A 576,716-nucleotide genomic window follows, 5' to 3' on the forward strand; every position below is an offset into this window, starting at 1 on the left:
TTTTAGTAGAGACGGGGTTTCACCATGTTAGCCAGGATAGTCTCGATCTCCTGACCTCGTGATCCACCCGCCTCGGCCTCCCAAAGTGCTGGGATTACAGGCTTGAGCCACCGCGCCCGGCCTCACTTCCCTACTTCTCTACTGGTGTTTCCCACAATCACCTCCCAAATATACTGCCTGCCCTTGCATCCTTGTTGCAGGGTCTGCTCCTGGGGCAGAGACAGCCCGGCTGTCTTCCCTGAAGCCAGCAGCACAGCTTGGCTGCTCCTTCCAGCCGGGTTCAGATCTACCCCTCCTTACCCTCTCCTGCTCTGGACTTGCTCCAGCTCTCCTTCAGACAGCGGGTGATGACAGTATTCCTTGCGTCCTGTCCCCGGCTCCCTCTGTTCCCGTCCATCCCACATGTTATGCAGGAACCAAGGATTCTCTCAGGCCCATGGGAAATCCCAGAAACACAGCTCCCTCACAGCTGCCTAAGGGGGAGCCTGAAGCTGTCACCGACCTGTCTGACCCGTGGCCCATGCTGAGTCTGGAGCAGTTCAATCCCAGGGAGAAATGTGGCCACTGGAGTGGTCAGAAAGTTCATTCAAAACCAGCAAAAATAAAATTTAATTGGGCTCAAGTCAGGGCAGTCGGTCCTTCCTCAGGACTGGCCGCCAGCAGTCCCTGACGAAAGCACCCTGTTCTCTCCACAGACAGCTGGTTCCAGAAGGATCCCCTGAGGCTGGTCTCCCGGGTAGGATGCGCTGTGGGAGGGTTCTGTTTCCAAGGAGGGGAGGCGTGACACAGCATGCAAGGACCGGCAGTGACTTCCACGTGGCACCCCATGCTCCTCCTCCTCAGTCCCTGCCGGGCTCCGACTCCTAAGTCAGGCAGGAGCTTTTTCAGGCCCCTGGCTCAGGAAGAGCCACAGCCACCCTAAAATGGCTTCGGGGGCAAGCAGCCCTCCATCTCCAGCAGCTCTGGCCATCCCTCATATTTGTTTGTGTCTGGGCTGTTCTTTAAGAACTAGAGAGAGAGAAGACAGAGAAATATAGGCATTGAGTGAGGCCGTTTAGAACTCATGCCCTCATGGGCACTGTGCTCTAAACCTAAATGGGGGTGTGGGATGTTATTAACCCACTTCACGGATGGGGAAACTGAGGCTCAGAGAGGGGATGCAACTTGCTCAAGGTCTCAGAGATGGGATCAGAGCCCAGTTACTGCTCTCACGCCCTGAAGGGTAACCAGTTGTTGGAGAGATCTAGCCCCTCCCCTCAAATTCTCTGTGTCCCTCTAGGATACCTCAAATGACAATAATGATAGCAACAATAAAAAGAAGACTCCTAGCTCGTCTTGAGGGCTTGCTGTATGCCAGGTGCTGTTCTGCAGTGCCTTATGTATTTAATCTGCACGGTGGCCCTAGGGAGTGTGCACTGTTTACATCCCATTCTACGGATGGGAAAGCTGAGGCACAGAGGGTCACTGCCCATAGTCACTGGCTGGTAAGTGGCAGAACCACCACATAATATTAATTAATACTAATAATAAGGGATGGGGCGCAGTGGCTCACACCTATCATCCCAGTACTTTGGGAGGGTAAGGGAGGAGGGTCACTGGAGGCTAGGAGTTCAAGACCAGCCTGGGCAACATGGGAAACCCTGTCTCCAGAAAACATAAAAAAATTAGCTGGGTGTGGTGGCACATGCCTGTGGTCCCAGCTACTCAGGAGGCAGAGGTGGGAGGATCGCTTGGGCCCAGGAGGTCGATGCTGCAGTGAGCCGAGATTGTGCCAGTGCACTACAGCCTGAGTGACAGAGTGAGACCCTGTCTCAAAAAATATACATATACTTGTAATAAGTATGTTAGAAGAATAGAATCACTTAGGATTGTGTCTAAAATGCTCAGGTTTAGTTTATGAAAGAAAAAAATGTAAATGGCAAAATCTGCTGTTGGAATCATTGTGGCTGACTCTTAGGAATTAAAAAAGAGATTCTAGATGCTACCTGTCTAAAACCCAGTTTCCCAAGTGTGGGGACAAAGAACAGACTGGCTTAGTCCCATCAGGGTGCTTGGTTCATTTTTGGGCGTCAGATCCCAGCCAGCTGGTTGCAGGTGGGTGAAGCTGGTGCTGGGCTTCCTGTACTCCCATGCTTCCTCTGTCTTGCCGGTTCCTCTGGGTCTGGAGCCCATGCTTCGGGGCAGAACAGCACCACCTGCCCATGCAGCCTCAGGCCTCTTGCCAGGGCCCTGCTGCAGCACCCCCACAGGACATTCGGGAACCACGCCACCCCCCGCCCCTGCCCACCGGCCTCCTGAGTTCTTCACAGGCAATTTCTAGTTACCTGAATACATCCTCTTAGAAACACATGCATACAGACCAAGACCACATTTTCTAGCTTAAGAAAGAAATCACAATCGTGGTGCCCTTCCTAGAGCTCAGCACATGGTTCCCTGCACTTGCCCGCTCTGGCGCCTCTTGTGTGATGATGGCATTGGCCTCCTCCCTGCCTTCTCACTTCCCTCCCCGTATTCTCCATGCCCAGCCAGGGAGGCTGAAGGGATGGGGACAGGCATCCTGCTCCTTTCCCCAGGTTCCCCTTCCCTGTCACACAGCTTCATATTTCCATTTCTTTTTCCTTCCTTCATGCCTCACTTCCCCATCATCCTTCTTTTCTCCTTTTCCCTCTTCCTTTTCTGGTACTTACCTGTATACTTGCGTGTTTACATATGACCCAGCTTTTGCGAAATGGCCAAGGCGGCTTCCTGGCCAATCAGACCACCCTGTCCTTTGGAGTGAATGACAACCAAGGGCCTCTCCCCACACAATCCTCCCAATTTTAAGGCCCTCGGGAGGTGACTGGGTGACTGTTCTTCCTACCACCGCCCAGCTCCTCGTCCATCCTTCATAGGGCCGGGTTGTGGCCCAGAACCCACCTGCTCAAAGGGGCTTTTACCCCTGAGGTCTTTGGTTCCTATGAAGACCCAGCTGTCCCGGAAGCCCAGTTGTTTTGCGTAGGAACTCCCCAAGTCAGAGAAGAGTTTCCTGCTTTCATCATTCATTCTGCAGAGGACCAGAGAGGATGGTCAGGATGCGGGGGTGGGTCAAAGGGGCATCAGATGGTGGGATTCCCATGGGGCGAGGTTCCCACCCCTCTCCCCATTCAGCATCTGCCCTGGGGGTGCCTAGAGAACACGGCTGCACTCAGGAAGGACAGGGCAAAGGGCTTCAAGACTTCCTCTCTAGAAGGGCCTCAGGTGGGGCTGGAGATGTGTTAAAACAGTACTGCTCTGTTTACAAACACAATACACATTCATTTGGAAAATATGGAAGATCACAAAGAAGTAACTAAGAAATATGGTCTCACCCCTCCTCCCCTTGGCGTGATCAGTGTATATATTTCCATAGAGTGTTTTTTGCCGCTCACTTAGCACTAGAGGGTGGGCAATTTTCCATGTCCTTAAATACTTTCTTTTTTTTTTTTTTTTTTGAGTCGGAGTCTCGCTCTGTCGCCCAGGCTGGAGTGCAGTGGCCGGATCTCAGCTCACTGCAAGCTCCGCCTCCCGGGTTTACGCCATTCTCCTGCCTCAGCCTCCCGAGTAGCTGGGACTACAGGCACCCGCCACCTCGCCCGGCTAGTTTTTTGTATTTTTAGTAGAGACGGGGTTTCACCATGTTAGCCAGGATGGTCTCGATCTCCTGACCTTGTGATCCGCCCGTCTCGGCCTTAAATACTTTCTGCAGCATCATTTTTGATGCAGTCTGTCTTCATTTGTGCGTATATCATATCCTATGTCACCATATGTCATAGTTTCTGTGGCCGGTCAGCTGTTCTATTGGACAGGGAGAGGGTTTCCAGTTTTCCACTGTGGTAATGAAGGCTGTGATCAACCTCCTAGAACATCGCTTTGCATACTTGTCTGATAATTTCCTCAAGATAAGTTGCCAGAAAATGGAGCTGGCAAAACAGCAGAAAAGGGTGTGCAGCATTTGAAGGTATTCAGCTTGCATTACTGGGTGGCCTGGCAGGTAGAGTTTTCTACTTACTTGGTCCCCGGGTCGTCGTAGGAGGCCACCAGCACAAGTGCACCCCCTGGAATTTCTTTAAGGAATTTCACTAGGTGATTAACATCTGGGGGAGGAAGGAAAAGGTGCAGGTGATTTAGGGGAAATGAGCCCTGGTCATTCTCATGCTTGTCTACTGCCCTATGATGCAGGAGCCAGCTAGGCCCAGTGGACACTGGGCTGAGCTCAGAAGCCAGGAGGAGGAGCATCCCAGGTGGAGCTCCCTGTAGCCGTTGTCCTAGGGGAGGGCAGAGTGAGCAGAGTGAGGGGGACTCATCCAGGTGATGTGGGGTGGCTTCTGGACACTGGAGTTTAGAAATTCCCCATGTGACTCTGATTTGCAGCTGAGGATGAGCACCACTGGAGAAGGGCCCTTGTGTGCCTACCCCTCAGGGGACCAAGTGTCATCATCTCTCAGGTGCTCCGGGCCCTTTGCATACCCCAGACCCCATTCTACACCGGACAATGCCCAGATTATCTGTGCTGACTTTAGATGGTATAGCACGTGGCCTCAGACAGCTGAGATCCCTGGGAGACAACTTGAGTCTACTGTTAATACAACTTTCCTGCTGTGTCAGGGAGCAAGTCTCTGCGTGTGTCTTTAATGCCTTCCTAACTTGCCTAGCTCTCTAACAGAGAGCAGCTCTAGGCTTAGCACCTGGGGGAGGCATCAGCATCCAGCTCACTGTGAAGAGTCTGATTTGTTTCCATGGTGATTATTACCATTATTATTATTATTTGGACACAGAGTTTCGCTCTTGTTGCCCAGGCTGGAGTGCAAAGGCGTGCTCTCTGCTCACCGCAACCTCTGCCTCCCGGGTTCAAGTGATTCTCCTGCCTCAGGCTGCCGAGTAGCTGGAATTACAGGTATGCGCCACCATGCCCGGCTAATTATGTGTTTTTAGTAGAATTAGAGTTTCTCCATGTTGGTCAGGCTTGTCTCGAACTCCCAACCTCAGGTGATCCGCCCGTCTCAGCCTCCCAAAGTGCTGGGATTACAGGCGTGAGCCACTGTCCCAGGGCCCTCCATTATGATTATTTTTATGGTCACCTTTCCTGCATAACAAGTAATAATAGCTTTCTACTTAAGGCAGTAATATAGTTTCCTTTTTATATATATTTACTTAGGTTAAAAAAAAGTGATCAAATTTAAAGGAAAATACTAATAATGCAGATGTTATTCTAGATATGGTGCAACTTGAGGGGGCTCAAGTTTGGCAACAAGCAACCTAGTGGTTAAAGCAGAGACTATATCTGTCAAATGAGGATGAGTAATAGCCCTGCTCATAGCATCTTTATAAAGTGCAAATGTGACAATAACTTTGGGCATACAGTAAGCATACTCTAATGGAACCAAAAATTATTAGCAGGATTGGCTGCATAATTTGCAGGATCCAGTGCAGAATGAAAATGCAGGGCCTTTTAATAAAAAATTATTCAGTATTTCAAGACCACGATGGCAGGCATCAAGCCAAGTGTGAGATTCTTCCAAGCATGGGCCCCGTGTGACTGCCCTGTCCCCAGGTCACAGGCCTACAAAGCTGGTCTTGATTATTAGTATTCCAGTGCAGACCCCTAGGACCTTGGGGAAGAAGCCATTCTCCCAACTAAGGCCAGCTGCCAGCCAGCTCAGTGACAGGTTTCTGGTCAACCACCACAGTTGCTCTTCTAAAGAAATGGCCCTTGAACTTTTATGACAAAAGGAGGGAGCTCTTAAAGCACCATTAATTTGTGTTGTTGCAGATGTATGGTCTGGTGCTTGTCGGGATGGACGGTGGGTATTTGGAAAACATAAAGCATGCCTTCTGCTAATGATCACCTCACTTTAAAAAGCCTTCATCCCCTTTTGTTTCCTGAAGGGAAGGGCTACTTGCTCACAATGCCTCTGTTTCTGGGTCCCCATCAGTCATGGCTACATTCAAGTTTATAATAAGGCATTTTAAAGCTTAGTTTTGTCTTCAAACTTTTTTTCCTTTTCATTCTGACAGATGATCTCCTTGCTTCTGAGTCATCTGGATGGAATGAGGGAAGAGGGGAGGGAAGGGGAAGAGGAGGGAAGGGAGAAGACTAAACCAGCTTGCCTGGACCCCTCCACCAGTCAGGCTGGACACCCTTCCACCAATTATTTCAGGTTATCATCTAATCCTCACATCAGTTTTATGGAGTGGAAACTATAGCTGCCTCTCTGTTACAGATGAAGAAACTGGGGCTCAAGAGGCGCCACTTGCTTCAGGTCATGCCTCTGGAAGTCTCTGACTCCGGAGACTGGACCTTTTCCATAAACCTGGCCCCAGGCCATGCTGGACATCAGTAGGACTCCAGGCAGGATGTCTGGTCCTCAGCCCCTGGCCTGTCCCCATCTCCTGTTGCCCCTGTCCTCAGCTCTATCCTGTACCGGGAGGGACCTTGCACACTGCATGTGGCCACTTTAGTGTGCCCATCCAAGCTCCATCCACACTACCCTCCTGTCAAGCAACAGCCAGCCCCTGGTCACCCCTCCATCCTGGGGGAGTGTCTGAAGCCTGGGGGTGGGGCACATCTGGCAAGAGACCTGCGTGGGCCCTGATGCAGACTCCGGGAGGCCTGTGTGGGCCCTGATGCGGACTCCAGGTCAGCACACCCCTAGCTCTGCAGACTCCTCACCCATGAGTTGGGACGGAGATGGAGGAGGGCCAGGAGGGGTCTTACGAAGCCCTGGGCCCAGGACAGGGTCCCAGCTGCCCATCTCTAAGAGTTGTCCTGCACATCACATCCCCAGCATTCCCCACCTCCCAAATTTCAGCCTCTTTCCTGCCTTCTGCTGCCTGGTAACTTTCTCCCCTCCTGGGCTCATGTGTGTAGGTGGGTGTAGACAAAGTGGGCTTTCCCTAGAGGTTGAGACAAAGACAGGGGAATTCAGGAGAGGGGAATCCCAGCTGTTTAGCAGCAGCTTGGCCCCTTCTGCTCTGTGACAGGCTTTCCTGGGTCCATGGTCACACGTGCTGTACATCCCAGGATGGCCGAGCACAGAGATGCCCTGGGGTCTCAGGGATACAGAAGGGAAATTGCATTCACCTGGGCTCTGACACCCCCTCTGATGAAAACCAGTTCCTGCAGGGCGCAGGTCTTTGATTCTGCTGCATTTTGAAAGCTTTTGAGAATGTGGGGTCAGGGTTCCACCCCTGCCCATAGGTGGCTGGTTGGCGAGGAGGCTGCTGGTGGGGACTTAGATGCCCGGGATTTCAGCACAGCTAGGTCAGTACCCTGTGTCGCCCGGCCATGCTAAGAGCAAGGAGGGCAGTGACTTCCTATAAGGGGCAGCCAGGTACACAGAAAAATCTGCAAAGCACGTGGGTGCAGAGAGAAGACAAGCATCTGCTGAAAGATGTGTAGAGCTCGGAGCCTCAGGTCCAGAAAGGAGCCTTGTCCTGTCCTTGGGTCCCCAAGAGATCCCTGTAACCTTGAAATAAAATACCTTTACCTAGCAGAGCTTTAGTGGATGTGGCTGATGGGTCGCGCGGCCTCATCCATAGCACTTCAGTGACATCAACATTGACATTGCTTTGCCTTAAGGTCTTCCCTGGCCTCCAGAGTTCACTTTGCCCCCAGGGCAGGCCAGAATTGCATGCCAAGGAATTAGAGGCATGGGCACCTCAGTCCCCTCGATTCTCTGGGAGATCTCTGGGGCATGTATTCCACACTGGCTCCAGGGTTCCAACTTTGGTTAAAGGCTCAGTGACACATTCTTCACAGGCTTCCTTCCTGTCGCTGTCTGCTCCCTACTCCCTTACTGACGTTTCCTAAGCTCACTTCTTAAATAAAGCATTGCAATTGAATCCCTGTCTCAGGATCTGAGTCTGGGACATCCCAACTGAGGTGGCCAGGAAGGAGTTTCAAAAGCAGCAGGACACCCTCAACCTGCTACTGCATCTCTTCCTGGGTGCCTCCTGTGGAAAGAAGCACCAGGTACCTCGAGCCACCAGGTCCCTTGCCACATGAAGAGGCTCAGCCGTCTGCACCACACCCCCCACTGTGACTTCAGTGTCAGCAGAGGCACCTACCTCCAGAGTACATGTCAAATGCCCTCTGTCCCAGCACAGCTCCTGTGGTTCCTAGAGGTTAAGAGGAGAACAATTATCCCCTGTAACGCGTGTCGTTCTGCCTGTCGTTCTGCTGAAAATGGCTAATCTGTAGTCTAAGATCTAAAAACAGAACAAGAATATAATGAAATAAGGTCCTATAAAGAGCATGCAGGACTAAAGCAGGTGTCCAGGGATGGCTGGGCTCATCTGAGAGGTTCAAGAATGTAATGGCTAAGGGCGTCTCTGGAATCGAACTGAGTCTACTCAGTCTGTCTGTGTTCTGTCCTACCACTGTCTAACTCAGGACTTAGCATTTTGACCTCAATTCTTGCATCTGTACAGTGGGTTGTGGGAACTAAAGGAGATACATTTAAAATATTAATAGTAGTCATACAAGATGAATTTTAGCTGCAAAATCAAAATCAAAATGATAGTCGTCATCATTATTTCCACCTATATAGAAAACCTACAAATGGAGTCCTCCACCTCTCGAAGGCAAAGGGATTTGTGTTGGGCTAAGCGGTACTCAGTTTCCCAGGGTCCAGTAACCCGGATTGCGTTTGTGGATTTTGTGGGAGGAGGCGTCCGAAGGCCAAACCCTCCAGGGAACCGGGTCTTCGGGAGGAACGTTACAGTTCGCAATCTGTGCCACTAGATGGAGGTGTTGCAGAGGGGATGGCAGCTCCAAGGCTTACGGAGGAGGGTGGGGACCGGGTCTAGGGAGAGGCGCAGTCCAGGCGGCGCGAGCAGGCTCACTTAGCAGCCCCTCCAGGATTCTCCAGGAGCCACGGAGCGTCCATGGAATGATTTACCTGGGGCCCTTAGAAGGAGTCTATGAACCTATGGAGCTGATTTGTGATCGCGTGCGCTCGTGAATGTTTCTGCAATGGGAGAGTGGTGGGGGTGGAGGCCGAGGCCAGCATAGCTTGAAGATCCTGAGGAATCTCTGCGCCACTGAAGGTTAAAGACTACTCGGTCTTTAGCAGTCCTTGTGGTGTTCTTGGTCATATAGATGAGGATGATTTGTTGGGCTTCCCCACATGTGGCATACACAGCATGCACGTATACAGTAAGTGCTGTGTACATGGTTGAGACATTTCTAGTCTAGGGAGGTCGTTCAGGTGAATAATTAAGACTTGGAGTTAACTCGATCCAGGTTCAAATGTAGGTGGTTTTATAGGCTGTGTGACCTTGGACAAGTTGCTTAACCTCTTTTTTTTTTTTTTTTTTTGACAGGGTCTCTCTCTGTTGCCCAGGCTGGAGTGCGGTGGTGTGAGCTTGGCTGACTGCAGCCTCCACCTCCCAGGCTCAAGCAATCCTCCCACCTCAGCCTCCTGAGTAGCTGGGACTACAGGTGTGTGCCACCACACCCAGCTAATTTTTTAACTTTTTGTAGAGACGGGGCGGATTGGTGGGGGCGGTTCACTGTTACTCAGACTGGTCTTGAACTTCTGAGCTCAAGTGATCCACCCACCTCAGCCTCTCAAAGTGCTGGGATTAGAGGCATGAGCCACTGCACCCAGCCTACTTAACCTCTTTGAGCCCCGGTTTCTCACCTGGGAAATGGGGATATTGAGCATAGCTCCAGCCTAGCACAGTGATGGGGTTAAATGAAAAAGCACAGTGAGTGCCCAGTAAATGCTAGTTTTTATTGCCATCGATGGTTATTTTCATCCTTTCGGCTTTGTGAGAGGCAGGGAAAGAGGCCTAGTCTGGGGCCATCTCATTGGAGAATATGCAAAAGGCTTTTCTCAGGTGGGATCCATTTAGGAGAAAGTCAGCAGGTTTCAGCCAGGTCAGCTGCAGCCTGCGCCATTTCCTGCCCGCCCCCACTGTGGGGTGAGGGCAGATGGATGGGAGTGTTGATGTAAGCTGAGGCTCCTACAGCCTTCTGGGGTCTGGCGTGCACGAAAGAGTGCTCTGAGACCAGCCTGGGCACACCCTTCCTGCAGGAGGGAGCCACCATCCCTGCAGCCACTTCACTGAGGCTGGAGTGGAATAGGCCTGGGCCCTCCTCAAACCTGCAGAGGAACGGCTCCACTCAGCCTCCTGCCTCTCCCTGCCCTGGCCCTTCCTGGGCTCCTAGGAAGTTGGCCAGGGCTGTCCTCTGACTCCCGTCTGTCCAGGAACAGCCCCATCACTGCTCCAGGCCCCGACTTCTCCCCTGACGCAGCAGGGTTTCTTGGCAGAGTGAGAAAAAGCTTTCTCTGGGGTAAATTGCAGGGGCTTGGAGCTGGCAAGGCCGGGGCTCCCATCTTACCCTGTTCCTTCCTAAGTGTGCTCATGTGGTCCTGCCACCCACAAGCTCAACAAGTTCCTCCCTGAGCATCCCTTACACCTTTTCCCCATCCTGCCCTGACCTTTGTCCCAGAAGTGGCCCTTACAGCCAGGAAATGGCCCTCGTTTTCTAAGAACAGAGGCAGAGAGGAGGTCTTGGCTGGGGCCAGACCACCTGGTCCTTACCTGACCCTGTAAGTCCACTCCCTCCTGAAACGTGTCCCTACTTCAGGCTTGGTGGCCCTCTGGCCTCCTGTTTAAGTGTGTGTCCTGCAGGAGATGCAGGGTTATCAAAGCCATGGATTCCCTTGTGGTCTCCCTGCCTCCAGCCCCCCAACTCCAAGCTGGAGGGAGGTTTCCGGAATGCAGGCCCGGCCCCTCCCGCCCTGCTCAAAGCCTTTCCGTGGCTCCCTACTGCTCTCGGCTTCCAATCACACTTCTTAGCAGGCTTGCTAGCTCCTCATCCTCTGGCCTTGCTTCTCTCCCCAGCCTTGCCTCTCCATGTTGCCCGGCAAACCTCTCTCCTTCCCTTTCCCTCCTCCTCCCTGCACTGTGTTGCCCCTGCCTGGAAGGAGCCTTCCCCAGTTTTCTCCTGGCCAGTGCCCACAATCCTTCAGACCTCAGCTGGCTATCACCTTCAGCTGGAAGCCTCCCCTGAACCACCCTGGGTCTGTCCCCTGCTCTGCATCCTAGCTCCCATAGCTGTGCTTCCTGCCCCTCCAGAGAGGCTCACCACATTGAGATTGTTTGTGAGCTTCACGGATACCTACGGAGGCTGTGAAGCCAGGGCCTTTCTAGTTCTTGGCTGACCCCCAGTGTCCTGTACAGGGCCTGGCCCACAGTAGCTGCTGCCTGTATTTGTTGAATGAATGAATGAATGAATGAAGGTGTATACTCAGCACGTGATCTTGCACTGTCATTGGTTGTCCCCACATCCTCATTTGTGTTGGTTTAAGCAGAGTGGCTTTGAGGATGGGGTCATGTTTCACCTATGTTCCATAGGAGAAGTGTGTCCTCCTGAGATAGGAGCATGTGGCAGGGGCCTGGCTAGCTCTGTGGTTCTACAGCTCTGTGGGTCTTTGAGAACTTCTGTTCCCCCAGGCCAGCCACACTTCCCCTCCTGAGCTCTACGGGCGTTCCTGCTATGAGGCAGGAGCTGAGCCAATGTTGGTTGAATGAATATGCCGCTACCCCCTATCCTCCCTGGTGCTGGGTAGGAACTGTCTGGGGGATGGATCTGCAACTCACCATTCACCAGGGCGATGTTTAGGCCTCTGCCCACGTTGTTTTTCACAGGACTCATGATCCTGAAGACAATGAAGAAGAAATATGACAGTCGGTCCCGAGCGTGGAATGAACACTCTGCTCTCCCAGCTGGGGAACTCTGCAAGGGCCCACATAAGCAATGCGGAAGTGTTGGGAAACACGTGGAATAACTGGGACCATCTGTTTTCTCCTGAAAACTAGTGGTAGGCTGGATTCTCTAAAGAGTTTCTCAAGGCATGTTGGACCAGAACAACCTGCTCAGAGAAGAGGCGAGGTCCCTGCCTGGTCTCTGAGGTGTTGGAGGCGGGGCCAGCCCACCCGGACGCTGTGAGGCCTGGCTGCTGGGAGGAGGCAGAACCCAGAAGGCTGCCACCATCCTGGGGTGTCTGAGTCCCCACGTGGCCCTGCTGTGTTCCTGCTGGCCCAGCATCCACACCCTTGTCTCTGGATGTGTGGTGGGAGAACTGTCTTTCTCCACGCACAGGCCAGGTGGTTCCGGGGATTGACCTCTCTCTCCCAGGCTTGGACAAGCAGAGCATCCTACATCCCCAGCTACAGTTACTGGCTGATATGGTTTGGCTGTGTCCCCACCCAAATCTCATCTTGAATTCCCACGTGTTGTGGGAGGGACCCAGTGGGAGGTGACTGAATCATGGGGGCAGGTCTTTCCCGTGCTGTTCTTGTGACAGTGAGTAAGTCTCACGAGATCTGATGGTTTTATAGAGAGGAGTTCCCCTGCACAAGCTCTTTCTCTTGCCTGCTGCCATCCTTGTAAGATGTCATTGCTCCCCCTTTGCCTTCCACCATGATTGTAGGGCTTCTCCTGCCACATGGAACTGTGAGTCCATTAAACTCTTTTTCCTGTATAAATTACTGAGTCTCGGGTATACCTTTATCAGCAGCCTGAAAACGGACGAATACACTGGGCTAGGCTTGGTCATGTGACCCAGGCCAGTCAATGAACCACAGGCTTGGGACTTTTGCAGGGATAATTTAGACAGGAAGGCTCTTTTCCCATTAGGGTGCTAAGCTGGGCTAATATGTCAAACCAGCTGGCAGTCTCTCTTTTTAACCACATGGAGGAATCCCTTGCAAGTAAAAAAAAAAAGCAAAGCTATTAGACAGAGGAGGGTAGAGCTGAAGATGGGATGAGAGGCAGCCCTGATGACATTGTTTGAATCCCTGGATCCAGCTGGTCCTGAAGCTTGCCTACCACCCCTGGTCTTTTAGGTATTTGAACCCATCAGTTCCTTGTTTTGCCTAAACAGACTGTGGTTAGGTTCAGAATACTAGTTTAAACACCCGTCCCTGAGTTCTTTCGTAGGATGCACTTGCCGTCCCAGGGCCTTTACTGTCTTAGTTGGATGATGGGTAAACAGCCTTTCTCCTGTACTTGGGCGGAAGCCCTGGTGCCTGCTATATCTGGGCTTTGATGCCTGAGTCAGGATCTTGAACCTTCTCTGCAGGCATCTCCTTTCATGGGAAGCCCAGCAACTTGGCTGTTAGACTTGAGGTCAAATCCTGGCCCTGCCACTCGGCAGGTGACCCTGTCTGCACCTCACTGTCCTCATCTTTACAACAGGAGTAATAGCTCCACCTCCCAGGATGTCGGGCGAATGAATGAGAGATGCTCTGAAGCACCAGGCAAGGTGCTGGCGGATGTGGGAACTGTTTCAATTATTGTATTTGTGCCTCACACACCCAGAGTGAAAGGGAAGCTGTGGGCTGGTCTCACAGGCCAGCCCCTGCAGCCTCTGCAGTTTTTAATGAATGAATGAAATAAAATAAAAGAAACCTAGTTGCCCCTTAGGTACTTACGTGTGGCCTTCAAAGCACATAGAAGGGCCCACGACGTTGGCTGCCCCGCTGCAGATTTTAAACGCAAAGTGGTTGGCTGGGCAGGGCTTGATGAGGCCACACTTGTACTTTACAACCTCTGGGAAGGAAAGAGACCAGTTTTGGTGGGCAGCAGCTCGGGAGGTGCTTGGGGAGGGGAGGGCCGGGGCTAGGGCCAGGGTGCAGCTTGGGATGAAGCTCGGAGCCTCTTTCTGGGGGAGCCTTCGCTGACAGCAAAGTCTGGGAGATACGCCCTTCTGTGCTCCATGGTGTCTCCAATGCGGCCCCCACCAGAGCACACAGGACCAGCCCAGAATTAATTTTTGGGCTTTCCATCACAGCTCCAGCCCTAGCAGGACACCCTCAGTAAACGTAACTAGAGTAAACCTGAGTCACCATGATGAAGGGACTCTCCTGAGAACCTCTCATTTGGGCCACGGCAGACTTCTGAGTCCCCAGAGGCCCCTGTTGAGAACTCCCAGGGACTCTGGTGGGATGGGTGGGAGCACCTCTCTCTAGCCAGGTTCCCTTGGGCAAGTTCTCAACCTCCTTGCACCCCACTTTATCTGCAAAATGGAATATCTGTTGTGCCTCCCCACTGGGTTGTTGTGAGGAATACATGAGTGTGGTTTAATGCTCAGTACACACTGGCTATTCTTCTTGTCATCATTCATTCATTTATCACTCATTTCCTGAGCATCTACTAAGTACCTGACACTGGGATACAACAGAGAACAGGCAGAGGGTTCCAATTCTCCCACTGGGAGCTCAACACGGTGTTGGGAGCCCACTGGGTACTCACTAAGTGGCACCTCTGGTGATGTTGGCTGTTCCTAAGACCTACATCTTCTCCATGCAGCCTTCACAGGGTAAATTGGGGAGGTCCATGCCTGAGGAGAGATGCTGGTGGTACCTAGAGATGTGGCTGAGCGGCTGAGCCCTCAATGTGCTCTTTGACAGCTGGGATGACATCCGCCCTTGCAGCCTGGCATGTTCTAATTCATCCTAATGTGTGCTTTTTAGCACCAGCTGACAGTTTGGAAGGCAGCATTAGGGAGGATTGGGTAAACATGGATTTGGAGAATGCTGACCTGCTAAGGGAAAGCGGGGGTTGGGCAGCCTTTCCCTCCCCAGCCCCTGTGCCAGGCGTCTGGCCAAGGTCTGCCAGCGTGTGCTTTGGAGCAAAGCTGCAGGCTCCTTAAGGAAGCTTGCAGACGCCAAGACCTTGCTACATGCAAGGCACTGGGGCTAGGACTTTATGTTTATTATCTTATTGACTCATCCTGAAAACTCCTGTGCCTGGCACATAGTAGGCACTGGATAGTCTTCATTGCATAACACATACAACATTTGGGCCAGGATGCACCTGAGGCTGGAAGGGACCATGTGGTTTCCAGGGCTTTCCCTGGTCTATAAGGAGCTTTTATGTGAATCAGGAAAATGCACCCCTCTGGAGGGGGCACAACCCACTTGTGCCAGGCTTGTAGGTAAAGGTGCCCCTTCTAGGAGCAAATGCAGCCCACACCAGGGAACCCTGCTGGCTTAGTTTCCCTTCACTGAGCAGGCAACCCTGAGAATCTGAGAGGAAATGCTTGTTTGGGGTTTCCCCTCTCCTGGTTTCAGCACACACACCTGATGGGTGGGACTGAACTCAAACCATGACATTGTCACCCAGAGAGTGGGTAGGGGGCAGAGGCATCTGTGAAGGGCTGTTCAGGAGAGAGTGGGTATCCAAGCCTGTGGCTTAGGGGCGAGAGGGCCGGACTGGGGGTGGACCAACTCCCCTTCTCCTCCTTCTTCGCAGGATCCCTATGAAAGGTGCCCAGCCTCCACCTTTGGGATTGGCTGAGGAGCGATGCTGGGGAGGGAAGCCAGGGCATGGCTCCTGGTCTCCTACAGCCTTGGGGTCCCACCTCCAGCCACGTTCACCCCTCACCCAGAGAGTCTCACCTATGCAGGGAGATCATTCCCAGCCCTGGGGACCACTTCTGGAGTTTGCCCAGAGCCTAATCAATTGCAGCTAAGTCTGATAAACCTGATGTCAACAGGCTGGCTTAAGCAGGCTTTTCCAGCATTGATTTTCTGACCATCCAGCCTTCACGGTCATGCTGCTGGACGAAGGGAGATGAGGCCAAGGGGGGCTCAACCTCTGGGAGGCAGGAGATTTGCTCTCTGGGTTCTGGCATAGAAGGCCGCTCCCATCAGCTGCCTCAATCCCTGAGACCCCTGGGAACCCTTGTGCTGTTGCTCAGGGCATGGAGCTGGTGTGCTACCAAGAGCACTAGGGCAGGGGTGCATTCAGGAAATAGGCTGCTCTTTCATTAATCTGCTTTGTGGCTTGCCAGAAATTGCTCCCTTTATCTTTGCCAACTGTGAAATCAGGGAGCTGGTTTAGATCAGGGTTGTCAAACAGGTTTCCTCTTAAATGTCAATGTGGACCTCCTGTTAAAGGCTTAATGATAAAGTTCTCAAGTCTGCCTATGGGCTTGGAGGGAAAGAATGCTGGGATCGATTGGAGATGTCTGCTATGGGAACAGACAGGGTGGAAAGCAGCATGTGTGCTTGCCATCTCCCCAGCAGGTGATGTCTAAGCATTTGATAGCAACAAGATGCTGTGACACTCTGTGTTCACTTCAGAATATGACTGAGGAGGCTTCAGGGAGCTAGGGTTAAGGGTGTAGGGTGAATGATTTGTGTTGCTTCATATTGTCTTTGCCTTCTGTAACCTTGCAGTGTACTGGGGCACCCATGTCCTTCTTAGTCAGGTAAAATCCTATTTTAGGAGCCACAGCCCTCTTCAGAGTCACCACCATGTTGAGAAGGAAATGGAGAGGGCCTGGAGGTATTGCCTCTTGCAAAGAGGGGTTGAGGGGGTGGGCTTGGGACTAGATGGTGGAGGGGGTTTGACTCCTGCCTCACCACTTATAGTTATGTGACCTTGGCCAAGAGATTTCACTTCTCAGTGTCTTAGTTTCCTTATCTACAAAAGGGGCTAATTATAGCACCAACATAAGGTTGTATGTAGGATTGCATGAGATGCCTGTGAAGTTCTGAATCCAGTGTCTGGCACATAATAGGCACTCAATCAATGTTACTACTGCCATAATCACAGCTCTCCCTCCCTTCCTTGTCCTGACTCTCTAGCCAAGGCCTCCACTGGAGCATTCTTGCCTCTAGGCCTTTGCAGAGAGGACACCTCCTCCCAGAAGCCTTCCCTGATCCTCCCATTGGAAGGGGGTGCCCCTCCTGGAACCCAGAGCACTTTCTCCACTTCTCTTGGCAGGTCTAACATTTCCACCCCAACAGACAATCAGCACCCCTTCTGTTTGTCTCTGGGGCCCCTGTAGTGCCTGACATGGTCTCTGGCACTTTGCAGCAGGAATCCTGAGCCAAGCCTGGGGTCACTGCAATAGGGTTAAGGAGCTCATCCCTGGCCCTTGGGCTCCCAGCTGTGTGGGGTTGTCGGGGGCAGGAGATGGGCAGGGGCAGGGTGTGGTCCAGACTGCAGCAGGGGAACTGAAGAAGGGGCAGAGTTGAACTGTGTCCCTACAGTCTGAATGGCTGAGAGGAGGCCACCCCTACCACAGGGCTTAGGGACTTTAGAAGGCACCATTGGGTCATGGAAGGAGAGGACCGGGAAGAATCTGGAAGCCCAGGTTTCTTGGGAACCTGCAGGGTTAGTAGCAGGGGCCCTGGGCCTTCTTGCCCTAGGACAAATGGGAGCAGGGGGTGAGTGGATGAGTTTGGGGGAGGTGTGGAGCTGCACAGATACTCACGGATCTCCTTGGTGGATGGTGGTGCTGGAGAGAAGACAGAATCTGGTTAGAGGAAAAGCACTTCGGACCCTCCTGCAGGAGGGAGGTTGGGGGCTAGGGGCTGGGGAGTGGGAAGAAGGGGCTTTAAATTGGCACTATTGAAATGAACTAAAAATCCCTTGCCACTGTCACCCCTTCACACAAATACATACACACACAGCACACATATACACAGATACACATGTGTACACATATGCACACACACATACACATGCACACACATGCATGCAGATATATGTGACACTCATGTATGCATACAGACACAGACATGCACACATATACAGACACACGTGTGCACATACAGACATGTGTACACACACATGCAGACATACATACGCATGTGTGTGCATATACACATGTACAAGACACACACACGACTCTCCCTTGGTTCAAAAGAAGCTGGACTGTTTGAGAGCCACTGGAATTTGTGCCCTAGTTCCTAGTATATGACTGCATGAGACATTTAACCTCCCTGGGCCTCAGTTTCCTTGATGGCACATGAAGATGGCACATGTGATGACAGCCACCCTCAAGGGGCTGTGGAGGGGGCCCAGTGAGATCACTCTGTGAGGGCCGAGCCCAGTGCCTGGCCCCTGGGCCCCAGTGAAGGGTACAGTTGTGCTGCTGTGGGTGTTTGGCCCATATTGGGGTGTCTCTTTCCTGACTGTCCGCACTGCATACTGTCTGCACTCGCTCTAGGGCCCTTGGCCACTTCCTGACATCTTATACCACGTCCTAGTTGTTTTGCTGGTTCTACATCGTATCTCCCACCATGCCAGCAGTGACGTCTGGAGGACAGGACCTCCAGAGGAAGCAGAAATGCTAGGGGAAGAAGCTCTCCTTTTATGGGGGAACCCCCCAACACTTACACACTTTCCATTTGGTTCTCAGGGGCTGTCCATCTGGAAATGTCCCTATCCCTTGCCTCCAAGGCCCCAGGAGTGGCATGAGACCCAAGCTGGGTCAATCATAGTATCACATTCCTCTGGAGACAGAGCCCTTCCCTACTTCCCTATGTTGATATATAGCTGTGTGGGGGAGAGAGAGAGGAGAGAGAGAGAGAGAGAGAGAGAGAGAGAGAGAGAGAGAGAGAGAAAGTGCTTTTTCAGCCAGGTGAGAAGATGAGCATCAGGAGAGAAACCATCATGCCTGCCTTAGAGAGAGAGCTGCCCATGGAATGAGGCCCTAACCTGTTGAGGTCAAGTAGCAACAAGCAGAGCCCAGGGATGTAGAAAGAAGAGAGACCGGCTTTGGGACCTTCATGGGAGACTCCCAGATTCAGCCACACCTGAAGTCACAAGATGCCCGTAATGGACCATCAAGACATGTTTTGTTGAAACCAGTTAGAGCTGAGTTGGTCACTCTCATCTCAAATAACCCTGTCTAACTTTCCAGGCACAGGGGTTCTTATTCTGGTTTCTGTGCCATGATTCTCTTTGGCAGTTTGGAAAAGCCGTGAACTCCCCTCAGAATAAAGTTATTCTCACTTCCCTTGAGACACTTATCACTCTATACTCCAACAGACTGTGTTATTAAATGCATAAAGTAAAATAAATTGGAAACCAATTATATATCAATGTAATATATTTTGCAAAAACAAAAACCAAATTTGTGCTATAGTAATATATGTGCTTCTATATCAGTGCATTAAATAATAAAATGAGGGTATGTGCACCCAGGTTAGGAACCTCTGAAGTAAATGAAAATTACCCCCTTCAGTGCTGAAACACAAATGGTTCTTACTGGCCATCTTTCCCACTGGTTACATTTCCTGCTACTGTAAACATTTCTCGAGACTCTGCATCATGTTAATGCACTTTCACTTTTCTACATGCTGTAATCAAGTCTGTTTCTCTGACTCAGACCATGAGCAGGGCTATGTGTTCCTCATTCAGGGTCTCTGGGGCCGAACACAGAGTTCGAAACCCAGCAGTCACTTGATGATGGTTGGTTGGAGGTGTTGACCTGTCAAACCTCAAGTAGTTGGATACTGAGAGACAAATAATTACTGGGTCTCTTTTCAATTACTACCCCTTTCCCACCTCGGGCTGGGGCTCTCTCCTCTAGAGGACACCCCTGAGCCTCCTACACTGACCTGGGCCCCTCACCTTTGAGGCCATTAATGCAGCCACATCACTGTCTAGTTTGTAAAAACAGCAATCCTGGGGAGGTGGTGGGGACATGGTGGCCACCAAGCATCTATATAAACTTATAAATCATCTCAGCATGGGCTGTGGAACATGCTTGACTAGAAGCAAACAAGGTAAGGGATCACAGACACTCCACTGTGGGGTCATGTTCAAGACTGGTTTACTTGCTGCCTTAGGAAGCTGGGAGAGGCCTGGGTCACTGATGTTTGTGAAGATGTCAGTGTAGGTGGTTCTTGGTCTTCAAACGGGACGAATCCAGAGATACAAATCCCTTCCCTTCACTTCTTCCTTTGATCAGAAAGGATTTGAACCTGGAACACCTGGGTTCCTGTTCTTGTTCTAATATCTCCAAGAGGAACTTGGGTGAGTTTTTAAATCTCCTCAAGCTTCTGTTTTCTCAGAACACACGTGAAACCACATCAAGGATTGTGCTTGAGTCCATTCCACAACCATGCCATAGATCACTCTGTGGGACATTTGTGCAGGTTAAATGAGACTATGCATGTAAAGCAGCTAGCATCCAGCATCCTTCCACTTGTCCATCCATTCATTCATTCACCTGTCCACCCACCCATCATCCACCAACCCACCCACCCACCATCTACCTATGTTGTCATCCACCCATCCATCTACTCACTCATCCCTTCTCCAGCCACTTGTCCATCCATCCACCCTTCCCTCCATCTACCCACTCATCCCTTCTCCCCAACCCATCCATCTGCTTATCTTTCCATCTATCCATCCAGCCATTCACACATGCACCCACCCACTCATCCATTCTCCACCCACCCATTCATTCACCCATCTCCTCATTTGCCCTTTCATCTGTCCATCTACTCATCCCTCCATCTACCCATCCAACCATCTATTTATCTATCCACCCATCCACTCAGCCATTCTTCACTTATCCATCCATTTATCCATCCATCCATCCATCCATCCATCCATCCATCTCTCCATCTACCCATCCATCCATCTACTCATTCTGCCATCTACCCATCCATCCACCCATCCATTTATCCATGCATCCATCCACCCATCCACCTGTTTTTTTTTTTCACTCATCAAATGTTTACTAGGCATCTGCTCTGTGCCAGGCACTTAGAGAGGTGAATGCACACAACATAAAATCCTTGTCTTCAGGAAGCTCACATTCTAGGGTGTGGAGACAGGCAACAAACAACGAAACATAAAAACCATAATGACAGATAATGGTGGTGTTCTGATGGAAAAAGCCTGACATGAGAGAAGCTAAACTAGGAGGAAGGGGTGCAACCTTAGCTGAGACTGGAAAGCAGAGAAGGAGCCAGGCGGGAGGGTGGGTGGCAGGTCGGGGGGATCTGCATGAAGAGATACAGGAAGAGGGAGCAGTAGGTGCAGGTGAAGACACTCAATACATGATTTTCTTTCTTCCCTTCCTCCCACCTCCCTTCCTTCTGTTCTTCCTCCCCCTGTTCTTCTTCCTTTCTTTCCTTCCTTCTTGGGGTCACCTTTTCTAAGTGGTCCTCGATGTGGGCACATGTGTTGCCCAGGGCCTTGCAATGCACCTCTGTTCCCCATGGACTCTACCCTTCCTGGCAGCCTGGGGGTGCCCCCTCTCCCTGCAATGGCTGGGGTCCCAAAGGTGGCACAGCTTGTCATGTCTCCAGGGTCACCTAGGGATGGAGGGAAGAATATGTCTTCATCCTCCAGGCATGGTCTGCAGTTGTTGCCCCCAGCATTGAGCCCCACTCACCCAGCCAGCGTGGCAGACGGATGGTTTTCATGCTGAAGCTCATGTAACTTCGAACAAAGATCCATGTCGTGATTATGGCAAAGATGAGGGCCAGGAGGCGAAGCACACCTGCCGAGCAAGGGGATGCTGCCAGGAGACCACAGAGCCAAGACCACATCGCAAGACCACGTGTGAGTTCTTCCCGAACTGCACAGACCCCATGCTATAGGCTCAGACCACATCCATGCTGGGGACCAGACCATGGGACCATGTGTGAATTTGTCCAGTGGCCAGATGGTGAGATTGTGCTGCCAGGTCATGTGGCAACATTTACCCAAGTGGGTCCCCTAGGAGAGAAAGTTAAAAAGGTTCCTGCCTGGGCTCCACTTAGCCCTCCAGAGAGAGAGAATCTCTAGCAATGAGGCCAGCATTCTGGACCTTTCTATAGCCCCTTAAGGGGAGGCCTGAGAACTGCAGTGGGAGGGCAGGACTCTGGGAGGGGAGCTCTGGAACAGGAGTAAAGAAGGCTGTGGCCAGTGCTCAGGGCAGCCAGCAGTGCCGTGTGACTCTGAGCAGGAGCTCAGCCTCTCTGAGCTGGAGTCCCTCAGGCACAGAGCAGACATGGTAACACCCTTGCCCCTGAGCTTGTTGGCAGGGATATTGTAGTTGTCAAAAATAGGCAGCCTCCAAGTGGCTTGGGGTTGGGGCCGCCCCCCACAGTTTCCATCAATTCTCCCTCAAGGCCTCCACAAATAACTGCACACTGGACTTGCTGTGCAGCTTCCAGACAAGCCACAGCTCCCTGATCCCTGCCTCATGGCCAGATTGCTTTCTGATTCCCCTATGTGATTGGGGAACAACGCCACACATGGGGATGAGCCACCTGCAGTTCCCTTTCTTTACAGGGACCAGAAAGCAGGCTCCATTTCACATCCCTGCTACCTTCTGAATCAGACGCACCCATTCTGCTGTGACCCTCGAGGCGCAGGCCCAGCTGTGGCACCCCTCCCTCTGACCTCCCTGTCGGCATCTCCCCTGCTCCTCAGCCCTGAATTCAGCTCTAGAGCCTTGAACTAGTCTCTGACTACTCAGGCTGGGGAGAAGGCCCGCTGGGTCCTGTGGGGCGGGATGCAGGTCTGTCGGGACGTGGTCTTCAATGGCACAGCATGGCTCTAGGCACGCAGAATTCCTCTTGAGTATCAGCTCATGTTCACACAGAACTCACTTTTGTGCCAGGCACCATGTGAGCAACTTTTGAATACATTATCTCAGTTCATTCTCTGAGTAACCCTGTGTGCTGGATACTATTGATTATTCCCATTTTACTTATGAGGAAACTGAGAGGCGGTCACTTCCCCACTGTCACTTGGCTGGTAAGTGTCAAAAGTGGGGTTTAAACCCAGAGAAGTAAGCTGACTTCAAAACCCCATGCTCCTGACTCCTTACAGCTGTTCTGGAATGTAAACGAGGCAGGTGCATTTCCTGTTTGCTGCCTCAGTTTCCCTCTCTGTACAGAAGGGGTTACAGTATGAAGGTGTGGACTAGAAGGCCTTTGCCTCCCTTGTGCCCAGCCCTGTGGTGTAAAAATTCTAGAATAGCCCTCCTCGAGGTAAATATTTTTGTCTCTAATTTCCAACCAGGCCAAGGGTTTCCAACATGGGCACTCTCAATGATCCTAGCCAGGTGGGGCCTCTGTGCAGAAGTTCCTCCTGCCCTTCAGCCTAGAGACAGGAAGTCACCTCTTCTACTCCTCCAGGCTCCCCTGGATTGCTTTCCTCCTGGAGTTTGGGCCTGACTATTTGAGAACAGATACAGCCAAATCACTGTGAGCCCAGAACGGGTGTACACAGCTGACAGAAAAATGCCTCCAAAACCAATTTCAGAGCCTACCTGACACTCTCATCCTGTCCAGGTGAAGGGTGGCTTGGGGTCAGCTTCCACCTATGAAGAGAAGAAAATCCAGTTGGAAACTGGCATCAGGTCTGCAAGTGACCAGGCCTGAAGATGAGGGACAGGGACTTCTACCTGGGGAGATCATAATTCTTTCAGTTGGGTTCGTCACCACCTGCCATATGAACAAGAGGGCAACTTTCCTCTTTTTCTGTCTGCCTCCACCTCTCCTTCACTCTTGTCCCTGGAATTTTATATTCAATTCGCCATGTTTTTTTGAAGTGCAGAAAATAGAGGAAAGTGTAGTCTGGTAAGCCACTGTCTTTTGTAATATTTGATTTATTCACTTATCCATCTATCTATTTGTTCATCCATCTGTTCGCCCATCCATCCGACAATCCATCAGTTGATTTATCCATCCATCCATCCATCCATCCATTCATCCATCTACCCATCCTCTATCCATTCATTTTTCCATCCATCTATCTATCCTCTATCTACCTGTCCATCTATCCTTTTATCCATCTGTTTGGCCCTCCTTCCTCTCCTTCCTTCCTACCAGCCAGCCAGCGAGGCTGAGCTAGCTAGCTGCAGTGAAACCATCAGGGAGCAGAAGCCCAAGCGATCTTTGTTTATCGTACCAAAATAAACAGTAATCACAACTCACATATTACAGGTGACTTTGTGCCAGGTGCCATCTATGCATTATCTCTTTAATCCTCACAGCCCCCATGTTAGGAATGAGTAAGCAAGACTCACCGTGGCTAAGCCCAGGGTTATTCGGCTTGCAAGGGTGACAGCCAGAATTTGGATGCAGGTTTCCAGCTGCTGAACACTCCTGACACCCCCTTCCTCCGCCCTACTGGGGTCTCACTGCCAAGAATTCTTATCTCAGAGGAGGGTTGAAACCAATGTTTCCTCCCTTATTCAGTTCTGAGCACACAGGGTCATCCTTCTCTCCACCTCCCCCTGTGTCACCCTCCAGGTGCTGAGCAGTTACCAGTGATTTGCAGCTTTGAAACCCCCAGGAGGTCTGTGGAGACTTAGAGGACATTAGGTCTTTGGTCCCAGACTTCCCACACCAGCTCCAAGGCAGCAGGTAACCTTCTCTGACTGTGATGACCTCTCCCACAGCTCTTCCTGCCCCTCCCACCCCAGAATCTTTATCCTAAAAATCCATCTCAACAGACATGGTCTCCAAAGTTCAACTGCCAAAGGCTGAGACCTGAGACAGGAGACTGGGCTCACGCCTGGCACAGCCCCCAACACCCTCTTCAACCTTGGGCAAGTCTATTTGCCTCCTTGGCCCTCCTGTATGTACACTGAGAGGTGCTCTGTCTGGACCAGTCGTTAATGTTTAAGCAACAATAACAACAACAGCAACTACAAAACCACACCTCCTCTTGTGAATTGAAAAGTCCTCCCACCGCCCTGATCCTACTCCTCTAGGGCCTTCCAGGTTAGAAAACCGGGCTGTCACTTGGCTCTACCCACAGACAAATTGTGGAACTTTAACTTCCTGAAATTCAGATCACCAGCTTTTTTTTTTTTTCCAGATAAAAAATATATTATGATCATGACTGTGCTTCGGATGTGACCTACAGTCCAAGAACCTAGGTTCCTGGATGAGACTCAAAAGACATTTGGGAGGAACCCCATGTTAGATAAGCCAGGAGAGTCGGTGGCTGGACAGGATGGAAGGACAGGGACAGGGTCGGACAGATGGGGTTGGATGGACAGACAGACATGAATATTCACAGAGGGTGTGCAGAGACATTCCAGTCTGGGACAGGGGTGAAGGGGGAGAGGGAGAGAAGGGGGAGTGGGGAAGAGAGAGAGAGAGAGAGAGAGAGAGAGAGAGAGAGAGAGAATGAGAAGAGGGAGACAGAACAAGTACTTTTAATATGCGCACACAGATTCAGAGAGAAACACTCAGAGACTGACGAGAGAGAGAGGGACAGAAACAGAGGGTAGGGGACACACACCTGGGCAGAGGGCTAGCCTCTTGCTGTCTTGTCCATGCTGAGCAGGAAATCTGGCTTCAGGGCAGTGGGGTGGAGAGGGCCGGGGGCCAGTCCCTGTTGGGCTGTGAGAGCTCCCAAGCCTGCTCTTCCTCTGGGCTGAGTTGCCCACCCAGCACCTGCAGGGCTACCTGGTGTCCTGAGTTTCTAGCCTGCTCACCCTGGCAGCCCGTGAGAGCTCTGGAGCTGGGGCCCAGGACTGGCCTGCTGGGGTGGGGAGGGAGAAAGAGCAGGTACGTAGGTACAGGAACAGGTACGCGGGGTGGAGCAAGAATCCCTCTGTAGCCACCCAAACCCAAAAGAGTGTGTTTTCTCCTTCTTCCTGTTGGAGATTGTCCCAACCTGTTATTCAGGTTACAAAGTTGCCCAGCAAAGGAACGAGGAGAAAAGTTCTAGTGGCCTGGATGCTTACCTAGCCAGCCTAGCATGGCTAAGTCGGCTTCGGGGTGGTGTGTGTGCAAGTGGCAGTGGAAGGTGAGGGGGCAGGGCTGGGGACAAGGTGGGGTTGGTGAAGGCATGAATCACTGCGAGCCACCCCATTCCTGCCGTTGTCCATCCTCACTGTCCTTGGACATCTCCCTCTGTCCTGCCCTTCGCCATGGCTCCCTTCTCATTTCTGGCTGCAGGTCAGCCGTGCGTGTAAGCCCCAAGCTTCTCTTTTCAATGGCAGGCCTAGGCTGCGGGGCGTTGAGGAAGTGCTGGATGAATATTTGGAAACTGAATGAATTGAATTCTTGCATCGTCCTGGAAGGTTAGAATGATTAAACCACCAGGTAGAGAAGGAAGCTGAAGTTCAGAAAGGGCAAGTCACTTGTTTAAGGCCACACAGTCAGTTGTAGGGCTCATTTCTAAAGCATTCTCTGAGCATCCCTGGGAAGACGGGGAAATATGGCTGTGAGCAAGACAAGTTCTGGAGCAGCCCCAGGCCTTTGCACTTCCGAGTCCCTCTGTCTGAACACCGTTCTCCTATTTCTTTGTCTGGAATACTCCTACTCATCTTTCAGGTCTCAGTGGAGAAATCACTTCAGGGAAGCCTTCCCTGACCCTCTGAGTCAAGGTTCAACACCTACCTGTGGTCCTGGATGGGAGCACATCCATTATGGCAGCCCGCCCTGTCATAAGCGTCTGGCCAATCAGAGCTTCGCAATTTCCCTGTGATTGGTTCAGGAGTGAGTATGTGATCCAAGCAAGGCCAACCAGACTTTGCCTTGCGATTGATGTATGGGAAACTGGGGAGAGAGAGGCTCTCTTCTCCCTGGAGATGCTAAGCTAGATGCAATAAGTCTGGGGCTGCTGAGGTCCCATCCTCAACCTCTATGGTGCATCCCTCCTGTGGTAGACGTGTCCTGCCAGCAGATGCACATACAGGGGCAGAGCAGCTGGGGCAGTACATGTGATCTCAGTCTTAAAAGAATCAGGCAGTGAAAGTCTGTGATATTGGGAAAAGAGGACGAATTTTTGGATCAGACAGACCTGGGTTTGCCACTTACTAGTTGTTGTGTTTTTCCCCACATCTCTCCAGGCTTTGATTTCTTTCCTTTGTGGAAAGAAGGTGACGCTATCTTCCTGTCCTGGAAGGGGTGTTGGGCAGTGAGGACACCTGTCTGGAAGGGGTTCGCCAGCCTGGCAGGGTCCACTTGTCTCTTCCCTGTTGATAGGCCCCATTCACTCTGCTGCCTCTCGCCAGTGCACCTCCAGGACACGATTCCTATACGGATGTTTGTTCTTTCTGCAGACCCAAAATGCCATCACAGCATCTTTCTGCCTGCCGGTCTGTGACATTTCTTAAAGGCCCTACAGGAGCTGGGATGTCAGCCTTCCTGCTGCCTGTGGCCTTCTGTACACAGGGCCTTTCATCTCAACCATGACCTGTCCCAGAGCCATGATGAATAGAGAAAGAGATGCCGTCTCTCCAGGATGAGAGCATGGAGCAGTGCACCCTGGTGGAGAAATAAGTGGCTATTTTCCCTGTTTAAATCCTGGCTCCTGGCCCTTCCCTGGCATTCTGTGAATCTCCATGAAGGCACCTTGTTAGCCTTCACAGTCAGCCCTGATTTTCAGGCCAGCTTCCCCTCCAGGGAGTGGCTCTCAAAGGCCTTCTTCATCCGCGGCCAGATGCTAGCACCAAGGCACACAGTAGGTATGCAGTAAATGTTGTTGGAAGGAAGGAAGTGGGTTACCATTTGGGAAAGGAAACTGGGAGGTAAAAAGCTAGGAGCTGCTCCCTCCGTCTAAATGACTTCTTTTTTTTTTTTCTCACCTCATTCCTAACATTTTTCTCCGAAGTAGAAGTCTGCCCAGAAGACATGCTGAGACTCTAGAACCTGACTAGTCTCTTCTGGAAATTCAAGTCCGGTTATTTTTCTCATTATCCTGGGAAATTCTGCAGACAGAGTGTGGTCACTAGCGGCAGAGAGGTTCTATCAGTTCTTCCTCTTCAGGCTTCTTTCTGCTCCGCTTGCCTCTACCAGCAATGCTGTTTGAGCAAGGATTCATTGCAGGGGGTGAATTCTGTGTGCATGAGTGTGGAAGACAGAAACTCTACAGAGACTGACAGTGACAGGCCTGAGGGAGACAGACTCCAGAAGAAAGAGACAAGACTGAGGTAGAGAGACAAGCAGAATGAAAAAGAAACAGAGACACTCAGAGACTGGAAGTGACTGGCATATCAACAGACACACAGGCGCACATGTAGGCATGCGTGCACGTGAGTCAGAGCACTGCCATGGGTCCTGCCCTGAACCAGGGGGTGTGCAACCCTGCCCAGCCCCAGTTGTCCCTTGCTGTGAGTCTCCCATCATCCCCAAAAGCCATCCTGAACACCCGCAATTGTGGCCCAGGCCTGTGTGAAGTAATCAAAGTAACCAGAGGCCCCCATTCATGCTCTAAATGGTCCTTCTTATAAACACCCAATATTTATGGACATTTATTGATCATGTCACCAATACAGAGGGGGAGATAAACAGTGAATAAATCCATAAACAATAAGACTGGTGGTTTGAACAATTTGTTCCAGTGACATTTATTTTGGAAGGAAATAAGCCCATTATTCCCTGTTTTAATTTTATTTATTGGTGTTAATGGTTTTCTCCAGCTGTGGCCAAAGGTAGAATTATTGGGCCAGTCAGAGCTTAATGGCAGGAAATGCAAGAAGATACGAAAAGGTGCAGGATTCTGAGGGTTTTTACTCCTCAAGTTCCTGGGGGGTGCTTCCCAGAATAAGACAACAAATGCCACATGCCAGATACTATCCTGAGACTCTGACTTATTTTAACTAATTTAATCTTACAACAGCTCAATGAAGAAGTAAGGGAAACTGAGGCACAGGGGTCAAGTCATATAGCTGGTGAGAGTTAAAGATAGAAAAGATCCCAGAAATAAACCCAGGTGATGTGTGTCAGGAGACCACATTCTTAACCACTTTGCCCAACTCAAGCACAAGTTGTAAAGGACCAGATAGCAAATATTTTGGGCTTGGCAGGCCATATGTTCTTTTACAACTACTCAGCTCTGCCTTTGTAGGAGGAAAGCAGCCACAGACAATATATAAATGAATAAATGTAACTGTGTTCCAATAAAACTTTGTTTATAAAAACATGTGGCTGGCTGCATTTGACCTGTGGGCTGTTGTTTGCCCACCTCTGCCCTAGGTGTGGCCTCTTTTAGCTCCAGGTGGACTAGGCTTCAGGTGTTCCTTTTGCTGAGCTTCGGCTTGCCTGGCTTTGGCTCAGCTAAGGTGAGGGAGAAAGGAGGCTCCCATGGGATAAGAGTGAGTTTCTAAGATTCTGTTCTTGCACCCCCATGTCTTTCACCAGCCAGTACCCTCCTCAGGGGGTGGCTCCATGAGCTCTGCTCACTTGGCAGGGGTCAGCCACCTCTCCCCTCTCCCCTCTCCTCAGATAGGTTTTAGGGAGACTTTCCTCCCATTCACCAGACAGATCATCCTCTGAAGGTGCCACGCTCAGTACCTGGTCCCCAGGTCACCCTCAGTAAGTGGCATCTCCAGCCATATTTGCACCCTTCCACTTTGCAGAGGCCTCGTGTGGCCTGGGAATTGGGAGTCTGTATAACATGGTGGTTAAGAGTGGGGGCTTTGGTGCCCATCTGGGCCCTGCCATGGGAGTGTGGACACAGTCCTCTCCCGGCCTCAGCTTCCTTTCACATGGCCATCATGATCTCTAATTTAGTGAAGATTAAAGGCAAGAATGCACCCAAAACCCAGCCCCTGGCACAGAGGAAGTGCTCTGCAAGTAACAGTTGTTAGTCAAGCAGGCCTTCTTGCCCTCTCCCTTGGAGATGCTCCTCGAACCCTCCATCCCCCTTCTCAAGGAGACAGAAATAGGCTGAAGAAGAGGGTGTGCTCCACATGGAAAATGGGTTCCTCCAGATCCCAGCAGAGCAGCTAGAGAGAGAGGAAGCCATCTGGACAGACACACAGCCCTTTCCCTTCCCTCCAGTGTCTGAGGGGATGGGGGAAATCTCAGGATACTGGACATCTTCAGGTCCATTAACCCCAGAGGCCAGTTTGTGCCCCAGAATTTCTCTTTGCTGAAAGCTGGATGTGCATCTCCAGAGAGAACTAACTGGATCAAGGTGGGGCTGCGTGGAGTATCTGGGTTCACCCTCTGGCCCTGAAGGCCTGCTGCTGGCCTATCGGAATCACTTCAGCAGGTCAAGCATGAAGCATGAAGAGATTCACCTCCCGCCCACTGGGTAATTCATTCATTTCCGTCTGAGACAGCTGGGTCTTGACCTCTTTAATTAGCCAACATGGCTGCCTCCACAACGAAGTCAACAGTGGCTTGGGAAGCCATTAGGAGATAAGTCTTGCCTGGGAAGGCACGGGATCAGGAGATCTCACTGAAGAAGCAATAATCTTAATAACAATCACAATAATAATTCTAATAATAATTATTAGTATTCTGCCAATATTAAGTCCTGTGTCTTTTCATTTAAATCTCCCAACAATCTTACTGGCAGATTCTTTTTCTTAACTGCATTTACCAGTGAGGAAAGAGCTTTAGAAAGAGTAAGTGCCTGGTCCAGAGTCACATAGGTAGAATGAGTTATGTGTTACTGCCATCTGTGACTTGGCTAACAGTAGTTTAATAAAGTAGGGGCAGTTGGAGTCGGGGTGGACATCTGTTTCCCCTTCTTCTGCTGACCACCCTAATTTTCCTTTGGGAATCAACTCCTCCCTCTCAGGCAGTTACTCCCTTCTCTGACTCCAGGAGTGATTCTGTGGTCCTGGCCTAGCAGATGAGTGTGATCTATTTCTGGGTTTCAGAGATGAGGTCAGACATGGGCAGGTGGCCCAAGCCAAGAAGACCAGAGCCTTCCTAGAACTTTTTGTTCGTTTGTTTTTGAAATGGAATCTCACTCTGTTGCCCAGGTTGGAGTGCAGTGGCAACCTCAGCTCACTGCAACCTCTGCCTCCCAGGTTCAAGCGATTCTCCTGCCTCAGCCTCCACAGTAGCTGGGACTACAGGCATCTGCCCCCATGCCCAGCTAATTATTGTATTTTTTGTAGAGACAAGGTTTCACCATGTTGACCAGGCTGGTCTCAAACTCTTGACCTCAAGTAATCCACCTGCCTCAGCCTCCTGAAGTGCTGGGATTACAGGCGTGGGCCACCATGCCTCGTCTCCTCCTAGCACTTTTGAAGGACTTTCCAGGACAGTGGAGCTGCCTTTCTGCTGGAGAGGCTAAGTTGGGATGACTCCGAACTGGAGATGTTATATATGTCTTTGCCACCACATGAGTACAGGCTGTCTGAGCATAGAACAACATGGAGAAAAGGCTCCCAGACATAGACACAGAGTGCTGGGCGTGTCATTTTAGCCCCCAGGTCTGCCTTCTTGAAGTCAGAATTATCTCTGGACTTCCCTGTTGTGTGTGTCAATACATGTCCTTCATTTGTTGGGCTGGTTTGAGTTGGTTTCTGTCACTTGCACCTAGGAGATTCCTACCCGATGCATGATTTTCCCATTTCAAACTACAGTTACATCTGCAAGAAAGACTTGGATTACATTCCCACCCTACTCCTTCCCTCCTGAGGTTTGAACACTTCAGTCCTCATGGGACCTACAGAATCAGGCCAACTCTTGGCTTTTTCTCTGTGTCTTCAGCAACAGCCTCCTTCCTAATGGCTTCCATACCAGAAGCCACACTGCTCCTGACATTTTCACCAGAATATTCCTCCAACACAGAACCAGTTGTACCTGCAGAAAGGTCCAAGGTCTTGGCTTCGTGCCTGGCTCCTAGTCTCTCCCTGGCCCTGCTGGGTGATTCCCAGCTCCCAGCTCCGTGCCTCTGCTCATAGGGCTTTCTCCACCAGGGCTGCCCTCACCTCTCCTCGCCAGAGGAATCCCATACTTTGTGGAATGTGACCTCCTTTGTGAGGTCCCCCTTCTGCGGCCTGTGCAGGCCTGGATCACTGTCTCTGTGATGTGTGTGTGTGTGTGGGAAGGAGAGAAGAGTGTGGTGGCCAAATGCCTGGATCCTGGAGCTGGACTGCCTGGCCATAAAGCTTCTCTCTACCGTTCATAGCCTTGCCGCCTTGGGCAGGTTACCTCACCTCCTTAGGCCTCAGTAGTTCATCTGCAAAATGGGGATGATAAGACCTCCCATGCAAAGATACTGTATTTAAACCAGCTAATCCATGTACAGTACTCGGCACCATTCTATAGACACAATCAACCCTCCATATGCATTGTCCATTATGGGGACTGCTGTTTGTACTGATTACATAGAACTTGTTCACATCTCTTGTACAGTGCAGTCCCTGACTCCCTTTACTCTCAATCATTGATGTGACTAATTTATCTGATAGGCTGTGAACTTTCTGAGATAGTGTCTGATCATTTCTGAATGTCCAGTTCCATGCAGACTGCCTGGTGCATGGGAGATTCACAGCTTGGACAACAGCACTGTCCTATATTGTGCACCTACTACGTGGCAAGCATCATGGTAGGTGCTTTACACACATTGTCTTTTTCAAAATGCACATTGTCAAATCCCAAGGAATTTTCTACAGTCCTCATTCTTTTGAGATAAGGAAGGTTCAGACAAGCCCATAAGATAGGCAACTTGCCTAAGGTCACCTGGCTGGGAAAAGGGCAGAACTGGGATTCAAATGCCAAAGGCAGGGTTGCTCTCCCCACAACCTCAAAGACAAATGTCTTTGTCTCCCCAGGCCCCTCCTTGGGGAAGCAAACCTCTGAGCCTCCAGAAGCAAGGGATTGGCACCAACTCTAGGAAATGTCTGCTCCTCTCCAGGGTACCTGCCCTCTGGGACTGCAGGCTGGGTGGGGGCTGCCAGTTCCCCAGACAGGCTTGTGGGCTGCCCACCTGAAGTCTCACCAGGCCTGCCAGTAGTAGACAGGTAGGTCTCCTCCAAGGAGGAGCAACTGCCCCAGCACCAGGAAATGTTGGCAAATGATGACTTTGAACATCCCCCACCCCAGGGAAGTGCCAATGAGGAAGTTAGGCCCCTGGGTTCTGGAGGCTTCAACATTCCTATGGGAAGCAGCAGGGTCTGTGTGTAAAGATGGAGTTGAGCTCAGGAAGATGTATGCACATGATGACCATAATACAGAAGCCCCTAAACCCTCAACCCTAAACCCAAGGACAGACAGGTAGATGCGCAGATTTGGGCAGATGCTGAGCAATGGCAAACTCCTCCCTAGCCCGTGCAGACCTGGGCGCGACCACCTCACTGACCTCACCTCCCACCACCAGCTACTACCCCTCTCCTGCCTGAGCCACTCTGCCCTCCTCTTTCTTTCCTCCTATTCCCCCTTCTCAGAGATTCTCCACTGACCCAATCTTTTCCTCCCCTACCCTTCACTCCTGAAGGACCTGGCATTCTCTTGGGAGAAGTCTGCCCTGACTCCCAGGCTATCTCCATGGCGTATGTCAAAACTGTTTTGAAAATGACTATCTGTGCAAGTTTTCCCTTTCTGATTATAACCATGTATGATACCTCGTCTTATTAATCATTGTGTCTTGTTTACCTGACATGCAGGAACTGCCCAATTAGTGCTCACTGGATGAATCATCTAGAAGGACACTCTTGTACCCAGGCAGCCCACTTTCAGCCATGGACTTAGAATCCACTGCAGCGTAGAGTCAGTGTGGCATAGTGGGCAGGAGTGCAAGCTTTGCAGCCAGATTGCCTGGGCAAGTTACTAAATCTCTCAGTACCTTGGCTCCCCATCTGCAGTGTGGAAATAATCATGGTGCTTTCCTTGTAGAGGTGATAGGAAGATTAAATGTGTTATTATATGGAGAGCACTTAGCACATCATACATGTTATTTTATGTACTTTAGTGATGATTATCATAGTTGTGTAGACAACGAGAACTTCAGGGATTGATAGGGGATATTCAGACTCTCTCTCCCATTTTACAGATGAGGAAACCGAGTCTTAGTGAAAGGGACTAGCTCAACATTACATAGGTAGAAAATCTCTCAAGTCCATGTACCTCATGACTTTTCAGATCATTACCTTATGAGAAAAATGAGATTTGGGGCCAAAGAACAACATTCCTTTCATTTTTATTCATTTTTCAAATATTTGTGTGGCTCACTGTTGATCATCGGAATGTGTGTTTTTGAATGAATAGATGAGTGAATGAAAGAATGAATGTTGGGGGCCCCTGTAGTTAAGGAAAAAACCCTGCAGTGTGGGTTACCAAATCCCTGGCTGGCATGCCCTACAGTTCCCTCTTGTGCCCAGGGCAGACATAGCTAATCAATCATAGCATGCTTTTGCCTGAGCCCGAACCCAGCCCCAGAATCCTTCTTATCACAGTCTAATTTCATTGATCAGGCATGGTGCCTCAGATGAAATCTGTTTGCCTTCCTGAGTCTGATCTCAGGAATCTCTTCGATTATGTGGTTTCCTTCTTTTTTTCCTTTCATCATTCCATCTCAGGCTCTTTCATTCCTATTTCCCACCCTCCCCACCTCCATTTTCCCCTCTCTCAATCTTGTGTACCTGGAGGCATAGCCCTTTCCATTCTGGGGGGGACGTACCCGAGGGCTCGAGGCTCCCACTTCCCTGCTTCGATGGAGAAGGCGAGGTGGTCCAGCAGGTGCCGTGGGTCCCTGACCCAGCTGACTGCCACCCTGGGCCAGCTTCTGAGAGTCCCGCCTCCCAGTTGCTGGAGGGGTAGTGGCCTCACAGGCGGCCCTCCTCTAGATGCAGCGGGCACAGAGGGTGAGACGGAGTGCTGTGGGCAGCCAGTGGGCCGGCTGCTCCTGCCCTGCGCAGGCTCTGCCCCTCCTTCGAGGAAGTTTGCTATCAACTCTCCCTGCCCTGTTAAACAATCTCATAAGGAAGGAGGAAGTTTAATCTAAGTGCTCATGGGGGAGGAAATGAGTCTAAAGTCTTGCCCGGCTGAGGAGTGGCTTAGAGCCTGCCTGGGGCCTGAGGAGAAGGGCCATGTTCCCTTCCTGTAGAGCTATCCTGGCCTTGGCAAGGAAGGTTTGGGTGGGAATTCAAGCAACTTAATCAGGAACGAGATACCATAGTCTGCCTTTGAAAACAGCCAAAAAACCTTACAGAGAACCCGAGCCTGTGCTAACAACCTCCTCAGGGTCTCGGGGGTGTAGGGCTGGTAAAGCGAGTAGCTGCAGCTGATGATCACCTGCTCTGAGGTTCTGGACTGGAGTCGGGGGGTGCTGGAGGGGTTGGCTGGGAAGAGGGGAACCCAGGCAAGAAACTTGGGACAGGAAAGATGGAGGAGGTCAAAGGCGACTGCAAGATATTAAGCTTGGATGATGGAAAAGGGAGGCTCCTTGGTCAAGAACGAGGAAGATGGGGGAGAGGAAGTGGTTTGGGGAAAGGTTCTGGATTTGGGTTGGGACACACTGAATTAGAGGTTAAAGCTGGAGAGTGTGGGGTGTGGATAAAGGGAAAGAGGGAGAAAGAAAAGAAGGGCTGGTCAGTGGTAGACTTAGTGAAATGGTAAATGCAGCCTTTGTCTCCCTTCTCTCTCCTTAGGACCCAAGGTGCAATGACAGGGGCTCAGCTTCCCCCTCCCCTGATCCAGCACCCCCAGGCTTTGTCACAAATCATGGTCTCTTTCCCAAATGCTTTCCTCTTAGGAGGAGTTCTTGCCTCGGTCCTTGGCACACAGGCTCCTGGCGACTTCCTCCCTTGTTTGCTGACCCTAAATGCTTCCGTAGGCTATGTAGTCCACTTGGAAGGAATATTCAGGGGCATGAGGTCCAGCAGCTGGTCAGGAAATAAAGATGCGTGCCCAGGGAGCTGGTGCAAGAGAAGACCAGGGAGCGGACCCTGTGTGATGAGGTGCCTGGAGTGGCCCCAGTTCTGCTGTTCCAGCTTCCCATCCCCAGGTAGGCACGTGGGCCCCACTCAGGGTGTACCCCAGGGCCAGGCAGTGCTTTCCTGCACCCTGACTGGCTTTAGGACTGGCCCTGTCCTCTGTCCCACCTCCTCGCCTCTTGTTCTCCCTTCTTTTGCTAGGACAGCTCTGTCCATGACTAGTGCCTGGGTCTCGTTCAGACCTGACCTGCAGTGTCACCTCCTCAGGGGGGCTCTCCTGACCCTCACTTCCAATGTAAATAAGCACACAAGTGTAGGGGAGTAAAAATGGCTTTCTCTACCCTTCTAGCTTCCTTGGCTGGTCAGGAATTAAACTGACAGCAGGGAGAATAACAGGAGAAAAGGTACAGACATTTATCACATGCGTGGGGGCATCCCAGGAAAGAAAAGGAATTCCTACACCCAGTGAGATTTAGAAGCTTATATACCCTCTTCACAGGGGAGAGAGGGGTGGAGTGTCAGCACCGTAGGGGAGAGTAAATGATTTCTGGGGAAGACGAGTGGCCCTCAGCAGGACTGGTGACGACAGCCTGTGACAAAGGCTATCTGGATGTGGTGTGGACCTTCAGACTCCTGTGAAACGAGCCAGTCTTTCTGGCAGATAAGATTTCCTGAGTGGAGATTCATGGCCACTGTGTTACCTCTGGAGAATCTGTCTTTAGACAGAAAAGGAAAACTCGGAAAGCCCCTCCCTGCAGTTGCTGTTCCCCAAGTGACCTCAGTTCAAAGTCTCAAAGTGGCATATTTTGGGGTGTCATTTCAAAACTCCTTCACAAGCAAATCATTTAAAATTGAGACATTCTGTGAAAGAACCCATGAAAGTGATTCCAGAACTTTCCTCCGCGGGTCGTCAGGGAAGGCCCCTCTGAGGAGGGGTGCTTTGAGGTGCTGTGGTAACAAAGGAACATAGACCAGCGGCTTAACAACACAGCTGTGTATCTAACTGCTCTGGAGGGCAGGAACTTGATATGGGTCTCACTGGGTTGGAATCAGGGTGCTGGCAGGCTTGTATTCCTTTCTGGAGACTCCAGAGGAAATGTTTTTTGTCTTTTCTAGTGTCTAGAGGCCACCTGCATTCCTTGGCTCATGGCCCCTTCCTCCATCTTCAAAGCCATCTTCAAAACATTACTATGTTGGGTCTCCATGACAATTCTTCCTTCCTTACATCTCCCTCTAACTCTTTTCTGCTTTCATCTTCCACTTTTAAGGACCCGGTGACAATACTGGGTCCACTTGGATAATCCAGGTTAGTCTCCCTATCCTAAGGTCAGCTGATGGGCAACTCTAATTCCATGTGAGACCTTAATTCCCCTTTGCTCAGTTATGTTATATATTCGCATGCTCTGGGGATCAGGATGTAGACCTAATCCCATTAGAGGGCCAAGAGTCAGCTAATCACAGGTGCAATTGTGTTTCATTTTCTTTATCAAACTTAACAGCCTAAAATGATATTTCCTGACTATTATTTACTTGTCACCTGTCTTGCTCTACTGGAAAGCAAAACCCAAGAGGGCAGGGACCTTGCAGGTGCTGCTCGTTAGAACAAAGACTTACTGAATGAATGAATCGGGTGATTGAGCTTGAGCTCATTTCTGCATCAGAGTTAACACAGACAGCACTGGTCTGAGAGCCGGGAGCTGTGACCCCCACTGCACCTTGTGAAGTTGTGTGACCTGGAGCCTTCCTTTCCCCTCTCTGAGTCTCAGGCATTCTCACCCCAGCCCTGGGAGGAAGGAAAGGCACAGGGCAGCCACCCTGAGGTCTTCAGATCTTGAAGGAGTTAATTGCTGTCATGAAGTCGTCACTTGTTTCCTCCCAATGGCAAAGGTCCTGCTGAAGCAGCAGCCTGAGCAGGTATCCGAGGAACACTCTCCCCAGCGCACACTCGGGAGCAGTCAGTGGGGTCTGGCATTGGTGCTGGTTCCTGGGCATGCCACCCCCTGCCCCACCGCCCCCTGCCCTGCCACCTCCCACCACCGCCCAACCCATGACACAGGTGGAGAACATGGGTCCTGGGTCAGACAGGCCTGCTGGTATGTCCTAACTCTGTTTGCCACCGGTGGGGTTACCTTGGTGAGTAATTTCCCCTTCCCAAGCTTCACTTTCTCTTCTATTAAGAAGGATAATCTCTGTGTTACAGGGTGGTCAAGAGAATAAAGGAAGAGAGTACATTGGAAGGGCCTGGCCCATAGGAGATGCTGAGTAAATGCTGCCTGTCATCATCATTACTTCTTATTGGTGTAATATCCCACCTGTGAATCAGAATTTCCTGGTGAAAGAGACCAGAATGCCTTCTCTTCTGTCTCAGAGGGCAACATTGACAGAGTGGGTTTCAGTGTCAAGTCTAGATACAGGGCTTGGCAGGAGGTCTTGAAAGTACAATAATTGGTGATTCATCCTTTCCCTGGGGTGTTGGTGCCAAAGGTTGCTGTGGTGGCAGGGAGGAGGTGGGAAGTGCCAACAGCCCTTTCATTGCCAATGACCTTGGACACTGCCTCTGCTGCCAGCCAAGCTGTATATATACTTAGGGAAGTTATTGTAACACAAAAGTGTTCCTGGGAACTGACAACTCTCTGGCCCAGTGGCACGGGGGTAAAAGAATTTACCAAGACAGTTGTAGGTAAAGAAAGGTAGGTTTGTTGCAAGGAGGCAGAGGGCAGCCTGCATGAGAGAAGCCGACTGCAAAGAAACAAAGGCTGGCTGGAGAGCTTATAGGACGGTGCTGATGCTGTGTGCTGAAGACGGCTGTGCGCAGCACCACGACGCCAAGCTTGCAGTGAGCTCGTCTGCAGGTGTCTGGTGATAGCTGGGCGCAGGAAGATGGTGACCTATTTGTGCAGGAGGGCTGTGTAATGGACCATGAAGAAAGGCAGACTTGTAGCTCATCTGCTTTCTCCTTTTGCTTTCCCCTGGTCCCACCAGCCTGACTCCCTTTCCCTAATTAGGACTCCACAGAAAGCTTATTTCTCTTATTTAGTTATAAAAATAATACAGTCCCATCATGAAAACTTTGGGAGGAAATGAAAGGGTGAAGGAAACAAATCAGGCAAGTACAGTCTCCCTTGGGGTTGGCTGTTAGCGTCTTGGGCTATTTCCTTTCCCGGTTGTGTTGTGTGGCTCTTCCCATGCATCCAGCTCGGTATCCTCCTCTCTTCAATTGTTACAGCTGGGGCATCTCCCTGGGTCATTAAAAACTTGTAAATGTGATTTCTTAATGACTGCAGATGATCACATGTCACAAAGCACCGTCTTCACCTCCCCTCCTCAACTCCGGGGCGCTTAGTTTCTGGGTGTGTGTGTATTAAAATACACTACAATGAATCTGTACAGGCATATCTTGTGACTTGTGCACCTCTGTTTCCTTCTTTTTAAAAATGGCCCCTAAATCTATAACAGTTTTAAAATGGGACCGATAATTCCAGTCTTCCCACTCCACAAGGTTTTATGAGGCTTAAAGGAGGAAACAGATATCAAGGTGCTTTGAAAACCATGGAGAAAAGAGCCACCCAAATGCAAGGCCAGATTTTGAGCATTACCTGTTTAAGATAGGAGGGGTGTGTGTGTGTGTGTGTGTGTGTGTGTGTGTGTGTGTGTGTATGCTTCAACAGTTGGGAGATAGATGAGGGTGGAAATAGGAATAACAGCCACCACAGCATTCAACATTTATAGAGCACCTGCGGGGCACTCTATTAAACAAGATACATTCATGATCTGAATCCGTTCTAACAACCACATCGAGGGGAAGTACTATTTTTACCTAGAGCTTACAAATGGGGAAACTGAGGCACAGAGCAGTTAAGCAATTTGCTTGTAGAGACCCAGCTTTCAAGTGGGAAGTTGAGGAAGGACACACACACACCCTTTCCCTGACAGCTGCAGACATCAGCAATGAGGGCCCCACAGCACTGCAATAGTGGATTCCCTGGGGCTTCAGAGCACCCAAGACCCCCAGCATTTCCTGAAATGATGTACTGTTCTTTATTGCGCATAGTCCGGTGTTCCTGGCAGGCGGACAAACTAATCTGAAGATTATTTCCCCAGAGCTGGGGTAGTTTCTGAATGAGAATGCTTCATCCAAAGGGAAAAGCCCAGAGGAGAAAAACCCACCCCCAGCACGTCTGAGACAAAATAGCAGAGCAGAGTCACCGTATGTGTATGTGAGTGTGTGTGCCTGTGGGTGTGTACCAAGTGTGAGTACCCAGAGGTGTGTGTGTGTGTGTGCGCGCATGTGTATGCACAGGAGTACACAGATGTGAGTGGCTATATAGGCTGTATTTGACCTTCTGGGTACCCAAAGACAGGAGAGTTGGCTCACCGATGGGATAAATGACCGTTGCATCCATTTTTCTAGTTCTAATCTTTGAGAAGAAACTAGACCAGGCAGTAATTTATTTACATTCCCTTCAGCATTTTTCACAGCAGCCACAAGCCTTGATAACAAAAGGAAGCCAGGTGCGCTTTGAAGCCACGGCAGAAAGGCACAAAGCATGACTACGCCAAGTGTGTCAGCAAGAAACTACCAACAATTTAGTTTCCCTCACCTCGGTAATTGACCACCTCCAACGTGGCCATGTGTGCCTCATGGCCTGATCGGCTTTGTAATAAAATCAGTGCCTTGGCTTGAGAGACGAAGTTGAGGTTATCATACTAACTGAGTTACAAATTTCCCTTACAAGCATTAATAATTCATTCTTCCATTCATTTCTTTAATGCTACTGCTGTTCCTTTGAACAACAGCAATAACAAGCCGTGAAGTAGAAGCCTTTCCATCGGTGCTGAGGACTGGAGTGGGCGGTGGGCACAGGAGCTGCTGCACTCAGAGGCCTTGCTCACTGGTCACCAGCTACTCTGTCCACAGCGTGTCTCCAACTGTGGGTGGGCGGAGGGGTAGGGTGGCTGAGTCAGGTCCCAGTCTGATGGGTCTCACTGAGATAAAATCAAGGTGTCACAGGGCTACGTTCCTTTCTGGGGGCTCCTGGGAAAACTCATTTCCTTGCCTTTTCTGGTATCTAGAGGCTACCCACTCTCCTTGACTCATGGCTCCTTCCCCATCTTCAAAGCCAGTGAGGTTGCATCTTTAAGGCCCTTCTTCCATTGTACCATCTCCCTGACGCTCATTCTTTTGCCTCCCTCCCTCTTTCCCCTTATTTTTATTTTTAGACATGAGATCCTGCTGTGTGGCCCAGGTTGGTCTTGAACTCTTGAACTCAAGCAATCCTCCTGCCTCAGCCTCCTGAGTACCTCGGACTACTGGCGTGAACCTCATGCCTGGCTCTTCTTTCACTTTAAAGGAACTTTGTAACTACATTGGGGTTCCCCGATAGTCCAGGAAATTCTCCCAATTTTTTAAAAATCATACTTTAAGTTCTGGGATACATGTGCAGAACATGCAGATTTGTTACACAGGTATACAGGTGCCATGGTGGTTTGCTGCACTCATCAACCCATCATCTACATTAGGTATTTCTCCTAATGCTATCCCTCCCCTAGCTCCTCATCCCCTGACAGGCCCTGGTGTGTGTTTTTCCCCTACCATGTCCATGTGTTCTCATTGTTCATCTCCCACTTATGAGTGAGAACATGCGGTGTTTGGTTTTCTGTTCCTGTGTTAGTTTGCTGAGAATGATGGTTTCCAGCTTCATCCATGTCCCTGCAAAGGACATGAACTCATCTCTTTTTATGGCTGTGTAGTATATGTGCCACATTTTCTTTATCCAATCTATCATTGATGGGCATTTGGGTTGGTTCCAAGTCTTTGCTATTGTGAATAGTGCTGCAATAAACATACGTGTACATGTGTCTTTATAGTAGAATAATTTATAATCCTTTGGGTATACATCCAGTAATAGGATTGCTGGGTCAAATGGTATTTCTGGTTCCAGATCCTTGAGGAATCGCCACACTGCCCTCCACATGGTTGAACTAATTTACACTCCCACAAACAGTGTAAAAGTGTTCCTATTTCTCCACATCCTCTCCAATCTCCAGCATCTGTTGTTGCCTGACTTTTTAGTGATCGCCATTCTACCTAGCATGAGATGGTATCTCATTATGGTTTTGATTTGCATTTCTCTAATGACCAGTGACAATGAGCTTTTATTCATATGTCTGTTGGCCACATAAATGTCTTCTTTTGAGAAGTGTCTGTTTATATCCTTTGCCCACTTTTTGATGTTTTTTTTTTCTTGTAAATTTGTTTAATTTCCTTGTAGATTCTGGATATTAGCCCTTTGTCAGATGGATACATTGCAAATATTTTCTCCCATTCTGTAGGTTGCCTGTTCACTCTGATGATAGGTTCTTTTGCTCTGCAGAAGCTCTTTAGTTTAATTAGATCCCATTTGTCAATTCTGCTTTTGTTGCAATTGCTTTTGGTGTTTTAATTATGAAGTCTTTGCCCATGCCTATGTCCTGAATGGTACTGTCTAGGGTTTTTATGGTTTTAAAAGGTCTTATGTTTAAGTCTTTAATCCATCTTAAGTTAATTTTTATATAAGGTGTAAGGAAGGGGTCCAGTTTCAGTTTTCTGCATATGGCTATCCAATTTTCCCAACACCATTTATTAAATAGGGAATCCTTTCCCCATTGCTTGTTTTTGTCAGGTTTTTTTTTGTCAAAAGTCAGATGGTTGTAGATATGTGGCGTAATTTCTGAGGCCTCTGTTCTGTTCCATTGGTCTATATGTCTGTTTTGGTACCAGTACTGTGCTGTTTTGGTTACTGTAGCCTTGTAGTATAGTTTGAAGTCAGGCAGCGTGATGCCTCTAGCTTTGTTTTTTTGCTTAGGATTGTCTTGGCTATACAGGCTCCTTTTTGGTTCCATATGAAATTTAAAGTAGTTTTTTCTAATTCTGTGAAGAAAGTCAATAGTAGCTTGATGGGGATAGTATTGAATCTATAAATTACTTTGGGCAGTATGGCCATTTTCACGCTATTGATTCTTCCTATCCATGAGCATGGAATGTTTTCCCATTTGCTTGTGTCCTCTGTTATTTCCTTGAGTAGTGGTTTGTAGTTCTCCTTGAAGAGGTCCTTCACCTCCCTTGTAAGTTGGATTCTTAGGTATTTTACTCTCTTTGTAGTAATTGTGAACGGGAGTTCACTCATGATTTGGCTCTCTGTTTGTCTGTTATTGGTGTATAAGAGTGCTTGTGATTTTTGCACATTGATTTCGTATCCTGAGACTTTGCTAAAGTTGATTTTGAGCTGAGATGATGGGGTTTTCTAAATATACAATCATGTCATCTGCAAACAGAGACAATTTGACTTCCTCTTTCTTTATTTGAGTATCCTTTATTTCTTCCTCTTGCCTGTTTGCCCTGGCCAGAACTTCCAATACTATGTTGAATAGGAGTGGTGAGATAGGGTATCCTTGTCTTGTACCGGTTTTCAAAAGGAATGCTTCCAGTTTTTGCCCATTCAGTATGATACTGACTGTGGGTGTGTCATAAATAGGCTCTTTTTATTTTGAGATACACTCCATCAATACCAAGTTTATAGAGAGTTTTTAGCATGAAGCGGTGTTGAATTTTATCAAAGGCCTTTTCTGCATCTATTGAGATAATCGTGTGGTTTTTGTCACTGTTTACGTGATGGATTATGTTTATTGATTTGCATATGTTGAACCAGCCTTGCATCCCATGGATGAAGCTGACTTGATCGTGGTGGATAAGCTCTTTGATGTGCTGCTGGATTTGGTTTGTCAGTATTTTATTGAGGATTTTCGCATCGATGTTCATCAGGGATATTGCTCTGAAATTTTCTTTTTTTGTTGTGTCTGGCAGGTTTTGGTATCAGGATGATGCTGGCCTCATAAAATGAGTCAGGGAGGAGTTCCTCCTTTTCTATTGTTTGGAATGGTTTCAGAAGGAATGATACCAGCTTCTCTTTGTACCTTTAGTAGAATTTGGCTGTGGATTCATCTGGTCCTGGGCTTTTTTTGGTTGGTAGGCTATTAATTACTGCCTCAATTTCAGAACTTGCTATTGCTCTATTTGGGGATTCGACTTCTTCCTGGTTTAGTGTTGGGAGGGTGTATGTGTCCAGGAATTTATTCATTTCTTCTAGATTTTCTAGTTTATTTGCATAGAGGTGTTTATATTATTCTCTGACGGTAGTTTGTATTTCTGTGGGATCAGTGGTGATATCCCCTTTACCATTTTTTATTGTGTTTATTTGATTCTTCTCTCTTTTCTTCTTTATTAGTCTGGCTAGCAGTCTATCTATTTTGTTAATCTTTTTTAAAAAAACCCAGCTCCTGGATTCATTGATTTTTTAAAGGGTTTTTCATGTCTCTATCCCCTTCAGTTCTGCTCTGATCTTAGTTATTTCTTGTCTTCTGCTAGCTTTTGAATTTGTTTGCTCTTGCTTCTCTAGTTCTTTTAATTGTGATGTTAGGGTGTCGATTTTAGATCTTTCGCAGTTTCTCCTGTGGGCGTTTAGGCTATAAATTTCCCTCTAAACACTGCGTTAGCTGTGTCCTAGAGATTCTGGCACATTCTGTCTTTGTTCTCATTGGTTTCAAATAACTTATTCATTTCTGCCTTAATTTCATTATTTACCCAGTAGTCATTCAGGAGCAGGTTGTTCAGTTTTCATGTAGTTGTGGGGTTTTGAGTGAATTTCTTAATCCTGAGTTCTAATTTGATTGCACTGTGGTCTGAGAGACTGTTTGTTATGATTTCTGTTCTTCTGCATTTGCTGAGGAGTGTTTTACTTCCAATTATGTGGTCAATTTTAGAATAAGTGCAATGCAGTGCTGAGAAGAATGTATATTCTGTTGATTTGGGATGGAAAGTTCTGTAGATGTCTATTAGGGCTGCTTGGTTCAGAGCTGAGTTCAAGTCCTGAATATCCTTGTTAATTTTCTGTCTTATTGATCTGTCTAATACTGACAGTGGGATGTTAAAGTCTCCTACTATTATTGTGTGGGAGTCTAAGTCTCTTTGTAGGTCTCTAAGAACCTGCTTTATGAATCTGGGTGCTCCTGTATTGGGTGTATATATATTTGGGATAGTTAGCTCTTCTTATTGTGTTGATCCCTTTACCATTATGTAATGCCCTTCTTTGTCTTTTTTGATCTTTGTGGTTTAAAGTCTGTTTTATCAGAGACTAGGATTGCAACCCCTAATTTTTTTTTGCTTTCCATTTGCTTGGTAAATCTTCCTCCACCCTTTAATTTTGAGCCTATGTGTGTCTTTGCACATGAGATGGGTCTCCTGAATATAGCACACCAATGGGTCTTGATTCTTTATCCAATTTGCCAGTCTGTATCTTTTAATTAAGGCATTTAACCCATATTGACTCTTTATCCAATTTACCAGTCTGTGTCTTTTAATTGGGGCATTGAGCCCTTATTATTTAAGGTTAATATTGTTATGTGTGAATTTGATCCTGTCATTATGATGCTAGCTGGTTATTTTGCCTGTTAGTTTATGCAGCTTCTTCATAGTGTTGATGGTCTTTACAATTTGGTATGTTTTTGCAGTGGCTGGTACCAGTTTTGTTTTTTGTTTTGTTTTTTTTCCATATTTAGTGCTTCCTTCAGGAGCTCTTGTAAGACAGGCCTGGTGGTAACAAAATCTCTCAGCATTTGCTTGTCTGTAAAGGATTTTATTTCTCCTTTGCTTATGAAGCTTAGTTTGGCTGGATATGAAATTCTGGATTGAAAATTCTTTTCTTTAAACATGTTGAATATTGGCCCCCACTCTCTTCTGGCTTGTAGGGTTTCTGCAGAGAGATCCCCTGTTAGTCTGATGGGCTTCCTTTTGTAGGTAACCTGACCTTTCTCTCTGGCTGCCCTTAACATTTTTTCTTTCATTTCAACCTTGGTGAATCTGATGATTATGTGTCTTGGGGTTGCTCTTCTTGAGGAGCATCTTTGTGGTGTTCTCTGTATTTCCTGAATTTGAATGTTGACCTGTCTTGCTAGGTTGGGGAAGTTTTCCTGGATAATATCCTGAAGAGTGTCTCCCAACTTGGTTCCATTCTCCCTATCACTTTCAATCAATCAGGTTTGTTCTTTTCACATAGTTCCATATTTTTTGAGTGCTTTGTTTGTTCCTTTTCATTCTTTTTTCTCTAATCTTGTCTTCACGTTTCATTTCATTAAGATGATTTTCAATCTCTGATATCCTTTTTTCTGCTTGATCAATTCGGCTATTGATACTTGTGTATGCTTCATGAAGTTCTCGTGCTGTGTTTTTCAGCTCCATCAGGTCATTATGTTCTTCTCTAAACTGGTTATTCTAGTTAGCCTTTCCTCTAACCTTTCTTCAAGGTTCTTAGCTTCCCTTGCTCTGGGTTAGAACATGCTCCTTTAGCTCAGAATAGTTTGTTATTATCCACCTTCTCAAGCCTACTTCTGTCAATTTGTCAAACTCCTTCTCCCTCCAGTTTTGTTTCCTTGCTGGAGAGGAGTTGTGATCCTTTGGAGGAGAAGAGACATTCTGGTTTTTGGAATTTTCAGACTTTTGTGCTGGTTTTTCTTCATCTTCATGGATTTATCTACCTTTGGTCTTTAATGTTGGTGACCTTCGGATAGGGTTTTTGTGTGGACGTCCTTTTTGTTGATGTTCATGCTATTCCTTTCTGTTTGTTAGTTTTCCTTTTAATAGTCAGGCCACTTTGCTACATGTCTGCAGAAGTTTGCTGGAGGTCCACTCCAGACCCTGTTTGCCTGGGTATAACCAGTGGAGGCTGCAGAACAGCAAAGATTGCTGCCTGTTCCTTCCTCTGGAAGCTTTGCCCCAGAGGGGCACCTGCCAAATGCTAGCTGGATCTCTCCTGCATGAGGTGTCTGTTGACCCCTGCTGGGAGGTGTCTCCCGGTCAGGAGGTACAGGGGTAAGGGACCCACTAGAGGAAGCAGTCTGTCCCTTAGCAGAGCTCGAGCACTGTGCTGGGAGATCCGCTGCTCTCTTCAGAGCTGGCAGGCAGGAACATTTAAGTCTGCTGAAGCTGTGCCCACAGCCACCCGTTCCCCCAGATGTTCTGTCCCAGGGAGATGGGAGTTTTATCTATAAGCCCCTGACTGGGACTGCTGCCTTTCTTTCAGAGATGCCCTGCCAGGAGAGGAGGAATCTAGACAGGAAGTCTGACTACAGCAGCTTTGCCGAGCTGTGGTGGGCTCCGCCCAGTTTGAATTTCCCCTTTGTTTACACTGTGAGGAGAAAACTGCCTACTCAAGTCTCAATAATGGCAGATGCCCCTCCCCCCACCAAGCTCAAGCATCGCAGGTCAACTTCAGACTGCTGTATTGGCAGTGAGAATATCAAACCAGTGGATCTTAGCTTGCTGGCATCCATGGGTGTGGGATCCACTGAGCTAGACCACTTAGCTCTCTGGCTTCATCCCCCTTTCCAGGGGAGTGAATGGTAATGTGTTGCTGGCATTCTGGGCACCACTGGGGTATGGAAAAAGAAAACTCCTGCATCTAGCTCAGTGTCTGCCTAAATAGCCACCCAGTTTTTTCTTGCTTGAAACCCAGGGCCCTGGTGGCATAGGCATCCAAGGGAATCTCCTGGTCTGCAGGTTTTGAAGACCATGGGAAAAGCATAGTATCTGGGCCAGAGTGCACCGTTCCTCATGGCATAGTCCCTCATGGCTTTCCCTTGGCTAGAGGAGGGAGTTACCTGACCCCTTGTGCTTCCCAGGTGCGGTGACACCTCACCCTGCTTCAGCTCACCCTCTGTGGGCTGCACCCACTGTGTAACCAGTCCCAATGAGATGAGCCAAGTACCTCAGAAATCACCTGCCTTCTGTGTTGATCTTGCTGGAAGCTGCAGACTGGAGCTGTTCCTACTCAGCCATCTTGCCCAGGTTGCCCCAATTCTGCCAATTTTAAGGTGAGCTGATTAGCAACTGTAATTTTACCTGCAATCTTAATTTTCCTTTGCCATGTAACCTATTTGTAATATTTGAAGTGGAAAAATCACTTCAATTTTTTTTTTTTTTTTGAGATGGAATCTTGCTCTGTCACCCAGGTTGGAGTGCAATGGCACAATCTCGGCTCATTGCAAGCTCTGCCTCCCGGGTTCACGCCATTCTCCTGCCTCAGCCTCCCGAGTAGCTGGGACTACAGGTGCCTGCCACCACGCCCAGCTAATTTTTGTATTTTTAGTAGAGACGGAGTTTCACCATGTTAGCCAGAATGGTCTCGATCTCCTGACCTCGTGATCTGCCCGCCTTGGCCTCGCAAAGTGCTGGGATTACAGGCGTGAACCACTGCACCCAGCCCAAATGTTTTAAGAATTATGAAAATAATACTTGTTCATGGTAAAATATTCAGAACAGTGCAGAACTATATGAAGTATCTATTTAAATGCTCATCTTTACTCACTCTTGAAGATGAACCACTCTTCATAATTTCTAAGTATTTTTCTAGAATTTTCTATGCATTCACAAGCATATATATGTCCTTCTCTCTGGTTCTTTGCCTTTTCCTTTCTGTTTTTCTCTGTTTCTCTCTCCCTTTTTTCTTGCTAGCCAAGCAACCATCCATCAGCAGGCATAATTTTTACTCTCTGCCATGGGTATAAGAAACATCATATTTCTTTATTTTTCTAAATCAGGTTAAATTTCACTCCAACCCTCCACTTTCCAGGGTGGTGAGAACTTCAGTATCTACCATAATTTAACTTCAGTGCCAACCATAAATTCTGGAGTTTTTCTCATCCTTCTTAAGGCTGCCAAAAACATGGGGGTGGGGAGGCTTAGTGATGTTGTGGAAACAGGATCGGATGTCTCCTTTTCTTTCCACATAGTCACACGTTTTAAACTAGTATCCCTAGAATGGTTCTAATGAAAACAATGTAAATAAACAAACCCACATAGAGACGAAAGACTGCAGGAGATGCAACAAACTGTCAAATGGCCTTTTCCTAGAGGAGGTATTATGGCGATTTTAACTTTCTCCTTGATAATACTCTCTCTGTTCTACAGGTAACAGGTGTCACTTTGGAATCAGCACAATAAAGTTCAGGATTAAGTATTTTATGTGGCTTCTCCACCTGCCTTTCCTTTTGGCTGAGTGTTTGCCCAGCTTCCCAGGGGCAAGCCCTCCTCGGGCAGGGGCACAGGTTTAGCAATGCTGGGAAATCCTCAGGATGTGAACCAGAGGCAGCTCCTACTGCGTCATCACTGCCTTCCTAGGTTTAAGGAGGTGTCTGGGTGGGGCAGGGTTTTAGAGATCCTGGAAGGAAGCCTTTATGGATATCTCATAGCTTTTTTTATTGGGGTTCACAGCTGTTGTCCTTTTATTCAAACAGGGAGTACTCACCCTCCCTGGCTTCCAGGCAGCTGGGCTGGCTGGAATTTGCCCTCTTGCCCCGGCTTCCCCAGTGACTTAGGGGAGGCAGAGGCCCAATCAAGGTGGGTGACCTGTAATTTCCCTCCTAGCAGCCAGGCTCTGAGTGGGTGGGCCAGCCAGGCATGTGAGCTGGTGGGTCTTCTCCCAGGGGCAGCCTGAGGGTGGGAGCAGCTCAGAGAACGCAGACATTGAGCACATCTGGGGATTTTCTTTTGCAGGTTGTGTCCAGGCACCTATGGAGTGGGGCAGGGAAGGCCGCTGCTCTGGTATAACCAAGCCTTATGGCATTCCTCTATCTAGCTGTTCATCGACAAATGTTTAATGAATACCTTCTCTGGGCCAGAAAGCAGGCTGGAGTCTGTGGATATGGTGAAAAGCAAGAGTAGACCCACTTCCTGGTACAGTCTGGGGTGGACACCATCAGAGGGATGCTGCTATTTGTTTCCTTTTGCCTGTCTTGCTTTTTTTTTTTTTTTTTTTTTTTTTTTTTGGCTGTGTCTCCCAAGCCTTGAATATAGTAGGAGCTCAATAAAAATGTGTGAAAAGAATAAAAAATGTGTTTCCTGCTTGTTGGAGTAATCAGTCCATCCCTAAAGAAATCCGAAAATCAAATGAAATGAAAGGATTTTATTTCTGATTCTCATAGATCATCATCATCATCATCATCATCATCATCTCATCTTCATTGTCATCTCCATCATCATCATGGCCATGGGTGAGGCTCTTTTTTTCTTCATGCTTCCCTGTCATGTTCACATTTCATCATCACTAAGATGCCTGGGAGGAAGCCAGCCTCACCCATCACTTTAGCATGCATGTGCTCTGGTTGCCTGTGTTCAAATCTCGGCTCCTACACTGAGCAGCACTGTGAGCTTGCTTGGGCAAGTCATTTTGTTTCTCTGAGCCCTGATGTCCTCTGTAAAATGAGGCTGTTAAGAGAGATGCCCCATCAGGTTGTTGTGAGCATGAAATGAGAAGATGCAGATCCAGTGTGCAGCAGGGAACCTGGCTCAGAGGAGGCTACTTCTGCCCTTTCAGCCACTCTCTTTCCCTGTGCTCCCCTTTACTTCACTGCCCTCCTTCTTTGCAAGAGGTCCTGACCCTGCAGGAGGGCTTGCTGCCTCAGGGGTGGGGCCCACATCTCTAGGGCTGTGAACCCTAGAGATGGTGCTGGAACCAGGACTCAGACAGGGAGCAGCAAAGGGAACACTGTGACTGATGCTGTTCTCCAAATGCCTCCTTCCTCATCCAGATCCAAGGAGGCCCAGCGTGGGGCTGGCTGGTGACCAGACCAGGGACAGGGCGATGTCGAGGACCAGTGTCTTACCACACCCTCCCAATGTCACTGAGAGTAAAACCCAGGTCAGAAATCACCCCTTCAGACCCTTTCAGTGTGAGCAAGAAACCATGCCCCTCCACTCCCCCCGGACTTTGTGGGTACCCTGAGGCTTGCTCTTAAGTCACTGATTGTCCTCTGTCTCCACCGGTGGTGGGCTGATAAATGTTTGTCAATGAACTCTCCAGAAAAAAAAATGTATACGTGTCTGTACATACATAAATGGGTTATGTTTTACTGGTATTGAGGTTGTGTAGCAAATACACATCTTAAAATTTAAATAATAATAAGATATACAATACCCATTGTAAATTCCACACAGACAATTGGCCTACAGTATACTTTTACTCATTTTTGCCAGCTTCTTGAATTAGCCGATCTGTAGTTGCAATTTAACAATGATTTGACAAAAGTAGACTGTGAATATATGGTTGCTTCGTTTCCCATTTAGTGAAGAGGCCTCTCAGTTCATCAAATGAATGAGTGTAGTTCTGTCATGAACATTGGTTGATGTTTTCATTTATATTAATGAATAAGATGAAAGTGAAACAATGAAGACACAGTCAAAACTCCACTCCATCACAGTGACATGAATGACTTCTTTGCTGAATCAGGTATCAGTTTTTGAATAGTGAAAGAATATTTCCTTTTTTTCCATTCACAAGGTAATGGCCACAGACAGGACATACCTTAATGTTTAATCTGCATTATTAACATTTTCTCCATCCCTTTCTTAAGCCTAGGGTTTAGACAATCAACAAAACAAAAAATCAAGCTCCAATTTATAGTGTTTTTCAATTTCCATGATGTAAATGCACATGCTATGACTAATTTCAAGCTACTATTGTGAAATCACTAATGTGTAGCTGGAAAGATATGCACAGTAGCACACCACTATGTGATATTTCTACCATACAGATACATTATATGTAAATAACTTCAAGAGCATAGATAATAGTAAGAGGTAGAAAAATAATTGGGAACTGATGAATTTTGAGTATTTCTTTGTTTTTTTTTTTTTTTCTTGAGACCAGGTCTCACTCTGGCACCCAGGCTGGAGTGCAGTGGTACAATCACAGCTTGACTTCCCAGGCACAAGAGATCCTCCCACCTCATCTGGAACAACAGGCATGCACCACCACACCCAGAAAAATTAAAAAAAATTTTTTTAGAGGTGGGGTCTCCATATGTTGCTCAGACTGGTCTCGAACTCCTGAGCTCAAGCGATCCTCCCACATTGGCCTCCCAAAGTGCTGGGATTACAAGTATGAGCCACGGTACCTGGCCAACCCTTTTTAAAAATATAATGTGTTTACTTGTAAATTAAAATAATTTAGCTTTTAATAATGACTGTTTAGCCACTGAATCACAAGGTTTCCAGAAATTTAACAATTGGCTCTTGCAAGCTGGTATGAACTGGCTCCAGCATACCACTGAGGCTCTCCCCAGTCTGACTGATTCCTCCGGCTGGGCAGGTCTTTATCTTTCTCTGGTCACATGCTTAGTGCATTGTCTGCCACTCTGGTAGCCTTCCATAAATACGTGCTAATGAAAGAATGACTTGCATTATTTGTGTGCCATCTGTCCTAGTCTGTAAGCTCTTAGAAAGAAGGACCAGGTTATAGTCATATTTAAATTCTCAGGACACCCAGGGCTTGGCACATAGTAGGTATTCAATAAATTGATGAATGACCGAGTTTACATCCTAGGGAGTATCTTAAATGCTTTGTCTGGGAGCAGAAATGAACTGCAAGTGCCACAAGTAGAATGTTACAAAGGGTGGGACATGATGAATCAAACGGTGGGCAAGTAATGTATCTCTGGTTGCTATTTCTATCCCACTCTTCCCTGGGATCAGCTCATATCACTGCCTGCATTAGTTATCTATTGCTGCCTAACAAATCACCACACTCTTAATAGTTTAAAACAACACATATTTGGCCTGGTGCGGTGGCTCATGCCTGTAATCCCAGCACTTTGTGGGGCCGAGGTGGGTGGATCACAAGGTCAGGAGATCGAGATCATCCTGGCTAACACGGTGAAACCCCATCTCTACTAAAAACACACACAAAAAAATTAGCCGGGTGTGGTGGTGGGCACCTGTAGTCCCAGCTACTTGGGAGGCTAAGCCAGGAGAATGGTGTGAACCCAGAAGGTGGAGCTTGCAGTGAACAGAGATTGTGCCACTGCACTCCAGCCTGGGTGACAGAGCGAGACTCTATCTCAAACAAAGAAACAAAAACAACAACACATACTTATTCTCTCACAGCCTCTGTGAGCCAGGAGTCCAGGTCCATCTTCACTAGGCTTTCTGCTTGGTGCCTCACAAGGCTGTGATCAAGGCATTCATTTGGTAGCATTCTTATCTGGAGACTTGACTGGGGACTAATTCACTTTCAAGTTTATTTGTTTTGTGGTATGACTGAGACTGTCATGCATTCCTGTGGTTGTGTGACTGAGGCCCTCAGATGTCTGCTGGCTGTTGGCTGGAGGCTGTCCCCAGGTCCTGGAGGCTGTGACCCTAGTTCCTTGCCATGGAGACTTCCTTAGCATGGCTGCTTACTTCATCAGGCCAGCAAGGACAATCTCTTTCCCTTCAGGGAGGGCATAGTCTCTCTTCTAAGATTCACTAGATTCACTAGATTAAGTAGATTAAGTAATTATGATTCACTAGGTTAAGTCAGGCCCACTGAGGATAATCTCTCTGTTGAGGAACTCCACATAAACTGATATGGGCCATTAAATTAGCAAAATCTCTTCATGTTTGCTATATTCTATTGCTTAGAAGCAAGTCACAGTTTCCACCCACACTCAGGGGAAGGGATGATACTGGATGTGAACACCAAGTGGCAGAGATCCCTGGAGGTCACCTGAAGGTCTTCTGGTTACACTGCTTTGTATCCCTGTCCCCACCCTGCCACAGAGTATATGTAGCTTTAGCTCTTGAGTAGAGTCAGCCAGTGACCGTGGCGTTCCCTCACTTCAGGACATTTTGCATTCCCCTTGTTGAGTGGTTGATCTCTATAATTTTGGTATTTATCTAATGCTGATGTTGGATGTGTGGGAGGAGCCAAGTGGTTCTCTTAATGCCAAGATGTCTAGTAAATCCAAGTTCTTTTGTACTTATGGAGCAGGTGCTGAGTGTGCTAAGACATCAAGAGGCCTCAGAGAAAAAGAAGAAATCTCCAAAACAAACACCCCAGGCTTAGAAAAAATTAAGGTCAGAGTGGCAGGTAGAGTCCTCCCCTTGATTTTATCTGGAGTGCCACGGTGATGAGAGGGGGTTTTGGAATGATGCAAAGCAATGGAAAAGTGGGCTCAATGACTTGAATGGATCTTTGAAATGCACTCTGATATCAGGAAGGCAGGGGATGTCCATCATCTTATTTCCATGGGGCCACCGGAAAGGCCTCCTAGTATCAGTGAAATTGTCCATACTGTGAATTCAATTTGTTTGAATTTTTTTAATAGCAAAACCCTCCAACCTTAAGGAAGTACAAACCTGAAAAGCGGGATCCTGGTGTCACTCACAACTACAAAATTGAGGAGTTTGCCTCTTCATCCGTTTCCACAGTGAGTACTTCTTGATCCCCAACTATGTGTCAGGACTCATGGGAGGTATCAGCAATAGAATAGAAAACAAACTGACTTCCTGGAGTTCCCAGTCCAGGAGGAAGCCAACAAAGGACTTATGCAACAAAAGTATTACCCAAAGTGAAAAGAGCTTTGAAGAAGACAAAGTGAAAAAAAGAAGAATCCCAGCACTTTGGGAGGCCGAGTCAGGCGGATCACCTGAGGCTGGGAGTTCAAGACCAGCCTGACCAACATGGAGAAACTCCGTCTCTGTTAATAATACAAAAAATTAGCACGCCTGTAATCCCAGCTACTCAGGAGGCTGAGGTAGGAGAATTGCTGGAACCTAGGAGGCGGAGGTTGTGGTGAACTGAGATCGCGCCACTATGCTCCAGCCTGGGCAACAAGAGCAAAACTCCGTCTCAAAAAAAAAAAAAAGAAGAAGAAAATAATATAGGCAGTGTTACTTTAGATGGCATAGCCTGGGGAAGTCTTTAAGATAAGAGACATTGAAGTTGAGACCTGAACAATGAGAAGACACCAGCCCTTCCAGGAGGAGGGACTCTAGGAGTATGCAAGTCCCAGAGCAGGAGAGCACTTGGTGTGATTGGGGTCCCATGAGTGAGGGGAGCAGGACCACACAATGTCGATATATTTGAAACATAGGACAGACAGCATGTGATGGATTGGAATTGGAAGATAAGAGGAAGGTGAGTATCATGAATGACTCTTAGATTTTCACTTGAGGACTGAGTGGAGCCAGAGACGGAGACCTCGCGCATTCCCCCACAACCTTCCTTTGGTGTGAACCCTTCGTGCGCTGGTATAGCATAATTCACTGGTACACAGGCTCCCCTCTTCTTCCACGAAAAGCCCTGGTTCACAGCGTTTGTTGATTCTGTGCTGTAAATACTCTCACCACAGCCAACTTCAAACTATAAACCCGTTCTCAAGAATCCTGAAGAGGTCGCAATCAGGTCTTGTGAGCTGGCAGCAGTCAGCCCCAGCAAAACAAACCAGGGCAGGGTCTCAGCATATCCTCTCTTGGGAATGATTCACCAGGCGGTGGTTTTGAGCCCCAGAGAGCTCCTTCTCTTCCTTGTCACCTCTCTGCCTCCGTTTCTTCCTATTTTCCTGCAGTCACCTCAGGTGGCAGCCTCAATGAAAAACACACCATCTCACTGCTGATTGCTGTCAGGGAGCTGTTGCCTAGGTTTAACGACAATTATCTAATTACTTATTAGGAGCCCATTCCAGAAAAAGCTGATAGATAAAGTGGTGCAATTAACTGGTCTTTGTAAAGCATTTAGGAAAACTCATCCTGTCATAGAAGCCTTAATCTAGAGAGCAGTCTAGGGGAATCTGTTGTAAATGAAAAGAAGTGTGGAGGAATTGCCTCCCAGGATTAGGCAGAGAGCCTGCACCACCCAATCCTGTTCATGTGAATTCCCTTGAACAATGCTCCTTTAGAACCTCGGCCTCAATGTGTTCCATGTTAGACCCGTCCGCATTTCCCTCAAAACAGTTTCTCTTAGGATTTTTGCATTCCCATGGAGGACACTGTCATTATCCTGGGCTCTGAAGCTCACCACCTGGGAGGCAAATGTGACCCAGCCCTCTCTCTCGTCCCCTGCATTCCAATCAGTAGATTCGAGTAGATTCCAAGTTGTGGCATTTCTCACACCTGCTTCTTTTTTTTTTTTTTTTTTTTTTTTTTTTTTTGAGACGGAGTCTTGCTCTGTCACCCAGGCTGGAGTGCAGTGGCCGGATCTCAGCTCACTGCAAGCTCCGCCTCCCGGGTTTACGCCATTCTCCTGCCTCAGCCTCCCGAGTAGCTGGGACTACAGGTGCCCGCCACCTCGCCCGGCTATTTTTTTGTATTTTTTAGTAGAGACGGGGTTTCACCGTGTTAGCCGGGATCGTCTCTCGATCTCCTGACCTCATGATCCGCCCGTCTCGGCCTCCCAAAGTGCTGGGATTACAGGCTTGAGCCACCGCGCCCGGCCTCACACCTGCTTCTTTATAGTCGTCCTCATCGTCATTCTCAGGTCTTGGAGTCTCCAGCATCTGTCGTCTGGTCTATCTCCCCATCTAACCCATTCTCTGAGACAGAGCAGCCCAGATTCCCTTCCTGGCCTGTAAGGCCCTGGCAGGCACCCACCCTTCTGACATTATCTCACACCACTGGCCACTGATGCTCTTGCTCCAGCCAGGAGAGGTATCCCCCTCCTCCAAGGTGCTGTGTTCTCTTTCGCTTTTGTATTTTTGTTTATTCCTGCAAGAAACATGCTTTCCTATTGGATTAGTTAGGATCAGGTAGATTATCTGGTGGTAACAAATTAACACCCAAATCTCAGTGACTTAACACAGGATGGTTTGTGTCTCATTCTTGTGAGGGGCAATGTGGTTCGAGTGGTCCTTCTTCAAGTGACTACTTCTCCAGCCAAGGTCACTGCTGCAAAGGAAGAAGGGATGGAGGAGGCACCTGGACCTTAATGGGATCAGCCCGGGAGTGGCCCCTGTCTCTTTCTATTGGCCAGAATTGGTCACGTGGCCCTACGCTAACTGTATGGGGAGGCTGGGTAGTGTAGAGGAGCATGTGGAACGCTGGGTGGGCACTGCTGCTCGGTGCCACATAGTTCTCCTCTTCTGACCCATTCTTCAGGTCTCTGTGAGAAGTCACTTCCTCCAGGAAGTCCTCCCAGCCCCCAGCACTGGGTTCAGGTTTCCTCCTATGTGTGTTCTATGCACACCCTCACCTTGAATGATCTGGCTGGCTCTGGTCCCCTCCTCATCCCGGGGCTCTGTGAAAGCAGGGACTGGGTCTATCTCCTGCTTGGGGCTGCCTCCCCTCAGTGCTCAGCATGGTGCCTGCCACACTGCAGGGCCCAATGACTCCTCCTTGAGTGGATGGTCATTTCCTACCTAGCCTTCAGAACTCTCTAGAATCTGGACTAATTCCATTACTTCTCCCTGCCCCTCTGCACCCAGTTGCTCTGGATTTTAGGCATTTTGTGTATAGTATGATGGGAAGTTTTCAGACTTTTGGTGGGGCAGCTCCAAATCTGATCACCAGTTTCAGTGTTTACTTGTTACAGGGCCCGAGGCAGCTTGCTTCATTGCATTGTGCCTCAGTTTCCTCATCTGTGAAATGGATTCCATGAGACCTATTAATTGTGCAAGTTCAATAAAAATGCTCTTAAAATGCATTATTATAGAACATGGCAAATATCATACTTCACTGATTCTCAAGTGCATTTTCTTTTTTTCACCTTTTAACATATCTGAAATTGGGATTCATCTTACCATAACTATTAAAAGAGCACGGTGTCATTGTTCAATTAGTAGTATTTATTTTTTCTCAGTGGGACATAATTGTGTGTTTTATATTCCATGACATATGAATTAACAGGTGATCATTAATTACTATCATTTTGCCTCTGTAAATGACTTCCACCTCCTATACATTTTAATTTGCAGACACTTCTCCTACCCTTCCAAGCTTTTTGACTAAAATAAATGTGAAAATTCAAGACCAGGATGGCTTCCCCATCACATCTTATAAGGGAAAAGGTCTTGCAAGTTTTGCCTGTTTCCTCATCCAAGACGCCCCCTTGCTCCTGTCTCATGTACATTTTCTCTCTTTCTTTTGAATTTCTCCCAGTGTGAGAACTAACCAGGGTCTACCTGGGATATTATTAAAAAGTACTTTACTAAAATTAACCTCATCTAATTTTTGAGTGCTGATGATGTGCTGGGCACTATGCTATGCCCTTACTTGTACAACTCACACAATCCCCACAACCTATGAGAAAAGCATTATTTCTAAAATGAGGAAACTGAGGCACAGAGAGGTTTGGTAACAGATGAGAAGACACACAGCCAGCAAATGGAGGACCCAGGATTAATTGGGCTCTTTATAATGGGAGATGGCACTAAGCAGCCTCTGGTATACGTTTTGCTTTGTCTTTGGGGTGTTTATAACACAAGGACCACCACACAGCAGGTGCTCAAAATATCCTTGCTAGCGAATGGAAGAGGCCACTTGGTTAGGCACTTGGGTACTGTTAGCAATGTAAATCCTCAGTTCTCATTCTCCTACTGAATGCCCTGTTACATTCCTCTGATCTTTGCCCAGAGAGAAAGATTCTATTGCTTTATTCACAGCCCCTGCCTTTCCCAAAGCCATCCTGCTCTAACATTCCCACTGTTATCTTCTGAATAAGTCCCCGCCCACTGCTTGTGTATGATCACATCATATCTCAGCCACTCGGCTCTGTGCAACCCATCCAGCTGTCTCAGAAGCATCTCCATGATGGCAGCTGGTGTTTTGGAGGTTTGCCCAATAGCACAACAAAGGAAGAGTACGCTCTGAGTTTCTGAAAACACTGAAGCATACCCTTCACTGCTCCCTGCCCCAACATGTGCCAGTTGCTGCCTCTGAAAGTCAGACTGATGCAGCCCCCGGGGCTGCTGAGAAAGTGGATTTTCTTATCTGTGGCCTCTGGACATGCACATGTGAGCGAGCCATGAGCAGGGAGAGGATGCTTACAGAGCTTGGGAGATGGTGCCAGATTCTTTCCTTGGGTGGCAAGGGGACCATGTGGGGGTGTTGGTGCATTTATTAAAATGTGGCCTCCAACGCCAAGTCCAATGGGGGCTCAGATGAAGCCCACTCTGCTGCAAGTGACTTTGGCTTAGTACAGATGAGGTCTTGGGGAAGAAGGAAATAGAGGGGATAAGCATTAAAAAATACCTTTGCCGTGAATGGTGGGAGCAAGGTGGTGAAGGTACCAAAGGCGACAGTCCCAGGGCTTTAGGTCACACTGGAGCTAGAGCCCTGGGTGACCCATTGCCTGAACATGCTGTGGGATTGAGCCTGTGCCTCCACTGGCCAAATCTCTGGGCCCGAGCAGAGGCAGCACTGTACTCACCTTCTCTTCTGCTAGTCCCTTCTTTCCTCACTTGCTTCATGGTCTTCCCTAGCCATTTCTACATGCAGTTTCTGTAGGGGAAAGGCAGCTGTGGTAGGTCCTTGGGGCAGTTTGTGGGTTTAACTTTGGCTGAAGTCTCCTGCTCTAGGCTGAGCCTCATGAGTTTATAATTTAGGGTTCAAGAGGGAATGTGCCTCCTACTCTCTAGGTGTTTCTGATTCCCAGAGGTGTTCCTGTGGAAGCTGGACAAACTCTGGAAGATACAGAGAGAATTCCTGGAGCTGCTGGGGAATTGGGAGATAATGGAGGGAATGAGATGGACTCTGGGTTCCTGAAAACTCTGACCTTCTATTTATCCGTCTGTCAATCAATCCACACATGGATGGTTTTTCATCAATCTAAAGTGGAGATGAGTGTTCCCTGCCTTACCTTCCTTGTTAGGTGTTGCCTTTGACTACTCTGATTTGTCTCCTTTACATTTGATACCATCCCTCTCTCCTATCCAAGTTAAGTTCTGTGGTTACCATTTCAATTCTCAGAGCTTTTGTCATGTGCAATCTGGTGAAGAGTTAGAGAGATAGCTGGAGAAGAAAAGGAGAAGGACATAGCTGGAAAGGCTGAGTTGAAATCAGATTCAAAGGGCTGGAGGTGAGTGAAGGTGGAGGTGGGAGAGAGGAAAAAATTCCTTGAGGTTAGGAGTGGAGAAAATTTGGGAAGTGTGGTCTAGAGAGGCTGCTGCTGGGCGTGAGAAAATTAAGGAGAAGAGCAGAGAGGACTTGAGGGATATTACCTTTATCATGTTTCCTGAAAAACTCAAGTAAAAATTGGAATTCTTTTAAAGTTTTCTTTTAGAGATTGGACTACACTTATTTGAACATGACTGCAGAGACTGGGCCAGGGAGGCTCCTGAATATATTAGAGTTATAAAGCATTCATTGTCTCAACCATGCCGGACTCTGTGCTAGGGACTGAGGGAACAAATAGGATTAAGAGGTAATTTATGCCCTGGAGGAGCTCATGGAATGCAATGATTCTGTGAGATTGTCATTCTAAGATTGTAATATTTCAGAATTTCACTTTGCTGAAAGTCTCAACCCCAACATGTGGGAAGTATACTTCCAGCACTTGAGTCGGGGGGCAGAATGTCTTGGAGAAGGCAGTCTGTGTCTCCTCCTCCTTCCTTCTCTTAGGAAGGGCCTTCTCTGGGTAGGTTCTAGGACCAAAGTCCAGTTGCCTTTGGGAGGATCCCTATCTGCCAACTCAGAAGATAGCTGTGATCATGCCACTGCATTCCAGCCTGGGTGACAGAGTGAGACCCTGTCTCAAAAAAAAAAAAAAAAAAAAAAAAGGAGGAAAAAAGACTCAAGAGAGTGTAAATTGTACATACATAAGCCTTCTGATTGGGATATTCCCTCAATTGATATTTCTACTGAACAACATTTCTTATCAAGGTCTCGGGCTTAGTTAAGCTAACAAGCCATTACCCTTCAACAGAGACTTTGAACATTGATTCTAGTCAATGAACCTGCATAACTACAAGGCATTCTGTCCCCTGACTTAAGGGCTAGAAGTATACTTCTCAGCCCACATGTTGGGCTTGAGAATTTCAGCAAAATGGAATTCTGAAATATTACAATCTTAGAATGACTCAGAAGATACATTTTCCTGGAACAAAAAGCTTGGTGTGGTAGACCCATCACCCTGACTCCATTTCTGGTCTTTGTCCAGCTTTGTTCTCACTCTTGGCCCTACTCTGTAGACAAACTTGGGCACTAGAGCAATGCTTGAAATGTGTTTCAGAGTCCAACTGTGGCCTAAATCCCCAAAGACAGCTATGTAGATTCATTGACTAGGATCAATGTTCAAAGTTTCTGCTGAAGGGTAATGTTTGTTAGCTTAACTAAGCCCCAGACCTTGATAAGAAATGTTGTTCAGTGGAAATATCAATTGAGGGAATATCCCAATCAGAAGGCTTATGCATATACAATTTACTCACACTCTCTTGAGTCTTTTTTTTTTTTATTTGAGACAGGGTTTCACTCTGTCACCCAGGCTGGAATGCGGTGGCATGACCACAACTCACTGCAGCCTCAGCCTCCCGGGCTCAGGTGATTCCTCCACCTCAGGCTCCTGAGTAGCTGGGACTACAGGCACCCACCGCCATGACTGGCTAATTTTTGTATTTTTTGTAAGGACAGGTGAGGCAGGAAAATAAGGTCTAGAGGCAGGGAACATAAGGCTGATTCACACTTCAGCTTTAACAGGAAATATCCTCTCCATAGGGCATACTCTAAGTAAATAACTTTGTAACTTTACTTCATCCTCTTACTTTACATAGGATGTACCCCAAGTAGAGGGTATTTAAATTCACAAAAACTCTGTAACAGGCCTTTTGAGCCCCTATGCTCAGGCCCGCTACCACACTGTAGAGCTTACTTTCATTTTCAGTAAACCCCTTCATTCCTTCCTTTTATTGGCATCTTCTTCAGCGCCTGAAGATGAAGCTTTAATTGCCTTTAAGATTTAGCAGGACATGGTGTCTTTTGTAGACCCAGGAGTCAAAGCCCTGTAACTCAATGTCACAAGGACTTTAAAAACACATACAGGAAGATACATGGATATAATAGCCTCAATTAAAATTTTTTTCTCTCAGTTTGTTTTTTCCTAAGCAAACCAAAGCTTAATAATGATACAACAACTTGATCATATGAAAGTTTTTGTTTTTGTTTTTAAAAATAAATCCTCTTATTGTGACTTCCACTGATCATTTATGACATGCTTGGACTTTGTGGTTTGTCCTGAACATCCCTCCTTAAACAGTCGTTTTATTTTAGGACTAAATTTACCATACAAGATTTTTTCTCATAGAAAATTATTTCTCTCTAAGCTTTCTAACCACAAAAAGTCTCTTTATTTTTATAACTTTATTTACATCTTTTTTATTTCTTGATTCCTTTTACTTTGTTTTATACATGACCTTTAAATAAGGTTTGAATTAGACAAAAAATGTTCACCTTTTTTGAAAGGACGCACTTTTTTTTTTTAAAGAATGTTTTCCTAAGATTATATTTTATTGGAAAATATCTAAACAATGAAATGAAATATCTATTATTTAATTTAACTTTAGATTCTAAATTATAATAAATTTATCTACATGTATTTATCCTATTACATTTACCTAATTATTTTGTTTTAATTGTTTACCTGTATTATTTAAGAAAACTGCTATAGTCATCATTTAAAGTTATGAAACCACCATTGCAAAATTTTAACTGAGACAGTGAAAAAGATTTGACTTAACTGACTCCATCTTGCTTTTAACCTCCGAGCTGTCCTTGTTCATTCCTCGGCGTAGGCCAAACTAACTTTGGGATGGACTTAATTTATAGTTTAGCTTTGAAACAAAGAGGATAACAGTCCTTTCCCAAAACAAACCTCCTTACTGCCTGGGGACTACACTGCCTAAAGCCACAGGATTAGAAGTTATGGTAATCTTATTAAATTCAAGATGCAGCTATTTTCATTAAACCAATATCAATGCCCTATTTATTAAAAATTAAACAAGCAAAGATCATCCTTTTTGGGGCTGGGTTTATAATTTTGTAACCCCTATACCAAATTTTGACATCTTATAGTATTTGGCAGGGATAAGTATGAAATTGCTTGATTAATAAATGCAAACAAAAATTTATGCTGGAAATTCTTAAGACATTTCTAATATTACTTTACCAATTAGTTATTAAATATTTTACTTAAGTTACGTAAACTTGAAAAAGCATTTGACTAATCTTTTTCTTTTTTAATACCTGATTTAAGCACTTTTATTTTATTTTTTTAAAGCCAACTAGTTAGAGCTCTTTTATAGATTTTTAGTAGTGAAACATTGTGTACACAACACATAAATACATAGATATATTAGGCATGCCAGTAGAAGTACATCTTGTAGATTCATAAAAACCTTTTTTTTCCTTAGACTTTCAGATTGTTGATAACCTGTTTCACAACCCTGAGCAGTAGTCATCTAATTTGCATATCAAAGGAAACAACTCAGGTGAAAATCAAATAGCAAAATTTACATTATAAGGTGCAGAGAGAAGAAGTTTAGTGTGTTAGAGGGAGATTAAAACTTATTTAATTGTCAATTAAACATAAAATTGTAGAAATGATAAAGGCCTTTTAAATACACACACACACACACACACACACACAGAAGATTCTATAGCTTTTACTTCAGAACTTTTAGCCATGAGATACATACAAATTCACTGGCTTGCAAAAAGAACTTGTTGGATCTAAACAGTGGTTTTTATCTTAATAGAAAAATAACAGCAGGTTTAGAGCAGGCGGAAAATAAAAAATAGATTAAAAAGGACTTAGGAATTCTATAGTTTGCAGATCGACCTTACGGCTCTTTTTCCTTAATGTAAACGTGCACAAAGGCCATATTATTTCCATATTATATAAGATTTGACAAGTAGAGGCACCATAAAACCTATGGAGTGCTCGAAAGGGAGTCATTCTTGTTTTCTCTTCATTCTTAGATCATTTGTTTCCCACCTTTTTTTTTTTTTCCTTAAAAGCTGCGGCCTAGGATTTTTGTGTGGTGGATCCATGTGTGCTTCTGGTGGGCAGGACTCCACAGTGTGTCACCACTGAGTGGTTTCCACCCTCTTTGTGTCTTGTTTCTCTCTCCAGAGGTCTATGACCTCAGGCAGAGAGGACTCAAAATGCTGGGTGATCAGCCTTTATATGTGTTTCCTGGACAAGCCAGTTTAAAAATTAATTTTTGTTGGGGATTTTCCTGCATGGCAGCTGCACATCATAGGGGATCAATCCCCCAGACACTCCCACGAGGCCTTCAGACACCTAGGGCACCTTTCGGCTGTGGGGAGCAAATGCCCTTTCTCTTCAGAGCTGAGAAAACTCAGTCACTCATTAACGTATGAAAACAACAGTTCAGTTCCTCATGCAAATGTGCACAGACAAACTGAATTAAGATTAAATTTGGGAGAAAAAGCAATAGAGAAGACTCTTTAGAATGCATCTCCAAACTAGAATTAGGGTCCTTAAACAACAAATTCCTACAAGAGAAAAGTAAAAAACCAGCCAAGATCACTTCCTGTAAACTGTATTCGGCCACCTGTTACTTTGTAGCTCTCGTGTGCCATTATACATGCCAAGGTCAAATCCTCTCACAGTGCCAAGTCATCTCTGGAACCCCAAAGCCAAAAAAGTCAGGTCATGAAATACAGAAAAACAGCTTTAGACCTGAAAGAAATATGTCCTTGACTCTTGAAACTCCCCAAAGAGAACAGAACACCCCAAAAGGAGATGAGTGGTGCCTTTGTTCTGAATTCTTTAAAAGGGTTTCAAGTCATTAGACTCCTTCTCTAAATTTTCTGGTACTGCAGATGGCAAAAGGCGAAAGGAGATATAGGGTGGAAGGAAAGTAAATGAAAGATTTTTTTTTTTTAAGGCAGGAAGCAAACACAGTAACTAAACACATGTTTTGGTTTTTTTTCCTCTTTTACAGCTGTGAGGAATTTTAGCCAAATTAGACAGGCCCTGTTTCCCATAATTTGGAATTCTCACTTGGATTTGACCAAGTCAGGTAGAGTTGGTCAAATCTGATGGGAGAAAGACCAGAACAAACAACAAAAAACCCCCAACAATATGATCACTGAGCGCTCTAATGGCAAGGAGAAATTCAGTCCAGCTGGCTGTTAATCTTAACTTTAGCCAAGACAAACTCCAATTCAGTTACTAAGACCCAGGGATGGATCTTAGGCTGAAGACTTCTCTCCACCATCCTAGAAGCAAGAAAAAAACCTCGTCTTCCCTGTTGGAAGTGAGCTCAAACTCTATAAAGGAGTTACCTGCCTTCCACCGTCAGGGAAGCAGGAAAAAACTTGCCTTCCTTGTGGAAGCAAGTAAAACTCCAGAAGAAAGAGGAGTTGTATAGCAAAATAAACTTTAGATCTTGACCAGATTTTGAGAGATCAGGGATTCCCTGAAGGGGGTGCTCTCAGACCTCAGCAAATTGTCCTATTGGTTTCAGCCATAAAGTTAGCTCATGCTGGTACCAAGCACCACAGGAAATTTGTCAAAGGTCAGGAGCATCTCCACTCAGAATGCCCCCGTGATTACCAAATGTGAACCCCCAAAATTTGAGACAGGTCTCAGTTAACTTAGGTTTATTTTGCCAAGGTTGAGGACGAGTGCCCATGACACAGCCTCAGGAAGTCCTGAGGACATGTGTCCAAGGTGGTCGGGGCACAGCTTGGTTTTATACATTTTAGGGAGACATGAGACATCAATCAATATATATAAGAAGTACATTGGATCTGTCTAGAAAGGGGAGGACAACTTGAAGCAAGGAGGGGGCTTCCAAGTCACAGAGAGACAAATGGTTGCACTCTTTTGAGTTTCTGATAAGCCTTTTCAAGGGAGGCAATCAGAATATGCGTCTATCTCAGTGAGCAGGATGACTTTAAATAGAAAGGCAGGCAAGTTTGCCCTGAGCAGTTCCCGGCTTGACTTTTCCCTTTAGCTTAGTAATTTTGGGGCCCCAAGATTTTCCTTTTACACCTACTTCTGCTCACACCCACAAAACACGAAAAACAAATGTTTGCGAGGATGCTTTTCTTAGAGCTGGCCGGTTTTAAGGTTATAGGGAATGATTGCCAAATACATTTCTGTCCTAGTTTCCTTATGCCAAGCCTGTGTTTTATTGCTGGGTGTACTTTCTTCACACACAGTCCCTACCTTTATCAGGAGTAAGGGTTATCCAGGTTTTCACAAAGGCTTAGCTTTCTGCCCTTGGTGCCAGTGCCCGCCTTTGTTTATGGAGCTGAAGCAGGACTAGGCAGGGGGGAATCAGAGATATTTGGACAAGAGGAGGGTTTCATTTTGGCTATTTTTTAAAAGGCTGAATGCTTCCTGAGAGATGGGAGACTTCAAAGGCCTGATGTTCTGGCTAAAAGCAGTAGGTGAAACTCCCTTTCTGTGGCCTGCTGAGGAAATGCCAATGCACTCAGTTGCTCCTGTCATCTTTCTCCCTCCCTCTGCCCCTCACCATGCAGGGCACCAACACTGGGTCCAAGGTCCCTGATGCAAATTCATTTTATTGTATATTTTGGGGTCTGATCACCACTGGTTTCTCCTCTCCACCTAGGAAAATCCTAGATGGTGTCTTTTTCCGATAGAAGGCTGTTTCATCTACATTGAAAATCTGTTGTTTGGTGTACCCACCTTTGTCAGAGGCATGTGAACCAGAGAAACTCAATCTTAAACAGGAGCTGGGAAAAATGAGGGTGAAGCCTACTGGGTCTCATTCCCAGACGGTTAAGGCATTCTAAGTCACAGGATGAGATAGGAGGTCAGCACAAAATACAGGTCATAAAGACCTTGCTGATAAAACAGGTTGCAGTAAAAGAACCGACCAAAGCCAAAATGGCCACAAGAGTGTCTTCTGGTCATCCTCACTGCTACACTCCCACCAGTGCCATGACAGTTTACAAATGTCGTGGCAACAACAGGAAATTACCCTATATGGTCTAAAAAGGGGGGGCATGAATAATCCACCCCTTGTTTAGCATATAATCAAGATATAACCATAAAAATAGGCAACCAGCAGCTCTTGGTGCTACTCTGTCTATGGAGTAGCCATTCTTTTATTCCTTTAGTTTCTTAATAAACTTGCTTTCACTTTGGACTGCGGACTCACCCTGAATTCTTTCTTGTGCGAGATCTAAGAACCCTTTCCTGGGGTCTGGATTGGGACCCTTTTCCTATAACATATTTCTTTGTTCTGTAACACCTTCTTCAGTGATCTCAGCTGGATCTTCTAGATAACTTGCTGCAGCTTCTTCATCAGCACTTGCTGTCTCACTGTGTATTTTTATGTTACAGAGACAGCTTCTCTCCTTAAACCTCAGGAATCAAACTTTGCTATATTCCAACTTTTCTTCTGCAATTTTCTCACCTGTCTCAGCCTTCATAGAATTGAAGAGAGTTAGGGCCTTGCTCTGGATTAGCCTTTGGCTTAGGGAATATTTGATCTTCTATCCAGATCCCTCAAACTTTCTCCTTATCAGCAGTAAAGGTGTTTTGCTATCTTATCATTCATGTTCACTGGAGTAGCACTTCCAATTTCCTCCAAGAACTTTTACTTTGCATCTACCACTTGCCTACCACTAGGCCCAAGAGGCCTAGCTTTTGGCCTGCCTCGGCTTTTGATATGCCTTTCTCATTAAGTTTAATCATGTCTAGCTTTTGGTAAAACGTTAGAGATGTGCAACTTTTTCTTTCACTTTAACACTGAGAGTCCATAGTAGGGTTATGAATTGGCCTCATGTTAATATTGTGTGTCTCAGGGAATAGGGAGGCCTAAGGAGAGGGAGAGAGATGGGTGAACGACTGGTTGGTGACACAGTCAGAACACACACATTTATTAAGTTTGCCATCTTATATATGTGGTGCCCCAAAACAATTACAATAGTAATGTCAAAGATCACAGACCACAGATCACCATAAGAGACATAATAATAATGAAAGAATTTTAAATATTGAGAGAATTACCAGAATGAGACGCAGAGACACAAAGTGAATACATGCATTGGAAAAATGGCGCTGACAGACTTGCTTGCCACGAAATCTTGAGTTTGTAAGAAACACAATATCTGTGAAGTACAATAAAATGAGGTATGCCTGTTGGCTCAGCAATAAAAAGAAAGAAACTGTGGCTACACGCAACAACTTGGATGGACCTCAAGAATATTACGCTGAGAGAAAAAAGCCATTCTCAAAAGGTTATGCATACTTATATTTATGTAACACTCTACAAATGACAATAATACAGGAATGGAGCGCTTGGTGGGTTAGGAGTTGGGGAGGCTGTGACTATAAAGGGAGGGGGGAGGCAGTTTTTTTGTGGCGATGGAGCCCTTCTGTATCCTGATTGTGGTGGTGATTGCACAAATCTGTACACGTGATAACATTTCATAATTCTATACACAGAAAGCTGTGTCAAAACTGATGGAACCCAAGTAAGAGTTCAGAAAATAGTGAACCATTGTGATTTTTTGTTTTTTTGAGACAGGGTCTCACTCTGTTTGCCCAGGCTGGAGTATAGTGGCATGAACATGGCTCACTGCAGCCTCAATCTCCCAGGTTCAAATGATCCTACCAGCTCAGCCTCCTGAGTGGCTGGGACTACAGACGTACACCACCTTTAATTTTTTTTTGTAGAGACAGGGTCTCACTATGTTGCCCAGGCTGGTCTCAAACTCCTGGATGCAAGTGATCCTCCTGCCTTGGCCTCCCAAAGTGCTGGGATTACAGGCCTGAGCCACCATGCCTGGCCCACTATTGTGAATTTTTTGTTAATGTACTGTGGTTATGTTAAATGTCATTATTAAAAAAAGCTGTGTGAAGGGTATATGAGAACTTTCTGTACTGTTTTTACAATTTCTTGTGAGTATTAAAAGTTTTTTCAAGATAAACGGTAAAAAAAAAACCAAACAAATAAAACTCCAAAACAAAACAAAACACGCCCCCTGCCCGCCCAGTCTTCTCACTCCACAGCTTGAGCTCTGTCTCCTTTGCGTGATGTTCCTTACGTCATGCCGCATTGTTTGCCTTCATAAAACCAGAGCTCAAAAGGAGGAGAAACCAACATTTTGGCAAAAACAGTGTTTCTCAAAGGGTGTCTGTTAAACACTGATTCAGTAGGATTTGTTAGGGAGCAATAAATATTCTGTGTCCAAGCACATTCAGGAAATCCTGGGTTAAACAGTTTTCTTTACTGAAAGACTTAGGATATGAATGTATGTTGTGGATCTCTAAGGGGAGGCTAAAGAATATGGCAACTCCTTAGGTGTTTGTCCATAGAATCTTTTGTTTTCTCCTCTGAGTATCCCAAGAGACTAGAGATCCATGTGCTTGGGAAACATTGAGCCAACACATTCATCGGAGAAGAGAAAAGCAAGGAGCTGTGGATTAGTTTCACTTTGGAGTTGGGTGTCGAGCTTCAGGCCTTGGCTCTGCCTAACCTTTTGCAATGTACTTAGTGTAATAACTTACGGGAGACATGCTGGAAAGAAAGAGGTCAATCTTCATGGTGCGAAGGTCTGATTTTCATTTTTTTGATTCTCCACTTTCAGTAATGACTTTGGAGAGAGTTCTTCTTCCTCCTCTGCTCTATCTTTAGGGTTGGAGGCCCCATTCCTCATCTGACAGCGGGCCTGGATGGATGGAGAATAATTGACAATCCACACTGGGAGGTGAGCAGGAGATGATGGGCCTTTGGGGACATAGGTCATGAGGAAGCAGATCCAGGAGGAACATTCTCTGACTACAGGGTTGGCCAGCCATGCAGTGAACTCTAAGTTTATAAGACATTTGCTCATGAGGAGTGAAACCCAGGGGTAGAGGAGAGGGTCTGAGTAGACTGAAGAAGTCACCCCAAATATTATCTTTATGTGGGCTTTTTATGGTTATAACATTTCTAGTGCATTAGTTACCTATTTTTGCATAACAAATTACCTCCAAACTTAGTGGTTTAAAACAGCAATACATTTTGTTATCTCACAGTTTCTCTTGGTCAGGAATTTGGGAATGATTTAGCTGAGTGGTTCTGGGTTCTGGTCTCTCATGAGGCTGCAGTCTTCTGGAGATTTGTTTGGGGCTGGAGGATCTGATTCCAAGATGTTGCACCCACATGGATTGCACATTCATGTTGGCTGTTGGCAAAAAACCCCTCAGTTCCTCACCAAGTGGACTTCAGATAAAGTTGCCTGAGTGTTCTCACAACATGGCAGCTGGCTGCTTCCAGAGCAAGTGATCCAAGACAGAAAGAGCAAAGTGGAAGCTGCAATGTCTTTTGTGATGTAGTCTTAGGAGTCACACTTTATCATTTCTGCAATACCCTGTTGGTTACATAGATCAGCCCTATTCATTCCTATTGAATGTGAGAAGGGGGATATATATATAATGGCATATATTTCAGAATGAAAGAATCATTGGGAGCCATCTTGAAAGTCTGCTACTACAAGTAACCTATAAGAGAAAGAAATTGTTGAATGAGCATCCTTAAGTGGGGTGATACGCATTCTTAAATGGCTAAAAGCATGAACATTTTTAAAAGACTATTACTCTTTTTTTTTCCATAAGGAGCATAATGCTAGGGTCTCAATTTGCCCATTCTTTCAACAAATATTTGTTGAGCACCTATGTTGTGCCACCAGTTTGCTTAGGATCTTTGCACTGGGAGCCCTGCTAGAGAAACATATTGCAGTTGCATAGTCAGAAACCAGACAGACAAGACCAGGAAGAAGTACTGCCTTGATTCATACCCACACCTGAATATTTGTCATTCATCATAATAATAAGTAGGGGCCTCAAGTAATTGCACTGGCCTGAACAGCACTTCTACCCTTTGTTTGTTGGTTGGATAATGACTTCATTTCATGTGCTCTAGTAAACCGATTGACTGTCCTCTCTCACCTCTTTCTCTGATCATAATTCTTTCTGTTCCCATTTCATTCAGAGACATGTGCCCTCCAAACCACACTCCCCACACTTATCAAAGCCAAATAGCTTCCTGATGCCTTCCCCATATTTCTAAAAGCAAGCTCCTCTTACCTTACACAGAGAGACTAAGTTGAACAGGAAACTTAATTAATACACAATTTATCTTTTCCTTCAGGTTATTTATTTCTCAGTCAAAACTCTTGGTTGCCTGCAAGAAATGGATGCTGGCCCTGTTAAGCATAAGAGAATTTATTGGAAGGACACGAGAGTTCTCAGCATTGATAGGTGGCTTGAAAACCAAACTTAGGAAAGAGGTGAGAACCAAGGGCTTTTTCTAGTGCCAGGCACCAGTGTGCCACTGCGGCCACTGTGATAAAGCACCTTCAGTTGATCCTCTTGCCCTTGCTTCACACCTATAATATTCAAAGTTTTAGGAAATAACATCCAATTGGCTTGGCCTAGGCTCTGGGTTTCATGGGTGGGAAGTAGCAAGACCTGACTCATTTTGTTGTCAACAACAGCAAGAAAAGGAAGGTAGGAAGGAAGGAAGGAAGGAAGGAAGAAAGGACAGAGGAAGGAAGGAAGGAAGGAAAGCAGGAAGGAAGGAAAGCAGGAAGGAAGGATGAGAAAGAGAAAGAAAAAGGGCAAATGTTTCTACACATTTACTAAATGACTCTTGATGATATGTTTCCAAGTCATTCAAACGGAACCTTTCCATTACCCAAGGAAGAGTCAATTACTTCTTACTCCTCAGGATCCACGCAAGGCTTGTATTTTCCATAAACAAGCCCCCCAAATTGGCAAACACTCACAAGAAGTGCTTCAATTGGATAATCTGTTAATTTACCAATAATCATCTTTGAATGCCATTTATTACAGAAAATTAGATGAATTTAGCTTGAACAGAAAAATATTGATTGCCGCCCTCTGAATTTTTAATATGAGTGTTTGATTTATAAATTAATCCTTAATTTTGTTAATTAGAGCAAAGAGGCAGTCTCCAAACCTGGGCTATGGTGCTGAGCATTATTGTAACTTTCATCCGCAATTTTAGTTATTAATGATTTATTAAAATGAATTTCTTCTCTGGTTCAGGTTTCGTGTCTTGCTCTAGCAAGCAGCCTCATGCTTGCCAGGTTTGTGGTGGTGTTTTTATAATTCTTTCTTCAGTCTTTCATTCTCAACCTACTTGCCCATTTTGGCTGGCTTTATTCCAAGCATTTTTCCAGAGGGTTAACCTGGTTGACCTCTACTTTGCCCCAGGATCCTCTAACATCCTTCAAAAGAGTGTTGGGTTTTAGATGACTCAAAGGGCCTCTGATTGTCCAAATCTCTATCCCCAAAACCTAGACCCCGCTTGGTAAGTAGCAGAAGCACAGGTAATTACTGGATTGACATGCACTCACCTGCACACCTTTTAAACTTCACAGGAACCAGACCCAGTCCACAGCCCAAGCAGGTAAATTGGATTGGGCTACGCTATGCCTCTTGCCGGTGATCATTTTAGGCATTACCATGTGCCAACATTCTGAGCAGTAAGACATCAGGAGAAGCTGCTAAGGTAGGGGGCAAGAGGAGACACTTCCGTAAAAATTTAACTGCTGAAAAAAAGAAACTAAAGAAAGAAATAGTCCCTTTACCCCATACACACATTTTTTTTTTTTTTTTGGCAGAAAAATGATTGTCAATGATTGAAAGAGTGAGAAAGTGAATAGATCCTGTCTTAGTTTGTTTGGGTTTCTATAACAAAATACCATAACTGGGGAGCTTATAAGCAACAGAAAATTATTTCTCACAGTTCTGGAGGCTGGAAAAGTCCAAAATCAAGAGGCCAGCAGATTCAATGTCTGGTGAGAGACCATATTCAGGTTCATAGATGGCACCTTCTTGCTGTGTCCTCATATGGTGGAAGAGATAAGAGGTCTTTCTTGGGCCTCTTTTGTAAGGGCCCTAATCCCATTCATGAGGGCTCTGCCCTAATTACCTAATTACTTCCCAAAGCCTCCCCATCCCATTCCCCCAGCCAATACCATCACCTTGGGGGTTAGAATTTCAACATATGAATTTTGGAAAAGCACAAACATTCAGACCACAGCAAATGCTTTCAGTTTTTTAAGGATCTTCCACCATGAGTATCCTGCTTCGTTTTTTAAATCACCCTGAGAAATGGAGAAAATATAGTCTGGTTGATTCATGCTTAGGTCCTGGAGTTAAATAGAATCCTATCTTTTCCATTAGCTAGCTGTGGTGATGTGAAAGTTAATTTACCTCTCTGATCCTCTGTTTCTTTATCAATAAAATAGGAACAAAAAGATTCCCTATTTCATGGAGCTTACTTTGTGGTTGCCCTGTGAAGAGGGCAGGATCCACCTCCCCCAACCCCGAATTTGTTCAAATGTTGAAACTGATGATGTCACAAGTGCACCAAAAGGGGAGGAAAATATTTTTTACTCAGTTCATGAGTCTTTTTGGGAGGGTTTTGGAGGCACCCAAGTTGGTCTGAAAATGGCTCAAAGTGGCAAGTGCCTTTGGTTTTTATTGCGGATAGAAGATGGGGCTGGGGTTTGAGTTCCCAAAATCACACAGGGGTTTGCACAGGTTGAATTTCCCCCCTGGTACCAAGGGAGGGAGTATTTGGGCTTTCTTATCAGCTTGCCCAGATGTGGGGCAAAAAGAACAGGAATGGTGGAAGCTTGAAAACTGTCAGTGGTCAAACATAAAAAGTGACATCCAACTATTATAGAGTTGCTATGAGAAAATATCTGTCTAAAGCACTTAGCTCAGTGTAGGGCTATAGTAAGTGGTTAATAAACAAATTATTAATGTCATGATTGATTTAATCCTTTTAAGAAGCTTTTGCATCTATGACCTCATTTCCTCTGTATATTAACCCAAGAAATTGAGAGATCTGATCAGAGGTAGATCTGGTACAATGAAAGCACCCAGTGAATGGTTGCTTCTGGCATCGCTATCACCATTCCCATCATCATCATCATTGTCAACTTGGTCATTATCACCATCACAACCATCACCACCACCACCATCATCACCAGCTTCATCATCAGCATCATCATAAGAATCACATCACCACCACAGTTACTTTTGCCACAATCATCATGAGCATCACCAATACCATGACTGCCATCACTACCACCAGTGTCGCATTGTTGTTACCATCATGATCATCATTATCACCATTGCCTTCATCACAATCTCCACCATCATCATCACTATCTAAGATTTCTCTTAGATTATCCACCATTTTGTGTAAAAAGTAAAGTAGAGGTTCCTCTTCAAAGAGACTTTCTTCCCTAATTAGGAATAAATAGTAACTTCTCTTAGAAGCAAAATTTATTCAAAGAACTTTGCTATCATTCTTAGATATCTGCTAGCCATAATAAAGAAATCAATGTGCTTTGTGTTCTTACCTCTCACAATTTAGCCTAAATATTTGCCCTGGCATGCTTATACTGGTCTAAGCAAGCATTAGGTCATAGCCTGTTCCTCTTCCTTATTTGGAGGTGTTTTTACCTTTCTCAGCATTCTATAAGTTACTTCCTCCTTCCTTTGTTCTCCTCTGCCTTTGCCTCTTTAGAAAGTTCTAAGTTGCTAGCCAATCAGGACAAATACAGAATGTGAGGTTCCATTCCAGCCAATGGAAACAGGACACAGCAATAGGGTAGATGCGTCAGGTTATAAATAACCTAATGGCCCACCAGCATCCATTCCTGCAGCAATTAGCTAAGACTGGAAGGTGGGCCATGTTCCCTTCAGGCCACCTTGCCCATTCGTCATGGACTGAAAGAAAACTTCCTTTGAAAAGGGGTTGGGGGAGTTTCCCTGGAGGTGTTCAGGCAAGGAGGAAATGACCCTTAGAGGAAATGATGGGCCTCTCTACTGCTGTTAATGGCTAAATAAATACACTGGAGTTGGCTCACGGCTGCAGTAACCACATCTCACCTGAGGAACCTGTTGGCCACAATGGAGGCTCTGTCATATGTGTAATGCCTAGACACCCACATAGATCAGTCCCAAAAAGGTGTTGCAATGAAAACGAACACAGCAAACATCACCGAAAGTGCTTTTACAAATAACTCAGCTCCTTTATTTGTATGATTTTGAGCACTGGGATGATGACACTCTTCACCGATATTCTTGAAATCCTGTTTTATAAACCTGTGCCATTCACTCTCTCGTGACCCGGTTCTCTACACCTACCTCTTTCCACACACACAAAACCAAAGCCTCCTTCAGCCTCCTCCCTGACTGCCTCCTGTTATCTTGCCTCTCTTTTCCTCTTCATTCTCCCATCACGAAAGCCAGAGAACCCATGTGGCTGGGCCAGGCCCTCCTCGGATGGTGGAGTCAGGAAATGGGTTGTGATGGTTAATTTTATGTGTCAAGTTGGATGGGTCACAGTGCCCAGATAACTGTTCAAACGTTATTCTGGATGTTTTTGTGATGGTGTCTTTTTGGATTAGATTTACATTTAAATCGGTGGACCTTAAGTAAAGCAGATTACCCTCCCTAATGTGGATGGGCCTCATTTAGTCATTTGAAGGCTTTATGGAACAAAGATCGATTTCCCCTGCCCAAAAAGGATTCTGCCAGCAGGCTGCCTTGGAGCTCACTGCAACTCTTTCCTGGACCTCGAGCCTGTGGCCTACCCTGGAGATTTTAGGCTTACCAGGCCTCTGCAATAACGTGAGCCAGTTTCTGAAATTAAATCTCTCCCTCTATACACACACATCCTGCTGCTTCTGCTTCTCTGGAGAGCCCTGACTAATACATGGCCCAAGCCTGAATTCTCTTTTGTGGGCAGGGGACAGGGAAGTCTGGGAATACATCTATATTTAATTTTAATGACATCACAGGTAGATTCTGGAAACTGACTTTTTTTTTTTCCCCTCCGCAGGTTCAGATCATATTTTCTGCTTAGAGCAGATTCCTTCTTGGGCAGACATTGAGCACACAGCCAGCTGCAGGGGCACCAGAGACATTGTGTCCTTTCTACTTTTCATGTCCTGATCCCATAATAACCTCTGAGGCCCCAGTCAGTGGTTCTTTTTTTTGAAATGGAGTTTCGCTCTTTTGCCCAGGCTGGAGTGCAGTGGCGCAATCTCGGCTCACTGCAACCTCCACCCACCAGGTTTAAGCGATTCTCCTGCCTCAGCCTCCCAAGTAGCTGGGATTATAGGCGTCTGCCAGCATGCCCAGCTAATTTTTGTTTTTTTTTAGTAGAGGAGGGGTTTCGCCATGTTGGCCAGGCTGGTCTTAAACTCCTGGCCTCAGGTGATTCACCTGCCTCGGCCTCCCAAAGTGCTAGGATTACAGGCATGAGCCACCATGCCCTGCCCAATAAGTAGTTTTTAATAAGAGTGATTTTGCCCCCTTTGGGTACATTTGGAATGTCTGGAGACATTTTTGATGATCACATCTGGGAGGTGGATAGTGTTACCAGCATCTGGTGAGCAGAGGCCAGGGATGCTGCTATATATCCTAGTACAGGACAATCCCACTGCCACTCCCTAATGAAGAATTATCTTGCTCAAAATGTCAGAGGCACTTGAACCAGAGTGACTTCATGTTGATTAGGGACTCAGTAAAATGAAGCTGAGACCTGCTGGGCTGTATCCTCAGGAGGTTACGCATTCTTAGTCACAGGATGATAGGAGGTCACAAGATACAGGTCACAAAGACTCCACTGTTAAAACAGGATGCAATAAAGAAGCTGCCAAAATTCGCCAAAACCAAGATGGCAGCAAAAGTGACCTCTGGTCTTTCTCACTGCTCATTATATGCTAATTATAATGTATTAACATGCTAAAAGACACTCCTACCATCACCATGACAGTTTACAAATGCCATGGCAACATCCAGAAGTTACCCTATATGGTCTAAAAGGAAGAGGAACCCTCCATTCTGGGAAATCCCTGCGACTTTCCTGGAAAACTCATGAATAATCCACCATTTGTTTAGCATATAATCGAGAAATAACCATAAAAATAGCCAACCAGGAGCCCTCAGTGCTGCTCTGTTGATGGAGTAGTCATTCTTTTATTCTTTTGCTTTCTTAATAAACTTTCTTTCACTCTACTCTGTGGACTTGCCCCAAATTCTTGTGTGGGATCCAAAAACTCTCTCTTGGGGTCTGGATCAGATCCCCTTTCCCGTTACAAAAATGTCAAAAGTGCCAAGGTTGAGAAACCCTAATTAAGGTAATTAATACATAAAAAAGACCTTCCTTTCAATCCTACCTTCCAAAAAATTCACACACACTCTGTCTTTCCTTCTCTTTCTCTTTCTAAGATCACTTTGTAAGCTGAGAGAATTATGACAGAAACTGGAGCGACAGCATTTTATTTCACTGTATCTCTGTTCTCTAACGCCTCAGTGCTCCCAGCCCCAGGCCTCTTGTGTCCCAGCATAAAATCTGTGAGATTTAAACATATACCATGAGATGCCTTATAAAGCATACAGAATATGATCTGACAAGGTCCTTTGACAATGCCCTCTTTTGCACAAAATCTTCAGGCAGTAATTCAATTTTGAGGCTTTTCTCCTATGAAAATAGGTGTGTGACACTACCCAGGCCCCGGACTGAAGCACAATCTTTGGCACTGGGCATTTTTTTTTCTGGGTAATGGATTTTGTTTCACCAAAAATAAGCATTAAAAGACTTCTAAGGTGACACCATTGTGCTTACTGATTTTTTTTTTTTTTTTTGCTTTGGAAAATGTGAGATGTTGCTGCATAATAATAATAATCATGAACTTTAGGTTTATTCTGGGGTTAATGAATTATTATAGTGCAGTGAAAAATTATTCTCCAATAAATGTTGAATTCCATTTTTTCTGAAACCTCTCTCTCTTTTTCATATGTTTGGTGTTTTTGTCTTTTCCATTAAAGATGTGCAGATTTCAGAGGAATGGGATTTGTCTGTGTTTTCTTTGCCTGCTTCTGACTCTTAAAAAAATCCCATGTTAATTATTAGGTTGCATTGGGGAAAAGAAATGATATTCAGTAGCTCTCCTATTCCTTAATAAGAGATTCTTGGTGAACTTAGTGGGAACTTATTTTTGTGGGGCTAACAAGCTTTAAAAAATTGGCCTTTCTACAAAATTCTCAAGTTCAACCTGATGGATTATAAGGCTTCTATCACCAATGTCAATCCTTCTTATATGGATGATTTATGACAATGGCAGGAAATAGATCTGTTGAGCTGATGGAACTGTTTCAGAAGGGCATTCAACACTAGCCAGATCTCTCTATTACACTGGCAACAGTCTCTGGGCGTGGGTCAAAGTTTGAGGACATGCACAGCTTTCCTCATGGCTTCTCCCTCACCCATTTCCTGCCCCTGCTCTCCTGTCTGAGTTGTTATCATTGAATGCTTCTGCTGAAGAGTCAGGGGCCCGAAAATCGACTGCTAGGATAATACAACCAACACTCGTTCAACTATTGTCTACTGAGCACCTACTGTGGGTCAAGTCCAGTGTGTAGAAATGGGGACACAGGAGTACAATATGAACCCTGGCCCCAAGGATGTCACCACCTGTGTTCTCAGAATCTGTACAGATCTAACATTTAGCCTTAGGGTGCTGAGATAACACAAAGGACTGCATTGCCAGATTAGACTTGCAAGAATCAGATTTCATCTAGTATCAAACTGTACTGACAATTTTAGGCGTATCAGTAATTGTAAGGCACAGGCCAAAGCAGGGAGTGGCCAGGGATCCCCAGTGAAGTTCCCCAGGCCCTCTCTTGCCACATTAGAATGCCCTCTCCTCCATTAACAAGTGAAATCTAAGCAATGGCAGTGGGAGAAACACAAAAAAGAGAGCTCTTTTGGTCATGGCGCATCTCCGTTTGATATTCCAAAATTACAAAGGTTATATGACATCTTCCAGGAAGATGTGCCCCATAAATCCATGGATCCCACATTTGTTCACCATGAGTATCTCAGACACTCAGGAATACCTTGCCAAAATCATTCCATGGGTAAGAACTCTCCCCTAGTAAATACCATCAGTGTGTTTTCCACAAGGTCTGTCATTAGCATGTTTAGAAGACAGTTTGACCAAGTACTTCCCTTTCTTTCCCAAAGCATTCCTTGTAGAGGAAGAGAATGGATTGCAGGCCTGCTGCTGGCTCTGTCCTCCCCAGGTGCCATGATTGACTAGCAATGTCTGCCATAGCTGGTTGTGGAGGGGGTTGGAGGGTAGGAGAGCAAGTGTGTGCCTCTAAGCAACCCTGAGCAAACCTGACCAGGCTTTGAGAGAGCAGTGAGTTGCTGAAGGTAACTCGCTTTGAGGCCTTGAGGGAGCAGTGAGTTGCTAAAGGTGATACCAGGGTGTGGTTAGAGAAAAGACTCAAACTCAGGACCGTAGACTCTAGGACTTTTCACCGATATTCTTGCATATCATAATGATAACTAGAACAGACTCTGCAGTGAAAAAACCAGATGTCCTTGACTTCTCACTAGCTATGATGTTGCCAAGGTTTTCACTTTTAGAAATTCAGAAAGGGAAAGGATATTATCAGTCCCTGTTTTTCCAGGACCTACTCTGAGCCAGATGCTGGGCTAAGTGCTTCATCCCTAGTATCTGATTTAACACTCCCTGCAACTCTATGGAGGGGGTCTTGTTATTCTCATTTTACAGATGAGGAAACTGAGGCTGAGAGAGGTTAAGTGACTTACCCAAAGTCACATATCTTATGTGTGCAGAGGGGATAGTAAAGGTCAGACACACTATTTACCAGGGTGTCTGAATCATGCACTTGGCTTGATTAGAGGGGCTGCCTTTACAAAAGTGGCTTCATCAAGGGTACCAGCCATCATCTCTAGCCCATCTCCCTTCTTGCAGTAAACAGCATGAGTTTTTGAGTGGTTACTGTTCATTTCCTGTCCTGTGGATGATGAAGTGCTGTTGTAAGCATGGAGCAAGGTTTTTCAAACTGAAGGGAAAAAGACACTGTGCTGAAGCAACGTTCATACCGCTCTGCTAGCAAAGATTCCTGTTTGCAGGATGGCAATGGAAATGCATGGTGCCGTTACTTAGTGAGATCACGTGGTGATGAAAGCAGTACAGCAAAAATGAAACAAGCCCTGGCCTCCAACCCTGTCGGGACACCAGTGACCCTGGCCAGTGCTTTTACCTGTCCCCTTTCTCCTCCCCAGGCCTCTGTTCCTCTACCTGTTGGAAAAGAGGGCCTTCGAGCAGGCCAGCTCACTCCTGTCAGCTGCCACCTGCTCTGCCGCTCAGCATTTCCTCTATTGGTCCTCTGACACTATCTGACAGCATTTTGGGAACGGAGACAGATGTCTTCTAAACATTATGAGAAGTGGCTCTTTATCTTTTTGGAGTCTCGAACCCATTTGGGAATCTAATGAAAACTACAGATCCTCTTCCCAGCGAAATCCACAAATCCCCAAGCCTTTGGCTCATATCTTTAAGAGATTCCTGGAACCTTCTCTCAATGCCCATGAATCTCAGGTTAAGAACCTCTGGCGTTGAGTGACAATATACTTGCAGTTTGGAGACAGAAGCACGACAAATTGGGAATGCAATGCATGGATAAAATACAAACAGTTTCCTGACCACAAGAATGTTCATCGTTTTGAGTTCCCAAGTTTTAGGGTAATTTGTTATATAGCAATAGGTAACCAATACACTCATAATCTAAAACCTTCATGTGCAAAATACCATGTTAAAGTCCAGGAAGCATCACTGCACACCTCCTGAGAATAATACTCGGTAGATTCAGTGTTCTTAAGAAGCATGAAAGCATCTGCAACCCTTACCCAAGGCTGGGGGTAGCAGATGACCTTAAGTCTTAAAGGAGTCTCATGCCATCCAACCACAGCCAATGCTAGGCCTCTCATGGGTATCTGAGATCTGGCTTTTCCTTCTCAGGTTCTGGCTTTGTTCTATGGCCAAACACAACAGGAAAAGAAAGTTGACTGGCTTTCATCTCTAGGAATGATGAAATGGTCATCAATTCATCTCCCTGGGGCAGATGTTCTATTGCTACTGAGAAGGGGTGACCTATGCTCACCCTGTGGATGTGACATACCATTTCTCTCGGCTCCCTGGTGGGCCTGTGGGAGTCATGCCACGGGAGCCTGAGTGGCTGCGGTCTGGACAAATGACTCTGGGCAAGCTGGCAGCTGTGATGAAGGGCAGGTTGTGCAAATGTTGGGCATGTTGAGCTGGATAACTGTCATAGTGCAAATCATCCCAGCAGGAAGACATAACGTCAGCCACCATAAAGCATGCGGCCCGGAAACTGCCAGGGAGGCTTGAATGAGAGAGGCGTGCCTGAGGATGATAGCACAGGTAGGGGAAAGCCTCTGTTAATTTCCAAACATTTTGGGTCCTAGTGGACCACACACTCACAAGGAGGAAGCCATTTTCTACCTTATTGGTTGGATGCTGTCCTGTGAGTGGTAGGAAGGCCCAGCCGAAGGGAAGATTGTGAAGGAGGAAAGACACCATGGACCATCTTCCTCTATTATCTTCCAGGGGTATCTGAAATTTCAACAGGGGACTCTTAGAGTTAGGAAAAAGAAAAAGTCAAGGTCAAAGAGAAATGAGCTACAAAGGTTGTTCTCTGTGTTGTTCTCTGTACATCAGTGTCTCTGCCCTTGGTTCCAGAAATTACCCTTCCCTTAGTGTTGTCAATGTTTCAGGTGGGAAAAATGGGAGGATCAGTTAGAAATTCTGTTGTGCAGCATAAAGAAAACCTGATCACAGTGCTGAACACAATGGAACAAAGGCTCTGAACCATTATTTTTGTGCGTGACCTCCTTTGGCAGTCTGTAAAGCTCAAGGACTCCTTCTCAGAGAATGTTTATACATGCATAAAATAAAGTACACATGATGCAGAAGGAAACCAATCACATTAAAACCATTTTCACAATATTTTTAAGACCCAAACTTGAGATATAGTAGTATATGTGCTTTTTAATTAATGCATTAGTAACTAGGTCAAGAAGTGGGTCTAATAACCAACCACTGGCACTTCAAAATAGTGACAACTAACTATAGGTGACAAATAGAGATATTGGCAACAACTGTAATGTTAGGAAAACATCTGTGATTTCTATTGACAAAGTGTATTATATTAGTCAGCGTTTGCCACAGGAAAAAAAATCTATCTATCTATCTATCTATCTATCTATCTATCTATCTATCTATCTATCTGTCTAGATTTATTTTGAGAACTGGCTCATGCAATCATGGGAGCCAAGAAGTCCCAGGATCTGCCATCTGCAAGCTGAAGAACCAGGGGAGCTGGCGGTGTGATTCAGTCTGAAACTGAGGGCCTGAGAATGTGGGGGGCCACTGGGGTCCAAAGACCCAAGAACCTGGACTTGTGATGACTGTGAGATTTGGAGAACATGGGGATATTCCAGCTCCAGAAAAGAGAGCAATTTGGCCCTTCCTCTGCCATTTTGTTCTATCTGGGACCTCAATGGATTGGATTCTGCCTGTCACACTGGTGAGAGTGGAATTTCTTTTACTAACCCCCTCACAGACACACCCAGAAATAATGTGTTACCAGTTACCTGGGTATCTCTTAACCCAGTCAAATTGACACATAACATTAACCATTACAAGTTCTCCTCTTGTCAAATTGGCACCCATATGCATCTCCTTAAGCCGTATGTAATCTCCAAATAACCAGGTCATAATTCTGCCTAACATGATACAGCTATCCTGTGTACAACTGAAAACACACTAATCTCTTCTTGGAAGAGTGATGTTTACTCTTCTAATGATATCCCATATCTTAAATATATGATGTACAATTAATAATGCTTAAATGCTGGTAATAAAGTCAATACATATTATTTTACATGATAGGAGAATAAGAGAAGAAAGAAAATGAAGATATACATTTAATATACATATATGTACACACAAAAATATTAATAAAAAAAGAAGGATATGCTCATGACAATTACAGTCTTTGTTTCTGTAACCAGTCATGTGGTCGCAGCTGGTTGCGTGGTTGTACCTTCTTGTACTACCTGTTCTGTATGCCTTTTGCCCTCAGCAAACGCCTCATCTGATCATGGTTATTTACCTGGGGTGGGGTGACCCAATCCTTCATTCCTGAAGTGTATGGGTCATTTGTAGTCCTGTCTGGATTGGGTTGTTGCAGTTTTCCATTGACCTTAATCACAGGGTATGGTAAATACTGAGATACTCTAAGGGTTCTCTTGTATTCCAGACATACTCTTCCTTACCTCCATGTGAAGTAGTAGCCCAAGTTCCCCTAGGTAGTCTCGATTAGTCACTCCAGCCAACACTGTAACTCCCTTCTCCGCCTGTTGACTCAGAAGCAAGAGAAGCCCTAAGTGGCTGGGTGTTAGTCTTAACTTTCAGTTCGAGGGAATCATTGTTGTGTCTCCTACTGGAAACATTCCTCCCTCTGGAACTAAGACCTCTAAACCAGCAGGGCACAAAATCAAGGGAATATAAAGCAAAAATTTTGCTAGTGGGCAACTAGAGGTAGAGGTGAGTGGTGTTACTTCCATTTCCATTTCTTGATTCCTGGACCTATGAATTCTGACTATGGAAGAAACAGCACCATATATTGGATGCTGATTCAGAGCATATATGGCCTTCTGGAGAACCTTGCCCCAGCTCTGTGAGGTGCTACCACCTAGCTCATATTGTAACTGAGTCTTTGAAAGGTCATGACACTATTCTTTCAAGTCAGCTGCTTCAAGATGGTAAGAAACAAGGTAAGACCAGTGAACTCCACGAGCACGGGTCCTCTGCTGCACTTCTTTGGCTGTGAAGTGAATTTTTGGGTCAGAAGCAATACTATGGAATACGATGATGGTGGATAAGGCATTCCATAAGTCCATGGATGGTAGTTTTGGCTGAAACATTGTGTGCAGGGAAGGCAAATTCATATCCAGAGTAAGTACGTGTTCCAGTTATGACAAAACACTGCAACTTTCATGGTGGAAGTGGTCTAATGTAATCAACCTGCCTCCAGGTAGCTGGCTGATCTGCCTGGGCAATGCTGAGCCATGTCAGGGGGTCAGTGTTGGTCTTTGATTATGGCAGACTGAGCACTCAGCAGTGGCCATACCCAGCCAGGTTGGCTTTGGTGAGCAAAAGTCCATGCTGCTGAGCCCATGCATAACCTCCATCCCTGCTACCATGGCCACTTTGTTCATAAGCCCACTGGGTGACAACAAGGGTGGCTCAGGGAAGAGGCTGAGTGGTATCCACAGAATGGTTTATCTAGTCACTTGGGCATCAAAATCTTCCTCTGCTGAAGTCACCCTTTGACAAGAATTCATGTGGGACACAAATATCTTCCTGTCCTTTGCCTATTCAGAGAGGACTATCCACATGCCCCTTCCCCTACATTTACTTGTCATCAAACATGTTCTTTGGAAGTCCCTGACCATTCAGCCAAACCATTGACTACAGCCCAGGAAACTGGTATATAATGGCATGTCTGACCATTTCTCCTTCTAAGAAAAGTGCACAACCAGGTGTACTGCCAGAAGTATTGCCCACTGGGAGGATTTCCCTTCACCCTTGTGCTTTAGAGGGATATCCCAGAGAGGAACTGTAGTGCTACAGTTTTCCACTTTCAGGTGGCACCAACCTTTATATCGTGCAGCCCCATCTATAAACTAGGCCTGAGTTGTCAACTAATTAGGGGGATCTCTCCATGACACCATAGGTGCAGGCTGGGAGAGAGAAGGCAGTGTAGCAGGCGTGGGGACCACAGGCATTTGGGCCACTTCTTCAAGTAACTTATTTGTGCATTTAGGTTCTGCTCAAACTGGATCATAAATACACCACTTTCATTTGGTGATGGAGTGCTGCTGCGCATGCCCGACTTTATGGCTTGGTGGGTCAGTGATATGGTTTGGCTGTGTTCCCCACCCAAATCTCGTCTTGAATTGTGGTTCCCATAATCCCCATGTGTCATGGAAGAGATCCGGGATGGGAAGTGATTGGGTCATGGGTGAGATTTTCCCCATGCTGTCCTCATGATAGTGAGTGAGTTCTCATGAGATCTGATGGTTTTATAAGCATCTGGCGTTTCCCCTGCTGGCACTTATCCCTCGTGCTGCCTTGAGAAGAAGGTGCCTGCTTCCCCTTTGACTTCCGCCATGATTGTAAGTTTCCTGAGGTCTCTCCAGCAATGCAGAACTGTGAGTCAATTTCTTCAATAAATTATCCAGTCTCGGGCAGTTCTTTACAGTAGCATGAGAATGGACTAATACAGTCGGATAATTTTTAACACCCAGGTCATGACAGGCAGCTCAGATTGCATGGTAACATGGTGGCCTGTTCAAGCATTCAGTTTCTACTAAGGTCCAGTAGCAGGCCAAAAGTGGTCTCTCACAAGGAAAGTATCTGTAAGTTATGGCTGGCCTTGCTCCAAAACCCTAAAGACCTCCACTGTGATCTTCTATGGGGGTCTGCTAAAGGTTCCAAGCAGCATCCCTATCTGCCACTGACATTTCAGGTACCATTGGGTCTGCTGCATCCTATGGCTCAGGTGGCAGAGAAGCTTGCATAGCAACTCCCTGCTGGGGATCCTCCTCCTGTTCTGGGCCTCACTCAAAGCTAGCAGCTTTTCAGGTCACTCAGGAAAAGGGCCAGAGTAACATACCCAAACGAGGCATATGTTGCCTCCAAAATCCAAATAGGCCCACTAGGCATTGTGCCTCTTTCTTGGTTGTAGGAGTGGCCAGATGAAACAACTTATCCTTTGCTTTAGACCTTCTAAAGTGCCCCACACCACTGGACTCCTAGAAATGTAACTAAGATGGAAGGCCCCTGAATTTTAGTCAGTTATCCCCCATCCTCTGACATGCAAATGCCTTATCAATAAGTCAAGAGTTGTTGCTACTTGTGGCTCACTAGATACAATCAGTGTAATGTCATCAATGTAATGAACCAGTGTGATGTCTTGTGGAAGGAAAAGGCAATCAAGATGCTTGCAAATTAAATTATAACAGGGCTGGAGGGTTGATATATCCCTGAGGGTAGGATGGTGAAAGTGTATTGCTGGCCTTGCCAATTGAGAGCAAACCGTCACACAAAACCAAAAGAATTGCTGATACTACCCTGGTCTATTGTCCACACTCATAAAGCAGGGGAATGCTAAATCTCAGTTAGGGCTTTGTGAAAATGAAAATGTAATCTCTTTCACCTCAAGTTCGTGAAACTCTGAATTGTGTCCAAGGATGCTTTGGGGTCTGTAGACAAAAGATGCTCATTTTCTCATGTGAAATGTGTTCTGGAAACTGTAGTTCAGGGTGAGTATAGATGCTCATGGAAGAAGTAAGGACTCACACTTCCAGGTTCTTGTCCTGATATCTTTAGAGTGTGAGTTTTGCCTTCACAGTTGCAAAATGGCTGTAGCACTTCCGGACATTTCTTCTGCATTTCAGGTAGGAGAAGAGGGAAGGAGAAAAAAAGAACAAAGGTACATGCCTTTTTTCCTGGGTCTGTCCATTTTTATCAGTAAAACAATGCTTTTTCTGGAAGTCTTATCCTGAATACTTTGGCTGGCAACTTATTAGCTAGAACTGGTGATTTGATTATCTCCAGATGGATGAGACTCTAGGGAGGGTGTATTCTAACTTGGTATACTGCAGCCCAAACCAGAGTCGCATTAGGAAGATGAAGGGAAGGAGAAAATTGGGTAAACTAACCAATGATGCCAGTCATGACTGATGTAGGGCTTCTTAATAAGTTCTCTTCTCAAAAGCTTATGATTTTTACCATTCCCATTTGGATAAGCTATGGAGAAATTCAAGTTTGGCTTCATTCATTCAGTTTATCCATTCATACTTTGATCCACTACTTATTGGAGGCCAATTGTGTGCCTGGCCTTGTTAGGTACGGGGTCACATCATGTTGAACAAAACAACCAGGTCCCTTGGGTCCTACAGTTTAAGGGAAGAAGGGATAAAAATGTGGTAGGATTACAAAAATCACTCATACTGCACCCAGATGGCAAGAGAAATGCCACTTCTTTTATTTCCTCTAACTGATGGATCTCAGGCTCCTCTGGTTTTAATGGTCTCATTTCAGTTTAAGTATTCAGTTTATTCAAAATTCACTTGCTTCTGACAAGACTGCTAATTGGCTCCCAGCTAATTCCTTCTTACCCCAGAGCATGTGGAAATAGCAGGATTCCTCCATGTGACCCTGCAACAGTGGGAGGCTTAGAAAAGCTAAGACGCCAGGCCTCCCTTTCCCCTGGGGTTTCCAGTCTGTATCCTCTGTCCACTCCGGGGCACCTGATATCTCAGGATTAGGGCAGATCCACCTGAGAGTCAATCCTACCCAGAGCCGTGAATATGAGGTTGACAAGCCCCCTGTCCTGGGGGCAATGCCAATCTGCCTAAGGCTTCATCCTGGAGCTTTGGCCCAAAGAGGGAAGCCTCACCCCAGTCTCTCCATCTGTTTCCTTTGTTTCTCCTCAATTGCCTGAACCTGAAGAGGTGGGTACCCTACTTCTTTCTGCCACATCCCCAGTTCTCCCTAGCCTGGCATTGTGGAAATACTCTGGTAATTGGCTTGCTCTTGGTATGCTAAGGAAGATCTTGTTAGTTATATACTGGTCTCTTCTCCCTGCAAGTCAGGAGGCTAATTGACCTGGAGAGGGAGGGCTCCTAGAACACAAGGCTCTGATTGGTTTTAGCATTCTTAGTAAGATGATAGTACTGAAAGCCACGATTTTTGAAAAAATGCTGCTTTTGGCCAGGTGTGGTGGCTCATGCCTCTTATTCCAGCACTTTGGCAGGCCAAGGCAGGAAGATCGCTTGGGCATAGGAGTTTGAGACCAGGGGAGACCTCATCTCTACAAAAACATAAATAATTAGCCAGGTGTGGTGGCACATGCTTGTAGTCCCAGCTACTTGGGAGGCTGAGTAGGAGGATTGCTTAGTGGGGAGGTAGAGGCTGCAATGAGCCATGATTGTGCCACTGTACTCCAACCTGGGTGACAGAGTGAGATCCTGTCTCAACAAGAGAAAAATGTTGCTTTGTGACTCTTTCCGTGATGCAAGCTTACTTTGCCATGGGCCCCTTTATCCTGAGTGAGTAGTGTTCTAGTTAATTGAGGTCTTACTACATACACAGTCAACTCTGTGTGGGCAAGTGTGGAATGTAATCTGGGCACCAGCTTCAGTGACTACCTAGCATGTAGTAGATGCTTTGTAATAGCACGTATATGAATGAATGAATAAAATGCGTAGACTTGTGTTATCAAACAGTTTACTTTGGAGGCATGGGAGATTCTGTGTTCTATCCAGATTTTTCAGCTACAATTTTTTTTGAGTGTCCTTTTGGGAAATAGCTCTATTTGATAAGACAGAGTCTCACCTGGTTGGGGCTGGGCTTGATGAACCTGTTTTTACCCACCTCTCAAAATGTCATTATAATTCTGGTTTGTCAGCCTGTGTCTCCCAAGAAAAGGGGAAACAACTGTTTGGCTTCTCTCTCCCCGAAGAGCCAGCTCAGGCTTCCCTGTGTTATTATTTTTGGGTAAGAGGCTGAAAGCACACAGATGAGGTTAAGACCATGGGCTTAGGAGTCAGACAGAACTGGCTGGAGTCCACATTCCAGCAGAGAGACCACTCGGCGCTCTGCCCATACAAGCCACTCTGGCTTTCCCCTGTCCTCAGACAAGCCAAACACAGTCCATCTCCAGGCCTTCACACTGCGCGTTCTCTCTCCCTGGAAACCTCTTCCCTGAGCTGCCAATCTGGTTCAATGTCTCCTCGGAGAGGCTTTTTCTGACCATGCCATCTCAGGTCGAGGCCACCCTCCCTGTGAGTTCCCCTCTAACCTGCTCCCTGCTTCAAGCTCTTCAAGCACATTTCATCTTGTGCTGCTGTCCACATGTTTATTGGATTCCCACGAGAACGTAAGTGCCGTGAGGACAGGGCCTTTGGCTGTCTTGTTCACTGCTCAGAGCAAGGCCTGGTAGGAAGCAGACACACAAAGCCTATTTGTTGAAATGAATGGAGAAATGAATAAAGTTGTTTAAGTTCTCAGAACCTCAGTTTCCTCATCTCTCAAGTGGCTCTAAACCTACCATAGCGAGTTGTCAAGACTGAGATATGTATGGAAGTGATGACCTTGATATAGGCTCTTGATATAACATGGTGACTCTGAAGACCTTCTTGACCACCTAATACTCCCTGGGCTCCAGGGGTCAGTAGATATCTCCAGAGGCTTATTAACTGCTCTTTTAGTCTGCTGGGTGGAATAGGCGGAAGAAATATCCTTGCCAACAATTAAATTGTTTAAAGGATAGTGCTGCCAGTCGCGCATGATTGTTATTTCAAAGCTGGTGCTTTGAGGAGTTGTAAACAATCTTCTCGGAGGCATTCCCATGGCTAGGCATTAGCTCGGACTATAATCTCACTGTAAATGTGTCTTTCCTCTTTAAGCAGAGGGTCATTAAGTTTAACAGTGTCAAAGCACTCTCCATATTACATGCAACTTAATTAGTGTACAAGGCAATATTAAACAGCCCATTCACACTAAGAAATATATTTATACTTCTCTTTCCTTGGCTTATATTGATTTATCCCATGACACACAGAAATGTAAATTACAAAGGAGTAATTATTTGTTCCTGTAAGAAAGGAAGAGATTGAGACCTGTGTGCCCACATGCTTGTTTGGGATGCGGCACTTGAGGAGGGTGGCAGGAGAGGAGAAGCACTTGGTGGAAATCTCATTTCCTCAGAAAACCTCCTCAGACTCCAAGGCTGGGTAGGTCCCCCATTTTCCTCTCCCAGAGCTTTTCTTTCAACACATGCATCCAGGGGGTTTATCTGTTTATCCTCTGTCTCCCCATCTGCATGTGAATTCCAAGATGGTGGGAGTGGGATTGTCCCAGTCACTACTGTATTCCCACGTCTAACACAGTGTCTGGTGGATACGAGGTACTCAATCACTATAAAAATATGTTCCAACACATGTTTACTAACCCCTTATCTGGACCAGGGATTCTGTACTTCTGGGTGCATGTGTTGGGGCAGGGTTATCAATGGTCACCAAATCAGAGTTAATGACCTCATGGAGTTTATAGTCAAAATGAGGAGATAGACATTAATTTTTTTTTTTTAATTACAACTAAAGATAGGGCACCTAGTGCTATGAATATCTATTCCAGGAGTCTGACCTAATCAAGGAGGTCAGGGAAGTTTTCCACAAAGAGGTGATATTTAAGCTGAGATCTGAAGGATACGGGGGCATTAATAAGTGCAACAGGGAAGGGAGCAAGTCGCGGCAAAGACCCCAGGGTAGAAGAGTCCAGGGGCAAGTAAGAGAACCCTAAAGACCAGTGTGGCTGGAGAGAGAGGGGCCACGGGGTCCAGATGAACCTGGAGGGAGGGGGAGGACTGAATCCCACAGGACTTGGATGGCCACGATGCACAGCATCTAATTTGTGGATTGAATGGGAAGGGATTTTCCCAGAGATTTCTCCCCTGGGACGTCTATTCTTTTTCTCAGCACATTCGTTTCAGAGAACCAGGGCCAGCATCCAAAGTGGAGACCACCAGGCTCTGGTCGTGTTGGGGTTGATTTTATTTTCCTAAGATTGTGGCCACATGAACTCCCATCCCATATGCCCTTCTGTGATGTGACCTGACTACAGCTCCCTTGAGCCTGGGCTGGTCTGAACTGTAACCAAGAGGATGTGGTGGAAGAGAAGCTGTGTGACTTCTGGGACTAGTTCAGAAAAGGTCGTGAGCTTTGTTTTCTTTTTACCTAGCTCACCTGGAACATGTGCTTTCTGGAGGCTCCTCTTGGGAGCCAGCTGCCATTCTGGGAGAGGGTCAAGCCATGTGGAGAGGCCACATGTAGACCCTCTGGTCCATGGTCCCAGCCAAAGCCCAGCCTTCAGGTCACCCCAGCCCAGGCAGCAGGCATGTGAGAAGCCTCCCAGTGATTCCAGCCACCAGGTGTTCAGTCACCCTCACCCATTTGAGCCTTTCCAGCTGAGGCCCCAGATACATGAAGCTGAGTTAAGCTGTCCATGGAACCCATGTGTGTACTACTACAGTTGTGGTCTTATATCACTCAAGTTTGGGGTGGTTTGTTGTGCAGTGAGAGGTAACTGGGACACATGTTAAAGGAGCCATGATAGGCAATTTTGCCCAGAGCAACAGGGTGGCATCTGAGTCGGTTACACTCACCTGAACTGTGATCAGACTGGAACTCAGAGGTTATGTTTAAAGGACTTCAATTCTCCCTTGTGATGGAGTAGAAACCTGAGAGATACGATCTTCAACTCAAAAGCCCACCTCTCCCCTTTGACGCAGGGCCAAGGCAAGACAGGGAATAAACAGGTCATGCTCACAGTTCTCGTTTGCCTTTCCCCAGATGTGAAAGTTACACACCGACTGTGATTTTCTGCCCGAGTCCTTATTTAATTGTTATTTTGGGATCAGTTGGTTTTGAAAGATCCCCCAGCTGATACAGACTGCTGGCATTTTGCCAAGAGAGATAAACAGTCTCAGCTTGCATGGCAGTTGGATTCAGTGTTAGCAGAATATAGCAGCTGCCTCCCAGCAGAACTGTCTGTGCTGGAAATACCTGGGCGGTCTGATTCAAATTCACCTTTCAAATCTTTACATTGTCAATTTTGGTAACATGCAGCTGCCACATTCGTGAGCACATAATCAGGTTTCTCAAACAGTCGAAATCCCTGAAAACCATGCTGCTGAGCAACCTACCCCGATCACTCAAAACACTAGTGATTGTTCTTTGCAACCAAAATATGGAAACAAAGCCTGATGCTAAGCAAATGTTCACTTTTGCGCTATGAAAATGTTATGAATTACATTGAAATTACTCAGCACAATAATAAATGCTTACCAAGTGTTGTTATTTTGCACATCAGGTGGTAAAACTGTAGCTGTGAATAAATTGCTTATAGTAAGATTTTTTTCCCCTTTAATGCTGTAGCAGCAGATGGGCTAATAAATATGCAACACTTTGTAACATTTTGCAATTTCAGAGGGGCAAAGTTTCCTCCACCTTTCACACAAACAAAACATATAGTCATCCAATATTATACTTTTAAATGGAAAAGCTTAAGTCATGTAATGTAAATACCATTTCACTTTCAACAATTTTACTAGTTTTGCAACAGTTATAAGATGGAAGAACACATGAGATGGTATTTATGTTCTCTCTTTACAAGAACATTTTCTTCCTTTCTTGGGAACTTTTCTGAGTTTGAAAATAAGAAGGAGTCTCGTACCTTCATTGGAAATGAAGGGGGAGATCATCAATAAGCAGCAATTTATTATATGATTCTCTTTGCTTCTGGTCGAGTGTGAGTGATGGTTAGGAGCAGACTGTGGTGACAGACAGGTCTCTGCTCCTCATTAGCTTGATGACCTTTGGCAGATCCCGTTCTCTTTCTGGTCCCCAGTTTTTGCCTTTGTCAGGTAGGGTGTAAGTAGTAACCTTCCCCTTAGGGCTAATAAGAGGATTAAATAATGCAAGTAATGCCTGGCATGTGACATATTCAATGACCACTGTTTTCATTATATTTAACGTGACTGAGTGAGTAGCATAGGGTTTAATAAAAAATGTTTTTTATGGGAAAGGACAACCATGGTTAAACATAGGCCGTGAATTCTAACAGAAGAGGTAGGTGCCTTAGGCTCACATTTTTTGTTGTTCTAGCCTGTCTCATGTGGATAGAGGACAAACATTCATTCGCTGGCCTCTGTTTTTGGGGAAGTAACATAGATACAAATCCTTCATTCCAGGATGCTGAGGTTTAATCCCTTTGAAAGGAGGGTGCTCCACACTGTGGAGGGGCCTGGGGGATTCTCAAGTTGGTTTGTGGGGGTCAAGCAGGTTCTTTCTTTTCCCTGCTGGGGCTGGCTCGAGGATAGGAGGCCTCTAACACCACACCTGTTGGCCCAAAGGTGGTGAAGGCAAACTGGAAAATCACCATGGGGAAGAGACATGCAAGGTGACTAAAAGCTTGGGGGCAGCAGTGTTTGGGAAAAGGGCTTGTGGGAAAAGGGCTTGTGGGGTGCCTGTATAAACTGGTCATAAAAATATGGGACAATAAGTTGTGGAAAGCCACAAGAGGTCTCTAAGGAGGAAAGCCTCCTAACTGTCATCATGTTCCCATGCTCAGGGTGAGACTTGCTCTCTTATCTGTAAACGCTGTGTTCAAGGAGAAAGGCACTCCTTTGAAGCACTGGAATGTGGACAGACGTGTAGGCTCCTAGTTAAGTCTGCTCCCACTGGCTACTCTCCGATAAGTTAAAAGATACGCTGTTTGAGCACAAAGGAGATTCATTTAAACCACTATTGCTACAGATTACACCTATGACGCACTGCCACCCTTTCACTGTTTTGCCCGGAACATCTGCTTCTTAGATCTAAGTGATTGCACTCAATAAATAGTGTGGAGACCAGAGCTCGGCGCCTTTTGCAGCCTCCATTTTGCAACTGGCCCTCTGGCTCCTACTTCTATGAACTCTTAACCTGTCTTTTCTCAATCCTTTCTCGCCACCAGACTTCGGGTACCCTATGGGTGGTGTTGAGGCTGGTCCCCAACACAGCAGCAGCTGGGATCTGGGAGTCAGCCTCAGGAAGCAGCCAACAAACACATTAGTGGAGCATTGCCAAGGGAGTCCCAGAAAGAGCTGAGCAACATTTTGATGGAGATAGGGCAGCAGAGGTTCTGCTATTATTACCTTGGAGCGGACCACTGAACCAATAAACATTTGGGTTATGCTGATATTAATGACAATTATAGCAATAATAACTTGGTATGCAGCAGCACTCTTTGAAGTCCCAATAGTTGCCTTCAAGAATTATCACTTCAAGTTTGAAACAAAGTTATTTATATGTTTATCACAAGTACAAAGACAGACTTTTCTTTCTACCGTGTCCTTTATGCGCAAGCAGGGCAGATCAGTGAAAGTTCCTTAGCTGTTTTGAGAGTCGTTAACTTCCTTGTGTCTCCATCCTCCCTGCTTCTGTGAGCTGTCATCAGTGGAGAGCTCTGGCTACAGCCCATACTATCTTGGTGTCCTCGGGAAGTAAAGAAGGTAAGGAGTGATCTGAAGTGGAGCTCTTTGGACTGTTTTTGCCAGTTGTTGTGGCTATGGTTTGGTTTTTCCCAGTCCCCTTTCCCCCTGCTTCTGCTGGCAGCGGATCATGTCCCACCTCCCCACTATCACCGTGACTAGTCACTGGGACAGTAACACTCTGAATGTAACCAACACGACAGGTGGTTCAATCACCTGATAGGTGTCAGTCCCATGACCACAACCAAGGAGGATTTAACAAGGGGATTTTATTACTTGCAAGAAGTAAGGAGACCCGGGATAGTTCCCCAGAGCAGTGCCTCCGCAAACAAAGGTGAAACAGGGCTTTTGTTGGGCTGGTTAGCTGAGTCTTTGTGTGTGGAGGTGGAGTAAAGGCAACACAGGTGCATTCACCCATCGTGCTTCTTCATACGCTGCATGTGTAGAAAATGGCAAATAAACTCCTCCCTGGACTGGGTTTTTATTACGGTAATGAGGAGAGTTCACCAAAGTTCATCTCCAACTCAGGCATCTCTGGATCCATCTGGTTTTTATTTTTTCGGGGCTGAGCTTCTTTCTGGAGCCTTTTGGAATAAGAAGAACTCAACGTGCAACAGTTACAAGTGAGTTCTTTTCCACAGCGTGTACCCTAAAGCCTGGAACCCTGAGTTAAAAGAGTAGCACACCCCCTTGGCCAAAACAAATGGATTGCTTTGTGATTTAAGCTAAGCTGGGAAGGAGAAGCCTTCTTTCATCTTGGGCCACTGTCTGGGAATGATGGAAGCTTAGCACTGCCTGTTAGAGGCGGCCTAGTTCATGAGACTAGAGGCTCAGGATTGGATCTGATCATTTCAATACCATTTTAGCCCCAGGATTCACTAGGTAAGGCATACAACATATTCAGAGAAAGCACTATATAGGGTAAATCATTGGAGTTTCTCCATAGATGGGAGTTTTTGCTCCAGTGTTGTATCAGTGATAACTAGGTAATGCAGAAACATACAACCCTCAAATCTAAGCTCAATACAATGAAAGTTTGTTTCTCGTCCACACAGCATGCTGTCATGGGCTGGCAGGGGCACTCTAATTATCACATCTCTCAAGATTCCAGGTTGGAAGAATGATACAGGTCTCTAAGCCAGAGGGAAGAAAGTGCTCTGCAGGACCTATCACTGGAAAATGAGAAACACACTCAGCAGGAGAGTGACCCATCCCTTCCACTCACACGACCAGAAGAGACGAGAAGGAACCATTCGTTCCACACAAACCATCAGAACAGATGACAACAACCCATTACTTCCACTCACACCATCAGAAGAGACGACAGCGACCCATCCCTTTCACTCACACCATCAGAAAAGATGAGAAAGACCCATCACTTCCACTCACACCATCAGAATAGATGAGAACCACCCATCCCTTCCACTCACACCATCAGAAGAGATGAGAACGACCCATCCCTTCCACTCACACCATCAGAAGAGATGAGAACGACCCATCCCTTCCACTCACACCATCAGAAGAGACGAGAACGACCCATCCCTTCCACTCACACCATCAGAAGAGACGAGAACGACCCATCCCTTCCACTCACACCATCAGAAGAGACGAGAACGACCCATCCCTTCCACTCACACCATCAGAAGAGACGAGAACGACCCATCCCTTCCACTCACACCATCAGAAGAGACGAGAACGACCCATCCCTTCCACTCACACCATCAGAAGAGACGACAGCGACCCATCCCTTCCACTCACACCATCAGAAGAGACGACAGCGACCCATCCCTTCCACTCACACCATCAGAAGAGACGACAGCGACCCATCCCTTCCACTCACACCATCAGAAGAGACGAGAACGACCCATCCCTTCCACTCACACCATCAGAAGAGATGAAAGCGACCCATCCCTTCCACTCACACCACCAGAAGAGATGAAAGCGACCCATCCCTTCCACTCACACCATCAGAAGAGATGAAAGTGACCCATCCCTTCCACTCATGCCATTAGAAGAGATGACTTGGCTCCACCTCCCATAGGGGGCCAGGAAGTGCTATCCTACAATGTTCTCATTCTGTTGCTCCTCAGTCCATTTGTTTCTTTCTTCTGGGAATTTTCCTTTGCCTTTCCTTTCCCACATCTAAAGTGAGCATCGGAGAATATGTCCTGCTTCAGGGCAGAACAGCTTTCTTAGCCTGTCTTCTGCCTGGGGAAAGGTGGAGGCTCCAGGGTCTTTTTAAATTTTGAACAGTTGTAAACATTTCTAGTCTGGTAGTCTGGGCTCCTGATTTCTCTGACTATACAACTCTCTCAAAAACTTAATTGGCTTCTTATCTTTTTAATTCTGATCAGCTTCCTGTTCCCCCAGTTACACTCAGTTCTTTTTTTTTTTTTGAGACGGAGTTGCCCAGGCTGGAGTGCAGTGGCCCCAATCTCTGCTCACTGCAAGCTCTGCCTCCTGGGTTCATGCCATTCTCCTGCCTCAGCTCCCCGAGGAGCTGGGACTACAGGTACACGCCACCATGGCAAGCTAATTTTTGTATTTTTTTTTAAGTAGAGACGGGGTTTCACCATGTTAGTCATGCTGGTCTCAAACTCCTGACCTCAGGTGATCCACCCACCTTGGCCTCCCAAAGTGCTGGGATTACAAGCGTGAGCCACTGTGCCCAGCCCACTCAGTTCTTTCCAAGACGTGCCTTGCTGTCTCTTGACTTGAATCTATTGGGCTTGATAGAAAAGTTGTGCTTTCATCTTTTTCCCAGGGCCATTTTGTTTTCCCCATTCTGGGACCCAGGCTGATGGAGAAGCCAGCATCTTGAACATTACAGTTGCTATGTAGAGTGAAAAAAATCAAGTGGCAAAATATGCCAGTTCTTAAATCTGTCACTTGGAAGTGACACACATCACTTCTGCTCACATTTTATTGGCTAAAGCAGGTCATGTAGTCAAACTTCATTTCAAGTGGGCCACAGGGTGCAGGTAGCAGAATGCAGTTAGAGTGCATAGAAAGCTGCAGTCTTTGTGGACAGAACGAGTGACCATAGCATGGTATTGCATTTTGGTGAGCATGTGCTGCATAAACAGAAAGTAGGAAGTGAGATTAAACTGTAAAGACCACTGATTATTCTGGTAAGTGGGTTAAGTCTAAAGTAGCATGTTATTAGAATTAAATAATGTAATAATGTAATGGGACTGCCTTGAAGGTTTTACATAGGAAAATACCTTTGGCTGTCCCATTGGGGAGGAAATTGCAAGAAGATTCAAGTCCTCATATTAGAGAAATAGCTGGCTAAATGAATAGATTCCTGAAAGTTGGTTGTTCCATGGGATTTATGCCAAAGACTAAAGAATTTTGATGTTTCTTTGTGTTATTCAGACCTTTACGTGATTTATAAAAACTTCACGTGGCTGCAAGAGAAGATATCCTTTCAGATATTATTTGGGTTAACGAGGAAATTGGACACAGCCTTAGGATGAAATGAAAGGCAGGCACAGACTGAGTCAGTTGATTATTGCTGAGCTAGCACAGAATTAAGTCAGTAACTTAAAAACATAAATGAATGAATGTCAGAGCTCCATTTGTTTTAGGCTTCTGATTGTGGAGGAAATCACATGCCAGAGCTTTGGTAAATGCATGAACTCTACACATCATATTGGAGAGAACTGACATTTTAATAATATTGATTCTTCTCATCCATGAACACGGAATATCCTTTCAATTATTTAGGTCTTTGTTGTAGCTCTTTCCAAGACGTCTCTCAACAGCCTTAGCCCCCTGAAATTTACACCCTGTGTAAATTTGGTGCAGTCTCTACCACATTGACTCAGAGCTGGTCTGTGTGACCAATCGAATATGGAAGATGATGACGTGTGACTTGTGGGGCAAGGTCATAAAAGGCACTGCAGCTTCCTTTGTGGCTTCTTGGATCATTTCTCTGAAGGAAGCCAACAACAGTGTTTCATAGTCACTCAGTCATGTGGAGAGGCCCATTGCCCAGCTCGAGTAAAACCTTCAGATGGCTGCAGTCTGGACCAAAAAATCTTGACTGCAACCTCATGAGAGACCCCAAGCCAGAACCACTTGTTTAGAGCACTCCTGAATTTCTGACCTGTTTATTCTTATTTATTTATTTATTTATTTATTTATTTATTTATTTATTGAGATGGAGCCTCGCTCTGTTGCTCAGGATGGAGTGCAGTGGCGAGGTCTCGGTTCACTGCAAGCTCCACCTCCTGGGTTCACACCATTCTCCTGCCTCAGCCTTCTGAGTAGCTGGGACTACAGGTGCCTGCCACCACGCCTGGCTAATTTTTTGTATTTTTAGTAGAGATGGGGTTTCACCGTTTTAGCGAAGATGGTCTCGATCTCCTGACCTTGTGATCCACCTGCCTCGGCCTCCCAAAGTGCTGGGATTACAGATGTGAGCCACTGTGCCCAGCCTGTTTACTCTTATTTTACGCAACTAAGTTTTAGGGTAATGTGTTATGCAGCAATGGACAACTAATATAATATTTTAATTCATATTAATAAATGTTTCATAATTTTGTGCATAGAAAACTTGTACTTTTAAAATTAATTACATTTTTATTAAATTTATTTCTAGGTATTTGATGTTTTTTGATGCTTCTACAAATTGTATACTTTAAATTTTATTAACATTTTGTGTCTTGTATACAGTAAAACAATTGATTTTTATATAATTACTTTTGTCCAACAACATTAATTCTTATAACTTTTAATAATTTATGTGTAGATAAAAGAGTTGTTTTAAGACACTAGATAAGTTTGTTAATTTTAGTAATTTATCTGTAGATTTTCTTGGGTTTTCTATGAATACAATAATATCATCTGCAAATAATGACAGGGTTGTGTCTTTCTAATTCATATGGCTTTTATTTTTAATTCTTGCTTTATTGCACTGGTTTGTACAACCAGTACAATGTTGAGGACAAGTGGTAATAGTGGGCATCCTTGTGACATTCTCAGTCTCGGGAAGGGAAACTTTCAATATTTCAACTTTTAAGTGTTAGGTATGGTGTGGTATGGTGTAGGGTTTGGTTTTGTTGTGTTTTTGTAGACACCACATATCAGGTTAAGGAAGCTCCCTTTTATTCATAGTTTCTAAGAGTGTTTATCATGAATGGATATTGAGTTTTATGAAATGTCTTTTTTTGCATCTAAGTGATTATATGATTTTTCTTCTTTTTTCTGTTAGTATAGTGAATTAAATTGATTGATTTTTTTTTTTTTTTGTGAGACAGAGTCTTGCTGTCTCCCAGGCTCGAGTGCAGTGGCGCGATCTCGGCTCACTGCAAGCTCTGCCTCCCAGGTTCATGCCATTCTCCTGCCTCAGCCTCCCGAGTAGCTGGGACTACAGGCACCCACCACCATGCCCAGCTAATTTTTTGTATTTTTAGTAGAGATGGGGTTTCACCGTGTTAGCCAGGATGGTCTCGATCTCCTGACCTCTTGATCTGCCCACTTTGGTCTCCCAAAGTGCTGGGATTACAGGCATGAGCCATGATGCCCGGCCAAATTGATTGATTTTTAAACTCTAAACCAAACTTGCAGTCCTAAAATAAACCTGATTTCATCACTATGTTGGATTTATTTCTAGTTATATATAACTGAATTTGACTTCCTAATATTTTGTTTAGGGTTTCTTCTTTCATGAGAAAGAATGGCCTGTAGTTTTTATTGTAGTGTTCTTTTGAAGTTTTGAAATCAAGATAATGCTCAGTCCTCATAACACAAGCTTTTAGAAAGTGTTCCCTTTTATATTTCTTGGAAGAGTATGTGTAAGAGTAGTGTTATTCCTTCCTGTTAAATATTTGAAAGAAGTCCCTAGTAAAGTCAATTTGATCTGAAGTTTTCTTTAGAAGGAGGTTTTAAATTACTGATGTGATTTTTTAATGGCTATAGCAATTTTAAGGTTTCCTACTAATTATTGTATTAGCTTTGGTAATCTGTATTGTTCCAGAAATTTAACCACTCCATCTAAAATTTCAAATATATTTGAAATATATGTCATAAAGTTGTACATAATGTCTTTTCCATTTTTAAAATGTGTATAGGATTTTTATGTAGTAATACTCACTTTTTATTGCTGATATTGGTAACTTTTGCCCTATTTTTTGTCATGAATTGTCTTCTAATGATTCTTATCAATTTTTATCAGTTTTGTTGTTGACAATGAACTAGCAGTGTTACCAATTTTTTATTATGTGTATTCGGTTTCTAATTCGTTAATTTATTTTTCTTTCCTATTTTTACAGTTTCTACATCTCTGGTTAAGTTCCACATCTTGTTATCTAATGTTTTGGACATATTATTCACAGTTAAACTAGAGGTCCAGTTCTGATAACTCCAGTATCTGTGCTTCCCCAGTCAGAACAGATTTGCTCTCTTTTTCCTTTTTGTTTATTGGTCATTTCGGCTTGTCTTCTGGTATGTGTAGTATTTTTGGATTAAATTTTGGAAAAATTATAAAGGCCAATTTGAGCCTTATAATTCTGGATGGTGTTATCTTCCCACAAAAATGATTCACATTTTTTGTGGTGGGCAGTTAAAGTAGGAGTAGACCACCTTAAGTCAACTGAGGAACTGAAAGGCAGGCTTTAGCCTTTGTGAGGCACTGTATTAGTCCATTCTCACACTGCTATAATGAACGGCCTGACACTGGGTAATTTATGAAGCAAAGAGGTTTAATTGACTCAGTTCTGCAGGCTTTACAGGAAGCATGACTGGGGGCTTCAGGAAACTTAAAATCATGGCAGAAAGTGAAAGGGAAGTAAGCAGTTTCTTCACATGGTGTCAGGAGAGATGAGTGTGAAGGGGGAAGTGCCACACAGTTTAAAACCATCAGATCTCGTGAGAACTCACTATCACCAGAACAGCCAGGGGGAAATCAGCCCCCATGATCCGTTCACCTCCCACCAGGTCCCTCCTCCAATTTGACAAGAGATTTGGATGGGGACAAAAATCCAAACCACATCAGGCTGGAAAAGTGTAACCAGTGAAACCTCTATAACCAGGGCACTGCTCTGTAGGAGTCTCCTGCAAGCTGGCAGTGATTAACAGACCCTTTCCTACTTGGTAGGCTCTGAACTTTTGTTTTCCTAGCTGGTAAGATTTCAGGAAGCTCTGATCATCTTCTCAGACTGTCCACCATAGCTTGTGACTCAGCAAGGGAAAAAGTAGCCCTGAATGTTGGCTTTTCTTATTGCTCTATCATCTTGGCTCCTTGAGTCCTAACTGTCACGTCACGGTAACTCTCTAAGGCCACCAAACAGATGTTTTTAAGTGTGTGTTTCTTTGTTTTTTTTATAAGCTTTTTAGCTGTTCTCAATGCAAGGCCTGGTCTACACCAAATTAGTCCACTATTATTGAAAGTTGAAGCCTGGATCGGTGGCTCATGCCTGTAATTCCTAGCACTTTGGGAGGCCGAGAAGGGTGAATTGCCTGAGGTCAGGAGTTCGAGACCAGCCTGAACAACATGGAGAAACCCCGTCTCTACTAAAAATACAAAATTAGCCAGGCATGATGGCACACACCTGTAATCCCAGCTACTCGGGAGGCTGAGGCAGGAGAATCACTTGAACCCAGGAGGCGAAGGTTGTGGTGAGCCGAGATCGCGCCATTGCACTCCAGCCTGGGCAACAAGAGCGAAACTCCATATTAAAAAAAAAAAAAAAAGTTTCAATCCTCTGTAAGGTTTTCAGCAGGTGACACAATATGTTGTCATTTTAAGGCTCACTCTGGCTGCTGTGTTGAGGATTAGACAGAAGAAATAAGCTTTTGAGATCTATTGCACAGCATGATGCCTATAGTTAATGTAATGTATATTTCAAAATTGCTGAGAGTAGATTTTAAATGTTTTCACCACAAAATTGGTAAGTACTGTATGGGAGGTGATGAATATATTAATTGGCTTGATTTAATCATTCCATCAAGTTTGCATATATCAAAACATCACATTGTACTTCATAAATATGTAGAATTATTATTTGTTAATTAAAAATTAAACAAGAAAATGGATTGGAGGCAGTGCTAGAAGCAGGCAGATGAGTTAGTAGGCTGTTCATTGAGACAATAAGAGATGATGGTGGTAGTGGTCCTAGGTGATAAAGGCCGGGGGGTGGAGGGGAAAAGACATCGGATTCTGAATATACTGAGAGTAAAACCAGTAGGATCTCCTGATCATTTGAAAGTGGGACATGAGATAAAAGGAGGAATCAAAGCTTCTTTCCGAGTTTCCTATCTCAGCAATCAGATGCATTTGCCGTCAGTTGAGATAGGGGTGACTACAGCTGGAAAAGGAATGTGAATGAAGCTGGTTTGGTGAATTTTGAATGTTTACATTTGAAAAATTATTTAAGCCTCCCCAAATGACAAACACATGTAACTGGGCTCTATTCATAAAATAACTACAGAATTTATTTTTTTAAAAAAGTAATTCATCATACACGGCAAACAGTGTGGTTCAGTGATAACACAAGTTGAAAGGTGAATGACAACCATTTTCTCTGCTAGGGAACGTTGGGTATCCCTGCGAGTGTGTGTCTAACTCTGCTTGGAGAAAACACAGATGCCTCTGTGGTCAAGAGGTCCAGCTCAAATGGCTTTTTTGCCTCTGCCATGACAGCCCCTAAGTAAAGAGCTTATTTGTTTATTGAATGCAACAACAACAAAAAAGCCTTGTTGTATCCTGTTCCGTAGATGGAAAAGCCAGAGAGCCTTTTCAGGAGAAAAAATTACGCTAATCTTAGCAAAGATAATTTTCTGAAACCTTCCTTTCGTGAATGTGGCTGTATCCCTTATCAGTTGTAGTCTTCACTGTGTATGCAGTAGCGGAAAGTGAAGGAGGGAAAGAGGCTTAGGCTGACTCCCAAGACCCCAGAAAACAGTTTGTTCTTTTTATTAGTTGTGAAGCTGAAAGCTGAATCCTACAACACCACAATTCTTGATATTTTCACTCCTCTGAACATGTGAGTTTAACTCAAGATAAGAAATGCTTCGGGTCCTGTTAAACTTGCACACTGTCAGTTGTGTTATGAAGTGCAGGGCGCCCTTCAGAACAAGCGGAGGGCTGATTATAAACGATCCTTTAGTGCCAGCAAAAGGTGGTAGCTCAGGATGCCAGGTTACTATAAAAACACCAGGGGAATGGGAAGAGTGAAAGGATGCCATGTGGAGAAGAAATAAATTTCTGAAATAATACCCGCATGCCACGTCTAGTGTTTTCCTTTCATTAAATTCATAGGTAATAGGAAGAATGCTGCTAATATGAAAAAATATCAATAACCTTGAAATGTAATTAGGTATATGCGAAGGTAAATTCTCATAGGCTTTTAAAAAATATAGATTCTTTTTAAGTATACGGTACAGCAGATAAAGAGAACAAAATATTTTTCAAGCTGCGACCATGGAGCTAACACCTAGGCAGGAAGCAAGGCGCTATAATTAACGCTCCATCTATTAATAAGCAATTTGGACTTTAGCCATCAATAGAACCATTGTTGGACAATAGTGCCACCAACAGTTAAGTCATGACATCAGCTAGGTCTCATAGATCCCTGCATCACCACTCAGGACAATTCCTGAGACTGTTTGTGCCTCAGTTTCTTAATCTGTAAAGTAGATGAACACTTATTTTAGAGTTGTGAGGATTAAATGAGAAAACATACACATACAGTTCAATGTGATGCTTGGGAATACAGTAAGAGCTCAATAAATGGTTGTGCTGACAATAAAGATGATGAGGACAATCATCAAGAGAGTCATTTTCACTTAGTGGTAAGATTACAATTTCCGGGGCAGGATAAAGCATTCAGTAGACTCACGGTCCGAGGCTTACCCTAATGACTCATTATGTCAACTTAAAAAAAGGACAGTTTCTCATTGATATAGAAACTGATGGTATTTGTCAAATTCAGCTCAGTAGAAATGTCACAGGAATACCACAAAATGCATTTTTAAAAACCATTGAGCTTTGCATAAAAACCTGAAGTAGTAAATTGTTATGATAAAGTTGTAGATATTGTTTATAGAATGTGATCAGGTGGCAGAGTGACAACCTGAACCTCCGGTAGTCCAGGATGAATCAAGAGATGACTTCGCTGACCTTTATCATTTCACGTGGATGAAATTATAACTTTCAGAAAGCATTATGATAAATTTATAGTGCACACTATTTTAGAGGCTGACATGTATAATTTTTTTTTCAGCTCAGTATTGAAAATGGAAATAAAACCAAATGGTGCTGGAATTAGTAGGAGAATTAAGAGAGTAAGAAGAAAAACTGCTTCTCACTCTAACGGGTATAACACCCAACGTGGCACGAAAGCCGTGGCAAAAACGGTTACTCAAGGGAATTGTAAATTTCCCTCCTCTTCTCTATTTTCTTGCCAAAGGCAGAAAATACCTCGGAAAGAGATGGAAAACCATTGTTTCGAAGACATTCGTGTGTCTTTGGTGAAATGCTCTGTATCTATAACTTGCGATTAAGCTCAAGATAGACATTTGGAGAGAAACATTTGTAGGGGATGGCTGACCTTCCGAGTAGAAAATAAACGCAAAGCTGAAGAGGATTATTTCTATAACTTCTTAACATAATCTTATCCAATCATTAGAAAAACCTCACTAATTTTGTCTACGGGGAAGAGAGCCAGTCTGAAATTGTATAAAATCTTGATTATAGGCTGGGCGCGGTGGCTCACGCCTGTAATCCCAACACTTTGGGAGGCCGAGGCTGGTGCACTGGCTGAGGTCAGGAGTTTGAGACCAGCCTGGCTAACATGGTGAAACCCTGTCTCAACTAAAAATACAAAAAATACCTGGGCGTGATGGCGCATGCCTGTAGTCCCAGCTACTTGGGAGGCTGAAGCAGGACAATCACTTGAACCCAGGAGGCGGAGGTTGCAGTGAACCGAGATCGCGCCACTGCACTCCAGACTGGGTGACAGAGCAAGACTCTGTCTCAAAAAAAAAAAAAAAAAAAAAATCTTGATTACAGACTCTGTTTAAACAAATATACCTTATTTCAAATACTCATCATATACTCTGAGGGAAAAAATGTATTAACAGATAAAGATGAGGTGATTTGGAATAATCCTGCATCATACTATGAAGAATAAAAGTAAAAAAACCCTTTAACATACATGAGCTGCTTGGCCCAGAATTGATCATTTTTGAAAATCTTGTTTTAAAAAGGGGCTGTTGATTTGGTCTTGGATTTTTATTTGACTCAGGAGTAGGATTCTGAACATTTATAGTGGAGTCAATTATTTAAATCATATGGGTCAGACCCGAAGTATTACAAATACTAAATAAATACAGCTTCAAAGAATTTCTGGAGTATCTATTTTCTAACTACATGGACCCCAGGTGTTAATCCATAATCAGTTGCCCCTATTTCTCCAAATTCTCAGGAAATTGTTAGTTTTCTTTATGTCTTATTGCATGAAAATGATGGTCCCATTTTTTTTCAGAGTATTGATAAAACATTTGTTTTAGCTTAGTCTTCTAATAGGGTAAAATGTGAAACTCTAACTGAAATATATTAAATTATGTGATACGGTTTTGCTCTGTGTCCCCACCCAAATCTCATGTTGAACTGTAATCCCGTGTTGGGGGAGGAATTTGGTGGGTGGTGATTAGGGCATGGGGCAGATTTCCTCTATGCTGTTCTCATGACAGTGAGTGGATTATCGGAACATCTGGTTGTTTAAAAGTGTGTAGCACATCCCCCTTCACTATCTCTCTCCTGCTCTGCCATGGTGAGACATGGTGGCTTCCCTTTTGTCTTGTGCTATAATTATAAGTTTCATGAGGCCTCTCAGCCATGCTTCCTGTACAGCCTGCAAAATGGTGAGTTAATTAAACCTCTTTTCTTCATGAATTACCAAGTTTCAGGTGGTTGTTTATGGCAGTGTGAGAATGGACTAATATAGTATGTATGTGCCCATATATACTTTCAGGAATTATGCTATAGCCATTGTTTATCACCAGAGTTCCAAATCTGAAAGTCCTCGGTCTGACAGGCCTAGGCATAAATAATAACCATACCAGTGAACATTTACTGAGTGCTTACCATGTGCTAAGTGCTTTTTCCTGGGTGGTCCATTTGTCAGCATTTTGGATGTCTCCAAGCTCTCCAGCCTGCTAGGATTAAATCGTCCTTTAAGGTTTTAGAATAAAACAAACTCATAGTCTCACCTCACAAATGGGTGTCATCCCATCTCTGCTCTGCAAAGCTCCCTGAGCAGGGGCCTATGGTCCTCCAAGTTCCCTCTAACTTGGTGATTGCATTCCTGTCTCTTGGTCTCCATTCTTCCTTTCCCTTTCCCCTCTTGCCCTCTCTTTTCTGTACCATGTCACCTCACTGTGCATCCACTGTTTCAGTTCCTTCACAGCCCAAAGCACTTACTATTCAAGGCTGTGTACAAAACAAACTTCACAAAAGGCTTACAACTTTGAGGGGAGTTATTGAAGCAAGATTTTAAATTCCTAGTGCTCTCCTATCATCTCATATTTAGAAGAATGCTACAGATCATGGGAAATTGAAAGCCACAGGTCTATACCTTTGCTCAGATTGAAATAAATGGCATCTTTATTTGGAAGAAAAAAAGACTTGACTCACTAGGGGCTACTATAAATGGAAAGACTCCAAAACTTCCTAATAATATTTAACTTAATAATGCTAAGTCACAAAGGTTTTGTAAACGGATGGATCCTAGTAATAAAACACATGCACACAGACACACACATACTAATTTTAATAGTATAAACCAGTGGCTTCCATCATTTTCACATGGTCACTTAATAAACCTTCCTCCCTTTGTTAATTTGGAAGCTGAAACCTAGCTATATTCACATAGCATATAATCTGATACCTGGGAATGAGAATGAGTTTTGCTCAAAATGTGTACAAGACAGAGTGAAGAAAGCCAAACAAAACAAAATAGGTCATGTTTTCCATTCTAGTGATCATCAACCACATGGTTAGGTTAAGGCAAGTTGTCAGAACATTATTGGATTGCCCACAAATGAAATCCATCAAGTGATGGTTCATCTGTTGTTTGAAACTGTCAAATGTCACTGCTACCATGTGCCTTTGGGAATTCCCAAACTGCTCATTCTGGCACCATAGGAAGTGAAGAAGAGCAATAAAGACAAGAAACGAGAATAGGTTAAGCCAGAGGGTCTCAGCCTTGGCAAACATTAGGATCACTTCGGGGAGCTTTTAAATATCATGATACCCAGGTCACAGCTCAGGCCAGAGAAGGTAGGAATCTCCATGAATGGGACCAAGGCAGCAGCATATCTCAGAGTCTCCAGATAATGCGGTGTGCAGTCAATGCTGACAGCCACTATATTTGATCGAAAGCAACAGCTAGCAAAACATGGAAAAGGTTATCAAAAATGTATTAAAAATGCAAACAGTGGTGTCCCTTACAAATGAAGGCTATGAACATTACCAGTGATAATGTATTTGCTGACCACAGCTGAGTATAACAGGAATCTCTGGACTTACTATTTATCTGGACTTTGTAGCATCCATAGATTCTTATGCTTAGCAAAAAAATGGTGCTATCACTTTTTTAAAAAAGTACCTGACCTGAGAAGATTAAAATCTCTTGAAATTGGTGTTTTGAAAAGATATTATAAGTATATTGCCCAGACCTAGATACTGAGATGAATTTTAGAATATAAATATATTTGATATAGATATCAAAAGCCAAAGAAAAGGCAAGTATTGGGGGGAAAAAGATACTATGCTTACTAAGATTAACCCACAATAAGATGCTATTAATATCAACTTCTTCGACCAAAAAAGTTTTAAAGGAAAAAGGAAGCTCTCTTCAACTGAGTTGGCTAAAAGGTTTGTAAGTTTTCAGGGTTTCAAATGTCTGAATCATTTTTGCAAGTAGTGGAAAAAACAAATGGTGAAATTTTGATTGATTTTCTTTGAGACAATTTTTGGTTTATGAAGCCATAAAGCAAAACTGGGGATGATTCTAATCTCATCATAAATCTCATGATTTACTTATAGATTATTAAAACTCCATCATTAATAAAAGTTATACTTCAGACTGGTATACTATCAGAATAAACAAAGAGAGTTTTTCCGTCCTGGAATTCTTAAGCCAAATACTCTCACATAATTTTGCTTATCTCAATTTTTAAGGTCTCAAGAGCACCTCACTCCCATGGCTTTGGAAGCATCCACTACAGCACATTAGAGCTAATTTCTCCTGATCCACCTGTTAAAATATTGACAGTACTTATTACCATTAGGAGCAAGTTTATATGCTTAAATCTTGCCAGGTTCAGCATAAACATTGACAATGATAAGTTGGGCTGATGAAAACCAATCAATATTGTTTCCTACACATCACTTTCGTAATGCCTCACAGAATTACAGGTGATTAACTGCAGAAGAATATGTCAGCAGTAAAAATTAGTGTTATCTGTGGTCCATGTTTATTGGTCATTTAATTCTTATAAGTCAAATTATTTTGACTTAATGTGATGCTAAATTATATTAAAAGCACACAAACCAGAACCAAAATATTCATTATGATGTAAGACTCCAATATTCATGATGAATGAACTTTCACTTAGATTTATCCTGTGTTATAAGTTAACCATATTACCTACAGTTATGTTTGTATAATTTAAAATATGAGAAGAAAATTTCTGCAAGAGACCAAAGCCTCAGACTTAAGAAATGTTCAGGCTTCAGCATACCTTGTTTTGGATGAAAAGTGAGTCTAAAAAATCATCTTGTTACAGCCTGGTCAGGGGTGTGTGAAATATCTGGGCAAAGCATAAAACGAAAAGCAAAGAAAACACAAAATTCCACTAACCACCCCCCACCCCACCACCAAATCTCTCTCTCTCTCTCTCTCTCACACACACACACACACACACACACACACACACACACACACACAACTAACCAAACAAGCAAGCAAGCAAACAAACAAACTGAGGTTGGGGGACACATTTCTTGACTTCTGGTGGGAGTCAGGGCTCCCAGCTCTGGAGGAGTGATCTACAGCAGCATTTCTCAAAGGATGTGAGTGGATAAAACCCTTGAGATGTTCTAGAGAAAAAGGGTTCTGTAGACAAATTGGAGAAGTGCCACTCACCCACTGGGGATTACCTGTGCATGTTAGTCTATTAAAGCCAATGAGAACTTCTCCAGTAAAGACAAATGACAGTTTCCACTAGTCCAGTATTTTCCACCTTGGTTTGATCATGGACCTCTTCCCCACTCCCACTACATTTATTAACATTTAGTGGAAGTTCTGTTTCTTGGAAAACATGTTGGGAAATGCTGATCCTTGAGGTGTAAAGGCTGACAACTGAGGGAAAAAAGTGTGCATGGAGCAAAAGAAAAGGAAATGCTCAGTGAGAACCAGAAATTCCAGACTCCTGAAAGGGTGCCATTGTCCTCAGGTGACCTCTGTTCGGGGTTTGTGATGTCCATCTCAATCTGTCATTTGCATTCTCTTCTTAATTCCCACCTTGACAGGACTTCTCAATCTGAATCTCACTTTTCTCAATTGTAAAATCAGAGCATTTAAAGAAATGATCTTGATTGTCCTTTCTAGGCCCAATTACACGATTCTATCTTAACTAGTATAATGGGAGAAAGAGAGAAAATAGGATTTGCTTGACAAGAATTCTCTTTATGACTAACTTTTCTGGAATGCAAAATGAATGATGTATGAAATAGAAATCCTATGATAAAACCATATGTGAACAGGTGATAACAGGTGATTTTGTTTTTTAAATTTTTACTTTTGAGTTCCAGGGTACATGTGCAGGTTGTGCAGGCTTGTTACGTAGGTAAACTTGTGCCATGGTGGTTTGTTGTACCTATCAACCCATCACCTCGGTTATTAAGCCCAGCATGCATTGGCTATTCTTCCTGATGCTTTCCCTTCCCTCACTCCACCCCTTGACAGGCCCCAGTATGTGCTGTTCTCATCCCTGTGTCCATGTGTTCTCATTGTTCAGCTCCCACTTACAAGTCAGAACACGCATCTTTAGTTTTCTGTTCCTGCATTAGTTTGCTGAGGATAATGGCTTCCAGCTCCATCAATGTCCCTGCAAAGAGCATGATCTCCTTCTTTTTTATGGCTACATAGTATTCCATGGTATATATGTACCACAATTTCTTTGTCCAGTCTGTCATTGATGGGCATTTGGGTTGATTCCATGTCTTTGCTATTGTGAATAGTGCTGCAATGAACATATGCGTGCATGTATCCTTGTAGTAGAATGATTTATATTCCTTTGGGTATATACCCAGTAATGGGATTGCTGCGTCAAGTGGTATTTCTGTTTCTAGATCTTGGAGGAAGGTCTTAATTTTCATTATTCTGGCCATTTTGATTGAAGTTTGAGAGTCACAGGGTGTAACCTGGAACAAACCAAGTTTTGATAGTGTACTTGCTGTCATTCCACAGTTTTTAAAAAGGAACAGCTCAGAAACTTCCAGAAGCAAGATCTTTAATTAAATCCAAGGGACAATTTTAAAATTAGTTCTTTCAATTAATTGTGCTTCAGGTTGTACATTCTGTGACTACATTACTCTTATTAAACACAGTTTGCACTTCAAGAAGGATCAAGATGTTATTGAAATACTGATTTAAATGAAACCAATCTAAAAATCGAAGAAATATAATAATAGGGCAAGATTTTTTTTTTGGTAAAAGTGTCTATGTATTATGCATATATCAGTATTTTTCTTTAATAAAAATTAAATTAATTGGAGATAGCAAGAACTTATAATTACCAGGGAAACGAAATCATTGATCTGACGCCATTATTGCTGACAGTTGTTTTTCCATAATTCCCACTAACCAGCCTCTGTAATTACATGATAATTTAGAGATTGATGACTTAAAAGTCACTTGTAAGTTGCATCCCAATTACATGAAACAAGGAACTGTTTGAATCAGTCCCCAAACTGATACCAAATTATCTTAAGATATACTTCTACATGGAATCAATCTATTTTTTTTAGTCTCCATTTGCAATTGTTTTGGATAAAAATGTTTGGTACACACTTGATTAGAAGAGAAGAAATTAGGCCGGACGTGGTGGCTCACATCTGTAATCCCAGTGCTTTGGGAGGCCGAGGAGGGTGGATCACGAGGTCGGGAGTTCAAGATCAGCCTGGCCAAGATGGTGAAATCCCATCTCTACTAAAAATACAAAAAATTAGCCAGGCATGGTGGCGCATACCTGTAATCCCAGCTACTCTGGAGGCTGAGACAGAGAACTGCTTAAACCTGGAGGGGCGGAGGTTGCGGTGAGCCGAGATTGTACCACTGCACTCCAGCCTGGGCTACAGAGCAAGACTCCGTCTCAAAAAAAAAGAAAAAAAAGAAAAAAATAGAAAAGTAGAAATTAAAATGAAAACTAATACAGGCTCTTCCCCACAGGTGCATATGCCATTAGGCAAAGCTCCTGCCTTCTCTTCATGTCAGATCTAATCTATAGTAATAGTCTCAACCTTGACTGCACATTGGCATGGCTGGGGAGGTTTTAAAAATTTCCAATGCCCAGGCTACACTTGAGACTAAGTAAGTCAGACTCTCTGGGTGTAGAACCTGGCCATCGGTATTTTTATTAACTTTGCAGAAGATTCTAACATGCAACGAAATTTGATAACCAGTGAACATGTACAGCCTAGTTAATGAATTTCCAAGTAAACTGGTGGTACCAATTTAATTTAAAATTGGCACTGGGAAGCACATCTATTTTTGTTTTTCAACTCGTCTGTAGAAATCTCAACAGAAATGAAGCTATCTCTTTAAAAGAGGAAAATAAAACGTAAAAAGGGGATAATAAAACCTTGTGGTAGACACCTTTAGAATGTCTACTCAGATCACAGGGATTCCTTAATTGCCTTCCTCCCTCATCCATAGAAGAGGGTCCTGGTGGCCCCTGGAACAAACGAGCAAATTGGAATCCCAACTCTGGGATTTTTGAATTGAAAATGGGAGTTAACATTTCTGTATGGTTGGGTATGTAGGCACTGGAGTGGCTGAGTGCTCTGACAGGTGGACTGAGTAGCTGAGAAATGTACGAGAAGAGAGAAGAGAAGAGAGGGGAAGAGATGGCAAAATCAATCAGAGATGAGCGGCAGAGCCAATGCTTCTAGACTCCCAGGATAGACATCTGTGGTTTTTACCTGCCTGACATCCCTCCCCATTTTCTTAACAGTGCCCTCTACTCCCTCAGGGAGTATCTCATTCCCATTCCATGTGGTCCTGGGGATAACTGATGAGTTAATCCTACCATCCTCTTGCTCCTTGAGCAGAGACCTGAGGCATAAAAAAGTGGTGCTGTCAACTTGGTGTCCATCATCATGAGAAACTGTTGGTTGCTGCTATAGGGATCTCCGGGGCTGCTCTGATGTCTGTGCCTCCCAGAGCTTGATTGTTCAGCAAGTCTTTGAATTCTGGGATCAAGGGTGTGTGTTGCTTGCAATTTAAGAATCTCAACAGAGTTCACTACAGTCCTCTAGGTGCCAGCCCAAATCTATTCAGAGGCCTTATAGCCTTATAGCATTCTGTTTTGGGGCATTTGAGGCACTCCCGTATCCTAACTTTTTTTTCTTTATCTAGCTAATGTTGTTTTTGATATTTATAACTACAAGTCTTCACTAATACAAATTCTAATTGACTCCCTTGTTTATGTAGATGGTCCTGAGACTATTTAAAGCAGAAACAAGGCCTTCCAAGCCCTATTCCAATCTTTAAGGTCATAATCAAGATAATCCAACTCTTTTATCATTTTGCATGCTTTGGAAAGCTTAATTTATTCAATTTTCGTTTTGTAAGTATGAAGATCTTGGAGAGAAATTTATAACAAAGGCATACTTTGTGAACAACAGGATTAAAAGCTTACCAAACACAAATATGGTTCTAAATAATGTATGATACATGGAATAGGAGTCCAAATCTACTCCTGAAAAAGAGCTCTTACTTCCTCTATCAAGCAATATTAAATGAAATTATAGTACCACCATTAAATCCAACTGTACATCAGCAAATTTTTATTTCCAATGGTACTCTTCTTTATTAAAAAATCTTTATTAAATAACAAAATATGCCAGCTAATATAATAAGTACTTCCTTGAACTCAATATCAATATAGTTGGCACACAATTCAAGGCTGTCTACCCGAATGCAGGAAGCACATGATTTTTTCCTTGTGATCCAGCAAGCAGAGTTACACGGACATCAACTGAAAAACCAAAGAAAGCCTCTGGGATTTCTCCAGGCCCAGGTCACAGGAGTGGTGTGGAGTGCGTGTGTGTGTGCATGTGGCGGTGGGGGGATTTCAAAAAGGTGATTTCTTGTGAAATATAGATCTATGGAGCTAGATGTGAACCTATTATTAGAATTAAGAGATAATTGGCAAAATTTTTTTTCTTTAAAGAAAAATATAGTGCTAAGCAGCTTAAGTGATTAACAATGTTGTGATCTTTGGCAAACTCTGGATGAACTATATTGAAATGGAAATAGTGGGGCCAGTGCCAATAAAATGTGATCATAAAGTGTGACTAGTTCACAATGTTTCCTTTTCTAAAAGGTGAAGAGAAGGAAAGTATCATATAGGAATATTCTGGAGAAGAAAGTGGAGTGAATGAAAAGAAGCAGTTTAAAAGCTATTCTTCTTACCATTATATTTATTTTTAATACAAATGTCATAAAATAAAAGGTACCCAGGCATCTTTTAAACAAAAATACATTTTCTGTATATCAAGCCATCATTTACAGATTAACACTGTAAAAATTTGAATGAATAACTCTTAATTTGTTTACATAAAATTATCTGAAATAAACAAAATTTTACGTAGAATGAGAACAAACAAGAACCAATTCAAACTCCTAAAATCTTGCCTCTGTATTAATTTCTTCAGTTTCAAAATCATACTCATCTACAAAAGGAATGTAGGATTCTTAACATCGAACATTATTTACAAAATGAATTCGTTTCTCTCAGTTACTGTTGATTCTGTGTCACCCAACACACAGGTTGTGGTGACTCTTTGAGGGACCCTGAACTGCTATCCTGCTCCAGCTGGGAGTGCCTGTTCCCTGCCCTGGAAGGAGGCATTATACCAACTCATAGTATTTCCCAGTTTGGGGGTCAAAGTAACAGTTCAGACAAGGGTCATACAACAAAGTCAGTACTTCCTCGTCCTCTTCCACACTGAGGTCTTCTTCACCTGTGGGGAAGGGGAACCACAGACACGTTAGCTGTTGGCTTGGCCCAGAATCCCCAAACAAAGGGCAACAAAGCAGGAATCACCATCTCTCCTGGGGGATTTTCTTTATGCAGGTAGAAGGTTTAGGCTGGAAGGGAGGAGCACTGTGGAAGTGGTGAGACTCTACACATGCAGTGCCAGGTGGAGAAGAAACACCAGTGAGCAGAAGGACCAACTTCATGACAAACGACAAGAAAAACTGAGTGTGGAGAACTGGTGGGAGGGGAAAGAAGAAAAGGAGAGTGCCAAAAGACTTAAGAGTTGTGTTCATTAGGATTAGAAAACTTGCCAGGATCCAAAACTAGTTGTCAAAGTTCTAAACTTCTTCATGGGCCAGAGCGGTACAAAATGCAAAACAGTGCAAACTAACTAATAAAATAGAAAACTTGATCCTCATTCAATCATCCTAAAAAGGCTACCAAACAAATATGAATTAAAATAATAGAACTATAAGATACATAGAACAGACAATATACACAGAAAACAAAATGTCAGGTGATTTGTAGTTTTATTAGTGGTAGGGGAGAAGTCTGTTAAGTTTTTTGGGGATACGAACATGGCTTAATGTTTTCTCTTGTGACAGGCATTTAGATGGATTGGACAGAGAGGACCCCACCTACTGTCTAAGTCATTATCAAGGCCTGCTGGCTTCCAACAAATGGCATGAAATGAAAAAAAAAACTGTTTTAAAAAGATGTTTCCTGAGCACCTTTTATGTGCCCAGTACTGTGCTAAGCACTTTCGTATTCACAAGTGAGTGCATTCTGAGTACTTCTGAAAGTTCATGTAATGAGTTCGGAGGCTGAGAGGTCAAGACTTTCCCAGCCAGAGAACATCAGAGAGTAGGCTCAGGGAGAAAGAGGTGACTAAGACAACACTCCTCTCTCTTCAAAAGCTATTAAAGACCAAAACCAAACCAAAACCAAACCCCAAACGAAACCCAACTGAAGCTTTGGGCTATGTGCTCACCAGGGTGAGCTTCAGAAGAGTTTGGATGCTGGGCATGGTGCAGGGCTCACTTATAATAGAGGTTCAATAAAAATGGAATGTTTCTTGAAGGTGTGAATAAAAGTCCATGATCTTAAGTGTCACTGCCCAGAGGAAGGGAAGATGGTGGTGGTGGTGGTTGTGGGGTTCCATCTTACTCAGCCAAAATCAGATCAAGCTGGTACCTGAACATTGTCAGGACATTGACAAACTGGAGTTAGGTCCAAGGGAGTGGTGCCTAGATGGTGAATTGGGGGTTTAAAACTGTACCACAGCCATTCCTCTGCCCACTCTTCTCCTAACCATCCAAAAACACATTTAGCATGATCCTTCCATGAGTCGGACACTGAGTTAGGTGTTCAGGACATGATGGTAGGAAATAATCCCTATTCTTAAGGACTGTGCAGAGAAGCAAGTGAAATGTGAAATCAGCTGCTTCTTGTGAGTTGAGTTCAGTGTTACCAGTCTTTAAAAGTGGAGTTCAACTGAGGAATGATTACATGTCTTGCTTGCTAATACCTCAATTGGTAGAGCCCTTGATGGTTTAGAAAGCACTTTCTCATGCAGTAGTTCCTTTGGCCCTCATGACCCTGTGAAATAGGCAGGAATTATCATGCCCATTTTATAGATGAGGAAATCAGGGTTCACAAAGTTGAAGAGCTCATCTGAGGTTGGTTGCTGAGTAAGAGGCAGAGCTGGTGACAAACTCTCAGTTTCCAGACGAAGAGTTCAGTGTTCTTTCTACCAGTCAGAGTACTTTGTACCAGTTTATTCAGTTGGACCTTGATTATGCTAAAAGAGTGGTGTAACATGTTTAATTTGGGAGTTATTACATTAAATTTAGACATAGGAAAGACTAATAAAAAATTTAAAGGTGTCTTACATTTTAATAAATCAGCTTTGGAAACAAAGAAATCTGATTTCTTATAGTCCAAAAATATTGTTAAAGATGAGAGAGTCCCTGGGGGGAGGGCAGAGGCAAACAGTTCAATAAGTCCAAAGGAAATGGGCTTGTTAACTCCAGAAAAGAGAAAGCTTAATGAGGTGACAGCAGCCCTTCTGGATTCAAGCATATAAAGGGTGGCATAGGAGTAAGAAGTTAAGAAAATCTGGGGTTCCAGGAGGAAGCAATAGGATCAACAGGTGGCAGCTAAGAGGAGTCATTTTTTTTGGGGGTGCTTAGCACAAGGAAGAATTTTCTAAGCATTAGAGCTGACCAGCAAATGAAACATGTACTCTGGAAAGGGTGAAGCAGAGAGTGGGGCAACCATTTGTGCAGAATTTTGTAGATGAACCCTGCTTAGGACAGGGGACCAGATCCAATAATCCCTGCAGTGCTTTTGATGAGCTTCTGTGACTCTGGGCTGCAGCAGTTTATATCTTTGAAGTATGAAAGGACTTTGCTAACAGCCACATGAGCACCCTCAGCTAACAGCCACATGAGCTGACCTGAGCACCCTGCACAGTCTCTAATTAGGAACAGGAACTCAGAGAAGGAAGGCTGCCTTTCCTTTATCTTCTTCTGTTGTCTTCAGAGTCCCCAGGGCCCTGCCTCTGTCCTTGAGAGTACTCCTCAAATGGTCATTCCATATTGAAAATGACCCCCTTTAGATTACTTTTTCATATCAAAGGAGAGCATGTACATCCTCTACTTTCATATACTCAATCCATTATGCCTTTAAAGTTTGGACTACTTGAGAGAAATGAATAAAATTAGTTTATCAATTAGTATCTGCTATGTGATTGAGCGGGGCATAGTCTAGTTGTGAATGTGACACAAACACATGAAACAAAAGCAGCTACTAAAGATTAATGAGGAGTTAAACTGGAAGGCTCTACAGCCGGGTGGCTAAGCGCACTCAAGGGCTCTAGAATCCAATACACTGGGGGCGAATGGAAGCTCGGCTGCTTACAGCCTGAAAGCTGGCTACAGACCATTTCACCTCATCGGACCTTGGTTTCCTTGTTTACAAAATGGGAATAACAACGCCTATTTGGTAGGGTTTTGAGGAAGATTAAATTAGACACTGGTAATATGTATAACACAGCACACATAGTAGTTGTTTAATAAATGATAGTTACTATTAGGGATGATAATAAAATAAATCATGAACTATGGGCTATAACTTTCTTCGTAACTCAGGATGGAAGTACTGATACAGCTTAAAGTGTAAGAAAAGGCTTCATAGAGGTAGGAAGGATGACGTTTAGATGATGGAGTCAGACAGACTGACTTCCAAATCCCATTTCTACCGTATCACAGCTGTGGGATATTGGGAAATTCACTGCTCTGAGCCCCGGCTTCCTTATATGTAAAGTACAGATAATAACAGTACCTGTCGTTGTTCCTATGAGGACTAAATAACACTCAGCACACGTACACAGTTAAGTACTCAGTAAATGTTGTTAGCACCATCATCATGGAAAACAGGATATGTGAGCTAGACACAAGAAGGGTTATGTACATTTATACCTTATTCCCTACCCCAAAACTGAATCTGTTTGATTTTTTTTACAACCCCAAAACATAGTGGATTTGAAAGAAATAGAAAGACGCCCAATTAGTTTTATATAGAACATTATGATAAATTCATCTTATAAATAAAAGAAACAGTTCTTACACCAAAAATCATGTACGTTTCCAAAAGTAAAACTATTTTTTTCCATCAGGTGTAACGTTTAAATCACATATCCCTGAGGTAAATGATTATGAGTGAAACTCTCAGGGACCTGCCATTGGATTCTGTCTTACTCCATCAGCACATCGTGAGGAACTCTGACCTCTGGCACATAAGAGTTATATGGTATATAATTATTTAATGTATTCTGTGCCTGCACTTGCAAAAAAGATAAATTTTTAAGCTGGTGCTATTAAATGAGAAAACACAATATATTTACAATCAGTCAGGAATCTTTCAAGATGAAAACAACCATTGTAATGGCCATGGGTCTTTATCACCCATTTGCAAAGGGATCGAGGTAAATCCAATTCATTAGTAGAGGTTTTGCCACATAATGCATACAAACTGGAGCAATAACTGTGATATAAATGCATTCGTTCCAATACATATCACTACAGAATGGGACCCTCATGCATTATAACCATGGGGACTAAGATAGGTTTTGTGGTTTTTTAGTACCAAAGCTTCAAATGGATGAATTTTAAAACTACCAACAATGACATTCATACAAAAATTGGGTGAGATTATGTATAATTTTATGTTGAAGTAAGGGCTTTAAACTTACATAAAAGGTTTTGTTTTCATTGTAACTTAATTTTCAAAGCCTCCAACTTACATCATTTTGCCATTATAATCCCTACGTAATGAAATTATAATATCATTAAGCAATTACCACTATGATGTCAAGCATTGGGAAATGTTTTGAAAGGTAATTATCGTGGATGGGTATGGGGTAATTTTCAATTATATTCTTGGATAGAGCTGAGTTTGTTTTTCCTCAAAATGCTAAATTGCTCTATTTAAAGACTGGCTACAGAAACTCTAGAAGGACAAATTAACAAATAAAACCATTTTCTGCTACTAGACTAAGAGCATCTGGATAGGGGTCCAAATTACATTTTTTTCTCTTCTACACACAATAAAGCCATTTCTAGTGAAATAAAATTACCTTTCAGATAATAATCTATTTACAAACTTTCAGCCTCATCCACTTTGAAATTGGTTAACGGCAATAACAGAAGAAAAACCAATGGAGCCAGACCAAATGCAGCAACATAGGCTGCCCTCTTCCCGGTAGATCAGCTCGGGTAAGTAATCCCTCCAGTTCACCTTCTGAAAGTCAATTAATATAAATGTTTAATTATCTATATTTAATGCATTTTAACTGTAGATAATAGAAAACCTACATGTACACAAGATATCTCTTCAAGCTTGAAAACAAATGATGTGGCTCCAGTTTATCAGATTTAAAAATCTCTGATCAAGACATTGAACTTGATTTTCGATTTTCTGACACTGCCATCTACATTTTTTTTAAGTTAATGTATTTTCTCTCCTATAGATCTTGAGAACTGATTGACTGTATTTTTATGTGCATGCTAATACACTATTGTTTAAGCAATTCAACAGTGAGGGATCACCATTTGGAGCAGTCAGCCTTAGGATCAATGAAGATGACATTTTAGATAAGATTATGCTGAGTACTGGGTGCTTGCAAACTCTACCACCAACATATCTCACAGTAGGGCAAAATTAACTCACACCAAAGCCTGAGAAAGTCCTCTGTGAACTGCTGAATTTCGGTTCTCAGCAAACATGTGCCCTCAAATGGGAGAAAGATAAATAACCAACAATGGAATGAAAACAATGAAATGCTACTTTCTTCTAATTAGAGGGCTATATTGTTTTTGAAAGGCAAATAACATGGTATTATTATAGTTCAGGTGTCATTTGGGCAATAGGTACATTACCCCTTTTGTAAAAACTGGTGGCTATATTTTACTTGGAAAATGCTATTTTAGGGAATATGTTGAAGAATTTGGATCATTAATTAGGAATTACTACAATTTCATTCTTTCCAGGTAGTCTCTACTTATAAATATGCAGTGATTCAGATGTCCAGTTGTAACTGTGTGGGTTTTTTTTTGTTTTTTTTTGTTTTTTTTTTGTTTTTTGTAGCTTTTTAATCTATTTAATGTTTTATTTTTTTATTTTTTTTAATTTATTTTTAAATTATTATTATACTTTAAGTTCTAGGGTACATGTGCATAACGTGCAGGTTTGTTACATATGTATACTTGTGCCATGTTGCTGTGCTGCACCCATCAACTCGTCAGCACCCATCAACTCATCATTTACATCAGGTATAACTCCCAATGCAATCTCTCCCCCCTCCCCCCTCCCCCCCCCCATGATAGGCCCCAGTGTGTGATGTTCCCCTTCCTGAGTCCAGGTGATCTCATTGTTCAGTTCCCACCTATGAGTGAGAACATGCGGTGTTTGGTTTTCTGTTCTTGTGATAGTTTGCTAAGAATGATGGTTTCCAGCTGCATCTATGTCCCTACAAAGGACACAAACTCATCCTTTTTTATGGCTGCATAGTATTCCATGGTGTATATGTGCCACATTTTCTTAATCCAGTCTGTCACTGATGGACATTTGGGTTGATTCCAAGTCTTTGCTCTTGTGAATAGTGCTGCAATAAACATACGTGTGCATGTGTCTTTATAGCAGCATAATTTATAATCCTTTGGGTATATACCCAGTAATGGGATGGCTGGGTCATATGGTACATCTAGTTCTAGATCCTTGAGGAATCGCCATACTGTTTTCCATAATGGTTGAACTAGTTTACAATCCCACCAACAGTGTAAAAGTGTTCCTATTTCTCCACATCCTCTCCAGCACCTGTTGTTTCCTGACTTTTTAATGATCACCATTCTAACTGGTGTGAGATGGTATCTCATTGTGGTTTTGATTTGCATTTCTCTGATGGCCAGTGATGATGAGCATTTTTTCATGTGTCTGTTGGCTGTATGAATGTCTTCTTTTGAGAAATGTCTGTTCATATCCTTTGCCCACTTTTTGATGGGGTTGTTTGTTTTTTTCTTGTAACTGTGTGTTTTACAACTCTAAACGCACTTTGTTACACGTGAAGGAAGGCACCTCTCCAAGGTACTGAGCTCTGACGTCAACAGAGCCCATAGTCTCTTAGGAGCCTGATTTTAAGCAAGGTATCAACATTGAGCTATGGGAAAATGCATCCCAATTCCAGCAAGGAAAGCTGGGACCAGCCTTCTGGGTTGCACCTGGGGGATGGGTAGGTGGGGTGGTTCTGTAATAGGAGAAAGAGCCTCAAACACTTGCAATGTGTTTAGCTCTACTGGAGAGTTCACTTCCAGTGGCCCTGAAAAGAAGGCATCTCTTGATACTAGTGAGGCACTGATTTCCCGCTTCTCTAATCACTTCCTGCAGAGAAGACTCCCCCAGGACCCTGAGAGCCATATAAGAGAAAATATCACCCTACTCACAGGGGAAGCAGCGGGGGCTCTGCATTAAAGGAATGTTAGAAATACCATGAACCGTTTTATAATCTGAGAGTTGAGGTGGGGTCCTATGGGTCTAAGAAGAGTACCAAGGTAACTATTATTTTATCCAGAAAGCTTCAAGAAAATACAACTTCCTAAATTAAAAAAATTGCAGTGGATATTTCAGTCATGTGGTTCTTATCCACCTAAATAGGGATTCTGTGGTCATACTACAGTGTGGGAGGTAAGGGTGTGGACCCTGGTCAGACAGGTCTGGGTCAGCGTCCTGATGCACACTCAGGGTCTGTGGCCCAGGCTAGCCCCTTACCTCATCTGTAAAGTGGGAACATAATATAACTCCACACTAAGCAGTGTTGGGAGGAGGTATGAGGTAATGCACAGAAAAATTCCAAACAGTGCCGGGTACACAACGGTGCTTTATTAATGCTGGCTTATTATTTTCATATCACCAATATTGCTCTTTTGGGGAAAGTCTCCTTTGCATCTGAAATAAATCTTCGAGGTACAAAAAAGATCAAAAGAATAGATCAAATCATTCTCATATTTCCTATGGCCAGTAGAGTCACTCATTCACTCATCAAATATTTATGGGGCATTTACTGTGTCCTAGAAACCACGCTAGGCACTAGGGGTACCAGAGTTGTTCAGCAACTTTTAGACTCAGAGTATTAGGTAAATGTCAAAGAATTATGTGGCAGTTAATAGGAGGGCAGTGAAAGAATTCCTCTGTTGGAGAAGAGCAGGCAGCCAGATCCTAACCCCTACTTTAGCCAGAGCAGAGCTTTTATCTCTTCCATACAAGAGGATTCCTTCTTTCTGGTTAACTGTGAGAAGCCATAAAATTTCTGTAAACTCTTTACTAGTAATTTGGATATTACATCTATAAAGCAAGCATCTGCTACCTATTTATATCTCATGGGAGATTAATCAATGTCCATGTGGGAATATTCTGTGTGGCTTTGCCATAAAAAAGGTACAAGAATATTATTTTTATGAGACTCAGGCAACTCCCAAACTCCTGAATGCCTTTCTTACTCAAAATCTATGTAAACTGCAAGATAGGGCTACAGGCCTGAAAAGAGAGGTCGTTATTATTCCATTTTGGAGCTGGTAAGCATGAATAATTTAAGGGTCATAACTGTAAAGGAACAAATGTCAAAAACAAATTGACAACTATTCTTTGAGCAAAGTATGGTTCATTTTCAAAAGGTCATTTTAGTAGTTTTCTCAAATAAGTTCTGAAATCTTAACTTCCCATTTTTACATTTCACACAAGCTCCAGGAAAACACATTTTAGTAAGTGTTAAGGGCACCGCGTCCAGGGTAATTGATATTCAGCAAGTGTGTTACAGCCCAGGAGGAGCTGTGAAGAGCTGACCATTTCCCATCCAGTGGGATGTCAGAAATCTGAATGCAGTGCTCTTCCTGTTGGCCGACTGTGCTGTAAACCGGGCTGCTCACTTGAAGGTGGCATTCATGCACTTGAGACATTCTGGATGAGCAGAAACTGGCTGTGACACAAACTTCTACTGAATAAAGTAGGGACAGATATAACTCATGCATTTACTTTTGTATGGCCTGGGGCAAGTTTTCTAGAATTATGTATTAGGCAGAGTATATCTCCCCGCTGTTAAAATGCAGTACTACCTCCAGCTGCAGAAATTCATCTTGGTCTCGCCATCTCTGATAGAGGTATGATGGCTCAGCACATCCCTGCACTGCCCTAAGTCCCAATGTAACCATGTGGAAGATGGGATAATAATAGTATCTATACCTCACTAGGCTGTTGTGAGAATTCAAGTGCACATGTAGGCCCAGAACACAGGAAGATTAAATAAGTAGCTATTATTATTTATATCCTACAAGTCCAAAAGTGGGCAATACCTTTGCCTGTGAACTAGTCCTCAGGCACCACATTCACATCCCAGTGAAATGGTTCTGTAGAAAGGGCACCGATGTGGGAGAAGCCTGGGCCCTAATTCCAGCTAGGGCTCTGACTGGGCATTTGATCTTGGTCAAGTCATTTACCTCTTTAGGCAAATTGAGGGGTTGGACCACATCAGTGTTTTTAACTGTTCATCAGAGCCCCAGGGCAGGATTCTGAGATCCTAACCCCCACTTTAGCCAGAGCAGAGCTTTTGTCTCTTCCATACATGAGGATTCCATATGAGATTTCACTTGAAAGAAAAGTTGTTACTGCTTATGAATAAAGTTTAAGAGCCATGGCATAAGGTGATCTATAACTTTTTAACTGCCAAAATGTATGGGTCGAAGTTCAATACTCTCACAATTAAATTTTAGAAATATATCAAATATACCAAAAAAATTGGGATGGGGGGAAAGTTGAAAGTCAGATTTCAATGAATTGCTCTACTTTTTCCTGCCAAGCTTGCAATAAATAAAAGGACTAGTTAAAGAGTATTTCCCACCCTCCTTTCCTCCCTTTATTCCTTCTCTTCTCCTTTCTAATGAGAACATAGAGAATCTAATATATGCTGGAACTTGCACAGGGCACCAAGAATCCAGGAGTGAGCAAACTGACAGTTTCCTAAAAACTCAGAGGCTACTTAGGAGGAAAGGCAATAAACAAGTAGACAAATCAAGATTTTCAGACTGTGAAAAGGCATGCAGATGATGTCAGAAGGTGAAGTGAGAGAACACAGTGAGTGGCAGACTGATCTACTTAGGTAAGAGTGCCTGGGAAAGCCTTTAAGAAGATAAGCAACATGCAAATACCCAGGCCCGGCAGTTCCATATCCAATGATCCTGTCCTTCATTCAGCTGTTCACTCCCTTGGCCTTGCCTTAGATCTGGTCAACTGTGGCTACCTGTCATTTCTAATAAGCATGGGTGGGAGGAGAAGGGGGCAGGCTCAAGGCTAACAGGTGACCAGAGGTATCTCTCTCTTTTTTAAAGAACTTAGCCACTGAGCCCTTGAGATATTTTAATTTGCTTTTTCCTGTAGATCAGAAACTCTTAATGGAAAAATAATGTTTCAACTCCTGGTTTTATATATACATATTTTAGTAGGTAATCTACTTACCCAGTTCAAAACCCACAAAGGATAAAAATATAGTGGCTGGGCTCTGGGGCCAGGATGCATGGGTTCAAATCCTAGCTTTGTGCCTCAGTAGTTGTGGGACGTTGGGCAAGTCATTTGAGAACTTTGTGCCTCAGTTTCCTCAGCTGTAACACACACACACACTCACATACACACATGCTCACACACAGCTTCCTCCTGGTGGTGGTGTGAGGGCTAAATGTAATGACTTGGTGTCTGGCATAAAGTAAGTGCTAAATGAATGGTGTCATGCAACAAGAACCCAGGAAGGGCTCCAGACTGCTCACAATCATACTTCCCTTCCCCTTCCGATGATATAAACTGGAAACTTGAGCCCATAATTTTTCTTCAACACTTTAGCAGAACAGATGGAAACACTATCTCAGCATACTGGTAAGTATGGACTCTCTTATGCCGCCTAAAACTATGTAATTAACAGGCCATTAACCAAATAGGAAACACTGTTTTTTGATGGTGTTAATTAACTACAAACCACTCAAGCATATTAGAAAATTCGAAGATGAGTAAATAGAAAATGCTCGTTTTTGGAGGCATTAATCAACTACAAACCACCCAAGCATATAGGAAAAGGGCCAGGGGACAGCTGATAAAAATCCAAGGTGACAGGCAGAAGGGATGCTTGATCTGGGTAACACTGGCCAGCACATTTCTAAAATTCTCTGAAATTGCCCTCAATGGAAGTTCTGTTTACTTTCAACATAACTGAGCTCCTGCTGTCAGAACCGCGCTTGGCAATGGCGACTTTAAGACATCCTTCCAGCTGCTTCTCGCTAATATATACCTTGGGTGCCTTTGCTCAAGGACCACGCTCTCAGTTCCTGTGGCTTATTTAGGACACCTAACATAACACATTATTTGTTCCCTCACAGCAAGGTCTCCTCCTGACAGCCAAGATTCTATTTTTCTGTCATAAGTAATTATAAATGCACACCTCTAAAAAGATTCCCAATTTGAGGGGCATAATCTATTTTAGATAGTAAATCACAGAGACATCTCCATCCCTTGGGCGGCCAAAACATACAACTCAGATGTATGAGCTCTCACTCTGAATTCTCCATACCTAAAGAAAAATGCGATGCTCTACTTTGTTTCCCTGGGGCAGTTAGGAAAAAAAAAACTGGCACTTTTTTTGGAGCAATTTATATTGGTTTCACTTCCACTTTTTTCAAAGCTTCAGATATAACATTTCCATCTTCAAAATTCAACCCAGAAAACTGTCTGAGAGAGTCCCACTCTGAGGTTATTTGTCACTCCAATTATGCACTTGAGATTTACCCCATGACTCTGCCATCTCAACTCCTCAGTTTTCACCAGAGATTCTCTTATGTTCCTCCACCACGCACACCTCACAGTCAAGTTCCCTGCTCACAACCAGAAACTAATGGTTCATCTTTATGGCTCACGCCAACCGAACGAACACCTGGCAAATTTTCATTCCTGGTTCCTTCTGATTTTTATCTTACTAATACCTATCGTAGCTATGTGACAGCTTCTGCTTTAATGCAAAGGTTGTATCTCTGCATTCATGGAAACAGGTATCTGAGTGATATTGAAATATCGTGTCTGCTGTATCATAATGCCAACAGCTGGTATTTGGTAGGCATTCTAAGTGCTTCATATATAGCACCTCGCTGAATCTTCACAAGGAACAATCGGGGGAGCACTATTATTCATATTATTTTATAGATGTAGTAATCAAAATTCATAAAGGTCACACAGTGGGAATTGGTAGCGCTGAAATTCAGATGAAGGTCAATTTGACATCCAAATTCTTATACCTTAAACTATATTTTGCCCTGGTATTAACCTTTAGAAGAACAAGGGTAATTTCTCTCGTCTTCTTTTTAGTTGTAAAGAATCCATTATTCTAAAAAATGAGGTTCAGGTTACCTCATTTAGGGTGTGTAAGACTAAGTGATCAACATTTAATAAAAACAGTGGCATCTCGAAGTGATGGATTCTCTCTATTTATAGTAAATTATTTTTATCTTCTTGTGCATGTCGTTTTTCATATTCCCACCTTGAACACTCAGACTTTCAGAGGAATCTGGACGCTGCTCAGCCGGCTGTTGACTGGGAGGAACAATTGGTGGGCTCAACATATTTAACCAGTCCCTAAAAAGAAAACAAAGTGAATGAGCATGTCTGGAGTTCCACATATAGATTTTATGTTTCCTATGGATTTTCAATTCCCTGGGGCTTCCACAAAGAAACACTTTTTCCTCCTTCATATTTCAGAAAGACAGATGTCCAGATATCAATATCCAGTTCTGTAAATTGGCTAATATGGAGTCAATCACTTAACTAGCCAGTTTGAGAAATACTTCAACTAAATGAATATTCCTCTCAAAGTTTATTATTGTTGCCATTAAATTATAGCAGAATTCTTTTCACATAAGAAATTATTTCAGTAACTCAGAGGAAATGCAGCTGAGATGAAGCTCCTTATGAGCTTTGGGTAAGAAAGCCTGACAAAGTCACATGCCACATGTCATGGATGGTCACATTCCACAAGGTGACTCAAAACTGAAGTCAGTCTTGGAGCTGCCATGGAACCCAGCAGTGGTGGGAGTCAGTCTCTCTTAACTTGGGGCTTTCAAGCAGTGAAGGGAAAAGAAGAGGGAAGTGAGGGCATTTCCCCATCTCTTTACTTTCCTTCCTACTGCACTCTTTCCTGGTCTCTTGCTTCCTCTCGTAGATACCTGGGGTGTACTATTCAAGCTGGTGACATCCAGAAAGCTTGAGTCACTGCATGTTCTACTTCAAGCCCTTCTCATCTCTAAACTTACTACTGAGCTTCATTAGAGGTAGGGAGCAGTTAGGAGGATGTAAAAGATTTTCCAATGTGAATTCTATTTCTTGCACTGCTATTAGTGCCCTATATCATTTACCTTATTCTTCTCAATAGGAGTATGTCTTTATAACTAAATAATTTCTTTCTGTATTTCCTATGGTATTAATCTACAATGGGAGACAGTCCTAACCAACAGCTAAGAGCTGATAAAAATCCAGGTCAATTCCAGCTCTGTGCTACTGCAGGCCAATTCCAGCTCTGTGCTTCCTACAGTAAGAACTTGGCCAAGTCACTTAGCATTGCTAAGCTTCATCTGTGAAAAGGAGATAATAATAGTGCTTCAGAGTTGAGTGTTAGGATTAAACAGAAAAAAATGGGAGAAAAACATTTGTTGTGAATATGGGTACAGAATTAGCACTCAATAAATTTCAGCTTTGACTACTATCATCTTCATTATCAATGAAGATCATGGTGTGGACCTACCTATAATGATAAATAAACCAAGGTAGAAACGGACTTTGTTGGAACTAAATCAGCAAAGGATGGTAGAATGATTACCAGTCTATACAGCAGATATTTTCCTTACAAACTATTTGCTCTTCCAGCATAAAAAGCATATTAATGTCAAAATTACCTAATTCCTACTTATAATATTTTACAACACTTTCAGTCACTACTCACCATAGCTATCACTAGATTATGGCTGGTGAAATAAGCAAGGTGAGCATGCTGTGTAATTGAATTTCATAATAACACATTAAGCGCATCAGGAAGGATTTGTCACAGACTTCCAAGCTAATGGGGCATTTTCTGATAAGCACTGTTTATTTAGGCTACTTAATTATAGCAGACCAAAAAATTTCTGCATTATAGGAAATTACAAGGTCATATACAAATTACCAGCCCAGTGACCTCATTACTCACTAAGGGCGATGAAGAACAGGGATGAACAGGAGAAAATAATGTTATCACATCATGACACCCCCGGTTACAAATCAGAAACTATATCATCGCAGTAGGAGCTACCCCAGTGGGGAAAGTGTAGGTGGAAGTTGTGTGAATGTTATGAAATGTAAGACACTTACTTCTTAGGTCAATAATTTGATCAATGTTTTTTCTTTTCAGCAGTAGCTATGAAAAGTACAGGGCTCTTCTTTTTGTGATTAAAAAAATTTCAGATTTATAGAAAAGTTGCAAGAAGAGTATAAAGAACTACTGTATATCCTTCACCCAGTTTCCCCACCTTTAACATTTTACCATATTTGCTCTCTATCTCTTAATCTAGGTATCTACTGACCTACCTATATATCTATCTAAACAGGGGTCAGCAAACGATGGCCTATGGGCCAAGTCTGGCCCACTGTCTGTTTGTGTCTAGCTTGCAAACTAAGAATGGTTATTACATTTTTAAACGGTTATTAAAAAAAGTAATGTTTCATGACAGATGAAAGTTATATAAGATTCAAAATTCAGTGTCCATAAATAAAAATGTATGGGAATACAGCCATACTCATTTGTTTACATTTTGTATATGGTTGCTTTTGTGCTACAATGGCAGAGTTAAGTAATTTATTATCTGCTCGTTTACGAAAACATCTGATGATCCCTGACCTCTATAACTGTGCACTCATATTGGTTCCTCTAATACTAATCCAACACCACAGGTTCATTCTCATTTTTCTTCTTTCCATATTTGTAACCCCTTTCTGACAGTGAGGAAACTGGCCCTCAAGATATTTACTTACTTCCTGAATTACGGAAGTTACTGAAAGTAGCTTCAGAATTGCCAAGCAAAAACAAACAAGAAATACTCACCCTACACCTACTCTCTAGAGTTCTCGATTTGCTTACAGTTATTTTTCTTCTTTGGTCAAAACACCACATTCAAAACTGACTTTGGTTCTTTTTTTCTCCATCTTCAATGTGAACATATTAGTCATTCGAAATACAATGAAAGTCATCTGCTTCCTTTTATGTTACATTTTAGACTTTTCTTTCCCATTCCTGTTGATTTGTATTACTTTTGTTGTTGTTGCTGATTACATACAACATTAACAATCAAAAGTCAGAACTACAGAAGGGCACATTTAGGGTAAGAGTCACATCCTCCTATCTCTTCCAGTTTGTTCCTATCCTCTCATCACTTCTACTCTATTCCTACCCACCCCTCTAGAGGTAATAAATTTCATTAGTTCTAGTATTGCCTTTCTCTGCTTCAGTTTGCAAAAACTGAACAGATACATGTCTGTTTTTTATTCCCTTTCTTATGCAAAAGGTAGCATATTATAGTACTCTTTTGTACTTTTATATTTTTAGCTTATAATTTATCCTGGAAATCATTCCATACCAGTTCGTGGAGAGCTTTCTCTTTCCTTTTTTACAGCAGCATAATACACCACCCTATGGATGTACTATCATTTATTTCACCCTCTTCTGTGTTTGAGCATGTTTTCAATGTTTGGCAATGATTGCAATTAACACTTCCATGAATAACCTTGGGCATGTCTATTTTTGTATACTTAGAGGAAAATCCCAAAAAGGTAAATTTCTTAAAGTGGGATTCCTGGAACAAAAGGTAAATGCATACTTGGTTTTGTTAGATATTGGCAAATTCCCTTCACAAGGGTTGCACCTGTCTTAATTCTCACCAGCAATGTATGAGAATGCTGATATACCGAGAGTAACTTTAGAGGAATACGTTGTCAAGTATTTTAATGCTTTCTGATCTGAGAGGTGGGAACTGATACTTTAAAGCAGGCTTGATTTGAATTTGTTCTCATTATAAGTGGAGTTGACTGTATTTTCATATATTTAAGGGCATTTATGTAATACACATATATACATACACACACACATATATTTTTTTTCCATGTGCCATATATATGCTTGTTCACATCTTTTGCCCTTTCTTCTATCAGATTTTTTATCTTTTCCTCACTTTATAATTTGTCTTTGTTTATGGTGGTTTTTCTTTGTGCCATACAAAAGGTTTTATTTGTATGTAGTCAAAGGTATCAGTCATTTAAAAAAAATTGCCTCTGTATTTTGGGTCAGAGTTATAAAGCCTTTCCCTACAACCAAGTTCTGTAGAAATGCACCCATGTTTTCCTCCAGTTACTTCAAATGGCTTCATTTTTTCACATTTAGATTTCTGGTCCATTTTTGGTTTATTCTGGTATATTGTGTAAGTTTGTTCTAGTATAAGGTATATCTAATTTTACCTCTTTAAAATAACTACAGAGTTCTTTTGACAAGTAATGTTGTTTTAACACAGATTTAGAAGATTTTATACAATTAAGAAATTTTTAATCAAAGCAACTAACTCATTTGTTTAGCTTTTTACTAAGTAAGCATTTACAAAGTATAATGTAAAAAGAAAGGTTTCTATTTTAACTAAAATATAAAAACTTTGGGCTAAACAAAATCAACCAGGATTTTTCTTGCAGGACTTTTCAGAGCTTTAAAACCACTGTAAGTATCCCAAGAGGAGGCTGGAGTATGCAGCATTGCCCAAATTTATGTATCTAGAACTGTTACATCTTTTGGGACCACAGAACACACCTTGAGAAATGAGATGCTCCAAGTTATACCATTTCCCCACTCTGGTGACATTATGTTTGTTTGTTTTGTTTTTCATTTTACTTTATATATGTTTAATAATTTTATTTTTTCAAGGCATTCTTTTTTGGTGACTTGATAGTAAGCAGAAATGTACAGTCCAGCATCTATATCTTACATGTTTACATTTTTATACGTGATATTTAATGCTGGCCTATTGTCTTGATCCTTGATCAACTCCTTTAAACCTCCATGCTTTCCCCTACATAAGCAGCAAACATTCAAGGAATGGGGAGTTCTAGCTGAGGCTCCTTCACCACATGCCAGTCTTAGCTTTAGTTCTGAAGCATTTCCTTGGTCTGCTTCTTACCCAGCTACCTGTGCTCCAGAATCTACTCTTGCTTGTTGTTCCACCATTTCCATACTTGCCCCCTGGACTTGATACTCTGGTTGGTTTCCTCAGGTCTGATTATAATCGTTTTATGCCATGGACTGACTCTATCTCCCTGTAATGAAAAGCCTCCAGTTCCTTTGGTAGATAAACATCCTTTCAGTCAGGCCTGCTCTCTGAGCACATGCAGGAAGGAGCCTCTTCTTCCTCCTTCCTCTTGAGGACTCAGGTATGTCTCCCACCATTACCCTCCTCTTGAAACTGGAGGGACAGGGCTCCTAGGCACACCTGCACATATTGAGTACTGCTGCAAGAAGAGGTGCTTTATTCAAGAGTCAAGACCATGGATTTATATTAAATACACAAATAAAAATATTGAACAGATGAAGAATAAATACTATGTTGTGAATTTTTATAATGGCCAGATTGATTTAATACTAAAATCTTGGCCGTAAAGGAATACCACATTGTTTTCATTCAACCTGCATGCTAGACGGTGGACATTGCTTGTGTAGGGCTGAATCAGACACCTTTAGAACTGAAGACAATGTCCTCAGTTAAGACAGACTATAGCTTCAGATCTTTTGTCAAAAAACAAGATTGTGTTTACAAGACAATTTTACATACATTTATTAATGTGCTTCCTATAAGTATTTTGTATGTGTATACACACATATATACATCTACACACACACACACAATGTATATATAAAACATTATATGAGAGCAAGTTAGCTTAATCATCCTTTTATGTATACAGTAAGCATTTATTGAACTGCTGTGTACCAGGCTGTGTGGGGATTTCAGGATAAATTATTCTTGGTTACTACACTCAAAGAGTCATGGTCTGATGGAGGTCACATTCTAGCCAAAAACACACACACACACACACACAAAAACACAAAACACAAAACATGAGTTATACCCATCCATTTGTTCCTGTGAAGGAATTTACTTGCAATAGAGCTATCTACAATTTTGTATACATTTAAATAATTATTTGTGGTAGTCATTATGTCAGAAATCTAAATTGTTATATATCTTTCAATTACAGCACTGAGCTACCTGCTATCTTAAAGCTCTGGGTCATTTTCACTGGGGATCCTGTATTAGGAATTTAACTATTTGCAGCAATGTCTATCCATACTTTATGAAACTTATCATTTGGTACCAGTGTACATTTCTTATTCACTGAAAGAAATTTAGATTTTAAAAATCTTTTATGGCCAGAGAACAGACTGGGGAGAGGACTAGGAGATAGCTCATTTTTGGGGACAATTCATATTCATAGATTCCTATTAAACATTGGTGAAAATTGTTTCCCAAAAATATATACCTAAATACCAAATTTTACTTTCAATTTCAGGAGGTCAGAGATAGTCTAAATCCCATATGTGAACCTCTGGGCTCCAAATAAAGAACTTCTGCATCATGGGATATCATGGAAATGGTATTTCAAGTAGTGAAAAATCCATGCTTTGCAAAGTTTTTCTGTAAAAGGCCAGATGGAAAATGTGTTAGTTCTATGAGGCATTAAGATCTCTCTAACAACTGTTTAACTCTGCTGTTGTACTGCAAAAGCAGGCATAAACAATCAGTTTATGAATGGGCATGGCTGGATTCTAATAAAGCCTTATTTATGAAAAAACAGGCAGTGGGCAGGATTTGGGCTTACAGGTTATAGTTCAATGACTCATGCCTTAGTGAAAGGAACTGTGAAGTAGACAATGCTTGAGGTTCTTATGAAAATCCCTGCTGATTTTTCTCCTAAATAGCTTTGAATCCACCTTTCTCACCATCTCCCCTTTTACCACCAAGGTCTAAGCAACTATCTTGGCTTGTGTTATCTGTAGCAAAAGCTCCTACCTGATCCCCTCATATTCACTCATCCTGGCTTCATTTCTCCTCTGTTCTCCACACTATAGCCAAAATTACTTGACAGTATGTCCGTCTCTTGTTTCAAAGTGTCTTCCCAGTGTCATTGGGAAGCCATCATCCTCAGCAGAAAGATCAGAACCCTTTCCTTAGCCGTTGAGGCTTTGCATAGACTAGTCTCTACGTATTTTTCCAACCTCTTGTACAATGTTCCCTCTCACTCCCTGTGCTCCAGCCACGCTGGGCTTCTCTCAGTTCCTGGAGTGGCCATGCTCCCTACCATCACCAGGTCTTTGCCCAGGCTGTGCCCCTTGTCTAGACCATGCTTTCTTCCCCTCTTTCTACTGTCCCTTGGCCTGGTGAATTCATACCCAACCTTTGTATTTTGGCTAAAGAATCACACTCTTGGGAAATCTTCACTGACATCCCCTCTTCAATCTAGTTGAGTTCCTTTCACACCTTTTCTTAGAGCAACTGTGATTTTCTCGTTAAGAGCTCTTGTCTCAGCTCATAATTACAACCTCATTTGTTTGATCATTTGATGAATGTCGTCCTCCCGATTAGACTCTAGCTCCTAGCAGAGTTCCTGGCACAGAGTAGCTGCTCCCTCAATATTTACCAAATGTATGACTATTCAAATAGTCTCTTTCTTAGCTAAGAATACTGAGTGGTACTTGGTATTAAAAGTCTCCATAACAATAAAAAATGCTGCTGTTGTAACCTACTCTGCATTCTTCTTCCATCTTGCTCTTTCTCTGCTTGCTAAAAGCATGCTCTTGTTTCCTTACCACGTGCTCAATATACACACACAGGTCAGGGACACACACCTGCTTTTTTATAGCCAAGAAAGAAAAATTTAATTTTCTACTTCAGGAAGCAGAATGTTGATTCAGAAACATATTTACTAACTTCAAAAAACTAAGAAAATATGTGTTCCTTTTTTAAAAAACTAAAACATACAGACAGTGTTCTCAATAGCATTTCTTCATAGAATTCATCTCCCACTTCAAGCAGGGATCTTAAAATATAAGTTGGGAACTCTTTTGCATATCTCTTTTTTTTTCTTATTTTTAAAACTTTTTATAAAGACAGGGTCTTGCTATGTTTCCCAGCCTGAACTCTAACTCCTAGCTTCAAGCGATTCTCCCACCTCAGCCTCCCAAACTGTTGGGATTACAAGTGTGGGCCACCACGCCCTCTTTCATATATCTCTTAAGATGGGCTTGAATAAGTATTAAGATGCTGTTGTTTAATTTTGGTTTGTTTTCCTCAGAAGTCTCTAACCAGATTCTTAGCATTGAAGAAGAACCCCCATCGATGTTCTGAAACCCTTCCACAACACTCCCACCAAGTGGGTTATCTAATCTACGCTTGATTACCATCAGAAACTGTGTACCTACTGCTTTCAAATATCACATTTCATCTTCAAGTAGTTCTGCCTGTTCAAGAGTTTTTCCTCATGTTGAGGTAAAATCTGTTTTCTTTTTACTTGTACCCATTTCTCCCACCCTTATCCCTTATGGCTTAGGAACAATTCTAACCTTTTTAAAAGACACAGTAGAAGAGAGCTAAGGGACTGTTCAAGACTCCTTTCTCCCCCTTCTCCTTGGAATAGCCACCTCTAAACACATGGCTTTCTGGAGTAGATTGGTCCAGAGGTGGACACCCAACCTAATATGGGCCAATTGCTGTGCTTCCCTGAACTTCTCAAACTGGATCTGAAAAAGAGAGTCTCACAATGAAGATGGGAGCTGAACAAAGTGAAATTCAGATGCCACTGGTGATCCCGTTTCCTGTCACATGGAGGAAGCCAGTCTGAAGAGAGAATGAGGAAGCTTAAAGTCTGGATTGTAGGGGAATGAAACAGTATTGGCACCACTGAATTAATTGGAAAACTAGGAAGAGAAAACCAGTTTGGGACGATGGAAGTGCTTGGTTTAGCACAAGGGGGAATCTGAGGTCTTGAAAGTTTTTCCATGTGGTGATGTGCTGGAAATATTTAGGGATACCTTACTGAGTCTTAGACTTAGCTCTTGAATATATGTCTCCAAACCCATTGCCATTATCCTAGTCTGTGTTTCTAGCACCTCTCCCGTGGTCTTCCTCTAGCCAATCTGGACTCCATATAGTCCAAACCAGAGTAAGCTTTTCAAAATTTGTGTTTAGGGTAAAATCCCAAATTACCACATTGGTTTAAAGCCTTGCATAGCCTGGTTCTATTGCTCCAGCATTTTTTGTATCTTTCCCTTACAGTCACCACCACACTCCCCTCAGGTTTCACAGGAAAGCCACATCCTTAGTCTCTCTTCTTACAACAGCCTAGTTGACTCTCTTCATCCTCAGTCTTCAGCTTTCAGCTCAAATGTTACTTCAGAGAAGGCTTGCTTGAATTCTAAGTCTACCACAAGTTCTCCCAGTCAATATCCCAGCAGGAAACATTTGGCATACTCACATTAGGATGATCTGGGGAGAATTTGAGGGAGGGCTTATTACAAAGGTAAGAACAGGCAGGGGATCCAAATGGGACCGTATGAATACCAGGGCTGTTCCACCCTTAGACCTTAAGGGAAAAGGAAGAGGCAGTGGCCAGACCCAGAAAGCAAAAGGTGTGGAGAGAGGGCCTTCTTGATGGGAGCTGTGACCCTGGGCCGAATTTTGCAGTAAGCCTGAATTAGTCCTACAGGGAGGGAGATGGGGAAAAGCACCCCTGACTTCCTTCTCCCTCCTTCTCTGATCTTCACTGGCTGAGTGTCTTCATTGGCTGAGAAGCCAGAGGACAAGGAAGTCCATTGATGTAGTTTATGTCTATCAGCCTCTCTGGACAGAAAGCAGCATGAAGGGTGGATATAGCAGGGCTGAGAGAAGATGTCCGGAAAGATACCATGGTTACTACTCATCAGTCATCTCAGTGTGTAACGATCTGCCCATTTGTGTGACTGAGTCATGTCTGGCAGGTCATGTCTGACTTCTTCATATATTGAATTCTCAATAAATGTTTGCTGAATGAATGCTCATAGGAAGGCCAGGGCTAAAAGAGAAAGACATATAGATGAGAGCAAAAAGAAAAAGACATGTAGATGAGAGCAAAAAGATGGGAAAATGGATGAGTTCTCTGAGGAAGAACTTGTAAGGAGAAGGTCAGGAGAGCATGCTCTGAGAGTGGTGGGAGGAATAACAGGGGCTGAAAAGGCAGCTAGTTGAGAATGACATAAGAATTATGCTTGCCAGACATTTCTTCTCCCCTCCTAAAAGTGCTCCCAGAGGATGTATACGTTATCATGACATCTGGAATAGGATCACATCTCTTCCACAGCAAAAGGTGGGAAACACAATGCATAAACAAATACTACTGTGTTTTCATCTCACATCAATCCAGGTTTATATGGACATATGCAATAAACACTCATACAAATGGGAAATCATACTCTTTCTTCTGGTTTCTACAAAATCACCACTCCTGCCTATGTCTTTATTAGATAAATCCACAAAACAGAGAGGATCCAGCTTCCCACAAGTGCTCAGTGCTCTAAGAAATCACAAGCACCATCTTCTCTATGCTCTATTAAATATACTTTATATGTTCTCTGCAGAATGTCTTTCTATCTTTCCTGTATGCCAGTATTTTCCCTCAGGTTAAGAAAATATTAATGACAAAGCATCTTGGGACTATTTTCTAGACATTGAACTATTACATATGCTAGATAATTCAACTCTGGAGGCACAAATCCAGATATCAGGCATTGAATTCAGCAGTATGTGAACAGTAACATCCCATCTACTTGAGATAATATGAAAGAAAGCTGACCCTTTCCTTCCCTTCTATAGACTGTTATCATCATAGTTGCTTTATAATTTTACACTTAGTAGATGTTTATCGAGCCCCTGTGCTGTTGCAGACTTCATGCTGGGTACTGAGGAGTAAGACATAGTTCCTGCCTTTAAGGAATTTGGTCTACTGGGAACAGGTCACTAGACCAACATTTATAAGAGAGTGAAGTAAGTGTTCGATAGAGGTAAGCCCAAGGAACCTCTTATAGACAGGAGAATAGTTCAGGGAAGGCTTTCTAGCAAAAGTCATGAAAGGGTTATTCCTGAAGGATGAGAATGAGGCAGCCAGATAGTGAAGAGATGGAAGAATATTCTATAAGGAACAGCATGAATTACAGTAGAAAGGTGTGAGAGAGACCTTGGGGTACTCCTAGCAACTGTAGTCAGTTGTTGAAGAAGCAGGATGCTTAGATGGCAAACTAAGGAATTCTTACCTTATTATGAAGGCGCTGGGGACCTACTGAAGGATAGAAGAATCTTGGATTTGCATTTGAGAAAGCTCACAGTGGCAGTGGTGGGAGACTGAATTAATGGAGAATAAGAGAGGGACCAGGAAGGTCAGTTAGGAGCTTCTTGTTGTATACTTTAGGCAAAATAGAATAGTGTTATTTTGGGAATTTAGTACATAGGTGTTTGAAATCATCCTATGATAAAGACACATGCACACATATGTTTATTGTGGCACTATTAACAACAGCAAAGATTTGGAACCAACCCAAATGTTCATCAATGATAGATTGGATTAAGAAAATGTGGCACATATACACCACGGAACACTATGCAGCCATAAAAAAGCATGAGTTCATGTCCTTTGCAGGGACATGGATGAAGCTGGTAACCATCATTCTCAGCAAACTATCACAAGATCACAAAACCAAACACTGCATGTTCTCACTCATAAGTGGGAGTTGAACAATGAGAAAACATGGACACAGGGAGGGGAACATCACACACTGGGGCCTATCAGGGAGTGGGGGGCTAGGGGAGGGATAACATTAGGAGAAATACCTAATGTAGGTGACGGGTTGAAGGGTCCAGCAAACCACCATGGCATGTGTATACCTATGTAACAAACCTGCACGTTCTGCACATGTAACCCAGAACTTAAAAGTATAATTAAAAAAAACAAAAAGAAACAAACAAAAAACCAAAAACAAAGAGACAAACAAAAAAGAAACATAGAACCTTCCCATTAACAATATCCATTTCCCAGTGTGTCAAAATAGCATTATAAGGGGATCAGAACATGCTACCTCCAAATATGCCATATTAGCATATTGATTTTGAGCTAAAGACCATTGGAAAACAGTAGATGCAAGAAGAGCTCTCTGATCTTCTACTTTCTCCCTAAAAACAGGGCATAAATTTCCTCTGAGAAGGACATTCTTCCTGTACCAGGAGAGGAGAACATTCTTATCTCCAGAGATGGGGAGGTAACACTGAGACGAATCTCTACGAACAAATCTTACTAAAACAACCCCTGTCTTCCATTAGTTTTCCCCATACATTTCTTAATCACATCCCCACAATTTACCGCCCCTAGCCCAAACCCCTTTTCCTGTTGTCTTGTCACATCTCCACAATTTATCTCTCATTGTTATAATGGTATATAGTCTTCTGGGTCTAGCCCTTCTTTGAGTCTTAATTTCTTTTCTATGAAGACTTCCACGCACATGAAAAATTAAAATATTAACATCAAGTAAAATTTGCATGCTTTTCTCCTGTTAATTTTTCTTTTGTTAGTTTCACTCATGGGCCCCAGCCACAGAACCTAAGAAGGCAGAGAAAGTCTTTCCTCCCCTTCACAATGTACAGAAATTTCCAGAGAAGACATCTTGTTTTTGTCATTCTGTGAGAGTGGGGATCTTAAGTGATGGCAGTTTGCCTCAAGGGTCTTACACTCTAATAAGGAATATTTTAGATTCTTTTTATGTGTCTCATAAATAGTTATTCAGTGTCTTTGTGCCCAACACTGTGTTGGATATGTAAGGATACTGAACAAATACAAGGCATGGTCCCAGAAAAGTAGACACATATATGAATGTATAGGTCAAAAGAAAAGAAATATAAATGTCCCCCCAAAAACACAAAAATGCTTGAGCTTGTATATCATTACAGCAATACAAATTAAAATAATGATATACTATTGATACATAGTAGCTTAGTAAAAATTCTAACATTTGATAAAATAGGGTAAAATTAAGGAGATGGGACACAAACAGCATAAACTGCCAGAAGTGTAAATTGGTGAACAGTTTGGTAATATCTATCAAAATTATCTTTTGACCAAGTAATTCCACTGCTAGAAATTAACTGTAAACACATACTTGCCTAGCTTCATAAATATGTGCAAATGAAGATGTTTATTACGGCACTGTCTACAGTAACAAAGAGCTGGAAACCACCTAAATAAATGTCCATTACCAGGGAACTGACTGAATAAACTATGGTACATCCAAACAATGAAATAATATCTAGCAGCCAGAGTCGAATGTGGTCAATCTATCTGTACAAATTCAAAAAATTTAAAAAAGTTGTAGAAAAATACAGTCTTAACCTTTTTATACAGAAAAAATACATGTATAAAAATACATTTTCTAATATATGCGTAGAAAATTTCTGAAGAATGCCCAAGAAATTGTTAACCATAATCACATCTGACAGTAGAAACGTAGGGTTGGGCGTGGGAGGAGTAAGACTTATTTTTTACCTTCTGCTTTTCTACCCTGGTTGAATTTTTTTTACTCCTTTTTTTTTAAAAGCAGTCTCTCACTTTAGGAGCTTCTAATTGGATGAGATCTATAAGAAAACCCTTCTGAAATATAGCTTCAAAATATCTTTATAAAGTATTTTAGGTGACAAGTGCTTATGAAACATAGGTGTTAGATTGGCCCCTTGACCAACTAAGAAGGAGAGAGTGAAATGGGTTTTCTTCCTCATACTCACTTGCATGGTCTAAATTGATCCTAGCAGCTTTCACCATTAAAAACATGAATTTGGCCACGTGCAGTGGCTCATGCCTGTAATCCCAGCACTTTGGGAGGCTGAGGCTGGAGGATCACTTATGCCCTGGAGTTCGAGACCATGGGAAGTATAGTGAGATCTCAACTCTACCAAAAAAAAAAAAAAAAAAAGGAAAAGAAAAGAAAAAAGAAAAAAAAAGTAGTCCCTACTTGGGCTACTTGGGAGACTAAAGTGGGAGAACTGCTTGAGCCTGGAGGGTCGAGGCTACAGTGAGGTACAATTGTGCCACTGCACTCCAGCTTGGGTGACAGAATGAGACCTGGTCTCAATAAATTTTTAAAAAAGTAAACTCCAATAATGAAAGCTAAACATTTTAGGTCTTTGCAAATATTGCTCATGGTCCTGGAAATTGTCAAGTTTTCATTTGTATAAACAACAGTTGCTTTATCTAATGCTATAGATATGACTAAAACAAGTAGGTGCTAACTTTTTAATTTAATTTTTAAAAACACATCATTCAAGATCCTGATTTATTTTAAAAAAATGGTTCCTGTGCTGCTATCCGCAATGTCAGGTCTGTCTATTCAGTGATATAACTTGACAAAGAATGGTTACAATGGCAAAGTTGGAAGATGCTCTAGAATAGAGAGGCAGCCTAGCTAAAATCTCAGAGGAAACTCATAGACTTTTTCCATTTTAGGAAATATATTTACATGAGTTGGGGAAAAGTTTAATATTATGTTTTAATTTTCCTTTCAAATAATTTTTTTCTTTTTTTAGTTGCTGGAGGAAGAAAGGTCTAAACCTCATGGAAAACTGTACAGTGACTCACTTATCTTTTACCTTTCATTGGAGAAGAATCATTTCAGGGGTGAAAATTCTCAAGGAAGTCAGTTTATCTGCTCAAAACAGAAAAAACTAATCAAGCATTGTCTGATTAATTACAGACACTTGAAAAAAAAGTTATCAAGGCCTAAAGCTGTAATCAATTTAATCAACATGCAAAGAGCCAATCTATGGTTTTCTTGATTAACAAAGCTGAATGTTAAATAGCAAAGTGTGACATTGTAGTGCCATTAGCTCGAGCTACAAATTGAGCATTTTCCCTAAATATTCAAAATCAGGTCAGGATAAAGTGAACATTGTTTTTTACTTTATTTCTTATGATGAGGACCGTGGGTGTGAACATTTTAATTCTTCCCCTTGATATTCCCATGCAGGAAAAATACATTTTATTTAAGTAGTAGAAATGGGTAGTAACTTCAAAATGCTTGCATAAAGGCACACACAAAAAATCAACTACCTGAGGCCGGGCGCGGTGGCTCAAGCCTGTAATCCCAGCACTTTGGGAGGCCGAGACGGGCGGATCACGAGGTCGGGAGATCGAGACCATCCTGGCTAACACGGTGAAACCCCGTCTCTACTAAAAAAATGCAAAAAACTAGCCGGGCGAGGTGGCGGGCGCCTGTAGTCCCAGCTACTCGGGAGGCTGAGGCAGGAGAATGGCGTGAACCCGGGAGGCGGAGCTTGCAGTGAGCTGAGATCCGGCCACTGCACTCCAGCCTGGGCGACAGAGCGAGATTCCGTCTCAAAAAAAAAAAAAAAAAAAAAATCAACTACCTGGAAAGATCACACAATAAAATAGAAGCACAAGAAAGTGATGTGAGATTTCTCAGTTTAGTGTCATCCTAGTTGGTTATGGAATTCATCAGGAAAAGACATGCCAGACACAAAGAGATGAAATGTCCTTATTAGATTTTTAAGATGTGAATGTGAAGTGCATCTATATAGTGTCTGATGAGCAAATCAGAAAATTCAATCTGCTTATTTTATTTGCATAAAGTCAATTTAAACGTCAAAATATCTAACACAAGACTAGTTTATTAATGGTGTGTTTCTCACTCTTAAAAATCACAGTTTTAGCTATAAAGTGATGGCTATATTTTGTGTAGCCAAGCACTGTCTGGAGTTTTATCTGTTAAAACAGCAATTCTCAATCTTTTGAGGGTAAAGATCCATTCTTTTTTGTTCTTAAAATTTGGTAAAAGCACAAATAAATACTTGCTAACTAGTGTAAACCCAGACAATCTGAGACAGGTCTCAGTTAACTTAGAAGGTTTATGTTGCCAAGGTTGAGGATGTATGCCCATGACACAGCCTCAGGAAGTCCTGACGATGTGTGCCCAAGGTGGTCGGGGCACAGCTTGGTTTTATACATTTTAGGGCGACATGAGACATCAATCAATATGAGTAAGATGTATGTTGGTTCTGTCCAGAAAGGCGAGGACAACTTGAAGCAAGGAGGGGGGCTTTCAGGTCACAGGTAGGTGAGAGACAAATGGTTGCATTCTTTTGAGTTTCTGATAAGCTTTTCCAAAGTAGACAATCAGAATATGCATGTGTCTCAGTGAGCAGAGGGATGACTTTGAATAGAATGAGGCAGGTTTGCCCTAAGAAGTTTCCAGCTTGAATTTTCCTTAGTGATTTTGGGGGCTCAAGATATTTTCCTTTCACACTAGTGTGATTGCAACACACTAGTTAGCAAGTATTTATTTGCTAACTAACTACCACAAATAGTTTCATTATGAAAATATGTATATAACTCACCTAAAAATAAATGGGAAAGAATTCAAGTTGATCTTAATACTATTCATATTTACATATGTTTTCTTAAAGGGAAGTGGAAGGGAAGTAGAAAGAGAAGGGTATACATGGTATATAGTAGTCACTCAATAAATACTTATGAACTGTTAAAGCCTACTTGCTAGTTATATATTATGGCAACTACAATTTTGGTCAGTCTAACATACTTTTCCTCTCCCTTTTCTTTTTTTCCTGAGATGGAGTTTTGCTCTTGTTGCCCAGGCTGGAGTGCAATGGTGCGATCTCGCCTCACCGCAACCTCCGCCTCCTGGGTTCAAGTGATTCTCCTGCCTCAGTCTCCTGAGTAGCTGGGATTACAGGCATGCGCTAGCATGCCTGGCTAATTTTGCATTTTTAGTAGAGATGGGGTTTCTCCATGTTGGTCAGGCTGGTCTTGAACTCCTGACCTCAGGTGATCCGCCTGCCTCGGCCTCCCAAAGTACTGGGATTACAGACGTGAGCCACTGCTCCCGGCCTTCCTCTCCCTTTTCTGAGAATTTAGCACTTTTTTCCTATGAGCAACTCATTTCATGTGGTTTGAGGGGCTAAGCCTCCCTTAACTCCCAATATGGGGGTGAGCATGAGACCCAAGCTGGGCAACAGTCCACTCTTGGAATTTTGCTGGTTTTATAAGTAGTGAGCATAATGCTGTGGGAGGCCAGAATATGCCACTCCCAAATATGCCTTTTTAGCACAGAGATTGTTGAGCTAAAGACAGTTATGAAGACACAGATGCAGAAAACTCTCTGTCCTCTATTTGCCTAAAAGTAGGAGATAGATTAATAAAGATAAAAGGTATATTGGTCCCTCTTCTACCAGGGAGGACAAAGGTTAACCACAGAAGACAACGTGAGTCCCTTATAGGCCTGAAGATGGCACCAGAGGAATCGACATGAACAAGCTTGACTCACTGGCCTTTATCTGCCATTTATTTGCCTTCCTACAAATTGCTGCCCTTAGAGACTTAAACCCTTTTCCTTTTTCTTGTCACTTCTTTAAAAATTTACTGTTCTTGTTGAAGATAATATATAAGCTAGAATTCAAAGCCACTTCTTTGAGACCTACTCATTTTCCCGGTATCTCGTATGTATTACATACATATTTGAAAATATACATGCTAATTAACTGTTTTTCTCCTGGGAATCTGTTTTATGTTACAAGAGTTCATTCCAACTAAGAACTTATGAGGATTGAGGGGAAAAATTATTTTTCCTCTGTTACAATGCAAACAGGAACTGTGTAGAGGCCTGGTTAGAAAAAAGGCAACAGAAAGAACAGTAAAGAGATGAAGAGACAGTCCTTTCACCATTTGAGGTCTGGGATTCAATCTTGCCTGCAGATCAACCTCTGGACTCATCCACTGTGGGAGTGTGAAAGGAAAACAAATCTTGGGACCCCAAATCACTAAGCCAAAGGGAAGAGCCAACCTCGGAACTGCTTAGGGCAAACCTGGCTCCCATTCTATTCCTAAGAAAGAGAGCTACTAAGATTAAAAACAAACAACAACAACAACAACAAAAAACACCAGTTACATACCTCCCTCACAAAGAATTTCCTTGTGGATAAAGAACAGACAGAACTCAAAGTCATTCCTCTGTTCACTGAGATGAATGCATATCTAATTGCTTCCTTTGGAAAGGTTCATCAGAGACTCAAAAGAATGCAACCATTTGTCTCTTACCTACCTATGACCTGGAAGCCCCCTCCCTGCTTTTGAGTTGTCTTTCCTTTTTGGACGCAGCCAATGTACATCTTACACGTATTGACTGATGTCTCAAGTCTCTCTAAAATGTACACAACCAAGCTATGCCCCGAACACCTTGGGCACACGTTGTCAGGACCTCCTGAGGCTGTGTCACAGGCGTGCATCATTAACTTTGGCAAAATAAACTTCCTAAATTGACTGAGACCTGTTTCAGATATTTGGGTTCCACAGGAGCCTATAAACGTGTGATTTGTAACTAACAGGCTCCTCACTCATGTCAAAGTGTGCACAAGTGAATGATATCTATTGAATATATTTTCCCAACAGAAAAACAAAGGCTAAGAAAAACTGTATGAATTTACAATATTTCTCAAGAGGTCCTTTAGAATCTCTACATTTCTATAGGACATACTTAAATATTATCTTGTTCTGGGAGTCTGGAGTGGCTTCCTAATGTGGGGAAAAAGTAAGTGGGAGGCCCCCACTGGTCCATAATCCTGCCACAGACTCCTATAATCCTAGCCACACTAAGTCCTAAGGAGCTGCAGCATGGTGCCATTTCGAGAGCGTTACCCTCACTGAACTGTGTCCTACTCTGCCACTGGGGCTGAGGTGCCACAGGTAGTAATCCCATATCCTGCCTCTAGCAGAGGTATGGTTGTGAATTTTCATGTGCCCCAAGGACAAATTCCACTGCTCATGACCTGGACTGCTGCTGCTACAGGTTTCCCAGCTGCCATCCTAATGGCTGCTTCCAGAGAAAGCAACCCCAGCCTGCTTAGTAGTAGGACCAAAGTGCAGCTACAGCCACCCCGACCTGCGCATTTTGCCAGTGGCCTGAGGATCACCTAGTCCCTGTCCACCACAGTCAAGCGCCTGCATACATCACTGTGGAGGGCCTGAGGGCAGATCTTCCCAGCCTGGCTTTACACTCCCAGGTACCTGAGCACACTGTCTAGGGGGCCGGGAATTATCCAGCCCAGTCCATCACTAGAGGAACGTGGGTACTCCTCTTGGGGTGTGAGGTGGGGCCTTCTCTACCTGCTGCTACCATAACAGCTGGCACCCACCTGCATGCCACCTGCAGATATGGGGAATGACTCCTGCTCAACCCCTTGAAGCTACTGCCAACACCAGTGTGGACCACTTGGGTCCCAGAGAGTTGTTCTACCACTGCTACTACCATCACCTATGCCAGAGTCACTGCCCAGGAACTTGAGAACCTGCACACCCACATGATCCCCTGCTTCTATTTCTGGCACCCAAGTAAGCCACTTAGAGGCCCAAGAATTGGCCTGCCTGGAACCACTAACACAGGATCCAGTGTATGCTGCTCTGGGGCCCAAGTACAGGCATGGTCAGCCTACTGCTGCCACCATCGAGGTCTGGTGACTGGCTCACCTGGCATCCCAGTTCCTAGCAAAACTTCACTAAGGCTTCACTAACAAACATACCTTAAGCCACTGAGTAAATAATAGACACCACTGACACTGTTTATAGCCAAAGATATCATACAGGGACTACACTACGGCATGCACCCAGAATCAAAACCAAGTGTCCTACCCAACCAACACCAAAGATATATCTTCAGGAAAAATTTCTCCCCAATAAAAACATATTCAAATAATTGGAAGAAGTGACAGTTACACCAGATGGGCAGATAATCAATGTTAGGATCCAGGAAACATAAAAAAGTAAAGAAATATGACAACTCCATAGGAACACAATAATAATTCAGCAACAGATCACAATCAAAAAGAAATTCATAAAGTCCTGGAAACAGAATTCAAAATACTGATACTAAAGACGCTTAATGAGATACAAGAGAATTCTGAAAAGCAATACAAAAATGTCAGAAAAACAATTCAGGATATAAGTGAGAAATTTACCAAAGAGACAGATATCATAAAAAAGAACCAAACACATATAAACTAAAAATAAAGGGAAGGATAAGGATATTCCATGCAAATGGAAACAAAAGGTGAGCAGGAGTAACTATGCTTATATCAAATAGAATAGACTTTAAGCAAAATACTAAAAGAAGACAAACAAGGTCACTGTAATGGTAAAAGGATCAATTCAGCTAGAGGATATAACCATCTAAACATCTGCGCACCCAATATCAGAGCGCACAGATATATAAAGCAAATATTATCAGAGCAAAAATTCTGGAACTAAAAAATCCACTGAATGAAATAGAAAATACATTTGAAAGCTTCAGCAACACACTAGATCAAGCAGAAGAATCTCAGAACTGAAAGATAGCTATTTTGAAATAACCAAGTCTGACAAAAATAAAAAAGAATAAAAAAGGAGGAAAACATTCACGACTTATAGGACACCATAAAGTGACCAAATATTTGAATTTTGGGTGTCCCAGAAGGTGAAGAGAAAACGAAAGGGTTAGAAAAATCTATTTAGCAATATGATAATGGAAAAATTCCAAATTCTAGCAAGAGATTCAGATATTCAGATACAAGTTCAGAGATCCCCAAACAGATATAATTCAAAAAGTTCTCCCCAGCACATTATAGTCAAAAATGTCAAAAATCAAAAACAAAGAGAGAATTATAAAACCAGCAAGATAAATGCATCTAGTCATTTATAAGGGAACCCTTATCAGACTAATGGTGGATTTCTCAGCAGAAACTTTACAGACCAGGAGAGAATGGGATGATATATTCAAAGAGTTGAAAGATTTTAAAAAACTGTCAGCCAAGGATACTATATCCAGCAAAATATCCTCCATAAATGAGAGAAGTAAAATCTTTCTCAGACAAGCAAAAGCTGAGGGAATTTGTCACCACTACACCAGCCCTACAAGCAATGCTTAAGGAAGTCTCACACCTGGAAGTGAAAGAACAATTACTATTGTCATGAAAACACACAAAAATATAAAAAACACTGGTAGGGTAAACAAATAAGATAAAATGTTATGATTACAGAATATCACCAAGCCACAATGGTAAATAGTAACAGCAAAATAAAGGAATAAAGGATATGTAAAACAATGGGAAATCAAATAATGAAATAACAGAAATAAGCCCACATGTGTCAGTAATAACCTTGAATGTGAATGAATTAATCTTTCCATTTAAAAGGTATAGACTGGCTGAATGAATAAAAAACAAGATTCAAGTATATGCTGTCCACAAGAATCTCATCTGTAAAGAAACATATAGACTGAAAATAAAGGGATGAAAAAGGATATTCCACTCAAATGGAAGCCAAAAGTAAGCAGGATTAGCTATGGTTATATCACACAGAACAGATTTTAAGTTAAAAACACTAAAAAGAGGCCAGGCGCCGTGGCTCAAGCCTGTAATCCCAGTACTTTGGGAGGCCGAGATGGGCAGATCACGAGGTCAGGAGATCGAGACCATGCTGGCTAACACGGTGAAACCCCGTCTCTACTAAAAAAAAAATACAAAAAAAAAAACCTAGCTGGGCGAGGTGGCGGGCGACTGTAGTCCCAGCTACTCGGGAGGCTGAGGCAGGAGAATGGCATAAACCCGGGAGGCAGAGGTTGCAGTGAGCTGAGATCCGGCCACTGCACTCCAGCCTGGGCAACAGAGCGAGACTCCATCTCAAAACAAAACAAAACAAAACAAAAAACACTAAAAAGAGACAAATGAGATAATTATGTAATGATAAAAGTAAGTTAGAAGATATAACTATCTAAACATATATGCAGCCAACATCAGAACATCTAGATATGTAATGCAAATATTACTGGATCTAAAGGGAGAGATAGACTCCAATATAATAACAGCTGGGAATTTCAACACCCCACTCCCAGCATTAGTCAGATCATCTGCACAGAAAATTAACAACAACAACAACAACAAAAACCACTGGATTTGAATGACACATTAGACCAAATGAACCTAACGGAAATTTACAGAACATTTCATTCAACAGCTACAGAATAGATATCCTTCAAATCAGCACACACAACATTCTCCAGGATAGAATATATGTTAGAATAGAAAATGAGTGTCAATGCATTTTAAAACATCAAAATCTTATTAAGTATCTTCTCAGACAACAATAAACTTAGAAATCAATAATAAGAGGAACTCTGGAAACTGTACAAATACATGGGATTAAACAACATACTCTTGAATGACCACTGGATCAAAGAAAAAATTATAGAGGAAATAAAACATTTCTTAAAACAAACAAAATAAAAACACAATGTACCAAAACCTATGGAATACAGTGAAAGTGGTGCTAAGAGAGAAGTTTAGAGCAATAAACATCTACATCAAAAAAGTAGCAAATAAAATAAAAGTAGATTTTAAACAAACAATCTAATGATGCACTTTAAGGAACTAGAAAAGCAAGAACAAACCAAATCTAAAATTAATACAAGGAAAGAAATAATAAAGAGAAAAACTAAATGAACTAGATGCTAAAAAATAAAAAGGATCAACAAAACAAAAAGTTGGCTTTTTGAAAAGATAAAATTGATAAACCACTTGCTACACTAGCCAAAAAAAAAAAAAAAAAAAAAAAGAGAGAAAGAGAGAGAGAGAGAGAACACCCAAATAAACAAAATAAGAAATGAAACAGAAGATATTACAATTGTTACCATGGAAATGCAAAAGAACATTAGAGAATATTATGAACAATTAAACACTAACAAAGTAGAAAACCTAGAGGAAATGGATAAATTCCTAAACACATATAACCTATCAAGATTAAATCAAGAAGAAACAGAAACCTGAACAGAACAATAACAAGTTATGAGATTGAATCAGTAATAAAAAGTCTACCAATGAAGGAAAGTCCAGTACCAGATGGCTTCACTGCCAAATTCCACCACGCTTTCAAAGAACATGAATTCTTCCAACTATCCCAAAAATTGGAAGAGGAGAGAATTCTCCCTGACTCATTCTATGAGGCCAGCATCACCTTGATACCAAAATCAGACAATGACATAACAAAGAAAAGAAAACTAGAGGCCAATATCCCTGATGAATGTCGATGCAAAAATTCTCAACTCAATATTGGCAAACTGAATCCAACAGTATATTGAAAAAATTAAAACATGAAGATCAAGCGGGATTTATCCTAGGGATGCAAGGATCAACATATGCAAATCAGTAAATGTGATACATCACATTAACAGAATGAAGAACTGATCTATGAAGAATGAAGGTTTCTAATCATCTCAACAGATGCAGAAGTAGCATTTGACAAAATTCAACATCCCTTCATGATAAAAACAACAAACTAGGCATAGAAATAATATACTTCAAAATAATAAAGGCCATATATGACACACCCAGAGCTAACATCATACTGAATAGGGAAAAGCTGGAAGCCTTTCCCCTAAGAACTGGAACAAGACAAGGATGCCCACTTTTACCACTCCTGTTCAACATAACACTGGAAGTCCTAGCCAGAGTAATCAGGCAAAAGGAAAAAACAAAGCCATCTAAATTGGAAAAGTATAAGTCAAATTGTTCCTGTTTGCTGATGATATAATCTTATCTCTAGAAAAACCTACCTAAAGACTCCACAAAAACTCTTAGATCTGATAAATTCAGTAAAGCTGAAGGATACAAAGTCAACATACAAATATTAGTAACATTTCTATACACCAATAATGAACTAGCTAAGAAATAAGAAAGCAATTCCATTTACAAGAGCTACAAAAATATCTGGGAATAAATTTAACCAAGGACGTGAAGAATTTCTATAAGGAAAACTACAAAACACTGATGAAAGAAATTGAAAAGGACATAAATGAATGGAAAGACAGCTCATGGTCATGGATTGGAAGAATTAATATTATTAAAATGACTGTAATGCCAAAAGCAATCTACAGATTCAGTGCAATCTCTATCAAAATGCCAATGTCATTTTTCACAAAAAGAAAAAAATCCTAAAGTTTGTATTCAGCCACGTAAGAACCTGAATAGCAAAATAAATTTTGAGTAAAAAAAAAAAAAAAAAAAAAAAGCAAAGCTGTGAGGCATCATACTACCTGACTTCAAAATATATTATAAGGCTATAGCAACCAAATAGCATGGTATTGGTATAAAAAGAGACACACAGACCAATGGAACAGAAAAGATAATCCAGAAATAAATCCATATATTTAACAGTCAACTGATTTCCAACAAAGATGCCAAGAACACACATTCCAGAAAGGACACCGCCTTCAATAAATGGTGCTGGGAAAACTGGATATCCATATGCCGAAGAATAAAACTAGAGGCCTATTTCTCATCATAAACAAAAATCAACCCAAGATGCATTAAAGACTTAAATCTAAGACCTGAAAACATAAAACTGGTAGAAAAAAAAACAGGAAAAACACCTCAAGACACTGGTATAGGCAAAAATGTTATGGCCAAGACCTCAAAAGCACAAACAAAAACAAAAATAGATAAATAGGACTATATTAAATAAAAAAAGCTTCTGCACGGCAAAACAGAAGAACAAAAACCAACCAACCAACCATTTGACCCAGCAGTCCCATTACTGGGTATATATCCAAAAGAAAACAAACCATTCTGCCAAAAAGCAAGAAACAAAAAACAGAAAACAAGAGTGAAAGAGACAACCCATTGAATGAAAGAAAATAAAACTATTTGCTAACTACTCATCTGACAACAGAATAATATCCAGAATATACAAAGAATGCAGCAAGAAGAAACCAAATAATCCCATTAAAACATGTGCAAAAAACATTGATATTTTTCAAAAGAAGACATACAGATGGCCAACAGGTATATGAAAAAGTACTGAACATCAGTAATCATCAGGGAAATGTAAATCAAAACCACAATGAGATATCATCTGACCCCAGTCAGAATGGCTATTACTAAAAAAAAAAAAAAAAACCCAAAAAACATGATGACAAGGATGTGGAGAAAAGGTATTCCTTATTTTTTCAACTTTTATTTTAGATTCAAGGGATACATGTGCAGATTTGTTATGTGGGTATATTGTGTGATGCTGAGGTTTGGGGTATGAATGATCCCATTATGCAGGTACTGAGCATAGTACCCAATAGTTCTTTAAACCCTTGCCTCCTTCCCTGCCTTCTACCACTAGGGGTCCCCAGTTTCTATTGTTGCCTTTTTTTTCTTTAGACAGCGTTTTACTCTGTTGCCCAGGCTGATGTGCAGCAGCAGCGTGATCTTGTTGCCATTTTTATGTCCATGAGTATCCAATGTTTAATGCCCACTTACAAGTGAGAACATATGGTACTGTGGTTTTCTATTCCTGGGTTAATTTGCTTAGGATAATGATCTCCAGCTGCATCCATGTTGCTAAAAAGGACATGATTTCATTCTTTTTTATGGCTGCACAGTATTCCATCATGTATATGTACCATACATTTCATGAAAGACTATAGCAACAATAGAAACTGAGGACTACTACAGGTAGAAGGAAGGAAGGGAGGCAAGGGTTAAAAAAAACTATTGGGTTCTATGCTCACTATCTGCATAATGGAATCATTCGTACCCCAAACCTCAGCATCATGCAATATACCCATGTAACAAATCTGCATGTGTATATCCTCTGAATCTAAAATAAAAGCCATAAGAAGGAATAAGATAATTTTCTTTATTCAGTCTACTGTTCATGGACACCTAGGATGACTCCATGTATTTGCTATTGTGAATAGTGCTGTGATGAACATGAGAGTGCATGTGTCTTTTTGGTAGAATGGTTGTTTTCTTTTGGATACAAACCCAGTAATGGGACTGCTGGGTCAAACGGTAGTTCTGTTTTAAATTCCTTGAGAAATGTCCAAATTGCTTTCCACAGTCTCTGAACTAATTTATATTCCCACCAAAAGTATATAAACTTTCTGAAAAGGGAACTCTTATAAACTGTTGATAGTAATGTAAATTAGTACAGCCACTATGGAAAGCAGTATGAGAGATTTCTCAAAAAGCTAAAAACAGAACTACCATTCGATCCAACAGTCCAATGACTGGTTATTTATCCAAAGGAAAAGAAATCAGTATATCAAAGGGATACCTGCACTTACCTGTTTACTGCAGCACTATTCACAATAGCAAAGATATGGAATCAACCTAAGTGTCCATCAGCGAATGAATGGATAAAGAATATATGGTATACATACCCAATATACTATTGTTCACTTTTATGGCTGAATGCTATTATTGTCTTTGCAGCAACATGGATGGGACCAGAGGTTGTTATGTTAAGTGAAATAAACCAAGCACAGAAAGACAAATACCTCATGTTCTCACTCATATGTGAGAGTTTAAAAAGTGGATCTCATGGAGGTAGAGAGTAGAATGATAGATACCAGAGGCTGGGAAGGCTGTGTGGGTGGGAGTGGGGATGAAGACAGGTTTGTTAATGGGTATAAACATACAATTAGATAGAAGGTATAAATTCTAAAGTTTGACAGCAGAGTAAGGTAATTATATTTAGCAAAAATGTATATGTCAAAGTAGCTAGAAGGGAGGACTTGAAATGATACCAATACATAGAAGTGATAAATATTCAAGATGGATACCCCAAATATCCTGTGTTCATCATCACGCATTCTGTACATGTAACAAACTATCATATGTACTCCATAAATGTAAAATATTATGTATCAGTTTAAAACAGAAACTGATACCCAACAGAAGGATATGCATAGAATAAAGACTTCTCATCTCACAAAAACATAGTATCATTGAAGATGCAGGGGAAGTAACTGCCTCCCTCCCATAACAGGTTGGCTTCATGTGGAAGGAAACCAAAATATGTCCCCCCAAAATATGCCTCCTTGACCTAAAAGTTGTTTTGAAGTCAAAGGCAATTAAGAAGAAGCAAGCACAGGAAAAACTCTCTCTACTTTCTCCCTTACCTGCCTAAAGACAGGGTATCAAGTCTCCTTTACTGGAGACAACTCTAGACTTTTAGGAGCTCAGAGATGGCCGCAGAGGAATCTGCAAGGAAACCTCGCTCCATTAGTTTCCTCCCATATATTTACCTTCTCATAGTTTCTGGCCCTTGGAAGCCGAAAACTGCTTACATTTGTCCTGTTGTTTATCCACAAACGTACTGTTCTTTGTGAAAGATGTTACGTAAGCCAGAGTTCTAAGCCACTGCTTTGAGTTACTTTTCATCGAGGTTTCTCCCACAGGATGTGTGGTGCAAGTGTTAATAAACTTGTTTTTCTCTTGCTAATCTTTCTTTTATTATAGGGTCCATCCCAACTAACAGCTCATGCAGGTTGTGGAAAATTATATTTCCTCCGTGGTGATATCTTTGAAAACATTAAGAAAATTACTTGAATGCCTGCTCTATCCCACTTTATACTTGTGTTCTAGGTATTGACAAGAGTGGTATCAAAAACACTGAGTCTCTGCTCCCATGGAGTTTATGATCCAGAGGTGGAGGCAGACAGTAAATACAGTAGTCCCTCCTTGTCCTCGGTTTTATTTTCTGTGGTTTTAGCTATCTGAGGTCAACCATGGTCCAAAAATATTACATGGAAAATTCCAGCAATTTTCCATTTATAAATTCATAAATTTCATTTATAAATTCATATAAAACAATTCATAAATTTAATTATAAATTAATTTATAAATTTCATTTATAAATTTTTATAAAACAATTCATAAATTTTAAATCTAGTACTGTTCTGAGTTTGTGAAATCTTGTGCTGTCCCTGTCTGTCCTGTCCCAGACATGAATCCCTTTTCTGGTGTATCCACACCCATTGGTTTCTTAGTAGCCGTCTCCGTTATCAGATCGACTGTGATAGTATCACAGTGCTTGTGTTCAAGTAACTCTTATTTTACTTAATAATAGCCCCAAAGAGCAAGAATAGTGATGCTGACAATTAAGATATGCCAAAGAGAAGCTTCAAAGTGTTTCCTTTAAGTAAAAACTGCAAAAGTTCCTGACTTGATAAGGAAAGAAAAAAATCATATACTGAGGTTGCTAAGATCTATGGTAAGAATAAATCTTCTGTGAAGTTATGAACAGTATATTGCTATAATTATTCTATTTTATTATTAGTTACTCTTGTTAATATCTTACTGTGTCAATTTATAAATTAAACTTTATCACAAGTATGCATATATAGAAAAAATATAGCATATATAGGGTTTGGTACTATCTGTCGTTTTAGGCATCCACTGGAGTCTTGGAATGTACCCCCTGTAGATAAGAGGGGGCATTACTTTAAATATACAAAGAAATAATATTATTTCAGATAGCAAACAGTGCTATAAAAATATAAAAGTAATTTTAAAAATAAAAAGATTTGATGCGTATTTCCAATTAACAGCTCTAGCACAGAGTAAGGCTGATACAAGATTTCATAAAAACTCCAACTCATTGTGTTAATTAGTTCAACCATTCTGGAGGACAGTGTGGCGATTCCTCAAGGATCTAGAACCAGAAATACCATTTGACCCAGCAATCCCATTACTGGGTATATACCCAAAGGATTATAAATCATTCTACTATAAAGACACATGCACACATATGTTTATTGCAGCACTATTTACAATAGCAAAGACTTGGAACCAACTCAAATGTCCATCAATGATAGATTAAAGAAAATGTGGCACATATACACCATGGAATACTATGCAGCCATAAAAATGGATGAGTTCATGTCCTTTGCAGGGACATGGATGAAGCTGGAAACCATCATTCTCAGCAAATTAACAAAAGCAAATTAACAGGAAACCAAACACTGCATGTTCTCACTCACAAGTGGGAGTTGAACAATGAGAACATACAGACACAGGGAGGGGAACATCACACATGGGGGCCTGTCAGCCTCCAGGCCCTAGGGGGCTAGGGGAGGGATAGCATTGGGAGAAATACCTAATGTAGATGATGGATTGATAGGTGCAGCAGACCACCATGGCATGTGTATGCCTATGCAACAAACCTGCACGTTCTGCACATGTATCCCAGAACTTGAAGTATAATTAAAAAAAAAAAAAAAAGGAAAAAAAAAAGAAAGAGGAAGAAAACCCTAAAAAACAAAACAAAACAAAACGAAACTCCAACTCATTGCATACAGACAGATTCTAAGCACGCAGTGAGAAAAGGAACCACAGCATGGTCAGTTTGGGGCCGTCTATTGGAGATGGATGTTTCTAATATAATGGGCCCCTCAGATGAACAAATTAAATTCACATTTAAACCATGGTTACCAGGGAAATCCTATTGGTGAGAATCCACAGACATTTCTGAGCTTCTAATGTGGACATCACTGTATGAGAAGTAACGGGGAGCAAATCAACGAGAACAATTTCTTACCTTTAAATTATCCCCTCAACTTCTAGCATGACTTTCCTAAATCTCAGCAAGACTTGGCTGGTCACAAAATGGGATGCTAACATATTCCCATGCTGCATATCCGGATGAACACGTGGCTAGGCTGGGATTGTAGCAACAGCAATGACTACCACCACCACAGTGGAAAACACCTTGACAATCCAATGTGGAACTGTATATTAGACACACATTTAGGGCACTAATCTAGTATATAAATTGCACAGTTTTTAATCTCAGCTTAAACTTCCTTTTAGCCTTGCGACCTTTGAGCCAAACTCTGTGTCTCTGTTTCCACATCTGGAATATGAGAATAAGAGAACTGACCCTACTGGGGTGTGGCAGGGATTAAATAAACTACAGTCATCCCTCAGTAGGAGCAGGGATTAGGTTTCATTTCCTCCTCCCCACATGTACCAAAATCCTCAAGTTGGCCATGCAGAACCCACGTTCTGAAAAATGGGTTGGAAAAAATTTGTATCATAATCTGTAAGTGAACCCATACAGCTCTAACCCATGTTGTCCAACGGTCAACTGTAACATAAAATGAGTAAACTCCATACAGTGCCACACAGTAAAACTCACCACCCAATAATAGCATTAGTAGTTATTATTGTTTAAAATTACAGAAAAAATTCACTTCCAAGCAACTTTATATAACACCTTTTAGAGAGTTATAAGGCAACTGTAGGTTAAATGCTTTGTAACTAAGTCATTAGCAAATCAAGAGCAAAAAAACTTTGCAGCCTTTTCTAACTTTAAGGAGAGAATAATTGCCTTAATATTAGAATACAAAATAAAACCATCTAAATCTTTCTGTGGAATGATGGGACTTAATGGTGCAGAAAGAGTAGGTTGGATTTAATTTAGTGCTTTAATTTAGCTCTCTGGGCTTTTGTAAAGAATAACTAACTACTAGGTATCATTTTCATTATTGTGTCAGATTATCAGATACCTCATTTATGTACTGATTTCCATTTTCTTTTCAAAGTTTTGTTATACCTTTCTGTTCAGAAGTCAAATAAAACAATGATATGCTAAAAAGGCTCTGTGAGGTGAATGACAATTCAATTTCCCCCAGTGTTGGCTGACTGCATGAGAAAATAAGGAACTGGAGCAAGTTGACAGGATCTTTAGTTGCCTAGATTTATTTCCCAACATTTTCAGGGTGTGTTAATTGTAACATTTCAGTTAATGAAAAATATTGTGATTAAACACTGATATGGGTGATAAATGGACTTTTGAACAGATACGATGGTAAAATGCTATTTTAAAAACATTGGGAGGAAATAATAAAAACTCTTTTGTTGATTGGACCATTATTGTGAGTAAATTAGGCTTCCCAGGAAGGCAATAATTTTTTCAAATCACCAGGCTACCATCATCATAATTATTCATGGTGTTGCTGAGCTGTTATTCCACTTAAATATAGTCTCATTCTACAGAAAGCTTATATAAATTATAAAAAAGGTAGAAAGATATAGAAACGTTAAAATATCAGAAGGAGCAAACTGACTATTTTAGACTAAGAATTATACCAATTATCCTTATTAATAATTATGCTAATTATTCTTATTAATATTGATGTGTAATGTAAACATAGAAAAATGCAAAAATCATAGCCGTATGGCTCAATGAATGATCCGACAGTGAGCCATAACCACCACCTGGGTCAAGAGGTAAAAGCTTCCCTTCCTTTTTTTCTAATCATTACTCTCTTCTCCTTACAAGTGAGCCTAGTGACTTCTAACACCATGGCTCAGTTTGTCCGTTTTTGAATTCCATATGAATGGAATCATACAATATGTATTTATTCTCAGTTGTGTAGCTTTGATATGGACAGGAGACAGGGAAATACTGGGTAGAAGAGGGTGGTTCCCTGGCAAAGGCCTGGAAATCTTAAATGGGAACAGGCATTCCTGTTTTCTTGCCCAAAAGTTGCCATTTGGCCTGCCACGTCCCCTATCATGTACCATAAAAACCCCAAACCCCAGGTTCCATGAGCAAATGAACAGAAGAGCAGAAGAGCGGCAGAGAAGGAGAGAAGTAGTGGTGAAAAGGACATGTGGATGCATGGAGGCTACTTAGAAGGCTATAGCAATATTCTAGGCTGTCTTCTGCTGCACTGAGTCTGCTTCCCTGGCAGAGATGTGTAAAGTTTGAAGAGATGCTGGTTAAATCATCTCCCTGATCCCATCAAACCCTTTAAGATTCTCTGATTCTGTTAAAGTATGATTGTTTTTTGAAAAATTATTCATAATATTACTATTAATATCCTTACCAATACTATCATCACTTTCTACCACTTAATAAAAATACATATGCCAGGCCCTATGCAAAACATGTTATGAGTATTATTTCATTTAATCTTTGCAATAACACTTTAAGGTGGGTAGTAAAATACAATCCCTATTTTTAGATAACTTAATTGGGGCTTGGAGAGGTTAACTAATGTCATAAGGATATAAACCCATCCTTTTGATTCCAGAGACAGTTTTTTAAACTAGTGCATTATACCACCTCATGAAACCCTTTATTCTACTAGAAGCCAATTAATCTCATACTGAGCTGAATAGTTTAACCAATTTTTAACATTCAAATATGAAAATATATGAAATGCCGTATTTCCAATGACAACATGTATTCAATGTCAAAATTAGTAACTGTGTCAGTCAGAATAAGGGTACTTTATGCTTGATAACAAAAAAACCCTCAAATCTCAGTGACTTAAAAACAACAAATGTTAATTTCTTGCTCATGTTAAGTTTTTATAACAGATCAGTATGGGGACTCTGTTTGTCACAGTCATTAAGTGACTGGGCTGACCGAACCACTATCATCTTGAATGTTTCTGGTAACAGTGTCAGAGGAAAAGATAATCTGGAAGGTTTCATACCTACAATTTAAATGTTCTTGCCAAGTAATAACACAGGCCCTTATGCTCAATTAGTTGGCTAGAACTAGTTGGGTTAGTTGGCTCCACCCCAAAACAAGGAAACCTAGAAGTGCAATACAACCATGTATTTGAAATCTGGAGAGCTGGGAATATTTGGGAAACAGTGTCAGTAACTACTATAGACAATAAATCTTCAAGGAAGTCAGAAAACATGCAAACAACTTTTGCTACATACATTTCAGAATTTCTACCAAGAGTACCTACTATTCACATTGTTTATTTACCTCAAGTTGAGAGAATGTTAGAAGAGAGGAAATGTAGAAAACATGCTGAATTCTGGTAAAGTTCTTCACTGTATATGTAAAATATAACTTGAATCATAGTCATATCTGGGATTCAAGCCCTGAACATGCCAAAGTAGTATATTTATTTGCGTTTGGGCTAGATACAAATGTTTAGATGGTAAATGCAATATTTTACTCCAAGTTTCATCGTACCTACTTAAGTAAAGCCATTATTGGTGAACTGGGAGAAAAGAATACTAAACAACCCAAGCCTTACATTAGGTTTTGAATATTAAGATATTAGAATAAAAACTATTTCAATGCTTCATAGAAATTTTATTCCAAAAATCCTTGGCAAGGCAAGTCCATCACTGTCAAATTAACTACAAGTGTGCTATTAAAATTTCTATTTTATTTATATACAAAGAGAAACCTCTTAAAAAGTTTTACTTTCTGATAAATATTTGTAGTAATACCAAATAAAATAAGAAATCATCTTATTTCTTGCAGAGACTCTCAGAGTACTCAATTGAAATTTGAACTACTTTTGCCGGGCGCGGTGGCTCACGCCTGTAATCCCAGCACTTTGGGAGGCCGAGGCGGGCGGATCACAAGGTCAGGAGATCGAGACCACGGTGAAACCCCGTCTCTACTAAAAATACAAAAAATTAGCCGGGCGCGGTTGTGGGCGCCTGTAGTCCCAGCTACTCGGGAGGCTGAGGCAGGAGAATGGCGTGAACCCGGGAGGCGGAGCTTGCAGTGAGCCGAGATCGCGCCACTGCACTCCAGCCTGGGCGACAGAGCGAGACTCCGTCTCAAAAAAAAAAAAAAAAAAAAAAAGAAATTTGAACTACTTTTATCCACTATGTGTGAGAAAATATAGTTGTTTTATTTATAAATACTCTATGAGCTCAACTACAAAACTAAAAACTGACAATGAAAATATAAAGGCAAATCAGTGGCATCTTTGAAGCATTTCACCGGAAATGGCTGTTAGAAGATAAATTCTTGTTGTAAGTGATTTAAATGCTTGAAGAAAAAGTACATGTGGTGTTGGTATGCTAAAAACGTAATTAAAATTTATATTGCAAATGCTAGTTTAGAGAAGAACTGATTTTAAAAGCCAATGATGTTTCCTGTAAGGGCATTGCTGTGGTATTTTATAATAGATGGCACCTTTTTCTAATTTGAAAGCTACATATTTTAATAGAGAATGGCCCAAAATGTTTTTAAGGTCAAACTGGAAATATGTTGATGATTTACAAAAATGCAAGCCAAGTGCTTTATTATATTATACTACCAGAGTGTTATTGTAGTTTAAAAATATCATTAAATCAGCACAAACCCGCACTTATCATTTCCTACACATTTTTCACACCAAGCTGCCTTCTGACTATGAGTAATCTGTTAATCTACTCTTCGCCTCACAATCCGTCAAAGTGACAGATTCATTCCTTTCCTAATACATAATATCTTCACTTACTGTATGCCTTGCTGCAACTTTCTTTTTTGCTAGCACTGAAATTTAGAAATTCACAAGCAAATTTAGAGAATGTCACATGACTGGTTGTTCTTGTTTGCTTCCCATTTCTTCTGTTATTCCAGCAAAAGAAGCTAAAATTTTTCTGGACTTCTAATGTGAATTAGCAGTATTTCCAAAATGAAGGCAATTTCAGGTTTCAATAGGAGTGTTGTTGAAAAGGTAGGAAGAGGGCAGGTGGCAAAAAAAAAAAACAAAAAAAAAAAACCAAAAAAACCCCGAAGTGCATCCTTCACCAAGTCAAAACACTGATCATAATGGAATTTTCTTTCAGTATTAGTGGCCAATGTATAGATTCTCACCCCCTACCCTCAACTCTTATTAAGGTGTAAAGGAAAAGATACTCCTTTGGTAGTTTAGAGATGAGCTGCCCCCCCAAAAAAATGTAGTTTCATTAGCATAAATGTCACTGCTTAATTGAAAGCTATACTGTACTTTTACTTAAGCTGAGACTTTCATTTTATCATAGTATTGAGATCAGACCAGGCCATATCTCAGGTTTCTTGTTCATTGCTATTTTGATAATACAAATGGTTCTACTGCTTTAAAACTGTTCACTACTAATTCAACAGAAAATATTTTACTCTTTCTGTCTTGCAACAGATTACAGTTGCTTTTCAGCCTATTAGTTCTGCAAATAAAGAGAATCAAAGACTGAAAAATATGAGAGTATGTACAATTCTAACTCACTTACTTTCATCATAAATAATCGATAACAAAGTACATCATCTACAAATCGCCATTTGGCCTCGCTTGTTACTGAGCCAGTGTCCACACAGTAATTCAAAGGTCACTACTGTTGTTAACCTCAAAAGTCAAAAGCAAATAAGTTGTCTACCTCAAAATGTGGAATGCTGCCTTCTAACCAGTCTTGTTTCAGAATATAGTTTTTTTTCGCATGCCTACACCCAACATCCAACAGCATTTTCTTGTCCTGAGCACCAAATTGCATCTGATTTGTCTTAATGGATGGCAAAGGAGCTAAAGGCTTTTAAAAATCAATGGACAAGGAAGAGTCAACAGAACAATAATGATAGTGTTAATTCAGTCAAATACACTAAAAGTTGTTTGCCATTTTGTCTTCAAGTCATCTTAAACAGCCTGGATGTTTGACTTCTATGGTATTTATTATACTGAGTGAGTTTTTATATGGTAATGAACAGCATAATATGAAGCTGTGAATGCTGGTAAACATAATGCATTGCTAGAGTGAAAAATTATGTGTTTTAACTTTAATCAACTCAAAATGTAATGTTTTTCATTAACAAGAGAAACAAAAAAATTATAGGGAAGAAGTAACCAACTGGCAACAAAAGCAGAGTCTGCGAGTGGGCACACTTCTGGAAAAGCAGTGATTTCTCCTGAGCCAGGCTCAGTAGATGCCCACCTCTCCTTGGCACTGTCCCGAAAATGCTCACACACTGCCTAATGACATGCACTGTGGACCTGGCTCTGCTGGAAGGCCACAAGCTCATTAAAGTCACATGGTAGATACTTAAAAAATACTCATTGAGCATTGCAGAAAGTATGAGCTACAATACTCTGTGAATCATTTTATGCTGTAGGGGTTCCCTGTTTAAATGACAGGGAAGCTATTCTGCATTAGATTACAAAATGAATAATGAGATCATAAGTCTACGGGTGTGACTGGCTGTAGCCATTTAACAATAATTACGGCCTTCCATTTTTAAGGTTCATCTTATTCTCCTACACCTCAACTTGCATTCCCTCCCCACCTCCAGACAGAATGGAGGTGATTGTTATAAACTAGAATTAGTACTTCTATTTTTTTTAAAGGTTCTCATTACTCTTGAGGGGGAAGCTGAATCTTTTAATTAAAAGCTGAAACTGTAAAACATTAAAATGGTAAATAATTGCTTTGGTAATTACCTTCTTTAACTGGGTTGTGGGTCAAAGGTAATCTGAGTTTAGCATCTGGATGGATAACAATTGCTGGGGAGGCCTCAGTAATCTCAGGAGCCCCACTCTCCACTGGTTAAAGATGTCAAGATTCTGCCAGGTACGTGGCTCAGGTCTGTAACCCAGTCCTTTGGGAGGCCAAGGTGAGGGAGGTTTGCTTGAGCCCAGGAGTACGAGACCAGCTTGGGCAACATGGCAAGACTCCATTTCTACAAAAAATTAGCTTGGCTTATGCTTGTGGTCCCAGCTACATGGGAGGCTGGGGTGGGAGAGTTACCTGAGTCCGGGAGGCCGAGGCTGCAGTGACCCATGATTGTGCCACTGCACTTCGGCCTGGGTGACAGAGTGAGATCCTGTCTCCAAAAAGGAAAACGTAGAAAAAGCAGAAGTAATAGCAAAAGCCAAGATTCCTCAGGTATCTGTCTAGAAGCCTTTGGGAGGTGAGGGGAGAAGATGTGATCTATTGTTCTGAAACTCCTATGGGAATAGGTTTCATGAGTTTATAATTTTGGAAAACATGACAATAACTGAAAATTAATTAGTATTTCCTAGTTGTAATGCCTTTAGATTCTTTCATGGAGTACAAAGGGAAAACTAGGGAACTCAGGTGGAAGTGCTGAGTCCCAGTGGCCCAAAAGAGACCTGGTCAGAGAGGAGGCAGGTGTCTCAACTAAGAAAACTGGAGGGTGGGGTTAGCTGATGCTCAGGCAGGTGGGTCCAGACATGAACATGAAGCGAGTGAAGACAAATAAATCTTGGGCAGGTGGGCAGGGGTGGGGACCGAGACATTTGTTGTGATGGCTAGTTGGAGTCTGGGTCAGTGTAACTGGACCAGGGAAACAATTTGAGCAAACTCACTTAGGTAGAAAAAATAATCAGAACCAGGACTGAAAGTGGGCTTGGCAAGTCAACAAGTGCCAACAGCAGAGGACGGAGGAGGAGTGATGGGTCAGGGGACCACCAGCTGCCCAGCACTGTCCACTCACATTGTACTGCTGGTGAGTTGCTGGGTCTCCTGGAACCCATGGGAATAGTGGCCCCTGGAGTTGTGCAAGGTGTGGTCCAGGGTTAAGAGTGGTCAGAGGTGGAAAGCAGGATGATTCTCGAGGGATTCAGTTTGCTACTAGGGGTGCCCTTAACTGAGGCTTTCTCTGGGGCAGGCAGGGTTCAAGAGGTTAGAAAAGCCATTCTGAGGTCTTGCCTCTGCTGTGGATCGGGAAGGAAAGAGGCCCAGCTGGATGCTTTTTGTATCAAGTGCTTTAAACATCTATTTTAAAGGTAGAACAGTTGACTAAGGACCTCTTCAGGAGCAGAAGGGGTAGGGAGTCACTTAAATTTGACAGAGCACCAGCACCACAGCTTCAGGTTCTCTCTCTCTAGCTCTTGAGACACACACACATACACACGCACAGGCATGTCTTGTTTTATTGTGTTTTGCTATATTGGTCTTCACAGATGCTGAGTTCTTACAAATTGAAGGTTTATGGCAACCTGTGTTGAGTGAGTCTATCAGTGTCATTTATCCAACAGCATAGACTCACTTTGTGTCTCTGTGCCACATTCTGGAAATTCTCTCAATATTTCATTTTTTTTTCATTACTGTTCTATCTGTTATGGTGATTTGTGACAGTGATCTTTGATGTTACTATTAAATTGTTTTGGGACACCAGGAACCATTCCCATATAAGATGGCAAATTTAATAAATGCAGTGTGTATTCTGACTAATTCCATTTGACCAACCATTCATCCCATCTCTCTCTCCCTCCTTGGGCCTACCTATTCCCTGAGGCACAGCAATATTGAAATTAGGCCAATTATTGGTAATAACACTACAGTGGACTCTGAGTGTTCAAGTGAAAGGAAGAGTCATGAATCTCTCACTTTCAATCAAAAGCTAGAAATGGTTAAGCTTAGTGAGGAAAGCATGTCTAAAGCCAAGACAGACTGAAAGCTAGGCCTCTTGCACCAAAAGCTGAGATGGGAATGCAAAGGAAAAGTTCTCGAAGCAAATTCAAAGTACTACTCCATAGAACACACAAATGGTAAGAAAGTGAAATAGCTTTAATTGCTGATATGGAGAAAGTTTGAGTGGTCTGGATGGAAGATCAAACCAGCCACAACATTCCCTTAAGCCAAAGCCTAATCCAGAACAAGATCCTAACTCTCTTCAACTCTTTGAAGATTGAGAGAGGTGAGGAAGCTGGAGAATAAAAGTTTTGAGTTAGCAGAGGTTGGTTCATGAGGTATAAGGAAAGAAGCCATCTCTGTAATATAAAAATGCAAGGTGAAGCAACAAGTACTGATGTAGAAGCTGCAGCAAGTTATCCAGGAGATCTAGCTACAATCATTGATGAAGGTGACTACACTAAACAACAGATTTTCAATGTAGACAAAACAGTCTTCTATTGGAAGAAGATGACATATAAGACTTCCATTATTAGAGGAGAAGTCAATGCCTGGCTTCAAAGCTTCAAAGGACAGGCTGACTCCATTGTTAGGGGCGAATGCAGCTGGTGACTTTAAGTTTAAGCCAATGGTCATTGACTATTCCCAAAATACCAGGGCTCTTAAGAATGATGCTGTTAATAAATCCTACTCTGCCTGTGTTGTATGAAAGGACCAACAAAGCCTGGATGAAGGCACATCTGCTTATAGCATAGTTTACTGAATATCTTGAGCCCACTACTGAGATCTACTGCTCAGAAAAAAAGACTCCTTTGAAAAGATTACTGCTCATTGACAATGCACCTGGTGACCCAAGAGCTCCAATGAAGATGTACAAGGAGATGAATGTTGTTTTCATGCCAGCTAACACAACATCTATCCTGCAGCTCGTGGATCAAGGAGTAATTTTAATTTTCAAGCCTTATTACTTAAGAAATATATTTTGTAAGGCTATGGCTGCCATAGGTACTGATTCCTCTGATAAATCTGGGCAAAGTAAATTGAAAACTTTCTACAAAGAATTCACCATTCCAGATGCCATTAAAAACATGCAGGATTCATGGGAGGAGGTCAAAATATCAACATGAACAGAAGTTTGGGAGAAGTCAGTTCCAACCATCATAGCTGACTTTGAGGGGTTCAAGACTTCAGTGTCAGAAGGAACTACAGATGTGGTAGAAAAAGCAAGACAACTAGAGTTAGAAGTAAAGCTCGAGGATGTGGCTGAATTGCTGTAATCTCATGATCAAACCTGAATAGATGAGGAATTGCTTCTTATGGTAAGCAACGAAAGTGGTTTCTTGAGATGAAATAACTCCTGGTGATGACAAGGTGAACACTAGTTGTAAAGACAACAAAGTATTTGGAATATGACATACACTGAGTTGATAAAGCAGCAGGGTTGGGCAATATTAACTCCAATTTTGAAAGAAGTTCTACTGTGGGTAAAACACCTTCAAACAGCATTGCATGCTACAGAGGAGTCTTTCATGAAAGGAAGAGTCCAATGATGTGGCAAACTTCATTGTTGTCTTACTTTAAGAAACTGCCAGAGCCACCCCAACCTTCAGCAACAACCACCCTGATCATTTAGCAGCCATCAACATCCAGACAAGACCCTTCACCAGCAAAAAGATTATGACTTATTGAAGGCTCAGTGACTGTTAGCAGTTTTTAGCAGTAAAGTATTTTCAAACTAAGGCATGTACATTGCTCTTTTTAGGCATAATGCTATTGTACACTTAATAGACTAAAGAACAGTAACATAACTTGTTTTGTTTGTTTGTTTGAGACAGAGTCTTGCTCTGTCACCCAGGCTGGAGTGCAGTGGCGTGACTCGGCTCCCTGCAAGCTCCGCCTCCCAGGTTCACGCCATTCTCCTGCCTCAGTCTCCCGAGTACCTGGGACTACAGGAACGTAACTTTTATATGCACTGGGAAGTTGAAAATTCTTGTGATTTTTGCTTTATTGTGGTGGTCTGAAACTGAACCTGCAATATCTCTGAGGTATGCCTGTATGTATATATATAATGTGTATATATGTATGTGTATGCATATAAATAATGGTTTTCTTTTTTTCTATTTGCTTACCCAGATGCTGTTAGCCTGGTGAGGACCGAGTACACCTTCTGCAGCAGTGGCAACCCAACCAGATTTCTAGCAAGTGGTACTTTGACTCCATAAAATAGGTGTGAATAGGCCCATACAAAGAAGCAACTGCCAGTAAGAATACAGGGTGAACACACTCATTCAATTTTAGAAAACCGTCTCTATTTAGAGGTGTAAAATGATATCAGATACTTTATCTTCGGGATATCTTTTAAGGGATCATTTAAAACAAACTCATGTAAAAGGTTTCATTTATTATACACGGGAATACGGCCCAGTACCAGAGACCCTTAAGGGAGAGAAGTATACAGGTGTTCATGGGTTCCAGCTAGTTGGGATACACAGTGACGTAGCTAGTGTAGAGAGATGAGGGGAGTTCATTTTTCAGTGGTGAGATTCACTGAATTCGACACCTATTTTTTAATGTGTCCCCTATGTGCTTGGCAAGTGTATCCCTTGAAACTAGGGAGACACTGAACAAGTGAGATAAGATTTTCACATGCATGCGGTTTATATTTCAGCATTCGAGAAGGAGCAGTGTGTGTGTGTGTGTGTGTGTGCGTGTGTGCATGTGTGTGTGTAGAAAACAGACAAACAAGGAAATATCAGTTAGTGGAATAATGTGATGAAAACAAAAAAGATAATGTGCTAAAGGTGACTGAGGAGCTATTTTAGGGTGGACGCTAAGAAAGGGCCTCTTGAGGAGAGGATGTTTATTTAGGTGGAGACCCTACTGATAGGAAGAGGCAGCTGGGAAGCAGCCTCGAGTAAAAGAACTCCATCCAGGCAGCGCTCTTAAGTGGAGACCAAGCCTGGAGTATCAGAGCGAAAGAGAGGAACCAGTAGAGAGTGAGCAAGGTGCTCAGTGGTGTGAAACACCATCCCAGAGGTGGGCTTCCAGGGCCCCAAAAGCCAGAGTAAGCATAATTTGGTCCCAATGGCAATGGGAAACCACTGGGAAGTTTTACATGGAGCAATGCCTGCGTCTGATTGAGGCCTGTCAGTACCACTTGGTTGCTAAGCAGAGAAAAGTCTAGAGAGGCCTGAGAAGCAGAGAAGGCAGGTTTGGAGGTTTACGGCATTTGCCCAGGTGAGAGGTGATGGCAACCTGCACTCAGACTATAGCAGGGAAAATAGAGAAAAGAGGCTGGATTTGGCATATACTATGTTTGAAGGGAACACTTGCTGAGTCTGGACATTTGGGTGGATCCAGAGAGACAGAACAGGGATCACCCTTGGTTTCTGGCTTAAGCAAAGGTGGGGAGGGATGATGATGGCATTTTCTGAGATGGAGAAAAGTGAAGAAAGATTTGCAGAAGAAAATCAAGTTACCTTTTCAATGGCTGGATTTTAGGCATGATGGCAGCTACATAGATCAGTTTGGAATTCAGGGAGGGTCAAGACTGGAGATATAAATTTGAGACTCATTGGAATATAGGAATATTAGAAACGATTATTAATTATTATGTCTTAAAGACTAGGGCCACTCCAAAGGTTACCAGTGCCTATGGATCTTTGAGTCAGCAGGGAGTGGTACATGCATGAAAATCAGATTTAAACTCTGTCTAAACCAGGGCCTCTCATCAAAACACGATTCTATCTGGTTATGAAAGAAACAATATCACTGTCCTCCTATTTCCAAGAAAGGAAAGGGCAACTCTTGCAGAGACACAGAAAAAAAATCTGAAATTTAACTGGTTAACATTTAGGATGAAGATTTTCATTTTCCATGGTGTCCAGGTGTATACCCCACTCACTTGCTCACATCCTCCCTCAACTCAAATACTGAAGAAACTCCTGCCCTTGACAGGCATGTGCTGAATAACACTGGGGTGGGGTGGGATGGGGCTGGGGAATAAGAAAGAGAGAGAGAGAGAGAGACAGAGAGAGAGAGAGAGAGAGACAGAGAGAGCACCCTGCCTTAGAGGAACTTCGTGAACAGCCTGACAGGTCATCAGTCCTCATCAGGGCCCTCAAAAGAGCAGTTGTGAAATCTGTGGGAATGGGATTATGAACGAAGAGGTACTGAATCTTTTCCTACATGAAACCAACAAGAGAAATGATAAAAACAACAACTGATGCCTTCGGTTTCATAATCAAATCATTATGATTTAATGCAAAAATCTGGATAATAGGAAACAGCAATAACACTGTGTTTTGAGAAACAAAATGTTTGCTTAGTTAATAAGGAAGTCCTCTGTCATGTCTTGGTTTGAAGGAGGACTATTTGCTAAAAATTCAACTTGCTTGTTTTAAAATGATCCAAACGTAATCATTTGAAGACGAACATTAAAGTTCTGTACTTAATTTTATTAATTTATGAATTTTCTCTCTTTTGTGATGGGAAGCTAAAAATCTGAATCAATAGAAGAGATGCCCATCAGGTTGCATCGTGACAATTGGAAAGGAAAAAAAAACACAATGCCACTGTTGTCAGTCCGGAGGAGCCACACGGGTTACAATGACAGACTGGATTGCCTTGGCCAGGCCGGCTGAGCCAGCGGGAACTGAGGTCAGTGGTTATTAATCATTTGTCAAAGACTGCAGGGCTTCATCAGATAATTGTGGTTATAAGTATGTTTATATCACACAAACATGTGGCAAGGCTGCAAAGGATTCAGGCCCTAACACAATCTGCAATGACATTTTTAAAAACTACAGATAAGTGATAAATCATTGAGCAAACACTTTAGAAAACCATGCCATTCTTTGCTGTTTGAGTATTCTGACTTATTTTGTGTATTATCTATTTCCACGAACATTTAGAACCTTGCAAAGCCTTTGACTACATTCCTTCCTCACCCTAATTTTCCAATGAGTTGTAAAAATAGCAAGTATAATCATCATTTGAAACGAAAGACTGGTTATTGACTCCATCCCTATGAATAGACAACCAGAAGGTAATCACAGCTTATTTCATAAAACTCATTCCTGAGCAGGAGTATCTTATGTTGTTCTGAAGAGTCTGTATAAGCTTCTAAATAAACGTGCCTAAGGGACAGCTCTAAACCCCACAAACCAATAGATGGCATTTTAAAATAAATGACTTGAGGCTGCAAACGGCATCCATTTTGCTCTGTTTGGCAGCATGCAAGTGTACATGCTAGGAAATGTTTCTCAACGTGAATGAAGTGTGAAATTGTTTCCTCCTACCACACACTTCTCTAAATTATGTGAGATTATGTTAGCCATTTCTGCACCTTGTCATAGAGGCTGTCAGTGCCCTAAGAGACAATGTTTGGTGGACGCTGGAGGCAAGGGCCCCAGCATCTGAGATGCTGCTTAAATATCAGTCAGTGTGTTAGGAAAAAATAATGGAAAATATCACCTCATGCCTAACAGCATAAGGGGAAATGGCTTTGTTGCAAATCTAGACACGCAAGGGTATGATGAAGTGAACCATATATATTTCAATTCCTAGATTGTAAACTTCTGAGCAAAATGATTACTGTTGCATCCCACCTTGATCCAATGTCAAGCACTGCCCTATGAGTGAAAGTGAATGACTTTACTGTGAGAAAAACAATATATGAATATATGCAGCGATTTAGCTATTTTCATCCTAGAGCTAACTCTTTAAAACCCAAATTTACCTGCCTTGCAGATTGTATATTGTCTTTATTTTAATCCTACACACAAAAAACTAAGAAGATAATTATGTTGCAGAAATAAAAGTCTTTCCAGAATAAAATGTGCATGAGTAATCACTCCATTCCAGCCTAGGTGACAGAGTGAGACTGTCTTCAAAAAAAAGAAAAAAGAAAGAAATAGAAAAAAAAAATGTGCGTGAAAGACTGGGGATACTGGTTGTTCTGTTACATTAATAAAGCTAATTGAAAGGTGATTCTCTAAACATGTATATATGTGGGCACTAGTCTATGCAATTTAAAAAACTTAGGATTTTTGGTCTCTGGAGTCGTGCAGATATCTCACTGAGGCTCATGTGGCCACTACATTTTCCAGAGGTCACCATCACGCTTTCTTCTCTGTGGAAGTGCTTGTCCACACCACCCTGTCTCTGCCTTGTTGGCATTACTCTAATCACAGCCACACTTAATTCAGGAAACCAAGAGCCTACCTGCGTTTTGTGTAATGTTCAGAGCCTCCATACCAGAACTTTCAATCAAGGGTTCAAGTTAGATGCTTGTTTATCCAAGAGGGTGGACTTCAGAGAATTACCTTCTCATTTCTTATATTTTTTCATATTAATTATCAATATCCCTTAAATTTAAAGTTCTATATTTTAGGGTCCAAAGCATTGGGATACTAATTGTAAAAAATATAATAAATACAGATCTTAAGAAGAATTAGAGCTTTCAATTTTAAGTTAAATTACATGCATTACATGACTCAATTTATTCCATTTTTATATGATGATAAATACTGACCTCATAATTTTATCATCTTCTGTATTTATGGCCCAATAATGCCTTCCTGCCAATTCTCCTAAGCTGCTGAATTTATGAACCAAGAGGCAAGTCACATAATCTGCAAGTTTTCTGAATGGTTACATAATAAGTTTTTAGGAAACTGGTAGATAACTTGCTGGCAAATGGGGTTGGTGGTATTTTATTTTTGGCTTTAGAATTTGGCCTTTTTATTTCATTATGCAGAAATGTAAATTAATTTTCCTTAAATAAATGAACATTTAATTGGTTGCATAAGATATGCCCTCTAACTGGTGAATGATTTAATATTCTATCTTGACAGTATATCTTTGGAAATCAATTTGTAAAAGAGATATTTAAAGTTGCATATTACCACATCTAGATATTCATCCATTTATTCAATTATCCATCCAATATTTATAAAGTATGTTTTCTATACAGGACAATGAAATAAAAGTAGTGTGATCCTTCAATGGCGAGACTGGTTTATGAAGTAAAGGTTATAATGAGTCTTGTAAAAGTCACAGAATCATAAAGTTGGAATTGGCCTCAGAGAGCATGCAACTCAAGTCGTTGCTTTTACACATGAGGGTATTCGTATTATTAAAAAGATCTGGAGAGGTCAGAGGCTTGTCTGAGATTATGAGAATTAGGTCCCCTTTCTCCTTTTATTGAAACAAATGGCCCCACTGTCTAACATATCTTACTATCATTCTCATTTGTTCAGACTACAAATTAGTTCTTTTTTTTTTTTTTGAGACAGAGTCTCACTCTGTCGCCCAGGCTGGAGTGCACTTGTGCCATCTTGGCTCACTGTAACCTCTGCTTCCTGGGTTCAAGCAATTCTCGTGCCTCAGCCTCCTGAGTAGCTGGAATTATAGGCATACGCCACCACACCCAGCTAATTTTTGTATTTTTATTAGAGGCGTGGTTTCACCACGTTGGCCAGGCTTGTCTCAAACTCCTGATTTCAGGTGATCCATCCGCCTTGGTCTCCCAAAGTGTTGGGATTATAGGCATGAGCCACCATGCCTGGCCCAAATTCTTAATTTGTTATAATTTGGACCAAAGTTGGATTTCCAGTTACCTTGAAAGCTTACTCATACATAGAGAAAAATAATTTGTTAGGCAAATCTAGATGAGCTGCAAGATTCTTAGCGATGTGTTCACCTATCAAGAGATAGCTAATTTTAAGAATGTTAAAACACCTTCTTATATATATTGAAATTCTAATCTCGGTTTTAAACTCTTTAATATATCTATTTATGATAGTGACAATTCACCCTACTAGGTAACATGAACGAATGACCAGAGCTGGTGTACAGAATAGAAACATTTAGAAGAGATTACTAGTAAAGAACATTTACTCATCTGTGTCATGAATATTCTGGGTCCCAATAAAAGTCCTGTAAACCATTTACGTGGTTTCCTGGAAGCCATGTTCATTTTACACGGCTTGGTTCATTGTTTATTGCTGACTGGACCAGAATGGGTACTTGGCCCAAGCTACACTAATCACATTCTCTCTCGAAAAAGGAAGTTGAGACGTAGTCTGTCAGCCTCTACATGTATGTTGAATTGTGATATGTACACTTAAGAGCTGTCAAATGGCCATATGTGGACCATGGAGCAGAGAAAGCTGGTCTTTAGACGAATGGAGCAGAGGAAGCAAGCAGAGATGGAGTGAAGAGACTGCCTGGCTGCCTCTTGCCTTTCTAGTTCCAGTTTCAGGCCCCTCCTGAGGCCTGGCGGCCTTTGAGTTCTAGAATACAGCCCCGTATCTTATTCAACAACCATCCGCCAACCCGCCTTTCTTACTCTTTCTCCTTATCTCTTTCTGTCTTTTAATACTAGCTAAGCTGTTTTGTAGTGTGTAACCAAAGAGTCTTAACTCAGACACCATGCAATAGTTAACACACCCTCCATAGGACAGCCCACAGTACAGGTCAGATGCATTTGGATAATGAAGTGCATCACAGTAACTAAGACTCTGTAGGTAGACTTAAGATATGTGGACTTTTCAATAATTTCCTAGTGTATGATAAAAACTGATAAGGTAATACTGATTTATATGGATAAACTAGCTTATATACTTGTTTATCAGAAAGTTATAGAATAATAAAACATGTATTTCAAAACTCAAATTCAGATCTGCTTGTTCCCAATGAACCAAAAATAATGAGGTTTTTCCATAGTGACAAATGACTCATATACCAATGACATTTTTGAAATAAAATAATTTTGAGATTATAAACTTTTAAAGTTATGAAAAAAGAGACTGGTCATTTGAACTTTTATAAACTATCTTGATAAATTTAAGGGCACCAGATGATATAAAAAAGATTTATGCCTAAAATGTACCAAACATCAGACACCTATTAAAAAAAAATAGTTATGCAAATAAAGTAATGAATAAATTAACACTTAGTAAGAACTTGCTATGTGCCAAGAACTGTTCTAAGAATTTTTCATTTGAATCTCCCCAAAATTCTATGAAATAATTCTTATGCCTGAATTACATGGAGTCAAATGACTTACCCAAAATTTCACAGCTAGTAAAAGGTAGATATTTAAACCTAGGTAGACTGTTACCACTATTCTAAAGTCCAAAGAAGACAAGTAGACGAACTAGGATTGAAAGAACATAAGTTTAGAAGCCAGAAGTTTTGGAAAACAATTTCAGAAAACCAAGAAAAATCTACAATCTTCTAAGTTAAAACAAAACAAAAAAAAACCATGTAGATTATTAATGATTCTTACCGGGGGTTAGAAGGAGAAGGTGGGTTCATTTCTTTCTGATAGTGGTGACCCTGGTTGACAGGCTGTAAAAGACAAAACATTTGTGAATGTTTAATCAGCACAAACCTATTTACATGTAAATTCACATGCACTCTCATTACTGTAACTGTTTCCTTGGACACAACCCACAAGAAGGGTATGGGTTTATTTTACAGATCCAGCAAATTGCAGAGTGGTATAAATGAGAAATCACATTTATCATTATTATTATTTTAGTGGCCCAGTCATTGGACCTCAAAGCATCTATGATGTAATTAAAGTTCATTTATTGAGATTTTCCTCTTTGTGGAATTTTTATGCTGTTAACATTGGTTGATATTTTCAGACACAGGAAAACAAAACCAAAGAAGATATCTCATGGAACTAATGCTGCAGTTCAAGCATCATTAATAACAGAAACCCAGACACACAGAAAACATATTTAGTCTCAATGTTAGTAAGTTTGTAAAGATAATTTCTATTACCACTAATGAGAATTACACATGTAAATCTTAGGTCAAGGTGGTCATTTTCGCCAAGTGTATAACACAACCTCAAGTACTGATCAACAAGCTGAAAAAAATGATGCCAATACCTAACAAAAATGTGAAATCTCAAATATTCCCTCCACAAGAAACCTTTCAGTTACATTTCAAAACATAGCTGAACAACTATATCTCATGTAGCCTTAAACACTTGCTTCCAACGAGACTTGATCTTTTTCCTTTGTTCTATAAAGGGAGAAAATTCTGTCTTCTGTTTGAACATCAGCTCTAAGTATTTATGTGGTTAGCAACAACGTTTCTAATAAGAAATCATTTTCAACGTTCTCATTTTATTACAATTTAGTTTAGTAAACATGTTTAAACTGCATTCAAAGAGCTTTAGCTACTTCCATACCCAGTGGAGTTGGTGGTTAAGGCTTTCTCACCCATCATAATGTGGCCCCTGACTGAGGAAAACAACGTAGCCATGGTGCCTGTATATACAGAGCTCATACTCCTTAGTTTCTAGATATTTCTCATTACAGTAAGTCTCAAAATATTAATGACGTAGGTGATGGAAATTCTTCAGAGTAAACTGTCTTCCTCTATAAATTATCTCTTGGAAGTGTTCCTTTAATTTAAATCAAACACCCCATCTGATAATCACAGTCACTTAGCCTGACTACCTGTTATGCACCATGAATTTAAATGTACTCAGATACTTTGGTAATTGAACCAATATCAATGCATCACCATTTCAGTAATAAGAAACAACAGCTGGGAGAATAGTGGAAGGAAAAACATGTCATAAGACATATTTGATCTCACTAGAGAAATAAGACTTTCAGCGATTTGCAAGTGAAATTTGGTTCTATGATTTAGGCTTTATTATTTCACAGCAAAAAAGAAATTAGCAAGCAAAGGGCCTAACAGGTTCTCTGGACGAACTCACACTGGTATAGAAATACTCCCAATAACAAATTCATTGGTATTCGTCCAGTATTTCAGCTGTACTCAGGCCTCCAGTGAATGGACCTCTGTCTATTTATTTTCAGAGGCATTTCCATAACTCTCTAAGCATCACAGTCCTGATATTCAGGTGAATTTCCATTTCTTAATTTTATACTATTAATTCTATTTATACCCATCCCCAAACCTCTATTCCAAATGACTTACTCCATCCCTTGGAAAATAGAAGTGGTTACAGAATCCTATCTTGTTTGTGACTCAGCCCCTCCTCGCTTTGGACTATACAGACTGATCCCTTTCCATCTTTGCTCATAGTGATTTTTAAGTGTTAGAAAAACAAAAAAGTAACCAATGGAAACTTTTCAAATAAAAACTGCTGACATGAACAGATAGAAAGGTGAACAACTAGCTGTCTGAAGCCAGACATCCTCACCTACAAATGGATATTAATGGAGTTCAGGATATGGCATTCGCAGTAGCAGGAAGGTCACTCTCACCTTCCCCTGTTCTCCCCTGCAGGTGGTCATAAAACATAGGTAGGATTTTCTGACCACCTCCTGGAGCAGGTCATAAGATGCTCATTTGAGAGATGCCCTCCCTATCCCCTGAAGAAAGGAACATCCTTATCTCTGAAGACACAACGACACAGAGAAGAATCTGAACAAAGGTTTTGCTGATTTTCTTCGTTTATTTCCATTAGCTCATATCTCCTTTGCCCAATCACATTTCTCCACCACTTTCCCCTCTTCATCAAACCTAGAGTAAAAATATTCAAGTTTCACTGTTTGTTCAGGTCTTCATTTCCTTATAAAGACTCTTGTATCATGGAAAACTTACATGAAATAAATTTGTATGTTTTTCTTTTGCTAATCTGTCTTTTGTTACAACAGAGGCCTTGGCGATGAATCCAGGATGGATGAGAAAAAGATATTTTCCTCCCCTACAATATGTTTATATACATATGTAGCAGTAAATCTATTTCTAGGTAGGTAGCATGCTGTGAAAGTACCAATGAAATAATACAGAATTTGTTTCGATTTTGGCATTCAGCCATACCCAGAGAATATCGTAAGTAGATGCAAAGGGATGGCAACCAGTATCTACAATGAACTATGACTATCATCATAATGGCAGTGACTGATAGTTATTGAGTACTTATGTTAATTCTTGGTAGATATGATCTCATTTGATCCTTAGAGCAATTCTGTGAAATAAATAGGATGAACAACTCCATTTAACAGAAGAGGAAATTGACACTGGGTATTAACCCAGGATCATGCCTGCCGGGAAGAGTGGAGCTAGAATGTGAACCCAGGCAGTCTGAGTCCACAGCTTACCTTCCTAACCACTTGTCTGTAGTGTTTATTCCAGCTCGAGAGTGCATCTAGAGTGGTGACTATTTAAGTTTTTGAATAACAAATATGACAAAATCAGTTCTGTTTGTGGCAGGAAAAGTGACCCTGAAGAAATACATTTATTTGAAATATATACGACTCTCCTTACCACAAATTAAATTCATTGGTTTTATTCTCAAGATATATCATTATGTATTTAAAATTTAAAAAATGAATTTTGCCACGTTACTAAATTTGGGACAATCATAAAATATAATAGACAGTACTCTGAGAATAAGAAAAGTTTATTTCCTGGGGTGACTTTCATAGTCACTAAACAGAACAACTTGCACATTTCAATATTTCCTCCTGACAGTACAGATATTACACTGACTCTAATATCAGTTTTTGTATATCATTTCTATAGCTGTATAAGAACATCTGCTCATATGATTTATCTGCAGCTTAGCACAATCAACTACATACCTTTTCAGTTCAGAAGGATAAAAGAAAACTCATTCTACCCAAAGAGAGCTGAGAAGTTAATGAATCTGTAGATTAGAACAAATTAAAACCTATTAACTATAAACAGCCTAAATGCCAATATATTATATTTTGAATACACAGCAACCAGGAATATCATGCAAAAACGCTGATATGCTGTCGAACAAAGAAATAGAACAGATCCCAGAAACTCAGGACCTCGGCCTTTTGGTGGCGCTGTTGCTATGTGCTAGTGCCAGGCAAACAGTATTCATATAAAATTAACTACCATGGAGCACAAGAAGCTTTGCTTTTCCATGATCAAGCTGCTAGAGATTTTGGGGTGAGGGAGCGAAATGAAGGCGAAATAAAAGAACAGGAGATAAGATAATCCTGCCATGTTAAAAGGTAAAGACAATATTTTTATGTTGTTATGTGAAACCTATGAAAATGGCAATAATGTTGTTGCAAGGTTAATCAAGACCATAAATAATTTGTCTGAGAACCTCACCATATGCTGGCAATTTTATTAAGTGTATTTTGCCTCGTTATTCTCCAAATATTATGCTCTGCAACATGCCATGTTGATGGATGCATGCAATGAGTTTTTCTTTTCTTTTTTTTTTTTTTTTTTTGTAAGCTAGAGACTTATGTGCTTGATATTAGCTTACGGGAATTCTTTTTTTTTTTTTTTCAAGAGATGGGGTCTCATTATGTCACCCACACGGGCCCTAAATTCCTGGGCTAAAATCCTCCTTAGCCTCCCAATTAGCTGGGAATACAGACCTGTGCCACCACGCCCGGGTCAGGTTATGTTAATTATTAACTTGAAGGAATGACATTCTGCTCACAGGGAAGCTGCACAATAAACCTACTTTTCTTGAATCTACATCTGAGGAGGGACAGTGAAATGAAATATTGAAATAATAAAATAATAAAGGAGTTTATTTTTAAGGCTCTGAGGGAGTCAGTCTGTATGCCAACAGTTAAACTCACATCAAAACAAGCACTACAGAATCTCTGCTTACTCCTTCAGGTCTCAGTCATCATAAAAAGGGAAAATGTCCTAGAAATTCTGTTTTGATCACTTAAGTGGCCCTTTGAAGAGAATAACCTCAGCGGAACAGCAGTTGACAGTCAGTGTGAGCTTACTCTGCTAAGCACTGGGCACATGCATTTCATGTACTCATTCGATTTGCATAATGCCAACATTAGGAAGGTTATTTTATCATTCCCATTTCAAAGATGATCATGTCCAGAAATGGCAGAGCTGGGATTTGAGCCCAGGTTGACCGATCTAGAGTTTATATTTGTTTGGGCATCACATGAAGCAGTGCCCATTGATAGCTATTCTTATTCCTTAAAAAAAGAAACACACACACACACACACACACACGACATGGCTTTATGCTATCGTCAATCAAAATCCTTCACCAAGATAAAATTCACTTAAAATTCATTATAACTAACTCCTATCGCCCTTCCGAAGGCTGCCGAGAGCCCAGTTTGTGAATAAATCTCACGAGGGCTACTCCTAACAGAAACTCTTCAAAATTGATTACTTGTAGCCTGGTTTCCACAGAAGTTGTAAAGTATTGTTTTAATTGAATTTGGTTCTAAGTTAGAAACTTTGAAAAATTTATGTGTCAAAGGCCAATGGATTTCTCAGTAGGCTTGATTTATTTAGCAAGAGATGCCTACAAAAGCCAATTTGCTATGAGGAATATGGTTACATTTAATTACACTTTTAAATGACTAATTTATTATATCTAAACACCTTTTAAACAGTACATATTACTCTGAACTGTACAGATGCTGAGGAATCAAAGTTTGTGGTAAACACAATGGATTTTGCTAAAGACTCTTCATTTTACTCTGCATAGGCTTTCTGGCTTCAGACTGCAATGTGTGTGAAGTCGTCAGGTAAAAATGCTAAACTGAATGGGACCTGACTACATCTCTTTTTCTTCCTATTGGCAATCAGGTCCTGCTCAGAAGGAGATTTTCCTTTGGGTGTATATTTAATATCCATTTATCAAATCTTGAATTGAAAATATTACATGCATCACTCAGGATTTATTTAAGCAAAGCAAAGCAAAGCTGATGTTTATTTTGGAATCTTGATTAAAATTACCTTATTTTAGAGTAAAAAATGAATTTTTAAAAATTATGCTTTAAGTTTTGGGATACATGTGCAGAATGTGCGGGTTTGTTACATAGGTACACACGTGCCATGGTCGTTTGCTGCACTCATCAACCCATCATCTACATTAGGTATGTCTCCTAATGCTATCTATCCCTCCCCTAGCCCCCAACACTCCAATGGGCCCCGCTGTGTGATGTTCCCCTCCCTGTGTCCATGGATTCTCATTCTTCAACTCTTACTTATGAGTGAGAACATTCAGTGTTTGGTTTTCTGTTCCTGTGTTAGTTTGCTGAGAATGATCGTTTCCGGCTTCATCCATGTCCCTGCAAAGGACCTGAACTCATATGTAAAAAAGGAATTTTTCAAAACATTATGGATTGATTCATTCAAGTAATGACTGACAACTGGCTGTGATGCCTTGTGCTAGCATTTGTGCTCCAACATAGAAGGTATGAAAGAACACAGGCAGGGTTCTCTCTTCAAGGAATTCACAAGCAGTCTTGGGGATATTGGTAACATTGGTTAGCTGATGTCATAAGTGCTGTAATTGAGCGTGAAGGTAACAGGGACCCAGAGAGGGAAGCGAATAATTCTGTTCAGGGTGGGATGAGGGTTTAGGAGCGTTTCGGGAAGCAGCGACAAGTGAGTTGGGCCTTCAGAAATAAGCAAAAGGAGGGATAAACAGTCAGAGTACAGAGGATTTTAAGGGCAGTGAAACTACTCTGTATGATACTATAATGGCAGATACATGTCACTATACCTTTGTCCAAATCCATAAAATGCACAACACCAGGAGTGAACGCTAATGTGAACTACGGAGTTTGGGGATAATGATGTGTCAATGGAGGTTCATTAATTGTAACAAATTACCATTCTGGTGGGGGACACTGATAATAGGGTTCCTCTCAATTTTGTAGTGAACCCAAAACGGCTCAAAAAAACTACAAGTCTTTAATAAAAAATTAGCCAAAAACCAAAAAACCAAAACAGAAATTAAAAAGCCATTTTCTAAGTAGAGAGGGAGCTGCCAGACAGAGAAGAGATGAGCAAGGCGTGAGCTGAACACAGGGCACGGCTCACCAAGTGACAGCCAAGTCGACAGTGTGGCAGGAGCAGAGTGGCTCCCCTCTGTGTATGTTGGGTGGGGGGTGGGTAGTGAGACAAGCAAAACTCATTTCAAGTGCTATGCAAGCTGACAGAGAAACAAAGGCACTAACAGGAGGTTATCTTGCTTAAGGAGAGACTCCCCACTGTCCCCGCCACCACAGACTTAATTTGGCTTCCTTTTGGAACTTGGAATTCCATTCCCCTCTTGTCTACATGGTGAACTTGAACTCATTCTTGAACTTCAGCTTAACTGTTGTCTTCTCTGTAAAAGCATCCCTGAAACCCACAGGTGGAATCGCCCCCTCTCATGTGTTCCCATAACTCATTATTCTATCACTTGCCATCCTGAGTTACAGTCAGCCATTCACCTGGGCTTCCCCTCCAAAACTGTGCACACCTCAAGCTTGGATAAGGCTTTATCTGTATCCTCAGAAGCCAGCCTAGTTGACAGTACATTGTACCACTCAAAAACATATGTGTGGAATGAGTGAATGTGAGACAGACAAGCAAGCTTGTGGTGAGAGTTTTCAGGGAGATACTCCTGACTCTTGTGGCAGAGAAGGTGTATCCTTCACAATGAGGCCTGGAGAAGGGCTACAGTGACTTTGGAGCTAAGTCTTGAGGATAATCAGGTCCAAGGTACAGGGATAATGTGCAAAGTGCATTTAGAGAATTACAAGTGGGACTATAGAATGGAGTGAAAGGTGGGGTGCAGTGAGAGATGAGGCTGGAGACAGGGCAAGTCTCAGATCATGGGGGCTCCTGTATGTCAAAGTAAAGAGGTGATGGGGAGTCACTGAAAGGCTTTACATAATAAAGAGATCAGATCATATCAGATCTGGGTTTTAGGAAGATCACTAATGTGAACAATAATGATAATAATAATGACAGCTAAACTTCATTTATTAAGTACTTATGTCTCAGATACAGTGCCAAGCATTTTATAAGGGTCACAGCTTGGATTTGAACCGTGGCAATTTGATGTCAGAGCTGATGCTCCTAACCACCAGGTTACAGTGCCTTGACTGGAGGCACAGAGATGTTAGGGGACTATTGAAGGAATTCAGATGAAAAATAAAGTGCATAAACCATAAAAAAGAGGAAAATCATGTCCTTTGCAGCAACATGGATGCAGCTGGAGGCCATTATCCTAAGCAAATTAATGCAGGAACAGAAAACCAAACACTGCATGTTCTCACTTATAAGCAGGAGCTAAACATCAGGTACTCATGGAAATAAAGATGTCAACAATAGAAACTGGGGACTGCTAAAGGAGAGAGGGAGGAAGAAGGCAAGGATTGAAAAAGTAACTATTGGTTACTATGCTCAGTACCTGCATGACTGAAGCATTTGTACCCCAATCTTCAGTATCATGCAATGTAGCCTGGTGACAAATGTGCACATGTACCTCCTGAATCTAAAATAAATATTGAAAAAAAAATAAAGTGCATAATTTGTCATGGGATTAAGGGGAAAAAAGAAAAACGGAAAAGTGCCAAGGCTGTGGTATTAGGAAGGGTGGGGTAAGAGATAAAAAGGAGAGAGGATTCTTAGGATTTGGAGACCAGCCAAATGTGGGATAAAGAAGTGGGAGAAATGAAGATGTCTTCCAAATTTCTGGTTAAAGGATCAATATGGATGTTGACATTATTCACTGAGATAAAAGAAGAGTGGGATAGGCCGGGCACGGTGGCTTACCTGTAATCCCAGCACTTTGGGAGGCCAAGGCGGGTGGATCATTTGAGGTCAGGAGTTTGAGACCAGCCTGGTAAAACCCCATCTCTACTAAAAATACAAAAAATTAGCTGGGCCTGGTGGTGGGCGCCTGTAATCCCAGTTACTCAGGAGGCAGAGGTTGCAGTGGGCCAAGATTGAGCCACTGCCCTGCAGTCTGGGCAATAGGGCAAGACTCAGTCTCAAAAAAAAAAAAAAAAAAAAAAGGGGGTATTATTGTGATGAATAAAGTTATGAATTTTTTTATTTCTTCTTTTTCACTGTCCCTGTGCAACTTTTAAAGAGAAAAGCATGAGCTGTCAAAAAGACCACAATGATGCTTGTAAAATTGCTCTATCTAAAAACTCTATACAAGCAGCGAGTTACAGAGTTCATTAAGGAATACAATTTTCCATTTGGTGGTAGTTCCAATGTTAGATAGACTGACTCTGATGCAATAATAAACATATCTCATGAGTACCAAAGGTAGACTTTTCAATATTTTCTCTGTCTAAAAAAATCAAACCATTTCAATTTCTCATTTGGTCAAATAGAGGGGTTATTAAGTTCATTACCAAAGGTCTTATTTTTGGCTGTATACTTTTAGAGTGGAATAGATGTCATGCAGGAGATTTCAGTCCTTCAGAACAGGAGAGTGATGAGAACATTGTATCCAGGGCAACTAAGAGTTCAGCCTTTTCAGTCCATAAATAATCATTCCTCAGGTTGCCCTTTGTAATGTTGGTCTCCAAGCTACTTCATGACAGAATGAGCTCGATCAGGAGGCCACTGTTCTCTTTCTTACTTGCAGTTTAAATGACTGCTGCGGAATATTTTATAAGAAAGGCAATGTTTCAATTCTATTGCAAATTGTACTGGTAAAAATCTGCAACTGACTCTTACGATCTTAGCTTGGCTACAAGGATACTCTAACCAGAGTAACCAGAAGTCAGATATTTTTCTGGGTGGGTGGATACTTTTTGGCACCAAGGCTGCCAGAGGTGTTATGTATGCTTGACAGTTGTGTTTAATGAAAGCACAACTGAGGCGAGAGAAACCTGAAGGTATGCAAGGTAGGGATAAAGAGCACTAATCCCCCCATCAAACCAAATGGAATTTCTTCTCCATGAAGACTGTGTAAGTTCTCCCCAGAGCACAGAAATCTCACCTTCCATGGGATATCCACATATCCACTGGATAACACTCATTTGACAACTGAGTCACCACATCATGGTGGTCAGGAGCCCAGACTTAGGAGTCAGACCAGGTTAGGTCTGATTCACTTTACTCAAGAGCCTCCATTACTCAAGAGCTCTGCAACAGTGCTTACCACACAGAGTAGCCATAAGGAGTAAACTAGATAACATGTAAGGCATTAGGTGCCAGGGCCTCTGAGATTTCCAAGATCTACAAAGATGTTGGAGACCTGGAAAAAACTGGCTTTAAAATACGAAAAGCAAATCACAAAATTCATATGTATTTAATTAAATACTTAAAACCTAACTTATCCACTGTCAACTATGCTTCAACTCAATTTTTATATAGTTATATATAAATGAGTAAAAGTTATTTTATGTTTTCTTTAAACATTTTTATAGCAAAAACATATTTACTTTTGGATGAAAGTATATTTTAGTCGGTTTGCTATGATATTGAATGTAGCCTTATAAGTAAATGTTTCTTAGGCCTGCGGAGGTCTCAAAATGGCTCTAGGTACTTAAAGAAATGGTAGCTCTAATTATCATTATTATACCAATGATTTTATTATTCTGCTTTATGCCATTTCTTGTGCCGTACTGAACTGTTCCACTGATGTTTATGCTCTGTCTTTCCAATTAAGTTGTAAGGTCCCTGAGAACAGTATTGTAGAGAACGGACTGAGTTAAAAAACTGGGCTCTGCTCTGGGCTCTGCCACTGACCAGGTGTGGAAGCTTGGACCCACGCTTCAGTTTCTTCACCTGAAAAACAGGAAGACTAAGACCTATTCCAACCTCTGCTGGGCCATAGTGAGGGCAATGGGCCATACTGAAGTGCTTTAACTATGGAAACACATGGGAATATAAGCTTCTGAAGCATCCACAGTGCCTATCATAGCCCATCATCCACAGGGAAGAGTCAGTGAACATCTGGTGACTTCTACAGAAGATTCTTTTCTGTCTTCATATCCAAGCAGTACTTGTATAACTACAGTCTTTTCCTCTGTGTTCATTCATTTCATACATATATATTTAACAAATATTGAGCCTCTTGTATGTGCCACAGGGCTTGTACTAGGAACAGGGGATACAATGGGACACCCAGTGTCTACAGTAAAATTGTTCTTTTTGTTCTTTCAATGTGTGGTTTGATATATCATCATACAAAGCTTTTCTGAAGGTAAATAAAACAATTTAAGAAAAGACTGTCATCTTCTAACTTCCGTCCCCCATTCTAAAACACTATTTCAGAATGGACTCTGATTATTTCTCATAGGGAGTGTTCTCATTTTGGTCCTGGCTTTTCCAGGCAAAGCTGGGATTTGTTAGAAAAAAGCTTGCTCCTTGTTAAGCAATGAAGCTTGCTCCTTCTTAACCAATGAGAGGAAGCTGCAAAGCCGGGGACTCACGGGTGGCAGGCAGGGGTTCCAGGTGGTTGTGTCGTCACTGCTGGTACTTATGCTGACATTACAGTTGTCCACCTGGGAGGCACTCAGGCCATGGGAAGTCCCAGCATCCTCCAGTTCTTCATTTTGTTGCCGCCGTAGGCTCGCCAGCATCTGTAACTCGGATTCACTCATCTGGCTTGGCTGATAGTTTCGCCAGTCATATTCCTGACCAAGAAAGAGGAAAATAACAAAGGGTCATTTGGCCTTTGCTAATTCTATGGCTATTAACAATGCCACAGCCTTAACCCCTGCAGCAGCTCCCCAATTGACAGAGGCACAAATCCCTAACATGCCTCCATGCGCTACCTGCCCCATCCATTATACCGCCTCCTGTCTGCTTGCTCCTCACAAGCCAGCCACTCTGTCCTTCATTAAGGTCCTCAAAAGCATCAGAGTCCTGTCTGCCTTAGTCCTGTGCACATGCAAGTCCCCTCTGCCTCGTGTTCTGGGTAATGCTTAGGCTCCCTTCAGGTCCTCAATTATGTATCACTTTCACAGGGAAGCCTTTCCTGACAACCATAAACTGGGTCAGCTCCTTTATGATGCCCTCTCAGAATCTTAAAATTTTCACTTTTAGCATTAATCACAGTTGCAGTGATGGAATTGTTTCTGGAGTTGGCAGGTTTGCTATGAGCTCTACAAGGGCAAGCACCATGACTGTTTTGCTCTCACTGCCTTTCCTAGGTCTGGTGCCTAGTAGGTACCCAACCAGTTTTTGTAGATTAAGTAAATAAACAAAAACTAAAAGTAGTTTTTTTTAAAACATTTGCCATTTTAAAAAGCACAGTTTATGAGTGAATTGATGAATTTCATCATTGTAAACATAAATGACCAAATTTATTCAACTTGCAGTACGATTGAGAATGACTAGTATTGGTAAAAGCCATCAAATAAAATTTGAATGTAAGATGGGAACCTGTAAGGTCTGAAAGCCTGGAAGATCTCATAGCTCCAACCAAGGTGGATTCACTGTATATGTCATCTATCAGGTACTTTTTGAAACATACTACTACTATAGATCTTTAGATGGTAGTATAAATATTATTTCACAGTATAGGTGGAAATTGGCATATAGAATTTTCAAAACTTTCCCTTCCTTTCTTTCTGGCATAAACTAGATTTGACAACAAACATTAATTTCAACATTACTAAAATATTAGCATCACATACGAGCAGTGTGATTTACATCCAGAACTGCCATATAACTTAAAAGCAATTTGAACATTTTCTTATACATCTGGAAACACTGGTTGTACTAACAAGGATTTTTTTTTCCAAGACACCCTAGAATTTTTAAGATATTTATATCTCTACATACACTTTCTTGGAGGACTCTCTGGCTTCTTTTCTGCCTCATAGGAATGTAAAAAGTTAAAAAATATATAATTTTGAAAAAAATTCTTGGAGTTCCTATGACATTAAATGCTTTATAATAAAGCATTATTATCATCATAATTTGGGGTTTATAAAAGCTTGTTATCTGATAATGTGATGTGGAGACTTCCTAAAAAGTTGCCACTGGAAACTCAGTTAAATCCTTATAGTTCATGGCACAAGCAGCATGGCACTGTGAGGAGCCATGCAATCTTTAATAGACATTTCATGAGCACTCAATATGCTTTCAGAGTTCTTGGGGGCAACATAGGTATCATAAGAAGAAGAATAAAATTTATATCCCAATGAAAAATGCAAAAGTGAATAAGGAAACAAATAATTTAAATTTAAAAGAAGTAGTTGAGGGGACAATAAACACATACAAAGATGTTCAGCATCCTTGTTATTACAGAAATACAAATCAAAACCACAATGAGATACCATTATACCCATTAGGATGGTTACAATAAAAAAGAGACAATAACAAGTGTTGGCAAGGATGTGGAGAAACTGAAACCCTCATACAGTATTGGCAGAAAAGTAAAATGGTGCAGCCACTTTGGAAAACAGTTTTGGCAGTTCCTCAAAATGTTAAACAGGTGAGTTACCATGTGACCCAGCAATTCACTTCTAACCTTATACCAAGAAAACTGAAAACATATGTTCACACAAAACTTACACACAAATGTTCACAGAAACATTATCCATAATAGCCAAAAAGTGAAAACAACCAAATATCTATCAACTGAGGAATGGATTTTTGTTTATTCACATAATGGAATATTATTCAGCCTAAAGAGTAATGAAGGGCTGGATGAACTTTGAAAATATTATGCTATTTGAAAGAAGCCAGGCACAAAAGACCACATATTGTGTGATTTACTTTATATGAAATGTCCAGAATAGGCAAATTCACAGAGACAGAAAGTAGATTAGAGGATGGCTGGGCTGAAGGAAAGGGAAACGGGAAGTGACTGCTAGTGGGTATATGCTTTCTTTTTGGAGTGATGAAAATGTTCTGAAATTAGGTCAAAATGATGGTTACAGAATCTTGTGAATATACTAAGAACTCCTGAATTTCTTACTTTAAAAGAGTGAATTTTATTGCATACAAATTATATTTCAATTAAAAAAAGCAGCTTGGTAATCAGATGTGAACATGAGAATACCAGCTGCTTGATTTTAGCTGCAGCAGTGAACAAGTAACTTGCTGTTCTTCAGTTTTTTGGTCAAGAAGTGGGATTAAGCGTTCTAATGTGTCACACGGGTATGTTAGTTGGCTCATCATTGCCAATACATACTTTTACAATGAAAAAGACATTTTATTTTAATTTTCACAATTTTTCTTAAGAAGAAAGCCTTAATATGTACTTCATATGATTAAATCTTTCGTTTGATTTACTTATTTAATCCACAAGGCTGTACTGTGCCTGAAGAACAACCCTGGGTTCTAGGAGAGAAGAATAAGAGGGGATGTGGCAGTGATTAAGCCAGACAAATCTAAGCCTGGGCCCTAGTTCCACCAATTGCCAGCTATAAATGACTAGGAAAATTACCTAACCTCTCTATGCATCAAATTCTTCATCATGGGGACCAAAGTACATACCTCACAGGATTTTTGGTGAACTAAATGAAATAATATTACATCGAATGCTTAGTAGAGGCACCTGACAAACAAATATACTAGGGAGTCTCCAAATGTATTATTTGTGTATTATTTGTACTTTTAATGGAAAATGTTTGAATGTGTACTTTGTAATATATGTTTATTTATGAATTAAATATATGTATGACTATTTTAAAATCATATGTAGAGTACAAAACATACACAAAAATGGAATTAAAATGCTTAGGATTAAAAAGACAAAATTATTTTCAATTTTTCTTCCTGAATCTGAATGGGTTGTCTTTGGTACACACTTTTAGGGATGAGCACAGCCCTCTTAAGAGACCACTGAGTTGGCAGTCAATACATACAGTCCCTGTTATTATTATTTTTTCTGCTCATTTTCTCTGTCCCCCTTCTTCCAGTCTTTCATTCATTCTGTAATATGCTAGGAACTGGGAGCATAAAGAAAACAAGACATACTTCTGTCCTCATAGAGTTCACAGTCTACAAAGGGAGACTTGAGAGGTATTATATAACTGGAATTCTAATGTACTGTGAGAAATACAACAACAGAGGTATGAGTAAGATGTCTGCGGAATGCAGCACAGATGTGACTAACCGCCCAGTGGAATTATAGAAAATCTCACAGAAGTCTAAGGTGGCATTTGAGAGTAATTAAATTTGTTGACAAATGGAGTTAGTGGCCTTCAGAAGGACTCCCACCACTGGCAGGCAGTATTGAAGCTGAGGCTGAAGGAATAGGTAGCTGGGATATTCCCTATATTCCACTGCAATAATGGAAATAGATTGATTCATTAATTTATTCTGTAGAAACTTACTGAGACCCTATTATGTGCCAGGCACTGTTGATCTATATTTGCTTAAAACTCTGCATTTCCATGATTTTATTTCATACAACAGCAAAATGTATTCTGACAACACCTTGGAAGGGGCAGCCAAAATCCAGTAGAGAGAAGAAAGCAACTTTCCCCAGCATCACTAATAAAGCAACTGGTGGTGGAGTCAGGTAATTAACTTAGTCTTTCGAAATGTTTTTGATTTGCAATCTCTTAAATCATTTCAAAATCACCAGAAAGGCTAAATCATTTATTCGTTATTTTTAAGAAGCTTTGCAATAAAGTCTTTGCATTAAAGTGGACTCCAGCACAAGATGTTATCTAACTAAATTACACCACTGCTGAGAGGCAAAGTGGCTTATGTAATACTATCTCTGAAAGGCTCAAAATGTTATGTATAACTCAATTTCATCTCAAAATATCCTTGTAGGAAAGAGGGGAGACATTATCAATCAGATTTGTCCTGGGAACGAGGCAATGGTCTGAAGGCTATACACAATTCAGCTGTGCTCAGATTCGCAGGCCAGTCCTTTGCTCTCCAAGCCATTCAAGTCATTCGTTTTCACTGATCTTTCTCTAGACATTATTGGGAGCCTAAGCCAGTGAAGTTACAAAGACGATTAAGATATGGCCTTGCTTTCATACACCCTACATCTATCAGGGCAATTGAGAGCTATAAAGAAGGAATTCCAAAATAAGGTAGTATATGTTGAGGTATAGTATTAATGATCACATAGGTCCTTGATAATGATTAAAAGGAAAACTGATAACTCCAGCAAAAACATAAAACATATCAAACAGAAACAACCTTTCAACTTGATGCCCTTCGCCCAATCTATTCCTTAAGCTGCTAGGACAGAATAGTTTAATCAATCAAATATCTGATGATAGAAGTTTGGGAGCCTCAGATAGGAACCAGTTCTGCTAAACGTTGGGTGACACAAGGCTAAATCTACAGTGGAGGTGTGGAGAAAAATGAGACATGGCCATGGGATAAGATCAGACCAAGAACCTCACTCTGTTCTTTATGGGTTGAAGAGGAAGAAAATTGGGAGAAAGCTGGGATGTTACTTTTTTTCTGGAGCCTATAAAATCTGTGAGACTCTTTCAGTATCGGGCTTGCATTGTGACAGTGCCTGATAGTCATGGCCCAGGAGACATGATGTTGCAAAAACTTTTAATACAAGGACTATCAAACAATATCTACCTTTGTATTTTAAAAAAATTATTCCCAGTGTAACTTTTAAAAAAAGCACTACTACAAAGGAAATGGTGGCTTAACTTAGGATATATTATTAAAAACAACATAAGAGAAGGGAGATATACAAAATGGTCTGGCATTTCAGAAAAGAGAAAGACCATTTTGTGGAGGATCAGTTAAACCTTCATAAAGGATGGAGGAGATGGTCCCTAAGAAGGGGCTTGAAGGAGAAGGAGGGCAATATGGCAGCAAGTTCCAACCATCAGGCAGAAAAACAGGGGGCAACCTGGAAGTAGGGAGCTTGTGTTCATATCAAATAATTAAATAGACTATCAAGTAATACTTATACATTACTGTTCCAGCAATGAAGTCAGTAACACTGTTCCAAAGCACCAAGGATAAGAATACCTATAATTTATTCTAAACCTTAAGAGACCAAATGGCTTCCCTTTCCCTGCCCAAGTTTTATTAAAAGTCTAAGATTCTACCAAAAGATATATTCTTAATAGCTTCCAAATGGAAATTGCCCACGTGCCCATCAACAGTAGAATGGATACAAAAAGAATGATACAATCACACAGCGGAACACAATACAGTAGTGAAATGAGTGATGTATTGAATCTCATGAACAAAATGCTAAGTGAGAGAAGCCAGACACAAAAGAGTACATATTGGTAAAATCAAACATGGGGATAATTAGTTGTGAGGAAGGAATAGTGACAGGGAGGGAGCACAATGGGGCTTCTGGGGTGCTGGTCTTGCTCTTTCTTGATCCAGAAGATGGTTACATGGGTGTGTTCAGTTTGTGAAAACTCATCAACATATAGGCTTATAATATGCACACTTCTCTCCAATCAACAACAAAGTCTAAGGCTCACTTGTGAATCACTGGAAAATTCAATCTAAACAGTCTCAGCAGGGGCAAAAAAAGCATTTTGTAAATGCACCTGGGAGCCAGTATCACTGGTGGTTTGAAATTTATATTTATTAAAACTTTATAGCTGTCATTAGAAAGTTCTGGAAGATGTTTTTGGACCCCAACACGACAGTAGGAAAAGTACTAGAAGTCCGTTTTCCAAAGCTAATTTTAAACTTTAACTGCCATTTGAATTTGAGGATTAATCTCCTCTCTATTGCTATTTGCAGACAGTGTTTAATCTCCACAGTGACATTTTAAATAATAGGTGATGGTAAATTAATGTTCCAGGGCATCTCTTCACTAGCATTCCTGAAAATTTGTTTCAGATTCTTGAGCTAGGCATCACACCCAAGAGTTTAACCTGATTCATTGGGGATGTAGGCCCAATAACAAAAGGAATGGAGAGAAGACAGTAGCCACAAGCACAAGCTGTAAGTGACACATATTTGTGCACATAGTTCATTCACAATGTATGGTAGCTTTTAGCACACGTCTCTACCATGCAAAAGAGTAAATTAAAACTTAAAGACCAAGCCACAGCACAACTTGAAAAATTTTACTAAATTTAAGGGATGCTATATTGAGTTACATAGCAGGAATCAGGGGTTAGGCCATAACCAGCTGGTCAGAATCTAGATCGTGTGCTATGTTCATGGCAGGCACATGGACCTAGGCATAACCAGACTTGATGCTGCCTTTGAATTATCTGTCATAAGCATTTTAGAATGTGACCCTGAAGACATTTCATAAGCCTGGCTCAACTCATACTTCATTAACTGTGCACATCACTCACTTAAGAATGTCTCAGGTAGAGGATTCTTGGGTAATTAAATCAACTGGTGGCAAAATTCCTTGTAAAGAGATAGATAAGTTTCCATCTCACACATCTCTCTCTTCTTTGGGGAGGAACATGCATGAAAGGTTTTGTAAAAAGTATTTTTATATTGATGTGCTATATTTATATAGAATAACCTTTTACTCTATGACCTAAATAGAAATATACTTCCATACATTTTGCTGTGATAGCTTGCTAATTTTCAGAAAGAATTCTCTGACAAATAGAACTGAACTCTTCTTACTAACCTTAAAGTGAATTGAAAAACAAATTTTAATTTTCCCACACCTATCTTCTGAGTTCAGGGTACGTTTCAAGCTTAACAATGAACTATACACTAGAAGGAATATAGTAAAATCACATTGAATAGGTTTCATACTATATTCAAGGATATGCCATCTATGGGGCATATCCTTGTAGCCTTGTACATGGGACAAGCATAGTAGCCATTCAATAAATGGTAGTTTAAGATATTATTTAAAGAACCAGCAGGAAAATTATTACTGAGACTGTTTACAGAAATGAAAATAGAGGAGGTAAGCCAACTGATATGTCTGGAGTGGGAAGAAGATAACTTTAAGTAAGCTTGAACTGTTTTAGAATGTAAAGCTTTGGTTGAATAATGACAGATATACCAACATTTGTGTGTGCTTTTGCATATTAAAATACTTTAAAGCATAAAGTGGCAAGAGAAGTTAAGTTGTCACATGATCATGGAATTTTTTTCAGTGGCCTCTAATTGGGGGTAGCAGCCCATTGTGGTGGAAGGTGCCCTGGCTTTTCTGTCCCTAACTCCTGGATTTGACACTGCTTTGTCACAATCTAGACAACAGTGAGGTGGAGTCTTTCTGCTTCCTTGTCTGTCAAACAGGAACAATAAGGCCTCTTGTGAGGGTTGGAGATAAAGACGAGATAAAGTAAGGAGCACCTTGTAGAAGGCCTGGCATATGGGAGATACCTCAAACCATTAAAGTCACATAAAAGCTTCTGAGTCAAGGACTTCAGATCTCAGTGCTTTTAGGAAATACACTCAGCTTAGTACCTTTTCCATGAAGAGGTGAATACGACTTGCTCCTATTTAAAACCTGGAAAACCAAGACAGCAGAGAAGATAAATGTCTTCAATAAACATTTGATGAGTAGGATGCTAACCTTAGCACTAGAATATTAAAGAATTGACAGTGAACCATCATAGTGTTGGCTAAACAGCCAACTCATACTTCTGATAGCACCTTAATGTCTGTCAATTCTTTCTAACTACAATTTCTGAAACTTTTGAGAACTTGAAATTTCTCCTCTTCATTAGAATAATGGGCGCATTCTTTGCATACCAAGCTGCTCAGAAATGGAGATATCAAAATGTCTTAGTGACTTCTGCTATTCCATACCATTACCCAAAACTTGAACCATAATTCCATTTTACTTATTTAAAAATACTTCTACTCCACACCGTTTTGCCTTTGCAACCATTACATTAAACATTAGCTACAAAGAAAATGAAAGAAACAAACCGTTCTGTAGCACAGCAAGGCTTCAGTCTGAAAAATATTTAAAAAGAAAGCAGACGGATAGGAACAAGTTACACCTGGAAAATTTCTATGCCTAATTCAAATACTTTTACTGGTAGTGGAAATGTTATTTAATCACCAAATTCTGCAGTTTCAGCAATATCCCCAGCAGTGCACTGACAGACAAAACTGAGATAAGGACCTTGTCTTTTCTGAGACAAGAAATGAGTGCAGTTTTGACAAAACATCAAATATCAGACTGTTTTCCAAAAGCTATTGGTAGGAGTGTCCCACTTAGTAAAGGAAACATTGTCACCATGGTTAGCATTACGGTTTATGAACTGCTACTAGTTCTGCCCAAATTCAATTCAAGACCTCAAGCAGGAAGCTACACATCTGCAACTTAGCTGTGTGAACAAGGTAGACACACAGAGGGTGGCCTCTGGGGAATGATCAGAGAGACACTGCTTCCTGCTTATAAATAAATATTTTTCTCTCTTTAGGGTATCCCTGAGAACATGCCAATATGTTACCTGGCAGAAGGCACACAGAAATTCACTCTGTTAGCACTTGATTCAACTATAAATAGCGAGCAGGAAGCACACAACCACAGAGCCACCACCCTTACAGAACAGTATCTGTAATTAATTTATGGAATTTTATGAATTTGAAAAGGTTTCATTTGCTTTAGAATGCCAGTCATACTGGTTTATATTTCTGCCTAACCACTCAGCAAAAGGTAGAAGAAAGTACACTTCAGATTAGGGGCTAGGTGTTCTACATGTGCTATCTAATTTTACACTCAAAACAACCCTGTGGGACAGGTATTATTTTCTCCATTTTATAGATGAGGTAACTGAGGCTCAAGGACATTAAGAAATGTGTCCAAGGTTGCATAGATAAGAAAGAACAAAGCCAGGACTCAACTCCAGGCCTGTCTGATTCCAGCTGGTGCTCTGAGCCATGGTGTCCACTGCTTTTGACTTTTCAGTCATGGAGAATGAAAATGTAGATAGCTTTGACAGAGGGTTCTGTTTGGGGAAGGCTGTTTATCAAGTGACCCAGGGCAGCATGAGGCCAGTGGGCACATGTGGTAGAAACTGCTAAAGGAGGGAGAACCACCCCTAAGTGAACCTGCACTGTTGGCCAGGGCAATGAACATATGTCTAACACACAGGGTGACCTGACTCTGAAACAGGCGTTTTGAAATAATGCAATGTTGTTGTAGCTGAAGGGAGAGAAGGGTCAGAAAGACATTTATGGATTCTTCAAACAATGGGGTATTGTTGGAAAAACAGTTGCAAATGGCCAATTTGAGTGGCAAATGGGAAGAGAGACAGATGGCTTCAACAAAGAGTATTATATACCCTAGAAAAGGCAGAATTTTATATAATGAAACAATGCTTTAAAAATACTAAAATAATTTACAAATTCATTTTTTCTCTAAGTTTATAGAGCACAAATTGCAGAGACTTTTATTACTTTAAAAAATGTGATGATAGATTTTCTCCAATACTGAGTTCAAGTATATCAGGGCAGAAATGAAACTAATTCTTTTACATTATCCAAAGGAAATAGCTTGATAATTAAAGGGAAAAATGTTCTCACACTATTCTATGGCCTAAAATATATTCAAAAGTGTCCTTCCATAATTCAGTTTTGATTTTCAAAAATGGAGATGTGAAGGTTAAAGTCAAAAGTTACATGGCTCATTTTACAATTCTTTTCCTATTAAAAGTCATGTCTCTTTTTTTCCTAAAGAGAATACCTGAATTTATAATTGGTAGCATATTTGGTCTTTCTTATGAAACTAAGCATTCTTCAGTAAGCTCAAACGTTTTCTGGAGCTACAAAGCCTGTTACATAAGTCTTTTGTTTGTTTGTTTAAAGAAACACATAATGACATTTGCCAGTTTAAAATGATTCGTTCAAAATTGTTTGAATACAGTTATACGTGGGAAAAAGTTTAATTACCAGCTATCTACATGGTTGCAATATTACCCAGAGGGTTGTACTTCTTTCTTAATTAAAAATATTTGAACCTAATAATAGATAACTCTATTAAAATATGAATAAAACATTGCAAGAACAAGTTTACCAAGCAGTTAGCAAATCATTTTCAGTAAGCATTCCTTAAGAATTACTAGTACTCTTCCATATCACGGGATTAGGACAGTTCTCTTGTATCTCCTTTTGTAAGAGTCTTATTTTCCTTTGTCTTCAAGTTGCTTCACATTGGCACTTTGCAAGAGCACAGATTTTCAATGGGATGTCTACTTACAATTCCTGATTGCAGTACCTTGATTGCTAAGTTGATGGCTAAGTTCCTTCCACGGTCTTTCACAGTACTTATCATGGTTTATAATTAATTCACGAACAATTTGTTTATGTCTCCCTCCCAACAGACATGAGGAAAGAGGCCTTATCTGTCTTAGTCAACTGTTACATGTCTAGCACCTGGGAGAATATCTGGCCTGGTAGGTGCTCAAGAGAAAAGGAGATGTTCTTACTTATCCAGAAGTAGAGCCAAAAGAGCTGTATTCCATCATCTAGAGGGCCTTTATTTTAGAGACACAGCTTAGGTGATAGAAATCACCAACATGTTAGTGCTCTAAATATATGAACTACAATGCTAGCCAGCAAAGATGATTTTGTACCTACATTCATAGTAATATTAGAAAGACTTCTAGCCCCACAATCTTTCTCAAAATTTTCTTCTTGCATCAAGGACATTTCCTATGACTCACACTAATAGTATCCTTCTAGGCCTGACTGGACTTATGATGTCTGTGTTAGAGTTCAATACCAGAGCTACAATAGTCAAAGCATTAAATCTTAACTACCATGAAATAAAGAAAAACTTCCATTCAAATTAAGTCCATTTGTGGGGGAAATCAGGCAAGAAAAAAGAAATAACAGGCATCCAGACTGGAAAGGAAGAAGTAACCTATCTCTATTTGCAATGACATGATCTTGCATATAGACACACCACATGAAATTAAAAAAAAAAAAAAAACTACTAGAAGTAATAAATTCACCAAGGTTTCAAGATACAAAATCAACATACAAAAATCAATTGTATTTCTATACATTAGCAATGAACAAATCAAAATAAAATTAAGAAAACAATTCCATTCACCATAGCATCAAAAAGAATAAAACACTTAGAAATAAAAGATGGCAATATTTCCCAAACTGATCTACAGATTCAGTGCAATCCTTACCAAAATCCCAGCTGCCTTTTTCACAGAAATTGACAAGGTGATCCTCAAATTCATGTGGAAATGCAAGGGACCCAGCATAGCAAAAACAATGAAGAAAAGAAAGAGCAAAGTGGAAGGATTCACATTTCTTGATTTCAAAGCTTACTATAGAGCTACAGTAATCAAGACAGTGTGGTATTGGCATATGAATAGGTATATAGATCAATGGAATAGAATTGGGAGACCAGAAAAACAATTCTTACATGCACGGTCAATTTAATGGGGAAAACATAGTCATTTCAAAAAATGGTTCTGGGACAACTGGATATTTATGCAAAAAAAAGAAAAAAAAATAGGTGGACCCATCCCCCAACACCACATATGAAAAATTAGATCAAAATAGATCATAGAAATAAACTTAAAAGCTAAAGTTATAAAATGCTTAGAAGAAAACACAGGAATAAATCTTTGTGGCCTTGGATTAGGCAGTTGTTTCATAGCTACAATACCAAGTGCACAAGCAACAGAAGAAAAAAAAATAGGTAAACTGAATTTCATCAAAATTAAAAACTTTTGTGCTTCAAAAGACATCATAAAGAAATGCATAGAAAACCCACAGAATAAAAGAAAATACCTGCAAATCATATATCTAATAAGGGACTTTTATCTAAAATAAATATAAAGAACTCCTACAACTGAACAATAAAAAGACAACCCAATTTAAAAATAGGCAAAGGATTTGAATATGCATTTCTCCAAAAGAGATATGCAAATGGCTAATGAGCACATGAGAAGATGCTCAACATCATTAGTCATGAGGGAAATGGATATCAAAATTACAGTAAGATACCACTTCACACCCACTAGAAAGGCCTTAATGTAAAAAAGAGACAAGAAACATTGACTAGGACATGGAGACACTGGAACCCTTGTGCATTCCTGGTTGGAATGTAAAATGGTGCAGCTGCTTTGGAGAAAGTTTGGCATTTCCTCAAAAGTTAAACATAGAGTTCCATATGACCCAGAAATTCCACTCCTAGGTGTATATACTCAAGAGTATTGAAAACATATACCCAGGTGAAAACTTGCACACAAATGTTCATAACAGTATCATTCATAACTGCCAAAAAGTAGACACCACTCAGATGTCCATCAACTGATAAATGAATAAACAAATACGGCATATCCATACCATGGGTTCAGGTGTAAAAAGGAATGAAGTGATGCAACATGGATGAACCTTGAAAACAGTATGCTAAATGAAAGCGGTCATACACAAAAGGCCACATATTATATGATTCTATTTATATGAAATGTCCAGAATAGGCAAATCCATACAGACAAAAAATAAATTAGTGGTTGTCAAGAGTTTATGGGGAGGAGTAATGGGGAGTAACTACTACTGGGTATGGGGCTTCTTTTGGGATGCTGAAAATGATCTAAAATTAGATAGTGGTGATGGTTGCACAACTCTGTGAACACACTAAAAACCAGTGAATTGTACACTTTAAGAGGATGAATTCTATGTTGTGTGAATTTAGTCTCAATAAAGTAGTTATTTTTAAAAAGTCACCCCATGGGTCTCTGGGATCTGGGGAAAAATCCCTTTGTGAGTTAGTAAGCATACAGCACTCTGAGGAAACTCATTTTCATAGATTCTTAGCTGCAAATACCAAGTGGAGAAAATGCTGTTGTCTAAAAGGTGTCTATGGAAGAACACTCCATTCTCATTGTAAATTTGCTTTGAAATGAGGCGCACTGCTTTATGACTTCAATTATTTTGTATCCTGTTAAACTAAGATGATCACATTCACAAATGTGAGCCATAGATGGTAATGATCATGTGGGCCGAGATACAACTTTTTTTTTTTTTTTTTTTTTTTTTTTGGGACAAGGTCTTGCCTGTCATCCAGGCTGGAGTGTAGTGGTGTGATCATGGCTCAGTGCAGCCTTGAACTCCCGGGCTCAAAAATTCCTCCTATCTCAGCCTTCCAAGTAGCTGGGACTACAGGTGCATATCATCATGTGAAAAAAAAATTTTTTTCTTTATTTTTTTTTTTTGTAGAGAAGAGGTCTTACTCTGTTGACCAGGCTGTCTCCAACTCCTGGGCTCCAGTGATCCTCCTGCCTCAGCTGCCCAAAGTGCTGGGATTACAGGTGTCAGCCACCACACCTAGCTGAGACACAACATTTTATTGGTCTGAGTTTTGATACTGAGTTCAAACTTCTCTGCACGTATGGGAAACAAGGCCTTTATACCTTTAACCCCTCAAAGATTAAGTTCCTTCCCCTTCTTCATCCCTTTGAAATGATTGCTCTGAGTCAGTCTCCTTAATGTAAAAAGGAATGAGTATTCTCATAGTGTTCTTTTGAGGAAGAAGAGACATACCAGGCTTGTGCTTTGTGGGTTCTGGAAACTGTCTTATCAGAAAAGCCTCTTAAATGAAGATAACAGGTGAGAGTAAGTCCCTGGCTCTTCCTCCAAACTTTGGTCTCTTTGTTCCTTTTATTATTTCCTGGTATTATTAGAGAGAACTATTTTTTAGGTAGTGTACTTTGTTGAGTACTTCAAGTTCATTTGTGCCTGAAGTTTCCAAACTTATCTTTGTGCACTGGTTCTACTTCTAAAGAAAAAATAAAAAGATCGAAAATCATTAAGTTTTTGGATATACAGGATGACAGACTCTATCTAATAGAAGGTAGCGGACAAGAAATTAGGGAGGAACCTAAGTGGAATGCTTCTCAAAGACTTGCTTTGTTTCTGTTTTTGGCAGCCCAGTATTGGCTGCAGTCAAGTGAAACAGTACCATAGAATAAATCTATAAGGCTAGTCTATTAGCTACACTCAAATTCATTAGCATAACCAAAGGAAAAAAATTACAATTAGGTGGAGCAAGAACGTTTGTTTTACAAAAGTTTTCAAAAATGAAAAACATGCAAAAAATTACTGACAACTTTCATCCTAAATCACCACAAAGCAAATACATTTTCACTAGATTAAGTGATTTACTATTTTCTCATGTACACAAACACATACAAAGACAAGCGCACACATGCATGTGATCGAAAAAGAGGAACACATTTCAGTTCTATCTTTGGATGTTTCTTGACAGAGGCATCAGTTCTACAAGACTTAACCCATGTTTATGCCGCATAGCAGGCTGGATATGGGCAACAGTTCTAGAGTCAGTATCTAGATTCAAGTTGTCCCTCCTCAACTAACTAGCTGTTGTCCTTGAACAAACTGCATAACCATTCTAAACTTAAGTTTCCTCATCTGAAAATGATGTGCGAATAATGGCAGCCCTTATCTTGCAGGGTTGCTGTGAGGATTAAGTGGAGTACTTCATGGAACAGGGCTTGGCACAGTGACTGGCACATGATCAATGTTCACAAAATATTAGCCACTTCTATTTTGCTGATGATAGTGATGAATATATCTACTACCTATGCCAGGTAACAATTAATCCACTCTAACTTGCTTAGAACATAATTGAACCAAAACTTTACAATGCAACACCCACAGAATATTTAGGACATGAAACATAAAGAAAATCTTTAATGTTTTAAAAAATGGAATATACATGTCCTTTGTTCTGCATAGCCTCATTTGTTTTCTAGTTTCTAAGTGCAGCTTATAGGGGAATTGAAGGAAGAAAAGTACTAATATAGGAAGGAAAAACTCAATCTGATGGACACGAATACAGCCACCAAACTAGCTGCGGGATTTATTCGATGACACTGCTTTACTGTTAACCTTCACTCATATCATTTATTATTTGGGGAACTGCTGTAGAGAGACCAGAAAGTGAATAGAATAATGATGTTTTTACGGCTCCTAATGTAGATTGTTATTGAAAATTTGTCAATTTTACTGGCAAGCTTTTCGCTGAAAAATAAGATCATCATTTATAATTTGCAGGCAGGGATAACTACAAATTATGGGAAGTAACTAGAAAATAAAATAACTGCTATGATGAAAATTACATAATTATCTTTCTCATTAAAAACATGAGGTATTCTATTATCCTTGGGATGTGCAGTAGACTCTTTAACAGCTGCTGTTACCAAACTAAAACACATCAGAATAAGAAAGAAAATACAATACTGATCACCCAAATGATGAAAAAGAGATACTGCTAAAAACATGTGTGCAATAGAACGGAACACAGCAGGATGCATTGCCAGCATCTGTAAACCACACGGAACCACTTACAGATGCTTCGGGGATCGAGCTCAGCCTTTCCCCTGAGATTTCTTTCAGGGAGGTTTTGTTTAGTGAAGCTGGCACTTGCTGGGCTGGTAGGTCCTTCGCTTTGATTACAGGGTCTGGAGTTTTCTGACAGGATCCACACCTTCTTCCAGTTGGAGAAAAGCATGTTGTAGGCAACAAACTCATTTGAAAGTTGTTTCTATCTATTTGCTCTGCCGAGGAATCCTGGCTTTCTGTTGCTCCTGCTTCTGTGTAGGCGCTCTTTAGATATTCCTTACTTGTCCGCTTTGCAGCCTCCCCCAGCAGGCTCTCTGATGTTAACTGAGTTAACTCCGAAGGACCAGTTGTTGGGCCTCGAGAACCCTGGATACTGTGGTCACCCTATGTTGGGGAACAAAGTAAAAATCATTTTGAGCAGAAATTTGCAGTGAATAAGTTACTGAGTACAAGTTCTTAATAAATTCATATTTTCTATGAATAAAGCAAAAGCACGTATATGTAGATTTTACTTTAATCGGCAAAGAAAAACATGAGTAACTAAAAGTAGCAATGCAAATAGGTATAAACCATTTGCTAAAATGTCCTGCTATACAGTAGTTGGTCTGGATAAGGCATATTTTTTACTCATGAATAACAAGAGAACATTTAAGAAGTAAAAATGTCTAAAAGAAGAGAATCCAGAGCAAGTCATCTAAAACATCTAAGAATCCTATACTTTGACTTTCTGATAAGTTAACTCCATGGAAAAAGAAATAACTAGAACTTACGGTATTTAGCCTACTTAAGCAGAGAAATGGTACTCTATTAATAAATACAAGTGGGCCTAGGGAAGCATTTTTACCTTATTGTAGGGCAGTTTTGTTTTTCAAGAGCAATAGATAATGGAACATGTTTTATAAAGTATTTTTCTTACTGAAAATTTTAGTTTTAGAAAGGTATTTTTCCACAAAATGTGAACCTCATTAAATATAAATACTTGGAAAGCTGACAATGAAAGCTACAATAATTTTACAAGTCCATAGTTCTGTGATTATCCATAGAAATGCAAAAGTTTAAATTTAAAAAATCTGATAAAGGAAGAATTACAAACATGAAATCAATGGTAATGAAAGTAGATAATGAAAATGAGAAATGTAGTGCTATTTCAATTGATAGATTTTTATGTTATAAAATAATACATTTAAACTGTGTGATCACTGCATGTACTTGTCATGGTAGATTCTTCCAATTTGACTAATTTATTTAAATATATATGGTGGGGCACAGTGGCTCATGCCTGTAATCCCAGCACTTTGGGAGGCCAAGGCAGGTGGATCACCTGAGGTTGGGAGTTCGAGACCAGCCTAACAAACATGGAGAAACCCCGTCTCTACTAAAAAAAATACAAAATTAGCCGGGTGTGGTGATGCATGCCTGTAATCCCAGCCACTCGGGAGGCTGAGGCAGGAGAATCGCTTGAACCCGGGAGGCGGAGGTTGCAGTGAGGCGAGATCGCACCACTGTACCCCAGCCTGGGCAACAAGAGCGAAACTCCATCTAAAAACAAACAAACAAACAAACAAAAAACAACCAACCAAACAAAAAATATAATAAATGGATGTGAAATGATAAACTTAGAATAGAGAAAAAACAAAAAAGCAGAGAACATTTTGAAGACATTATTTGGTGTCTAACAATGCGTATCTTAACATTCAGTTTCAGTAAGCTATTCCTTCACCCTTCAATTTATAGACATACAGAACCCAGCATCTAGTTATTTCTAAGGGTTGGCATTTTAAAAACAAATATTTGGGTGACTGATTGGACTGTTCAATTTCTTCCTGAATGTTTGACCATCATACACACTCAACATAATGATTACAATCTCTGGTGAAATCTTCCTTACAGAAGTGAAGCATGGGTAAAAGTGAGAGAGTTTGCTCTCGGTTGGGCAAGGGACAAGGGAGAGATCTACAAAAGCTTTTAATTACAGGGAATCTAGCTTATTCACTATTCTGTCTTCCTTTCTTCCTCATCACGGGCCAAGTTCATCTAGGTGCTACAGATGCTTGGAGTGTAATGATAGACCAGAACATAATCCCTGCCATCCAGGGACTGTATTCTGAAGGCAAAGAGGAGTCACTGTGTGAAGCAAGGGAATGTCACAATGACACACAATAGAAGGCATGGGTACATGTTTATGGCTACTGTTTGTAGAGTGTCTGGGTTGGCTTGTGGAGACAGTAGAACTGGAGGCCAATCAGTAGACTATTGTATTGTTGTTATTAGGATTATTGAGGTGCCTGAATTAAGGCAATGGCAGTGATGATAGAGAAGCTGGACTGGTTTGAGAATTCAAGTCAGTATGTCAAAGGCAAAGTACGTCATACTGAGTAATTCTTGCAGTCTCTTACACAGAGTATGAGATCCCTAACCCCTGCCCTTTTATATTTTTTTCTTCTTGTGAAATGTAGTTGAGATTAGCAGACAACTGTGCTCTCAAGAAAGTTCCAAGGTTGGACTTCAAAAAGCTCCAGGAAATTAAAAGATAAAAACAAAAAATATAAACTTTATTTCTCAACATAAGTTCCACCAAGGTCAAGTCACTTTTGTAAGCCATGATGCTAGCCATTTAGTCCATCCCTAAGAAACTGAGGATGCTGGGAATATAACCACGCCAATGCAGTCTTTTTTAATATTATTAACTGAAAAAAAGGGTGCCTCTTAAAGATTTTTAAGATTATAAAACAAAAAGGAGTCAGAAGGAGCCAAATCAGGGTTATAAGGTGGATACTTAATAATTTCCCAACAAAACTCTTGCAAAATTGACCTTTTTGGATGAAAGGAGTGAGCAGGAGCATTGTCGTGGTGGAGAAAGACTGTGGGGAAGCTTTTGTGGGTGTTTTTCAGCCAAAGCTTCGGCTAACTTTCTCAACCCACTCTTATAATAAGCAGATGTTCTTGTTCTTTCACCCTCCAAAAAGTCAACAAGCAAAATGCCTTGAGCAATGCCCAAAACCATTGCCATGACCTTTGCTGCTGACTGGTCCACTTGTGCTTTGACTGGGCCACTCCCACCTCTTGGTAGCTATTGCTCTGATTGTGCTTTGTCTTCAGGATCATAGTGGTAAAGCCATGTTTCTTCTCCTGTTACAATTCTTCAATGAAATGCTTCAGGATCTTGATCCCACTTGTTTAAAATTTCCATTGAAAGCTCCGCTCTTGTCTGCAGGTGATCTGGGCACAATGGTTTTGGCACCCATTGAGTGGATTGCTTAACTTTAATTTTTCAGTCAGAATTATGTAAGCTGAACTAATTGAGATGTCAAAGGTGTTGTCTATTGTTTCTGCTGTTAGTCTTCATCCTCTTCAATTAGGGCATGAATAAAATTATTTTTTCCTCACAAATTGATGTGGATGGCCTGCCATTGAGGGCTTCATCTTTAACATTGTTTCATCCCTTCTTGAAACAAGTTTGTAAACTGCTGATTTCTTTGGGGGCATTGTCCTCATAAGCTTTTTGCAAGGCAACAATGATTTTACCATTCTTCCATCCAAGTTTCACCATAAATTTGATGTCGGTTTTTGCTTCAATTTTAGCAGAATTCATATTGCTCTGAAAAGGGATTTTTTTCAAACTGATGTCTTATCCTTCCTTAGTGCTCCAAACTAGATTCTGTTCAGACATGTTATAATAAGTTAGTACAAGTTTATTTTGGTGCATTTTTTAAAAATCAATGTATAGTTTTCTCATAATAGGCATTTTCCATTAACTTTTTGAAGTCCTCTCGTACACTTGGGTCTTAAAACCTCTTACAAGAGGTTTTACATTCTCATCAACAATGGGAATGTAAACTAGTACAACCACTATGGAAAACAGTGTGGAGATTCCTTAAAGAGCTAAAAGCAGAACTATCATTTGATCCAGCAATTCCACTACTGGGTATCTACCCAGAGGAAAATAAGTCATTACACAAAAAAGATACTTGCACACGCATGTTTATAGCAGCATGATTCACAACTGCAAAAATGTGTAACCAGCCCAAATGCCCATCAATCAACGAGCGGATAAAGAAAATGTGATATATATGTATGTGTATATATATGTATATATACATATACACACACACACCATGGGATACCACTCAGACATAAAAAGGAACAAAATAATGGCATTTGCAGCAACTTGGATGGAATTGGAGACCATTATTTTAAGTGAAGTAACTCAAGAATGGAAAGTCAAATATTGTATGCTCTCACTCATAAGTGGGAACTAAACTATGAGAGTGCAAAGGCATAAGAATAATACAATGGACTTTGGGGACTCAGGGGAAAGGGTGAGAAGGGTGTGAAGGATAAAAGACTACACATTGTGTACAGTGCACACTGCTCAGGTGATGGGCGCACCAAAACCTCAGAAATCACCACTAAAGAACTTTATCATGTAACCAAACACCGCCTGTTCCCCAAAAACCTATTGAAATAAATAACGAGGAATGACTATAGAAAATGGAATGACTACAGGAAAAAAACTTCAAAATAAAGTAGAGATTTTCCTGTTAAAAATATAATACTGAAATATCTAAAGGAGTAAATTAAAATAATCAATAATACTAAAAAACACCCCTCTCCTAACAAATAGTGTACCTACAGTACACTAAGGATGAGAACTGTATTGTTAAGGATCTTTTATAAACATTTCTTCTTGGTACTCATCCTGGGCATACATTTTCTTTGTCTACACTAGCTTTATCTTCTGACACACACACACACATTTATAACTGATGGAGAAACTTATCTTTCAGTGTTCCAGATAGGGTAAAGAAAAGATGGTGATTGGGTGCCAATCTGTGGGCCCTTGCTTTGTGGCCCAAGTGAAAAAATAAGACAGGTGAAAATATTTCTGCAAATGCAACAGTCCCTGCATGACCTCAGCTGCAGGCCCTGGGCAACCCTCTCTGCTGTAGGCCACTTATGGGGTGAGTTTGTCCTTCCCCACCAGTCTGGGCACCCTAGGATGTTCATATGGTTGAAGAACTCTGCCTTCAGGCAGAAAACTTGAAAGACTGTCAGAGCTACCTGAAAAAAATGCCCAGTGTTCTAAATCACTAGGTAATAAAGTGGTGACTCTTGCAATTTTTTTTTCATAGAGATAAAGAATAAAAGTTTAGTCTTGTCTACAGAAAAAGGTAAACAAAAAATAGAGTAAACACCTCCCAAGTCCTAGTTCTGAGATGGTATTGGTAGAACTAGCATATATGTTTTTTAATTTGGTCTGGTAGCGAGACAGGGCTATGTCTTCTCTAATTTTTTAAAACATTGCAGTTTATTTTCCTGTAATTGTCATATACAATTGGCAGTGGGATTTCTGTGATCAAAAGATCCTCTACTCATTCATTTCCATCATAAAAAATGAAGACATGTTATTTTGTATATGACATAGGTAGAAACTGGAAGTGTTTTCAGTATACATTAATTCAATAGCTATTTATTAAGCTCCTACTCTGTGTGAGGCAATTTTTAGACACTATACAAGATATATAGGTAAGAAGGACAGGGGCACTCCTTCAAGAGGTATAAAGTCTAACAGAGAAATAATACCTAAAAAGTAATAACATCATAAGGTAGAAGATAGTAGATGTCATTTTAGGAATTTCAGATGTACCATTTTGGGAATTTAGAGGGCTGCATGGAAAACTAGATGTTTGCCACATCATTCAGAAAACACCTTAAAACCAGTGCATTTGGTAAGAAGTGTATTTTCCCATCTGCGGTGGGTCAGAGTACAGCCTTTTCTTCCTTCTAGCAGTTTACTCAGGTGGAAAGCCTTTCTCTTTGCTTGGCATGAGCAGTGATTATATACATAGAAATATTCATGAGTATGTACATGGACATTCATCTTACATTTTTCCTAAGATATACTCTGGTTTGGAGATCAGCTGAGAAGCAGATGGATTTAGCTGTGTACCCTGGTGAGCATTCTCCTGGTTACACTGCATTTCCACAGTAACACATTTCCATGCTATTTTAAATATATGGAAAGAACAAATAACTGGAGAATCTGGACAGGGTACAAAGGCTTGTTTGCCCTGGCTGCCCTAGAACTACTTATTCTGGTTTCAGATTCCGAAAGAGAAACTGGGATGAATGAGAAAGGCAAGATGACATAGGAGACTAAATTTGAGTAGTGTTTTGATTTGCATTGGGTCAGCTTCTCATTTAGAAAAGAAATATATGGAGAATTTTTAAAAAGTACAGTATTTATTAGGAGTGGGTGCACTGGCAAAACCCTATTCCTCTCTTTGCATTGTTATAAGAAGAAGAGGCATGCTTTTGCCTCTTTAATAAGGTAGAGATGATGTTTATTGATTTCACGTGTGTAATTCATTTGGGCTCAACATGTTCTGGGATGAATTTTTTTCTATATAACATATAAATCTGTTATGTGCATGAGAAGTTAGTGTACCATGATTTGGTTGACAAATAACCACTTTTCTCCTTTTAGTTTATCATTTAGCTACTGAAAACCTGTACAGCAATTGAATATAATTTGTCAGAGTAGCAAATAAGTTGTCATGCCATTTTCACATTCCAATCATCTGTTCATCTGTTTCTCAGAAGAACAAATACAAAATCCTTTTGATTTAACTTAATATATATTTTTTTAAAGTCCCAAATCTCTTGAACCATTTGTCTTCTGGGCTCAGAAACATTTGTTTGTTAAATATTCAATCACGCCCCAGTGCCAGGAACATCAATAGAGTTTGCCTGATTAACTGTAGCACAGCATATGTACGCCGAAGATGAGAATGATTTCCCCAAGGAGCCAGCACTTCCTCTACCGAACTACATTTCTTAAAAGGACATGCAGATGGGCATTTGGACAATAATTTCTGGCTACACAAAATGGATTGCTCTTGCTGAGTCGTAATTTTAAAAAGATAATTTTAATGACTCTTGAGGGCCACCTACTTGGAGCAGATGGGACCCAGGCTCTTTGTACCACAACTTTAATGTTGAGTGAATCAGAATAGAACTCTATTTTAGCCTTTGTAAAAGTGGATGATCCTATTTATTTATATTTCAATGGAGTTTTAAATTCAATCCACCATGAAAAAAATCTTATATAACAGTCTTAAAAGTTCTGTAATAAAACACATCTGCAATATTCAAAACACACTTTTAATAGTAGTTTTGAATTTGTAATTGAGATTGAGTCAGCAGGAGTTTTTAGTTTTGTCTATCATGTTAGTAACTAAGTGTGTGGATTGATAGCACCTTTTAGTTGAACAACAGCATTAGCAAACAACAGAGCTAGTATAGGTATACTGTTGTCGACTAAAGAGCACAGTTATTTGCATAAATTCAACTACAGATAGTCCTAACAGAATGAAAAAAATAATCTCTTCTCTGATGATAACAAGACTGGCAATTCAAATGTATCTTAAATGTTTTCATAACAACCATCCCCAAGAAGTACTTGTGCTTCTACTTGAATTTTGTGGCAAATGATGAAAGTAATACAATTTCCTCTGGGTGACAAAGATAAATGATAGTTGTGTCTTATAATACATTTTATGAGTCTGTAAACAAATAAAATAAAAGGAAGACACCACAGTTTTAAACAAGTAACTAACCTGCAGCATGCCTGATATTAAGAAGGTTTGGCCAAATTATTTTCGTGACATCTTTACCTGTAGCAAATGATACTTTACAGACAAATCATAGCATAAGTTACAGGTACTGTGTGGGAAGGGCACAATCATCGTATGAATATTTTGGGAAAATGATTAGGCTTTTCTAATTTTTCAAGGCAAAACATATTTTTCTGTAAGTTAGACTTCATGTTCTTTTAACTGACAACACTTTAAAGATTTCTTGTGAAAACTACTATCTACAAGCAAATGCTTATCTGCAAGATGTCTATCATTTAGCAAAAATGGTGGAATATTAGATTGCAAATAGACAAGCATTTTTTAAATTATACTTTAAGTACTAGGGTACATGTGCACAACGTGCAGATTTGTTACATATGTATACATGTGCCATGTTGGTGTGCTGCACCCATTAACTCGTCATTTATATTAGGTATATCTCCTAATGCTATCCCTCCTGTCTCCCCTCTCCCCACAATAAGCCCCGGTGTGTGATGTTCCCCTTCCTGTGTCCAAGTGATCTCATTGTTCAATTCCCACCTATGAGTGAGAACATGTGGTGTTTGGTTTTCTGTTCTTGCGATAGCTTGCTGAGAATGATGGTTTCCAGCTGCATCCATGTCCCTACAAAGGACACAAACTCATCCTTTTTTATCCTTTTATATGGCTGCATAGTATGCCGTGGTGTATATGTGCCAATTTTCTTAATCCAGTCTGTCACTGATGGACATTTGGGTTGATTCCAAGTCTTTGCTATTGTGAATAGTGCTGCAATAAACATACATGTGCATGTGTCTTTATAGCAGCATGATTTATAATCCTTTGGGTATATCCCCAGTAATGGGATGGCTGTGTCAAATGGTATTTCTAGTTCTAGATCCTTGAGGAATCGCCACACTGTTTTCCACAATGGTTGAGCTAGTTTACAGTCCCACCAACAGTGTAAAAGTGTTCCTATTTCTCCACGTCCTCTCCAGCACCTGTTGTTTCCTGATTTTTTAATGATTGCCATTCTAACTGGTGTGAGATGGTATCTCATTGTGGTTTTGATGTGCATTTCTCTGATGGCAAGTGATGATGAGCATTTTTTCATGTGTCTGTTGGCTGTATGAATGTCTTCTTTTGAGAAGTGTCTGTTCATATCCTTTGCTCACTTTTTGATGGGGTTGTTTGTTTTTTTCTTGTAAATTTGTTTGAGTTCTTTGTAGGTTCTGGATATTAGCCCTTTGGCAGATGAGTAGATTGCAAAAATTTTATCCCATTCTGTAGGTTGCCTGTTCACTTTGATGGTAGTTTCTTTTGCTGTGCAGAAGCTCTTTAGTTTAATTAGATCCCATTTGTCAATTTTGGCTTTTGTTGCCGTTGCTTTTGGTGTTTTAGACATGAAGTCCTTGCCCATGCCTATGTCCTGAATGGTATTACCTAGGTTTTCTTCCAGGGTTTTTATGGTTTTAGGTCTAACATTTAAGTCTCTAATCCATCTTGAATTAATTTTTGTATAAGGGGTAAGGAAAGGATCCAGTTTCAGCTTTCTACTTATGGCTAGCCAATTTTCTCAGCACCATTTATTAAATAGGGAATCCTTTCCCCATTGCTTGTTTTTGTCAGGTTTGTCAAAGATCAGATGGCTGTAGATGTGTGGTCTTATTTCTGAGGGCTCTGTTCTGTTCCATTGGTCTATATCTCTGTTTTGGTACCAGTACCATGCTGTTTTGGTTACTGTAGCCTTGTAATATAGTTTGAAGTCAGGTAGCGTGATGCCTCCAGCTTTGTTCTTTTGGCTTAGGATTGTCTTGACAATGCAGGCTCTTTTTTGGTTCCATATGAACTTTAAAGCAGTTTTTTCCAATTCTGTGAAGAAAGTCATTGGTAGCTTAATGGGGATGGCATGGAATCTATAAATTACCTTGAACAGTATGGCCATTTTCACAATATTGATTCTTCCTATCCATGAGCATGGTATGTTCTTCCATTTGTTTGTGTTCTCTTTTATTTCACTGAGCAGAGGTTTGTAGTTCTCCTTGAAGAGGTCCTTTACATCCCTTGTAAGTTGGATTCCTAGGTATTTTATTCTCTTTGAAGCTATTGTGAATGGCTCTCTGTTTGTCTGTTACTGGTGTATAAGAATGCTTGTGATTTTTGCACATTGATTTTGTATCCTGAGACTTTGTTGAAGTTGCTTATCAGCTTAAGGAGATTTTGGGCTGAGACGATGGGGTTTTCTAAATATACAATCATGTCATCTGCAAACAGGAACAATTTGACTTCTTCTTGTCCTAACTGAATACACTTTATTTCTTTCTCTTGCCTGATTGCCCTAGCCAGAATTTCCAACACTATGTTGAATAGGAGTGGTAAGAGAGGGCATCCCTGTCTTGTGCCAGTTTTCAAAGGGAATGCTTCCAGTTTTTGCCCATTCAGTATGATATTGGCTGTGGGTCTGTCATGAATAGCTCTTATTATTTTGAGATACGTTCCATCAATACCGAATTTATTGAGCGTTTTTAGCATGAAGGGCTGTTGAATTTTGTCAAAGGCCTTTTCTGCATCTATTGAGATAATCATGTGGATGTTGTCTTTGGTTCTGTTTATATGCTGGATTACATTTATTGATTTGTGTATGTTGAACCACCCTTGCATCCCAGGGATGAGGCCCACTTGATCATGGTGGATAAGCTTTTTGATATGCTGTTGGATCCGGTTTGCCAGTATTTTATTGAGGATTTTTGCATCGATGTTCATCAGGGATATTGGCCTAAAATTCTCTTTTTTTGTTGTGTCCCTGCCAGCCTTTGGTATCAGGATGATGTTGGCCTCATAAAATGAGTTAGGGAGGATTCCCTTTTTTTCTGTTGGTTAGAATAGTTTCAGAAGGAATGGTACCAGCTCCTCCCTGTACCTCTGGTAGAATTCGGCTGTGAATCCATCTGGTCCTGGACTTTTTTTGGTTGGTAGGCTATTAATTATTGCCTCAATTTCAGAGCCTGCTATTGGTCTATTCAGGGATTCAACTTCTTCCTGGTTTAGTCTTGGGAGAGTGTAAGTGTCCAGGAAATTATCCATGTCTTCTAGGTTTTCTAGTTTATTTGTGTAGAGGTGTTTATAGTATTCTCTGATGGTAGTTTGTATTTCTGTGGGGTCAGTGGTGATATCCCCTTTATCATTTTTTATTGCATCTATTTGATTCTTCTCTCTTTTCTTCTTTATTAGTCTTGCTAGTGGTCTGTCAATTTTGTTGATCTTTTCAAAAACCCAGCTCGTAGATTCATTGATTTTTTGGAGGGTTTTCTGTGTCTCTATCTCCTTCAGTTCTGCTCTGATCTTAGTTATTTCTTGCCTTCTGCTAGCTTTTGAATGTGTTTGCTCTTGCTTCTCTAGTTCTTTTAATTGTGATATCAGTTTTAGATCTTTCCAGCTTTCTCTTGTGGGCATTTAGTGCTATAAATTTTCCTCTATACACTGTTTTAAGTGTGTCCCAGAGATTCTGGTATGTTGTATCTTTGTTCTCATCGGTTTCAAAGAACATCTTTATTTCTGCCTTCATTTTGTTATGTACCCAGAAGTCATTCAGGAGCAGGTTGTTCAGTTTCCAAGTAGTTGAGCGGTTTTGATTGAGTTTCTTAGTCCTGAGTTCTAGTTTGATTGCACTGTGGTCTGAGAGACAGTTTGTTATAATTTCTGTTCTTTTATATTTGCTGAGGAGTGCTTTACTTCCAACTATGTGGTCAATTTTGGAATAAGTGCGATGTGGTGCTGAGAAGAATGTATATTCTGTTGATTGGGGGTGGAGAGCTCTGCAGATGTCTATTAGGTCCGCTTAGACAAGCATTTTGTAACCTTCTTCATCTGCCTGTAACAATGCAAAGCCAAGTCACAAGGACCAAGAGACCTGTGACTTTTTCAGAGAAGAGCTTCAACAGATAATAACAAAGACATGTAGATGTGAACAGCCTAAAAAGATTACTCATACAGAGTAAATATTAATTTGCCTGATAGGTATACAGAGTATGTTATGTTCTAACTCACAATACATAGGAATAAAAATGCAAGGCAATATATTCAAAACAGAGTCTTTTCATTTTTTCCCAACACATAAACTAAAATTTAAAAGTATCTAAAGACTACATGGAAATATAAGAAGACCACTGTGGACTAAATACTCCCTTCCACTGTGTGTACATAAGTGTGCGTGAGAAAGCAATTAAAAATCATTACTTGGCCAGACGCGATGGCTCATGCCTATAATCCTAGCAAGTTGGGAGGCTGAGGCAGGCAGATCACAAGGTCAGGAGATCGAGACCATCCTGGCCAACATGGTGAAACCCCGTCTCTACGAAAAATACAAAAATTAGCCAGGCGTGGTGGTGCATGCCTGTAATACCAGCTACTCGAGAGGCTGAAGCAGGAGAAATGCTTGAACCAGGGAGTTGGAGGTTGCAATGAGCAGAGATTGTGCCACTGTACTCCAACCTGGCTACAGGGCGACACTCCATCTCAAAAAAAAAAAAAAAAAAAAAAAAAAAAATCATTACTCAAGCATGCCGGGTGAGTGTTTTATAGTATAATCCAGAAATATTTGGTAACAAAAAGTATATAAAATGAAATAGCTTAACTACTGACTGCTAAAAAAAACTCTTGAAAGCAATGACAACAAGAAAATTGGGAGGGTGGATGAAAACGGCCATTTTAATCTGTTGTTTGTATGCTTTGCAGGCTTCCACAGAGTTAGAAGAGAGAAGATACAAAAGCCTTCTGGCTAATCTGAACACTACAGGTAGTCAGTCCACATAATTCATGTCCAAATATGAATAATTTCGGGGGTCCAAATATTCCAATTTGGACTGTTATACAAGACAAATTACTTGGCCTTGCGAACATCTGCTTCAATATGTGATACACAACCAGAATTCAGGGAAAAAATGGTAGCATTTCTAGGTGAAAACTTGAATTAAGGGAATAATAAAATATTAACATAAGGCTAATGATTTCAAGCTGCAAAACCAGGTGTATACACTAGAAGCCATGATGGGAATAACAACATAAAATACAAAATAGAGACAATAACAGTTGCATGCTTTTGTTTCTTTCAGATGTTGCAATAATATGAAAGGCACTCTATTTTAATAGCTTTCCTAAAAAATTCATTTTACGTGGTAGTCTTGATTTTATAGCTCACTAGGAAATATTGTTTCTGTAGTACATTTTCCAAATAAGAACAACTTCAAAATTAATTGAGTACCAGAAGTATTAGTATATATGGCTGCCTATGGAATAAAATATATGAAAAAGCAAAGAGTAAGGTAAGGTTATATGCAAAAAATTCATACTTTTGAGTCACCAACACTAAGATCTCAAATGTGAATTAATGATTAGCAACTTCAATTACAAAGAAAATGTATTGCTGAAAGCTAATTTTAATTAGCTTTTACTATTGTATGTGTACTTGTCTTCTATCCTAATAATACGATTTGATTTTGTCTAGTTTATATGTTACTGAATACATCTAATTTTCCTTTAAAAATACTCAATGGCCTAACATCAAATAAAGTCTTTTAATTACACATTATAAACTTCAAGCATAATAATATAATTGTTATTCACTTGTCCACCATTATTTACAACTTGACATTAAGTTTTCCTGAAGTATAATTATAGAAAGATAAGGATATAACATTCAAAAATAATGCAATTAATAGTAGGGATGTCTTAATTAACTAAACTGATTTTTCTTCAAAGACTATATGTAAATAAACATTGTAAATATGTAGCCTAATTTCCCATTGATTTATACAATTAATAAATATGAGAAGCTATCCTACAGGAAAAGAAATTACCAAAAGTACAAAAGAAGGAAAAACCCAATTTTGTTAAGAAGGTATCATTACACATGCTAAAACTTGTTTGAATATAGCCTAGCATTTTTGTTGGTCCTATTTTTGTATCTTAGCTTGTATCTTGTTAGTCTCTGTACCAGCAAACCCCAAAGCTTGATAATGTGGCAAGCATCTCCCCTCTCTCCAGCTGCCACTCTTAGTAGGCTTTGACTAAAGGCTGGCGAGTGCCAGTGTTGGCAATGAGATGGTCTCACCACAGACTCTAGCCATATGCTACTGGTCACCTTGGTGGGCATGGCACAGGGGTGACCAGACAGCCCTGCCAGTGAAAGCTTGGGTAATGCATGATAAATTTGTTTTCAATTTTATGTAGCTGTTAATAAATACACGTCTGCGTAATAAACGTTGAAGGATGTCAGAGGCAGAGTAGCTACAGCAAAAGAAAGCATTAACTGATATCAAATTAAAATATTCAGAGCTGGTATTCTTCATTTTCCCATGAAGCTCTACTGTTTCTTCTAAAGGCTTAGCCTCTCTATAGATGGAATAGGTAAGTCCTTCATGCAGTGTGTTTAAAGGGTAGGTTACCCATAATACTTCCCTCATAGTTTTCCAGAGAACTACCATTTCCCACCTGCCATGAAATGTCCACTATTAGAGTAATGCTTTTGGGTTAGTAAGAAAGATGGTGCTGTGCATGTGGGAAGGGGATGAGCCTATTCTATCCATAAAATGAACTGAATTAATTAGTCAGTTTAGACCGTGGAAGGATTATCAGCTGGGATGAGGACACTATTAGGTGCTGAAGACAAATGTCCATGTTTTTATAACTTCACGTTATTAAAGGTGAAAGGAACAAATGTGTCCAGCAGCAAAACACTTAAAATGCTAGCATCAAATGTACTATTTATGTATAAAAGGATTTGCAGTAGGTTATGTTTGGTATGACTAATTGTTTCATCACACTCAGAAGTAAGAATATTGTGAAAAGAGGATCCTCTATGCACTTTGCTGAAGAAACTCATTAAAAGTTGAAAAAACCCATAATTACTGCTTAAACAATCCCATTATATTCTCAACTGCCTTCCAAGGTTGGTGCTATGGACTTAATCGGTGCCTCACTGTCCAAAAAGGATTCTTAAGCAGCTACAGTTATAAAAATATTTTGTGGGCACATATAAAAATGTTTTCTAGTCATTTCTATAATTTCTATATAGAAAAGCTTTGTACATTTTCACTAACCCTAAAGTTGATTGTATTCTGCTTTTAGAATACATTTTTCCAGAAAGTATGAATGACCATCATTAAAAATAACACTAAAGAAATTCCACGAATAAATGCACTTCATATGGGGAAAAAGTTATCAATGAATTAGGTTTTAAACAAATATTTCCAAACTATATTCAGTTTGATTTGATACATTTTAAATCTTTTTATGAATTTACTAATTTATAGGATATATTTGTATTCTAAATAATTGCAAATAGAAAACCTCCTGTAAGGCAAGTCCCAGCACTAATCCATGATTCATTATCTCAACTTGAATTGGCACAACTCTTCAAATTCTGGGACCATATGGAAAATAATGAGTCCTAATAGGTCTAAGGTGAAAAGATGGCAGGGCAGTAAGGAAGCCAGAAAACCATCAATTTAGAATGCTTAGCAACTGCAACACAATTTCCCCAGAGATCTAGAACAGTATGTTCTCAGTGTTTTACTGGTCTTGCTATCATAGCACTAAACTGCATATCATTTCTCATTCTGTGATTCAAAGATTAAAATGAAAAAACAGAAAGAAACCCAAAACTGGTTTCTATAATTAAAAATGAAATTGGCTGACTGTTAATTAAAAAAAAAAAGACAGTAGTTTAAAGTTACCATAACAACCTGATGCAACTGTTGACTGACATGGCAATCTGTTGTATTTTTATAAATAGAAGTTGATTTTCCCTCTTTCATTTCAACTTGTTTTAGTGCTTATTGGAGCTAAGGAAACAACTGTGCTTTCAAGACTACTTCACTTATCAAGCAGTGTACCTCTTCACTGCTGTCGCCGCCGTAAAAGTCATCCTCTGATTGGGTGTCTCTGCTTGTCACACTGTTATCCTCTTTTAGATCCAAAATAAATGAGACCTCCTCTGGGGACATAGTCTGAGTCTTTCCATGAGGTGCTGATCGTGGTCTTGATGAAAAAGTGAAAATGTCCTTTGGAACACTCTGGGATTCTTCTGCCTGCTGGTCATGTTCACTCTCCTTGCTGGCTTCCAGCCACAGGTGTGACGGGTGGCAGGAGTCATCATCCAGAAGTAGAGACTGTCTGCTGGATGCCAGATATGAAACGTGATCAGCATTTTCAGGAAAGATCCACTCATCTGACAGTTGGAAAAGATGACAAAAATTAGAGCAGCGCTCCATAAAAGTGTTATTTTTTATGTATTTATTTTTATTTTTTGTTTTTGAGACGGAGTCTTGCTCTGTCACCCAGGCTGCAGTACAGTCGAGCGATCTCGGCTCACTGCAACCTCCACCTCCCGGGTTCAAGTGATTCTCCTGCCTCAGCCTCCTGAGTAGGTGCGATTACAGGTGCACGCCATCATGCCAGGCTAATTTTTGTATTTTTAGTAGAGATGGGGTTTCACTATGTTGGTCAGGCTGGTCTCGAACTCCTGACCTCGTGACTTGCCTGCCTTGGCCTCCCAAAGTGCTGGGATTACAGGCATGAGCAACCGCGCCCGGCCAAAAGTGTTATTTTAGGCAGGTAGTTAGGCTAAAATTTCTTGTTGTTGAAACAGATTTATCAAATAATGCAAAAGCCAAGCAAGGCAATTTATCGACCATCTTGTAACCTGCTAAACATTCAACCCGTACATCAGGGCCTATAGCTATGGGCAACTCATTTGCATTTCCTCTCCATTTGAGTTGAAACACTGACCAGGAAATTTATAAGTCTGAAATAATTATCACCTGTCTTGCAGCAAGTTCTTTATAAGACAACCTTATTAATTTGACATTCCAGAGGGGGAAAGTCTTCCAAATTTAAGGGATCGAGTTACTAATATCTCCTTTTAACTGCAGGAGGACAGAGGACTTAACCAGCTTCTTTAAAAAAATCTGGTCTTTATTCAGATTACAAATCATGGAGGAGAGGAAAGCATGACAAGGTTGGCAGTCATTTCCACTCTACTCTACTGATTCAAACAGGACAGTTCACAGACTAAACCAAGTAGACTTTTCAAGTAATAGTAAATTCACAGAAATATTTGCTAATCCGAGCAGTGGATTCTGCTGGGTGAAAAAGGCCTTTATGTTTACATTTATAAGAGACAATGTTTTGATATAAAAACCTTTTAGCACATTATCATTTTCTTTAAAATACTGTACACTACAGGGAAATACATATTTTATCAAAAACATTTAAAGACTACAATCTTTTATACCACATTGAGATAGAGTTTATAGCTCTATGATCCTGATGAATTGAAAAGGACAGATCTTTATAATGATATCATTGAAAGCATGCTTTCTTCTTTGGATTGACAGTAGGAAAAAGTTGAGCATGTTCTCAATGCAGTCTATTTTTCTTGAAATTTGCTTTTTTTTTTTTTCCAGCTTATTTCATTGGTAAAATCTTGCAGAATCACAACGTAGACATGGTAATTTTACCCCTGATTCTTGAATCGTATTATGTTTACTATCACAATAAAAGTAACCAAGAGAGATCTAAGGTTTGCAACTCTAAAGCCTACAATGCAAAAGCAAAAGCAAAAGAACCCACAAAAATCTTTAATAAAAATAACTTTGATGGTACAAATAAAACACAATTGCCTTTATCTGTTTCTTAACTTACAGCTACCATTACATAACATAACTTGCCTGTTAAAACGGTGATCAATGTATACTTCTTAGAGAAAATCTACTAGGGACAAAGCTTTCATATATTGAGGGATATGAGTCTGTAGGCATATGGCCAATGGCAGGCTGAGTTTAGTTCTTCTGACCACCTTCACAGAGGGCTGCAGGGGCATATGGACCTGAGTCACTGTAGCTTTGGGTCAGTGAACTGAACAGATTCACTGGGCTTCCCTATTTTGGACAGCAAACCCTTTTGCATGGTGCTGGGTACATGGCAGGTGCTTTGTAAGCAAATTAGGTGCTTTACAAATGCTGATAAAGGTTACAAAAGTCAATAGGTTGCATTATGTATATGGATATGTGAAGAAAACAGAGGAAAAGATACCAAGAATCTTCATTATGCACTTAAACAATTTGTATGACCTATTGCCAAACATGTTATCAACTGTCAAAACGTCAAAGTAAAAGGAGTGTTTTACACCAAACTAACTCTAATTATCTCACTGCCACATGCTTTTTATGGAATTTGCAGTTTTACCTCAAGTATTTCCATATCAATTGTAATGAATAATTTGGTGTGTTTTCTTAGAAAAATATGTAAATTACTGTGTAATCACAATATTGCAGCAAACAAGATAAATGCAAGAATGATCACCTAAACATCTAATTAGTTTTTCCACACAGTCAGATTTATGCTAGAGACACTAATTGCACCTAACATTTTAATGAAGGTTTCAACATTGCATAAATAAGACTGACAAACTACAAACAATTTTCATTTATTTTCTTTTTTCCCTTGCTCAAAAACAATTTGCCTTTGTAAAAGTAGTACACACCTGCTAGGCAAGATATGTTGATGGGCTCAATGCTCTCAGCTCAAACCATCTCCATTATAAAGAGGACTGGAGAAATGCAACAATTGATCATCTTTGGGGAGGGTGAGTGTCATGGGAAAACATCAGTTTTAAACTTTCATTCTGAACAGGATGACCCGTGCATTAAAATTTGAAAATAAAAAAATACTCTTTCATACATTAAAGTTTGACATAAAATTGAGGTTAAATAAGGAGATTTACACAAACTTACACATTTTAGCAAATTGGCTGCATCACCACTTTTCAAAATGATGGGATTTGAAATATTTGCCATATTTACCTTTTATTCATTATTAACAGATATGGTGTAATAAAGATGCCAACCTGATTGATCAGGAGACTGGGGTCCTAGCGTGCTGGAGTTCAACAGCCCTGCTTCTTGTTGGGACACAGTGGTGAGGACAGTTGCTGCTTTAACTTCATTCGTGTTATTTCCTGAAGAGTTGCCTTTATTGAGATAAGTATTTTCCATCTGTTACTTTTTTTGAAATTTATAAAAAGTAATTTTAGAAGACTGGTTTACTTTGGTATACTTTACTATTTTATCATTTAAAAGCAAATTAGAGGTAACAATATGAATTACATGCAGTTTTTTTTTTCCCAGTAGACTGTTTTAAGTTGCATTTTTATAGAGGTTCACCTTAAAATTCTTTGATACTTTTACAGGGATATTTTAGATTTAAGTTTTACAATATGTGATAAAAAGAATGCCAAAACCCATAAAATGTTTAAAGGATCTTATATTATTTTCCTTGGGTTCCACAAGAAATGAAGTGAGTTTTCTTTAAATTATCATTCTTACTAAATGGGACTCTTTTTGGCCAAGCTTTTTTCATCAGTATGTTAAGAAAAAGGATCTAAAGTCATTATTGCAAAATTAATTTTTCTATCTACTCTTTTCTAAAAAGCATGAAACCTAGCAGGCTAAATTTCAGCCAACCCCAGAATCTTACATTTTTGAGAAATTATGCTAACAGATGTATACATGATACACCGGGTGGGATTCAGGATAGACTGAAATATGTGTACACTTATCTATATATACATGCCTCAAATCCAATATTTAAGGGAATAACTATAATGGCCACTTATTTGTCTAATGCTTTACCAGTTGCAAAGAGTTTAACCTTTAACATATGGTGAAGAATCCAACGGGAGAGACAGCAAATATAAACAATCTGAAAAGGGCCCAATTTAAAAAGACACAAATGAAACATAAAAATTATAATAAAGTTCCAATTTAGTAAAGTCTGCTAGTGGGAATTTGTATCACATTTGGGCCATTTTTTTTTCAAAAACAATCATTTAAGTTTATTCAGTCTTTGAGAGTAAAAATAGGAATTCCTTTATTTCTGTGGTACCGTCTATTTAATCCAGCAAATCTCCATTAGGGCTCTAGAGCAATTCTTTTGCAGAAAATTTGATTTCCATAATCCTTGTAGAACAGACATTTATATTTTAAATGGATTGGTTCATAATTCTTTGAAATTTACAACCTGCAGAGAGAGATTCCATTGCCCTGAATAATATACAGATATAAGATAGGATTGAAATAGTGCCATACCGCTGGGTGTCTCTGTCCTTTCTCTGCTGGTACTTTTTAACCGTAATCTTCTTCTGTTATTATTCTTATCTGCTGATGGTTCTTGAGGGGGATGTGGATGCATAATAGGTAGATTGGCTGCTACATTTTCATATCAAAGAACAAAAGCCAGAACAGAAAGTGCTATATGGCTTGAAGTAACTCAGTAAATATAATTATTGCTATAATGAGAATATTCATGTACAATTTTGACATAACCTGAAGATACATCAAAAACACAACTTCATAGAACATAGGCATTTATTCCTATTCCAATATTGGGATCTTATGAGGCTTTCAAAATTACCGGTACACTTTGTTCCGGTAATACAACCTTATAGAGGGCTAAAGTAATTTGACTAATGTTAATCATACAACATGGTATATTTAAAAACATTAAAAAATGAAATTGACAGCCAACACAGAAAAATTACTTCTTCCTTTAAAAGAGGAAGCATAGATAACTATACTTTCAACAAGAGCTTAGAGAGCAGCTTCCAAAAGAGCTCTGGAGAACTGAGGTCAAGCCGAAGAAGAATTTTTAAGCATTATTTAATTTTGCAATAATAATTATCATAACAGCATTTAATATTTCCTGAATGCTTAATTTCTTGGTGCAATATTATGCACTTAACAGGTTTTTCCCCTGAATCCTCACAATGACCCTTTGAGGCACCTGTTGTTTATTATTAGTATTAGTGCCAGTAGTAATGCCATTCCCATTTTACAGAGGAGAAAACTGAGGTTCACAGCATTTAAGAAACTTGATCAAGGACTCACTGACAGGCAGCTAGGACTGGATATCTATTTATCCATTTTCTTATCTCAGTTTCATACTCCACGAGGGAAATTTTCTGTGACAGTGATCATTAATTTGTAAATAATATAAAATGAACTTAAATGTCCTCCCTTTTCAACTCTCACTAAAGTCAGATCAGTAAGGGTAGAAAAAGTGACACGGAATTCTAAGTCTTGGGTTCTGGTCTAAATTCTTTCTAAAGGTTACAAACTGCAAATCACTTTACCTCTTTGCTTGACTTTAAATCTCTATCTGTAAAATGGGACAAAAATCCTTTTTCACTTACAGGGTTTATTTTATTTTTGTTGTATCAGTGAGAGAAAAGAAAGAGTACCTTACAAATGGAAGAGATTAATTAAAAGATAATATCAAGCTAACAACACTTAAAATGCACATGGCATTTCCAAAATATAGTGATAATGGAATGCTATTTTATTTCTGCATCAGTTATCATAAAATAAAATACAGGGTATTATAGCAATTTGAAATAATGGAGAAAACAGAATGATAGATTTCAGAAGCTAATATAAGAATTTCAAATATATTTCAAAATCCACCACCCTTTTCATTGTTAAATGACAATTCTCTAGACTTAAGAACTAGACTTGAATATAACTGCTGATTTATCTTAACAAGAACATTTCTCACTATTTTCACTAGCTATCAATCTTTATGCATGATTCTTTCTTACCATGAATAGGTACAGTCTGCTTTATGTGGTGAATATTTTCTTTATTTCCTTGCTCCTCAGACTCAGGTATCAGCAAGGCTGACATTTCTGTACCATTAACACGCTTCTCTACAGTGGACGGCTGGCATGATCGGTTATTTTTGGACCCAACGGATCTCACTGTCTGTAAAGATAAGGAATTAATCTGCTAATTTTAAAATACAGCAACTACATTTGTTTTCTGTAGAAGCTATATAGAAAACATAATATTTGGACCAACGAAGAGTGAGAAAAAAACTAGAGGAAAAGAGGTTAAGATGTGAGGGAAAGGGAAATTATTATAGGAAATTAGAAATGGAAGGAGGAAAACAATGAGACAAAATAGAAGACATGCAAGTCTCCTAGACACATAAATTAAAATTTGCCTATTTGCTACACTCCATCTTCAGTAGGTAGAAGTCGAATTAAAAATCACTGCGTATGTCAGAAATTCGGAGGAAATTAAAAATAAAAAACCTAACATTTGAGAATCTGTTCATCGTAAGGTGTCTGGTTATGATCCAACTCCTCTGAAAGAGACAGCAAAATGTGCTCACTTATATTTGCCTTTAAATTTTGGGAACATATTTAATGAAAAGAATACTCGAAAATGTTAATTATGTTGACACGACAAAAAGGAAACACTTTGAAGTCTTTTAAAATCCAGAATTTCTGTTCCAAATTTATTCAAGCCTTCTGCTTTTGGCATGTAGTGTCTGTCTGTCTGTCTCTCCCTCCCTCCCTCTACAAGGGAAAGACACTCTTCCCTTACCAGGTCACTCACGCTTAGATAAGCTCTCCAAACCTTGCTCCTACCTCACTGGATATCCTCATGTTACTCCTTCTGCCAGAGAGTGGAGGTGGCCCAAGAACTTTGGATCCAAAGGCGATATGACAAACATCTTGATTTTTACTGTTCCGTGTGCTACCTGTTCCTCTGTTAATGAACTGATCTGTTTTGTTAAAAGAAGGTAATAACAGTCCATTAATGGGCGTAATGACAAACATCACACTGCAATCTTTCTGAAAATCCAGTCCAGGTGTCATAGGATCCAAATCTCCCCTCTCCCCTCCCCCCTCAGCACTTATTAAAAGCACAGATACTAGGGCCCAACATCAGAGATACAAGATGTATAGAATTAGAATCTTGGCGGTATCACAGTACTTTTAATAAGTTCCCCCAAGTAATTTTTATACTCACCATCATTTTAGAACCACTGCCAAAAAGTTTTTCTTTAACAAAAAAAGGGAAAAGCTACTTAAAAATACATCTTATTTTCTCTTTAAGGAAATAATTTAAATAAAATTATTCAACTCAACCTAACAAATATTTAACTGAGTACTCTCTCAGGCATTTCCTAGAGGCTGTCCGTGACACAAAATGGAGCCTGGAGAGGGGGACAAGACCAGTAAACAGGTCACCAACGTAAGGCAGACCAGTGGGAATGAAGAATACGTGACCTCTTCATGGACCCAGAATGATGGATACAATTTCAAGAATAAGAGATGTAGGATGCCCTAGGCAGAAGAAAGTACCGGAGTAAAGGCATGGAAGAAGGGAAGGGCAGGGTGTATCTGGGGGTCAGGAAGTGGCTGGTTTCGCTGGAAGGAGAGGCTAGGGTCATACTGAAAAGAGCCTTAAAACGTGAAGAGCCTATTCTAAATTTGGTAGGCAACAAGGAATCCCTGAAGGTTTTAGGGAGAAAGAGAGCAAAACAATGTCACCTTTAGGATAGGGCAGGTGTGCTCACCAAATCCTGCTGCTTTCCTTTCTGCACACACAGCTAAATTACATTTCTGAGCATTCCCTGCAGTTATACAGGCCGCATGACTGAATACCAATTTTTTTTTTTTTTGAGACAGAGTCTTGCTCTGTCACACAGGCTGGAGTGCAGTGGCATGTTCGTGGCTCACTGCAACCGCCACCTCCTGGGTTCAAGCGATTCTCATGCCTCAGCCTCCCGAGTAGCTGGGACTACAGGCACACACCGCCATGCCCAGCTAATTTTTGTATTTTTAGTAGGATGGGGTTTCACCCTGTTGGCCAGGCTGGTCTCGAACTCTTGACCTCAAGTTATCCACCTGCCTCGGCTTCCCAAAGTGTTGGGATTACAGGTGTGAGCCACTGCACCCGGCCCCATGGGACTGAATTCTGGCTAATGAACTGTGAGAAGTTTCAGCCATTTCCTGGCCCCCAAAACTCCCAGTGGAATCCCCCATGCTCTCTGTTCCCTCGCCTCCTGACAAGATGCAGAAGATCTTGTAGAGGACTTTAAGGGCTCCAGGGAAGCCACTAGATGCAGGTCCCTGAATGACCACATAAAAGGCTTCCCAAGGAACTCCTGATTGGACTACAACTGAGGGGTTCTTTGTGACTGCAATTAGCCTCCTCTGACTAACAGGGCAGGTGAGGGTGATGGCCTTTAACTCAAAACTCTGTCCATTACCTAGAAAGCTTTCTGCTGTGACCCACCTGTAAGACAGGACCAACTTGAATATTACAATGATGGTCCCAAGTAAGTCCACATTTGCCCACCGGTCCCGGACATATATAAGCTACTGGCCACGTCCTGTCTGACCTACTCCCTGCAAAAATTCCTCTAGCTAGCTAGTTGGTCTCATTAGCCTCTGCTGTAGAGCTATAATTTTACATGTGGGGGGATTAAAAACCACTTCTATGCATCGGTGTTAAAAAAAGACACATGGGTTTGTGAAAATACACTATACTCAGCAAGATCTAGATATTTAGGTCTGAGTGGAAGTAGTGTGTATATGTATGGGTCTGTTTTGGGTCTGTTTTTGTGTTTGTAATAGATAAATCTGAAGATATAGGCAGGGGCTAGATCGCTGAAGTGAACTGAAACAATTTTTGCTGAACAGGAGACATGAGGTAGATGTTGAAGTGGTGAGGAAGTATAAACCACGTTATTTTTCTTGAAATTCTGGAAGCCCTATTAGGTAGGAGAGAAATTCCATTTGTCTAAAGGGCAGAATCAGAACTAATGAGAAGAATTTACTTCAGGAAGCTTTAGTCCAACACAAGGGTCATCTTTCTCTAAACACGTCTGGTTGTTGAGGTGATAAATTTTCTGTCATTTTGAAGGCATTTGAGCAGAATTCTGGATAGCTATTCTGGATGCTGTAAGGCAGGTGCTTGAGCAGAAGTCTGGATAGTTATGCTGGACGGCGTAAAGTGGGTACTCAAACGGAAGTCTGGATAGCTATGCTAGATGCTGTCAGGCAGGTGTACAAGCAGAAGTCTGGATAGCTGTACGGGATGCTGTCAGGCAGGTGCTCAAGAAGAAGTCTGGATAGCTACTCTGGATGCTGTCAGGTAGGTGCTCAAGCAGAAGTCTGGATAGCTATGCCAAATTTGCTGTCAGGCAGGTGTACAAGCAGAAGTCCGGATAGCTGTATGGGATGCTGTCAGGCAGGTGCTCAAGAAGAAGTCTGGATAGCTATTCTGGATGCTGTCAGGCAGATGTTCAAGCAGAAGTCTGGATAGCTGTTCTGGATGTTTTCAAGCAGGCATTCAAGTAGAAGTCTGGATAGTTATGCTGGCTGCTGTCAGGCAGGTGCGCAAGTAGAAGTCTGGAGAGCTATTCTGGATGCATTTAGGCAGGTATTGAAGCAAAAGTCTGGATAGCTGTTCTAGATGTTGTCAGGTAAGTGTTGAAGCAGAAGTCTGGATAGCTATTCTGGACGCTGTCAGGCAGGCAGTCTAACGGGGCAGATGGATGTTAAAGCAAGTAATTTATAAACAACTATATGATTATAGCTGTGATAAGAGTTATGAAGGAACTGTCTGAAAGGTTCTAAGTGTGTTTAACAGGAGCTTTGTATCTAGTCTTTGGGGTCAGAGAAATATCGTTCAACTTGAGACTTAAAGGAAGTCTGGATAGCTATTCTGGATGCTGTAAGGCAGATTCAGACATCAGGTGACTCCCTAATTTATATCTCTCAGCCTCATCCTCTCTTCTGAGCTCCACTCCTTATATCCAGCAGCCTCTTTACCAGTTCCTCTTCAGTGGCTGAAAGGCACTTCAAACTGGAAACATGGTCTAATGAATGGTACCACAATCCATCCGGTTTGAAAAGTCAGAACCTAGGTGTCATGCTTGACACCTTCCCCTGATCTCTCCATATCCAATCCATGTCCGCTTCCTTCCAGCTCCTCCACCAGCACTGACATCCAAGCAAACCATCCTCCTCCTCCTGGATGATGACAAAGCCTCTCACGTGACTTACTGTGTCCACTCTGGTGCCCCATGCCATCCCTCTTCCAAAATGCAGCCAGAGAGGTTTTATACAAACAGAAATCTAATTGAGTCATTTCCTTTCCTTCACTTAAAGTTCTTCAATGGCTTCCCTGCTGCTCTCAGGAGTAAGACGAAGGCTCTTAACATTGCCCGCAAAACCCTGCATGTTCTGACATGTCTATCTTACACCTCTCATTTTTTGCTCTCTTGGTAGACGGGCCTTCTCAGTTCTTCCTGCCTACCAGAGTGTTTGTGTATGCTGTTCATGGCGAGAAGGCTTTTCCTTTCCCTCTTGACCTTTATACCTCAGCTCACATATCATTTCCTCAGACAAGTCTTTGCAGACCTTTCTGATTAGGGTAAGTTCCTCCAATATAAGTTCTTTCATAAATTTTCCCTCATAGAACTTGTCAGAATTGAACTTTTACACATGTCCATGGGATTCTCTAATTAATGTGTGCTTCAGTAGATATAAACTCAGTGGCCTGCTTTTGTCACCCTGAACTGCCAGCACCTAGCCCAGTGCTTGACACAGAATAGGCACATAATAGTTCCTTGCTGAGCAAAATGAATGATTCATTAAATGAAATGAGTCAGAAGGGAAGTTGGATTAAATGATTCAAATATGTCTAACTATGGTTTGAAGTTCATTTTAAGAGAAATCTACCTGGGGGTTTTATGTGTGCATCAAAAAGGAAGTCTGGGCAGGTCTGGGCAACTCCAGGATGTGAGGGATGAGACAGAAGGGATAACAATGAACAAAACATTGATGTTCTTATAAATGATGACGCTCTCAACAGTAGCAGTGCTATGGCACTGCAATCAGATGCTATTTGGATTACACATGAAATTTCCTAGTGACCAAATAGACTTGGCTATGTGTGCATATGTATTTTTTTTAACCAGCCATTTATATTTAATTGGAGTCAACAAAACAGTCTCTCACGATTGACAATAGGAAGAAATGACACTCACATTCCAGACCAATTGGAAAAATATATTACAGTCAATATTTGTGCCTTTTGTGACTGAGTAGAACAAATTCTAGACTATTCATTTTGTTCTCAAACGTTGATTTTCTCAGAGAAAAATGGCTGTGGAGAGTAATGAAGGGCTCTATGGGACATGGTGGGGGCCTGGGAGGGAGTTCTGTACCAGCAAACGGCCTTTCTTCCCTCTTCCAATCCTGGGAGTTCAATGTTCAGCTAAGGGCCATTTTTCTGTTCAAATATTTTACAAGAACAATTTCCTGATGTTTTTTCATATTCTTTAGCTATAAGCAAGTTTCCCCTCAACCAATGTAAGTTCTTTTGTAGAAAGACCATTAATTTGGCACAGTATGTACCTCCATCAGCTGAACCCAGCTTAGCCTATTGTAGACAATGGATAAATCTCACCAAATTATGGAAAATTAAAAATTAAAAGTAACTTTTGTGGGGAGGGAGTATTTTAGAAATCATACTGACACAGTTCCAACTAAAATTTGACCAAATGAACATATTAACCAGTTCATAGTTATTAACAAAATTAAAACTAAATACTTCAAATTTCTTAGAGGAATCTCTTGCTTACTAGTGGACACCCAGTGTCTATTAAAGATACACCCACACCTGATATGCTATCATTCCCAAATCAGAGAAAACAGACATTCTATATTTCATAATCCTATCTACCATAGAATTTCTTTAAAGAGGAATCTACCACAGTATATTTAAATTAACGTTTATTTTTAAAAATTTTGCACATTTGGTACACTTTATTTTTCACAAAACAAAGTATACCAATATTCCACTATTTAGCATCTCTTTAATAGATGTTGTTAAACTTGTTATTATAATGAACACACCAATTCTTAAATCCTGCTTCACTTTAATAAATCTGTGTATAATCATATTAATTGTCACAATTATCTCTATAAACATGTATTGTGCTACGCATCTACCATAATCAGGTCCTAATTAACACCTACTAAGAAAAGTAATTTAGAACTTTGGTTTCTAAAATAAAAAGTAGAAGAGACAAAGTTTCCATAATGAGAAAAATCTTAATAAAAGAAAACTACAAACGCATGCTTTTGAATTCTAAAAGGAACTCTTTTAAGAGCTGATATCAATATGCATCATATAAGGTTAAAAATCAAGATTAGATTAAAGTCATGCTCTAGGCGTTTCATTTCCTTGAGTTTGTGGAAAATGAACTTAGTGTAGGTCAGAGATGTTACCACTAATTATTTTCCTATTTTACTGAGGGGTACATGCCTTTGTAGTTAGATTGTAAAACCTGAGGGTCTACTCTCTAATTGTCTTTTAGAAAAATAAACATTCATTTTTGTCTCAAGATACAATGTTCCAATTATTATAGTCATTTAAATTTGCACGATTTTCAAAGCTTAACCAGAAAAACCTGCTGAATTTTCATCTCTAATCACTGAGGGGTCATGCTCAAGACTTACATCTATTACCTAACAATCAAATCAGAATTAAAGCTGGTACCAAAAGTCCAGACTTTGAATTGGATTACTTTTCATTGTAGTAGTATATGTGAATTGTTATTAAGAACATAACAAATACAAAAAAGGCTGATCTTGTACAGCAGTATTATTTTAGACAAGGTACTTACCTTTCTAAGCCTCACCTCTTCATCCGTAAGATTGGGATAATCATAGTACTGAAGTCATGGCATTTTTGTTACAGCACATGAATCAATGCATGTAACATGTTAAATGCAGTGCCCAGTAGGGAGTAATATGTTATTAATACCTAGTAAATATGCTATTAACACCTTCCATCACGGATAGTATTTAACAGTTTACCAAGTCTGTTCTCAGTCATTTATTCCTTGCTTTAGCCACACTTTGAGCAGTGACCAGGCACTTAATTGGGCATGTATTGCCCTAGTACTATGTAAGGCAGGGAGTAAGGTGGACACAGTCACCTCCTTCAAAGAGCTCACAGTCTCACGGGGCAGATGGATGCTAAAGCAAGTAATTTATAAACAACTATATGATTATAACTGTGATAAGAGTTATGAAGGAACAGTCCGAAAGGTTCTAAGTGTGTTTAACAGGAGCTTTGTATCTATTCTTTGGGGTCAGAGAAATATCGTTCAACTTGAGACTTAAAGGATGATGGATATCAGGATACATGCTCAATCTCTCTGCAATTTCCAGTCACCTGTGCAGTATTATGATTCCATGTCTACAGAAGAAGAAACTGAGGCTCCAATGTTTAGAGATCTGTCCATGCTCCGAGCAGGAGCTCAGAAGCCAAGCACCCCAATGCCTGTGTGTGTGTGTGTGTGTGTGTGTGTGTGTGTGTGTGTGTGTGTTTAATTACATATGATGATGCCCTCTGTGGATCAGGAGGACGTTGAAGCAGATTCTTTCCATATTTTCCAATTCTTCCACTTATTTTCTATGCAATTTTGTAAAGCTATCTAACTAAAAATGTTTGTTTTGCTATCTGAAAAACTGGGTTTATTAATGATTGTATACATAAGTATCAAAACTGCACAAATATGATAATTAAGTGCATGTGATAAGGACTAAAAGGGTTTATGAGGAATCCAACACAGAACACAATACCATAATATCCATTTTCAGAGGGAAAAAAATAGGGCTGTGGGGACCGGGGAGGGCAGGGAAAAGGGAGCAGGGCAAACTGAAGTGGCTTCAGTGCCAGGCAGGTAACACACACATGGCAAACAGGCACATGCAGAATGTAGGGGAACTGTGGCTCATTTGAGAGTGCATGCCTAATGCAAAGTATTTTAATTGAAAACTTTCTTAGACCTGTTGGAGGACTGTCATTCTGTAAACCCAGGAAGCACAATGAAAAGGAAAGCAAATAGGCAAATGACTACAGCAGGAAGGGCCCTAGGCAATTAAAATGTCTTCAACTTTTGCAAATAATTAAAACCAGAACTTAGCCTTACCTCATTAATAAAAAGTTTAAGACACTTTTTGAAAGGTAATCAAATAATATTAAAAACTAAAATTAGATCTCTTTCTCCTCTGAACTGGAGTAGGACCTTAGACAGTGTATAAATATCATTTGTGTGTAAAGTTAGGATATTTAGACGAGATAAAAAGTAATAAAGCACAGGATATTGCTTTTCTTCATAAACTCTTAATTTATTAAAAAGTCAGAATTAGCCTCCTTTTTTTCTTTACTCTTAATGAGCAAAGAAACTTTTTTTTTTAGGGAAACAAGTTTATCATTTCAAGAAAACTTTCCATTTTGAATAACTAGCACAGCTTATTGACAAGCTGTGGTAGATAATTTCCAGCATTTGGGCTTGGAAATAGGGCAAGAGAAGAAGAAGAGAAGAAAGCTTCCCAGGAAGATGATGCTTAAAACTACTATGGTCATGAGAAATTGCTTAAAGGGAGTCAGCAGTTAAAAATGCACCTCTGAAACCAGCCTGCCTGGTCACATCCTAGGCCCACTGCTCACTACTTGATCTTTGCAAGCCTCAGTTCCCTCACCTACAAAATGGCGATTATTGAGTAGAGTTAACAATAATCTATTGTATATTTCAAAACAGCTAGAAGAAAGGTTTCAAATGTTCTCATCACCAAGAAACAATAAATGCTTAAGATGATAGATATGTTAACTTCTCTGATTTGATCATTACACAGTGTGTACATGCATTGAAATATCATGTTGTACCCCATAAATATGTACAATTATTATGTGTCAATCATAAAAAGGGTGATTATGATGGTATCTACATAAGATGGTGTGAGAGAGGATTAAATGTATAAACTATGTAAAGGGTTCAGTGCTTAGAACACAGTAACAACTACTAAATGGTAGCTCTGATGATAATGATGATGATTTAATGCTAAATACCCTAATCTGCTCAAATTATTTGGCTATTATTTCATTCATTCATTTAATCACTTAATCAACAAATATTTACTGAGCTCCTGGTAAGGGCTAAGCATTGAGCTAGGTGCCAGGACTACAACAATAAATAGGACCCTGCAGTTCTCAGGCTTACATTTTAGTGGGGGAGACAGCAAGAAGGAAGCAATCAAGTAAATAAGAAAATATCAGGTAACGATAAATGCTGTGCTGAAAGTAAAAACTGGGTGATGTCACAGAAAGAGTGTCTTGGGGGTTGGTGGAGTGTATTGATTATTATAGCCTCGAGTTCACCAGTAGTGAAAAAGTATCTGAAAATTCAGTTCAATTAAAATATCTCAAAATTCATACTGACATAGTGTAGATAACCATATATTATATATTTCCCTATTAAACCATAAACTAAAAAGTTGTTTAATATTTAACTATACATAGACTTTACTTTGTTAGTAATTCTGGATTTCCTTCTTATTACATATTTTAATTACAAATATTGATATTAAACAGAGAAATATATTTTAATTTTATAGCAAGTCTTAGAATTTTTTAAAATACAGAAAAGTATAAAGAAGAAACTAGAGGAGGGGGCGGAGCAAGATGGCCGAATAGGAACAGCTCCAGTCTCCAGCTCCCAGCGCAAGCCACACAGAAGACAGGTGATTTCTGCATTATCAACTGAGGTACTGGGTTCATCTCACTGGGGAGTGCCGGACAATCGGTGCTGGTCAGCTGTTGCAGCCCGACCAGCGAGAGCTGAACAGGGCGAGGTATCGCCTCACCTGGGAAGCGCAAGGGGGGAGGGAATCCCTTTTCCTAGCCAGGGGAACTGAGACACACAACACCTGGAAAATCGGGTAACTCCCCCCCCAATACTGCGCTTTAAGTAAACGGGCACACCAGGAGATCATATCCCACCTGATCGGGAGGGTCCCACGCCCATGGAGCCTTCCTCATTGCTAGCACAGCAGTCTGCGATCTAACCGCAAGGCAGCAGTGAGGCTGGGGGAGGGGCACCCGCCATTGCTGAGGCTTAAGTAGGTAAACAAAGCCCTGGGAAGATCGAACTGGGTGGAGCTCACAGCAGTTCAAGGAGGCCTGCCAGTCTCTGTAGACTCCACCTCTGGGGACAGGGCACAGCTAAACAACAACAACAACAACAACTAAAAGCAGCAGAAACCTTTGCAGACAGAAGTGACTCTGTCTGACAGCTTTGAAGAGAGCAGTGGATCTCCCAACACGGAGGTTGAGATCTGAGAACGGACAGACGGCCTGCTCAAGTGGGTCCCTGACCCCTGAGTAGCCTAACTGGGAGACATCCTCCACTAGGGGCAGACCGACACCCCACACCTCACAAGGTGGAGTACACCCCTGAGAGGAAGCTTCCAAAGCAAGAATCAGGTACACTCGCTGTTCAGCAGTATTTTATCTTCTGCAGCCTCTGCTGCTGACACCCAGGCAAACAGGGTCTGGAGTGAACCTCAAGCAATCTCCAACAGACCTACAGCTGAGGGTCCTGACTGTTAGAAGGAAAACTGACAAAGAGGAAGGACACCCACACCAAAACCCCATCAGTACGTCACCATCATCAAAGACCAGAGGCAGATAAAACCACAAAGATGGGGAAAAAGCAGGGCAGAGAAGCTGGAAATTCAAAAAATAAGAGCTCATCTCCCCCTCCAAAGGAACGCAGCTCATCACCAGCAATGGATCAAAGCTGGACGGAGAATGACTTTGACGAGATGAGAGAAGAAGGCTTCAGTCCATCAAACTTTGCAGAGCTAAAGGAGGAATTACGTACCCAGCGCAAAGAAACTAAAAATCTTGAAAAAAGAGTGGAAGAATTGATAACCAGAATAATTAATGCAGAGAAGGCCATAAACGAACGGGCAGAGATGAAAACCATGACAAGAGAATACATGACAAATGCACAAGCTTCAGTAACCGACTCGATCAACTGGAAGAAAGAGTATCAGCGATTGAGGATCAAATGAATGAAATGAAGCGAGAAGAGAAATCTAAAGAAAAAAGAAGAAAAAGAAATGAACAAAGCCTGCAAGTATGGGATTATGTAAACAGACCAAATCTACATCTGACTGGGGTGCCTGAAAGTGAGGGGGAAAACGGAACCAAGTTGGAAAACACTCTTCAGGATATCATCCAGGAGAACTTCCCCAACCTAGTAGGGCAGGCCAACATTCAAATTCAGGAAATACAGAGAACGCCACAAAGATACTCCTCGAGAAGAGCAACTCCAAGACACATAATTGCCAGATTCAACAAAGTTGAAATGAAGGAAAAAATCTTAAGGGCAGCCAGAGAGAAAGGTCGGGTTACCCACAAAGGGAAGCCCATCAGACTAACAGCAGATCTCTCGGCAGAAACTCTCCAAGCCAGAAGAGAGTGGGGGCCAATATTCAACATTCTTAAAGAAAAGAATTTTAAACCCAGAATTTCATTTCCAGCCAAACTAAGTTTCATAAGTGAAGGAGAAATAAAATCCTTTACAGACAAGCAAATGCTTAGAGATTTTGTCACCACCAGGCCTGCCTTACAAGAGGCCCTGAAGGAAGCACTAAACATGGAAAGGAACAACCGGTACCAGCCCTTGCAAAAACATGCCAAAATGTAAAGATCATCAAGGCTAGGAAGAAACTGCATCAACTAATGAGCAAAATAACCAGTTAATACCATAATGGCAGGATCAAGTTCACACATAACAATATTAACCTTAAATGTAAATGGACTAAATGCTCCAGTTAAAAGACACAGACTGGCAAACTGGATAAAGAGTCAAGACCCATCAGTCTGCTGTATTCAGGAGACCCATCTCACATGCAGAGACACACATAGGCTCAAAATAAAGGGATGGAGGAAGATCTACCAAGCAAATGGAGAACAAAAGAAAGCAGGGGTTGCAATACTAGTCTCTGATAAAACAGACTTTAAACCATCAAAGATCAAAAGAGACAAAGAAGGCCATTACATAATAGTAAAGGGATCAATTCAACGGGAAGAGCTAACTATCCTAAATATATATGTACCCAATACAGGAGCACCCAGATTCATAAAGCAAGTCCTTAGAGACTTACAAAGAGACTTAGACTCCCATACAATAATAATGGGAGACTTCAACACCCCACTGTCAACATTAGACAGATCTGCGAGACAGAAAGTTAACAAGGATATCCAGGAATTGAACTCATCTCTGCAGCAAGCAGACCTAATAGGCATCTACAGAACTCTCCACCCCAAATCAACAGAATATACATTCTTCTCAGCACTACATCGCACTTATTCCAAAATTGACCACATAATTGGAAGTAAAGCACTCCTCAGCAAATGTACAAGAACAGAAATTATAACAAACTGTCTCTCAGACCACAGTGCAATCAAACTAGAACTCAGGACTAAGAAACTCAATCAAAACTGCTTAACTACATGGAAACTGAATAACCCGCTCCTCAATGACTACTAGGTACACAACGAAATGAAGGCAGAAATAAAGATGTTCTTTGAAACCAATGAGAACAAAGATACAACATACCAGATTCTCTGGGACACATTTAAAGCAGTGTGTAGAGGGAAATTTATAGCACTAAATGCCCACAAGAGAAAGCTGGAAAGATCTAAAATTGACACTCTAATGTCACAATTAAAAGAACTAGAGAAGCAAGAGCAAACATATTCAAAAGCTAGCAGAAGGCAAGAAATAACTAAGATCAGAGCAGAACTGAAGGAGATAGAGACACAAAAAACTCTCCAAAAAATCAATGAATCCAGGAGTTGGTTTTTTGAAAAGATCAAGAAAATTGATAGACCGCTAGCAAGACTAATAAAGAAGAAAAGAGAGAAGAATCAAATAGATGCAATAAAAAATGATAAAGGGGATATCACTACCGACCCCACAGAAATACAAACTACCATCAGAGAATACTATAAACACCTCTATGCAAATAAACTAGAAAATCTAGAAGAAATGGATAATTTTCTGGACACTTACACTCTCCCAAGACTAAACCAGGAAGAAGCTGAATCCCTGAATAGACCAATAGCAGGCTCTGAAATTGCGGCAATAATTAATAGCCAACCAACCAAAAAAAGTCCAGGACCAGAGGGATTCACAGCTGAATTCTACCAAAGGTACAAGGAGGAGCTGGTACCATTCCTTCTGAAACTATTCCAATCAATAGAAAAAGAGGGAATCCTCCCTAACTCATTTTATGAGGCCAATATCATCCTGATACCAAAGGCTGGCAGAGAAACAACAAAAAAAAAGAGAATTTTAGACCAATATCCCTGATGAACATCGATGCAAAATTCCTCAATAAAATACTGGCAAACCGGATCCAGCAGCACATGAAAAAGCTTATCCACCATGATCAAGTGGGCTTCATTCCTGGGATGCAAGGCTGGTTCAACATACACAAATCAATAAACGTCATCCAGCATATAAACAGAACCAAAGACAAAAACCACATGATTATCTCAATAGATGCAGAAAAGGCCGTTCACAAAATTCAACAGCCCTTCATGCTAAAAACGCTCAATAAATTCGGTATTGATGGAACGTATCTCAAAATCATAAGAGCTATTTATGACAAATCCACAGCCAATATCATCCTGAATGGGCAAAAACTGGAAAAATTCTCAGTCTCAGCCCAAAATCTCCTTAAGCTGATAAGAAACTTCAGCAAAGTCTCAGGATACAAAATTAATGTGCAAAAATCACAAGCATTCTTATACACCAGTAACAGACAAACAGAGAGCCAAATCATGAATGAACTTCCATTCACAATTGCTTCAAAGAGAATAAAATACCTAGAAATCCAACTTACAAGGGATGTAAAGGACCTCTTCAAGGAGAACTACAAACCACTGCTCAGTGAAATAAAAGAGGACACAAACAGATGGAAGAACATACCATGCTCATGGATAGGAAGAATCAATATCATGAAAATGGCCATACTGCCCAAGGTAATTATAGATTCAATGCCATCCCCATCAAACTACCAATGAGTTTCTTCACAGAATTGGAAAAAACTGCTTTAAAGTTCATATGGAACCAAAAAAAAGCCCGCATCTCCAAGACAATCCTAAGTCAAAAGAACAAAGCTGGAGGCATCACGCTACCTGACTTCAAACTATATTACAAGGGTACAGTAACCAAAACAGCATGGTACTGGTACCAAAACAGAGATATAGACCAATGGAACAGAACAGAGTCCTCAGAAATAAGACCACACATCTATAGCCATCTGATCTTTGACAAACGTCAGAAAAACAAGAAATGGGGAAAGGATTCCCTATTTAATAAATGGTGCTGGGAAAATTGGCTAGCCATAAGTAGAAAGCTGAAACTGGATCCTTTCCTTACTCCTTTGAATTAACGAAAATTAATTCAAGATGGATTAGAGACTTAAATGTTAGACCTAATACCATAAAAACCCTGGAAGAAAACCTAGGTAATACCATTCAGGACATAGGCATGGACAAGGACTTCATGTCTAAAACACCAAAAGCAACGGCAACAAAAGCCAAAATTGACAAATGGGATCTAATTAAACTAAAGAGCTTCTGCACAGCAAAAGAAACTACCATCAGAGTGAACACGCAACCTACAGAATGGGATAAAATTTTTGCAATCTACTCATCTGACAAAGGGCTAATATCCAGAACCTACAAAGAACTCAAACAAATTTACAAGAAAAAAACAAACAACCCCATCAAGAAGTGGGCAAAGGATATGAACAGACATTTCTCAAAAGAGGACATTCATACAGCCAACAGACACATGAAAAAATGCTCATCATCACTGGCCATCAGAGAAATGCAAATCAAAACCACAATGAGATACCATCTCACACCAGTTAGAATGGCAATCATTAAAAAATCAGGAAACAACAGGTGCTGGAGAGGAAACTATCGCAAGAACAGAAAACCAAACACCGCATGTTCTCACTCATAGGTGGAAACTGAACAATGAGATCGCTTGCACTGGGGAAGGGGAACATTACACACCAGGGCCTATCACGGGGAGGGGGGAGGTGGGAGGGATTGCATTGGGAGTTATACCTGATGTAAATGACGAGTTGATGGGTGCTGACGAGTTGATGGGTGCAGCACACCAACATGGCACAAGTATACATATGTAACAAACCTGCACGTTATGCACATGTACCCTAGAACTTAAAGTATAATTAAAAACAAACAAACAAACAAAAAAAGAAAACAAAGAAGAAACTAGAAATGTCCCATAATTACTCATTGACATCAATCATGAATACAGTTGGAAAATTAAAATTCTGTAATAGAGAAGGGTATGACACTAGAAGTAAAAGTCTTTTCTCACTGCCCCTGCCTCCACTAGTCCCTGTCTCAAAGGTAATTATCAAGTTTCCTGTGTTTCCTTAAAACTTTTATGCATATATCATATGTAGGTAACTATCTTTTTTATTTCTATCAATGAGATCATACTGAAACAACATTCTTGGTTTCTATTTTTCACTGACTGACGCAGCTTTGAGACTTTTCCAGGCCATCACAGGCAGAGCAGGTCATTCTTTGTATAGCTGCATGATATCTTATTGTGCGGTTATTGAGTCAATTCCCTACGGTATGCAAGTAGTTTGTCTCTGGATTTTTGTTATTACAAGCAATGCAGTCATAAATATCTAAAGGAGAAACGTAAAAATAGGTTTGAGTCAATCCTGCAAAAGTAACACAATTGTCAAACTGATAAAATGAATTTAATAATATAATATTATGTTTTATATTATTAAAATTTTTTCAGTATTTGGCAGAAATTGTACAGAAAAATTAAAATCCACTCTATATATGATTTGTGTCATCTGTGTTGTAACAGATTCCACAGATATTGATCGATAAGATCCATATTCAATGGATATTATTTCACACTTAAAATTTTTTTGACAAAAGAATGTGACTAGTTATGTTTCACTTTTATTGAAGATAGGGAAAGAGGATATACGATTCAAACGTAAGAGATGACTGAGTTCATTTTGAATTATCACACATTGAAACTAAAAACTGTGAGATATCTTTAACCAGCAATCCTAAGACAAGGTTAAGCAAAAGTCTGAGTTTAGAAAAGAAGAAATTAAAGAGTGTCTTGATTTATTCTGAAGTCAGAATCTAACTCCTCCTTTTAGGTTCTCCTACTTCACAGTAGACTTTTAAATATTTGAATCTTGCTTTCATAGTGTGGAACCAACAGAAAAATTTTTAGTAAGGACTTCACCATTGCCAAAAACAGTTAGATGACTATTTCATGTGTTTTTTTTTTTTTTTTTTTTTTTTTTTGCTTGACGCATTAATTTACCCATTTGCAATTGTGCTAGGAGCTAGGGATGTCAGTGTCTTCTCATTCAAAAAGAGTAAGAATCCAATAATATGGCTGCTGTGGACAAGAGGGCACTTGGGAAGACTGCCTTGTAATTTTAAAGTAAATTACTAGTTTTGATTTGTGCTTAGTGGACCACTGCATCTTGTCACTAGCAGCTGAATGCTCAACTTCAATAACCAGATCTGGTTCTCTGGTTCAATTAAACTGGGGTCCCATTAATGAAAATAAGATCATCAGATTCCACAGTCTTCTGCAACAGTATTAGTTAATGTGTACTGGGAATTGACAAAGTGAATAGTGTGAATGCGTGGTTTTTGGAAACATAATTATTAGTTTCATTAAAAGCTCTTGATCAAGTTGTATTCTATTCAACAAAATGCACTCCAAAACAGTCAGAAGTTTTAAGGTTTCCTTTTCAGCTTGTGTGAAAACACTAGAAAGCACCCACAGAAAACAGATACTTCTTTCTCTAGAGGTTTCATTGGGATCTCTCAATATGTGCATTTATAATAAAATATCACAATTTACATGAGTAGTCCATAGTTAATTAAAGAGAACACATTTTCTCATGCAATTCAAATCTCATTGTGGGGAGTCCACTTTTTAGAAAGACACAAAAACAAGTACTTCAAATGAAGAAATATCTCTTGGCTTTCCCATGATTAAAAAGCCTGTCCTTGGGAATTATTCATTAGCTACACCTTTCAAATGGCTTACACAAAGAACAAGAATTATTACAATATTCACTGATGGTAAGCTTCAAAGCTCACAAATGTCAAAATCAGCAATTGAAAAGTATTTACAGAAAGAGAACCACAAAGTGCAATTTATGTTTGTGTAATCTTAGCTGGCATACATGTGCAATGAGATTTACTGAAGAAGTGCAATCATAAAGCCTATGGTAATGGATATAAATATAATTGGGATTCACAGAGCAGAAGAAATGTGCTATGAGATGACAATTATTCATTTCTATATATATGACTCAAGTTCACTATTATGCACTGAGAGCCCATTTATGGAAATTGCAAAATATATATTAACATCCTCTTTTATCAGTTGGGTTCAAGTATGGCCTATGAAAAAGTTTGTGTTTAATTATAACATTGAATTAGTGATGCAATTAATATTTATTCAAATTCCCATTTAATTTCACACATTATAAGTGTCTTTCAATTTTAAATCGAAAAAGACACTTAAAATATCTGGATATAGACTCGCACTTTCATTTAAAGACATAATTAATTCTTAAAACATTAAGCTAGAAAAATAGCATTTACAATGGCAAACAATTATCTGATATGCTTTATAGTTTAGCATTTGTTATGGAAAGTTATCATAGCATATTAGATACAGATATATCATTTGTTATAGAACACACTCTTACTTATTTTATTCTGTGGTACATCTTCCATTCAGATTGAATTGTGACCCAAAGTGTTTACAGTAGCTGTCTGGGTAGTCAGATCTTTTTAATCCTTTTATGTATATATTTTCTCAAGGCTCTTTAATGACCATGGATTGTATACAGTCTCTCTCTGTCTAAATATAGTATATATAGTAAGCACACAAATTCCCATTGTGTGTGCCTGCATTGCTATCAAAAAGTCCTACCTAAAGTTGGTAACTGCAGAAGCAGGTGATGAGTACACAGGTATTGTTCATCATACATTCTCTCGAATTTTCTGTAAGTTTGGAAATGTCGTAATTAAGGGCTAAATAACGTACTGCTTATTTATACATAGTAGTCTGCCAGGATTTATACTGAAAAGGTTACCAAATAGGTCCCAATGCTCTGGGAATATACAATTTAGGACAAGTTATACTGATGAAGATTGACATATAGAAAATATCCCAAGAATAAATGAACATGGAATAAGTACAGAGAATAAAATGAGTTCACTTTTGAAATTTTCATATCATGGTTATCTCCTTTCTCTTGTTTCTCCTTGACCTCCTTCAAACTTTGATCACTCTCTCATCCCCATCTATTACCTGAGAATCACTGAGTCTTGCCAGTTTTCCTGGCAGTTGCTCTCACGGCCATTGCTTCCCACTTTCAAAGCTACTGTGAGTCTGCCATTTTAAGCCTAGATTGCCACAAAGACTTCTTAGTTGTGCTCCTTAATTTCTGGTCTCACTTGATTTCAAAATTTCACTTTGAATCCTGCTGTTAAATTCAACTTCCTAAAACAGAAGTTATCATTCCTCTACCTTAGGAAATTGAAGCCCATTTCTCTCGTATTCTTCCAACACAGTCACTCTGCTTATACTAAGGCCCTTCCTCTTATTAATCCCTCAGTAAACTTATCTACCCATTGTGCTGTCTCTTTGTCTTTGCTCAGTCTTCTGCTCCATCTTACACTTCCAACAACCTCACATCTATTTATTTATTATAAGTACTTATTTATATAAGTATAGGTTGGATACTTTCAAGATCTACTTCTTCCTCCATACATGTCCTGTGATTGCCACCATCATTTTACCTTTCATTGAAATACTTCAGTGTTTGTGAGTGTCACCTGAACCACACGGCTTTTGTGGGATAAGTGATCCAGTGGTCCATCCTAGGCCAATTAAATCAGAATCCCTGGGACACAGACATCAGAAAATTTTTTTTGACATTAAAAATGTCTCTAACCTGTAAGGAGGTGATTCTAATACGTAGGTAGTTGAGAACCACTCACCCAGACAATATTAAATTTCTTCATTTGTACGTACTATTCATTCATTTGGTCAACAGCTCTGGTGTCCATCACAGAGGTAGAACACTGGCAGTCCTGACATGTTTTGTTTGGCCCATGGAGTGTTTTCAAAATATTTTAGACAATGTTTTAAAATTGGGAGATTTATCATAAACATTCACATATCCAGCTCCTCTTGAGAAAAATGGGAGATCTGGTGAGAGTGGGCCTGCCTTTCTGAAAGGCAACACTAGCTAGAACTGAATTGTGGCTCTCCCTTCTAGACTGAGGGAGCTTTCAGTTGGCTTCAGTCCCCACCACTCCCTACAACTAACTCCCTCACAGGGGCTGAGTGTTAATTGCAATTTAATGTATTATTTGCACAGTTGTTAAAGTTACTGTTTCCCTTAATACCATAACCATTTCTCTCACTGCTGAAGTTGAAAATATTTCTATGTGTCAAATACTCAGGCAACCAGCCCACTTTGTTCATTTATGTTATCCTCCTGGCCTTGTTAGTGATCTGAGTTTGTAGCCCCTGGCCTGGTATGTGGCAAGTATACTCTGTTAAGTGCTAAGGATATAGAAGAATGAGGGACAATGCCCTTTTTGGAGGAAGTCACACTTTATGGGGGAGATGCAGACATATTACACTTTTAATTTAGGTGCCTGGGTGTGTACCTGATTCTGCTGATCTTAGAGGATGGCCTCCAAATTTTATTTCAGTTTGTCGAAGTTTAGTCATGTTTAGCAGCTGTGTGACATGTGGAACATCTGTCATTAGTTGACAGCTTCGTGGTATAATATCTGTAGGCTCATCTGTTGAAAAGGGGACACCACAGACAGCTGGAAATAAAGACAAACATTCATTTTCAAAATGTAAGCCATTTCTGCTAAATGGACATATCACATAAATGAAACCAATTAAAATTAAAGATTTTATCATATGACTTTGTATGAGTTATTCAACCTTTCAGCCCTGATTTTCTCATTTGTAAAATGAGCATGATAATTTTACTGCTTACTTCCTAGGGTAGACAGGATTAAATGAGATAAAGCTTACACTATATGGAGCAAGTTCAGAAAACTATACAATAAATAAGAGCATGCATTGGAAATATTCCACACTTTCTTTTCAATACTAGAGGTGTGACTTGAGCGAACTAATTAGGTATGCACCATTTAAGATTTCTGGGAGTACATCAGCATATTTATATGAGATCAGTAGGTACAAACATATTGAATAACTTAAGCACCCATAGCCGTTATATGGGTAAATTAATTTTTTAACTTTTTATTTTGAAATAATTTTAGACTTTTAGAAAAGTTAAAAGAAGTTTAGAGAGCTTCCTATTACCCTTTACCCAGCTTCCTCTGTTAACATCTTACCTTCTAATATTTTCAAAATAATAGCTTATTATACTTACAATGATATTTTATTTTAATTTCATTCATATATATTTATATGGATATTTTAATTTTCTTTTTAAAAATTGTTTTTTAATTGACAAATAGGAATTGTACATATTCATAGTGATGTTTAGATACATGTAATATATGGTAAACAGATCAGGGTAATTAGCATGTTCATCATCTCAAACATTTATCATTCCTTTTTGGTGGGTACACTCAATATCTTCTTATCTATTTGAAAGTATATAACATATTATTGTTAACTATAGTCCTCTTACAGTGGTATTCCTCTTATCTAGCCATACATTTGTATTCTTTAACAAATCTTTCCCTAGCCCTCCCTTCCCCGTACCATTTCCAGCATCTAGTTTCCTCTGTACTTCTTTTTACTTCTAAGAGATCAATTTTTTAAAGCTTCCACATGAGTGAGAACAAGTGGTATTTAACTTTCTGTTCCTGGCTTATTTCACTTAACATAAAGTCCAGTTCTATCAGTGTTGCTGCAAATGACAGGATTTCATTCTTTTTTATGGCTGAATAGTATTCCATGGTGTATGTATACTACATTTTCTTTATTCATTCATCTGTTGTTGGACACCTATGTTGATTCTGTATCTCATCTATTATGAATGGTGCTGCAGTAAACATGGGAGAGCAGATGTCTCTCTGTACTTTTCTTTTTAGTAAATTTTCTGTTCATGTTTGTAAGCCATTTTACTATTAGTACATTTTTCCTATTTACTTATATGACCTCTTTTACAGTAAATATATTAAGCCTTGTCATTTGTAGCAAGTGGGAATATAAATTAGTGTTAATATCCTAGAAAGACTTTACCATGTGTACCAAAGCCTTAAAAATGTTCATACCATTTTACTCAGTAATTTCATTTTAAGAATCTACTCTAAAATTAAAAAAAATTAGAAACTCAGGATCTATGCAAATAAGTGTTTATAAGTTCTGAAAAATAAACAACTTAAATTTCCAGCACTTGAGGAGTGTTAAGCACACTACAGTGTTTCATGGGATGAGACAGCAAAGAGCCACAATAAATTGAATTTATGAAGATGTCTTCATGATATGGGAAAGCTTTGAGATAAGAAGTTAAATGAAAAAAACAGATACAAAAAACTATCTCAACCATAGAAAATAAAATTATAAAATGTATGAAGGGGGTGGTGTGGTGGCTCAAGCCTGTAATCCCAGCACTTTGGGAGGCTGAGGTGGGAGGATTTCAGGCCCAAGTTCAAGACCAGCCTGAATAACATAGCCATACCGCATTTCTCTAAAAAAAAAAAAACAAAAAAAAAATTAGCTGGGCATAGTCCCAGCCACACAGGAAGCTGAGGTGAGAGAATCACTTGAGCCTGGGCGGTGGAGGCTGCAGTGAGTGATGATTGCACCACTGCACTCCAGCCTGGGAGACGGAGAAAGACTCTGCCTTAAAAAAAAAAAAAAAAAGCGTGAATGGCAAAAAAACTGAAAGGAAATATACCAAATGAAACTAACTTTAGGTGGTTAACTTAAGCATAGTTTTAAATTTTATTCTTCACAATAATTTCTATATATGTTTGATTTTTATGAGTAAAGTTTCTGTTTTTAGAATGTGGTGGGAAAATTTTGTATGTATATATGTGAAGGTATGCAGTCAGGAAAATTCAACCAATCATCCCTCAAAAAACTTCCTTATGTACAATTCTCACACTTTATAAAAGCAAATAGAAGAGGTTTCTGTGCATACTAGCCATGGCATTTTTCTAATTAGATCCTAATGTCCTAATCTGAAAAAGGAAAATCAGTCATCTAACTAAAAACTTAAATACTCATCAGCAGAGCAATGATTTCTAAATGTCCTAATGCTCTAGTCATTAAAAATGCACTAGATTTACAAATATTAGTTTTCAGATGTTTTGTCCATCCATTCTTTGTCATCAACATTTAGAAAATCTATATAAGCAACTGAGCAAATGAACTCTCAAAATAGTAAATATTTACCTAACTTCAGATATATTTGACATATACCTCAAAACTCCTTTGAGATAGAAAAAGATAATTTCCATGTCAATGCCAATATTAATAAATGAAGATTTTTAAAATTAGAAGATGAAGAGAATTCTGGAGGCCAGTAAAAACCTGAAATAAAATGCTGTCTTCTGAACCCTACAACGAGAATCATGAAAACTTTAGCTTATTGAGCTTGTGTGACAAGTACAAGGATAAAATGGCATACAAAATTTGAAATGTATGAACACAAAACTTGAACTTACAACTAACAAGAGACAGATAGCAAATCTCTAGTAACCATAAATGCCTAAGCTTTTATGGAAGATAGAACAAGGCAGGGACTATCACAAAACTGCAGGCTGAATCTTTTTTGTTTGTTTGTTTTGTTTTTTTGAGACAGAGTCTCACTCTGTCGCCCAGGCTGGAGTGCAGTGGCACGATCTCGGCTCACTGCAAGCTCCGCCTCCCGGGTTCACGCCATTCTCCTGCCTCAGCCTCCTGAGTAGCTGGGACTACAGGCGCCCGCCACCACGCCCGGCTAATTTTTTTGTATTTTAGTAGAGACAGGGTTTCACCGTGTTAGCCAGGATGGTCTCGATCTCCTGACCTCGTGATCCGCCCGACTCGGCCTCCCAAAGTGGTGGGATTACAGGCGTGAGCCACTGCGCCCCGCCTGCAGGTTGAATCTTAAAGAAACATGGTTGACATGCAGATCAGACTTCACATTAAAAGGCTATAATCCCATCTGCATCATCCAACATCTTTCCTTTCTCTATATCTACTCTCCCTTTGCACCTAGAACTGTTTCACCACTTACTGGATTATTTTTTGAGGGAAACTGTGAGCAGTATAAAACCTGCAATAAAAGGAGAATTAAAAAAAAAAAAAACATTGGTTGATTATTTTAAAATAAAGACTAACCATTAAGCCCATCTAGAACTACTAGCTCTAAAGGTTTCTCTGAGACTTCATGGTGGAATACTTGGAAAGGGACTTTAGTATCATTTTTGTGAAACCAAGCTATGAAAGAGCTTTAGGACCATCTATTACCTGGCAGCTGGATGTTCTGTAGCACTAAATGGAAATTCACTCGTCTTCTCACCTCACCACTAACCAATCACCACCTTTTCTACGTCCAATTACTAAGTTATTGTATTTTTAGCATATACAGCTTAATTTTAAAATAAAGGCTAAGTGTGAAAATAGAACAGACCCTACATAAACGTTAAACAGCGCTTCATTGTGAGTTCATAGAAAGCATGGTCCAGTTTCATTTATTTACTCATTCTGTCACTCAACAAATATTTATTGAGGCTCTACTGTGTGCCAGGCATATGTCTAATGGCTGGAAATCTAGGGGTGAGCCAGAGTGGCCTTGTCCTTGCCTCCTTGAAGCTTACACCTAGCAGAGAATATGAAACAAAATCACAAATAATTCTTTTTTTTCAACTTTTAAGTTCAGGGGTACATGTGGAGGGTGTGCAGGTTTATTACATAGGTAAATGTGTGCCATGGTGGTTCACTGCACAGATCATTCCCATCACCCAGGTATTAAGTCCAGCATCCATTAGGTATCCTTCCTCATGCTCTCCTTTCCCCAACCCCTGACAAGCCCTAGTGTGTGTTGTCCTCCCTCTATGTGTCCATGTGTTCTTATCATTCAGTTCCCACTTATGAGAGCATGCAGTATTTGGTTTTCTCTTCCTGCATTGGTTTGCTGAGGATAATGGCTTCCAGCTCCATGTCTCTGCAAAGGACATGATCTCGTTCCATGTCATTGCTATTGCAAATAGTGCTGCAGTGAACATATGTGTGCAAGTATCCTTATAGTAGAATTATTTATAGTCCTTTGGGTATACACCTAGTTATGGGATTGCTGGGTCAAATGATATTTCTGCCTCTGGTTCTTTGAGGAATCGCCACGCTGTCCTCCACAATGGATGAACTATGAACTAATCTGCACTTCCATCAACAGTGTAAAATTATTCCTTTTTCTCCACAACCTCACCAGCATCTATTTTTTTTTTTTTTGACTTTTTAATAGTGGTCATACTGGCTGGTGTGAGATGGTATCTCACTGTGGTTTTGATTTGCATTTCTCTAATGATCAGTGATATTGAACTTTTTTTCATATTTTTTGGCTTATGTATGGCTTCTTTTGAGAAGTGTCTGTTCATGTCGTTTGCCCACTTTTTAATGGGGTTATTTGTTTTTTTTTTCTTGTAAATTTCTTAAGTTCCCTGTAGACTCTGAATATTGAACCTTTGTCAGATGGATAGGTTGCAAAAATATTCTCCCATTCTCTATGTTGTCTGTTCACTCTGATGACAGTTTCTTTTGCTGTGCAGAAGCTCTTTAGTTTAATAGAGCTCATTTGTCTATTTTGAAATGCTTTTGTTGCAATTGCTTTTGGTGTTTTCATCATGAAATCTTTGCACATGCCTGTGTCCTGAGTGGACAAATCTTTGCCTGTGTCTATGTCCTGAATGCCCAGATTTTCTTCTAGGGTTTTAAGTTTTGGGTTTTACATTTAAGTCTTTAATCCATCTTGAGTTGATTTTTGTATATGGTGTAAGAAAGGAGTCCAGCTTCAATCTGATGCATATGGCTAACCAGTTATCCCAGCACCATTTATTGAATAGGCAGTCTTTCCCCCATTCATTGATTTTGCCAGCTTTGTTGAAGATCAGATGGCTGTAGATGTGTGGCCTTATTTCTAGGCTCTCTATTTTCTTCCATTGGTCTATGTGCCTGTTTTTGTACCAGTACCATGCTCTTTTGGTTATTGTAGACTTGTAGCATAGATTGAAGTTGGATAGTGTGATGCCTCCAGCTTTGTTCTTTTTGCTTAAGATTGTCTTGGCTATACAGGCTCTTTTTTGGTTCCATACGAATTTTAAAGTAGTTTCTTTCTAATTCTGTGAAGAACATCAATGGCAGTTTAATGGGAATAGCATTGAATCTGTAAATTACTTTGGGCAGTATGGCCATTTTCATGATATTGATTCTTCCTATCCATGAGCATGGAATGTTTTTCCATTTGTTTGTGTCCTATCTGATTTCTCTGAGAGTGGATTGTAGTCCTCCTTGAAGAGGTCCTTCAATTTCCTTGTTAGTTGTATTCCCAGATATTTCATTCTTTTTGTGCCAGTTGTGAATGGGAGTTCATTCATGATTTAGCTCTCTGCTTGCCTGTTGTTGGTGTATAGGAATGCTAGCAATGTTTGCATGTTGATTTTGTATCCTGAGATTTTGCAGAAGTTGCTTATCAGCTTAAAAAGCTTTGGGCTGAGATGATGCGGTTTTCTAGATATAGGATCATGTCATCTGCAAAAAGATAATTTGACTTCCTCTCTTCCTATTTGAATACTCCTTTTTTTCTCTTGCCTGATTGCCCCGGCCAGAACTTCCAATATTACGTTGCATAGGAGTGGTGAGAGAGGGCATTCTTGTCTTGTGCTGGTTTCCAAGGGGAATGCTTTCAGCTTTTGCCCATTCAGTATGATACTGGCTGTGGGTTTGTCATATATAGTTCTTATTATTTTGAGGTGTGTTTCTTCAACACCTAGTTTATTGGGAGTTTTTAACATGAAGGAATGTTGAATTTTATCAAAGGCCTTTTCTGTATCTATTAAGATAATCATGTGGGTTTTGTCTTTGGTTCTGTGTATGTGATGAATGACATTTATTGATTTGTGTATGTTGAACTAACCTTGCATACTGGGGATAAAGCCAATTTGATTGTGGCAGACAAGCTTTTTGGTAAGCTGCTGGATTTGGTTTGCCAACATTTTTGTGAAGATGTTTGCATCAATGTTCATCAAGGATATTGGCCTTAAGTTTTCTTTTTTTGTTGTATATCTGCCAGGTTTTGGTATCAGGATGATGGCCTCATAGAACAAGTTAGGGAGGAGTCCCTTCTTTTCAACGGTTTGGAATAGTTTTATTAGAAATGGTACCAGCTTTTTTTTTTTAACCTCTGGCAGAATCCAGGTGTGAATCCGTCTGTTCCTGGGCTTTTATTTTTTTTGGCTGGTAGGCTGTTTATTAGAGCCTGCATTAGTCTGTTTTCATGCTTCTGATAAAGACATACCTGAGACTCGGCAATTTACAAAAGAAAGAGGTTTAATGGAGAACTCACAGCTCCACATGGCTAGAGAGGCCTCACAATCATGGTGGAAGGAAAAGGAGCACGTCACCTCTTACAAGGATGGCAGCAGGCAAAAAAAGCTTGTGCAGGGAAACTCCCCCTTTTAAAACAATCAGATCTCATGAGACTTATTCGCTATCATGAGAATAGCATAGGAAGTACCTGCCCCCATGACGCAATTACCTCCTACTGAGTCCCTCCCACAACACATGGGAATTCAAGATGAGATCTGGGTAGGGACACAGTGAAACCATATCATTCCCCCCTTGGCCCCTCCCAAATCTCATGTTCTCACATTTCAAAATCAATTATGCCTTCCCAACAGTCCCCCAAAGTCTTAACTCATTTCAGCATTAACTCAAAAAGACCACAGTCCAAAGTCTCTTCTGAGACAAGGCAAGTCCCTTCTGCCTATGAGCCTATAAAATCAAAAGCAAGTTAGTTATTTCCTAGATAAAACAGGGGTACAGGTACTGAGTAAAAACAGCCATTCCAAATGAGAGAAATTGGCCAAAACAAAGAAGCTACAGGCCCCATGCAAGTCCAAAATCCAGCAGGGCGGTCAAATCTCAAAGCTCCAAAATGATCTCCTTTGACTCCACGTCTCACATTCAGGACACGCTGATGCAAGAGGTGTGTTCCCATGGCCTTTGGCAGCTCCGGCCCTGTGGCTCTGCAGGGTATAGTCCCCATCCTAGATGCTTTCACAGGCTGTCGTTGTCTGCGAGTTTTCCAGGCACACAGAGCAAGTTGTTGGTGGATCTACCATTTTGTGGTTTTGGAGGATGGTAGCCCTCTTCTTACAGCTCCACTGGGTGGTGCTCCAGTGGGAAGTCTGTGTGGTGGCTCCAATCCCACATTTCCCTTCTGCACTGCCCTAGCAGAGGTTCTCATGAAGGCCCTGCCCCTGCAACAAACTTGTGCCTTGGCATCCAGACATTTCCATACATCCTCTGAAATCAAGGTGGAGGTTCCCAAACCTCAATTCTTGACCTCTGTGCACTTGCAGGCTCAACACCGTGTGGAAGCTGCCATGGCTTTGGGCTTGCACCCTCTAAAGCCATGGCCCAAGCTCTATGTTGGCCCCTTGTAGCCATGGCTGGAGCAGCTGGGTCACAGGGCACCAAGTCTCTAGGCTGCACACAACATGGCGACTCTGGTCCTGGCCCATGAAACCACTTTTTCCTCCTAGGCCTTAGGGCCTGTGATGGGAGGGGCTTCCAAGAAGATCTCTGATATGCCCTAGAGACCTATTCCCCATTGTCTTAGGGGCTAACATTCGGCTCCTCATCACTTATGCAAATTTCTGCAGCCAGCTGGGAATTTCTCCTCAGAAAATGGGATTTTCTTTTCTATCGCATTGTCAGGCTGCAACTTTTCAGAACTTTCATGTTCTGCTTCCCTTTTAAAACTGAATGCCTTTAACAGCACCCAAGTCACCTCTTTAATGCTTTGCTGCTTAGAAATTTCTTCTGCCAGATACCCTAAATCATCTCTCTCAAGGTCAAAGTTCCACAAATCTCTAGGGCATGGGTGAAATGCCACCAATCTCTTTGCTAAAACATAACAAAAGTCACCTTTGCTCCAGTTCCCAAGTTCCTCATTTCCTTCTGAGACCACCTCAGCCTGGACTTTGTTGTTCATATCGCTATCAGCATTTTGGTTAAAGTCATTCAACAAGTCTTTAGCAAGCTCTAAACTTTCCCACATTTTCCTTTCTTCTTCTAGGCACTCCTGTTAGTTCCAAAGTTGCTTCCACATTTTCAGGTATCTTTTCAGCAGTGCCCCAACTCTATTGGTACCAATGTACTGTATTAGGCTGTTTTCATGCTACTAATAAAGACATACCCGAGACTAGGCAATTTACAAAAGAAAGAGGCTTAATGGGGAACTCCCAGTTCCACATGGTTGGGGAGGCCTCAAAATCATAGTGGAAGGCAAGGAGGAGCAAGTGACATCTTACATGTATGGCAGCAGGCAAAAAGAGTTTGTCTAAGGAAACTCTCCTTTTTAAAACCATCAGATCTTGTGAGACTTATTCGATATTACAAGAACAGCACAAGAACAACCTGCCCGCATGATTCAATTACCTCCTACCAGGTCCCTCCCACAACATGTGGGAATTCAAGATGAGATTTGGGTGGGGACACAGCCAAACCGTATCGCTGCTTCAATTTCAGAACTCATTATTGGTCTGTTCAGGGACTCAATTTCTTTCTGGTTCACTCTTGGGAGGGTGTATGTGTCCATGAATTTGTCCGTTTCTACTGGATTTTCAAGTTTATGTGCATAGGTGTTTATAGTATTCTCTGATGGCTGTTTGTATTTCTGTGGGGTCAGTGGTTATCATTTCTGCTCATGTTTGATTCACTTCTCTTTTCATCTTTATTACTCTAGCTAGTGGTCTATCTACTTTATTAATTTTTTTCAAGAAACCAGCTCCTGGATTCGTTGATTTTTTGAAGGGTATTTTGTGTATCTATCTCCTTTAGTTCAGCTCTGATCTTGGTTATTTCTTGTCTCCTGCTAGCTTTGGGGTTTGTTTGCTCTTGTTTCTCTAGTTCTTTTCATGTGATTTAGCTTGTTAACTTGTGATCTTTCTAGCTTTTTGATGTGGGCATTTAGTGTTATAAATTTCCCTCTTAACAGTGCTTTAGCTGCATCCCAGAAATTCTGCTACATTGTCTCTTTGTTCTCATTAGTTTCAAAAAACTTCCTGATTTCTGCCTTAATTCCATTATTTACCCAAGAGTAACTCAGGAGCTGGTTGTTCAATTTCCATGTAGTTGTGTAATTTTGACTGAATTTCTTAATCTTGAATTCTAATTTGGTTGTGCTGTTGTCTGAGGGACTGTTTGTTATGATTTCAATTCTTCTGCATTTTCTGAGGAGTGTTTTACTTCAGATTTATGTGATCAATTTTAGAGTGAGTGTCATGTGGGGATGAGAAGAATGTATGTTCTGTTGTTTTTGGGTGGAGAGTTCTGTAGATATCTATCAGGTCCACTTGATCCAGAGCTGGGTTTAGGTCCTAAATATCTTTGTGAATTTTTTGCTTTGATGATCTGTCTAATATTGTCAGAAGGCTGTTAAAGTCTCCCATTATTATTGTATGGGAGTCTAAGTCTCTTTGAAAGTCTCTAAGAACTTGCTTTATGAATCTGCATGCTCCTGTATTGGGTGCATATATATTTAGGATAGTTAGCACTTCTTAAATTGAACCCTTTATCACTACATAATGCCCTTCTTTGTCTTTTTTGATATTTGTTGGTTTAAAGTCTGTTTTGTCAGAAACTAGGATTGCAACCCCTGCTTTTTTCTGTTTTCCATTTGCTTGGTATATTTTCCTCCATTCCTTTATTTTAAGCCTATGTGTGTGTGTCTTTGCACATGAGATAGGTCTCTTGAAGGCAGCATACCATGAATCTTGGCTCATTATCCAGCTTGCCATTGTGTCTTTTATTTGGGACACAAAGTTCATTTAAATTTAAGGTTAGTATTGTTATATGGGAATTTGATCCTGTCATTATGATGATAGCTGGTTATTTTGCAGATTTGTTTATGTGGTTGCTTCACAGTGTCACTGGTCTGTGTACTTCAGATACACTGTACTTCAGCGTGTTTTTGTAGTGGCTGGCAATGGTCTTTCCTTTCCATATTTAGTGCTTCCTTCAGAAGTGCTTGCAAGGCAGGCCTCGTGGTGATGGATTCTCTCAGCATTTGCTTGTCTGAAAAGTATCTTATTTCTTTTCACTTATGAAGCTTAGTTTGGCCAGATATGAAATTCTGGGTTGGAAATTCTTTTCTTAAGAATGTTGAATTTGTCCCCCAGTCTCTTCTGACTTGCAGGGTTTCTGCTGGGAGGTCTGCTGTTAGTCTGATGGGCTTCCCTTTGTAGGCAAACTGGCCTTGCCCTCTGGCTGCCCTTAACATTTTCTCTTTCATTTTGACCTTGGAGAATCTGATGATTATGTGCCCGGGCGTTGATTGTTTCATGGAGTATCTTATTGGGGTTCTCTGCATTTCCTGAATTTGAATGTTGGCCTGGCTTACTAGGTTGGGGAAGTTCTCCTGGATAATATCCTGAAGTATGTTTTCCAAGTTGGTTCCATCTCTCAGTCTCTTTCAGGTACCTCAGTCAGTTGTAAGTTCAGTCTCTTTCCATAATCCTCGTATTTCTTGGAGGTTTTGTTCATTCCTTTTTTTTCTCTATTCTTGTCTGCTTTTCTTATTTCAGAAAGATAGTCTTCAAGCTCTGAGATTCTTTCCTCCATTTGGTCTATTCTGTTACTTTTTTTTTTTTTTTTCCAGATAGTATCTCACTCTGTCGCCCAGGCTGCAGTGCAGTGGTGTGATCTCATCTCACAGCAACCTCTGCCTCCCAGGTTCAAGTGATTCTCCTGCCTTAGCCTCGCAAGTAACTGGAACTACATAAGCACATCACTATGTCTGGCTAATTTTTGTAGTTTTAGTAGAGACAGGGTTTCACTATGTTGGCCAGTCTGGTCTCAACTCCTGAGCTCAAGTGATTCACACGCTTTGGCTTCCCAAAGTGCTGAGATTATAGGTGTGAGCCACTGTACCTGGCCTGCTATTGATACTTGTGATTGCATTGTGAAGTTCTCATGTTGTGTTTTTCAGCTCCATCAGTTCAGTTATGTTCCTCAAACTGGCTATTTTGGCTATCAGCTCCTGTACTGTTTTATCATGATTCTTAGCTTCTTTGCATTGGGTTACAACATGCTCCTTTAGCTCAGTGAAGTTCGTTATTACCCACCTTCTGAAGCCTACTTCTGTCAGTTTAGTCATCTCAGCCTCAGCCCCATTTTGTGCCATTCTGGAGAGCTGTTGTTGTCATGTGGAGGAAACTAGGCACTCTGGCTTTTTGAGTTTTCAGTGTTTTTGCGTTGATTGTTTCTCATCTTTGTGGGTTTATCTACCTTTGATCTTTGAGATTGCTCATCTTTGAGTTGGATTTTTGTGGGGTCCTTTTTGTTTATGTTATTGTTGTTGTTTTTTCTTTTTCTTTTAACAGTCAGGCTATTCTTCCCACAGGGCTGCTGTGGTTTTCTGAGGGTCTGCTCCAGACCCTAGTTGTCTCAGCTTTTCCCATACCAAGGTATCACCAGTGAAGGCCATGAAACAGCAAAAATACCAGCCTGCTTCTTCCTCTGGACTCTCTGTCCCGGGGGGTACTGACCTGTTGCCAGCCTGAACTGCACCTGTAGGAGGAGGCTGGAGACCCCTGTTGGGAGGTCTCATCCAGTTAGGAGTAACAGGATCAGGGACCCACTTAAAAAAAGCAGTCTGGCTGCTTTCTGGTAGTGCAGCTGTGCTGCGTTGTGGGGGACCCTTCCTTGTCCAGACCATCTGGACTCTCCAGAGCTGACAGGTTGGAATGGCTGAGTTGCCCAAACCATAAAGATGGTGGCCGCCCCTCCCGCTGGGAACTCAGTCCTTCTCAGGCAGACTCAAGTCTGTTGCTGCTGGCTGGCTGGAATTCCAAGCCAGTAGGTCTTAATTTGTGAGGCACTGTGTAAGTGGGGCCTGCAGAACATGCTGCTTGGCTCCCTGGATTCAGTTCCCTTCCTAGGGATGGATCTCCCACCTTGCTGAGAATCCCAGGGGTGAAGTATGCAAAACTCCTGGGTCTCTGTGTGTGCCTGAGTGGCTGCTCTGCTGGGACTCCACACAGTTCTGTGTATTGGACCCAATACCCTGGTGGCATGGGCTTATGAGGGGATCTCCTAATCTGCTGGTTGCAAAGATCTGTGGGAGGTGCGTGGTTTCCTGGGCAGGACTGCACAATCACTCACCGCTTCCCTTGGCTGGGGTGGGGGTACCTTTGGCTTCATGCCACTCCCGGGTGGGCCATCACCCCACCCTGCTTTTTTTCATTCTCTGTGGGTCAAGCTGTTTGACTAGTCAGCAATGTGAGAACCTGGATATTTCAGTTGAGGGTGCTGAATTCACTTGCCACTTTCATTCCTCTCCACGAGTGCCACAGACAACAGCTGCTTCTAATCAGCCATCCTGGCCCTCTCTCTCCACAGATAATTCTTTAATTAAAATTTTGCTAAGTACTCTGAAGGAAAAGTTCAAGGTGAAGAAATAGCATAATGGGGGAATCTAATAGCATAAGGTGTCAGGGAAAGTCTTGTGTGAAAAAGAGACATTTAAGCTGAGTCATAAGATAAGTAGAAGGCAGCCTGATAAAATGGGTGGGAGTGATCAGTGAGGTGAAAGGAATAGATCATTGAAGACTGTGAAGGCAGAAGGACTCTGGTGCATTCTAGGAACTGAGATAAAGTTCTGCCAAAGGATTGCGAGCCTGGAAGTGAATGATGGGAGAATCCTAATGATATATTTCATATAGTACCTGGTTCAAAGGGGATGCAAAGTAATCCCCTTATGGACAAAAGCCCCTTAATAACAGGCTGGACTAGATTAAATGCAGCTGTCATGTCTTCCCTTTTTTTCCTTTGGTTAGTCTTTGTTCAATTATATCCTGAAAAGTACTCCATACACATTTTATTTGGATACTACAACTTTATCCCAGATGGCAAATAACAAATCAATCAGATATTAAGGGACCAGGGCCTATCTGCATTGTTCTTTCAGATGTGTTCTATCTTCTGGAACGGACTGTGTATGGAAACATACAGACTGCCTGACTAACATCTAGATAAGGACATAGCTGAATCTAAACTGCTTTTGCTAACAAATATGAAAGCACATAATATTGGCTGAAATGACCAGTTGAGAATGGCTAAATGGCACATGAAAGAGAAGGCTATGAGAAGCTGACAGCTCATGCAGCATCCAAGCACCACCAGATGGTGGGTTTTTTGATGTCTTTGCTCCCAATATGAGGTTGTATATTATTGGAATGTTTGAGTGACTTTGTAACCCTGTTCCCTTTTCTTTGGCCATAAAGCCATCATAAAATGATCCATTCTGTAGGTGTTTAATATATTTGATGAGGATCTTAACTAGCTGTAAGAATTAAATCATCATTTTTAACACATATGTAAAGCACTGTATGCATTAAAAATCATCATCCCCATTTTATTAAGGCTTATAAAGAGTGAGATTTACAGATCAGTTTTGGTATACACCTCCTTCTAATTAATATAGTTTAAATAATGACTAATTTTGTAATAGTTCACTGGTCTCAGACTCATCTACATTCATCTTATTATTTGGTTATAGTCTGCAGTGCCTAGCACAGTGCTTTAGTTATATGGAATTTCACCTCTCTGAAACACCAGTGAGGGCCAAGTATAAAACACAAAGTTCTCTGCCAAAATATTGCCATAAAGTGTGTTCATTTTTTGTTCATTCACTCATTCATTTGCCATGTAATTATCAGATTTTCTCTGAGTTTGCTATACAATGCTGGAAAATATTAAGAAGCAGTATATTATAGCACAGGCTCTGGGGCAAGGCATCCTGGGTTCATATTCTGGCTCCACCACTTATTAGCTGTGTGACCTTGGCACAATAACTTTACCTTGTTGTATGTACCCTGCTCTCCTTATCTGTAAATCATGGACACAAAAATAGAACTTACCTCAAAGGGCTATTGTGATGATTAAATGAGGTTTAAGTAATGATTAATGTAATGAGTGGATAAGAATAGTGCCTGGTATACAGCAAGTGCTACGTAAGTGTTATGTAAATTATTTCATTACAAAAAAGCACTATATCTTACTAAGTGATTTTTTTAATAACAAAACGTTATGATGTCTGAAGGGGTAAATAACCCTGGGCTACACCTAAAACTTGGCTATCCTGAATGAATCATGCCTTCAGAACTTTTTTTAAAAAAATGCTTTATTGAAGAGAAATTCATATTAATAGAAAATTGACCATTTCAAAGTGAACTATTCAATGGCACTTTGTACATTCACAATATGTAACTACCACCTGTACATTCACAATGTGTAACTACCACCTCTATCTACTTTCAGACATTTCTATCACTCCAAAATAAAACCCCTTACCCATTAAGTAGTTTCTCCCCAGTCTCTCAAGTCCCCAGTCCCTAGCAGCCAGAAATCTGTGTTCTGTCTCTGTGGATTTGCCTATTCTGGATATTCCATAAAAGTGGAATCATACATTATGTGACCTTTTTTTGCCTAGCTGCTTTCACTGAGCATGTTTTGGAGGTTCCTCCACATTGTAGCCTGTGTCAGTACTGCATTCCTTCTTATGGCTGAATGTCATTCCACTGCAATACATACAAATGGCTGAGTGCTACTCCACTGTAATACATACAACATCATTTTTTAATCCATTCATTTGTTGATAAGCACTTAGGATGTTTTCACATTTTGGCTACTGTGAATTGTGCTGCTATGATCATATATGTACATGTACTTGTTTGAATACCTGTTTTCCATTCTTTTGGGTATATACCTGGGAATGGAAATGTAGGGTTATATGGTATATTCTACATTTCACTTTCTGGGGAACTGCCACAGTGTTTCCCCACAGTGGGTGAACCATTTTGTATTCCTACCAGTAATGTACAGGGATTCCAATTTATCTACAACCTTGCCAACACTTATTCCCATCCTAGTGGGTATTAAGTGGTACCTCATTGTGATTTGAACTTGCATTTCCCTAATGGCTAATGATATTGAGCATTTTTTCATGTGTTTGTCTACCATTTGGATATCTTATTTGAAGAAATGTCTATTCAAGTCCTTTGACTATTTTTAAATTGAGTTGTTTGTCTTTTTGTTGTTGAGTTTTAAGAGTTCTTTATACAGTCATCCCTTGGTATCCACAAAGGATTGGTTCCTAGGACTCTACATGGATACCAAAATCTGCAGATGCTCAAGTCCCTTACATAAAACAGCTTAGTATTTACATATAACCTATGCACATCTTCCAATATACCTTAAATCATCTCTATATTACCTACAATACCTAATACAATGAAAATGCTAGGGAATAGTTATACATACTGTTTATTTGTATTACTTTTATTGTTATATTGTTATTTTTATTTTTTTTTCCTGAATATTTTTCATGTGCACTTGGTTGAAAATCTGTGAATGGGGAACCTGCAGATATGGAGGATGGACTGACAATATTCTTGGTACTAGAATATACTAGAATGTTTTCTATGTATTCATATATAAACCAGGACACATATTGTATCAGATATATGATTTGCAAATATCTTCTCACATGCTGTAGGTTGTCTCTTCCCTTTCTTGATAGTGTTCTTTGATACACAAAAGTTGTACATTTTGATGAAGTCCAATTTATCTATTTTTAAAAACTTTGTTGATGTGCTTTTGGTGTCATATCTAATACTATTGACAATGCAAGGTCACGAAGATTTACCTCTCTTTTTCCCTAAGAGTTTTATAGTTTTAGCTCTTACATTTAGATCATGGAAACATTTTTAGTTAATTTTTGTATATGATATGTGGTAGGAGTCCACCTCATTTTTTTGCATGTGGATATACAGAATCATTTGCTGAAGAGACTATTTTCCCTCTATTAAATGGTCTTATAGCCCATTTTGAAATCAAATATATGGTTTGTGTATTAGTTCCTTCTCAGGCTGCTGTGAAGAAATATCCAAGACTTAGTAATTTATAAAGGAAAGAGGTTTAATTGACTCACAGTTCTGCATGGCTGGCAAGGCCTCAGAAAACTTACAGTCATGGCAGAAGGGGAAGCAAACATGTCCTTCTTCATAAAGCAGCAGGAGAGAGAAGTGCCGACCAACGAGGGGAAAGCCCCTTGTAAAACAATCTGATCTCATGAGAGCTCACTATCACAAGAACAGCATGAGGGTAACTGCAGCCATGATTCAATTACCTCTCTCCGGGTCTCTCCCACAATACATGGGGATTACGAGAACTACAATTCAAGATGAGATTTGGGTGGGGACACAACCAAACCATATCAGTTTGTTTCTGGACCCAGTTCTATTCAGTTGGTCTATATGTCAATCCTTATTCCAAAGCCAAATTGTTTTGGTTACTGTAGCTTTGCAGTAAGTTTTGAAATTGGGAAGTGTGAATCCTTCAACTTTGATCTTTATTTTCAAGATTGTTTTGGCTATTTGGGTTTCCTTGCTATTCCACATGAATTTCAGATCAGCTTTTCCATTTCTGCAAAAAAGGCCATTGGAATTTTTAGAGAAATTGCATTGAATCTGTAGATTGCTTTGGGTAATACTGACATCTTAACAATATTAAGTCTTCCAATCCATGCATGTAAGATGTCTTTCTATGTATTTAGGTCTTCTTTAATTTCTTGCAGGAATGTTTTGTAGTTTTCAGTGTACTTTCTCCTTCTTCATTACATTTATTCCTAGGTAGTTAATTATTTTGGATGCTATTGTAAATGGAATTGTTATTTTTAGAGTTTCTGAGAGATGAGGTTCTATTATAAATAATATTTTATAAATGTTTAATTTTAAAATATAGAGATATTTTAATCAGAATAATTGTGAGTCTTGATATACAGATATTCATGACCCATTTTTGTGGGTTCTACTATTGGCTGCTGGGACCTCTGTTATACTAAGACCATACCCCCTTTCTTGTTCTGAGGGGATTTGCTAGGAAAGGGCATTTTGAGTTCAACACCATTACAGGAAGGTATAGAAATAGAGCCTTAAACTAATGAGATTTGGGTATGATGTGCATTCACCTGATTTGGAGATGAAAATAGAGGTGAGGAAACACCCAACATAAGAATAACAAATATTATTACAACTAATAATAGATACTAAAACCACAAAATCATTCTGATTATTGGTGGAGGTAAACTTGTGCACTGTTGAGGAAAGAACAGTCAGAGGCCTGGTCTTGAATTCCATCTTGTGTGACTGCAGCACAAAATGCCTCACTTCCATGGGACTTCTTTTCTTTATCTGTCTAATTAAGACATTGGAATAGAGCATCTCTAAAGCCCCTCCCTGTTCAGTGAGTCTATTAAGGCTAGATGTCAGTGTTTCTAGATTCTCTGTGGCCTTTGAAGGAATAAATTTTCTTCACATTGCTTGACACTCAATAAAGGTTTTATTGAACAGAGACAGTGAATGGATGAATAGTTAAATAAATAGCCAATTTTAAATTCATTAATTAATCAAACACTTATGATAAGTTACCAGTGCTAGGTCTTTTGCTAGAGACAAAAACACGAAAATACAGGGTCTATGCCTTCCAGGGGCTCTTAGTCTGAAATCATACCTTTAATTTTTCTCTTCTCACATTTCTGAACACAGAATACACAGAACATAGAGCACAGAATATTTGAGAAAGAGCCCTGAACTGGGGAGTCAGGAGACCTGTATCATCATCATTGGTGTAGCATATCTTGCTTCAGAGATCATAACTTGATCTTCTCTCTTCTCATTTCTCTCCTCTGTCTTCCTTTTACTTAACAATCTACACAGATATTATCATTGCTTGTTCTTCTCTCCTTGTTTTTCTCCTCTTTCTCTTATCTATCTACATATGCATTCTATTTTTTATTTTAAACACAGAAAAATTATATGAGTTCATCAATAATTCAGTCATACACATGCCTAAAAATGGCAGCTCATGTCTTCTCAAGAGTCATAAAAGTAATAAAGTAAATTGAATCAGTATGCTTTACTACTTGTCCAACAAAAGTCATTTCTCTGGAAAAGTGAAAACCGATTAATTGCTTGAAGCAAGGTTCCAAAAAATTCACTTTCTATTATATCCCACCGTGTAAAGAGAGAATAGAAAGGAATTAGGCAAAATCTCCTAACTTGGGTGAGTTTAAGAAGTTCTAGACTGAAATGATAGCAGTTTAAACAATCCAAGGACAATAAAGTACTGAGCTCAAGTAAGCACTTAATACAATATTTTTAAATGAAATCCCAGTGTGGAATTTAAGAAATAGGTTAAAAAGTTTCCTATGATAAAGTTCTCAACACAGACTAATCAGTCTTTGCAGAATAAAGACAAAAAGATATCTGTTACTTATTGCAATATAGACACCCTCAACACAGCCAGTCACCAAATCTTGGCATTCTTACTCCGTGGCATCTCTTGTATCTTATCTTTTTAAATTTATCTCTCTTCTACCAGCACATGAGAAACAGTACACTGAAATAACCAGGAATATGAGCTCGGAACCCTACTGCAAGGTTCAAGTACTGGCTGTACTACTGAAGAACTGTGTGACATTGTGCACATTACTTGACCTCCCCATGCCTCAGTTTTCCTATATATAAAATGGGGATAATGGCAACACCCATCTCACAGAGTTGTTATGAACATTAAATAAGTTCATTTCTATCAGTGTTTAGAACTCTGCCTAGGTCACATCAAGAAGTAATGCTGTAATCATCACCACAATCATCATCATCACCATCTCCACTACTATTATCATTATCACAATCATTGCATCACTTCTACTGCCCACCTCCTTGACCAAGGACACTCAATTTGTCCTATACTATGTTATCCTTTGTCCTTTTATGTGTAATTGTCTTCATAATAAACTCTTGTATTAACTTTTCTAATGTCTATAATTACACACAGAACTCAGAAGATAGGAACTGAGCTCTACATCTTTATGTCATCCTAAATATGCAGCCTAGTGTTGCAATATTGTATTATACCTTCCACCCTGCCACAATACTGAACTTGTTCCTTGAGCATATGAGATCCTTTCATGATGCCATGACTTTATATATATATGCCCTTTTCTCTGCCTGAAATGCTTTTTCTACTCATTTTCCTATTTGCATTGGTTGGAAAATAATTATTAATACTTTTCCTTCAAGATGAAGTATAGGGCTAGGTGCAGTGGCTCACACCTTGTAATCCCAGCACTTTGGGAGGCCAAGGAGGGATCACTTGAGTCTAGGAATTCAAGACCAGCCTAGGCAACATAGTGACACCCTGTCTCTACCCAAAATAGAAAAAGTTAGCTAGGCAGGTGGTTCACACCTGTAGTCCCAGCTAATCAGGAGGCTGAGGTGGGAGGACAGCTTGAGCCCAGGGAGGCTGAGGCTGCAGTGAGCCATGATCATGCCATTGCACTACAGCCTAGGCAATGGAGTGAGACCCAGTCTTAAAAACAAAAGCAAAAAACAAGATGCAGTTTGGAAAGTTAATTTCCTAGGTCAGTATCTCCCAAACAGTGGCTATGGACAGATACTAACCCATGAAGTCATTTTCACTAGTCTATGGTGAAAATGTCAGCCTCCATTCCTAAATTAAGACCTTCCTACTTTGTGCCTCGTGTGTGTGTGTGTGTGTGTCTGTGTAAATGTCCTTTCATTTAATGAAACAATCAGAATAACTGTAGTTTTTCTTGTTTGTGTGTTTTAATCTTCCAATTTGACAAATTCATATGTTAGCAACCTATGGTAGTCAAGGTTTTCTTAACTTGACAGGTCTGTGAAATCCAAGTGCCTCATGAAACGGCTCTCTCAAGTAAGGGGCAAGTGCTCCAAACTCTCCTCTTACTGTTAAGTAAGCCCATCAGGGAAGTTACCATTGGGATTTAATCTACTATTACATGTAAGGTTTCTTGCCAGACCCTGAGCAGGGAAGCAGGGGCTGCATCATCCTGGTGTCTGGTGAATAGAAGACAGATATATGTTTAACATCTGCACACTGCATTATCATTTATGCACATCCACTTTTGTGTTTAATTGGATCTCTACAATAACCTTATAGTAATCAATGAGAAAGCAAAGCTCAGGGATGTTCAGAACTCACACAAAACCACCAAAGTTGCTGCAGGATCACAGCAATGGACTGTGTGGGAACATTAAGTCATGTCTTAGGCTCTACAATACTAACTTAACTTTTCTAAGATGTACTTGGTTTACACACTTTGTGTTTGCACTGGAAATACGATAATAGCGTTTTACCTAATCAAGGAATAAGTATTATCCTCATTTTACTGATGAGGAAGCTGAAGCATAAAGATAGGGTGTGTATAAGGTGAAGTACTGGCAGCTAAGATGAAAGGAATACAGGGTTATACGCCACAGCAACTTGAACCATAGTGTGCTTCCCTATGTCTATTCAGAACATTTCAGGCAATCTGAGAGGCTACATTCATAAGGTTTCTTTTCAGGCCTTCCAAACACCTGAAAGAAATCATGCCAATGCTTGTTCTTAGACTCCCTTACGGATTATCCATTCACTTTTAATAAAATTAATTTTTAAACATAATAATACATCTATATTATTTAAAAGCTCCAGTGGTACTACAAAATTACAAGAAAAAAATCATTGTTACCTTTCACCTAAGGCTGCCCTTACACCTCCTTTATCCCGAAGTCTTGCAATGCAGAGGCAAGTATTTTCAAGCCTTTCAGTTACATCTTCTAAATCTTCCAGTGTTTATTTCCATACTTATAAATAGTAGCCTTGTACTGACATTTTTTCAACTATCAGTTTTGGATAATACCTCTGACTTCAATTTTGAAAAACAGAGGATTCACCATTCTTAAGCCACCACCCCATTTTCCTTCCCTCCTCTCATCCTTCTAATATGATTTTTCATAATTTTTGGATAAATTCTTATTCAGTGTTTTACATTACTAAGATCATACTAAAAAGTTTATACTACACACATAATAGAATGGTGAAATATCCAAAACAGTGACAACACCAAATGCTGGTGAGGATGTGGAGTAACAGGAACTCATATTCACTGCTGGGGGAAATGCAATATGGTACAGCCACTTTGGAAGACAGTTTGCAAGTTTCTTACAAAACTAAACATGCTGTTACCACACAATCCAGCAATCACATTCCTTGGTATATCCAAATGAGTTGAAAAGTGTGTCCACAAAAAAACCTACACAAAAATGTTTATAACAGCTTTATTCATAATTGCAAAAGCCTGGAAGCAATGAAGATGTCTTTCAATACGTAAACGGATGAATAAACTGTGGTACATGTATACAATGGAATATTATCCAATGCTAAAAAGAATTGAGCTATGATGCTATTAACAGACATGGAGGAACCTTAAATGCATATTACTAAGTGAAAGAAAACAATCTGAAAAGGGTACATACTATGTAATTTTAACTATGACATTCTGGAGAAGGAAAATTAGGGAGACAATTTTAAAAGATGAGTGGTTGCCAGGGGTTGGGGGAAGAAATAAAGAAATAGCTGGAACACAGAAGACCTTTAGGGCAGTGAACCTATTCTGTATGATACTATAGTACTAGACATAGGTCTTTACATATTTGCAAGAACCCAAAGAACGTATAGTACCAATAATGAATTCTAATGTAAACTATAGACTTTGGATGATAATGATGTCTCAACGTAGGTTCATCAATTGTAACATATGTACCATTCTGGTATGCATGTTCACAGTGGGGAAGGCTGCACGTGTGTGGGGACAAGGGACATGAGGAAAACTCTATACTGTCTGCTTCATTTTGCTGTGAGCCTAAAACTGCTAAAAAATAAAGTCTACTTAAAAAAAAGTTGTGCACATCTGAGTTACATGAAATATTACGATATTTCTTCTCTTGTACAACTTTTTGTTTTCCTTGATGTTGATTATTGTTTTGTTTTGTTGGAGGTTTTCTACATTTCTAACATTAATTATTTCTAAATCCTCCATTAGCACTACAACATCACAATCAATTTTATTCTTCATGTTCAAACACATCATACTCTATGTGATACATTTGTTTCCTGGAGACTTTTCTCCTGAAAGTTTCCATTTTTCTGCTAAACTCTGGACAGTCTGCCTCTAGATGTGCTGTCCAAGAGTCATCCTTTGAATTCTTTTGAGCTTAATTCTAGAAATCCCTTTGCTTTTTTTTCTTAAAGACTTTACTTTTTTGTTTTAAATGAAATTATCTGTTCTTGAATTTTGGGAAATCTTACATTTATCTGTTTCATCTAGTCTCTCTTTCTGGAATCCTTTTACTCTGATGGTGAACTCCCTGGACTAATACCTAATATTGTTAGCATTTCCATCTTATTTTCAGTCTTTTGCACTTATTTCTCTTATTTTTTGATTTTATACCTTCAGAGGAAGAAAACACCATCTAGAGCCTCAAAATATTTCCTAATTTAATTAAAAACTTAATTTAATTTAAAGTTCTGGGGTACATGCACAGGATGTGCAGATTTGTTACATAGGTAAACATGTGCCATAGTGGTTGGTTGCATCTATCAACTCATCACCTAAGTATTAAGCCCAGCATGCATTAGCTATTTTTCCTGGGAGAGAGCTTACCAAGGGAGAGACCACATGATAAAGGAGCAACTAAATAAAACTCTTAACTGGACAGGTTTGGCCATCTAATCCTTTATGCATACTTGGGACCTGTAACAAAGTTCTCCCTCCTCTTGTCCCCTACTCCCCAACAGGCCCCAGTGTGTCATTCCCCTCCCTGTGTCCATGTGTTTTCATTGTTCAGCTCCCACTTATGAGTGAGAACATGCCGTGTCTGGTTTTCTGTTCCTGTGTTAGTTTGCTGAGGATGATGGCTTCCAGCTTCATCCACGTCCCTGCAAAGGACATGATCTCATTGCTTTTTATGGCTGCATAGCATTATTCCCTGGTGTATGTGTACCACATTTTCTTTATCCAGTCTATCACTGATGGGCATTTGGGTTGATTCCATGTATTTGCTATTAAGACTTTTTTGGAGCAGATTCTTTCTTTGCTTTTCTCCTGGATGAAATTTTCTGTTTCTTGATTCCTATATACTTCTTTTTCTTCACCTACTCATTCATTTTTGTGGAGAATACCTTCGAGATATTTTCTGAGAAACGATGTAAATAAGTTTTTGAGGCCTTGTATCTTCATTCTGCATCATTTGATTGATAGACTGGATGTATACAGAACTTTAGGTTGATAATAATTTTTCCTTAGATTTTTAAAGGTAGAGTTTCAAGGTCTTGTATCATCTAATGTTGCTATTAAGAAGTTAGATAACATTCTTATTCCCAATCCTTTGTACATAAATTGTATTTTTTTTTCAATTGTGGAAGCTTAAAGGATCTTCTCTTTATCTTTCCTGTTCTAAAATTTCACAGTGGTGAGTCTTTTTCATTAGTTGTTCTGGCATGTGATGAGCTATGTCAATCTGAAATTATCTGTCCTTGAATTTTGGGAAATCTTACATTTATCTGTTTCATCTAGTCTCTCTTTCTGGAATCCTTTTACTCTGATGGTGAACTCCCTGGACTAATACCTAATATTGTTAGCATTTCCATCTTATTTTCAGTCTTTTGCACTTATTTCTCTTATTTTTTGATTTTATATCTTCAGAGGAAGAAAACACCATCTAGAGCCTCAAAATATTTCCTAAGTTTTTGATACCCAATGTCCATCATTCACTCAAAACTTATTAGGCATACCAAGAGACAAGACCAAGGGAAAAATAAACAGATAACAGAACTAGGCCTACATATAGATCCAAATATTGGAGTTGTGAGCTAAATGCTTTAAAGTAACTTTGATTAACATATTTGAGAAATTTGTTAACAAGATGTAGAACTCCATCTTATGAATGGAAACCATAAAAAAGAATCAAATGCAAATTCTAGAATCAAAAAATAAAGTAACTGAAATTAAGAATGCTGAAGTATGCATTCATTCTGCTCTGAGATAAATGCCTACATGCATGCCCCAAGAGAATAGAAGAATGCTTCTAACACCATTATTCATAACAGCTGAAAATGGATAAATAAAATAAGGTATATCCGTTCAATAGCATACTATACAATACTGAAAATCAGAAAATTACTGTTATGTGCCACAACATAAATGAATCTCACAAACAGTGTTTAGTACAAGAATGTATACATGAAATATGTACTATGTGACTCCATTTCTATAAATGTAAAAGATAGGTAATATTAATCTGTTAGAAGTCAGTATAGAGGTTATCTCTTAGGAGAAGGGAGAAAGTGATGATTGGGAGCAGACATAAGCAGGCTTGTAGGATGCTTGTAATGCTTGGTCTGGGTGGTGGTTACAGAAATGTGTCCACTTTGTGGTAAGACCTCAAGTTGTACACTTATGTTCTGCATGTTTCTATATATATATAAAATTTATAATATAGTAACACTTACAATACACCTCAATAAAATGTTTATTGAAGTAAAACAAAAACACATTATTCTTATTTTATAGATGCAGTATCTTTTCTTAACTCTGAAAAAAAAACATAGATTTTCCCTATCATATCCATTTCCTTCTTGTTAATTTTGATATCAAGTGCCTGATGCACCCATGTTCAGAAGCTCTCTGATTCAGTTTCTCCAGAGACTAAATCTCCTGTGGGTTGGTTATATGGAGTTAGAGCAGGAACCTGGGGTCCTCCTATAGCAACCTATACAGAATTTTGGCCAATCTCCCTGTTTTCAGCCCTCATCCTTAGCCTGCCTTTGCCAGTATGTAAAGCTGCAAATTCTTGAGCCTCTCTGAAACTCCTTGGCAAACCTCTCTATAAGCCTAAAGGTTTCAGCTCTCTTTGCTCTTCTAAGTCATTGCTTAATGTTATAAAATTTACAAATGTCTCTAGTCTGTTATTGTTTCCCCTCCTATATTCTTTATTCTGGTGGATTTGTGCCTTTTTTATTCCTATCTTATAATTTTAGTGGGGCTTGAGGAAGGATAGGAGATTGAAACATGAATTTACTTTGCTATGTTTGATCCACTTTTTTTAACATTTATTTAAAAATATTAATCAGTTATGATTCACCTTCTATGATCTGATGTACACTGCACAAATGTTTCTAAAAATTTTGAGGCTTCTTATTCGCTGGGTGCCATTTAAAAAAATGAAATATTTCACTTTCTCGTATAGTCTGTAAGTGGTACATAAGATGAACAGCCACACTGTGGTGTGTGATCTCTTTGGAGAGCTGTTAATACACTGCTGTGACTTATTATCAAATGAAATTTAGAGGCACAGTGTCCTGTTCCACAGAGTGAGCCATATCAAGATTTCTCAGGCACTCGCCCAGATGGAGCACTAATCCAAAGTCTAGATAGAAACTTCTAAGTAATCACCTTTGACATCTTATAGGCAGCCCTGCTTCCTGGACTTCTTGAAGAATTGATTTAACAAATAATAATCCCAGATGAAAATCAAAAGGAGGCATCAGTATTCTTTCAATACTTTTGGTTGTTTAAAGTCATCTTAGCAGTATGGTATGCTACCTTAGAATTCCAGGAAGCTGAGTTACCTGCAGAGTATATTTATAAATCAAATTATGAACAATTAGTGTAAATATTTCTAGTCTCTCTAGAAATATGAGGAATAACTCAACTCTTTTTCCATTTTAACTTGATCACTAGAAAATTAATATGATTTCTCCCAAATGACTTCCTGAAATGTACACAGAGTAATAAGACAGCATAATGGACAGAGATTTTTGGATGCCCAACATCTTTTGCACACCCTTCCTAATTTGGTGATTTTCCTACACAATGAGTCCTGCCTCCTTAGTCAGGAATCAGACGTTGCTTTGCCTGCCTCCCTTGTAGCATGCAACCTAGACTCCACAGATCAGAAATAGCCACACCAAACGTTTTCAGTGGAGACAAACATGAAGAAAAAATATCTACTTCTGATAAGGGTGACAGGGAAGAAAACATCCTACTTTCCAGGACTGCTGTAACAGAAATTATGGAACTTACAGCCCAGCATTATGATGTGACTTATGGAGTCTCTGTATAGCTGCAGTAGCTCCTGGCAGTGGGTGGGGGTGGCAAGTCGATGGGGTTGTCCTTAGATAGGGGGTGGTAAGTGGATGGGGTTGTCCTTAGATAAGTCTTGCGGTAGAGGCTGGATTCTTCTTGGCTATAGGCTCTAAGCTGACTCTCTAAATATCCTTGAGATTCTATGAACTGTCTAATTTCCTTAAATAAATTCATTTTCTTTTTCAACTACCCAAAGAGGATTATGTTGTTTGTAACTAAGGAGCCTAAGACAGATAGCAAGTGTTACCATAAAGAAAAAAGAAAACAACCACAAAGAGAAGATTAATACATTTTTTGTGACATTCAGCTATAGTAAAAATAAACATTTGATCCAGAACAAAGAAATCAGCATGGCTGTGGACACATTTACTTTAGCAGACATAAAATCAAACTGCTACCACAAACTCATACTATCCCAAAGGTATGGTTAATTTTAAAAATACATCAGAGAATTAAAAAATCTTGATAGTAACCTGAACATACCATCTTTATCAGCAGTGTCTTGAGGCTTTGATTTTAAGGTGAAGATCTTCCGTAGCTTACAGTTAGCTGAGACAACAATTCCATCCAATGACTGGAAAACTGCCCCCTTGAATATTTCACTGGTGAATGCCACCAAGTCAATGCATAGATTGCACCACTAAAATAGAGAGATGCAAAGAAGAGTAAGTACCTTTCATTATCACATAAATGAACAAGCCATCTATATGCAGACATTCAGAGAGTTGAGGCAGTTATCTTGATCAGCAGGCCCCAAACTAATTTTCCCCTTTAGGTAGATTCATCTCTGTTTTGGCTTAAAAACTGACCTGCTCTTTCCAAAGAAATCACCATAATTCTAAATTATCCATTGGTCATCAGACTACAGAATTCCCATCATGAGACAACACTATGAAAACTTTGGGAAAGAACTCTCTATCTGTAGGCAAGTATGCCAGCAGGAAGCTAACTGCAGGTGTGTTAGACCACTTACATCTTGAAAATCAGAGATAAGTAGCCAATTGTTCCTTCAAGGGGACTCATTTGATCACAATTAGCCACTCATATTTGTTGAAAAAGGCACGGATGAAATTAGAAGCTGGGTTTAAATTGTGGTCAGTAATGTCTACTTATAACCAATTAACCTATTGTAATCTTCTAAAGAATTTGTAATTATGCCTGGTATTTGCCAGTTTTCAAAGTACTCTTTTAGGGACTAATTTCTGCCCATTAAACAATTAGGCCCCTCAATACTTCATCAAACGAATTTTCTAAATGGTTAAAGAAAATGAAAAAAAAATCATTTAGCAAGAAATGAAGACATATTTAAGACTATAGGACAAAAGCCAGAACAATAATTTTTGAAATGAAAAGTAATATTAATATTTTATGTGTTTCTTTTAAAATATTGGGCTCTTCCATTATTTGCTTAGAAGCAAAGTTTACATAAGGTCCTGTGTGTGTGTGTGTGTATATATATATATTTTAAAGACAAATCTTATCTATCTAGGAATGCTGATTTTAATATGGAGGTGAACCTTAGGTTGTATCCACAGTAGAAAAAGTAAAAGAGACCAAAATACATTATTTATTAAATATATGAAGAGTATTTTCTGCGTAGATGTCTCAACAGTAAAATTACATTTGCAGGCTGTGGCAATGCTCTGGTCTTTGTGGAGAAAGGAGCCTGGTGTCAGCAAAGGCAGCAGGTAGACTGAGAGTAAAGTAATAGTGTGATTGGCTTGACTGGCAGAATGTTGAACACTGGAGAGGAATAAAGTAATGTAAGACGGCCCAATGAGGCCAGGTTTCAGAGCATCTGGATAGGGTAAAGCATCATTGTGGTTCTTTACAAAAGAATGTGCAAAAGCAGAGTGTTGAGAAGTTTGGACAAACCATGATGCAGGAATATTTTGAGGTGGGAGATGGGGTTGGTCGGGGAAGGGAGGCAGAATGGAGAGCACCAAGGCACAGAAAGACTAGCCCGGTCCCTGTCAGTCATCTAAACACGAAGTAAGGAGGGCTGGCTGGGAAGCTGATGTAGGAAGTAGAGTATAAGGGACAAATCCAGTAGATACGCCACAGAGTGGAACGCTGTGGCTTGGTGAAATGCAGGTTATAGGGGATGGATGTGTTGGGGTTTCTAGATATCCAATCATAATTATTAACCTTATTATTATATTAGCATTATTATTGTTGTATAAACGTGGTTCCTAGTCCTAAAAGACTTCTTATCATGCCCCAATCCTAACCATTCAGCTGGTTCATCAGTCAGCAGTTCCAGTGGCCCATTCTTCCCCACACATGCTGAGTACCTATCACGCGTTAAGACTCTGGGCTTGGCTCCAGGGGTACAGACATAAATAAGACGGTCCTTCCAGTCTGGGAAGGAAGGCACACATGTGGTATCTACCTAATACAGTTACTACAGAGGGGGCTCATGGTGGGGATGTGGGGAGGTTTAGGAAAGCCTTATTTGAAAAAAAATTTAAAAAATTGTATTATGGTATTATATGCAAATATAAGCCAGATAGCACCAAAAGTTTCATACAAAATACAGTTCTTTGTCACCTTACCCTCATCTAATCACACCGTCGACTCATTTAACTGTTTCTTCCCTTTGTATTTTAGAGTAATGCCTCTTGATTCATCAATCTTAGACACTATCTACTGACTTCCTAATATGGTAGATAAGACTTAGCTAGCTAATACCCTGCTTCCGCTACTTCATCCTCCCTGGATAATTATTTGTTTCTCATTTGCTCTCATTTTTTCCCTTAAAGTCCATATTCTGTGTTTTCTTTTTTGTGACTACGTAAATACTGTATACAACTGAGCCAAGTGGCTCTCCATGATTACCTTTTCCTTCCTTATACAACTTTAAAAATATCTTTACAGTTAACCATTGTTTTTTAAAATTATCTGCTCTATTTTCTTTGACTCTAAGTCTTCCCATCTAGGAAAGACTAGGAGGTGACATCTGAGTTTGGTTTTGAACAACAAATATATTTTTTAGGCCCAGCGTGGCATGGACATGACATGCTGCGCATTTCTTCTCAGGGTCCTGCCTCTTTATTACCTATTTAGACTATCTCCAGCTGGCTACACTGCCAGTTCTGCTTGGGAGTCAGTTCCAACCTCCTTCAAAAACTCTGAGTCCTAAGAAACCAGATCCTTACCCACTATACACTTTTCTTATCCATCATGGTCATGCTCCTTTTATTCTTTCAACCTGGGTTCATGCTTCATGGAATGTACTAAACAAATAAGGGTATGCATATGTGTGTGTGTGTGTGTGTGTGTATGAACACATGAAGATGTGTGTGTATGTGCACTGAGTGTGGGCATTGAGTGTATGTGTGCATGCTTACACACATACACTCAATCTTTCATTTTATAGTCATTCAACAAATAAATGTCTGGGAACTGATAACTTTATTGAATGAATCAATTTCCTGGGAATACAGATGGGGGTGGTTTCTAAAAAAGATGGAAATAACTTTCACAAATCCCCCTTGGTTAGAGGGAGCAGAAATTATTTTTTGGTTTAGCTGATACTGATAAAGCTTCCAATTTTCATATGCTTCAACAAATAACTCATTGTTCATATAAATGCTGTGATATATTTTCTGAAGTATTGGAAAAGTGTATAAACTCTCTACTACCAACAGGTAGATTATTTGAATTACAGCTGAACTTTATAAAATATTATTTTCATTATTCTTGATGATATTCACTCTTAAAAATCCATTTTTGACATCTTTCTTGATCTCTAATTACTATATTCCTATGTACAACTCTAGTCCAGCAAGAAATAACTTGATCTAAAATGTCCATAATTATTGGTCCTTCTGATGCATAAGAAGTATGCCAAAGAAGAGAGAAATCTGAAAGAGAAAAGACAGTTCTATTTAGTATGTTGCTTGGATTAATAAGTAAGTTTCTGCTATTTATTTCCGACATGGAATTTTGCATAAAGGAGTTGACTAGCAAAGGGTGACAGAATGATTCAAAGCATGAATTTCTAGTTTTTACTAACTCATGTTTGGAATATGGCTTTATTATACTGTTGAAAGGAGTGCAAATTCTGTGAACACACACACACACACACACACACACACACACATACCCCACAAGTTCTAGTGCATCAAATAATAAATCCTTGGGAGTGTATTTTTGATTCCCTATGCTCCTATTCTCTGCCATTACTATAGAAAAGATCTCAAGAAATTAGTTACATTTGTCAGTGCAGAAAAAGCCTGTGCTACTGACAGTGCACAGTTCTAGCCAGCACTGTCCTTCCAAAAGGAAATGACAAACAAGAAACCACAATTTCATACCCTGGCAATCCTAAAGTACATCACTTCACAGAGTTGTAGAACCTCATTCTGTTTTCTCACTCCCATAATGGTATATAGAGACCAGGGTCTTATGATGTTTATTCTTGTGGCTTTAAAAATAATTTTTCACTTTAGTTATAATTTCTTGATAGAAAATCAGCTTACAATGACCTTATTCATCTCTATTACTATGTTGTGTTTAATAAGTGGTATAAGCAGAGATTGAAATTGTAATTTTATATTTACAAGGTTAGAAGAAGCAATTACCTATTACTAATGTATTAAAAACATTTTCCCTAGGTAAAGCAAATCATGACAAGTCCTTCTATGGAGAGAGAGGAGGAGAGGAAGGAAAGCTGGGGCTGACAGAGCTGCCAGACCTTGCTCTTGGCTGAACCAAGAAAGGGCAAGTTTCTTGCAGAAGTATTGTCACAATACCTGTTCAGCAACCCGTGTGTACCTCCCAATTTCTACCCATATGGAGAAACTATCTCTTATTGAAATCATAGTTTCATTCTCAAGCTACTTTCACTGTGCCCCCTAAAATTCTTATTTATGAAAAGTACTTACATTCTCTGCATTTTTCTAAGAGTCTTAGACACATTACCGTCAGTGAAACAGAGCTTTTTTCTGAGATATTACTTCTCCTTCAACTCTGGAGTTGAAGTTCACTTATGGGGTTCATTTGTGCTTCTACAGCCCTCTATTTTGAGGCCAAGGGGCTGGGAGGCAGTGGGAGAGGGTATGCATTTCTGACTTGGAATTCTATCATCTTTGAAGCCCAAGGCATTGCAAAGACAGGCTCTACTACCCTTTTAGCTTTACCAGTCTTCATTCAATCACTCCCTGGACATTCCTGTCACTCCTACAGATGCACCCACACCATCCTCTATTCACACTCCTGAAAAAAGCTGGAACCAGGTTCATCTCATCTTCTAACATCCTGTTCAACATCCTAATGGTCCTTTAACTCTTTTTCCTTCAAAAACCTGCCTCTCCTCTGTTCCGAATCCACTCATAAGGCTACATTTTGAGACTTAACTTCATTATTCTGAAGTCATTCACTTTTTAAATTTTGAACTGGACATTATTTTAATTATCAAGTCACACAGTCTATTTTTTAAAAATCTGTTTGGAAACTGCCTCTAGTTAAACCATACTGCAACTCCTTTGAAATATATTCTTCCCAGGTATGCAAGAGTCTGGGCTCTGGAGCCAAACTGTCTGGATTTGGATACCAGCCTGCCTCACCACTTACTAGTTATATAATGTTTCCAGTTACTGAACCTCTCTGAGCCTCCTTTTCCTCATTTGTAAAATGGTGATAATAACACATGTTCCTCACAGAGTTGTTTGGATTAAATGTTTAAGTACATGCAAACACTTAAAATAGTACCTGGTACATCATTTGTGCTCAATAAATGTCAACCAAAATATCTTTCTGGCTTTCATACTATGAAATGCACAGATGTTAAGGATAGAATTCAATTAGTTTTGACCATATCATACACCTGCATACCACATCCCATCAAGATATAGGATGTTTTAATCACCCCAGACAGATCCTGTGCAGCTTCCCAAATAATACCAGAACTCACCTCTTGTAGGGGCAACCATTGATTTCTTTCACCTTAGATCATTTGTGTTTGTTCTGTAACTTTATATAAATGGAATCATAGTAAATGGCGTCTTTCATTCAGCATAATATTTAAGGCTCATCAGTGTTGTGTATATTGGTAGTTTTTTCTTATTTTGCTGAGTTGTACTCCACTTGGCGAACACACCACAATTTGCTCATTCTTCTGTTTTGAACAGTTAGATTATTTAAAGGTTTTGGCTATTATGAATAAAACTGTTGTTACTGGTATCTGTGCCAATACCACAGTGTCTTAATTACTTGGGCTTTAAACCAAGCCTTGAAATCATGAGGTATAAGTACTTTTTGGAAATTGTTTTGATATATTCTAAGTCTTTTGACTTTCCATATAAATTTTAGAATTGGTCTGTTAATTTCTGCAAAAACAGCCTGCTGAGATTTCAACTGGAATTAGATTGAATCTACAGATCAATATAGAGAGCACTGCCATCTTAACAAATACAGTCTTGCAATCCATGAACACAGTATCTCTCTCCATTTATGCAGGTCTTCTCCGACTTCTCTCAGTAGTTCTACAGTTTTCAGTGTAAAGACCTATATACATATATATTGTTGAGTTTATTCATGAGTATTCAGAGTTTTAATGATATTGAAAATATCTTTAAAACCTGAAATTTTTAATTGTTTATTGCTACTGTATAGAAATACAACTGATTTTGGTATATTGACCTACCTTACATGCTGTGACTCTGCTAAACTCATTTACTCTAGTAGGTTGTTTTGTTTTTATAGACTCCTTAGAATTGTTTACATAAATGATCACATCGTTTGCAAAGAAAGTTTTACATTTTCCTTTCCAATCTTTCTATTTTTAATTTTTTAATTGTCTTACTGCACAGGCTGGGTCCTCTAGTCCTCTAATACAATGCTGAATACAAGTGGTTAGGGTGAATATTCTTTTCTTTTCTTTTTTTTTTTTTTGAGACAGGGTTTTGCTCTGTGGCCTAGGCTGGAGTGTAGTGACATGATCACTGCCAGTGGAGGCTGACCGCAGCCTCTGCTTCCCAGGCTCAGGTGATCCTCCCACCTCAGCTTTCCAAACAGTTGGGACCACAGGCATAAGCTAACATGCCTGGTTAATTTTAAAAAATTATTTGTAGAGATGGGGGTCTGCATATGTCGTCCAGGCTGGTCTTGAACTCCTGGGCTCAAACAATCCTCCTGTCTCAGCCTCTCAAATTGTTGGGAATACAGGCATGAGCCACCATGCCCAGCCACGGTGGATAGTCTTGCCTTGTTTCCCATCTTAGGGAGTAAGCAGTCAATATTTTATCATAAGTGTGATTTAGTTGTAGGCTTTTCGCAAAGGCCCTTTACCAAGTTCAAGAAGTTTCCTTCTATTCCTAGTTTAATGTAAATATTTATCATTAATGGCTCATAAATTTGTTCAAATAATTTTTCTGCATCTATTGAGATAATTTTATGATTTTCCTCCTTTATTCTGCTAATGTGATAAATTATATTGATTTTCAAATCAAGACCAACCTTGAAATCCTGGAATAAATGCCACTGGATCATGGTGTTAAGGAGTCATACATCCACGTTCATGAGGGATACTGATTTATAGCTCTTTTGAGAACTTTTAATATCTTTGTCTGATTTTATATCAATTATACTGGCCTCATGTATAAGTTGGGAAATGTTCCTCCTTATTTATTATTTGAGAAAAGAGTTTTAAAGTGGTATTATTACTCCTTAAATTTTAGAAGAATTATCTGTAAAGCAATCTGGACCTGGATTGTCTTTTTCGGAATGTTTTTCACATTCACTTTCTAAAAATAGATATAAGGCTATCCACATTTTCTATTTCTTCTAGTATCAATTTTAGCTGTTCGTGTCTTTAAAAGAATTTTCCCACTAGTTGTCAAATTCATTGGCATAAAATTGTTCATAATATTCCTTTCATTTCCTTTTTCTCCACTTTCATACTTGATATTGGCAATGAGTATGTTTTGTCTTTTTTTTCTTGATCAGTCTAGCTAGTGATTTATCACTTTTATTAATCATTTCAAAGAATCAATTTTTGGTTTCATTAATTTCTCCATCACCTATTTTTTATTTCATTGAATTATTCTTTTAATTACTTCTAGCTTTCTGTACACATCAGTTTAATTTGCTTGTTTTTCTACCTTTCTTAGATGCTTATATAATTAATTTTAAGTCTTTTTTCTTTTTGAATATAATCATTAAAAGCTATACATTTCTCTTTAGGCAGTGACTGCTTCAGATACATCCCACACATTTTGGTATGCTTTATTTTCATTATCATTTAAAATCAGCTATATTATTTTCTAATATTCTAATTTTTTTACATATAGATTACTTAGAAGTATGTTACTTTATTTCAAAGTGCTTGGGGATTATCCAATTATCTTTTTTTATTGATATATAATTTAATTCCCTAATAGCACAGGGCATACTATATATGATTTCAATCTTTTAAATTTGTTAAATATGGCCTAACATATCATACATTTTGGTGAATGCCCCATGTGCACTTGAAAATTATGTGTATTCTGCAGTTGTCAGATGTTCTACAAATGTCAAATAGGTCAAATTGGTAGTGTTTTTCAAGTCTTTATCTTTAGTGATTGTCAATTTCTGGGCAAGGAGTCTTGAAATTTCCAGCTACACTTGCATATTTACCATTCTGTGTTTAGTTTTGTTAGTTTTTGCTTCATGCATTTTGAAGCTCTGTTATTAGATGTGTGCACATTAAGGATTGTTATATCTTCTTCATCATTTAACCTCCTTATCATTGTGAGACATTCCTCATTACATACTGTTCCTCATCCTGAAGTCTAATTTGTCTGCTGTTAGTATAGGTACTCTAGCTTTTTTATGATTAGTATTTGCATGGTATATCATCTTACTTTCATCTTTTTATTTGTAACCTGTGTCTTTAGATTTAATGTGCACTTTTTATAAACAGCATGCAATTGTCTCTTGCTTTTAATCAACCTAACAATCTCTGCCTTTCAAATGGAACATTTAGTCCATTTCTACTTAATGTAATGACTTTGATATGTTTGAGTTGAAGGCTACTATCTTGCTTTTTGTTTTCAGTTGGTTCCATCTGTTCTTTGTTCAGTTCTCTAATTCTACCATCTTTTGGATTAAAAACATTTTTTTTAGCATTCCGTTAACCTCCTCAATTGGCTGATTAGTTATTGCTATGGTTTGGATATGGCTTATTTGGCTCCACCAAGTCTCATGTTGAAAGTTGGTACCCAATGTTAGAGATGGGGCCTGGTGGGGGTGTTTGGGTCATGGAGGCAGATCCCTCATGTATGGCTTGGTGACATTCTCAAGGAAGCGAATGAGTTCTCACTCTTAGTTCTCATGAGAACTGGTTGATGAAAAGAGCCTGACAATGCCTCCTCTTTCTCTTTCTGTCTCTCTTATTTCAGCTCTCACTATCTGTGCACAGGCTAGCTCCCCTCCCGCCTCCACCATAAGTGGAAGCAGTCCGAGGCTCTTCCCAGATTCAGATGCCAGTGCCATATTTCCTGTAGAAAAGTCTGATATTTTCCTCCAGTAGTACTTATCCCACAAGACTAGTTTGGTGCTTACCATAGCCCATTATCAATAATTATTTACATGTTTGCCTTTTCTGCCACATTATAATCGCCTCAAGAGGAAAGACCATGTTCCATTCACGTTTGGATTCAAATCATCTGGCACAGAACTTGGCCCACAGCAGGAACTCAATCAATATTTGTTAATTAAAATAAACTGTAAGTTCAGAGGTTTATGATGATACCATATTTACAAGTTAATAAACATGGATTCATGTCAATAGAAAATAGTAAAATAATAACAACATCAGCTAACAGACTGAGCACTTACTATGAGTATGGCACTGTTTTAAGTCATAACCTACTTAATCCTAACAACTGGTCTATTAAACAAGTTCTATTATTGCACTGTCTAACTGTTGAGGAAACTAAATTAGAAAGATCAACTGATTTGCTCAAGGGCCTATAGTCAGGAAGTGACAGAACCAGAATCTGAACCCATAGAATCTAGCTCCAGAGGCCACATGTTAATCCAACAGCATTCTGCCAATTTAAGCATTTTGAAAATGGAGTGACCCAAAGCTAAAGCTAGGTAATCATCTGTTTTCCAGGATAAACTTATTTTGAATTAGTTGTGCCTACTTAACCATTCAGGACCAGCATAAGAAGGCATAAGACAGTTCTCCTTTCCCCAGATTTCTTCAATACCCATATTAGACTGAGTAAGTAGGGAAAGAAAAAAGATATTTAAAATAATATTCAGGCCAGGCACAGCGGCTCATACCTGTAATCCCAGCACTTTGGGAGGCTGAGGCAGGTGGATTATTTGAGGTCAGGAGTTCGAGACCAGCCTGCCTAACATGGTGAAACCCTGTCTCTCCTAAAAATACAAAAATTAGCCAAGTGTGATGGCGGCCGCCTATAGTCCCAGTTACTCAGGAAGCTGAGGCAGGAGAATTGTTTGAACCCGAGAGGTAGAGGTTGCAGTGAGCCGAGATTGTGCCACTGCACTCCAGCCTGGGCAACAGAGTGAATGAGACTCCATTAAAAAAAAAAAAAAAAAAAGGCCGGGCGCGGTGGCTCAAGCCTGTAATCCCAGCACTTTGGGAGGCCGAGGCGGGCGGATCACAAGGTCAGGAGATCGAGACCACAGTGAAACCCCGTCTCTACTAAAAATACAAAAAATTAGCCGGGCGCGGTGGCGGGCGCCTGTAGTCCCAGCTACTCAGGAGGCTGAGGCAGGAGAATGGCTGGAACCCGGGAGGCGGAGCTTGCAGTGAGCCGAGATCGCGCCACTGCACTCCAGCCTGGGCAACAGCGTGAGACTCCGTCTCAAACAAAAAAAACAAAAAAAAAAAAAAAGAAAAAAAAAGAAGAAGAAGAAGAAAAAATAATAATATTCACATAAATGAGATGAAAACATTAAAAATCTCTCAATCACGTACCATCAACATTACAATGAATTCTAGGTTAGAATGATATCATTAAGAGACATTCTCTAATTGTATCTTGTACGTATTTCTAAATGACCTTTTGTCTGAATACATCTGCCTCCTCCATTCCCTTCTCAATCAATGACACTCAAGAAATTAAACACTCAAACTATTAAAAACCTCAAACTTCCAAATCATTGGTTCTATGGGAAAAATGATCTATGAGGGGAAGTTTTAAAAATATTATACCAGACTTCCAGTTTGTAATAAAAGCTATAAAATATTCCATCAGAGTTGTGGTTCTAGATGGAATAGCTCCTAAAGAGTAATTTTATCCATTTAAATGACAAACACTGTGTATCTTAATTCTAGAGGTTACTAAAAGACTCTGGCATTATAATTTATCATAGCACGTTGTTATATCTCCAATGAATGATTTATGCTGAATGATATCTCATAATTGAACTTCTTATTCAAATGGAATTAAACTTACTGTACATTAATACATACTTTGGTAGCGAGACATTGATGTTCATCTGACACCAGCATCAACTAATTGAAATTACATTAAAGAAGTAAGATTGATTCCAGTGAGTCTCAACTAAGTGGGTACTTCTACTATTTAATCTGATAGTTTTTAATTTTTAAAATTGTTCTTGCCATTGAAAACCCAAGTTAAAAGCATAAATTATTATAACTTAAATATTAAAGTGACTCTTCACAGCTAAAAATAACATGAAATATAAAAATTTTTATTTGAAAGGAACATTTAAAGCCATTTGGGACAGAAAGTGGCCTATATTAAATATTCATTTTGGTGTGGCTAGAAGAATATTAACTTTATTTGCAGCCTCTGGCTACCTAAAGGACTTAGCTAAAAAACCAAGGCAAAGTGGACCATTTGGCATTTATCCTGTAAATCAAGGGTTGCCAATGAACACCTAGAAGGCCCAGGCAGAAAACCGAAATGAGTGAAGCAAGAAGGGTATGAGTCCACCTGCATATCTTATGAGTAAACAGGATTCAACTTCACAGGAGAGCTTGCACCTTCTTAGAAGTGTGCCATTACTACTGAGCTCCCACCGAGTGCTTGTGTGCGATAAGGCAGGTTCAATGTTGAAAAATCTGACCTTTTTCAAGGAAGGTCTGAAATTAGGAATTTTACATGAAATTTCCTGATATATAAATGCTAGCTGAAATGCTTTCAGAATGCTGTTTTGAGGTTTGCCAACAAAATATCTACTAGTTCCTAAGGGGTAGAAAGAAGTGAAGAATGCTTTGGCAAAAACAGAGAACTGGGGCCAATACCACATCAACACCAGGAAGGCCCCTAGAGATGGCATCTTGAATGGGTGAGATGCTCTCTGCCACCTTGCTGCTCTCTGGAGAAATTTCCCCTAAAACACAACTCAACTTTAATTAAATAAGGACTCTTTGGGAATACAGCATACTAGCAGGAGAAAGGAAAGACCCTCTGCTGCCAAGCACCTCTTGGATTGGGAGGAATGAGAGCAAGTTTTCAAACCAAATTTCTTAATATTTGAATATTCATGAGCATTTGTGGAATCACCAAGCACATTTAGAAAGCTTATATAATTTGGCCATGATAAACTCATTATTTTTTTTCTCCCATGTCAGGAGACACTTTAAGACTTGCCGATTTGTTCAATAAACATTTATTGATCACTTACTATATGCCATGCACTGATAGGGACTGGAGATGATATGATATGATATGATATGATAAGACATGCTTGTAGTCTACTGGGAAAAACAGACAAGTAAACAGATTGTTAAAGTGCAAGGTGGAGAGGTATTATGAGGGTTATGAAATTGTGAATGGCAATGATGAGCTATGCCCAAAATATCTAATCTGTAGAGGGGAAATCATAGCGTGCTTCCTGGAAGAAGTAGCATCTATAGATCAGACAGGACTTACAATCCATATCTAGGACTTACTCTGTGCCAGGCACTGTTCTAAGAGCTTTATGCTTATTAATTCATGTAAATCCCCACAACAACCTTAATGATGTGTATATTTCATATTACCTGCATTTTATAGATGAGGAAAATGAAACAGGAACTTTGCACAGGACCACAAAACTAGTAAGTGTCAGAATCCAGATTCTATGTTCTTAACCCCTACATACTATTTATATGTTATATATGTAATAAAATATAGAGTAATTAGAACATATTACAAGTAATTATGACTTGATGATCTCGCTGTGTTGGCATATGGGCCTGAGGAGAACACCATGGAAATAAATGTCCTATCTGTTTCTTATTGTTTAGGTCTGCTTCAAATTTTTTCTAGATTTACCATATTTAGAAGGAAAGTTCTAGATATGCTACGATCATTTTGCTTTTTAAAATTTAGCATAACACGAGCTGAAGTCACCTAGGGTTGTCACTAATATGATTTCTTCATATCACTAATTTTTTAACAGCCATATTTAACTTTCTTGCCTACATCTCCTTTTTTTACATTCTCTATTGAGCCACTTGTCCAAGGGTAGAAACATGAGGAAGACAGATGAATTGAAAAGGATTAGGAAACTTTGCTCCACAGTACCTATTATAGCTCCTTTCTTTATAAATACTAAATTGTTTATGTCATTACATACCCCTCACTGTAAACACATAACACACATTCATCTGAAAAACTCATTTATCGAATATGAAAGACCTTTCAGTCAAGTTCACTTTCTATCTCATCAAGATACTTGTGTGGTTTACTTATAATAGAAAGATAATATTTTATTTTCAAATACTGGATTTTCATGAATGTACACTGTGTGTGGGTTACAGCCACATACATAATGCTCAGATTTTGATGAAATATCTCGACTTCAGAGTTAGTTAACTGACAAGGGTGACTGAACTCACAAAAGCAAGGTAGTGACAAATTTGATTTATTAACTACACACTGAATAGTGTATTTGTCTCACATGGGCTTTAACTCTTAGATTAACACTGAACTCTGAAGAATCTTACATGAATAAGGAAATCAATACCTAAACACAAAATGATGAACACAATTTTATTTGTAAGGCATTTCCCTAAATGTCTTAAATGGTTTAACTTCAATAACTGGAGTCTTCACATTTAATATTCAAGCATTTATGGATATTTAATATTAAATGAATTTTTAAAACTTCTACTGCAAACAGAAACCATCCATTTATTTCATAATCCAGCTCATTTTTATTACAGGGCTGCCAATCTCCAAAGTTATGTTTAATTCCCATTTTTTACTTACGTCTACATGAACAGCAAGCCCAGCAGATCTGCCTACTGAAAGAAATGGTCAGTATGCACTTCATGCTGCCACTTTCCATCATCTTAGCTCATGGCCCTGTCTCTTTCCTGATATACCAGAACTTCTTATTGCAGTTACTTATGATTGCCACGTTCCCTAAATACTTTCTAATCTCAACTATTCTCCCTTGTTGGAACCTCCTTGGTTCTCTTCAGCAACGCTAGATCACTGGGCTTGTCTGTACACCATGCAGCTACCCTTAATGCTGCTTGTTCTCTTCCAGGAACACTACTCTCCCCTTCTTCAACTGGTTAATGCTTTTCTGTCTTTCAAGGCCATGCTCAGGCACCCACTTTTTCAGGGGGCCTTCTCTGACAACTCTCCTTTTACTCTGTAGTTCATTCTGATTCTTGCTCTCACAGTATATACCACATTGTATGGAAAAGGTCTGTTTACATACATGTCTTAGCTCATCTGACTATAAGTTTCTGATGTTACTTCACATCCATTCCTCCACTGCTCCCCTACCCTCGTCCCCACAGTCCTCACTAACCCTAATCTGGATGATTGCAAATAACTTCCTCACTTCCAATTTCTACCCCCTCCAAATCATTGCAAATATTACCACCAGATTAATCTTCCCAAGGCACAGAACTGATTGTGTGGTCCTTCTCTAGCCCAAAAGCTTTAATGGCTTCCTTTTCTCTACCATAGTAGTTTCCAAAGAGTGGAACATGTACCATTTGTGAAATGATTTTAGACTGTATATGGATGCGGCATTAAATAACTCTGGATCCCGGAATAAAAATGTCCCTTTATCAGTTTTCCTTTAGTCCTAACTATGACAGGGAGAATGGCTGAACATATGTCTAATCCTTGATAAACTCTTTTTAACAAAGAGTAGCACTCAGGACAGAGCCTTAAACAAGAAACAGTACCCAGTTAGACTTTAAAATATTGTTTTGTTTTTAGTATGTTTATTTTTATGTTGTATTTTGGGAAAATTACACTGGTTTTCCACTTATAAAAGTGGTACAAAGGAGAGAGAGTTGGTTTAAAGGAAAGTCTCAAGTGCATACCAGAATGGATAGTACACAAAAAGGGTACTGAGAGTAGTATTGAAACGACTGAAGTTTGACAAAGACTTGTCAGAAAAATCAGCCCTTCAGAAGTTACACAACGTACTTAAAATGTCTGAACCCACATCAGGCTCTTGTACTGTCAGACCAATGTTTCCTTAGGGCTCTTTTTCAACCTGGCAACCATGATTAATTGTTTGCTGTTCTCCGGAGGTTACCTCTTTCCAGCCTCCATGCTTCTGCCCATGCTGTTGCTTTTGCTGGAATGCTTGGCTTCCTAAGTCTCCCTGTTGAAATCTTAAGAGTCCTCCAAAGTCCATTCTAAGTGCTATCTCCTTCAGAAAGCCTTCCCCCACCCCCAGTCAGATGGATTCCTTTCCCTTTCACAGTACCAATAGCAATTTCTCTCTCCACTGTGCTTTGTATCACAGTTTTGGTGATTTTATAGATGTTCAAATAATTAAGTTATTCCACTTAGACGTTAAGCTCTTTCAAGAGAGGGGAAGCAAGGCCATGAATTGTATTCATTTTTTATACCACCATGGTACTTAACAAAGTACCTCACATGTGGAGTCAGTCCATAATTAATATTTGCTGAATTGAATTCAATATTTTAGGCAACATTCACGTGATACTTACAATTTTACGTTTGATCATGAAGAGTGGAATTTTTGCATGAAGAGGGGTGGAGGATAGTTCCTTATGGACCGTTGATAAATATAATCTTCTTTTGATGTTCCCTAAATCAGTAATTCTGAAAAAATAGAGGAGAGAAGACAGAAAGATCATCAATTTAATAACCACTTCTTTGGATAATCATCAAAATGATATAATTTATCATATAGACCCTTTTCAACAGGAAGATCAAACATAGAATTTAAGAATTGCCTTTTTCTTTCAAGAAGTAATAAAATTTCTTTCTCAAATTCAAAGTGCTCAGAAGCCTGAATGTATAAATTCACTTAATATGCTAATTTATTTCAGTACTCTACACTAGATTTCCACAGTCCTCCAGCCTACGAAAAAATTCAATTTGGATGAACTGAGAGACTGCTAGCCTTTAATAACCATACTTGTTCCAGCCCCTTAAGCTTGTGTTATCTTGGGACATACTGTCACCTACTAAATAGGAAAACATTATGGATTTCTTTCCCTAAAAATACATCTGTCATTTTATATAGGCTCTTAGTCTGCTTAGAGACAGACACAAAACACTGATTGTCGGTTTCACTTCCTAAGCACATATCTTCCAACCAGAATTATAATACACAACTTTATCGCTCACTATTCAGGTCAACCCACAGTGATACCAAGGACATTGAATTTGAACATCTTTAATAGATTTAGACCACAGCCATGATCACAAAGATTAGGTTTGCTTCAAATTGATAGAGGCTCATTTTTATGTTCTGTTTCCTTTAGGTCTCAGAGGTAACACAGCAGGCTTAAAATCTCCAAACCTGCCTCAGGCTGCTATATTATAGAATTGATGCTTCTTTAAACACTGTCTTTTTATTTGAGAATGATTTTCCCCCATTATTAGGGAAAAACTTTGTTTAGACACATTACACTGCTAATTTTCTATATTTAGTAATCCCCCAAGAAGACATTTCATTCAAATGCACTGTTGTCAATATTTATAGTGTAATTAACTGTTTTTAAAATCGGCATTGTCTTTTCTACAGCACTTTCATTCCCCCTCCTTCCCACTTTTCTAATCTCGGTATTGCTTCTTTCTAAAATACTCTACATATCTTTCAGTGAAAAAACCTATCATTAAACAATGTTAAGAATAAATACAGTAAAAATTAGTGAGATGATTTCAGAGTATGCTCCAGACCTAAAAATTCCATCCTACTTGCACTAAATGATATCATAAATTCATTTAAAATGCAAAGTCTTTCAATCCATAGTCAGAGCTACGGTTTAAAATGAAGAAGTATTAACACTATGGCAGTATTATACCCTGATATATATACATATATGTAAACATGGTATCACATTTACCCTAAGGCAGTATCTTCAAAGTGGGATGAACACATGGGGAGGAGGAGTGATATGCAACAATCCACAGAAGTGCAGGAAGAAAACATTAGAACTTTCACCTCATCCTCTTAAAATGTGATTTTTGTGCATGTCTCATTATACAGTAGTATAGTAACATATTTATATATTTTCTGAAGAAATGCCCCTATATAGCAGGTATGTACAAATATTTTACTAATGGGGTACAGGATCAAATATGTTTGGAAAATCATGTCCTCAGAGATGCTATTAGGTCTCTTCTGTAAGTTCTGATTAGGAAATAAAAGGAAAGACTACTGGGATTCTAGAAAGGAAAAGGTAACAAAAAGAGGGACTGCATTAACCAAAAATTCAACTATCACAGTTTTATTAAAGGGTTACTGTGCTTTCATGAATAAAACGACATTTTTTTTTTTTTTTTTTTTTTTTTTTTTTTTGAGATAGAGTCTCGCCCTTGTCACCCAGGCTGGAATGCAATGGTGGGATCGGGGCTTACTGTAACCTCCAACTCCCAGGTTCAAGCGATTCTCCTGCCTGAGCCTCCTGAGTAGCTGGGATTACAGGCGCCTGACACTATGCCCAGCTAATTTTTGTATTTTTAGTAGAGACAGGGTTTCACTATGTTGGCCAACCTGGTCTAGAACGACTGACCTCAGGTGATCGGCCGGCCTAGGCCTCCCAAAGTGCTGGGATTACAGGCATGAGCCACTGAGCCCAGCCAAACTACATATTTTTAATCTAAATAGTTAAGAGTCAAACTCCAAATGGAGGAATGATTGAGAATACTATCACTTCATATGGAACTACAGGAACATTCATTCATTCATTCAGATATTCAACAAAGACTGAGCCAGGAAAATTGCTGGGAGTACCTCAGGGAGACAGTGATGAAAAAGACAAGGTTCCTATCCTTCTGGAGCTTCTATTCTTGTGCAAAAGGCAGGTGAATTTTCATGAAATATAGTTTACCATTATTTATGCTAGTGCCTTCTGTGTTCTGAAGAATCCTTGCCCAGGCTAAAGTTGCACAAATACTTTCTTATGTTTCCTTCTACATCTTTATAGTTTGTTTTTACATTTAGTTCATCCCAAATTAGTTTCTGTGAGTTGTATGACATAGGGGTTGGAATTCTTTTCTTTCTGTATATTTATACAACTGTCCCAACACCATTTATTAAAGACTCTCCTTTTTTCACTGAAATGCCCTGGTCCTTTGTTGAAAATCAGTTGACCATAAATACATGTGTGTGAGGTTGTATTTCTGGACTGTCTATTGATTCTTTTTTTTTCACCGATCCATTTGTCTATTCTTACACTAATAATACACTATCTTGATTACTGCAGATTTAGAGTAAGTCTTGAAACCAGGTAAAAAAAACTCTTCAACTTTAGTTTTGCTTAATATTTGTTTGGCTTTTGCTTTTTTATATGGATTTTAGAATCCATTTATCAATTTCTATTTAAAAAAAGGTGTTGAGAGTTTAACTTGGATTGTGTTCAATCTGTAGATCAATTTCAAGAGACTGATACTGATCATGTCTACTCACATGATATGTATCTCCAATTATTTAGGCTTTGCTTAATTTCTTTCTTAATGTTTTATATTTTTCATTTTAGAAGCCCTGCACATCTTTTGTTAAATTTATTCCTACATATTTTGTCTTCTGACACAGCTGAAAATGAATTTTAAAATTTCATTTCCCGGGGCCGGGTGCAGAGGCTCATGCCTGTAATCCCAGCACCTTGGGAGGCGGAGGGGTGGATCACGAGGTCGAGAGATTTAGATGATCCTGGTCAACATGGTGAAACCCCATCTCTACTAAAAATACAGAAATTAGCTGGGTGTGGTGGTACACGGCTATAATCCCAGCTAATCAGGAAGCTGAGGCAGGAGAATCGCTTGAAGCCGGGAGGCGGAGGTTGCAATGAGCTGAGATTGTGCTACTGCACTCCAGCCTGGTGACAGAGCGAGACTCCATTTAAAAAAAAAAAAAAAAAATTCATTTCCCAGTCATTTGGTTCTAGTATATAGACATTCAATTGATTTCTCTATATGGTACTTGTTTCCTCTAACCTTTGCTTAATTCACTCTTGAGTTCCAGTAGTTGTTTTGTAGATTCCTGAGGATTTTATACATAAACAAACATGTCTGGAGTGAATAAAGACTGTTTTACTTCTGCTTTTTCAACTTTATACCTTTCATTTCTTTTTCTTGCATTATTGCAATGGCTAGGGCCTTCAGCATATCTTAAATAGAAATCATGAGAATACAGGGAGAAAATCATAGGGAGAAAGTGTTCATTCTGACCTTATTAAGTATGATGTTAGACGTAGTTTACTTTATCACACTGAGGATGTTCTCTTCCATTCTACTTTTTTAGATATTCTTTTTTTCAATCATGAAAGGCTGTGAAATTTTGTTAAATGCCTTTTCTATACTGGTTGAAATGATCCTGTTGTTTTTCACCTTTATCCTGTCTTATATATTTAATTATACTCATTGATCTTCAAATGTGAAATGAACTTTGTATTCTTGGAGTAAATTTCAATTGGGCTAGTATTTTGTTGAAGATTTTTATGCTGTGAAAGAAAAATAAAATGATATATGCCAGAAGATGGCTGAATAGGAGCAGCTCCAGTCTGCAGCTCCCAGTGAGATAAATGCAGAAGGCAGGTGATTTCTGCATTTCCAACTGAGGTACCCGGCTCATTTCTCTGGGACTGGTTAGACAGTGGTTGCAGCCTATGGAGGGTGAGCCAAAGCAGGGTGGGGCATTGCCTCACCCGGGAAACGCAAGGGGTCAGGGAACTCCTTCCCCTAGCCAAAGGAAGCTGTGAGGGACTGTGCCATGAGGAATAGTGCATCCTGGCCCAGATACTATGCTTTTCCCACGGTCTTTGCAACCCGCACACCAGGAGATTCCCTCAGGTGCCTACACCACGAGGGCCCTGGGTTTCAGGCCAAAAACAGGGCAGCCGTTTGGGCAGACATCAAGCTAAGTGCACGAGTATTTTTTCATATCCCAGTGGCACCTGGAAAGCCAGCGAGACAGAACCCTTCACTCCCCCGGAAAGGGGGCTGAAGCCAGCAAACCAAGTGGTCTAGTTCAGCAGATCCCACCCCCACGGAGGCCAGCAAGCTAAGATCCACTGATTTGAAATTCTCACTGAGAACACAGCAGTCTAAAGTCAACCTAGGACACTAGAGTTTGCGGGGGGAAGGGGCGTCTGCCATAACTAAGGCTCAAGTAGGCAGTCTTCCCCTCAAAGTATAAACAAAGCCCCCAGGAAGTTCGAACTGGGCAGAGCGCAATGCAGCTCTGCAAAGCCGCTGTAGCCAGACTGCCTCTCTAGATTCCTCTTCTCTGGGCAGGGCATCCCCGAAAGAAAGGCAGCAGCTCCAGTCAGGCACTTATAGATAAAACTCCCATCTCCTTGGGACAGAGCACCTGGGGAAAGTGGTGGCTGTGGGTATAGCTTCAGCAAACTTAAACGTTCCTGCCTGCCGGCTCTGAAGAGAGCAGCAGATCCCTCAGCACAGTTCTCGAGTTCTGCTAAGGGACAGAATGCCTCCTCAAGTGGGTCCCTGACCCCTGTGCCTCCTGACTGGGAGACACCTCCCGGCAGGGGTCGATAGACACCTTATACAGGAGAGCTCTGCCTGGCATCTGGTGGGTGCCCCTCTGGGATGAAGCTTCCAGAGGAAGGAACAGGCAACAATCTTTGCTGTTCTGCAGCCTCCGCTGGTGATACCCAAGGAAAGAGGATCTAGCGTGGACCTTCAGAAAACTCCAGCAGACCTGCAGCAGAGGGGCCTGATTGTTAGGAAAAAAACTAACAAACAGAAAGGAATAGCATCAACATTAACAAAAAGGACATCCACACAAAAACCCCATCCAAAGGTCACCAACATCGAAGACCAAAGGTAGATAAATCCACGAAGATGAAGAAAAACCAGCACAAAAAGACTGAAAATTCCAAAAACCAGAACGCTTTTTCTCCTCCAAAGAATCACAACTCCTTGCCAGCAAGGAAACAAAACTGGACAGAGAATGAGTTTGAGGACTTGACAGAAGTACGCTTTAGAAGGTGGGTAATAACAAACTACTCCAAGCTCAAGGAGCATGTTCTAACCCAATGCAAGGTAGCTGAGAACCTTGAAAATAGTTAGAGGAATTGCTAACTAGAATAATGAGTTTAGAAAAGAATGTAAATGACTTGATGGAGCTGAAAAACACAGCACGAGAATGTTGTGAAGCATACACAAGTATCAATAGCCAAATCAATCAAGCAGAAGAAAGGATATAAGAAATTGAAGATCAACTTAATGAAATAAAGCATGAAGACAAGATCAGAGAAAAAAGAATGAAAGAGAATGAACAAAGCCTCCAAGAAAGATAGAACTATGTGAAATGACCAAACCTACATTTGATTGGTATACCTGAAAGTGATGGGGAGAATGGAACAAGTAGGAAAACATTCTTCGGGATATTATCCAGGAGAACTTCCCCAACCTAGCAAGACAGGCCAACATTCATATTCAGGGAATATAGAGACCACCTCGAGAAGAGCAACCCTAAGACACATAATCCTCAGACTGTCCAAGGTTGAAATGAAGGAAAAAATGTTAAGGGCAGCCAGAGAGAAAAGTTGGCTTACTCACAAAGGGAAACCCATCAGACTAACAGTGAATCTCTCTGCAAAAACTCTACAATCCAGAAGAGAGTGGGGGCCAATATTCAATATTCTTAAAGAAAAGAATTTTCAACCCAGAATTTCATACCCAGTCAAACTAAGCTTCATAAGTGAAGGAGAAATAAAATCCTTTACAGACAAGAAAATGCTTAGAGATTTTGTCACCACCAGGCCTGCCTTTCAAGAGCTCCTCAAGGAAGCACTAAATACGGAAAGGAAAAACTGGTACCAGCCACTGCAAAAACATACCAAATTGTAAAGACCATCAACAGTACGAAGAAACTGTATCAACTAATGCGCAAAATAACCAGCTAGCATCATAATCACAAGATCAAATTCACACATAACAATATTAACCTTAAATGTAAACAGGCTAAATGCCCCAATTAGAAGACACACACTAGAAAATTGGATAAAGAGTCAAGATCCATTGGTGTGCTGTATTCAGGAGAACCATCTTGCCTGCAAAGACACACATAGGCTCAAAATAAAGGGATGGAGGAATATTTACCAAGCAAATGGAATTCAAAAACAGCAGGGGATGCAATCCTAGTCTCTGATAAAACAGACTTTAAACCAACAAAGATAAAAAAAGACAAAGAAGGGTATTATATAATGGTAAAGGGATCAACACTACAAGAAGAGCTAACTATCTCAAATACATATTCACCCAACACAGGAGCACCCAGATTCATAAAGCAAGTTCTTAGAGACCTACAAAGAGACTTCAAGTCCCACACAATAATAGAGGGAGACTTTAACACCCCACTGTCAATATTAGACACATCAATGAGACAAAAAATTAACAAAGATATTCAGGACTTGAACTCAGCTTTGGACCAAGCAGACCTAATAGACATCTATAGAACTCTCCACCCCAAATCAACAGAATATACATTCTTCTCAGCACCACATTGCACTTATTCCAAAATTGACGACATAATTGGAAGTAAAACACTTCTCAGCAAATGCAAAAGAACAGAAATCGTAACAGTCTCTCAGACCACAGTGCAATCAAATTAGAACTAGGGATTAAGAAACTCACAACTACATGGGAACTGAACAACCTGCTCCTGAATGACTACTGTAAATAATGAAATTAAGGAAGAAATAAACAAGTTCTTTCAAACCAATGAGAACAAAGACACAATGTAGCAGAATCTCTGGGACACTGCTAAAGCAGAGTTTAGAGGGAAATTTATAGCACTAAATGCCCATAGGAGAAAGTGGGAAAGATCTAAAATCGACATTCTAACATCACAATTAAAAGAGCTAGAGAAGCAAGAGCAACCAAATTCAAAAGCTAGCAGAAGACAAGAAATAACTAAGATCAGAGCAGAACTGAAGGAGACAGAGACAAGAAAAACTCTTAAAAAAATCAATGAATCCAGGAGCTGGTTATTTTTAAAAGATCAACAAAATAGACCACTAGCCAGACTAATAAAGAAGAAAAGAGAGAAGAATCAAATAGGCACAATAGGAAATGATAAAGGGGATATCATCACTAATCCCACAGAGATGCAAACTAACATCAGAGAATAATATAAATGCCTCTGTGCAAATAAACTAGAAAATCTAGAAGAAATGGATAAATTCCTGGACACGTACACCCTCCCAAGACTAAACCAGGAAGAAGTCGAATCCTTGAATAGACCAATAGCAAGTTATGAAATTGAGGCAGTAGTTAATTCCCTACCAACCAAAAAAAGCCCAGAACCAGGTGAATTCACAGCCAAATTCTACCAGAGGTACAAAGAGGAGCTGGTATCATTCCTTCTGAAACTATTCCAAACAACAGAAGAGGAGGGACTCCTCTCTAACTCATTTTATGAGGCCAGCATCATCTTGAGACCAAAACCTGGCAGAGACACAACAAAAAGAGAAAATTTCAGGCTAATATCCCTGATGAACATTGATGTGAAAATCCTCAATAAAATACTGGCAAACCAAATCCAGCAGCACATAAAAAGCTTCTCCACCACGGTCAAGTTGGCTTCATCCCTGGGATGCAAGGCTGGTTCAACATATGCAAATCAATAAACATAATCCATCACATAAACAGAACCAATGACAAAAACCACATGATTATCTCAATAGATGCAGAAAAGGCCTTTGATAAAATTCAACACCCTTTCATGCTAAAAACTCTCAATAAACTAGGTATTGATGGAACATATCTCAAAATAAGAGCTATTTATGACAAACTCACAGCCAGTACCATACTGAATGGGAAAAAACTGGCAGCATTCCCTTTGAAAACTGGCACAAGCCAAGGATGCCCTCTCTCACCCTTCCTATTCAACAGAGTATTGGAATTTCTGGCCAGGGCAATCAGGTAAGAGAAAGAAATAAGAGTATTCAAATAGGGAGAGAGGAAGTCGAATTGTCTCTGTTTGCAGATGACATGATTGTATATTTAGAAAACCCATAATCTCAGCCCAAAATCTCCTTAAGCTGATAAGCAACTTTAGCAAAGTTCTCAGGATACAAAATCAATGTGCAAAATTCATAAGCACTTCTATACACCAATAATAGAGAAACAGAGAGCCAAATCATGAGTGGACTCCCATTCACAATTTCTACAAAGATAATAAAATACCTAGGAATCCAACTTACAAGGGATGTGAAGGACCTCTTCAAGGAGAACTACAAATCACTGCTCAAGCAAACAAGAGAGGACACAAACAAATGGAAAAACATTTCATGCTCATAGATAGGCAGAATCAATATCGGGAAAATGGTCATATTGCCCAAAGTAATTTATAGGTTCAATGCTATTCCCATCAAGGTACCATTGACTTTCTTCACAGAATTAGAAGAAACTACTTTAAATTTCATATGGAACCAAAAAGAGCCCATATAGCCATGACAATCCTAAGCAAAAAGAATAAAGCTGGAGGCATCATGCTACCTGACTTCAAATTATACTACAAGGCTACAGTAACCAAAACAGCATGGTACTGGTACCAAAACAGATACATAGACCAATGGAACAGACCGGAGGCCTCAGAAATAACGCCACACATCTACAACCATCTGATCTTTGACACACTGACAAAAACAAGCAATGAGGAAAGGATTCCCTATTTAATAAATCATGTTGGAAAAACTGGCTAGCCATATGCAGAAAACTGAAACTGGACTCCTTCCTTACACCTTATACAAAAATTAACTCAAAATCCAAGGCGTAAATATAAAACCCAAAACCATACAAACTCTAGAAGAAAACCTAGGCAATACCATTCAGGACATAGTCATGGGCAAACACTTCATGATTAAAACACCAAAAGCAATGGCAGCAAAAGCCAAAATTGACAAACGGGATCTAATTAAACTAAAGAGCTTCTGCACAGTAAAAGAAACTATCATCAGTGAACAGGAAACCTACAGAATGGGAGAAAAATTTTGCAATCTATCCATCTGACAAAGGGCTAATATCCAGAATCTACAAGGAACTTAAACAAATTTACAAGAAAAAAACAACCCCATCAAAAAGTGGGCAAAGGATATGAATGGACACTTCTCAAAAGAAGACATTTATGCAGCCAACAAACATATATAAAAAGCTCATCATCACTGGTCATTAGAGAAATGCAGATCAAAACCACAATGCCATACCATCTCACGCCAGCCAGAATGGTGGTCATTAAAAACTCGGGAAACAACAGATGCTGGAGAGGATGTGGAGAAATAGGAACACTTTTACACTGCTGGTGGGAGTGTAAATTAGTTCAACCATTGTGGAAGACAGTGTGGTGATTTCTCAAGAATCTGGAACCAGAAATACCATTTGACTCAGCAATCCCATTACTGGGCACATACCCAAAGAACTATACATCATTCTAGTATAAAGACACATGCACATGTACGTTTATTGCAGCACTATTCACAATAGCAAAGACTTGGAATCAACCCAAATATCCATCAATGATAGACTGGATAAAGAAAATGTGGCACATGTACACCATGGAATACTATGCAGCTGTAAAAAAGGATGAGTCCATGTCCTTTGCAGGGACATGGATGAAGCTGCAAATCATCATTCTCAGCAAACTAACACAGGAAAAAAAAAACCACTGCTTATTCTCACTCATAAGTGGGAGCTGAACAATACACGTGGACACGGGGGGAACATCACACACCGGGGCCTATCAGGGTCTGGAGGGCTAGAGGAGTGATAGCATTAGGAGAAATACTGAATGTAGATGATGGGTTGTTGGGTGCAGCAAACCACCATGGCATGTGTATACCTACGTAACAAACCTGCATGTTCTGTACATGTATCCCAGATCTTAAAGCATAATAAAAAAATGTAATAAGACTTACTGTACGATCTGTCATATGACTGGTGAATAGTCTATATGCACTTGAATTTCTTTGATCTTTATGCCATGTTGATGCTAATGTTTTTTAAACTTTAAAACATCAAAAAAAAAATTCCCCTTAAGCCTACTCAATATTAATCTACTCATCTACTGATCTTTATAATATTCATTAATATTCCTGGGTCACTCTGGAACTCGGATCACAGTCCATTATTCTGGGTGACTCTAAATATTCACACAGACAGTAAGATTTCATCTACACTTAAACCTCCTCCACTATGACAACCAATACCTTGATTCCACTTTAGCACCTTACATGAATAGTCCTACTTTGTAGCACATCATTGCTAGGGATTACTTGACTTCAAGGTCTCCTACTTAAATTTTCCTCCTGATTAATTAATTCATTCAGCTAACAGTCGATGCCTTAGTAGTACAATATAAGACACTGGAGATATGGAAGTGGCTAAGATGTGAAAATCATAGCGCAGTGTAGCAGAAAAAGTAACTATTCTTAAATAGTTGTTTCTAACACTTTTATTAATTTTCCATTTTACAGATGAGAAAATAAGCCTCTAGAAATTACTACCCCATGGATATACAGTTAGTAAGCAGCAGAGGCAAGTGTTAGCATTCTGTCTTTGAACTTAAAATCCACTGCCATTTCTGCCATGCAACACTATGCCGACTACTATTCCAGGCTGAAGCATTTTCATTTGTTTGCTGTTTACCAAGAGACTAGTACAGACATTGTGCTAGGTGCTATGGATACAGCAGTACCAAGAATTCCCTGGTTTTTGTCCTTACAGAGTTTACAGTATGGTGAGAACCACAGAACCATATTATACTCTGAAGATAATACTTGTTTCTCTGCTGAAAACCACTTTCACTTTTCCCTCTCGCACACTCCTTGAGAACCTCCTTCCTGCTTCGTTCTAGATCCAGTTTTCCAATAGGTTACAAATTTATACCTCTACCCATGATCCTGTGTCAGGCCTTCCAGAAGGATGATCTCCAAGCTAGCAAGAATGGAATGTAAACTACTGAAATGTGTTTATTCATGTAAAAAAAAAAATCAAGTATCAGAAGGATTTGTTGACTTAGCATATAATCAGAATGACTGACTTAGACTTCATGTAAGATGCATATATTTTCCAAAAATATTATTATTAAATATCAATTATTGAACATTCTCTATATGCCAACAATGTGTTAAGCACTCTATATACTTTACCTCATTTAATCCTCCCATAAACCCTACAAGATATCTACTATTATTATCATCTATTTTACAGATGAGGAATCTAAAGTTTAGTTAATAAGGCTAGGTAACTCTCCCCAAACCACATATTCAGTGGAGTACAGATTTAAACTCAGATCTACTTAATCCCAGTATCCACCTTCTGAACTACATGCTTGCTTTCTTTATGGGGCAGGTGATCCCTATAAACACATCCATAGTAGAATGATCTTTGCTCCTGGGAACAAAATATTTAATATCTAATGGCTAAGATGCCTACCCTACACTGTGTTTGAATGTACATAGTTCACGTTTACCTTTTGTGTGTATGTATGTATGAGATTATCTTCTTTCCGTCTACAAATCTTTCCTTTTGATAGGTTAAAAAAAAGCTCTGATCCAATGGTTATTATCTTACAATTAAAATTTTGGAGGCTAATCTTATTTTCCTAATTCCCAGGCTCTTGGGGGTAACCTCATTCCTCACAATAGGCCTCACATACTTACTTCAAATACTCTCAGTTATTAGCGAGGACTCCTGAGAATCATGAGCATCTGAACTTCACCAATCCAATTAGCTGCCACATCCTGTCAAAGTCACTTTCTTTTCTCTGAGACAGAGTCTTGCTCTGTCACCAAGCTGGAGTCCAGTGGTGTGATCTCGGCTCACTACAATCTCCACTTCCCTGGTTCAAGCGATTCTCCTTCCTCAGCCTCCTGAGTAGTTGGGACTACAGGATAAGGGTCAGAATTTGGACCCTTATAAGGTCCATACCCACACCACCATACCCAGCTAATTTTTGTATTTTTAGTAGAGATGAGGTTTCACCATGTTGGCCAGGATGGTCTCGATTTCCTGACCTCGTGATCTGCCCGCCTTGGCCTCCCAAAGTGTTGGGATTACAGGCGTGAGCCACCGCGACCAGCCCAAAGTCACTTTCTTAGTGGTTTCGTATCTATTCTTTCCTTTGGTTTCTTGCAGTTACAAAGTTAAGGTCATTTGTGGGTTGAAATGGCCTCTTCTACTGGTTTCCCAATTGCCCCAATTTTTTTTTTTTTTTTTTTTTTGAGATGGAGTCTCACTCTGTCACCCAGGCTGGAGTGCAGTGATGCGATCTCGGCTCACTGCAACCTCTGCCTCCCAGGTTCAAGTGATTCTCATGTCTCAGCCTCCTAAGTAGCTGGGACTACATGCGCACACCACCACACCTGGCTAATTTTTTGTATTTTTAGTAGAGACAGGTTTCACCATGTTGGCCAGGCTGGTCTCGAACTCCTGACCTCAGGTGATCCATCCGCCTTGGCCTCCCAAAGTGCTGGGATTACAGGTGTGGGCCATCCCACCCAGCCCCCAGTGTTTTATCTCTCAGTCCATTCTTCATGTGGACCAGCCATGAGACCGAATGTCACCCCTAAGCTTCAATTTCTTTTTTGGCATCTTATAGTCTATGGAATAAAGTTTAAGTTTCTTATCTTGTTTGTTATTCAGAGACCTCCAAATTCTGACCCGTATCCACTACCCCAGTATTCCCTTCCACCACATTCCTCTATGCACCCTCTGCTCCTGTCAAACCCCATGAAGAAAAATGTGCAGGACTGAAACCAGGAGGTTATCACCCGAGACTCCAGGAGAGAACATCAGAATTGGTACAAGAGGAAGAGAGGAAATGCAGAAGAAAGCCACGATTGGTTGCTGGGAGTTTTAATATGAGATATCAAGACGACCTCAGCAGGGGAAAAATCAAGAATATAATTATAAATAGTTAGAAGAGGACGGGACATGGAAGAGCAACATCTAAATCCTTACCACGTGCCAGAATCTGCATACCATTTTACCAGTGTTATGTCATTTATTCCTCCCAACAAGTCTTTGAAATAGGAATCAATATTTACATTTTATCAATGTAGTGAGAGGCTCAGAGACATTAAGCAACTTGTTCAAGGTCTCATAGATAGTAAGTAGCAGAGCCAGGAGACCTACTAAAGCCTAAAATGATGAGGCAAGAGCAATAATGGTAAATTATTTACAAGTCTATGTGACAATTCCAAGGTTGGTAGTTACCTGGCTCAGTGTTTTTAAAAGGTTGCATGCTTCTTCTGGGAAGGAAAGAGAGAGCAGCAGGCCTGCAACCATTTACTTTACTTTACTAAAGGGCATTCCAGAAAAGAAAGATATAAGACCAGCCAAAACTCCCTGTAAACATGAGTGACTCCCTGGCAAATGCACTAATGGTATTACGGGAAAAGTTCTTAATGGAATGTTTTTTGCAGGATATACCTGATACATCTAGGACTGCTTGTAGTCAACAAACCTGGAATCCATGGGCTTATGCGGGCATGGCTCCCCTGAAAAATGCCACATAAGCTACAAATATATGAAGTAGCCAAAATAAGCTCTCTTTGGGCTGGTAGCTCTCCCTCAGGTATTGCTTGGAGAACTTACTCATTAAATCTGGGCCAAGTGCATTTAGAAAAGACTGGATCTCCTTCTGCTTCATGTGTACTTCATGACTTGTATCCTTGAGAATATTTATAAAATTCAATACTGACTAAGGTCTCCAATTCTTGTAAGTTTGTTGGCCAATGCAATCCTTAGAGCTATTTCATATACCTGGTTGTGTTGTGCAGCATCTTTAGGAAGCAAATCTCCAAAAGTAGAATTTAAAATATGGTGCAAGTAGTCTATTTCAGACGTGATCTCATGAAGCAGGAGTCAGGGAGCAGGGAGAATAGGACAAAAAGGAGGAAAAGTCAATTTAAAAATGCACTATCAGTGACATCACTACAGGTCACAGGGGCTCCATTCCACCGGGACTTCTGAAGACATGTACAGAACAGCCTACAGAATGGACCGCCTGAAGGGTGGGAGGTGGGAGCACATATTCACTGATTCCCAATCCCCAAGGGTTATGGGTTGCCTTTAGGGGCCTTAACTCCCCAGTATTTCCAAGTTGTGCTAGTCCATGGGTGAAGTGGGCCTCCACAGCATCAAAGGAGGCCCTAGGGTACACTTGCACAAACTTGCACAAACTGTCCAGTGCAGCTGATAGCAGAGGTGGGTCCAGAGGATATGATATGGGACACTGGGGTGGACTGCCACAATGACAATACCAGTATGCTTACTGTTACCTAAAAGGATGTACTTAAATACATTCTTTTTTATTTTCATGCCTTTGCTTATGCATTTCCCTTGGAAAGCCCCTTCTCTCTTTATTATGCCAACTGAAATTATATTCATCTATCAAATTTGAGTTAAAATGCCACCTCTTCCCTGAAAACTTCTTCGATCTCCAGATTTTAATCACATTTTTTTATTGACTTGCTACAGCATGTTTTTTAACCTCTATTACTGAATTTTTTTCATCCCCCTTTGTGGTTTAGGTCCATGACTATAGTCCACTTTATGAGCCATAAACTGATGCAAATATGCACATCTTTTCCTTTGTTTTCATGGTTAAATAACATGTAGTCCCATGTATTCCAGTTTTAACACTTGGGTAGTAATGTTGTAATTGAGTTTAAAAGGGTTACTAGAATTTGGTGTTCCAAAGCTCACTCTAGAGTTTAAATAAGTTCCTCATGTTAACTTTCACAAAAAAGTCTGAGTGCCCCGAAAGGCTGGGCAATTTGCAAAGTTCCTAGTGTGCACATTATAAAACACGATGGTGGGGTGGGAGTAGGGTAGGGATGGAATTTCTGGAAATTTGGGAGGAAAACCATTTACTAAAAATTCATCATCAATATTGAGTTCATTGTAGTTTTCAAGTAGTGCTATTCTTAGTTTTCAGTGATATGTTATTACAGTAGACCCCCTCATCTGTGGTTTCATGTTTCAGTGGTTTCAGTTACCCAGGATCCAAAAATATTAAGTGAAAAATACCAGAAATAAATAATTCATAAGTTTTAAATTGCATGCTGCTCTGAGTAGTGTGATGAAATTTCTCGTCATCCTACTCCATCCCACCCTGGATGTGAATTCTCCCTTTTTCCAGTCTCCATGCTGTAGATGCCACCCATCTGTTAAGTTAGTCATTTAGTAGCTGTCTCGTTGATCAGATTGACTGTCACAGTATTGCAGTGCTTGTACTCAAGTAACCATCATCAACTTGGGTGGCTGCGGATTGTTTATTGAACCCTGTGGAATTCTGGCCTTTAATTTTCTATTAACTAAAACATAAGTGGCTCATACATGCCTCAGTAATCCTCTCTCTATCAATGTCCCAACCTCCATACTGGAAAGTGGGAATGGGTGGGGTTGTAGGCTATGACATCTTTTATTCTGCTCCAGTGAGTCTTGGTTAAAAAAAAAAAAAGTGTGGGTGTTAGGCTGTTATATATAAACTCTTCTACTAGCCTGTAAGCACCCCAGGGCACTGAGATCACATCCTGCTTATCACAGTACTCTCACAGAGCTAGGTTAAGGGGTTTATAATTAATTAGGAAATATTTGCTAAGTTGCCTTTTTTGAAGCCCTACCATAGTTACATATTGGCTCATCTTTTTATTGAGCACCTACTTACTCTCAAGGCTGGAAGTAGATATTGGGGATTTCACAGTGAAAAAAACAAGGTCTCCAGCTTGTTCTAGTGGAGAAGATAGTAATAAATAAACCAGTCCACATATAGTATATCAATTCCCAATAAGGACTATGGAATAAAAATAAAGCATGACAAAGTGATAGATAGGGATGGGAAGTATTATTTTAGAAAGGGTAGTTAGGGAAGGCCTCTCATATAAGACACCATTTAAGCTGAGTTGAGTGAAGTAGAGGTAGGAACCATGCACACATCTAGGGGAAGAGCATGCCAGATAGAAGACTGTGTGAAAAGCCAAAAGAAAGACGCATTCCTCTGCTATAGGGTATCTTTTAATGTAATCCAACACATTTATTAAGAGGTGGGTCCTCTAGACTGTAAAACTCAATAGGAACCAAACACGAGGCTCACAGCATGAGGTTCATCTTCACAGAAGTCAGATTTTGGTTTGCACAAAATAGTTCTCAGTTAAGTCTAATCATTATGGCTCTGATGTCTGAAAGAATTTCTAAATGATCATGTGCCCAGCTTAAGACAGAGATATTAGGACTAAGCCATCCATATGGTGATGAGGGCTTATGCTACTGTCTTTGCAAAAATAAATATGCAAACCTTCCCTATCTCATAATCAAGAATAGTTAGTTTTGGGGGGAAAACAAAATCATGTGCTAAGCTTAAATGGTTCTAAAAGCAAGCTGAATTGCTACTTTAAAAAAATTAAAATTAGTCATTCATGAGAGAGAATATAAATGCCTATGTGTGACTACTTAAAAGCTTCATTACACTTATGTGCTTTTTTGGGGGCAATTTAGTTGCTGCAAGGAGACTGCTTGTAAAACAGCTCTTCACTTGTAATACAGGCTTGATTTTCACCATCAAAAACCTCCTGTGACCTAACAAAGAAGAAAAAGACAAGCAACACTAGCATTACTCCTCTAGTACTTAAGGATTCATTTTTTAAAAACACCATATATGAGTTAATACATTGTTATATACACAAGTGAGCATTCACAGCTAAGGGTCAGCAAGGTGATAGAAAAAGTAATGAGACTATGTTGAGAAAAAATGGGGTAGTTGACGGGAAAATCAAACTCATTTATAATAATATTCTAGTGATCAGCAGGTGTATAACTCTCTCAGCTATGGTCATTAACAGCATTCATTTCAAACTTAACATCTACATTTGCAAATCACCTGAAAGTAAAATTACTTTTCAATTCAATTTTCAATTTGCTTTCAGATCTTCATCTTTGATTGACAGTTTTTTCTCCACAATGGCAACTCCATGAGAATTTCAGTAAATGGTAGCACCCATCCAAGAGTGTACATAAACTCATCTATTCAGATTGCCTATTCACTTTTCTTCTGTACGTACAATCATTTACAATCATTTGCAAATGCTCACTTCAGGTTAGAATGAACCTGCAAAACTGATCTCAGATTTCTGATGATTTGATTCATTTATTAGAATCATTTGTTCTTTAAGCCAAAATGGTTTTTATTTTTCCTCATCATGACCTAAAAATTACAAAATTAGAATGCACATTTTCAGTGATGGTATCAAATAGCTCTAGGTATAGTTACAAGGAAATAGTGAGATTGCAAAATAGCCTGTTTAAATATGTAAAATGTTTTGATATGTATTATATGGCTGTGTACTGAATTTAACAGCCAATAGAAGATGGTTCTGTGGCCTCCCTTACACATTCATTCTAATGTTTCATGATTAGTATAGGGAATTTCGTTCCATTAGTTTTCCCTTCTACTGAAGTTTAAATTCACTGAGGATTCTTCTGTCTTTAAAAGAGTAGCAATTCTGAACCCAAGACACTTTGGTGTGCTTATTAAAATACACTATAGCTGATTTCTTTTTTTTTAAATGGTTAATATTCTTTACAATGCATATTTTATGCCTATGATTTTAAATTAATAACTGGCACTCTTGAAACCTTTCTATGAATATCATTTGATTCCCTTTTTAAAAACGGCTTTATTTCAGAATTCACCACCATATAATTCATAAAGGTAGCAAAAAACCACTAGTATCCAAAAAACTATTGAAATAAAAACTAAAAAACAAAACAAAACAAAACAAAAACTTTACTGAGGTATAATTTTTATGCCACAAAATTTACCATATTTAGTGTAAAATTCAATGATTTTTACTATATTTAAGGACTTATGCAACCATCACCAGAATCCAGTTGTAGAACATTTCCATCATCTCAAAAAGATCCCTTAGACCAAGAGGGGCAGAACAAGAGGGCAGAACAAAAGGCTCCACTGATCATCCCCTCTGCAAAGACACCAATTTAACAACTACACACAGAAAAAAGCACCTTCATAAGAATCAAAAAATCAGGTGAGCACTCACAGTACCTGGTTCTAACTTCATATTGCTGAAAAAAGCACTGAAGAGGTAGGAAAAACAGTCTTAAATCACTGATGCCACCCCTCCCCCATGTTCGGTTGTGGCAGCATGGTGCAGACAGCATTTCTGTGTGTCAGGTAGAGGAAGAGCCAGCAATTGTGAGGCATTTAACTCAGTGTTGCCCTTGTTATAGAAGAAAGCAAAACCAGACCAAACTCAGCTGATGCCCACCCACAGAGGGAGCATTTAAACCAGCCCTAGCCAGAGGGGAATCACTGATCCCAGTGATTAAAACTTAAGCTCCTGCAAGCCTAGCTACCATGGACTAAAGTGCTCTGGGACCCCAAATAAACTTCAACAGCATTCTAGGCCACAAGGTCTGCAATTCCTAGGCAAGTCCTAGTGCTGAACTGGGCTCAGAGTCAGTGCACTGGCGGGGCATGTGACCTCTTGAGACACCAGCTGGAACAGCTAAGGGCATGCTGGCATCACTCCTCCTCTAACTCCAGGCTGCACCGTTTGTAGCTCCTTTTCTTCTGCTTGAGGAAGACTTGGGAGGACTTTGTTTTGCACCTTGGATACCAGCTCAGCAGCAGTAGGATAAGGCAACAGTCAGAGGCATGAGACTCCCTTTTCAGGCCCTAGCTAGCTCCTGGATGACCTTTCTAGACACACTCTGGGCCAGAAGCGAACCCACTGCCTTGGAGGAAAGATCCAGTATGGGCAGGATTCTTCACCAGCTAACTGAAGAGTCCTTTGGCACTGAATAACCAGCAGTGATACCAACGTACTACGCTGAGGGCCTGAGACTTGCTGACTTCACATGAGACTCAGTACATTCCCAGTTGTAGTGGCTATGGAGTGAGACTTCTGCTTGAGAAAAATGAAAGGAAAAGTAATGGGACTTTGTCTTGTATCTTAGGTACCAGGTTGGCTACAATGGGGAAGAGCACCAAGCATGTTCTTGGGGCCCTCAATTCCAGGACTTGGCTCTTAGAGGGCATTTCTGAACCTTCCCTAGGCCAAAGGGGAGCCCACTTCCCTGGAGGGTGAGTCCGAGACCAGGCAGCATTCACCACAAGCTGAATGAAGAGCACTTGGGCCTTAAGGGAACATCAGCAGCGGTCTAGCAGTACTCCCAGTGGGCACGAGGTGGCCGTAGCCACAGGGCAAGACACCTCCGCCTTTGGAAAGGGGACAGAAGAGTGGGAAAGACTACACCTCCTGGTTTGAGCGCTGTCTCAGCCACAATACAATAGAACACCAGGTAGACAGCTAAGGTTTTTGACTTTAGTCCCTGGCTCCTGGATGGCACCTCTGGACTGGCACAGAACCTGGAAGAACTTGCCAACCTGAAGGGAAGGCAATTCACTGGTGCACGAGCTTCTGCACAGCAAAGGAAATATATTAGTCCATTCTCACACTGCTAATAAAGACATACCCGAGACTGGGTAATTTATACAGGAAAGAGGTTTAATTGACTCACAGTTCAGCTCGGGTGGGGAGGCCTCAAGAAACTTACAATCATGGCAGAAGGGGAAGCAGACATATCCTTCTTCACATGGTGGGAGCAAGGGGAACAATGACTGCCCAGCAAAGGGGGAAGCCCGTTATAAAACCATCAGATCTCGTGAGAACTCGCTTTCATGAGAACACGATAGGGGAAACTGCCCCCATGATTCAACTGTCTCCACCTGGTCCCACCCATGAAGGGGAACTACAATTCAAGAGGAGATTGGGTGGTGACATAGCCAAACCATATCAGGAAACAATCAACAAAGTGGAGGGAGAGTCCACAGAATGGGAGAATATTCGCAAACCACCCATGTGACAAGGGACTAATAATTAGAATATATAAGGAGCTCAAACAACTCTATAGGAAAACATCTAATTATCTGATTTAAAAATGGGTAAAAGATTTGAACAAACATTTCTCAAAAAAAAGATCTACAAATAGCAAACACACATATAAAAAGGTGCTCAATATCACTGATCATCAGAGAAATGCAAATCAAAACTACAGTGAGATATCTTACCCCAGTTAAAATAATTTACATCCAAAAGATAGGCAATAACAAATGCCATCAAGGATATGGAGAAATGGTAACCCTTGTACACTGTTGGTGGGAATGTAAATTAGTACACTCACTATGGAGAACAGTTTTGAGGTTCCTCAAAAAACTAAAAATAGAGCTATCATATGATCCAGCAATCTCACCACTGGGTATATACCTAGAAGAAGGGAAATCAGTATATCAAAGAGATATCTGAACTCCCATGTATGTTGCAGCACTCTTCACAATAGCCAAGATTTGGAAGCAAACTAAGTGTCCATCCACTGATTAATGGATAAAGACAATGTGGTACTTATATACAATGGAGTATTATTCAGCCATAAAATAGAATGAGATTTAGTAATTTCCAACAATATAGACAGAACTGGAGGTCATTTATAAGTAAAAAAAGCCAAGCACAGGACAGACATTCAATGTTCTGACCTATTTGTGGGATCTGAAATCAAAACAATTGAACTCATGGAGACAGAGTAGAAGGATAGTTACTAGAGGCTGGGAATTGTAGTGGGCAGGTGGTGAGGACATGGGAATGGTTAATGATTACCAAAAAAATATAATGAATGAATAGGACTTAGTATTTGATATTACACAGTGTGACTATAGTCAATAATTTATCTGTACATTTAAAAACTAAAAGTATAATTAGATAATTTGTAAAACAAAGGATAATGCTTGAGAGGATAAATAACCTATTTTCCATGATGTAATTATTACATATTACACATGCCTGTATCAAAACATCTCATGTACATCATAAATATACATGCCTATTATGTACTTATAAATTTTTTAAAAAATTATTTAAAAAAATCCCTTCTGCTTGTTTGCAGACAACCGCTACTCAAACTCTCAGCCCCAGACAATACCAATCTGGTTTTGGTCTCTAAATTGACCTTTTCTGGATATTTCATATAAATGTAAAAAAAATATATAAAATATTTTGCATCTGGCTTCTTTTACTTAGCATAATGTTTTAAGATTCATTCATATTGTAGAATGTACGATAACTTTTTATTGCAGAATAGTATTCTAGTATATGGATATGTCACATTTTGTTATCTATTCCCCAAATGAGTTGATGGAACTGTAGGCTGTTTCCACATTTGGCCAACCTGAATGATGCTGCTATGAGCATTCATGTTCAACTTTTTATGTGGACACATGTTTTCACTGTTCATAGGTACATATCCAGGAAAAGTGGCTGTGCTGTTTCATATTCCATCAGCAAAGAAAGTATGAGAGTTTCAGTCTCTTCGCATCCTCACCAACACCTGATATTCTCTATATTTTTGATCACAGTCATCATAGTGGGTGTGAGGTATTATCTCATTATGGCTTTAATTTACATTTCTTTAATGATACATAGTATTGAAAATATTGTCATGTGGTTTTTAGCCCTTTGTCATTTTCTTTTTGTGAAATGCCTATTCAAACCTTTTACCACATTTGAAACTGGATGATATATTTTCATATTATCAATTGTAATTGTAAAATTTTAAAAATATTTTGTGTACAAGAACTTCATCATATATATGATTTGCAAACATTTTCACCAGTCTGTGGTTTGTCTTCATTTACTTGTGTCTTTAGAAACATAACATTTTAAAATGTTGATAATGTCTATTTATCATTTTTTTCTTATACTAATCTTATTTTAGTATTATATCTATAAACCCTTTCACTAACCCAGGGTCATAAATATTTCCTTCTACAAGTTTTATAATTTTAACTCTTACATTTTTTTTCCCCTTTTTTGAGATGAATTTTCACTCTCGTTGCCCAGGCTGGAGTGCAATGGCACCATCTCTGCTCATTGCAACCTCTGCCTCCCGAGTTTAAGCAATTCTCCTGACTCAGCCTCCCAAGTAGCTGGGATTACAGGCATGTGCCACCACGCCTGGCTAATTTTGTATTTTTAGTAGGGATGAGGTTTCATCATGTTGGTCAGGCTGGTCTCGAACTTCTGACCTCAGGTCATCCACCTGCCTCAGCCTCCCAAAGTGTTGGGATTACAGGTGTGAGCCACTGCACCTTACCAAAGTCTTATATTTGAGTCCAAAATCCATTTGAGTTTATTTTTGTTTATAGTGTGAGGTAAGGTTCTAAATTAAGTTTTACATATGTGACTCTTCAAAGGTCTCAGCACTGTTTGTTGAAAAAACCCTATTCTTCTACCCATTAAATTGCTTTAGCACTTTTGTCAAAAATCAACTGGCCATAAATGTAGGGATTTGTTTCTTGACTCTCATGCTGCTGCATTGATCTACATGTGCTCTTCATGCCAGTAACATACTAACTTGATTACTGTAGCTTTACAGTAAATTCTGGAATCACTAATTGTAATTTTGCCACCTTGTTGTTCTTTTATAAAATTGTTTTACCTTTGAATTCCATATAAATTTTAGAATCAGCTCATCAATTTTGACAAAAACAACAAATGCTCACTGGGATTTTTCCTATCAAAAAAGTCTAATGAATTTGTAGAGGATTGTCATCTTAACAATATTGAATCTTCCAAATTAATGTCTCTGCATTTATTTAGATGTTTAATTTCTCTCAGCAGTGTTTTGTAATTTTCAGCATACAAATCTTGCACTACCTTTGTTAAATTTATTTCTAGGCCAGACGTGGTGGCGCACGTCTATAATCCTAGCACTTTGGGAGGCCGAAGTGGGCGATCACCTGAGGTCGGGAGTTCAGGACTAGCCCGACCAACATGGAGAAACCCCATCTCTACTAAAAATACAAAATTAGTTGGGCAGGTGGTACATGCCTGTAATCCCAGCTACTCAGGTGGCTGAGGCAGGAGAATTGCTTGAACTCACGAGATGGAGGTTGCAGTGAGCCGAGATCACACCATTGCACTCCAGCCTGCGTGACAAGTGAGATTCTGTCTCAAAAAAAAAAAAATTATTCCTAAGTATTTTATTATTTTAATGATGTTATTGTTACTGGGATTGGAATTATTTTCTTAATTTCATTTTTCAATTGCTCTTTGGTAGTAGAAATGCAATTATTTCTGCATATATTGACTTTCATATTCTGCAACTTTGCTGAACTTGTTCATTCCTTCTAGTGGTTTAAAAAAATGCATTACATTGGATTTCCTATGGACACATGTTTATGATTAAAGACAGCTTTTCTTTTTCCTTTGCAATAAGGATGACTTATATTATTTATTTTTCTTGTCTTATTGCATTATACTAGAATACAATGGTAAATATAAATAATGAGTTAAGTCATTCTTGTTTTGTTCCTAATCTTAGAGAGTCAGCATTCAATCTTTCACCATTTAGTATGATAAGCTATATGTTTTTCATAGTTTTCCTTCTTATCCTAGTTTGTGGAAAGTTTTAATCAGAAATGGATGTTAGATTTTGTTATATGCTTTATCTGTCCCTATTGTGGTGATTATGTGTTTCTTGTTCTTCATTCTATTAACAGGGCATATTACATCAATTAGTTTTTGAATATAGACCCAGCCTTTCTTTCCTGGGATAAATTCCACTTGGCCGTGGTATATAATCATTTTTATACATTTCTAGATTTTGTTTTCCAATATTTTTGTTGAAGGCTTTTATATCTGTATTCATGATGAATATTAGTCTGTAGTTTTCTTGTGATGTCTTCATTGTCTTTGGTATCAGGATAATAGCGGTCTCATAAAATGAATAAAACTGTGCCTTGCCAGGCGCGGTGGCTCACGCCTGTAATCCCAGCACTTCGGGAGGCCGAGGCGGGTGGATTACCTGAAGTCAGGAGTTTAAGACCAGCCTGGCCAACATGGCGAAACCCTGTCTCTACTAAAAGTACAAAAATTAGCCTACGTGGTGGTGAGTGCCTATAATCCCAGCTACTTGGGAGGCTGAGGCAGGAGAATTGCTTGAACCCAGAAGGCAAAGGTTGCAGTGAGCCGAGATCACGCCACTGCGCTCCAGCCTGGGTGACAAGAGCGAGACTCTGTCTCAAAAAAATGAAAACAAAAACTGTGCCTGTCCTTTTCTATTTTCTGAAATATTTGACATTTGATATATTTCAACAGTGAAGCAACCTGGGCTAGAATTTTTCTTGGTGGGAAGATTCTTTAAATTATTAACTCAATTTCTTTACTTGTTATATGTCTATTGAAATTTTCTATTTTTTTTCTTGATTCAGTTGTGATAGTTTCTGCCTTTCAAGAAATTTTTCCATGTCAACCAAATTGTCTGTGGAGTTGGCATAAAGTTGTTCACAGTATTCTCTTATCCTTTTAATTTCTAAAGGGTTACAAGCAGTGTTCGCCTGTTTTACTGATTTTGGTCATTTGTATCTTGTCTCTTATTTTCTTGGACAGTTTAACAAAAGATTTGTAAGTTTTGTCCATCTTTTCAAAGAACCAACTTTGGTTTCATTGATTTACTGTTCTTCTGTTTTTACTCTTTTCTGATCTGTGACTTCTACTCCAGTATTTTCTTTCTGCTTTCTTTGCATTTAGTTTGCTGTTCTTTTTCTAGTTTCTTAGGGTAGAAATTTAGGTTATTGATCTGGGAATCTTTCTTCTTTCTTAACATACAAATTTACAGGTTCAAATTTCCCTTTAACCACTACTTTGGCTACATTTCATACATTTTGGTATGCTGCATTTTTGTTTTCATTCAGTTCTGATCTTTAAAATATTTTCCTTATAATTTATCCTTTGACTCATCGGCTATTAAGACACATACTATTTAATTTATAAGTATGTGAGCATTTCCTCAATTTTTTTATCTGATGTTTATTTCTAATTTAATTCCATTATGGTCAGAGAACACACTTTGTATAATTTCAATCATTTATTGACACTTGTTTCATGGCCTAGTATTAAGACTTCTCCCAGAGAAAATTCCGTGTGTACTGAAAATTCCGTGTATTCTGAGATTTGTGACCACAAATTCTCTGCTCAGTATTTCTGTTAAAACTTTACTTTTAAGCCTGGCTTCCTAGGGGTCACTGTTGTGTTAGTATTGCTTGGTGGTCACCAACAACTGGTCAGAGGCTGTGCTCAAACACTTTGTACTAGTAAAGTTTCCACCCTTGCTGATGGATCTATGCATTGGTTATGGAACAATTCAAAGTTCAGGCAGTGAACGGGCCTGGCCCAGCTTTTACTTTCTGCTAGGCCCTCTTGTGTCTCCTCTGCAACTGTACAAGGCCTGCCTCCTCTGCAACTGTACAAGGCCTGTCATTTAACCAGAAATGTGTTGATAGCAAAGGCTCTTTTCAGTTTCTCCAGAATGTGAGCATGTAGCCTTCCAGACCCCCAGGGATATGCAGGTACTTATCAAAGCTCACTATGGCTGACTTCTTCCCCGGAGTGGCTAACATGCCAGTCTATTGCTTGCCCCAACCAGGATCTCAAACTCAGGCTAACTGTGATGTTGGCCTTTTCTATTCATATACCACCAAAATTGCTAAGGTTTCAACACACGAAGAGGCATGGGGTATTTCCACTGTGCTTCAAATCAAGTCAGCTGGCTCTGGCAATGGAGCTGCTGATTTTCATTGACTGCACTGACAGAGCTGGGGAAAAAAGGAGGGACTGCACCAGCCCCAGACAAAGTTGCCCCAGGCTTCCATACTTCTTCCCAAGGTTCAGTAGTGTGTCTGTGTGTGTGTGTGTGGGTGGGTGTGTGAATAAATGCTTCTTAATTTGTTTTAAGAGTTGATATCCATAGTCCTGAAATAGTTATTATTGACTATTTTGTCCAGTTTTACTATTGCTTTTTGGAAGAGAATTTGCTGAGTTCCTTACTCTACCATTTTGTAATTCCTGCCACCACTCATTTTAACTTCTGTCTTATTTTCCAGTCTTTTGCTCAAATCACAAGAACACTTGTGATCACAGCATGATCAAGTATAACATGTCATTGTTAATTATCCTGAAACCAAGGATGAATATGGCCCTAGTACCCTTGGGAAAGACAATAAACTAAAAATGATTTTTATATATTCCCTTAAAGACCCATTAGATGGTAACAGACAAGCCTCAAAATAAGAACCACTGTTTTTTTAATCCACCTTCCAGAATTTTTAAGATACTTTCATTATTCATAAAAAGTAACGTATGCTCATTTTGGAAAACCTGGAAAACATGGAAAAGAGGAAAGAAAGATTAAATACCTACAAAATCATCAAAATCCTACGTAAACTAAAAATAAAATCCTAAGCCCCACAACTGATTGAACAGATTACCTCTTGGCCAAGGGGACCCCAAACTGAGTTTACAGCCATGACAGGACAGGAGGTCAGACACCCCTCGTTATAACCCCTCCCTTTTGCAGTTTACACACAACTGACCAGCATTTATGTTAAAATAGAAGTTTTAAGACTGACAGAACAGACTCTTTGTGGCAATAAGATACCAAATTATAGACAGGACCTAAGGCCACGCCAGGCAAGGGTTAAGTTATGCACTATTACACTTAAAGAATGTACTCTGTTCTAGCTGCCACAAGGTTTTTCTTTTTCTCTGGCAGTTAAACAAGCACTGGCCTTGAGATAAGCAATACTGAAGCAGCTGAGCTTGCCAACCACCAGACACTTTCTGAGTTCCTTATTCCACGTCATAACTATAGCTTCAATAAGACAAGAGACTGATTTCAATAACCTTCTCCTGTTAAGAAGACTACCCACTATGGACTGGTTCTGGCCAGTTTAAAGAGGCTGGTCATTCAAATGCCTTTGTGTCCTGAAAAGACCTTTTGAGGTACAGGGCCTAATTGTAATAAATTTGAATGTTAAGTCTCCACCCCAAGGTGGGCATGTAACATGTATGTTTCCTTATCACTCATGTACACAACCCTTTCATGAATATTCATAGTTCCCCCTATATCTTGTTGAATATGTATATTTGGCTAACCTGGTCCACTTAAATTCCTATCTTATCCCTTTCTTCCTCGAAGTGCTTGCTTTGGGTTTTAAGCTGGAGGCAGTGCTCCCGACTGTGGCTTGTAATCCCCTTCTTAAGAAATAAAGTTTTCTTTTCTACATTTATAAATGCTGTGATTTTTAAGTTAACACCTACCACTTACTAACAATAATTTGAACTATTTCTTTACATATTTTTGTTTTTGTGTATACATCAAATTGCACACACATTTTTGTATCATGCATTCGTGACAAAATATTTCTAACCTAAAACGAACCATAATTAACATAGCTCCTACTAGATTTTGGTGATTACATCATTGTATACTAATTTTTGCAGGTATTTCTATTTTCTTAAGATAGGTTGCTGGATGTAGACTTGCCTGTCCAAATGGTAAGGACAATCTAACACAATAGTGGACACTTGAAACCACTACTGAAATGTTTTCTAAAAAGGTTCTGCCCAATCTACCACTCATATACTCACATCGTTGGAATTTAATTAATTTTCATTTTCATTTCTTTGCTTACCAAGGTTTGCATTTATTTGTGTTTTATTTTTATTTATTTATTTATTTATTTTTGTATTTTTTGTACAGATGGGGTTTCACCGTGTTAGCCAGGATCGTCTCGATCTCCTAACCTCGTGATCCGCCCATCTCGGCCTCCCAAAGTGCTGGGATTACAGGCTTGAGCCACCGCGCCCGACCTTATTTGTGTTTTATATGCTTTTTATCTGTAAAATTGGTGTTCATACCTCTACCATTTCTTCTAAAAGGGTCACAGTGGTTCTTCCCGTCCAGGGGCCTGCAACAACCATCCAGTGAGGTTGGCATTATGAGATGAGCTGCTATTTTACAAATAAAGACACCAAGGCTCAGAGGTGGTAAGTTGCTGAATGTCAAAAACGCAGTAAATGGTGGAAATGGGTTTCAAACCTAGATTTTACCACTCTAAAAGTTTATGTTTTTTCCATTATATTTCTTTCCACAGGTGAAATAATCTAAAATAACAAAATGATTTGTTTATTTCTCTGATTTTAAAACAGTGAAAAACATGAGCATTTGGGGATATGTGGAAGCATAAAAGCTCCTTGTAATTATGGCACTTAAACAGTGTTACACCTCAATAAATCTTTTTTTTCTTTTTTTAGTTGTTCAAAGTTCAGGCTAATGTTTAGGTTCTGGAGGCAAGGGTGTTAGATTCCAATCTCAGATGTGCCACATCCTAGCATTTAATCTGGGACAATTTACTTATCCTGTCTGAGCTTCACATAGTTGCAAATGAGGATAATAATAATAATATTTATTTCATATAGACAAAATAATTAAAACTTTTTAAAATAATTTAATTCCTGCCATATAGTAAATGCTCAAATGTTATCTGTATTACTAGATGAATTACATTAACTTTCACAATTATTAAAAGCATGTTCTCCTAAAGAAAAAAGAAGAAAAAGAAATGAACAAAGCCTGCAAGAAGTATGGGATTATGTAAAAAGACCAAATCTACGTCTGATTGGGGTGCCTGAAAGTGAGGGGGAAAATGGAACCAAGTTGGAAAACACTCTTCAGGATATCATTCAGGAGAACTTCCCCAACCTAGTAGGGCAGGCCAACATTCAAATTCAGGAAATACAGAGAACGCCATAAAGATACTCCTCGAGAAGAGCAACTCCAAGACACATAATTGCCAGATTCAACAAAGTTGAAATGAAGGAAAAAATCTTAAGGGCAGCCAGAGAGAAAGGTCGGGTTACCCACAAAGGGAAGCCCATCAGACTAACAGCAGATCTCTCGGCAGAAACTCTCCAAGCCAGAAGAGAGTGGGGGCCAATATTCAACATTCTTAAAGAAAACAATTTTCAACCCAGAATTTCATTTCCAGCCAAACTAAGTTTCATAAGTGAAGGAGAAATAAAATCCTTTACAGACAAGCAAATGCTTAGAGATTTTGTCACCACCAGGCCTGCCTTACAAGAGGCCCTGAAGGAAGCACTAAACATGGAAAGGAACAACCGGTACCAGCCATTGCAAAAACATGCCAAAATGTAAAGACCATTGAGGCTAGGAAGAAACTGCATCAACTAACGAGCAAAATAACCAGTTAATATCATAATGGCAGGATCAAGTTCACACATAACAATATTAACCTTAAATGTAAATGGACTAAATGCTCCAGTTAAAAGACACAGACTGGCAAACTGGATAAAGAGTCAAGACCCATCAGTTTGCTGTATTCAGGAGACCCATCTCACATGCAGAGACACACATAGCCTCAAAATAAAGGGATGGAGGAAGATCTACCAAGAAAATGGAGAACAAAAGAAAGCAGGGGTTGCAATACTAGTCTCTGATAAAACAGATTTTAAACCATCAAAGATCAAAAGAGACAAAGAAGGCCATTATATAATGGTAAAGGGATCAATTCAACAGGAAGAGCTAACTATCCTAAATATATATGCACCCAATACAGGAGCACCCAGATTCATAAAGCAAGTCCTTAGAGACTTACAAAGAGACTTAGACTCCCATACAATAATAATGGGGGACTTCAACACCCCACTGTCAACATTAGACAGATCTGCAAGACAGAAAGTTAACAAGGATATCCAGGAATTGAACTCAACTCTGCAGCAAGCAGACCTAATAGACATCTACAGAACTCTCCACCACAAATCAACAGAATATACATTCTACTCAGCACCACATCGCACTTATTCCAAAATTGACCACATAATTGGAAGTAAAGCACTCCTCAGCAAATGTACAAGAACAGAAATTATAACAAACTGTCTCTCAGACCACAGTGCAATCAAACTAGAACTCAGGACTAAGAAACTCAATCAAAACCGCTCAACTACATGGAAACTGAATAACCTGCTCCTGAATGACTACTGGGTACATAACAAAATGAAGGCAGAAATAAAGATGTTCTTTGAAACCAATGAAAACAAAGATACAACATACCAGAATCTCTGGGACACATTTAAAGCAGTGTGTAGAGGGAAATTTATAGCACTAAATGCCCACAAGAGAAAGCTGGAAAGATCTAAAATTGACACTCTAACATCACAATTAAAATAACTAGAGAAGCAAGAGCAAACACATTCAAAAGCTAGCAGAAGGCAAGAAATAACTAAGATCAGAGCAGAACTGAAGGAGATAGAGATACAAAAAACCCTCCAAAAAATCAATGAATCCAGGAGTTGGTTTTTTGAAAAGATCAACAAAATTGATAGACCACTAGCAAGACTATTAAGAAGAAAAGAGAGAAGAATCAAATAGACGCAATAAAAAATGATAAAGGGGATATCGCCACAGAAATACAAACTACCATCAGAGAATACTATAAACACCTCTAGGCAAATAAACTAGAAAATCTAGAAGAAATGGATAATTTCCTGGACACTTACACTCTCCCAAGACTAAACTGGGAAGAAGCTGAATTCCTGAATAGACTAATAGCAGGCTCTGAAATTGAGGCAATAATTAATAGCCTACCAACCAAAAAAAGTCCAGGACCAGAGGGATTCACAGCTGAATTCTACCAGAGGTACAAGGAAGAGCTGGTACCATTCCTTCTGAAACTATTCTAACCAACAGAAAAAGAGGGAATCCTTCCTAACTCATTTTATGAGGCCAACATCATCCTGATACTAAAGCCTGGCAGAGACACAACAAAAAAAGAGAATTTAGGCCAATATCCCTGATGAACACCGATGCAAAAATCCTCAACAAAATACTGGCAAACCAAATCCAGCAGCACATCAAAAAGCTTATCCACCATGATCAAGTGGGCTTCACCCCTGGGATGCAAGGCTGGTTCAACATACACAAATCAATAAACGTAATCCAGCATATAAACAGAACCAAAGACAAAAACCACATGATTATCTCAATAGATGCAGAAAAGGCCTTTGACAAAATTCAACAGCCCTTCATGCTAAAAATGCTCGATAAATTCGGTATTGATGGAACATATCTCAAAATAATAAGAGCTATTTATGACAAACCCACAGCCAATATCATAATGAATAGGCAAAAACTGGAAAAATTCCCTTTAAAAACTGGCACAAGACAGGGATGCCCTCTCTCACCACTCCTATTCAACATAGTGTTGGAAGTTCTGGCTAGGGCAATCAGGCAAGAGAAAGAAATAAAGGGTATTCAGCTAGGAAAAGAAGAAGTCAAATTGTCCTTGTTTGCAGATGACATGATTGTATATTTAGAAAACCCCATTGTCTCAGTCCAAAATCTCCTTAAGCTGATAAGCAACTTCAGCAAAGTCTCAGGATACAAAATTAATGTGCAAAAATCACAAGCATTCTTATACACCAGTAACAGACAAACAGAGAGCCAAATCATGAATGAACTTCCATTCACAACTGCTTCAAAGAGAATGAAATACCTAGAAATCCAACTTACAAGGGATGTAAAGGACCTCTTCAAGGAGAACTACAAACCACTGCTCAGTGAAATAAAAGAGGACACAAACAAATGGAAGAACATACCATGCTCATGGATAGGAAGAATCAATATCGTGAAAATGGCCATACTGCCCAAGGTAATTATAGATTCAATGCCATCCCCATCAAGCTACCAATGAGTTTCTTCACAGTACTGGAAAAAACTGCTTTAAAGTTCATATGGAACCAAAAAAGAGCCCGCACCTCCAAGACAATCGTAAGCCAAAAGAACAAAGCTGGAGGCATCACGCTACCTGACTTCAAACTATACTACAAGGGTACAGTAACCAAAACAGCATGGTACTGGTACCAAAACAGAGATACAGACCAATGGAACAGAACAGAGCCCTCAGAAATAAGACCACACATCTACAGCCACCTGATCTTTGACAAACGTCAGAAAAACAAGAAATGGGGAAAGGATTCCCTATTTAATAAATGGTGCTGGGAAAATTGGCTAGCCATAAGTAGAAAGCTGAAACTGGATCCTTTCCTTACTCCATATACAAAAATTAATTCAATATGGATTAGAGACTGAAATGTTAGACCTAATACCACAAAAACCCTAGAAGAAAACCTAGGTAATACCATTCAGGACATAGGCATGGCCAAGGACTTCATGTCTAAAACACCAAAAGCAACGGCAACAAAAGCCAAAATTGACAAATGGGATCTAATTAAACTAAAGAGCTTCTGCACAGCAAAAGAAACTACCATCAGAGTGAACAGGCAACCTACAGAATGGGAGAACATTTTTGCAATCTACTCATCTGACAAAGGGCTAATATCCAGAACCTACAAAGAACTCAAACAAATTTACAAGAAAAAAACAAACAACCCCATCAAAAAGTGGGCAAAGGATATGAACAGACATTTCTCAAAAGAAGACATTCATACAGCCAACAGACACATGAAAAAATGCTCATCATCACTGGCCATCAGAGAAATGCAAACCAAAACCACAATGAGATACCATCTCACACCAGTTAGAATGGCAATCATTAAAAAGTCAAGAAACAGCAGGTGCTGGAGAGGATGTGGAGAAATAGGAACACTTTCACACTGTTGGTGGGATTGTAAACTAGTTCAACCATTATTGAAAACAGTATGGCGATTCCTCAAGGATCTAGAAGTAGAAGTACCATATGACCCAGCCATCCCATTGCTGGGTATATACCCAAAAGATTATAAATCATGCTGCTATAAAGACACATGCACACGTATGTTTATTGCAGCACTATTCACAATAGCAAAGACTTGGAATCAACCCAAATGTCCATCAGTGACAGACTGGATTAAGAAAATGTGGCACATATACACCATGGAATACTATGCAGCCATAAAAAAGGATGAGTTTGTGTCCTTTGTAGGGACATGGATGCAGCTGGAAACCATCATTCTCAGCAAACTATCACAAGAACAGAAATCCAAACACTGCATGTTCTCACTCACAGGTGGGAACTGAACAATGAGATCACTTGGACTCAGGAAGGGGAACATCATACACCGGGGCCTATCATGGTGGGGGGAGGGGGGAGGGATTGCATTGGGAGTTATACCTGATATAAATGACGAGTTGATGGGTGCTGACGAGTTGATGGGTGCAGCACGCCAACATGGCACAAGTATACATATGTAACAAACCTGCAGGTTATGCACATGTACTCTAGAACTTAAAGTATAATAATAAAATAAAAGCATGTTTCTAAATGTATTTCAAATAGACTCCTATACATAAAGTAGAATTAGTTTACTTGATTGATAGAACATAAGATACTGTAACAAGCTGAGGTACAACACTAAAAGAAGAGTTACATGGCACAGATGAAGGAGCGCTTGATGTTAGCTATTACTGAATATTACTGTATGCCTATGAAAATGGTGGAGAAAAAAACCTCTGAACATTTTTGCTCCATAAAAGCAATGAGAACACTGACGAAAATGGTCAGGATCAACTTTTCAAAACACTGGAAATTAACCAAAGGATTGCATCAATCTGGGAAGTATTCAAGAAAAATGACTGAGTATCAGTAAAGTGCAGGGCCTTGGGGCTGGCAAGGCGGGCTCCCATCCTACTCTGTCTCTTCCTAAATGTGCTCATGTGGTCCTGCCATACACAAGCTTGACAGGTTCCTCCCTGAGCATCCCTTACAGCTTTCTCCATGCCTGCCTTGACCGTTGTTCCAGAAGTGACCCTTAAAGCCAGGGAATGGCCCTTGTTTTCCAAGAACAGAAGCAGAGAGGAAGTCTTGGCTGGGGCCAGACCACCGGGTCCTTATTTGACCCTGTAAGTCCACTCCCTCCTGAAACATGTCCCTACGTCAGTCTTGGCCTACAGTAAATAGGAAGAAATAAATACTGAGAAATAAATTTAACAAAAGAAGTGCAAAACATATACACTGAAAACTACAAAATATCATTGAATTACATATATGTATTTTATATATATATATATAAAATGATATAAAATATATATATATATGTATTTTTTTTTTTTTTTAACAGAGTCTCACTCTGTAGCCCAGGCTGGAGTGCAGTGGTGTGATCTCAGCTCACTGCAACCTCAGCCTCCCGGGTTCAAGCGATTCTCCTGCTTCAGCCTCCCCAGTAGCTGGGATCATAGGTGCCCACCACCATGCCTGGCTAATTTTTTGTATTTTTAGTAGAGACAGGGTTTCAGTATGTTGGCCAGCCTGGTCTCAAACTTCTGACCTCAGGTGATCCACCCACCTCAGCCTCTCAGAGTGCTGGGATTACAGGCGTGAGCCATCGCACCTGGCTGAAAAATCATTTTTTTAGAAAATAAAATAAATAGAAAGACATGCCATGTTAACGGACTGGGAGACAATATTTTTAATATGGCAATATTCCTATATTGTTAAAATGACAATACCCCCCACTCCACAAATGATCTACAGATTTAATCCATCCCTATCAGAATCTGAGCTGACTTCTTCAAGAAACTGACAAGCTGATTCTATAATTCATATGGAAATGCAAAGGACTCACAGCAATCTGGAAAAGCATGAAGAAAGTTGGAGGACTCCCATTTCCCGATTTAAAACTTATCACAAAGCTATAGTAAACATGATAGTGTGCTATCAGCATAACGACAAGCATATAAATCAGTGGAAAAAAATAGAAAGTTTAGAAATAAAACTACATTTAGAAATAAAACTACAGATAATTGAGTTCTGACAAGGGCGCTAGGACAATTTAATGGGGGAAAGAATAGTCTTTTTACAATGCTACCGCAACAACTGAATATTCACATGCAAAAGAAAAAAAATTTGATCCCCATCTCACATCATATACAAAAATTAACTCAAAATGGATCGAAGGCCTAAATTTAAGAGCTAAAACTATACATCTCTTAGAATAAAATAAGTGAAAATCTTCATGCCATCGGAATAGGTAATAGTTTCTTAGATATCATGGCCAAAGCACAAGCAATAAAAGAAAAAATAAACTAGACTTCATAAAAATTAAAAACTTTTGTCCTCAAAGGATGCTATCAAGAAAGTAAGAAGACAACCTACAGAATGGGAGGAAATTTTTATAAATCATATATCTGATAAGGGTATAGTACATAGAATAGATTTAAAAACTCATATGAATCAACAATAAAACGATAACTAATCCAATTAAAAATGGGCAAATAATTTATTTTTAATTTTTGAACTTCTATTTTAGGTTTAGGGGTACACGTGAAGGTTTGTTACACAGGTAAACTCATGTCATGGGGGTTTGTTGTACAGATTATTTCATCACCCAGGTGTTAAGCCCAGTACCCAATAGTTATCCTTTCTGCTCCTCCCACCCTCCACCATCAAGGAGACCCCAGTGTCTGTTGTTTCCTTCTTTGTGTTCATAAGTTCTTATCATTTAGCTACCACTTATAAGTGAGAACATGCGGCATTTGGTTTTCTGTTCCTGTGATAGTCTGCTAAGGACAACAGCCACCAGCTCCATCCATGTTCCTGCAAAAGACATGATCTTGTTCTTTTTTATGGCTGCATAGTATTCCATGTGGTATATGTTCCACATAGGTTGATTTCGTGTCTTTGCTATTGTGAATAGTGCTGCAATGAACATTCATGTGTATGTGCCTTTATGGTAGGATGATTTGTATTCCTTTGTGTATATACACAGAAATGGAATTGCTGGGTCGAATGGTAGTTCTGCTTTTAGCTCTTTGAGGAATCACCATACTGCTTTCCACAATGGTTGAACTAATTTACACTCCCATCAACAGTGTATAAATGTGCCCTTTTCTCCACAACCTTGCCAGCATATTTTTTACTTTTTAATAATAGCCATTCTGATTGGTGTGAGAAGGTATCTTACTGTGGTTTTCATCTGCATTTCTCTAAGAATCAGTTGATATTGAGCTTTTTTTTCATATGTTTGTTGGCTACATGTATGTCTTCTTTGAGATGTGTTTCTTCATGTCCTTTGCCCATATTTTAATGGGGTTGCTTTTCTCTTGTAAATTTGTTTAAGTTCCTTATATAGTCTGCGTATTAGACCTTTGTCAGATGCATTGTTAAATATTTTTTCCCATTCTGTAGGTTGTCTGTTCACCCTGCTGATAGTTTCTTTTACTGCGCAGAAGCTCTTAAGGTTAATTAGATCCCACTGTCAATTTTTGCTTCTGTTGCAATTGCTTTTGGCATCTCTGTCATGAAATCTTAGCCTGTTCCTATATCCAGGATAATATTGCCTAGGTTGTCTTTCAGGGTTTTTAGTTTTGGGATTCATATTTAAGTGTTTAATCCATTTTGAGTTGGCTTTTGTATATGGTGTAAGGAAGGGGTTCAGCTTCAACCTGTTCCAAATGGCTAACTAGTTATTCCAGCACCATTTATTGGATAGGAAGTCTTTTCCCCAATCCTTGATTTTGTCAGCTTTTTTCAAGATCAGATGGCTGTAGATGTGTGGCTTTATTTCTAGGCTCTCTGTTCTCGTCCATTGGTCTATGTGCCTGTTTTTGTACCAGTACCATGCTGTTTTGGTTACTGTAGCCCTGTAGTATAGTTTGATGTCAGGTAACGTGATGCCTCCAGCTTTGTTCTTTTTGCTTAGTATGGGCAAATAATTTAAACAGAAATTTCTTCAAGAAGGTATGCAAATGGCCAATAAGCAAATGGAAAGATGCTCAACATTATTAATCAACAGCAAAATGTAAATCAAAACCATGAGATACCATTTTGCACCCACTGGGATGGGTATAATAAAAAAAGACTAATAATAATATGTCTCAATGAGGATGTGGAGAAATTAGAATCCTCATGATTGCTGATGGGAATATTAAATGATACAGCCTCATTGGAAACAGTTTCAAATATGTAAAGTTCCATATGACCCAGCAATTTCACTCGTAGGTGAGCTCCAAGAGGACTGAAAACATATGTCCACACACAAACTGGTATATGAATTGTTCATAGCAGCATTATTACTAATAGCCAAAATGGAAACAACCCAAATGTCCATCAACTGATAAGTTAACTAATAAAATATGTTATATCCATACAATGTATTATTCTTCAGACCTAAAAAGGAAAGAATCACTGATATCCATGTTGTGTGTTTCATAGTAATAGAATGGAAATAATAGTTCTTATTCTTATCTATTCCACTCTACAATATGAATAAACCTTGTAAACATTATAAGTGAAAGAAATCAGACACAAAAGACCACATATAGTATGGTTCCACTTATATGAAGTATTTGAAAGAGTCAAATCTAGAGAGACAGGAAAAGGGCTAAGGGTAGCAGGGAGTGGAGAGTACCTGCCAATGGGTACAGGTACTTTTCAGGGTGATGAAAACATTCAAAAATTACATAGTGGTGATTGTTTCACAACTGTGAATTATACTAAAAATGACAGAATCATCCACTTTAAAAGGATAAATTTTATGATATGTGAACTATAACTGAATTAAAAAAAGCTATTACTAGTCCAGTCACTTATTGATGATGAGACTTCGGGTAAATGGAATTTTAGAAGAAAGGTATAGATAAAATGAGAGCTACTATTTTTATTCCATTACTATGAAACACACAAGTTTCTTGGTGATACTCTTGATCCTGAAATGTTAGTCCCTGTGGGTTGAACTGTGTCCCCCAAAAAGATATGTTCAAGTCCTAACCCCTGGTACCTGTGATTGTGACCTTATTTATGACTAACGTATTTGTAGATGTAATCAAATTAACATGAAGTCAGAATGGATTAGAGTGGGCTTAAATCCAATTACTGGTGTCTTCATAAATAGAGGGAAATTTAAACAAAGACACAGGGAGAGGATGCTGTGCAACAATGAAAGCAGAGATTGGAGTGATACACCTACAACAAAGGAATCCCAAAGATTGCTGGCAACTGCCAGAGACTGGGAAAGAGGGATGGTACAGATTCTCCCCCAGTGCCTCCAGAAGGAAACAATCCTGCCAAAACCTTGATTTTGAACTTTCAGCTTCCAGAAACAGTAAATATACATTGTTCTAAGCTATCCAGTTTGTGGTTACTTGTTATGGCAGCCCTCAGAAACCAATACAGTAATTTTCACATCATTAGTCTTAAAGAAAAAGGTTATAGGAACAGGAGTCAACCTCTTGGAGTTTCAATTTCCTCCCCTTTAAATTGGGAATAATAACATCTGTCCTTCCATTGTACTGAGAAAATGATCATAAAAATACTTAGAAACTGATTTATAAATGCAGGGTATTACTCTTTCAGGTGTATGCTTCTAACTGCTTTGTCAGCTCTAACTTATTGTGTTTTTCTCTTTCCCTTTTTTTAAGATCATCTATTTTCAAGTAACATTTGCCTTCCTTAGATAAGTTACTGTTTGGGTGTAAGCTGCCTATTTAAAAAATAACCACCCCTAGCATAAAAGGGAAAATTCAAATTATGAATCTGTAACACCACCCACCCTCCTAACCTCCCAAGCATACATTTTGCCATAAATTGACAACAAATTTACCCTTCATTTGAGGAGATATCAAGCACTATAACCTTTTGTTAATACATAGATGTAGGACATTGCTTGTTCCAGTTAATTGACTATTCTGTTGAGCCCAACAGTACCATCACAAATGATCACTTTCCGAAGCTTATAATAAAGAAGATATTTGGCACTGAAAGTACGTTTTTCACAAATCACAAATCAGTTAAGGATTCTCAATTATCAACACAAACTATGATTATAAGATATTACCAATTATTTATAGTCTTGAAAACTTTTTTTTAAGTTTAAAATAAATTGCCCACCAATAAAAATTTGACAGTATCCAACAAGGAGAAAATATGTCAAATGTTTTAAAATATCTCCAACATTCATTCTTGAGATCTTTCTATCCTCCCTCACCTCTGCTCTCCAGAATGTATCACCATAATTGCAGGATATTTTTACTCCTTAGGCAATATATACATTCTCTTTTTCATTTTTACACGAAAATCTCACACATAGTTGAATAGAGGACATTTCACAGGTACACAAAGATACACACACAGATATTCAAGGTAACACTAATAGCAAAACAGAGGGAAAACTTAGAGGTCCACCGTAAGGATCTAGATAAATAGGTGATGCTCTAGCCATGCAATGGCATATATAGCAGCTATTAAAAGGAGTGAGACAGATTTAGTAGTATGGAAATCGTCTCAAGATAGGTAACAGAGAAAGCCCCACTGTCACTACCAAACCAACTGCCAAAAAGTGTTAATGGTATGATTCCACTTGTGGGAAAAAGGACTGTAATATCATATACATGCACACATACACACACACACACACACACACACACACTCAATTAAGCTCTAGAGGTACTCATTAAAAAACCTGCTAAAAGCAATTACCTTTGGAAAATGACTCCAAACTTTCTTATAGGTGTGGATTACTTTAATTATGTATGCAATTTTAAAATGGCAGAGTCTTACAGCATAAGAAAAAAGCAATGATTAGTGGTTAACTATTTATTTGAAATAAAATAAACATGCAAAAAACAATATTTGGTTTTAATAAATAACGTAAAAAAGTTCCTTTACGATCTGAGATCCCAAAAAAGACATTACACAACATACATAGCACAAAGGAATTGCAGATAGGGGCGTTCTGCTAGGCTCATACCCATGAGGGGAATCAATAGACTATCCTTCGAGGTTAGAGCACAACAATTTACTTATAGTGGTTTATTGAGTACTTAGTTCAATATGAGTGGACATTTTGTCAATAACATTCTAATGCATGCTACAGATGACAGTTCAATGCTATAATATAAAAGCTGGAAGGCCGTATAATAAAATCTATAGGTCCTTGGAGTCAGAGGATGATCATTTGTAGAGGACCTAAAGAAAAACACCAAGAAATGTCTTATTGCAGGGTTTAATGATTGTTTTGGTTATTATGGATTGCATTAGTGAAAATACACTGGTGCCATTTTTAAACATTCTTTTATCTTATAAAATTCTAGTAAATGAAAGGTGAAATTAGAAAGCTTTCCTTCTAATTTGAATTAGGCTGGAAGCTTATCAATGTAAACACATTTCCCAATTAAGTTAGACAATATGCAGAACTCACCACCTGGGCATAATCCTGTTGGTTCAAAATAAGAGCTTGCAATGAGGAGGTAAATTAACTCATTCAGTTCTATAATCAATTTGTAAGTTTCCAGCACAAAGCTAAAGTGTTTACATGAGCTATATTTGTGCCAATGTTCAAAGCATAAGTAAGGCAGTATTCCTAAAAGGAACAGTCTATAAATTAGCCTTTTAAAAAGCATGTTCAATTAGATATCAAGTTCATTTTATGGGGAGAAGTATAACATAGTACACAGCATTTTCACATTTGATTTCTGAAGCATCCCTTATTTTCATTTTCCTTTTCTCTAAAACTGGATTTACATATTATTTAAACAATATTTGGGGATGAATTAAAATGTGCATTCAAATCATTTCTAGGGACGATTAAATGTTAGCAGCTCCCAGGCTCTCTTCTCATTTTTTTAAAAAATTCTTTTCCTTGGGGATCATGTCCATTCTCACTCAATTTTTAAATGTTTTTTATATGTTCATAACTCAATGTAGATATCCAGCCCTAACTCATTCCTTGAACTCCAAACTGCTTAATTGAATTTCTTGCAGGATATGTCACAGATATTTCAAATGAAACCCATCAAAGATAAAGAATCCTTAATTCCTTACCAACACCACCTCCCAATGGCTCAAATCATTAACTTAAGTCGTTCTTGACTCACATTTCTGTGCCAAAAGTCTATCAGTTACATGTTGAATCCACTCATTTCTCTATCTCCTATACTGTCGCTCCTGCCCAGGCACCACACACTTCCTGGCTTCACAGCCTTCCAGCTGGTCTCCCTGCTTCCATTCTTATTCCTCTAGTCAATACCCTCAAGAGTAGCCAGGATGACCATCTGACACAGGGATCAGATTATCTCACCATATTTCATTGGCCTCACACTGCTCTGAGAATGGCATCTAAATTCCTAGCTAAAAAGGACTAGAAATTATCCTGCCTCACTCACTAGGTGTCATTCTCTACAGTCAGGAAAAAGAATTCATCCCACATAGTTAAAATGAAGAGACTATCATGAAACAATTCCTTACACAGGTGTGGGCAGGGTTGAGGAAACAAAGGAGGGACGGTTAGGCACCCCCAAAATAAAAACAATGGGCAGCCTTTACCATTCCTAGGTCTAAAGTGGCAAGGGAAAGAACCAGAGCCAGAGCAATTGGATCCTTATAGAAAGGGTCATCAATAGGAAGTCCAAAGCAGAAAAAGAAGGAAGGAATACCATGGCTTCTCTCTCGTCCTGTCTTCTGATCTCCTGCTGGTACTTCTCATTGTCTGGGAGGCTTGAGGAAATCAGAAGCCTCAGGTCAAGGGAGTCTGGGTGATTCATATGGTATGACATAGGAAGACAGGAGCGGGCTACCTCCAAGGACACAGAGTAAGTGAGAGAATGGCGGGGAACAGATCTAGAGGGGTGGAAGGGAGGCTTTTTCTTTTTGTTTTGGGGGTACATGTAAAAGTTTGTTATACGGGTGAGTTGCGTGTCAGAGGTTTGGTGTACAAATGATCTCGTTACCTAGGTAGCGAGTACAGTACCTACCTAACAGGTAGTTTGTCAACCCTTGCCCTCCTCCCACCTTCCCCCTACTACTAGTCCTCAGTGTCTTTTGTTCCCCTCTTTGTGTCTGTGTGTACTCAATGTTTAGCTCCCACTTTAAATGAGAATATGTGGTATTTGGTTTTCTGTTCTGGTGTTAATTCACTGAGGATAATGGCCCCCACCTGCATCCATGTTGCTTGTAAAGAACATGGTTTTGTTCTTTTTTATGGGTATATAGTATTCCATGGTATATATGTCATATATACCACATTGTAGGATAAGCGCACCTGATAGTATAATTTAAGCAAACCCTTAGAATGACACTGTATGGCAGATGCACCTGAATATGTGTTCAGAGCTAGGGAATCCTGGAATGGCCAACCTAAAGATTCATTCCTTATCTATGATAAACATTTAAATGCCCCTGGCCCATCCCATGGAACATGGGCTGTACAGGGGATTGGGGTCTTGAATTCTGGGTTAAATGAAAGTTTCCAGGTGGAGGTTGTTAGGGGGAGGGTGGTAAGTGAAAATGCTCCATAAATTCCATGCCATTTGCAAGTGGTCGTGGTTCTCTTGCCCAGCCCACTGCTACTGGGCCAGGTGAATATGTTGTCCAGCCTGCCACCACTGAACTGTAGTAAGGCAGATATCTTGTCCAGCCCACCACCACTGGACTGTTTCTGTATGCTAGGCAGTTCTCCTGTCCACCCCACCACCACTGGACACTCTCCTCTGTATGGAAGCATGGAATAAAACCCAAAGTCTCCTTTGCTGGCTCTGGGTCTTTTTCAGCCTCTTGAACCTGGTACCTTCCCTACTGAGGTTAGCAGGAGTTCAGCAAACACAGTTTCTTTATCCAGTAGTTGGCAGGGAGATTAATCAGTATACGTACCAGTCTGACTCTCGCCAGTTTCACACTTGGTGTGTCCTTATCACAAGGATTTGCACAAGCTTTTTTTTTTCAGCAGGTACACTATGCTTTCTACTCTTCACATGACTAGTTCTTCATTCTCCTTCAAATCTTAAATTAAATATTCTTATCACCTTATCTAAGTAGGTACCTCCTTGGTAAGTCCTTTGCCTGTTTTTTTCGGAGTACTTACCAAAATTTGTAACTATTTTATTTGCTTGCTTTTCTGTCTTCTCCTCCAGAATATGAGGGCAGCAACAATCTGTCTAGCAAATGCCTGCCTTACAGTAGGTGTTCAATAAATAGTAACTGAATAAATGTTGGCCAAATTACATAGCAAAATCACAAGACTATGTCTAGAGACAAAGAATTTATAGAAATATATCCATGAATTCTAAACTGAGGCAGCACTGAAGAAAATGCACTTACTCTTTATTTTTCTATACAGCATAATCTTAGCTAAGAAAAAAATTAAAAGTCTTTATGTAAAGTAAAAATCTGCATTGATAAATGCTCCATTCCATGTTTACTTAAAAGGAGAATGTCTATTATGGTGCCAACGGTCTAAAAGAGAATAACTGCATCATTTAAAAGCAAGGTTATGCTCATTTCTTTTACTGCTTTTTCTATAGCATAAAATCACCTGTTTTGGTATGTAATACTCTTGGTACTAAAATATGAGTCATGTTCAAATCTTTTTTCCTCTTTTTTTAATTGAAGAAAGTGAACTAAGGAACAGGGAGTAGCTTTGAGTATAGGAATATTTGGCTGTACATACCATTTTTTATATGTGATGAGATGGTAACTGCAAAACACATTCTACAGTGGTGACAACACTTTCATATGACTGTATATTTAAACACCGAAGTGCTTCTCTTATCTCCTGTGAAAGAGGGGCATCAGGTAATGCTAAACCTCAAAGCATTTTAACTTTCATTAAGAATGGCAGGGGTCTATTTGCTTTTGCAGAAACAGTCTATAAGAAGCAACCTTTGACTTCACTTATACACCACATTATTTTTAAAGGCAGCTGCATTTATAATGATTGATCTCCACTTAAGACCTATTCAACAAGGTACACCTTCACATCTAAGCTGTTAACGGAGATTAAAGTTAATCTTCAGTGATGGCAGGAGTGGAAATGCCAGGAAATATCCTAATTCTGGAAGGAGGCAAAAGTGAAAGTAAAGGTAGGTGAGGAAATAGCAGAGGAGGATCAAGGAATACTGGAGGGCTAAAAGGTGAATGAAAATGATTGTTGCCAAGACACTGGGTGGCTGGAGCAGGCCTGACGACATGATGGTTCTTGCTAAATAAGAAAGGGCAGCAGCACCAGCTGAGGAAAGCTGTACATGTTTTGATGACCATTTTTGCCATCACCTGTGTCCTGAAAGAGTGCCTGGGGTGAGCAAAGGCCACGGAGGCAGGTGGAATTGGCTTTAAATTCTGTCTCTGCCACTTACACAATTTGCAAAACTTGAGCAAGTCATTGTCAAAGCATCACAAGAGGTCCTCTAATAACACCATTTCATTCAACATCATTTCCTCATAGTGCTGACGAGGAAAAAAAACAGATTCCCAGCTGGGGCCCCTGTCTGTGTGGAGTCCGTACATTCTCCCCATGTCTGCATGAGTTTTCTCTGGGCACTCTAGTTTCCTCCCACATCCCAAAGACGTGCATATCAGGTTCACTAGCAGGTCTACATGGCCCAGCTGCAGTGAGTAGGGTGTGTGTGAATAAATGCGTCCTGTGATGGGATGGTGTCCTGTCAAGATGGGTTCCTGCCTTGTGCCCTGTGCTGCTGGGACAAGCTCTGGCCACCCACAACCCTGAACTAAAATATTTGGGGAAATACTTGCCTTACTTGTTTTACTTGATCTTTCTTAAATGTGTAGCTCACATATACTTCAATATTAGAAGTGATTAATAGTACAAGTGTTTGGGGTCTTTATTTAGAAGCCTGGTGATGTTTTGTGACCAGAATAGAATGTAAGTACTGTTTGTATCAATTAGCTTATGGTGAAGTTGGTTCTGTTATACGTAGATTTGCTTAAAGTCTCAATTTCTAAGAACCTAATGATGATGTTAGGTGAGGAATTACTGTAGTTTCTTCTTCTGTTAAATGAGTCTAAAACCTAATTTGCCAAGTTACTGTAAAAACAGGAGGCTAGCCTCTTTAGGATCTGTTCCCTTGCCCAACTAAATTACTTAAATGGAACCAAAATAACCAAATGATTAGCCTTTCTCAGGTAGGAAGTCACGTGTGGATGTGCGAAGGCTCACAGTCAGAATTAAAGGATGTAAATTAAACAGCTAAAACAAATATTTTTCATAAGCAACCTAATCATGAAACACAGAGCAACTTCTGACATTTTAGAAAACACTGAGGTAAGCCCTGACTGTAGCCCGGAAGCTATAGTGCATGTGTTGCTGGCATATCTGACAGGCAAATACTGGCCTTGTCTGGTATCCTGTATCTCACAAGCAGTGCTCCCTGAAAATTAACACTTATTGAGGGTTTACATACCACTGGCAAGACATTGGGGATATAAGAATTCTGGACATGGCCTATTCTCTGGTAAAAGTTTTATAACTTCTTGTCAGATATTTAGGGTGGCAAAGTAAAAATTTTTTTTAAAAAAATGGAAGGAAAGGAGTCAGGAAATTTGAAAACTGAAGAAGACAATATAAACCCAGCTCCCGCTGGCAAGCAGGAGCAGCCTCACACCTCCAGTGTTTGTCTCTCCCCACTCCACCCTGGTACCAAGGTCAGAACTCTGCATAAGGACCTGAAAGAAGTGTGGGAAGGAGGATGCAAGAAGAGGAGAGGAACCTGTCACCAAAGTACAATTTTGCCTGGGGAAAGCCCAGCCCCTTCCTCTCAGGAACTGGGTGGGGAAAGGCATGAGGTGGTTCCTCCCTAGAATGAATGGAACTGAAGAGGAGAGGATTCGGAAGTAGGCTAGCGAGTGCCAAGGCCTGCAAAGCTCTCTGTTCCTGGGTAGAGCAAGAAGAGAGAAAAAAATGCGGTGAAGCATGAGGCAGCTTCATTAGGACCCTACCATTTACCTTCTTTCCTATCCTTCTTCCAGGTTCTTCCCAGTTCTTTTGCCACCACTGGCTTCCCCACTCCCCTGCCTTCTAATAGTATCCTATCCCTGACCTTCATACTTCTCATCTTCTTTCTAAGCTTCAAGAGAGCCAAAGGCTTTTTCTTGTCTATATTTTCTCAAGGTTGCAAATCTCCACTAAAAGCAACCTAATTGCCTCATAGTTGACAGCTCCCTCAAAGTATGAGTGTTACTCAAGAAAAGTTTTATTCCGGCCAGGTGCAGAGGCTCACAACTGTAGTCCCAGCACTTTGGGAGGCCAAGGTGGGCAGATCACTTGATGCTAGGAGTTCGAGACCATTCTGATCAGCATGGTGAAACCCTCTCTCTGCTAAAAATACAAAAATTAGCCAGGCTTGGTGGTACACGTCTGTAATCCCAGCTGCTCTGGAGGCTGAGGGATGAGAATTGCTTGAACCTGGGAGGTGGAGGTTGCAGTGGGCCAAGACCACTCCACTGCACTCCAGCCTGGGTGAAAGAGGGAGACTGTCTGCCCGCCAACAAAAAAGAAAAAAAAAAAGTCTTACTCTATTCATTAAAACAAAGCAATATGGGGGAGATATTTCTGGACTTGGGGCTTCCTACCATTTCTAATGCAGACAGTTCAAGGAGCACATGAGAAACATGGCTGAATCCATTACAGAAGCACTCCTCTGGCTTTTAGTTTTCATCAATTTCTGCCTCTTCTCGGCTAAACTCAGCAATATCCACTCTAATCCCAGGTCCTGACACATTCTTGCTATATTCTTCAAGCCTCACCTTAACCTGGTTCTGTATTATCCCAGTGGTGGTGGTGATGCTGTGATTTACCAGATACCTTAACTTCAGGGCTACAGCTAAGTTACTTTCCACAAAGGTCCCAGGAAGATCCCACATGACCAAAGGGCTTGATTCTTTGCAGCCAAGGTCATGACTAGATGATATGTTCTATCAAGTAAGGAGAATCACAAAACCTGGCCTCCAAGTGAAAGAGGAAGGACAGAGTGGAAGTTAAGCTAACAACAGGCTTTGTAGTCAGACTGCCTGGGCACAAACCATGGTTCTTCCACCCATTAGCCTATAGTACTTTGGGCAAGTTAGGCCTCCCTCTTCTCGATTTCCTCACCTTTAATCTAGGAATAAAAGTAGTCTCTATCCTGTAGAATTGCTATAAGGATTGAATGCAATAATGTATGTAAGGTGCTTAGTATAGTCTGAATAAGGTATTTGTGTTCATTATGTGTTAGTTGTTACTAAATTTTATTCATATTCCAGAACTTTGAGGTTACAACAAAGTATTTATTCTAATACTGAGGAATGAGTTACCTTTGTTAATCCAGCTTTCCACAAAAAGAAGATGGCTCTCAGTGTGACAAGAATGAAATTCAGCCTCTGAACTTCTATAAGAGAATGTCAACTCTGCTTCCAGTCTGGTATCTAAAGTATATTGATCCTACCTTAAGCAACAGCACTGAGTTTCAGCACTTTAGGCGCTTGTCAAAATTCACCAATGAACTGGCTGAATCTAGCACTTGCCAAAGGATTGCTGGAAATGCCTCATCTTCTGAACCATATTACATTTGCTCCCTAAAGAACTGCCTTCACAAAGTTGAGATTTAATGTTTTGTCCTTGCTTTTCTTTCTTTTTTTTTTTTTTTTAATGGAGAATCAATATAAGAAAAATCCATTTGAAGGAAACTTTATGTCTTTTGTAAAAATCACATCCTGGACAGCAAATAGGCTTCATCTTAAGTTCCAATGTCAAATGATTGGTAGTGACTGTCTGGAGTGCTCTGTTAAGAAGGACGGCAAGGTTGCCATGATCGATTAGCACTGTTTGCCTCGGACATCACTGAGGAAGTATGGTGCCTTAGTGATACAGTTACCCACCCTATCATTACCATAGTTGAAAGCCTGATGCATTGTCAGTGTAATGTAAGGACCTCCTAAATGTATATATCCCTTCTTAAATTCAATGCCATAGGCTTCTCACTACTGAGCCTGATAGCTCTTAATGCCTCTGTCTGAGTTGTCTGCCCCCCATCATCAAGTAGCCCTCCAAACTTGAAGATAAAGTTACCTTAAAAGTTTTTAGAATCAACTCACAAAGGAGGAGATTAGAAGACAGGATGTTTCTCAAATCAAAGCGAAAAGAGTAAGACAAGGAAATTAAGCATGGGTTGGATAATATAAATGAAAGAGCCTGATTAGTGGTATTAAGTATATGCAGATGAAGATGATCTGAACAGAAAAAGGAGAGCCAAAGTAGGGGGAAAGCATTTGAAGAAAAATATTCCGATCATGGGCCATTAGGATAATGATGGTACTTGAGACAGCTCAAAATGATAAATCATTACAGTTTGTTTTAAAGAATTCTTTGCCAGAACCATTTTAGTGATATTAAATTGTTTAAGTGGCCATCTGTGAAGTGGTGTGGCAACTGGGTGGGTTTTATGGGACAGTCTGGTACATCTATTAAAATAGCTACACCTGTTACATGGAAGCTGTTTGCAATGATCCTTTGCCAATCATAAATCTGGTTAATCCAACTTTTTTGTCATTTTAATTCTATAGATTACTTAAACCAGAAGGAATGTGGGTGCACTAAATTGTTTCCAATTTAACAAAGAAAATATGTTTTTTTTTAAAGCACGAAAACTATACTCAATTTAGATGGCAGTTTTAGAACTTATGGTTCAGTTTTATATCGTTTCTATTTGAAAGATTTACACAACAAAATCAGAGCAAAACACTCTAATGGGAAGGCATAAAAGAGACTGCCTATTCTTATTCTACTCAAAGATTTGCTTATTGGAAATAGGGTAAATATTTTATCATCCAAATTTAATAATAATCGCCATAACACACCAAAATAGAAATTGTTACTTATAAATATCAACAATAATAATTACAACAGTAAACACCTATATATGGCTTAATCTGTGGCAGGTGCTATTCAAAATGCTTTATGGATATTGTTTAATCTTCAGGCAACCCCATGGGATGTTCTCTTATTATTCCCATTTTATGGATGAGGAAATTGAGGCACAAGGACACTAAGTAACTTACCCAGGATCACATGGCTAGTGAGTATCAGAACCAGAATTCCAACCCAGGCAGTCTGGCTCTAGCATCTGTCATTTAAACCACTTTGATATATACTCTCTTCACCCTTCATCCAGAAATTCTAATGCATAGGTGTGAGGCATGATTTCAGGAGTTAGGTTGGGCTACTTCTGAACTTTATAACTATATCTCAGCATTTCTTTGCCTGTCATTAATGTTTAAATGGAAAAGGGAAAGAATGCTTGTAAGTTTGGCTGGGGAGGAAAGGAAGACTCCAGTTGGCAGGACAAATTGGTGATAGCATTCCATCCTACTTATCATAATTAAATCTTCTCTACTTAGATAAAACCTTTCTTTTGAAGTGCCCAAGAGAACTTCTGCAGTAAATCACCAATAATTATTATTGGCTTCCTATTTCTTTGTTGTGACACTATATTTGTCACAATATCCCTAAGTGGTCACTGTTTTTTGAACTGTGAACTTAGTGGCGATGGTATAGCTTCTGAATTGGTTTCTGATAACTTTTGCCAGAGGATTTAGGAATAATTATTATTTGTAGCCCCACCAAACCACACGGTGACACCAGCAAACTCTGAAATGCAATAAGCAGGATCATTGCACTGCAGAGAGATATAGCCTAATGACATGGAAAGAGATGTCAAATCATTTTTAACTTTAGAGGGGCTGGCCTTGCAAGATTTAATTAGCTTACAGTTGAGAAGTAATTTGACGTTTCAAATTATAGTTATTTAGAGACTCTTGAATTGCTCATCATTTCACCTGATAAAACTGCAATATGAGGATAGTCCCACGGAAAAAATGATTAGAATTAAAACAAAATCCCTACAGAGAAGCAACAAAAAGAGTGAAAAGAAAACCAGCTTGGGAATCAGACAGCATTTGGATATAGCACCACAGGTGTGATGTTGGGTGGGCTATTACTGAACTTCTCTGAGGCTTTCTAATTTATAAATGATCACTTACGGAGTTTTGTGACAGTTAAAGGAACTTGGTAAAGTTGCTAGCATGGTGTCATTGCTCAATAAATTTTGGTTACTTTTTTTGGGGGGCTGGGAGGACAGGATCTCCCACCATCACTCAGGTTAGAGTGCAGTGGTATGATCACAGCCCACTGCAGCCTCGACGTCCTGGGCTCAAGTGATCCTCCTGCCTCAGCCTCCTGAGTAGGACTGAGGCACCAGGACTGGGGGACTGGGACTATAGGAGTGCACCACAATGGCCAGTTGATTTTTTTAAACTTTATTTTTGTAGACAGGGTTTTGCTATGTTGCCCAGACTAGTCTTGAACTCTTGTGCTCAAGCCATCCTCCCACCTTGGCCTCCCAAAGTGTTGGGATTACAGGTGCGAGCCACTGTGCTGGGGCAATTTTGGTTTATTTATTAATATTCTTCCTATTCCCTTTTTATACTAACACTGAAAAATTTCTCTGAGAGTCCTCACCTCTGAAGTCTATTCCTTCTTCTTCATCTCTACTCTTGTTTTCAATATCCACCATCCCTGGCCTGATTGACTGCAACAACCTCTTAACTACACTCACCATATCTAGTTTTTTTTTTTTCTCAGCAACTTAACACATCTTTAGAAAAATAAACAGCATTGCAAAAACATGCCAAAATGTAAAGACCATCGATGATGGGAAGAAACTGCATCAAATAACGAGCAAAATAACCAGCTAATATCATAATGACAGGACCAAGTTCACACATAACAATAGTAACCTTAAATGTAAATGGACTAAATGGTCCAATTAAAAGATACAGACTGGCAAATTGGGTAAAGAGTCAAGACCCATCAGTTTGCTGTATTCAGGAGACCCATCTCACATGTAGAGACACACATAGGCTCAAAATAAAGGGATGGAGGAAGATCTACCAAGCAAATGGAGAACAAAAAAAGCAGGGGTTGCAATCCTAGTCTCTGATAAAACAGACTTTAAACCACCAAAGATCAAAAGAGACAAAGAAGGCCATTACATAATGGTAAAGGGATCAATTCAACAGGAAGAGCTAACTATCCTAAATATATATGCGTCCAATACTGGAGCACCCAGATTCATAAAGCAAGTCCTTAGAGACTTACAAAGAGACTGAGACTCCCATACAATAATAATGGGAGACTTCAACACTCCACTGTCAACATTAGACAGATCAATGAGACAGAAAGTTAACAAGGATATTCAGGAACTGAACTCAACTCAGCACCAAGCAGACCTAATAGACATCTACAGAACTCTCCACCCCAAATCAACAGAATATACATTCTTCTCACCACTACATCACACTTATTCCAAAATTGACCACATAGTTGGAAGTAAAGCACTCCTCAGCAAATGTAAAAGAATAGAAATTATAACAAACTGTCTCTCAGACCACAGTGCAATCAAACTAGAACTCAGGACTAAGAAAATCAATCAAAACCATTCAACTACACGGAAACTGAACAACCTGCTTCTGAATGACTTCTGGGTACATAACAAAATGAAGGCAGAAATAAAGATGTTCTTTGAAAACAATGAGAACAAAGATAAAACATACCAGAATCTCTGGGACACATTTAAAGCAGTGTTTAGAGGGAAATTTATACCACTAAATGCCCACAAGAGAAAGCTGTAAAGATCTAAAACTGACACCCTAACATCACAATTAAAAGAACTAGAGAAGCAAGAGCAAACACATTCAAAAGCTAGCAGAAAGGCAAGAAATAACTAAGATCAGAGAAGAACTGAAGGAGATAGAGACACAAAAAACTCTCCAAAAAATCAATGACTCTACGAGCTGGTTTTTTGAAAAGATCAACAAAATTGATAGACTGCTAGCAAGACTAATAAAGAAGAAAAGAGAGAAGAATCAAATAGATGCAATAAAAAATGATAAAGGGGATATCATCACCGATCCCACAGAAATACAAACTACCATCAGAGAATACTATAAACACCTCTACGAAAATAAACTAGAAAACCTAGAAAAAAATGGATAATTTCCTGGACACTTACAGTCTCCCAAGACTAAACCAGGAAGAAGTTGAATCCCTGAATAGACCAACAGCAGGCTCTGAAATTGAGGCAATAATTAATAGGCTACCAACCAAAAAAAAATCCAGGACCAGAGGGATTCACAGCTGAATTCTACCAGAGGTACAAGGAGGAGTTGGTACCATTCCTTCTGAAACTATTCCAATCAATAGAAAAAGAGGGAATCCTCCCTAACTCATTTTATGAGGCTAATATCATCCTGATACCAAAGCCTGGCAGAGACACAACAAAAAAAGAGAATTTTAGACCAATATCCCTGATGAACATCGATGCAAAAATCCTCAATAAAATACTGGCAAACCGAATCCAGCAGCACATCAAAAAGCATATCCACCATGATCAAGTGGGTTTCATCCCTGGGATGCAAGGCTGGTTCAACATATGCAAATCAATAAACGTAATCCAGCATATAAACAGAACCAAAGACAAAAACCACACGATTATCTCAATAGATGCAGAAAAGGCCTTTGACAAAATTCAACAGCCCTTCATGCTAAAAACGCTCAATAAATTCGGTATTGATGGAACGTATCTCAAAATAATAAGAGCTATTTATGACAGACCCACAGCCAATATCATACTGAATGAGCAAAAACTGGAAGCATTCCCTTTGAAAACTGGCACAAGACAGGGATGCCCTCTCTCACCACTCCTATTCAACATAGTGTTGGAAGTCCTGGCTAGGGCAATCAGGCAAGAGAAAGAAATAAAGGGTATTCAGTTAGGAAAAGAAGAAGTCAAATTGTCCCTGTTTGCAGATGACATGATTGTATATTTAGAAAACCCCATCATCTCAGCCCAAAATTTCCTTAAGCTGATAAGCAACTTCAGCAAAGTCTCAGGATACAAAATTAATGTGCAAAAATCACAAGCATTCTTATACACCAGTAACAGACAAACAGAGAGCCAAATCATGAATGAACTTCCATTCACAATTGCTTCAAAGAGAATAAAATACCTAGGAATCCAACTTACAAGGGATGTAAAGGACCTCTTCAAGGAGAACTACAAACCACTGCTCAGTGAAATAAAAGAGGACACAAATGGAAGAACATACCATGCTCATGGATAGGAAGAATGAATATCGTGAAAATGGCCATACTGCCCAAGGTAATTTATAGATTCAATGCCATTCCCATCAAGCTACCAATGACTTTCTTCACAGAATTGGAAAAAAACTGCTTTAAAGTTCATATGGAACCAAAAAAGACCCCGCATTGCCAAGACAATCCGAAGCCAAAAGAACAAAGCTGGAGGCATCACGCTACCTGACTTCAAACTATACTATAAGGGTACAGTAACCAAAACAGCATGGTACTGGTACCAAAACAGAGATACAGACCAATGGAACAGAACAGAGCCCTCAGAAATAAGACCACACATCTACAGCCATGTGATCTTTGACAAACCTGACAAAAAAAAGAAATGAGGAAAGGATTCCCTATTCAATAAATGGTGCTGGGAAAATTGGCTAGCCATAAGTAGAAAGCTGAAACTGGATCTTTCCTTACCCCTTATACAAAAAGTAATTCAAGATGGATTAGAGACTTAAATGTTAGACCTAATACCATAAAAACCCTAGAAGAAAACCTAGGTAATACCATTCAGGACATAGGCATGGCCAAGGACTTCATGTCTAAAACACCAAAAGCAATGGCAACAAAAGCTAAAATTGACAAATGGGATCTCATTAAACTAAAGAGCTTCTGCACAGCAAAAGAAACTACCATCAGAGTGAACAGGCAACCTATAGAATGGGAGAAAATTTTTGCAATCTACTCATCTGACAAAGGGCTAATATCCAGAACCTACAAAGAACTCAAACAAACTTATGAGAAAAAAACAACCCCATCAAAAAGTGGGCAAAGGATATGAACAGACGTTTCTCAAAAGAAGACATGCATACAGCCAGCAGATACATGAAAAAATGCTCGTCATCACTGGCCATCAGAGGAAATGCAAATCAAAACCACAATGAGATACCATCTCACACCAGTTAGAATGGCAATCATTAAAAAGTCAGGAAACAACAGGTGCTGGAGAGGTTGTGGAGAAATAGGAACACTTTTACACTGTTGGTGGGATTGTAAATTGGTTCAACCATTGTGGAAAACAGTACGGCGATTCCTCAAGGATCTAGAACTAGAAATATCATATGACCCAGCCATCCCATTACTGGGTGTATACCGAAAGGATTATAAATCATGCTGCTATAAAGACACATGCACACGTATGTTTATTGCAGCAGTATTCACAATAGCAAAGACTTGGAATCAACCCAAATGTCCATCAGTGACAGACTGGATTAAGAAAATGTGGCACATATACACCATGGAATACTATGCAGCCATCAAAAAGGATGAGTTTGTGTCCTTTGTAGGGAGGGACATGGATGCAGCTAGAAACCATCATTCTCAGCAAACTATCGCAAGAACAGAAAACCAAACACCGCATGTTCTCACTCATAGGTGGGAATTGAACAATGAGATTACTTGGACTCTGGAAGGGCAACATCACACACTGGGGCCTATTATGGGGAGGGGGAAAGGGGAAGCGATGGCATTGGGAGTTATACCTGATATAAATGACGAGTTGATGTGTGCTGATGAGTTGATGGGTGCAGCATACCAACATGGCACAAGTATACATATGTAACAAACCTGCACGTTGTGCACATGTACCCTAGAACTTAAAGTATAATAAAAAAGAAAAAAGAAAAATAACCAGCAATGTTATCTTCCTAATTCATAAAAACAATCAATCCCTTGTCTACAGAATAAAATCCAAAAATCGGTGCCTATTTCTCCAGATCCATCTATCATCACTTCTCCATTCACTCCTTATTCTCCAGTCAAACCAATATACCACACTAATAGTGTGACCTTTATACATGTTTATCTCTCATCCAAAAAAGCCTTGCTTACCATTTGTGAGTTTTCACTTGTTCTATAAAACCCCTTAGCAACATCCCCTATTCCATCAACATACCTCTAACTAAAAGGAAAAAATAAAAACTCTATTTTATTTAAAATCTTTATAGCAATTATATATACTTCTGTTAGCATTTCTCTCACTGCATTCTATTTGTTCTATATTATTCTATTTGATACACTATGAACTCATTAAGGAAGGGAATTATTTCTTATTCATCTTTGTATCGCTAGGGTCTAGAACAGTCTCTGGAATCTTATACAGTACATATTGAACAGACACTGGATGAGACAATGTTCAGACAGTTTTCTCTAATAGTTCACTCTCATCACCAGTTCAGCCTGTAAGCTATAATTACATTTCTCACTTTTGGCTAACCATTCTTTTTCCTTTATTAGAAACTAAGGAATTTTAGCAACATGAACTGAGCTAATGAATATTCCCTAACTGTTACAAACACATAGTCTGGGAAAATATAAGAAAAATGAACCTTAAATACATAAACAAGTTTGAAAGATAAAATAGAAAGTTAATTGCATATGAGAATAAAGAGGAAATAAAAGCCAGGGCCAGTCAGCTATCAGCTGATGCCAAAGTAAGGTATGTGTTTATTGGGGGATGAGCTATCTAGCCTAAATGTATGTAGGAACCAGATGGTTAATATGTGTGCATGTGTGCACAGACACACATAAAATTATAGATGGGGGCCTCAGGATTGTAATACCTATAGTGAGACAGTAGATGTGGCCTTGGGCTTAAATAAGGTGGGAAGCTAGAACTGAGCCTCCTGCAAAAAGCCAAACCTTGGAATGACTGCTCCCTCTGTGAAAGAAGTTCTAGAAACTTCTGTATGGTAAATCAAAAACAAACAAACTAGCAAAAAATAAATAAAAAATAAATGTCCAGGCTTTGGGTTTGGTTGAGTAAAAAGTCGACTGTGAGAAATTAAGTCCTTAAGACCAAACCATGTACGTGACCTGAGTTTCACTTTAAACTACCCTTGTGAGGGAATCCCAAGCTGAGAAAGACATTTAAAAACTGGCTCTATGTCAGTAAAACCCTTGAAGAACCCTTTGAATAAAATGCATAGCTTTTCTAGGGGGACATACCAGCAATCTATGCTACAGGTACTCTCATGGAAAAAATGACCCCCAATAAAGATAAAGTCACATTCCAAAGTTACTAATTACACAAGGAAATGATACACCGTAAGGGAGAGTAAGTATTCATAATAGCAAGAGTCACTTCTTTAGAACTTCAGAGAACAGAGCAATTTGAAAGTCACTATAAAATATGTTTAAAACTGTAATAAGTAAATAGGATACCATAAACAATAAATTTGAAAAAGAGCCAAATAGGGTTCTAGAAATTGAAATAATTTTTTTAATAAAAAAGGACCTGCAAACAACAGAAACAACATATTAAACAGAGCTAAAAACTTAGTGATCTGAAGGAAATTACTCAGAATGGAACACCGAGAAATAAAGGGAGAAACAAGGAGATGGGTGGGATACAACTGGAGTTAAAGCTTTCTTAGGTAAGGTGGTTGTGTTATAAGAGAATAAGCTACTAATTTTCTACTTTAAGTCAAATATGAGTGCTATAAATTTAAGGGTAACCACTAAAAGAACAGAAATAAAATATAACTTCCAAGTGGTCAAGGTTAAAAAATAAGAATCACATACTACATATAACAACTTGAAATTAATCTAAATGTATAGCCTCAAATTGCATATTAAAAAAGTAAGATTAAGCTTCCTGGGTTAAGCATTCAACTCAAAAAGTTGGAAAAACAATATATTTACAAAAGTGGAAAGAAGGATTAAGAAAATAATTGAAATGGAAACTTTGAGAGTATTATCTAAAACAAAAATATGATTCTTTGAACAGACCAATAAAATACAAAATACCTGAAAAGATTAGGTAAGAAAAATACACAATATTAGAAATTAAAAAATACAGTATCAGCATTGTACAGATACAGCAGAGAACAAAAAACTATATATACTTTTACATATATAGCTATCTATAAACTCTCATGTAACTCTTATACCTCTATGCTATTAAACTGGAAACACTAGAAGTGACACTTCTAGAATAGTATAATTATTAGAATTGACAAAAGAAAAAAATAGAAAACTTAAAAATACCTATAACCATTAAAGAAGTGCTATCAGTTGTTAAAAATCTATCCACTAAAAAGCACCAGGTCCAGAAGTTTTAAAGACAAGCTCTATCAAACCTTTAAGGAACCCAATAGATTGTTTGAGATGTAAAAATGGTTAAAACACCCCAACTTAATTTATCAAATATAATTTTATCATAAAACTATGTGAGGATGGCTAGAAAAATTATAAAATAATCCAATAATGAATGTATGTGTCTAAAAGTCTTAAACAAAGGATAGAAAACTCAATCTAACAATGTATAAAAATACCATATTTGATGACCAACAGAGGTTATGGTCAAGAATGGAAGGAAGTTTAAATATGACAATATCTGTAATGTTATCCATGACATTAACAGACTAAAATCAAAAACATATGATCAACTGGACAGATGCAGAAAAAAAGCATTCAATGAAATTCAACATTCATGAATAATAACAAGCTTTAGCAAACTAGAAAAGTAAGCACTTTAATCTATGACTAAGTTATATTTTTAGATCCTGTATCAGTCAAGATGGGTGATACCAAAGTAATAAATAACTCCCAAATTTCGGAAACTTAACATGTAAAACATGATGTCTTCTTCGCACTACATGTTCCATGGGGCAGCAGGAGGTTCTGCTTATTCTGGTAACTCAGGCACTTAGGCTGATACATTGTTCCATAATCAGCAGAGCACTGAGATGGGAATAGGGACATTTCTAAAGCATCTTCCTAAAGTGACATATGTCAACTATACTCATCTTCACTGGCTAAAGCAACTCCTTCACCATATTTCCTTGTCAACCGTGACAAAAATTTCTGTAGTTTGTAAGCTACTTTAGTTTATGATATTTCGTTAAAGCAGCCCAAATGGATTAAGACAATATTTCTGCACCTTTGGTTGCTCCTAAAGAGAAATATAAATATAAAATATTTAGCCATTATTACTTCTAAATTTTTGTCAACCTCTAGTCTTTTTCCTAAATCACTGTCATTTAAAAATATTTCCCATTTTAGTCTGATTTCTGAGTATTACTTTGCAAATGGAAGCCTGAAGAAAAAACAATAATTTGCCAAGAGACCATCAATACCCATGGTTCCAAATGTTATGATGATGTCTTTTGCCAGGAGTTCATTTCTAAAATATTTACATTCTGTGCTTTTTTAAAAACCATTTTTCCAGGTTAGATAACACAAGATAAAATTAGTGTATTGCATTTAAACAATACTAAATGTAAAATTAATGATAAACTGGCAGAAATAATGAAAAATCATGAGTAAAAGTCAATATTTTAGTCCTTGCATCACTGAAATCAATCAAAATCTGAAATTTCCACTGTGCCTTTTTTCTTTGAGATTTACTCTTACTGTTACTAAAATTAGGAGTAGTTGAAAAATCCAGATGATGATGTATAAGACAGACAGAATCTAGGTCATTCTATCATTGGCTCTAGATCTGCAATACTCATAGCAGAGCTTCTTATGTAAAGAAAGCAAATATACAGAATTAAGATAGCAAGGAAGCCAATGTACTTAGTAAGAACATGCCGTTTTTAGAATTTTTGCTAATGATGATTACATTTTAAAGTCTTCCTAGAGTTTCACTAGATACAGCATTACTCATTTCCTGTCTTTAAGAAGTATTCAATATCACTGAAGTATACAAAGAGGACACTATAAGTAGTTCATGACCAAATATTTCAAGATTCATTCATAAACTTTTTTAGATATTCCACTCCACCTAAGGAAGATAAAATTTTGTAATACAAATATATTCCAAACAAATCTATAAAAGTGAACTTATGAATAAAAAAGTTAAGTTTGACTTGTATACTGCTTTTGATGAAATAAACCAAGGCTAAGTTTATACTTCACAAGCAGATGATTATTTTTCAATATTGGAAGTAAATTAATTTCCATAGTCTACGTGAAAAAATTTAAATGACAGTAAGATATTCTGACCAAGAAAATTTATTACAAAATTAATGCTTACCATATATGGCTTCATTTGGATGAGAGCAAGAAATAAGCCATTTATTGATTTATTATTAGCAAAGCACAAGACAAGGCATGAGCTATAGTAGAAACAGAAAAAATCATGACCTCTGAGAAAGGTGGTAGTCAAGAGTTTCAAAAGAGTCAAGAGTTAATCCTGTGGATAAAGTATAAAAATTATAGTAAATGAAAGTAATTTGTATCAAGAGAAACTCCCAATGGAATTAAATGCCTAAGAGGTACCTGCAATGTACTGATGAATAGCATGTAATTAAGACAGGAGCACAAGGAATGCATTTTGTGCTCTCACATGCCCTGGAAACACTCTGAACTGCAGTCCTGATCGGCCCTCAGAGAGGTCCTGTGACGAAGAAATCAACAACTCCAAAGAGACAGAAATACTGGCATAGTAAATTAAAGTAGAAATGCCTTCAAACAATGTCTAGCCTCTGCTACTAAGGCTACTAGCCTCTGCTATGAAGATGTAAAATACAGCTGGAATTCTTTGGTCATTTATTCTTCTTCCCAAGAATAACTAATGAGTTGTAGCTGGTTTTGTATACAAGTATTAAAAATGCCCGGTTTTTGTCTTGTTGCTAGAGAAAAGACACTGCATCTACTGCTGCTGAGGAGTTCTTTGAAATACCTGAAGTACTGCACAGAGTAAACAGGAGCTTTTCCAGCTCCTAGAATGCTCTTTATATGGCTTGCTCCTCATCCTTTGAGTTTCAGTTCAAATGTTACTTTCTTAAAGGTACTTATCCTGACCATTTTTCCTAAAGTAGATCTTTCTGTGTACTTTCTTATTGCGGGTTGAGCATCCCAAATTCAAAGATCAGAATTCTGAAATGCTCTAAAATCTGAAACTTTTTGAACGCCAACATGATGCTCAAAGGAAATGCTCACTGGAGCATTTTGGATTTCAGATTTTCAGATTCAGGATGCTTAGCTGGTGTGTGTGTGTATGTGTGTGTATGTGTATATATGTGTGTGTGTGTGTATAATGCAAATATTCCAAAATCTAAAAAAGTCTAAACCATGCAACATCTTTGGTACCAAGCATTTCAAATAGGGATACTCAACCTGTGCTCTGTGCACTTATTTCTTAACACTCACTTTGTTATTTTTTTTTAAGAAACCTGCTTTTCTTTCCTGGCTCCATACCAGAATGCAAACTTCATGAAGACAAGATATTTTATCTGCCTTGATAACTGAAAATATTCTCAGCAGCTTCACTTGGCACATAGTGGGCTCTAATAAATATCTGTCAAATGAATGAATTTGCCAAATATAAAGAAAACATTAAAAATATGTTTTCTACATACACAATCATGAACACATGAATGAATGAATATGTCAGAGGAAAGTATTTATGATATTTTGTTTATCTTGGGGTCTACACGGTATAAATTCCAATTGTGGTCCACATCCTTAACAATCTGTAGTTGAACCAAATACTAATCAGTAACCATCTTCAACCAGATTTCTTCAGCTGTGACCTCTGACAGAGGCTCAGTAACAAACTGCTTACCTCCTCCCTAGGAAACTAACGATGTCCTCTAAAGGCTACATATGAAACAGCATGTTCAATAAATATTCACTGAACATTAAATATTCTTGAATGTTTGAACCTCATGATGAATGAATCACACTCCCCCCAAATAATATCCTTGACTTAGATTACCTTCATGGTCTATATTTGCTTAAAATATATCCCTTAAAACATCAGTTTTAACATCAGTTTTATATCCCTTAAAACACCTTTTGAGCACCAGAGACTGGTTTTGTGGAAGACGATTTTTCCATGAACAGGGCGAGGGGAAGGTATGGTAGTGCAAGGAGGAGATGGTTTCAGGATGAAACTGTTCTACCTCAGATCTCAAGTCATTAGATTCTCATAAGGAGGGTACAACCTAGATCCCTCACATGTGCAGTTCACAGTAGGGTCTGCACTCCTACGAGAATCTAATACCACTGCTGATCTGACAGGAGGTGGAACTCAGGCGGTAATCCTCTAGCCCCTGTTCACCTCCTGCTGTGCGGCCTGTTCTTAACAGGCCACCTACAGGTACTGGTCTGTGGCCCAGGGCTCAGGACCCCTGCCTTAAAAGTAAACTAGGTTTTAGAACAATTATTCTAGATAAGTCAGAAAAATATGGAAATTTCAAGTAGGTTCAAAATGTTACTGACTTAGCAACATTATTACTGCTGCTAAACACACAGTAAGCAAACTATTGTTACTAAGTTCAACAGTATTAAGTATTTTGTTTATATAATGCTTGTGGCAACCCTATGAAATGGGTTAGCATTGTTATCCTCATTTTACCAATAAGAAACCTGGGGCACAAGAGGTTAAATGACATGCCTACGGTCTCAGCTAGCAAATGGTAAAGCTGAAATTCAAACCCAGGCAGTCTGATTCCAGGTTGTGTGCTGTTAATCACCAATTTACCCAGTGCTATTCTAAGATGCCTGCCTGCAAACGTATTGTTACCAGTACATGACCAGGTGAAGCACAAAAATTTACATTGTTCAGAAACTTATATACCAATTTGACATTGCTGTAACATCCAAGTATGTTATCACTGGGCTCATCTCATTGGGCAGGGTGATGGGGGTTGTCAAAGGCATATGGTGAGTGGCATATGACCCTAACTATCTACTGGCACTATGTACAGTCAGTTGAATGACATATTGCTCAGAAAAACAAGAAATTAAAATGAAAGGAAAAAATCTCACCTGGTTCTTCAAATGGTTTGAGAAGTCCTAGTCTACACTAATCTCATTTGAATTGTCAGAAGATCTTCATATCTTGGGGAAAAAGAATGCTGGAGTGTCACATTTTGCCTGCCTCCATCAGACAACAAATACAAAAATAATTTCGAAATTTGTTCCAAATTTACATTTATAAATTTAGTACATATTTTAATGAAGACATTATATAAAAACATTTGACCATGTAATATATAAATAATTTGTTGCTCTTACTGCATGAAAATATAATGCTTAGTCATGTAAGGTATGTAAAAAATATCTACATAAATATCCATCCAGAACTGGAAATTTTCAGTTTTATCCAAAAAAAGGGGAAAGCTTATTTTAAAATAAAAATAGATATATAATTTACATTTTTAATTTGTAAAACACCCCTGCCCCTCAAAAACAAATTTCAAGAATCTAACTCCTTGTTTTGGCTTTAAAATGATTTGGAAAGTGATTTAAATCAGATCAGGAGCTACAAAGGAGAAAAACATGGGGAGTACTTTTCCATTTGAGGAATTCAAACTGTTTCTAAAATAGAATAGTAGTATTGAATATATCTAACATTATGAAGGAAAAAATGAAATAGTCCACATATATTTTCTACATAAATGATACATATTCCCTCCCTTTTTAATAGAATGCTTCCTAAAATGCAGTACATATTTCTTTTTTTGTAAATGCATTACAAATTTCTTTGTAAAAAGAGCATTCTGCCCATGATTCAGAAAACTTTCAGCAAAGCCTGTAAACTCTGAAGCAGGAAACCAGTACAGTGTGATTGACTGAAATACAGAATGCTGTTTACCCCTAGTTCTGGCCTCTTCCCAGTTATCTTCATGGTGAATTTATTTTTTAAAAAAATTTCCAACTTTTAAGTTCAGGGGTACATGTGCAGAATGCATGTTTGTTACATAGGTAAATGTGTGCCATGGTGGTTTGCTGCACAGAACATCCCATCACTTAGGTATTAAGCCCAGCATCCATTAGCTATTCTTCCTGATGCTCTCCCTCCTCCCATTCCCCACCCTCCAACAGGCCCTAGTGGATGTTGTTCCCTTCCATGTGTCTATGTGTTCTCATCATTCAGCTCCCACTTATAAGTGAGAACATGTGGTATTTTGTTTTCTGTTCCTGCACTAGTTTGCTGAGGATAATGGCTTCCAGCTACATCCATGTCCCTGGAAAGGACATGATCTTGTTCCTTTTTTACAGCTGCACAGTATTCCATGGTGAATATGTACATATTATCTTTATCCAGTCTATCAATGATGGGCATTTGGGTTGATTCTATGTCTTCGTTATTGTGAATAGTGCTGCAATAAGCATACATGTGTACATATATTTGTGATAGAATGATTTATATTCCTTTGGGTATATACCCAGTAATGGGATTACTGGGTCAAATGGTATTTCTGCCTCTAGGTCTCTGAGGAATCATGACACTGTCTTCCATAATCGTTGAACTAACTTACGGCCGCTTCATGGTGAATTTCCAAAGAGACACTTTCATCTGCCTCAATCATCCTTTCCCTTTCTTGCCTTTCCATTAAAATAAAAATCTATCTTCCTAGGTAACTATAGAGAGGGAAGAACTACAGAGAAAAGAAACACACAGGCACACAAACACATGTATACACTGCAAGCTCAGCACACACTGAGCTTAAATGACACATAATTCCAAGTCAATGGACTTTGCATTTTCTTAAAGCCTGCAGTGCTCTCATTGCTCACAGGCCTTTTTCTGCCTGCTTCTGAGATTCATTACAGATGGCTAAGGCTGGAAGTATGATGGCTGGATAAGTGGGGCATTACTTGATCTTCTATCATTCTGATAAGAATTCTGTGAGGCAGAGAAAAGGCATATGCCATTATCCTCATTTTTTTTTTAATGGGGAAACTGCAGCACACAAAGAAAGTTAAGTAACTTGCCCAAGGTACTAAGCTAATTGGTGTTAGAGAATTCAGGTCTTTAAAACTGTGTTCTTCTCCTCACCAGATAACAATAATGCTTTCCCCCTTGCCCCAGTCTTTCCCACACTTGTTATCCAAGTACAATATATATCTAAATTGTATTTTATACATTTCTAGACACCTCCAATCATTAAATTATAATTTCCTATTATGTTTTATTTGAAATGTTAGCTTTTAAAATGATATCCATAAATCTTTCAAACATGCAATTAGCAGGAAGAGGAGAGAAAGGATGATTGGAAATAAAAAATAAGAACAGTTTCAATGACTTTGCTTGGGTAAAGAACCAAAAGATTTAAAAAAACAAAAAACAAAAAGCAAAACCAACAATTCCAGCAGGTGGGGGAAGAAGGTTCTTTGTGACAGTGTTTTGCCTCTTTGCCTCCTTATGCAGTAGGGGGAGCTATGGTACTATTCGTTAAGGTTACAGGAAGACAACAAGTCTGAAAAAATAATACAATTCGCTCCGAGGATATCCATTTTCTTTTGCAATTTCAGATGGTTCTTTACTGTTTTGGAAACATTTTTCCTCCATGTCCTGAGAACCTCAGGCTGCACTACCCATATCCCTTTTTCTCTGGAATGACAGAGGGTTACCACCTTCGCTGTACACCCTTATGATGCCATTTTGACAAAGATATTAGGAGATACAGTTGCACAAAGCAGCCTGCCTTCCTCTGCCCCATCACTCGATAGGTTTCCTCCATAATTTATCAAATCTATTTTTTAGCCCAAAAATAGGACTCTCCTGCAACTGAAAAATTCCCAAAACAACCACTGGCACATGTCTTTACATTTTCAGTTGTAATCCATCAGAAATGATTGTCAATAATCTCTCATTTAAAAAAACACTATTTGTAGAAATTTTAAAAAATTTATTCAAATAATAAGAAATTAAAATGTTTTCAAAAGTAGTCTAAGTAATCAATTTTGAGTAGGAAAAAAAAACATTTTTAAGAGTTTATATGAATCAAAGAAGTTCATCCTTATATAGGGCTGCATCTAATATTACTGTGAAGTTAATTTTTTTGTTTCAACTGAATGGGCTCTTGGGTCCCCAGAGATTTAGTTAAACATTATTTTGGGTGTGTTTGTGAAGGTCTTTTTGGCCGAGATTAACATAACACTCATCAGACTGAGTGAAGTAAATTGCCTCCCAAATGTGGTTGGGTCTCATCCAATCAATTGCAGCCCTGAATAGAATAAAATGGTGGAATAAGGGAGAATTTACTCTCTCTGTCTTTTGGTTGGAACATAGGTCATTTGCCCTGGGAGTCTTCCAACTTGGACTGGAGCTTATACCATTGGCTTTTCCAGTTGTCAGGCCTTCAGACTCAACCTGGAACTATACTATTGGCTCTCCTGACCTTTCAGCTTGCCAGACTGTAGGTCATGGGACTTCTCAGCCTCCATGACCACATGAGCCAATTCTGTATAATAAATCTATCTATCTATCTATCTATCTATCTATCTATCTATCTATCTATCTATCTATCTATCTTTTGTTTCTGTTGCTCTGGAGAGCGCAGATTAATATAATTACTAATTTCATGTTAAATTGCTTTGATATAAATGAAGCACAAAAAAAAGTGTTTACTTACAACATTCCCTTCTAGGTAACAACATCATAATTGGGTTTTCTAGTAAACAACAGGCATAGTTTCCAAACTTATTTATGCAAATAAATCTCACCTGTAATAACCATAATTAGTTTTATATATTTGACTATAAATAGATGCTAACATGGTAGCAAAAGAAAATGAGGATATCACCTCTGTGTCTTCCTGATATCTGGTAAAGCCCACTCTAGGCTTCACGTGACAACCCACATGGCTGTCTTTATCTACTCTACCTACTAGAAAAATATTCAAAACCTTTACAGAAAAAGCAGCTGTGATTTACCTTGTTTGTAACTTTTAAGATACAGAAAGATTACAAATACATGTATAATATATGACATACACACAACTTCAAATCCACAAACTTCGTTATTTGCTTCCTCTTAATAAGTTCCTTTACATAGAGAGCCTTTTCAGGTCAGAGTATGTAAACAAATTTACTGACTGCCTACTATATCCTGGGCCAGGGAAACAAAAAGTGTGCTATGTGAACTGTTTATTGCTGATCTACAAAGAAAAAAAGCTAGAGCTGGAGAGTAAATTAAATTTATCAATAAGCACACATTTTTTTTCCTAGCAAGAATTTTCCAAAGAAGGAAGGAGAGTGCTGATTTATACTGTGGCCCAAGTTCCTTATCTCACTGTAATAGCCACTTTGAGTAGCATTGTTCTAGGTAATTCTAGATGCTTTTGAGACAGCCAGGTGGGAAGGGGTCCCCGGAAAAACTCCAACAGGCCTGCCCACTGGGAAGAGTGCACACTGGTGTGGAGCCACAGAGGTTTGTACCTTTTGCAGTGGGGAGGAGCCTGGCCCCTCGTCTTCCTGTGTGGAATCTGGGATTCAAGCTGTGGTGGGAAGCACTCCAGGAGGGACTCTGGCTTTGTGGAGGATTCCTGTTTCCCTTTTTCACCCAAAAAACTCCTGCTTTACTCACCCTTCAAACTTTCTGTGAGCCTAAATTTTCATGTCTGTGGGACAGACAAGGACGCTGTCTTTAGCTGAACTAAAGAAAAGTCCTGCAACACTTTCAGATGTATTATTTTGTTATTTACAATGGCTAACATTTATTTAATTCTATGTGCCCAATACTTGTACTAACTCATTTAATCCTCATTAAAAAACTTGTAAAATAAGTACTATTATTATCTTTACCCTATAGATGAGAAAAATGGAAGCACAAATTTTAAACACAGTAAGTAGTGAGCTGGGATCTGGCTCTAGAACATACTCTTACCACTTCACTATACTGCCTCCTTTGAAATCTGAATCCTCATGACAATTCAGTGAGGAAAACAATGTTGCCATTTAAGAGTTGAGAGACAACACTGCTAGATTGTTAGCTTCCCAAAGAGAAAGGCTGTATCTAATTCATTCTGCATATTCTCTCTAGAAGCCTCTAATGATGGCTTCAAGCTCATAGGCATCGTAGAGAAATGCAGAAGTATCATGAAACCAGGACTTCTACTCTCATGAAGCTCATAACCTCATGTTAGAGATACTACCAAGTACAAAGTGGAAGGGCTGCCCTGCCCTGGGCTTGGAAGAATGAATGTGAGGATCAAAAAATTCTTTTAAGGACTTACCCCAACCTCTAAGCCTTGAAAGTAAACAGGTCTAGTCTTGTAAGATTGCAAATGCCCACATGTCTTATTCTACCATTTGTACACTAATGAGATACAGGAAGAGGGACAAATAAGTAACTCTCAATAGCAACGTACACACTGTAGGGTCTGTCTTCTGCCTTGGGGAGTGGGTATAGAGGGGTCCAGCAAAGAATTAGACAAATAAGATCCCATAGAAGGCAAGGTCAAGATAGTATGTAAATTTATCCTACTCTCCAAAAGTGGGATTAAGAGCTTCAGAGTCCACAGTTGGTCTTCCATAGAGTTGGCCTCTGTGATTTGAATAAAGTGATCAAAAGCACTAGCCCAAGCTTGAAGTTTATTGTAACCAAAGTCTTTGGACTTTGGTAACTGTGGGGTAGACAGCTGTCTAAGGGCAAGTCCTTCAAGGTCATCGCAGATTCTGCAGAAGTGGTAGAGACTGCAGTGGCAACAGTGAAATAAGCTCATTAAGTTTAGGAGGAGCCCTCCCAATACATGTTTTCTGGAGTAGTAAAAGATTAGGAGCAAAGATTCTGAAGTCTCACAGGTCTAGTTTAAAGGCCCATTTGTTCCTTGCAAACTGTATATGACTGTGGAGAATTTAGCTAACCTCTGTAAGCCTAAGTTTACTCATTTGTAAATGGGTGATAATAATATCAAACTCATGGGGTTAAACTATATGACACCCATACAGTACTTAGCATAGAACATGGCACAGACTTAATAAAACAACTGATACTTTACTGAGTCCTTACCATGCGCCAGGAACCCTTTTAAGCTCTCATGCCTATTAACTAATTTATACTTCACTGTATTCCTATGAGGCAGCATGGTGGACTACATTATCACAAACAGCCACTGCTCCTATCTTTGTGGGAGGAGGATATAGCCCCACCCTGTGACTCTAAGGTAAGTCATGTGATGGACATTAGGCAGTGGAACTGGGCAGACGTGACTCAACAGAAACTCTAAGAAGCACCCAGAGGTCTCATCACAATACTGACCCTGATGATGACATGTCCGAGAAACAGGAGCTACTCTTCACTCTGCACCGTAGAATGAAAAAGAACAAAGCAGCCTACCTATTGCCCACATGTCATGGGCAAGAAATAAATGCCAGTCATTAAAAACTATGGAGTCTTGTGGATTATTTGGTATTATCACTAAACTCATTTTCTGTGGAACAAATTAAGGCACACAGAGGTTAAGTCCTTTGTCCAAACTCACACAGCTGGTGGCCAGTTAAACTCCAAACTCCTGTACATTAACCTTTCTTACCATCATCTTCACTGATGAGGACTGAGACACCTAGGGAAGTTTATTAGCAGACAGACATGAGAGGGAGATCCAGTGATGCTAGAGGAAGAGAAGAAAGCAGATCAGCAGTCCTGGTATTTGAATGTGATAGAGCTTCTGCAGATCTGTAAGTATGGTATGGTAAGAGTGGATGTTAGCGTGAACACACAGATTATGGGAGACTTGAACAAGGTCAGTGGAACATATGCTTTATGTGGTGGAAAATTAGAAGCCAGTCTGGGAGGCCAGGCAAGAGGCCATAAGACAAACAGGCAGACAAATGGCCTTGAAAAACACCGACTAGAGATAGCAGCAAGGAGACCATTCCAGGCTTCAGACAAGGAGCTAAGATAGGGTGGGTACAGTGGCAGTGTCAACAGAGGCCCACTGAGTAACAGGAAACCTTCACTGACTATCCGAATATAACAAGAGTCACATATCCACTCATGCTTGTTAAACAAAAGGAGTGATGGATAGACAAAGAATCAAGCCTAAAGAATCAAGTATGGGATAACTAATACAATAATGATGGTATCCAGGCCTGGGAGTTATAGATCTTGCACAATTAAATGGACCCTTGGCCCTCTCATGGACGAATCACTAGAGCTGACTCAAAAAGGGTCTTAATAGATCTTAACAGGACTTCAGGGATTGCACCTGATGGTAGTTGGCAGTTGACACACTAGAAAATACAGTTTTAACTCTGAAAATTTAGTACAGAAATACTACATCTGAATTTTCTTCCTTTGCTCTTTTGCAGTATATGCTATTTACCGTTGCCATGAAAATCGCCAGAGCCAAAATGGAGTCACTAAAGTAAAAAACAAGAAAGAAAGAAAAAAAAAAAAACCAACAGAGCACGGGAAGGCCACAAAGAGAGGGTTCTTATGCTTGTATGCCTCATAATTCGTATCCTTCACAGGATGTGAAGAACAACACAGGAGGTTGTCTTCCGGGGACCAGAGTAGAGTGTGTTCGCCTCCACAAACAGGAAGGCCCATTTGGAGAGTTTCTGGAGCAGAAACTTCAAGAGGTACCAACTGAGTTGATATTTAGGTGAATAATACATGAAAAATATCACAGTTTGGAACTCAAATTAAGGTCACCGACTAGAAGTTCAACCATAAAAAGACATCACCCTGTGAGAAAGTGTAAAAGAAAACTTGATAGGGGAAAAAAAAGGAAAATGGATTTAAATTAAATGCTGAAAAATAAGAATTAACCTATTAATTCCAAGAAGCTTAAAAAAATTTAAATGTTACTAAAATACAGTGCATATTGGAATTAAAGCAATAAGAGTTAGTAAAGAGAGCAAATTCAAAGAGCTGAAGCCTGCCAAAGGGAAAGAGAAAAAAAGGAAAGAGACCTAAGTGATTTAAATCAACGGTAAAATAACACACATTGTAAATTATAATTTATGTACTTAATTTCTATACTTAATCCTTGAAGATTCTTTGATACTACTATAAAAATATGAGGCCTGATAGACTGCCTCTATAGGACTATATAGATCACCAAGAAGGCATACCACTAGAGGAATGGGGGTGGTAATCTTATGCTTAGGAGTTTGGCCTTTGAAACAGACAGACTCTTTTTCCTTTCCCCCCTCTCCCTCCCCTTCCCCTTCTCCCTCCCCCTCCCCTTCCCCTTCTCCCTCCCCCTCCCCTTCCCCTTCTCCCTTCCCTTCCCTCCCTCCCCCTCCCCTTCTCCCTTCTCCCTTCCCTTCCCTTCTCTTCTCTCTCTTTTTTTTTTTTTTTTTGATGGAGTTTTGCTCTTATTGCCCAGGCTGGACTTCATGGTCTCAATCTCAGCTCAGCTTACCCCAACCTCTGCCTCCCAGGTTCAAGTGATTCTCCTGCCTCAGCCTCCTGAATAGCTGGGATTACAGGCATGCGCCGCCACATCCGGCTAATTTTGTATTTTTAGTAGAGATGGGGTTTCTCCATGTTGGTCAGGCTGGTCTCGAACTCCCGACCTCAGGTGATCCGCCTGCCTTGGCCTCCCAAAGTGCTGGGATTACAGGTGTGAGCCACTGCACCCGGCCCAGACAGCCGTTTTCTAATCTGGCAAAAGCAGGGAATTAGCCAGGCAACAGTCTGATTAGGGTGGCCTCAGGGAAGAGAGGGAAATACCTGATGTTACTACAGTAATCAGGGGGTTTCCTGGGCTCTCTGCCAATTGGTGTGGCTTGAGTGGAAGGACAAAAAGGTGACATGAGGTAAAGAAGAGATTCCAAAACTGAGACATTCTAAATTGAAAAAGTGAACTATTAAACAAAAATGTAAGTAACTTTTGGCATTCTTTAATATCTGGTATATACTAAAATGCCATGTGATTGGCTACCATCTTAATTGTTTACCTAAGAGACACGATCATGAAGTTAAAAGTCCATGGATTGTCAGAGCCTGACACAACTGAATTGGGGGTCCCAGCTCTGTTAACCCACTGACAAGCCTTCACAATGTTACTCACAGAGCCTCAGTTTCCTCATCTACAAAATGGAACCAAGTGGAATACATACCTCTTACTCCTAGTAGTTGAGGATATGCTAAAATAAGTCTCTGGCACACACCCATGCTGAATAATTAGCTTCCTTCCTAAGGGATACATGACCCCACCTTAAGGAACAGATCTCCAATTTCTAAACAAAAATCATTTGGAAAAACTGATGCTTCTAAATGGCATAACCAAAATGGCTTTATGCAAGCAAAGCCAGTAGAAGTATTTTTAAATGTGAAAACATCTACAAAACATCTATTCAGTAACTTACAAATTAAGAACTATCACTGATGATACTACCATTTTGATTTTTAAAACTATCCATGTATACCCTGGTCATCATAACAAAAAGAAAATACAAGTTACTCACAAATTAGCATTACAGAAAGTGCTAAGTTTTATGTTCTATTATTCTTTCTCTCAACCACAAATCTGATCTGATATGCCTGGTGTTATCTCCAAGTGCAGCAAAGGATGCCAAATCAATGTTCTCAGGCTTATCAATGAGGATTGGTTCTATTTTTCTTCAACTTTCTTCCTCATTCAAGGAGATGTTATTTTAAGTATATATGAAAAAGAGAGCATTTGTGACCTTCTTTTAACAAGAACTAGTATTTGTCTAGCTTAAAAAGCACTTCTTATCATCAAACTTATCCTCACATTAAGGAGGCATTTTCATTTTCTCCTTTTATATCTAAAGAAACTGAGGCTCCCAGAAAATGAAGTCTCTTGCCTAAGGTCTTTGTTAGTGACAGAGCTATAATGCATCCAAGATTTCTGACTGAATATCCAATGTTCTTCCCTATAGTTATATGATGAATCTAAAAGACTTATTTTATAAGCATTTCAAGAGTTACCAGAGGGGGAGAATACTGATTAATCCCACTAAAAATGCAGCACCGAAGGGATGAAAAATTTGAAAGGCTTTAAAAATTATGAAATAGTGTAGATACCACTCTCAGTCATCCGAAGGCAGATATTTGTTTTATACATTGTAACAACCTAGTTTCTTATTTCTCTATTTTTTTTTTTTTTTTACAAGAGAACAGATAGAATGGGTGGATGGAGGGAATGAACTTTTGCTGCACGTCTATTAACCAGAAACAAGTTATTGGTGGTTGTAGGTGTTATGCAGCCTAATCTATTTAAGAGATTCAGACACAGACTTAATATCTGGCAAGTCAGATGTGCTTCAGAATAGCAAGTTACAGGCTGCTTTTAGGTGTGCTTTAGAATAGCAAACTAAAGACTGCTTTTATAGTTGGATTATATTTATAGTACTATTCGTTACCTTTCTAAACCCAAAGTCAGATGTATGCCAAAACAATCCATAGGTATCCCAATAAAAGATCCAACTTAAGAATACCAGAGATATAGGGTGCTTATATAAGTCTATACACAAACAGATGAAATCTCAATTTACTAGGACAAAAGTCTAAAGATATCTGTTATCTCTTTTCCAGACATGACATGAAAATGGAACAACTGATGTAATTGCCTAAGTGACAGACTATGCCTGATAATGGTAAAAATTGATCAATCCTGACTTTGCCACATTACAGCATTCCAGGAGAAGTTTGAAACTAACTTGCCGGAAGAAAGTAGAGGAACCTATAATGAAAACAATACATAGTACATACAAAAGGATGAAGGTTTTCTAATTTCACTTTAATTTCCCCCAATTACTAAGGGCTCTTTTCAGATTTGCTTTTGTTTAAACTAAGTGCAGAAAGAGCTCTCCTAACAGACCTATTGGATTAATGGACACTCTTCTCTTTGTGAAACATACCTACTTTTGGTGCCCTTGGCTGTTCTCACCTCATAAATGTCTTGATAAAGTTACAGGATAGGGCTTTTACTGTAAATACTTTCAAATAGGGCAAACCTATGAATGAGGCCCTGATTTTTAGGACAAGGGGGTCAAGCTACAAAGAGAAAGAACATAAACTCCATGAGGGCAGAGATCTTCATCTGTTTTGTTCACTGATGTATGTTAACAACCTGGATCAGTTCCTGATGTATACCAGGTGCTCAATAAATATCTGGTAAACAAGCAAAAGTCTGTAGCACCCAACCTGCATCTGAGGCACAGGAAGAAGGCTCTTCCTGCTTCCTGGAGGAAGCAAGAGACATATTTTTCAACCATAATCAAATGAGAGAATGAAAGTGTTTTATAAAATATAAAGTGACATACTAATTTAAGGAGTTATTATTATTATTAACATTAATTATTATGGTAAGATTTGTAATGCCCTCTAGCTTCTAGAGAGAAGGCTACTATAATGGAAAATGTTCTAGAGTCTCCAAGGAACCTCTGGCTTTGCACAGATTATCAATTAGAGGCCCACGTTCCAAATCTGCCTCTTGGATTTGGCCGACAAGTTATTATCTTTTAAAAAAATTACTTATCAACATCTAAAAATTAGAAAATGTCATTAAAATTTTTAAATTTCTTGATTCTCTTGAGAAATCTGAAGATTTGGTAAACATGATCTGCTTTTCTACTTGGTAACAGTCAGCTGTGGCTGCACAGAGGCCCCCACCTCTTTAACCAGGGCACAAATTTTCCACTGCATAATCCCCACAGTTGTTTTGTTCATTTCCAATATCTGCCTAGTCCTCTGTAAACTTGTGATTTGAGCGTCCCCACATTAGTGGATACCAACCACAGAACCCTGTCTCCAACATCTTGTTCTAGGTCAGAGAAAGTGCCTTATAACAATGAGATTCTTAAGTACCTATGTAACTAATCCCCTTTGGCTATAATGGTAGAATGGCTCTGATTTTTTATCCCTTACTCTATTCATACATTTTGTCCTGTAATTTTGTAATGCCTTCTCCTTGGGCATGGCATTATTCCCTATTTTTTAACTTGGGGTATGGCCATGAACTTGCTTTGACCAACAGAATGAGGCAGAAGGGATGGTATGCCAGTTCTAAGTCCAGATCTCAAGAGACCTTGTGTGTTTTTGTTCATCCAGTTGTGTCTCTACCAATGCCATGGGAAGGGCCTTGGTGGCTTCTGTTTCCCTCGGCCTCAGCCCTAGAATGAAAACATGTGGAGCAGACCTTACCCCAAACCTCAGTGAGGAAGCAAGTCCAGCCACATGCATGGTTCAAGCCTATTTGCCTGGCCAGGCCTAGTAACTCCAACTTGCCCACAGATAAATGAGAAATAATACATAATACTTTTAAGCCACTGACTCTTGGAGTAGTTTGTTATGCAGGAAAAGCTAGCTAATACAGACAAGTTTCAGACAAAGTCACCTTACATAACACTATGTTCTGTGGTAAACACTACTCTCAGACATTATAATATACTTAAAGTGTACCATGTGTAAATTTTTCTGTCATATAATTTTTATATAAATTAAGCTTTCTGCTTATATTCATTTTATATCACTTTAGATAAACTAAAATGATGTGAATACTGGTAACATCTTGCTTAATATCCCACCACTATATTTCTAGACAGACAATAACTGTTATAGAACTATCATTAGCTCTTATTGTCGTAAAAGTTTCAACATATTAATGTAATTAAATGTCTTCATCATCTGTTTCTTAATCTTCTTTGGTGGTCAACAGAGACTATATTATTTGTGAACTAATCAAATTTAAGTATTGATTACTTTCATTTCTAGATGAGGCTGAAAAGATAATATGAAGTAGTAAATCCTCATTTACAAAATATCCTAGATACATAGAATTAGATGAAAACAAATGTGGTTTTCAGTGACTCGAATCTCTTATTTATCTAGGAAAGCTAAAACTAACACCTTATCGTAATTTGGGCATACAGAGGAAGAAGGTAAATAATTCACAAGATGGAGTTACTTCTCAATGAAAAGTATTTTTTAAAATCCCTACATTTATATGTGTTTTTATAAATATGTAATATACTGTGTATATGTATATATATACACATTTATAGATGGAAGGAAGGATGGATGGATGGACAGAGAAGAGGGGAGAATAGGTTAGAATGCAGACAGTGGCAAAAGACTGCTACTGTCATCCCAGCAACCAGAATAAGCCAAGAAAACTATAAAATCATAACGTTGAAAACCCATCCGAAGGAGATGGGTGGAGATGGTGGCCAGGAGGTAGGGCTAATGTGTACCTCCCACTTGGAGAGACTGAACAATGTGTGGAGACTCACACCATGAACTTTTGTTCCAAGTACCACTGCAGGAATCTACCAGGAAAACTGGAAGAATTCACAGATTCTTTGAAGGAAGCAGCATGCTGCAGCAAATTCTGCGAGACAGGCAAAAAACTGTGAGTTCCCAAAGTGTGAGCTGGGGAATCCTGCCTCTGAACACACATTCCCACTGGGGAATCTGAAAATCCAGATCACGGGAGAAGGACTTAACCTTACCTAGAGCTAGAACAGATCTGGGGAGCTGAACGAAATATAAAAGTAGAACCAGCAGCAGGAAGAGCCTTGTAGGCACTCCCATTCTCCAGCTTGAGCCCAGGGAAGCCATCCCTGACAATGTCTCACAGAGGCCCTAGGGGAAGGCAGCCAGCAGAATTAGGGGTCACAAGATGAAAGAAGCTTCCAACTAAATTCTGTAATAGTTTCAACTGGGCACAAACTTTCTTGATCAGAATCTGGGTGGGAAGCAAATGGGAACTATTACAGATGCGAACCCAGGAGCCGCTGACATTGTAGTCTGACAGGGAGGGGCAAGGCCTGAAAGCCTTGCTTGCTTTCTCCGTGTGGAAGCTTATGGCCTGGGGCAGGTCTGAGTTCTGTGAGCAGGCTGCCTGGATCTAAACTCAGTGCTGTTAGTGGGGCACTATGAGAGCGAGACTGGCCTCGCCAACTGCGTGGAGCTGGGTGAGGACTTTCACTACCGGATGTCCCCCACTTCCCTGGGAAACTATACTGCACAGCAGAGGTAACCATACTTCCCTCTGGAACAAAACCCCATTGGCCTGAGAACCACCCCGCACTCCCCATCAGTGGCTGTGGCAAGTCTTGCCCAAGGAGAGTTTGAGCTCATACTCACCTAATCCTGCCCCCATCTGAAGGTACTCCTCTACTCACCCTGGTAGTCGAACACAAAAGACATAAACTCTTGGGAGCTTTGTGGCTCTGCCCATCACCTAAGAAACCAGAATACTTCCCCTGGCCAACTTAGAGTAAGCTTAGATCTCCCTTCTACTACTGCAGCTGGTGCTCTCTTGAAAGCGCCACCTCCTGGCTGGAGGCCAACCAACTCAAGCCATTACAGCAACTCATGATGACAGAATAATCTGGCTCCCAGCGAGGAGAAAACAACAGCTATGGCTAACCAGAGGGCCTGAGTGTGCCCACGTGACAACTTCACTGCAAGCATAACCAGCATTTGAGAAAACCAGCACACTAAACCTGTCTACGACTAAGGACTCTCACAGAGTCTATATCACTGCTCTGCTACCTCCACCAGAGCAAGTGCTGGTATCATGGCTGGGAGACCTGAAGACAGATCACATCACAGGACTCTTTGCAGACATTCCCCAGCAGCAGGCTGGAGCCTGGTAGCCCTGCTGGGTGGCTAGACCCAGAAGGGCAATAACAATTACTGAAGCTCAGCTCTCAGGAAGCCCCAACCCTAAGGGAAGGGAGAGAGCACTCTATCAAGGAAAAACCCTGTGGGACAAAAAAATCTGAACAGCAGGCCTTGGGTTTCAGATCTTTCCACTGGTGGGTAGTTTCTCATAGCAGAGAAACAATTGCAATGCTGGGTGCAATAGGGAAAGTCTGCACCTATATCCCAACAGACAGGCAGCCTCTGTGATCATGAAAGGCGTTAGAGAAAGGATCCTTGTTCCCCCCAACACTCCATTGCAGACACAGCTGGGGCTTCCCCCACAGAAACACTGGATGCACTTATAGACAGCCTTTCTGGAAAAATCCAGGGTGAGTGCAGCCCCACAGAAGAAGCACACCCCAGATTCAGGCCAACATGAGAGGCAGGGTCACAATTCCTCCCTACTTGGAACATCAACATTCCTACAGATGAAAAGAGATGTCTGTCTGATGCGAATAGCTAAAACACTAGGACAGGAACGAGGCTGTGAGGTGAACAGCTTTCCTGGTGACCTGGCATGGGAGCTCTGGTAGTTCCTACTCTTAACCCTGATAAAACCTCAGGACATCTAATTAAGAGCTTCCCCAGCCACACTCATCAAGGCTGGGACCTCAGCCCACCATTGAGTGTTACATCTACCCACCTGCCTTTGCCACAACTAGTGCCTACCCAGGAATACCTTCCCCACTGGCTTGAAGCCTGAATCATCAACTCAGTTTAAAAATGAAAAAAAACAAAAAACAAAAAACAAAAAAAACTGAGAAAACAGTAAATAAATAAAGTGTGCACCATGAGAGAACAAGATAAGCTTCAAGAGATCCCTGCCATTATAACTCCACAGGAGACAGGGAACCCACCCACACACCAAGAATAGAACTACCACCACTCACCAGCATTGGGGAAAGCCAGTACACAAAGACTCTCTATAACTAAGGATCTCATACAAAGTGTTCACTCCTGCAAGCACCAAGAATCATATTAGGCTAAAATAAACATCAAAGTCTGGTCCTTAGGAGAGGAAAAAAGAAATTTAAATTTAAAAAACCACAGTCCAATCGAAAACAAATTCAAGAACAATTTTAAGAAATAGTCTACCCAAATAAGAAGCAACCAGAAAAATAATTGTGGTAATATGACAAAACAGGGTCCTATAATATACCAAAAAGATCACATTAGCTCCCCAGCAATGGATCCAAGTAGAAATCACTGAATTGCCAGATAAAAAATTCAGAAGGTTGATTATTAAGCTATTCAAGGAGATACCAGAGAAAGGTAAAAACCAACTTAAATAAATTAAAAAAACATACAGAATATGAACAAAAAACTTTCCAGAGGAATAAATATAAAGAAAAAATAATCACAACTTCTGGAATGAAAGACACATTAAGGGAAATACAAAATGCAGTGCAAGTCTCAACAACAGACTAGAACAAGTAGAATAAATTTGGGTTATGTTAAAGAGCCAAACAGAAGAACAATTGGTATTCCTGAGGAAGAAGAGAAATATACACATTTGGAAAATTTATTTGAGTGAATCACTGAGGAAGGCTTCCTTGGCCTTGTTAGAGACCTAGACTTCCAAATACAAGAAGCTCAAAGAACTCTGGAGAAATTCATTGCACAAAGATCATCACCTAGGCACACAGTCATCAGGACATCTAAAGTCAAGACAAAGGAAAGAATCTTAAGAGCCGTGAGACAAAAGCATCAGGTAACCTATAAAGGAAAACCTATAAAGTTTCTAGCAGAAACTTTACAAGCCAGAAAGGATTGGGGTCTTATCTTTAGACTCCTTAAACAAAATAATAGTCAGCCGAGAACTTTGTATCCAGTGAAACTAAGCTTCATAAATGAAGGGGAGAATAAATCTTTCTCAGACTAACAAATGCTGAGAGAATTCACCACTACCAACACAGTACTACAAGAAATCCTGAAAGGAGTTCTAAAACTTGAAACAAAACCCTGAAATACACCAAAATAGAACCTCCTTAAAGCATAAATCTCACAGGGCCTAGAAAACAATAACAATGAAAAAAACCAAGGTATTTAGGTGACAACTAACATGATGAATAGAATAGTACCTCACATCTGAATACTAACACTGAATGTAACTTGCCTAAATCCTCCACTTAAAAGACACAGAATGGCAGAATGAATACAAATCCACCAACCAAGTATCTGCTGTCTTCAAGAGACTCACCTAACACATAAGGACTCATATAAACTTTGGGTAAAGGGGTGGAAAGAGATATTCCATGCAAATGGAAACCAAAAGCAAGCAGGAGTAGCTATTCTTATATCAGACAAAACAGACTCTAAAGCAACAACAGTAAAAAAAAAAAAAAAAAAAAGGCAATAAGAGACATTACATAATGATAAAAGGATTAGTCCAACAGGAAAATATAACAATCCTAAATATATATGCACCTAATACTGAAGCTCCCAAATTCATACAACAATTACTACTAGGCCTAAGAAATAAGATAGATGACAACACAATAATAATGGGGGACTTTAATACTCCACTGACAATACTGGACAGGTCATCAAGACAGAAAGTCAACAAAGAAACAATGAACTAAAACTATACTCTAGAACAAATGGATTTCACAGATTTTACAGAACATTCTACCCAACAAATGCAGGATATACACTCTGCTCATCAGCACATGGAATATTCTACAAGATAGACCATATAATAGGCCACAAAACAAGTCTCAATACATTTAAGAAAATCGAAATCACTTTAAGTAACCTCCAAGACCACAGTGGAATAGAACTAGAATTTAAACTCCAAAAGGAGCCTCAAAATGATACAAATACATGGAAATTAAGTAAGCTGCTAAAGAATGATCTTTGGGTCAACAATAAAATCAAGATGGAAATGAAAAAATTCTTTCAACTGGACTATAATAGTGGCACAACTTCTCAAAACCTCTGGGATACAGCAAAAGTGGTCTTAAGAGAAAAGTTCACAGCATTAAATGCCTGCATCAAAAAGTCTGAAAGAGGCCAGGCATGGTGGTTCACTCTGTAATCCCGGCACTTTGGAAGGCCGAGGCAGGAGAATCACTTGAGGTCAGGAGTTCAAAACCAGCCTGGCCAACACGGTGAAACCCTATCTCCACTAAAAATACAAAAATTAGCTGGACATAGTGGGACACACCTGTAGCCCCAGCTACTCTGGAGGCTGAAGCAGGAGAATTGCTTGAACCTGGGAGGTGGAGGCTGCAGTTAGCTGAGATTGCACCACTGCATTCCAGCCTGGCTGACAGAACAAGGCTCCATCTCAAAAAAAAAAAAAAAAAGTCTGAAAGAGCACAACAGGACAACAGACAATGTATGTCACACCTCAAGGAACTAGAGAAACAAGAACAAATCAAACCCAAACTCAGCAGAGGAAAAGAAATAACAAAGATCAGAGCAGAATTAAATGAAATGGAAACAAAAAAATATGAAAGATAAGTCTCTTTGAAAAGATAAAATTGACAGACCATTAATGAGATTAACCAAGAAAAGAAGAGAGAAGATCCAAATAAGCTCAATTAGAAACAAAAAAGCAGATATTACAACTGATACCACAAAAATACAAAAGATCATTCAAGGCTAATATGAACACCTTCATGTGCACAAACTAGAAAATCTAGAGGATATGGAAAAATTTCTGGAAATATACAACCCTACTAGATTTAATCAGGAAATAATAGAAACTATGAACAGACCAATAACAGGTAGTGAGATTGAAACAGTAATGAAAAAAAATTGCCAACAACAACAAAAAATTCCAGGACCAGATGGATTCATAGCTGAATTCTATCAGACATTTAAAGAAGAACTGGTACCAATCCTACTGAAACTATTCCAAAGATAGAGAAAGAGGGAATCCTTCCTGAATCATTTCATGAAGCCATTATTACCATAATACCAAAACTAGGAAAGGACATAACAAAAAAAGAAAAGTACAGACCAATATCCTTGATGAACACAGATGCAAAAATCTTCAACAAAATACTAGCTAACTGAATCCAAGAATATATAAAAAAAGATCATACATCATGATTAAGTGGGTTTCATCCTAGGAATGCAGGAATGGTTTAATATGCAAGTCAATAAATGTGATACATCATGTAAACAGAAGTAAAAACAAAAATCATACCATCATTTCATGAGATGAAGAAAAACCATTTGATAAAATCCAGCATTACTTTATGACAAAACCCTCAGCAAAACTTGCAGAGAAAGGACACACCTCAAGGTAGTAAAAGCCATCTATGAGAAACCCACAGCTAACATCATACTGAATGGGAAAAAGTTGAAAGCATTCCCCCTAAGAACCGGAACAAGACAAGGATGCCCACTTTTACCACTTCAATTAAACATAGTTCTAGAAGTCCTAACCAGAGCAATCAGACAAGAGAAAAAAATAAAGGGCATCAAAACTGGAAGACAGGAAGTCAAACTGTCACTATTGACTGATGATATAATTATGTATCTGGAAAACCCTAAAGACTCATCCAAAAAGCTCCCAGATCTGATACATTCAGCAAAGTTTCAAGATACAAAATCAATATATATAAATCAGTAGCACTGCTATATAGCAACAATGACCAAGCTGAGAATCAAATCAATAACTCAATCACTTTTACAGCAGCTGCAAAACAAATATAATACTTAGGAATATACTTAACCAAGGAGGCAAAAGACCTTTATATGGAAAGCTACAAAACACTGTTGAAAGAAATCATAGATGACACAAACAAATGAAAACATATATCCCATGTGACCATACTGCCCAAAACAATCTATAGATTCAATGCAATTCCCATCAAAATACCATCATCATTCTTCACAGAACTATAAAATCAATCCTAAAATTCATACGAACCAAAAAAGGGCCTGCATAGCCAAAGCAAGACTAAGCAAAAGGGCGTGCCCAAGATGGCCGAATAGGAACAGCTCCAGCCTCCAGCTCCCAGTGTGAGTGACACAGAAGATGGGTGATTTCTGCATTTCCAACTGAGGTACTGGGTTCATCTCACTGGGGCGTGTCGGAGAGTTGGTGCTGGTTGGCGGGTGCAGCCCGACCAGCGAGAGCTGAAGCAGGGCAAGGCATCGCCTCACCTGGGAAGTGCAAGGGGGAAGAGAATTCCTTTTCCTAGCCAAAGGAAATTGAGACACATAACACCTGGAAAATCGGGTAACTCCCACCCTAATACTGCGCTTTACCAAGGGTCTCAGCAAACGGCACACCAGGAGATTAATTACCACACCTGGCATGGAAGGTCCCACGCCTACAGAGCCTCCCTCATTGCTAGCACAGCAGTCTGAGATCTAACTGCAAGGCGCCAGCGAGGCTGGGGGAGGGGTGCCTGCCATTGCTGAGGCTTAAGTAGGTAAACAAAGCTGCTGGGAAGCTCGAATTGGGTGGAGCCCACCACAGTTCAAGGAGGCCTGCCTGCCTCTGTAGACTCCACCTCTGGGGACAGGGCATAGCTAAACAAAAAGCAGCAGAAACCTTGGCAGAGGTAAATGTCCCTGTCTGACAGCTTTGAAGAGAGCAGTGGATCTCCCAGCACAGAGGTTAAGATCTGAGAACAGGCAGACTGCCTGCTCAAGTGGGTCCCTGACTCCTGAGTAGCCTAACTGGGAGACATCCCCCACTAGGTGCAGCCTGACACCTCACACCTCACACGGTGGGGTACACCCCTGAGACGAAGCTTCCAGAGCGAGAATCAGACAGCAACACTCGCTGTTCAGCAATATTCTATCCTCTGCAGCCTCCGCTGCTAATACCCACGCAAACAGGGTCTGAAGTGGAACTCAAGCAAACTCCAACAGACCTGCAGCTGAGGGTCCTGACTGTCAGAAGGAAAACTAACAAACAGAAAGGACACCCATTCCAAAACCCCATCAGTATGTCACCATCATCAAAGACCAAAGGCAGATAAAACCACAAAGATGGGGAAAAAGCAGTGCAGAAAAGCTGGAAATTAAAAAAATCAGAGTGCATCTCCTTCTCCAAAGGAACGCAGCTCATCGCCAGCAACGGAACAAAGCTGCACGGAGAATGACTTTGATGAGTTGAGAGAAGACGGCTTCAGTCGATCGAACTTCTCAGAGCTAAAGGAGGAACTACGTAACCAGCGCAAAGAAACTAAAAACCTTGAAAAAAGATGTGATGAATGGCTAACTAGAATAACCAATGTAGACAAGTCCTTAAAAGAACTGATAGAGATGAAAACCATAACACGAGAACTACGTGACAAATGCACAAGCTTCAGTAACCCACTCGATCAACTGGAAGAAAGAGTATCAGCGATTGAAGATCAAATGAATGAAATGAAGCGAGAAGAGAAGTGTAGAGAAAAAAGAGTAAAAAGAAATGAACAAAGTCTCCAAGAAATATGGGATTATGTGGAAAGACCGAATCTACGTCTGATTGGTGTGCCTGAAAGTGATGGGGAAAATAGAATCAAGTTGGAAAACACTCTACAGGATATCATCCAGGAGAACTTCCCCAACCTAGTAAGGCAGGCCAACATTCAAATTCAGGAAATACAGAGAACGCCACAAAGATACTCCTCGAGAAGAGCAACTCCAAGACACATAATTGTCAGATTCACCAAAGTTGAAATGAAAGAAAAAATGTTAAGGGCAGCCAGAGAGAAAGGTCAGGTTACCCACAAAGGGAAGCCCATCAGACTAACATCAGATCTCTCGGCAGAAACTCTACAAGCCAGAAGAGAGTGGGGGCCAATATTCAACATTCTTAAAGAAAAGAATTTTAAACCCAGAATTTCATATCCAGCCAAACTAAGTTTCATAAGTGAAGGAGAAATAAAATCCTTTACAGACAAGCAAATGCTTAGAGATTTTGTCACCACCAGGCCTGCCCTACAAGAGATCCTGAAGGAAGCACTAAACAGGGAAAGGAACAACAGGTACCAGCCATTGCAAAAACACGCCAAAATGTAAGACCATCGATGCTTGGAAGACGCTGCATCAACTAATGAGCAAAATAACCTGCTAATATCATAATGACAGGATCAAGTTCACACATAACAAAATTAACCTTAAATGTAAATGTACTAAATGGTCCAATTAAAAGGCACAGGCTGGCAAATTGGATAAAGAGTCAAGACTCATCAGTTTGCTGTATTCAGGAGACCCATCTCACATGCAGAGGCACACATAGGCTCAAAATAAAGAGATGGAGGAAGATCTACCAAGCAAACGGAAAACAAAAGAAAGCAGGGGTTGCAATACTAGTCTCTGATAAAACAGACTTTAAAATATCAAAGATCAAAAGAGACAAAGAAGGCCATTACATAATGGTAAAGGGATCAATTCATCAGGAAGATATAACTATCCTAAATATATAGGCACCCAATACAGGAGTACTCAGACTCATAAGCATGCCCTTAGAGACTTACAAAGAGACTTAGACTCCCATACAATAATAATGGGAGACTTCAACATCCCACTGTCAACATTAGACAGCTCAATGAGGCAGAAAGTTAACAAGGATATCCAGGAATTGAACTCAACTCTGCACCAAGCGGGCCTAATAGACATCTACAGAAATCTCCACCCCAAATCAACAGAATATATATTCTTCTCAGCACCACATCACACTTATTCCAAAATTGACCACATAATTGGAAGTAAAGCGCTCCTCAGCAAATGTACAAGAACAGAAATTATAACAAGCGGTCTCTCAGACACAGTGCAATCAAACTAGAACTCAGGACTAAGAAAATCAATCAAAACCATTCAACTATATGGAAACTGAACAACCTGCTCCTGAATGACTACTGGGTACATAACAAAATGAAGGCAGAAATAAAGATGTTCTTTGAAACCAATGAGAACAAAGATACAACATACCAGAATCTCTGGGACACATTTAAAGCAGTGTGTAGAGGGAAATTTATAGCACTAAATGCCCACAAGAGAAAGCTGGAAAGATCTAAAATTGACACCCTAACATCACAATTAAAAGAATTAGAGAAGCAAGAACAAACACATTCAAAAGCTAGCAGAAGGCAAGAAATAACTAAGATCAGAGCAGAACTGAAGGAGATAGAGACATAAAAAACCCTCCAAAATATCAATGAATCCAGGAGCTGGTTTTTTGAAAAGATCAACAAAATTGATAGACTGCTAGCAAGACTAATAAAGAAGAAAAGAGAGAAGAAACAAATAGACACAATAAAGAATGATAAAGGGGATATCACCACTGATCCCACAGAAATACAAACTACCAACAGAGAATACTATAAACACCTCTACACAAATAAACTAGAAAATCTAGAAGAAATGGATAATTTCCTGGACACTTACAGTCTCCCAAGACTAAACCAGGAAGAAGTTGAATCCCTGAATAGACCAATAGCAGGCTCTGAAATTGAGGCAATAATTAATAGCCTACCAACCAAAAAAAGTCCAGGACCAGACGGATTCACCACCAAATTCTACTAGAGGTACAAGGAGGAGTTGGTACCATTCCTTCTGAAACTATTCCAATCAATAGAAAAAGAGGGAATCCTCCCTAACTCATTTTATGAGGCTAATATCATCCTGATACCAAAGCCTGGCAGAGATACAACAAAAAAAAAGAGAATTTTAGATGAATATCCCTGATGAACATCGATGCAAAAATCCTCAATAAAATACTGGCAAACGGAATCCAGCAGCACATCAAAAAGCTTATCCACCATGATCAAGTGGGCTTCATCCCTGGGATGCAAGGCTGGTTCAACATACGCAAATCAATAAACGTAATCCAGCATATAAACAGAACCAAAGACAAAAAACACACGATTATCTCAATAGATGCAGAAAAGGCCTTTGACAAAATTCAACAGGCCTTCATGCTAAAAACTCTCAGTAAATTCGGTATTGATGGAATGTATCTCAAAATAATAAGAGCTATGTATGACAAACCCACAGCCAATATCATGCTGAATGGGCAAAAACTGGAAGCATTCCCTTTGAAAACTGGCACAAGACAGGGATGCCCTCTCTCACCACTCCTATTCAACATAGTGTTGGAAGTTCTGGCTAGGGAAATCAGGCAAGAGAAAGAAATCAAGGGTATTCAGTTAGGAAAAGAAGAAGTCAAATTGTCCCTGTTTGCAGATGACATGATTGTATATATAGAAAACCCCATCATCTCAGCCCAAAATCTCCTTAAGCTGATAAGCAACTTCAGCAAAGTCTCAGGATACAAAATCAAAGTGCAAAAATCATGAGCATTCTTATACACCAGTAACAGACAAACAGAGAGCCAAATCATGAATGAACTCCCATTCACAATAGCTTCAAAGAGAATAAAATACTTAGGAATCCAACTTAAAGAGATGTAAAGGATCTCTTCAAGGAGAACTACAAACCACCGCTCAGTGAAATAAAAGAGGACATAAACAAATGGAAGAACATACCATGCTCATGGATAGGAAGAATCAATATCGTGAAAATGGCCATACTGCCCAAGGTAATTTATAGATTCAATGCCATCCCCATTAAGCTACCAATGACTTTCTTCACAGAACTGGAAAAAACTGCTTTAAAGTTCATATGGAACCAAAAAAGACCCCGCATTGCCAAGACAATCCTAAGCCAAAGAACAAAGCTGGAGGCATCACGCTACCTGACTTCAAACTATACTACAGGCTACAGTAACCAAAACAGCTTGGTACTGGTACCAAAACAGAGATATAGACCAATGGAACAGAACAGAGCCCTCAGAAATAAGACCACACATCTACAGCCATGTGATCTTTGACAAACGTCAGAAAAACAAGAAATGGGGAAAGGATTCCCTATTTAATAAATGGTGCTGGGAAAATGGCTAGCCATAAGTAGAAAGCTGAAACTGGATCCTTTCCTTACTCCATATACAAAAATTAATTCAATATGGATTAGAGACTTAAATGTTAGACCTAAAACCATAAAAACCCTAGAAGAAAACCTAGGTAATACCATTCAGGACATAGGCATGGGCAAGGACTTCATGTCTAAAACACTGAAAGTGATGGCAACAAGAGCCAAAATTGACAAATGGGATCTAATTAAACTAAAGAGCTTCTGCACAGCAAAAGAAACTACCATCAGAGTGAACAGGCAACCTACAGAATGGGAGAACATTTTTGCAATCTATACATCTGAGAAAGGGCTAATATCCAGAATCTACAAAGAACTCAAACAAATTTACAAGAAAAAAACAACCCCATCAAAAAGTGGGCAAAGGACATGAACAGACACTTCTCAAAAGAAGACATTCATACAGCCAACAGACACATGAAAAAACGCTTGTCATCACTCGCCATCAGAGGAATGCAAATCAAAACCACAATGAGATACCATCTCACACCAGTTAGAATGGCAATCATTAAAAAGTCAGGAAACAACGGGTGCTGGAGAGGATGTGGAGAAATAGGAACACTTTTACACTGTTGGTGGGACTGTAAACTAGTTCAACCATTGTGGAAAATAGTGTGGTGATTCCTCAAGGATCTAGAACTAGAAATACCATTTGACACAGCCATCCCAATTACTGGGTATATACCCAAAGGATTATAAATCATGCTGCTATAAAGACACATGCATATGTATGTTTATTGTGGCAGTATTCACAATAGCAAAGACTTGGAATCAACCCAAATGTCCATCAGTGACAGACTGGATTAAGAAAATGTGGCACATATACACCATGGAATACTATGCAGCCATGAAAAAGGATGAGTTCGTGTCCTTTGTTGGGACATGGATGCAGCTGGAAACCATCATTCTTAGCAAACTATCGCAAGAACAGAAAACCAAACACCGCATGTTCTCACTCATAGGTGGGAACTGAACAATGAGATCACTTGGACACAGGAAGGGGAACTTCACTCACCGGGTCCTATTGTGGGGAGGGGGTAGCAGGGAGGGATAACATTAGGAGATATACCTAATGTAAATGACGAGTTAATGGGTGCAGCACACCAACATGGCACATGATACATATGTAAGAAAGCTGCACGTTGTGCACATGTAACCTGGAACTTAAAGTATAATAAAAAAAGACTAAGCAAAAAGAACAAATCTGGAGGTATCACATTACCCAACTTCAAATTATAATACAAGGCTATAGTTACCGAAACAGTATAGTACTAGTATGAAAACTGGCATGTAGACCAATGAAACAGAATAGAAAACCCAGAAATAAAGCCAAATACTTACAGCTACCTGATCTTTGACGAAGCAAACAAAAACATAAATTAGGAAAAGGACATCCTATTCAATAAATGGTACTAGGAAAACTGGCAAGACACATGTAGAAGAATAAAACTGGATCCCCATGTCTCACCTTAAAAAATAAAATCAACTCAAGATGGATCAAAGACTTAAATGTAAGACTTGAAACCAAAAAAAATTCTAGAAGATATCATCGAAAACTCTTCTGGACGTTGGCTTAGACAAAGAAATTCATGACTAAGACCCCAAAATCAAATGCAGCAAAGCAAAAATAGATGGAACCTAATTAAACTAAAAAGTTTCTGCACAGTAAAACAAATAATCAGTTGAGTAAACTGACAACCCACAGAATGGGGGAAAATATTCGCAAATTATGCATCCAACAAAGGACTAGTATCTAGAATGTATAAGGAATTCAAACAATTTAGTGAGAAAATAAATAAATAATCCCATTAAAAAATAGGCAAAGGACATGAGTAAACAATTCTCACAAGAAGATATACAAATGGCCAATAAACATATAAAAAATGCTCAACATCATTAATTATTTGGGAAATACAAATTAAAACCACAATAAGATACCACCTTACTCCTGCAAGAATGGCCGTAATTAAAAAAACAAAAAAGAATAGATGTTGGGGCAGATGTGATGAAAAGGGAACACTTTTACACTGCTGATGGGAGTGTAAACTAGTACAACCACTACAGAAAACAGTGTGGAGATTATTTAGATAATTAAAAGTAGAACTACCATTCAATCCAGCAATCCCACTACTGGGTATCTACTCAAAGGAAAAGAAGTCATTATATGAAAAAGACACACATGTTTATAGCAGAACCAATTTGCAACTGCAAAAATATGGAACTACCTAAATGCCTATCAACCAACAAGTGGATAAAGAAAATGTGGTACATATACACCAAGGAATACTACTCAGCCACAAAAATGAAAGAAATAATGGAATTCACAGCAACCTGGATGAAACTGGAGACCATTACCTTAAGTGAAGTAACTCAGGAATGGAAAACTAAATATTGTATGTTTTCACTTGTAAATGGGAGATAAGCTATGAGGATGTAAAGGTACAAGATATAATGGACTTTGGCGACATGGGAGGGTTGGGAGGAGGGGTGAGGCATAAAAGACTACGAGTTGCATACAGTGTACACTGCTTGGGTGATGGGTGCACCAAAATCTCAGAAACCACTGCTAAAGAACTTATCCGTGTAATCAAAACCCACCTGTTCCCCAAAAACTACTAAAATAAAATATAAGATAAAATGTAGATACAATAAAATGCACCCATGTTAAGTGTACATTTTGGTGAATTTTGACAACTGTATGCATATATTTAATTACCACTATAATTAATTTGTAGAACATTTCCATGAACCCCAAAATTGTCCTTGTACACCTTCAAATTAATTCAGTCTTTCTTTCTGGGCACCTGTATTGGCAAATACTGATCTAATTGCAGTCTGTCTGCATTTTCTATAATTTCATACAAATATAATCAAATAATAATACATTTTCATATCTGCCTTATTTAACTCAGCATGATGTTTTAAAATGCAACCATGTGGTTTAATGTATCAGTGGTTTGTTTGTAACTGCTGAGCAGTATTCCATTATATGGGTGTATAGCATTTTGCTTATCTGTTTACCTGCTGATGGACATTTGGGTTGGGAGCTTAAATAAAATTATGAACATTTGAGAACAAAAAGAATCCACCAGAGAGTGAGATACAAAAAGACCTAAATGAACTACATTTCACAAATGAATGCGCTTCAGAGGAAAGACCCATGGCTGTTCTTATCTCTAGCAGGACAAGAGAAGGACAGGGAATCAGCCAAGGATGGCGGTAAGAAAAAAACAGCCAAACTTTTCACAGCTGCATGCAGGCTGACATGATGGATTAGAATTCCAAGAAGCCCCGCCTACAAAGCAATTCTGCACTTGCCTGCCAACTTTTTCCTGTGGGTCTTTAAGTGCTCAGGAATGTGGAGAGTGGAAAAGGAGAGTGGAAATTCACCTGAGGCACTCTGAGACTTCAGCTACTAGAGGCTGGGAGTGGTCAGGAGAGGTGAAGGAGACCTCTCCAAGGAATTTTAGGCCTTCAGAGTATAGGGCAACCTTTATTGGTAGGTAAGCTTAGGTCAGACAATAGGGGGAGAAAAGATTTCCTAAGGTTCAGGAAGCCAGGGGCAGACAAAGAAACAAAGAGAACTCCCTAATGGTCCAATGAGCCGGTATCTGGGCTACAAAGTAGAGAAAGAACCCCATAGTTTGAGAGCTTGTTCAAAGGGGAGCTCAGCCACTCCTATACTCATGACTGAAGAACAGTCCTCCTCTATTAAGGAAAATCATCTTTGACCAAGCTTACAGCTTCAGAGGGACACACATGGAGTGGTGAGGGAGGAAGGGATAATCCACTTAGCCAGCCAGATCAGACAAATCAACCCTGGAGATTAATGGAGTGATAGATGTTGCAGCAAGACCCCCACACTTTGGAAAGTTGGTCACATATCTGTAAATGTGACAAATCTTGCCTGTGGTCAGATTCAAGCCCTACTAAAGGGAACTATCTGACTTCACCCTCAAAAGACTTGAAGGTAGTAAAAAACGAAATCAAATGAAGCTACAAAAAAACCCAGACTCAGCCTAATCACAGACTGACTCAGCATCCACCTCCATCAGCCTAAAAGAGAAAGGGTCTTTTCTGGAGGTAAGTGTTAATTATTTCAGAATTTACTTTTCTTTCACACACTGTATGGTACATAATCCAAAAATAAAAGACATACAAAGAAGCAAGAAAACCATAGTCATGGGTTAGAGTAAAAGCAGATGCAGAGATGACCCAGATGGACAATTATTTGTTAGGTAATTGATGAAGATTATTTCATCACCAGCAGCATTTCTTTCACAGGGATACATTTAAGGAACAGGTAAATAATTAACTAATTATGAATAATTAATCCTAGTACTCAATGAAAGGTGCAGAGTTTAAATTTATTTACTTGTTATAAAATCATACTTGAGTATTTACTCCTTTCCAGGCACTTGCTAAGATACTGGCACTTCAAAATAAAGCATAGCTTATCTCTTCATAGAACTCACAGTCTACTTGGAAAGACAGACCTGTAACTATAAATTGACTGAATAAATGCTATCATAGAAGTATAAAAAGAATGTTATGAGAAGCATAGAAGATGAAGTAGTCATTAACTCAACTTGGAAGAGTCACGGAACACCGTAAAGACAAGTCAGTTTTGAAGAATGAGTGGGATTTCACAGATGGAGATGAAAAAAAAGGGTATAGAAGTGAAAGGATACACAAGGATATGAAAGAATGACAGTATGTGATAGTTTCTGGATCCTACCAAGAGTCCAGTGGTTTTAGACAGCATAAGGCTGAGGAAATACACTGAGAGAAAGAAAGGAGTGAAGACTGGACAAGGCTATTGGAGCCAGAATGAAAAGACCTTCAATACCACATTAAAGCTCATGGAAAGCTTTCAAGTAAGAAAATAATAAAATCAGATTTGCATTTTAGACACATCTTTCTAGAACTTATAACACTGCATTATAATTGTTTATAAATTGGCCTCTTCCACCGGACTACAGGCACTTGAAGGGTAAGAAAACACAGCAATTGGTCAAAGAAAAAGGAAGTAGAAATTAAAAAGAGAAGTAAGACTTGAGAGATGAGATTAAGAAAATTCTTTTTTTTTCCCTGCAGTTGCAATTGTTATCACTAAAATTATTCACCAGTACTGTTCTTACATTTGTATGTAATGTGGTTTATTAATACGGTAAGGCTGGTTCAATTTATTTCCACATAAGGACATAAGTAAAAGTTTAATTTTATAATTCTAAAGTAGACACTGTTTTAAAAGACAGAACGCATAATTTCCTGAAAACTTAGATGTTAAATCATAAAAAGAAGTGTATCACAGGAGAGAGCAACACACCAAAAGACAAAGGGCTAAAGGAGCAAATTAGCTGAGTCTGTCCCTTTTAAAATGCTCTCTTCGGAGACCCCGCCATAGAATTCCACTTGCACTTCATCGATCGTTGCTAGGTTATGTGACCATTGCTAGCTACAAGGGCTCTAGGAAGGTGAGTCTATTTAGCTGGGCTCATTGCTACCCTGACCAAAATTCTGTTCAAGAAAGAAGAGAAAAATGGAGGAGTGTTTGTCACAGGAAGTAACTTATAATCTTGTCCAAGTTTTATGTTAGATTGTGATCCAACTACTAAGAGACACATGCTACTGAACACTCTTCTCTTTGGTAAGCAGTTCACTTATGTTATTTATGTAGGCTTAGACACATGTCTGCTACTTGAAAGGATGTTCCCAGCATCATATAATTGAAAAATAAATTTTAAACACAGAGAGCAATTATGGAAGTTTACCTAAATTCATTACACACAGAAAGGCTTTTAGGAGTCACTACAAATAGTTTGCATTTTATCTATTACATATATCAATACCAGTGAAAGTATGGAGACTTGTTACAACTCCAAGTAGCAGAAGTACTAACACCTGCACATATTCAATATTCTAGATGCTTACCAGGAATAGTAGGATAAGCCTGTTGCTATTTTCCTTCCTGCCCAAATATTTTCCAAATATTAAGCTATTTTTGTTATTGCAAAGAGGTAACAAAATTCACAGAACTAAGCATTTAACAATTGGCTACCATATTTATGACAGATGGCTACATGTAGAATTACTAACAGTCTTCCTACTGTTTGAATATAAAAACCAAAAATACTACATAAATTACATGCTCAGTTGCCTTAGTTCTCATTTAACTTAAGGGAACGAGAATTAATTTGATCTAACTATTTTAAATATTTGCCAACAGGATGAATTCAATGACGTATGGAAGGATAATACTGAATTCACTGTCTTCTACTGCTTGCCACTAAACAATATATCAGCTTGCTTTTCTACTGAAATTGCATAAAACAGATAGGACAGCTAATTTAAACAGTTGTTTGCACATTCAATATTTATAACCCAAATCTTGCATCACTGACTGCAAGCAGTGAGTTAGAAGGTTTAGTTCAGCTGCTGCCTAGAGTGATGGATGGCCTTGAAGAATTTCTTGTTCACTGACCAGATCAATCACATAACAAAATGGGAAAAAAAGATCAACCTTAAACTAGATTTCCAACATTTCTATCTGTATGCAAAACTGTTACAGGAAGAAATGTATCATAAAACATAATGTGAAGCTACTTAAAAATAATAAAAATCCACCAGAGATGATGTAGAATGCAAATAAAAAAGATAAGGTGACTGGATAATATTCTACTTTTTAACTAAATATTAATGGAAACTTTATGATATCTACAATCCATATAGTATTGTCAATTCATAGGGATATCAAGCTCAGACTCACAAGTAAAAAGAGGGTAACTGTTGAAAGGTCTAAATTATTTTTGACAGTACTTGCAGTTAAATTTTATTTAATCAAACTAAAAGGTAGTGTTGTGGCAATTATAATATGCTGCTGCCTTTAATTATCTCAATGGCTGTAAAAAAAAAATGAGCCTGTTAAGGAGTTAACAGACATCTCATGTTTCAAATGAGAGTAATTTATTTATTAATGGCTAACCCTCAATTATCTGCATTAATTGTGGAAGGCAGTAGTACTACATATGGTAATAGTACTACATAATGGTGGAAGGCAGTAGTACTACCTATGGACCATGGCTGTGTAAGGCCCTCCTTAGTAGTACGCTTGACTGGTTTGTGAGGCTCCATGGTGAGCATCTCCACCCAGCTCCACATTCAGTGATGTCAGATTGGTAGCTTGAAAGCAGCCATGGTGGGAGTATTTACACCACAGAAACTATCAAGTACTAAGTAAGCATCAGGACCTCAATACTCCATCACCACCCCAGAGCCAAGTGTTAAACATTTACCAGTACAGGACAGTGCGAGCTCATTTCTGAGGTTAGGATGTGGGTGGAGTAGTGAGGATGAAGGGACTAAGGGTTGAAGAGACTAAGGTTGAGTTCTTGCTGAACAGGTGTGGGACAGGGCAGGCTCAGACACTGAATAATCCTGCAGGTGCCTTGGGTGTCTAAAGATGTCTGCAGCCATGATGATAGAAATAGCATTTACCATTTCCTATGGCCCTCAGGCACCCACTTTCACTTGTTGAGTAAGTTTACTCCCACAAGAGTAGAAGTGTAGCTGAAGAGTGATAAGAAATGAGAAGGAAAGGAAGAAGGAAAAGAAAAATTTGGAACAAGAGGAATAAAAGTAAAAGGCAAAGGGCAAGAATAAAGATAGATGGAAGGGAAGCGAGGACAAAGAGAAGAAAAGTAAGGGAGAGAGGGAAAAGGGTGAGGGAGAAAAGGAAGAGAAAGAAGAAACGGAATGGCAGAAAAAGGGAGAAAGAAAAAGGAAGAGGAAAAGAAGGAAAGAGGAAGGAGGAGGGTTGGAGGGTGGAGGAGGAAGAAGGGCTACAGGCCCCTAGAAACAGCAGATCTAATTCTCTAGTTTATTCACATTTACCTCACTTTAGGAATTAGTTGTGTTCCTGAATGTCTTTCATAAAAGTACATATACAGTCTTAGAACGAGGCCTCACAGACATCCAGACTTCTTTCCATAAGATGGCAAATTTCTAAAAAATGCCAGACACATGGTGGTCTGTTCTCAAGGCTAAACCAAGGAGATGGAGGCTTTAGTTCTGGGGACAACAACCTTTCTGCTGTTGAAGTCTGTTTTACTCTTTAGAAGCCCGAGGTTGGGACTCTCTTTTGAAGCAATGGGCAGGGAACATATGACCATGTTTCCATATCCAAGCAGTACCAATGGATCCCCAAGCTGGGACAAAATGCTGAGAAGAAGCCAGATCCTGGGTTCTGGCTACCTTGTGGGTTTTTGGGAATTCCCTACATGAGTGGTTCTTAAACTTCAAGTGTATCAGGATCACCTGAATGACCTGTTAAAAATATGGATTGCTGAGAGATAGCTGAGATACGGAATCAACTTAAGTGTCCATCAATGAATGAATGAACAAAGAAAATGTGGTGTATATATACACAATGGAATACTATCCAGCCATAAAAAGGATGAAATCCTGTCATTGGCAGCAACATGAATGAGGCTGGAGGACATTATGTTAAGTGAACTAAGTCAGACATTATGTTAAGTGAACTAAGTCAGACATTATGTTAAGTGAACTAAGTGACAACAGAAAGATGCTGTCGCTCATATGTGAGGACCAACAAGAAATCTACGCTCATGGAAACAGAGAGTAGAATTTTAGGTATGAGAAGATGGGAAGAGTATGGGAAGCAGTTGGTTAACAGATACAAAACTGCAGCTAGATAGAAGAAATGAGTTTTGGTGTTTTGTAGCACTGTAAGGTGAAGACAATTAACTGTAATTTACTGTATATTTTCAAAAAGCTAGAAGAAAGGATTGTGAATGTTTATTATACAAAGAAATAATAAATGAGGTAATGGATGTTAATTACTCTAATCATTACACATTGTATATATACACTGAAATACATGTATATGGAATCCATATCCCACAGGTATGTACAATTGTTACTTGTTAACTAAAAATGTTTTAAAAACAGTTTTTTAACCCACAGATTGCTGGGTCATCTCCAGTTTCTCTCTCAGTAGGTCTGGGATGGGGCCTGAGAATTTGCAGTTCTAACAAGTTCCAAGCTTGCCAATGCCGCTCATGCAGGAACTACACTTTAAGAACTACTGCCTTAGTAAAACAGTAACAACAGAAAACATCCTGGAAGTGCTTATAATCCAATCCTTAAGATCTTATTAGTTAGCATCTTAGCAAGAATTCAAATGAGAGAAACACAGGCTAATGATGAAGAGACGGGTCCTGAAAGGGAAGAAGAAAGGCATCACAAACCAATTTTTCCTATTTACAATTATGCCCTCAGCTGGCTGTGGCATCCACAGATGTTTCTCTAGTGGCCAACTCTGGAGTCTCTTCCTGACCAACCCTCTGAAATCTTCTCTTTACCCACAGGGCTAGGTCTTCTAAAACCATTTTTACACTAATGAGCACAACTGAACTGAATAGCGGTAAATGCCTGACACAAACTAACACAATCATATTCTCCCTCTAGGAATTTTGAAATTGCCTGGTGGACTGGACATGGAGCAAAACACAGAAAAAGCTGAGATGAAAGATGGAGAGTGCTTAAGGCTTTCTAGTACTGGCTTCCACGCCCAGCTGCATCACTGTCCGTGAGCTTCCTGTGACATCCCAACAAACTTGCGCTTGAAGCTCCCACTGTGCTTTAATTCACTCAAGTTGGTGTGGTGAACAGAAATGAGTCCAAATGACACTAGTCCCATCACACAACTTTAGCAACTTTACTACTAAAAATTAACTCAAGTGCCTTTTGGCAAATGGAATATACACTGCTGATTCTGATATTACAATCTTTAGTGACCTATGACATGGTTCCATCACCAAGCTGAGGAGAACAAACAAAAAACCCTACATCCATTTTTTGGTTGTTGTTGGATACCGGAAAAGTCTCATACATCCTCCTTATAATTTTTTAAATTCCAGGTTAAACAGCGATTAGCATTTACTTATGAGAGTATCAGTTAGGACTCTTTTATGTCAAAAGTTAATAGAAAATCCAGCTTGAGCTAATTCACCTAGATGGAATGCTCACATTTTTGGAAACCACAGAGGTAGAGCGGGCTTCAGGACTGATTGATTCGGCTGCTCAAAGCTGTCATCAATGACCCAATTTCTCTGTTTCTCTCTTTCTGCCATCCGGTATCAGTTCTGTCCTCATGGTCACAGGATGGGTGCCAGCTACAAACAGAGTGCAGCCCAGTCCAGCATCCCAAACAAGAGTCATAAAAGTCACTCAATTGGCCCAGCATAGGTCAGATTCCCATTCCTAAAAGAATAATGTGGCTAAATAAATGAAATGCACTAATTGACCTATCAATCAAAGCTCACTCCAGGGGCTAGACTGTGATCCATTTTACTAGACACACATAGGCTGCACTGGCCAGGGGAGATACCCAAACAAAGATCACATAATTTTTGGAAGAGAAAAATGTGGCAAAGTATGCTAGTTAGACAACTAATAAATGTCCACCATACTTGGTTCTTCCATGTGTTACTAGAAAATAACTTAAAAATTCACTTTATTTTGTAACCATTACAGTAATAATTAGTTCAGGCAAGAATCATCATGCTAACCTGGTGAATGAGAGCTTAATGAGGAAGAAGATATTTATATAGTCTCAAATTATAGCCCCACAAATGACTCAACTAATATTAAAGTAAAAACACAGTAACTTTACTGTGAGAAAACCTGGTAGAGACCACCTTAACCAAGTGGTTGAAGTTAACATCAGCTGTAAACATCATAAGCCTCCTGATAAACTGCACTGAGAAGGACACAACATCACTTTATAGTATATTTTGCCAAAGATGCATAACATGAATCTAATCATAAGAAAACATCAGACAAACTCAATTAAGGGGCATTCTGCAAAATAACTGACCTGTACTTTTCAGCAGTGTCATTGATGTGAAAGACACAGAAACGCTGAGGAACCATTACAAATTAAGGGAGACAAGTGAAAACTAAAGGTACTGTGTAATTCTGGATCAAAAACATAATTGCTATGAAGGACAGTATGTCTATACCATAGATAGTAGTAGTACTGCATCAATGTTAAATGGTTTTGAAAATTGTACTGTGGTCATGTAGTGAATGTCTTTGTCCTTAGTAAATATATACCGAAGTGTTTAATAAAGGAGTACAAAGTGTGCAACATACTCTCAAATAGCTTGAGGAAAAAAATGTGTATACACACATACACACACAGGATCACACACATACAAAAAAACTGTAAAGGCAAATGTGGCAAAATGTTAATAATCGGTGAATATGAGTGAAAGGTATATGGTAGTTCTTTGTACTATTTTTGTAACTTTAAGTTTGAAATTATTTCAAAATAAAGTTTTTAAAAAAAATTTTAGATTGCATGACCCTATAACTTGTCTCAAACCATAAGTGTTATTATTTTACACTGTATGCCACTTAAGTTTTGTAACAGCAAAAAAGCTGAAAACAAATAATCAAGTTTTAACTTATTTATGTATAGAACAAGAATAATCAGAATAAATTGGTTATTCTGGTGGAGGCAGGTGTGTCTTGGCTAAGCCTGGTTGTTTCCTTTTCTCCTGGGCATATAACCAGACTACATTTCCTAGCCCGCAATGCTTTACAGGTGACGCATGAGTTCTGGCCAGGGGAACCTGACCCCAAACATCCTCCCAAGTGATTCTGCAGGCTCTCTCTTCCCTTGTTTGCTGACAAACAAGGGATATGGAAGATCCAGCAGAAGACTATGCAGTCCTAGATTAGAATATGAAAGCATTCAGGCTCTCTCTTCCCTTGTCTGCTGATAAACAAGGGATATGGAAGATCCAGCAGAAGACTATGCAGTCCTAGATTAGAATATGAAAGCAGCCTAGGTCTCCCTAAATGACACTGCAGGACAGAGCTCCTATTGTTGGCCTGCAATGAATTGTGATATGAACAAGAAATGAAGCTTTACTGTGTTAAGTGATCCACTGGGATTTGGGGATTATCTGTTAGAGCAGTTAGCCCACCTGAATGATAAAGCTACCTAATTTATAAAACAGATTAGCAGAATGGTGACACTTTCAAAGTGTACTGAGGATGTCATGTATTTGCTTTTAGTGTATACTTTAAGATAGCAGTTTTCAAAATGTGGTTAAGAGATTCTTAATTCTCAAAGAGTAGTCTGGGGATAGCTAAGGGTCTGCAAGACCCCTTCAGGAACTCAGTGAGGTCAAAACCATTTTCATAACAATACTAACATGTTATTTGTTTTTCACTCTCATTCTCTTACAGCATAGAGTGGCATTTTTCAAAAGGTGACATGATGTATTATATCACAACAGACTGAATTAGAGGCAGACAGGAAAATCTACCTGTGTTCTATAACATTTAGCCAGAGATTAAAAAGATTTGCAAAAATGTAAAATAATTTCACTCTTCACTAAATTATTTTTGTAAGTATAATTTTGGAAAATATAGATATTTTATGTATAGGTTTTTATAGGTATTTATGCTAACATGTCATGGATTTATTATTATTTCTAAATAATAAATATATTTTAAATCACTCAGTGTTAATTTCCAACATGGTAAATATTGAGCTACAACCCACATAAAGAAAAGTCCTTTTGGGATCTCAATATTTTTTAAGAGTGCAGAGGGATCCTGATCCCAAAGAGTTTGAGAATTTTTTTGTTTTACAATAAAGTATATCTGATAGTCATAACATTTTAAATAAAATAAACCCACATTACCAATGCATAAGAGACAAGGATAGGAGAGTCCTCATTTGACTCTTGTTTTCTCAAGAGCCACAGGATCTAGAACACAATAGGTGCTCATATATATTTGTTAAATTAATAAATTGTGTAATAATGATAATATCCACTTTTAAGAGTGCTGTGATAATTGCATGAAGTGTGTGTGTGTGTGTGTGTTTATAGTAAATTATCACTGTTCACGATTATTTGCTATCTCCCTTTTACATAGGAGACTGAATACATCCCTGCCCTGTTGATTCTAGGCTTGGCCATGTTAACTGGGCTGGCCAATGAATGTAAGTAGAAGTAACATGTGCCACACAAATATGAGGAGAAGCTTTAAATTCAATTGTGTGGTTCTGCTCAGACTCTTCCTCTTCTGCTCTCGCCTTATGCACAGTATGTCCCAGATAGGGGCTGTTTGTTCTATCTGGGTTCTGGAATGAGAAGACACAGACCAGATACATACTCACCCTATAGATAAAGCAGAGCTGCATCCTACCTGTAGCTCTTAGGTAACGTGAGACAGCTATGTATGAAATTTTGTAAACCATCTTAGCAAACCTGGCAAATACAGCTTTATATTTGTGACCCCAAACATCTTCCCATGTGTTCCTCCAGGCTCTCTTTTCTTTTGCTTGCTGACCAGATATACAGGATCCAGTAGAGGACTCTAAGGCCCTAGATGGAAGATAGAAGCAGTCCAGGTTCCTTGGCCTAATGTATTATAGATGTTCAATAAATCCAACCATTCTAATCAGTGTTATTATTTAGCTAGAGAAACACTAAAGAACTATAGCTTAGTGCTTAAATGACTGCATAGTGCATCTAAATTAAGACAATTTAGACAGTACCATTAAGATAACCTTAGGATTCCAGGTAAATAAAGTACATGACCCACGACAAGACTGGCATCAAAGTATAATAGATCTGACTATAATGAAAAATTTCAGTAACCAGTTACCCATGAATGCCACTAGAGGGGCTCAGGAATATCTGTAGAAGTCACTGGCAGGTGACTGAGAGAAAAATAAATTCTAAAGTGACTGTCAAGTGTCTATAATTAAAGAGCAGTGGAGTGGGTGTATCAGTCCATCTGCCCACCCTGCCTACACTGCCTTCTTATGGAATCTCTTCCAGCTTAAAACTTCTAAAATTGAAACCAGCTTTAGAGCACTTAGCTTAAAAGTACTCTAAGGACCAGTCCCGATTCTTATTTCAAATCTCTGAACCAGCAGATACACAGACTGAACCTGGTCACACAATGATGGGATAGAGTGATGTACTGGTAGCCATTATTGTCCACATACACAATGACAAGAAATCAGAAAAAGCTGATCTGCAGAATGAAACAGAAGAACTGAGCAGCAGACTTACAAACAAAATGAGAGATGAAAGTAGCTGCGAGAAAGAGAGAGACAAAGAGAGAGAGAGACCTGTTGACAACTCTCACCTCCCACGAGGTCTGTACCAATTTTTGCGGTTGGGTTCCTTAAGATCTCTCCATGTTCTTCCAGTACATATCTTTTTACTTGAAATAATGTAAATAGATATCTGACCCTCACAATCAAATGGTCATTAAAATAAGTTGCTTTGTTTTTTGCCTTGCTAATCCTGACCCAAGCAAAGAATCTGACTTATTTCTGTTGATTTTTGAAGCGGAGGAATGAGAGAGAAGTAGAAACCTGGGGTATCATAACAGAATTGACCTTCCGCATTTGAGAGTTCAAAGTACTTGCAGAAATAAATTCATTTTTTAAAAGTGTCATAAACCATGATTATGAAATCATAATACATGTTCACCTTTTTGCAACTCAAGCACTAAAAGGCAGGAAAGATATCAAGAAAAGAGGCTAGAGAGTCAAAAGTCCAGAGCTTTAGTCCTGGTTTTGCCACTAAGAAACTGCAGCCTGAGAGATGTCACATCCCTTTTCTGGGCTTCAGGATTTTTCCTAAAAAAAAACCAGGGAATTAGATAAGATTTGTAGATGCTCCATAATAGAGAATTGAGCTGCTAAAGCTTTTTAAAAGTTTATGCTAACACGTCAGTTTCTAAACACAGTGAATTCATATATTTATTTCAAATCATTCTTTGTAGCATATCAATAATCACATATGGTTTTAAATAATGCTAAGAGATAGTTTACATTCCAAGTTATAGATCAATGGCATTTAACCTCAAAAAAAGAGAATGGTAACATCTATGTACATGAAACAGAAAGGTTGTTCCTACTTACTGCTAATAAATGCAACCAACCACTTACTATACTGAGAATTTCACATTACTGTCATTGTTTGAAATAGTTTATTATAATATCTTTTTAATATGAAATGACATAAAACGAAGGTCACTAATGTGTTCTAGTAAACAAGGGCACACTATTTGGTTTTAATTAAAGTTGTCTTTGGGGACCTCTATTGTAGGCTTATACTCAAACTCAGAGTTTTTATCTAAGAGTCAACTGTGGTGGTCGACAGCTTTAGTATGGCCTTGAAAATGTTTACTTAAATATACTTCTACCCACATGACCATTTTAACAAAATTCATTCATTACCTAAATTCTCCTGCCTTTACGCATTCTTTAATATAGTTACCATTCTGCCAGTAGAGCTGTGGTGGAGAGAAATGCACTTTATACATGGCAGAGCAAATTAAAAGGTTAAATTAAAGCTCAGTCACTAGTCTTTCGGGAACTAAGAATTGAGAAAAGGAAAACAGAACACTTTCTTAGTCCTGTTCACCTGCTTTCTACTCTAATTCTTGTTTTTTTGTTTGTTTGTTTTCCTGTCTTTTTCTAATCAAAGAACAACATCGACAGTGTATCAACACATTTCAGTACAATATAGTATAACAAGCACTACTGAGGACCAATCATGCACAGATAATTCTTCTAAGTGCTGTAGGGATTACACTGATGACAAGATGTAGTCCCTGCCCTCAAAGTAATCATGCACACAATTATGAGAACACCGAGGAAGCACAGACGTTACTACAACTGGAGGATATGGGAAGTATTTATGAAAGATAATGCATTTGAGTTGGACCTTAAAGAACGATTAGGGTTCAAAAAGTGGAGACATGGGATTAGGTTGGATGAAAAACTTGAGCCAAAGGCTGAGAGCTTCTAAGGTGCTCAGCAACCAAGGTGGCTATGGCAAGGAGGAGGAGTGGAATGAATTACGGAGAGAGAGGTGCCTGAGATCAGATCCAGAAGCCTAGAGTACCCAGTGACCACCAACTTTGTGGGGCAACTGGATAAAGAAGCTTGGGCTGCAGGAAATCCTGCTTTTTTTCCCACAGACCCAGGCTAAGATCAAAATCTAAAACTTAAAGTTCAAATACTGATCATTTAAAAAGTAAAAACAAACGTTAGAGTAGCTTAAAACATGGAATTTAAATGTGGTTGAAAATTGCAATATCAGCTTTATTTGACTATGTATTATTACCCAATTTTAAAAAGAAGGTTGAACCATATCAGTGGATTTCAACCTTATGAGGGAGCAATGGCATCCTGTTTACATAAAACATATAAACATTTTCATCCCAAAATGCACATAAGATTAAAAAAAGGGAGGATGAATTGTTTTGTTTGAAGTAACAGAGGGGATTCAGAAGTGTCTAAAAAGCAATGGATTGGATGATTTTTAATTATCTAACTCCAGCTAGCTCCAAAACTCCTTTTCTATGAGTGGAAATTCTAAATGTGAGTATTACTACCTTACCAATTTTAGGCCACCCATATCTTCATTCTGTCTCCCAAAAGAAGTATACCACAGAACAAACTGAAGCCAAAATAAGGGAAGTCTAATAATGCAAAGAATTAGAAAACTACTAAAAGAAGGAAATTAACATTTACTGATCATGTACTACCATGATAGGTACTATACTATAACCAGTCTAAAGTCCAATGAACTCTACTGATGTCTATTATAATATCTGGGCAATGTCTTTTACAAATGGGCCTTAGAAATGGGAAGTTCAATAGCAGCTTCATTGGGATCTAAGTGCTCTGGCCCCTCAAGATCTCATGGTCTATTTGGAGGTGGAGAGTTGGTTGCTGAGATGTCTAGATAATAAGACCATTATGTAATAAATGCCATAACAGACATGTATAAGTGCTATTATAAGATATTTGTAATTTACTACATGTATGCCATTCTATCAGTCATTTCTATGAATCCAAAGAATCTGAGATATTTTTACATCCAAATCAGAAACTTCACAATTTATGAGGAAAAAAAAATACAGAAATCAGGAACCTTAGAGATACCAGTCCTTCCCAAAGGGGGATTCTTCTTGTATTTACAACTAGCCAACTTATTAAAGCCAAATGACTTCATAAGATGCCATGATATACTTGAATTGCTAACAATAAATTTAATTAACTACCAGAATAAAAATGAAATACAGTGAAAGGGAAGAAGAACTAAACCAGGGAGACATTTCTCTTGACCAAAGGAAAAAAAGTGAGCTACATATCATGGCATCGAAGAAACATATCTACCTGGCACTGCCATATCAAAAAAGGGAGTGCATTTGGAGGATCTGTGATTTGCTATGAATTGTCTTCAATCATCACTGTTAGTGAAGGCAAACAGGGGCAGTGGAAAATGGGAAAGCCCCATTTATTATGCATTAAGTCACTGGAAGTCTACCGTTTATCTATTTTTCCTAGGTCCTGCTTCTTCACAGTTGAACATTTCTATCTGTGGTTCTACACTTGGTCTGGTCACCTGTAACTCCCTTCATACCAGGACTCTGATGCCAGGACTTCTTGCAGTTGTCTTTTAAATAAATAACTAGCATCCATACCAAAACAATAGCAATCACTTTTTTCTTCATGTTTATGCCAACCATTTCTTTCCAAATAGAGAACTTGCATAAGTCAATAGTCAAGCAGGCTGCCAAGAAAAAGCTGCTTTTCCATCTGTCTTTAGGGACAAGTAGCATGAAAATTTCACAAGGAAAGCAGACATGCCCAGTTTGTCTCAAAATGTTTCAGAAGAACAATTTAAAAATTAAATAGCAATGTACTCTTATCTATATTGAAAGAATACAAAAATTATAAATTAAAATATACTGTGCACTTAGAATTTGGCATTATTGAATTTAACCCTCTTAACTACCCAAAAAACACATATAAATATCACCCCCATTGTACAGATGAGGCTTTGACATACAAAGATGTTCAGGAATTTACCCCAGGTCACCATGCTAATAAGTGGTAGAGCCAGTAACTCCCAAGTCTATAATCTGACCCATCACAGGACCCTGACTTGTGCCCTGAAAATTGATATGACAAACATTTAACTGCACAGTGGCTTAACAAATGTATGGCCTTTTATTATTTTGTTTTACATAGTAAAAAAACTTCCAAATATTTGTATATGTGCATTTTTTCTTTTCTTTTCTTTTAGCTTTGAACATACATCTAGTTTGTTTAAAGAGTATTGTAAAAATAATTTAGAAAAGCAAAATGAACCAAACTAAGAAACAGGAAAAAAAAACTTTTCATAAACATATGTTTAATAGATAAAGGATATGCATCTGATTTATATACTTACCACATATGTTATCAAAAACTTCCACATAAAACCTATTTTAAGGCATGCAAATTTAATATATTAAGAAAGTCAGAATGCAAAGTATCTTAAAGTGCTCTCTTTACTAATGCATGTAACAAAATATACTGATTATGCAAGTACATTTAATTTGACATAATTAAAATAATGAGATTTAAATACTGATGATTTTAAAAAGAAAAAATAGAAATTGAAATTAGCCATGAGATGTGTTCAAAATATTAATGAAATGTTATTGCCACTTTAGTGTACAATACTTCTAGTTTAAAAAAGAGCTACTACTGGCCATTGTTGTCTAGTTCTCAATGCATAGTTTAGAGATGTATTCCCTTGGTGACATAAAATATTTCACTGGATAACATAATAATTCTTTGCATTTGGTTAATATCTCTTTTACAAATAACTTAAAATGCTACAAAGCAATCACTATTTTCTTTAAAGGAAGGCACTGAATGACCAAAAAGATAAGAAAGCAAATTTTCCACAGAAAGAGTTGTGCGTAGTTAAATGGATACAATCTCAAAAGCTCTCACTAATGTCATTGTGACCTAAAGATATCAAATTTAGGTATTCTCTCAACTCCAGTGGCTTTAAAGAGGCTGAAGAAGACCAATGACATATGAAAAGATCAGGTCTGCAGCTGTGAGGCCATATTCACTTTACTTAGTTTAAAGTTTCAAAGGAGCCTACTGTCTCCAATGTCACTGAAGAAGGAAAGGTAGGAGCAAAATTCAATAGGGTAGAAGACTCTGAAACTTCTATTAGATTTATTTTCCGACCTCTTTGTCTAGCTCACTAGTAGCAGTACGGAAAAAGTAACGTAAGAGTAACTTTCATTAAATTAGCTTGAGGCTAAAGCTTTGTTTGGAAGGATGTCCAATTTTCCATATTATAGAAATGAAAAAGGAAACTTTGAGGTCTACACGGACCTAAACTCCCTAAAATTCTTAGAAAAAGACCAATGTCTTCAATTAACTCCGGCCATTAAAATAAAAGAGTTCACATTACCATTTACTGTGAGGAAATGGAAACACCAGATTAAAGTGCTGAGTCCAAAGCCACACAACTAGGAAGCACAGCAAAAGGAAAAGATAAAAACTCTGGAATGAGCATCATAAATTCTATATTGAATTCCACGTTAAAATCATTAAACTCCATTCAGATACAATTTCAAATTCAGGATACTGCCATGCAAGGATCACAAAGGATCAGTTAAAATTTCTAAGGACAAGGTACACTTTTAGGGTTTTTTTTTCTTTTTTAAAGAATTTAACTTTTGCTTTCAACCTTTATCAGATTCCAAATGCAAGTAATACTTCAAACAGCTAAGGGGTCAACACGTGAAAGCTTGTACACAGCAATAATATTCTCCACGACCCAAGGGCTAAGAATTCTAACCTCTCCAAACAGCACATGATGCCCACCACAGGGTCTCAGGGTTTTCAACCCATTTATTGAAAAAGCACTTACTGAACTGCATGAAAATGAGAAAAATAACGTCAATTCACTAGAGGCACAACAGTACAAAATGTCTCTCAAAATTCATTGAGATAATGACAAAATCAGGATAGAAAAAGGAATTAATGCAGCTCAACAATATTCAGAAAATGAATACAATTCCTGTCAAAAATGTAATATCCCCAAATCATTTAGTGTGATTGGCAGCATCAAATAGAGGAAAATGAATTTCTATTTAAAGATGTGGTTGGTTGTTTTCTAAGAGCTCAGGTTCATAGTGTTCCTCCTGTGCACCAGATGTCTGCCCCCAGGCTCTGAAACACCTAGCAAACCACACAGGGAAGCCACGGGCCTCCCAGTGCCTTGAAGATGCAGTTTGGAAAGCACCAAAAATAAAATAAATTTTAAAACCTGTTGTTTTACCTTCAAGTGAAACTGTTAGACACAGTTACACTAAAATATTTTGGAAAAGAAAACTGCCACTAATATTATGAAATAAGCAAGTCAAGATGATTTTTGTAAAAAGCAAGGAAGTCTTTTGTGGGTTGACACCTCGACCCTGAAAATGAGAGAATTCCATTACTTCACTGCTCACCATACTATGTGTTAGTACAATAAACACTCCCTTTGCTCCACATGCAAAATGTAATGTGCTTAGATAATGGCTGGTCAGGTCATGAAGATCTGAAACAACCTTATCCACAGGCGTATGATCCTGAATAATATAATTTTTGATCTTAAAGAAAAAAAGAGAAATCAATAAAGAAGAGGTAAAGTTGTTTCCTAGTTTTCATTTTAAAAAGTCTAAAATGAATTCATCACCTTTGGGATGCAAAATGCAAATAAAATAAAGGTTTGAGTAAAGTCCTTCCTTTAATTCGCAGGCATTTAGCTCTTATAAAGATAAAGATAGAAATATCTCAGCATGAAAGAAAGACCTTTCCTTCCTGAAACTCTACGGACAAAATTGTCGTATGAGAAGCCCCTTGAGAAGACATAAAAGGCTTAGCTCTTTCAACTTATACTAAAATTCAAATAAAACATTTACTATATATCTACTACTTACACATATATGTATAGTCAAATAGAAAAATAACAATATTTACAAGTAAGGCAGCCTGGCAAGGGGGTACAGAGCATAGGTTCTAGATTTAGACTACATGTTTGAATTTTGGCTCTAAGAGTTAGTAGCTGGCAAGTTCCTTATCCTTTCTAGGTTTCAGTTCCCTCAAATAATAAAACAGAGGTATTACCTCTGTTGAGGTAATAATTATGCCTTCCACCCAGGCTAATTCTGAGGAGTAATTGAGCTAAAACAATTAAAGTGCTTAGAATAATGCTGATATGTCATAAGTGTTTAATGTTAGCCATTATTATTACTTTACGTTAGTTTTCTCATTTAATGCTTATGACAGACCTGTGAGGTATTATTACTCTCACCCTATAGGGTGAGGCAGGTTAAGTAATTTGACCAAAGTCCCACAGAGATAAAGCAGAATTTGCCTACAGATCTGTCCAGTTCCCAGCCTATAATCTTACTTCCCCATAACACTTCATATGTTCCCCACAGGTCTTGCTCTTATGTCATCATAACATTCATCAATATGTATTTAAATTTCCTTTTAAATAGATCTTTCATTCACAGAGTAACCTCTGAGGACAGAGACTGGGTGCTGCTTCTCCCTTCATTCATTAGTCTACCCATCCTTCTGCCCGTATGTCCGTATTTCAGAGCCTATTATGTGTCATGCCTTGTGTTGGGTGCTGGGATATCAAGCTGAATAGAACAGCCTCCATGTCTTCATGAAACTTGAAGTCCACTCAAAAAGACAGATAATTAAATAACCATATAATAATTATAAACTGTTACAGTTGTAATGAAGGAAAAGAAAGGGGTGCTAGAAAAGGCAGAAGAGATGAACCTCATTTAGTTGGGGGAAAATCATAAAAGGGCTTTCTGAAGAAGGGACACTTAAGCTGAGATGAGGAGGCTGAAGAGGAGGAGTTAGTCAGGCAAAGAGATGGGAACAGAAACCACTGTGCACGGGACTTCACCTGGTACGTGAGGAAGGAAAGAAGCAGGCTGGCAGCCAAACTGTGAGCTTCCAGCAGAGTGAGTGCTATGAGATGAGAAGGGAGAGGTGAGACCAGAACACCCAGGAGTATTGTGAGTTGGGAGTTTATCCTCAGTTCAATGGGAACTTCAGCTGGTTTTTAGAAAGACCACTCTACTTCAGTCTGGAGACTAGAATGAAAGAGGACAAGAGAAGAAGCTGGAAGTTCACTGGGAAGCTCTAAGAATACAGCAGACAAATGTGATGGTGGTTTGGGACTAGGAGGACAGTAGCAAGTGTGGGGAGAAGTATACAAATTCGAGGTATATCAAATCCCCCATGCCTAACACAATGCCTGAAAATAAGAGGAATTCAATTACCTATCGACTGAATGAACGAGTAATTCCTCAAGCAGAACTGTTGCTGGTTCTCAAGCCCCAACTATCCCATATGCATACTCATCCAGCAGGCATGGGAGACATAGAGAGATGCTGAGGAAATGATGACTAAATTTGTAAACCAGCTGGCAAGACTTCACTTATGAAGACTTCTTGATGTATAAACGTATCTTTATGAAACAAAATGCCTCTCCCATTCTGACAATGAAAAATTTTAGAAGCCAGATACCTTTCTGTTATGTGACTTTCCAAGCTTGTTAGAGAAATGTATTATTTAAAATAGCCTAGAGCTACGCTGCCAGAAACACAGTAAAACACTGAGGGTGCTGAAAGAAAGCCCTTTCATTTAAGGGGGGGAAAAACAGTGCAGCAATGCACAGAAAGACAATCCATACTTATTATTCCACTTTCCTTCTTGTAAAAACATGATCGCTGTCATTACTTCCTAAAACAGCACTATATTTTGATTGTCTATAAGCAACAAATTCAAATACAGAGTTAGTATATTTTCTCACAATCTGATAAATCCCCAAGGTCAGGAGAGAGAATGTCTTCCCCATGTTATTTAATAATTTTGATCTTTAATCCATAAGACATTTACTTTGTTAAAACTATAAAACTGAAACCATTTGGAAAATCGAAATGTTTTTCCATGCAGATATGAAAACAAGGGAATCTATTTCTATAGTCAACTGAATTTAAAAACTAGTCATCATCCCCAACACCCCTCGAAATGTTTTCCTTTCCTTAAATAGGTCAAGAGCATCAGTAATAGGGTAACAAAGACGTCATCAGGTTTACTTAGATATCAACTGCTCTCTGGCTAGGACTAAGTTAAACCTAAGATACTCATTGATTTCTCAACAATTAAAGCTTCAAGTTTTTTTTTTTTTAAATTAGTTAAGACAGTATATTGCCTTGGCTAAAGTAATAAGCTCTAGAGTTTGGGGCACAAACGAAGCTTGATTTTGCATAGAAAAAGAGGGCTCATTGGCAAAAGATTCTGTTCTAAGGTTCAGCCAAGTGTCTTGTACAACTTTGATCAAAAGGCCAACTACCAGCACCCTCACTACTGCTTCTGATAGGGAGATAAGAAGAATAAGTGCGCCTATATGGGATTCTATGGGTTGTTAAGGAGCTTAAAAATAAAACATAATTTACCTTCTTCCATTTGGCAGGAACCACTTTTGCCTACACTGAAAATAAAGCTTTGTGTGATCCCCTCTACCTTTAGCATGCCTTTGGAGTCTTGAAAATGCTTTTTCTGTAGAACCAGAAAGCGATATGTGAGTGCATCAAACAATGCTTTGTTCCTGTTACTCTAAGAGCTATTTTAAAGAAACCTAGTGACCATGGCAGATGATGAAAGAAGATCTCAGTAAAAAGTCTACTGAGATTTAAGGTTGAATAAAACAAAGGCATAAATTGTTCCATCTATCTTTTATCACCCGAGAAGATTGTATATTGATAGCTAAAATTCATATGTTAACAACATATAAACAAATCATTAATATCCAAATTCATATAAACTAAATGAATAACCTCAAATTTATGTTACTCTCACTTTATTAACAAAGTTCTTCTTTCTTCTTAGTTTGCACCAAACTTACTTAGTAAAAGTAGTATAAAATCATCTTTTATGAGGTGGCTGGCAATATGGCTGAATAGGAACAGCTCCGGTCTACAGCTCCCAGCGAGATCAACCCAGAAGGCAGGTAACTTCTACATTTCCAACTGAGGTACCCGGCTCATCTCATTGAGACTGGTTGTACAAAGGGTGTAGTCCACGGAGGGTGAGCCAAAGCAGGGTAGGGTGTCGCCTCACCCGGGAAGCACAAGGGTTTGGGGAACTCCTTCCCCTAGCCAAGGGAAGCTGTGAGGGACTGTGCCATGAGAAATGAAGCATTCCAGCCCAGATTTTTTACACTTTTCTCATGGTCTTTGCAACCTGCAGACCAGATTTCCTTGGGTGCCTACACCACCAGGGCCCTAGGTTTCAGGCACAAAACTGGGCAGCCATTTGGGCAAACACCGAGATAGCTGCAGAGTTTTTTTCATACCCCAGTGGCACCTGGAACGCCAGTGAGACACAACCATTCACTCCCCGGGAAAGGGGACTGAAGCCAGGGAGCCAAGTGGTCTGGCTCAGCGGATCCCACCCCCATAGAGCCCAGCAAGCTAAGATCCACTGGCTCGAAATTCTCGCTGCCAGCACAGCAGTCTAAAGTCAATCTGGGACACTCGAGCTTGGTGGGAGAAGGGGTGTCCACCATTAGTGAGGCTTGAGTAGGTGGTTTCCCCTCACAGTGAAAACAAAGCCACCTGGAAATTCGAACTGGGCAGAGACCACTGCCGCTGGGCAAAGCTTCTGAAGCCGGACTGCCTCTCTAGATTCCTCCTCTCCAGGCAGGGCATCTCCAAAAGAAAGGCAGCAGCCCCAGTCAGGCACTTACAGATAAAACTCCCATCCTCCTGGGATGGAGCACCTGGGGGAAGGGACGGCTGTGGGCACAGCTTCAGCAGACTTAAACGTTCCTACCTGCTGGCTCTGATGAGAGCAGTGGCTCTCCCAGCACTGCGCTCGAGCTCTGCTAAGGGACAGACTGCCTCCTCAAGTGGGTCCCTGACCCCTGTACCTCCTGACTAGGAGACACCTCCCAGCAGGGGTCAACAGATGCTCATACAGGAGAGCTCCAGCTGGCATCTGGCAAGTGCCCCTCTGGGATGAAGCTCCCAGAGGAAGGAACAGGCAGCAATCTTTGCTGTTCTGCAGCCTCCACTGGTGATACCCAGGCAAACAGGGTCTGAAGTGGACCACCAGCAAACTCCAGCAGACATGCAGCAGAGGGGTCTGACTGTTAGAATAAAAACTAACAAACAGAAAGGAATAGCATCAACATCAACAAAAAGGATGTCCACACAAAAACCCCATCTGAAGGTCACCAACAAGCGCAAAAGGCTGAAAATTCCAAAAACCAGAATGCCTCTTCTCCTCCAAAGGATCACAACTCCTTGCCAGCAAGGGAATAAAACTGGATGGAGAAAGAGTTTGATGAATTGACAGAAGTAGGCTTGAGAAGGTGGGTAATAACAAATTCCTTCGAGCTAAAGGAGCATGTTTCTAACCCAATGCAAGGAAGCTAAGAACCTTGAAAAAAGGTTAGAGGAATTGCTATCTAGAATAACCCATTTAGAGAAGAACATAAATGACCTGACGGAACTGAAAAACACAGCACAAGAACTTCGTGAACTGTATACAACTATTAAGAGCCAAATCGTTCAAGCAAAAGAAAGGATATCAGAGATTGAAGATCAACTTAAGGAAATAAAGTATGAAGACAAGATTAGAGAAAAAAGAATGAAAACGAATGAAAAGAGCCTCCAAAAACATGAGACTATGTGAAAAGCCCAAACCTATGTTTGATTGGTGTACCTGAAAGTGATGGGGAGAATGGAATCAAGTTGGAAAACACTCTTCAGGATATTATCCAGGAGAACTTCCCCAACCTAGCAAGACAGGCCAACATTCAAATTCAGGAAATACAGAGAATGCCACAAAGATACTCCTCCAGAAGAGCAATCCCAAGACACATAATTGTCAGATTCTCCAAGGCTGAAATGAAGGAAAAAATGTTAAGGGCAGCCAGAGAGAAAGGTTAGATTACCCACAAAGGGAAGCCCATCAGACTAACAATGGATCTCTCTGCAGAAACTCTACAAGCCAGAAGAGAATGGGGGCCAATATTTAACATTCTTAAGACTTTTCAACCCAGAATTTCATATCCAATCAAACTAAGCTTCATAAGCAAAGGGGAAATAAAATTCTCTACAGACAAGCAAATGCTGAGAGATGTTGCCACCACAAGGCCTGCCTTACAAGAGCTCCTTGAGGAAACATTAAATATGGAAAGGAAAAACTGGAACCAGCCACTGCAAAAACGTACCAAATTATAAAGATCATTGACACTATGAAGAAATTGCATCACCTAACGAGCAAAATAACCAGCTAGCATTATAATGACAGGATCAAATTCACACATAACAATATTAACCTTAACTGTAAACAAGCTAAATGCCCCCAATTAAGACACAGACTGGCAAATTGGATAAAGAGTCAAGAACCATCAGTGTGCTGTATTCAGCAGACCCATCTAACATGTAAAGACACACACAGGCTCAAAATAAAGGGATGGAGGAATATTTACCAAGCAAATGGAAAGAAAAAAAAGCAGGGGTTGCAATCCTAGTCTCTGATAAAACAGACTTTAAACCATCAAAGATCAAAAAAGACAAAGAAGGACATTACATAATGGTGAAGGGATCAACGCAACAAGAAGAGCTAACTATCCTAAATATATATGCACCTAATACAGGAGCACCCAGATTCATAAAGCAAGTTCTTAGAGACCAACAAAGAGACTTAGACTCCACACAATAATAGTGGGAGACTTTAACACCCTACTGTCAATATTAGACAGATCAATGAGACAGAAAATTAACAAGGATATTTAGGACTTGAACTCAACTCTGGTCCAAGCAGACCTAATAGACATCTACAGAACTCTCCACTCCAAATCAACAGAATATACATTCTTCTCAGCACCACATTGCACTTATTCTAAAATTGACCACATAATAGGAAGTAAAACATTCCTCAGCAAATGCAAAAGAATGGAAATCATAACACAGTCTCTCAGACCACAGTGCAATCAAATTAGAATTCAGGATTAAGAAACTCACTCAAAACCACACAACTACATGGAAACTGAACAACCTGCTCTTGAATGACTACTGGATAAATAACAAAATCAAGACAGAAATAAATAAGCTCTTTGAAACCAATGAGAACAAAGACACAACACACCAGAATCTCTGAAACACAGCTAAAGCAGTGTTTAGAATTAAATTTACAGCACTCAATGCCCACATCAGAAAGTGGGAAAGATCTAAAATTGACACCCTAAGATCACAATTAAAAGAACTAGAGAAGTGTGAGCGAACAAATTCAAAAGCTAGCAGAAGGCAAGAAATAACTAAGATCAGAGCAGAACTGAAGGAGATAGAGAGATGAAGAACCCTTCAAAATATCAATGACTCCAGGAGCTGGTTTTTTGAAAAGATTAACAAAATAGACAGATCACTAGTCAGACTAATAAAGAAGAAAAGACAGAAGAATCAAACAAACACAATAAAAAATGATAAAGGGGATTTTACCACTGATCCCACAGAAATACAAACTACCATCAGAGAATACTATAAACACCTCTATGCAAAAAAAACACAAAAAACAAAAAACTAGAAAATCTAGAAGAAATGAATAAATTCCTGGACACATACAACCTTCCAAGACTAAACCAGGAAGAAGTTTAATCCCTGAGTAGACTAATAACAAGTCCTGAAATTGAGGAAGTAATTAATACCCTACCAACCAAAGAAAGCCCAGGACCAGAGAGATTCACAGTCAAATTCTACCAGAGGTATAAAGAGGAGCTGGTATGAGTTCTTCTGAAACTATTCCAAACAATAGAAAAAAAGGGACTCCTCCCTAACTCATTTTATGAGGCCAGCATCAGCCTGATACCAAAATCTGACAGAGACAAAACAAAAAAAGAAAATTTCAGGCCAATATCCCTGATGAACATTGATGCAAAAAGCTTATCCACCGCAATCAAGTCGGCTTCATCCCTGGGATGCAAGGCTGGTTCAACAGAGGCAAATCAATCAACACAATCCATCACATAAATAGAACCAATGACAAACACCTCATGATCTCAACAGATGCAGAAAAGGCCTTCGATACAATTCAACACCCCTTCATGCTAAAAGCTCTCAATAAACTAGGTATTGGTGGAATGTATCTCAAAATAATAAGAGCTATTTATGACAAACCCATAGCCAATATAATACCGAATGGCCAAAAACTGGAATCATTCCCTTTGAAAACTGGCACAAGACAAGGATGCCCTCTCATCACTCTTACTCAACACAGTATTGGTAGTTCTGGCCACAGAAACCAGGCAAGAGAAAGAAATAAAGGGTATTCAAATATGGAGAGAGGAAGTAAAATTGTCTCTGCTTGCAGATGACATGATTGCATATTTAGAAAACCCTATCATCTCAGTCCAAAAACTTAAGCTGATAACCAACTTCAGCAAAGTCTCAGGATACAAAATCAATGTGCAAAAATCATAAGCACTCCTATACACCAGTAACAGACAAACAGAGAGCCAAATCATGAGTGAACTCCCATTCATAACAGCTACAAAGAGAACAAAATACCTCGGAATACAACTTACAAGGGATGTGAAGGACCTCTTCAAGGAGAACTACAAACCATTGCTCAAGGAAATAAGAGAGGACACAAACAAATGGAAAAAATTCCATTCTCATGGATAGGAAGAATCAATATTGTGAAAATGGCTATACTGCCCAAGGTAATTTATAGATTCAATGTCATCCCCATCAAGCTACCAATGACTTTCTTCACAGAATTGGAAAAAACTACTTTAAATTTCATGTGGAACCAAAAAAAAGCCCATATAGCCAAGACAATCCTAAGCAAAAAGAATAAAGCTGGCGGCATCATGCTATCTAACTTCTAACTATACCACAAGGCTACAGTAACCAAAACAGCATGGTGCTGGTACCAAAACAGCATGGTGCTGGTACCAAAACAGATATATAGACCAATGGAACAGAACAGAGGTCTCAGAAATAATGCTACACATCCACAACCAGCTGATCTTTGACAAACCTGACAAAAACAAGCAATGGGGAAAGGATTCCTTATTTAATAAATGGTGCTGGGAAAACTGGATAGCCACATGCAGAATACTGAAACTGGACCCCTTCCTTACACCTTATACAAAAATTAACTCAAGATGGATTAAAGACTTAAACGTAAAACCTAAAACCATACAAACCCTAGAAGAAAACCTAGGCAATACCATTCAGGACATAGGCATGGGTAAAGACTTCATGACTAAAACACCAAAAGCAATGGCAACAAAAGCCGAAATTGACAAACGGGATCTAATTAAACTAAAAAGCTTCTGCACGGCAAAACAAATTATCATCAGAGTGAACAGGCAACCTACAGAATGGGAGAAAATTTTCGCAATCTATCCATCTGACAAAGGGCTAATATCCAGAATCTACCAGGAACTTAAACCAATTTACAATAAAAAAAAAACCAACTCCATCAAAAACTGGGCAAAGGATATGAACAGATACTTCTCAAAAGAAGACATTTATGTGGCCAACAAATATGTGAAAAAAAGCTCATCATCACTGGTCATGAGAAAAATGCAAATCAAAACCACAATGAGATATCATCTCATGCCAGTTAGAATGGCAATCATTAAAAAGTCAGGAAACAGATGCTGGAGAGGATGTGGAGAAATAGGAACGCTTTTACCCTGTTGGTGAGAGTCTAAATAAAACCACTGGGAAGATAATGTGGCGATTCCTCAAGAATCTAGAACCAGAAATACCATTTGACCCAGCAATTCCATTACTGGGTATATACCCAAAGGATTATAAATCATTCCACCATAAAGATACATGCACACATATGTTTATTGCGGGACTGTTCACAATAGCAAAGACTTGGAACCAATCCAAATGCCATCAATGATAGACTGGATAAAGAAAATGTAGCACATATACACCATGGAATACTATGCAGCTGTAAAAGAGGATGAGTTCATGTCCTTTGCAGGAACATGGATGAAGCTGGAAACCATCACTCTCAGCAAACTAACATAGGAACAGAAACCAAACACCACATGTTCTCACTCGTAAGTGAGAGGTGAAGAATGAGAAAACATGGACACAGGGAGGGGAACATCACACACCAGGGCCAATCAGGGGTTGGGGGGCTAGGGGAGGGATAGCATTAGGAGAAATGCTAATAATAATGTAGATGATGGGTTGATGGGTGCAGCAAACCACCATGGCACCTGTATACCTATGTAACAAACCTGCACATTCTGCACATATATACCAGAACTTAAAGTATAATAATAATAAGAAGAAGAATCCTGTTCCAAGCAAAAAGAAGAATGTGAAGAAATATAAGTGTGGAAAACATGACGTGTGAAAATAGATCAGCTTGGTCAATGGATTGACATTGTGTAACATCCAAAAGAGTGATGCAGAACTACCTAGACCAGAATGGAAAGATGTCTTACATAGCTACAGGCATACCTTGTTTTACTGAGTTTTGCTTTATTGCACTTTGCAGATATTATGTTTGTTACAAGTTGAAGGTTTGTAGCAACCCTGTGTCAAGCAATCTATCAGTGCCATTTTTACAACAGCACGTGGTCACTTTGTGTCTGTAGATCACATTTTTTTAATTCCTGCAATATTTCAAACTGTTTCAGTGTTATTTATTTGTTAGGGTGACCTATGATAGTGATCTTTCATGTTGTAATTGTTTTGGGGTGCCATTAACACATCCCATATAAGATGGTGAACTTGATTAATAAATATTGTGTGTTTGATTGCTTTGCTGAAAAAAAAATCATCTTTTACTTAGTAAAAGCTGTATAGAATCATCTTCCTTAATAAGAAAAATCATTTATTCTGGCATGGAAAATAAAAACCTAAGCTCAGACCTTGGACAGCTATTAATTACAAAGAAAAATGAGAAAATAGCATACCTTAAACATAACGGTTTATTTAAAATATATAAATTTATTAATAAAATCTTAAATAATACTCAATTCTATGCAAGTGTACCAAATGTTATTTTCATTCTCAATAACATCTCACACAATAGATAGCTCAACTGAGTAAAGGTTGTATATTTTCATTTTTGCTAAACAATCTCCATTTAAAACAAATATATTGCTAGCTGTCTATATGTAAACAGGAAGGACTAATACTTCTAGACAAAGTAAATATTATTAAAATAAGATATTTCAATCAATTTTAGACCAACCACAGTTTTGAATAGCAGACAGTATAAAACATAACATCACCCTTCATTCACCCTTCATTCAAATATATAATCCAAAAATCTCAAACTTTTGGATTATATATTTCTTCAAGTTATAGGTCATTTATTGTCAAAATAATAATCCTTTGATATTTTCTTAAACAGATGAAATTTGCTTTCTTTTCCTAGGGAAATGCCAGACTATAATGATATCTAAGAAATATGATTAAATTAGTTTAATTACTTGATGCTGACTTGATATAAGTCACTGCTCTTTAATGCAAAAACTGCCACTTGCAATTAATGATTGTTGGTACTGCTTCAATTGATCAAATGTCTAACACACATAAAACATTCAAAGAAGTTCTGTGTATCTTACAGCAATTCAGTGGAGAAGTCTTGTCCCAGGGGTACGTAAATCTGAAGTACAAGAAACCTCTGGATCAATCCAACTAGAATGAGAGGGGAAAATACACATTCAAATGTTCAAAGCATTTATATGTGCATATAAACAAATACAATCACACACCATCAACAAGCTGAAGCTTTTAGCATTTCAGTAATACACAGAACTGCAATAGCACTACCTATGAGTTACAACCTCATTACGAAAGTAAAAAAATTGATGAAAATAAAATCAAACTCACAACAAATGTTGTCTTTTAAAGTCCCATCTGTGGCCTTGGTGAAATCTTTATTAAAATTTTAAAAATAATAAGTTTTTATTTATTATTTTTATTAGGTTGGAAGAGAATGTACACACAGAACTGCATTCAACAGAGACATATAAAATTGAACTATAAATTCCCTTCAAGGCAGCCATAAAAGCATGTCGCAATTATTTTTATTCACTGGCAGTTTTAACTGTACTAAACAACTTAATAAAAAACAATAGATCAAGAAAAACAATTCTAATTATGACAACTACAACTGAAGGTTTGATGAGCCATAGCTAATTCATATGGTTTTAAATGTGTCCACAATGAGATGAATAGAGGAACATATTTTCATTCATACCTTTTGTTAATTAACATATATTTAATTAATTTAATGTTCACTGAGAACTGCTAGCTTTTATTCCCTATTACTAGCTTCATCTGGATTAAAAATGTTTGCAGAGAAACCAGTCCCTATAGTACTTTTGACAGCTGAATTCTACAACTGCTTTAAAAAAATCAACTGATTTTATGTTACCTCTCCAGACCTGTTCACTTAATGCCTTTCCTCTTAGGTTTTGAACTTTTGCTTGATCTCTCAATTATGGTGCTCTTAACAGATATTTTTAGTATGACATTTCCTAAAACATGCAACTTACAAATATATTTTCCTGCTGTGGGACTTTGGGTAGAAAATGGAGATGTCTTAATTTATCTGTGAACCTCTCCTACAAAGCCAATAGTACAGACCAACACATGGATTAAAAACAAAAAAAGGCAACTGGTCTAAAACTCATGCTATGTTATGTTATTCCAACATAGTAGGCTTAACAAATTAAGGGATTTTAAAGTAACAACACATTTTTGGATAGTCTATATAAAGAACTTCTGGTTTATGATTTCCATTTTGCAACCTTCCTGAACAACTTACACAGTTCCTACGTTTTATCCCAAATTTACTTTCTAAACAATAGATATATTTGATAAAATATGCATAACATTTTCATCAAACATACAGGGATAACTTTTACTTTAAAGTACTAAGCTTCTGCTTAGTATGTTCCAGAGGGCCCTCGGTAGTGTAAGAAATGTAGCAGAAATAACAGATCACAGGCTTTGACCCTAGAAAATTCTCTAGAAATCTGATTTTACCATATTTATGTGAAAAGCCAGTGAGGCCACCAGAGCTCTGGTCTACAAAAGCAAAGTGAGATACCAAAATGAGGCCAACTTAAATAAACCATCCTCAATCAATCTCTCTTGCATCTTGCATTGATTGGCTCCACAGTATTTTTCCGTTGCACTGTAACGGAAAAATGGCCTCTGTAAATAGAGCTGAGAGAACAGCAGGATAAGTGAAATCAGTCTTTAAAAGAGGTCCCTAATTTATGTCACAAATCTCACTGAATCAGCACTGTTCTCTTCAAACACAAAGAGTTACACATATAGGGCATTTTTATATGAGCATTTTTAGATATAAAAGAGTTCTACACTCAAAAAAAGAAAGCTTTGTAATTCAACTTTCTCACATATAGAAGCCCTAGTTTCCAAAAGGCTTCACTTCTAAGATTAAAAGAAATATGACGATACCATATGGTGATGATCTGACAAAAAAAAAGTACTTTAATAACATTTGACACAGACTGATCCTGTGTGTCAGATGCTAAATAAATTCTATAGTAACATTTATTTTCCAGTGGCTTAGTATATTTAAACTGACTATTCATGTCTACATTATATTTAAAATCACTCTAAGTATTGTTGAATGTGGAAATTATTAGTCAAAAATGTCCATCAAGAACATAAAATTCATAAAAATTTAGTTTCTTCCTGAAATATGCAGCTTTTTACAGTTTTATAATCTGTTGTGTGTCAGAAACAAACTACCTATTTTTTTTTCCCACTTCAACAAACAAAACAGGAATCAGTTATCCGTTCGTTATGGCTTATTCCATATCCCTTGAGCAAATTAGAAAACCTGTGTGGGCCCTTTTACTTTTCATCTGTAAAACTGGGTTAATAGTTCAGATTTACAACTCATAGGATTATTTATATGGATTAAATTAGGTCTATCATACAACAAAGATTACTGAGCACCTACTACATACAAGACTCAATGCTGAAGTTTTTGCAGTAGATGAGACATACATGGTCTCTGCCCTTTTGGAATTTATATTCTAGCTCCATGAAGAATGTCAGGGTGCTATGAAAGCATATAACCCTGGTTCCTTGCAGGGGAAGAGGATGATTAGTGAAGATTTTCTTGAAGGACAAGCATTGAAACTCAGCTGGGATGAATACACAGGAATTGACTGGGCAAGCAAGATGGGTGTAGGAGAGAGGAACAACTGTTGCTGGCAGAGGGAGTACTCCATCCTATTATGGAAAAGGATGGAGTAGGTTGGATAAAATTAAAAAGGGCTTAATGGGCTGGTAGGAGAGACAGAAGAGGAAATGCAGCGGGAGATGGGTCTGGCAAAGTAGAGAGGAACTCAATTATGTGGGGTCTTAAAGACCATGTGAAGAATATAAGTCATCCTAAAATCAACGGTAAACCATTCGTACATTCATTCATTTATTCAACAAAGATTTACTGAATGTCTATTCTTGGGGAAAAATGCTCTAGGTAGAGGGTACAGTCTGTGCATGGGTGCCAAGGTGATAGTGCACTGGACTATGTTTCAAAACAGCAATGGGACCTGTATGGTTGCAACAGCATAAACAAGAAAAGGAGTAATAGGAAATAGGTCAGAATTAAGAAGGGCACCAGATATTGCAGAGTCCTACAGGTTTTTGGGTTTTAATCTGAGAGAAATAGGACATTTTTAGTGGAGGAGTAACATTACTTGTATGTTTCTTACAATTTAGAAGTATCACTCTGGCTGCTAATTTGACACCAGACTGTAATAGAGAGGCCAGGTCAGAAACAGGGAGACCAATTAGGTTACTACAATAATCCAAGCATGAGATAATGGTGGCTTTGACCAGTAGCACTGGAGGTACCAAGTGATCAGACTCTCAACCTATTTTAAACATAGTGCCAACAAGACCTTCCAGATAGTCTGAATGAAGAGAAAGAAATATCAAAGCTGATTTAAAAGGTTTTTTTCTAAGCAACTGAAAAGATAAGTTGCTAACAGAAGAAATGGGGCAGCCTGCAGGAGGAGGAATTTTGAGGAGTAAAGACCAGAAGTTAGGCTTTGGACGTATTATATTTCAGCTGTCCAAGTGTAGAAATGTCAAGTAAGTAAGATGATATTCAAGAAGACTAGAGTTTAGGAGAGAAGTCTGAGCTGTAAATGTAAGCTAGAGTAAGACAGAGATGGCATTTAAGTCCATGAGCTGGAAGTTGATAACCAAGGGAGTAAGGGTAGATACAGTGCCAAGGACTGAGTCCAGGGATGCTGCAACATTAATTCAAGTGGGGGAAAGAGGAAGAACCACAAAAGGAGGCTAAGAAAGAAGAACAGTGAAATGGGAAGAAAACTAGGAGTACGGACATCTTGGGTCTGAGTGAGGAAAGTATAAGAAGGAGGTGTCAACTTTCTCAAAGGCTGCTAATATGTGAAGTAAGATGAGGGCTGCGAACTGTCCACTGGATTCAGGAAAATAGAGGCAGGTCAAAACCATTGAGGGGTTTTAAACAGAGGAAGTCATGACAAGATAAAAATGATACTAAAGTGGGGGCCCGAGGAGGCCTGGGGAAACCTCATAAAGGTGACCTCATCCTCCAGAGCACCTGAAATGCAGAACAATGCCAGGCTTCAGGGATGCTACTCCCCCGAGACACATCATTTGATTTAGATGCCACAGGCAGAGAAAACAATGGTTTCAAACACGAGCCTCCAACAGAAGGCTCTGAAGAAGACCTCCAAATGACATATGTTTATGTGTGACAGAGCTGCTTCTCATATGGGCAACTCTATATAATGTGCTCCAGAGTGAAGAGCAGCAGGGATTTATTTATTTAGCTGGTGAAGGGTTTACTCAAGCCTCATTATCAAGGCCAGCTGGTTACAATGAAAAATTATGACCCAAATTGTCATAGCTTCATAGTACAGCAAATTTAACACACTTATTGAATGCCAACCATGGACCAGGCACTAAGTTAAGGGTACAAAGAAGATGATTCAGGAAGATCCCTGCCCTAGAGAAGTGCACAGTCTGATAAGTAATATTACAATTTCCTTTACTTTATGTGTTTGAGATCCTCAAATACAAGTTAAATCAGAAATCTTATTTTTTAAAATGAAAAGTTAAACATACTTAATTTCATTACTAAACTTTCTTTCTAAGTAGTACCTAATACAGTCGGAAACACAAATAGGGTACCTAATGTCAAGTTTGCATAAATAAAGTGGATGTTTACTCTTAAAATAGGAATACATAATGGTAATTAAATTTAGAAATGTTAATTAAAAGCCAATTATCTATTCAAGGCATGTCATTTAATTTAAATTTAACCATACAAACTTCACATAGAAGGTCGTTTTACACAAGTAAAAATAGCTATAAATTTCTTTTATCAAAAATTCCAAATAATTAACCTTAAAGGCATTAGTGCAGGGCAGACTATATAAACTGCTTCATTCGTTACAGTGCTACATGTGATATAGAAAAGTCAGATTAACTTTTAATTATAAGGCATTGTACAAGAAATACATTAAAAGATTCTTCTGTTTTTTTACAATTAAAACCATCATCTTTCCATTTAAAAAAGTAATTATGACACATTAAACTTGGTTTGTTTCTTAAAAAAAACTTCAGATAAAAATGGAAAAGCAGAGTTTGTATTTAATCATTCAGCCTTTATTAGAGGAGGAATCTTTCTCAGAATCAAGTGAGAAAGGTTACTAAAAGTGATTGATTTTTATTAATAAGGTAACCATGTGCATTGATACTGAGGACACTAAATGAAAATACAGGTGGGCTTTATAAGTTAAGAAAAAAACAAAGGAACAATTGGCTTAGAACAAAGTCATGTTCTTGAAAGTCAAATGTATCCTTCTGTCTTACAAAACCAATATCCTTAAAAAGATGTCCTGTGCCTCTTGTAAGAAGATGAAACTACAGTGTCAGACAGGTTTCCCTGGATCATCTTAGTTCACCTCATTTATAAGTATAAATATATATGGAAATGCAAAAACCTACTATTAGAGACAGAAACACACACACACACACACACACACACGCAGAAACTATTAGGAAAGCATAATCTTTAAGTGGCAGTAAATTAAAAATTATTTTTAATGATGGTTATCTCTTCTTTTTTTTCCAGTCTCTTTCTTAGTTTAGAAAGAAACAGTGGCAAACCACTTTAAAATAAATCATCTTTCACCTATAACTTATATGGCTAGTTTATGTCTTGGAAATCTAAAATATGCATGTAGTAGCTTGAAATGGTACATAAAGCGCAGAACCTATATAAGTTTAGAAAACTGAATTAAATCAGGTATCAACAACAGGTCTTTTTATAGAGCTTCATGCATGGTAGGTATTCGATAAGTGTTCTAATGAATGAAAGAAGGAATAAGTAAATGATGGAAGTAAAAAACAACTATTTATATTTGCTAAATCACCTGAAATTTATATTTAAAAATAGGACATAGTTGATGAAAACTCTAGTTAATCGTTCTGATAAATCATATTCCTTAAATCAATCAGTTTACTCAAGGTCTAATTTAGTGGCAGAGCCCTGAATTGTAACCCTGTCTCCGTTCATAACTGGGCTTCTGATAAATCTGGGTTATCTCTCAGGGTCTCTTCTGCTTTGAAATGCTGATCTTGATTTCTGAAGTAAATAAGAATTGAAATAGATTCTTTGGGTTTTTGTTAAATCACATATTCATACATATATTTTAATTATGATTAATATTAAAAGGTAATAAGCATATGAGTTGACATGTCACCAAATTATGCTTTATATCTTATTTCTGATACATTTTTTCTCACAAATTAATTTCTTGTAATTTAGGAATCCTGATTTTATTTCCGTTTAGCCCTGATGAGGAACCAAGCTCAGTTTGTTAATTTGTAAAAGACCTTTTATGAGGATGAAAAGAGTTCATAAGTATTAAATGTTTACAAAGCTCCTGGCATACAGTAAGTGCTCAATAAATGCTATTATCATCATAATTAATGGCTGCCAAGTACTCTTCTAAATCTTCTTTAAGATACTACTAGATTTCTAGAAGATGGTGAGGTAGAATATATTTTTTAAAAGGCCTAGCATACAATTGCCTTCTAAATTAAAAAAAAAAATTATATCACCTTACATAAACAGATGTCAGTAGAAGTCATACTAATGTGCCTGTTTATGAGACATAAAAGCATAATTTTGCATACAAAATGTTAAGTTTCAATATTAAAAATATTACTTACGGATTTGCTTATTCTCCTTTGGTAACTGAATTTTGTTTGTTTGGCTGCTGCCTTCCAGGACAAACACAAAACTTTTAACTTCTTTATCAAACTCCTATAGAACAAAATGAAAACAGTAGTTATCACAGGATATTTTACTTGGCTTCTACTATAAAATTGAAACTTCAGATCTACAGGGGAAAAAAAATCCCATAACCAAAAACTTAAAAGCAGGCTCAGGCCTTAGTACTTTTATTCTGAGACTTCCTGGGAACTAGAATACAGAAGCATGGCGAAAGGACAAAGAGCAAGGGCATTCAAGGTCTGGACTGGAAAGTGACTGAAATTATGGATGATGGATTCTGGGCTGGAGAGAAAAGGAAGACAAAGAAAATTAATTAATTAATTAATCAATTAAATAAAATAAAACAAAACAGGAAAAGTGGAACAGTCAATGGCCTAAAGGTCCCAACTAAGTTGAGCAAGGACCTTAAGAATAAAGATTGGGGGCAGAAAGGGATATTTTAATGCCTCACTTAGTAACATCAGAGGTCCTACAGTTTGTGGTGATAAGGACCAGGGTAAGACAGTAGGGATGAATGCTGAAGTAGAGTGGAAGGGGTTGTTAAAGATAAAGAAATCAAGAAACTGAGAAGCCCAGGACTTGGAGAGATTTTTCTCATAGATATTGAAGTCATCTAAAATTCTATATAGCAGGGCATGGAATACAGAGAACGGTTATGACCTGTGTGCCAAAGTCTTAGACAACTGAAGAGTGGTGTCGAGGACAGCTGCAGCCAACAATGTCATGAAAGGGTTTTGGAGTGAAAGAACAGGAAAAACAGTTCTGAAATTTGATCAAGCTCTTTCTTCTATAACCTTCACTCACATTTCTTCCCCTGATTTACGTGGCTCTAATTTCTAACACTTACTTTCCAAATCACAGATGGACTGCCAAGGATCTTCCATTTTGCTCCAGGATTTTTTCCTTGAGCACTGAAAATTTCAACAAATGCACCTCCCTAAAAAATGAAAACAAAATATTTAAAGTAAAAGACAAGGCTAATGAGGAAGTATTATCCATCACAGAGTCTATAACCAGTGTTGCCGGCATCTGTCAGTTAAGCTGATCTGGGATGAAACATTATCCCTGTTATTACTCCTACTTTATACGTTGATTGTATCTAAACCACAACCATTCTGATTTGGGCCACCTTGGATTAATGGTTTAAAGAATCTATTTTTAAAACATGACAAACATTAAATAAATTGTGCCATACAAACCCTACAGCATCTCAGTGGGGGACTCGTTTACTTGACACATACAGATCATTCTTGCAAAACATTTTATGTTTTGCAACCCACACTAAAGGGTTTAAATCCAATTCTTGAATCAGGCCAATACATTCAGGTAGTTATCTCTGAATACAAGTTTTCTAATCATACTGACTGGGGCTCCAACACTGGCTTTTTAACTATCTGACCTTGGAGTTATTTAACTTCTTGATTCTCCATCTGTAAAATGGGTTGTTGGATTACATAAGATACTAAACATCAAACCTCCAGCACAATATTGAGCTCCCAGCAGGGACTCAACAGCACCATCAGAGATTATTCAAAAAATGGGGAGGGAAATTAAGTAGTTTAGTACTGGTCAATAAAAAGGTCTGGGAGGCATTTGGGAAGTCCTATTTTGAACATTTCTACAAGATATTTTTATATATGTAATACAAATTAATGTGCAGATCTAGAAAATCTATACAAGAGAAATCAAATATCGTTTCTACAGACAGCCTACTGGTTCCCCATTGTAAACATGAGAACATGGAAGGACACACTTATGTAAGCACACTGAGTATATTACTGAGGTCCATAAGCTTTAATTATTTAAGAAAGGGAAATTAAATAATTATCTCTGAGGAAGAATTTATCGCAAAAAAATGAGAATCTGATATGAGGACTAAATACAGTTTGAATTATAAACAATACATGAGCAAGTCTAATTTCTGTACAGAATTTCCAGCTTTTAATTTTTCTCAGTAACATAAAGATATTTTTGCCTCTGAGTTTTAACACACAATCACTTGAAGGTAAGACATTTAATGTCTTCTTCCTTAGGCGGTATTATGTGCAAACTGTATATGGGATAGAATTACTATAGCTTGTGAGGGCAGGTCATTTTTCACCATGAATTTTAAATTTGAGACAGCTGGTTGTTTTAAAAGAAAAAAGTCCTCATACTTGGTGAGACAGCAAACTGTCCCTGCTGCTTTTTGCTTTCCCATGTTCTCCAAGTTTCCTGTAGTGGGCATATGCCTTTTTGATCATATACTTTACCTATAAGAAGTGAGACAAACTCTCTAAAAGTGGCCCAGTTAGTGATAACGAATGGGACAGAAGAAAGAGAACTGCAGACTACTCCCAGAGCACTCATAAGGAGGCAGGTAGTGTTGGGTGAATGAAAAGGCAGAAGCAATAGAGGTGGAGACGGGTGGAGAACTGATTCCATACAGCCAAAAACGTTCATCAGAACAGCAGGACTAGCATGCTAAGCAGACTGTAAACAAGGAGTGTAACCTCTTGCAGAGGCGAGGACAGGAGAGCAGGAAGGGAGGTGTTCAGTGAGGTGAGGAAAGCAGGTCACCGAGACACTCCAGGATATTCAAAGTGACTGAGGGCAACCCAGAAGCAGGGTTTCTCCAAGTGCGATCCTTGGACCCCCTGCATAGGAATCACTTGGGGGAAGTAGTTAAAAATGTAAATCAAGTGACCCCCATCTACAGATTCGGATTCACCAGATCTGGGATGAGGGTCCGGAAATCTGCATGTTTAAAGGTACCCTAAGAAATTCTGACGTACTCCAAGGTCTGAGATTCACTGATTCCCAGTTCTGGAAAAATAAAACAGCACATAGCCAAAGTGCTTTCCTTCTTGATGTAACAATGCATGCGTTCACTCATTCACTCTTCTAAATCGCTTCTGAGATGCCAATGTTGCAGGAATACTGAGTCTCCAAGGCGCTTGTTAAAACGTAAGATTTCTGGGCCCTGCCCTCAAGATTCTGATTCACAGGTTTCAGTGGGGCCTAAGATCTGCATTTTAAGTAGAATCACAGACAATTAATTCATATACCTTAAGAAACACTGAGTTGGAGAGTGAACAAAAGCCAAATCGTACGCCTAGACATTGGTACTTTTCCTTTCTCTCTGGGTCAATAGCATTCACACACTAATTCTGTCTTACCCCTGAAAAAGACCGCATTATGGGGATAGAGGGTGCACTGTATCCTCACCCCGATCACGGCCTACTTCACCTAAGAGGAGAAAGGTATAGACAAGTTGGAGAACCGTTTCGGGTTACCTGGTACTCATTTTTGAACATTCCCGCAGGGGGCCCAGGGCTTGGGGGGCACAGAGTTCAGGGTTTCCAGCGAGTGGCGTGACCCTGACGGCTGGAAATCGGCCGGCGGGAACCCAGGAGCCCGACGGGTGGGGAAGGGCTTCGTGCTTGGCACCGACTTGGGCAGGCTCTTCTCAGACCCTCTGGCCCCTGGTCAGCTCCATCTCCGGCCCTCGACCCGCACCATTGCGGCTCCAGCCTCCGGGGTGCCCAGGTCTGGGGAGGGCGCAGCTGCCTGGACCGACTCCGGGCCGTCCCTGGGGAGTGATTGTGTGTGTAACCTACGTGACGGGGCGCCCAGTTGCGGAGCCACAGACAACCGCCCGCCGGCCCAAGAAAGGCGGGCGCGCTCCCGCTGCCGCCCCACCCCAGAATCTGACCGCGAAAGGGCAGCACCGAGCGCCACCAGCGTTCCGGCCGCGCCCATTGGTTCCCACTGGGCGCCTGCGCGTTGCGCTCTCTAGGCTTCTCGCCGACGGGCACTGGATACGCGGTGACGTAGCGTTGCCCAGGCAACCGCAGGACGCCTAGAGAAATGGCGGGCGATCCAAACGGTGAGCTGCACTCTCCTTAGGTCATGACCTCTGCCGGCTAAGAAGCCTAAACTCAGCGTGGATTAGGGCTATGCCAGGTACCGCACTCTTCTGGAGTACCTGTCGGCTTGGTCTCTCCTCTTGGTAAACACTGATAACTGGTAGGTTCCTGAGGGATACAGTCATGGACTCATGGAACCCTCACTCGGCCTTTGATTAGAGGGTTCCAACATTTGGGTTCGTTGAGGCAGTAAGAGGGTCTGCTGGACCCTTTCATTGTTTCAGAAGAGCCTAGGAAGCCGAGATTTTTTTGTTGAAAATAATAACTTATTGAGACTAGCACTCGCTTAAATGTAACTGTTAAGTTACTTTATTTAGTTTCTAGATCAGAGCCACTTTTTACATGGAAGGTACTATTGCCAATTTTTGGCTAAGGAGCTGTGGCTCAGAAAGGTTAAATGGCTTGGCCAAAGTCATATGGCACCAGTTAGGAATTCTTGTCTGATGCTGTACTCATGGTTGAGTTAGGTCAATGGCATAGGTTAATGCTAATCAGGTACCACTCATAAAGTCCCTGCTATAGGCTGAGTGGCTCACAGGTTCACAATTCTGTGAGGTAAGGGTTAGTCTCTTTTCATTTGAGAAGATTGAGATTCAGAGTTGATTAGGAATTTACTCAAGGATGCAATGTTGAGTTTCATTTATGTTTGAGTCTAAAGCCCAGTATCATTCCACTTCACCCAAAAACCTCAAACATTTATTGTCCTATCATATGCCAACTATTATGGATTATGTAAGGGATACGAAAATGAATGCTATTCAGACCTGCTCCTTACCATAAGGAACAAATCTTCTTGAACATTCTAAGCCAAATAATAGATGGAAAGGAAATAGAGGTGGGGGCCATGGCACGTTTATACATTGCGGTATGGTGTCTAGAATCCAGACTTGTTGATTTCTAGACCAGCAAACTTAGTTCAACAGCAGTTTCTTTTAAGTTTCTGTGCTGGAGGCTTTGACAATTATGATCAATAGACATGGTCTCTGTCTTACAAGACTTACCTATGGGGGACATTTATCCGCTGATTCTTTTAACAGATAGTTTCTAGGAACATGAGATATTTCAAATACTATGCTAAGAGACTGGGTGTGCAGTGAATGGCCCTACTTTCATGGAGCTTACATAGGGGAGTGAGACAGATGATAAATAAAATAGCAAATAATTACAACTTGTGATAAATATCATGAATTCAATCACAGGGAGCAACATTGGGTGGGTATATTAGTTTCCTGTGGCTGCTGTAACATTACCTCAAACGGAGTAGCTTAAAACAACAGAGGTTTATTCTCTCATAGTTCTGGAGGCCAGAAGTCCAAAATCAAAGTGTCAGTAGGGGCACACTCCCCCTGGTGGCTTTAGAGAAGAATCCATTCTTTGCCTCATCCAGCTTCTGGTAGCTGTTGGCACCCCTTGAATTGTGGCTTCATTTGGAGGCCAGAAGTCTAAAATCAAAGTGTCAGTAGGGCCACACTCCCCTAGTGGCTTTAGAGGAGAATTCATTCTTTGCCTCATCAGCTTCTGGTAGCTGTTGGCACCCCTTGAATTCTGGCTCCATTTCTCCAGTCTCTGTCTCACCTCCATGGTCACATTGCCTTCTCCTTTTCTGTGTGTGTTTTCCCTGTGTGTCTCTTATAAAGAGGTTGTAATAGTATTTAGGGCCAACTTTGATAATCCAAAGCAATCTCTTTATTTCAAGATAATTTAATCACATCTCTAAAGACCAATTTTTCCAAATAAGGAAACATTTACACGCTCCAGGGAGTTGATGTGAATATCTTTTTTGGGCAGCTGTTAATAATAAGGATGGCAAAAGGTATAATGAGAATCTGGAGAATCTAGGGGACATCTTAAGGCTTCTAACAATCTACTTGGGTCTCTGAAAAGGGTCTTTTGACACCATAGTTGAAGTGAAATCCACAACTTTGCCCTACTTTGTTTTCTTTCTTCCTCTTATGATTACATGAGTTAATTAATATGTTTATCATTTATCTACAACCAAAAGGGTAAATAACCTCAGTTTGTCAATGAAAAAATGAGCTACAGAATCAAAAAATGAATAATTACAGTGAATCAGTAAGTCTTATTACTCAGGTGTTTTTGGTTTTGATCACCTATTTATTCAACTTAAGACTAGAAGGAAACAGTGTCCATTTATTTCAATGTCCTCACTTCCTAAAGAGAAAGTAATAGTCCAAAGCCAAACATTGTCACCTGACTGTCCTAATTTCTAACAGGTTCAGGAGACTCAGAGTTGGATTTTCATTGGCAACTACGGTATAGTGCTTGTCCAGGCAATGGGCAAATCTGAAAGCTGGCCAAGTTCGTCAATGTTATTTTGCCTATGATGAGAGCCACCATTAACAATGACAATGGTAGCAATAAAGCAAAAATAAGAATGTGCAGTACTTTAACAGTATGAATTCAAAATCAGAGAAAGGAGGAAATCCAACTTTACAATAGCAAGTACTCTTCAATTTGATTGAATGCAAGCTATGAACGAAAGCTTGGATTTGACTGTGACTTCAAGGATATCTAGCAGAATTCTGAAAAAACGAAAAAAAGGGAAAAAGCCAGCCTGCCCAAACAACTTGGCTTAAACCAAGTTATTTATGTTCATTATAAAAGATAAACCAAATTATTTATGTTCACTATAAAAGACAGTGAAACAATAATTGCTACAATTTTTTAAGAAGTTGGTACATTTAGTAATTGCGTTAAATTGCTTAACTTAATTTGACAACATTAAGAATTAGTCACTTTACAAGCTGTAAAGTGCTTGTCTTTGTTCTACAAAGAAAGTGATTTGAAAAAAAAAGTAACTTGGTGGTATATTAATATTAAAGGATATTGGATAGTATTTAAAATGGAATAGACTAGAAACAGTTTCAAAGGGTGGCAGTCTTCGTATGCCAGTATAGTCATTCAACTTAGATGAGTACGATTATCAATTTGAAAAGAAATAATATTCTTTTGAACTAAGAATGTACTGTATTTATCACAATATTGTTGTAGTTTTTATTTTGGTTACAGTACCTAATCTAATTATTTGGCTGTAAGATCTGTTTCATGAGAATTTGTTCTGCTGCATAGTAATCTAGAAATGTTTAATACTTGAAAGGTTATTTTAATTTTTTACACATTATGGAATAGCTTTACGAATGATAATGTTGAGTTGATATGAAAGTTTTAAAACTGGGCCTATTTTATGGTTTTAAGCCAGAAAAATTAATGATACCAAAGTTATTCATTTGACAGTTGATTTGAAAATAGTAGTGTCTTCTTTTTTCCAGAAAGTATGGAATGGTGAAAGTTTTTGAGGGTTTTACTATTTTTAGATTTTCTCCTCAAATGGGTCTTTCCCCCTTCTCGGGTCCATGAGATCCTATGGGGACTATTTCTTGCCTGTACCTACAGATGACCAAGTACTTCAAAAGTCATGCATAAATGTAAAATTTTCAAAACCAGCTACCACTTGAAAGCTTTCTCAGGAAAACAAGACAAAACAAAAAAACTATCCCAGTAGTTTGATATTTAGGTATGAATACTTTCCTAATAAAGTATCTTTACATAGCAAGCGCTTAGGTTTTAAAAATACGAACATTTGCCAAATACATCTTTGAAAGGAATAAATTAAGTGGATATTTAGTACTAATTTGTTTTGCAATGACATAAATGATCAAGGTTTTTAACAGAAAAGTTAGATCTAAGTAGCAAGTTTTTCTTGCATAACTTTCTCTAACCTAAAGCCAGTTAGTGTTGATATATGATAAAAGGGCTGTAGAAAACTGAATGTCTACATGAGAAAGAATGAAATTGGACTCTTGCTTTACTTTTTAAATTTATATACATGAGTTAACTCAAAATGAATCAAAGACATAAGACCTAAAACTATAAAAGTCTTATAAGGAAACATAAGGGGAAAACTCATGACATTAGACTTGGCATTGATTTCTTAACAACCTAGAGTAGATCCAGCTGCATCTACAGATCAGAAACATCATCAGGTTTCCTTTCTCCACACTGCTTCCTCTCGGTTGGCTCAGTCCTTAGGCTGGCTCTCTTTAGGTTTACAAAATGGCTATAGCATTCTCAATTTTACATTCTGATACCACTAAATAGAGCATTTGGGGCTAAAGTCCTGAAGTTCACCTTCATTTGGATCAGTTTAGGTGATACGCCTATCTCTGAACTAAACACTTTGGTCAGATAAATATGCTTAAGGCTAGATTAAGTGCTTATTCTTAAACCAGTCCCTGCAAGCAAGGAGATGAGATATATTGATTGGCTGGGAATGGGGTATCACCAAAACATGCAACTAGGGAATGAGGAAGGATTGTTTCCCAAAGGAAACTCTGGGTCCTCTTCTAGGGAAGGAGGAAGATGGATATTGTGCAGCCAAAAGGAGATACACTATAATGATTTTTTTTTTTTTTTTTTTTTTTTACAAATAACAGACACGAGACATATTTTTAAAAAATTCTAACTATACGTGAATAATTTAATATGAAAGAAAGGTTCTCTAATATTCTTTAAATGATTTGATGTACATATGTGTAATTCAAATATCATAGGCCCTTTTCATTATCCCAGGATTTACATTAACTCTTAATATTCAAGCCTAGATTCTTTAAGCTCTTACCTGCTTAGTAACAGGAAATCCAATGTTATTGGATGCCCATGTGTTTCCAGGATCTTTAAGAGGATGCTAAGTAGCCAGGAATCACTTCGGAAATGAATACTTGACTGCATTTTTTTCTCAGACCAAACATTCTTATGAAGGATTCCACTTAGTTGCCACTGTTACCACTATTGCCAAAGAATACCTGCCATGTTTGAAGTTGTTGAAATTAGAATGTAACTGCTTTCTAATGCTAATGTCACCAGTGAAACAAAGACATCTGGGAGCTGGCCTGACACTCACAGCTAGGTTTTGGTGTTTTGTTATTGCTGTTGTTACTGAACACGAACAGTTTCACAGAATATCAACATCATACGAAGCCACTCTGTGACCATGATGAATCAAGATAAAAACATGAATATTGTCCAAATCAAAAAGATGACCAAACATTTCCCTATCCTGGTTAATATGAGTGACTGCTGCTTCTTTACCAATTATAGCTAAGCCTTACTTCATTCTTCCTGTCTTATATTAAGATTTCTTAATATTCCCAATCATTGAATTACCCTTGGTTCCTGACATGACCCAATCCAGAGCAAAGCTCTGCTTCCCCAAACCCTCCCCTAAATCAACTAACATAAGCCCAAATCCTAAAATGAGTTCTAACATCCTCTTACTAGGATACCCAAGGTTCCCCAATGGTATATTTTCTTCCTTGTTGCAATGAGTGATGAACCCAACTTCTTCAACGACTGATATATCGCTGATATTCTTTGGCTGAGGGGCATTAACACCAGTAAATCTAGAATTTTGTGTTTTTATTCTTAGGAAGCAAACTGAATGGTTATTGTGAATTTCACTCAGTTGCCAGGATTGGAAGAAGAAAAGCCTTTCTGCAAAATTATTTGAGCCCCAATATTCATAAAGCTATTGCACTCAAATGATGCAGCTAGTCCAGACCTAACTCTGAAGCCCAGACCCCAATTGGAACTATTTAAATAAAGTGACCTACACTGTTGCCCTGAGTACCACTTACACTGCCTACCATCATCATTGTCCATACTGATTTTTCGATGTATATCTTCTTTCATTTACCAAGGGAAAGATGTCTTTTCCAGGTAAGATAAGGTGTTTGGGGTGGGGAAGTCCCCACAGTGAAGCTAACTGGATCCCAAAGTTCTGTAATTTTAAAAAATTCACATATACATACATACACACACTCACAGGCCTATTCCATGAGGGTGGTTGGGTTGGGACAAGTTTGACTATTTGCCCTACCCATACCAATATTTCCCTATCATTTCAGGTCCTGTTACTCATCTAACTCATTGTATATTCTTCCCTAATGGTGAATTCTTTTCTGAAGCCCTCCTAAAATCTGATTTCCCCAATTTTCTATCAGTTAGGCATAGCTCTGCCAGGTAGGCACACATATCTCAACAGAGTTTAAATATTTTTCTCCTGGGAGGCTCTTGGACCTTGTGAAAACCACCAGACGCAAATAGATATGTGTATGAAGGAATTCATACCAGTCCCCTAAAATATCTAATCCTAATTCAAATTAGCACACATGGAGAGGAGACTTGTCCAACTCGGCTCCCAAAAGCATCTGAGTTCCACCTCCACTCAAGTGCCCTAGTACTAGCTTATATTTCACCACCAAGAATATGTGCAGAAGAATAGGATTTCCTTCTCTCTTTTACTCTTTCTCACCCCATAGGAGGCAGATATTTTGTTTAGCATATTAAATACCATTAAACTATGGAACACAATCAATAATATGTAGAGAAAAGTCTATTCATCTCATAGAAGTTCCAGTGTGAAGAACCCGAAGGACTTCTCAACCCCACCTCACCCATCTCTTCCCCCGGGGCCCAGGGTAAGGACCTGCCATGACCACTAGGACAGAGAGACAGGTGAAACTTAGAATTCTCCGTCAGCTGTGCTTCTGGGATGGAGCTGGAACCCAGGAAGGAGTTCAGAGGGATAGAAAAAGCTACAAAGAAGAGAGAAGACAAGATAAATGGGAAGTGGGAAAAAGGCAGTAGATGGGAATCCAGCATGTTCATCTTGCAAGGTCTTCTGATGTCTGATATTTTTCTGCGTTTCTGATAAGTTAATGGGAAGGATATTTTCTTTCCATTCACAGACTTCTGCATGTGTGCTGATAGTGTGTGCCTAATGCATACAAACACATTCAGAACACACTATCAGAACACATGAATCATAGCCATTATTATTATTTCTTATTTCAATAGGTTTTTGGGAAACAGGTGGTGGTTGGTTACGTGGATAAGTTCTTTAGTGGTGATTTCTGAGATTTTGGTACGCCCATCACCTGAGCAGTGTACACTATACCCAATGTGTAGTCTTTTATTCCTCATCCCCTTCACACCCTTTCCTCCAAGTCCCCAAAGTCCATTGTATCATTCTTATGCCTTTGCATCCTCATAGCTTAGCTTCCACTTATGATTGAGAACATATGTTTAGTTTTCCATTCCTGAGTAACTGACCTTAGGATAATAGTCTGCAGTTCCATCCAGGTTGCTGCAAATGCCATTATTTCATTCCTTTTTATGCCTAAGTAGTAGTCCATGGTGTGTGTGTGTATGTGTGTGTGTGTGTGTGTGTGTGTGTGTTTGTGTCTATATGTATAACATTTTTTTCATCCACTTATTGATTGATGGGCTTTTGGGCTGGTTCCATATGTTTGCAGTTGTGAATTGTGCTGCTATAAACATTGCATGTGCAAGTGTCTTTTTCATATAATGACTTTTTTCCTTTGGGTACATACCTGGTAGTGGGATTGCTGGATCAAATGGTAGATCTACTTTTAGTTCTTTAAGGAGTCTCCACACTGTTTCCAAAGCACTTGTACTAGTTTATATTCCTACCAGCAGTGTAAAAGTGTTCCCTTTTCATCACATCCATGCCAATATTTATTATTTTCTGATTTTTTTCCTTATGACCATTCTTACAGGAGTAAGGTGGTATTGCATTGTAGTTTTGATTTGCATTTCCCTGATAATTAGTGATGTTGAGCATTTTTTCATATGCTTGTTAGCCATTTGTATATCTTCTTTTGAAAAATGTCTATTCATACCATTTACCCATTTTTTAATGGGAATTTTTTCTTGCTGATTTGTTTCAATTCCTTGTAGATGCTGGATAGTAGTCTTTTGTCCGATGCATAGTTTGCAAATATTGTCTCCCATTCTGTGGGTTGTCTGTTTACTCTGCTGATTATTTCTTTTGTTGTGCAGAAGCTTTTTAGTTCAATTAAGTTCCATCTATTTATCTTTGTTTTTGTTACATTAGCTTTTGGGCTCTTGATCATAAAGTCTTTGCCCAAACCAATGTGTAGAAAGGTTTTTCTGATGTTATCTTCTAGAATTTTTATGGTTTAAAGTCTTAGATTTAAGTCTTTGATCCATCTTGAGTTGATTTTTGTATAAGGTGAGAGATGAGGATCCAGTTTCATTCTGCAACATGTGGCTTGCCAATTATCCCAGCACCATTTGTTGAATCATGTGTCCTTTCCCCACTTTATGTTTTTGCTTGCTTTGTCAAAGATCAGTTGAATGTAAGCATTCGGCTTTTTTTCTGGGTTCTCTATTCTGTTCTGTTGTTCTGTATCCTATTTTTATACGAGTTCCATGCTATTTTGGTGATTGTTGACTTCAAGTATAGTTTGAAGTTGGGTAATGTGACGCCTCCAGATTTGTTCTTTTTGCTTAGTCTTGATTTGGCTATGAAGGTTCTTTTTTGTTTCTGTATGAATTTTAGGATTTTTTTTCTAGTTCTTTGAAGAATGATGGTGGTATTTTGAAGGGAATTGCATTGAATCCGTAGATTGCTTTTGGCAGTATGATCATTTTCACAATATTGATTCTTCCCATCCACGAGCATGGAATGTGTTTCCATTTGTTTGTGTCATCTATGATTTCTTTCAGCAGTGTTTTGTAGTTTTCCTTGTAGAAATATTTTACCTACTTGGTTAAGTATATTCTTAAGTTTTGTTTTTGTTTTTGTTTTTTTTTTCAGCTATTGTGAAAGGGGTTGAATTCTTGATTTTATTCTCAGCTTGGTTGTTGTTGGTGTATAGCAGAGCTACGGATTTGCATACCTTGATTTTGTATCCTGAAACTGTAGTGATTATCAGTTCTGAAACTTTTTGGATGAATCTTTAGGGTTTTCTAGGTATATGATTATATCATCAGCAAACAGTGATGGCTTGACTACCTCTTTACCAATCTGGTTATCCTTTATTTCTTTCTCTTGTCTGATTGCTCTGGCTGGGACTTTTAGTACTATGTTGAATAGAAGCAGTGAAAGTGGCCATCCTTGTCTTGTTACACTTCTCAGGAGGAATACTCTCATCTTTTCCCTGTTCAGTATGATGTTAGATGGGTTTTATTACCTTGAGGTATGTCCCTTCTATGCTGATTTTGCTGAGGGTTTTATCATAAAGCGATGGTGGATTTTGTCAAATGCTTTTTCTGCATCTATTGAGATGATCATGTGGTTTTTGTTTTTACTTCTGTTTATGTGGTGTATCACATTTATTGACTTGCATATGTTAAAACATCCCTGCATCCCTGATATGAAACTCAGTTGATAATGGTGGATTATCTTTTTGATATGCTGTTGGATTTGGTTAACAAGTATTTTGTTGAAGGTTTTTGCATCTGCGTGTTCATCAAAGACATTGGTCTGTAGTTTTTGTTGTTGTTGTTATGTCCTTTCCTGATTTTGCTATTAGGGTGATACTGATTTCACAAAATGATTTAGGGAGGATTCCCACTTTCTTTATCATTTGGAATAGTGTCAATAGGATTGGTACCAATTATTCTCCGAAGGTTTGAGAGAATTCAGCCGTGAATTGGTCTGGTTCTGGAATTTTTTTGGTTGGCAGTGTTTTTATTACCATTCCAGTCTTGCTTCGATCTCATCTGTTCATAGTTTATATTTCTTCCCGGTTTAATCTAGGAGAGTTGTATATTTCTAGGAATTTACCCATCTCCTCTAAGTTTTCTAGTTTGTTTGTGTAAAGGTGTTCATAGTAGCTTTGAATGGTCTTTTGTATTTCTGAAGTATCAGTTGTAATATCTTCTGTTTCATTTCTAATCAAGCTTATTTGGATCTTCTCTTTTCTTTTCTTGGTTAATCTTACTAACAGTCTTTCAATTTTGGTTATTTTTTCAGAGAACCAGTTTTTTGTTTCACTTATCTTTTGTGGGGTTTTTTTGTTTGTTTGTTTTCATTTCATTTAGTTCCGCTCTGATCTTGGTTATTCCTTTTCTTCTGCTGGGTTTGGGTTTGGCTTGTTCTTGCTTCTTTAGTTTCTTGAGATATGACCTTTGATTGTCTATTTGTGCTCTTTCAGACTTTTTGAGTTAGTCATTTAATGCCATGAACTTTCCTCTCAGCACTGCTTTTGCTGTATCCCAGAGGTTTTAATAGGTTGTGTCACTATTATCATTCAGTTCAAATAATTTTTTAATTTTCATATTGATTTCATTGTTGATCCAACAATCATTCAGTAGCAAGTTAATTTTCATGTATTTGCATAGTTTTGAAGGCTTCTTTTGGAGTTGATTTCCAGTTTTATTCCACTGTGGTCTGAGAGAGTACTTGATATAATTTTGATTTTCTTAAATTTGTTGAGACTTGTTTTGTGGCCTATCATATGGTCTATCTTGGAGAATGTTCTTTGTGCTGATGAATAAAATGTATATTCTGCATTTATTCTGTAAACATCTGTTAAGTCCATTTGTTCTAGGGTATAGTTTAAGTCTATTGTTTCTTTGTTGACATTCTGTCTTGATGATCTGTCTAGTGCTGTCATGGAGCATTGAAGCCCCCCACTGTTACTGTGTTGCCATCTATCTCATTTCTTAGGTCTAGTATTAATTTTTCTATAAATTTGAGAGCTCCAGTATTAGTTGTATATTGATTTATGACTGTGATATTTTTCTGTTAGACTAATCCTTTTATCATTGTATAATGTTCCTTATGGTCTTTTTAAACTGTTGTTGATTTAAAGTCTGTTTTGTCTGATATAAGAATAGCTACTCCTGCTTGCTTTTGGTGTACATTTGCATGGAATATCTTTTTCCAACCCTTTACCTTAAGTTTATGTGAGTCATTTATGTGAGTCTCTTGAAGACAGCAGATACTTGGTTGGTGGATTTGTATTCATTCTGCCATTCTGCATCTTTTAAGTGGAGCATTTAGGCCATTTACATTCAGTATGAAGGTACTATTCTATTTGTCATGCTAGTTGTTGCCTGAATACCTTGTTTTTGTTTTTCAATTTTGTTATTTGTTTTTGTTTTATAGGTCCCCTGAGATGTATGCTTTAAGGAGGTTCTATTTTGGTGTATTTTGAGGATTTGTTTCAAGCTTTAGAGTTCCTTTTAGCAGTTCTTGTAGTGCTGGCTTGGTAGTGGTGAATTCTCTCAGCATTTGTTTGTCTGAAAAAGACTGTATCTTTCCTTCATTTATGAAACGTAGTTTTGCTGGATACGAAATTCTTGGCTGATAATTGTTTTGTTTCAGGAGGCTAAAGACAGGACCTCAGTCCCGTCTAGCTTGTAGTGTTTCTGCTGAGAAATCTGCTATTAATCTGATAGGTTTTCCTTTGTAGGTTATCTGATCCTTTTGCCTCACAAGCTCTTAAGATTCTTTCATTCATCTTGACGTTAGATAACCTGATGAGTATGTGCCTATGCAATGATCTTTTTGCAATGAATTTTCCGGATGTTCTTTGAGCTTCTTGTATTTGGATGTCTAGATCTTTAGCAAGGGCAGGGTAGTTTTCCTTAACTATTCCCTTAAATATGTTTGCCATACTTTTAGATTTATCTTCTTCCTTGGGAACAGCAGTTCTTAGGTTTAGTTGTTTAACATCATTTCAAACTTCTTGGAGACTTAGAATTTTTAAAAATGAACTTTTTTTTTTTTTGTATTTGTTGGATTGGATAAATTCAAAACCCTTGTCTTTGAGTTCTGAAGTTCTTTCTTCTACTTGTTTGATTCTGTTGTTGAGACTTTCCAGTGTATTTTGCATTCCTCGAAGTGTGACCTTCAATTCCAGAGGTTGTGGTTTTTATTTATGCTGTCTATTTATCTAGAGATTTTTTTGTCCATATCCTGTATCTTTTTGTTTTATTTCTTTAAGTTGGTATTCACCTTTCTCTGGTTCTTCCTTGAGTAGCTTAATAATTGGCCTTCTGAATTCTTTTTCTGCCAATTCAAGAGATTTCATCTAGGTGTGCATCCATTGCTGGTGAGCTAGTGTGATCTTTTGGGGGTGTTAAAGAACCTTGCTTTGTCATATTACCAAAATTGTTTTTCTGGTTCCTTCCCATTTAGGTAGACTATGTCAGAGGAAAGATCTGGGGCTCAGGGGCTATTCAGATTCTTTTGTCCACGGAGTGCTCCTTTGATGTGGTACTCTCCCCATCCCTAGGGATGGGGCTTCCTGGGAGCCGAACTGCAGTGATTGTTATTTCCCTTCTGGATCTAGCCACCCAGCAGAGCTTCCAGTCTCCAGGCTGGTACTGGGGAGTGTCTGCAAAGAGTCCTGTGATGTGATCTGTCTTCAGGTCTCCAGGTCTCTCAGCTGTGGATACTAGCACCTGCTCAGGTAGAGGTAGGAAGGGAGTGAAATGAGTCATTGGTTGTAATTTTGTTTAGTGAGCCACATCTAGTGCTGATTGTGCTGGCAGTAAAGTTGTCATGTGGACAGACTCAAAATCTCTGATTAGCCAGGTTGTTACAGGCAATGAAATTAGTTGTTATTTTCTCCATTCTTGGGGCAGGGTTGTTCTTCTATGAGTTGCTGTAATGTTTTATGTTGGTTGGTCTCCAGCCGGGAGATGGCGCTTTCAAGAGAGCATCAACAGAGGGCTTCCTGGGAGGACACAAGTTTACCCTAGGGTTGCCTAGATGAGTATTCAGGTTTCTGAGGTGGTGGGTAGGGCATAGGGCTCCTGAAAGAGTATGTCTTTTCTCTTTGGCTACCAGGGTGAATAGAGAAAGATCATCAGGTTGGGACAGGGTTAGGCATGTTTGAGCTCAGATTCTCCTTGTGGGGGGCTTGCTGTGGCCACTGTGGGGGATGGGGGGTGTGATTCTCAGACCAATGGAGTTATGTTCCCAGAAGGATTACGGCTCCTGTGCTGTGTCATACAGGTCACCAGGGAAGTGAGGGAAAACTAGTAATGACAGGCCTCATCCAGCTCCCACACAGCCAGAAAGGCCAGTCTCACTTCCACTGTGCCTCACCAGCAGCACCGTGTTTATATCCAGGCAGCCAGTGAGCAGTGCTGAGATTCTGCCCCAGGCTACAAGCCTCTCCACTGAGAAAGCAAGCAGGGCTTTCAGGTTTCACACCTCCCTGCCTGCCACAGCTTCTGTGCTCATATCTGTGTTCCCTGTTTGCCTCCCTCCGTGGGATTCTGTCCAGGAAAATTCATTTTCTGTCAAAACTATTACAAAGTTTAGCTATAAGTTTCCTTCTTCCTGTGGTCCTTCCCCAATTCCACTGGCAGCCCTCCCCCAGGGACTCCTGTGAGGGAAAGTCAGAAATGGCTTCCCTGGGGACCAAGAGGGCCCACACTGCTCTTCCCGCTGCTTCCTCTTCATCTGTATTTCACTCGGCTCTCTAAATTCATCTCAGCTACAGGTAAGGTCAAATCCTTCTCCTGTAATCTGGACTTTCAGGTCCCCAATGAGGATGTGTGTTCAGGGGTGGATTTTCCCCCCTGCTCACACTTTGGGCACTCACAGTTTTTTGGCTGTCTCATAGAGTCTGCAGCGGCAAGCCACTTCCTTCAAAGGGTCTGTGGATTCCCTTGGCTTTCCTGGTATGTTCCTACGATAGTTCTTAAAGCAAAAGTTCATGTGAGTGTCCACGTGCTGCTCTGTCTGTCTAAATGGAAGCTGCAAGTTAGTCCTGCCGCCTATCCGCCATCTTCAAACCCACATTTTAGTCTTTTAGTCACAGGCTTTAAATACATCTTAATTAACTGAAAAGCCCTTGAAAAACCAAGAAAAGGTCAAAGAAAGTGTTTCAAGATAAAGGTCTCTTCACTGATAATTTGGGTAAGGCAGCCTTTCATGAAAAGACTCTGAAATTTTAACAAACTTTCTGTAAAACCATTTTTAATGGTCTTTGGACATATCTAAAGTACCTTCTAGCCATATTTATTACACAGCACTTTATGGTAATAAATTTGCTACTCTTTCCTGATGAACAGTTTGCATTAACCAGATTTAACCAGAGATTTTGGGTCTGTTTGTATTTTATTACTGTGATCCATTTTCTTCTAATATAATCCCCAGGGGAAACAAGTTGCTTTAATTCACTGACTATAGAATCAAGTGCCACCACCCCTACCCTCAGAGGCTCAGACTCTGAACTTTCTTCAGTTTTAAAAACTAACTGCTTACCTCCATCTGGAACTATTTTGCTGGCTCTTCTTCCTCCTTTCACCCTCTAATTATAAGAATTCCAGAAAGAGGTCTTATTCTTTCAAAGGTAATATTTGAGAGCCACTAGATGCCAGACGCTGTGTTAGGTATGGAATACAACAGTCAACAATGCAGTTTATCCTCTGCTTTCTCTCCAATTAAGAGAGCTAAAATGAACCAAGAACTAATATGTGTGAGGTCCTAATCTAGGTGCCTTATATGCATTCATTCTTCTAATTCTCACAACTATACTAAGAAGTAGATATTAATTTAATCCCTATTTTACAAGTAAGCAGAGTAGGGCAGAGACAGAATAAGCAACTTGCTCAAAGCCATACATTAAGAGGTAAGCCCATGCTAAATTGCCCGCACTGCTTTTCGAAAAATGCCATGAGATGTATAAATTAGGCCTTCTGGGAGAAGGTGACGTATCTTGTAGAATGGAATGGATGAATTTATTTTATTTTATTTTATTTTTTTTGAGATGGAGTCTTGCTCTGTTGCCCAGGGTGGAGGGCAGTGGTGCAAAAATCTTGGCTCACTGCAACCTCCGCCTCCTGGGTTCAAGTGATTCTCCTACCTCAGCCTCCTGAGTAGCTGGGATTACAGGTGCACACCACCAAGGCTGAGTAATTTTTGTATTTTTAGTAGAGACGGGGTTTTACCATGTTGGCCAGGCTGGTCTCAAACTCCAGACCTCAGGTGATCTGCCCACCTCGGCCTCCCAAAGTGCTGGGATTACAGGCATGAGCCACCATGCCCAGCCTGGATGAAATTTTTAAATGTGGCTGTGAGCATGGGGGTGAGAGTGCAGAGTAAAAGATGTACCACTTGCATTTAATATGCTGCGTGTCGAAACATATTTACCTCAAATCGTTTTTTTTTTTTAATTTTTTTTTGAGACGAGTCTTGCTGTGTCACCCAGGTTGGAGTGCAGTGATGTGATCTCGGCTCACTGCAAGCCCCACCTCGTGGGTTCACGCCTTTCTCCTCCCTCAGCCTCCTTAGTAGCTGGGACTACAGGTGCCCACCACCACGCCTGGCTGATTTTTTCTATTTTTTAGCAGAGATGGGGTTTCACCATGTTAGCCAGGATGGTCTCGATTTCCTGACCTCGTGATCCACCCGCCTCAGCCTCCCAAAGTGCTGGGATTACAGCCATGAGCCACTGCGCCCGGCCTCAAAATCTTATCTTTTTTGCTGCTGCTGTCATCAACTAGCTTTATTTTATATATCTAAAGTATAAAACATGATTATTTTAAAACATTTTATAATTCACATCCCATGTTCAAGTGACTGATGTTGTGCTGCATTTGTTGGGGATGTGATTGAAAATACACAGGCACTGGTACTGTCCACCACTGCTATCTTTGGTTTCTACCTAGTCCTACTCTTTCTTGGTTGGCCTGACAATTTTAATAGCTAAGGCAGGAGACTACAGACACTCTTTCAAGTGGATAATTGTGGATAATGCATTCAGCTAAATTGAAATTAATTGTAGCTATATTTAGATAATAAAATGGTTCTATTGAAAATAGGGCTCAGACTTGTATAGAGCAAAAAATTAATCTCTGTGTTGTATTGCTTAGGCAATCTGCTACTCTCCTGATATGATATTAGAATGAGGTTACTTAACTCTTACTGAATTTTTTTAGCTTTTTAGTTTACCCTCCTCACTTTTTCCTCTCATTCGTTTATCTCTTTCATTGTCTTATTTGAGCTTTTTCCAGTCCTTGTATTTTTCACAATAATTTCCTTGTAAGTCCTTTAGGGTAAAATGTAAACACTAAACGGAGAAATGTAAATCTGCAAAGAGACTTTGGCAGCTTTGTTTTCTGTTTATTTACTTATTTAGGAATTCATTCTTTAGTTTGCCAGAAAGCAATCCTGTTTATAAACACTAGAACCAGTGCTGGAAATATGATTTTCTTTATAATATAATCTTAGGTAAACTTTTCAACATATAAGAACATCTAGATAGTGTTATAAATAATGTTAATCCAATAAAATATGAAATTTACACATATTGATTTCCATTGCGAGTTGGAATATACTGATACATATGCCATTAGTGCTCTAACAACCACTTCCTTTTGTTACCATATTCAAGAAATGTAGATTGTTAAGGGCAACCTGTCTCCTTTTTTGCCTCAAATAGTTGTATTTAGTTGCAACATGCTGTGAACAGAATGGATTTAATTTAGAAGCTTCTTTGGTGTATAAAAATATTCAATATATGATATTAAAAACCATTTGTATAAAAGAAACCCAAAGGATGCATCTTGACTTTTTAATCTATAACAAATTATTTTAATTTGGGAATGCATGCAAATATGAACATGGTATACAGGGCTTGTGTATTATAAGGTTAAACTGTTCAAGTGTATTGGGAACTGCAAGTTTTCTAGCTGAATTTTGAGATAATAACATCATTTTTGAAATTTTGAGTTAAAAATTTTGGGATAATTTTTTATAACAGCATCATTTATTCAGAGTAGTGGGAACTGCAGGTTTTCTAGTTGAACTTTGAGATAAAAGTATCATTTATTCCGACGTTACATATATTTAAGAAGAAAGGATGTTACTAATTTGTGTAGATTTGGGTGGGCAGATAAGAGTTGAGTCAGGCCCTGCCCTAAACGATGTCTTTTTCTAACTTTTTAGACTTTGGAAATCATTACAGAAACAAAGTATTCCTTTGTATATTATGGTCTCCATAGATGTATTTAAAGAATCTAAAGGTCAGAAATTCAGTCAGATGCTGCATAATGATGTTCTGGTAAACAACTGATTGTCGTGACCATATATGATGGTGGTCCCATAAGATTGCAATGGGGCTGAAAAATTTCTGCTGCATGGTGGTGTCTTGATGATCCTGACATGCAGACTTAGGCTAATGTGTGCGTTTGTGTCTTAGTTTTTAGCAAAAACATATTAAAAGTAAATTAAAAAATTAAAAATAGAAAAAATCTTATAGCATAAGGCTATAAAGAAGAAATATTTTTGTACAGCTATACAATGTGTGGTTTTTTTCTTTGTTTTTTTTTAACTGAAATTTTTTAAAATTTCACTAGTTTATAGGGTACAGGTGGGTCTTGGTTACATAGGTAACTTCTTTAGTGGTGATTTCTGAGATTTTAGTGCACACATCAACAGAGCAGTGTACACTGTACCCAATATGTAGTCTTTTATCTCTTATCCCTCTCCTAACCTTCCCAACAATCCCCAAAACCTGTTATATTATTCTTATTTCTTTGTGTCCTCATAGCTTAGCTCCCACTTATAAGAACATACGATATTTGGTTTTCCATTGCTTCTCTTCTACATGCAAAATATACTCATTCTCTACCTAAAGAAGACAGCTCAATCATCCTATCCAATCATAATATCAGGCTCAAAGTTCAAGATATTGTGGTAGTCTCTCTGTAAAGCATGAATGTGATTCCTCTGATCCAGAGACTTAAGAGCTATAAAAGGTGAATTATCTATTTTCCATAAGTTTAATATACAAAGGTGGAACAGGGATGGTTAATTTCATTTCAACAAACTGGAATGAAGTCTCCTATTCTTGAAAGGGAAAGAATGGGAGGCATAACAGTCATTAGGTCATATATATTCTGAAATCCTACAGACTCCATAAGGGCCGCTTACCCTGGAGGTGAGGAATGTTTCTTGATTAGTCACTGTTTATGCTCCCTAAGAGTAGCTTCTGAGGACATTTTTCTCCATGGCTTTTTGCTCACCTTCTTTTTCATGATCCTTCCTGGCCACATCGGAAAAGGGGACTGGAGAATATGCCTTTCTTGGGGGCTTTGTGGCTTCCTCATCTTCCCTCCTACTCATTAAAGTTGTAATGTAAAAGTTGATTTAAGTCTGAAACAGCATCTTTTAATGCAGCATATGGCTCTTTTGTCAGTACAAAATTTCTCATAAACATCTTAGATTTAATATTTGATTCTTGTCAATTCCATGTGCCAATAGTTATGCCAAGTTTTTTCATCTGTCTCTATCTCTAGACATGTTACTGTCTCTATAGACATATAGCTGATATGTGGATAATTAATTGGTTTTGTGCATAATCACATCTTTACCTCTTTCCAAAGCTATCCTTTTCAACTAAAATTACTGAATGCCGTCTTAATTATTCAAGTATTTGTTGAATGCAATGTTTACATTAAGTATTGAACTTAAAGTTTCATCAATTCTAGATTTATAGTTAGAGCTTAGTAGTGAGATTTGAGAACTGATTGCATTTTCCAATTCTGCAACTCACAGAAATTCTGATATTCTCTCTTTCATTTCTGCTTGCAAACTGGCCAGTTCTTTTCTGAATTGTTTTGTTTTATGACTGCAGACAACAGCAAGAAAATGTGCCCCTAACATTTGTGATTTCAACTTTTTCACCTAAGGCCACATGCTTATTGTTTCCATTATCTAGTTTTTAAATTGTGGTTATCAATTTTCCCCAGAGTTTTGCTACTGTAAAACATGTCACCTTGTTTCTATCTGCCAGTAACCATCTCCCTTCCACCTGCTGCCTAATCCCAAAGCCAATGCCATGTGAAGTTCTGTTCAAGCAGCACCCCACTCTTGGTACCAATTTTGATGTCAGTCAACTTATACAAAGTTATGTAGTTCTAACAATTTCCAAATTTCACAAACTCATAATTAACAAAAGTTTATTTCTTACTTTGCTTGTTTTTCAAGGGCTAACTGTGACTTTTCCCATCACCTTCATTCCCAAACATAGGTTAAAGAAACAGCTACTATTTGGGACATTGTGTTTTTTTTCTGGGCCTTTTTTTTTTTTTTTTTGTATTGTGGCAGAAGGAAAATAATACAATAGAACCATTCAGGGAGTTTTATGGCTTATATTTGGAAGCAAAATGTGCACTTGGCCAAATTAAATCACATAGCCAAATATGACTTCAAGGATAAAGGATATGAGAATCTGTAATCCTTCTGCAAGGAGCACTAAATATTTTGATCAATAATATAGTCTACCCCAGCCATCCTCTTTTTTATGCAGAATGAAATCAGATGAACATTTATTTATTTCTGCCTTATGTTTTGTCTGCCTCTTCATCTGAATTTGTTCTAACTGAATATGCAAAGTATTAGTATACAGAAAGTTTATGTTGGAAGTTATGCTCTTTTTCCCCCCTAGAAATTGTTGCATCTCAATGTGTTGCTAGAATTGTAAAAGAAATGTTTATAACATTCTGATGATGAAGCCAAAATTGCAGAATGAATAAAGGAGAGGAAGAAGAAACCTGTTCCTTGAAGATAATATTAAGCCACTGAGTCAACTAACTCAGGAAATGCCTTTCACCTCCCACCATGATTCTGAGGCCTCCCCAGCCATGTGGAACTTTAAGTCCAATTAAACCTCTTTTTCTTCCCAGTCTCAGGTATGACTAACAAAAGAAGTGTAAGACTTGTACATTGAAAATTACAAAACTTTGCTGAAAGCAATTAAAGAAGACCTAAATAAATGGAGAGACGTTCCATCTTTGTGGATTGGAAGATTCAATATTAAGATAAAAATTCTCTACTAATTGAGCTATGGATACAATATAGTCCCCATCAAAATTCTGGCTGGCTTTTTTGCATAATTTGACAAGTAGATACTAAAATTTATGTAGAAATGCAAAACACACAGAAAAGACAAAACAATTTTGAGAAAGAAAAAGTTGGAAGACTTTTGCTTCCCAATTTCAAAACTTACTATTAATAACGATTATTAAGACAGAGTGGTACTGGCGTAAGGGTAGACATATAGGTCAACAAAACACAAGAGTTCAGAAATAAATCTTTATAGCGAATTGATATTTGATAAATATGCCAAGAAAAGTCATTGGGGAAAGGATAATCTTTTCAACAAATGGTCACTGGGACAATTGAATATCCACATGCAAAAAAAGATGAACTTATACCCTTACCTTATGCCATATGTAAAAATCACAGTCTTAAATGTATGCTAAAACAATAAAACTTTTAGAATAAAATATTGTAGAAAATATTTGAGACCTTAGGTTAGGCAAAGATTTCTTACATATGACCAAAGGCTTAGCTCATAAAAGAAAAAATGGTAAGTTGAACTTCATCAAAATTCAAAACTTTTTCACTTTAAGTCTGAAAATAAGAATACAAGCAATAGATGGGGTCAAAACACATAGCTGATAAAGGACTTGCATCCAGAATATACAAATAACTTGTAAAACTCAATAAGATAAATAACCCAGTCAAGACTGGTCAAAATATATAAACATATTTTACCAGAGAAGATACAGGAATGGCTACTGAGCACAGGGATAAAATGCTCAACAGCATTACTCCTTAGAGAAGTGCAAATTAAAACCACAATGAGACACGATTTCACCCCTGCTGGAATGACTATAATAAATTACAGTAACAAATGTTTGTGAGAATGTAGAGAAATGGAAACACTCATACATTGCTGGTGGGAATGTAAAATGTAGCTATTTTCAAAAACAGTTTGGAAGTTTTTCAAAAAGTTAAACATGAAACTACCATACAAGCCAGCAGCCCCACTCCTTGGCATCTATCCAAGAGAAAAGAAAACAAGTCCACACAAAGGCTTGTATGTGAATGCTCATAGCAGCATTATTTGCAATAGCCAAAAACTAAAAACAACCCAAATGTCAACTAGTTAATAGACAAAATGTGGTATATTCATGTAATTGAATATTATTCAACAATTAAACTAGTCAACCACTTACAAATTCTACATCATGGAGAAACCTAAAAGATTATGCTAATTATAAGAAAGACATAATTTATATGATATGTTCAGAAAAGGCTAATTTATTGAGTTAGAAAGTAGCTTAGTGGTTGCCCGGATCTAGGGGTGGGAAGCTGGATTAACTGTCAATGGACGTGAGGGATCTTTTGTTGCGGGAGGATGAAGATGTGCTAAAACTGATTTATGGCTACGTTTGCACCACCCAGTAAACCTGCTGAAAATCATTTAAATTGTATGGTTGAAATTGGTGAATTTTATTACATATTTTATATATATGAATAAAACTGTTTTTAGGAATCACATGTGGTGACATGCCAAAACACAGAAGGAGATGAAGACAGAACAATTAAAAATGTCATCTTGGGCTTTCCTACCAGTTTAGGAGGATCACAATGAGATGACCAATTGGTTTAAAACAATTTATCTTCTGGTGTTATTTCTGCTTTTGGTGGCCACAGTCTGTGGTGGCTAGGTAGCCTCTGTCCTTTAGGAAACATAAATGTAGACAGAGGACGATTGCTCTCTAAAAATACTGAAAAACAAAAGTCACAGATAAAAGCTACAAGAGCATCTTTTTATTCTCTAAAAGTTTCACCAGCTGCTACCATAATCTTTTCAAGTCTTCATTTTGTCACTGTATAATTCACAGAGTTTCATGTGGTTGTTGTTGACTCTGAGTTTTCTCTAAGGTCAGTTTCCAGGAGCCAGATACTGTTTCAGTTGGTTTTAAGTAAGGATTTGTATGTTCTCTGAAGTGAAATAGTTCACTCTGAAATGAGCTTATGGAGATAGCTGTTTAAAAAACTAAGCCTTGTATTTCTGGAGCAAAATTGATTTGGATGGTTCATTAGTTAGTTTATAACAGCTAATAATCCTTGTTAATGTCTTCTTGAGATAAAGAGCCTTCTATTGGTTGATCTCATTTACTCATTCACAGACATAGGCATTCATTCAGCAAATTTTATTGAGCATCTCTTCTTAGCACTAATCTAGGTTCTGGGAATGTATCAGTGAACTCCACCTGAAGAAAGAAAAAAATAAATAAACAATGACATAAGCAGGGTAATTTCACAAGACGGGAGGTGACATGAGAAAGAGCAGCCAAAGGAACGATTGTAGATAGGCTGATGAGAGAAGTCTGTGTGTGGAGGTCAGACGTGAGCTAAGGTCTGAATGATGGGAAGAAACTAACCACGTGAGGATCTGGAGAGAGAGTAAAACAGGCCTAGAGAATATAAAAGAAAAGACCTTTAGGAGAGATTGATTGGGTCTGGAGTGTTTTTGAGAATATGGAAGCAAATGTTGTTAGAGTATGATGATGCAGGATCATAGCATATGTATTACAGGTCATAGTAAGAAGTATGAATTGAGTCTAATCGCAACAGAAAGATTTGAGCAGGGGGAAGGTTTTTAAGAAGGCAGTAACAATCTGATTTATATTTAGATCAGTTTGGTTGTTAAATGGAAAATAGAATGGGGCAGGGGATGAAGTGCATAGTTAACAGACCAATTGAAAGACTTTTCCAACACGTAGGAAGGGAGATAGTGATATCTTGGACCATGGTAGTAGCAATAGAGATGGAAAGAAATGGCTAGATTTCTATTTTTTTCTTTAGTACTTCTTAATTGTTTAAAGGTGGAGGATGAAATTAGATAAATCAAAGAGGGTGTTTAGATGTTTAATCTCAATAACTGGAAGGATGATGGTATCATTTGCTGAGATGGGGAAGATAGGAGAAGAAACAGATTTTAAAAAATCAAAAGTTCTTCTGTTTTTAATAAGTCAAATATAAAATCATATTAGTCATCCTAGTAGAATATCAAGTATCATAGTATTTAAATCTGGAGCTCAAAGGAAAGGTCAGGAATGAACACATATGTTTGAGAGTTACTGGCATATAGATGGCATTTAAATCCATAATTTCAATCTCTAGAGGAGATCACCTAGGGAAGAGAAAAGTGCTCAACTCGAATTCTGGGGCACACAAACACTTAAAAGTTGAGTAGAAAGAATGCAAAAAAGGCCAAATAAGCGAAGCAGGTTGAGTGGAGACTATGTTGCCTAGAAGGTGCATCTCCATCCAAAGGCTCTGCTGCCACTCAGCTCCTCCTGTGTGTAGCTAGGCAGTGCCATAAGGAATTGTACTGAAGCCTGAGGCAAAAGGGACAATGTGTATTTCTATATACACTTACCAAAATATCTTCCCATATTTTGAACTAAGTGGAAGAAGTTATTAAAAGTTCTACAATAAAAAGTGACTATATCTAAAGCTTTATTATCCAATCTTTTTGCATATCATCTTCAATGCTCATAAACCTGCCCAGTGGCAGGGTTTGATGGACAATTGACCTCAGTCTACAGGGCTGATTAGAAATGACTTTGCATGGCACAGTAATGGAGGGTTGTAAAACACATGAACAACAGCCTCACTTCATTTAAAATTGTTTTTTCTAATCACAGATTTTTTGCATTAATATTGATTACTTAAAGATTGCATTAAAATATTATTATTGTTATTATTATTATTATTATTATTATTATTATTAGAGACAGGATCTTGTCCTGTCACCCAGGCTGGAGTGCAGTGGCATGATCATCACTCACATAGCCTTGAACTACTCGGCTCAAGCAGTCCTCCCACCTCAGCCTCCAGAGTAACTGGGACTACAGGTACACCCAATTATGCTTGGCTCATTTTTTAACACAAAGTATTATCTTGTTTTATTAGTTATTTGGCACCCCTTGACATTATGCACTCTCAGAATATTTGATTTTCTTCATTGTAATCCTGATCCTGGACTCAGGGCAGAATTTTCCCCATTTTTAAAGAGAAACTGACAATCCAGATTTTGGTGTGAAATCTCACATTTTAAATATGTTGGCTAGTCAAAAAAGTTAAAAAATGCAGTGTTGGCCAAAGCTCTAGGAGTTCTACCATAAAGCATTCTAGTATGAAAATCCCATTGAACCGGCCATCTAGTTGTAGTTTTAACCTAACTACATGACACGTTAACTTTTCTGGGGCTCACTTTTTATATTATTAAAAGTAAACATCTATGACCCAGTGTAAGGCATGGTAATTATAATTTTACAGAATACTAACTTGACTAAATCCTGTGGATCTGAAGTATAAATGTTAGATTTAACCATATGAAATTACTGATAATAAGCCTTCTTTTCAGATAGGGTCTTGCTGGAGTTTAATGGCATAGTTATGGCTCACTGCAACCTCTACCTCCCAGGGCCTCAAGCAGTCCTCCCACTCTCAACCTCCCAAGTAACTGGGGACCGGCAGCATGTGCCACCATGCCTGGCTAATTTTTGTACTTTCTTTTAGAGACAGGGTTTTGCTATGTTGCTCAGGCTGATCTCAAACTCTGGGTTCAGGCAATCTACACTCCTCTGCCTCCCAAAGTGATGGGATTACAGGCATGAGTCACCACCCCCAGCCTAATCAGCCATTTTGGATCTACCAAAACATGAAATCCATTTGGTTCAAGCTGATAGTTTTGTTTCAGCCTGTTGAGCCTGAGAGTACAATGAACCAAGCAGCACTCTGCTGAGCCTGTGGTAAGGGAAAACTGCTCCCCTATATTTACAGCAAGATCAGGAGTTTGGCCAGAAACCTCTGGCCAGAAATCTGTAGCCAGATGACAAGGGCCAGTGATAGGGACAGGATCATGACTTGCCTTTTTTTCTGCCATAGCTGCAGCTAATTTGATGTGAGTTCCTGTTCCCAGAGGCTCTCACTTAGGTGCTTTCTCTCTATACAGGCCTTCAAGTGGTCTATATCTGAGTCCATTTGGGTTTCTGACTTGGATCTGGGTGGTTTATGTATATGAAAATCTTAAGCCTTCATTGTCTTTAAAGCAACACTGTTTTGAAAGAAACAGCTGAAATGAAGTCTCTATCAATGCTTGTGCATTCATTTTTATCCAGGAAAGGTAACTGAGGTTGGCATTAACCAAGCATAAAATGTAACTGTTCACTAACCTCTTCCAATCTGAGTGCGCGCACACACACACACACACACACACACTCCATGTGTAGAGTTCTTAAAATGATTATCTCATTAGTTTAAGGTGGGTCTTACAGTAATATACCTAGTAGTTTTCCTACTCCCTTAGTTAATTCAAAGCTACAGCTAATGCTTGCAATTCAGATGTACGTTGATTTCAGGCCACATTACTTGTTGTCAAACTCAATTATTTAGTTCACAAGGAACACAAAAGTCTTAAACTGTTCATGTCAGTCTGATATTTTGTGCTTCAACATGTAATAATACATTTTAAAAAAACATACGGGCTGGGTGCAGTGGCTCACACCTGTAATCCCAGCAATTTGGAAGTCCGAGGTGGGTGGATCACTTGAGGCCAAGACTTCAAGACCAGCCTGGCCAACATGGTGCAACCCCGTTTCTACTAAAAATGCATGGTGGTGTGCACCCAACTACTAGGGAGGCTGAGACATGAGAATCACTTGAACCTGGGAGGCAGAGGTTGCAGTGAGCCCAGGTCCTGCCACTGCATTCCAGCCTGGGTGGCGGAGCAAGACTCTGTATCAAACACACACACACATACCATAGAATCTCCTTTTATACATTAGGATACTAGAGAGTTTTTAATTCAATTCAAGAAACATAATAGGTGTTAAATGCCTATATGTTGAATGAATAAGAATGTTTTGGATATTTATTGTAGGCTTGATGTTGTAATAACAAAATGTAAAAAGACCTTGCTTTTTCAGAGTATAGGAATAATGGAGTTTGCATCCATTTCATTAAAAATAGGCCCAAAATATATCCTCATTTTATAAAAATGAGGATATATAAAACAGCCTTATTTTATACCATCTACAATTCAAGTTTTCTCTTGCTTATGGTCATTGTGCACTCTAATTTTAAAAGTAATAGAGTGGTTTTAAGAGAGCATTAAAAAAGGATAATATTAAGATTTTATAGTTTAGAGAATAAACTGTTTCTCAGATTAAATAAATGTTATGTATAACCTTAATTTACGCTTAAAATTTTTTTCTTATTTGAGGGAGTACAACAATAATATATGGTAGGGAAAGGAGAAACAAAGCCTTCCTTTTCCCCCTGGAGGATATTAGGTGGAAAGAAACATGGCTAGAGCTTAACAAGGAAAAGGCCTGTGTAGAACTGAGGGGATGTAGTAGACAGAGTAGCTAGCCTCCAAGTTATCTTTCAGTAGTCACCACCTCCAGTATTCATGTACTCATGTAGTCTTTTCTCACATCACACAGTGGTCAGTCTGTGTGACCAATAGAATATGGTAGATGTAATGATACGTTACTTCTAAGATTAGGTTTTAAGACTTGGCCATCTCAGTCTCTCTCTCTCTCTCTTTCTCCCCCCTCTCCCCCTCCCTCCCTGGGATGGATCACTCTGGAAAATACCAAGTTTGTGTCATGGGGATCCTCAAGAAGCCCCATGGAGATGTCTACCTGGCGAATAACTAAGGCTTCCAGTCATCAGCCAGCAAGGGACTGAGGACTCCAATCAATAGCCATAAGCATGAGCTTAGAAGTGGTTCCTCTAGCTCCAGTCTTCCCATTCCTGGATTCCTAACCCTCCAACAATGAGATAAAAAGTGTTTGTTGTTTTAAGGCACAAAGTTTTCATCTAATTTGTTACGCAGTACTAGATAACTAATAGATGAGTCCTACTTCTCCAAAGTAGACCCATAAAACTCAAATTCCAACATCCTGTGCATCTACAACATAGATTGTGCATTCTAAACTCCACCACATAGATTCTCCCATGCTAGATTTCAATTCAGCAATGGGCAATTTAAATACTGAGGTCCTCTATAGAATCCTTTTAGCTGGTGATGTAGTGGGTAAGAATTTGGCTTTGAGGGATGCTGGTGGTTGCAATGTCCATTTACTGGGACTGAGTGACATTAGTATTGCAGAAACAACAGTGGAGGTTTTTCACCCTGTCAGTTCTGCAGGATGGTTTTAGTCCTTTATCCTGGAATTTCAGTTTTAAATGGAATCCTCCTAGTCCTAGTCAATCCTCCTCCTAGCAATTCTGCAAGCTTTCCAATATCCCTTTCAGTTTCTGCTGCCTGCAACTAGAAACCCTGACTGATACAGAGGAGAACTGCCAGTGAAAAGGAATTGCCCTTTCTATAGATAGAATACAGGTACTTTTGCATGAAAGCTGAGGGGAGTATACCTAAGGAGTAAATCAGAATAGAGTTTTGAAATAATTGGGGCATAAAAGATTTTGCCATAGGGCTTTCTAAAAGGAAAAGAGATCATCTCTGTAGGGACCTGATGTGGCAATAAAGTCCATCAACCCTTTTGTCTGTGGAAATATTCAGTGGATGGGAAAGCTAATTTTTATTCACTGCACTAGCACTATTACACGGAAGTATTTTATAATGATCCTGAGTCATCAGGATCTTTTAAATTATGTTCATTGATTTGCTATGATAGTCAAGTTTTGCAACACCTTAGACAGATTAGAGAGATTTCAGTGAGAAATGGTTTAAGATAAAAAGTCTCCATCAAGTGATTACAACAGAAGGTTATTTGTAAAACTCACTTGTATGGTATAACTCATTGCTCAACATTGCCACACAAATATGCTGTTGCTGTAGGTGCTAGATAATCATTTATTTCAGTTTAAATTTTTCAGTAGCAAATTTTTGCTAGTAGCTATATATAAACTTTCATGGATGATCAGCTTATTTAACGGAGAAGAAACTCTGATTCCTGACTTCATTTACTTCCTGTACATGTAAAGATACAATCAATCAAGAAACACATTCAACAAAATATTTGTAACAGCAACTATAATTGATTTAACTATTAATTTCTATATTATATTCACCTAGTTTTTCTATAAGTATAGCTTCAAAATGTTTATGTTTTAAAGCATCCACTACAAATGTTAATGTCCAAAGCAAGTCTTCAGAAATGTCAAAATTTGAGTGTCTCTTTGTTAATAAATATTCAGCATTAACAGGACATCTAGATCTGGCTGACTGATTGTCAGGAATGTTGTACAAATATTAAATCATTGGTGGACTAAATAAGTGAATTTTAGAATCTCTTCCAATTTTGAAATTTTGTGAGCATCTATGATGTATACTGTTAGAGTTACCAAATTAGAACTCATAGTTTAACAAATACTTTTTTTCTTGTGGTGAATTTAATTCCATCTCAAATGTTTAGAACTGGATACAATTTAAACAATATGCGTATTCTTTAGAGAAATTACCTTTATTAAAAGAATAAAGTTAAATGAATTGAGACTCCAGGAAAATTATCTAGTCCATTACAAATTCTTAGTTAAATGTCAAAGATTTTGTATGTTTAAAACAAAAACAACTTTTTAAACCAATAGTTGTTTAAATGTTTTGGCTTAATTTAAATTATATAAATATATATATATGTGTGTGTGTGTTTGTATGTGTGTATGTGTGTGTGTGTGTTCTACTTCCAAAACACATTTCAAATCTATTCATTTTGCTCTATTTCTCTTGGAATATCTGCTAAATCAAATAACCTGGGCTACTGCCATTGCCTTCTACCACTCTCCCTGCTTCCTCTTTTGCCTTCCTCCAAGCCTTCTGCACACGGCAGCCAGAATGAATATGTGTCAGTCATGTATCATTTTTTTCCCTTAAAATCCATCTGGGGCTTCTCTCTGCCCTTAGTATATAAATCCTAGTTTCACAAGTATGGCCAGCAAAGCCCTCTAGGCCCTCACAGGTACCTACATCTCCAACTTTATCTCTACCCCTAGTCTCTTTTTCCCCTGTCTGCATTTTCTTTTTTGGTATAGTAATATTGACTTATTATAATGTTTTCAAGGTTTATCATCTTTTAGCATGTTTTAGCACTTCATTCCTTTTTATTGCTGAATAATAGTCCATTGTGTGGATTTACTGCATTATCTAACTTATCCCCAGTTGATGGATATTTGAGATTTTCCCCCCACTTTTTGGCTATTAAGAATAATGCTTCTGTTTCAGTTTCTGTTGCTTGCAACTGGAAGCCCTGACTGATACAGAGGAAAACTGCCAGTGAAAAGGAGATGCCCTTTCTATAGATAGAATATAGGCATATTTTTGTGTGAACATATATTTTCATTTATCTTGGGTGTATACCTAGGAGTAGAATTGCTGGGTCATATGGTAACTCTATGTTTAATCTTTACAGGAACTGCCAAACTGTTTTCCAAGCATCTGTACCATTTTATATTCCTACCAACCATTGTAAAAGTTCCAGTTTCTCCACATTCTTGCCAGTACTTGTCACTTACCCATTTTTCTTATTATAGCCATCCTAGTGTGTATAAAGTGTTCTCTCATTGTAGATTTGATTTGCATTTCTCTGGTGACTAATGATGTTGAACATCTTTCCATGTGCTTATTGGCCATATATCTTCTTAGGAGAAATATTGATTCCAATCCTTTGGCAATTTCTCTTTATATTATTGAGTTGTAAGTTCTTTACATATTATTGGGTGGAAACAGTAGACACTGCGGACTTTAAAGGGAGAGGGGCAGAGGGACTCAAAGGTTGGAAAAACTACAAATTGAGTACTATGTTCCCTATTTGGGTGATGGGTTCACTAGAAACCCAAGCCCCCACATTACACAATACACCTATGTAACACACCTGCATAAGTACCCCCGAATCTATATTTTTTAAAAAAATATTATTGATACAAGTCAAGAGTTCTTGATACAAATCCCTTGATACAAGTCCCCTATCCTTGATACAAGTCTCTGTATTCATGATACAAGTCCCTTATCAGATAAATTATTTTCAAATTTTTCCCCATTCTGTGAATTGTCTTTTTCTTTTCTTGATGATATCTTTTGAGGAACAAAGGTTTATAATTTTGATGAAGAACAAATTTATCCATTTTTTCTTTCTATGGTTTTGACACTTATATGGCTATAGGTGTCATAGCCACAAAACCGTGTCCTGACCCCAAGTTATGAAGATTTAAACTTCTATTTTCTTCTGTGTTTTAGTTTTAGCTTTTACGTTTAGGTCTTTAAGATATTTTGAATTAGTTTTTATAAACGGTATGAAGAAGAACTAGAACTTCATTGTTTTGCATGTGGATTGTCTCAGCACCATTTGTTGAAAAGATGATTTATTCTTTCCTCATTCAATGGTCTTGGCACCCTTGTGAAAAATCAATTGATTATAGATACATGAGTTTATTTCTGGACTCTCAAATCTATCCCAGGAATCTATAAATCCATACTTATGTCTGTCAGTACTGCACTATCTTGATTATTATGACTTTGTAGTAAGTTTTGAAATCAGGAGGTATGAGCCCTCCTACTTTGCTCCTCTTTTGCAAGATTTGTTTTTGACTATTTTGGTTTTCTTGAATTTTCATGTGAATTGTAAGATCAACTTGTCAATTTCTTTTTTAAAATGACAACCTATATATATACATATGTATTTTTTGTTTGTTTGTTTGTTTGTTTTTGAGATGGAGTCTCACTCTATCACCCAGCTGGAGTGCAGTGGCGCAATTTCAGCTCACTGCAACCTCCATCTCCCGGGTTCAAGCTGCCTCTCTCAGCCTCCTGAGTAGCTGGGATTACGGGCGTGCACCACCACATCCAGCTGATTTTTGTGTTTTTAGTAAAGGTTAGGTTTTACCATGTTGGTCAGGCTGGTCTCGAACTCCTGACCTCATGATTCGCCCACCTCAGCCTTCCAAAGTGCTAGGATTACAGGCGTGAACCACTGTGCCCAGCCCAAGATTTTAATAACAATTGTATTGAATTTGACAATCAATCTGGGGAGTATTGTCATCTTAATATTAAGTCTTCCAACATGGAATGTCTTCCATTTATTTAGGTCTTCATTAATTTTAATGATGTTTGGTAGTTTTCAGTGTACAAGTTTTGCATTTCTTTGTTAAATTTACTCCTCAATTTTTTCTCTTCTTTTCTCTTGAGACAGAATCTCATTCTGTCACCCACGCTGGAGTGCAGTGGCACGATTTCGGCTCATTGCAACCTCCACCTCCTGGGTTCAAGCAATTCTCCTTCCTCAGCTTCTCGAGTAGCTGAGATTACAGGCACACACCACAATGCCCAGCTATTTTTTGTATTTTTAGTAGAGACAGAGTTTCACCATCTTGGCCAGGCTGGTCTCGAACTTCTGACCTCAAGTGATCCACCCACCTCAGCCTCCCAAAGTGCTGGGGATTACAGGCGTGAGCCACCATACCTGGCCTAATTTTTTGATGCTGTGATAAATTAATGTTTTCTTCATTTTCAGATTTTTTGTTGTAAGTGTATAGAATACAACTGATTTTTGTATATTGATCTTACTATCCTGTACTCATTTATTACCTCAAATAGTTTTTTTGTGGTTCCTTAGGATTTTCTATGTGTAAGATCATGTCATCCGCAAACACAGATAGTTTTAAATTGTCTTTTTCAATCTTGATGGCTTTTATTGTTTTTCCTGCCTATGAATGAAAGTGGTGAGAGTGGACATCCTTGTCTTGCTCCTGATCTTAGCTATGGGTTTTTACCCCTAGTTTCTTATACACCAATCACACGGTTTCCAGAACTTGTCACACTTTCCCACCTCGGGGCCTTTGCAAATCTGGTTCTTCTCATCTTTAGTTTCTTCTCATCCTTCAAATTTCAGGAAAGCCTTTCCTGACTACCCCAGCTAAAACATATTGCCTCCTCTATGCATTATTCTCTGGAAGGGCATTGTAGATCCTTCAAATAATTTATCTCAACCTGGGGTTATTTTCTGTATTTTTCTGCTTGTTTATTTTCTGTGTCTTCATGTATGTTCTATGAAGACAGAGGAACCATTTCCACTGTGGTTGCTGTTGTATCTCCAGTGCCCAGAACAATGAACACTCCACACATTCTGTTAAATGAATGAGTAAATAAATAAGCACTCATATATCAATGTGTCTTTGAGGTCAGGTGACAGATTTTTAAAAAACAAACCTACCATCTTCCATCTAGAGCAGCCACTTTAGAAACCATCCATTTGTTTCATGATGCTACAATTTTGCAGAATGTCTCTAGAATTCTTCTTTTGGAATTGACTTTATGGCCTGTGTCATTTTCTTCTTCGCATCCTATCAATTCTTAAGAAAAATATGAGTTGTGTAAAATGAAATCTGAATCTACACTATGATAAATGTTAATATCTGGTATATGACACAGCAGTGTATTTGGCAGTGATTATTTATATTGCCTGACTCTACACAGCCATCCTTAGTGTGCTTATTAAGAGAGAAATCATGTTTCTTTCTAGCTAATGTGTTAGGAAAACTCCATATATGCTTCTAGAATAAACACATTTAGGGATGTGAAAAAAGAAGCCTGCATTTTTCTCGGCTCTAGTCTGATTCCTGTCAGATTGCTTTGTCAGTCAGCATGTAAATATGCAAGAAGCAATCCAAGACTGACTTTTGAAACCTCTGACCCTATCTTGGGCCCTGACAAGTTCTGGGACCCTGGCAGGTCCAAGCTTTAGCGTCTCTCCTGTGCAATCATCTACTTCACTAGATTTCTAAGAAATAGATAAGGTAATTTCAAGTATTCATTTAGTGCTAGTTGCGTGGAACAGTAGGCTGCCAAAAATGGTTGCTGCTGTTATTATTATGATCACCTATTAGCCCAATTCCCACCCATCTTACAGCTAAGAAAACTGGGAGACAACTATTAAAAAGCTGAAACTCAAAATGTCCTTGCTCACAGTTCACTTCTTTCCGTTCCAACATGCAGAACAAGCCACAGCTTGCAGAATCTAACATCTGGGAGGAGCAAGCTCATTTTACGGCATAAGTTAGCCAGAAAAGAATGTGGCATGTATACTTACCTAATGAAAAGTAAGCAGAAAGACCTTTTTAGTTCTTTGGCTGCAAATCAGAATCTTTTTGTGCAAATTGAATTCATTTTGTTACTGCCTCAGGATAAAATAGATTCCATTACCATTATTCATCACTATTTCTCCATTTTTCTTGCTCTCAATGTGTCCCATCTCTTAGAATTAGAATGGGAACTTTGGTTGATCACAGTAGCCATTGGAAAGTTATAGGGTGAACAAATAAAAATAACCTTTATTGATATAAAAGAAGGAGTAAAAAATAACCTTTGGGATACCAATAACACTATTTTTTTTTCAGTCAGAGTCTCCCCACTCTGTTGCCCAGGCTGGAGTGCAGTGGTACAATCTTGGCTCGCTGCAGTCTCCGAGGCAGATGGATCACTTGGGGTCAGAAATTCAAGACCAGCCTGGCCAACATGGTGAAACCCTGTCTCTACTAAAAATACAAAAATTAGCCAGGCTTGGTGGCATGCTTGAAATACCAGCTACTCAGGAGGCTGAGGCGGGAGAATTGCTTGAACCCAGTAACATTTTAATTTGAAAAATTTCCATAAGATTAGACTAGAGAGCCTTTGTAATCATATATAAATTGTATGTGTGTGAACCTTTTCGTGATTTGTATTTCATCTAGCATTCAGGAAAAATCAGGTTGATTAAAAAAAAGTAGGTTGAAAAAACAATTAAAGGGAAATCTGAATTTTTAACATTCCAATATATTCTATTAGGTTTTTTTTAAACAACTATTGAGTATATCTTTTATTAATAAAATCTAGCCTGAAGGAAATGACTCAACAATACAAAATAGCAAGAAATTCCTGATTTTTGCTCCTTTCTTTATAATTTTTCTGTATTTTTATAGGATGACCAAAGCTGTACCACTTAATGCTTTCAATGCAGATGAAGTAGTGGGGGTAAAAATCGAACCGGGTCCCTCTCCATCTCCCCAAGTCTTCCAGAGAATGAACCACCTTTTATCTTTATACAAAGACTCCATCTTTTCACCAAGTCACATGCCCTGGGGGCTGCATCCATTCTTAAGGGACACCTTTCTAACTTGTCCAAAAATGCTGTATAGGCTAGGATGGTATAGGTGTTATAGCCTTACTAAATAATAACATCATAACATAGCCTCAAATGAGCTTACAGAACAGATCTGTTTTCCAACAATGAGCAAACACTCCAACTCTTACACATAAAAGTTTGTAATGGAAAATTTACTCTGTGTGAAAATTCCCAAAGTTCAATTACTAGTTAATTCATTTCCTTTATTCATGCATGCGTCTATTCATTCAATACACATAATAAATAGTTCCACTGCTGATCTAAATAGTTCCACGTCTAAAGAATTTCAGACGAGTTCCATAAACAGTGAGGAAAAGTTAACCCATTGCTATTATGTGCTATCACTGTGTGGTTACATGCATATTATCGTGCTTACCCATTAATTTGTAACACTGCACTTTTAGCATGGATTGTTGAAAACTTGCTTAGTGTTTTCTGAATAGCTGCTAAGAAAAAGCTAGCCTTTGATTAGCTCCTAGCTCCACTGTTTTCTATTTACCCTTAGAAGAAAACCTGTGCTGAATGCTTGCCTTTGTAGCAGTTGTTAGGTTGGAATGGGGTGCTTTTGGGTAGTTGCTCAAGCTCAGTAAGTCTCTATGCCCAGCTCAGGCCACAGTAGCAGGTGGGTTCATTTTAATATAAATAACGTACTGAATGTCTTGTGTTGTAATATTATTCTTGAATATTTACTTCTGTAGGACTTCTCTTTTTATTTCTCTTTATACCCACAACAAATGCATTTCAGAGCTTTCCAATGAGCAATTAAATACTTTGCAGACCACAGCTCTGACTTCCATGGATTCCCTTTTAGGAATCTGAGGAGGTTAGTGTTTTATGTGTTAATCATGTCAGTTCATCTTTTACATAACAGATTCATTAATCTCTCTGGTGAAAACATCCCAAACAAATCAAGCTTCCTTCTTTTCCTTTTACTTACAGGTGTTTTGGGGAGCAATGCTAAGAAAGACTCCCCACCCTTAGTGAGAAGAGGGTAATACTGACATGAGCTTGTCATCTTGAGTGTAAGTCTTTACAAATTAACCAGGTTCACTAACTCATAGTGCCTAACAGGGTTACCAATGGACGTTGTCACAGTACCATTGAAGTATTTTTTCTTTTACTGCCTATTTTCCTTTCTCCTGGTAATTATATACCCATTTATCTTTTAGCCCGTTAAGTAGTATTAGTTCAGTGCCCTGCTCAAGAGTTGTACATGTTCCTGGGTTTGAGCCAATTCGCATATCACATTTCCTGGTCACAATGATTTGTTCAGAGAAACTCTTGCCACCAGATTGGAGCCAATGAAACAGAATGAACCTTTGGCTGGCCGGAAATGCGGAGGCAAGAGCTCCCAGTCTTTTCTACTGAATATGAATGAGGAGGAGCCATCTTAGGAACACTGTGGGAGAGCCTGTCTGACAATGGTGTGTATGCAGAGATGGGGAGACAGAAGTTGAATTTGGATGGCTTTGGTTTGAGTCCTTGGGTCCAGCGATGCCTGTAGTCAGATTTGCTCCCCTGGATTTTTTAGCTATGTAAGCAATTCTCATTTTGCATCATCTAGTTAGGATTGGAACAAACAACTAATACAGTGTAGAGGGTGTGAAGAAATATATGGATAAGGGTTGAAGATGTGTTTGCTGAGATTGAGGCATCACTGACACAGTTTGGAATCCCTCCTGGTTCCCCTGCAGCTCAGGATCCCACCTCTTTGAGAAGACTTTGAAAGTTTCAGAAGCAAATTCTCATTCTAATTTAGTCCCAAGCTTGGCCAGCCCTATCCCACTTGTAGCTACAAGGAATGTAGATAAAGTTTTAGGATCAGATCGCCATTCCTTCATAGTTCCTCCTTGTAAACAGAATTTAGGGTTTACATGATTGGAATTGTCGTTAGTGTCCGAAGTGACTTGTAGAAAGAATCTAGAATAAAACTGTCTCAACTGGGTTGTAAATTAGTGAGTATCAATCTGGTATTGGGTGAGGTACGTAATGAACTAGGATGGAGAATATGCTCAGTGTAAAATTCATAGGTTACCAGATACTTTTATTTCCTACAGTTGGGTCCATCTTCTCCAAATTGGTAGGTTAAAAAAGGAAATTCAGGAAAGATGAAAATCATTATATTATTTCTAAAGGATAAAAATACCAGCAAATGTTTTTGATAATATTTGGACATGTATAAGAAAGACCAAAGAGTTCCTTTTTAGTTGGATGTGCCCATATTATTCAAAACATGGTTATTTGGGTGTATTCAATGTGTGAAAATTTGTTGCCCTAATTAATATACATGTACTTTTCTGTAGGTATATTTCAATACAAAAATTTTTAAAATCCCAGTTATTACAATGTCAAAACTGAATAAAATTATCTGTGTATATATATTTATTTAAATGGAATAATTTCAAAATGTAGATATATGTCTCTTATCCCAATAAATTATATGACCCAGTATATGTGTTAAATTTGGCTAAAATGTTGAGTTGTATGAGAATGTTGCATATATTTCATTTGGAGATAATCACTACAGAAATCTGAATGTGATAGATTTTTTTTTTTAGATGGAGTCTCACTCTGTCGACAGGCTGGAGTGGCACGATCTTGGCTCATTGCAACCTCTGCCTCTGGCTTCTGCCTCAGTCTCCCCAGTAGCTGGGATTACACGTGCACACCACCACATCCAGCTAATTTTTTTTTTTTTTGTATATTTTTTAGTAGAGATGAGGTTTCACCATGTTGGCCTCAGTGGTCTAGATCTCCTGACCTCGTGATCTGCCCGCCTCGGCCTCCCAAAGTGCTAGAATTACAGGTGTGAGCCACTGCACCCGGCTGATATTAAAGTATCTGTTGTTAGTCAGCGACCATCTAAAATAAAACCTGTAAGTTCCATCTGTTCAGATTCTTCATTTGCTTTTGTGTCTAGCTTGTAATTTTTTTACCTCTTAAAAATTTTAAAATATATCTGTTAGAACAGTCTCAGCATGCCTGTCCACATTTTCACTGGAAGTCTCCTATACTGCATACAATAATCTAGTAGGATTAGATTTGGCCTAGTCATTTTTGGTATGTGCTTTTAAACAGATTAGTTTATCTATTCATGATGCTGATTCCAACTTAATTCTTTGGAAGCAGGACTGATACTACATATAAAGCACTTTATTCTGGAGTGAAGCACTGAAGAAACTGTTCTTTTGTTTCATTGTAGCTGTTTTTCTATTGTTTAAGCATTCAAATTTGATCTTAGGAAAGGTCTTTTCATTTTTTTACCCTAATAGATATTATAAACTGAAATTTTACATGTGGTGCAGAGAGCACATTTATTATCATTTTATCTGTCTATATCTAATCATATCATCTGTCTTTCACGTGTCTATCAAAATTACATTTTAATTCTAGTTGCATTTGTCAGACTGATCTATCAAGAGAGACCCTTCTGAAAAGTTGGAGTTTTTTCTCTTTGGAACTTTGTGATGAATATTAGTGCAGAGTTGAGTTGTTTTTTATGGTTGTAGTGAGCGGTGTTTGCTCTGTGTTCCTTTGCCACTCTCCTTTGTTGCATGGCCAACCCTTTTCAGTTACGACTCTGCTGTGGGTGTGTGCTGGCACTTCACCACCATCAATAATAAACCATGGGTTGGATTTTTAAAAGTGTCTAGGCCTGGCACAGTGGCTCACACCTGTAATCTCAGCACTTTGGGAGGCTGATGTGGGTGGATCACTTGAGGTCAGGAGTTCAAGATCAGCCTGGCCAACATGGTTAAACCCCATCTCTACTAAAAATACAAAACATTAGCAGGGCGTGGTGGCATGTGCCTGTAATCTAGCTACTTGGGAGTCTGAGGCAGGAGAATAGCTTGAACCTAGGAGGCAGATGTTGCAGTGAGCCGAAATCATGCCCCTGCACTCCAGCCTAGGTGATAGATCGAGACTCCGTCTCAAAAAAAAAAAAAAAAAAAAAAAAAAAGGTGTCTAAAACTATTGTGTAAGAATCCACATCAGTCCCTTAAAACTTTTTTCTTTCTGTTCTTTTTGACCCCTACCTTTCCCAAACGTTAAATTTAGGGTAGTGAACATTTTTAAATTTTTTTCAATTAGTATAGTGAATAGTATTTACCAGTGTCTCTAATTTTACATGGTTTCTTTTTCACACATTAAAAATTATCCCTGGCTGAGATAATTTATATAAAATGATATATTACTAGTTTGAACACTTAAAAGGCACTCGATAAAGTTTAGTTTTTTGATTAGAAAAATTCTTTTCTCGTCAAAATTTTGGCTGTTTTGACCTAATGTTTATGACACTTTGTAGAAAAACTTTCCCCTCGATAGGAGGCACTCAAAGATGAGAAAAGCTAGAAATATGAGCAGAGGACTTGATTATTTACTAGGTTCCAAATATGTCAGTCATCCGGCTTATGCAAAACTTAGGATTTGTGGCCTTCCTGACATCACTTGTAAAACTTTGTCCACAGAGGCTGCAAACTTTGAAGAGGAAATAGTATAGATTTGCCATGGATAATGGAAGGTAAATGATTGATATTGACAGATTTCAAGGATGATGGCCCTTCCAATCAGGATCAGTGGACCACGTAATACTTGGATCAGATAATTGCCAAATGCAGTGAATACTTTTCAATTCTTATTTGATCTCCAGACATAGCAACAACATCAAGTCAAATAAATGTTAGACTGGAAGGCTGAGTTGGCAGTCTGGCTTTTACTTCTCTCTCCATAATGCTGTTCCAAACGATTCCTTTTTCACCTTTCTATGAAACCTTATAGTTCATTAGGCCTCATGCCATCCAGCTTCAACACTCATTACACCCTCCATCTTTTACTGATAATATGCTATTTTCTTAGCTACTCATTCTTATTCATTAAACCTTTTCTCTTAATCTTTTGTTTTGAAACAATTCATATTTATGAGAGTTGTAAAGATAGTACATAGATTTTCCACATACCCATCAGCCATCTTCCCCTGATGTTAACCTTTTATCTAACATGGCACATTTATCAAAACTAAGAAATCAACGGTGGCACAACACTATTAACTAAACAACAGACTTTATTTGAATTTCACGAGCTTCTTCGCTGCTGTTCTTTTTTCTAAAATCCAATCCAGTACCACATTGCATTTATTTGTCATGTTTCCTTAGTCTCCTCTAATTTATCTTTCTTTGTTTCACAACCTTTCCTTATTTCTCAGTCTTGACACTTTGGAAGATTACTGGCCATGTGTTTTGTAGAATGTCCCTCAATTTGGGTTTTAGCTAATATTTTCTCATGACTATACTGAGGTTACAGAACACTGCCACGGAAGTGAAATGCCCTTCCCATCATATCATGTCAAGGGGTATATGATTTCCATCATCTCATAGTACTGGTGAGGTAAACTTTGATCACTTGATTAAGGTGATGTGTGCCAAGTTTTCTCACTATAAAGTTACTACATGTTATCTTTTAATACTTGTGTGGTTAGAAGCGAATCACCAAGTGTAGCCTATGTTTAAGGAGAGCAGAATAAGAGGTAGAAATTCTACCTCTTCGAGGTAGTAATATTAAAAAAAACTTGTGGATATATGTTAAAACTATCATAGTAAATTTATTGAAGAAAAGACTGAGGCTATATAAATGCCCTGTTTCTTTTTGATATTTTCTTACTACTTTTAGTATTCATCCATGAATCTTGTGAAAGCAAATATTACTGGGTAATTATCTATTTGCCTTATTCCTCCTACATTTATTATTTATAATTATGCTGTATGAAAGGTTTGTCACTTATTTATTCATTTTAGAGACAGGGTCTTGCTCTGTCACCCAACCTGGCGTGCAGTGAGGCAATCATAGTTCACTATAACCTCAAACTCTCAGGCTCAAGAGATCCTCCTACCTCAGCCTCCCAAGTAGCTAGGACTAGAGGTGTGCATCACCATGCCTGGTTAAATTTTATTTTTTTTTGTAGAGGAGGGGTCTCCCTGTGCTGCACGGGCTGGTCTTGAACTCCTAACATCAAGTGATCCTCCTGCTTTGGCCTCACAAAATCCTGGGATTACAGGTGTAAGCGACCATGCAGCCCTATTTCTTTATTTATTGAACCATTTATTTACATGTAGGTATCCATGAGTATGAAGTTATGGATATTTATTTTATTTTTTGTGCTATGATGCAGCACTGTTGTTTCATTGCTCAAAAAGCTTTGCCCATTGGAGATATTTAGGGTTTTTTTTTTTTTTTTTTGTATTCTAAGACATCTCATTCCTTTGTCTTTTTTAAAGCACCTCCTTGTTGGTATTCATCAAAATTTTTCTATTTTTTAAAGCCGTCCTATTCATTAATTTTTCCATTTCAATTTGTACCATTGTTCTGGTATCTTCCATACCTATATAAACAACTCATCCAGTAGCAGTAATATCTCAATTTCTGCAACCTCATCAGCTCCCATGATAGTTATCTCCACTTGACTTTAGCCACTTACTGAAGTGACCTAGTGCTGGATTTTATCTTCACCGGGAATTGCTCTACTTTTCTAATATCAGATTCAAATATTCACTTCTTCCTGGTCTCTCAGTCTCTTCCCCCAACAATTGTTCTTTGTCTCATATGAGCCTTCAATCTCTTCACTTCTCTATTTTCTACCAGTTCATATATCTTAGAGCTTAGAGCCCATGGGCCAGAACTTTGACCAGTCCTGGGTGCTAGCAGTCCAAAGCACACAACCTTATTAGGCTCTTAGCAGCTGATCTCATCTCTTGCTGCACAGAGACAATAGAAATCATCAGAAAGAATACTGTCAACTCCAGCAACAAACTGATGATCTTACCTATCCTCCTCTTATATTTTCTTCTTTACTCTTGTTCCTCCCATAAAGGATTTGGTCATATTCTTATGTAAGGCCAATCTCCTCCCCCTGGGTTCTGAATCCCATTCTCTGCCTCTTTTCTAACCACCCAGTCTCATGATTATCCTTCTATGTACCATATCTTCAAATTCTTCTTTTCTCCTGCTGCCTCCTTTAGTTGAACATGTAAACAAAGCAAAATGAAACAAAGGCCCTTCTTCAAGCCCATGTTACCCTCTAAGTACATCCATTATATTTATTTGCCCCGTAACAGGCACACATCCTGAGAATTGTCTACTCGCCTGTCTTCTACTTCTTAGTCCACTATGATTCAGCTCTGTCGTCTTGCACTATTTCACTACATTGCTCTTTCCAAAGTTGCCAATGGCCTCCATATAGCTAAATCCAGTGGGTACTTATCAGTCTTCACCTTACTTGATCATCCTTGTTGATCACACTCCCTTCTTGAAATCCTCATTTTATTTTGCTTCAGTGACATATTTTATTTTTCCTCCAATTATTCTGGCTATTCCTCTGTCTTTACATATTCTTCAGGGTTCTGATCTAGATCCCCATCTCATATCACATACATTTCTGGGGAAATTTATGTTCAACTACTATTCCTATGGCTTAAAAATTTGCATTTCAAGCCTAGACATCTCTCATGGGCCTCAGCCACAGATGTCTCTCTGGCCCCTGCATACCAACAGTTGAATGTTCCTTAAGTAACCTGGATGTATACATCTAAAACTAAACTCTACATCTGCCTCCTCAAGCAGGACCTCCTCTTTGATGCTTCTCTCGGTGAAAAGTACCACCATCTCCCTGTAGCTAAAATTAGAAACTCAGGGGTGGAGGGGAAGTCTTTCTTGACTCTTTTATTTCTCAAATAAGAAGCCACATCAGGAATAGTTGATTCTACTTCTTAATAGTGCTCAAGCCCTTCTATTTGTGTTTATCCTCTCTGAAACCCTTTATCTGTCAGCAGGATTATGACAATAGCCTTCTAATTGTGTTCTCTGCCTCTAATCTTATTCCCCACTAATCAGTTCTCCACATGCTGCTTGGATGACTTCCAAATGCAAATGGGAACAAATCCCTTCCTTCAATTGCTCCAGTTGTCTTTAGTCTAAAACGCAAAATTCTAATCTGGATTCACAAGCCCTGCCTGAGCCTGGATTATTTGTCCGGCCTCATCTGTTGTCAGCTTGTTCTTCTAAACTTATATTTTCTCTTGCCTCCAGAAATATTGTATTTTATTTTATTTTTTGCCTACAATACTCTTGTCTGCCCTTCATATTCTTTCAGTTCTCTTAAGTCATTCCCCCATGTCTTCCTTGGCCACCTTTCTACCCCCATCAAGATTGGTTAGATGTCCCTCCTTTGGGCTCCCATAGCACCCATATCCTGTTAAAGCACTTAGCAAACAAAATGCATTGTTTACTTGCCTATCTCCCCAATAAGCAGTTACTGAATACATGAATTTCTTGGATTTTTAATGAGCCATAACTACCCTCTTTGCTACCCTTCATTTTAATTTTTTTTCTAGGCAAAAAATGATTTAAAGCAGAGTTTATTTCAGAAAATCATTTCAGACATATTTCACCATGGAAACATTATTAAAATTATACTTATGTTCTCAGATAATTTAATATTGTTAATAACTCATATCTTAATAATTCCCCTTGGAATTTTCCTACCTACTATCTTTGCTCTATAAAGTCTCAATTTTCCTTTCTGCCCCTTCCCTATTTTTCTCTCATTTTCTTCTTCTATAGCATCTCAGCCCCATCATAGGTTAAATAGGAATTTTTGAGTTTGTCTGGGACCTCTTTGCAACACTGATTATTTGGGGAATGGCAAATTGCCATTCTTAGCAAGAAGAGAATGTGGTGGCACAGATAATGTTTATACCCTAGTTGAATCCACATCAGTTGGCCAATTGACTATTTCTTTGTTTATAGAAAACTGGAATGGCTAGAGGCTGTGATTGCTATGATGCCTATGACCCACTGTCAATTACTGAAATGAGATTGCAATTTTCCTGTATATGTTTTTTCTAGACCATTGCTAAGGTACTTTGTGGTCACTAAGGATAAAAGTAATAATGAACCAGGCACAGGCCAGGTCAGCCATTTATACGTACAAGTGTTGATTATTCAAGTTTATAAAACCTGGGGAAGTACACACACACACATGCAGACACACACACACACACAGACACACACACACACACCTGTTAACCTGTTATGATTAGAAGTTATTTTGCTGACAGTATTACTTCCTGGGCTATCAGTGTGAAAGAAAAACGTTCTATGATGCAAAATCTCTTCTGCCTTGAGGTTGTGACTCCTTGATGAGAGCTGAAATCCCAAAAACTGAATTGGCAATTTACTATTATCTGAGTAGTTAATTTTCAGCTTCATGTTGACCCAGCACAAGAGTACATTTGGACTGCCCTCTGATTGGCAAAATTTCTAAAACTGTGGCTGTTTGCTTCACTGTCCTTCACCTATTTAGGCTGCCTGATGCTTTTGCTGAAACAAAGCAACTCTCTTGGGCTGCCAGCTACCAAGGTTATCTGTCTTCTCATGTTGATTTCTGGCAGTCAACAGGCACGCTGCTGTGTCTTTCAGTGTCCTTGTGCAGCAACAAGGGCTTGGTTGCTGCTGGTCAAACATGAAGGTTGTTTATATTAGTGCATCAGGTACATGCGGCTACTTTGTTGCTCTATTCACCTAGACCTAATTGGCTAAGATAAGTTTTTCAGTATACTCTTGATGTAGTTTTTCAATCATCTTTATGTCCTATAGAGTTTATGTGCAAAATAAATCATTTTGCCTTCATATTTTAGCAGTAGCAGCTTATACTAAATTATTAAACTACAGCTTACATTTTAGAGGCATGCTCATCAAGTTGTGTGAATAATAGTTTTATACATAAGATTAGCCTGTTGACCAGGTAGTGGGTATGCTAAGAGCAATGCCTGGTCTGGTCTTTCACCTGTATGGGAGATAATATTTGGTCTAAGGATTATAATTTGTTAGTTGACTGTCATATATTGAACCTTTAAAATGTTTACAGCATTGAATAGGCATTATAAGGAAGTTAAAGACTCTGTCATTGTATTAGCCACTCAAAATACATACTCATGAAATGGTCCTAAAACAGTCCCATTAAGTACAAGCCTATAAGTTAAATTTGTAGTAAGTGCTGAGCTTAGAGTCAAGGAGTGATCAGAATGAGGAAAAGTTCATTCATTCAACAAATTCAAGAAAATATTTATTGAGTATCTCATTTGTACAAAGCACTGTGCTAGGTTAGATGTTGGGAATAACAAAATAAATCCATATGTTCACTTGCCTCAGAATCTTAAGAAGAAGACAGTATATAAGAATGACACGAGCGGCTGCTCTGTCTATGAAGTAACCATTATTTTATTCTTTTACTTTAATAAACTTGCTTTCACTTTGCATTGCAGACTCACCCTGAATTCTTTATTGTCTGAGATCCAAGAACCCTCTCTTGGGGTCTGGATCAGGGTCCCTTTCCTGTAACATATTTCTGGCGACCCCCAAAGGGATTATAGTGCAGAAACTCTGACCCAACAGCTACCTTTGGGTCCTGTAACATATTTCTGGTGGACCATGGAAGAGACAGTACTGAAGAGACCCCCAACCCGAAGGAAAATAATCTGCGTGCATCAATTGGCTGACTTTGGGTAAGTGGGGTGCATATACCTGGGTAAAGAATGGGATTGGGTTTGAGGCCCAACTTAGAGGAGTTAGAGTCTCTCCTAAAACAGAGTGGGTTAGAGGCCCCTCTTTTTGTTTTTATATTACTTTAAGGTCTGGGATACATGTGCAGAACCTGTAGGTTTGTTACATACCATGTGCCATGGTGGTTTGCTGCACCTATCAACCTGTCATCTAGATTTTTTTAAGCCCTGCATGCGTTAGGTATGTGTCCTAATTCTCTTCCTCCCCTTGCCCCCTACAACCCAACAGGCCCCAGTGTATGATGTTCCCCTTACGGTGTGTCTATGTGTTCTCATTGTTCTACCCCACTTATGAGTGAGAACATGTGGTGTTTGGTTTTCTATTCCTGTGTTAGTTTGCTGAGAATGATGGCTTCCAACTTTATCCATGTTCCTGCGAAATACCTGAACTCATCATTTTTGATGGCTGCATAGTATTCCATGGTGTATATATGCCACATTTTCTTTATCCAGTCTATCTTTGATGGGCATTTGGGTTGGTTCCAAGTCTTTGCTATTGTAAATAGTGCTGCAATAAACATACATGTGCATGTGTCTTTATAGTAGAATGATTTATAATCCTTTGGCTATATACCCAGTGATAGGATTGCTGGGTCAAATGGTGTTTCTGCTTCTAGATCCTTGAGGAATTGCCACATTGTCTTGGGGGGTTGAACCAATTTACACTCCCACCAACAGTGTAAAAGCGTTCCTATTTCTTCACAGCCTTGCCAGCATCTGTTGTTTCCTGACTTACTAATAATCACCATTGTAACCGGCATGAGATGGTATCTCATTGTGGTTTTGATCTGCATTTCTCTAATGACCAGTGATGATGAGGTTTTTTTCATATGTTAGCCACATAAATGTCTTCTTTTGATAAGTGTTCATACATATCCTTTGCTCACTTTTTGATGGGCTTGTTTTTTTCTTGTAAATTTGTTTAAATTCCTTCTAGATTCTGGATATTAGCCCTTTGTCAGATGGATAGATTGCAAAAATTTTCTCCTATTCTGCAGGTTGCCTGTTCACTCTGATGATAGTTTCTTTTGTTGTGCAGAAGCTCTTTGGTTTAATTAGATCCCAATAGTCAATTTTGGCTTTTGCTGTAATTGGTTTTGGTGTTTTAGTCATGAAGTTTTTACCTATGCCTATGTCCTGAATAGTATTGCCTAGGTTTTTCTTTGAGTGTTTATGGTTTTGAGTTTTTTACATTTAAGTCTTTAATCCATCTTCAGTTAGTTTTTGTATAAGGTGTAAAGAAGAGGTCCAGTTTCTGTTTTCTGCATATGGCTTGTCAGTTTTCCCAGGACCGTTTATTAAGTAGAGAATCCTTTCCCCATTGCTTGTTTTTGTCAGGTTTGTTGAAGATCAGATGGTTGTAGATGTGTGGTGTTACTTCCGAGGTCTCTGTTCTGTTCCGTTGGTCTATATATCTGTTTCGGTACCAGTACCATGCTGTTTTTTTTTACTGTAGGCTTGTAGTATAGTTTGGAGTCAGGTAGCATAATGCCTCCAGGTTTGCGCTTTTTGCTTAGGATTGTTTTGGCTATACAGGCTCTTTTTTGGTTCCATATGAAATTGTAACAGGTGAAATTTGGCCCCTGATATTTCACATAGGTTCTTTTCTATTTCCCTAAGTGTCGGCTGGTCTGAAAAACAAAGGGAAAGAGTACAAAAGAGAGAAATTTTAAAGCTGGGTGTCCAGGGGAGACATCACGTGTCAGCAGGTTCTGTGATTCTCCCTGAGCCATAAAACCAGCAAGTTTTTATTAGCTATTTTCAAAAGGGGAGGGAGTGTACGAATAGGGTGTGAGTCACAGAAATCACATGCTTCACAAGGTAATAAAATATCACAAAGCAAATGGAGGCAGGGCGAGATCACAGGACCACAGGACAGGGCGAAATTAAAATTGCTAATGAAGTTTCAGGCAAGCATTGTCATTGATAACATCTTATCAGGAGACAGGGTTTGAGAGCAGACAACCAGTCTGACCAAAATTTATTAGGCAGGAATTTCTTCATCCTAATAAGGCTGGGAGTGCTAAGGGAGACCGGGGCTTATTTCGTCCCTTTGTCTACTACCGTAAAAGACAGCTGTCCCTAAAGCGGCCATTTTAGGGGCCTACCCTCAGGGGCACATTCTCTTTCTCAGGGATGTTCCTTGCCAAGAAAAAGAATTCAGTGGTATTTCTCCAAATAGGAGAAGAGAAATATGGCTCTCTTCTGCCCGGCTCACCAGCAGTCAGAGTTTAAGGTTAGCTCCCTTGTTCCCTGAACATTGCTGTTATCCTGTTCTTTTTTCAAGGTGCCCAGATTTCATATTGTTCAAGCACACATGCTCTACAAACAATTTGTGCAGTTAACGCAGTCATCAGAGGGTCCTGAGGTGACATACATCCTCCTCAGCTTACGAAGATGACAGGATTAAGAGATTAAAGTAAAGACAGGCATAGGAAATCACAAGGGTATTGACTGGGGAAGTGATAAGTGTCCATGAAATCTTCACAATTTATGTTCAGAGATTGCAATAAAGACAGGTGTAAGAAATTTTAAAAGTATTAATTTGGGGAACTAATAAATGTCCATGAAATCTTCACAATTTATGTTCTTCTGCCATGGCTTCAGCTGGTCCCTCCGTTCAGGGTCCCTGACTTCCCGCAAGAAAATTTAGTTTTTTTCTAGTTCTGTGAAGAAAGTCAATGGTAGCTTGGTGGGAATAGCGTTAACTCTATGAATTACTGTGGGCAGTATCCATTTGCATGATATTGATTCTTCCTATCCCTGAGTATGGAATGTTTTTCCATTGTTTTTGTCCTCTCTTATTTCCTTGAGCAGTGGTTTGTAGCTCTCCTTGAAGAGGTCCTTCACATCCCTTGTAAGTTGTATTCCTAGGTATTTTATTCTCTTTGTAGCAATTGTGAATGGGAGTTCCCTCATGGTTTGGCTTTCTGCTTGTCTATTATTCGTGTATAGGAATGCTTGTAATTTTTGCACATTGATTTTGTATCCTTAGACTTTGCTGAAGTTGCTTATCAGCTTAAGGAGTTTTTGGGCTGAGACAATGAGGTTTTCTAAACATACAATCATGTCATCTGCAAACAGAGACAATTTGACTTCCTCTCTTTCTATTTGAATGCCTTTTAATTCTTCCTCTTGCCTTATTGCCCTGGCCAGAATTCCCAATACTATGTTGAACAGGAGTGGTAAGAGGGGGCATTATTGCCTTGTGCTGATTTTCAAAGTGGATGCTTTCAGCTTTTGCCCATTCAATATGATATTGGCTATGGGTTTGTCATAAATAGCTCTTATTATTTTGAGATATGTTCCACCGACTATCTAGTTTACCGAGAGTTTTTAGCATGAAGGGATGTTGAATTTTATTGAAGGCCTTTTCTGCATCTATTGAGATAATCATGTGGTTTTGTCATTGGTTCTGTTTGATGGGTTATGTTTATTGATTTGTGTATATTGAACCAGCCTTGCATTGCCAGGATGAAGCCAACTTGATCATGGTGGAGAAACTTTTTCATGTGCTGCTTGATTTGGTTTGCCAGTATTTTATTGAGGATTTTCACATAGATGTTCATCAGGGATATTGACCTGAAATTTTCTTTTTTTGTTGTGTTTCTGCCAGGTTTTGGTCTCAGGATGATGCTGGCCTCATAAAATGAGTTAGGGAGGAGTGCCTCTTTTTCTTTTGTTTGGAATAGTTTCAGAAGGAATGGTACCAGCTACTGTTTGTACATCTGGTAGAATTTGTCTGTGAAGCCATCTAGTCTTGGGCTTTTCTGGTTGGTAGGCTATTAATTACTGCCTCAATTTCAGAACTTGTTATTAGTCTACTCAGGGATTTTACTTCTTCTTCGTTTAGTCTTGGGAGGGTATATGTGTCCAGGAATTTATCCATTTCTTCTAGATTTTCCAGTTTATTTGCATAGAGGTGTTTGTAGTATTCTCTGATGATAGTCTGTATTTCTGTGGAATCAGTGGTGATATCCCCTTCATCATTTTTTATTGTGTCTATTTGATTCTTCTCTTTTCTTCTTTATTAATCTACCTAGCAGTCTTTATTTTGTTAATCTTTTCAAAAACCAACTCCTGGATTCATTGATTTTTTGAAGGGTTTTTCATGTCTCTGTCTCCTTCGGTTCTGCTCTGATCTTAGTTGTGTCTTCTGCTAGCTTTTGGATTTGTTTGTTCTTGCTTCTCTATTTCTTTTAAGTGTTATTTTAGGGTGTCAATTTTAGACCTTTCCTGCTTTCTGATATGGGCATTTAGTGCTATAAATTTCCCTCTAAACACTGCTTAAGCTGTATCCCAGGGATTCTAGTATGTTGTCTCTTTTTTCTTATTGGTTTGAAAGAACTTCTTTATTTCTGGATTAATTTCGTTATATACCCAGTAGTCATTCAGGAGCAGATTGTTCAATTTCCATGTAGTTGTGTGATTTTGAGTGAGTTTCTTAATTCCGAGTTCTTATTTGATTGCACTGTGGTCTGAGCAACTGTTTGTTATGATTTCCATTCTTTTGCATTTGCTGAGGAGTGTTTTACTTCCAGTTACATGGTCGATTTTAGAATAAGTGCTATGTGGCACTGAGAAGAATGTATATTCTGTTGATTTGGGGTGGAGAATTCTGTAGATACCTATTAGGTCTGCTTGGTCCAGAGCTGAGTTCAAGTCCTGAATATCCTTGTTAATTTTTCATCTCATTGATCTGTCTAATATTGACAATGGGGGTTAAAATCTCCCACTGGTATTATGTGGGAGTTTAAGTCTCTTTGTAGGTCACTAAGAACTTGTTATATGAATCTGGGTGCTCCTGTATTGGGTGCATGTATATTTGGGATAGTTAGCTCTTCTTGTTGCACTGATCACTTTACCATTATCTAATGCCCTTTTTTGTCTTGTTTTGATCTTTGTCGGTTTAAAGTCTGTTTTATCAGAGGCTAAGATTGCAACCCCTGCTTTTTTTTTTTTTCTTTCCATTTGCTTGGTAAAACTTCCTCCATTCCTTTATTTTGAGCCTATGTGTGTCTTTACATGCAAGATGGGTCTCCTGAATACAGCACACTGGTGGGTCTTGACTCTTTATACAGTTTGCCAGTCTGTGTCTTTTAACTGGGGCATTTAGCCCACTTACATTTAAGGTTAATATTATTATGTGTGAATTTGATCCTGTCATTATGATGCTAGCTGGGTACTTTTCACATTAGTTGATGCAGTCTTTTCATAGTGTCATTGATCTTTATGTTTTTGGTGTGTTTTCGCAGTGGCTAGTACAGTTTTTGTCTTTCTATATTTAGTGCTTCCCTCAGGAGCTCTTGTAAGGCGGGCCTGGGGGTGATGAAATCTCTCTGCATTTCCTTGTCTGTAAAGGATTTTATTTCTCCTTCACTATGAAGCTTAGTTTGGCTGGATATGAAATTCTGGGTTGAAAATTATTTTCTTTAAGAATGTTGAATATTGACCCCACTCTCTTCTGGCTTGTAGGGTTTCTGCAGAGATATCTGCTATTAGTCTGATGGGCTCCCCTTTGTTTGTAACCTGACCTTTCTCTTTGGCTGCCCTTAACATTTTTTCCTTTGTTTCAACTTTGTAGAATCTGGCAATTATGTGTCTTGGGGTTGCTGTTCTCAAGGAGTATCTTAGTGGTGTTCTCTGTATTTCCTGAATTTGAATGTTAGCCTGTCTTGCTAGGTTGGGGAAGTTCTCCTGGATAATATCCTTAAGTGTGTTTTCCAACTTCGTTCCATTCTCCCCATCACTTTCAGGTACACCAATCAATTGTAGGTTTGGTCTTTTCAAGCAGTCCCATATTTCTTGGAGGCTTTGTTTGTTCCTTTTCATTTATTTTTCTCTAATCTTGTCTTCATGCCTTATTTCAGTAAGGTAATCTTCAATTTCTGATATCCTTTCTTCCACTTGATCGATTTGACTATTGATCCTTTTGTATGCTTCATGAAGTTCTTGTGCTATATTTTTCAGCTTCATCTAGTCATTTAAAATTATTCCTCTCTAAACTGGTTATTCTAGTTAGCAGTTCCTGTAACCTTTTTATCAAGTTTCTTAGCTTCCTTGCATTGGGTTAGAACATGCTCCTTTAGCTCAGAGGAATTTGTTGTTTACCCACCTTCTGAAGCCTACTTCTGTCTATTTGTCAGTGTCATTCTCCATCCAGTTTTGTGCCCTTGCTGGAGAGGAGTTATGATCATTGGGAGGAGAAGAGGCATTCTGGTTTTTGGAATTTTCAGCATTTTTGCACTGGTTTTTCCACATCTTCGTGGATTTATCTACCTTTGATCTTTGAGGCTGAAGACCTTTGGATGGGGTTTTTGTCCAGGGGTCTTTTTTTGTTGATGTTGATGTTGTTGTTTTCTGTTTGTTATTTTTTCTTCTAACAGTCAGGTCCCTCTTCTGCAGGTCTGCTGCCGTTTGCTGGAGGTCCACTCCAGACCCTGTTCACCTGGGTGTCACCAGTGGAAGCTACAGAACAGCAAAGATTGCTGCCTGCTTCTTCCTCTGGAAGCTTTATCCCAGAGGGGCATCGGTGTAATGCCAGCTGGAGCTGTCCTGTGTGAGGTGTCTGTTAACCTTTGTTGGGAGGTCTCTTCCAGTCAGAAGGCACGGGGGTCAGGAACCCACTTGAGGAGGCAGTCTGTCCCTTAGCAGAGATTGTGTGCTGTGCTGGGAGAATCACCCTTATCAGGATCAGCTGCTGTCTTCAGAGCTGGCAGGCAGGAACAATTAAATCTATTGAAGCTGTGCCCACAATTGCCCCTTCCCCTAGGTGCTCTGTCCCAGGGAGATAAGAGTTTTATCTGTAAGCTCCTGACTTGGGCTGCTGTCTTTCCTTCAGAGATGCCTTGCCCAGTGAGGAGGAATCTAGAGAAACAGTCTGGCCACAGCTGCTTTGCCGCACTGTGGTGAATTCTGCCCAGTCCTAACCTCCCAGCCTCTTTAGCACTCTCAGGAGAAAACCACCCACTAAAACCTCAGTAATGGCAGACACCGTCCCCCAACCAAGATTGACTGTCCCAGGTCGACTTCAGACTGCTGTGTTGGCAGTGAGAATTTCAAGCCAGTGGTTCTTAGCTTGCTGGGCTCCATGGGAGTGGGACCTGCTGAGTGAGAACTTGGCTCCCTGGCTTCAGCCCCTTTTTCAGGGAGTGAATGGTTCTGTCTCGCTGAGGCTCCAGGTGCCACTGGGATATGAAAAAAGCTCCTACAGCTAGCTCAGTGTCTGCCCAAACAGCCGCCCAGGTTGTGTGTGAAACCCACGGCCCTTTAGGCAAACAAGGGAATCTCCTGATCTCCGGATTGCAGAAACCATGGGAAAAGCATAGTACCCGGGCTGGGTAGCACAGACCCTCACCGCTTCCTTTGGCTGGGAAAGGGAGGCCCCCTGCTCCTTGCACTTCCTGAGTGAGGCAATGCCCCACCCTGCTTCTGCTCACTCTCTGTGGGTTGCTCCCATTGCCTGACCAGTCCCAATGAGATGAACTGGGTACCTCAATTGGAAATGCAGAAATAAACTCCCTTCACCATTGGTCTCACTGGGAGCTAGAGACCAGAGCTGTTCCTATTCGGCCATCTTAGCCCCTCCCCGGCAAGGCCACTCTTAACAAAAGGCAAGGACACTTTTTGGACCTCATGTTAGAGGCCCAATTTAGGAGGGTTAGAGTCCTTTCTACGATTTAGAGGGTTAGAGGCCCCTCTTGGTAAAGTCCCTTTAAGAACAGATTTGGCACTGTGGGGTGCTAACGGCTATTCTTTTTGGATTAATCTGCCTTGTACTCTTTGCTGATGGCTGTGGGTGACAGAGTTAGGCATGTACAAGATTGTGGGACATGGGAAGCTTTTTCCTCCCTAAAAGAGGAAACTTGAGAGGTAATGGGACTCCTGGAAAAAAATCCCTTTACAACAGCAGCTGCAGCTGCCTGAACTTTTCAGTGTTGCCGCAATGGATGAGTCTTTTCCCTGGCCTCCCTGATCATTTCACCTTCCCCCAGCTGCCGCAGGCAATGCTTTCCTTCTCTACTTTTTATTTCCCTTTGTTATATTTTCTATTACTCAGGGCAACCAACTTGCCCAGAGAACACGTGTTGAAACTCCTAGTCAGAGGTTGGATTAAAGATGACAGGGCCCTTCTGGGGGCAAATTTAAGCCTTGCCAGTTTGATATTGGGTGCTAAACAGAATGGGTAATGTCTATGTTTTATCACATGTATTTTGCTCTCGCCAGAGCAAAAACAATAATTTTCCTTTATGATGTGGCTTGGCCCCCAGGGCTATGGTGCCACAAGCTGCATCACTAGGGTTATTCAGGGAAAGGGAACCCAGAAGCCTGGCATGATGGCAAAAGGATAAGAATTTCTTACCAGTCAGATTTCTGGCTCCTCTCTTTCTGGGCAAACAGTTGAATGGATGATAAATAAATAAATAAATAAATTTTAAAAAATAAAAATTAAATCAGTGTTTATCTCCTCTAAAGTTTTGATTAATGCAAAAAAGAATTGTAAGGCTAGTCTTAAGCTGGTGTATTTTGTGCTATGAATTTGTTTTTCTGTGTCAAGGGGGTACTTTAGGTGAAAACACTGGCTTAGAACACTTGTAATCCCGTTCTTCAAGACGACCCAGCAAGCTGGTCAGTAACAAACTTGGCTGCAGGTCCCTGAAACAAACAAAAAAACTGAATGAAGTCTCCACCTTGTTTTGTGTCCTTGGGAGCTTGGCGTTTTAACCACGTGGTGGTACTTTCTTTTGGTCTCTGCCTTCAGGAAACAGGAATTATAGGGTTCATGTCAGAGTTAGCTCTAAAAATCGTATCACAAAATTAGAAGCCTTTGCAAGCTCAAAATTAACTACTGTAGATTCCTTGTGGGAAAGGAACTGGAGATTGCCTTGTGCTGTAGTTGTGTCTTCTGCTAGCTTTTGAATTTGTTTCCTACTTCTGCCCAGTAGCTGCTAGTACTAGCTGCCCGGTAGCTAATGTTTTGCACTTTCACAGTGGCGGTCTGGGTTCAATTCCCCACCTAGGAAGTAAGTCATTTCTGGTTTAATATCTGCGTGACCTTGTCTATTCTTGTCTCCATGGACTGTCTTAACTTTTTCTTTCTCTAAGCACCTAGGAGGTTAACTTTGGTAAAGTTCAGAAACTAGAAATATTGGCCACTTGGCATGGCTGAAGTCGGGTAGTAAGAGATTTGGAAGGATTTCTTTTTTAAAGAGCACTATGGTTAAAAATCAGCTTAATTAAAAGTGGATAAACAAGCTATAGATATATTTTAAAGGCTGTTATGTTTTTGTCTTCTTATAACTTTTTTTTTCTGAAAAAAGGTTTTTTTCTTCTCAGTCGATTGAATTATTTTTCTCCAATTTTTTTTTGTCTTGCCACTCTTCAAGCACACATGAGAGGCCCTAAGATAACTTCAGGTAGCCTGGGACTCCTTGGGAAAAACAAAGGAGGTGCCACAGACCCCATTTTGGGGAAAAAAAAACCTCTGTTTCCCTCATGAAACCCCAGAAATTAAAAGCAAATCGATCCCTCTCAAACTCAAAGGCTCTGTTCTGTTTTGCATTGTGTTATCTAACGGTTTTGAGTTTTGGGGTATCAGAAATTACTTCGCATTATGAAAGAGCTTTGGTTTGTAATAACCAAGTAGGAAATACGCTTGAATTTTAACCCAAGGAGGGATACTTGACTCTTTGCACACTGGATCAGAAAAGCATGCTCTTGGCCACCTGGAAGATAAGGAAACGTCACCATCCCCCACTGGGAGATGAGACTCCCATGAGGGATGGACTGATTACAAAATGGGCTGATTGGCTTTGGGTTGCCTTGCAATGAAATGCAGAGTAGAAGCACTGCACTGTCTTCTCCCATAGTATTTCCTTCCTTCTGGGGATCCAGCAACCAGTATAAAATGGCACTCTTAATTTTGGGGATCTGTCTTTGCCTTCAGCTGCTTTTTTGCTGGTTATTTGGCCCTAAGAACACATGCTTTTCTGGCCTTGTTCCTCCAAGGGCTCCACTCTGCAGTTAAGAAACTGGTAAATGAAAAATCTTACAAAGTGCTGAATCTGTCTGTCTGTGTATTTATATGTGTTACATGTTTATATATAAAAGAGCTCTAATTAATTGGCTTAGAAAAAATAATTGTCAGAAAAATAGAAACTTTAATGCCTTTTTGTTCATGTAACTTTAGTAATCTTTTGGAAACAGACAATTTTAAAGATTATTGGTAAAATAAAATATCTTGAAAATGTAGACATTTGGTCTCAATTAAGATCAGATATCAGATTTACTAAATGCTTTAAGGTCAAACTATTTATTAGACTTTTGAAAATTGTTTAATTTACTTACCTTAAAGCCATTAGATTCTAGATAAGGCCTGGGAACATGTGGAGTTAGCCACGCCCCCTAGCTATGCTGGAGAGCCAGCTCTCATCTGCACTTCTGCCTTGTGTGTCCTCAGCTAGAATCCCCACCTAGTACACAATTAAAATTGCCTATTAACCAGGGTTTTCACCAAAAGTAAGAGTCACTAAAAGTTAACATTGTAACATGTAATTACGACTACTGAAGAAACAGTGTTTTTTTGTTTGTTTGTTTGTTTGTTTGAGACAGAGTCTCCCAATCTCTCCCTGTCGCCCAGGCTGGAGTGCAGTGGCACGATCTCGGCTCACTGCAACCTTTGCCTCCCAAGTTCAAGCAATTCTCCTGCCTCAACCTCACAAGTAGCTGGGGTTACAGGCGCCCACCATGATCCCTGGCTAATTTTTTGCATTTTTAGTAGAGACGGGGTTTCACTGTGTTAGCCAGGATGGTCTAGATCTCCTGACCTCTTGATTCGCCCACCTTGGCCTCCCAAAGTGCTGGGATTACAGGTGTGAGCCACCGTGCCCGGCCTACTGAAGAAACAGTTCTACATGCAAGGTGTATAAGAAAAGTGAAATGTGTTTTTGGTAAAAAAAAAAAAAAAAAGATTATAAGAAGGCATGGGAATGTGGAAATTTTTCAGCCTAGATTAAAGTTTTAAAAGATTGTTTTAAGAAAAAAATCTAAAGGTTTAAACAAGTTGTGAAAGAATTATAAAAATTAATTGTAAGAGATTCTGTGTGTGAACATATTTGCTAAAGTTAAAAGGGTATTATTCAGTTTTTCTGTAAATTAAACCCTGAAATAGCAGCACAACAGGTTTTTCTTAAAGCACTGATAACGCTCTTTCACAAAAAAATGTAAAGGGTTATAAAAGGTTTTTAAGAATCTTACGTTATGGTTAAACATTAAAATTGGGTAAATATGTCAATAAGGTTTTATTAAAAATTGAGTTTAACATTAATAGTACATTATTGTAAAGGTGAAATTTGGCTTATTTGGTATAAAAATCATACAGAAAGCATTATCAAATGTGAAATAGTGTTTTGCTTTCTTTGGACTATATTTGCATAAATTTGTTATGTTCTAAAGTTATGGGAAACTCCTATAATTCCAATATGACTTAGTGTATATTATTAATAATTATAATTATTATGTAAAATTTTGTGTGCCACGGAAGTAACCAAATTTCCTTATCAATTGTGGCTTTAATAGTGGCTGTCCTAAAACTTTTTATCATCCACAGACAATTGTCTTGTTTTAATCCTATTTAGAAGGTGGTTTATAATCAACTATAGAACTCCAGCAGGTGTTCTTAAATGCAGGTTTGTAAATACCTTTGGAAATTGTAACATTAGAGAAAACAACTTTCAGAACTCTCATGAAGAGCTGGAAGGTTCATGAATATCGACTAGAACAGGAGTTAACTGAATTAACTGAATCAATAGACAACTGAAGTAATATTTTTAACTTTGCTTAAAACGTTGCTGATCCTTTGTTTTGTTTTTCTGAGTTAAGGAAACTTTTGAGCTATTTGCAGCTTGTTGCAGTTGAGTAAAGTATACTGCTGTGAACAAAATTTGGAACTTATTTGTTTTTCTCTACCTGATTTCTCCAGAATTTGGAAACGAGTTATGAGATTCTTAACTTATGGCAATATAGTTATTTGCATATCTGCAGTAAGAATCTGTTTTATTTTGTGACAGGACACAATTGGAGAAATTGGTTATTTTACCAAGGCTTTAACTGGAATGGTGTGCTTTCCTTTAAGGAATCAAACTTGACTTGTAGAGCCAATAAAAGCCCTTTGGGGAACTGGCCCAATACCTTGCCTACACAGTGCCTGTATAGGGTTTTTAACCTATGGTAAGTAAAGATATCACTTTCTCACAGGTCCAGCAGCCCCAAGTGATCTTGGGACATCAAAAAGAGAGAAATTTATCCAACTCATCAGGAGCCCCAAGTTATCTTGGGACCTCAAAAAGAGAGGAATTTACCCAACTTATAGATATTTGAGGGTACAAACCCATGGCAGGGCTCAGCTGTAAAAAAGTCTTGTCTAAGATTCCTTCTGTGGAATAGTTTCATCAAAGTCAATAAAAAAAAATAATCATACTTGCTGCACTTCATACAAATAACCCGGCCAAATATAATAAAGCAAATCAGCTTTACCATGGTTTGTCTTTAGTAAAAATGGGAAACCGGAGAAATATTATGTTTCAAGAACTATAGTACACTGGTTATTAAATTCTAGTTTCAGTTGTTTTTAAGTTTGTTTCTGCAGTTTAGACTAACCCTGCTTATTCCTGTAAACCAACCAGTGATTTTTGACTGTTGCTCAGAAGAAACAAGAGGGATGGGTAATGTAAAACTCTGGGTCAGTGTTCTAATTCTGGGCACATTACAGTCAGCTAACAACCCCATATCAGCTTAGTTCCAACAGTTGCCCAGTTCATGAAAAGCCTTCTAATTTTAGTTTACTTGGAACAACTTCACTTATTTTACTTTAATCTTGAGGAATATATAGCTGTTACACTGTTTGTGCAGGAACACAGGACAAGCTTACTGAATGTTTTCTTAAATTATACACTTATTTATCTTCCAGCTATCACCTTCTGTCGAAACTCAAGAGTTGTAAACGGACCTTACCATACTGATGCTTTCCGACTGAGCTCCTCTCTACTCTGAATGCAAGAGACCCTCATAGTTAGGCAGGAATATCATTACCCCTATTCAGCCTCAAGAAGTTACAGAAGACAGAACTTTGTCCCTCTGCAACCTTTAAGATTAAGGGTTCTTTTATAAAAGGGAGGGGGGAAATGTCAGAGGCCTGTGAACCAGAGCACCTTTATCTTCAACAGGAGCTGGGTAAAATGAGGGTGAAGCCTACTGGGCTGCATTCCCAGATGGTTAAGGCATTCTAAGTCGCAGGATGAGATGGGAGGTCAGCACAAAATACAGGTCATAAAGATCTTGCTGATAAAACAGGTTGCAGTAAAGGAGCCGGCCAAAACCAAATAAAACCAAAATGGCCACGAGAGTGACCTCTGGTCGTCCTCACTGCTACATTCCCACCAGCACCTTGACAGTTTACAAATGTCATGGCAACATCAGGAAGTTACCCTATATGGTCTAAAAAGGGGGAGACATGAATAATCCACCCCTTGTTTAGCATATAATCAAGATATAACCATAAAAATGGGCAACCAGCAGCTCTTGGGGCTGCTCTATGGAGTAGCCATTCGTTATTCCTTTACTTTCTTAATAAACTTGCTTTCATTTTGAAAAAAAAATGACATGAGCAAACTGCTGTAAGAATACAAAGAAAGCTCCAAAAAGGGATGAAACTTTCAGAAATACGAAGAGAATCCATAAAAACCTGTACTGACAGTTCTAGACACAACTGCTACTTTCAATGTCTGGTTTCCAGTTTCTTTGAGTAAAAATGATTTGTTATGCCAAACTTCATGCCAAACCTATCAACAAACTGACCCTTTAGAATTCAGTAAAGTAAGAAGGCCAAACTTTGCAAACTTTATGCAACCTTTTAGGACACTGATTAAATAAAAGCATGAAGAAGGGCTTTGAAATTCAGTTTGTAAATGCTGTTTGACCAAAGAAGGCAATATATTGAGCAAATATTTGAATATGTGGTAAAGTAGCACAGGCACAGTCAAGTGAGACTGGTGGTAAAACAGAAGCACGTTGCTAACACAAGAAGATTCTTTACAACTTGCAGTATCCAAACTCATGTTAATGACGTGTCCCACTGTCATGTCCAGCTTCAGGCAATGTTGTCCTTGTCTTAGTCCATTCCTATTGCTATGGAATGGACTAAGACTATTGCTATGCTAAAATACCTTAGATTGGGTAATTTATAAATAACAGAAATTTATTTCTCATAGTTTGGGTGGTTGGGAAGCCCAGGATCAAGGTGTCTGCAGATTCTGTGTCTGTAAGGACTCTCTTTGATTCCAAGATGGCGACTTGTTACTGTGTCTTCCCAAGGGGACAAACACTATGTCCTTACATAGCTGAAAAGATAGAAGGGGAAAAGGGGCCTAGCTCATTCCCTTCAGACCTTTTGTAAGACACTAAGCCCATCCATTAAAATGGAGCCCTCATGGCCTCATCACCTCCTAAAGGACCCGCCTGTGAACACTGTTGCATTGGGGATTTAGTTCCAGCATGAATTTTGGAGGGAACACAAATATTCAAACCACAGTGGTCCTGAAATACCATAGACCATTAAGATCTAGTAGAAATGTAAGCCACATAAAAATTTGTAGTAACATTAAAAATGGTAGAGATAAAATTAATTTTATCAATATATTTTGTTGACCCCAGTATATCCAAAACATTATTTCAATATATAATCTTGTAAACAATCATTAATGAGAAATTTTACTCATTTTTTTGCTAAGTCTGAAATATGCTGTGCCTTTCATACTTATAGCACACCTCAATTAGGACTAGCCGCATTCTAAGAGCTCAATAGCCACATACATGAGGCTAATGGCTACCATATTGGATAGTGCAGTTCTAGTCATATATAAAATATCCTGTTTTTAAGAGTCTCCATAGGAGATAATTCTTCAACTTTTTTTTAGGACCCCATTCCAGTTTTCAGTGATGCTCTAAAAATGCTCTCAAATGTACCCCAAGTCCCTGTGCCAGTGTTTGACTGTTTCATCTCTTGCTGTTATCATACAATAAATATTTCTTGAATCTCTACTATATACTAGATTTTATGTTAGGTGTTGGGATATAATGATGAGCATCAATTCTGTGGTTCCTACTCTAGGGTGCTTACGCTAATATAAAAGAGAAATATTAAACAAATGAGCAAATTAAATCTGTACATGTGACATGAGTTGGGATGGAAAAGTTCAGTGAAGTATGAGGATTTGTAACAGGAGGACCTCTCTTACTCTGGAGGGACTGAGAGGCTTCCCCAGTGAAGCAGTCTTAGACTTGAAATCAGAGCCTCTTGTGGCGGGGCTCTGAGGCAAGAAAGAGTTTGCATTTTCAAGGAACTCACAGGAGGATGGTGTGGCTCCAGTGGAAAGAGCTAAGGCAAGAATGATTCAAAATGAGGTAGGGGAGTTAGTCGGAGACCAAACACATGTGGCCTTTAGGTCATATTAAGGACCAGGATCTTCCTCCAAAGAGTAACAGAAACCACTGCATTACTGGATTTGTGTATTAGAATATCACTCTGTTGTAGACTGGGAATGGATCTGAAGGAAAAAGGGCGAGTGTGAGAAGACCTTTCAGGGAGCTACTTTTTAATCCAAGTAAGATAATTGGGGCAGTGGCTGTCAAATGCCATAAACTATGACCTTGAGACATATTTAGTAAATAAAACTGCTAGGACTCTGTGACTAATTGGGTGGAGGAGAGTGCAGGAAATAGGGAAGAGGTGTGTCCAAGATGACTCCTGGCTTTCTGACTCATTCAAATAAGTGGATGTGCATGTGTTGTTTCTTAAAGATAGTTCTCTTAACTCTCCTCTGGATAGAAATTTGAAGGTAAGGTATTCCTCATCTAAAATAAAAAATATGGTGTTAATTTGCCTGTCATTTCTTTCTTGAATCAGAATGTTGTAATTCTTTGGTGTTAAGGGTAGGATGTTATAAAGAAAAAAAATTAACAATGAGCTTCTGTCCATCTGTTAAGCTTTACTTACTGAATAATCAGTAATCAGTAAGTAAATTGCATGAATCACTTAATGATTTTACTGTTTTGAAAGCCAATGTCTGTTTTCTTATAAATTAAATGATATTTTCATGATGCACAGTTTTATTGCCATAGTACTGTCATGAGTATTACGACAGTCTTTGCAGAGGAAGGAAACAATCAAAACAATCAAAGGAAAACAAAGAAACAATTTGACCTTGAAGTTTTGTAAACCAATTAAGAAACCACAACAATAAAGCTTTTGTTTTTCTTTACAATTGGTTTGCACAGATTTGTAATTATTCTTAGCTAATCATTAAAAATTACATCTCTTTTAAAATTAGTTATTAAATACCTAACTTACTTCCTATTCAAAGTCAAATCTTCATGAAGATTTCAAATTGCCAGATAATTCAAAATAACTGGACACTGACAATCATGTTCATTCATTCATTCATTCATTCATTCATGGGATAATAATTAAGTGTCTAGATACTTAACAGAATAGACAACCCTTGAGGGGTTTACAATATAGTGGTGAAGGCATAAATGAATAAACACATAAATAAATAATGCATTGTCAGTAGTGATAAGTACTATTAAAAACAGACAGGGATAAAAAGCCATAGAGCCAGATGGCTCACACCTGTAATCCCAGCATTTTGGGAGGTGGAGGCAGGCGGATCATGAGATCAGGAGATCAAGACCAGCCTGGCCAACATGGTGAAACCCTGTCTCTACTGAAAAAAAAACCCAAAAATTAGCTGGGTGTGGTGGCACGCGCCTGTAATCCCAGCTACTGGGGAGGCTGAGGCAGGAGAATCACTTGAACCCAGTGAGCTGAGGTCGCGTCACTGCACTCCAGCCTGGCAACAGAGCGAGACTTGGTCTCAAAAAAAAAAAAAAAAAAAAAGAAGAATCACAAAAGCCATAGAGCAACGACGAGAGCTGTTGTAGCTCTACGGTGAAGGAAGATCTCTCAATATGGGAATATTTGAGCAGTGCCCCAAGGAAGTGAGGGAGTAATCTGGGAAAATATCTGGGGTAAAGAGCATTTTAGGCACAGGGAAGCAAGTGCGAAGATTCTGTGGTGGGCATGATACATCTTCCAGGAACAGCAAGGAAGCCAGTGCTGCTAAGCTACAGTGAGAAAGGTGCTATAGTTTGGATATGGATTGTCCCCGACAAAACTCATGTTGAAATTAGATTCCCAATGTGGTGGTATTGGGAGGTGGGGCCTAGTGAGAGGTGTCTGGGTCATAGGGGTAGATCCCTCATAAATGGCTTCATGGTATTCTTAACAATAGTTAGTTCTTACTCTGGCAAGACTGGATTAGTTCTTATGAGAATGGATTATTTGCTTCAAGAGTGGGTTGTTATAAATCCAGGGCATCGCTTTTGTTTTCTCTCTTCACATGTGTCTGCTTCCCTTTTGACCTTTTCCACTAGGCTATTACTCAGCACAAAAGCCCTCACCAGAAGCCAGAACTCTCTCCTTAAACTTCCCAGCCTGCAGAACCATGAGCTAAATAAACCACTTCTCTCTAAAAATTTCCCAGTCTTGAGGTGGAGGTTGTGGTGAGCCGAGATCGCGCCGTTGCACTCCAGCCTGGGCAACAAGAGCGAAATTCTATCTCAAAATACATAAATAAATAAAATAAAATTTCCCAGTCTTAGGTATTCTGTGATAGCAACACTAAACAGACTAAGACAGAGGGAACAATGGAGGAAATGAGATCAAAGAGGTGATGGAAAGCCACATTATGATAATTCTTAAGGTCATATAAAGATTTGGGTTTTTATTCCAAGTATGATGGGAGGCATTTGGAAGGTTTTGAACAGGAGAACGATTTCAGTTTAGATGCACGGTATATAAGAAAGAAGAGAATCAGTCATGATTCCTAGGTTTTTGGCCTGAACAATTGGATTCATGGTGACACCACTTACTGAGGTGGGGAAAACAAAGAAGGAATGACTTTAGAGGAGAAATCAACATAGTTCCATTTGGAGCATGTAAAATCAGAAATTGAACTTTCAAGTAAAGGGGATAACTGAAAAAAAAAAAAACCTCTTTGTTCTAGCATTATGTGTGGTAGCAAAATATTGGGCTTTCCAAATGTTCATCAGTAGAGCATGCACTTGTTAAATCACCTTCGTTGTAGCAGCACAGTAAATTATGAGTTTGTAAAGAGAATGAGGCATATCTTCTATAGAGGATCTCTAGTATATGTATTATATATGAAGAAAAGAAAGGTAGAGAAAAGTAGTATGTATGGTATGTTACCACTTTTAAAGGGTGGACGCTGTGGTTTTAATATGTCTCCCAAAGTCCATGTATTGAAAGGTTAATTCCCAATGCAGCAGTGTTGAGAGCTGGGACTATTAAGAGGTGATTAGGTCCTGAGGGGTCTGCTCTCGTAAATGAATTAATGTCATTATTGTGGGAGTGGGTTAGTTATCATGGAGTGGGTTCCTAATAAATGGATGAGTTTGGCCCTCTTCCTCTCTCATGCACATGTGATCTCTTGCTCTTCTTTCTTCTTCCATGTGATGATACAGTAAGAAGGCCCTCACCAGATGTGGGCCCCTCAACCTTGGATTTGCCAGCCTCCAGAACTGTTAAGAAATGATTTTCTTTTCTTTATAAATTACTCTGTCTGTGGTATTCTGTTACAGTAACACAAAACAGACTAAGACAGGTGAGGCAGAAATACATCTACGTTTGGGCTGGGCGTGATGTGGCTCACGCCTGTAATCCCAGCATTTTGGGAGGCCAAGGCAGGCGGATCATGAGGTCAGGAGTTCAAGACCAGTCTGGCCAGCAGAGTGAAACCCCGTCTCTAGTAAAAATACAAAAAATTAGCTGGGTATAGTGGTGTGCGCCTGTAATCCCAGCTACTTGGGAGGCTGAGGCAGGAGAATAGCATGAACCTGGGAGGTGGAGGTTGCAGTGAGCCAAGATCACGCCATTGCACTCCAGCCCAGGTGACAGTGCAAGACTCCATCTCAAAAAAAAAAAAAAAAAAAAAAAAAAAGAAAAGAAAAGAAAAGAAATACATCTATGTTTGCATTTATAATATATAGTTACATAATACATATATTTGATGACAAAACATATTGATTATTCTTTAGGAGGGAGAAAATAGTATGAAGGAGATAGAGATAGAAGGTGGATTTCCCTGAACATAATTTGACTTTTAGACTTGACTTTGTAACAATGTAAATGTTTTATATAATTATAAAACAAAAATAAATTAAAAATGGTCCTAAAAATCAGAAGCAAACTAAAGCAAATGAATCTAAATTTATTGAGTTGGTGGCATACCCACAGAGAGGGAAATTATTTCAAGTAACTTTAAATTATGGTTAACTATATTAAAACTTTCTTTGTATTCCTGGTGGATTATATCTAAAGGACCAACTGAAAAAACAAAAAGGACAAAATAATCTTAATCTTTTTTTGGTAATCATGTTATCGATGGTAATATAGGTGCTGTTCTCAAACTGAGGAGTATAGTGGGATAAAGTAAATAGGATGTATTATGATAATGAGATGCTGAAAGCTGGGACATTTGGTATACGATAAAAGAGATACAGATAGATATAATAAGATTGATGAGCTTAAGAAAAGTTCTGCAGTCTTGGATTTGAATTGGAAGTATCAGTATGAACACGTGCTCCATTTTATTGTTTTGTAAAAAGTATTTTGTAGCCCTTTCCCTAAAATAACCTGAAAAACAATGATAACCTCATAACAGTGAACACCTCTACTGTCCTAATTGTGGTCTCTATATCTTCATTCTCATTAAAAGGAACCAGAATTTGATGAATAAATGGAAGATTCCAGAATCTCGGGCAGAAAGTTTACAAGATAAGCCTGGAACATCTTGTCCTATCAGAAAGTAAGCTAAATATTAAAGGCAACTGGGATTGTGACAAAAGGGTGCAGGAATCATCTTGAGCAGGTTTTTTTTTTTTTTTTCTTGGACAAAATCTGGAACATTTTGAACATAATTAGGAAAATAATGCAGCAAATTGAAACATATGAAATAGGTTTAAATTCATGAGTTCATAATGATAGCAGAGAAATTACTGGTCACTTTTGGAAAATTCTAGGTAATCAACTCATTGTTTTGAAAAAATTAAAAAGCTAAGAATATTCTTTGTTTTTCTTTTTTCTTTCTTTTTTTTGTTTTTTGAGATGGAGTCTCGCTATGTTGCCCAGGCTGGAGTGCAGTGGTGCAATCTTGTCTCACTGCAACCTCCGCCTCCCAGTTTCGAGCAATTCTCCTGTCTCAGCCTCCCAAGCAGCTGGGATTATAGGCGTGCACCACCAAGCCTGCCTAATTTTTGTATTTTTAGTAGGGACAGGGTTTCAGCATGTTGGCCAGGCTCGTCTTGAACTCCTGACCTGAGGTGATCCACCCACCTTGGCTTCCCAAAGTGCTGGGATTACAGGCATGAGCCACTGTGCCCGGCCAAGCTAAAAATACTCTTATCTTTCCTGTCGAACTGTATCCCTGGGTAACCAAATATTTGATGAGGAAAAATGTCTACTTATAGGTATTCCAAAGAATAAATGAAAAAGGTAGAATTTGAGTATCAATATTTTGCAATCCTAACAAGTTAGTGGATCTTGGCAGTGATAATTTTTGCTGACATCCCGTACAAAGAATCAACTAGGCATTATTTGCCTTCTGAGGGAAATATGTGACATCCCTTATGAGCTATTCTTGCCAAAAAATAAATAAACACTCTGGGTCTAACAACCAACTTACAGGACATACTAGATACAGAAGAACATGTTGAATCACACCATGGGGATGTGATCAGCAAAATCCATACTGTAGGATACTCCAGAAGGGAATAAAAATCACTACATGAACAAATTCACTGTAAGGAAAGTAAAGGAGAGACAAGAGGGGACAAATATCAACCACCTGCAGGTAATGACCTTATTTGGGTCCTGGTTTTAACGCAAAAAAAAAAAAAAAAGGAGGGGAAAAGAGAGAGAGGAAGAGTCAGGCAATACTTGTAGAATTTCAACACTTGTAGAAATTTGAACACTGACTGAATATTTGATAATATTAAGGAATTATTATAGACTAGAAACAAGACACCCAAGTAGTAATAAACACATCTAGTACCCAGATCCTAGTTTCCAAATACCATTTCCTAGTAAAGGAATCAAATTTCTTTGGAAAAAATGGCTGATTTCAGGGAAAATACAAAGAAGTCTGGTGCTATAACACAAGTGTTCAGGGACTAATGGAGATGTGAACAATCACAGAAGCGGAATAGAAAGGCCTTCCACTGTGAAAATCTGGGACAATTTGAGCATCAAAAAATTATGAAAGTAATAGATTGTAGCACATTGAATAAGAGAAACTTCTGGGTCCATGAGATACTTAAAGAGAGAAAGAGAAATAGAGAAAGGGAAATATGAGGGAAAGCTCTTATTTGGAGACAGGAGGAGCATAAAAATGTCAGCCAATAAAAGTAGAAGGAATTGCAGAATTAGGAAATCTTTCTTTTGCAGTTATCTATGTAACACTTTAGCTAGGCAAAGGTTGTTGATAGAAGCTATAACTATTGGATCAAAGTTGTTGGAGAATAGGGTATTCACGTGATAGTGAAATATCTTCTCATGGATAAACTACTAATTACAAAAAAAATGTATCTTCAGCTAAGAATATTAGCTGAAGTGATTACATTTATTTTTGTGAGGAGAGGTACTGATACAAATGACAATAATATTTCAATTTTTTTTTTCCAGATACAAGTACATATCACTTATCCAGTGTTCTTACAAAAAAGATGTTTCAACTGAATCTAATAATGAGGAAATAATCAGACAAATCCATTATATAGAGTTATCAGTAAGACAACTGGTCTAGACTCTTAAAAAAATCCATGTCATAAAGAACAGATAATATAAAAATGTTATTCTAAATTAAAAGGGGATAAAGAGACATAACAAGTAAATGCAATGTGTGAAACTTGGTTTGGATTCTAAGTGTGGGAAAAATGCTATAAAAGACATATTGGAAGCTTCTGGGGATACATAAAGACAGTATATTAGGTGATGTTACTAAATTATCAATTTTCTAAAAATGATCATGGTATTGTGGTTATAAAGGAGAATGTCTTTACTCTTAGGAGATGCTGGCTGGAATATTTAGGGGTAGAGTATTACAGTGTCTTCAATTTGCTTTCAATTCATTCTTAAAATATCTGCATGTATATATGCATGTATATATGTATTAAGAGAGACTAAAAATGTGGCAGAATATACAGGCATTTATTGTCCTGAAGCTCTGTGTATTTTTTCTGTAGATTTGAATATTTTTTCTAATAAAAAATTGAAAAAATGAAAGAAAAACAAAAAGATCACTTAGCTTAAAAATTTTGTGTTTACTTAGAGCTTATTACTATGCATTAATTTTCAATCTTTTAATGTAGGACCAAGTGCTTCTCTTTGAGTAAAGGATTGAAGTTCTGTATCTATCTTGCATAAATAACATTATAATTATAAAGATGTCCATTTTCAGTAACTGTAAAATGAAGTAAAGTCACCTGCAAAGCAATGAATACAGAGTTCTTCTAAATTTATTTTATTTTTCCTTTTAATCTTTTACCTTTATCTCTCCTACAATTTCCTTTTATTGAATCTTTCCAAGGCATTCAGGCCTGTTTTTCGAGAATAAGCAACTCTTTCTTCTCACATTTACGTTTCAGCAGTTTACATATGTAATTAAATATTATAATTAAAGCAAGTACAACTGATACTAGTAAGTCTGGGGACAAATACAGCTCACTCTTGGCGAGTATACAACTCAGCTGGTGGGTAATGAAGAAGTACATGGATTACAAGAGATTAGCCTACCAGTTGCCAGTTTTTAGTGGCTATAGTATCCAGTTGGGATATTTTACAGTAAAACTGTAGACAGTTGCTTAACCTGGTAGATTGCTTGAGTAGAAATTAGTTAGAAAAGTTCTACTATAGTGAAATACTCACTAGGCCTATGTTGCAACACGATTCCAAATTGCTCAAATACAGTGAAATTCTGCCCATGGCTACATGCCCTGGTCAAATTAGTTTATGAATATTCTCTTCTGTTTAGATTAGTGCCAAGGCCCTTCCCCCAGTAAAGCTAAATAAAATGGCTTCAGACCCCATAACAGTTACAAATGGGCACATTTAGGTTATTTTTCTTTCCTTTTATTCTATGACTCACGCACATCCCCACTAACATGAAGCTGATACTGGCACAGTACCTCCTGGGAGTGTAGCAGAGAATCATGAATTTCATACTTGTTAGTTAGTAGTACTTGTGGACCGTTCATGTGACAATTACAATGAAATTCTGACTCGGTTGAAGCAATGTTGAAAGGTTTAGCTTTCACTTTCAAGAAAAGAAAGATTGCCTGCTTTGTGAGCCCTGAGAATGCTGTCCTGAGGAAGATGGGTGTCTCTTTCTTGTAAGTGGCATGCCAGACAGCTGGATTAGATTTCTGTCTCTGTTCATTGAACTTGCTGCTCAGCTCTCCGAGTAAAGGAGGATAAGAAAACTGTTGAGAGGGGCTTTCAGCAGATTTGTAAGCGCCAGCATCTTTCTTCTCTAGAGCATGCTGCACTTAAATGCTACTTCTCCCTTCGGGGCACCTTTCAGGTTCTGGCTTTTTCCGACAAAGCAAGAGACCCTAATTATTTCACTTTCAATCAATTCTGAAACCTCAAAGACCAAAATTGTCTCTTCAGATCCACACAGATGCCAAAGAGAAGTGTGAAAGAGAAATTGCTGCACACCAGCGGCTGTAGAACTCTAAGCCATCTTTTGCTTTTATTTTCTATGCAGCGGTCAAGCATTGTTGCTAACACTCAAATAAGTAAAAATAAAATGTTTCAACAAATACCTTGGAGAATAAGGTCGATTTTTCATTGAAAACGTCTCTACAGTCATTGTGACAGGCTTTACTACAATTCATTGAGCAGTCCACCTCTTATACGAAGGAGAATTGTACTCCCTCCACCCTGAAAGTCAGATGTGATCATGGGACTTGACTTTGGCCAGTGAACTGTAGTGGATGTGTTTAATTTCCAGTGCTCGAATTTCCGCCTCTCTCTTCTCCAGCCTATCAAAAATCTCACTTCATAAAACCTTTGAGGATAAACCACTTCAGATTGTCAGTCTGATTGTTTCTTTTACTAACTTTATCTGAGTTATTACCTATTTATACACGTATCTCAATTTACTTAATAGAAGTTTTTCAGAAAGAAAATACATATAAATGGAATTTTTAAATGTTTCCTATGCCCAAAGGAAGTCTTAGTAAATTATTTTATGTAGTAAATATATCGGTATGCATATTTCCTCCTTTTCATACGTTGACTTTGTCTAAAGCAGAGCACAGTGGATATTCTTTCACCAGATATTCTTTTTCCCTTAGCTGTAGCATCGTTTCTAGAAGTTGGCTATTTCACTTGTCAAACAAATGTTTACTGAGCACTGGCCACATGGAAGTCCTAGGTGCCCATATTTATGTGTAGCTATAACTCTACCTAAATATTGTGGGTAGTTTGCTGCTATGAACTGAATTGTATCCCTCTGAATTTCATACGTTGAAGCCCTGACCTCAATGTGACTATATTTGGAGATGGAATGTGTAGGCAGTAATTAAGGTTAAATTATGAGATCATAAGAATGGGACCTTAATTCAGTAGGATTGGTGGCCTTCTAAGAAGAGGAAGAGTGAGAGAGATTTTGCTCTCTCTGTTTCTACATGCACATACCTAGGAAAGAACACGCAGGCACAACCAGGAAAAGATCCCTCACCAGCATTTGACTATGCTGGTGTCCTGATCTTAGACTTCCCAGACTCCACTAGACAGAATAAATATCTGTTGTTTAAACCACCCAGTATATGGTATTAATGGCCGTTCAACCTGACTAATACATTTGCCAAATCAAAAAATTTTACAAATAAAATCCTTTTGAATCCTGTAAGAAATAAATCAAGGGCAACAAAATTAGAACTATGTACAGCTGACTGTAAACTTACCAAATTTGAAATCCTAAATTCTTATTAAATTTGGAAAAATATATAATAAATCTAATAAAAGACTCAGATAAATTCATGGATGTCAGATTTATGATGGCATATTAAAGGAAACCAGATTTTCAACCTTGTAAGATAAAATGGAGGAAAATAACAAATGAACCAATGCAATAAACTCATTTGTTTATTAAACAAGTGCTCAGGACTTCCCTTAGACAATATATCTCAAGGTATATAGACCAAGGCTAACTGTGTCAGAATCGTATAGTTGTGCCTGTTAGATATCCAGTCTCTGGCACCTTGCCACAGTCATACTCAATTTCTTAGAGCTAAAGTCTGGGAATCTTCATTTTAAACAAGCTCTGTAAGTGATCTGTAAGCACACTAATAACAGAGATAGCCTACTTTAAGCATTGTAGGCCTGCATAAGAAATATTAACCTTTGTTCTTGCAGTGAGATGCTTACAGTTAACATGCATGAAATAGAAGGTGAATCAAGATGGGATGTGATCACGTGCTCAACTATGTAGTATGGAGTGTAATGTAGTATTTTTAGAAGAAGACATCAGCAAAGAACAGAAAATAGCTACTAGAGATCTGTTCACAGCACTCCAAGAGCTTAGAGGGAGGGCTAGAACAGTGGACCAGAGGAGCCTGGAGTCAAGGAGGCTCTGAGAGGCCATCATCTGAAGAATAAAGAGGCTCTTTCTCTTTGTCACTTTTAAGAAAAAGACAATGTCTTTGTTTGTTATTGTTACAGTTATTATTTCACAAGGACATAGAACACAGATAAGAGATAGGAGCGAATGAAAATTTTTAAAAGACAGAAAACAGATGAGAAGATGGTTCTGATGAGACTAGAAGTATGCTGATTTGCCCTGGGCAACCTCTGGAGGCTCAGCTCTTGGAAGAACCAGGTATTGCAGAAGTTTGGGGAGAGGTATAAGTAAGGATAAAAAGAGAAGGAACATTAGTGGGTGGACCTTCTAAATCCCCTCATCCCCACCAGGCAACTATCCTAGCCTCTTTTCTTTCAGAACAACTGACTTTTCTCTAGAGGATTTGAACTGGAGGAGGCTTGAAGTTGAACAATGGAACTCTTAGTACCAACTTCCCTTTACACTCTGATGTCAGAAATCTGACAGATGTATTCCCCCAGACCTTCTACCTTCACCTGTAAGTCTAAATGGCAGGGATTTCTCAACTTCAAAAAGTGATACTAAAAAATATTGGAGCAATGTCTTCAAAATCGTAAGAGTATACACCCAACCAAACTGTTAATCAAGTAGCATAAAGAGTAGAATAAAGATTTTTCCCTGGCCAGGTGTGGTAGCTCACACCTGTGGTCCCAGAACTTCGGGAGACCAAAGCTGGAAGATTGCTTAAGCCCAGGAGTTTGAGACCAGCCTGGGCAACATAGGAAGACTCTGTCTCCACAAAATTTTAAAAATTTAACTGAGCGTGGTGGTGCGTGCCTGTGGTCCCAGCTACTCATGAGGCTGAAGTAAGAGGATCACTTTAACCCGGGAAGTCAAAATTGCAGTGAGCCACGATGGCGCCACTGCACTCCAGCCTGGGTGACAGAGCAAGATCTTGTCTTAAAAAAAAAAAAAAAAAAAAAAAAAAAAGTATTAGGTATGCAAGTCCTCAAAACATTTGCCTTCTTAGGAAGCAAGTAGAGGATGTACTTTGACCAAAATAAGGGGATAAACCAAGAATCATAAGGATCCTGAATTCAGGAAATAGGGATTAGAACACAGGGGACCTGCAAAGAAAATTCAGGATGCAACTACACAATCAGGCCTAGAATGCAGCTGACAGAGATTGATCGGGACCCAGGGGCTCAGGGATGGAGGACTGAAAGTAAAAAAAAAAAAATTGGAACTCATATATCTTCTGAGTTTTTGAATCTTACGTGCATTCAGAAACCTACAAATAGCCTGTGAGTAGTTCTCCAACCTTCCGTTTCTTTTTACTTCTGTTGACCCTGTGTGAAACAAATGTCATTATACTTACCTTTTTTCTCTGTTTATGTTTTCATTTTTCATATAAGAAATATACTTTTCTTTTAGGAGTTATATAGTTAAAAGATTATCAGCGATTGAAGTACTTAGCACATAGTTTTCATATTACCATGAGTTATTTTCTATATGACCCAATTGAAAAATAAACAACAAACAAAAAAAGCCCCTGCTAACATTTGTATACAAAATGGTAGGTAATTTTGTTACATTTTATTTACAGATATTTTTGAAATTTACTACATTATTCTTTAGATTGTTCACTAACTTAGCTAATTGTAAGGACTGATTTTCCATTTTTGTGGGGAAAAAACCCAATAACCACCATTTACAGGGAAGAATTTTCACTAGGCAGTGTCTTAAAATAATTTTGAAGTATATTTATTTACGTCTCAAATATGACTTCTTTCTAAAATGTTCAAAGTCTCATTTCCACAGCTGCAATTAAGTGACTTTTTAGGATAATGTTTCATTTGGCTGTATTATGTTAATAATCAGCTAGATGATGTATATCTTTTCCATCTTTATGTACTCATGAATTATTCAGAAGTGTTCTCTTGCAAATGAAGAGTAGAGGAATTCAGTTTCTCTTCCCCAAAAAGGGTCAGACATGCTGTAGTTTAGAAGCAGGTGGGTGGTTCTTTCCTCTCTCTTTTTAAAAGTCATTTAAAATATCTTAAAGTGAACAGTAAATTCCTTAAATATCCAATAATGAGAAAATGATCAAGTAAACTGTGATACGTCTGCTTGACAAAATGATGCAACTATCAGAAACTAATGGTTGGAAAGACAACATAGCTATATAGAAAAATGTTTTTGTCAAAAAAGTAAGTGGAAAACAGCAAGATATGAAAGTATATGTACACTACAATTACTATTTAAAAATAATCATAGGAAAAAATCCAGGAGAAAATACAGTAAAATAATAATCATGATCATAAAAGGACTATAAGTGGCTTGATTTTTCTCTATATTTTTCAATTTTCTTTAACATGTTATTATTTTTAGGATGAGAAGAGACAAAACAAACCAACACACCCTTATTGAGTGACTAGTGTTTGCTAGAAGCTGGGCTGCGTACTGAGGATGAAAAGGTGAAAAGATAGGCTTAATGATAGATAATACATCAAGTTTTCCCTGGCAGTACCAAAATCACTGGTATATAATTGATGCAAATTAATTGCCAGTGTGTAATTAACATACATTTCATCTGGATTTTATTAAGATGGAATATAATCAATTTCATTAAATACCTAGTAGGTGCTTTTCATGTGCCCATCTAATCCACTCAACAATCATATGAGGAAGATAATTCTCATCTTACCATCAGGAAACTAGGTCTCAGAGAGGCTATGCGACTGGTCCAAAGTGGCATAATTAACAAGATATTGAGCCTGGCTTGATTTAAAAGTCCATATTCAATCATTTAACAACAGTTTATTAAGCACTGACTTAATAAATTGTTCTAGATATGAAATTGTTCTAGGTAAGACATACTGAAATGGACAAAGCAAAGTCTTGCCTTCATGGAGCTTACATTCCAGCGCAAGGGGACATAATCAAAAAGAAATGTCAAATGATATATTAGAGGTTAAAAAGTGCTACATAGACAAAGCAGAGAAAGGGGACAAGCATGCATGGTAGGAAGGGGGGATTGCGATTCTAAATAGGGTGATTGGGAAAACCTTGCTAAGAAAGCAGTGTTTCTCACCTAATAGAGGTGAGAAAATGATCTGTCTCTGAGAGAGGTCATTTCTGGCAGAAAGAGAGTAAAGGTAAAGGCCTTGAGATGGGGGCATACCTAGAGGAAGAGTAAGAACAGCATGGCTAGAGCTGATGGGGCAGTAGGGAGTGTGGAGCAAAATGAGATAAAGGAAAATAGCAGGAAGTCAGGCACTTTGGGCATTGTAAAGCATTGTAAAGACAGAGGTCACTGGAGGGTTTTAAGCACAGGAGTTGCTATGACTGATTTGATTTTCAATGGATCCTGGCTGCAATGTGCAGAAAAGCCTGTAGGGGAACCAGGGTGGAAGCAGGAGACCCTTTAGGAGACTTAGTAGTGAGAGATGATGGTTGATTGTGGCAGAGTTGGAGTAGAGGACTGTCAACTCCAGTTGGAGGACTTACTTAGCTGGGTGTGGTAAGTGCCTGTTGTCCCAGCTACTCTGGGAGGCTGAGGCAGGAGGATAGCTTGAGCCTGGGAGGCAGTGGTTGCAGTTAGCTGAGATCGTGCCACTGCACTCCAGCCTGGGCAACAGAGACAGACCCTGTCTTAAAAAAACAACAACAACAACGAAGAAGAAAAGAAAAAGAAAAAAACTGTCAGGATCTGAGTTTTACCCTACTACTTGCAAGTTAGCAAGTTAGCCTGGAACAGTTTCATGAATGCTGGTAAAAGACACATGAGACTTCTGGATTACAAAGGACTTCTCATGACTTATCAGTCAGCGGAGCTTCGTGATTGTCTCATTCTCCTTGTCTCTCAAGTCTCCATGAGGGGATGCAGAGTGGCCTGGGTGAATGTTGAGCATACAATGAGTTTGTGTCACAACAGAGGGACCCCAAGCTTAGGAAACCCCAATCTTTTATAATGGACTACAAGAAAACTCACCTAAGCTGTGATCTTTTTTGCAGGGTGACATTATCTTTATTATACTGGAGGGCAAACAAATGACCACTTCTCCAGAGGGTAACACTATCAATCACTATCTTCCAAGGCTATTTGCTCTACAGCCTCCTTGAAAAGATAGGTCAGCACAAAATTTATCAGCATCTCCACTTGTAAGTTGGGTAGAAATAAACATGAAAGACCCATGGAGAACTGTCTTCCAAAAAGGATGTAGTGTGAAGTGACTGAATTCTGGAAGTATTTTGTAGGCAGAACCCAGATCAGAGGTGGGATGTAAGAGAAAGAGAGTCCAAAAAGTAGTAACTGAGGCTGGGTAATCCACAAGGTAAAGAGGTTTATTTGGCTCATGGTTCTGCAGACTGTACAAGAAGCTTGGTGCCAGCATCTGATTCTGGTGACCGCCTCAGGCTGCTTCCACTCATGGCAGAAGGCAAAGGGGAACCCACCACATGGAGAACTTCCCAATAAGCTCATGGGAAAGCTAGTAGAGTGAGCACTCACTCATTACCAAGAGGACATCACCATGCTGTTCATGAGGGATCTGCTCCCATGACCCAAACACCTCCCACTAGGCCCTACCTCCAACACTGGGGATCAAATTTCAACTTGAGATTTGGAGGGAACAAATATCCAAACTACATCACAGGCCATGGCCACCATGGGGCTGACCTTCCAGTGAGGAAGACAGACCCAAAGCAACTAAGCATGCCAAATAAATAAAATGATTGCCAATTATGGTAAGTACTAGGAGGGTAACAAACAGGGTACTGAAAGAGATCTACTTTATATATAGTTTCCAAGGATTTGAGCTCTGTAAAAATATGGTTTTATTTAAACCAGGTAAAATTTCAACCAAGATAGCAAGAGAAAAGGTAGATTAAACCCCATTGATGAAGTCAGGTATGCTTGCCTCTGGAGTTAATTTCATCCTTGTTATCTTTTTTGAGAAGCAGAATTTTCTTGGGTTTGTGTCCTCTGCAATAGATACACTTAGCATTTTTCATTTTATTGGTAACCTAGACACGTTTACTTTGGAACACAAATGCTAGAATTTTAAAAACAAAATTATTTTACCTTACTTATGGACATATATCTGGGAGGTTGAATGTAATGAGCTATTGTCTTTGATGGAAATCATAAGCAACTTTATTCCTTATTGGTTTATTGTCTTATCTTTATCAACCAGAATAAAAGTTCAATGAGGGAAGGGAAGGGAATTTGTTTTGTTTGCTGATACAGTCTCAGCTCTTAGAATAGTGTCTGGTATACAATAGGTGCTTACTATTGATTGAATGAATGTATGATAGACATATTATTTTGTATTCTGTTTCTACATAGACTCTTTTCCCTAGTACTCTTTTCATTTGATCAATCTTTAATGTTTGCTAACTTTTTAAAAAATCACTTTTTTGTACCACAGCCATTCTTTGTACATTTACATGCTTTCCAAATGTTTACAATGACCCACAAAATACTGAAATAATGTTTTGTGCATATTAACTTTTTAATTTCCTTTGCATTATCTCCTTAGTAGAAATTTGAAGGATTGAGCCAAAGAGTATTAACATCATCATCACTCTTCCTCCATGTTGTCATTTCCAAAAGGGTAGGGACAGTTTTCAGTGGATGAGTATACCTGTTTCGCTTCAAACTCAAACTCATTAGCATTAGGGGTTATGTTTAAAATATATATTTTTAGAAGGTGAAAATAGAGGACCTAACATGCTTTTATTTAATGTCTCTTGATGTTGTATATATTTTTGCATTCATTTATTCATTTTATTTTCTCTGTTGTGAGCTGTCTGCTTATACACTTTGCTTAGTAGAGCTGTTTGTTGAGTTATTCAGTTCCTAAGTTCTGGGCAGAATATTGACATCTAGGTTTTATAAAACTTTCTCCTGGGTACTGAGGTTGTCCCACATGGCAGTTTCAGGTGAAATTCTTCTGGAGATGACAAGGGGCAGGAAGGTGCTTCAGGTACATGGTGGGGTGCTCTTTGGAGTTCACACCCATGCACTGAGGATTTCCCTGCCTGATACAGAGAGCCTCATGGAGCCACCACTGGTAATATTCCCTCTTTCAACTACCTGCCACATGCCAGGCTGTTGCATTTGCTGCTATGTACATGGAAAAATAAAGTTCTGATTATAATATGTTATAAGTATAATTAAAATAGGATGCAGTGAGAGACAATAATGAAGAAGAGATGTGTATTTCGAAGACTTACTTAGATCAAGGAGCCTCTCTCAGGAAGTGACCTTTTACTCAAAGCCTGGAGGGAAAAGGTATCCACAAGCTATTGACAATATCGTATTTCCAGTAGAGGCAGAGTGTAAGATGCCATTATTATAACCTATTGGAGCAGCCTGTTCAGCTGAGCTGTAACAGTCTCTGGGTCTGGAAGTTGCTTTCATTTTGGTTTCACTCACAAAGACTGTGCTAAAATCAGAGGGATGAAAGAATAATGTTCCTCCTTAAGTTCCCAACATGCCTGGCCACTTAGTGGGGTAAAGGAAATACTTATGCTTGTTTGAGGATCAAATAATAAGATAATTACTATGCGTCATTTTCCCCATTCTTTGCATATGATTGTAATAATTACAATAATTTGAGTTCAGGGGGACCCACTCTCTCCTGATTTTACAGATCATGCTGTAGGAGCTGCCAACACAGCATAATACAAAATGCAGTCATAGTGTAGTCTGCATAAAGGCAATCACAAGTCACATAAACGCCTCTTAAAGAGCTCCTCTCTATATACAGTATCTCCTACTATACACAGGAAACATGAAAATCAGCATCTTTTTTCTTTTTTTTTTTTTTTTTTCTTTTTGAGACGGAGTCTCACTCTGTCACCCAGGCTGGAGTGCAGTGGGCAATCTCGGCTCACTACAAGCTCCGCCTCCTGGGTTCACGCCATTCTCCTCCCTCAGCCTCTCAAGTAGCTGGGACTACAAGCGCTTGCCACCACGCCCGGCTAATTTTTTGTATTTTTTTTTTTAGTGGAGATGGGGTTTCACCATATTAGCCAGGATGGTCTCGATCTCCTGACCTTGTGATCCACCCACCTCGGCCTACCAAAGTGCTGGGATTACAGGCGTGAGCCACCCCGCGTGGCCGAAAATCAGTATCTTAGAGCTGACATTGTTCGTTTGGCTTTCTAACTTTGACCACTATTTCCACCATACTAGCTTATCCATTTAAGTTTATTTTTAATAAAGGGACACTTGGGGGCCCAGTCTTCTTTAGAGGCAAGAAGAATTTAAAGCCATCTTGCTTTTACTGTTCATTTAAATAATTCTCAAAAGTCCACATTGCAACAAAGTAAGAATACAGAGCCATGTGTACAACAGGAGCGTTTATTTTCTGAACAGTTAGGAGTTTATTTCACATTCTGCATGCAACCCTCTAAAATGCCCTGTAATTTCTAAGGAAGCATGCACTTACAGTCCATTGCCAGAAAAAAAAATTAGTCTTAGTAGTAGTTTACTGCAGACATTCTTAGAGTCCCGGATATGATGCGCAACTTTTTTGCTTTGTTTTTACTATTCTCACTGGGCTCTTTTGTTTTCTTGGGTGTTCGTTTGCTTGTTTTTTGAGAAGGAGTCTTGCTCTGTCACCAGGCTGGAGTGCAGTGGTGCTATCTCAGCTCACTGCAAACTCCACCTCCCAGCTTCAAGCAATTCTCCTGCCTCAGTCTCCCAAATAGCTGGGACTACAGGTGTGCACCACCGTGCCCCACTAATTTTTGTATTTTTAGTAGAGAAGGGGTTTCACCATGTTGGCCAGGATGGTCTCGATCTCTTGACCTCATGATCCACCCGCCTCAGCCTCCCAAAGTGCTGGGATTACAGGCATGAGTCACCACGCCCGGCCCTCACTGGGCTCTTTTAACCTGAGTCAGCCTTAGGCCCTTTCTCCCTTGGACTTCCTCCTTCTTTTCTACCCTTCCAACTTCCCATGTGGTCAAAACTGAGGAAACCACTGCTCCTGGGTCCACCCTGGGGCAATGAGGAATCAGAGCTGGTGGCACCTCACAGCCCTCCATGGGATTTGGCTGAAATTTTTCAGTTTCTTTGGAGTGGAATGTTTGTTCTATAAAACCAGCCTCTCTGGTGCTAAGAATGATCAACCTCATAGCACAACTTTGATGTAATTATGCCCCAAAGGGCCTCCTCCACAAAGGAGGAGGCTAAGAAGGAAAGAAAGGGTACAGACAATAGAGAGCCTGGATCAGTCGCAGATGATCTGCCGGGGTTCTTGCAACCAGTTTATTCCAGGGGAAACCCCACATAGCCACTTCACCAGAAATGCATCCTTACTAGAAAATGCTTTCTACACAAATAGAAGATAAACAAAGTTCCAACCTAGCAAACAAATTTAGTGAGGCAAGGACTACCAAGTTATCTGAACAATTAATAAAAATGGCCTGGGCTCTTTTCTTTTCCCAGGTTCTCTGTAGTATGTATAAAAGAAATTATGAATCCAATGATGACACATAGTTTTACTCACTAGATGGGAAGAAAGCTTGTTTATTAGGAGCTGCTATTTGTCAGTGTGAAAGGCTAGTTGACCATTTTAGTTGCCTTGATACAGCATTGTTAACTTGACAGCAAAAGTAGCTATGACAGCTTTCCCACACTCTGCCCAGCTCTCCAGGAGTCCTCTCACTGAAGACATTTAGTGGAGTTCTGAATGACTCATTCTCATAAAAAAAAAAAAAAAAAAAAAAAAAAAGCCAGACACTGAGCTGGATTAGAGTTTTAATTCTTCCAAGTTTGATCTGTCATGAAGAAATAAATGTATGGGTGGCACTGTTCAAACCTTAACATCTTGCTACATGAAAACTAACTCATGCAAAATAAAAGTTGTTTGTCTAAATGGTCTAAATACGTGTGTATGAATGCCTAATTTCTTCGATTTTTCCTGAAAATGGCATTTTAAAGTTACATCATGGCTAAGAATTTGTACCCATTTCTCTTATAATTATTTTAATTACAGTAGCTATAATCGTTGCTTTTCAAAGAGACAGCCAACGAGGCTTTATATCAAGCTTTTACTTCGGGCAATGAAGAACTTTTTCCTTTGTAAACTATATAAAAAGATGCTACGTATTATGTACCAAGAAAAAGAGATGCTTTTTTTCTCCCCAAAGTGCCAAAGCATCTCTTTTATCTCCTGGCATCCTCTCAAGCTCATTACTGCTTCAACATTTGAACTTGTCGCCTCTCCAAACTCATCTAGTCACATTTCATCATCTTAGACAAACCTTAAGACTTTCTAAAGCTCCTTTGATTTTGTATAAAATCTCATTCTTTGAGATTCAGAAAGCTTCTTTAAATCTATTTTTTAGCATATTTTTATAAAACAAACCAATAAATGGATGGCAAATTTAAATATAATATCAGTTCATATTTCAATTTTTATGAAAATTTTTATTTGCTTCCAGCTTTGTCTCTGTTATAAGCTTCTTTTTTCTCCCTTGACCCTAAGCCTGTGAGGGAATGTTAATCTTCCTTAATACCTCATTGGGAAGAAAATCTAAAAGTTTCTGGGGTGGCAGCATTTTCAATATTGGATGCTACTGAGAACTATGGTTAGATTTGGAAAGGCTCAACTTACTGAATTGGCAGCTCTTCTACTATCTGAATTTATTTTTTCTTGCTTGCTCACCTTTGGAGAACTTCTCCCGCTCAAACTTTTCCTTTTATGTAATTTGTAGGCTTTTTGAGAACAATCCAGTGAATTACTGGAGCTGTACTTACACCTTGAAGGTAAAGGAGAGACTGACTTTAAATGTGTTCGTTCAGGTGCCCCCTAGTTAGGCCTTCTTCGTGGCAGGGCCCCAGTCCCGCTAGGCTCAGTATTGCTGAAGCAGAGTCCAGTGTATCCATCCTATGTGGTCTGCAGAGGACATGTCATTTTCAAAGGACCGTTCCTGGGACCAGAACCTTTCACGTGGAGGCGATTCTGTTGCACAGCTGGAACAATTTGCCTCCAAAGAGCAGCCCTCATTTGATTAGCACTTGCTCCCTTCTGTATTATTTGTTTAAATAGATTAGAAGAGCATTCCTCTCTGTGCCAGGTCATCTCTCAATTTAGATAGTGTTGGAACCGAACTGTCGATTCCCTCCTGGGCAGGGGTCGCCACGAAGGATCACCGACACGAGATTCACAGCAGAGAGTTATTTATTACTAGCGCGCTAGGGTCCTAAGCTCTAAGTTGGCCCTGGGACCCCGACTGCTTGTTACAGGCTGTTTATATAGGCAAACACAAGTTCAAACACAGCTTATGGCGCGAAATTCAAACAAAGCTTAAGGCGCAAAATGATTGTGTCTAGCTATGGCCTGAGCAAGGTGTCTTATGCTAATTGGTTAGAGCAGGACCTTATGAGGTTTTTTTCCTGGAGTTGTTGATTCCGGGAACTTCGAGGCAGGGTGGGACCCCCGGAATTGGCAGGGTGGGACCCCATGAGGTTGTTTCCCGGAATTGGCAGGGTGGGACCCTATCAGGGTGGGTCCCTATCGAGGCAGGGTGGGACCCTATCCAGAGCCACCTGGTGTTAATTTTTTCTATATGAGGCCTAGTTTCTAAGTTTTATGAGGCCTAGTTTCAATAGAAGAAGGCCTCTTTCAAAGCTGCTCTGAAGATGTGACAGTATCAACTAGAAAACCAAAGGCCTAGCTAGGTTTCTTCCTCAAATTGCCACTAAAGTAAAGCACCTTAGGATTCTATGGTGAAAATAAAGAGGTGTCTAAGTTCAAAGAACTGTTTCTAGAAGGAAAGGAAACACATCTAATGAGTGACAACATTTCACTCTTACCTGAGAAATTGAGAGAACATTTCATCTGTGGGCAGGGATCTCTTCCTGAGCAGGGATAAGGCCTGGCAGACTACTCCAAACACCCATGGAAACCTTGTGAATAGTTTCGAGAAGTCACTAATGGTCACTAAATGCTGTCTTGCTTACAAAGATTTTCACTTCCCTTCCCAACTATCCCCAACTCTTCTTTGATTTGTCATATAAACATCTGCCCTGGAAACACTGTAATTTCTCTTCATAGAACTAGACTTTCATAAGAATGAAAAACAAAGGATTATAGAAGAGAAGCAAAGTGCAACACATTTCTTTAAAGCTCATTTTTTGATTCTTACTAGGATTTCTTTCAGTTGGAGCCCTTAGGATGTGTTTATTTTATATACCCAGTCAACATTCCATTATAGCATTTCTATACTTTACAGAGACTTTTCTAAGGAAATTAGAAAGAAATAGAGAACATAGTCACTAATTTCCCCCTACTACCTGTAAGTGGAAAGTACATCTGAAATGGTTTGAACTAAGCATATCACTACAGTACAAGGGCTTCCTTGTGCCATTCAAGTAGATCAAGCTCCACAGTGGCTTAGATACTCCCAAACTTAAGGAATCATAGGTTTTCTGTTATGTACTGAGGTCTTTAAAAACCTCTCTCTCCCCTAGCTCCTCTGAATTCCTCTACCAGAGTTCAGATGCCCCAGGGGTCTCTAGTCCCTAGGCTAGATTTAGATGCCAGGGTGGACCCCTTAATTTGACAGTGTGGGGGTGGTTTCAGTGGACAGTTGGATTGGGTTGTTAGCTTGGATTGGCAGTACAATGCAAATTAAAGTATGTTGAATACTGTGCTAGAACATTGCTAATAAGGTATGTGATTCTGTAGGTTTGGGTGCTGGTACACACCTTGGTGACATTATTTTGGTAATATTAATACTATTTCCAAGGATTTGTATTACTCATATTATTAAAAAAAATTTTTTTGTTTCTCAAATTACAAAAATCATATGGGCTTGTGGTTAAAAAAGCAAATGATAACCAGTTAGGGGTGTGTGTATGGGTGTGTGTGTGCGCTTGTGTGCATGTGTGTACCCATGTGCACATGTGCATCAAATCAAAGTTCAACATCTTCCCATCTCAATCCCTTAAGTCTGAAATGAACCATTCCACAACCTGCTGTATCTTTATTCAAATATGTTCAAGCATATAAGCATGAATGCATTGTTTGCGGTCATTAAATTAGAATTATATTGTACACAATTTGCTTTTTTCGCTTAATATCATGGACATCCCTGCAAATCAGTAGTTAAGGGACTAACATCTTTCTTTCTAATTTTTTAATTCTTTCATAAACATAGGAATTTTAATTTTACAGAAGAGGGATCACAACCCTTCCTGTAGGAAATTAGCTTTTCATTTTATTATAACTTCTGTTATTATTATTAACATTATTTTGATTTTCATTTGCATAATGCTTTATAGATGACAAAATCCTGTCACATACACCATCTTATTTATGCTTAGACATTCTATCAGATGGTTATTATTAACTCTATTGTAGGTGACCAGGAAGTGTAAAGAGGTTGAGGCTTTCCCTTCATCACAAAGCTGACAAAGGTAGAGTTAAGATTAGGAGTTGGCCTGTCTTACTCACCCATGCCTTTAGCAAGCAGTTAACCTTCTGTTGATGTTTGAAAATGTTTGTGGTGGGAAGGTAGGTAAACCCCTATTGAATACCATCCACCATACTGAACAATTGTCAATATAATTACATAGCCATCACCTTATCTACCGTAACTGTTTGTTCTGCTGTGCCTATTGTACGGAAATGTAAATTCTATGTTAATTTTTCACCTTAATTCTTAAAACAGATTCTTATCTACTAAACAGAAGCATTATTCCATTTAAATGGATTTCCACCTTCTATTATTTGATTCTAAACTCATTTTATCTACATTTTCTTGGACTGGGCTCCATTTGCTGTACATTAATCTCAAAGCCCTAATGATTCATCTGACTCCAAGTGTATTATTTCTCATTGTATCTTGCTTTTCACAATTTAACTTAGCCTGTAAACTGGCTTTCCATGCAGCCTCCAAATTAATAGCAGAAAAATAAACTTTTAAAGATGGAAAACAAAGCTTGCCCTTGACCTCATGGAAAAATAAATATTTGTCTGAGAAATGGCTTGGCTACTGTCCTGATGGGTCCCCAGAGGCACTTTTCCTATTTTGTCAATGCTGATACACAAAAAATTAATTAGAATGCTGAGTTTTATGTGTCCAACCACAGATATCCAGCCAGCAGTAGAAATTGAAACTTTTAGGCAAACATGTTGGTAATTAATGAAAAGCACATGCTTCCAGAGCATAGGGTAGCACAGTGCAATCAGAATGGGTTGTGGAGACTGAGAGATTGGGGCACTGGTTAAGTCTTTGACCTTGCAGAAGTTGATTAATTTCTATAAGCCTACTATTTTGCGTTTGTAAAAACAGGGATCATGCTCATAGATTTGTTGGGAGAATTGAATGATATGATGTGCAGTTGCCATTACAGTGTTTGGCATTTAGGAAATCTTCAGTAGATGATAATAGCTGATTTTCAGCTGCTTTTTACCTACAAAACAGCTATTTCTTACCTAATATAACATCTAGTATATCCATATACCTAATACAACTATCTAACTAAAATTAAATTTAACCTTTTTAGCCAGGTTCGTATATAAGTACCTTTATTATTTTCTTTTTTGTCACTTGTTCTGTCTATACAATGAACCCACTTCTTCCTGTTTTGAAGATAAATTTTGGTATCAAAGTCCTTTTAAAGATTATTAATTCTTTCTGCTAAATTAGTAATAAGTTAGTAGTTACATTATTAAGGTTTATCATCATAATATACTGAACAAGTTAAAATATCTTCCTTACAACAAATGATTTAAGCATGAACTCAAATTTTGATAACATGACTTATGGCTCAATTGCTCAGTTTATTATTTATTTTTTTCAGATTTTGTGGCATTCAGTTAGCAAAATAAGGTCATTTAGTTTCAAAATTTGTTGTCTTTCACTTTCTTAAACACTTTGAATCTGGACCTCAGGACCTAATGTTTTCTAAGTATTTCTTTTGGTTTTAAACTGGATTTGAGTGCTTAGTTTTGTGTGTTCACATTTAGAGTGATGGTAGAAATCTTGGAGAATGATAACTTTTGGCTACCTACTAATGCATAGCATTTCAGAGAACAGAAGACTATATTCCTGTTGTCAAAGAGTTTAGGATCACTTACTTGTTTATAATGGGCCAGGTGCTATTTTAAGCACCAGCAACAGTGGTACACAAGACAGATGTCCTAGCCTTGATGAGCAAAGATTCTAGTTAGAGTGAAACAGAAGTCAACACATAAATAACCGTATATACAAGGCAATTTCAGACACTATATGTACCATATGAGGATCATATAGGGTAAAGTGGCATGAAGGGAAGGCCTCTCTTTGAATTAAAGCCTGAATTATACAGAAGCTGGCATGTGTCTATCCAGGAAACAGGGTTGCAAGCAGAAGAAAAAAACCTGTACAATGCTTTGTGGGACAAGAGAGTGGGCATAGGAATTAGTATACAAATGACTCTCACCAAAGAACAAAAATGTGCATGAGCACTGTACATTCAAAAGTCAGTTTCAGACAGGTGAAGAGTGAGAAACTGAGAAAATACATTTGGATACCGTCTTCTTCAAGGCACCATGTACTCAAGGTTAATGAATGACTATTCAACATTTCAACAGAAACATAATTTGGGCTATTTTCTATCCTAAGGGATATTTTACAAGGGCAGTGGAAGAAAAAGATTGTCTTTCCTAAAGGAGAAGACTAATGTACTTACAGATGTGAAAACAGTTTCTATGTCATACATATCTTTCATTTTAACTAACTTCAACTGGAAATGAAAGTCCTGAGTTAAAGATCGTCTCTTTAGAGCTTAGGCCTGTGACTTTAGCCAAGCTGCATTTTGGACACTGTATTCTTGGAATTGAAAGTCCACTAGAAAAATCCCCAAGACTGTTGAATCTCTTCGTTTTCTTCTCTAAATTGGCATTTTCTTCTCTAAATTATAAGATCATCACATTTTGGTGCTGTGAAATGTGAAAATGAAGTCAGAAATATTGAAAACATAACTTTGAACTATTTTTTTCATTTCAGCTCCTCCCCTAATAAAAGACATATGTTTTAACTAGGTTAATGCTTTTCCTGGATTTCTAATTATAGTACATCTTCATTTTAGGTATGAACAGCTTACATTTTTGTTCCCTGAATTATGAGTTAAAAAAATAAGCACAGTTGTGCAATTCAGCCGGATTCTCAAATCTTTTTAAAGAAACGATGCCTCCGAGACAGAACAGAAAGCAGAAGGGCTTTGGGTCTACATGGATGTCATCATTAGTAGACCTTGTAATGTGTCAAATTTTGAATATAAAAACTTATTACATGTAGTAATTATTTCTCTAGATTCCTTGGTCAGAGGGAAAGTTTTCACATCAAAACTGAATACAAACTGAAAGCACTTTCACCTATATTCCTTCCTCTACCTACCTAGAAGAAACAAATTATCTGAGAAAAAAATTAATAGCTCTCCTACTGTAATGCATCAAAGCATTATTATCTCATTTTCTTGTCTGAATTTTTAAATGCTCAACATTAGAATTTCTCAGCAAGGTAGTAGAACAATTGGCATTAGTAGAAATTGAAATTAATGTTAGATGCTACATTTCAAAGATTGCTTTGGTTGAAGATTTCTAGGCTAGGTAATTAGGTATTCCCAAAGAAATCCAGTGTCCTAAGTATTTTTTTAAAAATTAATTCATAAGAAATCAAAGGAGCGATCTGAAATAGTAACAAACATGTGGATACCTAAAATCAATATATCTGTGATTTACCTCTGGCTGTGGATGTGGCACAAAGAACACAGTGAAGTCTTCCCTTAGGAAGTTGGAAGTCTGATGCAGACAGGAAGAACTACGTTTTATTTTGTGGTGCTATCTGGCAATTATAGAAGGTCACAGAAAATGAAGGGCATGGATATGGAACTGAATCTGTAAGAGTATTTTATTATCAGAAATATGAGAAATGACTGTCATAAAAATATTTAGTCCTGGTGCATAGAGTTTGGAGGATACATTTTTGAATTTATTATGAAGCTGATTTTATTTTAAAATCAATCAAAACAATATAAGAAGGTATAATAGAAAGTCTCACTTCCACCTTCTCCAATCCATCCTATTTTTTTCTCCTCAGGCCAAGAAACTATGTTTGCTATGTATTTATCCCTCCATAGTTTCTTTATGCAAATTTAAGCAAATGCACCTATATATTCATTCATATTTCCCCTTTCTTACTATTGTGAAGTATTTTATGAATGGGATATTATGTTTCATGCTTATGAGACATATATACATGGCATATCATTAATGTATCTTCAATGGTAACAATAAAGTAAGTAGTATTTTCAACCTTTTACATATGAAGAAACTGAGGCTCAAGGGAATTTAAACATGCCCCAAGGTCATACATTGTTAGAGGTAGGATTTAAAGTCTCCTTTTTTGCACTAATAATATTTTTTGGTATAACCTTAGCAATTACTTTTAATGGCAAAAACCACAATTATTTTCGCACTTGTGTATTGAAATGTCTGGACAGAATTCTGTAGCTCTTAAATAACTAATGCTATTTTCATTGTATTCGAAGAACTTCATGGAATGTTTAATCTTTTAATTTTCAAAATTAAAATGATTTTTTTCTTGGTTAATATTATTTTATAAATAAGATAGTAAAACACATGTTAAACCCAACTCTCCAGATAAAAATCACTGTTTACATCTTGGTATCTACCCTCCTAAACTGTTTTGTGTGTAAAGTGATGTCACATCATGCAGTTTTAAGAGGAGTTACAGGTTGACTGGCAGTGATCTCTCTCTTACACACATGCACACTGCAGTTCCCCATTTAGTTACCCAAGAATCCAGAAACATATTGGCAGTTGGGTGTTCACAGTGGGCAGGGCCAGCACCGCATTTCCTGGTTTTTCCCTGTCCCCAAGTTCCTTAGTGGGATGCACAGCCACCAGCGATAATGTCCATACATGGTGGAATCCTGCATCATCTTAGGAAACCATAGAACTTTCTTCTGTTCTAATTGTTTTTATAGGGCCTACACCATTCCAGAATAGCCTCTACAAACAATCTACATGCTGCCACTTAAGCAAAGGTCTAGAGATATATCAATTCTTTGATGTATGGTTATACATAGCTGCTGTGAGTTTATAAGTTTATAAGGGGCCACCTGTAAATTTATCTCGCATAATTTCCATTATTTATCCTTTTTGAACATCATCATATACTTATGGCCTTTCATAGACTCAAATAATTCCAGTCTACAGCTATGAACAATTGGTTTTTTATCCACATTCATAGTCATTGCATTTTGGCCAGTGAAAGAAATTTTGAAAGTATTTTTACTGTCTTTTCACTAGATTTGCCAGCCCCAGCTTGAGCTATCCCATCCCAGAATCAGTTTCTAGAAATTAAATGTGGATATTAGGATTGCATATTATATTGTGTTATATGAGCAGGGGATAGAGGCTAATGACAAAGGCCTCCAGGCCTTTAGTGATAGAACAGACATTTAGGTTTCTTTCAATATGAATGAATTAACGTTGGTATGTCATATTTATCACTTTAAAATATTACTTAAAATGATTGTTCATTAATGCAATTTGCTATTGTTTTGAGCTAGATTTTAACCTTTACTCACTAGCTTTGGTGTATATATATATAGTATATATATATATAGTGTGTATACACACTATACTATATGTGTGTGTGTGTGTGTATGTATATATATAGTCTTACCAAACTGCGTGTTTAAATTTCTATGCTACTGCAAGTTTACTTTCTTTTGAATTTTTGGCTCAAGCATCCTGAGAATTTAGTGTGAAGATCTCATTTTTCCCCTGTGTCAAGCATCAGTGGAACAACAACTGCCTAAAGAAGAAAATCAGGCCAACTTATTTCCAAGGGGAATACTAAAGAAATAAAAAGTTCTGGGCAAAGAGGCAAAACTCTTGAGACGGTAGAAAGATTCATGGATGAGAATGGCTTGGGAAGAGTGAGGAAGGGAGGGATGACTACTAGTTGGAGCACAGAGGATTTTTAGAGCAGTGAAACTGATCTGTGTAATACTGTAATAGTATGATACATGAAGACACATGTCATTATGCACTTGTCAAAACCCATAGAATGTGCATCAAGAGTGAATCCTAATATAAACTATGGACTTCAGGTAGTAATAATATATCAATGTTGGCTTATCAGTCATTAACAGAGGTACTGCACTAATAAAAGGTATTAACAATAGGGGAAACTGGGTGGGGAGGCGTAGACAGGAAGGATATATATGGTAATTTTCTGTACTTTTTGCTCAATTTTTAAACAAACCTAAAATTATGAAATAATGTCTATTAATTAAAAAAACAGTTATGGGCCCTCAATCAGAACGTGGATTCAACTATGCTCAACCAACAATAGTTATGGAGTTATCGCTGAAAAGAAAAGTAAGAATTGCATGGACCCTGAGTCTTTCTTTCTGGGTGACATATACATATTACACATATTTGGCCAAACACACAGGGGAAAATGAATCAAACCATAAGGCCATTAACAACCATGCCCAAAAATTTCCAAAGCCTTGTGACATAACTGATCACTGACAGGAAAACATGCACACGTAGAATGTGAATAAAATGTGAAACCAAATTACAGTATAATCCCATAGATGTTAAAATGTATTATACACATTTCCCTAAGTCACATTTTATCCCCTTCTAGGTTAAGATTATACCTCTCAACTCTGAATCACATAAATTAACACCATCCCTTCATATCCCCTTAACACCGCTTTCCAATGGTAAGAGTTATCCAGTGAAGAGAGAACAAAGACGCCATTGTTGAAGGACTCTAGATTTAAAAGCCCACGGAGATGGATAAAGATGACACAGAGGCACATTTAATGGAGCAGTATAAAAGAGTAGGTGGTCACTTGCCCCTGAAATGCTTCACTGAACAGATCCATGTTGAAAGAAGAACAGGCTTTGATATAAATTAATTGGCAGGCATGTGAACCACAGAAAGAAAACACGTACCTTTAGAAAAGATGTGAGACGATAAAAAGCAGGAAGTCAACCTTCCTAAGACAGAAGTCTGAATCAGAGTTGAGCTGCTTTTTCCCAAACTGACTTGAACTTATTAAAGTCTTGAATCTGAACACTAGTACTGAAAATTTCAGAAAAGCTCACTGATTTTTAGTACTTTTGCTTAAGGCCAGAAATGGAGCAAGGACAAAAATACAGCAGGCATGCTTTATATATATCTCCACCATTTTAATCTGAACCAAAGTAAAGAACTACTTATCTGAACCCTGCATTGCCTCCCGTGTTGAGACTCTGTTTCTCAAGGCATTTACTTACCCACCTCTACTGTCCGGGGAAGAAGTGGACACTAGATCCAAGAGGAAGCTGAATTTTGGAATAATATTGTTATTGTGGACAGTTGGAATCACTAAATTTCATGCCGATTTTTAAAACATTTTCTAAAGTGGTAACTTAAAACTGAACAAAATGCACCTGGGAAGTTTTGATTTGAAAATTACTTTGCCTACTTTTCTGGGGTTTTTTTGTTTGTTTATGAAAAATAGCAGTTCCTTGGCTCCCTCCTCTAATTTTTCCCCTCCCGAAGGCAATCATTTGCATCTCTTTGAGTAATTATTTTAGACTATCTATCCGAGCTCTAAATAATATGTTTATATTATTTTGATTTTTCCATGTTTTATCTCCCATTATGGAAGACGAGGATCTGCATCCTCCTGCTCCTGCCACACACTGGGCCCTGTCCATTTTCTCACCGCTAATAAAGTAATACAAGGAAGATCAATAATCATAGACTTTGATAGTATGGTTATATAAATACCATCCATAGACGAGCTGTAACATGAACTATATTCATTTTTCCTTTCATGCATTTTTAAATTTTCTCTGGAAGGTGAGATAATTTTGTTGCTGTTTAATCATTTGCTTTGTGTTCTATACATTTACCACGAATTCAAGCCCTAACTCTGTCAGTTTCCTCAATCTCCTCTCGAGACAATCAGACACATCTGATTTCTAACAGTTGATCCTCCTGAAGAAGCCTGTCTTGGGTATTTCTGACTTGCTCCAATCCACACTGGTTTTCGTCTCTGCCTGATGCACCACGCCTTTCCTGGGCTCTTCCTTCACATCATCCTGGGGACTTCCTTTGCCTCTGTCCTCTAGTGCATCGTCTCTTTCTGGTATCCCTTGTTTTCCTCTATATTGGTCTTTTCCCTGACTTTTTTGGAGGACAGTAGCTTTCCAAGAAAGGGTGCATGACATAAACATTTTGGAATCTTGCATGTCTTAAACTGCCTATATTCTATCACCACACTTGACTGATCTTTCCTCTGCTATAGAATTTCTAGATTAGAAACATTTTCCTTCATATTTTTTAAGATATTGCTTCCAGTGCCTTCTAGCTTACCAGGTTAGTCATTCTGAAATTATCCTGATTTGGGATCTTTTGTATTTGACCTGTTTGGTCTGGATACCCACAGGATCTTTCCTTTGCACAGGGGGTAAATCAGTGTAATATTTGTACAGGAACAAATAGATCAGCAGAAGGGAATTGAAAATCAAGAAATAGCATCCCATTATAAATGAGAATAAAATTTAAAGCAAAATACTATTTTTAATTTAACAGGTAGAAATGGTTTATTTTGTAAGTAATATTTGGAACAACTGGCTATTCATATGGAAAAAAATAATGCCTCTCTATCACATTACTTTAGAAAATTACAGATGCATAGGGATTAAGTGTAAAATGGAAATAATTTTTTATTTTTTATTTATTGCAATAGCTTTATGGGTTTTGGTTACATGGATGAATTGCATAGTGGCAAAGTCTGGGATTTTAGTGTACCCATCACCTGAGTAGTGTAGCTCGTACCCATTAGGTAGATTTTTATATCTCTCCCCTGCCACCCTCCCTGCTCTTGAGTCTCCAATGTCCATTACACCAACTCTGTATGCCTTTGCATACCCATAACTTAGCTCTGCCTTATGAGTGAGAACATGTGGTACTTGGTTTTCTAAGGATTTTTTTAAACCTTGGAAAAAAATTCAAGAGACTACATGTAAAATACAGAAGTAGTAGAGACCTTCTTAACCAAGAAAGGAAGCTTGACATTTATCAAAAGGAAATCTGGACATATTTAACTATATAAAAATTTAAAATTATTTGGATGAAGAAAGATATTATAAAGGAAAAACACAAATTATAGACATAAAGTAAACAGACAAAAGATACTTTAAAGTAAATAGACAAATGGTCTCATAAATTGACAAGAGAAAAACAACAAAATGGAAAAATGGACAAAAGAAATAAATGAGCAGTAGGCTCCCCTAAATGCCCCCTCCGATCCTGGCAAAACAGCTTATTTTTTAAATTTTGGAGATGGTAAAATAAGAGGACACCAAGCATAGTTGAGAATGGGATGGGACATCATACTGAAAAGAGAACAATTCATTGAATGTATCCATACTATGCCTTAAGACTTCCAGACTTTTCCCCCATACAGTTACCAGAAATTGGCAGAATTTCTGCAGGCCAAAGGACCTAAAACTATTGATATTATAATTTTCCACAACTAAACAGTCCAACTTGATCTTCCCACAGTGCTGGTGACAGAAATCACTGCTAGTCAGAAAAATGCAAATTCAAGTAACAATGTGCATAGAAATTGGTTTTCTATGCATGTAGAGGCAACTGGAGGCAAAGATCTTCTTTAGAAGCATCTGTTCTGTGACTATGTCCTTGCCCCAGATGAGAATGTGGCCTGCTGATGATATATGATTCACAATAAAGAGCATAATGCTTATCAACCTTCCCTTAAACAGAAATAGAAGTTCTTTTGGAAAAGTGATGTAAGCTTTGATCACGAAAGATACATGGTATAATAGAAGTGCCCCAGTCTGCAGGACCTGACTGTGCTTCGACAGGGAACTAGGGGCCATGAATAAGCCTTGCCATGGTATCTGTGGCCATCCTTCCACTTAGTTTCTATATCCTTCTCTATTTAAATCAGGCACTGGCTGTGTGTGTGTGTGTGTGTGTGTGCATGTGTGTGTGTCTTTTTGTCAATCTATAACTGGAATGTTGCAAATTGGGTCAAGGGTGGGCTAGAAATAAAATCCATACAACCTCAGTGATTTTCCAAGGGGTACCAAGGATCTGAAGAATGAAATTTTTACTGGTTCAAACGAGGCTCCTCTTTTGTTTGTGTTATTTGTTTATTCCCCTTCATACCCATTTCCCATCCTCATAGGCAACCACTTCTGACATGTTTAATATGAATTATGTATTCCTATAAAAAGATATCGTTATTTTGTGAATATGTATCTTAAATTTATGTATATCTCATTCTAATCTTTTTAGTCAGTACTATGTTTTTAAGATCAGTCTATGTGGTTATGGGTATGACTGTGCCAGAAATGCAGATAATAAGTGTTTACCCTATTTTACCTATTTTCCCAGCATTGAACACTCAGATTGCCTCTAACAGATGCCCCCACAAATAATGTTGGGATAAGCATCAGCACCCATGCCCTCTGATGTGAACTCGCTGGGTCATATGACATGCATATACTGAATTGGACTAGGTCCTGCCAAAGAGTTCTCCATAATGGCTGCACCAGTCTACACTCCCACTAGTAACAATAAAATTTTAAAAAAATCTGCCTTCACAGACCTTCTATGATAAAAGCCCCAAGAAAAAGATGAATTTCAAATTGAAGTTTTTGACAGTAAGTACATTGTGTGAGCTAAATCTTCCCCTTGGCAAGCAATGCTGGCTTTGAGACTCTGTAACTTATACAAAGGTCTTTGAAATTATCCTTAAATGAAAATTAACATTTGACCTGACTAAAGGGTAAGGATACTTTAAATAGATATACATATGAGATCTACATGGGTGTTTGCAATTTTTTTTTTTTTTTTGAGACGGAGTCTCGTTCTGTCCCCCTGGCTGGAGTGCAGTGGTGCGATCTCGGCTCACTGCACGGTCCGCCTCCCGGGATCATGCCATTCTCCTGCCTCAGCCTCCTGAGTAGCTGGGACTACAGGCGCCCGCCACCGCACCCGGCTAATTTTTTTTTTTTTGTATTTTTAGTAGAGACGGGGTTTCACCGTGTTAACCAGGATGGTCTTGATCTCCTGACCTTGTGATCCACCCGCCTCTGCCTCCCAAAGTGCTGGAATTATAAGCGTGAGCCACCGCACCCGGTCTGGTGTTTGCAATTTTTTAAACATTCTAAGTTGTATTATGTCCAGTATGATTTTTCTTCCTAATTGCAATGGTTGTAGGAAAATTCAACTAGAGTGTTAAATAACTAAACTCTGTGGTTTTTACTTCATTTAATTTTCAGATTGATGACCTGAGTCAGCTGAGACAATGGAAGCCTTGACCCACGAATGCAGCTGGGAAGGGCAGGATGCAGGCTTAGCTGAGAAAAGCCCAGCATGTCATACTCTCCCAAAAGGAAAGCTGTCCATCCTTGCACTAAGATGGACTTAGAGTGAGCCCAAGCTCTCTCTGCATTCTCACTCTCAGGAGACCGATGACCCATCGGTAAGTAACAGTAAATTGGTCTGGAGTGGGATTGCATAGAAAGGTTAAGGAAATGCTGTCTTCCCTCTGCCTGAATGCATGTGCTAAGTGGTCATGCAAAATGTAAACTTCACTGTTACTGGCAGACAGGTCATCCATATCAGGTAAGTGTCTGGGGAACACATGGGTAGGGGTCAACCTCACATACTACGGGCTATTAAGAATAAATTGTTGTCTCTGATCTCATCCAGGTTCAAACTGAAAGTCCAATGCCTGCTCAGCCTATTTGGCTTTTAACTCAATGACAAACAAGGCTTTATTACCCAGCACAAGTGGTTTAAAAAAAAAAAAAAAGTTTCTTTTCACTGATGACCATACAATTACTACCACAAAAGGCAAAACTGATATGGTGCTTTCAATTTATATCAGAACTTAGATCTTTACAACAAGACTTAAAATAGCTGCATTCTTCTTGCTTATTACACTGAAGGATTTTGCTACCCAGACTAAGATTGGAGATATATAAATATGATGTAAATATAAAATTACAACTGAAATATATTATAGACTAAATATACTTTTTTATTAGCTGCTTCTTATGAAGCCTAGATAATGTTATTAAAATTATATAAGCCTAGTTAATATTTTTAAAAATATAGAATTGAATGTTTAAGATAAATATTAAAAGTCTGAGGTTTCTTGGCCATAATTTGATTATGTTCTATGGCATTCTTACTTAGATTTTAGAAAGTTAAACTAGTATATTCCCAAGATAAAGAAGAGTAGTAGTCATCATAGGCCATAATGAAATCAGAGTTTTACAATAATCCAGAGAGAAAAAGTAGTGACACTAGGATATATTTATCTCTTTTAACTCTTAATTCTCTGAACTCTAGTGTTGTTACTATTTCTCTCTGGATCATTGTAAAACTCCGATTTCTTTCCTAAAGAGGTATTTGTTTTTAGTCCCCATTTTCTTGCTGTTGTCTGTCAACAGTTTGGGATTTTATGTAAGCATCTAAGTGTCTAAGAATCTAAGTGTCTATTACCTTTGATGCTGTGTTTGGCCAAATGTGTGTAATATATATATATGTCACCCAGAAAGAAAGACTCAGGGTCCGTGCAATTCTTACTCTTGTTTTCAAGGATAACTCTATAACTATTGTGGTTGAGCATAGTTGAATCCACATTCTGATTGATACATATATACAATTGAGTATACAAGTGGGTTCTGATATTGTTGACTGCTTCCTTAGTAAGGTAACATGATAACCCTAACAAGTATGGCTAAATTAATATTTTGTTGCAGTATGGATACTCTTTTTTTTTTCTTATTGGTCTGGTCTGAATTGTGATGCCCATTTCTTGCCTCCAGGCCTTTATTGCTGAATACTGCTAAGTATTCATACACTTATTCAAAGTATGGTCTTTAAGTCCTGAGGTTTTATCAATTAAGGCCTGTGTAAAGCTTGTGTCCTCTAGGTATGCTCTGCAGATTGTTCTATGGAGCACTACAGTTCTGTGTCCTTCCCTGAGCACCCAAGTTTGTATTGGTTGTTCTTTGGTGCTGCACACTCTTTGCAGGATCATGCTTGGGTAGTGAAGTGCTCTTAATGCTGTGGTCACTGAAGGGAGAAGTGAACACCACTTTCATGGGAAGAATCTTCTTCTGCTTGGAGTCTTGTCTTAAAACTCAACTGTTCTTTCCTCAAGCTTCAGCACTTCCTGTGGATCAACATCAGCTCAGGTCAGTATTATTTATTCACTTAGTGTGTATCTGCAATGGGAAGTGATGGAGGGGGAGTTAAACATATGTGTGGGTATATGTGTAAGTATAAATGGGTAGACATATTTATTATATATATATATACACAATATGTAAAATCACAAAAATTTAGAATGTTATACTGAGTATGCCAATGGGAATGGGTCTTCCAGCCCAGTATTCGGTTTTCTTAGAAAAGAGCCAAGGGGAATTTTGGGGGAGAGAATATGGTATTTGTTCTCTCAGTTCTATGTCTCAAAATGGGCAGAATTCAGAATGACCTTAGCTTTTTCTTTGTCATCTATTTTGATGCTATTATCTAGAAATTTTAAATAAAATCTTTTTGGGATTTTTTTCTTCATGCATTTTCCATATTTTCTATTTGAATATATAACTTTTATAATGGGAAATATATGCTAAGTCTTTATTTTCAACCTATCTGTCTTTAATATAAAGTGCTTTTTTATTAAAGAGCAAAGATTTGGGTCTTGTGCTTTTTATCCAGTCTGAAAATGTTTGCCTTTTACATGGAGTGCTTACTTTCTTTACGGTTAATGTAATTATTAATGTGGTTGAATTTTAGTCTGCCATCTTGGTGTTTGATTCTATCTGTCCCATCTGTCCCTTATCCCTTGATGCCTTCTTTTCTGATTCTTTGAACCACTGTATTCAGCATTTCTTTTCATTTGCTCTGTTGATGTTTTATTTATACATCTTTGTGTAATTTTTAGTGGTTGCTCTAGAGATAATGTAACCGAAGGTAAACTCTTTAAAAGGACATGAAAATGTTAGAAGCTTATGTCAGTATAATTCCATTCTTGCCCCCACCAGCTCTTCCAGTTGGTTCTTGACTATAGTTTCTTTCTCTGCTAAAATTCCTTATCAGCTCATATATGTTAAAATTTTATAACTAGGTTCTTTTGTGTATTTATCATAATTATTTTAAAGTCCCTGTTTGGTAAATCCAATATCTGAATTCTCTCCAGATTTGCTTTTATGCCCTTTTTCCTCCTTCTGGATCATGGGCCACATTTTTCTTTCTTCTTCACATCTCATAATTTTATAAATGTTATGCCAAGCATTATATGCAAAAGAATAGTATAAACAATACTTACCACCATACAAGTGATATTTCTTCTTCTTTGAAGCTGTTAGTATGAGGAACAAGATCAATCTAATCTGTAGTTGTACTGGATCTAGACTTTGTCCCAGTTTTAGTTATATGCGGTTACCACTGGCTTAAAATGTTTGAAGTTAGGTTTAAGATGTGTTCTTCAGTAGAGTCTGGTGAGATTCCAGAGATCCTGTTTGCCAGCTTTAAGTGTCACTTGGGAGTTCTCTTTGACTTTTAGTCCTGCCCCTAATTTTCCGCACTGCAGAGACCTCTCTCCCCTAGCCGCCCTGCCCTTGCCTCTGGAAGACTGTTGAACTATCCTCTGTTAAGACCCATAGTACTTTGGAGAGATTTTTCTTGGCATTAAGAGAACTGCTTCAGGTACTTCATTATTTATATAAGATACTTTAATAAGTTGAGGTAAAATTCATATAGTATGAAATTAACCACTTTAAAATGAAGGATTCAGTAACATTTAGTGTATTCACAATATTTGGCAAATACCACCCCTATCTAGTTCCAAAACATTTCTGTCATTCCAAAATTAAACTCCTTACCCATTAAGCAGTTTGTCCCAACTAGCACCCTCCCTCCAGCCTGTGGCAACCACCAATGTGTGCTCTGTCTCTATGGATTTATATGTTCTAGATATTTCACATAAATGGAATAATAAAATACACGATGCTTTCTGTCTGGCTTCTATCCCTTAGCATAATGTTTTGCAGGTTTCTCTTGGTATTGTGCCCTGCCCTCAGCTTTCAGTGTCCATGCCTTTCACTTGGTGAAGGTCTGGAGTGACTTGGAGGGATTTCTTTCCATTTTTCGGGCTTTCCCTCAGGCTTCCTGGTATTTGTCTTTGGCGAAGGCTGTCTCAGGTCTCCTTATCTACCCTTGACACTCAAGTCCCATGGAAACGAGCTCACAGGTTGGGGAAGACTTGCCTGTAGTTAGGGTTCCTTAGGTTCTCATTCATCACACCAGCCCACAGGGTCGTTAAAGGTTCCTTCAAAGTTTGGCTAGTTTCTCCTTATCCCTGTCTTTGGCAGATTTGTCTTCTTTTGGCTATTTTGTCAGGGAGTAAAGAAACAGTGGCTCTCTTCTCTCCCAGATGGATTCATCACTTTCTGGAGTTTAGTTTATTTGGGTTACTTTGCGTCCTCAGCAATCTGATGAACCTTTAAAAAAAATATAAACTTGTACATTGTTGAGCTTGTTTTAATTGCTAGGTTTGAAGTGGCAATGTCTTGTGACTCTCTATTTATTCTTTTAAAAATTATAATATACATATTCTTAAAATGAATTTTATTTATATATTCATTCATTGTTTCAGATAATTACATTTTTTATTGTGGTAAAATACACATAATATCCACGTGAGTGTAAGGTAGTATCTCATTGTGGTTTCAATTTGCATTTCCCTAATGATTAGTGATGCTAAACATCTATTCATGTGTTTAATGCCATTCATGTATCTTCTTTGGAGAAATGTCTATCCAAATTCTCTGCCCATTTTTAAATTGAGTCATTTGATTTTGTCATTGAGTTAGGAGTTCTCTATATATTCTGTATTTTAATCACTTATCAGATATATGATTTGCAAGGACTTTCTTCCATTCTGTAGGTTGCGTTTTCACTCTGTTGATAATGTTGTCTGATGTACAAAAGCTTTTAATTTTATGCAATCTGATTTGCCTGTATTTTGTTGTTGTTGCCTGTGCCTTTGGTGTCATATTCAAGAAATCATTGTGAAATCCAGTGTGGAGAAGATTTTGCCCTATGTTTTCTACTTAAGAGTTCTATAGTTTTAGCTCTTACGTTTAAGTATTTAATTCATTTTGAGTTAAGTTTTGTATACAGTGTCAGTAAGGGTTACATTGTTTTGATTACTGGAGCTTTGTAATAAGTTTTGAAATAAAGAAGTATGATTTCTCCAGCTTTGTTGTTCTTTTTCAAGATTGTTTTGGATATTTGGGGTTTCTTGGGATTTCATATGAATTTTATCATAGATTTTTTGATTTCTACAAAAACATAGTTGGGATTTTGATAGGGATTGCATTGAATCTGTAGATAATATTGGGTGGTATTGACATTTTAACAGTATTGCATTTCAATACATGAGCAGGGATACCTTTTCATTTATTTATGTCTTAAAATTTCATCAATGTTTTGTAGTTTTTATTGTACAAATCTTCACCTCTTTGGTTAAGTCCTAAGTATTTTATTTTTCCTGGTAGTACTTTTAAGGGAATTGTTTTCTTAATTTCCTTTCAGATTGTTCATTATTAGTGTGTATAAATACAACTGATTTTTGTGTGTTCATCCTTTTGCAGTCAGAGAACGTACTTTGTGTGGTAGTGATCTCTTTCAAATCTATTGAGATTTCATTTGTAGCCTATTATAATATAAGGTCTATCCTGGAAAATGTCCCATGTGAACTTGAGAAGAGTATGTGTTCTATTGTTGTTGGGTATAGTGTTCTGCATAAGCTGTATTGTGTTGATCTAGTTGTATTGTGTTGTTCAAGTTCTCTATTTCCTTACCTATCCTCTGTCTGGTTGATCTATCTATTATTTAGAGTGGGGTATTGAAGTCTTCAACTATTACGGTATTTGTTGTATCTTCTTTCTTTATGGAAATTTTATTAATATACAATGTCCTTCTTTGTGTCTTGTAAACTTTTTTTATTTAAACTCTGTTTTGTCTGATATTAATATAGCCACACTTGCTGTTTTTTGAGAATTATTTGCATGGAATATCTTTTTATCCTTTCACCTTCAGGCTGTTTGTATCTTTGGAACTAAAGTGAGTCACTTGCAGATTGCATGTAGTTGAATCATTTAAAAATTTATTATACCGATCTCTGTCTATTAAATGGAGAGTTTAATCCATTTACATTTAAAGTAATTACTGATAAAGGGGAACTTCTGTCACTTTGCCTCTTATTTTCTATAATGCCTTACAACTATTTTATTCCTCATTTCTTGCATTATTATCTTCTTTTGTGTTTGACTGATTTTTTTCTGTAGTGAAATGTTTTAATTCTTTTCCCATCCCTTTTTGTGTATATTCCAAAATGACTTTCTTTGTGGTTACTATGGAAATTACATTTAACACCCTAAAGTTATAACTCTCAAATTTGAATTTAGACTAGCTTAATTTCAATAGCATACAAACACTCTGCTTCTTTATAGCCTTGTCCCTATCCCTTTAGTTATTGATATCACCACATTACATCTTTATACATTGGGTGTCCATAAATATAAACTAATAATTGGTTTTTAAAATATGTTACTTAAATTATGTAGAAAACAAAAAAAGAAGTTATAGAAAAACATTATAAAAACACTAGCTTTTAGACTAATACTTGTTTTTTAAATATATATTAGTCTTTTAAATCACATAGAAAATAAAAAGTGGAGTTACAAACTGTTGTTACTGTAATATCAGCTCTTGTAATAGCCCATATATTTACATTTACTGAGATCTTTATTTCTTCATATAGTTTTTAGTTATTGTCTAGTATCCATCCTTTAATTTCATCCTATAGGATCCTCTTTAGCATTTCTTGCAGAGCAGGTCTAGTGATAATGAACTTCCTCAGCTTTTATTTTTCTGGGAATGTTAATTTCTCCCTCACTTTTTATGTACAGTTTTGCTTTCCATCAGCAAATCAAGAACAGGATTCTTGATTTGCAGGGTTTTTTTTTTTTTTTCTTTTAGCATGTTGAGTATTTCAGCCTACTGCCTTTTGCCCTTCAAAGTTTCTTCTGAGGAATCTGCTGCTAATTGTATTGATGATAACTTGCATGTGGTGAGTGGCTTCTCTCTTGTTGCTTTCAAGAGTCTCTTTTTGTCTTTGACTTTTGACAATTTGATTATAATGTGTCTCAGTGTGGATCTCTTTGAATTCATCCTACTTGGAATGTATTGAGTTTCTTGAACCTTCCTATCTTTTGTCAAACTTGGAAATTTGTGGGGTTTTTTGTTTTGTTTTGTTTTAAATAGAGATGGTCTTGCTCTGCTGCCCAGGCTGAAGTGCAGTGGCACAATCACAGCATACCACAGCCTCGAACTCCTGGGCTCAAGTGATCCTCCCACCTCAGCCTCCCAAGTAGCTGGGACTACAGGCATATGTCTTCACATCTGGCAATTTATTTTTTATTGTTTTTGTAGAGACAGGGCCTCCGGTCTCACCATGTTGCCCAGGACTGTCTTGAACTCCTAGCCTCAAGCAATCCTGCCACTTTGGCTTCCCAAAGTACTGTCATTACAGGTGTGAACCAGTGTACCCAGCCAAACTTGGGAATTTTTGGCCATTATTTCTTCAAACAGTTTCTGCCCCTTTCATTCTCCATCCTCCTTCTGGGTCTCCTGCACTGTGTATGTTGGTTTGATGGATGGTATCGCACAGGTCTCTTGGGTGTCTTAACTTTTCTTTAATCTTTTTTCTTTCTCTTCCTCAGGCTCAATAATTTCAATTTTTCTATTTTCAAGTTTACTGATCCTTTCTTCTGCCTGCTCAAATCTGCCTTTGAATCCCTCTAGTGAATTTTTCATTTCAGTTATTGTACTTTAGAGCTCTAGAATTTTCTTTTTGATTTCTTCTTAAATATTCTGTTTATTGATATTTCCATTTGTAATGCATTGTTTTCTTGACTTCCTCCACATATTCCTTTAGTTCTTTGAGCATCTTTAAGATAGTTGTTTTAAAATCTTTGTTTAGTAGGTTTGCCATCTGGTCTTTCTCAGAGATGATTTCTGTTGTCTTATTGTTTTTTTTGAATGGGCTACACTTTTCTGTTGTTGTTTTTTTTTTAATTCCTTGTGCTTTTGTCTTTTTTTGCTGTTGAAAACTGGATGTTTGGATCTAATAATGTGATAATTATGGTAATTAGATTTTCCCCCTTCCCCTGGAGTTGCCATTTTTCGCTTTTGTTTCATTTTGTTTTGATTTGATTATTGCAGGCTGTCTCCATGCCGAGGATCAAACTGAGGTGTAAAGTTAATGTATTTCTTATTTTTTCTGAGCCTGCTTCTTTCCTCAGTCATAAGCAGTGACTTGAAATTTCCCTAATATATGTAGTATTTTTGAATGTCCTAGTCTTTAACATCTGGCTGTCAAAAGGGAAAGAACAGAATGAAGCGGGGAAAGATGACCCTTTAAATATCCTGGAAGTTGTCTCAGCCTGAGTGGGTGGGGCTTGCAACTATGAGAGAGGGTTGCAACAAAGGCTACCTGCTACTGTGTCTGCAACTCCATGATCAGAGGCAGTAATTAGCTACCAAAATATGGATCCCTGATATTTAGGGAATAGGGTCCTCCTTATTGCCCACCTTGCTCCTGCAAACTGTGTTCTAGCTGTTCTAGCAACATGGGCATGACTGCTTGCTAGGAGGCTGTGGTGAGGGATGGGTAGCTGCTGCTTAGATAAGAGCTAAAATTGACCAAGATTAACTGCAATTTGCTGTTCCGTGCTTCCTCTGGACCTTGCAAGCCTTCAATAGACTCCAGGGTTCTGAAATAGTTACATCACACAGATTCTGCCAGTACAATTGTTGTCTAGGTGGGGAGACAGAGTCCTGGTGCTTCCGACTCTGCCAACTTCCCAGAATTATCTGCCTATATTATATTTTACATATAAAATACATCACTGTAATGTAGATTATGAAATAAACTCTTATGAAGCTACAGCCAACTGAATGACAAGAACATCGTGCTGCTCCTCAATCCCATCCCTTTGCTTCCTCCTTAAGAGTTTACTACCAGCCCACATTTCTCATTTATGATTTTCTTACATTGAAAACCATTTTCCACATAAGTATGCATCCCTACAAAATATATTCCTTAGTTTTACCTGTTTTGAAGCTCAATTGATTGTCCACATTGAAAACAAATAAAATTACATCCTTACTTTAGTCCATACGCCCAAATCAATTTCCTTACTATTCTTCCCATGCCAATTGGACTTCTGCTTTGACTGTTTTACGAAAACCAATCTTGACAAAATGTCCACTGACTCTGTTCACTGAGTCAGATCCAATGTCCACTCTCCTCTCATTATCCTAGTTGGCCTTTCAGGACTACTCATCATAGCAAATTTTTTTTTTTCTCAAAGTTGTCTTCCTTTCAGCTTCTGTGATATTGCTCTGTTCTGGTCTATCTTCTTTCTCCATGGCCTTTCCTGCTCAGTCTTCACCTCGGCATTTACTTTTCTACCCAATCTCTACATTTTGGAGTTCCTCAGCGCTCAATCCTAGGTCCCACTCCCTTATCCTTTTATAATTTCTCTTCAGATAATCTAATTCATGCCCATGGATTTTTATGCCACTACCTGCTGATGACTTCTGAATTTACACCTTGAATCTAGCATTTTCCATGGACCTCAAAACTCATATATAAATCAACATATATCTCTGGTTTCTATACACTTAGGTGTATACCAAACACTTCAAAACTTAGTATTATTGCAACTAAACTCAAAATTTTTTGTGAAACTGTTCCTCTCTCAGTCTTCTTCATCTCAACAATCTATTTAGTTGCTCAAGTCAGAAACCTGAGAATTTTACTTTATTCGGTGTACTCTTGCTCACTGCAATCAATTCATGGAATTTCCCATATTTAGTCCTCAAAATATATGTCAAGTTCTGCTTTTCACCATCTCTACTGCCACCACCTTTGTCCAGACTATCTACTTCTTTTTTTTTTTTTTTGATATGGAATCTTGTTCTGTCACCCAGGCTGGAGTGCAATAGCGTGATCTTGGCTCACTGCAACCTCCACCTCCTGGGTTCAAGTGATTCTCCTGCCTCAGTCTCCTGAGTAGCTGGGATTACAGGCACATGCCATCATGCCTGGCTAATTTTTGTATTTTTGTAGGATAAGGTTTCACCATGTTGGTCAGGCTGGTCTTGAACTCCTGACCTCAGGTGATCCACCCATCTCGGCCTCCCAAAGTGCTGGGATTACAGGCATGAGCCACCATGCCTGGCCTCGATTATCTACTTCTATTGCCTGGTCTACTGCAACAGCTTCCTAATTGATTTTCCCTCTTCTCGACTTGCTCTCTTTCAGTATAGCCTCTACCAATCAGCTACAGAAGTCTTTCTGTAAACGTTGATCTAACAATGATACTTCTCTGCTTAATACAGTTTAGTATAATTAAAACGAAATCCATACTCCTCCTCACAACAATCATGGTCCTGCATAACACCTGCTGCTCACCTGTCTTCCACTTGAGCCGCACTTTCCTTTGCTCTCCATGTTTCAGACACTCTGTCCTTCTTTCCGTTCCTAGAAGAGGTGAAGATTTTCTCCATCTCAGAGCCTGCCCATGTCTTCTTTCCTATGACTAGAATGCTCTCCCAAGGCTCTTTAAATGGTTAATATCTTCTCACTCTTTAAATCTCAGTCTAGTGGCTTTCTCAGATTTTTCCTGGTCATTCCATTCAAGTGTGTTCCTCTCCCCACTTATTCTAAATGCCACTGCCAACCACCTCTTTCCACTGTTATTCTGTCTTAGTTTCCTGGGGCTGCTATAACAAATTACCACAAGCTGAGGTGCTTAAAACAACAGAATTTTATTCCCTCACAGTTCTTGAGGGCAGATGTCCAAAATGAAGGTGTTGGCAGGGACATACTCCTTCCAGAGGCTTTAAGGAAGAATCCATGCTTTGCCTCTTCCAGCTTCTGGTCACTGTCAGCATTCCTTGACTTGTGGTTGCATCACTCCAATCTCTGCCTCCATGGTCATGTTGCCTCCCACCTTCTGTCTGTGTTATCTTTCTTTGCTTTTCTCATATAAGAATACTTGCGATGACCATTGTATACATGTATTGAAATATCACCCTGTGTCCCAAAAATATGTACAGGTATTATGTTTCAACTAAAAATAAAAGGAAAAAAGTCAGTTGCACCCTACTCTTCACATTTTAAAATGGTTAAAAAGCACAACCTTTTTCTCTTTAGACACCTTGGGGTTCCTTCTTTTGGGGTGGTATGGGGTGGTCTTGCATTATATCATAGGATGAAGAGGAGAGATATAAACAAGGTATAAACTGTGATAACTGTGAATTGAGCCTCTTCAGGCTGCATTTCATGTGCATGAAAGAAGTCTTAACTAGTTATCTTTATTCAGACACAGAAACCTGAATGGATGAATATTCAAAATGTGTTGATGAGTTCCACACCCTCTTTGAAAGATAAGTGCCAAGTCCTTCCCTTAATTATACTCTGAGCAAAATAAGTTATATAGAAGAAGAAGTAAAAAGAGTACTTGTGATGGCATTTAGGGCCACCAGATAATTTAAGGTAATCTTAACTCAAGATCCTTTATTTAATCATCTGTAAAGACCCTTTTCCCAAATAAGATAATATCTACACATTTCAGAGATTATGACTTGATGTCTCTGGGTGGCCATTATTCAACCTACTACATACTCTATCTGGCATTCAGATCATCAAATTCAGAATAATTTTTTCTATACAAAATAAATTTTATATTTATTTTTAATTTTCTAGTTTATCGTCAGTTTTCTTTATGCCAGTGCTATGCAATAGAAATGTAATGAGAGCCACATATATAACTTTAAATTTTCTAGCAGCCACATTAAAAAGTGAAAAGAAGCAAGTGAAATTGACTATAATAGCATATTTTATTTAACTGAATATATGCAAAATATTATCATTTAAACATGAAATCAATATGAAAATTATTACTGAGCGGTTTTGCTTTTTTAGGGGATACAAAGTCTCCTAAATCTGTCTGGTGTATATTTTGTACTCACAACACATCTCAGTTCAGACTAGCTACATTTCAAGTACTCAGCCACAAATGAATAGCAGCTAGTACTGAATTGGACAGTCAGCTCTAGACATGTAAAACACATCTATTGTGCTTTTCAGGGCCAACACAGTGCTTGAAACATTAGAAATGCTGTATATATGAATATATATGATACACACATGCTATACATATATATGAATAAGTTATTGGATGAGTAAAAGAAGACTAGCAAAATCTCATGCCCAAATATATTACATTTTCCTTAACATCAAAATAGATATCTATTTGCAGAGCCACATTTATCTGAATTTAACTGTGAGTGGAAAGTTAAGAATTAGTGATTATAAAACATCTTTGTCTCTACATCAACTCATTTTTTTGCTTGTACTATTTCTCTGGATGATAGATTTCACAACTTATCATTCTAGTATGTGAGAATATTTTATGTAAACTTTAGGGCATTTGTGAATGTTTAATATTCTAGGATTTGGTGAATTGTATCTTAATACATATTTATTGCAATATTTTCTTTAGTTATGGTGAATTCTGTGAACCAAAATTTCTATGGAATTTGTCCTCTTAAATATTTATTGTCACATAATATTTTAGGTTCAAACAGTGGGGAAATATAGCCGCTCATAGAGAAATTAGAACATGAATGAAATTCAACCTATAATAGTTTATATATCATTTTGAACTGACTAAAGCTAGGCAAAGCATGCATATTCACTTAAAAATACTAAGTTATTGAGGACAAATTTTTATTTAATAATAAAATAAAATGAAAACCTCTTAAATCACTGGAAAGAATCCTCAGAAGTGGAAGGAAAACTCTACATCAACTTAAACATTTCAAGACAACCAATTTCATTAATTTAAAACATCATCCAGAACCAAGGATCCAAGCAAATGAGCCTTTTTCTTTAAACATTCTGACTCATCTTGGGAGCATTAAAATTAATAGAACTTATGATCTTGAGTTCTACTCATTTAAGAATGTGTTTTCAGTAAGTACACATATTGGGGTTGGGATCTGGCAGTCCCTTATATATAACCACCATGAACATACACTGAGTTTTATACCATTAATATTTCAAGGTGTTTGATTCATAGTTTTTTACAAGCTGAACACACCCATGAAATGAACTAATATTGAAAAGAAATCTTATTGCAGACCAATGGAATGCATTATATTCATAACATATTAAGATTAAAAGTAGTAAGACAATATTTCAGCCCATGGCCTGATCCTTTTCTATAGAACTCTGGAGTGGGTAAGGTGATAGGAGATGCAGTGGAGAGAAGGAAGGAAGGATCAGAGAAGTCTTAGGATCATGTTTTGCAAAAATCTCATCGATGAGTGGGTCAAGACTTCATTTCCGCGAAGCAGATTTTTAAAATTGATTATCACCAAATCTTCTCTAGACATGATCATTTTGCCTAGATCTATCAGTGTCTACTTTCCCCAGTTCCATCTACTATAGTTTCTGATACCTTCCCCCGGGGAAGCACAGCCTGGTTCAGATTTTGAGCCAGTTTTGATGAAGGCAGGCGGTATACTCAGCACCTCAGTTTTGCCATTCAGTGGTATCTAAGTGTAGTTGTGTTACCATAGAATTGTTTTTCATTGTGCTTAGGAAAAGCTTTAAAGGCTGATGAGGCCACTCAACGTGGTGCTTTCCTTACATGCCCTGCATTGTACTCTGGTTCACCATTGGAATGCTGTTAGCCCACCTTTGTCAGTCTTCTATACCTGGAGGTGGATGTTATCTTTCAATACAACAAAAGGTAAGAAACAACACAAACCTTAGACCTGCTTCTCCAGGATTTAACTGTGGTGGTTTTGGTTTTTAAGTGTGTGGTTTTTATAAGATAATGTTATTAGAATGGGCCTTTGGTGGTATATGAAAGCCACATCTAATAACTTATAAATTTATTTATTTATTTACAGACAGGGTCTTGCTCTGTTGCCCAGGCTGGTCTTGAACTCCTGGCCTCAAGCAATCTACCTGCTTTGGCCTCCCAAAGTATTGGGATTACAGGCATGAGCCACCGGGCGTGGTAACTTATAAATATTGATATCAAAGGGGGAGGAGTAGGTAATGATCATTTTAAGAATTGTATAAACTTCTGAGTAATAAGCTCAAAATTTGATAGATGCCATATAATTTGAACTTAAAATAATCTCTAAGCATGTTTATAAAAAATTACATGCATTTATGAAGATTTTTTGCTCAAAGAATTTTTGGTATTTTCAGTGTCTACTTATGCAGTGAAGTATTTAAACGTTTAAGGAACTATAAAATGGCCTAACCCTGAGAACTTGAGACTATCTAAAATAAATGCTAACAAAATATTAGACGACAGATCAAATACATCGAAAGTCTAAAAGAAGTTCATCACACTGTAGAAAAACTTCAGTGAAGAAAGAACAGTGACTTGGAACAAGAAGAGAAAAACTTCACAGGACTAAAGAAACAGAAGAACACACATAAATGATTGTAAATTACAATCATGTAGAAGAACATAATACAATAAGTATGTTATAATGTGATTTTATTATAATATACATTACATAATATATACATATTTCATATAATACAATTATAATATATACATGTCATATGCATAATACATAATGTGATATATATTATAGTATGTACTTTATTATAATATAATATGTGAGCTTTGAAATAAACAGAAATCATCCTTGCACATTACATTTACATATTGCACCACTGGATACAAAGATACTCTCATAATCAAAAGAATCTAGTTTCTCATACATTTAGCTGTTTGAGTACCATTCACAATCTCCAGGGACAGATTTTGACTTTATCTGTTCAGACATTTAAAAACCCGTTGAGTGTGGACAATTCAAAAGTGTAATTCTTTGAATCACATACTATATCTAAGAAGCATTAGGTATTTAATCTTGCTAACAGTAAACTTTATGAATATGTTACTAAAATGTGTTCATATTTTATTAATAATTATTAGGATCTTGAAGAATAATATGTGTTATGTCAGGTCAGCTGAATTTCTATAAATTCCATCTGCTCTTTTATTTCAAGATGTGAATGCTTTGCAATTATGAAACTCATGAAAGTCAGTTGAAATGTGTTTATCATGTCCACTTCCATCCCTTCACCTAAGCTCTCACACAAACTTAGATCTCCTTGCAAGGTGCCAACTGAAAGAAGGAGGTCCAAACTGACAAGACTTATCTGGACACTGTTCATTGACTGTTGACTGCTCTAGACGTAAACGAATCCTACAATAGCTGGATTCATTTTCTTAGCCTTCCATTCTTTCTTATTTCTTGCTCACTCCTTTCTCTGGTATCCTGCATTAATGAGACAGTGAATAAGACAAAGAACAGTACCTCTTTGTGTTCCTACAGATTCAGTTACTATCACTAACCGAATCCCCAAGCATGCAATTTAGCATCTCTCCACTTAGTTCAAAGCATGTTGCAAAATTCTCAAGACTCAAATCCTACTTAATTTTCATTCATTTTAATATTATATAGCACAGAGTCCTTGTAAGAGGAGTAATGGTATTCTGTGAAACCACATAAACGACAACAGGGTGTTATACTTCCCCGAAGACTGGAACTTACCAGTATTGACAACGTAAGTGGCAAATCTACCTAATACCACAGTGGTTAAGATCCGTTTGTTTTCAGGAAGGGGAGTGAATGAGCTGCTTCTCCTCCTGGTATGCCACTTGTAGTAGGTCTAGTGATAAGATGTCATGTCTCAGCCACCCTCTTAGTGGTGCACATTCTGGAAGGGACGACAGAGTTTCCAGAGTTACCAGCAAAAGGCTCTGCCTGTGTAAGTGTCCCTACATGAGTAGGTTGGGAGTGGATTTAGACATTGGTTGAAAAAGGGACCTTTACATCTATATTAGTTTAAAAAAAAAATAAATTATTATGTGTCCATTAGATAGCTTTGCTCCATTCTTCTGATTTATCCTGTTCCTCACCCCACCCCTTGCATAATCCACACCAAACCTCGTTCTGTCCTTGAGCTTCATTCAACTTCTGCTTTCCATTCAACTCCAGAGCCTTGATCTGTGTCTTACCCCATCTCTCACTGAGGTGCTGGACACTCAGGGATGAGTGAGGGATGGAGTGTGGATTAGGGCCAAGTTAGGGTGAAAGGTGAAATGAGGCTCTTTCACAAGGTAATGGTTAGAAATATTACTGCAGAAATTATTTGTAATTTTAAAAATTACATTTTTAAGTTCTGACTCACATCAGTCAATGTGACACTGTTGGAATAGGTGTGTCAAAACATTCTATTAACCTGCCACTTGACTACACAAAAATGTCTTCTTTTTGGTCCTCAGTGACCTCAACAACTCTTCACCTTGAACATTGATGGTGGAGAGATTATTGGTGCTGTCAAAATTTGCCCTACAAATTTATCAAGAGGAACGGGGAAAAGGGCGAGTTCTTGGAACTTGCTACCAAAATAGTAGTACATTCCCGTATTTCCTTATCTGCCTTTGGCCTTTGGCCTTTTATCTCATTTCCCTGTGTCCGTGATCCTCTGGAACTTCTGCTAACATTTTCTAGTTCATCAAAGACACCACTTCCAAGGGCATTTATTTACTGATGGAAATTGGTTGGAAATTTGGTGTCACCAAGAGCTGCTTTATTCAATATGTGGGATGAATGTAAATTTATCAATTCATGTTGAACAAATATAAAATATAAGTCTGGGTTAGTGGTGAATAGCACTGTTCATAGACTAGAGTCTCATCAGGTGCAAGGGGTCCTGAGATGCAGAAAGTGTTACCTGGATAACTTTTATCTAAAATTTGTGCTCCGATTCTTTTATAACATCTCAATAAATGGTCACACACATCAGTAGACCAGCAATGCCTACTCCATAAGGTGAGCTATTACATTTCCAGTTGGTTCTAATGCAAGCCTTTCCTGAATTTGAGCTGAAATCTACCTTCCCAGTCCTTCTTCTAGTCCAAGTGTAGCTCACTACAACCTTGGATTGAAATTAACTCATCTTCTTCCTGACAACTTTTCAAATATTTGAAGACAGATATAACCGGTCTCTACTTCTTGGTTTAAATGACATTTTACCTTTAATTTGTGACATCAAAGTATAGGTCAGCAATGATAGAATCCAGATGTTGATCAATCAAATGCTATGGTTTTGACTTTTCTCAAAATGTGCCACCCTATCCATCACGGTATTTACAGCCATGGTGGTGCTTGAAAGCAGGTGATTATTTATAAAATCCCTGATGTGTGCAGATTCTCAGAATGCATAGTTTAATTTATAACCAGTCAAATAGTACATACTGGCAGATGAAGGGGCTTTCAAACAATAAGCAAACCTCCAGGAGACGCCTTGCATCTCTAGAGAAATGTGAGGTTTTTGAAAGGTAGATTTAAAATATTCTAATGCTTAAAAATAATATATAAACTGGAAAATACTTAAGTGGATATTATCCAAGTGCTTCTAACTTAATTATAATTCTATACTAAGAAAATTAAGAATTTTGTCTTTTTTTAAAAATATAAGCATTCCATGAAAATAGAGTATATTCTATGCCCGAGATGTTTTTATTGATTTCCTCTTTCTGAAATTTCTCTGTTTTTGTCTATTTTATTATCTGAGATAAAATTCTTGAGGCTTTGCCTCAATCTCTTATGTTTTAATGTAGAGATTAAAGTAATCCTTTTTGAAAATATGATGACAGTAAGCCATGCTGAAATATTTATCAAACATACTTATAATCTCTTTATTATGTGACTTTTATTTAATAACTTAAACTTGTTTTAGACAGAAAAGGACAGGATTAACTTTTCTTATGAAGATAAATGAGAACAAAAAGTATATATAATTTATTGCTGCTGTGTGAGTTCCTAGAGTTACTAAAGAATAGCAATGAAAATAATTGCAAGAAAATTGGAGAGAGAACTTCCACATGCTGAAATGATGAACTGAAAATGCTTTTACTTAAGGATGAGTAAATTACTTTCATACGGTTGAGCATACATTCCACATTTTTATATTCTGTATGGGAAGAAACTTTTTAAGAAGAGTCAGATCTCTTGGAAGCAAGTTACGAAGTTTATGGGAAAGTTTATAATATTCATTCATTTATTCATTGTTTGCTCAATATCTATCAGCACCAACAGAATATAATTTCTATGACACTTGCCATATTTTGTCTTGTAGGATACTTTTTTTATATATATGTGTAGGTTATAATTTCCTTGAGGCAGGGTCTGAGTGTTGTTCACGTTTGTATTACATGTGAGGCTGAGAATAGGCATAGCAGGCAGTTACTCAATGTAAATTCTATTTCCATAGACTTTTGATGTTGCTGCTAAAGTATCATTTCCATGTTTTTTTGAATCTGTGCCCTAAGTAATTATCAAAGACACACTGTGAGTTACAATACAAATTTATTTAACCTTAAAAGGATTTTAAGTACATTTGTGGTCTCATTTCCAGAATTTAGCAGAGTCCTACAAAGAAGAATGCTTCAGAATCTGTCAACTCAGGGTTGCATTCTGAGTGATGCATAATTGAAAGGGGTGGGGAGGACTTATGTGAAATACCAAATTCATACAATGTAGATGATTGGTATGAGAATATATGCAGAACACAATATATTTTCTCCAGCTCTCAAGCTAAGTTGAAAAGAAATTTGAATTCATATCCCACCTCTGATTTTATAAGCCTTGCAAAACCATTTCTCAATTTGGCACCATTAGCAGCCGGATTGGAAGCCACAGTGTCTGCTCAACTAGATCCAATGAATTCAAAATCAGAGTGAATGGATATTAAGACAGCAACACATGAGCAGAGCTGCATTACAGAAATGACACCAACAAATGACAGAGTTGCTATACTAAAAATATTTGGAAGCAATCATATAGATTTATTCATGACAATGATGTGGGTTGGTTTTATCTAGGTTAATTGATAAAAAGCAGATTTAAAGAAGTAATAAAATTTTAATTTAATGAAATCAAATGACAAAAATTATTGAACTGGATATTTTTCATACTAGATGTAATTTTAGGTTTAAATAATACAATACAGGCTATTCATGAATGGCTACTTTATTGACAGCAGATATAATTCTACAGGGTGCTAAAACATTACACAGTTGTACAACCCAAATGAGTATTGATTAGAGAACAGCCTCAAACAGATTTATGCCATTCTACAGCAATATAGAAAACACTAATTTTTTGAGAATGATATGAATACCAAGAATTATTTGAAAGGTTGTTGCACCAACCGTTGCAATAATAAATGTTCTATCTGCAATTCTGATGGCTCATTAGTTATTTTCAGATAAACCTTTTGCCAAAGAGAACAAGGTATATTTTGTGTATGCAGAAGACTTAAAGGAGGCAGTCAAATAAAAAAAAATACATATGAAAGAAATCCGTGTGTAAATAAGTAGATTGCAAAATAACTTAGAAATTTGTTCATGCAGAGTTCTGGAACCCAGTGGTGTGGAGTCCCCCAGAAAAGACAAAAGATATAAAATCCCCACTGTCTTGGAGTTGACATGTTAGTGCTGGTTTTGGTGAGATGACAAAGAAATAACAAGCGAAGGCCGGGCATGGTGGCTTACGCTGTAATCGCAGCAACTTTGGGAGGCCGAGGCAGGCAGATCACGAGGTCAGGAGTTCAAGACCAGCCTGGCCAACAGGGTGAAACCCCGTCTCCACTAAAAATACAAACATTAGCTAGGCATAGTGGTGGGCACCTGTAATTCCAGCTACTTGGGAGGCTGAGGCAGGAGGATCATTTGAACCCAGAAGGCAGAAGTCGTGGTGAGCCAAGATTGTGCCATTGCACCCCAGCCTGGTTGACAAGGCGAGAGTTCATCTCAAAAAAAAAAAAAAGGAAAAAAAAAAAAAGAAATAATAAGTGAATTACACAGTATATTTAACTGTGAAAAATTAAATGGAGAAGATTAAATAAGAAAGAGTAGTAGGGGGCAAGGCCAGTGGTAGGAGGAGAATGGTGGTTGTTATGTTAAATGAGATGGCTGTGGAAGGCAGGGCCCTGAGGCAGTGCCTTCGTGCTTATTGCATTTGGGAAACAGTATGGAGGTAAGAGTTAGCTGGAATGCAGTGAGGGAAAGTCAGTTATCAAGCCACGGAGATAAGAGGCCTGGAGTAAATCATGCTTGGCATTATGGGACGTTTAATGACTTTGGCTTCTTCTTATGAGTAGATGAGATGCCATTAGAAAATTTTGAGAATAGGGCTTAAAATTTAGAGCTGACTCTGATTTTCAGTGTTAGTGCTGTAGACTGAATTGTGTCTCCCCTAGTTCATATGTCCCCAGTCCCTAATATAACTCTATTTGGAGAGAAAACTTCTAGGTTATTAAGGTTAAATTAGGTCATAAAGGTAAGGTCTTAATCTAATAGGATTTTTGGCCTATACGAAGAGAAGGGTTTCTTTCTCTCTGTTATGTAAGGACACAATTAGAAGAAGGTGGCTGTCTACAAGCCAGCAAAAGAGCTCTCATGAGGAACCAAAATAGTCAACACCTTGATCTTAAACTTCCCAGCATCCATAACTGTGAGAAAATATGTTTTTGTTGTTTAAGCAACCCAGTCTGTGGTATCTTGTTATGGAGGCCTGAATACACTAAAACAGTGTAGAAAATCTGAACTATATTTTGCCTTTGGAAATATTTTTTTAATGCATGGGTTGTCTACCGTGCTTTATGCGTGTAGTGAGATGAAAACAATAATTATTTAAAACCAAGTATGACTACAGTTTACTTTGCCTTCTAAAGCAAGTGACATAGTTTATATGTGTTATACTGCTGTCTTCCATTTTTAAAGGACATACAAGAAGATAATTCTACTCATAGACTTCTGAATTGGATCTTGTCAGGCATTTTATTCAGAAGGATTTTATTTTTAAAAAACTGCAGGGAAGTATTCTTTCATTCTTTGTACTGTATTTCAGCCATTATGTGTTAAATGGGCTTTAATAGACAACCCAGAAAGTATTTATTTTATTTCTACAAAAACTGCAATCTGATTTCTAGGTCATTGACTTACATATGAACTTTAGGAACACAATCCATAAATGACCTGGAATTTGCCTATACAAACAAGTAGAAACAGGTAGATGATGGTAATAATCAACCTTCAGTAGATCAAATAGTTTTAGTGAATTTTTCAAATAGGGCAATCTTTTTCATGCATTGTAAAATGACTTTGGACTTTTAGTTTGCAACCTTTGAATATACAACAAAGTTTTTATTGGTTGTGATTGAAATTCAGACTGCTTCAGAGATATCATCCTTAAACTGGAATTTATTACCTGTGTAAAGTTTGATTCATAGAAGCTAGGAATAGAGAAAGCCCCTCATCCCTATGTTATCTATTGGATCTGTGAAACCATTTCTGGTGCATTTTCTGAAGTGGCATTTAGATGGAGGAATCCAGGAGGCCTGGACTCCTAGGCAGATGGGTTATCACTTTTGAAATGATCAGTCTAGCAGTAAGGAGAAGTAGTGACGCATAGCTACTAAGAGCAGGTGCTGTGGATTTAGTCAGAGTAAGTTCCAATCCCACCTCTGCAACTGATTGGCTGTGGGCTATGGGCATATTTCTTAACTTATCCCCAGCCCTGTTTCTTCATCTTCAAAATCAGGATTCTACCTAACAATTTGAGTTGTAATGAGGATAGTATGTATCCATTCCTGCTACTTAATAAGTATGGTGCCTTAATTGTAAAAATGACCATGATTCCATATTCTTTCCTGTACCCACACATTTTGAAATATGACTTTGAAGTTCCTCCCATGAAGAGATAGAATAGGCTGGACGTGGTAGCTCACACCTGTAATCCCAACACTTTGGGAGGCTGAGGCGGGTGGATCACAAGGTCAAGAGATCGAGACCATCCTGGCCAACATGGTGAAAACTCGTCTCTACTAAAAATACAAAAAATTAACTGTGCATGGTGGCATGCACCTGTTGTCCCAGCTAATCAGGAGGCTGAGGAAGGAGAATCTGTTGAACCTGGGAGGCAGAGGTTGCAGTGAACAGAGATTGCACCACTGCACTCCAGCCTGGTGACAGAGCAAAACTGCATCTCAAAAAAAAAAAAAAGAGATAAAATATATTTACTCACCCCTTGAGTCTGAAATGACCATGACTTTCTGATTTCTCTTAGCACATGTGATGTGATGATTTGAAGCCTAGATCTCAAGAGTCTTTATGTGACTCCACTTTTCCTCTTGGACCCTTGTGACTTCCAAGAGAATGAGCTTGAGCTAAATTTCAGGAGGATGAGTGACCACAGAGAACTATCCAAATTGTCTCATCTCAGTCCATGCTAGAACACTAGACCACTGGTAACTCATCAGCTGATCACAGATGCAGAGTGATGAGCTTGGCCCAGGTTAGTAATCTAAAGACTTATGGATTGACTAAGCCAAAACATAACACCATCACCACCACCAAAAAGTAAATAATGGTTCTTCTTGTTGTTGTTGCTACTGCTGTTTGAGGTACAGTTGATATAAAACAAATTGCACAGGTTTAAAATATGGAATTTGACAAGTTTTATGAATGTAGTGAGATGAAAGCAATATATCTATTCCAGTTAAACCATCACCAAAATCAAGATAATGAACATATCTATCACTTCCTGAGGTTTCCTGGTGCCACTTTATAAATTGCTTCCTACTATCCCATCTGCCCATACCCCCATCCCGAAGCATCATTTACATGATTTGTCAGCCTGCATTTTCTAGAATTGTATATAAATGGATTCATACACTATGTATTCCTCTTTGGCCTCTTTTGTATAGCAGAATTACGTTCAAGTTCATTTATATTGCTCTGTGTATATTGCTGATTAGTATTCCATTTTACAGACATACCACAAATTGTGGCTACTCATCTTTTGATGAGTATTTAGGTTGTTTCCAGTTTTTAGCTATTATAGCTAAAACTGCTATAAACATTTGCATGTAAGTCTTTGTACCAACATATGCTTTCATTATCTGGTGAACCATACCAACACAGGCTTTTCATTTATGATGGCTGGTCATATGCAATTACGAAACTGCAAAGCAACTTTCCAATGTGGTTTTACCATTTTACATAACCACCAGCAATGTTTGAGAGCTGCTGTTGTTTCATGTCCTCACCAACGCCTGATATTGTCAGCCTTTTTTATTTTGGTCATTCTAAAAATTATGTAGTAGTATTTCATTGTCATTTTAATTTGTATTTCACTAATGACTAATGATGTTGAACATCGTTAGATTTCCGACTGTTGTGTGGAACAAAATGAGTGTTTGGCAATCAGTAGCTTTCCTGTATGCAAACAATCAGTAAACAAAATTTCTAATGGGCAAAAGATATCATTTATGATGATATTCAGAAAGACCAGGAATAATCTTAACATAAAATGTTTGCATAAGCATAAAAAATATAAAATACCCCTAGAAGATATAAAATCAGCCTCAATCACAGGAAGATTCAATATTATCATAAAAATTTCAATTCTCCTTAAATTTACAAGTTATAAATTTAAAATGTGTTATAAAGTTGTACATTGAGGCCGGGCATGGTAGTTCATGCCTGTAATCCCAGTACTTTGGGAGGCTGAGGCGGGCGGATCATGAGATCAGGAGATCGAGACCATCCTGGCTAACACGGTGAAACCCTGTCTCTACTAAAGATACAAAAAATTAGCCAGGTGTGGTGGCGGACGCCTGTAGTCCCAGCTACCTGGGAGGCTGAGGCAGGGGAATGGCTGAACCTGGGAGGCGGAGCTTGCAGAGAGCCAAGATGGCGCCACTGCACTGCAGCCTGGGCGACATAGTGAGATTCCGTCTCGGGGAAAAAAAAAAAAGTTATACATTGAATAACCTTCCAATAACAAATATCAGTTTTTAATTTTAACTAGACTAGCTCCTTATGAATTTACATGGAAAAATAACAACATGAATAATAAGGAAAACTCTGGATCAGTGAAGGAACACTAGCCTATCAGATAGTGTAACAGGTTCTCCAGAGAAACAGAACCAACTTTGTGTGTATGTGTGCGTGTGGACAGAGAGAGGGGGAGAGAGAGAGTTTAAGGAATTGGCCTAGGTGATTGTTGGGGCTTAGTAAATCCAAAATCTTTAGGATAGGTTGGCAGGCTAGAGACCCAGGAAAGAGTTGCAGTTTGAGTCCAAAGGCAGTCTTGTGGCAAAATTTCTTCTTGCTCTAAGGAAATGTGGGGTGGGGGTGGGGAGTCAGTCTTTGTTCTATTAAAGGCCCTCAAGTGATTGGAGGAGGCCCACTCACATTTTGGAGAGTAATCTGCTTTACTCAAAGTCTATTCATTTAGAAGTTAAAATATTCAAAAAATACTTTCACAGAAACACCTAGAACAATGTTTGACCACAATTTGGCCCAGCCATGTTGACACATAAAATTAACTGTCGTGAATAAGAAGGCATATTATAAAGTTTCGGTAAATAAAACAGTGTAGTACTGGCCCATATATAGACATGCGGGCCAGAGAAACAAGTACATATGAGAATTGAACTGAAATGCAGGGGTTGGAAAATTGTGGTCCACAGGTCAAATCCAGCCCTCAGCCTACTTCTGCAAATAAAATTTTATTGAAATACAGACACACTCATTTGTTTATGAATCATCTATGGTTGTTTTTGCATGATGATGGCAGAATTGAACAATTGGGACAGGGATCTAGAAAGCCTAAAATATTTGCTATCTAACCCTTTATGGAAAATGTTTGCTGAACTCTAGTATCCAGCATACCAAGCTATCGGGGAAAAACTGGAATATTTGATAAATGGTTCAGAGAGCACTGATTAGCCATCTGGGGAAGGACAGGATGGGTCTATACTTCACACCTGTACCAGAATAAACTCCAAATTGATCAAAGATGTAAGGTAAAGTTTAAAACATAAAAAACTGAAATAAAATATGAGAAGTCTTGTTACCTATTATTTTAAATCCAGAAGACATAAAAGATTAATACATTCAATAACATTTTTTTAAAGCCCCAAACTTCTGCATGGCAAAAACCACTATAAGTAAAGTCAAAAGAGGAGCAACAAATTGTAAAAAAATTTGCAACTCATATCACAGAACAGAGGTTTAATTTTTCTAATATGAAAAGAGATCCTAAAAATTAAAATAAAGATTAACGGCCGGGTGTGCTGGCTCATGCCTGTAATCCCAGCACTTTGGGAGACCGAGGTGGGCGGATCACAAGGTCAGGAGATCGAGACCATTCTGACTAACACGGTGAAACCCTGTCTCTATTAAAAATACAAATAATTAGCTGGGTGTGGTGGCGGGTGCCTGTAGTCCCAGCTACTCGAGAGGCTGAGGCGGGAGAATGGCGTGAACCCGGGAGGTGGAGCTTGCAGTGAGCTGAGATGGCACCACTGCGCTCCAGCCTGGGAGACAGAATGAGATTCCGTCTCAAAAAAAAAAAAAAAAAAAAAAAGATTAACAACTCAAAATGAGTAAAAAGATGTGAACTGTTCATAAAAAGAGAAGTAAAGCATATCTTTAAAATTGAAATCCTTACCTATACTTCTAATAAAGTGAAACAAAAATTAAAATATTCTTATATACCAGTTTTCAGCAATGATATGCACAAAAATTAAAATTTTGATAACATTTTGTTGATGGTGCTGGAGCAAACAGAATTATTTATTGATGAAAGTGTAATTTGGAGCAGTTTTAAAGCAGTTTTTCTGATATTTATGAATTTAAAGCAGTTTTTCTGATATCTATAAATACTGCAAATGTATATAATCTATGACCCAGTAATTATTTTTCTAGGATTTAGTCAGGGCTATATTTACACCCATGTGTGAAATCACTTATCCGTAATCTAATAATGACATTTGTTTTTAAGTGCAAAAGAATGGAAATAACCTAAATGGTCAACAATAGGAAACCGGTTAATTAAAATAGTTATGCATATCCATTCAAAGTAAAAAAAATGCAACTGTAAAAAAAGAGTAAGCAGGCTAAGTGTGAATATGAAATGAACTCAAAGCTAAAGTTTGCATATATGTTTGTGTGTGTGAGAGAAAAAGTAAGATGAATAGAACAGTGTATGGTGCACTATCACTTATGTTTAGAAAGGGAGTATACATATTGATTGTCTAAGAATTAAGAGGGATATATGTACTCTGAAGAATGATTACCTTTGCATGTCTGTAGGTGGGAGATTGGGGTAAAAGTAAGACTTTTTACTGTATTAAAATGTTTAAAGGCATAAGAAAAAAGAAATAGAAACCATAATGGAACAGAAAGACAGAACCAAAAATTTTACACTAGAGAAAATTCCCACTGTATGGTATCATTAACTATACCAACATCTGGCATATTGTAAGCACCCAACAAATGCCTTGTTTGTATTGATTAGATGATGTGTCTTTATAAAGCAGAAGGTATTTACTTAATAAGGTGCCATCCCAGTAGCTCTTCTAGATTTTCCTCAAATATTTATAGATAATTCTTAAGGATATGAACCAGAGCAAGACCTCACCTTTGTGAATCCTTGTCAGAGATACTCTTGAGTCAGAAAGATGTAGGTCCCTGGCTGTGGGCTTTTAGTATTTCCCCTGTCCCAGAAATATTTGCCCTATCCCAGAAAACAAGGGAAAATTACATGAACAGAGATCCTGTGATCTCAGATTCAATGCATGCAAGGTCATGTAACCAATAAATAAATAAATAAATAAACAAAACACCACACACACAGATAGAAAGAAGAAAAGGAGGAAGAAGAGAAAGAGAGGAAGGAAGAAAGAGAGGGAGAAGAGAAGGAGGAAAAAAACTCGCTATTACTGCCCCAGCCAGCACATTTGGCGTCCTATTCCATTTTCCAAAGCCCACTCACCTGTAGCCTGAAACTCCAAGCCGCAGAGTTATCATTTAAGTAACTACCATTAAATGGGTATCATTTAAGATACCCTATGTCTTGCATATTTTCCAGAAATATCTCATGCGTATACTTGTGTATAAAAGTAGCTCTTCTATGTCTTTCTTTTTCACTTAAAAATGTATCTTGAAGGTCTTTCTTTTTTAATGATTCTATGCATTGCATTGTATGGATTTGGGCTAATTATAGTTGATCATGTGTCCAAAGGGCTGAAATCCAGCCTGTGTACCACTGACATGGGGCTGTGAGAGCCAGGAGGAGGCAATGTTTCTAACTTTTTCATTATTATTATACCTGGTATGTTGATCTGTGACCAGTGAGCTTTGATGTTATTTTGTAATTGTTTTGAGGTACCATGAACTGCACTCATATAAGATGATGAACTTAATTGATCAATGTTGTGTGTATGCTGACTGCCACACTGACAGCTGCTCTGTATCTCCCTCTCCTCAGGCCTCCCTATTCTCTGAGACATAAAATATTAAAATTAGGACAATTAATAACCCTACAATTGCCTCCATGTGTTCAAGTGAAAGGGCGAGTTGCATGTCTCTCACTTTCAATCAAACCTAGAAACAATCAAGCTTAGTGAGGGAGGCATGTTGAAAGCCTACATAGGTCAACAGCTAGGCCCCTTGTACCAAAAAGTTAGCCAACTTGTGAATGCAAAGGGAAAGTTCTTGAATTAAATTACAAGTGCTACTCCAGTGAACATAAATCATAAGAAAGCAAAACAGTCTTACTGCTGATGTGGAGAAAGTTTGAGTGGTCTAGATACAAGATCAAACCAGCACAACATTCCCTTAAGCCAGTGCCTAATCCAGAGCAAGATCCTAAATCTCTTCGATTCTATGAAGTCCCAGAGAGGTGAGGAAGCTGCCAAAGAAAAGTTGGAAGCTAACAGAGGTTAGTTCATGAAGTTTAAGGAAAGAAGCTGTCTCAATAACATAAAAGTACAAGGTGAGGTAACAAGTGCTGATGGAGAAACTGCAGCAAGTTATCCAGAAGATTTAGCTAAGATAACTAATGAAGGTGGCTACACTCAACAACAGATCTTCAATGCAGATGAAAAAGACTTCTATTGGAAGAAGATGACATCTAGGACTTTCACTACTAGAGAGGAGAAGTCAATGTTCGGCTTCAAAACTTCAAAGCACAGGCTGACTGTCCTGTTAGGAACTTACGAAGCTGGCGCCTTTAAGTTGCAGCCAATGCTCATTTACCATTCTGAAAATCCTAGGACTCTTAAGAATTATGCTAAATCTACTCTGCCTGTATCTCTATAAATAGAACAACAAAGCTTGGGTAACTGCATATTTGTTTTTAGCATGGTTTACTGAATATTTTAAACTTATTGTTGAGACCTACTGGTCAGAAAAAGAAGATTCCTTTCAAAATATTACTGCTCACTGACAATGCACCTAGTCACTTAAGAGCTCTGATGCAGACGTACAAGGATATGAATGTTGTTTTACCACCTGCTAACACAATAACCATTCTATACCTCATGGGTCCAGGAGTAATTTCAACTTTCAAGTCTTATTATTTAAGAAATATATTTCATGGGGCTATAGCTGCATAGATAGTGATTTCTCTGATGGATCTAGCCAAAGTAAATTGAAAATCTTCTGGAAAGGATTTACCATTCTAGATGCCAAAAAGAAGAGTCACGATTCATGGGAGGAGGTCAAAATATTAACACTAACAGGAGTGATATGGTTTGCCTCTGCCTCCCCACCCAAGTCTCATCTCGAATTGTAATCCCCATGTGTTGAGGGAGGGACCTGGTGGGAGGTGATTGGATCATGGGGGCAGTTTCCCCATTCTGGTTTTGTGATAGTGAGTTCTCATGAGATCTGATGTTTTAAAAGTAGCACTTCCAGGCCGGGTGTGGTGGCTCACACCTGTAATCCCAGCACTTTGGGAGGCTGAGGTGGTTGGATCACTTGAGGTCAGGAGTTCGAGACCAGCCTGGCCAACATGGTGAAACCCGGTCTCTACTAAAAATACAAAAATTAACCAGGCATGGTATGTGTGACTGTAATCCCAGCTACTCGGGAGGCTGAGGCAGGAAGATCACTTGAAACCAGGAGGTGGAGATTGCAGTGAGCCCAGATCGCACCACTGCACTCCAGCTTGGGCAATGGAGTGAGACTTAGCCTAAAAAAAAAAAAAAAGTCATACTTCCCACTTTGCTCTGTCTCCTGCTTTGCTGTGGTAAGACGTGCTTGCTTCCCCTTCACCTTCTGCCATAATTATCAGTTTCCTGAGGCCTCCGCAGCCACATGGAACTGTGAGTCAGTTAAACTTCTTTCCTTATAAATTACCCAGTCTCAGGTAGTTCTTTATAGTAGTGTGAAAATGGATTAATGCAAGGAGTTTGGAAGAAATTGATTCCATCGTGGATAACTTTGAGGGGTCCAAGACCTCCGTGGAGGAAATAGCTGTAGTGGAAATGTGGTAGAAATAGCAAGAGAAGTAGAATCAGAAGTGGAGCTTCAAGATGTGATTGAATTGCTACAATCTCATGATAAAAGTTGAATAAATGAGGAGTTGCTTCCTATGGAAGAGCAAAGGAAGTGGTTTCTTGAGATGGAAACTACTCCTGGGGAAGATGCTGTGAACATTGTTGAAATGACAACAGAGAATGTAGAATATGACATCAACTTAGTTGATAAAGCAGTGGCAGGGTTTGAGAGGGTTAAGTCCAGTTTTTGAAGACATTTTACTGTGGGTAGAATGCTATCAAACACACTACAGAGACATCTTTTGTAAAAGGAAGAGTCAGTCAACACAGTAACCTTCATGTCTTGTTTTTAAAAATGGCCACAGCCACCCCAACTTTCAGCAACCACTGTCCTGATCAGTCCACAGTTATCAATACAGAGGCAAAACTCTTCACCAGCAAAAAGTGTGGAACTCTCTGAAGGCTTAGAAGACTGTTAGGACTTTTTAGCAATAAAATACTTTTAAGTAAGAGAGGTACATTGTGTTTTAGACATAATGCTATTGCACACTTTGTAGATGACAGTATAATATAAGCATAACTTTTATGTGCACTGGGAAGCCAAAAAGTTTGTGTGACTCCTGTTACTGCGACGTTCACTTTATTGCAGCAGTGTGGAGCTGATCTTGCAATATCTCTAAGGTAGGCCTATATTTTTAATGGGTCTCTCATTGATAAGCATATTTTTCCTAGCCTTTTTCCCCACTAATACAACCAACATCGCAGTGAACAGTCTTGTGATATTTGTAATGCTGGGTGACATAGATTAACTTGTGGAGTCTTCACCCCAACATGGCCTGAGTTACTTCCTGGTTTTAGCAGGCTATAGTTTGGCCACTTATCACTCTTATTTCTCATTTTTAGAATTTCTTCTAGCCTCTTAATCACTTCCACAGGTCTAAGATTAATTCCTTAAGTTTCAGAGCCACCTTTAACTTTGGCAGTGACACAGGAAACTGTGCCTGCACGAACACATGCCTCTCCATATGTCTCCAGCAGAAAAATTAATAAAAGGAGAGGGGAGTGGGAAAAGCATGACATGTGCAACATGGGTGCCTTGGAAGGGAAGCTGCATTTATTGGCAAAGGTGATAAAGACAAGCAAAAAATAAATGATACCATCTGTATCTCCTTTCTGAAGTGAAGCTGGAAAGAACTTACAAACTCCACTGGACAGAACAGTCAAGGCAATGGAATTGTCTGTTTCCCTTAAAAGAAGAAAGCATCAAATGTTTGGGAAATTGCAGTTAAATTAAATGCCAAATACTTTCAACTGAATTGCCTGGCTACTCTGCTTTAGCTGGTGTTGTCCACATCTTCATCCTTTCCTCATGACTATTGTTCAGCCACACGTTGGAGGAGAGTGCTGGGCTTCCACAGGCTGGTCTTTCTTGTCAGCCTCTACTTGCACTGTATGTGACACATGTAACTTTTCTTTTTAAAAAAATTGTGGTTAAAAAATATATATAAGAAAGTATAACATATTTTATATCTATAAAACACATATTTATATAATATATAATAAATATATCTATGTAATAAATATAATATGTATATAATAAATATATTTATATAAGAAATATAATATATTTATGTAATATATAGTATATAATAAATGTAATATATTTATTTTATATTATTTATATTATATATTATAAATATTATATATTATATTATAAATATATTTATTTTATATTATTTATATTATATATTATAAATATATTTATTTTATGTTATTTATATTATATATATTTTTACATCAATGTTCATCAGGAATATTGCCTTGTAGTTTTCTTTTCTTTTCCTTGTCTGGTTTTGATATCAGGGTAATACTGGCCTCATAGAATGAGTTTAGAAGTATTCCCTCCTCCATTTTTCAGAATAGTTTGAGGAGGATTGGTGTTAGTTCTTCTTTAAATATTTGGTAAAATTCAGCAGTTGAAGCCATTGGGGACTGGGCTTTTTTTTTTTCCCCTGGGAGACTTTTTATTATGGCTTTGATTACATTACTTGTTATTGGTTTGTTCAGGTTTCGGATTGCTTCATGGTTCATTCTTTGTACATTTATGTTTCTAGGAATTAATCCATTTATTCTAGGTTTTCCAATTTATTGGCATATAGTAGCCTCTAATGATCTTTGACTTTCTGGAGTATCAGTTGTAATGTCTCCTTGTTTGTTATCTCAGATTTACTTATTTGGGTCTTCTCTTTTTTTTTCTTAGTCTGGCTAAAGGTACGTCAATTAAAAAAAAAAAGTTTCATTTCATTGATCTTTTGTATTTTTTTCCATTTCATTTATTTCTGTTCTGATCTTTATTATTTGTTTTCTTTTGCTGATTTTGGGTTTGGTTTGCTCTTGTTTCTCTAGTTCTTTAAGATGCATCGTTAGGTTGTTTATTTAAAGTTTTTCTGCTTTTTTGATGTAGGTGCATATTACTATAAACTTTCCTCTTAGTACTGATTTGTCACTGTATCTCATAGGTTTTAATATGTTGTATTTCCATTTTCATTTGTTTCAAGAAATTTTAATTTTTTCTTAATTTCTTCATTGACCTACTGGTCATTCTGGAGCATGTTGTTTAATTCCCTTGAGTTTGTATAGTTTCCAAAACTCCTCCTGTTATTGATTTCTAGTCTTATTCCATTGTGATCAGAGAGGATACTTGATATTATTTCAGTTTTAAAAAATGTTTAAAGACTTGTTTTGTGGTTTAATATATGGTCTATCATTGAGAATGATCCATGTGCTGAGGAGAATGAGTGTGTAAAAAATAGCCATTTTAATTGGGGTAAGATAATATCTCATTGCAGTTTTGATTTGCATTTCCTTGATGATTAGTAATATTGAGCATTTTTTATATGCCTCTTGTCTATTTGTATGTCTTCTTTTGAGAAATGTCTATTCAGATCCTTTGCCCATTTTTAAATTTGATTATTAGTTTTTATTTGCTATTGAGTTGTTTGAGTTTCTTATATATTCTGGTTATTAATTTCTTTTCTTTCTTCTTTTTTTTTGGAGACTGAGTCTAGCTGTGTCACCCAGCCTGGAGTGCAGTGGCACAGTCTTGGCTCACTGCAGCCTCTGCCTCCTGGGTTCAAGCCATTCTCCTACCTCAGCCTCCCAAGTAGCTGGAATTACAGGTGCCTGCCACCATGCCCAGCTATATTTTTGTATTTTTTAGTAGAGATGGGTTTTCACCATGTTGGCCAGGCTGGTCTTGAACTCCTGACTTAGTGATCCACCTCCTTTGGCCTCCCAAAGTGCTGGGATTACAGGTGTGAGCCACCATGCCCAGCCCTGGTTATTCATTTCTTATTGAAGGATAGTTTGCAAATATTTTTTCCCATTCTCTAGGTTGTCTTTTCACTGTGTTGACTATTTTCTTTGCTGTGCAGAACCATTTCAAGTGTACAGTTCAGTGATATTAACTACATTCTGTTGCAGGAAGTCAGGGACCCTGAACAGAGGGACTGGCTGGAGCCGTGGCGGAGGAACATAAATTGTGAAGATTTCATTTTAATGTGGACATTTATCAGTTCCCAAATAATACTTTTATAATTTCTTATGCCTGTCTCTAATCTCTTAATTCTGTTATCTTTGTAAGCTGAGGATGTATGTCACCTCAGGACCACTGTGACAATTGTGTTAAATGTGCAAATTGATTGTAAAACATGTGTGTTTGAACAATATGAAATCAGTGCACCTTGAAAAAGAACAGAATAACAGTGATTTTTAGAGAACAAGGGAAGACAACCATAAGGTCTGACTGCCTGCGGGGTCTGGCAAAAAGAGCCATATTTTTCTTCTTGCAGAGAGTCTATAAATGGATGTGCAAGTAGGAGAGATATCACTAAATTCTTTTCCTAGCAAGGAAGAGTAATGTTAATACCCTGGGAAAAGAATGCATTCCTAGGGGAGGTCTATAAATGGCCACTCTGGGAGTGTCTGTCTTATGTGGTTGAGATAAGGACTGAGATACGCCCTGGTCTCCTGCAGTACCCTCAGGCTTACTAGGGTGGGGAAAAACTCCACCCTGGTAAATTTTTGGTCAGACTGGTTCTCTGCTCTCAAACCCTGTTTTCTGTTGTTTAAGATGTTTATCAAGACAATACATGCACCGCTGAACATAGAGCGTTATCAGTAGTTCTGTTTTTGCCCTTTGCCTTGTGATCTTTGTTGGACCCTTATCAGTAGTTCTGCTTTTGCCCTTTGTCCTCTTCCCTCAGACGCATGTGATCTTTATTAGACCCTTACTAGTAGTTCTGCTTTTTGCCCTTTGAAGCCTGTGATCTTTGTACCTACTCTCTGTTCTTACACACCTTCCCCTTTTGAAACCCTCATTAAAAACTTGCTGATTTGAGGCTCAGGTGGGCATAACAGTCCTACCAGTATGTGATGTCACCTGTGGTGGCCCAGCTGTAAAATTCTTCTCATTGTACTGTCTCTCTTTATTTCTCAGTGAGCCAACACTTATAGAAAATAGAAAGAACCTATGTTGAAATATTGGGGGAGGGTTCCGCCAATAACATTCACATCATTATACAGACCTCAACACCATTCATCTCCAGAACTTTGTTTATCTTACAAAACTGGGACTGTTCCATTAAAAATCCTTCATTCCCATCTCTCTTCAGCTCCTAGCAACCACCTGTCTATTTTCTGTCTCTAAGAATTTGACTACTAATCATATGATATTTGTCTTTTGTGATGCCCTTATTTTACTTAAGATAATATTTTCAGGGTTCATTCACATTATAGCATGTACTAGAATTTTCTTCCTTTTTAAGGATGAATAATATTCTATTGTATGTATATGCCAGAATTTGTTTGTCCTTTCATTTGTGAATGGGCATTTGAGTTGTTTCTGTCTTTTGGCTATTGTGAATAATGCTGCTATGAATGCTGGTGTACAAGTGTCTGTTTGAGTTACTGCTTTCAGTTATTTTGGGTATATTCAGAGGTAGAATTGCTGGATTCTTATAGTAATGCAATGCTTACATTTTGAGGAACTGTCATACTGTTTTCCATAGTGGCTATACCATTTTGCATTCCCCTCAGCAATGCATGAGTTTAAGTTTCTCCATATCCTCTGGTGGCACATGTCACTTTTGACAACCACTGACAAATGGCTCTTTCCCATGTGTTTACTTTAATTTATGATACTTAGAGGTCTAACCAACAGTTCTAGGAATTGTTTAGAGTTGCTCATCGAAGTCCTCTATTCAGAAATAGATAATGAAGGCCAGGTGTGGTGGCTCATGCTTGTAATCCCAGTACTTTGGGAGACTGAGGTAAGAGGATTGCTTGAGGCTAGGAGTTCAAGACCAGCCTGGGTAATGTAGTGAAATCTTGCCTCTACAAAAAAAAAAAAAAAAAAAAATACAAAAAAAGAAATAAAAGATAATGTGTATATATAATACTGATTCAATAACTGATACATAAATATTCAAAAATGCAATTCCCCCCCACTTTAAATTTCTGGCTTCTTCCTTCTCTCTTGTTTTTTGTTTGTTTGTTTGTTTTGACATTACTACCATCTCTCTTGCTTAGATTGAGCATTTATACACCATATGATAGTGAGTATAAAATAGCTAAATTGAAACCTCCAGGACCCTGAGAGCAATGGCATGGAATTCTTGTTTTGTGCTTAATGAGGGATACTTTCTAATTTAGATTCTACTTAGCAGTGACTCCTTCTTTCAAGAAATAAGACAGGAAACATCCCATCATCACAAGGCATAAAACGAAGGTGCAAAATCCCAAAGACAGACTGGACTGGGAGACACAGCCAGGACACACACACACACACACACACACACACACACACACACACAGAGAAGATTGCTGTGGTTCATAAATAGAGGATGATAGGATGATAATTCCAACTAGCATTTGGCAGGCTATACTGGAACAAAGCTAGACTTACTTAAATACACCTATTGACACATACTCTGTACTAACAGATCAAGATATTTCTGCCATTGTAATAAGCTCCCTAACAATGGAAATAAGAGTCAGTCAAGAGCAGCCTGTGACATGGAGGAGCAAAATAGTAACAACAATAATAAATGCAACCATTTATTAAGCTCAAATTATGTGCAAAGGGCTTAATAACTGTTATTATTTTGTACTGTATTATTAGACACCACCTAATGATGATGATAATGTAAGTGCTTTTAATATAATGATCTTATTTAATCATGACTACAGCCCTATTGTGTCAACTAGGTTCACCTAAGTTATGCTACAGTAATAAATAACCCTCAAATTCCGGTGGTTTAGCATATCAAATGCCCATTTCTTGCTTACATAAAATGTGCTGGAGGTCCAAGATAACTGCAGGGAAGTGGTGCTCTGTTTCAGCTTGGAATTCCAGCCTGCTTCAATCATATCACGTTTCCATATCAATGCAACCTGCCATGATCACCAAGGCTGGGGAAGACAGCTGTGGAGTATCAAACGTCTGTGCTTAAATGCTCCCACCTGGAAGTGACACACCTCAAAGCTGCTCACATCTCATTAGCCAGAAGAAGTCATATGGCCATGACTAACAACAAGGAAGTAGGGAAGTGCAGTCCTCTGAAGTGCCTAGAAGGAAAGGGAGCCAGATCTTGGAGAATATCTTTATGCCATGTCAGTGATGTAAGTACCATAATTATCTTCACTTCCAGATGGCTAAGCCAACACTCAGATTAAAAACACACATTCCAGGCCACTCTGCTACAGGGATGCATGATTTTTGGGTCCCAGGCACTTTGCCTTCAGCTGCCCTCTTCCTCCATTAAGAAAAAAATAATTTAAGTCTGGGCATGATGGCTCATTCCCGTAATCCCAACACTTTGGCAGGCTGAGGTGGGCAGGTCACTTGAGCCCCAGGAGTTTGAGACCAGCCTGGGCAACATGGCAAAACCCCATCTCTACAAAACAAAAAAAAGGAAAAATTAGCCTGGCATGGTGGTGGCACACCTGTAGTCCCAGCTACTCGGGAAGCTGAGATGGGAGGATCATCTGAGCCCAGGGAGGTTGAGGGTGCAGTGAGCCATGATTGCGCCACTGCACTCCAGCCTGGTGGCAGAGTGAAACTCTCTCTCTCTATATATATATATATTTATGTGTGTGTGTGTGTGTGTGTGTGTGTAGTTAGATTGTGCTGAACTATGTTGAAGAGATAACCTAGAGAATGGGAGAAAATATTTTCAAACTATCCTTCAATAACGGATTAATAACCAGAATATATAAGGAACTCAAACAACTCGATAGCAAAAAAACTAATAATCAGATTTTAAAATGGGTAAATATATATATACTTTATATATATATTATGAATGCATTGGTATAAAGATGAAAATAATCCAGGCTTTTTTATTTTATATTTATTACATTTATTTTATTTTATATTTATTTTATTGTATTTATTTTATTATATATTTATTTATTATATATATTTTATTTATTTTATTGTATTTATTGTATTTATTTTAATATATGTATTTATTTTATTTATTTTATTGTATTTATATTGTATTATTTTATTATATTTATTTTTCTTCTGATAAAAAAAATAAAATGAAAACATTATTGTGGGCAGTAGGAATGAGCCTATTGTGCCTAGTGGAGAAGTCAGCCCTGTTCAAGTAGCTGGGATTAGAATAAAGTCTGATTCCTAAACCCATGCTTTTCACCACAGCACTAAAATACCTATCCAAACCAAAGAACCACATTGAGTCAAAATAGATACAGTTCTTTAAATCACAGTTACTTGAGTATTTTCAATATTTTCTCAAAATGAGAATGGAAGTTGATATGAGAATCCACTTTACCACTGTTTGAAAATTATAGGGTATTTGGGAGGGGTGCAGAAAGGTGAGATTATGCTGAATTATGTTTAAGAGTAAACCATGTGTGATTCTCTTTCCAGAAGATGACTATTTCATCCACAACACATCCTTAAGTCCTTGCTAATGAGAAGACAGAATGTGGCCTTGGCCAGCTCAGTTCAACATTCACATATATACATTTTCATGAAGGATAGTTGAAATGTTCTATAGAATAAAATAAATAGTTGATATTCAAAGCAAATGCTAGTCATAACCTTCCTCTTCTTGGAGTTGCATAGTTCATCTCTAGTGTTAGAAATGGCAATTTGTTTAACAAACCACCTTAATGTGTCTGTCTTGCTGTGGAAGGCTGAGACCCTGGGTCTAGACCAGCACTGTCTGAAAGGCACAGGATGCAAGCCACACACGTAACTTTAAATTTTCTAACAGTTACATTTAGAAAGTAAAAAGCAGGTGAGGTCAGTTTTAATAATATACTTTTAATTTAATGCGGTATATTATCATCTTATTTAACCTATTATTCAATATATTTATTTAATAAAATATATTATCAGTTAGGATATAATCAATATTAACATTATTAATGAGATATTTTATTACTTATTTGAAGACCAAATATTCAAAATATGATGTGTGTTTTACTCTTACACACATCTCAATTTGGATTAGCCACCTTTCTAGCAGCGTTCAGTAGTCGTATGTGGTAAATGGTTAATGTACTGGATATTGCAGGCCTAGATTAAGAAGAGGTCAGAAAAAGAAAGGGGACTTGTTCTACATTCGAAAGTGTGTAAGAGGCTGGTTGCGATGGCTCACACCTGTAATCCTAGCACTTTGGGAGGAAGAGGTAGGAGGATTGCTTGACACCAGGAGTTTGAGACCACCCTGGGAAACGTAGTGAGACCCCTTTCTCTACAAGAAATAAAAATAAAAATAAATCAGCAGGTGTGATGGTGTGTGCCTGTATCTACCAGCTACTTGGGAGGTGGAGGTGAAAGTATTACTCGAGCCCAGGAATGGAGGCTGCAGGGAGCCATGACTGTGCGACTATACTCCAGCCTGAGTGACAGAGCAAGATCCTGTCTCTTAAAAAATAAAAATAAATGAATAATAGAAAAGAAGGTGGCCGGGTGCGGTGGCTCACGCCTGTAATCCTAGCACTTTGGGAGGCCGAGACGGGCGGATCACAAGGTCAGGAGATGGAGACCATCCTGGCTAACACGATGAAACCCCGTCTCTACTAAAAAATACAAAAATTAGCCTGGCGAGGTGGTGGGCGCCTGTAGTCCCAGCTACTCAGGAGGCTGAGGCAGGAGAATGGCGTGAACCCGGGAGGCGGAGCTTGCAGTGAGCCGAGATTGCGCCATTGCTCTCCAGCCTGGGCGACAGAGCAAGACTCCGTCTCAAAAAAAAAATAATAATAAAAAATAAAGAAGGTATATAAGAACTCTGAGTTTCCTGGAAGGCAGTGGTGGTGGTGGTGGTGGGCACAGCCAGAGAGAACAGCTGAGGAGTCTAGAAAGAAGTACTGTTAAGGGTGTGGACAGAGAGGAACTGTGTGAAGACAGGAGATGGCCAGTGAAATAGTGCAGAGGTGGGAAAAGCTTGGAGTGTGTTTAAGCTTGTGATTTAATTTGTTGGCAGTGGTGCACTGCAACATATCCCCCTCTGAAGCTCTCCTCCATTGCTACTTTTGAACAATAGTAAAAGTGCTATTTATACATACCTACTGAAAGTTGTCTATGTTTCATCTTTTGCCATAATATGGAGTGAGGAAAGCAGCTATAAGACGGGAAGTGCAACTCATTCCAAAAGGACCAGGGTTCTAAAAATCAGGGTGAGATGGGGCATTGGGCCTGTGATGGGGGTTTGAACCACTTAAGTTTAAGTTCAAAGAACAGCCCCTCCCCTCCATTTCTATCCTCAAGGCTAAAAAATTTGAGTACATCCAGCAATCAGATTACATTTAGAGAGAGGACTCTTATATTAAGTAGGAGAAGTAGCATAGTTTTAGTTTTGTTTGTTTTTTTGGAGACAGGGTTTCCCTCTGTCGCCCAGGCTAGAGTGCAGTGGCGTGATATCAGCTCACTGCTTCTAGGTTCAAATGATTCTCCCACCTCAGCCTCCTGAGTAGCTGGGATTACAGGCACGCGCTACAACACCTGGCTAATGTTTGTATTTTTTTGTAGAGATGGGGTTTCACCATGTTGGCCAGGCTGGTCTTGAACTCCTGACCTCAAGTGATCTGCCCGCCTTGGCCTCCCAAATTTCTGGGATTACAGGTGTGAGCTACCACGCCTCAAGCTAGAAGTGGCACAGTTTCAATACAATTACATGTTTGCTATTTTTCTACTGTATTATCAGATATTTGCTAGGTACTGGGGTTAAGAGGAGGAATAAAAATGACCTGACCCACAGACATATTATATCCTATGATAAAGATATACCAACTGAAAAATAACGTGGTCCCTAAAGTGTAACTTTAATGACTTTTTTTTAACTAAACTGAAAATACAAACCTCTATTTGTGTTCTTTTAAGAGTACTTAAATGCATTGTAATATGATTTAAAAGCTAATTCTGCAACTATTCACTAAGTGTATGACTTCATTTCACAATGAGATGCTTGAATAGATTTGATTCTTCTGAGTATTCTTTGAATTAAGATGGATTGTAATACCTGTTATCATCCTAGTCATTTATTTGTCTTCCAAACTTTTGACTATTTTTTTTTTCTTTGAGACAGTCTCATTCTGTCACCCAGGCTGGATTGCAATGGCATGATCTCAGTTCACTGCAACCTGTGCCTCCTGGGTTCAAGCGATTCTCCTGCCTCAGCCTCCCCAGTAGCTGGGATTACAGGTGTGGGCCACCAAGCCCAGCTAATCGTTTTGTATTTTTAGTAGAGATAGGGTTTTGCTATGTTGACCAGGCTGGTCTCCAACTCTTGACCTCAAGTGATCCTCCCACCTCGGCCTCCCAAAGTGCTGGGATTATAGTCATGAACCATCGTGCCTGGCCACTTTTGACTTTTCCATTTGGAGATGTTTCTTTTTATTTTTCTTCGAAGACCTTAATTTCAACATTTATATTTTGTTCCTCAAAATATACAGAGATGTTTTAGTGGAATCAAAATCTGGATTAGGAAAAAATAAATGTGATTTATTAGGAAACGAAAGCAGTCAGGACTCTCAAGTTGGATTAACGGGGTCACCCTTTGCTTTTGTGTGGTGCCTGACTAGTGGTGCTTAGATTGTCCTCAACAAAGACACCAAAAGTGAAAAAAAGAAAGGAAGAAGGAAGCAAGCAAGGAGGCATGCAGAAAAGAAGAATCTATTGTGATGATAGAAAAACTTAAAAAGATAAATCCATCTCTCAACAAAATTAAGCTAAAAGGCCAATTTATTTTACTAGATAGCATCTCTATTTGGTAAGAAATTTTCAGAGAATGAATGTCAATAAATAGTGTCAGCTTTGAGGTTTACATTAAATTTTTGTTCATATGAGTAAATTTTGTGCAGCTTCATCTCTTTGACTCTGGTATGGTGAATTAAAGTACACAGAGATGAAATTCTTTCTCGGAAAATGTTAGAGTCTTGAAAATTACTTGTATTAAAAGAGAGAGAGAATAGAGAGCGTGAGCCGGGTGATTGGCAAACTGGCTGACAAACAATGAGAGATGGCTTTGGTCTATGCATTTGCAGTGGGCTTGGGGGATACGTTCTCAGCGGTGGAGTATGTGGCCCTATTGTTCTTTTTGCTAAAGTTCTTTCTTTCAGCTGAGAGATCACGAGGAAAGGCAGCTTTATTTTTTCTGACTGTCTTTTCAGATGGTCCCTTCAGTTAATTTTAACTCGATTTAAAAAAACCTATTTTCATGTGAGTTTTATTATCCCTTTCCTGTACTCAGACAGTCATCTGCACAGACCCAGAGAGAGCTGACAAAAAAGGGTACACATGCTTCAGGCCCTATCACTTCCCTAAGGTCAAATATATTATCCTTTTGGGTACAACTTGTGAACTTCTGTGTTTGAACTTCTGTGTAAGAAGAAAAAATGAAGGAAAATCTGTTCGCCTTTTATCTTAATAAAGTATCAAATCATAAGGAAAGCAAGCTCCAGAGAGAAACAGAAAGATCACAGTGCTTTGTTTCAACCAACAATACCCATGCTCAAAAAAAGACAAAAAAAATTTCTAGAGCATATTGTACCCACCAGGCATTTTGTTGTAATTAGGAAAAAGTCACACAAGGCCACGGGAGTGAATAAAATGACAGATAGATTGGCTTCCCTTTTTGATGAATTTTATTTTTTTGAAAGGAGTTTGGGGTGGAGGTTGTATATGTGATCATACTAAGCATTGACCTGACAATGAATGATCTATTAATGCAGATTATCAGAGTTCTGAGATGATCAAACTTGCCTCAAAAGGTTAAAAAGAACCCTCATAGAAAAGAACTGATGAGAGCTTATTTCTTAGAAGATCAACTCTTACAGCATAATATGTTTGTTCAGAACAGCCAAAAGGACTTTCCCAGCTCCATTTGCAGCACAAAGGGCTAGACCTGCTTGGGGCAGACAATGTCATGTTTAACAAATAAGGGAGGAAAAGGCAGTGCCTCCCAACTTGGATTTTGCTTTGATTTTTTTTTCCCCCATGGAGGAGAATGATTTTCAAGTAAGAAGGATAAGCTAAAGAATCGGTGAAAAAGAATTAAAGTCCAAGACAGATTTGGAGAAGAGCATTTTGGCCTTTGCAAGAGCCCAGATCAAAAGTCATAGGCAGCTCCTATTTCATAGCCCTGATCAAAGAACCATAGTTGGTAATCTGAGAAATCATGGAGCATGAGAGTTTTCAGAACCCTGGAGAGGGGTGAGCATTCCAATTTTCAAAAAGAAAGGATGAAAGAAACAGCTGGCTAATAAGCTTGACCTTGAACTGAAGTAATTCAAAATGACTGTTTGTGAGTAACCGGAAAAAAAAGTGGTGATGATTCATTCTTAACATAGGTTTCTCAAGTCATGCCAAATTAGTATTGGTTTTTTATCTCTTGATGATTATTCATTAGACCAGTGGAGTAAGGAAATGTCATAGCTAGTGTAGAATCTCATCATTCAGAGCTCCATGTGGACAGTCACCTCTTTAGAAGAGCAATTCGTGAGCACCTGGTCTTAAGCAGTTACCCAGATGTAGCCATAAAAAGTTACTTTATTGTTTTTATTAAAAACATTTGTTAATATCTAAATATCCTATTGCAATGACTTTGTTGATAGTCTGGCCTCTTTCCCACTAGAATGCAAACTCCATGGAATTGAAATCCCAAGTGTTTGGCCTTCTTTATATTTCTACCATCTTTAACAGTGTACTACCATGCAACAAGCACTCAGTACGTGCCCATTCAATGAATGAATATTGCTTAAGTACATTTTTTTGGTGCAAGTACTCTCTATACATGTGAGATATGGTGATTATTTCAGCAAGGAATTTGACAAAGTCTCCCATTATTTCCTTGATGATGAGATGGAAAAATTCATCACATGATTTTATAGCTGCCAATTTGTGGTATAGCTGTCAATTACAGTCATTTCAGGCCAAGTAGGGACAGTCAGGAGTTGCAAGGCAGATAGGAATAGAGGCTATCTTTTGATTCCCTTCACATCTTCACATGTGGTTCTGTCTGTGACCACATGAAGCATATCCAGCTGACATTACAAGTGAAGGGAATATGCTGATCTCAGAAGGATGCTTCATCTCATCAAAGTAACCTTCATTTCTTTACACTTTTATATTATGCTGCTTGTACTTTTGTTTAGCATTCATTTCATGCCGCATTGTTTTTAATTAATTTAACATATTTTTTGAACAGTTTAAAAATTCAAAAGGTGAAGTATACAGTGTAAAGCCTTTCTCCCACTACCATTGTTTACCAATAGCCCACTTCCTCTGTCCATAAAAATCCAATGTTATTGGCTGGGTGCGGCGAGTCATGCCTCTAATCCCAGAATTTTGGAAGGCTGAGGTGGGAGGATCGCTTGAGCCCAAACGTTTGAGACAAGCCTGGGCAACATGTTGAAATTCTGTCTCTACAAAAAATACAAAAATTAGCTAAGACTGGTGGTGCACACCTGTAGTCCCACCTACTCATACAGGAATATCACTTGAGCCCAGGATGTTGAGGCTACAGTGAGCTGTGAGCGTGCCACTGTCCTCCAGCCTGGGTGAAAGAGCAAGACCCTATCTCAAAAACAACAACAAAAAAAAAAGAAAAAAATAGAAACAAGACCAATGTTATTAATTTTTTTATCCTTCCAGAAATATTTTAGTATATACAAGAATATATACATATATATTACATATGTTAGTATTTTCTCTTCTCTTCTTTGTTATATATGTACAATGGTAACATACTATATATGTGTGTGTGCATATATGTTTAGGACTGTGATATTTTCCTGTTAGAAAAGGCCTTTTACCATTATATAATGTCCTTCTGTGTCTTTTACTGTTGCTTTAAGATTTGTTTTGTCTGATATAAGAATAGCTATCTCTGCTTGCTTTTGGTGTCCATTTGCATGAAACGCCTTTTTCCACCCCTTTACTTTATGTTTATGGGAGTCCTTATGTGCTAGGTGAGTCTCCTGAAAGCAGTAGGTTAGTTGGTTGATGAGTTATTATCCATTCAGTGGTTCTGTATCTTTTTTTTTTTCTTTTTTTGGACGGAGCCTCGCTCTGTCACCCAGGCTGGAGTGCAGTGGTGTGATCTTGGCTCACTGCAAGCTCCACCTCCCGGGTTCACGCCATTCTCCTGCCTCAGCCTCCCAAGTAGCTGGGACTACAGGAGCCCACCACCACACCTGGCTAATTTTTTTGTATTTTTAGTTGAGACAGGGTTTCACCGTGTTAGCCAGGATGTTCTTGATCTCCTGACCTCGTGATCCGCCCGCCTCAGCCTCCCAAAGTGCTGGGATTACAGGCGTGAGCCACTGTGCCTGGCCTGTATCTGTATCTTTTAAGTGAAGCATTTAGGCCGTTTACAATTCAATGTTAGTATTGAGTTGTGAGGTACCGTTGCATTAATTGTGCTATTTGTTACCTGTGTATGTTGGTTTTTTTGTTTTTTGTTTTTGCTTTTTAATTTGTATTCTTGTTTTATAGGTCCTGTGTGATTTATGCTTTAAAGAGGTTCTGTTTTGATGTGTTTCCAGGATTTGTTTCAAAATTTAGAGCTTCTTTTAGCAGCTCTTGTAGTGCTGGCTTGGTAATGGTGAATTCTCTCAGCATTTGTTTGTCTGAAAAAGGCTATCCTTCATATATGATGCTTAGTTTCACTGAATACAAAATTCTTGGCTGATAATTGTTTTGTTTGAGGGGGCTGAAAATAGGGCCCCAATCCCTTCTAGCTTGTAGGGTTTCTGCTGAGAAATCTGCTGTTAATCTGATAGGTTTTCTTTGATAGGTTAACTGTTGCTTTTGCTTCACAAATCTTAAAATTCTTTCCTTCGTCTTGACTTTAGATAACCTAATGACTGTGTGCCTAGGCAATGATCTTTTTGCAATGAATTTTCCGGATTTTCTTTGAGCTTTTTGTATTTGGATGTCTAGATCTCTAGCAAGAGTGGGAAGTTTTTGTTAATTATTCCCTCAAATATGTTTGCCAAAATTTTAGATTTATCTTCTTCCATGGAAACACCAATTATTCTTAGGTGTGGTTGTTTAACATCATCTCAAACTTCCTGGAGACTGTTCATATTTTCTTATTCTTTTTTCTTTGTCTTTGTTGAATTGGGTTAATTTGAAGACCTTGTCTTTGAGCTCTGAATTTCTTTCTTCTACTTGTTCAATTCTATCGCTGAGACTTCCCAGAGCATTTTGCATTTCTACAAGTGTGTCCAGTGTTTCCTGAATGTTTGATTGTTTTTTCTTTAAGCTATCGATTTCCTTGAATATTTCTCCCTTTGCTTCTTGGATCGTTTTTTGGATTTCCTTGCATTGGGCTTAGCCTTTCTTTGGTGCCTCCCTGATTAGCTTAATGTCTAACCTTCTGAATTCTTTTTCAGGTAAATCAGGGATTTCTTCTTGGTTTGCATTCATTGCTCGTGAACTAGTGTGATATTTTGGGGGTGTTAAAGAGCCCTGTTTTGTCATATTGCCAGAGTTGGTTTTCTGGTTCCTTCTCTTTTGGGTAGGCTCTGTCAGGGGGAAAGTCTAGGGCTGAAGGCTGTTGTTTAGATTCTTTTGTCCCACGGAGTAAAAACTACTACTTAATGTAGTACTCTCCCCCTTTTCCTGTGGATGTGGCTTCCTGTAAGCCCAACTGCAGTGATTGTTGTCTCTCTTCTGGGTCTAGCCACCCAGTGAGTCTACTCGGCTCCAGGCTGGTACTGGGGGTTGTCTGCATGGAGTCCTGTGTTGTGAACCATTTATAGGTCTCTCAACCATAGATACCAATGCCTGTTCCAGGGGAGGTAGCAGGGGGGTGCAATGGACTCCCTGAGGGTTCTTAGCTTTGGTGGTTTAATACTCTATTTTTGTGGTGGTTGGCCTCCTGCCAGAAGATGGCACTTTCTAGAGAGCATCAGCAGTGGTAGTATGGAGAAGAACCAGTGGTGGGTGGCCCTAGAACTCCCAAGATTGTATGTCCTGTGTCTTCAGCTACCCAGGTGTAGGGAAGTGTTTCACGCGTCCGTGTGAAGAGATCACCAAACAGGCTTTGTGTGAGCAACAAGCCTGTTTATTTCACCTGGGTGCAGGTGGGCTGAGTCTGAAAAAGGAGACAGCAAAGGGTGGTGGGATTATCATTGGTTCTTATAGGTTTTGGGATAGGCAGTGAAGTTAAGAGCAATGTTTTGGGGCAGGGGATAAAGATCACCAAGTACATTCTCAAGGGTGGGAAGAATTACAAAGAAACTTCTTAAGGGTGAGGGAGATTATAAAGAACCTTCTTAAGGGTGGGGGAGATTACAAAGTACATCGATCAGTTAGGGTGGGGCAGAAACAAATCTCAATGGTGGAAAGTCATCAGTTAAGCTATTTTCACTTCTGTGGATCTTCAGTTGCTTCAGGCCATCTGGATGTATACACGCAGGTCGCTGGGGATATGATGGCTTAGCTTGGGCTCAAAGGCCTGACAGGAAGGACCATCAGGTGGGGGCAGGGCTAGGCATGTCTGAGCTCAGACTCTCCTTGGGCGGGTGTTGCTGTGGCTGCTATGGGGGATGGAGGTAATGTTCCCAGGTCAATGGAGTTGTGTACCTAGGAGGATTATGGCTGCCTCTGCTGAGTCATGCAAGCTGTCAGGGAAGTCGGGGAAAGCTGGCAGTCACAGGCTTCGCCCAGCTCCCAAACAGACTGAAGGGCCAGTGTCACTCCCACAGTGCCCCTGCAACAGCCCTGAGTCTGTTTCCAGGTGGTGGGTGAGCTGGCCTTGAAAACTCGCCCCAGGCTACCTGCCTCCCAGCTGCAAAAGAAAAGGGCTTGGTTCTTTCCCTGCCTGTGGAGTCTGCACACCAGATTCATACCCTACTCCGAGTTCTGGCCAGGAGGCTTCTTCCTCCGTTGAAATTGTTACAAAGTGCAGCTGGAGATTTCCTTCTCCCTCTGGTGTTCCTTGCTCACTCCTCTGGCCACCCTCCCAGTGGATCCTTCTGGTGCCAGACAGGAATGGCCTGCTTGGGGACACAGTGAGCTCCCAGGGCCTTCCTGCTGCTTCCTCTACCCCTGTACTTTGCTCAGCTCTTTAAGCTGACTCAGTTCCAGGTAAGGTCAGAAACTTCTCCCGCAAACAGACCTTCAGTTTCTCCAGTGGGGGTGTGTGTTTGGGAGAGGAGGCTCTCCCTTTCCCACTTCTGCAGTTGGGACACTCACAGTATTTGAGGTTCCTCCCAGGTCCTGCAGGAGCAGTCCGCTTCCTTCAGAGGGTCTGTGGATCTTCTTGGGATTGCTGGTTTGTTCTTGCAGTCGATCTGGAGCTAAAATTCACAGTGTGAGCCTCCACACACTGCTCTGTCCATCCACATTGGAGCTGCCTATCCACAATTCTTAGCAAATGACACATAGTTAGTGCTCTGAATAGGACAGTCAGTTCATCTAATTGAGTGCTGCAAGCTTAAGGCATTTCTTAGCCTTTTGCTATAAAACATGACTTTCTCCTAAGTGAGAATGGCATTCATTTTACAAAAACATATTGAGCATCTACTATAAGCCTGGCACTGTTGTAGGTGCTGTGAATATGGCAATTAATGAAATACTTAAAAATTCCTATCTTCAAAAAAGCCACTAGACATTTCTAACTAATTCTGGTTTCCTTTGGAAACAAGAGTTAAGGTTCAACCTAGTATTGTTGTGTAAATAACCATTATTCATAAGTTATTATCCTGTACATAATTTGTGGATTAGCAGTCAGGCATTATAATCACATTATAATCATTTTTGTTAAATATGATGATATTGTAAGCATTTAAATTTATATAATTAATCTTCTATATGTGCACTGTCCAGTAATGTAGCCACTGTCACATGTAGCTATTGAGCACTTGGAATGTGAGTAGTCTAAAATGAGATGTTTCCAAAGTGTAAAACACATGCTAGATTTCAAAGATTTATTTTAAGAAAATAATATAAAATATAGCTTAATAATTTTACATTGATTTTATGTTCAAAAATATTTCGAATATATTGAATTAAAAGAAACATTAATAAAATTAATTTCCGTTCTTTCTTTTTATTTGTATTTATGGGACCATAAGAAAGTTTGGTCCCTATATAGCTTACATTATATTTCTGTTGGGCAGTATTCTTCTAGATACCTCCTTTATACTTAGCTGGTGTTCCTCAAATATGGTTTTTAGTAGACAGGAACATGGAGTTAAGATTTAAAAGTTTATTGCTGGATTCAAAGAGTCTTTAATATGTTACTTAGAACTGTGAATTTTCATGAAGATAGGAATTGTTCACGGTGTTTCCCAGATCACTTTTACTAGGAGCCCTCTTGGAACAGCCTTTGCTAATATCCGATTAAAGTGATGCACTGCGCTGCTCATCTAGGAACTTGGCACAAAGGCACTGATGGCAGAAGAGGTTTTAATTTACAAGGCTAGGCTTCCATTCATTTTCTGGATTTTTCCTTGGTTTTCTAAATAAAATCAACACTGATAGTTTTAAAAATGTAATTGTATTGCTTAAATATAATTCACCAAATCTTGAAAAGTTTGATTTAAAAAATAAATATTGAGATCCACTGGATTTACCAAAATGACTAATTTTAAAAATATGTAGTTGTAATGGGCTTGTCCGTTTGGGTGGTGAGACAGAGAGAAATCCAGTGATGAATGGCGTAGAATTACTTGTTGATAAGTCATATTTTGACAGAAGAATATGCCACTTAGAGGACCTACACACTGGGAAATGATAAATTCCAGAAAGCAATTGAGCTGGGAGTTACTCCAGTGATAAATGTTACCATTTATTTTATTCAGAAGTCCTTTTTATAAAGGCATCCAAGAGATATCTAGGTGTAAGCCACAGTGTCATAAGCCTCAAATGAGCTTTCTGTTAGTCCACCCATTCCAGAGTGTGAGTCTCTCCTCTGAAGACATCAATCTCACACTTGGAACAACAGAATCGCAGCTCTGTGCTTTCAGTAACTCAAAATGGTTCTCAGGCCTTCACCCAAAATTTCCCCCAGCACAAAATCCATTGGATATACATCCCAGGGAAATACCACATTTGCCACATTGTTGACATTTTGATAAAATCTATGTGGTCTTTTTGTTAACATGACTTCTGACAGAAACTAAATAGAGTAGAATCTGTTCATTCTAACAATTCACCAACAGTAGCCATTCCCCGTAAAGAGAGAAAAGACAATTGATGTGTTAAAGGCCCCTGTTTGATCTCTCCTTGTGTTGTCGAGATTTCGTAATGGAAATGAAAAAATATGTAATTCCTTCCTTCCAGTTATATTTTTTTGTCCTTTGCGGCAGAAAGCTTACCAAGTAGGAATAAACAAAGGAAAATCTAAGAAAGCAAGACTGGAGAAGCTGGGTAAGTGAGATCTTCTTGCCAAAGTTTGTATCTGGGTGATTCATCCAAATTAAATGTGGTAGAGTGGATCTTTTTGTTGGGCCTACTTAATGGTGGGTTTCTGCAAAGTCAGTTGACTCAATATAGCAATGAGCTGAATTGACCATTAAACCAGATCAAACCCGGTAAATTAGCTATCCTTCGGTCCTCTGTTTTCCAGTCATAACAACATAGTCATAAATCAGATAAACAGCCATCCAACTGACAAACAAAAATCAGAACAGAGTATAAAATGAATACCTATAATTGAAATACTCATTTCCCATTAGGAGTTCATGCAATAAATCAAAATTACTTATGTTTTCTCTTTTGATTTTGTTAATGTACTAGTGATGCCCTGGTATGGACTTGTAGATACTAAGAACTTATTTGCAAGGTTGCACTGAAATTTTATTCTAAAAAAGTATTGGTTTGGCCAGGCGTGGTGGCTCATGCCTGTAATCCCAGCACTTTGGGAGGCCGAGGCAGCCAGATGATGAGGTCAGGAGTTTGAGACCAGCCTGACCAACATGGTGAAACTCCATCTCTACTAAAAGTACAAAAATTAGCCAGGTGTGGTGGCACACGCCTGTAATCCCAGCTACTCAGGAGACTGAGGCAGGAGAATCGTTTGAACCCGGGAGGCTGAGGTTGCAGTGAGCTGAGATCATGCCACTGCACTCCAGCCTGGGCAACAGAGTAAGACTCTGTCTCAAAAAAAAAAAAAAAAGAAAGAAAAAGTATTGGCTTGCCATGAAGCCTGTCCTTTCCTCATACTTATATGTGTGCTTCTGTTAGAAGCACACATACAAGTGTGTATACAGATCCACTTGATGAAAATTACAACAGCTTATAATCTAACTCCATTAAGATAAGTTTGATCTAAGATGACACTGGGAAAGACATTTTTGAGTGTTTTTAATACCAAATGATACATTTCACTGTAGAAACTTTAGAATTGTAAATAGGCAAATTAAGGGAATAATTATCTGTAATTTCACCACTGAGATAGAACCCCACTACAATGGTAATGAATATCTTTCCAGATGTTTCCCTTACATTAGAATATGAGATTATACCATAAAGACTGGTTGTCCTTTTTCTTTTTCTTTTTTTTTTTTTTTTGAGACAGAGTCTTGCTCTGTCGCCCAGGCTGGAGTGTAGTGGCCCAATCTCGGCTCATTGCAAGCTCTGCCTCCCGGGTTCATGCCATTCTCCTGCTTCAGCCTCCTGAGTAGTTGGGACTACAGGCACCTACCACCACACCTGGCTAATTTTTTGTACTTTTAGTAGAGACGGGGTTTCACCGTGTTAGCCAGGATGGTCTTGATCTCCTGACCTCGTGATCCTCCCACTTCAGCCTCCCAAAGTGCTAGAATTACAGGCGTGAGCCACCATGCCTGGCCTGGTTTTCTAAACTGTGTTTACAATATATTTATTCCTTTTTTCTTTTTAATATATGTTATAAAACTGATGGATGTATGCTTTTCTATACCATGCAGAGACCAGTTTTATTTAATCAGTTCCCTATTGTTCTATGATTGTTCCCAAATGGTTGCTCTTATTGGCAATGATTCAGAGAATATCCTTGAACATATGTTTGTTGACTTGCTCAGTTATTCCTCTAGATAGATTTCTAAAACTAGAATAAATGAGTAAAGGAGAAAGTACACTAAAATTTTTTGATACATTTTGCCAAATTGCCTTTCAGAAATGGTGTGCCTGTCAGTACACAATTCATTGAGTGTTCAATATGCACTATAATAGTGAAGAAGGCATATAAATTCCTGATGCTAGCAAATTGACAAGCTAAGAGGACAATGTTTAGCTATAAAGACCTTTTGAATAGTGAATTATTACAATTTAGCAGCAAAATAACTTTACCTAAGCAATGCATTTTTAAAAAGCACATTTAAAATGTATTTATTTTAAAATATTTTAAAAATAAGCATTTAAAAATAAATATTTTCTCAAGTAAGTCTGATTTTTGGTCCTACTCAGTGACACATTTCTGCAAAGTAAATGGACTTAATACAGCAGTATCTGAACTGATCATTAAACCAGGCCAAACCCGTGAACTTGACTATTCTTTTATCTTGTTTGCCAATCAGAAACACAAAATGTGTAACCAGAAAAATGCACAAATTATCAATGTATGGAAGATGAGCAGCACCTCAGAAGCCCCTCTCAGACCTTTGTTCAGTCGCTATATCCTCACTTATCAAAGATCATCATGACTCGCTAGTGTCACATAAGACTTATTAATAAATGTGTATGCGTTTCTCCTGTTGATCTTTCTTGTGTCAACTTAATCCTCAGACTCAGCCCAGGACTCTAAGAGGGGAAAGATGGCTGGGCGTGGTGGCTCACGTCTGTAATCCTAGCATTTTGGGAGTTCGAGGCTGGCGGATCACCCGAGGTCAGGTGTTTGAGACCAGCCTGGCCAACATGGCGAAAGTCTGTCTCTGCTAAAAAATACAAAAACTAGCCAGGCGTGGTGGTGCATTCCTGTAATCCCAGCTACTCAGGAGGCTGAGGTGGGAGAATTGCTTGAACCTGGCAGGCGGAGGCTGCAGTGAGCCAATATTGTGCCTCTGCACTCCAGCCTGGGTGACAGAGTAAGACTCTTTCCAATAATAATAATAATAATAATAATAATAATAATAAAAAATAAAAAGTGGGGGAGAGATAAAGTTTTTGTCTCCTCTACAGCATATACAATGGAATATTCAGCCCCACAAAGGAATGAAATTCTGAAACATGCTACAACATGGATGCACCTTAAAGACACTATGCTAAGCGAAAGAAGCTGGAAACAAAAAGGATAAATACTGTATGAGTCCATTTATGTGAGATATCTAGAATAATCAAATACATAGAGATAGAAAGCAGACTAGCAGTTACCAGAGGCTAGGAGGTAGAGAAAGAAAATAAAGTATTGCTCTTCAATGGGCACAGAGTTTCAGTTCGGGATGGATGAAAAAGTTCTGAGATAAATGGTAATGCTTGTACAACAATGTAAATGTACTTAATGCTACTAAACTGTACACTAAAAATGGTTAAATAATAAATTTTATGTTATGTATAAAAGGTGGTGATTTTCCTAACTTTTAAATTCTTTATTTGTTCTGTACTTTATGCAAATTGAATTATACAGTGTATCTTCTTTTGTGTGTGGCTTCTTTGCCTCACCATTATTCTTTGTAAAATTTATCATGTTGTTGCATGTGATTATTGTAATCTGTTTATTTTCATAGCTTTAAAGTATTTGTTAATATGGATAAACTATATTCTCCTGTTGATGGACATTGATTCCATTCATTTATTCTTTGTTTATTTTGCTATTTTCAACGAGGTTGCTATGAATACACACACACACACACACACACACACACACACACACACATATATATATATTTATTTATTTATTATTTTTGAGACAGAGTCTCACTCTGTCACCCAGGCTAGAGTGCAGTGGCGTAATCTTGGCTCACTGCCACCTTCACCTTCCCAGTTCAAGCGATTCCCCTGCCTCAGCCACCTGAGCTGGGATTACAGGCGCCCGCCACCATGCCTGGCTAATTTTTGTATTTTTAGTAGAGACAGGGTTTCACCATGTTGGCCAGGATGGTCTTGAACTCCTGACCTCAAGCAATCCATTTGCCTCGGCCTCCCAAAGTGCTGGGATTACAGGCGTGAGCCACCGTGCCTGGCCTTGCTGTGAATATTTTTGTACGTGTCTTTTGGCGTTGGTGACGCAGGAACATATTTCTAGTGGATGTGTGTGTATCTCTAAGGGAGGAATTGCTGATCCTTGGGAGGCCTACCACAGTGTGTGAGAGCTCCAGTTGTTGCATGTCCTCATCATTTCTTGAGGATTCTTTTTGTTTGTTTGTTTAGCTATTGCAGTCGGCTCATGGTGATGTCTCATTGCAGTTTTAATTTAATTTATATTTTCCTAATGATTAACGACGTTTAACATCTTTCAGTAAGTGCATTGGCCATTTGGATATCCTGTTTTGTGTGAAGTACCTTTTATTCATTTTTCTATTGGATTGTCTTTTTATTTTTCTTGTTGATTTATAGGTGTTCTTTATCCTGGACCCTTTGTGGAATACATGGATTCCAAAAAATATTCCCGTTTAGTGGCCTTGCTTTTCTTATTGTCTTAATGGTGCCTCTTGATAAATGAAAATCTAATTTTAATGTAGTGTAATTCATCATTCCTTTTCTCTATGGCTAGTGCTTTTATGTTCGGTTTAGGAACTGTTGGCTTATCCCAAAGTCCTGAAGATATTTGCCTGTGTTATCTTCTAGTACTTTTATGTTTTTGCCTTTTGCCTGTAGATCCTTGAGGTATTTGTAATTAAATTTTGTGTATCATGTGAATATGATGAGTGGGGAGATGCTGAAATTCTTTTTTTTTTTTTTTTTTTTTTTCTGTGAGGATAGCCTTTTGACACAGCATCAGGTATTGAAAGAACTGCTTTACCCACAATACCTCACTCCTGACCTTTGGTATAAAACAGCTATATGCCATGGTTTGGATTCCAGACTCTCTATTTTGTTATATTGGTCTATTTATTCTTGCACTAATACCACCCTATCTTAATTGCATTAACTCTGTACTTGGTCATGTATCTACTGAGATATATGATTTCTCTTCTTTCCTCTGTTAATGTCATAATTTTATTGATTGGTCTGCAAATGTTAAGTCAACCTCAAATTATTGGAATAAAGTCAATTTAATCACAATATATTTTTCTTTCACATATCACTGGTTTGCTAACCTTTTACTAAGATTTTTGTGTGTCTATATGGGTGATATTGGTCTTTAACTTCATTTCTTGTAATATTTTTAAAATTGTGTTTGTCATCAAATTGGGAAGTATTCTCTATGTTCACTGTAAAGATTTGTGTTCTATGGCTCAATTTCTTTAATATACAGGGTTATTGAGATATTTAATTTTTATGTCAGTTTTTTATATTTTTTTGGAAGCAGAGTCTCGCTCTGTTGCCCAGGCTGAAGTGCAGTGGCATGATCTCGGCTCACTGCAATCTCAGCCTCCTGGGTTCAAGCAATTCTTCTGCCTCAGCCTCCCGAGTAGCTGGGAGTACAGGTGCATGCCACCATGCCCAGCTAATTTTTGTATTTTTAATAGAGATGGAGTTTCACCATGTTGGCCAGGCTGGTCTCGAACTCCTGACCTTGTGATCTGCCCCCCGCTTGGGCTCCCAAAGTGCTGGGATTACAGGCGTGAGCCACCGTGTCCAGCCTTATGTCAGTTTTATAATTATCCTTTGAGAAATGTGCTCATTTTATATACATTTTCAAATTCATTGGCATAAACTTGTGCATCATAACTTCTTTATCATCACTTTAATGTCTTTAGGATCTTTAGTCATTTCTCCATTTTCATTCTTGATAGTGGTGATATATCCTTTTGTCTCTTTTTACGTGATCAGTCTTTCTGGGATACTGCCAATTCTGTTCTCTTTAGATAAGAACAACTTTTGAATTTGTTGATCTTCTCTATCTTAAAATTGCTTTGTATTTTGTTGATTTATGCTTCTATCTTTACTATTTCTTTATTTCTACTTCCTTTCACTCTAATTTGCTATTTTAAAAACTTCTTTTTGTGAAAAATTTTTTCAATGATAACTTACTTAGTTTGATAGAAAATATTAAATGTGAAGATTTTTGTTAAATTTGAAGATATAAATCTCTGGCTCTCCAAATATATGCACATTTGCAAATAAATTGAAAATTTTAAATTATATAGCTTAATATAGTTTAAAACACATAAGACTTGGAGGGCGGAGCAAGATGGCCGAATAGGAACAGCTCCAGTCTCCAACTCCCAGCGCGAGCGACACAGAAGACCGGTGATTTCTGCATTTTCAACTGAGGTACTGGGTTCATCTCACTGGGGAGTGCCGGACGATCGGTGCTGGTCAGCTGCTGCAGCCCGACCAGCGAGAGCTGAAGCAGGGCGAGGCATTGCCTCACCTGGGAAGCGCAAGGGGGAAGGGAATCCCTTTTCCTAGCCAGGGGAACTGAGACACACAACACCTGGAAAATCGGGTAACTCCCACCCCAATACTGCGCTTTAAGCAAACAGGCACACCAGGAGATCATATCCCACACCTGGCCGGGAGGGTCCCACACCCACGGAGCATCCCTCATTGCTAGCACAGCAGTCTGTGATCTACCAGCAAGGCAGCAGCGAGGCTGGGGGAGGGGCGCCCGCCATTGCTGAGGCTTAAGTAGGTAAACAAAGCTGCTGGGAAGCTCGAACTGGGTGGAGCTCACAGCAGCTCAAGGAAACCTGCCTGTCTCTGTAGACTCCACCTCTGGGGACAGGGCAATAACAAACACAGCCAAAACCTCTGCAGACGCAAACAACTCTGTCTGACAGCTTTGAAGAGAGCAGTGGATCTCCCAACACGGAGGTTGAGATCTGAGAAGGGACAGACTCCCTGCTCAAGTGGGTCCCTGACCCCTGAGTAGCCTAACTGGGAGACATCCCCCACTAGGGGCAGTCTGACACCCCACACCTCACAGGGTGGAGTACACCCCTGAGAGGAAGCTTCCAAAGCAAGAATCAGACAGGTACACTTGCTGTTCAGAAATATTCTATCTTCTGCTGCCTCTGCTGCTGATACCCAGGCAAACAGGGTCTGGAGTGGACCTCAAGCAATCTCCAACAGACCTACAGCTGAGGGTCCTGACTGTTAGAAGGAAAACTATCAAACAGGAAGGACACCTACACCAAAACCCCATCAGTACATCACCATCATCAAAGACCAGAGGCAGATAAAACCACAAAGATGGGGAAAAAGCAGGGCAGAAAAGCTGGAAATTCAAAAAATAAGAGCGCATCTCCCCCGGCAAAGGAGCGCAGCTCATCGCCAGCAACGGATCAAAGCTGGACGGAGAATGACTTTGACGAGATGAGAGAAGAAGGCTTCAGTCCATCAAATTTCTCAGAGCTAAAGGAGGAATTACGTACCCAGCGCAAAGAAACTAAAAATCTTGAAAAAAAAGTGGAAGAATTGATGGCTAGAGTAGTTAATGCAGAGAAGGTCATAAACGAAATGAAAGAGATGAAAACCATGACACGAGAAATACGTGACAAATGCACAAGCTTCAGTAACCAACTCGATCAACTGGAAGAAAGAGTATCAGCGATTGAGGATCAAATGAATGAAATGAAGCGAGAAGAGAAACCAAAAGAAAAAAGAAGAAAAAGAAATGAACAAAGCCTGCAAGAAGTATGGGATTATGTAAAAAGACCAAATCTACATCTGATTGGGGTGCCTGAAAGTGAGGGGGAAAATGGAACCAAGTTGGAAAACACTCTACAGGATATCATCCAGGAGAACTTCCCCAACCTAGTAGGGCAGGCCAACATTCAAATCCAGGAAATACAGAGAACGCCACAAAGATACTCCTCGAGAAGAGCAACTCCAAGACACATAATTGCCAGATTGAACAAAGTTGAAATGAAGGAAAAAATCTTAAGGGCAGCCAGAGAGAAAGGTCGGGTTACCCACAAAGGGAAGCCCATCAGACTAACAGCAGATCTCTCAGCAGAAACTCTCCAAGCCAGAAGAGAGTGGGGGCCAATATTCAACATTCTTAAAGAAAAGAATTTTAAACCCAGAATTTCATATCCAGCCAAACTAAGTTTCATAAGTGAAGGGGAAATAAAATCCTTTACAGATAAGCAAATGCTTAGAGATTTTGTCACCACTAGGCCTGCCTTACAAGAGACCCTGAAGGAAGCACTAAACATGGAAAGGAACAACAGGTACCAGCCATTGCAAAAACATGCCAAAATGTAAAGACCATCGAGGCTAGGAAGAAACTGCATCAACTAACGAGCAAAATAACCAGTTAATATCATAATGGCAGGATCAAGTTCACACATAACAATCTTAACCTTAAATGTAAATGGACTAAATGCTCCAATTAAAAGACACAGACTGGCAAACTGGATAAAGAGTCAAGACCCATCAGTCTGCTGTATTCAGGACACCCATCTCACACGCAGAGACATACATAGGCTCAAAATAAAGGGATGGAGGAAGATTTACCAAGCAAATGGAGAACAAAAAAAAGCGGGGGTTGCAATACTAGTCTCTGATAAAACAGACTTTAAACCATCAAAGATAAAAAGAGACAAAGAAGGCCATTACATAATGGTAAAGGGATCAATTCAACAGGAAGAGCTAACTATCCTAAATATATATGCACCCAATACAGGAGCACCCAGATTCATAAAGCAAGTCCTTAGAGACTTACAAAGAGACTTAGACTCCCATACAATAATAATGGGAGACTTCAACACTCCACTGTCAACATTAGACAGATCAACGAGACAGAAAGTCAACAAGGATATCCAGGAATTGAACTCATCTCTGCAGCAAGCAGACCTAATAGACATCTATAGAACTCTCCACCCCAAATCAACAGAATATACATTCTTCTCAGCACCACATCGTACTTACTCCAAAATCGACCACATAATTGGAAGTAAAGCACTCCTCAGCAAATGTACAAGAACAGAAATTATAACAAACTGTCTCTCAGACCACAGTGCAATCAAACTAGAACTCAGGACTAAGAAACTCAATCAAAACCGCTCAACTACATGGAAACTGAACAACCTGCTCCTGAATGACTACTGGGTACATAACGAAATGAAGGCAGAAATAAAGATGTTCTTTGAAACCAATGAGAACAAAGATACAACATACCAGAATCTCTGGGACACATTTAAAGCAGTGTGTAGAGGGAAATTTATAGCACTAAATGCCCACAAGAGAAAGCAGGAAAGATCTAAAATTGACACTCTAACATCACAATTAAAATAACTAGAGAAGCAAGAGCAAACACATTCGAAAGCTAGCAGAAGGCTAGAAATAACTAAGATCAGAGCAGAACTGAAGGAGATAGAGACACAAAAAACTCTCCAAAAAATCAGTGAATCCAGGAGTTGGTTTTTTGAAAAGATCAACAAAATTGACAGACCACTAGCCAGACTAATAAAGAAGAAAAGAGAGAAGAATCAAATCGACGCAATTAAAAATGATAAAGGGGATATCACCACCGACCCCACAGAAATACAAACTACCATCAGAGAATACTATAAACACCTCTATGCAAATAAACTGGAAAATCTAGAAGAAATGGATAATTTCCTGGACACTTACACTCTTCCAAGACTAAACCAGGAAGAAGTTGAATCCCTGAATAGAACAATAGCAGGCTCTGAAATTGAGGCAATAATTAATAGCCTACCAACCAAAAAAAGTCCAGGACCAGATGGATTCACAGCTGAATTCTACCAGAGGTACAAGGAGGAGTTGGTACGATTCCTTCTGAAACTATTCCAATCGATAGAAAAAGAGGGAATCCTCCCTAACTCATTTTATGAGGCCAACATCATCCTGATACCAAAGCCTGGCAGAGACACAACAAAAAAAGAGAATTTTAGACCAATATCCCTGATGAACATCGATGCAAAAATCCTCAATAAAATACTGGCAAACCGGATTCAGCAACACATCAAAAAGCTTATCCACCATGATCAAGTGGGCTTCATCCCTGGGATGCAAGGCTGGTTCAACATTTGCAAATCAATAAACATAATCCAGCATATAAACAGAACCAAAGACAAGAACCACATGATTATCTCAATAGATGCAGAAAAGGCTTTTGACAAAATTCAACAGCCCTTCATGCTAAAAACGCTCAATAAATTTGGTATTGATGGAACATACCTCAAAATAATAAGAGCTATTTATGACAAACCCACAGCCAATATCATACTGAATGGGCAAAAACTGGAAACATTCCCTTTGAAAACTGGCACAAGACAGGGATGCCCTCTCTCACCACTCCTATTCAACATAGTGTTGGAAGTTCTGGCTAGGGCAATTAGGCAAGAGAAAGAAATCAAGGGTATTCAGTTAGGAAAAGAAGAAGTCAAACTGTCCCTGTTTGCAGATGACATGATTGTATATTTAGAAAACCCCATTGTCTCAGCCCAAAATCTCCTTAAGCTGATAAGCAACTTCAGCAAAGTCTCAGGATACAAAATTAATGTTCAAAAATCACAAGCATTCTTATACACCAGTAACAGACAAACAGAGAGCCAAATCAGGAATGAACTTCCATTCACAATTGCTTCAAAGAGAATAAAATACCTAGGAATCCAACTTACAAGGGATGTCAAGGACCTCTTCAAGGAGAACTACAAACCACTGCTCAGTGAAATAAAAGAGGACACAAACAAATGGAAGAACATACCATGCTCATGGATAGGAAGAATCAATATCGTGAAAATGGCCATACTGCCCAAGGTAATTTATAGATTCAATGCCATCCCCATCAAGCTACCAATGAGTTTCTTCACAGAATTGGAAAAAACTGCTTTAAAGTTCATATGGAACCAAAAAAGAGCCCGCATCTCCAAGACAATCCTAAGTCAAAAGAACAAAGCTGGAGGCATCACGCTACCTGACTTCAAACTCTACTACAAGGCTACAGTAACCAAAACAGCATGGTACTGGTACCAAAACAGAGATATAGACCAATGGAACAGAACAGAGTCCTCAGAAATAATACCACACATCTACAGCCATCTGATCTTTGACAAACCTGAGAGAAACAAGAAATGGGGAAAGGATTCCCTATTTAATAAATGGTGCTGGGAAAATTGGCTAGCCATAAGTAGAAAGCTGAAACTGGATCCTTTCCTTACTCCTTATACGAAAATTAATTCAAGATGGATTAGAGACTTAAATGTTAGACCTAATACCATAAAAATCCTAGAGGAAAACCTAGGTAGTACCATTCAGGACATAGGCATGGGCAAAGACTTCATGTCTAAAACACCAAAAGCAACGGCAACAAAAGCCAAAATTGACAAATGGGATCTCATTAAACTAAAGAGCTTCTGCACAGCAAAAGAAACTACCATCAGAGTGAACAGGCAACCTACAGAATGGGAGAAAATTTTTGCAATCTACTCATCTGACAAAGGGCTAATATCCAGAACCTACAAAGAACTCCAACAAATTTACAAGAAAAAAACGAACAACCCCATCAAAAAGTGGGCAAAGGATATGAACAGACATTTCTCAAAAGAAGACATTCATACAGCCAACAGACACATGAAAAAATGCTCATCATCACTGGCCATCAGAGAAATGCAAATCAAAACCACAATGAGATACCATCTCACACCAGTTAGAATGGCGATCATTAAAAAGTCAGGAAACAACAGGTGCTGGAGAGGATGTGGAGAAATAGGAACACTTTTACACTGTTGGTGGGATTGTAAACTAGTTCAACCATTATGGAAAACAGTATGGCGATTCCTCAAGGATCTATAACTAGATGTACCATATGACCCAGCCATCCCATTACTGGGTATATACCCAAAGGATTATAAATTATGCTGCTATAAAGACACATGCACACGTATGTTTATTGCAGCACTATTCACAATAGCAAAGACTTGGAATCAACCCAAATGTCCATCAGTGACAGATTGGATTAAGAAAATGTGGCACATATACACCATGGAATACTATGCAGCCATCAAAAAGGATGAGTTTGTGTCCTTTGTAGGGACATGGATGCAGCTGGAAACCATCATTCTTAGCAAACTATCACAAGAACAGAAAACCAAACACCGCATGTTCTCACTCATAGGTGGGAACTGAACAATGAGATCACTTGGACTCAGGAAGGGGAACATCACACACAGGGGCCTATCATGGGGAGGGGGGAGGGGGGAGGGATTGCATTGGGAGTTATACCTGATGTAAATGATGAGTTGATGGGTGCAGCACACCAACATGGCACAAGTATACATATGTAACAAACCTGCACGTTATGCACATGTACCCTACAACTTAAAGTACAATAATAATAAATAAATTTTTAAAAAAAGGAATAAAAAAATAAATAAAACACATAAGACTTACCATCATTTAAGAAATATTAATGTCATGCTATAAGCATTCATTGTCAATATCATCTTTATTGTATTTAATTTATAAATTCCCATTCAACATTATAATCATAACTTATTCTGAGGGATAAAAAAACAGATATTTTACTTCAAAGGACATTAAAAATACTATATCTTTCATGATTCTCAAGACTATACAAAATACCTTCCAAACTGTTTAAGAACTTAGTATTAAATATAAGATCTGGCAGTTTCTCAATAAATACAAGTCTAACCATAATTACATCTTAGTATTTCTGTGAGTATCTGCCTTCTCCTTAGCATATTAAGAACTATATTGTGTCTTTTAGGATTAAAAAATTTCATTTGTAAAAAATGAAAACATGACAAAATGTACAATATACATAGACTTTTTTTATATAGTTGTGTTTTGAGATGAGGCTGTTACTCCTGAGAAATTCACAGCTGTTTTTTATTTTCAAAAATCTCAATTTGAGTTCTCCAATCTTTGGTGGAATTCCAGGCGTTGTGAGTTCAGGTAGTAGTTCCCGGGGATGATTTTGGGACCTGTGTGCATGGCTGATAGGCTGGAAACGTGTATTTCCAAGTAGGTGAGCCAGGACACCCTTGAAAGGTATGGTGAGCTGCTCTGGAAAGCAAAAGTTCTCTTGGTGTATAAGTGCACTAACTCTGAGGACCCAGGGTGGGTGGAGCTGGTGTTTCCCCTACTTTCTGAAATAGATGAATGATATTCAGTCTTCTTTTTTAAACATGTGAGTTTAAGGCAAAAGAATTCCCTGTAAGTATGGTTTTAGCAGCATAATAATCTTTTTTTTAACATGCAACATTTGAAGTACAACAAATTTTAAGATATTTTTAAACTTCCATTGAATACATGCAAGGAAAAAAAGATTTGACAGAATCCAATATTTGTTTGTGATTAAAAACTCTTAGCAAACCAGGACTCGAAGGGAGCTTTCTCAACTGGATAAGTGGCTTGTGAGAAAAACCTCCAGCTAATATACTCAATGGTAAAAGAATAAATGCCTTCCTTCTAAGATCAAAAACAAAGCAAGGATTTCTACTCTCATCACTCCTGTTCAACACTGTACTAGAGGTTCTACCCTGTGCAATCAAATAAGAAAAAGAAATACAAGGTATCCAGATTGGAAAGGAAGAGGTAAAACTGTTTTTATCCACAGATGATATGATTATCTATGTAGAAAATCTATAGAATCTACATTAAAAACTACTTTAGAGTTACAAATACATTTACCAAGGCGTCAGGATTCAAGATTATATGCAAAAAAGTCAGTTATATTTTGCATCAGCAAAATTTTTCATGGCTCCATTTTTTCACCTATTTCTCTTATTCTCTCATTAAAAAAAAATTACTTATATTTTTATTCATTTTATTTACATTTATTTTTTTAAATTTATTTTTGATTTTTGTGGGCACATTGTGGATGTATGTATTTATGTAGTACACAAGATATTTTGATACAGGCATACAATATTCGCATCAGGGTAAATGAGGTATTCATCACCTCAAGTATTTATCCTTTTTTTGTGTTACAAACAATCCAATTATACCCTTTAGTTATCTTAAAATGTACAATATTTTATTGTTGCCTGTAATCACCCTGTTGTGCTATCAAATACTAGATATTGTTCATTCTATGTAACTACATGTTTGTACCCATTGACCATCCCCACATTTCCCTCCCCTCCTACTATCCTTTCCAGCCTCTGCTAACTGTCCTTCTGCTCTCCAGCTCCATGAATTCAATTGTTTAAATTTTTAGCTTCCACAAATAAGTGAGAACATGCAAAGTTAGCCTTTCTGTGCCTGGCTTATTTCATGTAATGACCTCCATTCATGTTGTTGCAAATGACAGGATCTTATTCGTTTTTAAGGCTGAATAGTACTCCATTGTGTATATGGGCCACATTTTCTTTACACATTGCTCTGTTAATGGACACTTAGGTTATTCCCAAATCTTGGCTATTGTAAATGCTACAATAAACATGGAAGTGCAGTTATGTCTTCAATATACTGGTTTCCTTTCTTGTGGGTATATACCTAGCAGTGGGGTTGCTGGAGTATATGGTAGCTCTATTTTTAGTTTTTTGAGGGACCTCCAAGCTCTGCTCCATAGAGATTGTACTAATCTACATTCCCACCAAGAGTGTACAGTGGTTCCTTTTCTCCACATTCTCACTGGCATTTGTTATTTCCTGTCTTTGGATAAAAGCCCATTTTAACTGGGGTAAAATGATACCTCATTGTAGTTTTGATTTGCATTTCTCTGATGGTCAATGATGGTGAGCACTTTTTCATAGACCTGTTTATTTGCTGTATGTAGGTCTTCTTTTGAGAAACATCTATTCAAATCTTTTGTCCATTTAAAAATCATATTATTAGATGATTTCCTACAGAGTTGTTTGAGCTCCTTATATATTCTGGTTATGAATCCCTAATCAGATGGATAGTTTGCAAATATTTTTTCCCATTCTGTGGACTGTTTCTTCATTGTGTTGATTGTTTTCTTTGCTGTGCAGAAGCTTTTTAACTTGTTGTGATCTATTCATCAATTTTTGCATTGGTTGCTTGTGTTTGTGAGGTAATAGTCACAAATTTTTGCTCAGACCAAAGTCCTGGGGCTCCCACAGTGTTTTCTCTTAGTAGTTCCATAGTTCGAGGTCTTAGATGTAAGCCCTTGATCCATTTTGAGTTGATTTTTGTATGTAGTGAGAGATATGGGTCTAATTTCATTCTTTTGCACATGGATATCCGATTTTTCTACTACCATTTATAGAAAAGATTTTCCTTTCCCCAGTGTATGTTCTTGGCACCTTGGTCAAAAATACATTTGCTGTAGATGTATCAATTTATTTCTGGACTCTCTATTTTGTTCCATTGGTCAATGTATCTATTTTAATGCCAGTATGGTGCTGTTTTGGTTACTATACCTCTGTAGCATAATTTGAAGTCAGGTAATGTGATTCCTCCTGTTTTATTCTTTTTGCTTGTATATTCTTTTACTTTTCTTTTCTTTTCTTTTTTTTTTTTTTTTTTTGAGACAGAGTTTTGCTTCTGTTGCCCAGGCTGGAGTGCAGTGGCGCGATCTCATCTCACTGCAACCTCCGCCTCCTGGGTTCAAGCGATTCTCCTGCCTCAGCCTCCTGAGTGGCTGGGATTACAAGTGCCCACCACCATGCCTGGCTAATTGTTGTATTTTTAGTAGAGACGGGGTTTCACCATGTTGGCTGCTCTTAAACTGACCTTAGGTGATCTGCCCACCTTGGCCTCCCAAAATGTTGGGATTACAGGCATGTGCCACCATGCCTGGCCTCTTTTACTATTCTTACAGTAGTTACCCTATAAATCACAACACACATCCTTGATTTATTACATTTAGTATGATTTCATATATTTATGATCTCCTGGACAATGCAGTAACTTTAGAACCTGCTAACTCCATTTATCTCTACCTGCCTGTGAATATATTTAATTTTGGAGATATTTTAAGCCCTATATTTTTATTATTGCTTTATTGAGGTGCTATTCACTTAGATTTACCCAAAAACTAATTCTTTCCATTGCTATTCCTTCTTCTATCTTCTTACTCCTAAATGTGGTCATTTTCCTTCACTGAAGAATACTTATTAGTGCAAATCTACTGCACAGTGCTCGTCAGTACAGATGCTGCTGACAAATTCTCTCAGTTTTTGTTTGTCTGCAAATTTTTAAATTTTATTTCAACTTCATTTTTGAAGAATACTTTGGCTGGAATTAGAATTGTACATGTGGTAACCGCTTTTATTTCCCCATGGCACTTCAAATACCTGATACCACTGTCTTTGGCTTTTATTGTTAATAAGCTGTTAGTGTTACTGTGTTACTGTTAGTCTCCCAGAAGTTAGGTGATTGTTTTCCTCTGATAGTTCTCAACTTTTCTCTTTGTCATTGGTTTTTAGCAGTTTTACCAAGATGTACATAGGCGTAATTTTCTTTGTATTTGTCCTACTTCAGGTTTATAACATTTTTTTAGTTTACGGGCTTAATGTCTGCATCCAGTATTTTTTAATCTTAAATATTATCTCTCCAATTATTGTTTTTGCCACATTCTATCTCTTTCTTTCTTTTAGGACTGTAATTATACATATTAGACCTTTCCTCATGTTCTACATGGCTCTTATACTCTTTAATATCCCCCCCTTCTTCAGTTGGATTTTTTCTTCTACTTTATATTCCAGTTTATCGATTCTCTCTCTCTCTCTTTTCTTTTTTTTTTTTTTTTGGCTGGGTTTATTTTACTTTTTAGCCTATTAATTGAGTTCTTTATTTTGTTGGATTTCTTTTTTTAGTTCTACAATTCCATTTGGTTTTCTGTTTATGGTTTTCAGGTCTTTGCTGACCTGTTTCTGCTCTGTTTCAGTTTCAGTTTCTGCTCTGTTTAGAGTTCATACCTCTAGTTATAGCACTTCAAGGGTAACAACTTAAAACCCAGGTTTTTACTTGAAATTTCCCTCCCTCCCTCCCTCCCTCCCTCCCTCCCTCCCTCCCTCCCTCCTTCCTTCCTTCCTTCCTTCCTTCCTTCCTTCCTTCCTTCCTTCCTTCCTTCCTTCCTTCCTTCCTTCCTTCCTCAGAATCTCACTCTGTCACCCAGGCTGGAGAGAAATGCTGTGATTACAGCTCACTGTGGCCTTGACCTCCCAGACAGGCTGAAGTGATTCTCTCACTTCAGCCTCCCAAGCAGCTGGGCACTAACATGCCCAGATAATTTTTGTATTTTTTGTAGAGATGGGGTTTTGCCATGTTGCCCAGGCTGATCTTGAACTCCTGCCTTGGCCTCCTAAAGTGCTGGGATTATAGGTATGAGCTACCACAACCGGCCCTTTACTTCTTTAACATACTTAGCTGATTAAAAAATTCCAATATGATCCTTAGAATTTCTGTATCTTTTATGGATCTATTTCTATTGTCTTTTGTTATTTTGATTTTTAGCTAATGTTTTGGCGTGTTTTGCTACTTTTAGTTGAATGCTGGTTGCTGTGTATGAAAATTATAGAGACAATTTATATCTGGATGATATCTTACTTTAGAGAGGATTTCTATTTGTTTCTAGCAGGTGGGTAGCATAGGAACATATTAAGTTAATCCATTCATGAGTTGAGCAGATTCAAAACTGGGGTTCAGTTTCTGTGAGGGCTACTCTGTTTAGAGTTCATACCCCTAGTTATAGCACTTCAAGGGTAACAACTTAAAACCCAGGTTTTTACTTGAGCCTCTTCTCCTGTATGAACTCAATCCCCTCTTCACTCCCTCTTTCTCCCAAGCCTCATGAAATTTCAGTATAGTCTCAGCTCTACAGCCTTTCAGACACTACTTTCTCCTCAGTTTTTCTCATCTCGGTTGTTCCTTAAAAATTTGCAAATGTCTCAAAGGGAAAAGTGGTGTCAAATACCAGTTCAAAATTCTGGGTGTCTCCTCTCTCTAAGATCTTGGCCCTTTAAATCCTCACTGTTTGGGCAGCTCTCTGATGTCTTTGACAGATGTTTGCTTGCTTGTTTTAATTTTCTTCAGCCTTACTAATGGTTAATAGGAGTAAGTTTGATTTCAAATAAGCCAGTCTGCCATTTTTGGGAAGGGAAAAGTCAGCACTACTTAGATTTATATGTTGTTCTCATTTCTGTTATTTTCTCATACTTTTATCTCTATTTGATGATAAAGAAAATAGAAACAGATAGAAATTTTGCTTCAGGTTAAATTCCTAGTTAATGACCCAGCTGAATTAAGAATCCAGTTTTTGGACTACTGATACAGAATCTATTGCTTTCATCTGATATACACAGTAGAAATACTGCAGTCATATCAGGAATCATATTCTTTTGATATTGCAGATTCTGCTTAGAGGAAGCATTCTTTTCCATCTATAAATATTTAGATTCTATTTGTGCCGGGAAGCATGCTAGATTTTGTTTGGGCTCAAAAATTTTAAGTAATCCACACATATTGGGTACCTAGTTGGTAAGAGATAGTGCCATGGGTTTTATGTGCACCAACTCATTCAGTCCTCATGGCAATCCTCTGAGGCTAGATATTTTATCATCTTAATTTGGAGACAAGGAAGCCGTATTTCAGAGAGGTTCATTAATTTGCTCAAGTCACACTATTAGTAGTGACAGAACAAGTACTTAAACCTGTGTGATGTAGCAGAATGAAGAGTGATGTTTGGAGTCAGACAGACCAAGCTTAATACTCTGGCATTGTCGCTGATTAGCTGTGTGACTTGGAGCAAGGTCCTCTCTGAGTCATAGTGTCTTAATTTAGTAATGATGAGACTTCAGTAACAATGCAGTGAAGAGAAAATAAAACAATGTATGTGAGCACACTTGGTATATGTGAGGCACTAAGTAACTATTAGAACCCTTTCATCCTTCCTGAACAAGAAACATTAGAAAAGAACTTCATATAAAACACTTGCAAAAATAGGATACATTTAACACAACAACTCTGAGTGGTATTCTGGGCAGGCAGACATGTGAAAACCATGTATTAGAGAAATGAGGTAACTTGCCTCCAGTTACACAGCTAACATGTAGAACAGATAAGCTTTGCTGACTGCAGTGTGCCTAGATTAACATCATATGTGTATCCTCAAAATGGAGTTTGTATAAATTAGTTAATATTTCAAATGCACAAAACGAATCTGCTATTTAAAGGATCCCTGCAGTGGATGCTTTTGTAAAGTCAGGAATAATTCTGGAAATGTAAGTTATATCCTGCTAATTTATCTGTTTTATACATTCAGGTTTTAATGTTTTCTTAAAGTTAGTCGTGTCTGATGCTGACTTTACCACCCTCAAAATGTCTTTCTGTTGATAAGATACTGTTACTTCATTTCTAGAACTTCTAATTAAAGTTGATAGTACTCTAAGGGACAGCAAATGTCAAAATCCACCAGGGTTAATTATTTTGAATGTCTTTTAAAAGTAAAGGAACATATAAAAATCAATGAAACTGTGGTAGTAGAATTAAATTATCGTGAGATTGTTTTCCTCAAACATATGATTTATTTGAACACTTGAATGTCTTGTTCAAGAGAGACATTTAGCTTATAGCAAATGTCCCCAACAGGACGCTGCTATGATCCGATATATTAGCTCAGCTGCCCTCCGTGCACAGGTAGGGCGGTCTTCTCGTCAGGCAGGTGTTTTGGGATATTCCTTGACTTTCATAAGAGGATGCCAACTCTCTCTGCCTGCATCCAGTTGACTAGAAGATTTATCTTCCAAGCTCCTGCAAGAGGACATATGCTCAAATTCCCCATTGCCCTGATCTTACCAAGCTCAGTGACTTAACTCTACTCACACTTATGAATGCCCAAAGGGTCTTTGTTCCATTCACTTATCAAGATCAGTGGCATCCAGGCTTTCTGCTCAGAGAGAAGCAGAGGAAAGCATGGATGGTGCAATACACTTGCATGGCTGAGGCTGCTTTCTGTGTGTGATCTGTGGCACAGAGAGTAGGTGTCAATCTTGAAGTGCTGGCTGGAAATCCACCCCTTTCACTGCCACTCACCTGCAGCCATCCATTGTATTGAGAACACCAGCATTAAAATGATTGTATCTAAACTTTTACCATTTTATTTTTGGATGTTGCTGGTCTTGTAGGACTGCATGGTTTTGACCCTTCATGAAATCACTCCCTTTGAATTGCTCTTTGGTGTTGGACCATAAGCCTACGTTGAGGAACTTTAAAGGAATAAACATGAGAAATGTACTGTGTCGTCTAGGGATGTTCAGTGGTGTGCAATCTGGTTGCTAAGCCATTATTAACAAATAAATTATATGAAGTTACCATTAAATACATTATATCAAAAAGAAAGTTAATAAATATGTAAAATGCATCACTTCCCAATTATTTGACCACATTTTACTGTTATCTATGCTCTTGAGGTTGTTCATGACTATTGTATTAGTGTGAAGGAAATGTTATATAAAGTAGGCTGCCATCCAGCTGCAAGTTCAGAGGTGTCATGTTGGTAGTAGAAATTGGCCAAGGTTGAAGTATTTACAATATAGCACATCAAATCAGTACCCTGCCCCACACCCCAAAACCCAGTTGTGAAATATCTAACAGCTCACTACTGTATGTTATTGAAGATATTATGTTACAGCGATTACGAGAATCTATGGGAGAGATTCCTCATAGGTCTCAAAAGCAAATAAAGATATGCTTCTCTTCGGGTACATGCTTATTTTTATTTTTAGAACCTCATGCCTATTGCTAATAGTTATGTTTCTTCTTCATGTTCATTGCTAAGTAGCTCAGAACCAAATCTTCAGCACCTTTTACAAAAAGAAACGTGTTCCAGGAACCATCTTATTTCCTTATTGCTGTTTTTATTTAGCCCCTTCCTTTCCTTCCTTCCTTCCTTCCTTCCTTCCTTCCTTCCTTCCTTCCTTCCTTCCTTCCTTCCTTCCTTCCTTCTTTCCTTCCTTCCTTCCCTCCCTCCCTCTTTCCCTCCCTCCCTCTTTCCCTCCCTCCCTCCTTCCCTCCCTTCCTTCCTTCCCCTCCTTTCCTTCCTTTCCTTCTGTTTCTTTTCTCTCTCTTTATCTTTTCTTTTCTCTTTCTCTTTTCTTTTCCTCTTTCTTTTGTTCTATGTTGTTGCATTAATGGATTTCTTTTAGCTATCTCTAAACATGTTAAAAATGATGTGGGGGTATAAAAATAAAAAGTATACTTAAATGTGTGCAAATATTCTTAACAGCAATGGATTATTAAGACTTCCTACCTTATTTATAGATTTTATCTTGGTATAATATTTAAGCCTTCTTCCTGCTTTAATATGAAAAAACTTAAAAAGTTAGAATAAAATTTAGAACTGCATATATGCTTTATATATTAAGGGTCCATGAAAAAAATCCTGGGGAGAAGAAGAGTTCACTTACACGTATTTATTATCTTTCGTCCTTCTCTTGAATGTAAGTTCCAGGAAGACATGGTGTGTCTTAAAATGTTTAAGCTACATCTCACGTTCAATGAGTATTTTTGAATGAATAAATAAATGAAAAATTCACAAATTTTCTAATGCTCAATGGTTATGAATATCATTCGGTGTTTAATGATGATATTATACAACATACATACACACATGTTTAAGAACTTTCATTCCATACTTAGCACATCCATTTAGGCTCTGTTTCTTCAAATTTTAATTTTTCAATTAAACATTCATTGCTAATGATATTTTTTCATTAGTTATTTATAGAAATATGGTCACACATCATAAAAAGAAGCAATAAGGCATTTTCTACCCATGTGGAAAGACCAGTTATCCTAAACTAAGCCTGAAGTTTAATACCTCTGCATTCCTTAGATGGTTCTCCTGAATCTTTCACTGTAATTCTGCTGCTTTATTTTTTTCTTATGCTGAGAAAAAAGAACTAACATTTATTGAGTGCTGACTTTGTGATAAATGCTTGCTGTGTATTATTAACTGACACAACAATCCAGAGAAGCAGGTCCTATTATTGTCCCCTTTTTAATAGGTGAAGTAACTGGAGCTTAAAGAGATGATGTCACTTTCCCATGTCATGGCTCCCAGTGATGGAGCTTGGCTCTGTAGTCACAAGGTGGCTGTCTGCCCCACTCAACTCTGGATCACTGCCTCCCACCCATCGCTTCTTCACCTCTGGCTTGTCTTCACCTTTCACAGGTCTCCCTTAGACACTACTTTTATTATTTTATTTGGTTGGTAAATGAGTGTTTCCAGTTATTCGACAGGAATGCCAAGCTAAGCAGCTTGGTGTTCAGTGAGTGGGAAGCCACTGGGGTTTTTGAGTAGAGGATGGTCATCCAGGAAGTAGGGAGAACGATGCCTCATAGATATGGAGACTGGAGATAAATGAGTGTCCAGGTGATATTCAAGAGTGTGTTTGGCAAAATAATGGCTCCCCCAAATATCCATGTCCTTATCCCTGGAACCTGTGAATATGTTACCTTACATGGCAAAAGGGTCTTTGCAGATTTGATTAACATTAAGGACCTTAATCATAGGAAAGATAAGTTTGGATTAACCAGGTGGGCCCAATCGAATCACACAAATGCTTGAAAGCATAGAACTTTTACAGCTGTAGCCCAAGGTACATGTGACTACAGGAGAACAGTAAGAAAGGTGCAGGGTTGTTGCCTTTGAAGATGAAGGAAGGTGGCCAGAAGCCAAGGTAGGTGGGTGGTCTCTAGAAGCTGAAAAAGGCAATACATTTTCCCTGGAGTCTCCAGAAAGGAATGCAGTCCTGCTGACACCCCGATTTTAGTCCAGTGAGACCCATGCTGGATTACAGACCTGGAAGAGAGTAAATTTGTGTTGTTTTAATCCACTAAACTTATGGTAATCTATTACAGCAACTTCATAAAACTAATCTAGGGAGAGATTTAGACTACGTGAAGGCAGTAGGAGTTGTTGTACCTGCTCAGAAATCTTTAGCATCCTCTCTTTCCCACTGCTTTCAA

The 576,716-nt window shown here is 39.3% G+C and overlaps 2 protein-coding genes and 2 long non-coding RNA genes across 18 annotated transcripts; 2 read left to right on the top strand and 2 right to left on the bottom strand.

Annotated features, from left to right (window-relative positions):
* Positions 1–581: 581 nt before the first annotated feature.
* Positions 582–34,391, bottom strand: FAM3D (FAM3 metabolism regulating signaling molecule D). 7 transcript variants are annotated; one of them, XM_077993261.1, is made up of 10 exons: positions 34,115–34,386; positions 23,055–23,105; positions 21,186–21,511; positions 17,262–17,285; positions 13,468–13,585; positions 11,632–11,690; positions 8,086–8,136; positions 4,028–4,112; positions 2,917–3,043; positions 582–1,008 (listed from the first exon to the last, which is right to left on the bottom strand). In XM_077993261.1, exons 3-10 carry the CDS (start codon positions 21,340–21,342, stop codon positions 919–921), a joined length of 711 nt encoding a protein of 236 aa, XP_077849387.1. In that variant the 5' UTR covers positions 21,343–21,511; positions 23,055–23,105; positions 34,115–34,386; the 3' UTR covers positions 582–918. The 7 variants fall into 7 exon arrangements, with proteins under 7 accessions (XP_077849387.1, XP_077849388.1, XP_077849390.1 ...); XM_077993262.1 differs by having other exon boundaries at positions 34,077–34,386; XM_077993264.1 differs by having other exon boundaries at positions 21,186–21,293; positions 34,077–34,383.
* Positions 34,392–35,458: 1,067 nt separating this feature from the next.
* Positions 35,459–77,055, top strand: LOC144339259 (uncharacterized). Of its 9 annotated transcripts, none has more exons than XR_013414090.1 (6): positions 37,291–37,502; positions 47,082–47,273; positions 49,383–49,451; positions 49,989–50,098; positions 53,544–70,425; positions 71,542–77,055. It is a non-coding gene; the product is annotated as an uncharacterized LOC144339259 (long non-coding RNA). The 9 variants fall into 9 exon arrangements; XR_013414089.1 differs by lacking the exon at positions 71,542–77,055 and having other exon boundaries at positions 53,544–68,862; positions 70,287–70,754; XR_013414087.1 differs by lacking the exon at positions 71,542–77,055 and having other exon boundaries at positions 53,544–53,645; positions 68,743–70,754.
* A 35,841-nt stretch (positions 77,056–112,896) lies between these two features.
* Positions 112,897–411,354, bottom strand: CFAP20DC (CFAP20 domain containing). The gene is made up of 17 exons (XM_001093761.5): positions 410,832–411,354; positions 408,404–408,493; positions 407,493–407,586; positions 400,835–400,907; positions 282,740–282,854; positions 267,316–267,472; positions 240,224–240,388; positions 221,185–221,321; positions 220,351–220,513; positions 218,843–218,962; positions 217,603–217,725; positions 214,589–214,923; positions 199,087–199,464; positions 183,327–183,530; positions 172,466–172,527; positions 125,598–125,692; positions 112,897–113,459 (listed from the first exon to the last, which is right to left on the bottom strand). Exons 1-17 carry the CDS (start codon positions 410,850–410,852, stop codon positions 113,347–113,349), a joined length of 2,445 nt encoding a protein of 814 aa, XP_001093761.4. The 5' UTR covers positions 410,853–411,354; the 3' UTR covers positions 112,897–113,346.
* On the top strand, positions 176,058–380,630 carry LOC114676368 (uncharacterized). The gene is made up of 3 exons (XR_013414097.1): positions 176,058–176,162; positions 320,996–321,205; positions 378,759–380,630. It is a non-coding gene; the product is annotated as an uncharacterized LOC114676368 (long non-coding RNA).
* Positions 411,355–576,716: the final 165,362 nt, after the last annotated feature.

This window comes from Macaca mulatta, chromosome 2, assembly GCF_049350105.2.
Source record: "Macaca mulatta isolate MMU2019108-1 chromosome 2, T2T-MMU8v2.0, whole genome shotgun sequence".
Classification (NCBI taxonomy): Eukaryota; Metazoa; Chordata; class Mammalia; order Primates; family Cercopithecidae; genus Macaca; species Macaca mulatta.

Excerpts from the sequence above, each read along its gene's own strand:
- FAM3D (XM_077993261.1), bottom strand. The coding sequence starts at position 21,342 with ATGTGGTCTTGGCTCTGTGGTCTCCTGGCAGCATCCCCTTGCTCGGCA. Across the intron at positions 8,137-11,631 it reads AAACATCGCCCTGGTGAATG|GAACCACAGGAGCTGTGCTG; the intron begins GTGAGTTGCAGA and ends CTTAACCTCTAG. Across the intron at positions 1,009-2,916 it reads GTAAAAGCCCCTTTGAGCAG|TTCTTAAAGAACAGCCCAGA; the intron begins GTGGGTTCTGGG and ends CTCTCTCTCTAG.
- CFAP20DC (XM_001093761.5), bottom strand. The coding sequence starts at position 410,852 with ATGTTCAAAAATGAGTACCAG. Across the intron at positions 218,963-220,350 it reads GCAGACTGTACCTATTCATG|CAGCCAATCTACCTATTATG; the intron begins GTAAGAAAGAAT and ends ATGAAAATGTAG. Across the intron at positions 214,924-217,602 it reads CCAGTCTCCTGATCAATCAG|ATGAGTGGATCTTTCCTGAA; the intron begins GTTGGCATCTTT and ends TCCAACTGTCAG.